General features: G+C 49.4%; 4 protein-coding genes and 4 long non-coding RNA genes across 13 annotated transcripts; 4 read left to right on the top strand and 4 right to left on the bottom strand.

Annotated features, from left to right (window-relative positions):
• Nucleotides 1-21,470: 21,470 nt before the first annotated feature.
• On the top strand, nucleotides 21,471-84,544 carry LOC132333170 (uncharacterized). Its single transcript, XR_009488080.1, has 4 exons — nucleotides 21,471-22,468; nucleotides 25,778-26,031; nucleotides 79,200-79,298; nucleotides 80,239-84,544. It is a non-coding gene; the product is annotated as an uncharacterized LOC132333170 (long non-coding RNA).
• LOC132333168 (uncharacterized) lies at nucleotides 72,615-102,964 on the bottom strand. Of its 3 annotated transcripts, XR_009488078.1 has the most exons (7): nucleotides 102,897-102,964; nucleotides 102,138-102,214; nucleotides 98,575-98,868; nucleotides 93,650-93,882; nucleotides 86,038-92,970; nucleotides 76,987-77,124; nucleotides 72,615-73,833 (listed from the first exon to the last, which is right to left on the bottom strand). It is a non-coding gene; the product is annotated as an uncharacterized LOC132333168 (long non-coding RNA). The 3 variants fall into 3 exon arrangements; XR_009488076.1 differs by lacking the exon at nucleotides 98,575-98,868; XR_009488077.1 differs by lacking the exon at nucleotides 98,575-98,868 and having other exon boundaries at nucleotides 86,038-87,049.
• LOC132333169 (uncharacterized) lies at nucleotides 96,550-98,579 on the top strand. The gene is made up of 3 exons (XR_009488079.1): nucleotides 96,550-97,067; nucleotides 97,246-97,480; nucleotides 98,244-98,579. It is a non-coding gene; the product is annotated as an uncharacterized LOC132333169 (long non-coding RNA).
• Nucleotides 102,965-103,087: 123 nt separating the features above from the next.
• On the top strand, nucleotides 103,088-278,214 carry NEO1 (neogenin 1). Of its 4 annotated transcripts, none has more exons than XM_059857980.1 (28): nucleotides 103,088-103,433; nucleotides 156,297-156,614; nucleotides 173,658-173,933; nucleotides 178,338-178,491; nucleotides 185,609-185,745; nucleotides 210,981-211,135; nucleotides 212,438-212,558; nucleotides 230,621-230,777; nucleotides 235,668-235,822; nucleotides 236,139-236,287; nucleotides 237,680-237,818; nucleotides 242,884-242,933; nucleotides 243,520-243,664; nucleotides 246,780-246,890; nucleotides 250,551-250,745; nucleotides 251,326-251,421; nucleotides 252,440-252,663; nucleotides 257,177-257,315; nucleotides 259,755-259,862; nucleotides 262,587-262,781; nucleotides 267,278-267,346; nucleotides 267,974-268,121; nucleotides 270,502-270,740; nucleotides 271,247-271,339; nucleotides 273,126-273,284; nucleotides 274,229-274,465; nucleotides 274,978-275,114; nucleotides 277,476-278,214. In XM_059857980.1, exons 1-28 carry the CDS (start codon nucleotides 103,319-103,321, stop codon nucleotides 277,557-277,559), a joined length of 4,305 nt encoding a protein of 1,434 aa, XP_059713963.1. In that variant the 5' UTR covers nucleotides 103,088-103,318; the 3' UTR covers nucleotides 277,560-278,214. The 4 variants fall into 4 exon arrangements, with proteins under 4 accessions (XP_059713963.1, XP_059713962.1, XP_059713961.1 ...); XM_059857979.1 differs by having other exon boundaries at nucleotides 230,618-230,777; XM_059857978.1 differs by having other exon boundaries at nucleotides 230,558-230,777; nucleotides 252,488-252,663.
• Nucleotides 278,215-289,617: 11,403 nt separating this feature from the next.
• On the bottom strand, nucleotides 289,618-391,650 carry HCN4 (hyperpolarization activated cyclic nucleotide gated potassium channel 4). Its single transcript, XM_059857965.1, has 8 exons — nucleotides 390,250-391,650; nucleotides 361,461-361,884; nucleotides 328,969-329,130; nucleotides 320,296-320,514; nucleotides 307,416-307,562; nucleotides 306,061-306,301; nucleotides 303,291-303,455; nucleotides 289,618-292,261 (listed from the first exon to the last, which is right to left on the bottom strand). The coding sequence occupies exons 1-8, from the start codon at nucleotides 390,951-390,953 to the stop codon at nucleotides 290,727-290,729; spliced, it is 3,597 nt and encodes a 1,198-aa protein (XP_059713948.1). The 5' UTR covers nucleotides 390,954-391,650; the 3' UTR covers nucleotides 289,618-290,726.
• A 10,799-nt stretch (nucleotides 391,651-402,449) lies between these two features.
• On the bottom strand, nucleotides 402,450-404,769 carry LOC132333158 (uncharacterized). The gene is made up of 2 exons (XR_009488073.1): nucleotides 404,399-404,769; nucleotides 402,450-402,920 (listed from the first exon to the last, which is right to left on the bottom strand). It is a non-coding gene; the product is annotated as an uncharacterized LOC132333158 (long non-coding RNA).
• Nucleotides 404,770-431,565: 26,796 nt separating this feature from the next.
• REC114 (REC114 meiotic recombination protein) lies at nucleotides 431,566-447,069 on the top strand. The gene is made up of 6 exons (XM_059857960.1): nucleotides 431,566-431,736; nucleotides 432,207-432,296; nucleotides 440,814-440,897; nucleotides 443,700-443,864; nucleotides 444,549-444,617; nucleotides 445,851-447,069. Exons 1-6 carry the CDS (start codon nucleotides 431,566-431,568, stop codon nucleotides 446,010-446,012), a joined length of 741 nt encoding a protein of 246 aa, XP_059713943.1. The 3' UTR covers nucleotides 446,013-447,069.
• Nucleotides 446,081-488,146, bottom strand: NPTN (neuroplastin). The gene is made up of 7 exons (XM_059858432.1): nucleotides 487,555-488,146; nucleotides 464,879-465,047; nucleotides 462,537-462,631; nucleotides 456,699-456,832; nucleotides 455,595-455,868; nucleotides 447,906-447,927; nucleotides 446,081-447,584 (listed from the first exon to the last, which is right to left on the bottom strand). Exons 1-7 carry the CDS (start codon nucleotides 488,144-488,146, stop codon nucleotides 447,524-447,526), a joined length of 1,347 nt encoding a protein of 448 aa, XP_059714415.1. The 3' UTR covers nucleotides 446,081-447,523.
• Between the last annotated feature and the right edge of the window lie 12,313 nt (nucleotides 488,147-500,459).

The raw sequence follows: 500,459 nt of genomic DNA, 5'->3' as shown, positions 1-500,459 counted from the left end.
GCCCTTTGCTGCCTGGTGCGTCCCTCACAAGAGATGCTCTAGTGAGCAAGAAGGAAGGTTTCCCTTTCTAATGAAAGGGAATTTTTCTGAGCTTCTTTAGAAATCGCAGGAACGTTCACTCAGAGACTTCTGACAAAATTTGCAAGCGTTTGACAACTGTGTGCCACAGCGCGTTGGCTGAGGCAGCCGATAATTTCCTTATTCAGTTCTGTGTTGCGATTGTCATCTCCTCAGACTCTGACAAAGCAAGCAGCAAAGGAGATAGATTAATGCAAAGCTTTTTTTGCTGATTTTTCTTTCTTTTTAGGATGGTATTTAGCCAACAGCCATGTCATGTCGTGTTGTGTCTGCCCTCATGGCTTGTTGGCTGCCCATCAGGTTCCCTTTCTTCCTGGCATTCCCACAGAGGACTTCCTTATTTATTTATGTATTCTTTTCCACTGAAATTATTCCTCAGAGCTTTGAGGGTGCAAAGATGGGCAGGCCAGGTGGATGGAGGAGGCTGGAATTGCTGGTGAAGGAGAGAGTGAGAACCTCCTCACCTGACAGCTGATGGTGACCATGGACATGACTGGGATTGTGAGCCTACAGGGAAATGTAATGATCTTAAAGAACAGAATTGTGAAGACAAACTAGAGGCCTTTCTGCCTTCCCTATTCTTCAACAGATCCTTCATGCAGTTCTTTATCCTCAAATACCTTCCTGCCATAGCAGCCCTTCACAGTGATCATCTTCTCCTCTCAGACCCTGTTCGGCCCACCGGAGTTGCTTGGTTAAGATGTAACCCCCCTTTTCTTTTGTTCAGGTGGTCTTTGGGTTTTGTCAGTAGCTTTTTCATTTGAACAGATTTAATCAATTCCCCTTCAGTGCTTTTCTGGCTGATGTGTGATCTGTATGTGTTTATGAAATCTCACTGGTTTCACACTCACTGGGGGAGAGGCCTCTGAGGCTCTCATGGTTACAAACAGCACTCCAGCCCAGGCAGACAGAGACAACAGAGTACATACCTGCCCCAAAACTCTGCTGCAATGAGGGCTTCACCTGTGGTATGAGGGCTATTTATAGCCTTGTCACAGAACATCATAATTAGATGTGCCCATGGGGCAGCCTCAACCTAGAGCGTTGTCACTGCTCAGGGACCCCATTATTAGTCCCATGTCAGGGTGTGGCTGTGAGCAGCAATCTGACACAGCAATAGTTTGGGGAATTAAGGCACCATTCACAATTGGGTGATTAGTTTGTCACCTGGTGCTGCTGCAGTTGTTGCCCTGCAGAGTAAAGTTTGGTTTTTTTTACTGCAGATGCAGTTTCCACATCAACACAGTGGACGCTGCTGAGGAGGAATCACCTCAGTTTGATTTCTGTAAACTGCTGGTGCTCAGCCTCCATGGACAGTTCTGGCAGTGCACTTGAATAAAGCTGCAAAGGTAATTGTATGATTCATTTTACAATCTGCCAACAAAAATAAGAGGTTTATAAAAAGACAAGTTCTCTCAGAGAACCTGTTCAGTTAAAGAGCTAAACACCCGTTTCTTGGTCAACATTTATTTTTTAAGCCAATGGAGATCTTTATTTGCCTCGAACAGCAAAATTAGAGGTGAAACTGTTGGCTGAGAACTGAAGTCCATGCTCCTTATTGCCTGCCTTGAGCCACCCCATGAATTCCAGTTAGAGGTAACAGAGAGGGACACAGAGCTGTTGGATTCATATGAGCTAACTCAGACTGAATAAAAAGTATTGATTAAATACCTGTTTAATTATGGAAATAGCAAGCTGATTACCTCTAGGTCACTGCTGTGTGTCATTTCAAAGAGTTGAAACTGATCTCCATGAATTTTCACTGGGATACTATTATTAAAAGCATGGGAAGAGAAGGGTAAGATTTAAAAGGTTTTTTAGAATGAAAAGAGTTAAAATTTAATGTCAACAGTTTTCCTTAATTTCTTTTCCCTGGTGTTATGAAGTCCTTGTACAAGAAATCTTTTTCTTGACAGCTTTTTGGTGTAAGCTGCTTGCATCTTAGGGGGGTGGTAGAAGGACAGTGGTTTTAATCAGTGTTCAGTTATTGGAAATGGAACTTGTTCCCTTTAGGAAAAAAAAGGAGAAAAGGTGGGGGGAAAAGAGAAAAGGTGGAAAATCCCCCTTTTTCTGCACGAAGCAGACAAAGAGTGTGATTCTTGCTTGTTTGAAAATTAGCTACGGACAGTTGCACCAGTTCTCAGGCCACTCAGAACTGACAGACCTGTCTGTGTGAGCTTTTGACCTCACTGAATTTGCTTTTCAGACCCTGGGCTTGGTTTGGAGAAATGAGAGTTTGCCAGACCCTCATTAGGCAGGAGGCAAGAGGGAGGGGAATGAGGGTGGGCACAGGGAGGAAACAGCAGGGAGGGGTGAAAGCCAAAGCTTCTAGTTCCCAAAGGAGATCTGGAAACCTGGTTTTCTTTCTCTGAACCCACAAACTAGAAGCAATTGTCTTTACTCCTTACTGAGTTGAGTTTCCATATTCAAATGAGCTCATTCCCTTTGAGCTGCTTTGGCCAGGTAAACTCTAGGCCAGTGCACAACGCAGGGAGAGGAGGAGCCTTCCCAAAGGATGAATTCCTTTATTGTTGTTAGGATGGGTCATGTGTGTCTGCAGTGCCTGGGATGGAATCTCTAGCTGCAGCCAATGAACCCTGAGCAGGACCCAGGGCACAATTTGGATGGCAGGTCCTTGCAGCTCTCTTAGCTCCTGTCCTGTCCAACACTCCCAGCGTGCTGTCCCTTATCCCTGCCTTCCCCAGCACCCTGGAGTCAGTCACTCAGGTTTTGTGTGTCCAGCTCACTCATCTGTGTGTCATCATACCTTGCTATCAGACTGCCTCTGCTCACAGGCCTCATTTAATCTGAGCTGGGCACTCTTTCCAGACACACAGCACTCCATGTACATGGAATCAGTGCCTGCCTGTGACATTCCATGGCAGCCAGCAGCAGAACACGTGGGGTGGGTGTTTGCTGCTGGTGTGGCTTCACTGAGGGAGGAGAAGAAAAGAATTGAAGGTAGGCTTTTAGGATAGATGCTAATAAAGGCCTGGAAAATTCACAAAGTTTCTGCTGAGCCATGCAGATGAGCAGAGGAGCTCTAATTAAAATACACACTCAGTGTTGTTCTCAGAAACTGGGCAACATTCCCCATCTGAGCTCTGCCAGCAGATCTCAGTCCTGGACTTCAGCACCCACTGCTGCTCTGCTTTGTGAGACACCCACTCAGCTTGGCCAGCACCGCTCCATCTCAATCAGAAACATCTCGTGCTGTTCCAATTCTGGGCTCTTTATGAGCAGAAAATGCCATATCTCTACTAAATTGTGCCAAATTGCTTAGTTTTGGCAGCATTCTCACTTGTCACCTAATGGGATACCTGGGGACTTCCATCCACACTATCAGTGACAGAGGAAGACACATGTGCATGCCCAGCCCCCTGCTAGGCCCATGATTATATAGTGATGTGTTAATAACAAACACTCTTTCATGTCTTGGCACTTGCAAGCCTCTCCTCAGTAGAGCAGTGCTTCAGAAGTAGAATGGCATGGGAAATAAGCAAGTCCCAGTTTTAAATAATTAGTATCAGCTTCTCTGGCAACTCTGTTCCCAGAATGAGAGTTGGGAAGAGTCTGAAGCTGCCAGATGCCACTTGTGTGGATGTTCTGCAGGATCTGAGCCACACTGGAGAAATTTGCTGTGCAAAAGTATTTCTGCACAGAGAGTCTCTTTCCCTCTCTCCCAGGTTATGAATCGGCCTTCCTTGGAGAGCTTGCCACCTCCCAGTTTTTGACAGCTCAGCAGTGAGAGGCAGAACTGTTTCCATTTTGCCTGAGACACCAGGCTAGAGCTGGCATCATCCATGTCCAGATTTATGCACTTCTTTCAGTTGGAGCCAAATTGCAGGATTTTGCAGTGCTGGTTGCTCACACCCTGTGGTGACCAGCCTGACTTCCAGAAAATCCACAGGAACTGCAGCAGGCGTGAGCCACCTCCTGTGCTGGTGAACACCCCAAGCAATCAGAGGTGGTGGCAGTGACTGCTGAGCTGCTTGTGTCTGGAGCAAATGGTTCAGATCAATGAAGATGGAACAACTAAAATTTGTGGGAAGAAGACAGGTTAGGAAGTCATCCTCAGGAAGTGAGAAACTTTGGTAGGAAGGTGTTTTGCCTGTATGTCCAGTCTTGCTCCTGTGTGACTCCAGCTACAACACTGTCAGGACCTGAGCTCTGCAGCGAAACCTGAGTTTATCTGTCAGGTGTGGCCCTGTAAACATGAGAGTGATTAGATGTGTTGGAGGTTGTAGGCACCCAGTTTGTGGTGATTGGGAGTGGGGCTGTGGCCCAGCCTCATCCCCAGTGGGTACAGCTGTGAGCAGCAGGTGAGCAGCACTGCCAGCAATGAGCCATGGAGTGCCCAGGGGCACTGACCAACCACCAAAGGGAGCAGAGGGCACACAGGTGCAGTGCATAAATACAAGGGGTGTAAAAGGTTGGCTAAAGAACAAGAAGGGCAGATGCTTGCAGCCTCCTGAAGTGACATGAAATACAAGGGGTGTAAAAGGTTGGGCTAAAGAACAAGAAGGGCAGATGCTTGCAGCCTCCTGAAGTGACAGGATGTTACTCTGTATGGGCAGATTCCTGAAGCCTTCTAGGGTGGTATGGTGTTACTCTGTATGGGTTGAAGCTTCCTGAAATTGTATGATGATGCTCTGTGTGTTGTGGCCATCTCAACTGTGACACATGCTGCCACAAGAGGTGTGTTGTTCAGAAGAAAGGATGGGTATATGTGAGCAGAGCAATGCTTGAAGTGTTTTCATGTATTCTTAACTTGGCAAGGTAGAAGATGCATGACAGATGCTCAGTCTTATCTCTGGGAAGGAACTCTGAAATCCAAACTCAAATTATTCTGCAGTACCCTACATCCATCCAATTTGCATGCCCATTGGTGAGCATTCTGTGGGTTGTAGCTCATTGTAAATACTTTGGATTCTGTATTATGGTTGTTATAATTTATATTTACATGATTTCAGCACTAACAGCAGTGCCTGTGCTGTTGGGAGTGAATATGCCTTGAAATGTTTGGTGCCTACTGAACCTGACCTAATTCCTGTGATACAAAAGGCATTGCTAAAACCTCATCATGTACCACAAACTGGTGTAGTACAACCCCACAAGCAAAATTACACACTAAAAGGGCAACCTTTATTTCTGTTACTGTTGTAGAAAACTCCCAAAAGCTGGATCCTTGAGAAGCCTTTGATTGGCAGCCTTTAAGGCTGTGGTTGAAGCCCTTGCTGTGGCAGAGGATTATGGAAGAAGGATTTAGGCAGGCCTGGAAATGTGAGAAAAGAGAAGGCAAGTGTTTGCAGTGCTGTCGGGACTTTCAGCTTGCAGAGCTGTGAGTGGGGGCTTCTGAGGGCACTTTGCAAGGGACAGGACTGCCTCAGGTTTCCATGAGCAGGGAGAGGGAAAAGAGAGGGCCACAGTTTTACCAGCAAATGTGCACTTGAGCTCTCAATGTGAGAGCTCTAAGTGAGTTTCTGTTCCTCACTTGGTGTGTGCCCTATGAATGTCTGGAATAGACAATCTTGGTGCCCCCTGTTGACGGAGTGACTAAATTATTCTTTGTCTGCTTAAAAGGCAAAAAGCCCAGAAGTTTCTCTCCCAGTTTGCTACAAAAGACACCTCATAGGACTTTTGGGACTTCACCTCACACCTGGGGCTGTCCAGTTGGACAGAGGCCAAGAGGTCTGGCCTAGGTAATTCACTAGAAAAGGAAGAGAACAAAGGAAATAATTGCTTTTGTGGGGTGTTTTAGCAGGAGCAAGACCCTTTTGCCCCTGGCTTGGTTTTTCTCTGTAAGAGCTTTGTTATTTTGCCTTTTATTAAACCTTTTTTCTGTTTCCAACGCTACCTCAGAAGCCATCCTGCTAATTTTATGCTGTTAGTGGTAGCTGAGCTATCTGAGCTGTGATGGGTTTCTCTGAGAACTCGTAAGACCTGGCTTGAAGAGAAACACATCATCTGGGCTGTGGGCCCAGGGGTGTGTGTCCACGGGGACTGGTTCTCTCCCACTGGCTCAGCTGCCATTTTGCCACTCCAGTCACCCACAGCTCTGTGGGAGAATCACTCAGGGTTGGGACAGCGTGAGGTGACATCAGCTGCTCATCCTTGGGGATCATGTCATTTCCCACAGAGCAGCACTGGGGCCACCTCTGCTCCACCCTCCTGATCCCTGTCTCTTCCTTAGCGTCTTCCAGGCTGTGCTACAGCTCCAGGAAGTGCAGAATGTGCAGTCAGGTGCACAGTCCTGCTCTCTCGGGGGTGGCTGATCTGGATAGGATGTGCCTTATGCAATAGTGTAAGCTGGGCATATTTTAACATGCCAGCTGAAGCCCTGAGTCAGACTTTGCAGTGAATGTGTGGATTGGTCTTCTGAGAGGCAGTTGTTTGAGAATGTCACTATTGAGACTGCCAAACCTACTTGTATATTTCATAGTTCATACTGTAAACTGCTCACACAACCCCCTGGGTTGTGTGTTAACAGACACAGCTCATAAATAGCAGTGCCTGGCAAAGCTGTCAGCTCTAGATCTGTCCACAGAGGTTTGGGCCATGAGATTTGCTGTGACAAAGGTATCCCTGGTATTTTCCTTCTGTGTGAATACAGGAAGCATAGGACATGGAGTGCTTGCTGTTAAATGAGACCAAAGGTAGTGATTGTGGCTGCACATGGAACCACATTGTTTAAGTAGGTAAAAGAGGTCTCTAACCTCTTCCATAAAGAGACAACAAAGAGAAATAGAAACATGGCTAAGAAAAGTGATGCACACCCAGAAAATCTTTTATAAAATAAAGAGGGGGTGGAGGAGCAAAGGGGTGCTAAAGCTGGTTGTGTGGGGAAGGGCTTGAAAAGGTTTCAAAGAAAGTATCTTATGGCTCTGAAATAAAGCTGTAAGACACTGGAAAACCACAGAAATTCAGAACACAATTAGTCCTTTATAAGTATTTGAAGTCTGTTTTTTCCTATGTGTGTGTATAGATATTGCTGAGGCTTTGTGAGCATGAAATTCCTTTTTCCTTTGTAGTTCTGTGGCACTTATAAGTCTTGTGAGGATGTCTTGCCTCTAGGCTGGGCATCACGCATGACAAGGCAAAGTACTAACCAAAAGAGATCAAAGGGAAACTCAGGTGGGTTCCCAGGGAAGTTGCTGGGTGATCAACCAGCTCAGGCTCCAGAGACTGCCTTTTGCAAGTCTGCATGTGATTTACTGTCTCCATTCTGTGAGCTCAGCCTGTGCATTGTTAGTGCTGCAGGACTGAGTGCTTCCCTGCAGCATCCTCAGGCTGTTTGGGGTGAGGGGGATGGTTGATCTCCCTGCCTCAGAGCACAGCACATCTCGAGTAGAAATGGCTTTTGGGCACTGATGGGGACAAGGGGCTAGAGAGAAGAGAGAAGGCACTGAAAGCCTCTCCATGGTGGACATACTGAGAAACACTCTTCCTCCTTCATCCTCACAAAAGTACAGAAGAAAACAAGCTGATGCTTCTCTGCTTCTGCTGCTCTCTGGATTTCAGAAATGACTGTTGTGACATTTCCCTTCTCAGAAGTGGCCAAGACAGAATGTTACTTTATTCCTCCCACTTTTCCTCTAGCTGAAACATCCTGCTGCAGAAGACCTCAGCAGCAAGTGACTACTCCATCTGCTGTCTGGAGGAGGTCATTCATCTTCAAAGGAAACAACAGACTTTTCAGTGACTTCCTCCTGAGGAATCAGCTGCTGACAGAACATTCTCCTCAGCCAAACTCAGGCTCACAGGGACAGTTTTGGCTGCTCGTTAACCTCAAAAACGATATAGTACAAAAATAACCAGGAAAGAACAATCTGTTGATCTGGACCAGCTTCAGTACAAGGAAGAGTTGTCTGAAAAGGAACCCTTCAACTCCAGAGGACTGTGAAGTCTTCTTATCTAGAGGGTGAGCAGGGAGGGATGGCTTTCCCTTTCCCAGGTATCTCACTGTTCCAGAGGTGGGAGAGTGGCCTGTGGGAGTCTGCACAGGCTGTGACTGTCTTGTGGCCTACTCTGAGAGGGGAGAGGTGTTACTGAGCTTGGTTTTCACTCCAAGTGGAGTGCTAAGGTGCCAAATACGGAGGTGTCTGAGGAAGCCTTTCCCAAACAAAGCTTCCTTACAGGAAAAGAACTGATAATCTTTGGAGTCTGCTACAGATTTAGCACTTAGCTGGCAGTTGAAGGTGAGAAAGACAGGTCTGGGCAGCTGCACAGAACACGGAGCTGGGAAAGGGCACAGCTATGCCCTGAGCACCTGATGAGTAGGCTTTGAGATTATCCAAGGAGCTGTGCTAGCAGATGAGGAGCAGGAGCCTGTGGACAGCTGGATTTTCAGCCTGCTCCTGTCTCTGTCAAGACACAGGTGCTGAGATGCTTCTCACTGCTGGGCTCTTAAGCTTTCAGCTGGGCACCTGTCCAGCCGTCCATCACTCCTTGGATCTGGTCCATGGGAAACCAAATGTGATCTGAGGGTTGCTGCTGCCGTGGAGATATGGAACAGACACCTGGCATTTAATACAAACTGAGGGAAAGTTGGGCTGAAAATAGAACTGGGCAGTGCCTTGAGTGCTTTGAGTCTGTGCTGGGGCTTCTGCCTGGGGTCATGGCCCTGTGGATCCGTTCAAGGCAGAACCAGCTGTTTGAGTATAACTGTAGAAAAAATGATGTGGGGCAGCTCAGAACTTCAGGTGAATTGGAAGCAGGGCAGGGATTTTCTTTTTTCCCCAGGATTTGATCACGCAAGGAACAATGGAGTGAGTGCTTCCACACTTTGTGGTACAACTGACAGATAGTGCAGGGGAGGTGAGACTGGCTTTGTTTTCAGCTGTGAAACCCAGGAAGGGATACATTTTTTGTGAATTAATTAATCTGGAGAAAAGGCAGTTTAACTATTTGACAAAAGATTCGTTTCCACCCACTTCCCAGCTGGCAGCTTAGCCATGGACTGTCAGATTTCCATCAGCCTCCAATGTTCTGACTGCAATAGTAATTTTTGCTTGGCAGGCCTGAGAGTAACAGTTGTGAGCCCTGTGCTGCTCATGGGTAGGAGGTAAGGGAGGTAGGACAAGGTTGTGCCCTGCTCCAGGCAGGGCTGCTTGGTGCTGCATGGCCCATTCAGCAGATGCCTGAGCAGGAGCTGAGCTTGAATTCCCCTAAGCAGGGATTTAGGTTTGTTTCCTAGGCTAGCAGGTCTCAGGGAGTCTTCTTCTGCCCTTATTGTGAAATAGGGGGAGTGACACCATGCTTCAACCCAAGGAAAGCATTTTTCATGTGGGTTATTCAGTGTCTCATTAGCACAGCAATCAGGGAGAAGTGGGAGTCAGTGCAGTGCCCAGTGACAATCTCAGGCACAAAAGCACCTCAAGGCAGAAGCTGAGGAAAATCATAATCACAAAGCCATCAGTCTGCTAACAAGAGCTGGGAGAGTAAAGCTCAGATGAAATCCTAGTTTGTAATAGCACATACCTGCTGAATTCCTGAGGTTTGGCCTCAGCCCAGGAAAGGTGTGTGCTGCCAGGTCAGATGCTATTGGGATGTAAAAACTCCAGCTTCCTTCCAAATACTTGCAAGCCTTGAGTTGACCCTACCAAAGAGAACTGTTAGGGAGACATTTAAATCCACACACCCACAGTAGGTCTTATCCATCAGTGATAGAGTTGACCATGTCACCTGTTGCCAGTAAATGGAGTGCCAGCAGAGCAGTGGCTTTCCTGGGCATGTCACTGCTATCAACAGAGCAAAGATGTCTCTAAATAGCACAGGAATGTTTAGCATATTGTGGTCTCATGTGAAAAGTTCAAGCTGTATTTCAAGGACAGAAGGTCTTTTAAGAAGGAAGAGATCAAATCCCCAAGGAGCAGTTGTAAAATGCCACTGTGAGTGCCCCACAAATGCCTTTGGCAAATTCTGCTGTGCTGCAGCTTGTGTCTGTGGGAGGAGAAAAGGACATCAGGGTACAGAGTTGGGACCCTCAGCAACCTTACACATCATAAATACCACAAGGTAATGGCAAAATGAGATCTTTGTTCCTTGTAAAAGAAAATGCAGAAAAAGAGGGCATCAGCCAGACTTTGGGTGGAGTTAGCAGCAATCTGAGAACAAACTGTGCAAGACACATTTACAGTTGTGAATACTTGCTACTCTGTCAAGATTGAGGGCTCCTGAGAAGTCTGAGTGCCTGCAGAGATTTAAACAAATAAGCTACTGCAGCCCTTCTAAAGACTGACCTGGGAGTTGCACAGTGGGAGACTCAACTGGGTGTTTCTGGGAAGGGGAAGAAGTTGGAAGGACAAAGCAAGGAGAAGAACCTGTGTATCTCAGACTAGACTGACCTAAGCCCAGTGAATCTAGGTCTGTTCATCCCTCAGCTGCCTAAAAGCAGAAGATGCTTTTTAAAATTCCTTTAGTCAGTTCTGGCATTTTGATTTTCATCTGCAGTGTCACCCTGGAGGCATAAACTACCAACTCCTAGTCCCTGAAAAGCTGAGGCTCTGCAAGTGTCCTCACATTACTGGGATTCACTTCTTTGCTGGAGTAACAGGTGGTGTGAGCTTGGGAGGAGCTGTGGGCAGTGCAGTGGGAGAGGTGGGTTTGGAGCCTGCCCAGGGCAGAGTGAGTGAGGAGGTGTTGAGCACTGGCAGGGCTTCAGCCCTCAGGAGAGCTCTGTCAGGACAGTGTCACTGTCACCCTCCTGAAGTTAATGCCATGGTGGTGCCAGTCCAGCAGCTGGGCTGAGCACAAATAGAGTGCAGAGTGAACAGCAGGGAGCCTTTGGGGCTGCCAGAGCTGGATGTGGCACCCTGGCACAATGTTTGATCCCAGGGTGAATGTTTATGTTCAGTGATGGAGTCAAGGGCATGGGGACCTTGCCCATGTCTGCTTTGGATTTGATCTGTTCCTTACCTAGAGCACCAAAAGGGGAATTTCCTCACTTTGGTGCCTGCACACCCTGAAGCTGGTGCTCTCAATGTTACCACAGCCAGCAGTGGTGGAAGACCCAAAACAAAGCAGAGAAGTGCTAAGAAAAACCAAATCCTCTATCACCAGCACACAAAAGACCACGTGGAACTACCACTAAGAGGTCCTGCCAGTGTGGACAGGTGGGACCCACAGAATCTGTTAAGCAGGTAAATTCTTGCTTGTATGTTTCCCTGAGACCAAAAATACACACACTCACTGCAGGTGTAGGACAAATGTGACTTGGGGGACAGGGATATGTGCAGGGATGTGCTCAGCAGCAGGAGGAGGAACACAGGCCTGCTGCCTGCCATGGAGCATAGTCCCAGCCCTGTTACAACCCCACTTAAACCACCCTCCTGTCTCTACAGGGCTGCTTGCACTCACCCCATCTGATCTCCCACACAGCACACACAGTTTTCCCAATGGCACCAAAAGAAGTAACATTTTCCCCAGCCTGGAGAAAATCCCTTTGGTGCCAAATCCACTGAGATCAGGGAAAAATCGAGGCTGGTGTTGCAAGGGATGTCTTGGCTGGGCAGATCTGTCAGGACATGTAACATGGTGTGAGAGACATGATGTTTATTTCTACTGTCTGAGATGGATGTGGCAGGAAGGAATATTGCAAAAATTCATTTCCCAGCAGCACGTGCTGGTGTATGAGCCAGGGAAGGGCCTGAGGGCACATCTGGCCAGATGCTGTGAGTGCCCACACTGGGGAGGGCAGGGCTGGGATGTGTCACAGTGCTGCTGCTTCTTGCTCAGAGGGAGTCCTGGGCTTCTCATTTGCTTTTGGACTGAATGAAATGTTCTGGTCAATTGAAATCCCATTTTATTTCATTTATCATTTATTCTGCTGACTTTATTCCAGGAGCTGCAGTGTGGTGCTGTGGGTATAGCTGGGTCTGGCTCTGACACTGGTGCCTCCTGGAGTCCCTTGCACTGAGGAAGGGCAGGAGTGTTTCCAGTTTTCATGGTAGCCAGGAGGCCTTTGCTTCCTGGGAGCAGTGGGGAAGGCTGACTTCTTCAGCAAATTGCTCTCCTGGCAGGGTGGAAGCACTCAGCCAGGCCTGGCATCTCAGCCTCTTCTCTGTGTCTAATGAAGGGGCTGAAGCCCTTTCTGGGTCTCCTGGGGATGGGACACCTCATTTTCACCCCTTGGAAAGTAAAATGGCAGCTGTGGATCAGCTTTATTTATTCTGTCTATGCAATATATCTGTATTCACGAAGCTCCTTTATTCAAATCCTTGGCTCCCAGCTCTAGGAGCAGTAACTTGCCCTTTAAAATGATAATAATCCCAAGCAAACTCCCTACAGAGACAAAATTTGTCATTGATTTGCCTTTGGCTTTGCAAATACCTCGTGTTTCTCCTCCTAATGTGCTGTGCTGATGAGTCTGGAGTGAGGTCCAGGGCAGGCTGGTCTGCAGTGTGGGCACGGAGATGCCCAGAGCACAGTGCCCGGGGCAGTGTAGGACAGGAGCAGCTGCTGAGAGAGGCTGTACAAAACCTCTGTCTGAGAACAGACTGGTGATGGTTTGGCTGCTTGAGCCCCGAGGTGCAGCCAGAGCTCACGTGCTGAGCACTGTGTCCAAGAGAGGGATAATGGCTTTATTCCACACTCTTCTGGCAGATGCCAAACTGACATGCCCTCAGCGAAGCCTCTGTGAACCTCCTCACTTTTATCTAAAGTGTCCAGCGTTGCTGGCAAGCTGCAGGTAGGCATAGACTTCGACCTCTCTCTGCTCACCAGAGTCCCTCAAGGCGCACAGAAGTCGCTGCAGGTTTGGGTGGTGGCGGGGCTGGCCCTGGGTGGGCGGTGCTGACCGCCCGTGTCGCGGGCAGGGCCGGGCAGCCCTGGATTGCCGGGGGTGCCCCGGTGCCGCGGGAGAGGGCGCTGCGGGCCCGCGCTGCGCAGCCCGGGCTGGGCACGGGGAGCCGCCGGGAACCTCCGAGCGCTGCGATCGCAGCTCTCGGCAGGGAAATGCTGCTGGAAACTTTACCCAACCCAGCCCAGAGAGGGGAGGGGCAGATCCTCACTATGCGCTTGTGAACTGTATTGTATTTAGTGCAAGGGTCTCTCTGCCTAGAAGGGTGTTTTAATGGATTAATGTACTTTCGAGTTCAGCTGCTGCTCACCAGAAAGGATGGTGAGGTTTGATTCATACCATCAGATATCTTACCCCCCTTCTTGTTCTGTTTTGGTTGTGCCTGCAAAATATCCAGTCTTGAAGGTTGTCGCTAGAAAGGGATGTTAGAAGTGGTCCAAATCTACATCAGAAAAGGTGTGTCGTGTCACAGGCATCCGTTCTCTTCCCATTTCCATGGAAACATGGACTTCGGTGGTGTCAGGCAGAGCAGCCAGGCAGGATGTAGGGGACTCTCTCCAGGAGGAGCTGCTGGCAGCAGCACACAGAAATGTCCCTTGGTCTCTTCAGGTTTGGAAAGACCAGGTAGTCCCGTCGTTTAGAGTAACAGCGCTTGATAGATCGCGTCAGAAAAAACAGCTGGGAGAAACATTTAACTCCCTACTTCCCCCTTCCCAGCCTACCCTTCCACATCCCAGTGCCCCGTCCCGTCCCGCAGAGAACACTGCACACCACAGGCTCCGGTTTTTAATTTCCTGGGGGGCACAAGGGGAGGAGAGCCCATTTTGTGGCGGCTGACAGGCTTTTTGTTCTGCGCCAGTCCTTTTATTAACCCCCCGCTAGATCATTCGCTGTCTGTGCTGAGCTGCCCCCGCTGTGTTGGTGATGAGAGTGTTTGTAGCAGCAGGGCTGCCGGGGGGGGATTACGGGGATCCCGCGGACCGGAGCGAGGGGCCGGGCACCGGGACACAGATTGCTGCCGCAGCCTCGCCTCCATCTGCCCTCTCCTAGCCCGAGACACTTCTCATGAGCCCCGCGGCGACAGCAGTTGTGTGTCTGATCCCCCCAGCCGTGACCATCCCGCACCTCCCGTGTCCCACCTGGGAAGGGGGTGGCGGCCGGCAGTCCGGGGGGGCGGGGCCTGTTGCACATGGAGAGGGATAGATGGGGTGGGGGCCACCGCAAGAGCATCATCTGCTGACCCACACCCTGCCATCCCACAGCCTCACCCACCCCCTTTGATTTATTGTGGATCTTAGGCAAAAGCAAGTGTTTCCACTCAATAATCTTGCCCGATTTCCCTTCTGTATTTAGGGCCTCAATTCCATAAAACATTTATCCCAGATGTGGGACTGCACAATTTATGGGAGGAATTGAGATCCTTCTGAGCAGTTGTTTCCTTTTCCTTTTGGATCAGACTGCTGTTGGTGGTTGATTATTCAAACAAATTAATTTGGGATGCACACACAAGTCCTAATTAGCTGCAATTATTCACTTATTTCCCCCCTGCTTCCCTCCTACATTGCCAGAAATTAAAAAAATATCACCCTAACACAGTGTGCCCTGCAATAATTATCCCCTGGGCCAGTCCTGAACCTCTCAATCTACGATCAATACCTTCATCTGTCAGCCACAATTAATTAAACACAATCCCACTTTCAGGGCTTTGATTCATATCGCCCCAGAACATCTTACTGGATATTATAATCCAGACTGATGCTAATGCTGTCCTGAAGTGGAAGGGAGGGGCTGACTGAGATATCAAGCCCCAATTTCATTAAAAGCCAAGCAATAGAAGGGCTCTTGTTTGGAGGTGAGTGATGAGTAGGTGGGACTGTGTTCTCCTCTAGAGCCCTGCTGCTTCCCAGGGAAATAACACTGCTGGAATGAGACTGGAGCAAGGCTGTTGCTCTGGGTGGGGGAAAGGAGGCTGAGTTAGGCCAGCATGATGGTTTTGCTGTCTGTGTGAGTGTGTACTGTTCTACAGAGGCTTCTTTTTTTGGACCAAATGAGTGTTTGCAATTTAGGAATTTGATACGTTTCTGAGCAGTAATTCAATATCCAAAGGCTGCTTAGAGCTTCCCGACAATGGTCTGTGGTGGTCCAAGCCAGAGCTCCAGAGATGCTATAACAAAGCTCTTATAACAGTAAAATTGTTTTACTTGAGATTCTTCTGGTGCTTTTAATAACCCTCTGTTCTACACATGGAGTGGTAAAAGCAAAGAGGGATGTAGGGCCAAGCCACATAAGAACAGGATCCAAGATTCATGGCTCCCTCCCCTCTCTGCTGTCTCCCTCAGATAGGCAAGGAGGTCAGACCTAAAAGGGGTGATTTGAATCTGTTCCAGGTCTTAAACCTGAGAGCCCATTCCCTTTTTGCTGATGCTGGTCGTGTGTCTCAGCCAGCATCCTCTCCCAGGATTGCAGCCTTCACATTCCTTTTCACTCTGATTCACAGTCAGGCACTCTCCTTCCTGGATGCCTGTTCCTTGCACCTTCACCCTCAGGATTTCAAAAGCCTCAGATCCAACATCCAGGAGTCTGAGGGCAGCTCCTGTTTTCCACAAAGGGCAGGCAGCTCAGCAAATCTTCAGACAATAAGAGAGAATGATTTCCAACTTCGAGCCACCTGGAATAAAGTGGAGTTGATGATGTCGCAGGGAGTCGTGGCCCCAGGACTGGGAACAGCAAATCTCACTATGTTTGAGCTCTCCAGTAGCCCTCAGTGTCCAGTTTCATCAGTGCAACTGTCTGGGGGTTTCCAGGACATCTTCCAAGTGATAGATGTGTTTTGTTCTCTGCCCTTGTAGGACAAATGACTTTGGAGCCATAATCAAAGGGGAATAGGCAGGCACTGTAGGTCAGCTCAGGATTTGTGCTGGCTCTGTTGGAGGAGAGCCCTGTGTTTGCACAGAACAAGCAGGAGCCTGTTTCCAGGGCTGAAAGTGTTACACTTGGCCATCCCAGCAAAATTTACACCTCAGTGGTACATAATGGAGGCAGGAAGGTATGGAAAACCTTCCCCTCTGCCCATGTCCAGGATCAGCAGGGACAACAGGGGCCCAGAACTGCGGCAGCCTTGCGTGAGGGAGCTGCTGGGGAAACCACAGCCTTCCCTTGAATTTGGGAGTTCATTCCAGTTCAGTGAGGCAAGGGCTACTTCCATGCCTGTTCTCCACACAGGGCTCTGCTGTTTGAGCCTGTTGCATCCAGAAATGATTAAAGCTGGAATGTTTCTCTAAGTTTGATAGGACATTCAATTAGGGAAGAGGAGTGAGAGCACACAGTGTGCTGGTCACCGAGTCTGCCTCTGACAGACCTCACTGAGAACTCACAATGGCTTTGCAGGGAGGAACAATCACCATGTGAAACTTGGAAAGTAAATAACTAGTTGGAATTTTGCTGCCTGTTTTTTCCCAAAGCCCTGTATCCACCTTCTGGTGATGATCAGAAAGCTGTTGCTTTATCTGCATTTTAAGCTTCAGCTTGTAAATAGCAAAATCTCTGTGATCAGAATGATTTTAGATACAATGAAGCCAAAAAAAAGCCAATTGCTCTGCTATCCACCTAAGAAAATGGAGTGATGGGTTTGTAATAGAGCAATAAACCACAGTGCCTTTGTGGGTGCAAACTGTTAGCCTGAGGTTCCCTGCAAGACAGAGGAACAAAGGCCACTTCTCTTTCATCAGCCACTTGAGCAGTACAGACCCCCCCACCACCCTCCCCGAGTGAAAGGCTTCGCTGGTGTCTTTATTGCCAGGAGAAAATGAAAATTATATGCAAAAGATAGACAAGAAAATTCGTATCTCTGTGTTTGAGTGCTGTGCTGGGTATGACATCACTGGGAGCCAATCAGCAAACTCCCTTTGTGTCTGGCTTTCTAATAAAAGCCACTTCATCAGAGTAATTTGCAGTAATAATTTATTCACCTTCTAGGAACGGCACCACCTGACTCCCTGAGCAGGCAGGGAGAATGAGTGAGCAAAGGTCCCGAGCCCCAGGTGTGGCTTTGCCCTGGGTGGGCACAGCTCCAGCTCTGCCTTGATAAGAGTTGCCTTCAAATTGCATATAATAGAAGTGATTACATGTGTTCATTAATTACCCCATGGCTGAGCACCCCTAAAGCTGCTCAGTGCTGCAGGTGCCCAGAGCAGGGGATGGTTCCCAGCAGGAAAAGCACCTTTGGGGTTGGAAGTGTTGCACTGGGGCCACAAAACAGGGCTCTGCAGTCCTGGGCAGGGTGGGAGGGTTCCCCTTGCTCTGCAGGGAGACAAGGGGCTGCTTTGCATGGACATAGGGAAGAAATTGGCCTTTTGAATTTGTGGTTTGCCTGCGTGAAGGGCAGGGAAGCCTGTGCTGGAGGCACAGAGAGAAACTGAGGCACCACAGCAGTATGTGCAGTTCAGATGCCTGGTGCTGTGCAGGGCAATGCCATGGATATGGCTTCTGGCACTTGTGTCACTCCTGTGCAGCTCACAGGAGCCTTCTTTGCAGGCTGGGGTAGCTCAGAGCACCTTGGTGGCATCCAGCCTTACAGGCAATGAATATTAGCTCTGTGAATGAGGATAGGCCCCACAAAAAAGAGCAGCAGGCTGTGGGATCTCTCCCTGAATCCCAAGAAAGCGTTGCTTTGAGCAGCACTCTGGTTGTGCAGGAGACGTGTGGGCTGCTTGTCCCACAGGTCTCTAGTAGGAGCTTCACTGTGCCAGTGTGTTGTGTGGGAGGCTCTTCCAGAGCTGTGTGTAATTGCTACATTGGATGTATGTTCTAGTGGTGTAAACTCCCCTAATCAGATTCTGCACACACAATGCTGGATTTGGAAACAGAGCACTGAACAGAGACCAGCCCATGAAGACAACCAAAACAAGAGATCACTTCCCCCCTGAATGATTCATTCTGTTACAGAGAGCAAAAGCAGCAGAGCAGATGTCCTGAGCTGGCTTGAGGAAGCCCAGGCAGACACACCAATACAACCATCAGCACACAGGTAATGGAGATCTCAACTGAAGATGCAGGCAGGCAAAAACTCAACAGTTGTTTGGTGGCAGAGTAAGGGGGTCTTCATTCTCATTGTGTGCAACAGCAGCCCTCCCCTCTGGCTGAGTTGTCAGCATTGTGTCTATGCAGCCTTTGGAAGATTTTGAAAGAAAAAAAAAAATGCAAGTAATTCAACCAGTGGAGTAGATTTGCTCTGTAAATCCTGCTGTGAGTGCATCCAAGCAGGCTTTGTGTCAGAGGTTTCTCTGATACAAAGAGTTCCCTTGCCCATGTGTGCATTGATCCTGGAGAGCAGGACAGCTCCTGGTGATGAATAATCCCCCTCTGAGCTCTTCCCTAGGGAAGTGTTCAGCCAGCAGTCCATACTCTGCTCATGGGGTCCATTAGGGTCACCTTGAAGGAGCTGCTTGAGGAGGAACAACCTTGTTAGAGCTCCTTGGGAGACTCCCAAGGATCAGATCCTGTGCCTGTATGGCTGTTGGTGTGCTGGGAAGTACCAGAAGCCACAAGCAGTGTAAAGGAGGATTAGGGGTGAAGATGTGCTCCCCTGGGATTCCCACACAAATCTGAGTATGCTCGACTTGGATGTGCTACTCTCCATGTGAAAGGAAGCCTGAGGGGTCCTAAATGTCTTCAGTAAGAGTGGGAGGTTCATGGCCCCCTTCTGAATCCTGACTTTTCAGGTTTGCCATTCCAGTCTCTCACTGGGGTTGACGTGTTTTCTTGGGTGCCTCCAGGACCACCTGCAGCAGCCAGGAGAGCCTGGCTGCAGCCCCCTATGGGTACCACAGGCTGGCATTGAGGGGTATCCCTGCCAATGATCCCTGGGAGAGCCTCCCACCAGCCCTGATTGTGCTGTGACACCCACTCATGCTCATTTGGGACTTTGAACACTGGAAGTGATGTTCCAGGTGCAAGGCAGACCCTGGCCCCTACTCCCATACTGTAAAGCAACACTGGGCAGCTTTGGGAAGTGTTTTCCTGTTTGGATTTCACCCATTTACTTGGTTAGGTTGAAGCACAGCAGAGATAACGGGGAGGGGGGAGGTGGTGCTGCCCCCAGCCTCTGTCTGTAGGACCCTTTTAAGCCTTGTTTATTGATTTACTTTGAAACTACATCCTTGGCTCAAATGAGTGCAATCAGAGGTGGCAGAACTCCAGAGCAGAAGAGTTTATAACATATTTTCTAGGAATTGCATGTCATATCTGAAGGGAAAATGGAAGGGTAACATAAACACACACAAAGCCTGAGGATAATGTCTATTACTGTGTGGAGACAGTGGTCTCAGAGCCTGGAGTGATCTGATGAAGTCTGGTAGTGGAAATTTGGGCTAAGCTGTGCTTTACAGACTGGATTCTTTTATAAATGAAGCTGTGTAAAAGAAATTCTGGATTGCTGGGTCAGGTAAACAGCAAAGCAGGCAGCCTGCAGAGACCAGGCCACTTTGTCCTGACTAACTGCATTTCATGGAGCCTGGCTTCTGGATAACCTCTGCCAGTCACCCTGGCACCAGCTCACTGAACTTTGCCTCTGGGAGTTGCACCAGACAGAGATGTTAAGGCTCCTCACCCCATCACAGCACCACAGCAGGTCTGTATAATATCTTGCTTCCATCAGGGATCGTGTACTTTAAAGCTGAAAGCAGTTTGCCTTTGTCCTGAACATGCAGACAGAAAGAAACATAATGCTTGGGCTGCTTAAGTGCCTCTCCCTCTCTTCTCCACTAACTTGGCCAGGCATTTCCAGGTTTTAAGACTGACTCATTATTAGCCTCAGATTAGGCAGCAGCAAAATTGCTTAAACCTGGCTTAAGTGCCAGATAGGCCCTTTAATGCAGCCCTTTTGTCCTTGGACCATTGTCCTTGTGGTCTGTTCCCATCCCCCCTTCCCCGAGCTCTGCCTGGGGCTTGCTGGACTTGCTAAGAGCTTCTCTGCAGCTAGAAATGGATCTGCTTTTTTTCAGGATCTCTTTGTTGTCTTGAGCTCTCAGGGTGGCTGCCTAACACCTGCAACATTCCCACATCCCTGTGTAAATTACCTGCATCCCTCACTGACAAATGAGAGGCAATTGCCAGCAACCAGGTAACCTGGCATTCCCTTCAGCTGCCTTCTGCTTCCCAGCCAGCTCCAGGTGAGTGGGTGAGCTCAGCCCTGGCCTGTGCCCAGCTGGCTCTGTGACCTGGGGTCAATTGAGCCTTTCAGGATCCCACTGTTCCTGCCCCTGCAATCACAGACACGAGCTCTGGCTCTTGCAGCACCTGGGAAGCAGCTGAATAATGCTGGATAGGCTTGGCTTCCCACACAGCTCCCTGCCAGCTGCAGCTGTGGGCTTGTCTTTTCCAATCTATGGCTACCACTAGCACACTGACATCGCAGTTTGCTTTTTCTTTGGGTCTGGTAGTGACAAGTCTACCTGTTGGTGGAGGGGGAGGTTTGTTATTCCTCTCTGCCCAACTCCCCCTGCCTTGATGGATCTGGGGCTGTGACTGCCCTGCTTGACAATCTTCAGGTACTGTCAGCTACTTCACCTGCTCCATCCTTGGCTATTTGCCCAGCCCTCCTCTCTTCCTGCTCTATGTTCCCTCTTGGGGTGACCTTATTTACAAATTTTGCATATTTAATGTCCTGCTGATGACTCACAGAGCGATCACTTTCCTTCTAAACTGTCCTGCACTGTCCAAATTAATTCACATTCTGCTTTCTGACAGCCCTTCCTGGACACTTACCTTCTTCCTTCAGCTCAGGAGTTTTAAATCTCCTCATACTTGCTCTTCCCTGCTCCTTTCTTGATGTCTCTTTCTCACCATCCACTCACCCCCTCCATTCTCTTTGACTTGACCTTTCTCTAAATACCCATATCTGGGCTCTGCTGAAAGCTGGATGGTTCTGCCCAAAGGTTATCTCTGAAATCCAACTCGTCCTCCCTGTGCACCCAGCTGAAATCCCTTTGGAATGCCCAGGTTTTCGAAGCAATCAGATTTCTGCCACACTTATCAGTGCTGTGCAGAGTCCCACACACCTTATCATTGGGATTTTCCTGGGAGCCTCTGGCAGTGCAGTGTTAAAGGGTTGTGTGAGTGTGTCTCACCCAGCCTGTCACCATCTCCCTCGCACTCCCTGCGAAGTGCCTGTGCCTCCTGCAGGCAGCCTGTCCTCCTGGCCCTGCTCCATCCAACCATCAGCTGGATTTTCCACTGCAGACATGCTGAGTTTTCCTGCCAGCCATGCCAGTTCCCATCTGCCACTGCATGCTTCTCCCAGGTTACTCCCTCTGCAGCAGAGGAGCAACCTGTAACCACTGACAAAGGCTTTTTTCCTTCTTCTGAATCCCTGCTAAAATCTACTGGGCTGCACTGCTGCTGCTGCCCAGTGTCTGCCTTCATGTTTGTGCTCCTTTGCCTGTGTATGGTCTATTTGAGTCCCCTAAGTGTGTCCTTGGGATGTGGCCACACTTCTGAGCGTGGGACTGTCCCTCTGTGCCATCAGCAAGATGAGGCCATCATACAGCCCACAATGAGGGAGGAAAGTGTAATCATGGAAGCCTAAATGATGAAGTCAGGTCATTTTGGTTTCTGAGAGCAGCAAACACCAGGCTGGTTTCAGGGTTTGCAAATCTCCCGATTCCCAGGCCCATTGTTTTGGTATTGCCTCTGTGAAGAACAGCAGCTCTGGCTCTCCTCCCACAGATTATCTGGGCATGCAAATGACCTCAGACACATACACTGTCATTTTCTCATGCTGTGATTTTCCTTACACCCCCCTGCGGGACATGACAATAAAATTACCCCTCTTGTTCCTTTCCCACAGACAATCTTGCAGCGTGTCAGTCAGCGTCACGTGAGCAGTCCCCCATCCATTGCTCCTGGGACCCGGGGGGTGATTTGGAAAGGATCTGCTGGGCTGTCACTCACCTCCATCTGCCTTCAGGAGAAGGATTCTGGGTTCCATGCTGTTTCCTCTTGTGCCTGTGTGGCTCTTTGATCACAATTGGCTTCTCAGGCCTTCAGAATCACAGCTGCCCTGTAAGGTTTGCCCGTAATCCTGCTGACATGTTGTTCCCTGGCAAGCTCTGGGCTTTACTTGCTCCCAATTTGGGATTAACTGCTATTTCTGATGATTCTGCTGTTGCCACAGATGTCCTGTTTCTTACCTGGATTTCAGAGCTGTTTGGGTCTAAAGTACTCCTGCCCTTCTCTGTCACTGTCAGCTGACCAGCCACATTTTTACTTCAAGATTTCATTATTGAATCCATTTCTCTCTCTCATTTTTGTCCTCACCGACCCTTGTGCACAACATACAACCAGACCTGCACCAGGAATTTGTGTGGAGAGCCTGCATGAGCCTGCAGCACTCACCAGCACTTGCCAGCATGGTTCCTGTCTGGAAAACAAAAGCATCAGAGCTCTGACATGACAGCAAGATCTATGTCAGATAAACCCATGTGCTTTCTCATCTTCCCCCCCGAAAGATTTCAGACAAGCACTGAAGTTTACACTCCTGGAGCTGAGTTTGAGCTGGTCAAGCCAGGATCAGAAATGTTTGCAGGCAGGAAGGTTTGTACTCAAATATTTCTCTTCTTCCCACTTATTGCAGTGTGTGCTTTCAGGAGCAGAGTTGGTTGCCAGCTGCAAGCAAATGGCCATGTGGTTCTTTCCAGGGCAGAGCTAGTGGTGATACCCCCTTGGCAGTGGGGTGTGGAGCTGCTCCAGGAATTTTCATCTCTAGGAGAACTGTTGTGCAAGTGATGGGGACAGTGAGTGGTTGTGGATGGCTGGTACTGAGCACATCGGTGTGTTTTGTGGATATGAGCTGTAAAAATCATAGAATCAGAGAATCCCAGCCTGGCTGGGCTGGAAGGGACCTTAAAGCTCATCCAGTGTCACTTCCTGCCACAGGCAGGGACACCTTCCACTGTCCCAGGGTGCTCCAGGCTCTGTCCAGCCTGGCCTTGGACACTGCCAAGGATCCAGAGGCAGCCACAGCTGCTCTGGGCAACCTGTGTCCTGGCCTCCCCGCATTCAGAAATTCCAGGGCCTCCCCACCTTTCAGAAATACCACAGCCAGAAATTCCTTCCCAATCTCCTATCCATCCCTGCCCTCTGGCAGTGGGAAGCCATTCCCTGTGTCCTGTCCCTCCATCCCTTGTCCCCAGTCCCTCTCCAGCTCTCCTGGAGCCCCTTCAGGCCCTGGCAGGGGCTCTGAGGTTTCCCTGGAGCCTTCTCTAGTCCAGGTGAGCACCCCCAGCTCTGCCAGCCTGGCTCCAGAGGGGCTCCAGCCCTCAGAGCATCTCTGTGGCCTCCTCTGGACTCTCTCCAGCACCTGCGACCCCAGGGCTGAGGGAGCTCTGCGGGTGGGGTCTCACCTGAGAGAGGGGCAGAGTCCCCTCCCTTGACTTGCTGATGTAAAGCTCCACTGTACAGAGGCCATGTCTAGATCAGGTAACTTTTTAGAGGCCTGAAAGGTCTGAGCATCCAAGGATACCCTCTGGAGACTGGGAAGGGGGCAGAGCCCATGAAGGAGGAAGACAGATTGTCCAGAGCATAGAGGAGGAGTGTCTGGAGTGGAAAAGGCTCCCTGGGCACAGGATGCACTCTTTGCACCACCTGCCCCAGAGAAGAGATTGAGCAGGTAAATTTTCCCACCTGGGTGTACAGAGCCCCTGTGAATGCTGGAGCTCAGAGTTCCACTCCCTTCCCACATCTCCTGTGTCTGGTAGAGAGGGAAAAGCACTGAGGGAGGAATACTCCAATACTGAAATCAGGGACTAAATCAGACTGCAGTAAGAAACAGCTTCAATTTTTCTGTAATATTTTTTATATTTGATAATATCAGGAGTAACCTCCTGGTCAGATGTTTCAGGAAATTTAATGACCATCTGTGAGAGGGGACCTTGGCTTCACCTTCCATCTTCCAGGCTTGCAGAAGCTGCCAGCTCATCACTGGCACGTGCAGCAGCACTGATGTTACCTGGGGTTAGCAGGGGAAAGTTTCCCTAGGTCCTTCTCCTGCCTGAATTCTGGGAAAACAGGGCTCATGAACCCCTGTTTGTACAGTCAGAAAATGCCCTTATTCCCTTCAATTATAATCCCAAACTGAAAAATTAATTGAGGCAGGTATTAAATTAGGCAGGTTTTGCTTGACTAAATATTTACCATTTGGGAGCCTAATCTATTCACTTAATAATCTAACCCTTTTTTATTTTTTATTATTGGTTTGCAAAAAAATAATAATGTCTATTCCATTAGGAGCTGCTGCTGGCTTAAGAGGATTTCACTCCCATTTTATGGTTTGGATCAAAGAAAATTTATTCTTGCAACAGATTTAATGATTCTTAGCTAACATTGTCTTCCCAGCTGCAGTTGGACTGTAATAAAAAACCCTTTAGCTTTTGTTAGACTTGCACATTCTTTGCTGCCAATAATGATTAATCTTTCCCCCTAGAAGACCACCTTATTACTTGGGTTTGACTTGGGAGCTGCCATTCCCTCTGGAGCTTGATCAGGGCTTTCTCCCAGCACAGCTGTGACCTGGAGCAGCACAGGTGTGACCTCAGTGCCTGCCTTGGCAGTCTGTCTTTGCCCCCTGATTGCTGCTCTGTGGCACTCCTCCACACAGCAGAGCTATCTTGGGGATGACAGGGAAATAATTGCAAGAATTCCTGAATACTTCCATGCATGGAAAGGCCCTTGGCATGCCAGCAGGGAGGGTTGTCTAGAAACAGGGGTGAGGGGATGCAAGGTGGGGGGCAGCTCCCACTACCCCCTGATCTTGGGTAAGCATGGGGAGCAGGGATCCTCACCCCAAACCAGGCCACTGCCTCCTCCCAGCTCTGCTTTTCCCCTTCCAGCTCCCAGGGGCACAGACCATATCCCAGCCATCCTCTAAATCAAGGGGGAGGGATGGGGATGCTCCTGGAAGGCACAGGAGGAGGCTGAGAGTGTAGGGCTGCTCTTGGTAGATGTCTGGGACAGCATTCCAGCAGATGATTTTGGAACATTGCCTGACATGTGAGTTTGGAGCTTCATGCTGAGAAAATGTGTGGGTTAATTCCTGGCCATTTTGTCTGTGTTTTGAAGGTTTGTAGTAATAAAACCCCTGGGAAGAAGAAGGGAAGAGATGATCCCTTTGTCATTAGCAGGACACAGGTGCTGACCAGCCTGTCACACCAGGCAGGAGGGAATTTATGATAGATTAATTTGCTGTGCTGTCCCTCTGCCTTTGCCTGTGGGATTTTTGGGCAAGGTGCTCACACTGGAGATGTTGCCTGAAGGAATCTCTTTGCCCTGGCTGTGCTGGTTGTATGAAGAGAAGTGACCCTCAGAATTAAAACAGAAGTGGGAAAGGCTGCTCACTCACCAAAAAGCCCTGACACCTATTGCAAACTGTGCCTACCCACCTCCACAGGGGGTTTCTGAAGGCTTAGGGAGCACTGGGCTATCCCTGCAGGTCACTGCAAGGACTGGAATCTGAAGGTGCTTTGTCACTGTGCCTGAGCCATGTGGTGTTGAGCAAAAATATCCACAAAATTCAGGGCAAACTCAGCAAGTCATTTTCAGCCAAGGAAACACATCCAGCACTCCTATGGGATTACAGCTCCAGTCCTTTCTGACTTAGTTTAAAACAAAATTGCTCAAGTTTTCATTTTGAGGAGCCATTTCATTCAGAAATGTAGCTGGCTGATGCTTTTAGAGCTGCACAAAAGCTTCTGAAACTAAAACCAAACAAATTTTCTTTGGGGTTGGCTGGGAAAAATGTTTTTGGATTTGAGTTTTTTTTCTTCAACAAAGGAACTTGATGGTGTTTTGCAATGGCTTGGCCTGACAAAGTTTGGGTATTTTTTTCCTCTGTTGTTTTTCTTTTAGCTCAGTCCTAGAGAGGTTCTGCTGATCCCACTGACATTCTGGCTGGCTGAGATGTTTGGTTCTTCTGGGAGACCCCTCCATCCTCTTCCTGGTCAGGAAAGGGACACAACTGGGCTCCTGGAAGAATGACTGGGTGGAGGGTGAAGCTGAGAGTGGAGTTGTTCTGTGTGTGAGAGTAAATCTGGATGAACATCCCTTTCCCCTTGCTGAGGGAGCACTGCGGTGTCCCTGCCTGCCCTTCACACCAAATGTGGGTGAGTTTCACCACTTCCTTTGTTTTAAAAATCATTGCACCTTTATTAATAGAATCACAGACTGGTTTTGGTTGGAAGGGACCTCAAAATTCACCTCATTCCACCCCCTGCCATGGGCAGGGACACCTTCCACTAGCCCAGGGTGCTCCAAGCCCCATCCAACCCAGCCTTGGACACTGCCAGGGATCCAGGGGCAGCCACAGCTGCTCTGGGCAGCCTGAGTTTGCCCACTTTCTTTTTTGTGTTTTTTTTAGTCATTGTGCCTGTATTCCTTTCCAACCATCAGGTCAGGGGTGGCCATATCATGTGTAGGGAGGATGTTTTCTCTGTCCTTGCTGCTCCAGCTGGCTGCCCCTTCCTGTACCCCTCTGGGACTATTTCTGGGCTCACAGCACTTCTCACCTTCCTTGAGTGGAGGCTGTGTTTTCTCACATCCTGCTCAAGTAACAAAACCAACCTTCCAGTGTGAAGGGGACTGATCCAGGGTGTTTGAGGTTTAACTCTTCCATGTCTCCCCTCAGAGCCTTTCTTGCCCCATGGCAGCCCCCAGGGCTTGGGCAGTCACACTGTGTCACCGGCCAGTGTTGTGCTGGTCAGCTGGGTCATGAGTGTTCCAGCACTGCCCTGGGCACAGGCACTTCAAAGAACTTTCCATGGACAGGAAACAGGGAGATTAGAGGCACTTTCTTTTATTTTATGCAAGCATTTTGCAATGTTCTAGCTGGTATTCCTGAGGTTCCATGTTTAACCATGAGCAGGAGGCACCACACACCACATTTCTGAGGAATGAGAGTCACAAGGCTCCGTCCTCACACAGCCCAAGAGCCAAGTGGCTCCAAGTGAGCTTCAGGACTGGCTGGGATGCTTCCTCTGGCCGCAGGGAACAGCTCACCCTGACCATCACAGGCACTGCTCAGAGCCTGAGGATGGCTGTTCTCTGTCACCTTGCACCCCCAGAGACAGAGCACCTTCCTCAGAGTGTGCTCTGGGAGGCAGTGCTGAGGTAGCCAGAGCTCCTGACAGGCTGGGGGAGTGGGTGGTGCTGGGGTTTTGCTGCCTCTTCTTTTCTCTCATGCCGTTGCACCATTTCCAGATGTGCATCAGTTCCACTCCTTCCCACAGCAGTGGAGCAAACAGGAGTGGAGTTCTTCCCCCTGGGAAGAGCACTCTCCAGCTGCTGTTCCTCCATGCTTTCTCCCCAGCAAAGTAAACAGTTTACAGAGGACTTTGTAAACAGCAGATTTGTTTAGGATATTGTCTGCCCTCCCCTCGTCTCTGTGCTCCCTTATTCAGCAGCACAGGGAGGGCTGACCTGCCATCTGTAGGGCTGGGTTGGAGGGGACAGCCAAGAGGAAGGAGTTGTGTGCACTCCTGCATTCCCTGTGAGCCTCGTGGATTGAGGGCACCGTGCACAAACACTGTGCCTGCAGGGAAATGCTTCTGCACCCAGCAGAGAGAGAAGCTGGCATGGGATGCCTTTGCAGGACATGGTTGCATGGGAGAGCAGAGTAAGCAGAAAGCCCCAGGGCACTGGGAGAGATCACACACCTTCAAAGGCAGGAGCTTCATCCGAGAAAAACACTGCCTGGTTGACTTCCTTGGAAAGCTGATTGTCCACCCAGGAAGGGGAGGCTGTTAAATGACCTCAGTGGGAGGAACATCTGAGGATGTCTGTGCTCCCTTCAGAGCTCTTCACACAGGGATCCAGCCTGTGCTCACCTTCCCTCTTAACCCTTGGAAAGGAGCAGAGGAGGGAGAGAACAATTTCTACCTGAGCTTCTGCACCTGACACAGCAGCTCTGTCCAACTTCCCTCCCAGAAAACTTCCCTAACAGAAAACCATGAAACCTCAGGTGCACACACAGCAGACAGGAGCAGTCTCAGGAGGGGGTGAGGGGAGCCTCAAGTAGAGGTTGACATGTCAAAAAGAGGATCAGGGGTTGGGGGAGTAGCAAACAAAGGTTCAGAAGCAGTCAGGGAATGTTCCTCAAGCCCCAGATGTTTAGTGCAGCTGTGGGTGAGTTCCTTCTGCTCATGAAACAACAGACCCTGTAGAGGAGGGAGCAAAGCCTAAATGTTTCAGCACACTTATTGTCTGCTGGGTTTTTTAAATTCTGTCTTGTAAATCTGAGCAGCTTCAATCTGTGACAGGCCCTCGAGCCACTGCCTCTGTACTCCACCATTCCCCATGGACAGGAGGGATAACTGGGCAGGCTGGGCACTCAGGAGCTGACAGCAGATTGTTTGGCTTTTTGTTTGCCCCTGTTCCCTGCCAACCACAAGTCTGAGGCTTGAATTTAAACATCCTGGATAGAAAGGACAAGATCTCCAAATGACAGCTCTGGTTTGTTGCCAGGGAAGTCTTGCATCCAGGAGACACAAACAGCTCCACAAAGCCAAACACGGGGAGAAGCAACCTGAGTCCATTCTCCACAGTCTGGGCTTCCCAAGTATGTTGCTGCTGAATGCAGTTCTGAGTGGTCTCCACCTCCTCTGTTTGTGTGACCATGTGAGGGCTGGTGACCTGCTCTGGCTGTGTCCATATGGGCTCATTATTAGCAAGAAAAGGCCAGCAAGTTTTCCTGCTTCCCTCAGAGGCATGGAGGTATGGCCCAGACCCAGCCTGGCCCAGGAGCAATTGTGAGGGCTTCATTCTGGATGGCTTCTCAGGATACTTTAAATACCACATAAAAACCCTGTTTGCCTTTGAGGGATGTGGATAGTTGAGTGTTGTCCAGCAGAATCCTGTTGATTTTCTGGTGAGCTCTAACTGTAAATATTTGAACAAAAAATTATCTCGTGTTAACCTTAGAGAAATTTAATCTCTCTGTACATAGTGAAATCTGGCTTGAGTCACATGTGGAAGTGAGAGTGGTAGTTCCATCCCCAGTGGAGTTCCTCCACATTGGCACAGAAACCAGCATGTTGCCCATCATGGAGGGCACCTTGTTCCTCAGGAAGGGCTGAAAGGACACTGGAATTGCTGTGGGCAGGATGAGGATGCATTGGTAGAGGTTGATAAGTTCCTGAACAGGAAAGCAGGAGAGCTCCACGTCGTGTGGGATGACTGAGGTGGCCAATGGAAGGCTCAGGGCTGTCAGGATTGTTGATAGTTCCCAAGTCTGTTTCCTTGCAGGGTCTGGATTTAGCCTGTAGCATGGGACCAGTTTTGCTATCAAGCTCAAAGCTCAAGCAGATTTTCAGCTCTGCTTTAGGTAAAATCCCCCTCTGCTCAGCTCAGCTCACTGATGAGCATTGTGCCCTCTTTGGGGGACAGTGGATGTGTCAGGAAGGGCTAAGTTCCCTTTCTTTTCGTGGACACTCACCTTTGTCAAGGTGTAGAGGAGACAGGAAGCTCCCTGGAAACCTCTGCCACCACCTCCTGTCTGCCTAATTTGTCCCTGGAACTCTGCTGCAGCCTAGGATAGCCCTACCAGAGTCACAGAGGGCAGAGCTCAGTCTGAGGGAAGGAAGAGGAGTACAAATTACCAAGGAGAGGCTTGTGTGGGTGGAGGGAGGCAGCAGCAGTACCAAAGCAGAAGTAGGAAAAGTGGGAAGAATTGTCATTCCATGGGGAACTGAGGGGTGTGAGGAGAGAGCTCCCACAGCCCTGCAGACCGTGCTGGACTCAGAGGGCACTGGCAATGTCTCAAGCATGGATGTTCCAGCTGAGGAGCAGCTGGCAGCTGCCCCTGCAGCCCTTGGGTGCCTTGAAATCCCATCTTCCTTGACAATCAGTTAGATCCCTTGGGTGGAAACATCTGGAAGCTCTCAGCATTCTCTCCAAACTCCCCCTGCTTAGAGCACCCAGGCAGGCAGGTCTGTTGGTTTTGTACCCATCCAAAGGGAGTGAGTGCAGGGCTGAGCTGTGGCTGGGATCCCATAGGGAAGGGAGATATCCTTACGTGGTCCAGCTCAGCTCCATTCCCTGTTTCAGGCCTCGGTTTGGGCGTAGCTTCTACATGTGAGAGTTGGGAGCTCATGTGCAGGCAGGAGCTCCAGCAGGCTCTGGCAATTCCCATTTAGGTTTGACCTTTTGCTGGATATTAAAGCCTTGCTGTGGCTCAGTAAGATGAACACTGCAGCAAACACAATTCCTCAAGATGAAATATCTCTCCAGAGGGTAATTCCAGCCTCATTTGAGGGTTGCTGGATTTTTTTTTTTTCCTTTCCAGCTGAATCATTTATTCCTGGTGTCAGGAAGGTGCAGAATGACTTTCCCCACTGGCTTTCAGAGCTTCATTGATTCTTCAACTCCCACTCCTGCAAATCTGCTGGAACAGCAGCCCTTTGCCTCTCCAATTCTCCTAGGAGGGGAATGGGGAAGGGAGGGTCTCAGAATTGAAGGAGCTCTTCAGGGCATGCATTCACAATCTGGGGGAGATGCCATCATATTTTAAGCTCTGTAATCCAGAGGCAGAGTATTTATCTGTAGGTTTTTTGTGCCTTAAAAGCCTTCTCAGCACTCTTCTGTCTGTGTGGGGAAGGGAGCAGAACACATTTCACTGTGGTTGTACAGGGCACTGTGGACCTTTGGCCCTTCCTGCTTTGTGGTTCACTGTTGCAGCTGAACTCTGCTCAGGATGGGTTTGAATCCCTTCAGCAAAGGAAGGCAGTGTGCTCCCAAATTGTGTGCAGCCACAAATCCAATCAGTGCCTGGCTGCCAGGCAGCAGTGACTGAAGCCAGGCCTCTGCCTGTCATCATCAATCCATTTGCAGCCCTGGCTCTGAGTTCACACCTTGTGCTCTCTGGGGCAGCTCTCTTCTCTGCACTCCTGGGAGACTGGGAAAGGCTTCTCTTCCACTTGGGGGTGGGGAGATGGGAGAGCAAGAGCAGAGGAGTGAGACCTGGAGCAAAGAGGGTCCAGAACCCAATGTGAGGGTGCCATCACATCACCCTGGGGTCGTGTGTGCGAGCAGGAGCGGCCGGAGCAGTGGCCACCAGGCACTGGGGTGTGCAGCTGAGGGAGCCAAGTGGGTGTAAAGGGCAGGGTCCTGCTTCACCCCTCTCCAGAAGAGGAGCAAATGGAGCAGGACTTGCTGCCACGTGGAGCCCAAGCTTTCCTTGGGGCTGAATAGATCCCTGTGTCCAGCAAAGTTTGTCAGCAGGTGCTGGCTGCCCGAGCCCAGAGCTTTGATTTAAGCAGTCTGAACCAAGACCATTAGCACTTACATGATTCCCCTGCCAAGCAGTTGTAAATGTTTCTATTTGTTCTGCACTTGGCCTGGTTCCTCCTGTTTATTATCCTAAATGTGCCCAGGACATGACCCTGCTCCCCTTCTCTGGCACTCCCTCCAATTCCATTTATTTTCCACTGCTTCCCATGAACCCCTGTGACATAAGTACCATTCAAAGGACAGAAGAATGGAGGGAGGTGGATGTTCATGGAGGTGCTGTGCCCTCCTTGGGATCAGGCACTGGCACCAGTGTCAGAAGGAAGTGCAGAAGGATGCTGCCAAGGAGCTGGGGGCTGGGAAACGATGGTGGAAGCTCAGAGCTGGCAGACATTTAAGTCACTCTTTATTGCAGTGCTGCACAGGAACAAAAAGGATCAATATTTATTAGTTGCAGAAAGCATAATTTTGCATGAAAGGCATTGATCAGCGTGTCAGCCCAGACAATGTCATTACATCTTTATGATTTGGTCAACATCCCTCTAGGAATTAGGACATTGTTCCCTAGACAGACAGAGCTGGGGGGTGAAGGAAGGGTTCAGCATGGTGCTGTGATCAGAGCAGGGCACAGTAGTAGGAGTGTTTGGTGTCACAGGATGGGCTCAGGGGCTCTGGTCCTCTGCCTCATTGTTCTGTGTGGTCAGTTTGTCACTGAGGTCTAAGGGCCACCAAGAGAAATTCCCTATTTCAGAGTCAAGTCCTAATACCTGAGTCTTCTTTCCCACTGAATTAAGCTGTGTGTGTGAAAGCTCCCCCATCAGTAACAGTGCACAATAATTTGCTTTATGGCATTGGCTTGGAGGAGGCAGGGGAGCTCTGTGGCAGCCTCCAGTGAGGTGGAGATGGGTTGGAGAGGATCAGGTGGAAATAGGAAGGTGAGGATGGTGGAAGTTGTTGCAGGTTCACAGCTGGACACAAAGCCAAAGGGAAGAGGCTTCTGGAGCTGCACTGTGGGAGATGACTGCTGCTCACATCTCTCCTTGTTGTGGGTCCAGCAGTTCAAATCCTGCCTTTTCCATCCCTGTGCTGGCCCCAGCAGAGACACAGGAGCAGAGAGATGGGCCTGGAAGCAACAGGCCCTGTGGTTTTGCAGAATGCCTGAGTCAGGACTCTGGGGTCAGAATTCCCAGCAGTGCTATGGATTCCCTCAGGGCAAGCCACAAGCCAGCCACACATAAGGCAATTGCAGAGCTTGGCTTCCACTTGGATACCAAAATAATCAGCTCCACAAAAACAGCCTGCTCCAGTCACTAGGAGCACAGTGTCTGCTCAGAAAAACCCTGAAAAAGTCCTCATGGGAGCAAGGAATTCTTCCAGCCCCAGCGCTGTGCTGGATGTGAGCCAGGAGAACATGCCCCTGGCATGGTAAAAAGATCCTGATGGGTTCACAGGCTGGTTGTGAGTCAGTCTAGGTGTTTGTAGATAAAAGGTGTCATCCAGTGAAGATGAGTGGCTCTGTCTGGCACTCTGAATGATAAATGAGGTGTTGTTCCATACAATCAGAAGGAACCTCTGTGTGAATCCTGAAATACAGTTTTTGAGACAGCTGTTCCTGCCTAACCTGACAGGCAGCCCTTTAGTCAGCAGGAGAGGCTGCTGAAGAGGTGGCATGCTCAGGTTTGAAGTGCCTGCAACCCACCTGCATTGCTGCAGGGATTTGTGGATCTGGCATCCCTGGCAGGAGAAGCATGAGGCTGAGGGACCCCTCGAGCATGGGAGCTCCAAACTGCAGCCCAGCAAGGTCCAGCATCACTGTGCTGCTCCTGAGAGTCTGGGGGGCTGCACTGGTGTAGGTGAGTCAGAGAGCCTGGGTGGGGGCTGGGGGGTGTGTTCCATCCAGGAGCATTGGGAAGGAATGAGTTTTCAGCCCCACTTTTGCTTGGCCAGTTGGAATGCCCAGAGCAGGCAGCTTTGCCTCATGAAGTCTCAGTGAGAGAACCATTAATTTTGTATTAGACCAACAGAACTTCCAGCCCTGTATCCTGTCTCCCCCAGAAGCTGAGCTGGATGCCTTAAAGGAAGACATAAAAATCCCATAAAGCCCATAACTGTGCAATACTACCCTGTGAGGGGAGATTCCCCCCTGACCCCAGCTGGCAGCAGCTCCTACCCCAGAGCAGGAGAGAGGCAGGAGCTGCTCTGATTGTCACTGGAGCTGGAGTCCCTGCAGATGCTGTTCTTGTGCACATGAATGTCCAATCCTGTGGTGAAACTCTTTAATTCTGGTTGTTATAGTGCTTTTTTGATATCCTGGTGAGGAGCTGATAGTCTTGGATCACCTGCTGCAAGCTGCTCTTAGGAGAGCAGAAGAGGAGCTTTGCCCCTTCCTGACACCAGCCCCTGTCCCTTCTTGAATTCTGGAATTAATTTAAAAGTATCCAAGGCCAAGCTGGATGGGGCTTCGAGCAAAGTGGCCCAGTGAAAGGTGTCCCTGCCCCTGGCGGGGGTGGAACTGGGTGAGCTCTGAGATCCCTTCCAGCCCAACCATTGTGGGATTGTGTGATTAACTCTCCCTGTGGCCTGAGCCCACTGTGGTGGAGAGGAGCAGCACTGCCCATTGCCGTGGGCTTTTGGCTCAGGTGCTGCTCTCCAAGCAGCCATGTACCAAAGGTAGGTTTCTGTGCCTATGGAGTACTCAGTGGATGTTGCTTAGAGAGGGGTTGTGGGGCTAATCAGAGACTGGTTGGTCTATGGCTGGGTGTAAGCTCAGTCTTTGGGTGATAGAAGCACTTTGTAGTCTGACAGGGCCCTCTCAATCCTCTTCCTTGGACATGCCAGCCAAGCCCCTTGCTGTGAGTGCCAGGTGCAGCTGCTGGGATGCTGAGCAGGTGCTGTGTGACAGAGGCTGGGGCTGCTGGAGACCAGGATGGTGTCTCACTGTGATGCTTGGGAGGAGAGCTTGACACGACTTCAATGAGAATGTTTTAATTAGATTTTTGCTAATTAAGTAAAAACTTTGATTTTCACCCATGGAAAAAGACCAGGCTCCCAAATAGCCACCTTTAGGATGAGATAGCCATCCCAGAGACCATCTGGTTTGGCATCCCCACCCCCCCATCCCTGGCCAGGGGAGAAGTTGGGTCGAGAACTACCCAGGAAGGAGCAGCAAAGGTGTGTTTGCCTGCTGGCAGAACGGGAGAGGGGAAGGGAGGCAGAGAGCAGGTCTGGGCATGCACAACGGGGGGAGGTGACACCGCCTGCGATAATTGGACCATTAAATCTCACAAAGGCACCGACACTTTCACAATGTGGCTCAGGGAAACAATCACTCTCCAGTGGCAATCGGAGCTATCTGCAACCATTTTTCTGCTGATCCAGTGCTTAATCCCATTGTTCAGACTCCAGGTTAAATTGTCCTCAACCCACAGTGCAGAGGCCAGCTATGTTTGCAGAGATGTGCAGGTGCAACTGAGGGGAAATTTTGGCTCAGAAATCCATTTGTAAATATCTCTCAAATGTCTGCTCCTGTTCCCTCTGCCTCCTCTCTGCCAGCCCTTCCACCTCCAGAAATCTGCACATTAGAGGGAGCCATCCCAGTCCACTGGTCAATCCCCCTTTATTCTGCCCTGCTTCTCCTGAGTGCAAAGAATGCCAGAACTGCCTGGTACAGTCACAAAATTGGCTTCAAATGCTTCTAGTTTGCAGAACTGATTTAACTCTCTTTATTTACTGTAGGTCTGGGGAGGAGGGGTTTAATCCTTTAGCTGCATTCTCAGACTTTTCAGCTGTGGGAGCCCAGAATGCCATTTCTGCAGTAACAAAAGTGGAATTTTGCATGCAGACCCAGGGCCCCAGGAGATGGGGACTGAAGAACACCCTGTTTCTGAAGGCTTTGTAGTAAAGTTGTGGCTCTGGCTGTTTTGGGGCTCTCAAGGCTGATCCTGGATAATATCTTTATAGGTTCTTAATTCACCAGCTCTAATCCATGGAGCACATCAATGCCCCTCCTCCCCCCAGCAGATTGATGTTTGGATGGTGAAGTGCAGGCAGGAGGTTTGACCAAGGCTGCTCAGATCCCTGAGCTGGGTTTGTGGTGCTGGCTGTTCCTGGCCAGGGACAAAGTCCTGCTCCCATGTTTGGTCACTGATCCCGTTCAGTTTTGGAGTGTTCAGGGGGTAACTGTGCTCATTGCTGGGGTGCTGGCACAAGTTTTTGGGCTGAGACGCTCGAGGTCTGGGACTAAAACCAAAAGCAAAGAGAATTTTGCCCATGTCTTGGGTTTTTCAGCAGAAAACCTTTTCTCAGTCCCATGTCTGGCCAGGCAGGGGATTGCACAACACTGCAGATGTTCCAGTTGTGCTGCTGCAGTGCTGGGTGTTGCTTCTGTCTTGGTTTACTCTGAGCTTTGGTAGAAAGATGATTTACAGGTGTTACTGGCACAGTCACACAGGTGACAGCAGGACAGGAGTGTGACCCTCTGCCTGCCAGGAAAGGGTTGGATTGGGACAGAGAGACCCCAGATTGTGGGACACAGTGCTGTGGGACATCAGGTTCAGGGTTGGGCAAGAGGTGTGGCTGGAGCTCCTTGGGGAATGTGAGCTGGAAAGTTCATGACTCCCAGTAATTCATTCCCTTCCTGGGGCTGTCTGAGCTCCGTTAAGACTCTCCAGAGATGCCTGAGATATATTTTTTTTTTCTTTTTTCCCTTTGATGCCTCCTTCCTTGTGGGAGACTCCTGCAGCTCAAGGTTGCCTTTCTCTGCCTGGGCTGGCCAGGGCTCCCTTGGTGAGCAGGTATTAATGGCAGGGGAGGGCAGGACCTGTGATAACTCAGCCTGGCAGCCCCAGCAGCACCAAGCTGATGGAATGGTCTTTGGAGACCCAGAGAGCTTCAGTCAGCACTTCTGCCTGAAAGGAGTTGTTTTCAAAGGGTGAAGGAAAGTCACCCCAGATCCAGGGAAAAATAGTCAAGCCAGGATGCAGAGTTCTTCCTTTGAGAGGGTGTGACTGCATTGCTACCAGCAGTGTGGTTTCATTTTAAAATTCATTTGAACAGAGAATTGAAGAAGAGAATGGATTTCTCCTCTAAGGATTTATACCCATCACTCTCAGCCAGCCCCTCCCACCCCTTCACTGAGCCCCAGGCAGAGTTTTGAGGGCTGGTTGTGGCTCAGTTTCCTGAAGCATGAGCAGGGAGCTGGGCTCTGGGTTCCCCAAATTCAGATGTGGGACTCTGAGGTCAAAGCACAGTGTGGAGCATGTTCTGTGGTGGCCCAGTGTGACTGCAGAAACCTCCTCTGTTCTTGCAGTGGTGCTGATGTCACTGTGCCATCCTATTCCCTGCAGATGGTTTTCATCACCCTCCCATTAGGCCAAGCCAGCCTGTTAGCACAGCACATGTCCCAGGACCCAGATTTGTGAACCAGATCTGCTGCAGCACCCAGTGGGCTGTTGCAAAATGCTTCTTTCCTCATGTCCTATCAGCCTGGAATTATTCCAGGACACCTCAGGGGTAGGAAGCACCTTTAGTTTGTGAGCAGGGTTGTCACTTATCCCTGTTGCTCATATTTTCATCTCCCCAACTCAGTGCTCAGGAGGGTCACCCCAGCATCTGTCCCCTACAGTTTGGGACACCTTGTCAGCGCTGTGCACGTGGAGGTGCCTCCTGATGCCCCACTGTCCACTCTGGGGTGTCACAGGGATCCCAGCTCCCTGTGTCACTGCCTTACGTCACCTGCAGCCCCAGTGGTGGTTCCCAGCTGGAAGGGGCTGGTGAGGGGCTGGCAGGATGGGAGCCAGGACTGGCAGCTGCCTGGGCAAGGGAACCCTTCAGGCATCACACTGGCCTCAGCCCCAGTCAAATATTTTCTGTCACTGATCCTTACGAGTTTGTGGCATCCCCAAATGAGGCACAGGGGATTACAGAGCAGCCAGCTTTCCTTTAAAGCTTGACCTTGGCATCAGGCTGGTAGCATGGCAAGGAAGAGAGATGAGTTAGCTGGCAGCCTGCCTGCGTGTACCAAGGGGTCTTGAAAGCCTCAAAGGATGCATTAGTTTGATGTCAGAGGCTTTGTTTGTGGCATTCCCTGGCACAATCTCCCTCCCTGTGTGTGTGTGTACGTGCATTTCCTGCCTGCATCCCTGATGCTCCCCCATCCTGTGTCCAGAGAGCTCAGCTAGGCAGCATGGACAGCTCCAGTGAGACAGATGGAGATGGAGCCAGGCCTCTGTGGGGACAGCTGCACCCCTGACAGTCCCCTCTGGTCATGCACCTGTTAGGAGTTATACTTAGCATGGGAAAACTTTCCAGAAAAGAGAAAGCAGGGCAGAAGTGGGGAAGCAGAAAGGCTGGGAATTTGGCCTCGTTCTCCTCGGCAAGTCCCAAAGCTCCAAAGCTGCCTCTCAGGGAGAGCATCCAAAAATGCCCATCAGGTGAGAGCAGGCAGTGCTCTGCTGGCACTGTCTGGGGACAGCCTGAGCAAGTGATGGCTTCATAACTCCTGGGTGGGATGCCAGTGAGCGCCACGTGTTTGTCCTGGCAGCCCCAGCGGTCCTGAGCACTCGGGAGCTGCCATGTGGGAGCTCTGGGGGATCCTGGAGCAGCCACACTCCAGGGGTCACTGTGCAGAGCCCTCTGTCCATCTCAGCTCACCCAGGGCTGCTGCAGCTCCTCTCCCTGCTCCTGTCTGCCTGTGCTCCAGCCTGGCTGCCACACTCAGCCATCCTTCCTAAGCCCTGGGCACTGCCAGCTGCTCATGGAGCTCAGGGTGCATGGATGGATGGATGGATGAGGAAACCTCCTGTTGGTGCTGGGCAGGGCTCTCTGTGAGGAGACAGGAGGCTCTGCAGCTCTTCCTCTGAAAATGAAGAGCCCTAAGTTAGGTGCTCACAGCCTCATGGCAAATAATTGTGCCTTGTCCCCCTTCTTGCAGCAGGGGCTCCCTGGGAGTGTGGCACAGGGGCAGGAGGTTTGGGTGGGTTTTGAGAGCATGTTTTCTTTGTGTTCTTTTCCTTTTGTAAGTGCTGAGCTGTGTTTTCAGCACCCAAGTGTCCCGTTGGCACGGGAGGTGCCCAGTGGCCATCTCTGCTGTGTCACGACTGCAGCCTCTCTGTTCCCCCTCATCTTCATCTCTGGAGAGAGACTTGGGCTTGCCTTTCCTGGAGCTCCAGCTGGTGAGGAGTGAAACCCTATCCATGCTTGGTGACTGCAGGAAGCTTTGGATGGATGAGAATCCAGCGTGGTCGGATGCCTCCGGAGCGGCGGGCGCTGCTGACAGGTGGCATCTCCTCCCTGGAAGGACAGTGTCCCTCTCCAGCTGCTCCCTGCTCTGTCTGATGCATGGCCTGTCCAACACCTACTCCCCACTTAGCATTCCAGGAGTTATGGCCACCTGAGCTGGTGCTTAGTGAGGGGATTTGCTGTGCTTAAATGAAAGATGCAACAGGCACTTTAAACTGCCCTGTAGCTAAATTGAGCTGAGTTTTCCAATCCCTGCAGCTCTCAGCTCTGCTCCTCTGCCCTCTTAGCAAGAGGCAAGGAAACTGTTAGGTTGCACTTTGGAGCCATCTTAACATCTACTAAATGTCTTCCCTGAGTGATGCTCTTGGTGAGTGCTTCCCCAGCCTCAGGAGCAAGGTCTGAGTGTGAAACCAGGAAAGGAAAAGGGAATACAGCATATCTTGTGGACACCAGCAATGTTTCCAGCTGACAGGATAAATCCCTAGTATTCCTAACTGCCTCATCAAGATCTTTGTGGCACTGGAACAATTTGCATTTGCACACCTGTGCAGAAATGTGAATAGGCACATCTTACAATTTCCAGGTGCTCGAGCCCTGCTGGTACCAGTGCCAGCTCTGGTGCCCCAGGATTGGTTTCTGTGCCATCAGAGGTGAGGAAATGCTCATCTCCTTCAAGTGGCCACTTACAGCTTTTTCCTTCTAAGATGGAGAAAATCTTTGTCACAGTTCCTAATGTTTCTAGGTGGTGTGAGGAAGTGATCATAGAGAGAATCATACCTGTTTCTGCTTGGGAGTGGGAGAAACAGGAGGTCATTCCTCATCTCAGGCCTGGGCTTGGATTAAATGGACCTGGTAATCTGGGATAACTGGATAACCTGTATAGTACTTGCCAGGTTCTTAACCCTTCTTCATATGCCAGGAAGGCTTTCTTGGAACTGGAGGCACTGGCCAACAAAAATTGCTCCTGTCAATGTGCTTTATTGGACTACATCAAAGTAGAATCGATAGAGAGTTAAAAAAACCCCTAACAAAATGGGCTTTCTAAGGCAGAGCAAGTCATAAACAGACAGGAGTGTGGTGCAGGTCAGGTTTCACCTGGCAGTCAGGGAAACAGGGGGATTCTGGCTCTGTCAGGGGTGATTCATGGCACTGGAATATTTCAGGGGAGGGGAAGCATCCAGGAGTTGTTAACACACTGCTGCAAGGAGAGGGGCTCTGAGTGGGTCGGGTTTGTGCCTCCAACTTTGCTGTCACAGATTTATACTGATATCATCTCTATCAGTGTAAGTTATCTGTTTCCATCTAACCTAGATGAAAGCTCGAATGTGGCTATTGCATTCTGAGGTTGCTGGAATTTGTTAATAATTTAGAATAATCAAGTCAAATTAATTCACTTTTAAAACTGAGCTGATTTGCATTGGCTGGTCTGGTTTTTTGTGACAGATCTCTCTTCGGGCATATGTTTGTGTAAGCTTTTTGTGTGTGCTCGTGAGTGTTTGTGTGCATACGTAATTTCCTTCTCCATCTCACAACCAACAGAGGCTGAGCTGGATTTAAATGTTGTGCAGGAAAAATGTGAAGAAGGTCCATCCCAAAGTGGAGCTGAATAGCTGAGGAATAAATCCACAGGGAAAAATGGGGTTTGTAATGGAAATGCTGCCTCATTTTAAATTATAGCCAGGCATCTGTGAGGCTGAAATTCCTGCTGCAGCATCCAGACGGTGCCTCAAGCTGGCTGAGCGTTCTCAGAAATGAAGAACCCCCCCCAGCCTACCTGCAGCCTGACCTTTGTGCTGACACTGGCGTGCAGCTTTTGTGCTGCACGGGGCGGGTGCGAGCGCGCGGTGACAGATTGCTGCTGACAGGGAGAGGCTCCTCCAGCTGCATATCTCTGCAGCCCCTGCCATATATCCAGGGGCTTGTTAGAGGAACAACAGCACCAGCCAATAACCAGTTGGTCTAAGCCCCTGGGACAGACCGTATGGCCCACACTCTGCTTCCTGAGCTGGGAGTGTGGAGTAAATTCAGCTGCCGTGGTGCTCGCAGCCCTCGTGTTACACAGCGAAGGAACACACCCGGCCGGGCGTCTGTCTGTACCTATAAATAACAGTGTTTGTGTGTGTGTGTGCATATTTATGTGTCTGTGTATTTATTGTGGGTGAGGCTGGTTGTAGAGCAGCCCAGAAAATGGAAATCCCTTTGTGCAAGTGTGCTTGCATGGAGGCAAGGAGAGCCAGGAGAGCAGGGGTGATGAATTGGCCCTGAACCGCGATGACAGTCCTTTCTTTTAAGTCAAAACAATTTCAGGGAAAGGGTCTCCAAAAAAAACGTCCAGTTTCAGGAGGTAGCACAAATGAATTTCTGGTTCCTGGCTGCCTGCCTGGAGGGCCTCTTGTCACTTCTACTTTCTTCCAACAAGGCAGAAGGCGGAATTGACAGCAGCCTTCCCGCCAGGCTGTTAGGGAAGCAGGGAGGCCAGATGCTTTGCCTCCCTGCTCCCTCCCCTTCTGCAGCCCGAGAGCCAGAGAGTTAAGTTGCTTAACTCTTCCATTCTCCCTCTCCAGTGCTCCTGGTCTGATCCAGCAGGGATCCTGAGGAACAAAATACCTGGGAGTGGGCACAAAGGGTCCTCACTCCCAAGGGTGGGAGTGTGTGTGTGTGAAAATAAAGTACCTTTATGCTTTGTATAGAACAGGAAAATTAGACTTTTATACAGAAAGATTCTGCAGAGAGGCACATGGTGGGAATGGGCTGATACAGGAGCCTCTCTCCCAGCAAACCCAGGGCAAAAAATATGATTTCTGAGCTTCCAACCCAAACCCACTTCTAAACTCTCCCTCAGCCCCTGCTATTTATATCACTGCAGGATACTGTGTAGGTATAGGATACTGTGTAGGTATAGGATACTGTATAGTATAGGATACTGTGTAGGTGGGAGCTAGAATATTCCTGTAATTTCTCCAGCAAGGACAGTATGCTCAGGCCTCTCTTTTCTTTGTGTAGAATTATCATCTTTAGATGTTAAGGGATGTGGAAGGCTTTGGTTGCTGTTGAATTAACATTTCTATGTGCATCATTTCACTAGATAATTTGCTGACTCTAAAATTTTTGTGTAATCAAATTGGCTGGCTGTTTTAACATTTGTCTGACACCATTTTTAAGTGGTAGTTAAATGAAGTGGACTCAAGGCTGTAGCAGGGTGAGGCTCTCCAGTATGTTTTTTTGAGACAGGACCTGCTCTGTGTCAGGGGCTGGGCATTTCCAGCACTCACAACCCAGAGAGCCCTTTTTAGTCTGCCCCCAGCTGCAAAACAGGGTGACAAAGTGCTAGTGGATGGCCAGGAACTGACACCCTCTGGCTCCCCACGTTCATCTCATTGCCAAAACCTTGGTCCAGTGGTTAAGGTGAGAATCCTTCTCCTCTTCTACTAAGGACAAGAGGAAAAGGCCTCAGGCTGTGCCAGGGGTGCTTCAGGCTGGACATAAGAGGAATTTCTTCATGGAAACGTTGCTTAGACATTGCAATGGGCTGCCCAGGGAGGTTTGGAGTCCCCATCCCTGGAGGTGTCCAAGGAATGCCTGGATGTGGCACTCAGTGCTCTGGGCTGGTGACAAGGTGGGGATCAGTCATAGGTGGGACTTGATTGTCTTGGAGGGCTTTTCCAACCTTGGTGATTCTGTGAAATAGCTCCAAATGCCACCAAACCAGGGCCTTGAAGGGAAAATTGTGCCAGGGGAGGTTTAGACCCGGTATTAGGAAAAATTTCTCCACAAGAAAGGGTGGTCAGGCATTGGAACAGGAAAGTGGTGGAACCACCATTCCTGGAAAAGTCCAAAAAAGATGAGTAAATGGCACCTGAGGACATGATTTATGGTGGTGCTGCTGGGTGGAGAGTTGGACTTGGTGATCTCAGAGGTCTTTCCCAGCCTCAGTGATGCTGTGCTTCTGTTTCTGAAGTTCACCTACACTGGCACTGCCAGGCTGTGGGCAAATGGCTCTGCAGCCTGTGGGCTCTGCTGGGGGCCATCCAGGTACCACCAAAAGCAGGGAAATTGCAGAATTTCCTTAAAAGCCGTACAGCCTTTCCCCTGTGGGCCTCTTTCTGTCTCTCCATGCCCAGGAGCTGGATCTCTGTGCTTGCACACTCCTCCCTCGTGCCAGCAGTGCCTGGGTCCCTGTGCCACCTTCCCCAGGCAGGGAGGATGGTGATGGAGCAGGCATTCCTCTGGGTTTGGCATGCTCAGCTCAGGCAGGAGGGAACACCAGCCTCGGGCAAACCATGAACATTTGTCACCTGCAGCAAGGCAAAAAGTGTTGCCCAGAACAGCCTTTGGAAATATTTTAATTACCTCTGGTTAATCTGGCAATCAATGAACTTGAGGTAAAGATCACAAGTGGAGACAAAGTCTAAGGGGAATTTTATGCTTGGAGTCAAATTTCAGCAATGTTTTTGAAGCGTTTCTAATTGGGATGGTTAAAGAGCCATCCCCAAACCTCCCTGAATCCAAACAGTTCTGATGTAAGTGGGAAGCAAATCAGTCATGCAGCTCTAGCCCAGCACTGAGAGCTGGAGCAACACAGGGCTTCTAAAAGAACCAGCCTAACCACTGAGGTCTTTCTGTTCAGTTTTACAGTCAGAAAACTTCTTTAATGGACTGTAAATCAGAAAAGGAAATTTATTTTTTTGTTTCTCCAGGCTTGAAAGACAAGCATGCATCTGCCTGACAGCTTTCAGAGTGTGCCATCCCTGCCAGCCAAAGCAGATTCTCTGTGCCTGCTTCCAAGCAGCATGAGCTGAAACAACTGGTGGCAGAGTGGGGTGTCTCTACAGTCCTAGCCATGAAGAGAGGTGATTATTCCTCCCTCCTAATTCCACTTCCCATACAGAAATTATCCTGTGCTGGAGGCGTGCACCTTCCTCTGCTCTGTCAACGTGTGTTGCTAGGAAGATTTATTTCAGTAATAAGGTCTTAGCAGTGAAACTTAACAAAAATGAGGGGGCAAGTTTATTAATTATATATTTTACAGTTAATTAAAGATAATATTTAACAGAAGTAATTGCAGGCATCTGCATTGATGGCACAATTAATTTCCAGTGATAAACGGGTTGTGTGTCCTTTTGTTGGGCTGATCAGAAACAAATCCTGCCTTGTGCTAAACCCCTCTTATCTCTTTGCATTTGCAGGGGATGAAACATCCTCCTGCTCGCAGCACAGGGAAGAGGCTGGAGCTGGGCTCCTTTCTCCACACCTGTAGAACTGTGGTGAAATGGGGATTCTTTGTGTTTCATTGGCTTCTCTAAGGAAAACAGCAACCATAAGATGAGACAGAGCCTTGGGGTGAGTGCAGGTCCCACCACAAGTTCTGCCAGCTCCCTCAGCTGGGCCTGGTGCCCTCCATCCCATCCTGCCTGGCAGCCCCAGCTCTGGGAGGCAGGAAAGCTTTGTTCCACAGGACTCAGGTCTTTCACCCCCCCCTCAAGCTGCTTCTAAGCAGTCTCTTCCATTTGTGCTGAAATGCTGTGTAGGAGCACTTGTCACTCATCTCAGCTTGCATTCAGCACGTTCCCAGAGCCTGGGCATGGATGTAGAGGAGCTGTCCCTGTGGGAACTTGCTGAGCTCTCAGAGCTCCTGCCCCTTTGGGATCTGACACAAAGGGTGCCCCCATGTGCCCTGAGGTCTGTGCAGTGGGAAAGTTTATTCTGCACTGTCACTGGCAATGTTTCTACTCTCCTAACACCTTTCAGACAGGTTGGGAGGTTCCACCTCCTGCATCCCCCATTATCTTCCCCCTACCTGAGGTACACACAGAGCCTGTGACACACAGTTGGGTGATTTTTATTCCCTCCACTTGAGGGAAGTAGCTTACAATGTTATATACTGGTCCTCTGTGATTGACTCATGCCACCTATTTCTGACACACAGCCAATAAGGTAAGAGAAGATTTAGAAAAGTTAACAATGTCCAGATCTGTTTAGGATAGGAAGGGAGCCCAAAAGTTGAATAAAATCCTGTAAAGAGCCAAGCCCAGCAGAGCTGCTCAACAGAGAGCCATCCTGTGACAGTGATGTTCCTTCCTGCTTTCTTTTTAATTTGTTGTAGAAACTGTTGGTGCAGTTGGTGGGTTTTCCCCAGGGGCAAAGGAGCTGCTCTAGGAGCTCTGCACACCTCCAGGTAAGGTCCTTCCCATGGAGGAGGTGATGGGAGCTGGTCAAGGAGGTACTTTTCCAAAGGCATGCCACAGGGATCAGGGCTTCCAGCTTTCTTATTGTCTTCATGAATGAGGTAAAAGATGGAGTAAGCAGCATGTGAATGACATGGAGGGTGAAAGGAAGAGAAAGCCATGCCAAGGGCCAGAGGGGCTCCCAGGTTCCAGCCTGGCCAAACTGAGCAGGGCTGGGCTGTGTCTGCCATGGGCTCAGGAGAGCTGGGGCTGAGCCTGGGCAGCCTGAGCAGCAGGCTGGATTTGTGAGGGCAGCTTTGAGCTGAGTGTTGGCTGCTGCTCCAAACCCCAGCTTTTCTGCAGGCCCATCTTGTAAATATTTAAATGCAGGAGTAGCGGGCCCAGCAAGTCCGTGTGGGGATTTGCAGGCAGGGAGGAGAGCAGAGTGTGTGAGCGGCATGTCTCAGTGTCTGCACCCGTGTGTGCAGTCTCCCAATGCCTTCCAGAGAGATTTTAATCCAGAGAGCTCTGACAGCCTTTCAGGCATCAATCACCCAGCACCACAACACCCCTGCAAGGTCAGGCGGTGTTATCAGCCTCCCCTCGGAGCTTTGTGCCTCAGCAAGGAGGGAGAGCAGCTCTGAGTGTGTGAGATTTCCTGCAATCAGAGCTTTCCAGATTCCTAGAGCCAGGGATGGCATCCAGGTCTCCTGGAGCCCTGCTCCCTGCTCTGACCACTGGAAACACTTCCTCCCCACAGAAACCTCACCGTGAAACCACCCAGCGCAGCAGGCCTTTGTAGTTTGGCAGGCAGAGCACAGGCTCTGCTCTACCCAATCCACAGGCACATTTTTGGGGTAGTATGTTTACTGAAATTTTGGCTTTGCTGGTCTGCAGAGAATAAAAGTTGATTGTTGAGCAGCCAGGGCTCGGCGTCGCCCTGCCTGTACGTGTAAATTCCCTGCACAGCCAGGCCAGGCCAGGGGGGATGTTTGTGGGGCTGCAGCCTGCTCATGTGAGGAGCCTCGTCTCTGCTCTGTGCTAAACATGTCTCTGGTTACCTGCGCTCACTGGAGCTTTTCTGCCTTCTCCAATCCTTTCCTTGGCTGCTCTGGCTGCAGGGCTTTGTGATAGCTGGCTGGATTTAAAGAGCGAGTTGTTTTCCAGGCAGTGGCTGTCTCTAAGGAGCCAGGTCATGATGGGGTTAGTGTGGAGGGAAGCAGGGCTGCCTGGGGAGCTTAAAATCTGCCAATCCCACTATTCCTTCTGCTCCTCAGCCTTCTCCAGTAACCCCTTCCTCCTGCACTGACAGGAAAGTTCATGGTGCTGTACAGACCATGCCACTTCCATCTCTCTCAGGATGTGGCAGGGGTGGTACAAGAGGGAGTTCACAGCCCAAGGCCACAAACAGGACAATATGACAGTAAAGAGAAGATGATGGAACACAAAGAGTGGGCCTTCCTTTGGTTACTTCTCCTGTGCAGATCCCTACAGTTGTCACAGTATGTGTCTCCTGTCTCTCACCTCTTCTATAAGGGACAATGACATCCTCCCCATAGGGTTTAGCAGTCTGTCTTTATTCTCATGGCTGGGAAGCAGCTGCACTCTTTTGGAGGATGGATTAGTCAGGGGTCTAAAACAAAAAGTCAGAGGTTTGTGCTGCTCTGGATCCCGGCCTGAGGCATCTGCTGGTCCTAATCTGAAGGGCTCCCCCACCCCAGCTTCACTCACAGTACCCCCAGGTTGAATGGGCCACTGTGCTGCTTTAGGAGACTTGATTTTCTTCATCTCCATGAAATCCTGTTGTGTGGTACCTGCCTGCCAGCACTGCTTTGGGCAGAGGTCAGTCAAATCACTCCCACTCCCTCACCAGTGGGAAATCCCCTTGGGATTTACAGCTGGATGAGGAAACCCACCTCCCTCACTCTCTGACCTGGGCTGGGCAGTGTTCAGGTGCATCTTAAAGACTCCACGTTCCAAGAGGCAGGAATCTGTCACAGCACAGCTCAGTGCCTCAGGGGGGAGGGGGGGGGTTGTTCCCTGAGGGTTTGGCTTCAGGAATAAATCTGTACCTCCACACTCTGCCCATAAAACTGATAACACTGAGATTGCTTTACACATCAGCAACAGAATGGAGACAGCAGAGGCAATCAGGACCCAAAATAATTATGTTTATCATCTATAATCATCACACAGAGTCTAACAGCACATTAGCACTTCCAGCAGGCAGTTTTCAGGAGCAGGGAATGCAGGCAGTGTTTTGGAGGATGCACTGATTATTTTAAAGTACATCAGCCACATCTGAACATGCCATGGGGAATTCTCTGAGCTGCCAGCACACTCTTTTATTGCATGTGTGGAGAACAGGAGCAGGGCCAGTCCTGAACCATTTCTGTAAAGTGTTATTGGGTGTAGTTTCCAGAGTCAGGCTGTGGAAACAACAACTCAACCTCCTTCAGACTGATCCCAGGGATTTGGAAGGTGTAATCTGGAAGAGCCTACAGCTGTTTGAATCCCTCTCCATGATAGGGATTATTCCAAGGGAAGTCTCTCATGTTTCCTCTTGTGATGCTGCCTCTGCTCCTCCCTATTTTCCTGACAGTCCTGGAATACACACAGACTTCAGGGCTGAGCTCCCTGGTGGAGAACTACCCTCTCCTGTGCTACTGCACAGTCTTGGGGGTGTGGGGCTACAAATATCCAAGCAAATCCAAGTGGTCTCAGTTCAAAACAGGTCCCTGCAAGCAGTAAAACCCAACATCCTTCAACCCACGTCCTGCAGCATGGTCCTCTCTCTCCTTGTGCTGCACTGTTAGGGAGGGCCCAGCTTTGCAGCAAGGGAGAAGAGGTCAGAGAAAGTCCTGGTCAGGAGGAATGCAGTCAGTCACTGCATTCAGCCTTTTGATGGAAGGGCTTAGTAACAGTCTGCTTGGAAGGAAAGGAAGGGCCCTGGAGCCAGACTTGTATGTAAAATTAGTTGGAATCCTATCAAAAGCCCACCACACCTCATCTCTTCAGCAGAACAGCTGAGATGCTGCACATTTATTTGCTGTGATGTTCCAGGTAATAAAGTGGCTTTATAACCCCTTGTTTTCCATGATGATCCCAGGTGAAGGTGTAAAATCCATCCTTACAGGATGCCAGCCCTGAGGTGTGTCTGGGTGTGAGGGAGGGGCAGTTCCCATGCTGTGTCTGTCAGTGGGAACTGGTGTTTCTTCTGCAGACAGCACCCCACTGCCAAGAACTGCCTTAGCAAGGCTCTTAGGAACTGCTTTCAAACCTGGAAGGGTTTTTGGAGCCAAACATTGGTCTAAGTGCATTTTTACTGAAATTCAAATGCAAACCAGCCAGACTTTCACTCCAACATTTCAGCTTTCCTGCAGATTCTTTTTCCAGGGGCACCCCCTGGCTTATCCACAAGACTGTGGGAATGCTGTCAAGACAGGAGCCATTCTCCTGTGTGTAAAAGGCACCCAGCTCAGGGACTGGGACAGAAGGTCCTCTGCTGTGGGTACCAATGCCAGGGAGCCAAGGAGGAGAGCTGAGCTCCAGGGAGTGCTCTGGGGCTGACTAAAGAGCCTTGCTGTTTCCTGTGCAACTGAGACTTGCCTGTGGTGTCAGGGATGTGTGGTTCCACAGGCAGTGGATAATGGGGTGAAAGGACACTCAGGGAGTCTCCAGAGCCAGCTGGAGCCAGTGAAATCCAGTTGGTCTGGCCATCATCCAGTCAGCTTTTGTGTGTCTTCAAGGGCAGGGATTGTTCTGCCTCTCTGGGTTGCTGTCCTGGATAACTGGGTTTTCCTGAGCACAGTGCTCAGTACTGAGTGTCAAATCTTTTCCAAAATCTTGGCCCTTTTCTATGCTAGCAGAGGTTCTGCTTTCAAAGCAGATTTATCACTGACTTAACACCCACCAGGCTTCCCCTGTGCTCCTAGAGCTCCTCCAGCCTCTTTGTGGGCTTTTCCAAGTGCAGAAGGGACGATGCCAGCTCCCATCCAGTGTGTATCCAGGGTGGTTTAGAAAGGCACTTTATAACTTGGAACATCACAGTAAATAAATGTGCAGCATCTCAGATGTTTTGCTGAGGAGATGAAATGTCACAGGGATTCCAGCTAATTCCACACACAAATCTGGCTCCAAAGAGCTCCTTGCCTGCAGACCACAGAGGACTTGGGGCCAGCCCAGACCATTGCATGCCCTGGTCCAGCTCAACCAGTCTAGGAGGAGAGTGGGACCAGTACAGTGAGGGGCCTGAATGTCCCTCCCATGGTCCTTTGGGAAGGAATGGATCAGAAGAGGAAGATACTGAACCAGTGAGGGATGCAGCTGGGGAAGCTCCTGTGGTAGATCCTCAGCACAAGAGCTGCAAAACCAAGCTCTGTGGTGTGGAATTGCACCAGGGAAAAGGAGGAGGCTTGTCCTGGAGAGCTCCTGCCAAGGTGTGAGACTGGTAGAGGTGAACAGAGGAGCAGTGAAGGGATCCTGACTGTGATCCTGGTGCTGTGCTGGCAAACTTGCTGTGGAGTCCCAGCAAAAGGAGGTTTGGAAGACAAATGAGGAGCTTTCTGGGTGTTTTTCCCTGCTAGAAGCATGAATAAAGAAAAGCACGACAGTGCTTCCTTGGAAATCTGGTGGGTGGCCTGGTGCTATGGGCTGATAGAAGGTGGGGGCTCATTCCTTCATAATGAATGAAAGATGACAGATGGGGAGAGGCAAGGAAAGGCCTTCAGCAGTGGTATAATTAACTTACTCCTGAGAACACTGGGATGAGCCTTTCTCCTAATATGATAGAGAAAAGAGAGGATGTTTGACCGAGAGTAAGGAGATAATGGGAATTGTAGAGGTGAATGTGGTTGTCCCTCTGTTCCTGAGACACTTGAAGCAAAGCCTCCGTGCCAGCTTCAGGAGCAGATGTAGAGGATGGATTCCCTGCTCTTGGGAAGGGGGGGTGGGCTGCACCTCCTGGGGTGCTTCTCTGAGCTTAATCCACAGCCCTGAGCCCTTGGCTTGGAGGAGGAGGTGAGGAGCCAAGCCCCCTTCACAGCAATAATGACTTCACACCCTGACTTTTTCCCCACGAGCCTTTTCTCTTGCACACTAACGAGTCTGAGCCTACTTCATTGTGCCTCGGTAATTGTGCTTTTAATTATGCTGTGTGTCTGCCACCATCTGTTGTGCTCTTTTCAGAATCTGTTTCAGTTCTGATATCCCCTTTTGAGATGAAGGGACCACGAGTGCCCGCAGTACCCAAGGTGTGGATGAATCATAGATTTTTCTGTTCTGTTCTTTGCTTTCCAAATGATTCATTCCACTTGATCTGTTTCTCGATGGTTGCCGAGCCTTGAGCTGACATTTTCATGGAACTGACAGCTTTTTGTGGAAAAATGAGGGCTGACTGAGAGGAGTGAAAAAGGTGTCTGTTGGAAAGAAAAATCCTGATCTTTTCAAGATGAGTTTATTTGGACAAGGGCTATCAGAGGCCTCTGAAAGGAGAAGTTACAATAGCTCCTAGTGTGGATGTCACCTGGGAGAGGCCAGTGTGAAGTTGCTTGTGTTGGGATAATGCTGTGACCTGGGGACAGACAGACAAGAGCATCATGGCACATGTCCCCCTGAAGCAGGGCTGCAAGGGACAGGGACATCAGGCCAGGAGAGGGAGCTGGAAAGGCTCCAGCTGCAATAAAGGAGATGAAGAGAAGCAAAACAAGGTTAATGAGCCAGAGAGGGAGGAAGGGAGGACAACTGCAAGTTTGGGCAGAGGATGGCTCCTTTCTCCTGGTGTGCAGGGCTGTTCTGGCCTGTCCCACTGCTGATACTGTGCTATGTCTGGCTCTCTTTCTTTCTCTGTTCTCTTTGCCCTCTAGAGCTCTGTCACTGGTTGGGCCCACAAACCAGCCCTGACACCCAACAGTGTGGCTTTGTCTCACTGCTGTGCATGTTCTGTGCATCTGCAGGATGCTGCAGCTGGCTCTGGTTTGGATCTCTGGGTGGGATGTGGCAGAGTGGGTATCATCCATGGTGCCAGACCCTCGGTATCCTTAGAAAAGTCTTATTCCATCCCAGGCCAGACAGCTTATACTTTGACCTCTGGCAGCTGCTCCTCATCTGGTCTTCTGAGCATCTCTTAAAAATATTTTAGGCTGCCCTAATGTGATTTCCTGATGCTCTTTCTGCCCTTGCTCTTTCCCCTGGGCCTGACACCTTGGTGGTTCAGTGTCACCCATGGTCATGGGAGAGGAAAAGAACCCCCTGAGCCTTGGTTTGCTGTGCCTGTTCCAGCTCCTGGACACTTTTCACCTCCAGCTTCCTTCTGTGGGAGAGGATTGTTGTGTCCTTCTGCTCTTGCTGGTTTCTTATTCAGGGAGGATGGAGAACATAAATAGCTCACAGATCAGCTCAGGGGCTCTCTCTGTGTCATTCCTGCATTCCACAGGCAGGTTCCTTTCCAGTCTCCTGTACATGCAAGGTGAGGAGCCAAGCATCAGTCACAGGACAGGGCTGTAAATGAGGTTCCTTCCAAAACCAGTTCCATTTAGCTCAAAGCCACGATGGGAAAACCACTGTGTTTCCATAAAATCCACTTTGCATAAATCGATGGAGCTGGGCTTGGGTGAGAGGTGCCGGGATCCCAACAGGCCACTAATTAATTACCTACCCACACTCTTTATTGGCAAGGCAGGGCCCTTCTGATGGTTAATTAGGGTGGGAGCCAAGGAGAGGCTCTGTCTCAGTGGTGATCCACATTCCCTCTGGCTTCCTTCCTCACAGCCATGTCCTGGCACTGAGAGGGGAAGCCAAGGCTGAACATATGGCTCACTGTGGAGCTCTGACCTTCCTGGAGCGTGGCTGGAATTCCCTTCAAGTGCCACTCCAAACCTACCTGATGCTGTGGAAATCCTCTGTGGCATTTCTGGGAAAACAAACCCTTGGCCCAAGTGCCAGCAGTTGTTACCCCCTCATGTTCTTCCTTCCTATGCACCATGGACAGCTTGGGATGGTGCAGCAGGAGACACCTGTGACCTCCTTGTGGGCTCTGTGCTCAGAGGTGACAAACAGCAGCACAGCTCCTCAGGTGCTCCCTGCATGGCTCTGGGAATCCCAGGGCAAGACCATGGGTTGGGATGTGGCTGCAGCTCTCTTCACAGAGAGCAGCAGGCACAACTCTCTCCTAGGATTTTTCCTGGAAAAGGCAGTGAGAAGCTCAGAGAAGAAGAGAAAACAATTCTTATTTCTGTTCACTGCTCCTGTTGTTTTGCACACGTGGAATGTGTTATGGAGATTGTTTACCCAAAGTGATTTGTTAATTGGACACCGGTGAAGGTTTGGATTCCTTGGCCAGCTGGGTCAAAGCTGTGTCCTGGCTGTCTCAGACAGTCATGGATTTTTCTTTACTATCTCTTTAGTGTAGTATTCTTTAGTCTAATGTCTCTTTAGTATGTAGTTCAGTATAGTATTAGTGTAATATAGTATAGCTTAATAAAGCAATTATTCAGCCTTCTGAATCATGGAGTCTGAGCACATTATTCCCTGCCTCAGGGGCTCCCTTCATCTGTGCTGGGATACCTGAGGCAAGCCCCACACATCTCTGTTGGGATCTCCCCTGTCCTCAAATACATTTAGGGTGAGTCATGGTAGTTCAGAAACTGTCCGGCTGTTCTGGAAGTGGAATCCATGGCTGGCTGGCCTGAGAGAAACCTTGGATAAGTGAAATGTAAATGCTCACAGTGCCTTGCCAAGATCTGAGTGGGAAAAACCTTCCTTGGAAGAGGATTTCCCGTCTCGTCCCAAGGAGTCCCAGCTGCTGAATGTGCTTTGTTGTCATGGCCTCGTGTCTGGGGATTTGCTTTCCGCAAGACCTTGAAACCCATTCCCCTCCCCAACTCCTCGAGAAGCTTGATGCAGCCTGTCTCCAGGACTGCAGCTGTTTGCTCCTTCTCTGGAATCAGAGAATATTTCTACTTTCTTTCCTCGTGCTCTGCAGTGACCTAATTATTTAACTTTGCATTGCAGCCTCTTCCTACAGCACTTGCCAAAGAGTTCATCAAAGCCTCCCGTCCCCAGCGCTGGGGGAGCTGGATTATTAATCTCTCTCTGCTAAAGGTTAGAGGAGATGTTTCCTCCTCTCATGGACAACTCTTCCAGACAAATCTTTGGCCTTTCCACTTGTAGGCAGCTGGGAGGGTGTTGGAGTGATGCTCATTGTTAACATAAGGTTCCTCCAGTCTGCACTGGAATATCACACACTTAATTCTTGGCATAACTTGATCTGTTTGGTCTTGGGGTGACTGGAAGAGTGTCTGATCTCCCTCCTTCCTTGATAAAAGGAGGTTAATAATTAGCCATATTCCAACTTGTTTTAGGGAGACTGGTGCCAAAAATCTCTCACCTCTGGCTGTGACTTCCCAAATCTGTGATGTTCAGGGACTGTGGCAGTGCATGGAGCAGGGGGTATGTGCGAGGTGCCTAAGCCCATGTCCTGCGCTGGGATTTCTCATGTGGGTGCCTGTGCTGTGTGCAGGAACAGCTGCTCAGGGCTGACTCTGCCCAGAGTGCTGCTCCACAGGAAGGCAGCATCTGGGAAGGAGTGTCCAGCCAGCCCCCAGCACTGCCTCCCTTCTCTGGGAGGACTCTGTGGGGGCTACATGCTGCAGAGCTGCCCATGGTATCAGGACCAGCAGTGGGTCTAAGGCCACTGAAGCCCCTTGCCCACTCAGTGGCCCCTCTCCAGGAGATCATTTGGAGTAATGTCAAGGGACAGGGAAGTACAAAGAGAGCAGGAGATACTGGGAGGGTGTTGGAAGTTGCTGTCAAAGTCAAGGGAGCTGACTGGTGCTGGATCCAGGATATGAGTAGGGCAGAAGCAAGCGAGGTGGTTCAGACTCACCCCATCCCTTCCTTATTTGAGCAGCTGTGCCACTGCCACTCTCTCCCCCAGCACCACCATCCCAGGACCTGTCCCCTGCCCTGCACTGTGCAGTGCTTGGGCTGGAGAGCAGCACCCAGCTGCCCCCATCCCACCCTGCACCTGTGGACTGCCCATATCCATCATCCTGTGGCTGCTGGTACCCAGCATGTGCCTCTGCTCCTGGGCAGCAGCTGCCAAACCCATTTGCTCAGCAGGTGTGTTCCTGCATTCACTGGGAGAATAGGCTTCTTGGAAGAGAGGAGGGAGAGAACAGAGGAAAAATGGGAGGGAGGGCGGGAGGAAATAAAAGGAAGTAGAAGAGAGAGGGAAAAAGCAGCAAATGACTGGAAGAATTAGAGATGGAGTGTGGAAAGGACTGTGTATCCCCTGTTGCTTTGAGCACTCAGCAGATCCTGTGGTGTGTCTGCTTTATTACTGACAGAGTTCTCCCTTCTGTCGGCTTGTTTCCTAATTGCTGGTCTTGTAAACTGCTTGATTTATGGCTCTGTTCATCAGTTCTGGCCCTCGGGTATAACATGCTTTTCCTTCCAGGCTGGGAAGTGAATAACGAATTAACAGCCTGCCTTAGGTTCAATGAGAAGCTGAGCATTCAGGGATCTTTATTGGGCTGCACGTGCCAAATAGAAGTGCTTAATTTTTACTTCTCATTCACAGAGGGTATTCAGAGAGTCCTTCCCCAGGGCAGCAGCAGCGTTGTGGCTGTGTGGTGCCTTTGAAGTGTCCCACAAGAGAAGCCACCAAGGAATGGTTTTGCTGTTGGTTTGCACAGAGAGCTCAATCTGCTTCCTCGCAGCTTGCTCTGAAGCTGGCATTGTGTGCCATGTATGTTTGTCTCACTCAAACTTCCCTTCAGAACAGCCCAGGGATGAAGATCAAGTCAAAGAACAAATGGCCCTGCTGAGCTGGAGCTGTGCCTTGTGCTCTGCCAGCAGCCAGCCCCTGGCTGTCACCCTGAGAAGGACTCTGTCCTAAACCCTGGAGTCCACTACAGTCAGTGTAGTTGAAGTCTTCACTGTGTGACTCAAATAGTTCTGCTCCCACAGCCCTCCATGGCAGTCCTGTGCCTTCCACACAGCTGTGATCCTCGTGGCTCCATGGTCACACCACCATGCACCGGGTTTATGGAGCAACCAGGCCTTGGAATGATAAGCCCAGGGTGGGAGGTTCCTTGGGTTCAGGGCCTGGCTGTTCTCCTTGCCCAGTTCCCAGGACTCTGGTCAGAAAGTCATGTCATGTGCCCCCAGCAGCTCTGCACCACCCAGACACGCTGTGGGGGATGCCTGAGAAGGACATGCCTCTAAACCAACACCTTTGTGGAGGAAGAAAACTCTTGTAAAGAACAGAGGAACTGCTGTAGCACTGCAGGGCTCTTCTGTGAGCACAGTGCTCCACAAGGGAGAGCAGGTCTCCAGCAGATAAAATTTAAGCTGACAGGTCCCCTCAGGACTTGGCAGCTCTGCCCTCCTGCCCTCAACAGCCTCTCAGGATGCTGCTGCTGCCTCTGAGCTGCTTCATGGCTGTGGCAGGTGAATCTGATGTGCCTGGAAGGGTGAGCTCAGGAAAATGGCTCTGTGGGACTCACCCCAGCATCATGAGGCTGCCAGTCAGGGACAGAGCCTGAAAAGTCCAGTGCAGCATTAATGTAAGGCTGCAGCACCTCAGGGGCTGTAAAAATTCTGTTAGAAGGAGAGTTTTAACACACCTGCTTGTCACACCTGCTCTCACTTGTCCATGGGAGCTCAGCTGGATGGAGTGCTCTCTTCCAAGAATCCTACAGCAGGGAGAGCTGCTGGTATTTGGTTTTGCTCTTAGAGTGCACAGAATAATAAATAAACTGCAAGGTATGGTGTTTCTTTCCTCATGGCATTAGCAGCACATGATTACATGGTCCTAGGCATCCTGTGTGCTCTGCTCTTGCTGTGCCTTCCACTGATGGGTCTGCAGGACACCTGTGGAGCTTCTGAGGAGCAGGGAACAGTGCCTTGGAGCACCATCAGCATCTGGTATCATCATCATCTTTGACTTCTCACAAGGCTCAAGAACCTGTCCAACCACTGGGGAAAGCTGATCCCATGTGTCCTTATGCCATATCCATCAGGATTTCTCTGTTTTTATTTAAAATCCATGATTTCTGCCTCTTTCCAACAATCCCAGCAGGTTGTGACAGCAGGATCTTAGAGTGCAGAGCAGGAGAGGACACAGCAATATTCTTTGTGGGACCTGAGCACCCACCTCCCATGGCTGTAGTCATGTGGCTCCTTGTGCCATGGAGTCCAGGATCCAGGAGAACGAGGACAGAAGATCAAAAGAGCTCTTGTTTGCATTTCACACATGCTATCACCAGGAATATTTACTGCTAATCACTAAACTAGTCTGAATACATACCCAAAGTCCAGGTGTTATCACATCCTGATAAAAAAAATTGAACTGTGTTTGGTTCAGCGTGTGAGTGTGCTCACACCCTGCACAATCTGTGCCACACTTCCTAAATTGCACAGTAGGTAGGATGGCTCAGGAACAGGAAAGGCAGGAGGCCCAAGGTTCTGCCTGATCAGCCTGCCGAAGCTCAAGGAGCAACAGTCCCAGATCCATGCTGAGGGTGGGCAGAGGAGGTGCCTGCACTCTTCCCCTTCTTCCGTGCACAGGCTGGAGTAGTTTCTAAGCTTGAGTCCAAGCCCCCTCCTCTCTGGGTGCTGCTGTGACAGCACAGCACAGGCAGCCTCTGCTCCAACCTGTTCCTCCTGCTCACACTGCACAAGAGGCTGGAAATGGAATCAGAGGGAGATACTTCTCTTTATATTCCATATTCACATGGTGAGATCCTCCGTCCTCACCTCTGACCTGTTCCTGCCTGGCTGCCAGTGTGGTTCTGAGCAGCACAGTGTTTAATCACCTTCTGGACCATTGAGCAGAGCCGTTCCCAAGCTCTCCCTCCCCTGCCCGTGAGCAGGAATTACCTCGGGCTGGCTGTGCAATGTGTCCATCAGCCAGCGTGGCTCCCGTTGCCTGGATGCAGGTTAAAAAAAAAGCCTGCTGGTAGGAAGGGGATATCTTACAGCTGAAGGTGTGATAGATGAGCATCTGTTCTGTCTCCAGAATGGGATTTTTTGAAGTTCGTGTATTTCAGCAAAAGGTTATGGCCCCTCTGCTGGCAGGGCTGCTCCTGCAGCTCGGGGAAGTGGCTCTGTTTGTGTGTCTGTTCTGGGCAGGGCAGAGTCACACAGGGCTGGGTGAGGGCCCTGCTGACAATGCTGCTCTTGTGCCCAGTCTGACAGTGTCAGGATCTGACCCGCAGCTGGAGCTGCCTCAGAAGTGCCTGCCCTGGCTCACCAAAGAGGCCCTGGGACACTCCCTCCCCAGCAGGCACTTGTGGCCATCCAGCCCTCTGGAGCTGCAGGAAAGGATGGAGTTGGGGGGTTTGGGGGGAGCCCTGGATTTGAAATTTAGCAGTAAGTTTGATTCTCAGGTCAGGAGCACAACCAGGACTGGGCCCTTGGCAGAAGAAGCTTCTGGACCGGCTGGGTGAGGAGGGTCTTCCTGGCTGAGTGCTCTAAGAAATGTTTGGTGTTGGAGCTGTGGGGCTCATCTCACCAGGCCTGTGTCCTCCTGCACAGAGGGCAGGCTGGACATTTTGAAGGCTCTCACCCACCAAAGATCTTGGCCAGCTTCATGGTGATTGAATTCAGCCTTGAGAGCTCTTTGGCTGAAGGAATAGGGATTGCCACTGTCTTCTTTATCAAGCTGTAGTCTCTGGAGACTTTAGGGGTCCAGAATCCCTGTGCTCCATGGCTCTGTTGTGGTGTCTGGCAGTACAAGGCTGCCCTGAAGAGCACAAAGTGAATCCCTCTAAAATGGCCTTGGCTGAGGGATGTGTGACATAGGTGTGAGTTGGGAGGGCTCCTGAGGAGCAAGCTGGGCTGTGGTCTTTTAAAACCTCAGGAAACGATGGATGTGAAATGTGGGACACCAGGAGTGTGCTGATAACTCCTCATGTGCATTCCCCACCCATCCATCCCTCCCACAGAGGGACAAGGAGGCAGAAGGAAAGTACTCATGCACGTATAGGGTATGGAAAAAGACAGCTCATGTTGGCTGAGCCAGATTAGGGAGCAGTGAGAGACCACCCCGGCTGGCAGATGGCACAAGGGTGGTCCTCAGGAGTGGGCAGTGACAAAGCTGGCACAGCTGCAGCTGAGCTCCGATATTCCTGCTCATGTACCCACAGTGTGCTCTTCCCTTGGCAGCACTTGGAGCCTCCTTCCCTTCTCCCTACCCACAGCATTGCTTACAAGCTAGAGGAAGAATCTGGTGGCAGGCCCCACAAACGTTTGGGTGCTTTCCAGATCTCTCCCACTCTCTCTAGCAGCTCTCAACTTGCTTGGAGTCAAGGACACAGATTAACTCTCAGTTTGCCTTTCTCTCCCCCACACCACCCATCAGCTCCAGCTCTGCACCCAGACAGGGATGGGCTTTATCAGGATACCTGCCGGGTGACAGGAGACTTCTGATTGATCCTTTCTGAGTTCCCTGGAGCCAAGCTGGGGATGCTGCACTGCTGAGTTTGCTCTGGGCATCACCCCTCCAGGTCCTTGGATAGTGTCACACAATCATAAAATCCTCCAGGTTGAAAAAGAGCTTTAAAAGAATCAATCCAACTTCTGAGCATAGAGAAGGGCTCATAAGAGAGAGCTGTTTAGACTGGTAAGGTGTGGCTGACCCTCAGCTCAGACAGGCTTCTCCTTTTATATCCAAGACTTGGTTCCTACGTCCAACCAACCCAGCTTTGGTTCTGTGCCCTGCATGGAAGCAAAGGCAAAAAGTTGTAGCCTGAGTTCCTGGGCTGGCCAGAGCTGTGCTGTCCCTGGGGCTGGCTGGGGCTGTGGGGCTGTGTCATCTCTCCTTCCTGACAAGGCTGGGCTGCAGTGGGACAGGGCAGGGGCTAGTCTGTGAGGATCCCCTCTCTGCTGACCTCCCAGCAGGGCAGAGCCCCTTTCCCATCCCATCACTGCTGCGGGGATGAAAAGCCCTGGCAAGGCAGGAGCAGGGAAAGGGAGGTGACTTTCCTCTCTGGTTGCTTTGTTTGTTGTTTAGGGATCGGGTGGAAGAAAGACTTTGCCGACTCCATTAAGGAAGCCATTGTTTAGTTGAGGACTTATTTGTTCTTTGGGAAGAAGATCGTGTTTGCCTTTGGGGGGACATTGTGCAATGTCAGTTCCTTTTAATTAGTTGTTGTTTCTTTACCTTGGCTTGGTTTAGCCAGAGAAGAAGATTCTGAAAGGAGAATTAAAAAGAAAAGCAAAGCCGGGGAGAGGAAACAGGAGTACAAAACAAAGCTCAGATGTGGGGCTGGGATTTGGGATCTGTGCTTCCAGCTCCGCCCTGCTGTGCACACACTTAGCAAGAAAAGCTTTTACCACAGAGGCTGAGGGTGTGCCTCCCTGCTTTCCCACTATTCCTGGCCTCTCCATCCACTTTAGGGATGAAGGAGGGGAGCCTGTGTATCTCAGTGCCGGGATTCAGGGCCATATGGAGATGGAGAATGTACAATACCCTGTTTCCCAGGAGAAGGGGCCTGGACCAGCAGCCGTTTGGCCCAGATGTCTGGGAGGGCTGCACCTCTCCCCCTTTTATGAGAGCACCTGGTCATCTTCCTTCAGTCCTTCTGTCTTTGAGGCTGAGTGGAAAGATCTGGGGGTCAGGGCAGGCTGCTGAGCAGAGGGATGTGTCATGGCAGCAGCTCTGAGGGGCTTTAGGTACCTGTTTGTCCGACTTTAGTGAGAATGAGACATTAAACGGCACAGAAGATCTTGCCCTCCCCTCCCTTCGTATCCCCCCTCGTTTCTATCCACTTTCCTCTCTCACGGCCTCATGGGGAGGGAGCAGGGGGAGGATTCCCCTCTCTCCTCCCTGCCGTGTTTTCAGGCTGCAGCTGCTCGAGGCCGGGGCAGAGCCGGGGCCCTCTAAGCCCTGGCTGTGCCTCGTCACCACGTCTCGCCCCTGGGCTGGAAGGCGGTGACAGCCGGGGAGCAGGGACAGGCAGCTGGCCCCGGCAAGCTGCAGGTCAGGGGAGGGTTTGCTTTTGTGCAGGCCATAAGGAAAGGAGCACTCGTGGCACAAAGAGAGTTAAAAACGTCTCCATGAAAGCCCTGGGGCTGGCCGGAGCTCGGCAGGCTCCGTTTCCAGGCTGGTGCTTTGCTGGCAGCCGGCTGCCCCCGGAGCAGAGCTGGGTGCCTTCTGTCTCCTCTGTTCTTCCCAGGGCACCTCCCCGCTGAGCGGGGCTGAGTGAGCTGGGGGTCACTCCCACTTCAAGCCCTGCTTTCTCCTTCCCTTTCCAGCTCTTTAAACAACAGAGGTGTTGAGGGGATTTATACCTCCGCCTGGTAACAAGGCAGATCAGCGAGACGCTGTCACGGTTTTCTGAGGGCTCCATAGATTTTTATTGCTTTTCAGTCCTTGGGTTCCCAACCTTCCTTTGGCTTGTAAATTGCCCACAAAATGCAGACGCAGCTCCTATTCTGTGAGTCCCTTTGATGATTTTATTTATATCTCTGGCTTTGTCTTGTCTTTTATTACAGGGAGACTGCAATTAATTATTATCCCATCAGCTTCTATTTAGGCTGACAGTACAATGCAGTGCACAGTGTCCAACCTTGCCCTGCCCCTGTGTGCACGAGCAGGACACTATTCTGGGCAGGAACAAAGGCCTGGCAGCTTCAGAAAGGGACGTGCTGCTAAAGGGCAGCTGAGAGGCTTCAATAGCACCAGCAGGGTACAGTTGTGACAGAGCTAAAGTGACCAGGCATCCCAATTCAGTTGTGATGCTCCTGATAAATCTGCTCATCCGCAGTGTATTTTAGGCTTTTGCTCTTTGGGCGAGTTTGAGCAGAGACAGGGCTCCTGTGTCTTTTTTCCCATGCCTCTGATTGACCAGATCTTTTCTTTTATTCATAAAATAGAAATTGCACCTGAAAGATCTGTAAACCAGTCCCTGCCTCAGTGGGGGGACAGGAGGTGCAGACACCAGCAGAGATGAGCAGCAGGTTGGAGCAATCAGAGTTCCAGGGAACATTTGCTCAGGGAGCAGACAGAGGGAACTGGGCATGTTTGGGCAAGAGAGCACCTGGTGATGATGCTCTGGCAAAGAGGGAGTGGATGGGTCTGTGCTGGGAGGGCAAGAATGGCCTTAACAACAAGGGATATTCAACACAGGTGCTGGGAAAGTGGTAAGAATAGTAACAGTGTGAGCAGATCTCCTGGGCTGGAGAGGGACAGTCCCCAGGGCTGGAGTTTCTTAGGGGCAGTTGGGATACATTTCTGGCTTGTTCTGTGTGTATGTGTCAGAAAGAATTGATGCCAGGCACAACCCTGAAATAATAATGACTGAAGACCTCCAGAACAAGCGTCTGTTAGACAAGGAAATGTCTGATGGTAATTTCAGGGCTCATTTCCTATCCAGTGTTTGGTTTTGTTCAGGAATATCAGTTTTCTCCACTGGCCATCCTGTCACTGGAAAACCAGTGAAGCTGTTTTTATTCTTCCCCTTTATCCTCACATCTTGTGGGAAGGTTTGTTTGCCCTGCTAGGATGGCACGGCGCTGATGCTGAGCAGTGCTGGTTATGAGATAAAGGTGTTTTGACAAGATCCAGGTGAGTGGAAGCTTCTGTTAAAGCAAATGTTTGTTCACTGCACTCCTGCTTTTTTCTCTGCTTGTTTGATGTGTTCATTTTCACCTGATCTTGGTAGCCTTGGCAGCGAGCTCTCGCTCTGACACCCCCAGACCAGCTCATGACAACAGACCAGAGTCTCTGGGCAGTGTCCTTCTGAAAATTCCCTGTGGCTCTTCACTGGGATGAGCCCACTTGGTCAGAGCATGGTGCTAATAATGCCAGGGTTGTGGGTTTGACCCCTGTGTGAACCATTCACTTGAGAGTGGGACTCAATGATCCTTGTGGATCCCTTCCAGCTCAGAATGCTCTGTGATTCTGAATTCTACACCAGCTCCTCTCCTGAGCAGAGTCCACTCCATGCTTCAGAGGAAGCTGGAATTGGGCTACCATGCCCTAAATTCTGAGGTGTTCCTCACTCCTGCCCTCCCCAGATAACATGTGCTCACTGGCCCACATGGCTGCCAGCCATTGCCTGCCAGAAGTTTTTCAGTCCAAGGGAATGTGGCTGTGGGGCTCTGTGGGGAAGGAAGGGCATGTCTGGACAGGGAGGCTGGGCAGACTGAGCTGGCTCTGCCCCTGCCACAGCCAGGGTGGGAGAGATGGGAATGGCAGGGCTGGGATGCTGAGCTGGCTGTAGGAAACAGGCTCGGGTTTAGGGTGATCTTGGGTCACCCCACTTAATTCACCTTACTGGGTGCAGTCCTGCTCAGCTGGGAGCTGGGGTGGCCTGGATCCCTCTCTTGGGGGAGAACTGAGCTCACCTGTGCATTCCTTCAGGTCTCCCCCGTGCTTGGAGGATGAAGGCAAAGGCAAGAGCAGCAGCTCTGTGGCTGATTCCCTGTCTCTCACTTGAATACCTCAATTGGAAGTGAGATCTTCCACCTCCATCCCAGCTGCATTTCTGTTGGATCTGTGATTGCTGTGATGAAATTGCATCTGAATTCTGCCAGCTTTGAAGCCTGAACTAGGAGGGGTGGTCTTTACATCAGACATGTAATTACCTGTCTACAAAATTATGAACGTGTACAAGAGAAAAAAGGGAAAAGCAAGATCTCTGTCAAGTGGCAGAAAGGCTGTCATTTTCCCTGTTATTTTTTGGATTGATTTCCTCCATTCACAGCAGTGCTTAATCCAGCTGGGAACCTGCTCCAGAGATCATTCTGCCTGATAAGCTCCCTTGTCAGTGCTGACCCTGAGATCTGTAAGGACACAGGACTTGATGTTAATAAAGCCTGGAAAAATTCTCCAATCTGCAGCATCTTAGAAGCAGGAAAAATCTGTTTTCCTGTGTAAGAGGAACATCTTTTTATGGTGGCTGAACACTGGCTGACAATCAGGATGGCAGTACTACTTGTTAAATGGAACTTACTGAAATACTTCATTTTGGGAGTAATTACTCAGTGCCTGGTTGCTCCAGAGATCCCTTGTAATTAAGGAGAAGGTTCCTGCAGCACTGCCATGATGTTGATGGTGCTATGGAGATGAGACTCAGATTTTGTGGTAGGGCACAGATTATGTGCTAATTCAGGGGTTACCTGGAGTGCCATGTGTGTCCTGAGCTTGGAGAGAGTATCTCCTCCTTTCCTAGAGAGATCCTTGCATTTGAGCAAGGTCCCAGGTTATCAAAGCCTCCCATAATTTTAAAGATGTGCTTAAAACCTTTTGAAGTCAACGTGCTTAAGGACCAGCCTCAGTTAAACTGAATTTTGCTGCTTGGTCAGGGATGAATCTTCACTGGTGCTTGTTCTTCCTCAAGGACAAAACTCATCCCTTGATCCAACACAGCAGGCTGGAAATGCCTCAGTGACTGTCACTCTTAGCTTTATTTCTCTTTAAACTCTTAAGAGCTTGAAAAGGTTTTTCTTTTCCTCGAGAAACTAAATGAGAGTTTATGTAGGAGGAAAAAAATATAATCTCTGGCTAAATTATTTTACTGTGCCAACCACTGAGTGGGGAGGCTTGACAGAGGATTATGTAGTGAAAAAGGCCCAGTTTTCCAATGCTTTAATGACTGGACCTTTGTTTACCTCCCAACTGACCATTTAAGAACTACTTGACTGACTTTGCCCTCAACATGAGGTTGAACATGGCTTCATTGTCTTGGAGAACAGGGTTGAAATTAAAATGTAATTTAATGGTTCAGGTGGTAACACAGGTTACCCAATAGCTGCATGTGGAGTGGGCCTTTGGGAGCATCCTTTGATATCAAAATGCTTCCCTAGACAAAATTTAATTTACCAGTGTTATGAGGTTAAGTTCCCAAGTCATGGAATCCCAGAATGGTTTGGATTAGAAAGGACCTTAGAGTTCATCCCATCCCACCCCTGCCATGGCAGGGACACCTTCCACCATCCCAGGGTGCTCCAAGCCCCATCCAACCTGGCCTTGGACACTTCCAGGGCTCTGGGCACCCTGTGCCAGGGTCTGCCCACCCTCCCAGGGGACAATTCCTTCCCAATATCCCATCCATCCCTGGCCCCTGGCAGTTTAAAACTGCTGCCCCTTGCCCTGCCACTACCTGCCCATATAAAAAGTCTCTCTCCCTCCTCTCCTGTCTTTAAATCCTGTGTGAGGAATCTCAACTGAGTGTTCAGCCAACAGCAAAATGAAAGCAAAGTCTCTGCTTTGACTGAAAGAGTTGGAAGCAGATTTAGGCATCTTTGCCCAGAGGACTCAGGGAGATACCTGAGCTGCTCTGTCCTCTGGAGAGTTCAGGTTTAACCAAGGCAGGCTCGAGGTGGGAGGGGAAGTCAGCTCTGGGAGGAAGATGCTGTGCCTAAAGGTGGCACAAGAGGACAGGAGCAGAGCTGGAATTGCACCCCAGGCCCTAGTGAGTGCCTGTGTGCTGTGCCAGCAGCAATCCCTGCAGCTGGGGCTGCTCCCTGGGGTCTGGCAGCTGCATTCAGCTGTGGGTAAACCCTTTAGGGAAGGGTTATAATTGCCCACCATGGTGGGGAAAGGAACTGTAAGAAACAGGTAGTGTGGCCATTTCTTGTTTTATGGGGAGGTGGGCTTTAGTAGTTTTATTAGAAGCCAATGGTGGGTCTGTGGTTGGAAGCTCCTGGGTGGATCTGCTCCTCTCTCTGGCCCAAGGTGCTTCATCAGGGTCTGTGGAAAATCAGATCAGATAAATCCCACTTTGAGTGTCTTGTGTCAGGCTTAATTCCTCATGCTGTGTCTCTCTGTGAAAGGTGTCAAGAATCCTTGTCTGTGGCTGCCCTCTCTGCAGTGGTAGTTCTTTCATGCCTCCACTTGTTCCTGTACCCTCTGGCTCACTTTTAGTCCAGCCCATTCCCAAAACAACCCCACAATGGCTGTGCTCCATCCCAACAGAAATAATAACAGCAGGCAGAGATTCCAGAGGAATGTCCTTCTAAAATGTTCATTTACACTTAGTCTGCAGCTCTTTTTTTTTTTTTTTTTAGGATGTATAAATTTACTGTAATATGAATGAGTCAGCATGGATATATTGCAGGTAAAACATGTCAGACTAATTTGATCACTTATGCTAATGAAATAACTATCAGGCTAGATAGTATAAATCTATCTGGTTGTCCATGAGGCTTTAAGAAAATTTTGCCTGATGGATTATGGTCCAAACTCCCTAAATGTAGGTTAAAATAATCTATTATGGAAAAGAGTAAAATAAAAAGGGAAGAAGGCTCAGAGCTCAGGCTGAGTGTCAGTGAGGAGGGGCTGAGCAGCAGATCCTCTGCTGGGGCTCTTTAATATTTTTATTAAAGATTTACAGGACATGGCAGCATGTAGGGTCATTAAATTTGCAGTTATACAGTGCTAAAGGGATCAGGCAAGACTTACTGGTCTTTCTTTGCAGAGAAATTACTTCCTGGCAATAAAATCTTGCTAAATTATGCAGGGAGACTGAAAACATGATCGTGACTGTACCAAGATGCTCCGTGGCAGTTGCAGAGCTGGAGGTACAAACTGGGGTTTTTAGGATGGAGATGGGGAGGTTTGTACTGGGAGAATGGGGGAAGAGAAATCACCTGCAGGACACAGAGAGAGTTTTCCTTAATTTTTAAATTTTTTGTCTCCTTAAGACACTCTCATCATAAATGTTTGCCCAATGGTGGTTGATAGAAGGTAACTGGGAGTGGCTTCCAGAGTGATGTGGTGCCTGTGCTGCTCCAGTGGCAAAGGGACATGCTCTACTCTTCCAGCCTCTCCAGGAAAACAAGCTCAGTCTTGGGAAGATGTTCTGTAAGTAGCAGCTGATTTGTTGCCATGAGATTCTGAGCAGGGGAAGAGTGAAAATAACAGGAAAGTGGTTTTTCCTCTATTTTGGTCTCTGATTTAAATCAGCTCCCGAGGCAGAATTCATTTCTGGGAGAAGAGTGATGCTTTTGAACTGAGATTTCTGCAAAGTGGGAGAACACCAGTGTTTCTGAGCCAGTGGAAGTGTCTAAAGGCAGCCAATCACACTTCCAGCATACCCAGGTGCCACACTCCTATTCCTTCACCAGTGAGACACTGAACTGCAAACCTTATCATTAGCAGAAGGGCAAAAATACTAACATCTAACCCAGAAAATAAATCTGTTCAATAAATCAAAGATAGAAGCAAAGATGAAATCTGAAATCCCCATGGATTTCATTCCTGGTGCCAGTTCAAAATCCACCACCACAGGAGAATGTAACGATCCTGGCATTTAGTGAAATTAGACTTGACACCGGCCAGGGCCCTGCTATTTTGGTTAGTTAGGATTTGCAATTGTTTGCCACCCATTAGAAATCCCAGTAACCTGTTCTAAGGGCAGGCAAATTAAGATTCCCTCTCTGTGCAGGATTACTCATCACACCACAGCTCCACATTAATTGGAAAATAACTGGTGGCTGAGCACATCTTACCCAGGCTGTCATCGGAGCCCGCGAACGCCAGGCTGAGTTCACACACAATTTGTTGTACACACAACAGCTCACAAAAACCTTGCAGGAAATTAAAGCTCCAATAGCTTATCAGATGCAAAGATAATTATTAATCCTTAATGATCCTGGTAATTTCTTTATGGGAATTCACCTCCACTTCCTTCAGGGCCTCCAGCATGAGAACACACGGTTCCCTTCCTGAACCTCAGCTCTGGATTTTCTTTTATTCAGGGCCTGAATTTTATTTAGATTTTCTTTAGCTTATTTAGATTTTCTTTAATTCAGAGCCTGACAGTGATTTGGAGAAATCTGAGGGTTTGATGGTCCAAGCCAAGCTCCCAGGGTATGGACCTCTGCAGGCTGCACTCACTCACAGACAAGAAGATAATCATGGAATCACAGACTGGTGAAGTGAAAGCCCATCCAGTCCCAACCACTGCTATGGGCAGGGACACTTTACACCACAGCAGGTTGCTCCAACCTGGCCTGGAGCACTTCCAGGGATGAGCTGCTCTTGACAATTGTGGATAAACTGTGAGCTCCAATCATACCATCTTCCCTCTCCTGCTAATGGGAATCTTGTTTACCTAAACCAGAACCAAATGGAAGGGGGGAGATTTGGATAATTGGGCTGTGTTGGCTGCCTGGGAAGCACCATGATGTCCTGCAGGGAGACAAGCAGGGGCAGAGAGGCTTCCTAGAGGTGCAACCTGCACTAGGAAGCAGGAAGGTACAATATAGACAGATCTGGGGAATGAAATGCCCAGTGCTGGTCCACTCTGTATTTCGGGAGGGATTGGGATAGGTTTGGTCTGGCCCCATGGCTCGGAGCATTCAATAGCAGTGTGGGCTCTGTGGGTCTCTGGGGCTCTTCCCATGGCTGAAGAGACTCCACTTCTGCAGGCTGGACCTGACTGTGGTAATTGGCAAGGTCAGGAGAATCTCCCCAAAGGGGCTGCCCTGCTCCAGACAAAGCAAACACCAGCACAGGCACGGGATGTGCAGGGAGCTGTCAGAGCAGCTCCTCCTTCCTGGAAAGAGCAGATGAAAGTTAATCTGGACATGCACAGCCTGGTTTATTGTTTTGCTAACACATTCACTCTGAAGTGCTGTTGTTGCAGGGAAGCAATAGCTCCCAGTCAGGAAGTTGCTTGTTTTGTGATTAGAATCGCTGTAGCTCCCAAGGGAAGGGATGGCACTGTCTGGGCAGACTTGGATCTGCCAAGAACACTTGCACCTGGTACTCCCCCAGGATCTGGTCTGTGGTGGAAAAGTTGCCACTGATGATGTGGGATTTAGGAGCCAAAACACATGGCAAGTGGGACACAGCACTGAATGGGAGCAGTGAGAAGTGGAGGTCACCCAGTGCCACAAGCTCACAGCTTGCTTTGGCGGGAAGCTGTACAGATAAGATCACTTTACTCCATGCATTCACTTTTTTGTCCAGGGAATACACTCCTTGTATCCCCCTCCCTGAGTCCATGTGTTCCCTGTGTATCCAAAGAGCAGCTTGTGACAGTTCAGCTTGCACAAAGCAAGGCAGAGACAGAAAAAGACCTTTGTGCATCGATGCCATGATGGATCGCTTTTTATTTTTGCTCCAATGCCAGATCTGGATTTGAAATAGAAAAGCAGGATCATGTTTTGTGGAGTAACTTTTGGAGGGGGCCCTGAAGGAGGAATGTAAGATGGGCTGGAGAGATCAGACAGGAGCCAGGAGAACAAAAGCTGCCACTGTTGGGGATGTGGGAGCTGGTGCTGGATGAAGCAGGACCTCCTGCTGTTCCCGGCTCGCTGCTGCCGTGGCCAGGCTGGCATCCTGTGCAGGGGGAATGCAGGGAAGAGCTAATCTATGGAAACAGAAGGACAGACTTAGCTTGAGAGGATGAGCATGCTGAGCTGGTTTCTGCTCTGTTACACCCTGAAACCTCGCTGATATCTGTGCAGCTCCCCAGCTGGAACTCAGAGCAGACGGGGGTTCTTTATGCATTTTCTCCAGAGCCAGACTGGTGAGGATTTTTTGAGGACTGGAGAAACTGATACTGAGATTTTCAGCTCGGCAGGAGGGAATCTCTGTTTGCTTAATTTGGGAAGAGACAGCCCTATAACTTACAGTATGTAAAGCTTAAGCAGAAGTATCCCCTTGTGTAGAGTTTGAGGCAGCCAGGAAAAGTGTTCCAGGCTGCCTGAGCCATTCCACAGGCTTCCTCCATTCCTTCAGCTACAAAGAGACACTTGCTCCAAACAGTCAGTGCAAGGACCAGACTCCAGTATAGTAATCCAGGGATTCCATAGTGTAACCAACTCCCTGTATAATTTCTCCCAGAGGTGAGTTAAAGAAAACACCTGACCTCATCATTTCACCTGGTGCCCTGGAAAGCTCTTCCAGTGCTGAACATCTTCCATGGCTGTTTCTGTTAGGTTTTACTTCAAGGTTAAATTTGCAATTGTCTTGGAAGAGGTATCATTGTTCCCAAGAGTCCTCCCTGCCAACTGCCATCCCATATCAGTGCCTGGAGCAGTGATCCTTGACAAGTCACATCCTTGACAAGCTGACACCTTGGGCTCCTTCAGGAGAACGCTGAGCACCTTCCATTTCCCAGCCCCAGAGTCACTGTTTGGCTTTGAGGAGTTCCTCCTGTATTTTCCCTTTCTCCATTAAGGAAGGAACAGAGCCTGTGTATGGCCTTCAGCAGGTTGCTGGAGCTGTGTGCCAGAAGGAATCCTTCCTGCTGGATCATCCATTGTCCCTTCTGAGCACTGAGGAATCACAGTACCCCTTTATGGCAGCTTTAGGGCTACAGCAAATCTCCAATGTCTTCCAAGTCCTTTTCCAAACTCTTCCTTTCTGAGGCAGCAGCCTGTGAGTGTAACCTGTGTTTCTGGTTTCAGATTTCTTACCTTGTGTTTGGCTGTTTAAATCACTTTTTACTGGCATGTGGCCAGCTCTCACTCAAGTCAGATCCCAGTGTATTGATAGCCCAGTCCTGCTTCTTGTTCCCCTCCCACCAATCTCCTTGGCATCTGCAAACTTTCCCATGACAAGGATTTATATGGAGTCATTCAGATCATTGATAAAAATATTAAATAAAATGGCAATGGGAGTTTCACTCTTCTTTTATCCCAGATATTTTTAGCCAGTGTTATATTGCTGTGTGTTTATTGAGTCGTGGCTATTGGAACATCCAGTAAATATGCCTTTGAAGAACAGCCAGTTTCCAGGAATGCTTTCCACCTTAAATGTGCATTTCCAATCCATTAGGCTGGCACTGAGGCCTGGGAAAACAGAAATGTTAAATGCACAGGTGTGTGTCTCACTGCTGGTGCACAGTGAGTAACCAGACCATGCCCTGTGGTGCTGAGGCAGCTCGCTGGCCTTTGCCTCAGGAATTGACTCCTTGGCCTTCTGAGGTCCAGCAGGAGGTTTTCCATGTGGATTGCAGCAGTTTCTGGGCTGAAGGTGCCGTTGTTTGGGAAGAACTCCTGTTCTGGCTTTATGAGTCAGAGCTAGGCCTGAGCTGCAGCTTACCACAGTCATGCAATTCTGCTTTGTGCCATGTGTCAGCCCAGCTGGACATTGTCCCTGTGGTGCTGGACATTGTCCCAGTGGTGGTGCCCACCCCCTAAAACAGTGTTAATGCACATTTTGAGTGTTTCTTTTCAGTTGCCAGCCTGGATCCCAGGGGGACCAGGGCTGCTCTGATTGCCATGGACTGAGGTGGATCTGCAGGTTTATCCAGAGCCAGGTGTGCACAGGTTAGTGCCAGCATTCCCTGAATGGCAGTGTGGCAGGATGATACCTTTGCCACAAAGGATACCTTTACCACCAGCCCTCAGGTCTGTGGGTTGTTAAAGACCTCTCATGGGGAGCTAATTTAGATCCCTGGTTATGAGGTTATAAACCCAGGGAGTTATTTATAATATCCCCTTCACCCTCCAAATCTGCAGCTGTCACCTGGCTTTGGGAGGTGTGGGCATGGTAGGATCTGGCTTCCCACTTCTAGAGGGCAGGGTTAGATAGGACATTAGGGAGTCTTCCTTATGAGGGTGGAGAGGCCCTGGCACTGGTTACTCAGTGAAGCTGTGACTGCCCCTGGATCCCCAGAAGTGTCCAGGGCCAGGTTGGATGGGGTTTGGAGCAACCTGGGAGAGTGGAAGGTGTCCCTGCCCACAGGGGGGTGGGATGAAGTGATCTTCAAGGACCCATCCAACCCAAACCAGTCTGGGATTCTGGGGTTTTCTGATTCTATCACCTGCCCCTTTTGCAGCACTTCCCAAGAGCAGAGGTGTCACTGTTGGAGGGAGAGACAGAGGCAGCTCTTCTGCTGGCAGCTGTGTAGCAAATCTCCCTGCAGAAATACATCTCAGAATCTCAGAACTCCTCAGAATTGGCCAAATATCCCCAGGCTGGTACAGCAGAGCACAAAGGAAGAGGTTGATATTCAGACCTTGGTCTTTAGCTGTGTAGGAGCTGAAAGAACAGGCAGGGCTGTGCCTCTGGGAGAGAGACCTGGGCAGCCTTTGGCACAGGAACTGGAGCTCTCCCATGCTCCCCTGGAGGCAGAGGAATTTTTATTGAAAGGAGGTGCCTTGGCCCATGCGGGGATGCCGGAGCTGCCTCGCTGTGCACAGCCCTGATCTCACTGTGGGGTCAGCTCAGCACAGACTGCTCTGGAGGAGGATCATGGCTGGGGAGCTTGGACAGGAATAGAGGAATTCTGACTCTACACAGTATCATCCAAGTGCTCCATCTCAGGCCTGTTGCTCATGGCACACAGGCAGGAGGGAACAAGAAGGGAGGGCAGCTGAAGGTAGTTCCTGTGACAGTCAGCTCAGTGTGGCCTAGGAAGGCTTTAGGCAGCATATCCCCCATCCCTGTCTGCTTTTCATTATTGTTTTTATAGCCAGAAATAAGAGCTTTATTGGTTTTATTCATCTCCTGTCAGATGCCCAATCAACATCTGGCAACACAGTAATTCCCAGGAAGTGCTGACCTAGTGAGAGCCAGTGGAGCAGGAGGTGTGCAGGAAGGTCTCCTTCCCCCTTTCCATCCCTGGCTGCCCTTTTCATTATCTTCCCAGCACAAGTGGGATGTATACCCCTCCTTGCTGGATTTCAGAGCACCAGTCTCCTGGGGGATCCTGGGGCTGGAAGGCACCTGACAAAACACCTGGGGCATGGAGATAGGGGCAGGAGGAGCTGAGCAGGAGACAGGGCATCCCAAAAACCCCTGCTGGGCTAGAGTCAGCCCATGCATAAGGAGGAGATTGGGCAAATGGATCAGAAAGGAGCTACTTCATTCCTTTGAGCAGTGCTGGGCCTGCGTAAGGGATGAACACAGCAAGGCAGAACAGCTCAGCTCCCTCTCCTCCCATTTGCCTTCATTTGGATTTGCACGGGACTCGGAACTCATGAGACATGAGAATGCGGGGATCCTTCCCAAGAGGTCCTTGACAGAGTTTCCTGCATGTTAGAAGATGTTAAGATCCAGTAGAAGACTGAATAGAGAGGAACCCATTTTTATTTACTTGGGTGCCTATTGGACTCATAACAAAACGGGGTGTTACAAGCCAGAGGCAAGTTCTGTTCCACTCGGAGATCAGCCAGAGTGTGGCTGCTCCAGCAGGTCCAGCAGGTTCCCTGTCAGATCCCTGGGCTCCCACACTGGATCTCCTGAGCCCCCTTTTCCCACACGGTCCCGCCCTGTCTTCTCCCTCAGGTGTGGGTGGCTCGGTTTGTGCTGCATTATGGGACTTGCCTTTCCACATCTTGGCTTTTCTTTGCCCCCTCTCCTACATTCCAGCTTCAGCCAGTTGGTCAGGGCAGTTCCTCCCTCTTCTCTGTCCCACATTTGGGTCCTTTTCGGCCACTTCCATGGCATGTTCCCTTCTGTTCCTGTGGCACTGTTCTTGTCCCTCTGATCGTGCTCCTGTCCTGGACCAGTGGCTGCCCAGCTCTTTGATGTGCTCTCCTGCCCCATGAAACCTCCATGGGCTCTGCAGTCCCTCTGGAAGCCCTTCCCAAACCTCCATCCTGAGACAGCGTCTAACCAAGGCCACTTTGTGACTTAGGCTGGTTTTGTCACCTTGCGCCTGCACTTTGGTGCCCTTGATGAGTGGAGTGGGCTCCCCTTTCCTCCTGCCCAGAAGTGGAGCCAGGGCAGGTGGTCTTTGGCTCCAGGAGGGAAAAGCTGTATCCCAAGATGGATATTCCCCCTGGAACAGCAAGCCTGCCGTGAACAAGGACTCAGACCCTTGTAGCCCAAAGCAATGCTGGATACCTGCAGCCCACTCCCATCCTGCCCCTTTCTGGAATATCCAGTGTCCCCAAGCCCTCAGAGCTGGGTGTCTGCTCCAAAACTGCAGCAGAAGACACAGATCACTCAGAGAAAGGTCCCAAACTGCCTCATCAGCTGCCCACTCATGTGAGCAAATGCCACCAGTGGGAGCCGAGGCATCGCGATCCAGCCCAGAATGCTCCTTTGAAGACATTTCAGCAGCTCAATTAAGTTCCCACTTGTGTGTTTTCTTTCCCCCCCTTTGCTTTCATGGTCATTTAAAACAAATAAAGTGAGCAGAACACGGCAGCGTGATAACCACCCTTTAATTTCCTTCCCACGGGTCTCCTGATTATTTGGTGATTCAGCGGCAGCGGGGGGAACGTTTACGGAAAGGAGGGTGGGAGCTTCCCACAGGGATGGCAGCTCGCAGCCCAGGGCCCCCGAGCTCCGGGGAGGAAATACGTGCCTGGGGCTCTCCTTTTCAGCGCCGTGGATGTGCTGAATGCAGTGCAGAGCCCGGGCCCTGGGCGAGCAGCGGCCCCGCTCTCAGTGCCCTCCTTGTTCTCGCATTGTGCTCTGGGGACGGCACCAGCGCTCGGGATGTATTTCACGCTTCTGTGCAAACACAGTATGAGATGAAGAATTCATACCCTCGCACAAGACCAGAGTGGATTTTCTCATAATAAGGAAAAGCAGCCAGATCGGAGCCTGCCAATTCCTGCCCCCTGCTCCCGCCTTCCCTAGGAAGTTCAAACAAGCCTGTGCTTTTAAACTGGTGCAGAGAAGTATATTACATTTTTAAAAAAACCAACACGAATCCTTTTGGATCTTTTTTACATTATTCCCCCCACCTCTGTCTCGGTGGGTGACTTTTCCAGCTCTCCCCCAGCTGGTCTGCTGGGTGTGAGTGGGGGTGGAGGAGAATTCCATGTGTTTTATGTGTGTGAACAACTAATAGTGGGACTGCGTCTCGCTGGAAGAGCATGTAAAACACACCCCAGGAGGGGGAAAAGAACAACTGCCCAGCCTGCTAAACACTCCAGAGCTTTTCCTGTCCTGCAGGAAAACATGATGTGGGGCTTTGCTTATTCATCAGCAGCAGTAAATAACGGGCCTCACCTTGAGCTCTCCTTCAGCCACTTCTGCTTCTCCCCAGCCTCCAGGCTGGCAAGGAAAGGAAATACTTGCTGTCCTCTGGTGACAAATTGGGGGTTTATAGCTATTCACATTTTAGCTTTTGTTTCCCCCCAGAAAAGGTCTGTTCTCATCCTTGTGGCTTTGCATTTCCCAGCATCCAAAGCACTTGCGCCAGTCTGACACTGGAGGTGAGTCCTGACCCCGGTGCCTGAGCTGTCAGTGCCACATCCCAGCCAGGCATTGTGCATGCAGGTGCTTCTCCTGGGCAGGATGCAGGGTGCACCTGAGTCATTCCATACATTTATAATCTGATCCCTTGGAACAGCTCCGTCAGCAGCTTCTCCTCCCTCGTGCACTTCATGGAGATGTTTCCATCCCTGGGTGCCCTGGGAGTCCCAACAAGCCATGAGTGGCCAGGACCTGCCGAAGCGTGTCGATCCAGACACTGGATCCCTGAAACCTGTGCTTTCCCCAGCACCTTCAAAGAGTGTCCTGAGTTCAAGTGATTCAGGGAGCACATTTCTGGACTGTCAGCGAGCTGCATCCATCACTCCGCTGAACATGCACCAGATTGTTAATGCTCCAGGCCAAATACCACGTCTTTTTTAATGCCTACCAAATGTAGTGCGTGCTGCTGGCTTTTTATATTTATAATAATTATTAAAGTAATGGCAGTAGCTGCATTCCTATAGGCTAGAAGTGACCAGGAACAGACAAAAAAAAATGATTCATTGTTCCAATTAGTGCTCGAGCTCACACCGGTGATTAATTAGCCGGGCGATAGCACTATGCAAAAGATCAGGGTGAGAATTAATGGGGAGACACGTGCTGACTTTTAAGATGGTTCCAGCACTCTTTAGTGGATCAGAAAGGAGCTGATCTATTAAACAGGCCCTTTCCTTGGGCCTGTTTAATTAGAGGCAGCGGCACGGGCTCGCTCCGCGCCGACACCCCCCGACGGCAGGCACTGAGGAATATTTATATGACAGGGTGCCATGGAAAACTTCAAAATTAAATTCCCATCTAGGTCTCTAAATATAATTCTGAAATGTCAGAGATGCTGGGAAGAACGCTGCTGCTGGATGAAGTTGCTCTCAGGGAGAGGCAATAGTGTGCCAGATTTATACAGGCCTGAATAGGCAGGTGACTTTTCAGTGTTTAAGGAGCCTGAGGTGCTCTGATGGATGTATTTCACCTGGTGAGAGGCACAGGATCCAACAGGAACACATGCTGGAGCCTTGTGTGCTTGGCTTGGATGGGGGAGACGGAGCAGGGGCAGCTCCCAGGAGCCTGCAGGTTCCCAGGGGGCACAAACCATTCTGGAGCACCAACCTTTGAAGGTGAGCCCTGTTGGCAAAGTTTCTCTTTCTGGTTTTATTAATCTCTCTTTCTGTAGCCTCATTATCTCTCCCTGCTGCACATTGGTGCCTCCCACCACCCCAATTCATTTTTCCCAGTTGCAGCAGCTATTGAGTGGTTTATAGAGATGGGGTTGAGCCAGTCCCCCCTGGCTGCTCCCAAATCGCTGATGAGGCCGATTCCTCTGTTCACACATCAATCTGGGAGCACCAGCAAAGTTCCATCTTGGCTGACTTAATTGTTAGGAGCTGCAACCCCAATGTCTTTGTAAATAAAATAGTTTAATCTCATGGGGCCTGCCTGGAGAGAGGGGAATAAATACATCAATATGTAAATGGATCCACAAGAGGAGGATGAACTGGGACTTTGAAAAACTGATAAAGCATCTTAGGAGACGTGTTGTCACTGCACTTTGTGCATATTCTGATGAAGCAGACAGTGAGGCTGGGTCTCAGCCTGGGTTGGGGAGGGAGGGAGGGAGGGAGAGAGAGAGGGAAATGAAGAGGGAGGGAGGGAAAAGTGTGGGCACCAGCACACCGTGACTGCAATTCTTGTATGGATTGATTTGACTCAAATATATTCTGAGGCTGGTTTAATTGCTCCTTTAGTCTCAGGCTTTGATTTTCCTGTTGTTTTCACATCTCTGCCACTGCGTCTTTCCTGCATTTCAAGCAGCCTGGCCGGGGCAGTGTCCAGCCTGAGCTGTGCTTCTGTGTGACTGGGAGTCAGCACCTGTCCTTGCCCAGCCCTTGCCCAGAGTCTCTGCAGCAAAGTGGGCACATGTTAATGATAGCAAAGGTCAGGCTTTTGCTGGATGGGTGTTTTAGCTGTGTAACAGCATCGGGGGTTATTTTGGAAAATGAATCCTGGAGCTTTTGGGACACCTTGTTCATGACGAACCTGCGCTGGTGTAACCCCCACAGGAGATGGGAGGGAACTGGGGGAGAGCAGCTGCAAGGAGCAGGGGTAGGAGAAGGTGCAGTGGCCGCTGTGCATCCCGCAGGATCCTGCCTGGATGTCCTTTCCCTTTCCCTTTCCCTTTCCCTTTCCCTTTCCCTTTCCCTTTCCCTTTCCCTTTCCCTTTCCCTTTCCCTTTCCCTTTCCCTTTCCCTTTCCCTTTCCCTTTCCCTTTCCCTTTCCCTTTCCCTTTCCCTTTCCCTTTCCCTTTCCCTTTCCCTTTCCCTTTCCCTCCCTGCGCTCCCCGGGTGCCCACCCCCGGCAGACGCCGTTCCGCTGCAGCCGCGGCACTCCCACGGCACAGGTGGCAATGCCGAGGTTCTCTTGGCCCCCGGCAGCTCCCCTGCCCTGTGTCAGCCAAGAGCAAACCTGTCACCCACGCCGACATCGGGCACTTCTCCAGGATTTTCCAGGCCGGGAGAGCAGCCGAGCGCTCCCTCCCGCCGCACTGCCTGCGGCGCTGCTCCCTCTCCGCGGGCGCAGCTCCAGCCCTTGTTTTGCAGAGCGCCACGTGGAATTTTATCACCTTCAACAATGAAATCTGTCACCTTCAAGCTGCCTTATTGTGATCTGGAGACTCGTGCCCGGCCGCTGGAACTGGGCTCTGTCACACAGCACTGCGTCCCTCCCCAGCACTTACGCCCACGACCGACTTGAGGGGACTTTAGGGACCACAATTGTGCTGTTTTGTCCCCGGATCAGGTCGTTAATTGATTTTTTTCCTTTCTTTCTCTCCCTCTGCCTCCTCCTGTCTCATGTACATCTCAATCTGCTTCACCCCCCCTCCAGCTCGGAGAATAAATCCCAGCAGAGCCGCAGTACAGCCGCTGCTCAGGAGGAGATCTGGGAGGTTAAAGAAGCATAAATACATATTTAAAGGATGGCACCCTCATGTTGCATCAGGTATAGAAACACAGGAGTTTGAGTCATTGCCTGCTGGACCATCTCTGTGACAAAGTGATTTAATAGTAAAGCCAGGGAGTGGTGCCTCCTCAGCAGACATGGCTCTTCAAAGGGGCTTTGTGGGAGTCTTTCTGGGGACACTTTAGTAATAAATTGACTTTTATTAATCTGCTTTAATTACCTGCTAAGATCAGAATGCTTGCTGCATTTCCCCGGTGTGTATTGTAGGTGCATTTTTGCTTTAGGGGGTGAGTAGTTTCCCCTGAAATGCAGTTATGCACATTTGTGTACACATTTGTATGGGCTAATTATAAACTCACCATCAGCACCACAATATCTGTACAGCAAAAGGGTTGTCACTGCTTGGAAATGCCTGCTTTGGAGCAGAAATCAGACCTTTTTGGTGAAATCATTTGGTCACATCTTTGGGGTTTAGATTTTCAATGAATAATCAATACCTGCAACAAAAGATTTAAACAAAAAAAAAGGTGTTCATTGAAGTTTCTCCACAGGAAAAAATCGATCCCATGTATTATTAAATACAAAGAGACTTATGTCTTGAGTTTCATCTTGCCACAGCTTATAATAAGAAGCTTGAAGCAGGGCTTTTTTTCATTAACCAAAATGTTGGGTTCCCCTGAGCATCTCTCTACTTCATTACAGGCATGTGTTGGAAGTTGTCTGTGCCCAGCAGCTCTGGCCTGGAGGGCTGAGCTCATCCCTGCCCATTTTCATAAGAATGGGAATATTTATTTCCAAAGTGGCTGCAGAAGGAGTGTCAGCACATAAGCAGTGACAGGGAAGCACATTTTCTGGATGGCAGGTTTAAACATCTGCCTCCTGAGCACCTGGCTAGGGAACTGGGGCCGTGGAGAGCTCACTGGTGACTAAAGGTGCAGTGGGTGATGCTGCAGCTCATCCCCTGGTCCCCCCCAGCCCGTGATCCCTGACCTCAGAGAAATCCCCCATCTCTGTGCAGTTACTGTGCACTTGCACACTTTAGGACATAACAGTGTCCTAGGGCTGGGAATACAAGGATTTCCAGCACCACGAGAAAACCCTAATTGCTCTGTCCCTTTATCTTTGGATTTTCCAGAGGTGGGACTCCAAGGCAGCCAGGCAAACTTGGAATAAAGAAATGCTTCAGTCTTATTTTCATTCCCCAGGGGCAAGTTCCAGTCTCCAAAATGAGATTAGCAGGGTGAGATGCAGCTGAGTTGCACCTCTGCCAACCTTCAGCAGCTTCTGCTGCAGCCCTGGCCCTGGCAGAGCTCTGGGGATGCCCCTCTGGGGGAGGTGTCAGGCAGCTCCTGCTGCCTCCAGCCTGTCCTAGGCCAGGGTGCCCCCCTGACTGCTCCAGCTGCAGAGTTTTTGTGACAAGCCAGTACAAACCATTCCTCCAGCATACAGAGATTTGTTTTGCAGGGCAAAAATAAGCAGCAGTGCAAATACCTCACTCTGTTTCATTTCCCCTTGTCTTTTTTCCCTCTTTGCTTCAGGAAAGCTGGAGGAGGCGAGGCAGGATTGACACTTTCTCCCGCCAAGGGCTTTTCCTAAGAAGCCTGCTGGGAACACTCCTGTGTGTTTCTCTTTAGGTGGGAGCTCTTTTGATTTTCTCACTGCCAAAGTTGCACCAAGGCGCCTGGAGAAGGATTTGCTGCTTGCTTATGAAATCCATTCTCCCTCGAGGATCTGCTCTTTCCAGCTTGATAAACTCTTAATTCTTGCTGTCTAACAACACCGAGGGACTGTGTTTTGTGCTTTGATGAGTGTTTGGTGATTGATGTTCATTTGTGCTTGCAGGAGAGCAGTAACCTCATTTCAGTTTTGCCAGAACATCGGGACAAGAGCTCTGTGTCCTTCCCTGTTCTTGGTCAGGTACAAATGAAAGAGAAAGTGAAGAGGCTGTAGCCTGTCCAGAGCTACCCTCTCACCCCCAGGCTCTGTCCTGGCACTGTTTGTGCCCCACTTTGCACAGGGGCACTGGGAAAGGACACACTTGGCTATTTTTGCTATCATTGTTTTATCTTTTTTTTTAGTCTTGGTTCTGTTCACTGTCTGGGATATTTGGAAGGAGCTGTTGTAACTTGGCATGGGAGGAGATTGCTTAAATATTACCTCACAGAGTCGATGTAAATTTGGAGTAGATAAGACTTGGACTCCAAATACCTTTTTTAACCCTTTACTGTCTTTTCCAAGTCCATGCCCTCTGCTCTTTCTGAGCTCTTTCCAGCAGTTTGGAGAGGAACATGACTCCTGTTTTATCACTTGTCTGTGATACCCAAACAGTTTCTACATGGCCAGCAGAGAGATCTTTCACTTGCTCCCACGTGGGCACACACAGAGGTACATCCTCTGGGGAAGGATTTATCAGCAGAAGAAATCCCAGAGGAAAGATGCCCATAATGATGAATGCACAGAAAATATACAATCCTACAACCAGATAGCCAGATAATATCATCCACCAAACTGTGACATTGTTCTCAGAGAGTAAATGTCATTTCCCTTTAAAAAATCCATTTTCTTTACTTAGGGGAAAGGACACTTGGAGCACCTGTACTGAAAGGGAGAAGCTGAAGAAGCCTGTGAGCATTCCCTGCCTCCTCTGATCTTATGCAGATTCTAAACACAGGTCTGGTTGTTTCTTATATATATTTATTTTTCCTCTCTGCTTTTTTGCTTTGAAGTATCTGCCTGTGTTCTCGATGAAGAACAGCTGAGAGATCAGCAAAATGGCTTAAGAATTCAGCAGGCTATGAGCTATTTGGATTGAAAACAGTGCTGGGGAGAGAGCTCTTCACACTGCCTTGCTAAACAATCTCCTCCTGTCACCATCCGCGGTTGCTATCCTTTGTTTGTCACCTTCCCTCTGACTCTCAAGAGCCTTCAAGGAAACGAAGGAGGCTCATTTTCTTTTTTCTTTGTTAAATTCCCCCAAGTCCTCGTTTAAAAACCCACAGCACAGCCCTTATGGCCCATCTGCTGTTGTTTCAGGTTTTCTCCATGGCTTTGTTCACTATTTCCCCATTAAGCAAACCCCGGATCCTTGGGAACCACAAGCAAGACCCGAGTGCCACCCTGAGCTACAGCTCCCCTTCTGCATCCTGCCAAGGAGGAGTTGCCCACAGGACACTCAGGCACAGATTCTGGAGTGTCTCTAAAGCCATTTTTGTTCAGAAATTCCTGTTGTTGTTGTTCCTGCTGACCTCTGTGGGCTGTATCTTTTCCAAACATTTCTGACGTTTCTCACAGGGTAATCGGTGAATGTCACAGACAAGAATTCTGCTGACTTCACTATGGCTTCTGTTCCCCATTGGATGGGCTCCTCTCTTTATGGGGGAATGCCTCCAGCCAAAAAGAGAGAAAAAACCCCCAGCCCCCGAGCTAAGTGAAAGCAGGCCCAAAGGGAAGCGCGTTCCTGCCGCAGTGCCTCTCTCTGGCTGGCTTCTGTTCCGTGCTTGGGGATGTGCCAGACTCCAGTGCCTCCGTGCTTTTGATCCCTGTTTATCCCCGGCAACATGATTGTCTATAATTATATATAATCTCCTCCTTGTTTACTCTTCTTCCTCCAGGTCTGAACGCAAGCTCGATGGCAACTCTCTGCTCCGTCTGCCGGGGCTCCCGCTCCAACCGCTCCTCTCCATCCTCCACCTTCTTTTTCCAAAGTAACAAAGCCACTGGATTTCCTCCCACCCCTTCCCTGCGCCTCCCCTCCCCCTCGCTGGCACCGGGGTTATTTATACAGAATGTGGAAACAATTTGCAGGAAAGTGAACAATGTAAGTGGGAGCGAGGGAAGGGAGGCGAGTTTGTAGTGCACGCTGAGAGCCCCAGCAGTGAAACGCTGCTTTTTGGGGAGCACAGGGAGCAGACTGTTTTCCTTTCTTCCTTCTCCCCTCTCTCACCATCTCCCTGAGCTCCTTCCGTCCTGCTGGAGTCGAGGCCAAACCAGAGCAACCAGATCTGAGTGCGTTTTGGAGGGCGTTCAGGTTGGATCCCGCCCTGCAGCGCAGCTCCGTGAGGCTGTGTCTGTACCTAATCCCCTCGGAGGTTCTGCTCTTGGATCATTCCTGCTCCTGGATTAGCATTAACGAAGAGCATGTGTGCTCCAGAGGTCCTGCTCCAGGCCCTGGAGCTGCAGCACTGCCTGGTGTTAGACACAGCTATTCCCAGGAACAGAGGACATTTCTGGGAGTGAATGAGGCAGGAACTTCTTGCAAAGTCTAATTTCAGTTTTTCTGTCCTCACCTGCTCAGCACTGCATTTCCAGGGCATCCCAGCACCTTGCTGGCTCCACTGGAAGTTTGTCTGTAAATCCAGCAGTTTCCCTGAGTGCTCTGGGCTGGAGAAGGTGAACCAGCACTCACTCAGCATCTCTGGACAGTTCTGGGCTCTTCAGACCTTGCTCTGCATAGTGAAGTCCTCAAAGAGAGATAATCCAAACCCACACATCCTTTGGGGAAGGGCCATAGGCATTGCAGACAGCAGGAAATGTTATCCTGGGTTCCAGGTCAGAGCAGAGCAGCCTCCAGCCCTGGGATGGGATCTGTGCATTGTGCTGAGCTGGTAGGGCAGGGCCAGGAGGCTGCCAAGTAGGACAGTGTGTTCCTCCCTAAACCAGGCAGATTCCTGGCTGAGAACTGGTGCAGCTGATCCACTGTGCTCCAGTGGCACTGAGGGACAGTCAGAAGGAACCTCTGGTGGGCTTTTCCTTCCTGAGAATCCATCCTTTCCACTTCCCAGTTCCTCCTGCTCCTTCTTGGTCACTGTCCACAGACAGAGTGTGAACTTCCCGTGGATGTTTGTTCTGTAACCTGACGTGTCTGCTCTCCCACGTGGAAGGGCAGGTGGGTCTGCACAGGCTGGGCCTCCCAAAGCTCAGGGCACAGCAGAGCCTGTTCCAAGTGCTGCTTCCTTTAGCCAGTTCTTGGCTGAGTTCACCACTCCAGGAGTTAAGCCCAGGAAGGGCTGGAGCAAAGACACTTTGGCCACTGATGTTTTCTGGTCAGGGCAGTTCAGCTCTTTGGGTTCTTCTGATTCTCACTGACTCTGAGAAGGGCCCAGGAAAACAATTTCTGTTTTCCCTTCCAATCCAGGCACCAGCATGGACTGGGAACAGACAGAACCCAGGCCCAGCAGTGGGGCCCAGCAGAGCTGGGGTGTCACTGGTTCCCACTGCAGCCACTCTGTGTCCTGGAGCACAGCATGAGCCACAGCCTGGCTGCCTCCCATCCCTGCTCCTGGCAGGAGCCTGGTGGTGTCTGAGCACCTGCCCAGGCTTGTTCCACACTGTGCTGCCCTGCTGGCAAAGGGAAGGATAGGAGAGAGCTTGAATCTATCAGTCTCTGGAGAGAGAACCCCTCATGCAGGCTCAGGCAGGAGGGCAGCAGCTCTGCTGCTCAGAGGGGTCTCTGGGCAGACACAGACATTTCCAGTCTCTCTCTGACTCCCAAGGGTCTCCCCTCATCTCCTGGAGAGATACAGCCTTGAGTTGCACTGCATGGAAAGCTCTCAACTCACTTTTGACAGGTTTGGCAAAGTGGAGGCTTGAAGCTCCTATAGAGCCTAAACTGCAGAAACCAGAGGGACCAGAGTAATTTCAGGGCAACAGCCATTGGAACACTTGTGCTTTTTCCCTTCTGGTTCTAAATGTTCAAATTCTCACAAAAATATGAGACAAACTCTCCTTAGAATGACTGTGCTGCTGAAAACATTTGGAATTTCTTCTTTCATCTGGTTCATCTGGTTCTTTCTTTTTTTTTTTTAATTATTTTGAGGGTTCTTTAGATGAGAACAGATTTGCATTCCTCTCTCCCTGCTGCTCACTTCCCACCTGAAATCTTCGGCTGCTCTTTGCAGTTCCCAACACAATGGTGAGCAAAATCCTGAACAGAGCATTCAAACTTGAGGTGAGGAAAAGCAACAGCAGCAGATGGGCTTGTAAACAGCAGAGACCTGGCTCAGGCACAGAGGTCCTGGTGGAGCAGGAAGGAGCAGGAGGGTTGGTAAACACAGAGCAATTTCCATTTTCTGGGCTGAAATGTGGGGATCTGGGGAGGGGAGGGCTGTGGAGGAACAGCAGCTCTCCCATTCTGGCACAGTCAGCTCTTCCCAGCAGAAGCTGTTCCTGTCAGAACTTGCAGCAAATGGGAGAAGATGGGAAAGCGGGGAACGTTTTCCAGCATCAGGGAATTTGTGGGTGATGAAAACAAGATTTCCAGCAGCCCTTTTGCACTAGGCTTGGTTTCTAAAGAGGTATCTTGCTGTTTTCCTGCCATTCTTCCCTTTCCTTGAATTCCTTCTGAAACTCAGTCACCAGAGTTGGGAGTAACTTCGCCAATACAAAATTCCCAAAAGTTACCTGCAAGTTTGCAGCTGGACAGAGGAAAAAGAAACCCAGAGGAGTCCCCATAGGTGGAAGAAAAAAGCAGAATAAGGAGGCTCAGATCCATAGTTTATTGAGCCCAGAGGGACTTCTACAAACCACATGGCATCAGGTGTCAAAGAAATGAGGAATGAAAACCAACGTGGAACAACAGAGCAGCCCAAAACTCCCACAGCCCAGTGAGGCTCCAGAAAGGTTGGAGAGTTAAACAGCCCCTTAATGTGAATGGGCTGGCCATGAGCAGCCTCTCTACCTTGTTCTGTCAGGAGAAAGTCCTGAGTCATGTCATGGGTGTTCTTTCCTTGGACAAGGAGACTCTGCACATCCTGTGGAGTCCCGGAGTCACAGAAACAGAGACTGACGAAAGATGGTTCTGGGCTGGGATTTCAGAGAGGTTTGTGCTTGAGCTAGGGTTGAAGGGCTGTTGTTTCTGTTTTTCTTGGGGATTGGGAGGGGAGAGTTTACTGAGTCCCTGAACCTTAATGTAACATGATTAGAATCTGGAACAGACTCCAAAACAGACATTTAGGGACTACTAAATGTACAAAGCAGCTTGGATATCTGTCACCAGAGTTTATCCAGTCCTGGAAAAAGCCTCTGAAATGGGCAGTGCTTTAACAAAGTACAGATGTCTGGGGACTCAAAATACAAGGGAAAATTATGAGGAGGAAGAGATAACACTTTCTCAATTTCTTAGAGAGGAAGAAAATGCCAGAAAGTTATTAATTTTATTCCCAGGACTGTGGTAGCTGGACAAGGATCCAAGGTTAAGGTGATCCCCATGACCTGACACTTGCAGAACAAGTGGGCTCCCTGCATCCTGGCACGAGGAGTTCTAGGGAGATCTGTAATCCCCAGTAATAACCTCAGAGGTTAATTGGTGTCTGGAAATGAGTTTATTAGGTAGGTGGGCTGGAGGGGGTTTAATTATGTGTTTAGATCAGCGTTGCTTCAAGCATTAATTTTGCCTGGGAAAGGAGGGTGTAATGTCAGGAGCAACACTTTCACACTGCTTAGATTGAGCCAGGGGGGACTGGAGAGAGCCCCTGGACTGTTGGGGAGGATGGGAACGAGCTCTGAGCAAAAGCATCTCTTTGTTGTTTTGGGCCAAAATTCCCTGGACTTCGTGTAAGGCCCAACTCCCTGAGAATGGCACTCAGCAGTTTTTGGACAGTCAGGCTGTCAGAAGGAATCCCTCTGAAATACACATCAGATTTCTTTTTTTGGGCCTTATTTCTCTTTTCTGCTTTGTGTCATATTCTCCTCGTAGCTTTCCAGAGCAGAGTTCCTCTTCCACTTGTTCCCTTTTGCCTCCTGCTGAGTCAATTCCTTTATTTTCCAACATTAGTTGTACTGTAGTCACTCCCAGAATCTGGGAAATCATCCTCAGAAGTCTCCCCATCTCCTGAGCTTACTGCCAACTCTCCCACTAAAGCTTTGAATTCTTTGTTATAAAGAAGAATAAAAGGCCACCAAAGTGCACCTCGACACCCATTCAGGTGCCGTTACCCTGTAATTCTTTAAAAACTCCATGTGCATTTACAGTCACTGGGAAGTGCTGGACTGGGAAGCCTCTGGACTAAATTGGTGTTAGCACATGAAAGAGAGCCAGTCCTGCATGGGGCAGCAGGCTCGGGGCAGCTTTGGTCACCGGCTCACTTGGTGGGCTCGGGGCAGTCGTTCCCTGCCTGTGCCCCTGCTGGCAGTGCCCAGCTCCAGCTGTGCCCGTTTGGATGAGGAGCTCCCAGGGACACAGCCTGTCCCCCACCCTGGAGCTGCAGCAGAGCCTGAGGTGAGCAGGGAGCACAAACAGGGATAGGAGGAATGCTCAGGCAGCAGGGCAAGGCTCCCAGACACGCTGCCCTGTGAGCACAGCTGGAACCCTGGGTGCTGCAAACTGTCTCTGTTCCCAGCCCTTGGCTTCTCTCTGCCAGCCAGCAAAGTGTTCATCACTTCCAAATACAGCAGTGAGGTGAACTGGAAGCCTCCCAGTTCCACTGGGAAACAGGGGAAATCACTAAACTCGCTCTGCAAACTCAAGCTGAGCCTGATCGGACCCTCCATCCTGCCTGGAGCTGTGCCACCTCCCAACAGGTGAAAATCTCCTCGTGTTTCTGAGCCATCCCCATCCCATCCCCATCCCATCCCATCCCATCCCATCCCATCCCATCCCATCCCATCCCATCCCATCCCATCCCATCCCATCCCATCCCATCCCATCCCATCCCATCCCATCCCATCCCATCCCATCCCATCCCATCCCATCCCATCCCACTCTGCCCATGCTCCAGCCTGCTCCAATTTGCCAGCAGAGAAATCCATTTTCTCCCCTCCTCCCTTGTTTGAAGAGCTGCAGACACATCCCTTGGCTTTCCCTCTTCTCTGCAGGCTTTTCCAGAGCCCTTTCCTCCCACTGTTTGTTCCTTCCCTGCACTCCATCCCATCTTTTGCCTCCCTCCCTGCTTTGATACAGCATCTCGCTGGTCCTGCCTCACACTCTGAGCAGGGGTATTAGATGGATTCCCCATAGAGTATAAATTGAATGGAGAGAAGTGGCTGGTTTCCCAGCAATAATTTATCTGATTAAAAAAATACTTCCCAAACTCCCCCTCCTCTGCTGGTCCTACGCCCCCTCCAAAAAGCACCATTGGCACAAGGGCTGGGGTTTGAACTGTGTGATTGAAATTGCTGGAAGAGGGATTTACATGGGCAAATAACTGGCAAAGGATGGTCCTCAGGGGATTTCCCCCAGAGTGTCAGCACTGAAATTTGGAACCTGGGTTGTTGTGTGGAGAAGGCAGAGAGTAAATAACTGTGAGTCAAGCACCTGGGTGATTTGTACCTTTGGCCCCACGTGCCCAGCGCCGGCTGCACGCGCGCGCGCTCTCACACGTGTGTGCCCAGCACACCCACGGCACGGAGGAGCCCAACTCCCCTGCACAGCAAGCTGCTCCTGCTGCTCCCTCTCTCCTCTTTTCTTCTCTTACCTCAGGGCTGCTTCCAAATAAAAGAAGGAATCTGCCTCACAAAGTCGCCTTGTTTGGTACTTGCACGGGCTTCATTCCTTCCAAACGGTTTTCTTCTCCAACGTTCCTGTTGTAATTATGGGATGGCAAAGTCACCCCAAGGCCCCTCTCGGCGGGGGCCCGGGCAGTGGGTTTGGCTGTTCCTGTGTGGGTGACAGGCAGGTATTTGCAGGTATTTACATCCCAGATTGCTCCCAGAGTGCCGGGATTTACAGCAGGGGCTCCCTGGTGCTGTCAAGGGCAGCACTGCTACTGACACCCGAGCGTCTGCAAACCTTTCCAGCGGCCTGGCGTGGCCCAGCTCCCCGGACTGCTGCACATTCCTCTGCTCACAGCTGCTTTCTGGCCACTGGGTGAAACGGGAACGAGCCCGGCTGGAGCTTTTCAGCCTCGGAGCACCCTCAAGCCAGTGGCCAGGGCTCAGGTTTCCTGCGTTTTGACAGGAGGGCTGCTCAGATGAAACCTCTCTTTGCTCCTTCTGGAGGATTTACAGTGCCACAAGTCCTCATTTTTTCCAGATGTTTTACCTAATAAATCAAGGAGTCTCATCAGAGGATTGGGATCCAAAAGCTGTTACCATGACTTCAAAGACACAGGCTGGAGTGGAAAGAAGTGGTGCAGACATTTTATACCACTCTGTATGCACTCATCATGAAAATACACTCTGCTCCCAGGATTCTTTTCCTCTGCATACCAGAACTCCAACCATGATTAAATAAAATGGTGCTGTGCTCCTTCTGCCAACCTTTGCTGAAAGGAATGAAGCTGCAGGAGCCTCGGGCTGTGGGGCTGGCAGGAACCAGGCAGGGGCTGGTCCTGAGAGGGGCTGAGCTCTGCCAGCCCCTGTCCAAAATCCAGGACCATTAACTCAGGGCTGAACTCACTCCATCTTTTCAGATCAATATTCAACTTCATATTTTCTCCCAGTGCTGGTTTAAGCAATTCCCACATAAAGGAATCAGATGTTCATCTTCTTCAGATGTTGGGAGAGAAAAAGATAAAAAGAGTTACATGGCTGTAAAATGTGATTGTGACTATTCAGACCAGTTTGTTCCTTGATCAAGAATGTAACTTTTTTTTTTTTTTTTTTTACTGTAGTGAAGGCTTTTTACAGTGTCTACATGGTGTCATTTTCTCTTGCTGTTCCATTTCTAAAGATAAATGTGTTTGGAGAAGCTGTTACGTCTTTCTATCACTCCATAGCACAGAGTGCTGCAAGAGAACAGAATGAAGAAAAGCAGCTGAAGAAAGGAAAGCTGATCCCGTGGTGGGTGAGCTGCAGGCCCACAGGGCTGGCTTTTGGTTCCCAACTTTCTCAGAGCACTGGCCTGGCGTCAGAGATGCCTGAGCTCCTCACCCTCTGCCTTGTCTTCCCTTGGATCCTGTTGGATTTGGAATCACAGAATGGTTTGGGAGGGGCCTTAAAGCCCATCCAGTTCCAACCCCTGCCATGGACAGGGACACCTGCCACTGTCCCAGGTTGCTCCACGCCCCATCCAACCTGGCCTTGGACACTTGCAAGGATGGGCAGCCCCAGCTTTGTCTCCCCTCCCTGCTCAGTGCTGCGGGGCTCAGGGCAGGGTGCCAGGCAGGGACAGGCTGCTGGGGGCAGGAGGCACAGGGTGGCCTGCTCATGGGGAGCCCCTCCAGCATGGACTGAGGTGCCCAGGTCGAGTGCTCAGTTTCAGGAGAGGTTTTGGGCTTCCTCCTTCACATGGCTGAAGCACAGCCACGGAGAGGGGAGGCTCTCACCACCTCCTGGGGGTACCTGCAGCAGGTGATGGGAGCAGAGACCTTGGCTTGTGCTGCCTCGGGATTCTGGGATGTAAATAAGTTGGCACTTAACAACAGTGGGAACTGTAGCACTTGGAGTTCTGGGAAAATCCTGTGCACCCCCAGTAGGCACTGTAGTTCTGTAAAACACACTTAGGACATGAATTCACTCCAGGAGACTGTATTTTGTCTGTTTTATGTGTCCCAGGCAGTGGGGAGCAAGAGGGTATTTGGTTCTGCAAGATGTTTTAGCAGATCTGAAAACCTCATCATGGAAGTTCAGGAGCAGGTGATGTCCCACTGCAGGTGGAAGGGACCATCAGATGTAGATCTCCCGTGTTCTAACGGTATGTTCAGACTGAAAAATAGCCTCATCTAAGTACTAATATGCAAATAACAGTCACCACAAATCCATTTGTTCCTGCCACAGACTTCAGAAAAATTGCTGCTTGTCTTCCCTCCCCCACGAAGCTGAATCCCAGCACCCCAGATTGTCGTGACTGCCTGGGATTGGTGACATCTCCAGTGAAATGTGTTGGAGCATCAAAACTGAGTGGGAGAAGCACAGCCTGGTTCTGGAAGCCAAAAATAGGTACTATCACTTCTGAGCTGAAGCCTCCCTTCTCCTTCCCCAACCAGCCCTGCCTCTCTGGCACGTGCAGCACATAATCATGGTGTTCCCATCAGACCAAAGGAAAACCACGTTCCTAAAGCAAGCAGGGCATTAAGTGGTGGCCATGCTTTGGAGGCAGAGAATGTTAGGACATGGATTCTAAATTAGGGAACATCAGTGGTGATGGTTTGCAGATTTTCTATGGGGAATGGGTGTAGAAAGGAGCATGGCTCATCTCCTGCAGTGCCATGGGGAAAAGCATTAGAGGTACACCAGAAAATGGGGAGCTTGAATTCCCTTCATTGCACAGTTGCTCAAAGCCTTGTAATTGAATGAGTGAGTGATGAATGTAGCACACTGGATTTCTCCCTGAATCCTTTCTCTCCTTTTTTCTGTGACTCTGAACCTCAGTCATGCTTTCACCTGTTTTTTTTAAGTCTGCCCACTGGAGTATTTGTCCGCTTCTGCCAAACCCCAAAAGCTCCATTTCACCAAAAAAAAGAGATCATTTGGGAAGGGTGAGGTTTGATTCACAAAGATAATGCTCTTTGAAGGTGTCTGCTCCTTTGGCAGTGACTGATTCAAGGGAGTTCCATTTCAGAATGTCTGTTCTGCTGCTCCCAAGGCCGCGTGGAGGAGGAGGGACTGTGTGAGGCCAAATAAATCAGGGGCTGGCACAGGGATGTCAAACACAACTGCACCACGGGGTGCTAATGGTGAGCAGGTGAGGAGTCAGAGCAAGTCAGAGCCAAAGAAGAAAAGCCACAAAGCTCCTGTGTCTGGTTCTCGATGCTTCCCAAAAGTGCAGTGTCTGCACACTCCTGCTCCGTCCTGGGAAAAGCGCAGGCTGCTCCTCTGATCCATATCACATTTTCAAAGTGGGCCAGTAATTGGATGAGTAGGTTTGGTGGGAACATCTTTGGTTCTCAATTCTCCCATCAGGAAAGATCTAAATGAAGCTATGTGAGCACACCTCCAGCTCAGGCTGTTTTCCCACGTCAGTCCACTGGATTTGTGCTCACCTGAGGCAGTGGTGACCAGGCCACTGGATACACAGCAAGGGGCCTATTGGATAAAACTTCCACTGGAGTGGAGGAAGAAAACTCACAATCTTTGTGCAAGCAAATAGGAGTTTCTTTCTTTCCAGGAGCAGTTAAATCCCAAAGCTCTGACTCCAGTGAGTTCCTGAGTGCTGGAGTAAGAAGTGATTTGGGATCTTGGTGTGCAGCTTTTGGAGAAGGGACCAGTGCTCATGCTTTCCCCCTTCCTCAATCTCATGAGCATTCCAGGTTTCCAGAGGTTCCAGCTGGCTCTTTCCATGCAGACTCAAGGCTGTGATGGACCCTGAGGTTTGTGGGCACAGAGCAAGGGGGATGTCACAGGGGAACAGTTTTCTCTCCCACAATGATGGTGGGACAGCCTCCCAAATGCCTGTTATTCCAGGAGAGAAGCTGAGCTCGAACCAAAATGAAGCTGTCAGAGATTTAAAACAGGCCATGGGACTGCCTTTGTACAGAAGGAATTGAGGCTGGTGGAAGGTTTCAGGGAATGGCTGCAGGTTGTGAGCCAGGATTGTGGATGACCACGAGTCCGTTGGACAGGCTGTGCCTGTGCATGTCCCTGCGAGCACATTCCACCGTGGTTTCTGCACCAGTTTTTGTTATTTCTCAATATTCCCACTAATATTTCATGTATTTATCTTGGCTGTGGGTAATTTCAGCAGTGAAAGTGCTGACTCTGATGTCCTTCTGGGACATTGGCTTGGGACAACCCAAAAGTTTTGTGTGGGCCTGCAAAAAATGTTCTGCCCACTGGTCTCCAATCCCAAGAACATTCCTGTTTTTTCTGCATATCCTTATGCACAGCACTGATAGAAAGATTACATTTGTGTAGAGGAATAACCCAACAATTACAAATATTATTTATTTTTCAAGACTTCTGGGTCACTAGAATGATGGGACAGGAAAGACTGAGGTGCAGCTGGATAACCCCAGATCCCTCCCAGTGGAGTCTGGGTCTTCCTTCCAAATCAGGCCAAGCAGAACCTGCTCCTCTTCCTCAGTCAAGGGAGTGTGTGAGGAAGTGGGAGCTGGGAGAAAGGGAATGTTGGCTGTTGTCCTCTGGAAGGTTTTAAAGATCTTTAGCTTCCACATAGAAAGGCTCCTTCTGGAGCCAGGAGAGCTCCTCACTTGAGGAGTGAAATCAAGGCCAGCTGCAGCCCTCGAGCCCAAGATTTACCTTTCCCAAGCATCTCACATCTCTCTGGACCCCAGGGTTAGATGGGATATTGGGAAGAAATTCCTCCCTGTGAGGGTGGGGAGGCCCTAGCACAGGGTGCCCAGAGCAGCTGTGGCTGCCCCTGCATCCCTGGAAGTGTCCAAGGCCGGGTTGGATGGGGCTTGGAGCACCCTGGGATAGTGGAAAGTGTCTCTGCCCATGGCAGGGGTGGAGTGAGATGAAATTTAATGTCCCTTCCAACCCAAACCATTGTGGGATTCTGTGAATCCTCTCAGTGCCCTCAGGCTGACCCTGTTATTATTTGATGTCCTCTTTCACCTTACTTTAGTTAAAAAATGAAGATTTTTTTGTGCTGTACCTTCTACCCTGGCTTTGAAAAGGGATCAGTAGTTTAGCAGTGACACTGGGAAACACCATGGAAGTATTGCTGCTCTCCACTGGAAAAACAAGGGACATCTAAGGCATCCAAGAAGAGTCTGAAGTGGAATGTACACAACATTTAGGCACCTTATTCCAAAATCACGATCCTGGAAAACCTGCTGTTGGCTTTCCCTGCTGCAGGGGCTGCCTGTGCAAGGCAGACTCCTAACCCTCAGTGTTTAACTTCTTCCTCTGCCATCTCCAAGCACTTGAAGGGATGTCTTCCCAAACAGACATTTCCTGCAGACAAGACTGGTATTTCTCCCTAAAACACTTGTATCTAAATGGCCTCAGTCTGGTGGTGGAGGGCAGGAGCTGCTTCTGCTGGGCTGGCCATGTGTCCCATGGCTGGAGCAGCCCAGTCCCCAAAGCAAGCTCATGTCTCTTTACATGAGCCAAATGACCCCAAGTCCCCTCTCCAGAAAGTATCCCACGTTCAAGGCCAGCCTTGGAACTCCTCCTAAAGCTCCTTTGAGAGCCCTTGCTCTGCACCTCTTGGGAACAAGGAGGATTCACATGACTTTTCAACATCTCCTGCCCAGGGACTTGTGTGTTAACTCTGAGTGGCATCATCACCTCACTGCAGTTTGGGGCACCAGAGTCCCAAACCACACTGCAAACAGGACAGGTGTCACAGATGGAGCTGAGCAATTGGGAGTTAAACAGCCTCAGTTATTTAGGGAATAGCAGCCAGAGCAGTGAAGACAGACAAGTATCACTTCAGGGTGCTCAAAGTGGGATGGGGAGAGCAAAACTACACCCAGCTAAGTCTGTAAGTCAAGACTAAACTATCTCTAATTGCACCCAGGTGAAACACTCGAGTAGACAGTCTGCAAGTGCTTTACAGAAAATGGAAAGCAAAAGCTTTTTGTACAAGGATTAATCTTGATGCCTCACTGGGGTCAGCTGGGAGTGCAAGGAGAGAATTCAGCACAGTCAGCACCGGGCTGTAAAGATCTATGTCCAGCTTTGCATTTAATTCTGTTTGTCTGGGCTATTAATTAGCTCCTTTCAGTTTCCCTGGGAAGATCTGTGTGTTAGGGCTCCTGAACACTCATAAAGATCTGTCATTGATTGCTTGGGCAGCTAAATTGGGTCGACACTTCACCACTCAGAGGTGTCTTAATTTTGCATCCTTTTCTGCTGGGCAGGAATACTGGGGATGACTTCAACCTTCTCAGAACCCACTTGTCCACATTGCTTTCCTAATTTCATGCCTAGGTATGGCATTTCCATTACAAAGGAGTTGTGTTGTTGAGCTCTGCTGGTCTGGGTCTTTCAATAGCTGATCAGAGCTTCTGGTCATGTGCTTGTGCTCTTTTCCCTCAGAACAAAACATCCTCTGCACAGATCCTGGACTATCAAAGCCCCTGAAACAGTTCAAGTGCCAAACACAACCCCAACAGCAGCCTGAGAAATGATGTCTCCCAGTGGGGCTGTTGAATATGCACAAACGTATGGTCTGTTTTCCAACGTGCCTGTCAGAGCCCTGCTGCTGCCTCCAGCAGAGAAAAATATTTGTCATAGGCCATTTCCCCCCAAACTTTACTGCTTGCAGGAAATAGAGAATGTTCTTTTCCAACATATTTATTTGTATTTGACTGTAATCACAAAGGGTTGTGTTTTCCCTCTTTCTCTGGTGACCCAGCAGGGTCCACTGCTGTCAGTTCTGTCACAATCTCTCACAGAGCTGTAAGCCTTTTCACCCTTTCCTCTGGTGTCAGCTGCACTCCAGGTAAAAATTCCATATAGGAGATGAGCTATAAGGTGGGTGTTTTCCTTTCAGATTTACTGAGCATCCTGTGCAGGTTTTCCTGTTTTTTAAAATCCCCATTCTCTTGTTCAGGTACCTGGGGAAGGTGTTCTGATGAGAACAAGGCTTTCCAACACAACTGTCAATGCTGCTAATTTTTCCCACCATCTCTTTTGCTGCCTGTGTTTCCCCATACATTGAACAAGGGAGCTCCTTGGTCAGAGGGAAAATCCCTGTTGTGGGAGCTGACTTAAAGCAGTGTCACTGCTCAGTCCCCAAAGTCTGCATCTAGCTTTGTTGGGGTTAATTAAGTTCATAGAAGTTTGTAAGTTGGTGTACAACTTGAATATCTCTATATTGATATCTTTATATCTTGAATATCTTTATGAATAATCTTTATTTATCTTTGACGTTTGGACCCTCCTGCTGCAGTGTCACCCCACCCACCCTGGGACCAGAAACTCCAATCAGGGATTTTGTCCACGTTCCAGGCTGTGTTGGCATTCTCACATTCTTGATCACAGAATCCCAGAAGTGTTTAAGTTAGAAGCAACCTTAAAGACCACCCTGTTCCACCTCCTGCCAGTGCAGGAACATCTTCCACTAGCTGTCCAACCTGGCCTTGGACACTTCCAGGGATGGGGCAGCCACAGCTGCTCTGAGCAGCCCCTGCCAGGGCCTCAGCACCAAACACAGCCAAGAATTTCTTCCCAATATCCCATCTAAACCTACTCTTCTTCTGGTGTCAGCTTTAGGTGAAGTGCAAGATACCTTACCTTAGTCACTTCTGATGGGACAGGCATCATTCACTTGTCTCAACTGAGAATTAGTGAAACCTTTCATGTGTCAGAGCCACCTGAAGCCAGGAACAAAACCACATTCTTCCTCTCCCTGGTGTGGAAACTGCTCACAGCAAGCTCACTGCTCTTGTGTCTGAGTTCCCACTGCTCCCTTCTGGAGGCACCACACCCCAAGGCACTGCTGCATTTGCCTGAAACTGATGCAGAACCTAAAAAAAAAAAAAAGAATAAGAGAATAAGAGAACAGGAGTGGTTTTGAGTTTTTTCTTCCTCATGTCTTTCACTGATACTTTTTACAGCTTTCTTTTTAAGCTGAGCATAATTCATGAACTCTGCTCTTTAGGAAAAAAACAAGACATGTTAACAGCAGTAGTAGCAATAAACATAAAAACAAATGTCAGTCACACTATTCCTTGTGGTCCCCTGTGCTTTGTTCTCCAAAGGCAGTGGTTCCCAGAATGTCCTGGCAGCCTCAGGAGAGGTGGATACCGCGATGACACCCCAGAAGGAGCAGCCGAATGCTGCTGATTGCTGGAGGTCAGCAGGAAAACACTGGACTCCCATCTGAAAACACAAACCCAACAGACCACGGACAGAGCAGCAGCATGGAAGAGGGGTGAGAGGCAGATTGCAGCCCTTTGGGACTGGGAAAACAGGAGATTTGTGAGAAAGCTTTTCTCCCTCTGTCAAATCTCTGTTATTTGTTACCTGCCTCAGAGGGCTCAGGGCTGAAAAATACCTTTGCTTTGCTTCGTGGAATCTAAATGGCCACATGATACAGACATAAAGCTCAATTTCTGCTCAGCCCTCACCAAAGGTTTTTGGTCACGGAAGGAGAATCTTTTTGAGAAATTGATTTTTGTTGAATACCTACACTTCGGTGCTTTCAGAAACAAAGGACACTTCTGATAACAACTTCTGATAGCCCGAACATCTTTTTTGACCAATTCCCCACTTTTAGCAATAAAAGTTTGTTCCAAGCATCTGAATTCTCTCCAGTTTTTGGCAGTGATGCTTTTTAGCTGAATTCCTCTGGGAATGTGAAGGCATCTTGCCTGTGCACAAAATGCCCATTGCCTGTATAGCATAAGAGCATTTTCCTCACTGATTCCCCTGCCAGCACGTGCCTTCCACTATGGGGGGAAGAGGAAATACATTTCAACTTTTGGTCCTTCCAAGAGCATCCCTTACAAAATGTGTATTAGTGCAGAGGGAAGCAGGAGGAGCAACAGCCTGGGCAACATTTACCCCGTGGTGGTTTCTGGTCACAAGGAACCTGGATCAGGACCTTCACCTCTTCTTGGGGCAGTGGTGTTCAAACCCCACCGATCCCTGCTGGAGTCAACTCCCCACCTTTGGTTTCCTGCTGCTCCCTCTGCCTCGTTCAGTGTCTCTGAAGGCCTTAGTGTCTCACTGGGACACAGAGTCACACTGTGACCTCTCAGACACATTTCATATTTCCCAGAATCAATAACTTCCGCTGCAGTTCCAGGAGCAGCGGGCAGTCGATGAGTCCCGTCAGGTTCCGTTAGGAGGAACAGCGGAGCAGCCTAAGGATGACATTTCTGAGGGAACTGCTACCCAGGCATATTTATTGTTTCAAGTCCTCTGACTTCAGGGCTCAGGCAGGGCCTGCAGCCTGTAGCACTCATGTAATTTGATTTTAAACCTGCCACTCAGGTGCTGAGGGAATAACAGCAGTGGTAGAAGCCCTGTGTGACAGCAGAGCCAGCATTCCTGATGTGCCAAGTGCCCAGACCTGTCAGGGGGATCTGAGGGCTCATGGCTCCATCACCCATGTTCCACATCTCAGCAGAGCCCCTGGTTTGCTCTCCTGGCTTTGATCACCAGTCCCCTGGGACGAGCATGGAAAGGTGGGAGAAAGGTGGTGTTTTTGCAGAAGTGTTGCCCTCAAGGGATGTTTAAACAACAATAAAAAAAGCGAAATGAATGTCTGTGAGAAGTGTCAGATTGGAGCTTGAGGAGTCAGACTCTTCACCTGTCTGAAGGCTGCCCACATTCTCCCTGCCAGAGCTCTCAGTACAGCACCATGCCTTGGCACAAAGTGTGTTATTTGCTTTTTAAACTGTCCTTGTGTCCCTATATTGCTCAGTCCTGCAGCTGAGAAAGAGTCAGACTGTGCTGATGGGGTAAGAGGTTGCATTGGTAACACTGGGAAGGAATGTTGGCTAATTCATCCTGGTTTTAGAGATGCTTAAGAATTGCAAGAAGTTAGAATGATTTAAAAATAAAATGTATGCAGAATGAGTCCATAACTCTGCTTTTAATCCAGGAACTGCTGGGAACAGAAGCTTGTTTCTCTCCTTAGCAAATCAGGGCTGCACCCTGCTATTGCTCTCTGGGAAGAGATCTCTCTGCTCTCCTCTGACAGCTGCATCACCAAGGCCTTGTCCAGACTTTTGCAGCATTCCCAGGTGGTCCAGCACAACCTTTCCTGGCAGGAAGGTGATTTGGGAAGCACCATGATCACAGTGTGCAGGTCCTGTGGCAAAAGAATCTGCCAAGGCTCCAGGCATCCTTCTGTAGCACGCTATGAGCTTGGGGAATGGAAGCCCTTTGTAAACCAGGTCTTGTTCTGAAAAGTTTAATTTTACAACCGTTCAAGTTTGTCCCTTTGTCAGATAACATGGTAAAAATTAAGAAGTCCAATATTTTCTCCCTGAAAATTCCATTATATTTATAGGAAATTCCTTCATAGCATTTGAAAGAGTGATGAGGTTTGTCTGAGCATTCCATTTGGAGCAAGCAAAGCCAAACCTATGACTTTGAAGGGCTGAAAGTGCATAAACAAGATTATTACAGTAAACAGGACTCTGTCCCTGTCCCAACCTACTGTCCAATGTCTTTATTCCTTCCTGTTTCTGTGGTTCATTGTCCCTGTCTTCACTACATCATAGCAATGACTGGTTTTGAATTGTTGAATGAGTGGACTGAGGTAATTTTTGCTCACATTTTCTCTTCCATCACAAGGTTCTATCAGCACTCTGTGCCTCCAGTTCCTGCCATTTAAAGCAGAGGGACACTTCAGCCACTATGTCCAAGTAATGACTCCTGTAATCATTGTTTCTGTATATTCAGTTTTAAACACCCAAAATCCCAGTCTGAGATACAGACCAAAAGGAAGGACACTTGTGGGAGCTGTAAGGTGTTGACACAACACCTAGTCAAGTCTACTTGGTCTCAAGTTTTATGTGCACTTGTTCATCTAACTGGCTGATGTGTTTGTATCTCTCAAAGATAATGAGGCCTTTTTTTCCATTTCCAGGAAACACATGTGATTCCAGCTGGAGGACCCAGCACCTCAGCTGACCCTTTCAGGCCATACATAGAAAGGGCCAGGCTGTGCTGCTGTTGGTTCCTGCCATGGGCAGAGGTGAGGTTTGTGAGGTGTGCTGGGATCCCCAGGAGTGATGGGCTGTGTTTTCCAGGCATCCTCTGCTGTTGGTCTAAGGTTATTTCCTTGATTTCCCAAGCCCAGAGGCGAATGACCATTTCTGTGTGCTAAGCATCAATTCTTCCCCTTTTGTTCTTATCCTATCTCCTCTCCACAGTTTTCTTCTCGCTTTGAATCCTCTCAGACTGCTGCAGTCTCACTTCCCCTGGCACAGGAGAAAACGTGATGGTGTTTACAGAGCAGAAGCACTGGGACTCAAGAGATGTGAAAGGTGGCCCTGCTGGCTCTACCTCCAACAGCTCTCCATGGTTCTGACTTCCTGTCAGGATAACCTGGACTAAAACCCCTCTGCCTTTTCCTGTGTGATCCTACAGTATCTAACACAACCTCAGGTAAGACCTTTAGGCACTCCCATTATATGAATGAGAACAAGATTGTTGGTGTCAGTAATTAACATTCTTGTGGGATTGTTGGAAAAGCTTTGGGATAAACACCACCTGGAATCCCTGCCTGGCTTATGTGGTTTTTAAGATGCAGAGGAGACTGATCCTGTTTGCACGAGAGGGCAGGGACCATCTGTCTCCTCTCTTACTGGATGCGCAGAGTCTTCCAGTCCAAAGATGAGTTGTTGTAGCTCAGGGAGAAGTGGGACACTGGAAAAGTGAGGGCATGGACAGTGGGGAAGCAGAATGGAGTGGTCAGTGTGTCCCCAGTAATGATCTCATCTGAGAACAAGGACTAATGGCAACCACCAAAACAGGAAATACAGTCACTGTGAGCACCTGTGGCACGGTGTCATGCCATGACAGGCTTCCAGAGATGAAATCTCCCGCTATTGACACGGATGACAAAAGTTTCATTGACTGCAGTAACATCAGCCTTTCCCCTTGGGCGTTACCTGCATTTCTCTCCTTCTGGATGCCCACAGACCCATATCCCACATCATTATGCACTTCTGATAACAAATGCATTACCCTTTTCTTTTAAATGGCAGACTGGATTCCAGTAAACCCTGCCTTTTGGATTCTAGGTTCCCTCCATCTGCCTCTGAAAACCCTAAATAAACAAACATTGGATTAGACCTCAGCAGCTCCCTTGCTCAGCAAGGGAAGCCTTTAAAAGCATTTTTCACCAACTGCCCTGTTTGTGTTTCAGACTCTGTCAACCTGGCACTCAAGGAGCTCCACCTTCCTCTCAGCCTTCCCAGGGAACTCACCTCAGTGATTGGAAGGTCTGCCTTCATTTATGACCCTCCCTGATCCCAGTGAGGAGCTGGAACTGCTGTTGACCTCAGGAATGACAGAAGTATATGCTGGGCTTGGAGGGTTTCTGGCATATGACCTGCTAACCCAGAATTTGCTTGGCAAAGTCCAGAGGATGACTTTTAACCTCAGAGCAGTTTTCAAAACCACATCTGTGGCTAATAATGTAAAAAAGAAATGAAAAAATAAATCTAGCTCCTACTGAAGGATGTAAGACAGCATACCTTGCTGGGCACTGGTGCTGGAATCAGGATGGAGATTGGGAACAATCGGACAGGCCATGTGCCAGATGTTGTCCACGAACGGAGCCAATGCCTCACACAAGGGAGGCAGCACAGCAGGTTAAACTGAAGATATCTCATAGCTCTAAGTCTTAAACTTAACAAGCCACGTCTTTATTTGTGCTGCAGCCCCTTCTTATCCCAAATTGCCTTTACCAGCTGCCAGAGAATGCCTGGTAATGGCAAATTCTCGGGATAACAATAAATTGGTGTAACGATTGAGTGTCACCTCACATCCTGCAAAGCAATAGAGAAATCACGATGAGAAAAATAGGCACGAGCAGAGTGGCACTGAACAGTGCAATCCTAATTCCATCACCCTTCTTGTGGGCCACAGATAACCCAGAGCAATTTGCAGACGCTCTGAAGTGGCTCCAAGTCTCAGCAGGAGCCGGGAAAGCTCAGTGCAGCCTCGGGACTGAGGAGTCGCAAAGATCAGGGGAGCTGTTGTTCCATAACCTTGCCTCTGCACCAAAACCAGGGGGCTGGTTTGGAATGGGAAGCACTCCAAGCAAAACACAAAATTTTAATCACTGAAATGAAGGTCCTCCTCTGGCTCCCTCTCTGGAGAATAGTCTGTCTCTGATGATCGTGCACAGACTCCCAAAGAAGGTAAATTTTGGATTTAAATCTCTACGTCAGCGTGTCAACGACAGCGTTAAATCTTGGCTGTAAGGCTGAGATATCTCCAAGAGGAGAAAAACACTTTTTTCCACTTAAGTGGCTGAGGTAGAGGAGGTAAATATATTGTCTCCCACTATTAAAGGGCGAGGAAATCATTTATACACATGTATTACACCTTTGCACCTAACAGTGGAGTTATTTTTTAAATTCAAGAGTCTAAAAGTTTAGAAATACCAACATTAAGGTGGCCTATGCAACTGTAATTTGTCCCTTCCATGCATTTGCATTATGATACAGTATTTAATTCTAATTAGATCACACGCTGTTCTTTCAACAGGTTCCTGGCCTCACTCATTGTACAGAATAGACTGTGCTCACTAAGTAGTAATTTTATTTTCTCCTCGCTGTTCACTGTGTGGCCCGTGCTTTATTTACAGCAGACTATTCAAATATTGTTCTGAAGACAGATTTATTCATTTCCTCCCGAGCTTTTCCATGGGACTCATCACTATGGTATCCAAGTGCTTCACAAACTCTAATTCATTTTCTCAACACTGTAGCGAGAACTGGTGTTGCCCTTATTTTACAGACGAGGAACTCGGGCGTACAGACAGAATAGTAAAAAATATCTTTTCATTTCAGAGATCCAATTAGAAATACTCAATGGCCTGATTTTGTCAGAAAATAGAACATGGCCAGGCATCTAATTGAGTCAGAAGTTGTATAAATTCTCAGTTATTGCAGATTTATCTGCAATAGTTCTTCATTTCTGCAAGTCAGGCTTCAAAATGTCAGCCCAGGCACCTGGGCAGTGCTGCCTGCACAATTAGTGCAGCGCTGGGCAGGTCTGTTTTGGGACTGTGTTTTGCATCCCACAAATTCCAGAGGCTAAAAATCCTTTCTGGGAGCAGTAGTCACTTGCCCCACCCACAGTGCTGTGCTTGCTTGCCCAGCAGTTCCTCACAAGGTGCATAAAACACCCACATCTGATTTTTGCAGTAAATGAGGTGGAAGTTGTTGAGGTGCTTGCCTGGGTTCCCTGACCTTGGTTCAGTGTCTGAGCCTGGCATATCCTTCTGCACGGGTTGCCATTATCCTGGTGTTTGATAACTGGGGAGTGTGTTACTGTGCAGCCTGAGTTCTGTTGCTTTATTGAATATGTACTTCTTTCCCAAGTAGAGATTAACCCCAGTAATGTAATCCTGAGCTGCCATCAATGCAGCCATCAGCAATGTGGAAATTTCCCTCTGTGAGGGATGCCATGGTTGGCACAAGCTCCAGCTCTCCAAGGGGGTGAGGTACATTCTCAGTGTATTTCAGGTACTGCTGACTGCTTTCCAGATGGTCTTCATTCCCATTCCAAAATCCTCATCCTCCTGGTCTGCCTCCCTCCTCCCATTTCTGTCATTCACATCATTACATCACTGTCCCCAGTGAATTCCCTCTTCCCACAGGCCCTGTTGCATCCCACACCCAGCCTCGGGGTCCTCCTCCCTTGTCCCACTCCAGCTCTTCCATCTGATCCCCTTTGCACAGCAAGCTCTCCCTCCAACCTTGACCAGAGCACAGGGACATCTCCCAGTCCTGCCAGGCTGCATGTCCTCCTCCCAGCAACTTCTCCCATTTCCAGTCAGGTTTAAAGCCTTCTCCCAGCAGCCTGGCTCCCAGACTCTTTCTTATGGGCTTTGCTTTATCCCTCCCTCCAGGCAGACCTGTTTTTCCTTCTGGCTCCTCATTCCCTTTCACCACCCTGGAGAACCTGTCTCTCTCCACAGCCTCTGTGCCTGCCAAATTACCTGTCCCAAACCCAGTTCCTGTCCTCACTGTGTGTTTTTCAAGGAGCTTCCTGCTCTGTGTTTCCCAAGAAGACTGGAAGGACAGGTCTGCCCTTCCTACCTGCAGACATGGCATGGTCCAGAGCAGCCAGAAACTGGAGCTGCAGGTCCAGCTCGGATCCCACAGCCCTGGGCTGTCATGAGGATGGAGCTGCTGGGGAGTGGAAGCATCAGGAAGCCCCTGCCAAGAACCAGCAGGACTTTCAGGAAGGTTTTCATAGGGGGGTTTGAGGGAACACCTCTGACAAAGTGACCACTCTCATTTTCAGACTAGAAAATCCCTGATAGAAGGAACAGAAGGAGAAATGTTTATAATTTAACCCAAGGTATGAACTTCAGATGCCTAAATTTCAGCACAGTGGTTAGTCTGGCCCTATTAAACGCGACTGAGGGCAGGATTTTATGATGGGAATTGCTAACCAGCTTTAATAGGAGTTACACTACCAGTCCTGCCTTTTAATCACCGCTTCCATTTTCAGGATAAATTGCAGCTGGTTGCTGGTAATCCTTGTGGCATATCAGATAGCAGCGTAGCTCGGCAAGGGTAAGCTGGAGAAACCCAAACATCCTTCTGAGGAGGTAATTATTCCATTGTGAAAATGCCCCGGGATATTTTTAGTGGCCAAACCCCCTGTTTCCTGACAGAAACATAAAATAATGAAGCAAGCTTCACGAGGAGAGACACCTCAGACACCTGTATTAGCTGGTGCTTTGCAGTCACGTCAGCGTTTAATTCGCTGTGTGCATCCCTGTACAGCAGAATCCACACCTGTGTGTGGGGCACTGCTCACTCTGCCAGCCTCTGCCTCACACAAAACCCTCTCCATAAACAAATCTGCAAATCCCGCTGGATCAAGAAGAATTTCACGGGAATATAGAGCTGCCTGCAACAAGAGGGACACCCTTGCCACACACACCGAGGTTATCAAGGGAAACTTTCCTTAACAGGAGTCTCACAACCAGCATGAAAGCCTGGATTTTTGGAACAAATGATTTAAAATTCGTTTTAAAATGTTTTGCAACGTGTTTTGCAGGGGATGTACCCACGTTTCACATCCTGTGGTGCTCCAGGGGTCTGGTTCTCTCCTGGTTACCTCCAGCCCTGGTCCCATGTAATTTCTGTCCTGAAAGAGACGATTCAATTAGTCAAAAATAAAATCAGCAAGGACACAGTGTGCATTGTAAAAATATAACTTAGTGGGAAACAAGCTGAGATGGAAAAAATACCAGGGTACACTCCATATGATTAATGAAGGGGGAATGCACATTTATAGCTTTTATTGTGTCCTTTCTAAGGAGCCTGGATCTGCCAGTGGGGCTGGAGCGGGCTGGTAACGATGCGGCATTCCAGTGATTCGGATTTGAATGGCAAATGCTGTATAAAACTAATTACCCCCAGGAGGATGAAAATACATCGCATTCGCCTTTTCGGAGCATGTCTGGCCTTTTCTTCACGTTATTTATCTTTGAGAAGCATGTTTACTGGGAGAGGCGGCATCCCGAAGAGAGCAGCAGAGTCGCTCCCCAAAAAAACAAGTTTCCGCAAGTTATTTTTGGACATTTAGCTCGATTTCGGGTTTCTGGGCGGCTCTGGATTGCTGGTAACCAGCACCATGGTAGAGCAGGGCTCCCTCTTCCCACACCCTCCGGCTCGCCACATAGCGGGGATACCCGGATTGGTGCCGAACCGGCTGTTTTCCATGTTTTTACGTGTGGAAAACGCGCAGGTCCCGCACTCATGCTGGGCTGGTCCAGGAGACGGAAAAACAGGGATTTATTGCCTTAAACCCCACGAACTTTACGTACCGAACGCCTGAGGGGAGGGAGGGGCAGAGCGTCGCCCCTCAGGAGAGGGCAGTGGCCCCGCCCCCCCCGCGCGCACGCGCAGGCGCGGTGGCGCGCGCGGGGGGGGGGGGGCGGTGGCGCGCACACCTGGCGCGGGGGTCGGGGGCGGGAGGGGAGGAGCGCGCGCATGCGCGAGGCGGGGGCGGGCGGGAGGCGGCGCGCGCCCCGCGGGGTCCGTGTGAGGGAGGGACGGAGCGAGCGAGCGGCGGAGCCCGGCCCGCGATGGAGTGAGGGAGGGAGCGCGGCCGCTCCGCCTGCCCGCCGCTCTCACTCCGCCGCCTCCGCGCAGCCCGCCCGGTAGGGAAGGAAGGCAGGAGGAGCCCCCCCCGGGGGAGGGGCAGGCGCTGGGTGCAGCCCGGCTGCCGGGCGCGGGGAGTGGAGCGATGGCGGCGCGGAGAGCCCGGCGGCTCCTCGGCTCCCTGTGCATCGCCCTTCTCTTCGCGCAGCCTGCACCGACCGGCGCCGCGGCGCGGAGCGGTTCCCGGAGCCTCCTGACGGGTAAGAGCGCGGCGAGACCCCCGAGGCGGCGGGCGCGGAGCTGTGCAGGGGCGCGGAGGGGTCCCGAGGGTGGCGGGGCCCGGGGCGGCCTCGGCAGGGCCAGCGGTGCCGAGGGGCTGAGCCCGCTCCGCTCCCCCCGTGCGGGCACTAGTAGGGGCTACTGCGAGCCTCGGGGAGCGGCGGCGGTGCCTCCCCGCGAATAAGGGACACCTGGAGCCCCGTCTGCGGGGGATTGAATGCTTCACCCACCTGTGTTCCCGGCTCGCTGGTACCAGGCAGGGGAGCCAGGAACACCTGAGGGGAATCGGGCTTGCAGCTCACCAGTGAGGGGAGAAGGGCACACCTGAGGGGAATTGGGCTTGCAGCTCACCGGCGAGGGGAGAACGGCACACCTGAGGGGAATCGGGCTTGCCGCTCACCGGTGAGGGGAGAAGGGCACACCTGAGGGGAATCCGGCTTGCAGCTCACCGGTGAGGGGAGAACGGCACACCTGAGGGGAATTGGGCTTGCAGCTCACCGGTGAGGGGAGAACGGCACACCTGAGGGGGATCGGGCTTGCCGCTCACCAGGGAGGGGAGAAGGGCACACCTGAGGGGGATCGGGCTTGCCGCTTACCCCTGAGGGGAGTCGGGCACGGACGGGCTCTGCCCCGGCTTGGGAGGGCTGCTGGAAGCGGCACGGACTCGGTACCGGCAACCTGTGGAGAGAGAGAGGAACTTGCCTGGGAACTGCCGCAGTAGCCCAGAAATGAGCGGTCTGGCAGCGTTTCAGCCGCGGTAGTTCTCACACCTTTTACCATTGTTGTCTTTAATGGTCCATGATTGAATCCTGGTTCTTTATAGGCTACGGAAAACGTAATCTCACCCAGGTGAGGCGGGAGAAGGCTCTCTCAAAAACCCTTGCATGAGACCATTAATACCACAGAAGCCTCCTCAGCTTTGCAGCGATGTTATCTGCTCGTTATGCCAAATGCTGGCTTTAAAAAGTAACTTATTTATTTCCTTCTTGCCAGCAATAAGCTAGTTGGATGCTTGAAAGAAAATCTGGTCTTGAATGCTGAGTGCTGGGATTAAAAAAAAAATACCCCCTGTAGGTTGATTGAATCCTGGTATTTTGAGAGAGCTCTGTGTGAGTGGAATATGGAAAAAACTGCTGGTCAAATGAATGTTTTTTAGAACTTGTTAGCAATTTGGGAAAGTAAGAATGGTTAAATTCTGACATTAAATTGTGTAATTGTTCTGTTTCAAATCACATTAGGCAGGATCTTCCACGGTGGTTCTTATCTTGGACACCACTGATGGAACCATGTGAGCTGACTCCTGTTGACAGGGAATATTTTTATTTATCCTCTTACACAGTACAAACTTTGCAGATTCCAGGTCTGAAGTAGATTTTTTTTGTTTTGAAAAATATTACAGTTTGACTCAATCTGCAGAACATGTGTAACAGATAAGTTACTTTGTTATGTGTAAAATGTTGCCACGTGGTGCTTCTTTTCTGATATTCCTGCTCTCCTGACAGCTCAGTGGTCTCATGGTTGTGTTTGTAGCTCTTTAATAGTATAAAATAATCTTTTATGGCTTGAGGAAATCAAATTAGTAGGTGAAGTTCTGTCTGTTGGAGTCAAATATTTGAATTAAGTCTGCAGAGGGTGGTGATGTGCTGAAATGATGTGGAATAAAACCTTCATTGGAGCTGTTTATTGGAGCAGGAATTTAGGAGTATCATTGTGGAAATCTTGAAAGTTCTGGTGAACTCCTCCTCTCCTCTACTGTGGAAGGTGCCTTTATGCTGTGTCCATGGATGTGTCCTGTGGGATCCCTGGGGAGCACCAGGTGCTGGGCTTTCCCTGTCTGAGGGTGTTTGTACCAGTTACTTAGAGGAAAGGGGAAAGGCTCTCCTAGTTCTTTGTCTCAATAAAGAGGCTGTGTAGTGGATGAAGTTCGTTTTAATTCACACTATTTCCCATCTAATTGCTAGTAGTTTTTCTTAAGTACAGGATGTTCCACATACTTTTATATGGGCAGGTGCTCATAGGAGAGGGACTTGGGTGCAGATGTTCCATGGCATGAAAGTCCTGTTGGAGTTTAGATGTGAGGGGGGGGTAGTGCTGTCTTCTGTTCCATGCTCTGGGTGCGGCTTGATCTCTTCAGGATGCTGGGAAGAGCCTCCTTAGGCTGATGCTGAGGGCTGGAGAGGCAGAAGAGCACCAAGTTTGTAGGTCCAGGTAGAGCTTTGGCTGTGGGACTCACAGCTCTCCTTGTCAAGGCTGAAGTGCTGCTTGCTATGTCCAGATCAGGGGGTTTTAATGCAAAAACAACCCCATGCTGGCATTTTGGTGTGGGTAAAAGTGCCGTAAATGAGCAGAAGTTGCAGATTTGGAAGCCCATATTCTTTGTATGGAGTCATGTGTGTTGGAGGGACATTTGATCTTATTTATAAATAGCTCATCGTGGCTCTCTGAAGAAGAAAAGAGTGCAGCTGAATTATTTTAGGAGAAAACTGTATAACTTCATTTATTTGTGTATCTGCAAACATTAGTGTGTTTTCCATTGTAGCTGGTGGCTCTGCAGATAAGGTGAGATGAGCTGCTGGTTTTAGAATTGGGACAACATTTCACTTAGCTGAGAGAATAAAACAAAACAGGAAGAAGCATCAAATTAAGCTAAATCCTGCCTCCTATAACTGTAACAGAGTTGAGATAAGCATAAAATCTTGGATCTATACAGAACGCATTATTAGAAATAAAAATGTAGCTGGTGTCACCTAATTTTTAATAGGGAAGCTGTGATACCCTGTATATACCATTAAGATTGCAAATGAGATTATTCAGAAGCAGGAAAATTCTGTCTCTCCCTGGAATTCTTGAAGTCCTTGGAATCGATATGTGTTTTGTTTTTGGAGGGCAAACTGCTGCTTTGGGAAGTCCCAGTGGGTCAGAATTAGCAGTTGGTGGGCCTGGAGCTGCAGGAGGAACCCAGAACTGAAGAGGTCTGTGAGCAGCAAGCTGGGAAGTGCATCCAGGTGCTGCTGCCAGGGATGCTCCTTCTGGGAGTAATGGAGGGTATGGAAGGCTAAGGATGGCAGCACAGATCAGCTGGGTCCCTAGAAACAGCAGGTTGTCATTTGTTTCTGTTTTGTGTGTGCTGCTTGATTATTTCTAATTATATCCCAAGTTAAAAATAGAGCAGAAATATTCAGGTCTCAGTTACGTCCCAAGTCAGTTAAGCACTGCTCTCCCTGCTTGATATTCCTGTTCCATATGGACAGGTTGCATATGGCTTTTGCACTGCATGTTTATTAGTCATCTAAGAAAATTACTTGACTGGCTTATGAAGCTTTCCTAATAAACTAACACTTCAGTCTCGAAGTTGTCAGGTGTGTACACACCTGTGCCTAATGTTCATCACGGCGAAAAGCAGCAAACAAAAAGTGTCATTAAAAAAAAAAAGCTTGGCTTAGTTACCTTGTGCTAACTTATCAGTGTAAGTAAGGAAGTTACATCTGGTAGATATTTCCTTATACAAATAAGAGTATTTGGTTGTTCCTGATGATAAAATGCCCTTGTGATTTACACGAGGTTAACCTTCAGCCAGAGATTGTCACAGAAGTCTGGAGACTCTGTAGGCACCTAACTGGAGTTTGTTACATGGCCAAGAGGAGGAGAGTGATAATAAATGAGTGAGGAAATGAAGTGAGAGTTTAGGAAAACTGCACAAGGAGCAGTGCAATATTCTGCTTAAGTTTTGCTTTCAAGCTATAAAAACATTTAACTTGGGAAAAATCAGCCTGAGCATCATGGGGCGTTTGCAAGTGAATTTTATTATCATCACCAGTTTCATGGAGATAATTTGGTGTGTAAAATGTGTGCCAATGTTTGCAGCCAACTTTTCTAAGCATGCAGTGGTTTTATAGATGCAGGGTGTTCAAATGCCCTTTGCTTTGCCTGTGAGAAGGTATAAGTGGAGTTGTTGCTGTAACGAGGAATCAGTGCTGATGTTGGGATGTCACTTGGTGGAAGGGAAGCTCCACTTCTGTTTATCCGGTTTGTAGGGGTCTCAGTGGCTGCAGGGCCCAGCTTGCAGCTTCCATGCTGGATCCAGTGGGGTTTTTTACCTTCCTCCAAGGGTTGTGGATTAAGTGTTCAGCCCCTGAGAGCTCCACAGTCTCGGTGCAGCCTTTGGGAATGGCCATGGAGGCACGGGCCTGCCTTTGCTTCTTTGGTGTGCTGGGCTGAGAGGGGAGAGCTGCCTCAAACCCTGGGGTGCTGTTTGGATTGTCCTGCCAGAGTACACCTCTGGTCTCCAATATTGAAACATAATGCCTGAGGCTATTGATTTTTTAAAAAGGCAGAATAGTTCTTAATAGAGCAAATGCCTCAGTGCAGTGGAAACAGTCATATTTTACTGATTGGGTGCTATTGATTTCGTCCTGCAGTGAAATTGCCAAGATGAAAGTGGTAATCCTGATTAATTCCATATAAATAGATATGCCTGATTTGTACATGTACAGTTGCAGGATTTGGTAGGAAAACTGAAAATCTGCTTTATATGGTCTATTAGGTGCTTTAATTTTCAGAGTTTTTACCATTTAGTGTTCATGCAGAGGAGCATCTTAATTTTACAGAATAAGCAGACTATCAATTTATGATAAATTCTTTTTGCATCAGTTAAAATATATTTTTTTCCTCATTAAAGCTGCCCTTACGAAAGGCAGTGAAGGAATTGGAATATTCTGCTGCTAAACTTTCTTGGGATTTTGGGTAATTCCTTGGAGTATGTAACAACCACAAGCTATTTGATTTGTGCAAAAAGAGAAGAGGTTTAATTTTAATGAAAAGTAATAAATTACTCTAAAGGAATTTTTTCTTTTTACATCAACACTAAAGTTATCACTCTACTTGTTGCTTCTGAATGTTTTGGGATTGAGTGTATTAGCAGGAAAGAAATTACAGTTAAATCCATAGAGGTGCTGTTCAGACAGGACTGCCCACCTTGGGAACTCACTGGGGTCCAAATACATAAACTTGGGTATTTTTTTATGGCATCACTGGTTCTCATTGCCAGTCTTTGAACTTTCCTGGTTCACCTTTGGGTTTGCTGTTGTGATATGACCGAGTATGGCATTTTTGGGAAGGAATGTGATGGTCATTCAGTCATGTAACAATGTTGTATTTTCCTATTCCTCTGACATTCTAGTTTTCATAGTTTTCCAGTGAGAAAATGTTTTAAGTTGATTTAGAAACAGTGAATTGTACAACGGAGAGAGCTTTTTTCCCCCTCCAAGTGTGTTGTTCTGCATATGTTAGCTGTGAATTTTCTTCACTGTGGAGCTGTTTGTGCAGCTGGCTTGGCGCTGGTTACCACGGAAGAAGTTCAGATGTTCTGCTTAGTCTGAATTTCTTCATTTGTACATTTTAATCTATTGATTTTCTTTTCCTTTGTCTGTTACAGTGGTTTTGACTCATATGATGGACTGTTGTTGATGGTGTGGATTTTGATGATTCAGTTCTTTTGGGTCTTAGCAAGGCATGGCAACTTGGTGATAATTTTTGGTATCCTCTAGTCATACAGTTTTGTTTGGAGATCTTTTAAAAGTGGAAAGGCTGTTTTGTGATGAAATTACCCACTAATTTATTCTCTCTGCTCAAAGAAATTGTGCACTACTTTCTGTTGTAGTTAGATTTTAATTGTTATGCATATGGGTGTGAATCTTACTGTGTCTTTATTATGTTTTGTTTTGTTATTATCTTAAAACCCCATGGTTTTGTGCTTCTGCCTGCTGATCCCTTAAAATTTCACTTTGTGTCTCCTAGTAGGCACCTATGTACTTGATATCCTTTGTGGTTTCAGTGCTTCATCAGTATAGCTCTGTTGGACTTTGCCATCTGTTTGTTTTTTAACTTTCCTTTTGGCTTAGAAATTTGTGTAACTTACAAGAGGGCTTAATTCTAGCTCATATATATGGAGTCCAAATATATTTTACCTTTGTTTTTTTTCTGATGCCTGTCTTGGATGTCTTGAAGCTGTCAGGTTTTGTGACACTGGGTCAGAGCATGTGCCAGTAGCCAGCACAGTTGTCAGCCGTTATTATTACGATACTGTGATGAATTTATCTTGTTTGATGTGTTTTTAACTCGTGACATGTGTCCAGTGTTGCTGCTGACCTCGGGGTGAGCAGCACAGAGCACGCTGTGTGCTGGGCATTCAGCAGGCTGAGGGCTGTACCAGGATAGCCTTAGCTGCTGTTTCTTGCCTGTTGACATATTGAAGTTAGACTTAGATATGGTTTTGAAGAGACATTGTGCTTATCTACAGCTTCCATTTATTTCAAGTTCTGCATGGAGTTTCCAGCCATTTAATGAGTGCTTTTCTGGGCAAGTTTTGCTTTATTTGTTGTGTACTTTACGATGGAATTTTGAGCCATGGTAAATCTCAGTTTGTCTTCATGTTTATGTGACACTATGAATAGATAGGGTATCTTTCTATATTTTAGATTGTGTATTTATAACACAGCACTGCTCCCTACATTGTCTGGGAAGTGAAAGCTCCAGCTCTGATTGTGTTGGTTCCATTTCTTCCTTTCATCTTCCTTTTGGCAGAGCCACCTTTGTGTTACTGCCATCACTAACAGACTTGAGCACTTGGAGGCAGCTTCCAGGTTTTTTTCATTCCCTAGTTCTCAGTGTAATTGTCCCACAGCTTGCTTCCACTTGGACTGAGATGGAGTCAAGCCCTGTATAAGCTTCATCTTTCTTGGCTTTCCTCTGTAGTTAATGAGCCCGAACATCTCCTCTTAACACGGCTCTGTGGTTTGTGCATTGAAACCTTATAATGTAACCGTAGTGAGGAAGGCAGAGCCACAAATAGAGGTGTTTGGATAGTCCTTCTAAAAGTAGAACAGCCTGCCAAAAGTCATTTAAGTCATTAGACCCGTCATGACTTCTAAAATTGAGAAGTGGAGTCTAACTTGTCTTCAGAATTTTAAGAGAGGTCACATTGCTTTAAAAAAACGAACAGAAGAATCACAGAATCATTTAGGTTGGAAAAGCCCTCCAAGATGGAGTCCAGTCATTTCCCCAGTAATGCCCAGTCCACCACTAAACCGTGTCCCCAGTGCCGCACCCACATGTCTTTTAAATAACTGAATAATTACTTGAAATTGTGGCTGTTGTAGTGTTGTGCATAGCAGAGAGGAAAGCTGAGTGTTAACAAGATGAAATATTTCCAAAAGTGATTTATAAAGCCAAATGTTCCTGTTTGAAAACAGGCAAGGAAGGAAGTATAAAAAACTGGAAATAAAGGAAAACTGCATCCAGAACCATTTTTTGCTGTGGTAGGACACCTCAGCAGTTTGTGGTACGCTCCAGTGCTGTTGGGATTGGAATTTTTAGGGGTGGGCTGTCAGTGCTCACCTTGCAGAAAATCCAGGTATTTTGTTATCGATTTGTGAGTCTTCTATTAGCAATGTGCTTAGCCAGATAGGAAACCCAGGCAAGATGAAGTCGTAGCCAAGTGTTAATCCTATCTTGGTGTTTAGTTTCAGTGTTTCAGGCTGGCAGTGCCACTGCAGTGAGGGGTACTGTGCCCTTCCCTTGGCTTTCCTGAGTGTTTGTGGAGGATGTAGAGAATTGGATCAGGTCCCTGCTCTTCTGCCTGCATCAGTACTCGTGCTGGCAGAAGGGAGAGGGTGACATGGGCACAGGGAACGCTGCCACTGCTTCTCTGGTAGGGTGGGGATTGGCGTAGAATTGGAGTATGAAAAGCACTGTGTGAGCAAAATAACACTGTGTGTCTTATGTCACCATTTTCATCTTAATCTGATGTATTACAGCATATAGATTCCAGATCTATAGACTGAAACTCTCTCAGAAGGTGTGCATTATTTATTTGCAAATTCATTGAAAAACAAATGTTTCATGAAAGTTTGTTTTCAGATTGGTAACGAATTCTCAGTTCAGCTTTAATTACTGCTTTGGTTTTGTAACTTTTTTTCCCACGCTGAAATTTCATTTGTTTGTCTGGTTCTGAAGTGGGAATAAAGCTACAGGTTTCATCTTAAAATACTTAGCCCTGAGGAAAAAAAAATGCAAAACTGTGCTCAACAGGTTGTGGTTTCAGAAAAGGATGGAGGCCTGACAGCTCTGAATACACTCACTTGCAGAAGTCCAGAGGGAACCTCAATTAATGATGCTTGTCTTGTGTAGTGTATAATTTTGAAGAGCTGTACTGCAGCTTTTTGGGGTCTGGACTTTCACAGTCACCCCTGTATCAATAATGAAATCCTGTGAGGACAGCGCTTCATGGGAACCTGGTTGGAAGCGTAAGAAAAGTGTTACAGGGTGTGCCAGTATGGTTGTGAAGGGAAATGGGAAGCACTCTTCACAGCCAAACCTGCCCCCAAGAGTGGGGAGAATGGCAGCCAATTGAATGGCTCAGGGTGACATTGCTCAGTTTTTCTCAGGGAAAAATGACCACTGAAGTGAAGTGCTGGGGCTGTGCATGTCCTGGGAGGCTGGCAGGGAGCTGAGGGGATGTACCTCAGGAGGTGGAAAACTGATCCCTGCCTGCACTGGGCTCTCTTGTGCTGTGTTCTTGGTGGTTCTGCTGAGGAGATAAGGGACAAAATGTTTTGATTTGTCTTGGTTACCCCTTTTTACTGAAGGAGATGTTGGTAATGCAGAGGTAGAAATCGTGGGGCTGATAGACCAATGTCTGCCAGCCCCTGTAAGGGTGCAGTGCACTATGCCTTGTTTATGGTGAAGGGACAGACAGTCCCAGGGACTCCAGTTGAAATCACAGCACTCTGTTCTTACCCATTTGCAACAGCAAATTTAATACATTTTTTGGGACACTATTTTCATTAGCATTAAGAGCTATTAGAGACTGCACCACAGATTTTGGGTGGGACAGCCCTCCATCATCATTTTCCCAAGTTGCTTCCTTTTCTGGAATCTGACAAGGCTTGTCTTCTGTTTGAAGTGTAAAATAGCTTATTTATCCAAATCGTCCCATGTTCTTGTTTGCTCATACCTACTTCAGGTCTTCAGAGCCTTAATTTTAGGTTTTATAGTTCTTCTGTTGCTATGGATTCTTTTTACTTATCTCCTTATTTGAAGTTCTGGTAGGTTTTGAAAAATACCTGGATAGTATGAGATAAGAGATGGTTGAGATACCTGCAGTGATTTGGTAACCAGCTTGTGTTGTGGTTTTATGTAACTTTTTGGAGATGTGGATGAAAGAAAACCCACACAAACCATAAGTGCAGAAAATGGAGTGTCCTGTTGGCACAACTGGAAAACCTTGGCAGTTCCACTGAGTGTAAGTTTGTGTTCTTCCCCTTTCCATGTGTTGTCTGTGAGTGCAGCTCTCTAGGATTTCTCATAGGTGATGTAAATATTGTAGGTCTGCTCTAAACTGAGGGGCCAGAATCTGCAAGGCAACACCACAGCATGTGAATAGAGGTTTTTGTATTTCACATCTGAGACTTTTGGAGGGGAAGATTGACTTCTGAATGTGGAAAGAGGAGAACCAGGCATCAGATGCACCCAGAGCAGGATCCAATACATTCCACATTCTAGGTAGTGTTAGTTAAAGGCTTTTCCTGGTTCAGCTCAGTTGGAATCTCTTGTGCTCATGGCAACAGCATGAATAGCCCCAAATCTGAGGTGTTGGTTTTCTAAAGTAATGTTTTCCAGTTGTTTTCTTTGCTGTTGTTGCCAGCTTTTCATTTCACTGAGGAAATCAGTCGAAATGGAAAAAGCCAGCATTCACAGGAGCTGGAAATGGATCTGTGCTAGATCTGATCTCTGTGTGCAATCTGGTTTGTGCTGTTTGTTGTTCTCTCTGGAGCTTCCTGTGGAGGCACCACTGCTCAGGGCTCTGTAGCAGAGCTCGAGCCTGTGCTTGGGGGTTTCATCTCTGCTTTCACATTCATCCTGGGCAGACTTTATGACTTCAGCATTTTCAAGTGTGTCCTTTACTGATTCACTAAAATAAGGACCTGTAAGAAGTAGGTTTTTGCCTTAGCTTTTGTCTCATGTGTTCTTAGGCATTTTCTCCAAGTTTAACCCATTCAAGACATTCTTGTTTCTTCAGAAGGATTTGAAAGGTTATCAAGTGCTTGTTCTGTTATTATGGAGTATATTGATTGCTTAAATCTAATTTAGCTCCTGTCATGTGAGCAACTTCATAATTCTTAACTTGTGTGCTGAAGGCCTCTTGGTTATTGTGTGTGAGCACGATGAGTGGAGGTGATGGTGTTCATTTAAAAGATAAAATAACTGGCCTTTGTAGGTTGTGCCTCACTGGTGCTACTGAGAGCCCTGTAGAACCATTAGCAAGTGCAAAGCTGGGTTCACTGCCCCTCTTGACTGATTCCCTTGGGATGCAGAGCTGGATTGAAGGAGTGAACTGAAAGTCAAATCACCACACATTCAGTGACCTACCCATGTTACTGGCATCTGATTTCTTGTAACTTGTGCAGTCTTTCAGTGTAGTAAGTGGATAGTAGGTTGAGTTGATGCTTTATATCAGTAACCCAAAGACTGAAAATTTGAGTGGCTCTTGTCATACAACAAAACCTGGAAGTGGTTTTAAGTTACACAGTTTTAAGTACCTTTCAGGTACTGGGGGGTGGGGCCTTGTAGCCAGTGAACTGTCCTGGATGTTACTGCTGGTTTTCTTAAACCTTTCTCATAAGTGGTTTCAGAAACAGGACTTGGTCTTCTTTCAGGGCTTTCCAGGGCTGCTGTGTGGGTAAGGAGCCATTACCCATCCTCTGCAAAGGAGCAGGAATATTTCTGTTTTCAGGAAGCTGTCACAGCTTTTTAGGCAGAGCTTTGGAATTCTGCTAACATGAACCCTGTTTGCTTTATTGCCTAGAAAATTCCTCTTCAGGTAGTTTTCCTAGAGATTGATAGGCAGGTGTTAGATGCTGACCAAACTGGGTATCACTGTAAAAGCAGAGCCACATTTAATTCATTCTTCAGCCTTTAATGATAATAACAGTTACATTTGTGCAGACTTACAGCAGATGGAATCAGAAACATCCATGCTCCTGCTGTAATTGCTTCTATACCCTTCCAAGGCTGTAACACGGCCTTCACTGGTGGCTGTGCAGATGTAATTTCATTTTGAGGTGCCATTTCCTAAATGCTTTCAGAATAAAAAAATGTAATACTTGTTTCCAAGCCTTCTGATCTGCATGTGAAGGGAAAGATGGATTGAGGAATGGAACTGGAATGGTCTCTGCAGGTGAGTTGCTGCTCACTGTGAATGAGGTGGGGTAATTAAAGAGTGAGTTTGAATAAAGCAGTAGGCAAAATCCAACTTTCAAACCCCCCAAACCTTTTAGTTGATGGAACTGTAATTGCCCTGCATTTTTGTATACAAATGAGCACACACATGACTCAAAACCTGATTAAGATAGTATAAATATTTGACAAAAATAGCTCATAAATGCTATCTTTGAGCAGGCTTTTGATGCAGGAAAGGAGCAGCTGGACAAATTTGCATTTACAAATCATTTACCTTAGGAGAAAGCTCAAGTTCAGTGCCTTATCACAAAGGCATTGCACGTTAATTATTTATCATGTGCTTTGATGCTGGGTTCTTGCTTTAATAAACCGTTCTGGGGGAGGTGGCTGCTGCTCCTTTTAGCTCAGCTCCTCCCTCCCCTCCCCTCTGGGTAAACCCTGCAGTGCCTTTCCTCAGAGTTTGCCTTCCAAGTTGCTGCTAAGTTGGATTTCACAATTTTATTTAAAATTAGAAACATTTCTGTGATATGTATTTAATTGCTGTGGCTCTGTCATCCCTGTGTCTAACTTTGTAATCTCTATAAAGATAGAACTGGACCTGATTTAACTCCTCTCTTTTACATGTGTTTTTGCACTTTCAAACTTTTCTTTACAGAAAACGATCAATACAAATGTTTATCGTGGAAGTGTGATTAGAACTGTCTGTGCCATCGGGACTTGGCTTAAAAGTAGAAATTTGGTGGTCTCAACACAGAAAATGTAAATTGCTCTGGTCAATAGGACAGTCGCTTCAAGCTTGTAAATTCTTGAGGAGCTGTGCTGATAACTTGGAGATTGTTTTGAGCACGACTGTAACACTGTGCGAGATCTTTCTGAAGTTGCTTCATGATTTTTTGAGTACAAAAATAAAGATTTTTCTTAGACTGTACTTCTGGAATGTGGACATCTTGTGTCATCCACAAGCAAAACTTAAATAGCAATTAGGAAACTGTAATTCTTGTAGTTAAAATCCGTGTTGGAGTTTTAATCAGAAATTCTCTGTATAGATCTGTTTTCTGGTGGCTCTTGTTTTCAAGCCTGGAAAAACCCTGTATTTCCCTTTGCATCCCCCAGCTCACAGTGTCTTTGGGAAGGTGTAGGAGATGGATAATGTACACACAGTCATGGGATTGTTTACACTGGAAAAGTCGTTTGGCTTGTTGAGTCCAGCTATTCCCCTAGCACTGCCAAGGCCACCACCAAGCCATGTCCCCAAGTGCCGCATCCACACAGCTTCCAAATCCCTCCGAGGATGGGGACTCCACCTCTGCCTGTGCAGGGCCAGACAGCCCTGAAGTGATTTTCCCTGATAGCCAACCTCAACCTTCCCTGGGGCAGCTGGAGGCTGTTCCCTGGTGGCTCTGGGGACACCCTCTCTGCCCTCCTGTCAGGGACTTGTAGAGGACAATAAGGTGTCCCCGAGCCTCCTTTTCTCAGGTTTTGTGTCTGTTTTGTGTCTGAGTGTGTTGGAGCTGTCGGGCTCCTGGGAACTGCAGTGGGGAGGGTACAGTACTCTCCCTCCACCCCAGAATTGTTAAGAATCACGTGTACGCTCTTTCTAGCTGTCAGCAATTAGCTTTTCAAGTAAACATTGAAAGGATTTTTAAAGATGTGAAAAGGAGTATAATTAAGGAGACTGTTACTACCTTAATGTGGCCTGGAAGCCACTCTGGGATTGAATAATTTTATTTAAATATATTTGCTTGGCAAAGGGGGTGAATGCTGTAGTGAGGGCCTCCTTATTCAGGACCGTTTTCTTTGTTAGCCTGGTGCTTGGAGCCTTTCTCAAGTGTTCTTCATTGTAGAAAAAATGTTTTTCCTTTCTTATTTTTTTTTTTTTAAGCGCTTTAACCCTTGAGCACTCTGTATGAAGTTGAATAGGAGAAGAATAGAGTAGCTGGCTGTGCCTGTGCCCAGGCTGGAAATAGGAAGAGATGTTTTGCTTTCTAATTTCGCTTGTTCTCGTGGTTTTTATCCCTTAGTGTAAGTGCCAGAGCAGGAGTCTGCCCTCCTTAATGAACACTTCCAAAAGCTGGCTGCATCCCGCAAGAATGTGAAAGTACCAGCGAATTTTGAGAGGTCTTAATTTGTCAGAGGCTCAAGCCGGCCCGTTAGCGCTGTAATTGAGGGTCATTCCCGGTGCTGTGACCCCCCCAGAGCCGTCGGTGCCTTTCGTGTGCTGGGGATGGTCGCGAGCCGCTCTCTTCCCGAGGGCTGCTCTAATCCCCTTGGGGACATTTTCATTGCCTGACAGAGCAGAGGAATGTCTGAGGCCGCCGCAGGGGGCTGGGGAGAGCTCGTGGCCATCGGCGGGGCGGGCTGCAGCCGTGCCGGGAGCGGCTCCCCTGCCCTGGGAAGCGGCCGCAGCCCGGCACATGGTCCTGGCCGGGAGGAGGAGGAGGAGGAACCTACGGCCGCATCGCGCACTTGCGGCGCGGGTAGGGCTGAGGGTGGATTTCTGCAGCTTGCTTTGCCTTTCTGTAACGATGGGCACAAAGGACCACGGTTACAGCCTTCACCTGCAGCGACTCTTGCCCTGCCCTGCCCTCCCGTGCCAGCTCTGGCTGCTGGGAGTACCAAACCCACAAGTTTCAGTCTGGGAAATTCTGGAAAGACTGATTACTCAAACTACTTCTTCCAGCGTGGCTGGCAGAGACAAAGCTTTTCCCAATGCATTGTGGCAGCTTTTCTGCGTGGTTATTGTTCTTAATGCACGCTTGCACTGGAATTGTTTGCAAGGGAAAAGCTGTTTTGGAGATCTATACAGAGAAATAAATCCTGATTCTTACACGTTGGGGGAGAAAATGTATACTGTGAGAGCTCAGTGGGTTTTGTTACCCCAAAGTCAACTGCAGAAAAGCCTTGAAGATGTAGATATGTTCAAATTCTGTTTTAGTCAACACAATTGATTTCACATGACTTGTATCAAAAAAGTAATTTTTTATATTTCTGGGGCTAAACATTTACAATATTATTCTGAAACATTGCAGAATGCTGTGTTGTGCACAAGTTACAAGGAAATGTAGCTGCTTGCACTTGATGTTGTTTATCCAGCCTTACTCCATGTTGTAGCTCTTTGATATGTAGCCTTGGCTTGAAGAGTGTTCTGAGTTTTGCTGTTAGGTGTTAATGATGCCAATATTAAGTAATTTTTTTCTGAGTACTCAATCAATATACAGAATTATTTTTTTATGTGCCAGAAATTGATTCTAACACTACTTTTCTCTCTCTAGCTTTCCTGGGTTCTCGGGACATTATTATGAGAAACAGGTACAAAAATGTCTTTTACACAGGTATTTGTTTTGTGGCATGGTACAGATCTGACAAAGGAATTAAACTTATTAAATGTATAGTCATTGCAAGGATTTTTCATGTGGGCTAGGCAATCTAGTTTTTAATATATTAAAGCAGGAGGTTTGTGGGAATATAGCACAGTGAACTGCCTGGTGTCTTGAAAGCTCCACAGAAAACTCTGTAATTATCTTCACTAACTTAGAAGAAAATAACCTGTGAATTTGACTCCACAGCTTCTGACAGACACAGATGTCACAAAAATATCTTAAGTTTTTGTTTTGGTACATTTGCTGGACTCCTCTTACCCATCCAGAAATGTCCAAGGCATCGAAACTTTGGGGTCCTTCTTTAAATGGTATTAGGTAGAGATAGAGGGCACTGTGCATACACATTTGTGCTGCTAAATTTAGAATAAACCCTAACATTAGCTCAGAGACTCAGATCAAACCAGTTTAAAAACCAGACTTGTCTGTTGCTGTGGGGTAGCCCAGATGAGCTCACCTGGTGGGGTGCAGCCTGTCTCCAGTGCTGTTCTTGGGGTTGCTATGCTGTTTGTTTTGCAGAAAACTGGAAATTAAAATAAGATGTCAGTCTTTTCATAACCGTTCTCATATGGAAGGAAATCAACTTGGCTTGTTACTCTGACAAGTGGATTTTATTGTAATGTGTTGGTGCACTGTGTTTTTGTGCACATTATACCATTCTTATGCATATAGTCTGGTCACATAATAGTTTATTCATCACTAAAATTGTTCTGGAAAGTGCAGAGCTACCAGCAATTGTCACTTCCCTGAGTCTTTTTGAATGGCTTGAAATCACTCTGAACTCTTGAACTGTCTTTTCTTGTTCCTTGGAATATTAACCTTACCACTTGAGAAATGAGCCCAGTTTGGGTGCACAGAATACACAATACTTCATCCTTTCAGTCCCCCAGTTTTACTTTGCATGGAAATCAAAATACAAAATTCCAAAAGCCAAGTGTTCCCACGTGACTGCAGGGTGTAAGGTGACCTTCTTGGCTCTGGTCCCAGTCCAGGAATGTATCGTTTCTTTGAGTTAGACTTTGAAACAGGTATTACTTTACAATTTAATTGGCTGCATACATCTTGAAAAGGATATAAACCAGTGGGTTTTTCCACTATGGAGACATAAAGGCTTATTTCACAGGAGAGGAGGCATAAACAAGCTGGTACAAGGAGCCCTGTATGAACTGAGCTGTACTGTATACTTCAGGGGGAAAAAAATAGTCGGAATTTTTTTTTTGCCTTGTGGATTTTGGCAGTGTAAAACAAAACAGTCAGTGTTCTCTTATAAAGCTGAAGAATTCTTTTATATCTTGAAAACATATTTAAAGACCCCCCCCCACAACGTCTTTGTGGATTGCTGCAGATGTTGTTCAGCCTTAATTTTGCTGGAGGTTCTTCCTCATTGTGGTCACTGCCGTGTTTGGTGTGTGCTGGTGACGATTTCAGAGCTGGGGCAGCAACCAGCTGCTTTGAAACCAAAGGCCACTGCCAATTAGAGACAAGAAGAAAGAGAAATTCAGAACATTTTGAGTGGTAAAACCTTTGTTTTGGAGGTTTTTTCCCTTTTTTCTTTTTTTAATAACTGAAAGTGATCTAATTAGTGTCTGTAGCTGGATCTGAAAGGCTTTTGCTGACCTATATTCAGACCCCTTTCATCAGCTCCTGTGTGGGGAAGATCTCAGTAGCAGTTATTTAGCAGTAAGGAGCCAGACGTTGCAGGGAGGGTGGATAAGCCTCTTAGTTCTTTGAATCTTGTTTTGCTAGTTGTTTGTTCATTCCTGACTTCAATATTTGTGGCTTATCTGCAATTTTAATCTGACTTTACTGTTTTGACCCTTCTTTCTTTGTAATCTGTGGCTTTTAATGTCTAAGAGGTCCTAAATATTTGATCAAAATAAGACCTAATTCCCCTTCTGAAGGAATAAATCACTTTAAAAGTGACAGAAAGAGAAACCATATGCAGGGAAAATGTAGTTGGAGGGGAAAGATGGACCGTGCAAGCAGACCCAATCAATTACTGAGGCTTGGCACTAATGTTCCCTCTGCTCCCCACTCAGCCACTTGCAGGCTTCTGGTGCAACTTTGGGAGTTTCCATTAATCTGTTTAACACTGAGAGCTCTGGGCACAGAGCTTGGGCCTGGCTATTTCTGTACATCTCATTTTGTCCCACCTGCCCCCATCCTGGGTGCTCCATTTGTGCTCCAGGTGCACTCAGTGTGCTGTTCCTGTGGCAGCTGTAACAGGGTTTGCTCTGGGATTATTTGGAGCAGAGGACAGGGATCTGTCTCAGTTCCTCCGTGGTTCAGAATTCCAAGAAGGACGTTGAGATAACGTGTGCCCTTCCTAATGCTGGTTTAGCAGAGTCTTCCTGCTCTCCATGTTTCACCAAAGAGAATTTGTTAAAGCTGATGATGAAACCACCACATCTGAGTTATTCAGACATGGGACTAGAGGATAATCTTTTTCCTCTGAACTCCTCAGGGTTGCAGCACTTGACATCTTCAGAGCTCCTTAACAAAGATGATAAGCAGCCTTCATCCTGGGGCTGAATTAATCAAACTGATAAATGCCCAAAGGAGATGCAGGTTTGGGTAACATCCATGGCAAAATAGCTCCTAGTTATTTGCTGGAAGAAAGACTTTTAGTCATGAGGTTTTTCACTTGTGGGTTTGGTTGCCAAGAAAAAGTTGGAAAAAAATTCCTAGAAATTATCACTGTTCTCCCATTTTACAAAATGTCATTTTCAAGCAATTCCTGACCTATTAGCTCCTGGAAATTTTGTTTAATCTTATCTGAATATTTACTGGCCAAGTAGTTAAAATATTATTTAAACACAGGCTATCATTTATAGCTGATTTTTTTTTTAAATAAAAGCTAAATATTTAAAGTCGAGCTTGCTTTAAAGTCAACATTTGTATTAATGCATAACTAAATATTCTGGCAGCACAAGCCTGACATTTAAAAGAAATTCATATGAGTAGGAAGGGGGAAATCACTGGATAAGCACTGGCAGTTGAGTTTAAGTAGTAGCTGGATCCTGACAGCCATCAGGCTTTATGCTGCTGCGAGGAAAGTTCAGTGGATACTTCACTCAAGCCTGAAATATTCATCAGGAGCAGGAAAATCGGGGCATGTGTGTCTTCTGCTCCAGTCTGGGAGGGAAGAGGAGCGTGTGGGAAGTGGAGATCACAGCAGCTCGCGATCAAAGCTCTGCTGCTCCCAACCAGAGAGGCTTTTGTTCAACACATCTCACATCTGCACAACATGGCAAAACTGGGAGTCAGGAGCCTTTAATGTGTGCTGTCTAAAAAGACTCAAACAACACCCAAACAACTTCTCCCTGTGTGTACAGCATTCCAGTTAATTCCCCAGAAAAGCAGCTTGACACTGGTATTAAGTAATTTTATGTCATAAATATTTCTTTTGAATGTAATAACATGAAAAGTAGTACAGATGGGTTTTAAGCAGTCTGATGTATATGAAATATCTTTCTCGCTCCAAAGATGAAGATTTGGTGCTGTGATTATGGGTTATCATCATGAAAATGATCAGCCTGGCCTCGAGGGGAGGAGCTTTGTAATAACAGAGTGATGATTTTTAGAACAATCAGAGGATGAGATGACCCAGTAAAACTGTTTTCTTGTTTTTTCGGAGTAACAGGATTAACAGATCGATCCAAATAGATCAATTCTTTAGTCTGACTAAGCATTGAAAGGCCACCACCTGTGAAATCCTTGCTTTGAAGTCCTGGTGATCTAATTGTTTTACTTTCAGGTGTAGCACTTCTGTGGAAAAGAAGTCTGCTGGAATTTTGGTACCTAACTGATACATTACGCAGTCAGATCAATTGCAGGTAAAATTGTGTCAAAACAAAACAAAAGGGGTGTGTCACATGTGCAGACACATGGCTGTTCTGGACTTGAAGAGGAGGGAAAACCAGGGGTTTGGAGCATGGAGCATCAGGTTAAATATGTTGTGAAGGATATCCTTCTCCCCAAAATGACTATGATGATTTACTCAGTGTTACCTTTCCCCTTTCAGACTCGTTCCCCAGCCTGTTTTTCCATTTGTGATCGAGTGCCCTGCTGCTTTCAGACAAACCAAAAAAAAGCCCAAGACACTGGGCATTACCTGACCAGTTCATTCCTTTTCTCCTCTTTGGAGCGAGAGGTTTGGCCAAAAGACAAAACCCATTGTTAGGGAGCCAGGAATGGGTCTGTGTGTGCTGTGGGAATGTGCTTTTAGTATTTTTAGACAACTTGCCTCTCAACAAGAATTGTTGGTGTTGGAGCTGCAAAGACTGAATCAGCTTCCTGAGGGGAAGCAATTGTAAAATATCCAGGAAGTTGTTGGGAAATGCGAACTTCTGCTCCTGCCTGCTTGCTCTGGAGTGCTCAGCTCTCAATAGCAGCAGCCACACAGCTCAGGAAAATGGAGCTGTTTTCAGTGGTAGAAAACTTTCTTGTAGCCTGGGTGTCAGAAATGTGGCATCAGGCACTGTTAAGCTCATTGTCATTATTTTTCTTGTTGGTCCAATTTTTGGTTTTGAACACCAGCTTGTCAACTTCACTGTACTTCTGTCTGGGAAAAACAGGCAAACCAGAAAAATCAGCCAGGGGTAGTATGGGGAGAGGCAGATGTGAGAAGGGGAAGAAGTGCACGTTCTGTGTGTGACATCTGATTTGACAGAGTCCCCCTGGTTTTCCTTACCTGAGCTTCTGCTCATCTGCAAACAACCTTACACTGGGGACCTGTATTGTGCTTTCTCCACTAACACTTTTTATAAGTGGCAGAGTGACAGAAAGTGGGTTTTGTTGGTTTTTCCCCCTCTCCCTGCCCTGTCCCACCTCCCAGCCAGCCCTGGCTGGGCTGCAGCCAGGTGGGAGTCCCTGTGCTGCTGCATTGCTGTCCCTCTGAGCTTTATCCTCACTACATCACATGGATTTTAAAAGAGAAGAGATTCCTTTCATGTGATTAAACACTCCTTTTTTTTTTTTTTTTTTTTTTTTGACTGATGTCTGTTAGGATAAAGAATATCTTAAGTGATGAAATGTGTTCTTTGGCTGCTGTAATGGGCACGAGTTCTTTTTTTGTGTTATTAAAGTAAAGCAGATCTTGCAGTATGTAAGTACATGGTCCCAGGATTGGGTAGCAACTGCTGCTAAAGTGTACAGTCAGTCTGTCCTCTTGCCTTATGATTATGTAGACAAGGAATAACATTTTTTTATTTGAGTGTGAACATTTTCAAATCTGAGCAAGTTTGAGTTCAGTGATTGAGTGATTTTTCCTAAGTCTTGAGAACAGAAAATATTGTCTCTTGAATTTGAGAAAGTTTGTGAAGTGAACTGAAAGGCTTGAGAAGTTCTCAGGTTGAAAGAAAAACATTGCCATGAACTTTAAGATATATTTTGTGGCAGTGCTTTCACCATTTGACTGGTGAGAGTTAACTTGTGTGAGCTGTCTGAGGTGGTTTCAGACCTGCTGTCCCTCAGGAAGTGAGGTGCTTGACCCCATCAGCACTGCCCACCTTGTCCTGGGCACTGCTGCTGGGGAGCTGTGGGAGTGTGGGCACAGTTTCAGAGTGCAGCTTTCAGTGTTCCTCTTCTTTGGCCTCTGTAAGGAAGGAGGGAAGGAATTAATAATTCTCCAAGCCATGGAATGAATCCTTTTTGAACATTTATAATTAACATTGAAATATTCTCTGGATATTTTCATGGTCTGAGAAGTGACTTTGTGGCTGTTTTCATCTTGAAAGCATCAAATCCTTCCTTGATTTGATTCAGTTTTTATTCATTTATGGGAATTCTTTGAAATGATCTTTGTCAAATATGCTCAAGATTTGCAAATAGACTTGGAGTTTCTGCAAGTGGGGACTCTGTGTGCTCAAATATAACATTAATGTACATAATTAATGTACTTATGTACAAAATGAGCCTTTTTTACTTAAAAGCAGCAGCAATATTGATACAAATATGGCTATTTGGTGGACAGAAGGATTTTGGACTTGCTGTTTCCATCTCTGACATGCAGACCATTTTCACTGTTTAGCTAAATTCCAGTTTGAGCACGGATTTTTGGGGTTCTTTTTTTAGCCTTGGCCTGTTGGTGGGTTTGGACGTTTTTAACAGCTTGTAGAATGAGTTAGCAAATCTCAGTGTTCTTCTGTGCAGTCTCACAGTAGCTGTCCTTGCCTTCTGGAACTGGACTAATTGGGGTCTGATTAAACTGATTTACTTCTGAAGAGAACAGAAGTCTAAGTACATCACTAATGAACTCCAAAAGGTCATTTAATTTGGTTCTTTTCCTTCCTTCTGTGCATTTTCCTGTATAAACTGGAATCTGCAGGACTTGCAGTGGAGTATTTTTGGGCAGCAGCAAATTCAGTGATACAGCTTTCAGGCATAGTGCAGTGGTGGTTAAGCTTGAATGTGCAGGGTTGATCTTGTCCTCCCTGCCTCTCTCACAGGTTAGGAAGTGATTTGATAAAATAAAAGAACTTTGACAGTATTTTATTCTAGAATTAATAATGTAAGAAGTGGTGCTATAGTTTGATCCAATATTTATATATTTCTGCTATCTAAGAGTTAGAACAGTCTCATGAGGACAGGCTAAAATACACATTTGTAGTAATCTCTTAAAGCTGAAAGATTTGTGCAGTCCTCAAGAAAAGTTTTGTAAAGAATTCAGTAGTGAGAGTTGTGTGTATTCCTGGTTCTGGTTCTTTGCTTTTACGGGAGCTACTTTTCTTCTGCTGCTTCAGAATTTTGCCATTGTTCCTGCAATATAATCCTTATATTATTGGGGTGTTACAGACCAGGTGAAACTGTTGGCTGAGAACTCTTGTACTCACCCAAGCCCACCAGACCAGCTGGATCTTTAAATCATGTCACCCATCAGTGTCTCTTGCTGAGCCTTCTCCTTGAGGGCACTCAGTGCTTTTAGTGTTGTATTGCTGGGTGTTGGCGCCACTGTTGGCTGGGAGTGAGGAAGTTCTGCTGTGTCTAATGTATGGGTTCATCTTTGCAGGCATCTGATTTTGGCTTCTGTGGGAGTCCTCACCCAGTCCCCAGGCTGGTCCCCCGGGAGATAAGGACTCAGAATTGTAACACGCTGAGTATTTTCCACTCTGGTTTTTGGGACTTGGCTCATAACGTTATTGCAAAGTATTGCTTCTACATTCTCTGCAGGGCTGGAGCCTCTTGTGTTAGCAAGTGCAGGTCAGAAACCTGCTGGAAGGAGGAGGAGGGTGCTGGGGCAGCAGAAGTCTGCTCTGCTGTTGGGACTTGAGCTCTCCTAGGCCTCCCTGAGAGCCACAAGTACATGGAGAGTGTTCTTTCCATGCTTCAGCACACAGTTTCCTTTGGATTCCACAGGATCTGGAGCTGCTGTCTCTTGGTGATGCACTGAGCCTTGTAGAATCCACTCTGACACACGAATCTGTGGATTTGGGATGGAAAGGCAAATCCCATGTGCTGAAGAACCCATCAGGAGGCTGAGAGAGCCTGGTGAGTGCTGGCCAGGATGTCACTCAGGCCCTGGGGAAGCTGCTGAGTCCCAGCAGAGACTCCCTGGGGTGTGCCCCATGAAAATGCTGTATTTCCCTGGGCTGTCAGGCTGTCTGGCTCTGGTGTCCTTGGGTGACTTGGAGCCTGGCTGTGTTACAGCCAGCACTGCCAGCGCTGGTCCAGCTGAGGAAATGGGCAGCAAACTTTGTCAGGACTATTTTTGGTAATTCTGAAGTAGAGAATGCCTGAGCATAAATAGACTTCCCCGTGCTCTAATGAAAGCACTGGGCTTTAATTTGACTTAGTGTGTTTTCTGGTTATGCTAAATTACTTTTATGTGGCCCTTGTGGTTATGTATTGAATTTTTTTGTTTGTAACAAACTGGCTCCTCTGGCTTAAAGCCTGCATGGACCAATGGTGGAGCAGAATTTGCTGGTAAAGCCTCAGTAGGTGTAAGCACAAGAAGGAAGACTTTGATTTGTTCCACTGCAAGTCTTGTGAATGTTGACTAAACCTAGTTTGGGGCAGGGGTAAGGCTTTTGAATGAAAAAGCGAATTTCAGCCTAAAGGGAAATTTTAAATGCAGGCTCTAGTTGTGTTTAAACAGTCTCCAATGGTATGTGGGTAAGACTCCCTGCTGTGCAGGATTTATTTTAAATTACTACTGGGCTGAAGTTTGCCATGTGTTGGGTTCCCAGCAGTGCCAGTGTTGGGACTGCTGATTATGAAAGTTTTCCGTGAGGATGAGGTGAGCTTTATTCAATTTCCAAATTTTTTTCCCAAAATACATTCAAATTTCCACCTGTCTCTGTGGGAGAGTTTAGCCTGCTGTTTTCCTCCAAGCTTTGTGCCCCTTTGGAAGCCCCTCTTCATGTTTGTAGTGGTTTGTGTTAGAAAGTTTTGGGGATTCTCCTTAGGACCTTGTTCTTTTTTGTCTCCATGGTGCAAGAGATGTCCTCCTCAAAGAGCAGCACTTCAGGGACAGTGTCAGGTGAGCAGGGAAATACGGTTTTGTAAAACCTCAAGCAACTGCTGTAGCTCCTCTGAGCTGCACCAAAGGCAGATGGATTCATTTACTTCAGACTTGTTTATTTATGACATAATTTGCTGAAGAAATGTCCTGAAGTGATGTACGTTTTTGAACAATCTGTCCTGGCATTCTCCATGAAATAGTGGTGGCTTGCCTTAGGATAAGTATGAACTGTGCCTCTCCTTATGTACTATTCTTAATCACAGAGAGCATAAATTATTTGCCTTTGACCATCTTGACCAATTCCCTGCCCTCCTGGTGTCTGAGCTCCCTTCACCCAAGGTCAATTGAGAAGAATTGCTCCAGTCTTTATTCTTGCCAGGTGTGTGATGCACAGAGAGGGCTGAGCTTGCACCTTGCTCTGGAAGCTGCTGCGAGGGGGAAGCAAACCTTAGAGTGGAGCTGGACTTGTGGTTGAATGAAAGGGTGGAAAACACATCTGGAAGGACAGCCAGAGCTGTGGGGTCTGTCACTTCACGGCTCTAGGAGCACAGTAGAAATGTGTTTATTTCAGCAGGAGCTCTGTGATTAAGTTAGGACTTTTCTGCCTGGCTCTAAGTACCAGATCTCTGTCTTTATCTACATGTGTCTCACTCTCCACGAGAAGCCTGCTATTATCTAGGAAAATAGAAACAGTCTGAGCACCTGCTTTGAAGACTGAAAAAATAACATTTATGTCTTGCTTTGTAGCAGTTGCATGGTTCATGCAGCATCTCACATTCCTGCAAACATCTTCCCCAAGATCAATAGATGGACAGTGATGTCCAGCAGTTGGATTTGGTCATGCACAAATTGAGGGCTTTATCAGCTGAAGAACTTCCTGTCCAAATGGGGTGTCAGATGTGAAAACTCACCAAAAGTACTGCAGGTTCAGTGCTTTTCTTGTGTCTCAGTGAAATTTGTATTGTTCCAGTTCTACTAATAACCACTGACCTCAGAAGAAATCGGGTCACGTCCTTCAGCAGCAGTGGCCTCGTTAAGATGCACGCTGAACAAAACAGCTGAAATCCAGGATTATCCAGGAGAGGGGCTTCATTTAAGAAAAATGGCCTCACAAAGGAATTAATTTAGGCTCCAGCTGATTGCATGTTTGCATTTTATTTCATTGTTTGATACAGAGTTGTTAAAACAGTTTTTTAATGATCTGCCAATTTGCAAATTAATTGTTTCACCTTGAAGCCTTTTGCAGATTTAATAACTTCAGTAGCTGTGCAGTGACAGCAATGTGAATGTACAGAGAGGGGATGGGGTGAGCATCCAGATGCTGTCCATAGCTGTCTCCAAGGAGTGGCAGTTCCATCTGATGGATATTCTGTAACTGGGCACTGCCTCGGTGGTGGGGATGGATAATCCCTGCGTGGAGGGGCTGTCACTGCTTCATCCCTCCTTTCCGAGGACAGGGATCACAATGCCCCAGCCCATGGAATTGCAGGGCTGCTGCCTTTGTTCATTGCTTCCATTAGGATTCTGAAATCCCCCAGGCTAGAAAACTTGTGATTAAGACCTTAGATAAGCTAGAGGCCAGTTAAAAAAGGTATTTGCTACTATTTCAATTTATTGAGTTGTTACGATAAAAATGCTTATTTTATAAGGCATTTCTTTAAAGGAAAGGAGGAAAAACCCAATCCTGACATTCAGAACTCTTACATTAAGGTCATAAATAATCTTGTCCTTTTTAAAGTCCTGTGTGTGCACATTCAGCAGGGGTAAAAGCTGGTGCCACAGCAGAAGGGGTTTTGGTTAATCTAGTTTTTTCCTGTGCTTTTGCTCTACAGAGCTGTATTAATTATTGACAAGACTGGCCTAATCCAAAGTCACTGCAGGCTGAAGCATTAATTTACCCTGTAGCCTGCTGTGAGTAGGGAAAAAATGAGAATTGAGTCTTTCTGTATGTGAGTGCCATGTTCTTGAAGGCAGTAGCATGGCTTGATGTAGTGTTGGGTGTGAGTCTGGGGTAGGCTCAGCCTGGGCTGGGGTGCTGTGTCCATGGCCCAGCTCAGTGTCTGTGGCAGAGAACAACGTTCATGTTCACTGCAGAGCCAGCCAGGGCAGTCACTGCTGCTGTGCTTAAGGGGTGGTGAATTCAGAGAATCTCCTGCAAAAATGGGGTTAAACATTGCTTGTTGGTAATTGTTGTAGCACAAAAGCTTTGAGCCATCAGCAAAGTTAAGGTAAATAGGACGTTTTGAGTCTTGGCATTCCAGAGAAATGGTTAATTATGTTTGGAAGGTTGCATTGCCTTGGTTTTTTTTCTCTTCAGCTGTACTATGTTCCCGAGTCCCAGTGGCTTTAAAACACTTAATTTGCATCACTGAATCAGTTATCCTCTTGCTGACTTTTTAATTTGCTTCCTCCCCCATCTTGTAGATTTGCTGCTAATCTGCCCTTCATTTTGAATAACCACTCACCCCCAGTGCAGGATGCACAAGAAACTGGTCAGTCAGTTCAGTTACCTTTGTGAGAGCTGCTGCAGAGCTGTCACCTGTGGGTTTAGATTAACAGCAAGATATTTCTGTTTATATATGAATTTCAGGGAGTTCCCTTGTTTCATATAAAGTATTTCTTAACATCTAATCCACATCTGGGAAAAAAAGGCTTTTTGTAGAGGCTGTCAAGAGAGGATACTGTATATTCTTTATTAGATCTTATAGAGGGATTTGGGCAAATTAGGGGAAACTGATTTGGTCTCAGTGATACTTCCATTATTTAAGTTCTTTGTAGGATTAGATTTCTACTGTGGAACTGGTGGGTGCCTGAGGGAAGTGAGCTGTTTGCAGGTGCCTGAGTAGGCTCTCAGATCCTTAGAGGGCAAATAACTGACCTGGTGTGGGAGCTGTGGTGCTGAGGAGATGCTGCTGGTTGGACAGGGAGTGCTGTGGGGAGAAACTGCTCTGGGCTGAAGAGGTGATGGGAAAAAAGAGATAAGTTTGTGCCAGGAAGTGTGAAGAGGAGGTGAATGGGTGTGGGAGCTGCTGCTGCCTCCCAGTGCGGTGTGGGTCTGTGCTGCTCCAGGAGCTGAGGTGCCATTCTGGGCCATGGGCTCTCCATTCTCAGTCTTCATCCCTGCTGACCTTTCCCCCCCTTGCAGCACCTGTTATGCATGAAAGATCCAGTTCCTGCTCAGCAGAGGTGGGAATGGTGGCTCCTCTCCCAGCCCCATGAATTTGAGCACTGTGTAAGTCTGGTGTTTGGAAGCTCCCTGCACCACCCAGCCCCTGGAGGGGCATTGCTGCCTCACAGAATGTGTCCTGTGGTCTCTTTGCCTGTCTTTAACTTCTTGGTGTCCTGGGGGACTTCATAAAGATCACTTCCTCCAGCAAAGCTGCTGACATGGAGCAAAAGCCATCAATAAATTATTCATATGCTGTTCATTTTCTGTGTTTAGGAATTCATGCAGCTTCACTTCAAAATTCCCTTCCGTGGCTGAAGTTGAGTGAAATTGTTGCATACTAAGTTAGTATGTTTTCATTTTGGGTGAATTATTCTGCATTTGGAACTGAGGCTTTGAAACAAAGTTGCATAAAACCTCCCACTGTAATGTTAACCACTGTCAGTGGGTCCTGTTTGAAAGGATTTATGGGGCTTACTTCAAGGAAGGCTGGTTTTTGGACAGTCACTCATGTACAGAGAGTTTGTGTACTGTTTATAAGATAATTTGTGATACTTTAATACTTTATGAAGCAGAAACTTCAAACTAGGTGATTCTGAAGTCCTCAGGGGTTGGTTTTATTAAAGAACAAAACTCACAAGCCACACACCTCAACTTCTCCAAATCCCCCAGGCCTGTGGTGTTGATTGCTTCTACCACATTTGTCATGTTATTTTTCAGGAAGGTGTTTTCTTTGTAATTTGAAGGAAGTGTGAAATGATGTTATTTATCTCATTTTAGCAATTATCCAAGAGGCAAAGACACAGATATGCACAAAATGTGTATCTCTGTATAATTCTGTAATACTCTCACTCTTCACTTGTCTTTGGTTCTTTTTTTAAGTCTTGGATCGTGCTTCTGGACTTGTGGGAAATAATCACTTTTCTTTAGACCACAGATTTAAATGCTCATGAAAATGTCCAATTTTCTTCCACAGGCACTTTATTTCAGGCACTGAAATGCTGGGAAGAACATACTGTGGAGGTAGATGGGGAATTTATGTATTTGAAATGGCATAAATTTCAAAAGATAAAAAGATGTTTGAAAGCATCTTCCCATTTGCAAGGGCAGCAAACGAGCAGTTCTGTTGGCCTTGCTTATGGGAAGGAGTGACAAGCATTAGTGTTTCCTGCCTGCTTACTAAAGGAGCACTCTGCAGCAGCTCAGTCATCTTTTATTTTTCAGTGTTAGCACAACTTGTTATTGTAGTTTGCACTGAATTATACAAAAGAAAAGAGAGAGTCAATGTTTAATTTCTGTTATGGCCCTAAAAGGGTTTCTGTGAATTGACAGTATTTGTCCTGTTACTTTGTCTGGAGGTGCTTTGCCTTGGGCACAGCATGTAATTCACTGTAGCTTTTAAACCAGTTTCCTTCTCTTGACGGGTTGGAGAAGAGCCTGAGGTAGACCCTGCAGTGGGATGAGTCACTTGGTGAAACCAAGAGCTCTGTTAAGGAGGAGTTCCAGAGAACCACAGCCCACAGTGGGGATGGAGCTCCTGGAACTTCTGTGGGAGGCCCAGAGCAGGTGGGCAGAGGGGCTGGGGGTGGTGGGGAAAGGCAGCCAAAATCTGGGCAGTGATTTACCCCCAGCCATTTGTGTGTGTCAGCTGGAGGTCCTGCAGGAGTGCAAGGGTCATGGGGTAGAGGCAGTTGTCAGGCTCTGTGCTCTCACTGCCACAGGAATGACAGAAGAAAGCTGCTGTTGGATGGCTGGAACTGCACTGCAGCTCTGGCCCAGTGTGCTGTTAGGTGTGTTTGCTTAGTCAGAGTGGGGACAACTCTGGGAAATGCAGCTGCTTGAACAACAATGAGGCTTCCAGCTGGTTCTCATGCATTCCCTGCACCCTTTTGTGGTACTGCTCCTGACTCTCCATTCTGGAGTGAAGTATTTAGCAAGTCATGGAGCTGTTGTGCCCCAGTCTGCAGGCTCTCTGCTTTCTCTTTTCTTAGTGCACTGCTGCCCTGGATCACTCAGAAAACAGGAGTGGCACTCCCTCCTTTCCCTGACTAGGACTGGAAACTGTTGATATGCTCCCAGCTTTAGTCTGTTTGCATTCAGTACCTGTTAACCAGCAGTTACAGGTTTTGTGTGATTGCTTCTATAAAACTTCAAGCCAGTGTGCCTTTTTAGGATGCAGAGTGTCTGTGATGGCAAATACATCCCTGAGAATCTTTCCAGACTCACTGATGGGGAGTTTTCCACACTTGTTGGTTATCCAGTCAAGTGGTCAGTTATGTGTGTAAAAACCAGGACTTGTCTAATTTAAAATTTATGGAGGAAGAATTGAAATACATTCTAATGTTTTATGGCATAATTCTGTGCACATAGCTACTGCTTTGGAGTTGCATTCAAATTCCTCAACCTAAAAATTAGGTTTGCTGGAGGGGCTTTCTGCATCACTGACTTTTTATAGGCATTTGTTGTGTTGACTTCTCAGTTTTTAAGTTTGGCCTATTGAAGGAGTTGAATCTGAATATAGATTTCTAATAATTTTTACCTGTATCGGATCAGAACTCTTATTTCATGTTAGATTTTTGTGTGACTGTAGAGGAGGTTATGGCACACACATTTCCCTGTGTACTGGCAGCACTGGACTATGTGGCACTTGGGGACATTTTTTAGTGCTGGGTTAGGTAGGCTCAGTCTTAACTGTCTTGTACAACCTAAATGATTCTATGATTTTATGATTGCTCAGGATTTGAGGTTTTTTGAGCATTAGCAGATGGATGCCTGTGTTCTCCAAGTTAATGTAAGAGGAGAGGTGTGAAAGGTTGGCCATGATGTTCATTAAATATTTTGAAACCTGTGTTTTCCTTAATCACAAAGCTGTTATTTCCTTTTTCAGGGTGTTCAGAATCTCTCACTGCCAAGTGCACCAGAGAGCTCCCATCTCTGAGGAATGAGGAGTTGGTATCCAGGGGCTCTAAGGTTACAGCTGAAGCTGGTGGGAGGGCTGGCACCAGCCAGGGGCCATCTCTGGCACCAGCAGGTCCCACATGGCCCTTGGCTGATGTGCCTGTCACGTTTTTCCTGGGAGGGGGCAGGTATGTCCCAGCAGTGGGCCTTAGGAAGGTCTGGAATGGAGCTGTTCAGGCCTGGAGCAGTGCTTAGTGCCCAGTGTCTTAGAGAGCAGGAGATGCATCTCCAGTGGTTGCTAATAATAGGGTGGTTTTGAAATGGAGCTTCTGCCTCTAGACCAGAATGAAAAGAATCTTATGTTGAGCTCAGTGCACAGACACTTTACAGAGCTTGGGGTGATGGCAGGGCAGAGCCCCTTGTAAATCTGGGGAGCTCAGTGTGTGCCTTCCTACGGAGGAGAAAATGTGAGTCAGTTCTGAATTCTGGAAGAATTGCCCACTGTGTGACCTCACTGAAGGACTGCCACTTCCACGGTGGAGTGGTCTCTTTGTCAGGAAAACCAGTGTTCTTATTCTGGGGTTCAGGACAGATCTGCAGCTGAGGCCTGGCTGCGTTAAACATGGTGCAAGTCCATGGTGCAGACACATCCCATCCCTGCCAAAGAGTTAAATAAGGAAAGAACAGGCCTTGGGAATGGCATTTGAGTTGTACAGGCGACTTTAGCAGAGACTAAGCCCCCAAATCTTTCCTTTTTCTGTTTAGAAAAATGCTGTTGTTTTTGTGTAAACATCTGGCTGGTTTGTGTTGGCTGGTGCAGCCTCATAGATACAGCGTCTGCTGCTTTTATTTAAATTTCCCCTGAAGATGCAAATTAAAATGAAAACCCCACAAGATTCCAGCCGTTCCTGCTTCACATTGCTGTGGAATTCTGCTCTTGAAAAGCTCTCTTAGGCTTTGGTGGGTTCTTTTCCTGCAGGGACAAAAGAACACACAAGTCTGAAATGCAGCAGAGGAAGTTGGAGTGACTGTAGGAGCAGACCTGTGGGGCTGAGAGTGTTCCATTGCAAGCACTTCCATGCTGGGGTGGGAAGGAATGAACTCCACTTAGGGACAAACTGGAAGGACTCAAAGGGGAGTTTGGGGTTACTTTGGGCCACCCTAATGCTAGCACATCTTTGAGGGACATGTTTAGCTGAGTTAAGAGAGGAGAGTTGCTCCTGGGAAAGGCAAACCTGGCCTTGGAAAGCTGGAAATATGGAACCTGCAGCATCGTCTTTCTATTTGACACTGGATTAACTTGTTAACAGCAGCATTACACAGCCACTTTATTTTACAAAATTCTCAAGCTTCAAGAATATCTGTTTCCTGGATGTGGAAGATTAATGCTGTTTGTACTGGTGATGCCCATCTTTGCAGACGGCTTGTTTAAGAGCACTTGTTGGATTGATTTTAATTTTTGTTAAAATTGGTTAAATAATAGCTACAGCTTTTTCAGTGAGACTCTTTTCAAGGCAAACTGGCATCCTGGGAAAACAAGCAGTTCACAGAAGCTTCAGTTTGCACTCAGGAGTTGAGAAATAACTTTCCTTTGAGTGTGTCGTGGTGCTGTTAATCCACATCTGGCAGTTCCCTTCTGTGTACAGTTAAAATCCCATCACTGTTCTGTGGAAGATGGAAGCAAAGTATCCAAAACACCATTATTGAAACTCCTGCCATGGAAAGCTTGCTGCTGCTATCTCCTAATCTGGTATATTCTTTCATTTTTTGAAATTGCACAGCTTAACCCCATTTTTAAAAATACTATTTGAATTATATAAACCTGCTGAATTTGCTAGATATCATTATAAATGTAATTTCAAATGGAAAAGCTTTATCTTTCTTTCAAGAGTGTCTTCTTATTTTAGTTAATAACTGTATTATTCTGTCTCTTTCCCAGTTTTTTTTATTTTTAAATAAAAAAAACCAACAAACAAAATTGTTTGGTTTGGAATGAACCTGATGAAAGAGGGGGACAGATAAATCCACCAGATAAAGCAGGTGAAGGGGAAAGTCTGCTAAAGCAAACACAGACATCATAGGTTGGTATCTGCAGGAAGGTGACTGTCAACAAGGAGTGCAAGTGCTGCCTCTTTGCAGCCTCTTCTCTAGTTCTGCTCACACCTCAGTGAAAGGAGATTGTTGTCCAGCCTTGGAAAGGGAAGATTGATTGTGTTAAAGTGCTCAAAGCAGTGGCCTTTTGTAGTAGTAATTGGGATTTATCTGAGTTTCTATCCAGTCTTACTGGCCGTGGAACATCCTGAGCAACTCAACCAAGAAGAGTAGGGGAGGGGGAGAATTGTTTCTAAGCTGGACTGGTTTTGTGTTTACTTTGATTTCATACACCAGACTTTGCCCTTAGCACCTCTGCTGTCCAAATCCATTCTCTTTCACGTTGTGGACCTGATTTTGTTTCCTTTGTGGAGTTGCAGTACTGCTCTGGACTGTGTCAGTTTTCATCTGGAGCACTCTAAGTTGTTAGAACACGTGGTCTGGGGCTTCCTTCAAAATTTCACAAAATTCTGAGTAAGTCTGGTTTTAATTTTGACTACTGCTTTCAGGTTGAGAGAGGCAGGAATTCAGTCAAGTATTTAATTTCTTTGTCCTGTTTTGATGCTGTCATGTCTCTGCTTGGTCTCTCTGTCTTGTCTTTCTCAAAAGTAGGATTATTTCTGGGAGACCTGCCTGCAGGAGATGATGAGAGCCACTGCCTGAAGATAGTTGGGTTTGTCAGCTGGAGTGTCTTGGGAAATGCCTATCTATAACCCCCATTCATTATGTTTTTCAGCTTATAAACCTCCCAGAAATAATAAAACACCATCAGTCTGGTGAAGGCTCAATGGACAGAGATTGCAGGTGGCCCTGTGTCTGTAGCAGGGAGTTGCTGTGTTTTTAAGCCCCGCAGCTGGGGTGGGGGAGGCACTTTCCAGAACCCTTTCCCCCCAGAAGAGCTGTTTTCAGAATGAGTAGCATTCCTCACACAGGGCACAGCCCATTGTGTTGGTTGTTGTGCTGTACTCGTGGCTTGTGAAGTGCTCCTAGGAGGAGAGGAGAGGAGAAGAGAGCTTCCTGATGATTGCCCCGCGAGGCCCTGAATGGCTCAGGCCTGAAAAGAATTCCCTCTTTCCCAGGGTTTCTCTCTGTAGGAGGCCAGGCTGCTCTGACCTCCCAGCCAGCACACAGGGGAGGGCTGCAGCAGGCAGTGCCACTGGTGCTTCTCTGCAGGAATGTCATGGAGCAGGAGCAGGCCCTCCCTGACCACAATCCTGCTGCAGACACAATACCGGGAACTTGGGATTTTTCCCCACAAGAGAATTGCTTGAGTTGATTTCCTTTTCCTCCTTGCAGTCTCTAGAGCTGCATTTGTCACTCAGCTGGGAGCTTTGGGCCTCTTTGGGGAAAACCCCGAGTTTTTCTCCTAATGTTGCTGTGAGACACCTTGAAATTGCTTTGCATTGCATAAAATGAGGAGCATAACAAGTCTGTAGAATTGTGCTTTATTTTTGATTTGCTCTCCTGATCCCAGTGGAGGATCCCAAACCTCAGGTGATGTTGGAGATCTGTGTTACAGGGACAATCTCCCCCCAGCCCTTTGTTTCCTGTGGGAAAGGGATGCTGTGAGGAGCTGCAGGCAGGGCAGAGTGTGCAGTAACAGGAGAGCACATCAGCCTCTCACAGGGATCTTCTGGAAATCACCTTCCAGACACAGCCATGTCTGTGGGGCTGGGGCTGCTCCAGCTTGGGCAGGAGGTGGAGGCTGGGGGATTGGATTTCCCTTGAAAGCTGCCAGGATTTCACTGAGTGGAGTTGTGGAGACTGAAAAGATGAAGGGATTCATTTTTCTTGCATTTTGTTGCTTTTTCTACTAAAGAGTTTTTTTGGGCAGCCTCCCCAAAGACCGATTAGTGTTAATAAAGTGGCCCTTGCTTTTTATCCCAGTTTGGAGAATTTCACTTTTTTGCTCTTAATGTTCTGTAAGAGAAACTCCCTGTCTGTGCTCAGTCAGGGGATACATGTTACCACCTTCCCTGCCTGCCATTATGAAATCATTAAATGTTCATTTTTTATAGGTGACTGGCCAAAAAGGAGTCCTAGAATTCTCTGTGCTAGGCAGTTGTAATAGTGTGGAATCATCTCAGTTTAATTGAACTAGAAACATTTTTTTCTTATTCTGATATAGAGCTTCTGAAGCTTTACCTTGCTTCTCCTGCATAATTTATTGTTCAGTCATATGTAACCTTCTGAACAGTAAGGGTTTTTTGTAAGAGAATGGATTTGCTCCCATTTGATTTCCAAGGAGCTGCTTACACACAGAGGTTGTACTGTAACAGTGTGCAATAAACCAATTCAGCACCAGTGTGAACTCGTTATGCATCTGCTTTACGTGGGTTTATCCTAAAGCTTTATTCAAGTGTGTTTTATTATGGTTACTTTTTGTGCTGATAACTCTTGTGGTTTTTAATGGACTCGCAGCATTGCAAGCTGATCTGTAGCTGTCTGGTGGGGTAAACTGTACATGATTTCTAACAGGGTTTTCAAAAACTTAATTTTTATGAATTTTGGTAAATAACACGTGTGTGTGTGTGGGCTTTGTTTTATCATCTTCCTGGACTAGAGCTTCAGTTATTATGCCTTTCTTCTTCCAGTTGTAATGAATGAGTCACTTCTGTTTATAAGGATTTGGTTGTTTACTCTGACAAACCCTTGATAGGAGACACTCGACAAGATCTCAGTAAATCAATTTGTTCAGGATCTATAAGCATCTCATTAGCATTTATTTGCAATGTTCATTGTAAGCTCAGCTGCAGCTGTTGAACGCCCTGAATCTCCCAAAGATTTCCAGGATTGTAAGCATATGTTTTGAGATTGTGCTTTAAGTGGAGGAATTTTGTGGGCTTTTCCCCCCTCTTTTCATTGCTTCTGCTAACAAAGATCTTTTTGAATGGAACTGCAGGCTCTGTGCCTATAATCTTTCCCATTTCTGACTGCTGAAAGCTTCCTTGGAAAAAAACATTATTGCTGGAGTGGCTTGACTGAGAGACCATTCTTCTGCCAGTCTTGCTTTTCTCTTCCCCATTGGTGGCAGGACAAGGCTCCCATTTTCGCTATGCTTTCTGCAATAATGGCTCAAAGGAACAGGAGCCTTTTACCTTGCCCGAGTGCCGCGTGGAGCCGAGTGATGTCATTGTTTGGGCCGTGCAGCCGGGACTGCCGGGGCACCAGGGGGACAGCTCTGCTTCAGCCGGCCCGTGTGCTGGCAGCACAAAAGGAGGCCAGGGCTACCTGCAGCTCCTCGCCATTGATTTCCTATACAAATCTCATAATGGGCTCTTGGAAAGGAGTGGGGCAGAAAACCAGGCAGATCCCAGCAGCTCAAAGGGAACTAACAGCCCGAGTTCTCTCTTGCAAGGTTTTTACAAGGGGAAGTTATTCTCTGGTTTGTTTTCATTTTGCAAACGAGGCTGCAGGGAATGAGAAAATCAAGTGTAAAAACAGCTTTTTGAGAGAGGGAGAGTGGGTAATTAAAATAGTATTGAAATAGTGCCCAGCCCAGCTTGGAGCCAGCGCTGTGTCCAGGGCACTCAGAGATCACACTGGTGTCTGTTAAAGCTCCCCTGTAACTTCTTGGCAGTGCCAGTCCTGGGAAGGAGTGTGTGTGCAAAATGGTTCTTTTTTTCCTCTTTTGCCATAGCAAATGGCAATGCCTTACTGGCAAAGCACATGTGGGGATTTTGCACTTATCCATAATATTTAAATTCCCCTGACTCGCTGCCATCCATACCGCCCCTTAAGTGAGATAACCTGAGTTTATTTTCATTTCCAAGCTGGGGAACTGGGGCAGGCTGCCTGCTGCTCAGGGAGCAGCCTTCAAAAGTCACCTTTGTTTCTGCAAGTGGGGCTCATATTCTTTCACTGTAATCAGTACCCAATCTGCTACATTGGGACATTCTCCTACAAGTAGCCTGCACTCCAGCAAGCTGTTTAAATATTATTTTCTAAGTTCCTTTCCTTGTATGGCATCGGAAATACCACGGCTCATTCCAGCTGCCTGCTTGTAGATTCCTGGTGCTCCATGTATCTTGCTAGGCTTGACCTCACGTCATCAATAGTTCAGTGAGAATTGATAGTGTGTTTTCAGCTTGGCTCAATAATAGATCAATGATTTGGGGAGACTCAAAATACCACCTGTACAAAGTACTTCTCATGGCAAAACTAGTATTTGTGGCTGTACCATTTATGCTGAAAAAATGATCTAATAAGAAACATGAGATGGAATTGCAGGGCAGGATGCTGAATGCTGGATCTGAATGTGCAGCTTTGGAGTGAAGAGGAAAACATTTATGATTGATTGTGTCAGGTAGTCAATGTTCTGAAGTACAACTCCAAGGTTGTACTTCAGAACATTGAATTAAGGTAGCTGTGAAGACAAAGGGCAGGTGTCCATTTCTTGAACTAATGAAATCCAAAAGGCCTGCCCTGAACCTCCAGCAATGGCCACGTGGGAGCCGTTCCCGCCCTGAGTGGTGTTCCCGTTCACCTTCAGCACCAGAGGAGTTCTCCAAAGCCTTTCCCAAACCTGGAGTGCTTCTCCCTGTTGCTCTTGTTCCCTGCCTCCAGTCCTTTCCCTTTGGGTCTCTGAGCAGGCAGTGGCCACATCCCCCTGCCAGCTAGGAGCCTGCCTGTGTTCCTGCCTGACCTCTCATCCCCAGGCAGTCCTGCTTGGCATTAGCCAAGAGCCTTTTCCATCCTTTTTCCATCCTGGAGGCTGCAGTCATGACCTAACAATGTCTTCCAGACATGGGGAGTAGTAGCACACCTTCCTTGCAGAGATGAACCCTATTGCCTCCTCTGCTGGGCTGTTCTATTCCAGAAGGGTCTTTGTGTATTAAATTACCACTTGTTAAAGTCTCATAGTTAGCTGGGAAATGGCAGAGAGTAGATTTGTCCCACCATCACCCACAAATAGCAGAAGGGTGGCCAATCCTGCAGTGGCACTCGGGGGTGGAGGTAAGCCTAGGAATTGTTCTCTCCTGACACTGGGATCACAGAAAGGTAATGACAAACATGTGGCTAAAAATGCAGCTTGAATTTAATTTAAATTTAAGCTTTAAAATAGTGTAGTCTGGTAGGATACTCTAATTGTAGCTTGAAATAATCTTTTTTTAAGCCCCTATGTCTTTCTTTAGTAGCTCCACCTGTCCTCTTTTCAAGGTTACTGGTGTAAGATGGGAGGAGGAGCTGGCTAATAGGGGAAATTTGGAGTGAATTAAAGAGAGGGGTTTTTGTGTGGTGACTGAAAGTGAGGGTCTGAGGCAGTTCTTAACAGTCCTTGGAGATCTGCAGTTTTAACCTTGAGTTGTATAGTGGGGGAAGAGCTCCCATTTCCCATCTGATCACTTAATGAAGACAAGAATTAGATTTTTGGCATAGCATTTAGAGAATGATCTATGAGTTGCATGCAAAATTAATGGCATTTAATTTAATCAATGAGATATCAAAGACACCTTTGTCTAATAGTAAGTTTTGACCATGAATTTTTTCCCCTATGAACTAAAAGCAAGTTCTGCAAACCTAATGAGCTGCCCTTGCAATGTTCTCAACTTGCTGCTTGGATGTGAGTGTGACATCTGCTGGGCTCTGGTTTGCTGGGGTGGTTTGCAGTCAGCAGCAGCCCTTCAGACAGGTGGGTTTGGTGCAGAAAGAACTTGGGGCAGCTCGTTGTGCCTTGTGCTTGTGGGAGCTTGCTTTACTCACTTACGTGTTCCAGACAGAGCCCTCGTTACAGTGTCCTTCTGTAGTCTGTGGCTTTTCTGTTGGGTGGTCCTGCAGTGTAGCCCCAGATTTTCAGTATCTCTAGATAATTATTGTTCTCAGAGCTCTGATTAAATATCCTCTGGTAAAAATAGCTCACCTAGATTACCAGTTTGGAGAGGTGGCACTGGTATCCGGAGTTCCCTTTGTATCTGTTAACAGCTAAGTGGGGAGATGACCCCCAGGGACTCCAAACATGCCAGAAGTGGGGCTTTGTGCTGAGAAGCCCTTGGCCAGCTCAGCTCCCACCTCCCTGAACAAGCTCATGAGGAGCACTCGGACTGGGGGAGCATCCAGAATTAATCTGGATGCCGAAGTGGATCCAATATCATTTTTGGTTGAGTCTCAAATGATCTTGTCTATGCTGTATCAAAGCCCGTGGGTTTATCAGTTGCCCATGGGTTTATTCCTAGGTCTAGCTTAATTTTTGCTTTATAAATCAGCAGGTACATCCATTTGCACGGCTGTGCTGATGTACATGCTTTTATGTATAAGTATATAAGTCAGTATATACCTCAGTGTAAGATGTTTAAATGCTTGGGTTTGGACTGTCTGCATTGTGTGCAGCTGGGGAGATGCAGGTGACCCAGCTCTGGGTGCCCAGATTTGGTATTGTTATATAATATCTCATTTCATAAAATTCCTGACACACTTCAGCCCGTGCCTCGCTGAGCTCTGGCCCATCTGTCTGCCCTGATTGTGGTTCCTTCATTTTTGTTGTTGGCACAGACTCCTGTGACAAATATTTAAGAGTCCCCTCATCCTCAGCTGAAGCAGGGATGAAGCCCTGGGTGCATTGCTGTGGCTGGGGAGGAGGTGCTGCTAGAACTGAAACTGCTAAGCAGAAAAGTGGAGTAATTTTACCCTCCCTCTCTTACTTTGTGTTTACAGAGATAAAAACAACTCCTCTATATGCAAGTCATGTATTTGAAAAGTTTGGGAGACAAAGTAATTACACTTTAATATTGGCTGTAAGAAATCTGTGCTGCAGAAAAACCCTAATCAAATAAAGGCAAAGCATCTTACTTTGCTTAATATTCTGTGATTTATATTCTCTCTGATATGCAAGCAAGGTAATAGTGCAGCAAGGCAAGGAGGACCTGAGTCGTTCCTGGTATGAGACAAAGCCAGAAAATCCAAGAAAAGCAATGTTTTACACCAACCTGGCAGGTTTTGAATTTAAAAAAAAAGTGAACACGATCATGTTTTGTTTGTATTTGCAGAATGTGCTGCTCAAGTGCATCACATCACAGATGCTGCTGCTTGTGACCAGTTCCTGACCTCTGTTTTCCCCCCTCCTCCCATAATCCCATCTGTAGCATGGATGTTCCTGTTTTGGAGCTGATACAATGATTTTACATGCTCTTGTCTGGGACTTTTTCATGGTTGATGGTGACACGAGTGCTTGCTTCTCCTGGCAAGCTGCATTTCACCCTTCTCACAGCTGAAAGGAGCTGGTTCAATAGCTCTGTTTTCTGCTGTAGTTCCTAAAGCAAACAAAGAACCCCACCATATTATATGACAATTTTTCTCGTGGAATTGTTTTGTTTAGAAAGTGTAAATTACTCTGCTAGAAAATAGAGCTTCCCCTTTGTGATAGTCATCATGTGCTGTGAATTACTTGAAATAAAGCTTTTTTTATCCTCTTAAACATAGCTTGGAAGTGCTAATGGCAGACAGAGGGACCACAATCTAATTATCTGATTATGCCGTGATTTAGGTACCTTTAGGTTGGGAGAGTTTCTCAGGAGAAGGCTGTGCAGGCTATTTACATAAACCCTCGGAAGGGACAGGGAAAACGAGACCAAAGGAATTTTTAGCTCTAATGGTGTCTGCTGGTGGTCGGTGCTGGCTCTGGAGGCTCTGCCCTGCAGCTCCCAGCGTTTGTGGCTTTCTCTGAAAGGTGCTGCTTGGGGACTGGGACAAATTACAGCAGGAGTTCTGACTGAACCTGGGAAAAGCTGTGCTGTTCCATCTTCTGGAGCTGTGTAAAGGCTTTGTGTTTGAATGCACTCCTATCAATGTGCAGTATTTAAAATAGAAAACTTGTCCTGGCATGCACTGACCTTGAAGCAAATGGGAAGGATGTGCCAAAACCATTACACTGATGCTGCCAGGGACCTCGAGGGGAGGAGAAAGGCTGCCCTGGCAGTGTGGGCAAGGTTGGATTTAAAGGGAATGAACCAAAGACAGCAGTGTAAGGGTGTTGAGGTCATTGTTCTGTGCTGGTGGTGATGACTGCTGACCTGGGATGGAGCAGTCACATCAGAAGTTGCAGCGTCTCTCCCCAGATGTGCAGCTGAGGAGTGGGATCTGCCTGAGGTTTGGAGCTGGGCCAGAGTCCAGCTGAAGGGAGGAGATGTTTGGGGACCCTGAGGGACACTGCAGCCGTGAACAGTTCCAAGTCAGGCTTCAGCCACGGCTCCATGTGTCTCTTGGTCCCTGGACTGGTGTGCTGGGCTCTGGGAGCCAGAACAGCCCAGTTATGTGGTTGGTGGTACAAACCAACCCCTCATTGCAGTGACAGCCCCACACCAGGCACTTTGTGTAGCTTTTACTGCTGGATTCCTCAGAACAGATCTTTCCTAATGTTGCCATTATTGTGGCTTTGGGACTTTTAATTTGTAGATGCTTAATTAAAGCTCCCAGTTGTGATATGTCAGGAAGGAAATAATGAACAGCCAGTTTGGGATGTATCTCTCACCATGCTTTGCTGCTTTGGATGCTCACACACTTCTTGTTTGCTCTCTGCTATTGTTGAGAGATTGTTCCTTGGGGAAGTTTGAAGCTCAGCAGATCCCTGAGCAACCTGATCTAAATAGACCTGCTTGGGGCAGCTGGCTGGACTAAATGAGCTCCAGAAGACTCTTCCATGCAAAGAATTGCATTCAAATGATGTTTTGTGAAATATCATCCAAAATACTTGGTTTGGACAGTGAGTTGCCTGGTACTTTGCATCTGCTGTCCAAGCAGATTGAAGAGCTTTTCATTGCAATAAAGGTAAATGTTTCTCTGGTGAAAGCACTGGGATTTGACTGCAGTCTATGAGTTGGAACCACTGATGAGTGGTAGATGCTTTGTGTGCTGTCTTTCCCTAAAAGCCCCCGTTCAGTAGCTCACACTTAGGCTCTGCCTACCCAGGTGAGCCTTTGCATCCTCCAGGCAGGGAGGGCTGAGCCAAGGCTGGGACCAGCACGGTGTGCCCAGGCCTCGGGTGCCATCTGCCACACGTCTGGGACTCGGGCACTTGGCACTGCTGCCAGCAGGTACTGCTCTGTTTCTGTGGACTTGTTACTTCCTTCTGGAGTTCTGTTGCCATAATTAACCAAATTATTATTTCATCGGGTCTGTCTGTTTGTTTATCAGCTTAGGAGTGAAGTGGTGTGAATGGAGTGCTGTTCTCTGATGTGATGCACAGAATGCAGGTCTGGGGCCTGTTTTGGTGGTATTATTTCAACTGAAAAATTCTGCTTCGTGTTAAGCAGAGCAAAACCTTGCAGAGGAACCTTTCAAATAGCCACCCAGGTAGCTGTCAGTGCGTGCCAGTCCATAGCACAGCCAGGATTAGCCAGAGCAAAGGCTTGAGGGAAGCAGCAGATCCAGAACTCTGCATCCAGTAATACCCATATCTATATGATAATTCAGTTAATACATGCAGTAATTGTGTTTCCACTCTTACATAAGTTCTTTTGAAATGTACTTTCCCACTTTGAAATAATCTGTGTTATATAAATGAACAGAGAAATCTGTTTTTCCCCTCACATGTATAAAACATTTGCCAAGCTAATGCTTGCAAATGTTTTTGCTAATATGTTTGCAAAGCTACAGTTGAGCTTTTTCCTTCATTCTGACAAATGCTGAGCCAGTCAAAGCTCCAGTGGTGCCTGGGAATCGGGGAGGTGAAAGCAGTAAACAGGGGAGATGAAAGGTGCTGCTTGTCTTCACACACTGCCACAGGAAGTGTTTTCATTAATGTGCTTTGAGGAGAGACAAGAATCTGTGTAAAGCTTTTAAAGCTGCTCTTTTACTTCATTTTACTGTACTTTCAGCTGAGATCAAATGGGGCAGGGATGGCTGTTCCACACGCTCCAGTTCCAGCCCAGGGTTGTGGTTGTGTTACCCACACAGCTCAGACAGCTCCAGTGCTTTGGGCTGGTGTGGGAATGGCAGGGATACCCTGGGGCTTCCCCTTGCCCTGCCAGACCAGGGGAGAGAACTGTCCACCAACCTACTCCCCGGGGGAAAAGGAGACACTGAGAACCAGGAGTTAAATTGAGGCATTTGGCTCTTTTTCTTGAAGCTTTTCTTGGATTGTGAGACTTAGGAGCACTCAGAACTTAATAGGAATCTGTTACAGAAAAATCTCAGCTGGGTAAAATAACACGGCTGCAAAGTTACAGTAAAGGATTAGTGCAATTAGTTTTTTTTACAGATCTGTTTAGAATACAAATACACTGTTAATAGGCTGCAGTTGCCATCCCAAAGTGTAGCTGCTTGATTTCTTATACAGCAAATAATAAACAAAAATCCAATAATTTGCTCTCTCCACGTACATTCACTGTACTTGAAATAATTAAGTTGTGGTAAATAAGACTTGGGGATATTTTGGGTTTTATTCCGGATCATTTTTGTGCATTTCACGATGAAGGGGCAGAAGATTTGCAGATACTCCCTTGGGGAGGGAGTGCTGGGCCAGGCAAAGCCCATGGCTTTGGTGAGCAGGAGCAGGCAAAGGGTGTAAAAGGCATTAAATGTTTCAGGATCCATACGCAGAGTTCACAAAAAAGCCAAACAAGCCACAGTTTGTTGTGGAGGTGGCACAAATGGAGAGCTTTATCCACCTCTCAGAGTAAAGAATGAGTAACTTGAAGGAGCTGTTGACTCCACAATGCATGTTCAAGGTCCTGCTTAAAGTGCTTTCCTGGTGGGCACAGGTCTGGGATGTTGTTTCTTGGCTTTTTTTTCCTAACTTGCACAGTTAAAATGGTGCTCATTTGAATATTGGAGTTGATCTGGATATCAGATTTAAATATTATATACATTTTTACCAGTTCTAGATTTGCCAAGTCTTCCTGAAATCTGGTGCAGTAACATTCTGGTTTGGTAAGCCTTGTTACATACTATTTCTTTTACATGCCTCATCCATTGATGATACTGGTAAGATGTTTGGTTGATGCTTTTGGTGGGTGTTGTAATTTTTAAAGGGTCGCAATGCTGGGCTGTGATCACTGACCAGAGTGGATGTCTCTGAGGGCTTTGTCTTTGCACTCTACAGCTTTTAGTCTGGGCTTTGCAAACACAGACACAAACCCTTATGCTCAGTGGAAGCCCAAGAGCACTGGGGATACCTCTGGTTCTCTTATTTCCTCAGCTTCCCCAGGGCATTACCTTGGTGCTGGTGTGACTAAAATCTGCCCCAGTTTTCCATGTCATTGAGGGCACTTGCTGCATCCCTCATTTCCTGTGACTGGTGATGTGCCTGTCGTCCCACTCTAACCCTTTCTGCTAAAAATGCTCAGTCTGGGGCTCTCTAGTTGGCCAGCTCACTTTTACAGGAGTGTTAGGAGTTAAATTTGTGAGGGGCTGGTTTTATTGTGCCTGGTTTATCCCAGGGTTAAACCACAACAGCACCTAATGAACTCTGCAGATAACATTGAATTTTATGGGATAGAAAACTGGTGTCAATATGTTCTTAAAAGAAGATTCTTGGTAACATTGTAGCATGTTTGTAGTAGTGTGGATGTGCGTCCTTTCCACTTTTCTCCTGTTCCTGGTTTCTCACTGCTGCCCTGAAAGATCAATAAAACCCTCACCAACACATTGCCAAGGTTATTATAGTTTTATATATTGTGGATCAGGGGTGTGATTGGGCAGTGCTTGGTAGGAAACCAGAGAAGGGAAGGGCTCTACAATTAGTTGTGCTGAGTGTACAGAATTTACTGATGATCCTGATCTCTCTGCACTAGTCCCCTAAATTAGGCACCCTCAAATCAAATGCTGAAGTCATATTTGTTTTCCCTGTCCCCTTCTTTCTTCCTTCTCTGCCCAAAGGCAGCTCTGAGGTGCTGGCAGAGGTTCCTGGCTGTGCTTTCCCTCCAGGAGCTGTTGAGCCAAGGAACAAGCCCTGGTGTCCCTGGGCTGTGAGAGGGAGGGGCTGGGGCTGACTCTGGGGGGCTTTGCTGCTGTTGGTGCTGCCCTGGGTGCTCCCCAGCATCTGCTCTGGGCTGCTGTCACAGGATGCTGAGTTCAAGGGATTCCTTTTGCTCTGATCCAATTCGCTGTTCTGTTTCCAGGCCCTCTCAGATATTCCTTGCTTGATCTGACATTAAAGGTATTTGTTAAGAATTTTTTCCTCTTTCATGAAGTGTGACAAAGAAAAGACACTCTCTTTAGAAAGACACTGGAAATGATGTTCAGCAACTTTCCATTTGATGCTTCCTTGCATCTTTTTTTTTCATTTTATGCTTCCTATAGAAACCAATTTTTTTTTTCTTTTCCTGCCAATATTTCTTCCTGTGTGGCTTTTCTGGCCATTGCATTTCAAGCCCTGACTTGGGAACAGCATTCCCCCTGCCCTTCACACTTGTGAGCATCCCTTGGCAGCTCCATGGTCTGCCTGGAGCCCCGCACTGAAGAGGTGGCTGGGGGAGGGAGAGCATTCCCTGAGTGCAAAGCCTGCCTCACTTAAAGAGCATCTTAAACTGAATTAGTTCTGCTGGGTGCCCCATAACCTCCTTGGCATCTGAGAAGTGGTAAAACTGCTTTCCCCTTGATGCACAGCTCTTGGATGCTGCAGCGTGTTTACACTTGGGAAATATTTAAGTAATTGGTTTCAGCAAATAACTCTCTTGTGACGTGTGGGGATTTTTTTTTTCTGTATTTATATTCTAAACCATTTTTGAAATACCAGTCTGGCAAAGAAACCACCCTGTCTGAAGCAAGGAATGTGCTCCCTGATTATGTGGGCTTGGTTTGCAGAGCAGCAGAGCATCTCCACAGGGAGCTCAACGCCTTGGGAGGGTTTGGGGAGCCAGTTCTGGGGGTCTGAGCAGGGTGGTTTGACTGGAGCCCAGACAGGGGGAGCAGGGCAGGATGAGGAAGCTCCTTGCATTGTGTGCAGTGTGTATTTTGAGCCTTACAAGTGGGTTTTCCGTTTGTCCTTAACCCTCAGAAAGCCACTCTTTCACATCTCTCTCTGAAGAGGTAAATTAGGTGCCTGAGTGCTCAGAAGACTGGAACTCTGGGAGAGGAAATCCATTACTCCAGGAAAAAATGGAAATTCCTCTTCACCTGCTGTAACAACTGGAGCATTGTCAGGAGCCAACATCTGGGAGCTATTTCTGGGGAAAAGTCAAAGTACCATTGTTCACCGGGAGGAACAAAAATGCATTTTCTTCCTTTTGTAGGTGTCTTTACAGTGCCCTCTAGGAAACTTGTGGAGAAATGCTGGAGGGGTGTTTCTCAGCCCAGGTGGAGAAAATAATGAAAACAGGCCCTGGAAGAATTAAAAATTAAATAAATAATGGAGCTCTGGTCCCCTGGGACTGAGGTGCTTTTTGAAGGAAGCACTGCTGATATTAAAAACTGCTAGTTACTTGAAATGGAAGAAATGGCTTTAGTATTCCACAAAAAAGGGAAAAGTGGATAAAATCCTTTAAGCTCTCCTTCTGAAATGGTTACGAGAAGGAATTTTGCAGTTAGGACCTTCAGAGAGGTTTCCTCACTGGCTTAATTCAAATACAGGGTGTTAGATGGTCCGACTTGTGTTTTCCTTTGATTTATAAAAGCAGAATTACCTGAAAGAATGTTTCTTGCACAAGGTGAGAGGTTTGTGGGGCTCAGCTGCTGCATGAGAATTCTCTAAAACCCAAGGATATTTTTAAACAACCTGAAAGAAATCCACATTTTTGGGCTTAGTGCTTATAGAGGGTTTTTTTTTCCTGGCACACCAGGAGGAACAAAAGGTGCACCAGAAGTTGTTTTTGAAGCACAGCTGGTAGGCAGCTTTTTATTTTCCTTTTTTTGGGAGTGGATTTCAGGCAAATGAATAAATCCTTGTGAGTAGGAAACAGTTTAAGAGTGGGACTATGGACTGGACATGAGGAGCACCTCCTTGGTGGGGATTTTTTTGGGACAAGTTGCACAAGGGTTCCAGTGGCTCCTGTTTAGGTGAGGAGGACTTGGTGCCATCTTTTCTCCTGCAGTTTTCCAAGGTGAACAGAACTGCAGCCCCACAGTAAAGGGACAGAGAGGTTGTGACCTGGTGTGACAGTGCTTGGGAGCAGCTGCTGAAGGGAGCCATGGCACAGCACCCAGACAATTAACTGTAATTAATAAAATCGCGTGTTCCAAATCCAGGTAAAAATGTCTGACTCTCTCAAGGGGTTTGAAAGGCTGTGGAACTGAACACCAGATAAATGCATCTCCACAGACATCTGATCTTGGAGATTACAATCTGTGTTTGGATTTGGCTGCTGATCATTATCGTGTTTTTCTTGCCATTATTTAATAATATATGAGGTGATGGTATCGCTTACAGAGGGAGTGCTTGGAGTGGATGCAGGGATGCTTCCTTGCAGTGATTTACTGCAGACACACCACACTCTTTGGAGGCTTCTTCATTCTATTCCTGCACACTTGTTTAAGGGGCTAATTTTTTAAAATACAATTTTGTGCTTGAGGTCCATCAAGAAGGTCAGTTAAGCCAACAATAATAATTTGTTATTTAACAAATGAAAGGTGTAACTGGAAATCCAAATGAAGCTCTAAAGGCATTGTTGCAAAATATGGCTTACTTTGCTTGACTGGCTCTTTGTTTATTGGCTGTGCTGTCTGGATACTCCTGAGTTACTGAGGCCAAGTCCTGAACCATGTCACCTCTTTCTCTGTCACAGTAATGCCATCATTATGGTGACTGTCTTGATTTTTGTGCTCTTGTTGGTACATGATGTCAAAAACCTTCTCAGCTCAGTAGCATCATAAAATCTGGGGTGGTTTGTGTTGGAGAGGACCTGAAGGATTATCCATTTCCACCCCCAGCCACGGGCACTAACACCCTCCACTGTCCCGGGGTGCTCTAGGCCCTGTCCAGCCCAGCCTTGGACCCTGCAGGGACGGGGCAGCCACAGCTGCTCTGGGCACCCTGAGCCAGGGCCTCCCCACCCTCACGGGGAGAATTTCTTCCACATGACCTCCTCCATCCTGAAAGGATCTCTCTCCCTTGGGGGTTTCAGAACAGCCCCTTCCCTTTTGGGCGGGGGAGATTTGAGGCACCCCAGCAATCCTCAAGCACCATTCCTAGCCCACAACTCCCAACCATGCTGGGGTGAAGAGGCGTTACTCTTTGTGATGGATATCTTTGTTACAATGTGTTAAATCATCAGAGGGGGAAATCTGCTTGAGCTGAAGGAGAAAGGAATCTACAGACTCTGGGAAAGTCTGGATTTATACAAGGCATTACTTATCTTATAATGTTCTGTCACTTGCTCTGCCAGGTTCCACTGTCAGCCTCTGCTGGAATTATGGAAGTACCAGCAGGATTTATACTGTACTCTGCAGTCTGGGGTAGCTCTTACACTCCCTCCTTTTTCTCCTGATGCTTAAGTGCTATTTAATTTTTTGTCTGGTATAATTTGTGGATTGTGGAGTCTTTGTGAAGCAGGACCTGAAGTGGTGTTGGGAGAACACAGTTTAGAAATGTGACCTTGGTTTTTGAGTGTGGTGAACTTGCCAAGCACTGTGTGTTTGATTGGGCTTTGGAAGTGCTTTATGAAAGTAAAATCAAAAGATATTTGGCTGGTGTATATTGCTGTCGTAGTTTAATTGGATCAGGTGCTGTATAATCTCTATTGCCTAGAAGAGAAAAATGTAATATTAAGCAGAAAATACATCTTTGTCTAAGCATTGGCACATTGTAGTATCATAGATAAATTTTGCTTATTGGGGAATGCAGAATGCTTCTGATGCTGTCAAGGACAATAAATTACCAAGCTGGAAATATATACATTTATTTAGAGATTACTACATGCAGCAATTTGCCCTCATAGATAACGTGCTCCTCAGCCATGAATATGTGAACAAAACCACAGAACAAGTTTCCTCTGAGCTCCTGCTGGCAGCCTGCAGGGAATGGTGTGGGGAATGTCTTCACTTAAACATGTCTGGCTGATGCTGGAGGCAGCTTTTTGTAATGATGTGGGTTAGGAAGGGCATAACACTGTCTTTAGGATTATAGAGGCCATTGGGAACGTTAATTAAATTCTGAGGGGCAGCCTTTTAAAAGTGCAGTCCTGCAGCTAGAGAGCTTGGAGCTTTTATCATTGACTCACAGTGAGAAGGGGCTGTCTAAGAGTTCCTGCCAGTCTGATTAGGACTTGTCAGATGCTTCTGTTTTACATGTCAAGCTCGAAGGGTGTGATATCCATGCTCCTGAACTGTCTTGGGGTCAGAAGGACAGGTATTGCCCCCAGTGCCACATCATTCCTCAGCTCCCAACAGTGAGTGATCACCAAAGCCTGGTGTGACTCCTTCCAATCCAAAGCCTGGTGTGACTCCTTCCAATCCAAAGCCTGGTGTACTGCTCATCAGCTAATTGTGATGGCAGCTTTTAGCTGCCCTAATTTATCATCTTGTTTGGAAAAAGGAGTTCTGAAACAATACCTGTGCTTCACGTTTCCTTTCTGGATGATTGTTGCATTTGGTCCTTGTGAGATGTGCTGTGGTTTCTTTGCCAAGTGAAGGGGAATGTGGTGTTGGAGCCCTGTGCTTGGGCTGCAGCTGCTGCTCATCCTCAGGAGAGCATCACAACTGAGCAGCTCTGGTGGCAGCACAGAATCCCAGTCAGATCTGTGCACTGCTGGGAAAATCTCAGGGCACGTTGCTGTGCACCAGTTTGAGGTGATTTATGTGGAGTCAGTAGGACTGAGATCAGAGTGGTTTTGTCTGGAGTTATTTTCCTAAGTGCTGTAATTTCTGATGAGCTCGTGGCAGGCGGTTGTTAAAGGACGCATTTGGGTGATTTAAGGTGGGTGTTGGAGTGCTTGTGTCTTCCAGAAATTAACTGGATAATGAAGGGAAGCTTCTTGTGCAGCTGCTTGGCATTTACTGTTCTATGTATTGCTCACATGAAGCCTTATAAAGATGCACCTCTGCACAGAAAATGGTGCAGGACAGGCTGGAAGCACTTCATGGTTAAATACTGTCAGATCGCTTTGGGGTGATGCGTTTTGTCTTGGCTGAAACAGTGTCAGAACCGATGGTTAATTGTGAGAATTTGGGCAGAGAGGAGCTACAAGGAGGACTAGAACATCCCAGAGTATTTTTAATAGTTGGGGGTAGGAATGTTTGAAGGGCATCAGTTCCTGGACAGATTGGGTGAGGTGAACAAGGTGGTATTTCCCAAACTTGGAATCACAGAATCCTGGAATGGTGTGGGTTGGAAGGGACCTTAAAGCTCATCCATTCCCACCTTCTGCCATGAGCAGGGACACCTTCCACTGTCCCAGAGTGCTCTAAGCCCCAGTGTCCAACCTGGCCTTGGGCACTGTCAGGGATCCAAGAGCAGCCATAGCTGCTCTGGGCACCCTGTTCCAGGGCCTGCTCACCCTCACAGGGAAGAATTCCTTCCCAGTATTTAACCTAAACCTGCCCTTTTCCACTTTTTAGCCATTCCCTGTGTCCTGTCCCTCCATCCCTTGTCCCCAGTCTCTCTCCAGCTCTTCTGGAGCCCCTTCAGGCCCTGGTAGGGGCTTTGAGCTCTCCCTGAGCCTTCTCTTGTCCAGGTGAGCACCCCCAGCTCTCCCAGCCTGGCTCCAGCCCTTGAAGCATCTCCGTGGCCTCCTCTGGACTCTCTCCAGTAGCTTCACATCCTGGTGTTGATGTTGGAGGCTGTTTTGGGGGGATTTTGGGCTTTTTTGTTCTAGGTAAACTTGTATTTGCTGTCTTTCACTCCCAGAGTGGTTGCTGGTGTAAACTGTGTTACCTTTTCAGACCATTTAGGGAAGAGCAAGGACAAGGTTAGAGTTCAAATTTGGCAAACTGTTCCATGGAAGGTGGAAATATTTGGAGGACCCAAGAGTAAGTTAATACAGTTAGGCAGAATAATCAGCTAGTCTAACACTAAATTGAAAATAGCAAACAGTTACAGCAGCTTCCCTGAACAGGATTTGGGGATTATGGTAGTGATGTAGTCAGGAGTGCCACGCTGCTGAGCTAAACCTGGCTGCCTGTGTGCTGGGACGGGCACGGGAGCGCCAAACCCGGCTGGAACGGGCACGGGAGGAGTGCCAAACCCGGCTGGGATGGGCACGGGAGGGCCAAACCCGGCTGGGACGGGCACGGGAGGAGCGCTGAACCCGGCTGGGACGGGCACGGGAGGAGCGCCAAACCCGGCTGGGACGGGCACGGGAGGAGCGCCAAACCCGGCTGGGACGGGCACGGGAGGAGCGCTGAACCCGGCTGGGACGGGCACGGGAGGAGCGCCAAACCCGGCTGGGACGGGCACGGGAGGAGTGCCAAACCCGGCTGGGACGGGCACGGGAGGGCCAAACCCGGCTGGGACGGGCACGGGAGCGCCAAACCTGGCTGGGACGGGCACGGGAGGAGTGCCAAACCCGGCTGGGACGGGCACGGGAGCGCCCAACCCGGCTGGGACGGGCACGGGAGTGCCAAACCCGGCTGGGACGGGCACGGGAGCGCCAAACCCGGCTGGGACGGGCACGGGAGCGCCCAACCCGGCTGGGACGGGCACGGGAGCGCCAAACCCGGCTGGGACGGGCACGGGAGCGCCAAACCCGGCTGGGACGGGCACGGGAGCGCCAAACCCGGCTGGGACGGGCACGGGAGCGCCAAACCTGGCTGCCTGTGTGCTGGGACGGGCACGGGAGCGCCAAACCCGGCTGGGACGGGCACGGGAGCGCCAAACCCGGCTGGGACGGGCACGGGAGCGCTAAACCCGGCTGGGACGGGCACGGGAGGGCCAAACCCGGCTGGGACGGGCGCGGGAGGAGTGCCAAACCCGGCTGGGACGGGCACGGGAGGAGCGCTGAACCCGGCTGGGACGGGCACGGGAGCGCCAAACCCGGCTGGGACGGGCACGGGAGCGCTAAACCTGGCTGCCTGTGTGCTGGCAGGGCTGGGTCAGGGAGCTGTGGAGCTTCCAGGACACAGAAATGACTCAGTGTCTGTGGCTCATTGAGATCTTGTCTGTGCCAGGTCATTCCGTTGTGTTTTGGCACATCTGGCTCCCTGCCACTCATCTCCAGAGCAGATCTGGGGAGAAATAAACTCCAGCCTGGTGGGAATGGATGAGATTTATCTGTTTGTGTTCCTAGCAGGGAGACAGACTTACCTTAGCATAAGCTCCTTGGCCAGTGTTAGCACAAAGGGAGGCAGTGGTGTGTACCCAGCTGTGTAAGTGTGTGCGAAGGGGAAGGACTCCCTGCACCAAATGTACACCCATCCTACCCAGAATAAGATGCTGTCATTGAGCTGAGTAATCCCTAGGCTGATGGAGTGGGAAAAATGGCTCGTTGGTAGAAATAGAAGTTTATTAAGGTCAAGGGTGTACAAACCTTTCTTGTGCTGAATTGAGGTTTGAAGGCAGCATGAGCTTAGCTGGCTGCAGTGTGGTTCTCCAGAGTGCCCCAAACCCCAGCTGCAGAGACCATTTTTTAACTTCATTCCAGTTGGAATGGTGTTATTCACCAACCCTTCACATTTTGTCCCCACTGCACCCAGTGCAGGAGCACAGTGATATCCTGGGACAAAGCAGCTTGTGCTCTATCTTCCCAGGGCTCATGGCAGGAGTTTGGTACCTCTGAAGCCTGGCTGAGAATCTGCTTCCCGTTCTTCCTCAAGGTTTATAATCCCCGTGGAGCTGCTCTTAGGTCTTGCTGTGACCTCTCTTGGCATCCTCTGCTCTATTTCCTTGGACACCTGGTTGCTTCCAGGGCAAGAACGATCTCCACTCTTATCGATGGATTAGATCTGCTCCCATCTGCACTGGAGACTGGCAGGGCAAACAAAAAGCTGCCATTCCCCTTTTAAAGGTTTTCTGTCTTTTATTTGAAAAGCCAGAGTGAAGCAAAACTCAGACCTATGTGTTTTGTTTTCTTAGGGATCTGGATTTATTCTGGGAAAACTTGGAGAAGCCTGGAATTGAGGTGGGGGGGAAATGCTTCCCTTGGAAAGCCCAGGGACTGTGCAGCTCAGTCTTTAATTTTGATAAGAACTTTAGGTTTCTGCTGCACTGGGAGAGATTATAGGGATAAAAAGGTCAAAGATTTTCCTGCTGTTCATGGCTGTTGCTTCTGCTCTGCCTTTTGCTGCTTCAGAGCTGACACTCAGGATTTCAGAGGCACAGAGAATTGAGAACATCCACACACATATGCTCTTGTACAAACCAGAGTAACATAAGCAGCTTCTAGATATTTTTTTAAGTTTTGTTGATTTTTTTTTTTTGTTTTGTATATTTGGTTTGGGTGGTTTTTTTTTTTTTGGTTTGGTTTGGTTTTTTGTTTTTTTTTTTTTTGGATATCCCTATCCCAAGAAAGACAACCCCAAGGATTTGGATCCCAACCTAACAGGATCACTGGAGAAATGTCAGTCTTTCTAGAATGTTTCCTCATTTCCTCTTTGAATTCCTGAAGGTAGGAGAGCATTTGAATGCTATCAGCTGCCAAAGCCTCATTTATCTGTTGTTTCTTTCACACCACTCCTGCCTTATCTCCAAGTTGCTGTGAATTGTGAGTAGCAGAGACAATGGGCTCTGTGCAGGCAGGCTGGAGTCCCTCTAGGGGGAAGCTGGAGGCTCTTTGGAGACCAGGGACTCTCTGTGTAGTTTGGTGATAGTGGAAATCGCATCAATTTGTTAATTAAGGTCATTTTAGAAGGTAAATCCGATTTTAAAAACCCCACAAACAACCAAGCAATGGGAGAAGCTGCAATGCTTCCAGGACAGCCTTTGTTTGCAAGTAAAGGTCGCCTTCAGAGTTTATGCTTTTTCTTCAAACCCCAGAATTATTCTGTGGCTTAATTAAACAAATGTCTTTATGAAATGCATATTTGTCTTTCAGGTGGTCTTAAAATATCTCACCATTTTTTTATTGACCATGAGATGAAGTGGTCAATGGTGAGAGGTGAAATGGTTTTGAGATGAGTGCAGGAGTTTGGTTTTTTTAATATGAGTGTTATTTCTAAGGTGGGCTTTAAAACCTGAGATGCCCTTTTCCCTGAACCCAGTGTTGTGCTGATTGGAAAACTGTTCTTCTCTGGAAGAATTTGTCTTCTGTTTTCTACAGATGATTAAATTAAGACAAGTCAAAGTGATATTGACACACAATCGTTCTGCTTGACCAAATACACCAGAAAGACAGTAATTAAAATTCACTTCTTAGTGCAAACTAGATGTTAATTACAGAACTCTTTGGGGAATACTTAAAATGAAAAAGTAATCATGTTTATCGTGGGCTAGAACAGAAGTAAGAAACCGCTGTATGACACTTGCAAGATGTGTTAAGCCCGGAATGGGAGACTTTCTCCTGAGGGTTGAATTGTTCTGGATGGTTCCCAATCTTGGTTCCACAAAGCAAAGGACAGCACTGCTGGGCGGGCACCCACACCACTGAGGCCAAGAACAGAGCAGGGAAATACATTTTAGGGGTGGAAATGTCTGGGAATCTGAGGGTCCACGATGAGAATAATCAAAGCAGCAAACACCATCATGCAGACCAAGCTGGTTGAATATGTTCAGGGGGAGGATGCGAGCGGTGCTCGTCCCAGTGCCTTCAGGCAGGGTGTGTTCCACGTTCAAAACGGTGCAAAACTAACCCACAAATTCTGTGATGCCTTACAGAATCACTTGTGAGAACCTTCACTCCTTTCTACTTCCTGGTGGAGCCCCTGGACATGCTGGCGGTGCGAGGGGGGTCGGTGATCATGAACTGCTCGGCGCAGTGCGAGACCCCCCCCCGGATCGAGTGGAGGAAGGACGGCTCCTTCCTCAACTTGGTGTCTGACGACCGCCGCCAGCTGCTGCCCGATGGATCCTTACTGATCAACAGCGTGGTGCATTCCAAGCACAATAAACCTGATGAAGGATATTATCAGTGTGTGGCAACTGTGGACAGCCTGGGGACCATCGTGAGCAGGACAGCCAAGCTCACTGTGGCAGGTAAGGCTCTGCTTTGGGAGTGTGGCTGCGAACGTGGTGATGGAAGGTGGGATAGGTGAGGGATGGATGGGTGACTCTCACAATTAAAAGGCAAATACCATCTATATGTGTTAAGAGAAGCTTTATAGATTTATGGTTAAGTTTCACCTTCCCTTGTGTTGTTATCAGGGGTGGCCTGGGTTTGGGACATTTGGGAGGGTCAGCTCCTTACTGTGGCAGCACCTGACCTCCAATCAACATATCAGGAAGTGATCTCCACCACTGGGCAGCAAAGAAGGATTCAATGGACAGACCTTTGGGAGAGCCTAAAGGGTTAAGCAAAACTTGCGCTGTGTGGATGAGCACAGGGTGGGAAAAATCCTCTGCTCCTGGTGCTGTAGTATTTTCTCTATTCAGTCTTCTGTAGTATTTTTGATAAGGTTTTAATAAACCTGTTCAATTTTTGCAAGTGAGCATCATTTCTCACAGAAGGGAATGCTCTGCCCTTGGAAAAACGGGAAGGTGCTTCCCAAGGAGCACGAGCTGGTTCCATCAGCTCAGGGAAACTGGGACTGTGGCTCTCATTTTACTGGCTGGGAGTTGGCATGTGTTCTGTTCCTGTAAGCAGCTTAATGTGGGGTATTTCTCAGGAAATGCTGGAGATCAGGAAAGCTGCAATGAATGGATTAAGAGGAGTGTCAGGTGTCTGAAATCACAATGGAGATTTACCACAGCTTAGAAGGAGGAAGAAAATAGGATTTTGCTTTCTTTATGTATAAATAACCTTAAAATAACTTTCTGTGCTTGTATGTGGTGAGTTACCTGCTCTGTCTGAAACATTTGGGAAGCTCCTAACAGCAGTGTCTACAACCCCTACAGGACTGGGAGATGGGTAGGGAATGGAGTCCTGGGGAGTTGTATTTTTCTGTTTCTTGAGTGTCAGGTGTGAACAAGGAAGCCTGAAAAGTAACAATGAATCAAATGCACACAGTTTTCTGTTAAAAAGCCCAAGTCATAACCTCAGCTTTGGTGTTTTGAGTACCCTTTAGACTTGATAGGTGATAGCTTTCTTTTGGGGGGTTAGGAAGCCGTGAGGGAGTGAAGTTTGCAGGTAAAAATAAAGATTATGTCTGGGAAAAGTGATTTGTTCTGTCACTTGCTTATTTCTCAGGGCTCGGTATTGTCAGCTTGTTTCTTGTAAACAGTAAAGCAGGAAGAGACTTGTAATTACTGAGTAAGGGTGAGACTTCAAAAACCAACCACACATAAAAACCAAGGTAAACTAAGGCATTGTAACTAGAAAAAAAAGCCTGTGAAGCGATTTTCCTTTGTTTCTCTAATGATGTTTGCCAGCCTTTTTCAAACAGTTTTTTTTCCTTTGCTTAATAAATGTCTCGGGGTAATGAATTCTTCCTGAGTGGAGCTCCTGCATCTCCCAGAGCTGCTGCTTCCATCGTTTGTATTCGGATGTTGTTCCCATTAACTTGGCTTGTAGCATTGTTGTGAAACATCAGCAGTGTCAGAAATAGAAAAATTGGGGTTTTAAACCTTAAAAGAGTGACTTTGAGAATCTCTTAATGAGGAATAGATTTCCGAGCTTCTTGGCAATGAGGACAATAAAGGCAGTTCTCCCACACTTCTCTCCAGCAATTACCACCTCCTTGCCTCGCTGCTGTCGGGATTAATTCTGCTGCTTTCCACATGAGAGCCTTCAGCCTCCTGCCTCTGCTATCAGACAGCTCTATATGATCATTAGGTGAGGTTAATGAGGTTAAAAATGAAGGTAAGCCCAAATGTCTGCTGGATTTCCACTTCCATTTTCTCCTATCTAGGTAGAAGGTATGATTTCAATTGATAGTGTCTAAAATGATGGAATCTTTAAGAGCCTTTTAGTACTTGAAAAAGAACCCAAGTATTTGGGGGAAAAAAAAGAAAGAAACCCAAGAGCCTACTTTAAAAAAAACCCACAACAAGCAACAATGCAGTTCTGGTGAGGTTTTTTTTCCAAAAAAACGTAGGAAGAAAACAGAACAAACACAGTCTAGCCCAAGACAATAAGGACCTTCCCCACACAACCAGCTGCCCCTTTGACACACATTGGCCTGACAGCTGTGTATTAAGATTATTGATTAATTCCATGCAGTAAAAATGGTGCTTTTATTGGCCACAGCTAGAGGAAATGCTGGTGACACATGTTGTGCATTGCCTTTTGCCATCCTGTGCTTTGGAAACCTGCCCCAGAGCATCCTCTGGCTGCACTGCTGCAGAGGCTGTGGCAGACGTGGGTGTGTGAAAACCTATTTACCACCCCAGCCAAGTGCCAAGAGCTGGGCAAGACCATGCTGAGTTTAATCCTCTTGTAGGGGAAAAGGCACTTTGGTTGCTGAAGGCTTTGGAATAAGAGGTGGAATATTTAAATCCTGGTTTAGCCTGTTGCTTTTCTTGTCCTCATTTGAATCCCTTAGTTTTAACAGTGGTTTTTAATATTCCTTCCCACTCTTTGCTTTAATTGGCAGTTTTCAGGCTGTGGTGAGCGTGGGCATTGTTGGCAGAGTAAGGGCTCCCCTTGGCCTCAAAATTCCAGTGGGAGGGAGAAAATTCCCCTCTTAATTGAGCAGTGCTTCCTCTGCTGTGGGTGAGTGTGGTGCTGCCATGCACCTGATCTCTAAAAGGGAACATTAGGAAGTGTCAGTTGCATGTTTTAACAGCTTCTTACTCATTAAATAACTCTTTAAAATGACAAGTTCTGGTGTGTCACAGAGGCCAGGGAATGAAATGCAGTAATAATGTGTTGTGTTCCAACATGTGGACACAGGGCTGCATTTTCAGTCTTGGAGCTGCACAGCTGGTGGATGATGCTGAGCAATCCACCAAAATTTGAATCAGTTTCTCAAGTTATTTAAAGGACTTTCTATAGATTCTAGTTTGAGGGATCTAAATTTTGGGGGTTTTGGAATCTTAAGCTGTTTAGTTGCCATAGGGTGACAGGGGTTTGAGTAGTGAGCCACTGCATGAAAAACTCAACCCAAACCAGGCTCTGAGTGCCTGGGCCTGGAGTGCTGGCTCAGGGCTTGCAGGAATTGTGTTAGAGCCAGCCTGGCTGGGCTTTCATCCATCTGTGTGTCTGACCCTGCTGTGAGTGTGCTGTGCCAGGGGAGTGGGTCATGGCAGCTTCACTTGGCAGCGTGCCCTTAAAGGACCTCCTCTGTGGGTGATGATCCATGAGAGGACTTTGCCCTTTTGGAGGAGTGAGGATCAAGAGGTCCTGTGGCAAGTGAGCCTTGTAAAGAAACTGATCTTTGCTGCCTTTAGATTTCAAAAAGTCAGAGGACATGATAAAATATTCCATTGTGAAGAACACTTGAATTAGGCTGTAACTTGAAATTGTGTGCTGCTACACCCTGGTAGGAAAGTGTTTGCTGTTCTGCCAGGCTTGTAGTAGTAAATCCTTGATTTTTAGGTACAAACCTAAGTTTTTAGGTTGCAAACAACCATAAATGTTAGTTTTCTTTAATGAGCAGCAGTTTGGGGATATGAGTGTCTCTTTCCCATTCAGTGTGAGCTCCACAGTTGGGTTCATTCAAGCAAATGAAGGTTGAGTTTGTCATCACCAGTTTCTAAGGGCAGTGAAGGGAGAAGGTGGGCATAGAGTCCATGTAATGTGTAGGATTTTCCCATTGTTATGATGGATTTGAAATATGGGAAGTCAAAGGAACTGCCTAATTTATGTAAAGCCACAACACTTGAATCAGTGCCTTGGTACACTATGTTTTTTAATTGGCTTTTGAAATGCAAATCTGTCTTTGATACTTAAGTGCTAGTTAGATCTTAAGAAGGGTAGGGGTTTTAAAAAAGCTGCTGTAAAACATGGATTAAAAATAGATTTACAAAGTTTTGGAGATCTGTGTCAGTAATTCATCTTGGAAAAATAAATATGTATGTGTTTTAATAAAAAGTATAATGATAGGAGCTGAAAATATTCCCAAGATGATCTTCCCCCAGTCACTGGTTACTGTGGCTTGGTTAAAGCTTTTATTAAGAACACAGATACATGAGGATCTAACAGTTGGGAAGTGTGACAGGGGCACTGAGTTTGATCACACAGATTTATTTGCTCTGTAAATCCATTTCAAGACTGCTCACTAAATTATTTGTTTCACCTCTTGTCATCTTATTTCCCCTAGTGAATCCAGCTGTTTTTCTTCCTCTTATCCCTGCATTTGATAATTCTTGGCTTTGAGGTTTGTGTCATTTGCTTGGCTGTGATGAGGCAGCTGTGGCACTGCCTTGGTACAAACTTCAGGTGTGTCTGAGTTACATTAATTCAGAAGCACTTGCTGATAGCTTCTGACTTGTTTTCTCTCACCTCAGCTAAATAATCTCCTTGAATTATTATTTCTCATTTAAATACTCACAGAAATTTTATCTTCAAGCCTTCATTTTGTAATTACTTTTAGAAAAGGTACAGACTAATCACTTCTGTTAAGAAATGCTCCTGCCACGTATAACATCAAACTCTAAAATGCTTCAGAAACCAGAAGGATTTGATATGTGCTTAGTAAAAGTGTTCCATCTCCTCTGGAGCCATTGAGCACATTGCAGGGGCAGCCCAGGAGGAGGATGTTCCTGAGAAGTGACTCTGGAGATGCCACAGTGAAGCTTCAGGTGTTGTTTTGTGTTGAGACCTGGGAGACTTCTGCTTTTCCACTTCACACTGGGGATGCTGGAGTGGGCCAAGGCCCACCATGTCCATACCTGGAAGAAGGACTTGGAGCAATTCCAGCCATACCCAAGCTCTCTGTTCCTGAGCATGGTGAGCTCTGCTCTGCTGACCTGGGTAAATCCCCTCCTCCTGCTGGTCCATCCTGCCCATCCATGGCTCCTCTGGGCTCCTGTGCTGGGGCACAGGGCTTGGGGCAGCTCACTGACAAAATGGGCACTCTCAGAAGCGCACCCAAAGCCCCTGTGGCTGCTCTCTGTGTGGGGTCAGGTGTCCCCAGGTCGCTGTGACCGTGCCAGGTGTCACAGGGGCCCTGCAGGGAGGAGGGCTCTGCCCTGGGTCGGGTTTTGCTGCTGAGAGTTCCTCCAGACATCAGATAGAGGGAGTGGACTTTGCTTGGGAAATTGCTCCAGTTTTTAGCTGATCACATTGCCTCTTCAATATTTATTTGCATCTTGTGTGTGTCCAGCTTGGGGCTTCCAAACTGATGACTGGGAGAGCTGCAGGAGGCCTGGATGGGCTGTGCTGGTTCCTGAGGCTTTGAGGAATTAATTGAGTTCTGAGCCAGGTGATTTCAGGGTCTAATCCTGCTTCTGGTGCAGCTCATGACACCAGCTCCAGATCCCCACTCCTTGCCTTTTCTCCATGGGCTAATAAAGAATTTCTCTAGCATAAATTTCAAGTATTACTTGTTATAATGCACCAAGGTGCTGCAGATGAGGAGAGCAGGTAGAGAGAAGGAATTGTGTATCCATTACAGGCTCTGGATGGTAGGCAGTGAAGTTGTGGCCAGGAAATCATTAACCAGGCCATTCCCTGAGCACAGCCTGGGGGAGGGATGTGGGCTTGCAGTTCCAGGTAGAGCTCTGCAAAGCTCAGCCTCAGAGGTGTGCTGTGTTTCCTTCTGGGCTGTTAGAGTGCTTAGCTGTTGAATATCACTCACTTATTTCTGTACAAATAATGGTGAATAGATTAGGGCTTTTTTCAAACATTAATTTGAGCTGAAATTTTATCTTTGCTTTTTTTACCATAACTACAAGGAGCTGCATGGAAGTAGCCAGATTATTTGGTTCTGTTTGCTCATGTCCTCTGAGAAGTTTGCCAAGCTCTAAAGATTACAGCTGAGCAGTGTTTTATTTCTCACTAGACTCTATGTGCCATCCCAAAGTGAGAGAGAAGCTCAGAACAAACTGTCCCACCTCTGCAGAGATGGGGTTAATTTAGGAATAACAGCACGTTTTTATCCAGGATTGTACATTTCCTTTAACAGCAAGGAGAAAAAAGTAATCTTGAACTCATCTTTGTGAATAGAGTACATTCTGTATCTTGGAATTGGAAAAAAACTCAGAGCAGAGATACTTCAGAGGAGGGTACTTAAGAGCACTTTGCCAGTAAGTGACATGGGTGATAAATTTTCCTTGCAGAAATATGTTTTTCTATGAAGAAAAGCATCTGTGTTTTTCATAAATTGGCTTAGATCAAAATGCATTTCTTCATGACAGGTAGATGGCAAAGGTGGTTTTAACACAACTGCAGTTTGTACAGGTTCTGTCAGCTGTTACTGAAAGCATGAGAGTTTAGACACTTAAGACAATAAATACTCTGTTATTTGTCATTCTCAATTCTTGCAGTTCACATTTGTCCAGTTAAAGTAGCAAAGAAAATTGATGTGAGCCTTTGAGCTGGTCTGCAGTTCTTGGACTGAAGGCAAAGGTCCAGGTTCAAAACGATTACAAATTTTTAGTCTCAGATGGGGATTTAATACCAGAGCCTCTTGCCATGTCCAGGGCAGAGAAGGGCAGGACTTGCCTGCAGCTGGATTGTCACTGGAATCCTGGGGAAAGCCCACAGCAGGGCATGTGACCTGCTTGTTCTGAAACTCTTCATTGACATCTAATGACCAAGCCAGAGCCCAGGTGAAGAGACTCTTAATTGCCTGCTTTAAACTAGTTCCTATTGAAAACCACAGGTTTTCTTATAGCTTTTGTATTTCAAGTTTATTTCACCTTATATCAAACCAAACCCAGCAGCTCATTGTGACTAATACTGTCCCTGTGCTGAATTCTGTGGGTCAGTGAGCCAGTTAAAGCTTATTTGTGCTTGCTGGAGGGTGACAAATGCTCTGCTGAAGCTGGAGCAGAGGGGGCACAGGGACATGTGTGGCATTTGTGCCTGAGCTTCCTGCTTTGGTAATGATGTAATAGCACTGCTCAGAAAAAAGCTCGTGTTTTCTAGGCTGAAATTCAAGTGCTGTGCAATGCAAGTCTGGTAGCTGGCAAAGGAAATATCCTTTGTGCATTTAGTTCACGGGCAAAGTTATGTTCATGTACTTCAGAATAGTATAAACTTACTGTAAATCATAAGAAATGGGAGCTCTTTGCAGCATATGTTCCATCTTGACCTTTGCTGTTGTGGTGTGAAGCTCTGCTTTCTCCTTGTTTCCCCCCTGCCCTCTTCCTAATGGCAGTCTGTCCAGTTCCACATTCCAGCTGAGCATCGTGTGATTGGCAGAAGTTCAAAAGATGCTTTTCAGACCTGGAGTCATTGGCCTGTCCAGGTGTCATTGTCCCCTGAGACCCTCCCCCTCCCACCTGGTTGGTGGCTCACCTATCCTCTCCCTCCCACCTCCCGGTGAGCTTACAAGGCGTTGAGGCCATGTGGTGGGGGTCTGTCGGAGCTGTACTGAGATTCAGAGCTGTGTCACCTTGGAATAAACTCTGGATTTAACCCTCCAGCAGAACCCGCTCTTTTTCTCTTCACCATCACCTGAACTTTTTCCACTCGAGGTAAACCGAGTTCCTACTTCGTGTGGGTCTGTTCCGAGTGCCTGCCTGCAGCTGCCTGCGAGCTAAAGGTGTCTCTGAGGAGAAGTATCCATCCCCAGCAGCCATCTCTAGCACAGTGCAGTCAATACTTTGCCTTTGAAAATATGGCAGGTGATAGAGTTAATCTGTGGAGAAACAGGAATTTGGTGGAAGGGAGCTGGGACCAAATCCCTGAAATCCCATGAGCTGACACTCAGCTGGGGGGTCTGGATGGTGAGACAAGGACAAAGTGACACCATACTAACGGTGCATCAATACCCCTGAACTAGAAACTTGGCTGAACTTTGTTTACATTGGATTCTCATTTGTTAATGTTTTGACTCAGATCAGATTTTTCCGTCTTTCTGCTCTGTGTGTCAGCACCAGCAATCCCTGTGTAATTCTGTTTGACAAGTCAGCGCGGAGCTTGCTCGGAATCCCGAGCTGTCAGCAGAGTGATGGTTACATCTGCAGCCTGTGCTCCTCACTCCCTGCCTGCTCCTGTGTGCAATCAGCAAGAGATTGCAGCTTTCTTAGCCTACAGTGTGTGCTGACACTGCTCAGGCTTCTGCTAGGCTCAGTATTGCTTTTTGAAAATGACAAGAAACTGTGCTATTGCCCCAAGTGAAGGGTGACACAAAAGCAGCAAGGGTGAGAATTATCCAGGCACAAGGCTATCTCTGATTAATGTTTTATATTTCTGTAGCAAAAATTCAAGACAAAGCTCAACGACCCTGAAAAGGAAACAAAATGGAGGAAAAATATTTTGAATAAGTTAAAATTAGGTTATGACATTTGCTAGGGTTGATTTCAGTGAGGCTAGTTCTCAGTAACATTGTTAAAAGCATAGGGCATGTTTCACCCTTCACATAAATACACTGGGAGTAAGGATGGTAAAAATTGTTAAAACTCTCCAAGCCTCATTTATTTGCATATACAAACCCTCCTTTTGGGGGAACATGGAGAAACATCTCTGGGTAATTTGTATGTTTCTGTAAAGATGTTCCTTTTCCTTCTCTAACAGCTTCTGAAGTCGGCCTGGCTTGAATGCACTGTCAGTCTGCTCTTGAAAACAGAGTAAAAATTAGGCAAAGGAAGGCTCTGTTGTGGAGAGACCTCCAAAACCCCGTTCCTGGCACTCTGAGGTTCATGGCCAGCAGCTGCTGCAGGGGTCAGTGGTGTGCTGATGCCACCTGAGCTGTGCTCGTGTTGAATAATTTGCAGTTATACGGCTTTTAGTGTTTGCTTTTATCCTGCCACACACCCTTGTTGTCTCCAGACACCTCTTTGAGCTGCATGTTTGTGTCTGTAAAAGTTCTTTGTGCTTTGTGTTCGTCTGCTGTTCTGTCAGCCTCCCAGCACCCTGGGTTTGGGGCTTGCTTTGCCATTCACACATCCCAAGGAGTTTGCAGTGAATTTGTTGGTTATTTCCTGTCTCTAAATGCCTGCTGTCAGGTACCAGCTGTCTTTGTCACTGTCTATAGAGTTGCCTGCAAAAGTTTTTCAGATCTTTCCTTTCTTCCAGTTTTGTGATAAATTTATCCTGACAGTCCTCTCTGTGCATTAATCTTCTTTGAATAGCTTGTTCACATGAGCTTCCGTAATTGATAGCCTCGCCTGGAACTAAAATTATTTAACCTGTCAAGCTCTTTTCTTCCACCACAACCCTCGGATCTTATTCTTCTTTTGTTATGGCTCTTGATTTTGTTTTAGAAAGAGTAATTGTGAGCCTGTAGGGTTCTTATTTTTAGGCAGCCTATTGATGAAGACCTGAAGTTCCTTAAATGATGAGGCAATCTGTGTGCCTTATCTTTAGGGCTTCTCTTGAAATCCCACAGGGCTTTCATTGGTCTTGCTATTAGAATGATCTTCAGCAGCAGCAAATAAATGACTCCATGGTTTGCATGGCCTCAGTTCATTTTTTCTGGCATTAGAATGTCTTCTAGCTGTTTCTTGGTGTCCGTGGAAGTCCAAATTCATTGGCTGCTGCAGCTTTTCCTGCTGCTGCTGGAGCTTTTGTGTTGTTTGGACCTTGGACTGCCAGTCCTGTCTCCAATTTTCATGATAATATTTCTCCTCCTCCATCAGATCTGTTTTTTTGGTCTGTGCCATTCCTTGCAGCACTTTGTGAGCCTGACCATGTGCTATGGACAGACAGCCCCACCTCACTCCCACTGCTTTTCTTGTAGTTGTGGGTGTCAGTAGTGACCTCTGTATTTTTGAAGATCTTCTTTCAGTCATTTTGTTGCTCCCATTTCATTCCTGAAATAATTTATTGATCTCCTCTTGATATCACCTAGCTAGAATTTGGAATTGCTTGTTTTGCCAGGTAGAACATCATATTATGCTGATGTGTTTTCCTTGTCCAAACATCCTCAAAAACTTTTGGATGTGTAGTAGATAAAGGGGAGAAATTGTTCCCTTTGAGGCTGGTGAGGCCCTGGCACAGGTTGCCCTGAGAAGCTGTGGCTGCCCCTCGTTCCCTGGAAGTGTCCAAGGCCAGGTTGGACAGTATTTTCTGCAATATTTTGCTATTTCTCACAATGGTTTTTTGTGGACCTTCCCCATGTCATCAGATAACTGAGCTTGAAAGGGGCCCTGGGACATCTGGAGTTCAGTTGTTTGTTCAGAACAGCTCTGAGGTGCCACCAGGTCACTCGGTGTGTCATTGTAGTGACAGTACCTGTGTCTGTGTGTTCCTGATGTGTCCAGTGACATTTTCCTCTCATTCTGGCCAAGGGACACTGTTTTTAATCAGTCCATACCGTGCTGTCATGGCTGTGTTTAATCAGGTCAGAATTCTGGCTATGCTCTGACATTTCTGATTTGTGTTCTGTTTTTTATTTACTTCCCACCTCTGGTTATCCAGCAAGGACATTGGGTGGATTCTCCTCTCTCCATGTCACAGTCCTTGTAAAAATCCCTATCCCTTCCCCAAGGAGCTGTCTCCTGCCCGGATTTTTGCTTGTTTCTCCCCTGTCTGGTTTGCCTCAAGCAAGGGGGGAGGATGATGTGCTGCTTGGTGTTTGTAGCAAGGACTGGAAGCATCTGGCCTTGCCCTAATTCAGGTGCTGCTGGACTTGTGTTCTGCAGGAGTGTTTGTCATTGCAAAGCCTGCTCCATGTGCCACTGAGATCCATGAAATATGTCTCATTAGCAGCAGTGTATTTTAAGCCATTTCACACCTCTGCCACTCCAACAAATGATGCTGAATAATGTTGGAGAGAAGGAGCTGTGATAATTTAATGTAGTGTCCACAGATGGCTGGACTTGTTAATTTTTTAGCAGGGTTGGGGTGAGGAGCTGATGCACTAACAAAATAGGCAGCATCTGTGTGATGGCTGTGCTGCTGAAGGGTAGCAGATGTTGGAGCTGTCCTAACAATAGGGGATCATGTTCCCATTCTCCAGGACCTCCTCGTGGTGCTGAAATCTCCACACTTCCCAAGAGGCTGTTTGTGGAAAGGAGTCACAGTTATGGATTTGTCATGAGTTCAAATTCGATCAGAGAGACAGGAATGGGGGAAAATTCAAGTGGCTGAAAATTGTGAGCAGTTTGTGGGATCATTCACAGACTAGTTGGATGAATTTCAGATGGAGAGTGGAAGCTGTAGGGTGGAATGTTTGGAGCTGGTGCTGCTGGAGTTAGTTTAGAGTTGGGTAAGTTAGGAGAAACTTGAATAAAAGTTAACTCTGGGCAACAAAGGCTTTTCACAGATGGTATCCAGGAGGGAACAGGATGGAAAACCTGCCAGCTGCTCCTGTGCTTTGCTTTTTCCATATTGCAGTCGAAAGGGGGGAAAAAATGGAAAACATTTGCTGAGCACATCGAGATGTCACAAGAAGGTCTCAGACCAGCCTTGGGAATATGCTAATTGCACAAACACGTGATGTGTGTGTTTAGAGCAGTCTAATGCTTGTAGGAAGTGTTATCTTAAATTCCAGTCAGAGCAGTGGCAACAGAGGGGACACGTGAAGAAAACTCCCAGAGGCTTGTGACCACTCCTCCAGCCCTGCCACAGGCAGGAAAAGGGGATTCCTCCACACCTTTCTCTTCCCTAGAGATGAGGAGGTGGTTCTCATTTCTCCCTTCCCTTTTGCAGGGTTGATTTGGTGAGATGTGTCCCAAAGGGCTGGTGGGACTCTGGGGGGTTAAACTGTGTGTGGCAGTGGCATCCACGTTAGCCAGAGCAGCGTTTGCAGCATTGCTGGCAGGCTGCAGAGCCTGGAGAGTGTGACTCTGGAGTTATTGCACTCAGGTGAGCCACTTATTTAGTAATGGTTGATAATGAAGCTTTTTTCCTTTCAGTCTCCTTGGAAATGATTGGCACTGGCTGCACTTGCAGGGAGGCTGCTGAACTGGTTTGGCATCTGGCTCAGGGCAGTGAATTCCCTGATTCTGCAGACTCTAGGAGATGAAATACTGGCTCCATTGAGGGCAGGAGACTACAGCCAGAATTTTAACCATCTGTGTTTTCTAGGAGCATGGGAATTATTGCTCTTCTAGGCACATCTTTTTCAGAAATGGAGACAATGAGCCACAAATCTCAGTAAGGCTGAGACTGGGAATGCTGATTGAATGCACCACATTTGCATTAATAGATTGTTCATTCACATTCCTGCCATTGCTCTGGGCTTGGGTGAGGGGAGGAAGAAACAAAAGGGAAGGAGAAAAGAGGCATAAAGTTGACTTCCCCACCTTCTCTGCCAGTTGCATTGTCCTGGCAGAAATGAGGGGTTTGGGATGCATCTAATCCCTGTTATATGCACGTGAGTGCACTGTTGTTTATGTGTTCTCCTGCCTGTGTTTAGAGAACATTCCAAATGGAAAATCATCCTTCCTAAATTGAGTTTATTAACCTGCATTCTTGCTAGGTCAGTAGTATTTTCCTCTGGTGTCCTGAAATCGATACCTAATGTATGTGCACTGCCACAGAATGATTAATGTGTGTACAAACATGAAAAAACTGTCTTCAATATCAGAAGCCCAAAGTGTCATTGATCATGACATTCATTTACCAAAAGATGGGCTGGTGTCTTCAACTGATTGCCCTGCACCACATGGCTGAGGAGTGGGGGCTGCTTCCTCAATTAGGAGTGTCTTCCATCCCTGGCAGTGCCCAAGGCCAGGCTGGACGGGGCTTGGAGCACCCTGGGACAGTGGAAGGTGTCCCTGCACAGTGCAGGGGGTGCCACTGGATGGGCTTTAAGGTCCCTTCCAACCCAAACCATCCTGGGACTCTACTCATCATTAGACCTTCCTGCTCAGCCTTCTTGGTTGAAGTGTTTGGGAAATACCAAGCACTGAGAAAAAAGTATCAACTTTTTTAAAAGTGAACTTTAAAAATTGATTATAAAGTGTTTGTAGTTTAACTAAACTGAATTGGCTTACATGGTAATGCCTCTAAAAATGACTGTAGAAAGTTCAGGAAATGCTGGCTTACAAGTTGATAATTGATGTTGTGAAGAGAGCAGCTCTGTAATGGAAAGATTCTGGCCTGGGAGATGAAAGGGTATTTTCTAGTGGCTCACTGCTGCAGGAGGTGTACCAGCACTCTGGGACCTGCTCCTGGATTTATAAACAGATCTCCAAATTAATAGTAATTAAGGCCTGGATTTGGAGTGCTTGTTGTAATGCATCATGATTGTTTTGTGGTTGGTTGTTAGCTAAAGCAAAGGGTCCTCCTCCACAATGGAGGCTTTTAAGCAGTGCAAATTGCCAATAATTGTAGAATAAGAGAAAATGACTCTTTAGGACAAAATTATAGGCTAGGTTAAAATGTATATTTTAAAACCACACAGGACTATGATGAAATACTGGTTTTAGTGGCTTTAAGATGACTTGGAAAATGAACTGTAATTTCATTTCCAATGAGTAATGAAACCATCTTGAATAAAGCTTATTTAACCTCAGTGGAGCACCTGTGCACAACAGAAGGCACAAGGTCTGTCTTGTCCAGGAAATGAACAGCACTTGTTAGGGATTAAAATTAAAGGATATTTGGGCTGTATGTGAGAAATTGCAGGGCTCCAGTCCTCCAGGAACTTTCCTGCTTGTGCTTGAAGTAGCCAGTATGGGGTTGTACCAGTGGGAGCTGCTGGGAGCAAAGAGATGGTGAAGGTGAGGTGAAAACAGAAGTCACAGGATCACCTGGCTAAAGGAGGAGACCCAGGATTCCCTCCCAGGATGGGGAAAGAACTGGCTTAATATGCAGGACTCTTAATAAATGAGAATATTGAGAGAGATAAGAATCAGAGGCAATTATGAACATATAATGGGTTCTGTCAAGAAGGAGATTTTCAGAAAGGACAGATGCTTCAGAGACTGGAGTTCAGAGGCTCAGGGTTAACAGCCTCATCAGCTGTAAGAACAATTTATTTACCCACTGAATTAGTGAGTGTGGCAAAGGAGGAGACCTTGTTACCCTTGCTGTGGCCTCCATGGCCTCACAGGAAGAATTAAATAATGCTCCAGACTGACTAATGATGGAACTTCTGAGCCCAGTGTGCAGATCAGGCAGGTGCAGAGATGCCTTGGAATTTTGCTGGGACAGAGGGATGGGTGATTCAGGAGAGGAAAAGATTACTTGGGCTCTAGGATTGATTGTGCAGAGCCACTGAGATGGTTCCATCTTTTGGGAAGATCTTTTCAATAGACAGAGAAGCAGTTTTGTAATATTTCTGTGGATGTTTGTGATCTGAAATCACTCCAGGCACTGGGGTTTGTCTTTTGCCAGGAGTGCTTGGTGCGAGAGCAAGCTTGGGGGTCAGTTGGAGCAAGGGAGGTTCTGCCTGGGTTTAAAGAGGCAGCTCTGCTCCATGAGGTAGAGCAGGTTGCCCAAGGGTCGTGCAGTCTCCACCCCTTGGGGATTTTTGAGGTCTGACTGGACAAATCTCTAAATTACCAGCTCTGATTCTGCTCTGGCTGGGTCTCTGGGTCTCTTCCTTCCAAAGTTATCCCACCATTCTGCATCTCTGAAGGTGGATGGTGTTAGGGGAATGAGGGAGAGAAACTAAAGATTGTTGCTTCATTAAGCAGAAGGAAAGTTGAAAGAAAGAAGTTGGATTTTTTGTTCCTGTGAATACCTTGGAGGGACCAATGGATAAATATCAAAGATGCAAAATAATGCCAAAACAAGGTCAAGATCAAAGGACTACAAGTTGGTTGGAACTACACTGGGAGGGGAAACTAGAAACAAAGTTTCTTGGAGGAATGAAGTTGTAGAAGGAGTCCCCAGGTGGGACTCAGAGAGGGAAGAAAATATGTAACAGTTAGAGATGAGCTGTACAGGGTTATGGAAGGAGCTTGACAAGACAGAAGTGATTTATGTGTTAGGATATATAAATCCTAATCCTAAATGTTAGGATACATGAATCCTCCTCTGTTAGGATTCAGTCTGCCTGTCCTGCAGGATTAGTCCTTCTACTGGGGCATGCCCAGTGCATTTGTGATAGGTATTAAGTGAGGCTTGTGAAAATAGGGGGTTGAACTGTGGCAGATTTGATCATTTCCTGTGCAGAATGCTTAGGATGGGGTGACTGTGGCTGCCTGCCCATCCAGCTGTGCCCTCGCTCTGCTCCTCAGCAGGATGGAGAGGAAATAAGATTTAAGTTACTGAGTCAAGATGGGATCACTCCCGGGTACTGAAATGGCAGAGCAACCTTGACTTGTGGAAAATTAATTTAATTTCTTGACAACTAAAGTAATTTGAGTGGTAAGAAAAAACCAAACCAAACTACTCTCTCTGCCTGCTCCCCATTTCCACATTCAGCTCCCTGCCTTCATTCCCAATTCTTCAGCCTCATGATCTACCCTGGTCTCCCCAGGGTGACACCCAAAGCTGCCCTTCCTCCTCTCCCTCCTCCTCCTCCGACCTGCCCACTCCAGGACAGTACCTCACACGTTCCCTCACTGCTGTCCTGTGGTATTTCCTGTCTTGGATGTGCTTCATGGATGTGCCCCCAGCTTCACTGGCTGCCTCAGCTGGGGCTCCAGCTGGGTCCCCAGCCTCTTCCCACAAGTCCCCAAAAGTTTGGCCTCCCCAGCCCAACTGTGAAGCCATTAGGTGGGCTCTGGGTACATTTTTATGGAAAAGGTGCCATGGGTTGTGCAGCACTGCTGGGGCAGCTCTGTGGTGTGCCCTGGAGAAACTCCACTCTCAGCCACACTGGGAATGTTCCTATGCAAATATTTCTCTCAGTGTTTACCTTGTGGCACTGTACAGAGGCTTTTGTAGTTGGAGGTGGCAAGTGAAGGTGTTGTGTAGGCTGCACTGTAGAAGCTGTGGCTGTCCCATCCCTGGAGGTGTCCCAGGCTGGACAGGGCTTGGAGCACCCTGGCAAGGTGTCCCTGCCCATGGCAGGGGTGGGACTGAATGAGCTTTAAAGTCCCTTCCAAGCCAAACCATTCCAGGATTCTGTGATTGTTGGGTCTGCTTGCCTTTACACCATCCATGTTCAGCATTGTCCTGTCAGCTGTTCAGGCTTTTAAAGAGTTGGAGAGCATCTTAAGGTCACCCTGACTTTTTTGAAGATTTTCAAAAAATTCAGGGTGTTTACATACTTGTAACCAGCTTTCTCACACATCTTCTGTAAATACTTATTGTTTTACATTCTTTTATGGAGGGGGAGAAATTGGATGGACTGTTAGTTTGTCCAGTGTCATTGGAGAGTTGGCACTGTCACCCTCCAATTGACTGTCACTTTAGAAAATCTATAAATGTTGGAGTCAGAAAATAAACTTTCCTTTCTACCTTGAGAACAGCAGCGTGTCCACATCGTGTTATTTCGTGTCTTATAGTGATGTGAAAAATGGGTATTTTATGATTGGCTTTTTGCAAACATTAAAATGAATATTGTATGTGTTGTGTTAGAAAGTAATGCTGTGTTAATTCTCTTAAGTAGTGTGTTAAATATAGTTTTAGGTTATAACAAAATGTTAAAATAGAAACTATGCTATGTAAGATACTTTTTTTTTCTAAAGAAAAGACTTGCACTGAGATAGCAGTCACAGGACACCTCAGTTTTTCAGAGAAAGAGAATTTATTGCTCCATTATCAGGAGAAACAAACTTCTTCCCATCTTGCTCGGGCAGGATGACACTGTTAGGATTAAGAAGCAGAAGCTGACACTGCCCAGACAGAATCCTGTGTTTGAATGGCATTGATGCAGCATGGATGAGGTGTATGAATATGCAACAGGCTGTTGTTTTTAAGGGTTAATCCTCTGTTAACGCGTGTCCTTTTTCGGGCTTATTTTGCTCAGAATGAGGTACCCGGACGTCCGTAACTCTCTGTTCTTATTGTCTCATATTGTCCTAATCCTAATTGTCCAAATTATTTTTACTCTAATTGTATTGCTATTTTTATAACCATTTTATTACTATTAACCTTTTAAAATTTTAAAAACAAGTGATTGGCGTTTTTCACAATGACATCTTAACTTTTCCCGAACTACATCCTTGAGTCTTGACTTGACCTTCCAGTCTTCGATGTCGTGCTCAGAACATCTCCAATCTGTTATCCTTTTGCTTTTCTGGCAGGTCTGCCCAGGTTCACGAGCCAGCCGGAGCCCACCTCCGTGCACCGCGGGGGCAGCGCCGTGCTGGCCTGCGAGGTGTCGGCCGAGCTGGCGCCGCTGCTGCGCTGGGAGCGCGACCGGCAGGCGCTGGCCCCGGAGCCGCGCCTGCTGCAGCTGCCGGGGGGAGCCCTGCTGCTCAGCAACGCCTCGGACACCGACGCGGGGCTCTACCGCTGCGCCCTGGACAGCCCCGGCGCCCCCAAGTACAGCGAGGAGGCCGAGCTCAAAGTCCTGCCAGGTACTTGTGGGATTCGCGTTCTCTGAACCTCAGAGGAGTGTCCAGGACGAGGGAAGAGATGAGAATCTCACTCCGTGTTTCAGAAGGCTGATTTATTAGTTTATGATATGTGTTATTGTTGCAGCCTGAATTGCTGCTTGTAAAGTCCAAGGTAAAGAAGCACAAAGGGCCTTTGGGTAATATCCACAGGTGTTTGATTCAGCCGTGCGGTGAGATGTTCCTGTCCCTGACCCACACATCTCCCCAGGGTCCTGCTCTCTCCCCAGGGGCCTCCCGGCTGACCTTGGTCTCTGGGCAGTACAAAGACAAGGGCCAATCAGGGAATTGGGAGGGAGTGGCTCAGGAACACCTGTGTTCAGCCATAGGAACAGGGAAAGGAGCCAGTGGGGTGTAACTGAGGAGATGTTCCCCCCCAGGGCTTCCACATATTACAGTAAAAGAATGTGATACTAAAACTACACCAAAGAAAAAGAGAGGATACATCAGAAGGCTTAACAGGAACGGTAATGAACACTCATGACTGACTCCTCAGAGTCTGACACAGCTGAGTGTGATTGGTCATTAAGTTAAAACAATTCACATGGAGCCAATCAAACATGCACCTGTTGGTGAACAACCTCCAGACCACATTCCAAAGCAGCAAACACAGGGGAAGAGAATCAGAGAATTATTATTTACATTTTTCTCTGAGGCTTCTCAGCTTCCCAGGAGAAGAAATCTGGTGAAGGGATTTTACAGAAAGTATCACGGTGACAGAGAAGCAGAGAAAAGAATGGTCAAAACATTCTCTGAACCTGAGAGAAGCAGAGAAAAGAACAATCAAAACAATTCTTATCTCATTGGCTGCTCCTCTGTTGTGCCAAACTAGAATGCAATATGGAGATGGTTTACCCAGAGTGATGGTGCTTTGTTTCCTTGGCCTGTCAGGGACAAGCAGGCTGTCAGCAGACAATCACAACATTTTGGGCAGTTGAGTTGGGTGCTTGTGCTGTTTATTCAGTTTAGATGTAATGTAATATAGTATAATATATGTATAGTATAATGTGAATATATATATTTTATATATTATTTATTATTTTATACATAATATATATTATACATATATATATATATACTATATAATATACATAGTGTAATGTAATATAGTATAGTGATTGTATAGTATAAATAATACAGTATACTGAAGTAATTAATTAGCCTTCTGATATCCATGGAGTCAGGTGCATCACTTTCTCCCCATCGTCAGGGTTGCCCTGCCATTACTGTAGGTACCTAGTGCTGATCTCTGCACTGAGCTGCTCCAGGCCCTGAGCTCTTCAGGCTGGACACTGGAGATGCTCACAGGCTGCTTTCCTGTTTTAATGGTTTGGCTTCTAAGGCATTTTGGGGAAAAATTTTAAAAGCTGCCAGTAATAGACTTCCATTGGGATGTGTAACAAAGGGGGAACCCACTGTTTCTTTGAGTATAAGTGTTTGGGACTTCTGCATTTTTCTCCTGTTGAGTCCCATGTTTCAAACCCTGTGGAAGGTTCACAAGGAAATTAGTGCTTAGTCCATTGCTCTTGGGATGCCTAAGCTGAGGTGTTTTTAATTGTCCCAATATTCTAGAAATTCTGACTGTCTAAGCAATGGGACCTTTTGGGAAGTCTCCAACCCTCAGAGGGCGTGTCATTTTATTTTGGAAGGTTCAGCTTTGCCTGTTGTGCTAAATGTTGAGATATTTTTGTTAGAACAGAAGTCCAGTGCTGGTGTGAACTGTTGGCACATTCAGTGTGTTCTGTTCCCAGTGACACCACCAGCTGTTCTGATACAAAGGTTTGAAAAGTGACCAGAAATAGGACAGGAATGTGGGTTGTGCTTTCCCAAACTAGGGAAACACAGGAGGTGTTTCATATGGGGTTCCTTCATTGCTCCCAGAGCTGTCTCTTCTGGATTGGTCTCCATGCTGGAATTCTCATTCAGTTGTTACTCTTGGAGAGCTGCTGGAGGAGTTGCTGAGTTTCCACCTTGGCAATCTCTCAGGGTTAGGCTGGACAAGGTTGTGGTTGGCCTGACCTGCTGTGGGCAGCAGGAGGGGGCACCTCCAGAGGTCCCTTTCAAGGAATAGTTCTGTTTCTGGTGACTGTGGCCCTTCTCTACTTAGAATACTAAATTATTCTGTAAAATACCCAGTTTTTACAGTTACAGCTCTCTTTTGAAATTGTGGTGTTGAAAATGAGTCATGCTACAAGTAGGACTGTTGCATTCAGTTCTTGGCCTTTCCAGAGCCTTGTCCCTTCTCCTACCAAGGATACAGGGCTTGAAGAAAAGCACTTTTGGAAAAGGTGCTTGATTGAATTCCTGTACTTTGGATTGCCTTCATGTTTCTGCAGCCCTTCAAATGCTGAGGATTTTGCTGCTTTGTTTTGGAAACTGAAAATTTCTTGAAAACTTCCGTATTACACTGATCTTTTGAATTCTTTTTGGCTCCAGCTGTAGTTTCCTTGCTTTTGTAATGCTTTGCTGAAAGGGATGAAATAGAGCTGTGTTAGGGAATTTAAATGATGCTGTTTCTTTGCCTCACCATGAATCCAAAAGTATTGATGGTGAAGTTTGGTAAAATCCCTCCCAGCAGGCTTGTGTTTTTGGGTTTTTTTTGGGTTTTTTTTTTTTTTGGTTTTTTTTTTGCTTTTTTTTCTTTTTTTTAGAAAGTTGGATAAAGCTGTTGAAGGGAAAGCTCCCTTAGTCTTGAGCAGCCCTGTAATTGATTGTTTGGCCTGAGAAGTATTTGAAAGAAGGATTTGAATTAATCTGTTCTTTATTCACTTTATTCCTCTTTTAAATGGTTATCTGATGTGGAGCTGACAGTGAACCCACCACTGCTTCCCAGGCTTTGAAACACACCCAGCACACTCCTGCATCCCAGGGATTGCTGTCCTCAGACAGTGTTCTGCTGCTTAAACATTCTGCTTTGGCTGGTACCAGGCTGCCCCTGAGCAGAAAGATGCATTTCTGAGCTCTGCCACTTCACAGTGGGTGCTTTCAAACATAGGACTGCAAGGGGAAAATGTCACTTAACTCTGGGATCCAGTTGCCATTTACCTGGGAGCTGAACTCCCTTCTGGGAGCTTGCAGCAGTCAGAGTCCTGGCTCCTGTCTGTGTGAGGATGGCTGCCTGGGGCTGTTGTAGCCCTGCTTTGCAGCCTGGCTGCTCCATGTCCCTGTCACTTCCTTATTCCCCATGCACAGCAGGGCAGGCACAGCAGTTGCTGCCAGGAGTGTGGGCAGAGCTGCAGGGGTGGGGCTGGCTGATCCAGGACTGCTCAGAGCTTGGCTGCCTCTGCCTGTGCCAGCTCCCACGTGGGATTTCCACCTGTTCTGCTTCCCCCAAGTGTCCTGGCTCCTCCTCGTGTTGTGCCTTGGAGCTCGTGTGTGCCCTGAGCTCAGTGCTGTGAACACTCAGTTTTATTTTTAGTGTTTTGAGCTGAACACCAAAACAACAACTTCCTGAAATCCCTGTGAGTACCACCTCGGGCCCAAGTGCGAGAGCAGCCAGACATGTGTGTGATGAGACACAGAAGATGCTTCATTCAGGGGGCAGGAGTAGAGTAGCTACAGAATGCTCTGTCCCCATTTTAGATGGCCTGAAATAGTTTGAGGCTTTGTCCAGGTGCTGCCATAGCACCTTCAAACAGCCCTCAGAGTGCTGGCAATGCAGGGTGAGCAGGGCTTACCCAGCCCTGAGTGCAGCTGCTCTGCAGAGCTCACTTAGTCTGGGTACAGAGCAGGTACAGACAGAGGGAACACCCTGTAGCAGGGACTGAATGAACATGTCAGTGCCTCCTGCTTCTTCTTAAGGGTGGGAAGAAAAAGGAACAAACCCCTCTCAGCTTAATCCAACGTAGAACCACTTCAGAGGATTCTCTGCTTTCATAAGGATAGAGGGCTGTGGTGGGGCATTTTTGTTTTGTGTTATTCAGCATGCATGTTCCTTGGTTGTTGTATTTTACTCAGGGTCAGTCACTGCTGCAATAATTTCATTTTCCAGCATGTAAAAGCACTTCCTCAAGAAGCTCCCTGATGAAGCCCAGGGCTTGCTGGACAAACTCAAACCTGCTCCTTTCTTTCCTGAATCTCTGCTACCTGGTGGAAGTTCCAATTTCAGAGCTGTACTTTTGAGCTGGAATAGTTTCCCAGGGAGCTGGAAGAGTGAGAATCCCAAAAGTGGAGAATCACTTTGCATGTCTGGAGGAAATGGTAACCAGGCTGGGAGAGGCTCTGGCAGAGGCTGTGGGTGAGGCAGGCATGGCAGGAAAGAAATCAGATCTTTCATTTCTGAAAGATCTGGATTTTGGTTCAGAGGGTTTTTGGTGGTTTTTACCATGATTTTGCACCTGGTGCCAGCTGTGTCCTGTCCTGTTGCAGATGCAGAGGAGCCACAGAAGCTGGTGCTGCTGAAGCCTCCCTTGTCCCTCAGCCGCCTGCCCGGGCAGAGCGCCCTGTTCCCCTGCGTGGCTGCCGGCTTCCCTCCTCCCCTCGTCAGGTGGACACGGAACGGGGAGGAGCTTCCCACCGACGGGTGAGTAAAGCTGGGACAGCCCCCTCTGTGTCTGATGGCAGCGTTTGGGTTGGTGCACACCTTCCTTTGGGCTTGAATCCTGCAGAGCAGAGCCTGATCCCCAGTGCTGGAGGGCTTCAAAGCTCAGTCTTGGGATAAGGGAGACTTTGGAACAGTCTCAGGGTATTTTTTTGCAGCCACTTGAAGCCAAGAAATCTTGTCTGAAGCAGGGAGGTTGTTAAGAATAGATTACTTTTAGACTGGCACTGGAGTAGAAGCAGCTAATTGAGGAAACCACAGGAAAAGGAGGATGACTTGGGGTATTCTGAGTGTGAGGCCCTGCACTCATTCTTTCTGCAGTGGAAATGTCCACTCTGTGTCAGAATGGGCCACAGGAATGGAAGAATAAGTGTTTAAAGCAAAATGACACATTTTCTCATTAAAATAGAATAATAAAACCATAGGCATGATGGCAAAAAGTCAGTGAGCTTTTAGAGATGTATTGAGTGAGAACTTACACGTTGCCATTGCTGGCACAGTCAGAATAATGTGATAGAAAATCTATATAAAAACAGCAGAATAAATCTTATCAAGGCCTTTTTTGTCCATGTAATGAACATGCTTCCCAGAACCAGGATTTCAAGCAGTTATTTGAATGTTTTCCATGTCCCTCAAAGTCAGCAGTGAGATTAATGGGGAGCCAAGTTCATCATGGAACAAGGAGAGGTAAATTGTGGCACAGAAAGCAGCCAGAACAATGCTTGAGTCTCTGCAGCACTAGGGATATAATACATCTCTCTTTTGGCAACTCTTAAATTAAAAGAATCCAGGGGCTGGTAATTTGAACTGTCTTTGATGGGAGGCTGCTGTGGGAAATGACAAACGGCCCCTGGGAGATGGTGCTGTGTCAGTGGGAAGGCACATGATTTAAATTCAGGGGGTTTTATAAATATAAGAACTCACTCCCCTGCAGAAGCTGGTGCAGACTCATTAGAGCAGCACAATCAAATGGGGTGAAATGGCAGAGTAAATGTGCCTGGCAAGAGCTGGATTTGTTGTTCTGGTAGGTAAAGTGATGTCATGTCACATCTTTGGGAAGTTTTGATGCCCTGTCCTTCTCTAGGTTGTGGCACATTCAGGGCACAGGAAGGTTAAAGCTCTCCTTTTATTTTCTTGATTTTTGAGACATAAAGCCCAGATTTTCCCACCACTGAATACAGTGCTGTTAATTCCCTTTGGAATTTGCTTCCCTCATTCTCTGAGGTTGCCATGATAACTTCTTAGGGCTTCCCAGGTATTTTCTTTTTGTCATAACTCAGAGTGAGAAATTGTTCTGGAGGGCTGGAGCATAACATTAGTAAATATACTTGATCTTGAAATGTACACCATTTGAACCAAGTCTAACCTGATTTTTCAGAATATTTAGCATTAGCTTTTAGTGGTTTGCCTTTTGTTACAAGAATGGGTTCCAGTTGACTTTTTTCTTCTTGCAACATTTAGCTCTTTTCTTAAAGTGAAACGTGTTCTCATTGTAGGCTTGAGTTTTAAGGTAGGTAAAGGTAGAAATTTGATCTTTTTCCCTTTTGTGGGGTAAACTTTTTTCATTGTTTCTTCAAGTGATCAAACTGAGCCAAAGCTCCCAAGTCTGCTGCTTGTGACTGTGGCTGAACAGGGCAGAGATTCAAAGAGCTGAGAACAGAGACCTCTTAAACTCCATTTACCCTCCAGCTATTGTGTTATTGGTGTGAATAGAAAAACTGGAAAATCTCCAGAAATTAAGATTCTTTGTTGGAGAAAAGCCTGCAGTTACTGTTGCTAAATAGCTACCTTAGCTTGTTATGCACAGTCTGTTAATGTAATTACAAATTAAATCACATTTAATTTGTATTAAAATCCTCTTTTGATATAAAAGTACGACTTTCTTAGCGTGGATTTTCTTTATCCCAAGAAAAAACTGATTCTTTTCATCTGGGCGGGTTTTAATGTCCCTTCTGCCTGGGAAAAGCTCTGAAATCCCAGGTTTGTTCTGCACACCCCCACCCCAGACATGAACATACATATATGTAGGTATGGCCATATATAATGGGACATTTCTCTCTGTGTCTGGCCTTAGGAAACAAAACACAGACAGCGTGGGGAGGTTATCCCTAATTTTGACCCCTTGTTAAAGGGTTTTACACAAAACCTTATTTTTACTTTTGTCATAACTGTGGTAATTAATTAATACAAAATAGAACGTTTGCCTCTCAAGTTGTATTCCTAAGGAGAGTATGGATAGGAGCCTGTATGTATAGGAAAAGAGATGAGTTTTAAGGATAGGGAGTGGTGGGGTTTTGGTATTAAATATTTGTTATAAGATCTGGAGAAAAGGGAAAGCGATTAAATTTGATGGATTATTTGTTGAAGACTGCAATAAGATTTATGTTAATGGATAAATATGAGTAAACTTGAGTGATGGCAGCCTTGGCAGTTGTTCAGACAGCCTGTAATGCAATATATTGTGAAATTAGTTGCTGTGATAAAATATTTTCCAAATTAATTAGTGTGAGAGAAGGAAGCTTTGGGTGTTGGGTGAGAAATGGAAGTTAACTCAGTGCTCCAAGTTTCCATTGGATCAAGGCTCTTAGAACTGCAAGGAGTCCTTCTGAACTCACTGACTTGAAGATTTTAAAAGCAATCTGATGGAGAGACTGCTGACTTCTTGGTTCTCCATAAAGAATGCCACTAAAGACTGGGAAGCTTTCCCTTGAATGGGTTCACTGCTCCAGCTTGTAGTCTTCCTATTTTATAGTTTTCCCAAAACTCCACTGTCTGTAAAGAAAGGGAAAGACTGAACCCTGCTCTAGGAGCTCCAAAATCCAGAGGGAGGCCCCAGCCTCGTGTGTGATCCATGGTGGCAGGTGGCACATGGACAGATGTCACCCATGGGCTCAGCACTGGGAACATTCTCCTGCTTTTCCAGCTGGATTGGCTCCATGGACTCCAAGACAGTGCTGTCTCTGCCAGGAATGTGGAGAATGCTGAGGGAAATGGAAGGAAGCAGGGAAGGCTCTGAAGTGAGAAGTTATTGGAATAAATCTTAGGCCCTTTATGGAAAACTTCCTGAAGTAAAATCTCCCACATAGCCTGGTACAAAAGGTTAGAATGGACGTGTTCTGTACAGGCTGAGTGGCTCTTCAGGTTTGAGCCAGCTTGGAGCCTTTCTTACCTAGAATATTTTTTATTTCAGTCTCCATTCTGGCTGAGGATCCTGCTGTGTGAGGGGTCTGTTCTTCAGCAATTGCAGGAGTCACTTTGTGCTTTTGACAATTCCTAACTTGGAAAGGGAAGTTCCAGGTGACTTCCCAGGTGGATTTGTCCCCTGAGCTTGGGACACAGGCCCAGAGAAATGTCTGGAAGATGATCTGCTCTGAAAACTGATTAGTATGTACTCCACCAGCATATATTGTATCTTCATTTATACTGGGACATGTCTGTGGGAGAAGGAATAAGAGCAGGTGCCACAGGTTCTGAAAAACCTGCAGTAGATGACATGAAAACTTTCATCCGAAATGAAACCATTGAAAGGACTTGGGCAGTAACATTTTAATGTCTGTAAAGTCCAGCAAGCTCTGCAGCAGCTTTCTGCTGTTCAGTTTAGCAGAACTTCATGTAATTGAAAAATTCCTGCAGAAACAGGGTTGTACATGTGATACTTCCCTGCAGTGAGGGGATGACAGCTGAGGGCACTTGTGCCATGTTCATTTCTGCTCTGTGAATCTGTGATTGTAGGATCACAGCCACACCCCTAATGCAGGGTTTTCCTTAGTGCTTCCCACAAATGTGAGAGATTCCCATTACTGCACATTTCTGTCTGCAGGGTTCGGAGTGATTGGTACCAAGTGAATTACACTTGCCCAGCTCAGGAAAGGTTAAGCATAGCAGAGTAATTATGGAGATTTTTCTGGTAGTAGATCCCACAAAATAATCTAATTTACTGTCTAATTTTATCTGCTGTACTTACTGAGACAGCAAATAGATTATAGGATGTTTGGGGAATACTAATTTAAAAGAGGGAAGAAAAGCCCAAACCTCAGGGTATAACTGACAGTTTGACTACAGTAAATTAATAAAGGCTCACTATATTTTGTGATAATGAAACACAAAGAGCTGTGAGTGAGGCACCCAGAGTAGCTCAGTAATTGTATGTTATGGGGTGCAAGTGAGGGCTGTATGGAATGCATATAAAAGGCTGGAATTTGATTTTCCTCTTCCCTGACATCTGAGTGATCAATCTTTGTTGTTTTTAATGACACTTCAAATTATGTTATCACTTTTATATTAAGCTGATTCTTTGTCTCCAGTGTCTGAAATCCGATTGCCTCGCTCTTCTGTGAGAATGCTTCATTGTCCTTACAAAATTAAGATGTTTTGCTTTATTATAAAAGCAGCTTTGCTTTAAGTCCAGAGTTTTTCCACAGCTGTTTGATACAGAGGGAATCACCAAGGAGTCTGGCAGATTAATTGTTTTCTTCCATTAAACTTCCACTGAATCACCTATGGGGGAATTGAACTCAACTCTGGGCTTTGTGCAGGAAAATAATCAAAGGGAATAAAAACATGGCACATGTTGAGATGGCTGAACAGGAGAATTCACACAAATATTCTGATGCTGCAAGTAGTTTGTGAGATCCCCTAGGACAAGCTAAAGTGACAAGGAGGAAGAGTTTTTAATAGTTGTAGTAACATCTTAACTGCTGTCAATAACTTTTCCAGAGGCTGGCAGTGGGAAAGGAGCATCCTGAGGCACGTGTTGCTTTCAGAGGGTGACAATGGATCTCCTGGAAAAGGCATTAATGTCCTCAAAATGCCACAGACATTCTGATGGCCTTTGATCATTCCTTCAGGATGTGACAGTGGCAGTTCTTGGGGCACAGCTCCTTCCCTGCTCCATGTCCTGCTGTCCCTGGCAGATCCAGCTCCCTGCTTTCATCCCAGCCTTCAGCGCATTCCCCACTGCAAGAACAAAAAGCCAAAGCAGCTCTTTTACATAATAAAAGAAGGTTGAAAATTTCATGGATGGATGTGTCAAGGTCCAGGCTTGTCTTACTCTGGTGTTTTTCTTTAGGCCTGCTTTAGAGCCTGTCTGATGTGCCATTCCCACACAAGCCTGGGACATTTTTCCCAGCATTTGGGAAGCTCATAATATGATTCTGCAAACTCATATCTTCACTCAAATTCCCTGCACTTCTTCCAAGACAGCCTTGCTGTAGTGCTGGTGTTTCTCATGGGAACAGTGTGGCTTTCCTTACAGAGCACCTGGACAGGGACATCTCTTCGGTTGCTTTTAACACTTAATGCCACTTATGGTTTTGTTTGCTCTGCTTTTAAATGTAATAACCAGAAATTTCATCAGCAGCTACAGTAGGATTAGAAATCAATATTTATCTGATAAATAATAGTGAGATGAGACAAAACTCTGTGTCCCAACAATTTATCAGTCCAGGAAGGTCAGGATTGGTCCTACTGATGTAATTCTAGGAAAATTTCAAATGGAGAAAGGACTGAGGTAGATTTTTGTCCATTGGCCATTCCAAATAGAGACCATAAAAGGCAATTGTTGCAGTGTTCATCTATTGGCAGAATTCAGTCCCTTTCTGCCCTTGAGAGTGCCAGGCAGGAAGCCACCAGGTTCCCTTCCCTCTTCCCCAGAGTTTTCCTTTTCCAGCTGCAAATAGGAATGGCTCTGGGTCAGCATCCAGGCCCAACTTGTTGTTCTTGCTTGGGGTTCTTGGCATTTTATTGGAAAGTTTATTTGGTATTTCATGTGAGAACTTGGAAAAATCATGTACAAATTTATATCAGGTGGGGGGCAGTGGTGGCTGCAGGGGAGGAGGATGTGGCTGCAGGCTGAGGGTGCTGCAGTGAGCCTGAAGTGCCACCTTTCTCTGCCCCATCTAGCAGCAAAAGCAGATGGATTGTAAGGGCTGGGTTAGAAACCCTTCCCTGCCCTTTGCAAGCCAGAGGGGGCGGTTCTGTACAGACCTTTTGTCACCTGATGAGTCTGTATTTTGAATTTCTTATAACCTGTATCTTATTCTGAAGTATTTCACCTCTCAGGGATGGCTTTTCACAGAAGTTCAGTTCCTGTACACTGTATAATGGGCACTGCTGTCCTTGTGTTCTCTCCTGTTGTACTTCCCTCAGCTTTCCAAGCAGTCAGTCATTCCAGCTGGATCTGCAAAATGCCTTTTTCTTAATGATGTGATTACAATACCTCATTTTTCTTCAGTTCTGCCTGCTTTTGACTAAATACCTTGGATCACATTTAATTAAGAACAAGTGAAGGTGCAAGTGCAAGAAGATGAGCTGCTCTCATGGAATTGATAGGGTTGAGCTTAATTTTCAGTGTGGGATGTGATAGTGTAATTATAACTCCTCTGTGTCCCACACTGGGGTGGTGTCCATGGAATGACCATGTCCCTGTGCCTGCAGCTCTAAGGCCATGTCCACGGAATGTCCCTGGAATCACCCTGTCCCTGTGTGTGCAGATGTGAGGCCATGTCCATGGAACGACCCATGGAATGTCCCTGGAGTGACCTTGTCCCTGTGTGCTCAGGGCTGAGCCTGTGTCCCTGGAATGACCCATGGAATATCCCTGTCCCTGTGTGTGCAGGTCTGAGGCCATGTCCTTGGAGTGACCCATGGAATGTCCCATGGAATGACCCTGTCCCTGTGTGTGCAGCTCTGAGGCTGTGACCCTGCAATGTCCCTGCAGTGACACATGGAATGTCCCTGGAATGACCCTGTGTGTCCCTGTGTTGCAGGTGTGAGGCTGTGTCCCTGCAGTGTCCCTGTGTGTCCCTGTGTTGCAGGTGTGAGGCTGTGTCCCTGCAGTGTCCCTGTGTGTCCCTGTGTTGCAGGTGTGAGGCTGTGTCCCTGCAGTGTCCCTGCAGTGACCCTGTGTGTCCCTGTGTTGCAGGTGTGAGGCTGTGTCCCTGCAGTGACCCTGTGTGTCCCTGTGTTGCAGGTGTGAGGCTGTGTCCCTGCAATGTCCCTGCAGTGTCCCTGCAGTGACCCTGTGTGTCCCTGTGTTGCAGGTGTGAGGCTGTGTCCCTGCAGTGTCCCTGCAGTGACCCTGTGTGTCCCTGTGTTGCAGGTCTGGCCGGTTCCAGCTGCTGCCAGGGGGGGTGCTGGAGATCCGGGCCGTGGCCGAGGCCGATGCCGGGACCTTCACCTGCATCGCTGAGAGTGGCAACGACACCCTGGAGGCCCAGGCAGAGCTGGCAGTGCAAGGTGGGTCATAGGTTTTCATCTGCACAGAGAACACTTCTCCAGATGACTAAATACCTAAATACCCAAGTTTATCCAAGTTTATTCTGTGGTCAGTTCTGTGTCCTGTTAAAAACTGAGCTCCCTCCAGTCCTGTTACAAATGTTGTTACTCTGATTTATTTCCAAACTGCTTATGATTTCCTTAATAGCCAAATGAGCAATGTGCTTCTGTAATGCAACCTGAGGGTGCTTAAAAGCTGCTCTGTCTGTTAAATGTGTTTAATGTCATGTAGCTGAAGGAGGGCTGAGGCCCCAGAGTGGCTGATCCCATCTGAAAGTCAACCTGTGGTCCTGCAACCTGGCTGTCTTTGGGAAGGACATCTCTAATGCTTTTTTCATAATTCTTAAATACATTGTTGTTTTCATTGAGCTTGAGAGAAGATAAAAGCAGAGATACTTGGTAATATGCTGGTTTATTGTGTGTGTACCTGTTTTGCTTATTCTTGCAAGCTGTTTTTACTAGAAAAAGTACTGTAATATTGATAATGTAGTTTTAAAAAGCCTCTTGCTATATATAAAGTAAATAAAGCAGACTGGGTAAGCAAAGAAAATAGACTTGATGAGGAGTGGGAAAAAATTCAGGTGAAAGCTTATCTTCCTTGCCCTTCTTACATTCCATGAGGAAATCTCTTTTTCATTGATTGGACCCTAGTAGGGGTTGCCAGTTTTCTCTGGAGCTTCATGGCATGTGCAGGGTCCTTGTCAGAGTTTACCTGACTTGGTTTACTGTGGACTGTGGTGCTACAAAGTTGATCTATAAAGTAATTCTGAGGGGAGAAATTTATTCACTGAACATCCATAAATGAATAGTTTTCTATAAATGAAGGGTTTTCTGTAAACAAAATGATGGATTTTCTGACCAAAAGGAAGTGCTCAGACTGTATCTGGTCACAGATTAAAAAACCTCACATTTTTCTTACCTTGTATCTTGGCCAAAAGAATAAAGATTTGGTGCTCTGGCTTGGGAAATACCTCCAAGCTTGAGGCTTCAGAACACATTACTATGGCTTCAAACACCTCATGTGTGCTGTGTTTAATTCACTTCCAGCCTCTCTATTTTACAGAATTGGCTTTGTGTTTTATGGGCAGTGACAGCAATTAATAACATAATTGATATGGTGCAATTAAGCAGGTTGTGGATAAAGCTGAGGAGCCCTAGTGCAGGACATCCAGCTGGGTCACCTGGGATGGAAGTGAACTGAGACAACTCTTTTGCTCCTTATCTGAACCATTGTCAAGGATTTCTTCATTTGGTTGTGAAGGTTTAGAATGTTCTGCCAGACCTTCCATGCTGATGTTTTGTTACACACCTGGCACTGGAAAGAAAATCTTTTATGCTTGAGAATTGAAATATATTAAAGATTCTACAGAGTGCATTTCACATAGTGACATTCCTGATTTTACTTCTTAGTTCTAATCTTAATTCTACTTTCCTTGAGAGGTCACTGTAGGGAATAATTTTATTTCTGCATTAGTGCACTTTGCTGCAGGGTTGAATAGCTTGAATAACTGTTAACCTGATCCCTGGATCACTTCCTTCTAGACCAAAGAAATTGTCATCTCTCCCCACCTAATAACAGCATGATTTTGCTTAATTTAAGTTCTTTCTGCTATTCCTGGAAATGAGTCTGGCAGCATTTCAGACAAGGAATTCATTTTTGGGTACTGTATTTTTCTGCAGCTCTCTTGAAGCCCTTGTTTTTTCTTAAGAGGTTTCACTCTGTCCTGGGGGTTGTGCTCAGGCAGCCAATCCTTTTCCTTCTAATGACATTTCCTCCTGGCAGTTTAGACATGGAATTCTGTGCCAAGGGGGTGATGCCATTGCTTGGCAGTGTTAGGGCAGTGGAACTGGAGAGGTGTTCCTGTGGCTGCCTCTTGTCTGAGGTTTCCTGGCAGTGCCAAGTAGGGGCTGACTGAAATGTGCAGGCAGAAACTGTAGGGGGATAGAATATAAGAAAATAAAGAGAGTGTAGAAAGCAATCTTACCCCTAAGGAGTTGCAGCTGGGCCAGTTAGCAAAGATTAGCAACAGGCCTGAGTCTAACAGGCCCCAGCTGTTCCCAGTGAGAAGAAGAGTGCTATAAAAGAGTGGGGTGGGTGGGTGAGAAGGGCACTGGAGTCAGTTGGCTCTTTGTGAGGAGGAGAGAGAGTCAGAGCTCTGAGGAGCTGCCCATGAGAACACCAAGAAGGTGTGGAACTCTTGTGATAAGGAGACAGCAGTATGGAACCCCTGCCATGAGGTGACAACAAGAAACAACCTGCTTTGTCCATTTGTAAGTTTGACTTGTGCATTCTCAGAGGAATGCTCTTAAAGGTCCCTTTGCTCCATGGCCAGCTTTTCTGTGTCCTCTGACAAGGATACAAAACCTGCAAGCAAATGAGTGTCTCTGGCATGGTGCTGGCCACTGGAATTCTCCTTCCAGGGCAGTGGGGATGAAATTCCTGACCATCCCTGGGGGGAGGGTGCCCTCAGGTGTGTCACTCTGGGGCTGTGCTCAACTGGCAGGAAAGTACCTGAGTTTTACCCTGGGTTTGTGTAAGGTACAAGGGAGTGCTTGGGGAAAGCTTATTCCAGCCTATATGGGACTGTCCAGCCACCAGTCTTGGGAGTTCCTGGGGTGTTTCCTGTCACTTCTGGCACCATTCTCAGCTGGGAGAAGTGGTACCTTCAGTGCAGTTACTCAGAACCTACTGGTGACACTCAAGGATATATCCAGTTTCACATACCTGAGAATAATTGAAACCCTGTGTCATACATATGAGGTGCCCTAATGCTGGGTTTGAAAATGATTGGGTTTTGTTTCCCTCCATGCATCCCAGAAGGACTAAATCAGGAAAATGGCCTTTAACTTGACTAGAAAGGTACTAAAGAGTCCATTCTACACAAATTTCTGTCTTCAGTCTCTTTATGTGCATTGTGTATCTGGGAGATAGTCAAGCAATTCCCTTACTTTTGGAAGGGAATTTTGGCTGCCCTGTTCCTGGAAGTGTTCCAGGCCTGGCTGGCAGGGCCTGGCACAGCCTGGGCTAGTGGAAGGTGTCCCTGCCATGGCAGGGGGTGGATGTGGTGACCTGTCAGGTGCCTCCCAACCCAAACCATTCAGTGATTCTATGTAACTGCAAACTGGGGATGTCGTGGACCCGCTGGTCACACACTGAACCCTTGCCTGGTGCATCTGAGAGGTGATGTCAGTGAGAGAGAGCAGGGAACATCCCAGGGAAAGCTGTGGCTGAGACAATCCCAGCCCCTAAAGCTGGACATGGCAGAATCCTGCCCACACTTGGGGTAGGGCCAAACACTGCATGGACAAAACGTGGGCACCTTTGTAGCCAGAGTGCCACAGAATGGGCAAAAGGGACTTCCTCAGTTTTCCTGGGGTGCCAAAGCAGGGGTCACTGTGGGGAATGGATTTGTAGAGAATTCTCACAGCCTGACAGAAGGCTCACATATCTGTGTGCAAACCTTGAGATAAGAAATGCTGACTGAGAAATGCCATGGAACAGGACAGACATTGCTGGGAGAGAAATGGAACCAGAAACAACTTTCAAAGGATGGCCTTGCAACTAAGACCAGATACTGTGGAGAAACAGAACTATGAAAGGTGAATTTTAGGTGATTGGCTTGAAGGCATTTCCAGCATGGTGTGACAAAAGCTGACAGGCCAAGAAATGCTTATAATGTAATTAGGAAATAGCTGGCCTCTGATTGTGATGGTGTGATTATAACATCTGGATTGTCTCACCCTTCTCATGAGACTGAAAATGGAATAAAAGTTTTTCAAACACCTCTCAGCTGCCCCATCTCTGGGTCAGAAAAGGGCTGAATCCACCAGGTCACCACAGTCCAGGCCAAGCAAGGGCAGAAAACTTCCCATGGTGGAGGCAAGAATTTGGAGCCTGAAAAGTCACCTCTCTCTTGGCTGTAGTGGCAGTGCTCTCCCTTTGCTGTGGGTTCTGCTGCCAGGTTATTTACAGCACCTGAAATGAATTGAGAGCGCTGGAAAAATTTGTTTTGCTCTCCCCAGGCATGAAAGAATCTGTAGCATTTCCCTCAGATAAGGTTGGGAAGTGATGACAGCAGAGCTGGGGAAACAGGTAGTTGCTGTATTTCATCTGCTCACCCTGGAAGAGCCAGAGTGGCAGCTGAATACTGGGAAGGTCACAAGTTCAGCCTTCATCTGGGCAATATTTCAAATTTATGGCTGTGCCCAGCACCCTGGGGGTTTGTGCAGGGGCTGGGACTGAGTGGGGTCATCACAGGGCCTTCCTGTGGCCTGCCTTGGTGCTGAGGGGGGGACCAGCAGCCTGGGGGGACTTTCTCTCCCTGTTGAAATATTTACTGCAGTTAATAATGAACCAGAAAAATCAAAAACCAAAAAAAAAATTCCATTTTCATTCTCCTGTGAATTGACATGGCAGGTCTGAACCTCTAAAATAAATAAGTCCCTGTGTCTGTGGGAGAAGAGTGAGAGTTGCTCTTTGCTGTTGTTTATTACTGCCTTTCAGTGAGTTTTTGAAATAGCAGAAAATCAGCTTCTGAGTTGTCTAGGGCAGCATTCAGTGTCTGATAGTGTAATCTTAAGTATTATACATGAAATGTCTCACTGTGGTAATGTAACTAAATTTAAAAATAAAACAAGAGAAGCTTCTTTTGGGGTATCTGGAATGATAAATCAGAGATTGTGTGTGGCAACTGGCTGCTCACAGCCTCGTTTGTGCTGCCAGAGCAAATTGTATGGAAAAAAACCAAATGCAGAAATGTTTTGATGGAATTGTCCACTTTGTGCTTTAGAAGGAAGTGCTGGAAATATTTTCAGTGGAGCTGACAAGGCTTACAGCCAATGGCAAAGCCTCATTCCAGCAGAAAATAGGGTATTTTTGAGTGTTGGTCCTGCAGTGTCAGGGAACAGTGATTTCTGGGTTCTGGGGGGATTGGCAGGGTTGCCTCATCTTGATTTCCCTGCTGACTTTGCTCTTGCTGGGGTCTCTAGTACTTGGATTACTCATGGCATGTAATTTTTTTAAATTTTTAATTGAAGATTTTGGCTTAAAAACTAGTTGTGATTATGCATCTATTAACATATGACTTGTTATTAAAATAAAATGAGAATGTGCCAGGATGTGTGAGGCAAGTCAAGACTTTCTTTCAAACAGAACCAGGACAGTTGCAGAAGGAAGAGCCTGAATGTGAAGAACTCTGGGCTTGTTTTCCAGGGTTCTCTGGGGCAGCTGCTTTGATAAAAGCTGATGCCATCCTGCCCCAGAAATTGTAGCTGTTTGCAAAGCACATTAAGTCCTGCAGCAGCAGGGTAGTATGTCTGGGTAACTGTTATTTTTGCATTAAGCTTTCATTATTATTGAAAACAATTCCAGGGAAGAAATTTGAACCATCACTGAAAATTGCTCAGACCTCTCTCATACCTCCTAGATGATCTTCATCGATTTCCCTCTCTAATTAAGCTCACTCTGTGTTTGATAATGGGCTGCTCCTCAATCAGAGATTCAGGAGATGCTGCATGAACCTGAACTTGTCAAAGGCTCACGTGGGGGACAAAACAGTGTCCTTTTTGGGAGTCTCAGAATGTGCTGCTTGGGGAGGCTCTTGGAAGGAAAACGAACACCTTGGCTTCATGGGAGTTTTCTTGCCCTGAGAATGTAATGAGTAATTAGAGACCTTTTTTCTGTGGTGATGCAAAGAAGGGCAGAGAGTCCATGAGTCTGGTGTGGATGGTGGAGGAGCTGAACTCCCTGGAATTTGGGTCTCTACCAGTGCACTTCACTGTTTGTCTGAAAAGGCTGTCTGAGAGTCCTCACTGTTTCTCCTTGGTGTAGTTTAATGTGAATGGAGTTCATAGTGCACTTGTGATTGAACTAACTGGGAATTTCTGCCTCTCAGGTTTGTGTTCAGGCAAGGCTTGCTGGTGGAAAAGTTATAAACAGGTATTCAGGGACATGGGAGAGGAAGGACAGGGGAGTGTTATTTTAAGGCTACATCACCTGTTCAGATTGCACCTGGACACCAGCAAAGCCCATCTTCAGGAAAGGTGTAATTTTTAATGCTAAAGGTAAATTTCCCCAAGATGTACTTTGCATCCTGCAAAGGTCCCACTGCTGTGTTCAACACTGTGACCTGATTCCTGTTCCACAGGGCTTGGGCTCAGCTGAGCCTCTGCTTTTCCTGCTTAGTGTCTAAATCTTGTTCTGTAGCTGGGCTGTTGTAATTTTGCAGGTTTTTTGGTCTGTCTTGATGTCTTTCTAAGACCAGGAGGATCATTTGTCCAGCCCTTGACACGTGGAAGAGAGCTTGCCTTGGTTCTCAATGGGGGCACCAACATTTGTTTTCTTTAGCTGCATTTCCAAAGGTCACCAATGAGCTTTGCTGGAATGTCAAGGAGCATTCTGTGCTGGCAGTGCAGATGTTTAACATTGGGTGGTGGTGTCAGAGAGCAGTGGAATGTGTAGTAGGAGCAGCTCAGGGGAGCCCTGCCAGGCCATGATCTGTGTCTTGCTGCCACATTGCAGGTGGGGGGCACTTGGCAGCTCAGGGCTGGGAATGATTTCCAACCTTTGCTGGGCTCAGGCTGGGCAGGGGCAGCTGCTGGGTGTGCCTTGGGCAGTGGGATGGATCCCTGTGGCCAGGAGGAGGCTGGGATGATCCCAGGGTCATCCCAGGGGTGATGTGCAGCCCCTCTGTATGGACAATCCCCAGCACTGTGGAATGTGCAGCCCCCAGATAATCCTGCTGCAAGGGAGGCTCTTCCTCTTCCAAAGTCTCTTTTCCAAACTCTGACAACATTTAATCATGAGGTTCTTGTACATTAAACATCTGGAATTCCCTGTAATTGTAAAGGCAAATTCCCTGTGTTTGTAAAGGCAGATGCAAAATTTGTACCCGTGCAGTGTGAGAGGAAGCAGCCCCAGATTCCAGCTTCAGTAATTCTGGAAAGCTGAGAGATTCATGAGAAGATTTTTGTGCAGTTATGGCACAGTTTACAAGGAGTGCTCCAAGTCTGATTATATGAGAAAGGTTGACTTTGTGTTACAGAGGTGCTGGAGAGCTTTCAGATGGGTTTTTGTGGTGCTGAAAACAGTTACAAAACAGCTCCCAAATGGGCTGGAGTCAATGAGGACAGGGATGAGATCCTTTGGGATGGGTGTCCATAGTGGAATGGTGTGTGGATTTGGGAGGTGAGATCCAGAACTGCACATGCCAGGGAGATGAGATACATGTGGAATTTAAAAAAAAAAACCTCTTTGTGAAATATATATATTTATAAAAAACCCATTAAGAAAGACAAGCCCAAATGATCAGTAACCCACAGAATTCACACAAATGGTTTTCCTTGTAAATGTTCTTGAGGAATCCTTGGGGATAATGAAAATGTTACTAAATTAAGCAGCAGTGTCTTAAATATCTACAGTGTCGAAACTGATATTGAACTGAGGGAATTGGAAAGGCTGCTTTCTCTTTCAGGCAGAGTTTCTAATAAATGAGGATCATATTAACAGGGGTTTGAGCCAGCTGCTGCTTTAGGGACAGAAATCCTTTTCCCCCAAAATGGCTTTTAAAACAGAAAGCTGAGGCTTTGCCTTTGGCCTGTAGACAGGCAGCTACAGAGAATGTGGGGGTTTGCCCAGGGTTTATATTTAGGGATGGGGTGGGGTTTTTTTTTGGTCTCCAAATTAAAAATGTGCTTTTTAGTTTGGAACAGGCTTTGCCCAGCCCAAGATTTACTCTGTTTGCAGTGTGTTTTTCATAGAATGCTGTAGGAAAGGTAAGCCCAGCTGGTTCATGGTCCCAGGTGCTCTTGGATGCTTTTAAGCATTCAAGGACACAGTAGATGTATGTACTAGAGAACTAGAGATAAGCTATAGGGTTTTCAATACTGCTTTTACTCCCCATCAAAAGGAGATGGCAGAATTTCAATTGCAAACTAAAAGCTGAAGGATTCAGTAGTAATTTTTAAGTTGCACATGCCAGAGACTTCCAAGAAATGTGAATGTGTGAACTAAGCAGCTCATTAAAATGCCTTTTGCCTCCAAGTGAGACTCTTTTTATAGGAGTTGTGCCCTAAATGGTGAGTACTTTTCTATGTGCATCAGGGTCATCCTTCCATTTTAACTGGGTGAACCAAGCTCCAAGTTTAATTTTTGAATTTATGGGATTTAATTTTTTTTTTCTATTTCAGCAGAAACTTTTGCACTGTTTTCACACCACCAAATTTTGTGATGAAAACTGAGGGTGATGTTAAAGTGGAAATGCTGAGGAACACCACACATCAATCAGTCTTGATAGGGAGTCCATACTATAAAGTGAACATATACTTTCTTTCAAGTTAAATTTTTATGATGGTTAAGCTGACTCTCATCCAGCAGATAATTGATTTCTCTAATGGGAGCCAGATTACTGCCATTACTGGATGTCTCATTATCCAAGCTCTAGTCCTTGGCAGGGAAGTTTCTCCCAAAGTTGCAGAGATGAAACAATCCAGTAATTTGTGGGCAGGAGGAGGGCTCTTATCTGTGGTGGCTGATTCCCTCCATAGTCTTGCAGTTAATTAGTTTGTCTTGTGAGGAGAATAATTTAAAGGAAAACCATGGTGGAGTTTGGGTTCCTGGAGTAAATAGGGTTTGGTTATGATGCCAGTGGAAGTTAAACACTTGCAGTGTTCTGGAAGACATGGCAAGCCTTGGGGGCAGGTGTGAGCTGCCTCATAAAGGTGTTTTGTGCTCCTCAGGGTGCTGTCTCCAGAGGGGTGCTGGAGGCAGGCCTGGAGGGAAATGGGAACAGGATCTAAGATACTCACAGAAGGAAGCCAGGCTCAAAGCAGGCTGGTTAATAGTTAATGAAGGGCAGAACATTATTTTTATATTGAAATTTTTTCTAACCAGTCCCAAATTCTGGCAGCTCTGCTGGTCTTGTTTGTTTTCAAAGGTTGCATCTGTGATCTCTTATTTTCACATCCTTAGGAGCTTACATGTAGTCTCAGTATAACTGTGCAGGTGAGGATAGAAATTGCTGTACTGTGGTACATAAAGCACCCTGTGTTCTGCAAGTGCCACTCCCCAGGCTGGGTGTGTCTCACATCAGATGCTTTCAGCTTCAGTAAAGCACTTGGTTCTGTGAACACAATTTGAAGAAAAGGGAGTTTGTGCTCATCCTGTTACAGCACTTGAAAGGCCCCGTGGAGCCCCCCATTAGTGCCAGGTTAATGCCCAGAATGTTGGATTGCTTGGGGTTTCTCTTTCTATTCCCTGCATTCACAGTCATGCAAATTGCAAAACCTTCCCAGAAAGGTTTTGGTTTTGCTGCTTGTGTGTCAGGAGCTGGATCAGCCAGCCCAAGGAGCTGGTCCTTGGGCAGGACAATGCATTTTCTTCATAGCAATGTGGCAGAGTGGAATGGGACTTGAAGGAGGTGCAACAGTTTTGGCAGCCTTTGGAAATAATTCTGCTTTGTGCTCTGTAACTCAGTGAGCTCTGTAGTGTTTTGGAGCTCCAAGCTCAAGTTACCATTTGTTTATCCCGATGGAATAATGTTCATGAAGGACCCTGGGAAGCACAGGGCAGTCAGTGCCACCTCAGTGCCCAGCAGGGTCATGGAGCAGCTCCTGCTGGAAACTGCAGGAGGGCACAAAGGGAAATGAGGTGAGTGAGGGCAGAGCAACAGAACCATCTGCCTGGGCTTGTGCAGAGCATCTCACCCTGCCCTGGTGATCCCAGCCTCTGGAGAGTCATGGATTTGGTGGGTGTGCCACTGGGTGAGTGAGGAGCTGTGGCCCTGTGAGGTGGGCAGGCCCTGGCACAGGGTGCCCAGGGGAGCTGTGGCTGCCCCTGCATCCCTGGCAGTGCCCAAGGCCAGGCTGGGCAGGGCTCTGAGGGGGTGCAGCTGGTCCCTTCCCCACCACCCCATGGCTCTGTGACAGGGATGGAGCTGCTGCTGGCCAGGGAGCTCAGAGAGGCTTTGTGCACAGGGAGGAACCAAAGAAGCTGAAGTAGAACTTCAGACATGTCACTTTTCTGTACTGAAAGTCTCTTTTGAGGTGAGTTTATAGCAGCTCACAGCTCAGAGCTGAGTCAGGGCTGCAGAACAAACATTTCACTAAATTCTCATGATTTACTAGAAGCTGTGTGCCACGCTTTGGAGAATCTTTAAAATATAATTTTGCCTTTCCTTTTCCCTTTGGGCAAATAATTTTTTTTCAGCTTTCCCAGTACATGTATAATTAATAACTTTGTTTACTGACAATGTCAGCAGTAACATAGCTCTGATTTATAGTGTTTATCTTCTGCCTGTTTCCTGTAGCACATCCTAATGGGATGCTACATAGAGAAGAGAATGTATTTTAGGAAGGTGCTTCCAGAGGGAAGATAGTAGAAAAATAAGAGTTCATTACCACCATCCTGGTGTGTTCTCTTGGCTTCAGAAGAAACCATAAGACTCAAATCATTGTGCTTTAAATAATTAGCTGGGAATTTGCATGGAGTGGGAAAGAAAGGAGCCTCTGGAGGCTCTGTGGGGCTGGGGAGAAGGCTCAGTTCCACCAGCTCAGATTTCTGGGCTGGAGCAGCTTTGGCTCTGTCCTTGGCACTGACTGTGTTTTGCTCCCAGTCACACACTCAGTCTGCACAGTGCATGCTTCTTGCTCTGCTAATTTGCTTAAATGATCATTAGTGTGATGAACCATTAGAGGAGTGATTGCAGAGCTGCTGATCTCCCTGCTGCTGCTGCTCAGATTGCAGCTGGGCTGCTCCAGGCAGGCACAGCACAAGTGAGGGTTTCCACAATGAACCTGGGAACTCATGGAAAATTCCCCTGGGTGTAAGCAAATGCTGGAGCACAAGGAAGAAGCTTTCATGGAGCCTCCAAAGGGTTTCCATGGGCTGCTGGTGCTGTTAGCAGAGCTCTGCATCCTCACATCAACCACAGTAATGTGCAGTCAGGACTCGGAGTACTCAGGGAAAGGATTGTGGGTTCAAATGTTCAGCTGGTTCTGTTGGCAAACTGGAACTTGGCTTCTTTAGTTTCACATGGGATTGTAATTGTTGATTGTTGTTTTCCAAGGAAAACAGAAGTTCTTTGAAGTGCAGGGAAATGTTAGGGATTAAAGGGGATATTTGAATTCTGGATGTGGCACTTGGGGCTGTGGTTAGTGATGGATCTGGCACTGCTGGGGTAATGGTGGGATTCAATCTTGGGGGTTGTTTCCAACCTAAAGGATTCTTTGGTTTGCCTGGAACAGCTCAGATGGGTTAAATGTCATTTGGAAGAGCATCTGTCCCTTGTAGGGATCCATTGTTGTACCACCCTGCCAAAAATACTGTTCTAAAATAGTCTTTTAGAATTATTGACCAGTGTTTTTATAGGGAGGCTCCTTTGCCTCTGTTCAGGTGGTCACTGTTTAATTTACTAATTTGAAATCTGAGTGCTGGAGACTTAGAACTTCCTAATCTATTAACTGTTACTAATTTCTAGTTAAAAATGTGTCAATGCTCTGTCTGTTTCTCTTTGAGAGAAAAATCCTTCTCTAGAATATCACCAGCTTTAAGTATTAAAAACTTCCTTGGATTTGAGGTGTGCACCTGATCCATAATACCTGTCTCAATTTCTTTACCTTAAGGAACCCAAATTACTGGGTTTTATTTAAGAAAAAAGAGCATTACTGGGGTCTGTGCATTCCTGAATTCCTGTTCTGAATTCCTGCTGCTCCCACTGGCCTCATGTGCTGGGCCAGGTTTCAACATAAGAGATTGTAAAGGCAAATTTGTACCTGTGCAGTGTGGGAAGAACCAGCCCCAGCTTCCACCCTCAGTCATTCTGGAAAGCTGAAAGATTGATCAGAAGATTTTTGTGCAGTTATGGCACACTTTACAAAGATTGCTCCAAGCTCATTTTGTATCTTTCTGTACCTCAGTGGTTGGAATCCATTTGTGTTGGGAAGGATGAAAGTTTGACAAGAAAGTCTCACAGATGTGTATGTTTAGCAGAAAGATTTTTGAATGTAGAATCTGAAGAAGGAGTAGAGATGGAAGCAAGTTTTGATAGAGAAGAAAAGAATGGCTGAGCCAGTTTTACTGGATAACCAAGGAGCAAAGGGTGTGTTAGTTAGAAGGGGGTTTATGACTTGGAGCAAAGGATAAACCCAGCTCAAACAAGAAAATGTTTTTACACATTTGAAGATAAAAAAATGTAGAAGGGAAAGGAGAATCTCTCTTGGTAGAGCCCCCCAAGAGCTCCTGTTGGATGGTGGCAGCTCTGCTCCCAGCAGGGAATGCTGCAGGCTCCCATGTTCTGCCAGTGGCCGGAGGCAGATGGCTGAGGGGATTTAAGTCAAGGGTGGGAAGAGTTAGTATTTCCCGTGGTAATGTCCTGTTCTCCAGGCAGATTGGGTGTTCCTCTGTGGTTTCTCCGTTATTTATCAATCCCCCAGAGATTTCTTTTCTATTATTCCATTTTCCCCTCTCACTCCATGTAAACATCTTGTATCTCCCTCATCCCATGGCTCTGAGAAGAACAGCACCTTTTTTCTTTATTTTGTGCCAATCTGTTAAATTGATTTGGTTTTTCTTTTCCCAGCTTTCTTGGGAAAGGCTGAGCCAGTCCACCCTCATTCCCCCACTGTGCCAGGCATGTTTATCTGGGCCTTTATTGAGCCCTTGGAGTTGTTTCTTTCCAGGCTGCAGAGTCTTGTTTGCTGGTTCCTTACATGTAAGCTGTTATTGAAGTGGGTTGTAATTAAGGTTATTTTTGGGATTTGTAAATTAGAAGGGACTTTGATGTGAAGATGGGCCTGCATTCACTGAGCTGGAAAGGAATCAGAATTGATGTGGAAAGGCAGCCTGTGGAATTTGTGTCATTACAAAAACATGGAAAAGCAGTAACTCTCTGTATTTTCTTTTGAACATGATCAGAAAAAAAAGCTATTTTTTGTAGTGCCAGGATGTCCCTGGATCTGGCAGCAGCTGTGGGTGAACGTGAGAGGGGCTTAGTTGATCCCATAAATTATTTTTACTGTTCCCAGCCCGAGTTTGTCTTTTCCCCAAATGATCTGAGGCAATCTGTATTCAGTGAACAAACAGCTTAATATTTGAAATCATCTTAAGATGTGTGTCCTTCCTGGCCTTTGGAGCTCCTCAGTCTGCAGCACACAAATGAACCCCCTCACTGTGAGGGCTGCACTGAGAAATATTCAAGGATATGGGATGTCAAGGCTTGCTGTCTTTAATTTGTCACGTCCTCTTTCCCCTTCTAATGGGATGGAGTTAGGAAATTCTTAAATGTGTGTTCTCCTGCTGTTTCTTCCCAGGATCCCACTGCCTTGTGCACTGCACAAACTTCACAATGCTACTTTATTGAGAAAATATTCAATATTTGCTATTTTTCCTTATTCAGGGGATAGTCCCATGATTTATTTATACTGCTCGGTTCAAATCCATATTTATTCCTGTTTTGGTATTCAGCTCCATGGCACCTGAATCATTCATAACCACTAATGAATGTATTTTTGCTCTCTGCTGAAATGAAGTGGCATTGAATCCATTTAAAAAATTGACTGGGACACAGAAAAATTAAGAGGAAATGTATCCAGCTGTTTTAGTGCCCAGTGTGAGACACTTCAGCATTGATTTTTCAGAATATGCATCCCATAATCTGTCCCTTCAGAGCTGTGACTGCCCTGGAGAAGGAGCTGAGGGGCCACAGTCACCTCTCCAATGTGGGATTTGCTCCATAAATGTCCACCCAGCCCCAGCAGAGGGGCAGGGCGGGGGAAGGCACCTGGGGTTCCAGGGCACTGTCACATCCAGGGCCAGTCCTTCCCTCTCCTTGGTGCCTTTGCAGTCCCTCTCTGCTTTCCTTCAACAAAGTCAGCAGTTTTATCATTATTATTTTTTAATCTTCACATATCAAAAGTATTTGAACAGTTGTAAACTTAGGATCTGAATTTTTGAAAGACTCAAGGAAGAAAACAGAAGTGGGAAATGTGCCATATTCCAAACTCCAGTTATAAAGCACTTCTTACCGAGGTGTTTGGGTGTCATTCTGGGTGGAGGGAGCACTCGGCCCTAGATCCACCATATATATCCAGAATAAACATCCCCAAATCCTGAAGTAACACTGGATTGTTCACAGTGGCTGCAGCAGTGCTGCAGATCCTCCCACCAAATAGTCCCAGGGAGATGGAGGATTCCTGCTGGGGATTTGTTTGGAGGGAGCAGGAGGGATCTAAAGAGACACCAGGGGCAGCGTGGTGGCAACTGGGATTGAGGGTTTTACCTGGAAATACCTGGAAATGGGAAACAAGGCCCCAAAGGCTCTGGGCCTTGTCGTGCTCAGGGCTGTCTGAGGCCTCTTCTTCAGCTCAGCTTTGTGTGGAAAATGAGAGCTCTGGAATTCAATAAAAATTTCATTGCCTTTGGCAGTGCTGTAAGAAGTTTAAATTTTGATGAGCGTTCTTGTTATTCAGATGTTTCCATGGTACTTGGAGTAGATTCAGGGTCAAACAGGCGAGATTTCTCCTAGAAGGGCTGGGGAAGGAGAGCTTAGTAAAACAGAGAAATAATGAATGTAACAGTTTTACATTATTGATGCCTAGATTAAGGTTTTTACTTCTAAAAATCACCCAAGAAGTTGCGTGGAAGGCTCGCTTCGAATGATAATCAGTAATGCCCTCGGATAAGCATGGAGTGAGCTCTGCTCTAGTCTATTGCACTTGATAAGCTTTTCCATGTCATCTGGTGAACTCATTTCCATCTAGAAATCTCTTTTGTCATCTGTTCTTTGTCTGAGTTCCTCCTTCACTGGGGAGTTCACCCCGAGAGCAGCAGGTTGATCCCAGCCCATTTTGGGAGATGTCCTCCCACAGAGGCTGGGCTCAGTCTGAACAGGAAGGAAATAAATCTTCAGTGTCTTTGGACATGGAGGGGTTTTACTGGGAGCACTGGAGGGGAGGTGACAAGTGCAAAAGGTATTGAGGCCAAACAGGAGTCTGTAAATTTGTACCTTTTCAGTCCACAGGTGGTTTGAGTTTTCACTTGTGTGTTGCCCTGTCGTGGGCAAAATATCACAGTTTGGGTTAGTGCAGGACAGACACTGCTGGGGCCAAATACTCTTGAGGCAGACTCACAGAGCAGTTGGGATGGGAAGGGATCTCTGCAGACCATGCAGTTCATTTAGGGTCACCCAGGTGGCTTTGGGATGTTCCCCAAACATGGGAGACTCCACACCCCCCTGGGCAGCTGTTCCAGGGTTCTGCCACCCTCATGGGAAGCAGCTCTTCCTCTCAGTGAGGTGGAACTTGTGATTTCAGTTGTATGCCCATTGTTTTCCTGTCCTGTTGCTGAACACCACTGAGAAGTGTTATGGCAGCAGCTTTTCACTGATCTTGGCCAGAGGTCAGTGGTTCATCCCTGCAGGGAATAGCTGAGGGAGCTGTGGCACATCTTCCCCCGGGCTCAGAGCGGGTGGGGATTCCATCCTACAGCCCTGATCCACGGGGGTGCTGTGGGGCAGAGCAGCACCCACCTGGTGTCCATTGTCCTGAGGCACACAGGGATTCCTTCTGCTGTTCCTGCCCCTCAGTGGGGGCCCAGGTGTGCCTGTCTCCCAGGAACAGCCCTGCCATGGCCATACAGGCACGGGGGGTGGTTTGTGTGTCTTTGTACTGATGCCTCAGGTTTAGCTTCTCTATTTTCACCTTCTGTGCTGCTTTAGTGGGTGGGTCTGGGCTTTGTGTTAGGGGATGGTGAGCTCTCTGCACAGAGCAGGGAGACACAACAATTCCTGCTCCAGCTGGGGACCAAGGACAAAGGATCCAGATCTCAGCCCCAGGAGCACAAACAATGGGGACCAAAGAGAGAAAACAAGAAGGGTGGGACTGCCTGGGCTGGAGCTGGAATTGGACAATGAACTCCAACATACAAATGGCCCAAAACTTATAAAAGTGAGAGACCCCGTGACCTGTGGTCCATTTTGGTTCATCTTGGGTGTAGCCCTTACTGGGCTCTTGTGGTGCCCAAGGTGGCTCTGTTGAAGCCTTCTAATAAATCCCTGCTTTATCCTTTAGCTCTGTTGAGTCTGGGTTCTAGGTCAGCCTTCCCAAGGCATCAGAATGGGCACAGAGGTTCTCCAGCCCCAGCTTCCCTCACTGCTCTGTTCTGATGGAGCTCAGCACCATCGTGGCACTGAGGGTCCCTCCCTGTCCAAACACCAAAGCTGCCAGCCCCACAGCAGAGGTAATGGCTTTGGGGTCATGGAAACCATGGATAATCCAGGCTCAAACCAGAATTTATCAGGCTGTGAGGGCTGTAAGCTGATGGCCATTCCTGGGTGGTGACATCCATCACCACCATCAGCATTGACTTTTGTAGAGGGGGATCTGTGTGATAGAAGTTAATTAAGAATAAAGTAATTTGAGGAAGATTGCTAAAAACACAAAGCAAAAGCAGGGCCAAAGAGGTGTTTGGGCACATGGTGTTTGTGTTCACAGTGAGCATCCAACACCAGTGGAAAGTTACCCTGGAAAGAGGAAAAAACCCAGCTCCAAACCTCCCCAGAGAGCTCCTGAGGACAAGGGAAAGGAATTATTATTCTCCTGTTTATTTGCAAGTAAATTAATACAAAACTTTCAGTCATTTGCTAATAACATACAAATCTTGTGATAGTTTTTTCCAAGCCTGTCAGAGCTGGGACATCTGCCAGGGACAGCACAGGGTCAGCACATGATGGAGTGTGAGGAGAAAGGGGTGAGAAGATGGCCTGAAGCAGAAAAGTGAATTCCTGCTGTCTGTGTTCTCTGCAAAATTGGAGACTTTTGTCTTAAATTGTATTTTATCTTTTCAAATAGAAGGAGCTGGAGAGAGGCTGTACCTGAACTTGCAGTGTGAGTAAAATCTATTTCAGAGCAAACCCCTGAAGTGAACAGTGAGGAATCATTGGGACCAGATGGTCTTCACTCCACATTTCTTGAGGAGCTGAAGTGTGAAATCCTGAGTTCCCAAGAGTGCTGTGTAACCTAGCCCCTAAATCAGCAGACTGAAAAAAATCAGACTAAGGAGATTTGGTCAGTGTGGCATGAGGGTTTTAGAAGCCTTTTGGGGAAGATCTGGGAAAATGTGGGTGAGTTAATCTGATGTCTGGACCTGTTAAAATGACAAAAAATTAAAATACAGTGTTGGTAGATGATTGAATCCATCCATGTGTATTTTGTGTGGAAAAAGCCACACTCTGCTGTGGAGAACCTTTTGCAGGATGTTGTTGCCCTTCCTTCCCCAGAGCCCTTCTGCCAGTGTCACTCACTGAGAGCCTCAAACACTGGTGCTGTGAGTCAGAGTGAATTCCCTCCTGCAGGAAAAAGGGAATGAATTCATTGTTTAATAGGAAATTAGAGGGGAATGAGCTGGTGTTTTTATCTGTGGAGCTGAGTCTGCCCTGCTGAATGTGGAAAAGGGGATTTGGGGTGTTCCGAGTTCATTGGGGTCGTGAAAGCAAATGGTGCTGGTGAAGAACTTTGGGAACACCTTGTGATGTAAGGAACATCCAGGTGGTGGAATGACACTGGAGTTCAGTGGATTGCACAGGGAAATGCAGCTCTGCCAGTTTCTGTAACATAGCCAGGATCTCTGACCTGGGGCTTGGCACGGCCCTGAAATGCTGAAATTGGAAGATGCAGCTCTTTGGAAAATGCAAGATCTTCAAAACCAAATGAAATAGTAGGAATTGTTAGGAAAGGAGTAGGCACCTGAGCAGAAAAACCATTGTGGGATTGTCTAAATCTGTGCTGGCCTGGATGTCAGAAAGTAAAAATCCCAGACAGAAAAACCCTGCTCACTACAGGGTGCTCCAGAGCTTGCTGCATGTGTGTGCACCCAGAGAGCTTCCCAGGCAATTCCAGCTGTGCATCCATGTCCAGAGCCCTGCCTGCAATCCAGGTGCTAGGCTGGAGCCCCCAGCTTTCCACAGGAGCCTTGCTGGAGATGGGGCTGCTGCACACGAGAGCCTCTTCATGGCTGTGTTCAGGGACTGTTGGGTTTTAGTGCAGCTCTAGGAGGGAATCCCATTTCCATCCCAGCCTGTGAGAGTGAGCAGTTCATTGTCTGGAGTCTTATCCCAGGCCAGGCCAAGGATGGAGATGTTAGTCCTGTGTCATTCCTCCTGCACATCAATGGTACACACATATAGATATAGATATATACACACACTCATTTCCTTTCTGCAGCACTGAGCATTTCTTTGTTAAGCTCCTGTTTGAGGTGTCCAGTTCTATGGCTGCAGAACCCTGCCTTTGCTCAAATAACTGATTCCAGCTCTTCCATTTTTCTTTTGGAGCTAATTTTCTGAGTCATTGATTGTTTTCATTGCTCTCCTGTAAACCAGAGTTCATGTTTTCCTTCAGATGTGGGGGGGTTGGGTGGAGGGAGTGCTGCCATCTTCCACAAGGGCAGTTCTTCCATCCCACTGTGACACTGGGACTCATGTCCAGTTTGTGAGAAAATCCTTGTTTCTCAGGCCTTCTGCTGTGAACTTTAGTGCTATTACTTCCTACTCCATAAATCTGCAATATATTATTTCTGCCTAAAATACCCCACATATGTTGAATTACAGCTTGAGTTTTTCCCTCTCTAATTGATCAATAGAATTATACTTTATATTTGTTCTGTACTATTCATGCTTACCTGATTTCTTGGTTGTTGTCCTAGCACTGAGTATTGGATTTTAGTTTCTGCATCTGGAGTGTTTATTTAGGGGCTGGTCTCTGAAGCATGGATCATATTTAGCAGTTTCTGAATGAAAGCTTTTCACTGTAAATGTAAAATAGCAGTTTTAATTCAGCCCTGCCCTTCTGGCACCACTGGAACCAGCTCTCTCTCCATGGAGCTGGGGTTTGGCATTTGCCAAGGGAGCTGTAAAGCTCTGAACAGTCCACAGGAGCAAACCATGGCCATCAAATGCTCATTTGGGCTGTTCCAGCTACTGAGCAGAGGTTAATGAGGTCACTGGAGCAGGCAAACCAGCCCCCCCTCTGCTTTGGCTGTGCAAGAAGAGGGAAAGATTCCCACCAGTCAGGATGCCACAGGCACCACTTCTCCCTAGGGACACTGGCTTTCATGTTCAAATATATATATATAAAAAAAACCCCATTTAGTACATTAGAGAATGTCACTGCCACCAAAACTGTTCATAAACTGCAACTCTGGCTTTGCTGCAAAAAATTTGCTGTAGTAGTTTACATTTTTATAACCTTTCTGTGTCTTGGTATGCTGATTTTTGTACATTAATTTGACACTTTTCTGTATTTCTCTAGAGGAACCCTTTTTGTCAGCTTGTGTTTGCTTTGCAAATTTTGTAGCTGCATATTAAGTGTGTTTTAAGCACATCACAGCCGTGGTGAGGGATTGGGAAGAATTTGTCTTGCCTGCAACATAGTTTTGGGGTTTACATATCCTTTTTTCCCAAGTATTATCCATATACTTCTGCTGTTTTTTAAGGAAGAGTGTTTTGACTTCCCACTTTCATTTAAAGTGTAAATTCCTTTTTTTTTTTTTTTTTTTTTTTTTTTCCAGGATAGAAAATCAACTAATTTGTATACAGCTAACTCGTGGAATAAAAAGATAATAATCAACAAAATCTGCTTTCAAACATCAATTCAAACATTTTTTCTGTGTTTTGGGGGAGGGACAGGATGGGATGGATTAACTGGGTGATAGTCATGTTGCTGTTTGATCCTTCTTAGGAACTAAATTGCAGTTGTGAAAATTGCATTTAACTTTATAATGATTCTAATAGGATTTGGAGCATATCCTAATGGAATAGGTTGTTATCCCTGGAGGAGGAAATAAAATCCCTGTGGACCATTTCAGGCTGATATGAAATGGGCTTTATGGTAAAATGTCCATTTTAAATACTGCTGGTAATCCAGATTTGGAACTGAAATACAAGCTGGGGACTGTGCTGCCAGCATCCCTGAGAAATGGGTTATAAATGGAAGTGGCCAGGAGTGCTGGAGGCCAGAGGATTTGAGATACACTGGGAGAATGTGGCCACTCTGCTGAGCTTGTGTCTGTGCTCCCCTTCTTTGGGCTGTGGGGAAGCTTCTGGAATGAGCAGGTGATTTGTAAGGGGTGCCTGGAGATGCTCTCCATGTCTGCTTGGTCATGGCCAAAGTGTGGGAGGGAGGGCTGGGGTTGCACTGGCTGACCTTGGAAAACACACTCCTGATTTCTAGGGGTTGAGGGCACCTGCAGGTGCCTGAGAAGCAGGAATGGTGCTTCAGTGTTGTCCTGGACATTTCCAGTTTGGAAATTCAGCCTTAGGCTGCTCCTGCAGTTCCAACACTGCCTCAGGAATAGTCCTGGAAGTGTTCTTGTCCCTGGCAGTGCCCAAAGCCAGGCTGGGTGGGGCTTGGAGCACCATGGTCCAGTGGAAAGTGTCCCTGCCCCGGCAGGGGTGGCACTGGGTGGCCTTTGAGGTCCCTTCCAACCCAAACCAGTCAGGGATTCTGTGACTTGGCAGTGCTTGGAGCCCCTGGCTGGTCCCGTTCTTTATTTCTTTATTTTGGGTGTGTTGGATGCTGTGCTTGGACCAGTGTGGCATTCCCATTCTCTGGACATGATCCCTTTGCCCAGGGTTTTCCTCCTGGGAAGCTGAGGAGCCTCAGAGAAAAGGAGAACAATTTTTATCTCATGTGCTTCTCCTGTGCTGTCTGTGCTCCTGCAGAATGTGTTTGGAGATTGTTCACCCACAGGTGATGGTTCCACTGCATTCTGCTGGGAGTTGTGTTCACTCTTTGAGGGCCAGGCTGTGTCAGGACTCTGGAGAGAGTCAGGAGTTTTCACTGTTATCTTTCTAGCATTCTCCAAGTATCCTTTCTGTATTCTTCAGTATAGTATAGTATTCTTTAATATAATATATTATAATAAAGTTATAAATTAGCCTTCTGACAGCATGGAGTCAGGTGCATCATTCCTTCCTTTGTCAGGGCATCCCAGCAAATACAATAGACCAACAGCTGGTTTATTCATGGTTTTTAGAAAGGTAATAGGTCTTTTAAAATGATCTTTCCAGCCTGTGTGTCCAAAGGAGACCATTGCTGTGTTCCTCCTGTACAGCAGAGCTACAGACCATTGGAGTTCATTTCCATTTCCTTCTGATCTCCTGTCCTTGTGGAGTGGGATCCATGTCCAGCATCCATTCCTGCTTCCTCATCACCTTGGGTGCAATCCCTGCTGCATGTGTGGAGTTCCTCAGCTCTTCCCATCCTTTTAGAATTATTGCCTTAAAAAAGCATCTTATTTTTCAAATATTTCACCTGGATTGGGAGGTAGCTTAGAAGTTTGAATCAACTGCTGCTGTAGGTTGGTTTGGGTTATTTTTTTTAAATCTTTTGATCATTGTTGTGATCATAATATTTTCTTCAATCTCCAGAAGGGTGGCAGGGCTCCCTGGGGGGTGTGAAATTCTGTTCAAGCATTTTGCTTTTTCAGGAGTTGTTCTGTGCTGACACGAAGAGGGGGCTGAACTGCCAAGTTGTCTTTGAAGTTTAATTGTGTGTTTGGCAACAGAGCACACCATCTTCCCTTACAAATCTGGTTTGCTGTGGTAATTGGCTCCTTTGCTCACTGGTTATCAATTGAACTTCTCTAGCACAAACATCTGTACTTGCATTGTGTTAATGCTAAACACTGACATGGTTAAACCAGAGGAGTGTGTTTGAAAAGCATTTATTAATTCATTAACTGGGAAGTAATTGATAAAGTGAGCACTTCTCATGTTGTTATCCCTTTGTGAGCAGCTTGGCATTTGCTCCCTGAGCCAGAAAAGCAAAGTCACTTTGGAAAAATAGGGTGTTTCAAATTCTTCATCTCCTAAATCAAAAGTAATTGAGAGTAGGTAGGAGGGTATCTACTTCAGCTTCCCCTTTTGTGTAAGAAAATCCTGCCTCTTACGATGCAGAATTAATGCCTCTTTCTGGATGATGTCCCAAACTGCAGCAATATCCGTTGCCAAAGATATATTTGAGTTCTTTCCAAATGTCTTCATTACAAGTTAAACTTTAATGGTGATCACAGAGTCAGAACTGTCCTGTGGTACAGTTTGGGCATTCAGTTCTTCCCTGGCAGGGTGGGCAGGCCCTGGCACAGGGTGCCCACAGCAGCTGGGGCTGCCCCTGGATCCCTGGCAGTGCCCAAGGCCAGGCTGGACAGGGCCTGGAGCAGCCTGGGACAGGGAAAGGTGTCCCTGCCCATGGCAGGGGTGGGGTGAAATGATCTTCCAGGAACTGTCCAGCCCAAAGCAGGCTGGGATTCCATGCTGAGCTTTTCACAGAAGTTTTTGTGCTTTTGGCAGTCGCTGGTACTGGCATGTGTCTCTTTGTCTTCCTCTGACAAGATTAATATGTGGCTAAGGAATTCAAAGTCACCTGTAATGAATGTTTGGGAAATGGAAGCATTGTACATTCATGGAAAAACAACTTTTCCAATTCTTGTATTCCCTTTTTTTAACTCTGGAAGCAGCGCAGGAATCGATCGTGCGTGCGAGTAGAGCTGGAGCCAGAGATGGAAGGGAAATGAGAACATCAGAATTGATCAGCAGGCTGAACAAAATGAGGCATTAGTTCAAAAGAGCTAACCATAAGCAGGCAATGATTGGCCCAGGCTGGCATGGGATGATGCATGTGGGAAGGGCAGAGGCAGAGTGATGGCCTAGGTGAGGGATTTGCTGCACTGCTGCCATGGTATTTATGCCATTTTTCAAGGCACTGCTGAAATTCCATGGAAATGATGGAAACTCCTCAGGCTCTGGAGATGGATTCAGGCTGGAGCACTTCCAGGGGGTTGGGAGGAATTGTCACAGCAGAGCAGAGCAAACACAACTGGTTGAGCCACCCAAAATAAGGCTGGGTAGGGGAAGGGAGGGAGCAGTAGCACAGCTTGTAATAAATAACAGTGCTGAGGATAAATAGCATGGAGGAATAAAAATAATTTTCATAGAGAATAAATTACAGCAATTTGGTGGCAAATAAATTCAGAAGAGAGTTTTCAAATATCAGAGTTGTGTGTGGTGGTAGCAGCCATCAGAGAGTAAGCACAGAAATATCTGAAACTTTTTAAGGTGGAATTTATGGTGTGTTTGGTAAATTTCTGGAAGTTGGTATGAAAGGGATGTCTGAATGCACAGACAGCTGGGCTTGGCCCCATCCAGCTTTTTGCTCCTGTGTGAGAGTTTGAGCAGTGAATATACAGCTTTGTGTAGCTTTGCACCCTTACCTGAGAGGTAAACCACCTCCTTACTCCAAAGTATTTCCATTTATTAATGTCCTCTTTGTTCATTTATAATCCAAACCTTGAGGGAGTTGGGGGAGCTGCTCACCTCCAGCTGTTTTAATTTAAAAGTATTAAATCTACTACAAGCCTTTGGGATCATTTCAGAGGAAGGAGTAAAACACGACCTAGGATTCCTTATCCACAGCACCAAATGAACCCCATTGAGAGGCCAAGCGTGTAAATTGTTTGTCTAAACCCCATGGCCCTTCCATATTGACTTTCTTTGCTAAATATTAAAGGGCAAAAGGCTGCTTTGGGCTTTCCTGGAACTCCAACAATCCGAGCTGCCAACACAAGTGAGAGAATTTTCCTGTGCTGGGAGCACAGTAAACACAAATAAATGGGTGGGTGTTCTCTAAAGAGGAGACTCAAGGAGTGAGTGCCTGCAGGGCTTGGTGCTGCTGAGCCAGAGGAGTGCAGAGGCCCTGGATGCAGCTGGAGGCTCCTGTGGGAGAAACTGTGCCTCTGCACCAGTCACTTGGGGCTGGTGTCCTCAAAAAATCTCTATCTCAGAGATTGTGTGATTTTAAATATATTTGATGGAATTAATCTCACTCTGGGGACTTGAGGGCATACAGAAGGCAGCCAAGACCCAGAGTAACACCTTTGGTGCATGTTGTAAGTGAAGAACTTCTGTTCTTCAGAGGATTTATGTTCAGCTTCTGCTCTGCTGTGTTATAAATACACAGCTCCCCTCCTGTGCATCCATGAAATGTTATCACTGTGGTACATGGCTGCTCATGGACATCCTGTTTCCTTGGCTTCCACAGGCCAGAGAAGAAACTCCTGGGCTCAGTACAGCACTCTCTGTTTGATAACCTCAATTCCTTCACAGGAACAAGAGGCTGTGGTGCCCTAGGAAAGTTTCATCTCAGTTTTGTGTCCATTAATTTTTAAAAGTACTTTTTGATATAATTGTACTTTTTGTTTTCCTATTGACTTGAACCCTCTAAGGTTTAACTTGCAGTTTATACACCTCAGTTCCATCTCTTCTTTCATGTCATCTCAAGAGGTCATTCCCAATTGGCTGGATCCTGTTGGAACCCTGGATGCTGAAAATTTTAAACTTTCTGTGCTAAAAGGCACAGACCCTCAGGAGAGCACTGCATTTGACCTGAGGCTGTGGAGAAGACTTTAAAAATTGATTGCTAGCACTGAGATGCCAGTGTGCAGTTGGTTAGAAGTGTGTAATAACACAGGGTGGAAAACTCAGAGTTTGGGGTTTTAGAATACAGAAATAAATATGAAGAAAAATAGAAGTTTTAAGGCAGAGGGAAGTTATTCTTCTTTACCTTCTTCTCCTTTCTTCACGGGTTTGGGTGATGTTTTGTAATTGGACAGAAAAGTCTGCATTGCAGGCTTCAAGAGATCAGTTATTGGGTGAAAAGGGAAAATAATCTAGGTGTCCTTTCTTAATTGGATAGTTGAGTCTTAAAAGACCTTGTAATAAGAGCTAGTTAGACACTTTGTGCCTTGCTAATGAAAGGCTGCTGAACTCATGGTTGTGAGGCCATTTCACTGATAAGAAATAATAAACACCTGAGTCCAAACATGAACTACCATCTCAAATACCTTCAACCCCAACCTCAAGAAGCCAGAGGATCCCAGGATGGTCTGGGTGGGGGGGGACCTTGGAGATCCTGTCATTCCCAGCCCTGTGCTGTGGGCACTGACACCTTCCACAGAAGTGGTTCTAGAAGAACTCCCAGCTTGTGTGGGTGTGTGGCAAAGTTGAGCTGCACCTTCCTGCTGCCTTTGCTGCCGCTCGTGCCCAAGTGCCCCGTCCATCTCTTGGTGTCAAGCTGGCTGTGTGTGGGACTGTCAGGTCTCTTTCTCTCTCTAACATCATCTCCTTGCCTTTGTTCCTTCCACCCTGAAGTTCCCCCCACGTTCCTGAGGCGCCCTGCCAACATCTATGCCCACGAGTCCATGGACATCGTGTTTGAGTGCGAGGTGACCGGGAGGCCAACGCCGACCGTCAAGTGGGTCAAGAACGGGGACGTGGTGATCCCCAGCGACTACTTCAAGATCGTGGTGAGTGCTCTGCCCATCTTGCATGCTTTTGGCCTGGCAGTTCTCCACAGTCATGGGAATGGGGTTCTTCTCTAGAGCCTGCTTTTGTCCTGTTCCTGTTGGGTGTCACCAGCTGGGGTCTCTGTACAAATCACCAACAGGACAGGACTGCTAGGAACGTGCCTTGAGCTGTTTGATTTTCCAGCATCGCTCTCATGACATGATTATGGCAATGGGAAGATGCCAGCAGCTCCCATCCCAGGCAGCAGACCAAGAAGTTAATGCTACAACTCACTTTAGAAGTTTTTTGACCAATCACACAAAGCAAAAGCACATTGGCAGTAGTTCTGTCCAACCACTGTAAGCACGTGTACCTTCTGTTAAAACAATGCTTGCATATTTCAAATTCAAAACCTGCTTGTGAGCATTAAACACAATGCACAGAGCTCCAATAATCTTAAAACTTCCTCATATCTCACTAGATAAACTTTTCTGCAGCTGAGGGAGTTATTCCAGACAAGCGTTAATACACAGACCATTGTTCTATCTGTCCTTTTCTACTCCTTACATAATTTTTCTGCTGACCAATCTCATGGCTATCACTTAGCTCCAATCACAGTCCTGCTGTCTCTGAGGCCTGCCTTTTGCAGCTTTCTCAAAACCCTCTGGTTTTATGGATTCCCACAGTTTGGGACCTGAAAGAGAAATGGTTTCTTGAATCCCTTTAATGTACATTGCTTATGTTGTAAGAGTTGATGTCTTTATAGCTTGGGTTTTCCAGGAGACTTGGGCACACAGGGTGGCAAAATGCACTGCCAGAGTACAAGCTGACCACAACTGCTGGCTGTGTGTGCTGCAGTCTGTGCCCCATAAAAATTCCAATTCCAAGCAGGAGCTGAAATAGAAATGTAACTGAGCTGTGGATGGTGAGTTTAGCACAGGGGTGCTTCTCCAGGGAGATTGCAGATGCAGTCAAAGGCATTATTTGGACAGTTGAGAAATGAATGGCTGTGTAATGGGGTGTGCCTGGCTTGTAGGGCTGTCAGGGTCCAAAATATCACCAGAACAGCTGGGGAAGAATTAGGATTTCCCAGTGCTGTGTGATGCTAGAAAATGATAGCCATTAATGAGAATTTCAGCTGCTTTTTGAACCACTAGGATGTGAGGATTCAGAGCAAGGCAGGTGAGATCTGGGAGCTCCAAACACACTTTTCCCAGTTGTTGTCAGAAGTTTCTCCTGCCACAGTAACCTGCCCTGCTGACACCATTGTTTTAGCAATTGCAGCCCATTTCTAAGTGTTGTTTTCTCCCTTTGCTCCTCAGAAAGAACATAACCTGCAAGTTTTGGGGCTGGTGAAGTCTGATGAAGGATTCTATCAGTGCATTGCAGAAAACGATGTTGGAAATGCTCAGGCTGGAGCCCAGCTGATAATACTTGACCTTGGTAAGATAAACTGTGACAGCAGAGAGCCAAAAGTGGGGAGGGACCATTCCAAGGGACCTTTCCACATGGTGGGCTCTGTGAATGGCTCAGCTAGAGCAGGGTTGATTTTTTTAAAATCCTGTTAGTGATCCAGGGCTGCTTTCTGTACACTTAGTGAGGAGAATTGAAGGAATTCTGCAGGGTCCATCCTGTATTTTGAATAATATTTGGTGCAGTAATCAAACATGGTCAGAAATGTTGCCTGCTGAGGTTTACAAGCAAAAGCAGAATAGCCCAAATGAAAACAGTCACTAAAATCACAAACCTGGAAAGGATGAACTTATGGAGCACGCCCCAGATCACCCCAAATGTTTTATATCAAAGTGATTCCAGTGTCAGAAGCTTTTTTTCTGCTATTAGTGTAAAAAATAGTGAACTTTGTCATTCCTGCAAACTGCAGCTGCACATCTGGTGGTTTATAGCTGCAGTTTAAGGTAAATATTTGTCCCTGTGCTCCAATCAGTGGAACTCCTGCCAATGCTCCCTATAAAGTGTACTGCATTGCATGGCTGGGGTGGCAAGGCAGAACAATTGGTGTTAGGATTAAAGATCCCAAAAGAGAGGTACTGCAAATATCATCCCCAAGGCATCAGGTTGTTTTGCTCTTTCAGGTCACAGAGTTCTGAAAAATAATTTCTGAGAGCCCAGGGAAGAAAACCCCAGAGGATGAGGGGTAACAAGTCAGAGAAGAAAATACTAAAACTATGCTGAGGAGGGCTTTGTGTTGTCTTTTTGGAAGGGGGTTGTTTTAAATGCTAATTTCTTTCTTTTTTGGATGGAGAGGATTTAGGAAAAACAGTCTTAGCCATGGCTGGAGGTTTGATGGAACTTCACACCTTGAACAGGTGTGACCCTGCTGTCCCTGGCTTTGGTGTCCAGTGTGCAGAGAGTAAACTTGGAATGAGCCATAGAGAGAGATTTCCTGTTTATTTTCCAGTTGTTTTGTACAGTAGCTGTGCTCTTGCTACTCCCTCTGAATTCCTCTTTGGATCTGGGTGTGTTTCCCTGCTGGCTGAAGAGCCCCAGGTACTCCCCACAAGGGTTTGGGGAATGCAGGGTGCCCTCTCCTGGGGTCAGGAGCTTTAATGCCACAGATCCCTGGGATTCCAGCCTTGGAGCAGTGTCAGGATCTGCATCCAGCACTGCCCTGCTGTCATCAGATTGCCAGAAAAATTATTAAAAGGAATTTAATTTCTGCTCTGTGCATTAATCACCTGAGTGGTTTGCAGCCCCTTCCAGCAGAAGCATTATTCCATATTCTCCACATTTCAAACACTGAATAATGAATGGCCTTGGCTTTGGGAGCCCTGCCCGAGCCTGTGCTTGCACCCAGCTCCCAGCAGTGGTTTCTGAATGACTCTCACTGCTGTTGTTGGAGTTCCTGTGGTCTCACTCCTCTTCCTTTCCCTCCCCTGCTGTTTGTCCAGTGGTTTCTCCTTCCTGCTCTGCTCCAGCACCTCATCCTGCTGTCCTCAAGGACTTTGCTCATGATGTCCTTTCTCTTTTGCATGCTGCCAGAGGATTTGGGCTGCAGTGGTGAAGTCTCACTGGGGATGTAGAGACACACCTGGGCCGTGTCCCTGCAACTCTGGGGCCATTGAGATGCTGTTCTCCAGCAGTGGGACACCCCATGGAGCACATCTGAGTGGGACTGGGCTGTGCAGGGGGCTGTGATGGGCAGTGCCATGAGGAATGAGTGTGACATGTGAAATCTGGCAATTCACAGGGGGAAGAAATACAGATATTGGGTTTAAAATACCTTCTCTCAATCCATGAGCAGTGGAGAAGGAAACTGTTCTGAGAAAGAGGGAGAAGGTATCACATGCAGTAGTGGCAGCTGGCTTGGTATGAGAATTCAAAGCCCTAATTTGAGCAAAAACTATTCTGAACATTTCAATCATTAATTCAGAAAACTTTTTTTTTAATTGTTTCATAGCTGCTGATGAGAAATGCCAACTTTACCAATTTGAAAAGTAACTTCAGTGAACAAAATGTTGATTAAGTGTTCATCAAAGTTCTCCCCAGTTAGCAGTGCTTCCCTTCCTGTGCTGTTGTGTTTTCTCCTTCCTGCTGGAATTGGCAAACATCTGGCTATTACAAACCATTTCTCATTAGCCCTTTTGCTTATCAAATCGATCTTGAATGAACTGAATGCAAATGAGAATGTGGAAGCCCTGGGGAGTTTCTCAGGGAGGCCACGTGAGTTCTCTCATCCAAGCAAAGTCCCACATCTGTGCTTTGTGCTCCTGGAAGGCAGTGGAAGTTTGAAATGCAGGGAGGGGAAAGCCTTCATCTGCTCCAAAGGGAGATGTCTGTGTTTGGGCAGATTGCTGACTTGGAGAGAGCAGGAGTTTGGTGATTGCCCTTCTGCACAGCCTGGGCACAGCCCCACAGAAACCTGTATAAAGTCTGGCTGTGACTCTCATCTCCTGCAATGAGCTTGATGTAATCATCCATCAGACATAACCTTTTAGGCTGGGCTGTTTTGTGTTTGGGGTGAGTTCTGGGGAGCTTTTAGCACACAGGAAAAATGTTAAAGCACAGAATTGAAAGGTTTCTTGAGTGACTTTTCCTCTGAACTTTGGTAATTCTGTTAATACAGTTAGAAAAGTTTGCACCTGGAAAGGGACTGGCCATACAGAATCCACAACCCTTGCCTTTTCAGGAATATAGGAAATAATCAGGGTGTTAAAAGCAGAGACTTTGAGGACAAGTGGAAGGATAGAAAAGAGAGGAATATTGGGTCAATAGTCTGAGTTAAATCCTCTTTATCCCTGTACTGAACATCAGGTGTAGAATTCTGCAAGGGACTTGAAAAGCCTCTCATGTGCTTTCCAGCCACCGTGGGATGTGAAGCTGTGTCCCTGTTTCAGATACTGGCCCTGGGCACTCAGACCCTTTCAGAATGTCACTGGAGTAGCTCTGCTGCCTGCTCTGCCTTTCAGGAAGAATTTGGGAATTCTCCCTAAAAGAAGGAAGTTCCTAAATGACCTCATTGGGCTTTTCAGTCTCAATGCTTCTCTCTTTGCTCCTTGATGAAGAGATGAGTGGTTTGGTGTCCTGCAGATGCCCCCATGGAGGACTTCTGCCTGTCCCAGAATCTCCATTGTGCCTTGGGAATGCCTTTGTCAGCAACCTCAAATCTCTCCTCCCCCTTTTGTACACAAGCCCAGCTAGCTTTGCTTCCAATCCTCATTGCTCAGCCCCTGGATGTCCCACGTATGGAGCAGAGACACTGAATTACAGCAGAGCCATTCCTTGTCATCACTTCTACAGCATTTTTGTGTGGGGGGGTGAGACCCTTGGGGTAACAGAGGCTTTTGGGGTTTCTTGGTGCTGTAACCCAGCCTTGTCCAGGGAATCTGGCCCTGCTCGTGCTGCCATGTGGGGACTGGGAAAAGAACAGGTGGCAACAAGTAGGAGGAGGGAGGCAGATGGTTCCCTGTCACCCTGTGTGAAAGGCATTGACGAGTACTCAGGCACCAGGGAAAAACAGGAGTGATGCCTGAACACTGTGGAAAGCAGGGTTTGGAGTGTAAACAAATATGCTGTGCTATGGGAGAACAATTTCAAACCATCCTTTCAGATGCACTGTGTCACCTTCACAACCAAAGGGGGGTGCTTTGGGGGGCTCCTGTACTTTTACACTACAAAATTGGGGTTTTCACTGGATTGTGACTTGTACAGGAGTGAAGGAGTTGGATACCCTGCTGTAGGAGCCATGTCAGGATTGTTTGTTATGGAACTGTTTCTTTAAAATCAGGTTTTTTCATTAAAAAAGGTCTCTGTCCAAGCAAGGGTATCCTGCATGTGTTTAATTATTCCCAGCATGGGAAGCAAGGAGGAGGAATTAGAAATCTGTGGGTAGATGTAGAGCTGTGAGGCTTTGGGATCATGGAGACATCTGGGGATGGCTCCATGGGATGGGTGCAGGTTCTTCAGGGAGGAGGGACGGGGAGCTGGGTCACCCTCAGAGGCTGATTCCAGCATTTCCTCACTTTGGAGACGGTGCTGAGGCAGCCAGGAGCACTGGCACAGGGGTCAGTGGGTGGAAGGACAGCAGTTTGTGTCTGCTGGAGCCTGGGTCCTGCAGGGCAGGGAGGAGATGGAGCTTTTCAGCCCAGCCCTGGTGCTCCTGAGGGCTTTGAGCCATGTGGGGGTGCTCTGTGTGTGACACTTGCAGTTCCCAGAGCAGGCTGGAATTCGTTGCCTGTGTCTGGCTGGTGAGTGGAGCTGAGAATTCCAGCCTTCAGCTTCCTGACAGGAGGCTTTGGCTTGTCTGGGAGATTTTTGGAAGGTTTCCATAGGAGGCTGTGTTAACAGGAGGCACACCATTTGATCCTGAAGGACCAGGGCACAGCAGTGGGCTGCTCACAGGGCAGGGCTTGGGAGTGTGTGTCCAGGAGAGAAGGAGGGATAAAGAAGGAGCTGCCAGCTGGGCTTCAACACAAAGTAAAAGCCCAGGGAATCTGGAATCAAAGGCAGAAAATTGCCTGAAGTGCAGGGATGTAGGAAAGACAAAGCTCAGCTGGAGCTGGAACCTTTTCAGGGAAGGTTATGGAGCAAATCCCCCTGGTGGCCATGGTGTGGGTGCATGAGAGAACAACATCTGCCAAAGGCCAGCTGTGCCCAGCTGTTCCCATGGCCTTCTGGGGGGAAATGGTTGGGCCTGTGCCTGAGAGGAGAGGAGCAGATTTGGTTTGCTTTGCCTTTAGCCAGGCCTTTGGTGCTGTCTCTGAGGGTATCCCTGAAGCTAAACTGGGGCAATCCAGAGTGGAGAACCATGGAAACTGGGAGATGGGATGTTCTGGATGTGCTGAGGTTGATTCATCCTGGAGCCCCTGTTACTGCTCAGGCAGGGATGGGGACACAGGGCACGTGGTGGGGACAGGGAGAAGCTGCAAGCAGAGGAATTTATGCAGCTTCACAGGGAGGGAGCTGCACTCCAGCAGCTGCCCAGGGAGCTCTGGCAATCTCTGCTCTCAGGGCACACCTGGACAAGGCCCTGAGCAGCCTGGTTAAAGGTGGTCCTGCTCAGGTTGGGGTTCAGGGGAGCCCCCAGCCCTGCTCTGTGGTCCTGACCCAGAGGCTGGGGTGGGGATGGACCCTCTTGGTCTTGGTGCTCTGCATGCAATGGCCAGACCTGACAATTCCATGGGATGTGCTTCCTGCTGATCTCCTTGGGAGAGGCACCAGTGCTGGTGTTGATGGCAGCCTGACATCACAAACCTTGTTTGAGTCCAGTCTGACACCACTGCCTGATCCCAGTGCCTCTGCTGAGCCCAATTCCATGGATCCTAACTTGGAGGAAGTTTAAAGACATCATTTTTTGCCCTGAATCAGTGCTTTACCAAAGGAATTGAGTTCTGTCCATAAACAATTCCATTTAATGTTGGTAGCTCTCTGCCAGGTTTGGCCAGGAGATTGTGCAGGCTTGGAGCACTGAAAGGAGCTGGGTGGGCTGGGGGCTTCTCTGGGCCCCACAAAGGTGGAGAACATCAGGAATCTGATCCAAGTTTCCCAAAGCCAGCACATTTCAGTTAAGATTGGTGGTGAAAATCTGTCATTTCTGCACTGCACATGGCACTGGACTGTGTGAAGTCATTTCAGGCTGACTTGGAGATTCCCATTCCTCACACAGAGGCCATTTCAGCTCCCCTGACCTGACTGAAAAGATTCTCAGCTGTAGCTGGATTTTAAAGGCAATGTTAAAAGCCTTATTTCAGTCAGGAGAGATGAAATGCTCTGTGTTTTCCATAACTCTAAGCTTCATTATGCTGTTTTAGGAGGCAAATAGAAGTTCTTGTTGACAAGTTTTGGCTCCTACTGAAAGAAATGCAAAAGTTGGCACTAACAGGCCAACTGTGCTCTGCTTTGAAACACTCAATTCCACATTTGGGTATTTGCCATGTGTAAAAAATCCCATAAATAGGCCTTGCCTGGTTCAAGCCCTGAGGCAGAGTCCTCTCCTGTCACCTCAGGACCTATTTTGGATGATTTCATAGATATCAGATGTACCTTGTCAGGCTCTCTCTCTCACAGAGGTGATGTTTTAGAGTATTTTTTAGTTACATATTGTGAATGAAAGCATTCTCAGTCCATAGAGTTCTTGGAGACTGCAGAAGTACTTGAAAAATCTGCAGGGTGTTGTGAATGAAATGCCAGCACAAGATAAAAATATATTGTTCTTATTCAAGGAGCAGTAAGGAGGAGTCTGGGTGTTCCTCTGCAGGGTCTCCTGATTCCTCTCTCACACAGAAACATTCTCATGTTCTTTCTGCCTTGTCCAATTTTGCATGTCTCCATGAAGGACAATGGGAAGAGGTCCCTGTGGTTTCCAGGAGTGGCTTTCAGGAGTCTCAGCATCCACCAGGAAGAAATAGATAAAAATTGAGCAGGGAGGCTGCAAAGCCTTGCAGACCAAAATTCACAATTTCTGCCAAGAGGAAAAAGTACTGAAAGGAATGAAGTGTGGGTTTGGGGGAGTGGGAGATGGTGAGGGACCTGGGGTGGAACTGGATGTTCAAGCAGCACAAAGAGCCCTTGGTTCTGGGAGAGCAGCTCTGGGCTGAGGGCACCTGGCTCTGCTGCACTGGGGACATGGGGACATGAGGAAGAACCTCTGGTCTGGTGCAGCAGGAAGATCTGAAAGTCAGAGAATGAAAAATGCAGTGGGATGAGCACCCCCAGAGCCAGGAGTAGCAGGGGAGTTTCCTCCCTGCTTCTGTCTGATCTCCATATATCCCTGAGGCTTTCCCTTCACAGGATTCAAGTTTGTCCCCAGAAAGCTTTAAAAGCAGCAAATGTCAAATCCCAAGCTGCACATGGGGAACGTTTAAGAACTGGCAGTGCTGGGGCTCCACAGAGCTGGAGCATTCCTGAAGTCCCTGCCTTCATCCTGGCCCTCCAGCAAGCACCCAGCATCAGATGGATGGTGCAGGAACAGCTTGGAAGGCTCATTTGGAGAGCTGTGCTTCAGGAACATAAACAGCATCTGAAATCACAAACTGACTTCAAACACTCCCAGCCAAAGCCAAACTCAGAGAATGTTTTGTACTGGTTGTGTACACTCCCGTGCTAATTTTCTGTAAACACAGCAGTGTGTGCTCCTCTTTAGTGCTGAAAGAGTGGGGGTTTGGGGTTTAATTTTGATTTTAATTTACATTACTTAGCTATTATTCCTCAGGGAAAGGCAGCATTTGTGTTTCTCATGGCTGCATATCTGTTCAAAATGGCCTGGGAGCTGTTTGAATTCAGTCAGTTCCATTTCTCAACTCAATTCCCGTTTAATAAATGATCTTTATTTATTCCCTTTTTATGGGCCCTGCTAATATATAGTCTTATTGAGAAGCAGAACTGATTAAACCACCCTAGATCCCAAACTTCTTGAACGTTTAGCTTGATGAAACGGGAGCTAAGCAGTTCTCAGTAGCCTATTCATGTTTAAAGCTGGCACAGGCTTGGAATAAATTGCTCTAATTTAGATTAAATTAGGAATAGATTAATGTTTGCCAGCGTGCTGTGAATTGCAGGGAGGCAGAACAGCATTTATATTGTGCTTATTAGTTTTCATTTCTTGTTTTATGGCTGTATTTACAGTTGGCTTGGCAGAGAAGTGGGAACCTCCTGATGGAATTCATGCGGGATTGGGTGCCCTGACTTCAGTCTGAGCCCACAAATAAAAGGTTGTGGGGATGCTGCTGCTGCTTGGGAACACTGGCACCTTGAGTTTGGTTTTCACCAGGGGATTTGATGGCTAGAAGGAACTTGAGGAAATTCCATGTCATGTTGGAAAAGGAGTGATAGGTCAGGAATGTTCAGTGGAGGCAGAGCAAGGGCCTGGAGGAGCAAAAACCTTCAGTGTTTTATGAGAAATACCCAACACACACAAGAATAGCAGCTTGCTGTTCTCCACCTGCATTATTCCATATTTACTGTCCCACTGCAGAAGTGCAGTGAGGTGGGATGTGTATGGAAGGCTCTGAGTCCATTTTATCACTACTGGCTAATTCTGAATTCCTGAGAGAGTTTCTCAGTCCCATAAAAATCTCTTGGCCACCAGAAAGGCTGAGTATTAACACCAAACACACCTCCCTCAACAGCACTGAAATCCACCCATTGCAGTCATATTTATCCTCCTATTTTACACATTCCTGGCAGCTTGGCTGGGTGGTGTCATGTCAGGAGTGCTTTTTCCTGGGAACAAAGCAGTGCTGGTGGCTCCTCTGCCTGCCTCTGGCTCCTGCTAGAGGGGAAAGCACAAACAGCCAGGAGTGGATCATGAGGGCTGTTGTTTTTAGTGGCTTTGCTTTTTCCATCCCTGGATGAGTGGAAGGGCAGGGTTAGCTGTAGCTTGATATCCATCATGACTACCAAAGGCATTTCCTCTGCATTTATTCCTCATATCCGGGGCTCTGAAGATTGACAGAAACACCCTTAATTTGTAATTGATCCCAGCTCGTGTTGGGAAGGGGAAGATCAGATTTTGTCAGTCTCACACCAGCAGGGAGAACAAGCACATGGGCTTGGTCTTAATTGGTTGCTTGTATTTCAGAGTTGCTAAATTATACAGGAATAGCAGAGACAGCAGAATGCCATTTGGAGAGGAGGGACAGGATTGGTTGTCACTTGGGCTGAGTGGGTAACAGGACTCATGCTGATGAAGATCTGGAGCTGGGAGAAGCCCCTGGTCCTTCTTGACAGGAGAACCTGCGTGGGCTCATGGGGTTTATTCCCTAAGGAAATGCCATAAATCCAACCAAGAAATGTCATTTTTCATAATGTGTGTTCAGTACTGAAGCCAGCTGTAAGATGTCACTGTTCTCAGTGGGATAGAACAGCCTGGAGTGGGGGATTCTTGTTTTCCTGGTTGTTTCCTCTCTCTTCTCCCCAAAAAGAAACTCATAATTGTGGATCCAGAGTCTTTAAAGTTCAGGTGGATTCTGTTTGATTTTCCTGGTCACACATCAGCACTGGAGGTCTTGAAGGAAAAGAAAGAGGGAGAAAAGTCATGCCTGGATCCAGGTCACAGCTGATTGGGGATGGACATTCCACCTTGGCCCTTCTTCAGCACCATTTTACATTTATAAACTGCTTTCAAAACTTTCTTCTTGGGCATTTTTAACAGTGGTCAGTGACCACAGCAGATCCACATTTAAATATTGCATCTCTTGCTGTAAATCCCATCATGTACTTGTGGAGAATAACCTTTCAATCCTTGTGTGCTGGGAAGTGCACCCCAAATTCCCAAGCCTCTGTGCTGGGAAAAGCAGTTGGATTCTAAAAATACTCACAGGGTTCCCTTTTTCTGTTAGAATTAGAAATATGAGGAAGCAAGTGAACAATACAGCTTTAAAAATAGAAAGAAAAAAAGTCTTAATTAAGAGTTTTTAAGATTCCCAAATACCTTGATACTCCTCTAGTTCTATAAAAATGGGTGGGTTTGAGGTGGGCAACAAGGAGCTGTGACCTTTAGCAAAGAAATCCAGTGAAAATTAATAAAATATCCAGTACCACACCTAACAGTGCTGCTCTGTAGGTGGTTATGGACTAAAAGGGGAAAGGGGGGTTTGAGGGGATCTTCTCTCTCTTAAAAAATATTAATTGTTAGGTGTAAACCTAAATGGAAGGAAAATAGAATGTGATAGATATGTGTAAGAAACAAGTAGTTAAATAAGCTAATAATTAGTTTCAATAAGTTTTTTTAAAGAGCTTGGAGAAATAAGGACAATTTTGACAGCAAGCTGCTCGTTCAGCCTCATCTGCTGCAGCTCCAGTTTGGCAGAGCTGGTGCTGCCAAAGTCTCTCCAAGTGGCAGCAGCTCCCAAACAGAAGGAGAAGGTGTCCCAGCTGCAAAGAGGTTTTTGGAGAGGAGCAGCCATGTGTTCCTGTAAATGCACAGCGAGCCCTGTGGCAGGGAGGAGTGATGCCTCTGCCTCCCTGTTCTCAGAAGGCTCATTTATTACTTTCTGATACTGTATTGTATTAAAGAGTGCTATACTAACTAAAGAACACAGACAGGATATTTAGAGAATGCTAAAAAGGTAACAGTGAAAACTCCTGACTCTCTCCAGAGTCCTGACACAGCCTGGCCCTCAAAGAGTGAACACAACTCCCAGCAGAATGCAGTGGAACCATCACCTGTGGGTGAACAATCTCCAAACACATTCTGCAGGAGCACAGACAGCACAGCAGAAGCAAATGAGATAAGAATTGTTTTCCTTTTCTCTGAGGCCTTTCAGCTTCCCAGGAGGAAAACCCTGGGCAAAGGGATCATGTCCAGAGAATGGGAATGCCACAGTGCAGGGTAACACTGAGCTACAGCCCTTGTGCCCCTGCAGTGTCCCACACAGGGACAGGGCTGTCTTGTCCAGAGGCACTTGGAGGAGCATGGCAGGTGCAGATGGAAGTCAGGCTTATCAGTGGTCTGGGAGCAGCAGCAGGGTTTGTGTTTGCTGGGTTCCTTTCTTTCCCTTCAGGCTCTTACTGGGGTGTTCCCTGGAGAATACATCCTGCAGTAGTCGTGGCATGGTCATGGAATCCCAGGGTGGTTTGGGCTGGAGGGGCCTTAAAGCCCATCCCATGGCAGGGACACCTTCCACCATCCCAGGGTGCTCCAAGCCCCTTCCAGCCTGGCCTTGGCACTGCCAGGGGTGTCCTGCTCCTGCTCTGCCAACACAGCAGCAATTCCTGCACTGCCTGCCTGCAGGATTAGGGGGGATTTTGGGGATTATTAGGGATTATTGCCCCATTCCCAGAGCTCCCAGCACTGTGTGACCCCTTTCCCTTGGGAGTGCCAGCTGAGCATCCCCATGGGAAGGGAAGGGCTGTGCCCAAGGGCACCAGAGGAGTGTTTGGTAGGACCCAGGGGAATTTTAGAGGCATCTTGAGCTCTTCAGCTGTGCCAGTGGCTGTGCAGAGCTGAGTCCTTTTGCACAGGACATGGGGCTTTGTTTGTCACTGGGCTTGAACAGAGCTCAGTCATTTGAGAATCAAGTCACAGCTCTGCTGCCATTATTAAAGTCAGATTGCAGAACACTCTTGCAGGCTCTGCTGCTCTCAAGAGATTTTTTTAATTCTTCAGAGGAGTTCAACTGATGAATATTCACAGTAAGAGGAAACCCTGGCCAGGGTTTTTTGGGGACACTTCCAGGCAGTTTTTCTGCCTCAGGTTCTAGATGTGGGTTTTGATTTTTGATTCTTTTTCTTAAGGAATAGTTGTTTAAAAACATTTAATTCTTTAAATAATTGAATCTTCACTGCTGAATTTTGAAGGTCATACCCATCATTTTACAACGTGTTATGGTTTGAATTTCTTTCCAATGACAAAATGTGTTGCAATGCAGTTCTAAACTCCTTGGGGACAGGTGAGGTGTGTTTGGCTTATTTCCCTTTTTTTAAATAACCTGAGTCTCATGACTGAAATCCCTGCAGGGCTTTTTTCCCTTTCCATCCTCCCCTGGAGCTCTGGGCTGTGCTTGGAGCCAGGGGGTTCCTGCTGCCTGTCCTGGAATGCGTCAGCAGGGCTGGCACGCCTCTTGAAGGGCTGTTTTATGAGACAGGAAAAAATCAAATTGTTTCCTCTACACCAAAGCATTTCATGCTGGAAGGGGAAGGGGAGGAGGGCTCGTTAACAGGAGGGGTTTTATGACTTCCTTTAAAATACAGGCTCCCAGTCAGAATGTGTTTCTCACTATTTTTATGTATCCCAGTTTACTGAGCACCCAGCAGTGCCCGTTCACAATGTGAAACAGAACCAGATAAATGCCTAAAAATCAGAATCAGTGAGTGGCACTTAGACACTTGCTTGTTCTGGATTTTTTGGGGAATTTTTTGCACTCAGTTTTGTGCATTGAGTGAAGAGTAAATAACAGCTCTCACTCCCAGTGGTGATGTAAATTAATCTAAGGCAATTAAAATTTGAAAATAAGGCATTTTGCCTGCTCCAAGCTAAATGTGTCAGCACAGAGGAATAAATAAGGAAGCATCTCCATTTCATTTATGAGGAAAATGAGGGGTTTTGGTAGGGGAGGGTCTGTTCCTCAGGATGGGGGTTGAATTTGGGGTTTTAAGTGTGTGAGGGACAAAATTTATTCCAAGTGTTGAGGGGGGTTCTTGCCCTCAGCCCTCTCCCTTGAGTGAGGTGAGGCAGGGAAATGCTTGTGTGGGCTCAGCTCCTGGGCCCTTTGCTCTGTGCCTCCTGCAGGTGCCATTCCCAAAGGATGCCCTGCTCAGTGGCTCTGTGTCCAGCTGGGCTTCCCTCAAGGTGTTGGCTCCAGCACTGTCCTGTTTGTCTTTCTGACACATTTCCAAAATCACACATTGCAAATTCCACACATCTCCAATTTCCAAGATTGGAGTCCACAAAGTTCTGCAGTTTAAATTAGCTCATGGAGAATAATTAAGTCTACAAACTCCTAAATTGGAGGGCATTTTCTGTTACCAGACATGGGTCTGTGACTTACACCAGCGGGTGATGGTGGCTGTCTTTGGAAATGCAGGGGATCCAGGACATTTTTCATCATTCTAGAAAGCAGAAATGACTTTCCACCCTCTTCTTTCCATATCTGTTCATTCCCTGTTCCAGCTTTGCACAAAAGCAACAGTTTGTGGAGGGAGTCCCAGAGATTTCTTTAAATGAGTTTTCCCAAGGGAAGAAGTTAGTTCCATAATTACAGCTGATCTGGTGAGACCAACTTCAGCACTTTGAGAGAAATTACCTGGGCCAGGTGACGTGGCTTTGTGTGAGTGTGGGATCACTCAGGGAACAGCTGGCCATAACCAGGTGGTCCCTTCTGTTGGAAATGTATGTTTTAAGCATTTGAACAAGGACAACAATTGGATACAAACAAAAACATGGACAAAAAATAGAGAAAGCAAAATTTTGAAGGGTAGTGTGTCGTGTGAACTTACTGATTTTGTTATTTCATGTTTATTATTGCACTGCAGCCAAGTGCTGCTGTTGTTTTTAAATAGGATGACATAATGAAATCAGTGGGATTTGACTGTGATTCTTTGCAGTGTCACAGCTGTTGAATCCTGATCTGAGCTGAATCCTTCCATCCTTCCATGAACCAAAGTTCAGATTTAGGAGAACAGTGCAGTAGGTAAAAGAAAAAGTCTGGAAGTCTTTTTTACCTTTCTGGAACCAGTTAAATAGATTTATGGGAGAAATATTATTTCTTGAGTACACAGTTTTATATGAATACCTCAGGTCAATATTAAACATTTGGTGCCTCTTAAGAACTTTTTTCTTAGGGAATACACTTAAAATATTAGAGGTGTTGAGATCTGAATGTCTTAGGTAATTTTTTTTCCAAAAGGTTTGTTGGCAAAATAGTTACTTGCTATTTTTAGTTATAATAGATCTTTGTTGCTAAAATCATGTTTCAAATCTCTAAAATCCACCCTGAAGTCCTTCCAAGGGAGGACTTGCTCTTCTCCTCCTCTCTGTATGAGCTGGTGCCCCTGTTCCTTGTTGTCCCCATGAATGATTCCATTGGGAAGGTCCTTTTTGTGCTGGATCCATCCCTCCCTTGGAGGGTTCATTGGTTCCTTCACCTTCCCAGCCCATTCCTGCTCCTCACCCCTGACTGCCCTCAGGGACTCCTGGATCTCCATGTGCCTGGGCTGGCCCTGGGCTGGGGGCTGCTCTTGGCTCCCTGGTGGGTGTTTAGGGTGAGAGCTGCTCCAGAGCTCCACTGGGCTCCAGGAACACCTGGATCACCCCCTGGTGCCTCTCCTGCTTCTGGAATCCCAGCATTGCCCTCAGGCAGGTGCTGCAAGGAGGACTTGCAGACACTTGGAGATGGCCAGAACAGCCTAAACATGACCCTTAACCAGCTCTGCAGGTGTTTGTGGCTGTGAATCCCTGCATTTCCACAGCCTTAGAGGCAGGTGTGTGGAGTTTGGAGGTTCCCCAGGATGAGGAATCTGACTCCAAGTTCTCAGAAGGCTGATTTATTATTTTATGATCTTATATTCAATTAAAAATGCTATGCTAATGAAATAGAGAAAAGGATGCATCAGAAGGCAAGAAAAGAATGGTAATAAAAACTTGTGACAGACTCAGAGTCTGACACAGCTGGCTGTGATTGTCATGAAATCAACACAATTCACATGGAACCAATCAAAGATGCACCTGTTGGATCAACAGCCTCCAGACCACATTCCAAATCAATCAGATAATTATTGTTTTCATTCTTTTCTGAGGCTTCTCAGCTTCTCAGGAGAAAAATCCTGGGCAAAGATTTGGAATTTTCAGAAAATATCATGGTAACACAGGTGGTGGCACTGCCAGGTGGACACCCAGGGGATTGGAGTGTCCCCAGTGGTTCAGATGAGGCTGGAGCAGATGACATTCCTGTCCCCCCTTGTGCTGAGCTGATGGGATCACTGGAATGTTATTGCCAGACAGGAGGAAGCCTGGATATGCCAGTAGGGGGAAGGCAGGAAAAGGGAAATGTGAACACAGCATGGAAAGTATTTCCAGTGATTTCATAACAGCCAGAGGGTGCAGTGAGTGGTTTTCAGGTGTGGCTGAGTTGTTTAGCAAAGATCTGCTGGGTGGTGGCCCTGGAGCAGCTCTCTGGGCATGCTGCCTCTCTTTGATACCCATGGTTTTCCTGCAGGATGAAGAGGTGTGGTCACACCCACCCCATGGACACCTTCACCTCTTGCCTGTCACAGCCCAGTGCTGGGGCAGTTCAGACCTTGTTACTGATTGATTCCAGTCCAAATCCTTGGGGCTGTTTGCACACCCTGCAAAATATTTTGGTAAAACAGTTGTAGAGTTTGATGTCTGGGAAGGGCAGCTTGATAGAAGGGTTTGAGGGTCAGCAGCTGGAATGTCCTTTAGCCCTGCATCCCTGGGATTCCTCTGGGGCTGCCTTGGCTGGCTCTGTCGGTGTCACCTGAGCAGCACAAACAGATTCCTGTGCCTTGGAATGCTGCAGGGTGGGGGAAAACCATTTCCACAGGGAAATAATGTCTAGGATAAACTTAAAAAATTCTGCTTCTGATGTGGCTGGGAATTGCTGCAGTGGCCAGGATGCAGGGGTGGAACTCTGCTGCTGGAGGTGTGTAGGAGCTCCAGCATTCCCCTGGTTCCAGTTCCTCCACAGCAGGAGATAAATTGTGGTGCAAAGCACAAGTCACTTGCTGAATGTGCTTTTAAAAAATGAGATCCATGAAAACTGTGTAGGAATAACTGCAGAGACCAGCCCAGAGCTGGAGTTACTGTTTAAGAAGTGATGGAGATGTTGGAAAGAAGAGACTTGAGTTGCTTCTTCCATAGTGCTGAAAGCTGGAAGGGACAGAGCCATTTCCTGATTGGTGTTGGAGCTAATTGGGGTGTAATTGCTCATTAAGACAGCTCTGAGTGCTCAGCTCTGCTCACCCAGCTGGGGATGAAGCCTCTGTAACAGCCCTTGAGGCATTTGTAGAAACACAGGGGAAAAGGAAGGAAATCCCTTCGTCTTTGGGGTGCCTCCCCCAGGTCCTGGCAGCCCCAGGAGTGTTGAAGTGCAGTGTTTGGGGAGCTCTGGGCCTGGCCCTGCTCCCCTCACCTGGAGGCTTTCAGGTCCTTGCTGCTCTCTCTGGGTCTCAGCTGATTTTTCAGGGTTTTGTTGTCTGTGAGTGCTCTCCTGTCATGCTGTGGGAGGAACATTCCTGCTCTGAGCCTTGCACAGGGCTGGAACTGGGTGTCTGTTCTCTGGGAAATCCTGGCAGCTCTCCCAGACCCCTCAGCTCTGTGTGCACATCACTGCACAAAAGATGGATCCATTTCATGGTATGGGAAGAAAAACACAAAAATGTGTGGGGATGGGGTTTAGATGGAGCAGATGAATTTAAAAAAGATTCAATTTCAACTCAACTGAAGGAATTTTAATGGTAGGTAAGGGGTGGAGTTTACATCAAAGCCATGTAATTTGAAGCAGATCACCTGACAGGTAAGAGAAGCCCATGTAGGAGTGTTTGGAATTTGAAATCAGTCAGGCCAGTGGAAAAAGTGCTGAAAGCCACGGGTACCAGGCAGTTCCATCCCTTGTTCCTCAGTGGGAGCACTGAAGAAGGTGCAGTGAGGAGGTCTCCAGTCCAAGGGAGCTGATGGCAAGAGCTGGGATTTAAACACAGGGAAAGCCTGGTGTGATACTGGATCAGCCCTGGACTGTCATTCAGGAGCAGGGAGATGCTTTGGGAAGATCCCCTGGCCCCATCCAGGGCTCTCTGAGTGATCTGCAGCAGCAAGGGATCCCTGGGGCCTGGCTGAGGCCAGAGGAGCTGACAGTGGTGCATTCCTGCAAGAAATCCAATGATGGGACACAAAAAAGGGGGGTTAGATAGAAATAGATTTTGCAATGAATGTGAAATTAATGGTGTCGTGTATTGATCAGGAGGGGCTGCTGGAGAGCACTTAATTGGGATCTTTAGCTATTAGAGTGTGGAAGGGATAATTAAGGAGGTACCCTGGAGTATGTGTCTGTGGGATGTGTATTTGGAATACCAAAATGGTCCTGGCTCTGGGAGCTGTCTCCAGTTCTGCCCACGGGCTGGTGTCACATTGTACAAACCTGATAAAACCCATGGCTGCTTCTTAGGTCTGTGTCAGGAAACAGACCAGGACAAAATCAGAGTTCTGCCAGCTGAGGACCTCCCAAGCTTGGATAGGCAAGGGGCTTTGACAATTTAAAATCAGGTGGTTGCTGATGGAAGACTCCCCAGTGTTTATCCCTGAAGGTTTGGTCATTCAGACAACATTTTCTCCTTTAGTCAGGTTTTTTGGGAGGTTTTCTCATTGTGCAGCAGAACACAAATCCACACGTTCTTTGGAGATGCTGCAGCTCAGCAAGCTCTTCTAGTCCTGAATTTCTTTCTGGGGAAAAGCAGAGCAATTTTAGTTAGTTTCCATAATTAATGAAAAAATAAATGTATTTGGCAGCATGGATTCGCATGTGGAAAATGTCATCAGGTGGCTTAAGCTTGGTAAATAGTTCAGAATGCAGAAAAATTCCATGTATGCTGAGCTTTGGGGGTTTGTTACTAATTGTGCTGCTTGGAATCCTCAGTGGTAATTGGGGTCCAGCTGCTCCGAATCTCACTGTTCCATTTACTGGCTGGATTGCTTTAATAGGATTTGGAGTGAGAGTGGCTCTTCCTATGGTTCAGCTTGTGCTGTTAAATCACCAACCTTTTAATGCAATAATCCCTGGGTTTATCCTGCCTTGGAGTAGCAACATAGGAAGACATGGCTGAGGCTGAAAGTTTGGAGAGTGTGGATATAATCCAGAGCAACAGTTGTTGATGCTTGTTAGAGTCACTGTAAAATGATGAAATGGGGGTTGTGGGGCAGAGGAAGATGGCAGAAAAACAGTGGGAAAAGGGCTGCAATTCCAGTGCCACAGGCAGTAGCAGAACCCAACCACGTCAGGACTGCAGGGTTTGGCTGGATGAGTTTGCACTGAAAGGAATTCTGTGTTTTCATCTGTCATTTTGTTATGATTGAGAATCATTTAAATGAGTTGTGCATGTGAATGAGCTACAGTAGGAAGTGGGGTCTGGGTGTGCATTTGAGTAATTACCAGAGGTTGGGGTTTGCTGTCACACATGTGCTCCCAAAGCAATGACACTGTGGTTTGCTGCTGGTATCCTCTCCTGAGGTCTGTTGTACGCCCCAGTTCCACCCTTCCCTCCCCTGCCACTTCCATTACAGTGGAGATTTGGTCTGCTTGCCTGACAGTGCCGTGTCCTGTACTCCCCATTAGTGGTCAGTAGTTACCTCTGCCTGCATGTCAGCCTTCAGTTTAATGGCCTTTTTTGTGTGTTCATTTTCTTCTGTTTCCCATCGTGGTTTTGTTTATTTCTTTTACGTTTTTTTTTTCTTCTGTTCTCTTTTTTTTTTTTTTTTTTTAAACCGTGGTGATGTTTGCCCTTCATATTCCCCAATGTTTGCACATGCCAAGATGTTGCCATCCCAACATTACCTCCCACTTCACTGACCAGTGCCACTAATGACCATCTAGCAGCAGCCCCAGCGGGACCCCTGCCCTCGGCCCCGCGGGACGTCGTGGCCACCCTGGTGTCCACCCGCTTCATCCGCCTCACCTGGCGCCCGCCGGCCTCGGACCCGCACGGAGACAACCTCACCTACTCAATCTTCTACACCAAGGAGGGCATCAGCAGGTCAGTACCTGGGGAGGGCTCTCCTGGGCTTTGCTGGCACAGCCTCGGGTGGAGGGCTTGTGTTCCTCTGCCTCCCTCCTGACTCTGCTGGAGGGAGGAGATGCACAGGCAGTGCAGGAGCTGCACACTCCTGGAGGAGCTGCACACCCCTGGAGGAGCTGCACACCCCTGGAGGAGCTGCACACTCCTGGAGGAGCTGCACGCTCCTGGAGGAGCTGCACACTCCTGGAGGAGCTGCACACCCCTGGAGGAGCTGCACAGGCAGTGGAGGAGCTGCACACTCCTGGAGGAGCTGCACACTCCTGGAGGAGCTGCACACCCCTGGAGGAGCTGCACAGGCAGTGCAGGAGCTGCACACTCCTGGAGGAGCTGCACACTCCTGGAGGAGCTGCACACCTCTGGAGGAGCTGCACACCCCTGGAGGAGCTGCACACTCCTGGAGGAGCTGCACAGGCAGTGGAGGATTTGCACAGGCAGTGCAGGAGTTTTCACACCCCTGGAGGAGTTGCACAGGCAGTGCAGGAGTTGCACACCCCTGGAGGGGTTGCACACCCCTGGAGGAGTTTTCACACTCCTGGAGGAATTGCGCAGGCAGTGGAGGAGTTGCACACCCCTGGAGGGGTTGCACACCCCTGGAGGGGTTGCACACCCCTGGAGGAGTTTTCACACTCTTGGAGGAATTGCGCAGGCAGTGCAGGAGTTGCACACCCCTGGAGGAGTTGCACACCCCTGGAGGGGTTGCACAGGCAGTGCTTGAGCATGGTTGGATTGGCTGCAAACCTTCCAAGAGCTGCCACCTGCCTTCAGCAGCCTGTTGGGGACAGAGCAGCAGGAGTGTCCCAGCTCCTCAGGGAGCACAGGAACATCCCCTGGAGGCCATGCTGAGAGCAAGAGGCACATCAGCCTTGTGAATCCCCCCTGACTCAGGGCCAGCTGTGCTGGGTGTTGGTTAAACCCCGTGGTCAGTGCTAAGTGCCTGTTCCCTCCTCAGAACTGCTGTGAACACAAATCTGGGGAAAGCCTCACAATCACCACTTGTGATGGATTATCCCAGTGGATGATATCAATCTACCCCTTCTCCTTCCTGATGGGATCTACTGCTCAGAATTACACTTTCAAATTGTGATAAGTTTGAGGAAGCTGACGTGAACATTCATTTGGAGCAATGCTTAATTAATTGCAGATTAGCTTATCAGATTTATTACTCAAGGGAAAATTATCTGTTGACTTTATTGATGAGAGTGCGAGACACAAAGTCATTTGAAACAGAAAACACTCCAGAGGGGAATTCCTGCTCTTCCTCAATCCTGTGGATAGACATCTTGTCCAGGCTCATGGCAATTAACTGAGGCAATTTGTAACATTTCATTTGCCTCACAAATGTTGTTTTTCTGTTACTCCCTCAATCTGGTGATATCCAAGGTGCTCCAGGCTGGATGTGGCTTGGAGCACCCTGGGACAGTGGGAAGTGTTCAGGAACACCCAAATCCTCTGAGGGTCCAAAGTTCCAGCTGCCTTGGCCTCTGCTGGCTCAGGTTCCTTCAGTGTTCAGGGAGGGGAGACCCAGGATCATGGCAGTGCCCCCTCACCTCTGCCCCTTGGACTTGGGGGGGATTCTGCCCCTCTGCCCCCTCTCTCAGGTGAGACCCCACCTGCAGAGCTGCCTCAGCCCTGGGGTCCCAGCACAGGGAGGATGTGGAGCTGCTGGAGAGAGCCCAGAGGAGGCCACGGAGATGCTCTGAGGGTGGAGCCCCTCTGCTCTGGAGCCAGGCTGGCAGAGCTGGGGCTGCTCACCTGGACAGGAGAAGGCTCCAGGGAAACCTCAGAGCCCCTGCCAGGGCCTGAAGGGGCTCCAGGAGAGCTGGAGAGGGACTGGGGACAAGGGATGGAGGGACAGGACACAGGGAATGGCTCCCACTGCCAGAGGGCAGGGATGGATGGGATATTGAAGAAGGAATTGTTCCCTATGAGGGTGGGCAGGCCCTGGCAGCTGTGGTTGCCCCTGGATCCCTGGCAGTGTCCAAGGCCAGGCTGGATGGGCTTGGAGCAGCCTGGGACAGTGGAAGGTGTCCCTGCCATGGCAGGGGGTGGCTCTGGATCACTTTTCAATTCTGTTCCAACCCAAGCTGTTCTGTGATTCCAAGAGGAGCATTGCAAAGGCAGGAGGCAGCAATGGAGGGGACATTTCTGCTTCAGGGGCTGCCCAGGGTCACCAGCTGTGACTTGTCCCACCCTGGCCTGGTGACATCATGAGGCTCCCCTGGAGGCTGTGAGCTGAGAGTGAGGGGGTGGCCCCTGTCACACCCCCTGGGGACCTGGGGGAATCTGATCAGAGGGAAGTTCCTGTCTCACACAGCTGCAGGGTTGTTTCACCCTCAGGTATTTGTTTACTCCACACTCAAGGCAGCTCCCCTGGAAAGGGAGTGAGAATTCCCAAGTGCTGCAGGGAGCTTTAATTCTGGGCAGCTCTAGACAAGCACTCAGGCAGAAGAACCCCAGACTTCAAGATTTGGACCAAAAAAAAAAGAAATAATGGCACATTAAAAGAATAAAAACGGCACATTGCTGGTCTGAGGTAGTAAATTCCACATGTGGGATGTTGAAACACTGCTGAATTCACAGTTAACTGTGGTGTGCTCCAGACACAGCAAATGGAGCTTAATTGTGTGTAATCACACTCAGAATGCCTCTGGAGCTCCCTGCCAGGCCCCACAGCTGGCACACACAATACCCACTCCCTAACAGCTCCCCAAAGATGCTTTTTTAGATCCAAGTGCAGCTTTAACCTCCAGCCAAACTCCTGGGGTTGCACTGAAGGCTCTTCCTGTGACCCTGGAGCTCCCAAAGCTCCTGAGCTGGGGGTTACAGTGGAGCCATGGAGCAGGTGGAAGGATCTGCAGGCTACTGCAGTTATTTCTGGGCCCATCTGCTTGGTGCCTGTTATCCCAACCTGAGCACGTTGGAAAAGGTGCTCCAGGCTCCCCAGGAGCAGCCATGAAGGAAAGATTCACTCAGCACTTAATTAAATTAATCTCTCCCTAGTTTTGCCAAGCTGTTGTGAAGCCACATCCCTGATTGTTACTGAAAATTTGCAATACTGTGACATGCCTGTTTATTGCTGGTAGATGCTGTCTTTCCAGTAATTTTTTTTTTCTAATTTTAAATATTAACCTTGGTTTGCTGATTACCATTTTTTCTTAGATCAAATCAGGGAGTGCACTGGCACTTGAGACAGAAAATGCTACATTTTGCATGTTAATGGGAGCTGGATGTTACCTCACAGCTGTGAATCCATTGGCACTTAGGCTGGGCTCTCAGATCCCATCCTTGTAGCTACAGCACGTCTGAAGGAAGCTCCACTTGGAAACCTGTTTGCAAGAAAATGTTGTGCTCAAACTGGAAAAATTAGCAATGAAAATTAATAAAAAGCTGCAATAAATGAAGCTGTTTATGCAGTGCCATTTTAGCTGAGCTCATGAAGGGGAACATTCTAGAAAATGGATGTAAATAGGTATTTAGTTACAGAGAGTGCATTGTTCCCCTCTATAGATACAGTTTAATAGTGCAGAAACCAACAGGGATTTCAGAATGTTTTCAGCCAGGTTCTGCTAAATCAACCACACCAGTGGATGGAAAAAAAAAAAATTAAAAATGGGGGATTTGTGATCCTGTTTCCCTGATAAGAACTGAAGCAGAGTGGCTGGAAAGGAGGAAGAGGAGCCTGGGATGGTTCTGCTGGAGTTGCTGTGTCAGAAATGCTTTAACAAGTGTCACTGGGGCTGAGGCTGGCCTGTCCCTGCCCATCCCTGTCCCTGGAAGCCTGGCAGCCCAGAGGGGCTGCATGGTGCTCAGAGCAGGCACAGAGCCCTGCATTTGCTCAGGGGGAAGTTCCTGCTTGCTCCTTTTGGAGTTCTTGGCATTCCCAGGGAGCTCCTTCCTGGGCAAGGATGGACAGACGGCGTTACCCAGACACAGCCCCGAGCAGCTCAGCTGCAGGGCAGTGCCTTGGAATAAAGGCTGCCCTTGGTTTAATGATTGATCTCCTAATCTTGCCCTCAGTCCCTGATAAGAGCAGCTGGAGTTTCCTGGATGGTGTTTGGCCGAGGCCTCGTTCCCCAGGGGGTTCTGGTGCCAGGGTTGGCTGGAGGTCACTGAGCAGCAGCAGTGCCCCTTCCAGGTGCCCCACACATGCCCTGTGTGCTGCCAGCTGTGTCAGGGCTTCCAGCTCACACCATGCTGGCCTGGCAGAGATACCCCCTCCCATGCCAGGAGTGTTCCTTCTGTGGGGTCTGCCACCCTGGGGCTGCCTCCAGGAGTTGCTGGAGGTCAGAATTTTCACTTCACCTCCACTCTGTGTGGAAGCAGTGTCAGTGCCATGGCCGTGCCCTGGGTGTTCTGAGCAAATCCAAACATCAGCAAGGAGCCGAGGCAAGGCTGGAGGCAGAAGAACATGTTAAAACAGCTCCTTTGAAAAATCCCCTAAAAGCAGCCCCACAATATTAACAGGAATGCCCTAAATCTTGCCAGACTGTGCCTGCTGCTAAAATAGTTTCTGTGCTGGCTCCCGAGCTGTAGGATAAACTGTCACTGTGAATTATCACTTGCTGTCACGGGAATAACAAAGAAAGCACTCCGAGTTTGTGGGTGTCAAGTGTAATTTATTCTGTTCCTTCAGTGCATTCGGCTTTGTGCAAAGGGAAGTTGCAGAATTGGGAGCAGTTTGTCAGCAGCACTCGTGGCACACGCTGGTGGTGCTGTGCAGGGAGCACAGTGTAAATCCCACGCCATTTTCACACCGGCTACGTTCAGATGGGACATGCCACAGGAGCAGCTATTCCTCACTTACTAATCAGTGCTGGTGTCTGTGCCCAACCCTTTTGTTTCCCAAAGGGAACGTGTGGAAAACACGAGTCGTCCTGGAGAGACGCAGGTGATGATCCAGAGCCTGATGCCAGAGACAGTTTATGTGTTCCGGGTTGTGGCCCAGAACCGGCACGGCCCCGGCGAGAGCTCGGCACCGCTCAAGGTGGCAACGCAGCCCGAGGGTGAGCCAGGATGTTCCTGGAGCTTTCCTCACTTGGCATTGATACTGATTTGATTTTTTATTCTTTCCATTCACAACCTTTCCCAGAATCTGATGCTTTTTAAAAGTTGTACTTGCAGATCGCAGTTTCCAAAGATTTTCCATGTTGAGGGGATTGTGGGATTTATTGTCAGCATTAAGAGCTGATGGGACATTTGGAGATTTGGTCCCACTTTCCACCTTGCAGTGGATCCACGTGGAATGTCACAATGGGAAAAATCCCCCCTTTTCCTGAGCACCCCAGGCTCAGGACTAACAGAGTCCCCCTTGTGTTGCAGTCCAGCTGCCCGGCCCCGCTCCCAACATCCGCGCCTTCTCCGGCTCCCCCACCAGCGTCACTGTCACCTGGGAGACGCCACTCTCGGGCAACGGGGACATCCAGAACTACAAACTCTACTACATGGAGAAGGGACAGCACACAGAGCAGGTACAGGGCCTGCTGCACCCCTCAAACTGCCCTGAAGGGCTGCACGCGCCTTGCGGAGGGTCTGCCTTTCTGAATGCTTTAGCCTCAGATGTGGGAATACTTCAAATCAGAATTGCAAGATGAAATGTGTGTCTGGGCTGGGAATGAAACCCATTTTATTGGTGATGTCCTGTTCTGAGTTGTTACCATCAAGTAGCTTTTGGGAATTCCATCATATCACGAGAGGAGAGGGCAGAGACCAGCCATGTCATCACTGAGCTGTTCTGGTGCAGATGATATCAGAGATGTTTGCACAGAGTTATGGGCTGGGTTTTAGCAGTTCAGGCTAAATACTGATTTTGGCATGATCCCTAATCCAAACTTTCTTGAATTCTTGCACCCAGTGATTGATATTTTGATATTGCAGAACATCCAATTAATTTAATTTTCTTAGTATTCCACTGCAGCATTTGGTGTGTTCTGTAGAAGAATGGGCTGCCACCTGAGAATAATGAGGATTAATCCCAGCCACTTTCCCACCTGATTGCATATCAGTATCCTTCCAGCTTTAAAAAGCAAAGGGAAGAATATTTTTCTTAGCTTTTAAATATTTTTTACATCAGTTTTTAAAGAGGGCTGCTGCTCTCTGTAAGTCTGCATCCCCCTATATCTATTATATATATCTATATCTCTCTCTATATATAGATATATCACTATATATATATATAGATAGATAGATCACTGTTATAGTGATATATATTATGATGGTTTTGAGCATTTCCAGGTCCCTTTTCATGTCCAGGACCAGTGTCCATGTTAGGATTTAAGTAGGACAGGGAGAATTTTCTCCTGGAAACCCAGAGCTGGCATCCTCCCAAGTCCTGGCTGTGCCTGAAGGTGACACAGAGGTGTCGCTCCTGCCGTGGGTTGTGCAGGAACTTTATGATGCGTTGTGAAGGCTGACCCAAAACAGAGATTAGATGGAGCTTAAGAATAAAGTAGGGATTTATTAAGAGGCCTCAATAGATCCATCTTGGGCAGCACAACCCAAAATGGCCATAGAAAAATGGACAGCTGCTCACAGGGTCTGTCACTTTTATAAGTTTTGGGCCATTTGCATATTGGAGTTAATTGTCCAATTCCAGCTCCAGCCCATGCAGTCCCATCCTTGTTTTCTCTCTTTGGTCCTTGTTGTTTGTGCTCTTGGGGCTGAGATCTGGATCCTTTGTCCTTGGTGCCCAGCTGGAGCAGGAATTGTTGTGTCTCCCTGCTCTGTGCAGAGAGCTCACCATCCCCTAACACAAAGCCCAGACCCACCCACTAAAGCAGCACAGAACCTGAAAAATATCAAACCCAAAACCTGAGGCGTGAGCAGACTGACCTGAGCTTGCCTGGGGGTGTTGTTGGGGACAGGACGTGGACGTGGCAGGGCTGTCCCACACGGTGCAGGGGCTGAAGAAGTTCACCGAGTACAGCTTCCGCGTGGTCGCCTACAACAAGCACGGCCCCGGCGTCTCCACCCACGACGTCGTGGTGCGCACCCTGTCCGACGGTAAAGCTGCTCCTCTTCTTGCCATTCTGGGGGTTTCCAGCAGTTATCTTAGCAGTGATGGCTTTGCCCAACATCTGGGAGAAATGATGAGGGGGACTCTCAGAATCTCTGCTGCTCACAGTGACTCTGAGATACGTACAAGCCTCTTTCTCCCAGCCCGGCCGTTGAAGGGGTCAGGATTTTTCTGTTCTTGTTCTCAAGGTTGTTTATTGTTTCTTATCTATAATGTTCATTCTCTGGCCTGCTGAGATCTGTCTGGCAGGTTGGGTTGAGGCACACTGACCACCTCAGAGGCTGTGTTGTCTTTTTATACTAAAAACTACGTGTACACTATTTACCATAACTTCCCAATACCTATCACCTATGTTAGACAGTGAGCTTCTGCCTTAAACCAATCCGAAAGTGCCAGCATCACAGCAGAAGGTGAAGGCCAAGGAGAAGGGAAAAGACTGGACACATCCAGATTCCCCATCTTGCCTCATGAACCCCCATTCTAAAAACTTCAAAAATCTATTTTTCACCCTGCAATAAATTCACTGTCATTCTACTTAAACTCTTTTGACTCTTTGACTTGTGATTCTTCATATAAAGGTTGGTAATTGTTTTTCCCTGGGTCAAGATAGAGGCCAAGCAGAAGAAGGGAAAAGACTGGACACACCCAGATTCCCCATTTTACCCCCTGAACCCCATTCTAAAAACCCCAAAAATCTATTTTTCACCCTGTGACAAATTCACTATCATTCTACTCAAACTCTTTTGACTCTTTGACTTGTAATTCTTCATTTAAAGGTTGGTAATTGTTTTTCCATGGGTCGAGATCAAAGGCACAGGGCTCTTGGGCTCTGTGCCAAGGTCTCTGAGCCCCCTGTCATGGTCTCAAGTCCTCCAGGGCAGTCAGGGGAATTTCCTGGGTTCTGACAGGGGACTCCATCTTATCAGAAGGCTAATTAATTATTTTATTATAAGAATCCCTTCACCAGGATTTCTTCTCCTGAGAAGCTGAGAAGCCTCAGAGAAGAATGAAAACAATAATTATCTGATTGCTTCTCCCTGTTTTCCTGCTTTGGAATGTGGTCTGGAGATTGTTTATCCAACAGGTGCATGTTTGATTGGTTCCATGTGAATTGTTTTTACTTAATGACCAATCCCAGCCAGCTGGGTCAGGCTCTGAGGAGTCAGTCACTAGCTTTCACTATCATTCTTTGTGACTTTCTGTCTGTATCCTTTCTTATTCTTTAGTATAGTTTTAGTTTGGCATTCTTTAATATAATATCATATCATAAAATAATGAATCAGCCCTCTGAGAACATGGAGTCAGATTTCTCAATTCCTCCTTCATCCTGGGGACCCAGCAAATACCACATTATACTGTATTACCCTATACTATATTACAATTTTATTACATTACATCTGAACTGAATCTGCCAAGCACTCAACTCCAGTCCACTCAACTGCCCAGCATCTGGTGACTGTCAGCTGACAGTCCTGACACACACACCTGCATTCAATTGGCCAGTGAATCAAAACACTCACACCAGAATCCAGTCATCAGTTCCCTTCAGGTAAACAATCTTCCACAGGGCATTCCACTTGTGAACAACACAGGAGCAGTAAATGAGATAAGAATTGTTTTTTCTTTCTCTGAGGTTCAGAGAATGTGAATCCCAGAAATATTCTTGGCAAGTTGTGCTTTGCTTTTCTCTCTGAAGAGGAATGTGGCTGCATTATCTGGCAATTTCCAACAAGTGAATCTTTAACCAGACTTCTATGGGGTTTGGTCCTTGTTGCATGTGGCTGTTCATGGTCACAATCCCCCCAGAGGCCTTCCAGAACTGGGTGAAGGAAAATTGCTGCACCTGCAGAAGGGTCTGGGATTGTGATTCCAGAACAATGGTGTCCTTCATTCCAGCACCAGCCATTTGGTTCATGGGCTATTGGGCCTACATTGAGTGTGGACAGAAAAAAAAAATACACCGAAGGCACCAACTGCAAATTATTTTCTAGGTTCTCTCAGATATGAGCAGACTTTTGTTTTTGGAGTGGTTTGATTTTAATTGTGTTCCTGTCCTTGCAGTGCAGCACAGATATTGTTAAATCCACTGCACAGAGTGGTGAGAGCAGGATGTGAGCTCAGTATTTTTTACAAGGCAGATAAAGAGGTGATGTGAGCAGAGATTGATGATTCTGAGTGCTCAGAGGTAGTGATAACTTGTATTTGTTAGAGAAAAGTTTATATAGAAGAGCTCTCAGAGGGAAGGGGAGCAGTGCCTGGAATCCTCTCCCCAGGAGTGACCAGGAGCAGAGAGGAGTATTGTCCCAAACACTCTCTGGGTCCAGGTTTGTTTCTGGGGCACTTCCTGACTTGGCAGTGGTTTCTGGGTATTTGCTAATTCATTTCCTCTTCCATGAGACCCTGTCAGCATCTTCTTGAACCCACACCAGCTTTTATCCACGACATCACATGGGCAAAGGTTCCACAGATAAATTTCTTCTGAAAAATCTCCCCTTTCTGTCTGTTCTGCCCCTGCTCTGTGTTGGGGTCACTTGTGGGCTGTGCTCCTGAAGGAGGGAATACTCAGTGTCCACTGATTATTCCTCTGCCCCACTCCTCAATCTGTGGACTTTTGCCATGGTCTCCCTGGTTCATCCATTTTCCAGATCCCAAAGACATAGGAATTGCTGCTCATTTCTCCTGAAACTGATTCAACCTTTAGTGCCCTTTCTTGAACTTTTCTACAGGTTCCTTTTCTCCTTTGTTTTAAAAACTCAGGTGGAGAGGACTACAATGGTACCAAAGGTGTAAGTGAGGCATTTCTTGCATTTGAGGAGCTTTTTTGGCTCTTCCAAGCACCAAGAAGAATCACCCTGAGGTCTTTGTGCAGTTCTTCACCACAGGATCACCCCCTTGCATCTCCCCAGCTCATCTCCCCCCTTCTTGCTCTGGCCTTTCTTTCAAGGAGCACTTCCCTCCCATCCCCTCATTGCTTTCCTCCCTTGAAAGACAGAAATCCCTGTTCTGCTCCTATTCTAGCTCCTGCTTTCTCAGTTTCATGCTGTTTTGTTACTTTGGTTGAGTTGGTGGAAGTTTCTGACCCAGCAGGTGGAGTTTGAGTGGTTCCATTTTAATGCTGGCACCACTTTGGCACCTCTGGTATCAGGATAAACTGGGAGAGGTTGCAGAAGTCTTGCAGCTGTTTCATTCCCCAGTTCCTTGAGAATTCCTGGATGGAATTCTCCATGGCTCTGGCAAGAGGCTGCTGTTCTCTGTGTCTCTGACCCTTCCATAATCCCTTCCACTGCCACTTCAGCTGGAGAGACCGTGGGAATCCTTTGGAAGGGTTCAAGGAAACCTCTCCTTCCCCTCACTACCAATGCAAAGAGAGCCTTGGCTGGCCTTACCTTTGTCTTCTTCTGCCCTACCTGACCATTTGCTCACTGATTTCTCTAAAGGGCTGCCAGCTCCCTGGTTGGTTGAAGACGAATTTATGATTAGTTACAATGTCATTTTGAAGTTTTCCTGGAGTTCTTTCTTCTCCAACTTCAGTTTTCACATTTAACCTATAGGTCTTTACTTTCTAAAGCTCTCTGAAGGATGTCATGTTGTTTCTTACAGTCTCATAACCCTGGCAGATCTTTCCAAAATGCTTCACATTTTCCTCCCATATTTTCCTGTTGTGGTGTCCAGGAGCGATCTCCATGTTCCTGCAGGGATTTCTCCCTAAGCTTCCTTTAGCCCTGATTTAACAAAGCAGCTGCATTTTTCTGTAGGTTTTTGCTCCTAATCTGTTACAGAGCCTTGTTGCAGGGCTAACTCTGCAGGGATTACCATTTGAACCCAGGTTTATGTGCTGCTCCTGAGGATTGCTTCTCCTCTCCTGGAATTTCTGATCAGGGATTACAGCTGGGAGTGGTCTCTGAGCCTCAGAGCCTGACTGAGGCCCTTCCCTCCCAGTCCCTGAGCCATCAGCATGTCCTGGTGCTCCTGCCAGGCTGCTCTCCACGTGCTGTCCCCCTCCAGGAGATGCCTTTGCAGAGCACTGAGCTTCCCCTGAACCCCTGGCAGTGTCCCAGGCCACGTTGGACAGGGCTTGGAGCAGCCTGGGGTAGCAGAAGGTGTCCCTGGAGGAGCAAGGAAGGCTTGGTTTTGTATCCTGTGCTCTCCACTGTGCTGCTCTCAGGCCCCCAGCTCTCCATGCTCAGGTGTGGAGTTTCAGGCTCAGCGGGGCTGGCAAGGGAAGGCAAATCCTGCTCCTCTCCATTTCTGCACGGGCTGGTGGGTGAGGGAGGTTTCACCCCATCCTTTACAAACTCTTCTTGCACTTCATGCCCTCGGGGGGGGTTCCCTGGGATGTTACTGTGCCTGGGCTGAGCTATTTGGAAAATGAATTCTGCAGGCTGGAGCAGTCTTCATCCATCTTTATCCTTGTGCCTCACTGGAACCTCCCCTTCCTGCCAGGGAAGCCTCAGCTCTGCCAGCTGAGGGAACCAGCACTTGCTGTGGAGCCACAAGGAATTCCCTGCTCCCTGGGATTTTCTTGCACTCCTTTTTGTCTGGATTTCACTGCCATGGGGAGTGAGTAAAGAACAAGCAAAGAGTGGGAGTTCAAAGGCAGCCCCAGTGTCTGAGATGCCCCTCACCTCCTCACTGTCACAGGGCCCTGGGGACTCAGAGGTTTCCTGTTACAGAAAATCAGGATAACAAAATCCAGGCCAGAAATTAAAATGTGGGTTGCCATAATCAAGCAGTGTGTTCAGGAAAGATTTACCTTGGAAAAGAGCTGGATGGGATACTTCCTCTGAGAGTTTGAGAAGTGCTTTTAAATATAAACCACATTTTATTTAGATAGGTGTGAAAATAAAGACGTGAATAAAGAGTTTTTTCTTCAGGATGAAAATACAGAACCCTCCTTAGCCATTCACTGTGTCAGGAGGATTGGTAGTTCCTTTTTCTGCTGCTTAAACCAGAATGCTTTGTACTGCTATAGCAAATCAGAGCAAAGAGTAGTTGGGTGTGGAAATGCAATATTTGAAAGTTTTGGGGTTGTAATTCCTTTAATGTTTCCAGTCCCCAGTGCTCCACCCCAGAATCTAACGCTGGAGGTCCGGAATTCCAAGGTAAGCTTGGAGCTTTTCCTGCTGGCTATGGGGAAATAAAAGGCTGGGGGTGGGGGTTGTCTTAGATTGGCCACATTTTGGAGCTGCTTTGGGTCTTTTTTCCTCCCATGCAGCTTTTGAGCTCTTTATGAAGAATGTTCTGATATTTCTGAATATCTTTATGGAGAATATCTGAATGGAGAATATATTTTTGAATATCTTTATGGAGAATATCTGAATGGAGAATATATTTTTGAATATCTTTATGGAGAATATCTGAATGGAGAATATATTTTTGAATATCTTTATGGAGAATATCTGAATGTGGGGCCTGGAGAAACTGCAGTCCAGCTGTGGGCTGGCTGTGGTGGGATGCAGTGCCAGTGCTAATGATGGGAAGGATTTGATGAGGCTGGAAGGATCAGAGCTGGAATCCCTGCTCACTGTTTGCAGTGTGGGCACACACAAAAGCCCTTCTGGAGTGCCTTGAGCCCTTGAGAAAATTAAATATTTGGCCATTGTACCTTTGGACTTGCACGTGGAGATTATTGTTTGAAGCCTTCCTAAAGACTTTTCTCCCACCACCTTCCTGTGCTGCCTTTCCCAGAGCATCCTGCTGCAGTGGCAGCCCCCTCCTGCCGGCACCCAGAGCGGACAAATCACTGGCTACAAAATCCGCTACCGCAGGGTGGCCCGCAAGAGCGACGTCAGCGAGAGCCTGGCGGGCACCCAGCTCTCCCAGCTCATCGAAGGTGAGCAGCACCCGCCCCCTGGGCTGCCTGCCTGGGCCTGGGGGCTCGGGGACAGGATTCCAGGGGGTTTCAGAGGGGTCCTGTCCTCCCTGGTTGTGTGTGGGGGCTCAGGGACAGGATTCCAGGGGGTTTCAGAGGGGTCCTGTCCTCCCTGGTTGTGTTTGGGGGCTCGGGGACAGGATCCCATTGGGTTTCAGAGGGGTCCTGTCCTCCCTGGCTGTGCCTGGGGGCTCAGGGACAGGATCCCATTGGGTTTCAGAGGGGTCCTGTCCTCCCTGGCTGTGCCTGGGGGCTCGGGGACAGGATTCCAGGGGGTTTCAGAGGGGTCCTGTCCTCCCTGGCTGTGTTTGGGGGCTCAGGGACAGGATCCCATTGGGTTTCAGAGGGGTCCTGTCCTCCCTGGTTGTGTTTGGGGGCTCAGGGACAGGATCCCATTGGGTTTCAGAGGGGTCCTGTCCTCCCTGGCTGTGTTTGGGGGCTCAGGGACAGGATTCCAGGGGGTTTCAGAGGGGTCCTGTCCTCCCTGGCTGTGTTTGGGGCTCAGGGACAGGATCCCATTGGGTTTCAGAGGGGTCCTGTCCTCCCTGGCTGTGTTTGGGGGCTCGGGGACAGGATCCCATTGGGTTTCAGAGGGGTCCTGTCCTCCCTGTCCTCCCAGGTTGTGTTTGGGGCTCAGGGACAGGATCCCATTGGGTTTCAGAGGGGTCCTGTCCTCTCTGGCTGTGTTTGGGGCTCAGGGACAGGATCCCATTGGGTTTCAGAGGGGTCCTGTCCTCCCTGGTTGTGTTTGGGGCTCAGGGACAGGATCCCATTGGGTTTCAGAGGGGTCCTGTCCTCCCTGGCTGTGTTTGGGGGCTCGGGGACAGGATCCCATTGGGTTTCAGAGGGGTCCTGTCCTCCCTGGTTGTGTTTGGGGGCTCAGGGACAGGATCCCATTGGGTTTCAGAGGGGTCCTGTCCTCCCTGGTTGTGTGTGGGGGCTCAGGGACAGGATCCCATTGGGTTCCTACAGTGCCCTTTCCTCCCTGGTAGTGTTTAGGGGCTCACAGACAGGATCCCCTTGGGTGCCTGTGGGCCCCTGTCCTCCCTGGCTGTGTTTAGGGGCTCAGGGTCAGGATCCTGTTGGGTTCCTGTGGGGATCCTGTCATCCCTGGGGTCCCTGGCTGTGCTTAGGGGGCTCAGGGACAGGATCCCCTTGGGTTCCTGTGTGGTTCTGTGCTTTCCAGGGGTGCCTGTCTGTGTTTGGGGCTCAGGGACAGGATTCTATGGGGTTTCTGTGGGCCCCTGTCCTCCCTGGCTGTGTTTAAGGAGCTCAGGGACAGGATCCTATTGGGTTCCTACAAGGTCCTGTCCTCCCTGGTTGTGTTTATGGGGCTCAGGGACAGGGTTCCATTGGATTCCTACAGGAGCCTCCCCTCCCTGGGGTCCCTGGCTCTGCTTAGTGGGCTCAGGGTCAGGATCCTGTTGGGTTCCTGTGGGGTCCTGTGCTCCCTGGGGTCCCTGGCTGTGCTTAGGGGACTCAGGGACAGCATTCCATGGGGTTCCTGCCTTGGAAGACGAACAGAAGCAGCTCCCAAAGGAGCTTTGGGGTCCTGTGGGCTGCAGGTGGTGCCTGGGGCCTGGTGACCTGATTGCTAGCCCTGATTTGGCCATGGATTTGCTAAGTGGACTGGATGATTCCTTATAAAATGTTTCTAAAAGGCCTGGAGAAGGTGACTGTGTGCCCAGATGCTGGAGATGGTGAGGAGAAGGAGGAAAGAGGAGCAGGGGCTGGGCAGGGTTGGCACAGGCACCTGGGCCCAGCTCTGAGCCCTGGGAATGGCTGACCTTGGGAATCCATGGAATGTTCTAGAGGGAATGCCTTTCATCCTTTTGTACACTTCCAAATCCAGCCTAGTCCATCACTTAGTGTCAGTCAGCTGTTGCTTCCAGAGCCACAGCTGTGTTCAGCAGAACAAGCAGTGCATGAGAGCAGGAGCAACACCACATTGTGTTCCTCTTTAAAATCTCTGAAAATGGACACTTGGTCAGAAGAGAAGAAGCTGGGAGATTCTGGAAGAGTTTCTACCAAGATACTCTGATTTTTTCTCAGCAACTCCAGCTGTGACTTAGCAAGTCTCAGTTTTCTGAGAATTGATATATTCCTGTAATTGCAGTGTATTTCTGCTAGCAGCCAAACCTGCTGGAGAAGTTCAGTATATCAAATTTTGTGTGCTCTGATTTTTTAGTACAAACTCTTACATGCATTAATCAGATGCGTGAGTTTGCTCATCTGCTGCCTCTGTGCCACTCCCAGGTTTGGTGATGGTGGCAATGTTCCTGTTCTTAATTAAACTAATTACCAGCCCTAAGCTAAAGCCAGGCTGCCAACAGGCCCTCCCAGTCCCTTCCAGTGCAGATGCTGTGGGGACAGTGGGAGTGGAAGGCTGGGTTATCCAGGGCTCCTGGGATTTAATTGGGATCTCTGGGAATTGCCAAGGTGGTGGAGCTCTGGGAATTGCTGGGCTCTGGGATCTCTGGGATCTGTGGGAATTGCTGGGCTGATGGAGCTCTGTGGGAATTCCTGTCCTCGTGGAGCTGTGGGAATTGCCAGGCTGAAGGAGCTGTGGGAATCCCTGTCCTGATGGAGCTGTGGGATCTGTGGGAGTTCCTCTCCTGGTGGAGCTGTGGGAATCCCTGTCCTGATGGAGCTGTGGGATCTGTGGGAGTTCCTCTCCTGGTGGATCTGTGGGATCTGTGGGAGTTGCTCTCCTGATGGAGCTGTGGGATCTGTGGGAGTTGCTCTCCTGATGGAGCTGTGGGATCTGTGGGAGTTGCTGTCCTGATGGAGCTGTAGGATCTGTGGGAGTTTATCTCCTGATGGAGCTGTAGGATCTGTGGGAGTTGCTCTCCTGATGGAGCTGTGGGATCTGTGGGAGTTGCTCTCCTGATGGAGCTGTGGGAATCCCTGTCCTGGTGGAGCTGTGGGATCTGTGGGAGTTGCTCTCCTGATGGAGCTGTGGGAATTGCTGTCCTGATGGAGCTGTGGGATCTGTGGGAGTTGCTGTCCTGATGGAGCTGTGGGATCTGTGGGAGTTGCTCTCCTGATGGAGCTGTGGGAATTGCCCATCCTGCAGGTTTGGAGCGAGGCACTGAGTACAGCTTCCGCGTGGCCGCCATGACCATCAACGGCACCGGCCCCGCCACCGACTGGGTGTCAGCAGAGACCTTCGAGAGCGACCTGGATGGTGAGAGAGAGCAACATGGGGAACCCATTGCCTTCATTTCACTGAGAAATGGGGAACCCATTGCCTTCATTTCACTGAAAAATGGGGAACCCATTCATTTCGTTCACTGAGAAATGGGGGAACCCATTCCCTTCATTTCACTGAGAAATGGGGAACCCATTCATTTCGTTCACTGAAAAATGGGGAACCCATTCCCTTCATTTCACTGAGAAATGGGGAACCCATTCATTTCGTTCACTGAAAAATGGGGAACCCATTCCCTTCATTTCACTGAGAAATGGGGAACCCATTCATTTCGTTCACTGAAAAATGGGGAACCCATTCATTTCGTTCACTGAGAAATGGGGGAACCCATTCCCTTCATTCACTGAGAAATGGGGAACCCATTCCCTTCATTTCACTGAGAAATGGGGGAACCCATTCCCTTCATTCACTGAGAAATGGGGGAACCCATTCCCTTCATTTCTCTGACATCTGGCTGCCTCTTTGAACAGCAAACCTCTGAGTTTTCCCTTCTGTTCTAGGTGTACAGTGGGGTTTATTTAGGGTTGACATCAATTTCTGTTTTAACAGAAAATTCTTGCCAGGTCAATAAGGTGGCTTGAAATGGAGCTGCTTCTACACTTCCTAGTGCTGTATGTTGGCACCAAGTGCTTTCTGCTAAGGAATATTCATTTATAGTGACAGTGAGATGTAACAGTAGGAAAGAAATAATTGAAAACATTCTCAGCCCTTTGCAGTCTTACCCCCATGTTGGTGCTGTGCTTTCTTTGACCCACAGTAACTTTTTTTTGCGCTGAAAAGGGAGATTAATTATATTGTCTATATTTTCTGTACCACATCTCCCATCAGAAATTCTGTTGTAGGTATTAAATACAAATTATATTAGGATTGTGGATATTAGCATAATTACATTGAAAATTCTGATGATGGCAGGATTCCTGAGCTTGTTGGAGCATTAAATGGGATATTCCAAAGCTCTTTGCATGTGCTCTAAAGGGTTCTCCTCAGCTGAGGGTCTGCTCCACCAAGCCCATGGATTTGTGTGCTATGTCAGAGCAGGCTCAGCCATCCTGGCAGCTGGGAGGTGCACTAATGGAAATGGGCCCAGACTTGCTCTCTGCTGCTGGAGGATCCTTCAGCAGCCAGCTTGGGAGGCCTGGAAAACCCTTCTCCCATCTCTGTCTGTGCAGAGCTGATGCTCAGCTTAGTCCTGGTCCTCCTGCTGCTCCTTCTCTGCTGTGAGCAGAGCAGTTCAGGGATGTGGGGACTGGGAATTCCTTGATCCAAGTGTCTGTTGGCCCTCAGTGGATGTGACACACCCTTGGAGCTGCCAGGTCCCCACAGTGGGGCAGAGCTCTGTACATGAGCACCTCACAGGGCAATGGAAGTGTCCCTGAACTGGAGTTAACAGCACTTTGCCAGAGGACAGCACCAGGATTAAATTTATATTTCATCAGGGCAGAAGGAGGAAGAAGAAAAATAACCTTTTCCTTCTCTGTTGGCTTTGTCATTTAATTTTTTTCACCTCTGAATGTTGCAGGAAATCTGACTTTCTTCACATTCTTTCCATTGAATAAAGTAATAAAAATTGACATTTAAGACAACATAACATGATATTCATATAACTCTGCATACACCTGTGAGATCTGTGTGTGCACACTGTGTTTCTTTCTTTAGAAAGCTCATGTGAATAATTTTAACACCATGCAAATGCATTTACAGCTCATCTTGCATTTCTTAGGTTCAACAGACACATGAGGCATCATTTCTTTTTATTCCACAGCTGCTTTTTGAGTTTAAATAGAAAAGAATTCCCAGGAGAGTCCCATGGATGTAAAGGGGAGCAGGAGTGTTACAACTCCAGTCTGGAGTCGGAGCAGGTTCCCCCTGAGTGCAGAGCAGGAGGTGTTGAGCAGTAGCACAGAGTTTGTCCCCAGTGCAGTGGCAATGTCACCTCTGGTGCTGCATTTGAGCTTTGCTGTGTTTGATGGTTGGGAGCTGGAGCTGCTGGGCTGTGTCAGCAGCAGCCCCAGAGCTCCCCGGGCTGGGGGCCAGGCCTGTGCTGTGATCCAGCTAATCCTGTTGTGGTGCTTTATTCAGTGTTTGTAGAGAAATGCAGCGTGTTTCATTAAAAGGAAATCCCTGCAGGAAGCACAAGTCCTTGATTCCCTTTGGAGTGGGGAGCTCCGTTTGCTGGTGCAGGGAATTATCCCTAATCCACTGGCCCCCGACCAAAGGATTGATTTAATTTCTGAGAGTGAACCCAAAGTTAGGGACACTCCAGGGATGGGTGGAGATTGCTTTTAGGTTCCACTCAACACTGGGGAAAAACCTCTTAGGAGAAATACTAGGGGCTTACAGTGGCAGTGTTCTGGAGTGAGGGATCCACGTTCTGTGTCTCTGTGGGATGGGGTGAGACTTGTGTTGCTTTTGGGGGAAGAGTCTGAACATTTGATGTGGACTCTGTATTTTCTGTGCAGCTCCTGCTTGTGTTGTATGAATTATGGGAATCCAAGGATCTAGGCAGGGACAACTGTAGGACAAGGGAGGAGAACCCTTTGCAGTGCAGCTCTTACAGCTGTGGAATATCCTATTTAATGCCACAATCAGCTCAGGAACTTTTCGTTCATCACCAGAAAAATGGCAAAAAATTCTTTTCCATGTAATTACTGTAATACCCCCAAGTAAGGAATATGATGGAATTGAAAGGAGATGAATTTGTGGAGGGGAAGGATGGGATAAAACTGGGTGATGACATGGGCAACATGGATCTGCCCAAACAGATCTGATACGAAAACCATCCCAACCCCCTAAGCTTCAGCACAGCTGTGCTGCCTTCTAAAGGGTGAATCTCTTGGAATGTAGTGTTAACATTCTGCTCTTGGAGCTCTTTGCTGGCTGCTGCACCCCAAAGTTTCATTGTGCTCATTCCAACACACACAAGTGCTTTGTTGGCCCTTCCTGCCTCCTGCTCTCCGTGTCAGTGCCTTTCTTTGAGGGAAGGCCTTGCACTGCCTCCATCTCAGGGCTTCTGCTGGTCAGAGTGACCCTGAGATGTGTTAGAAAATCTCTTTTTCCCAGCCTGGTGGTTGAATAAGGAGGTAGAACTCTTCAGTTCTCGTTCTCAAGGTTGTTTTTTGTCTCTTATCTATAAAATTCTTTCTCTGGCCTGCCGAGGTCTGTTCAGCAGGTCAGACAGAGGCACACTGCCCACCTCATAGGCTGTGTTATCTTTTTATACTAAAAACTATGTGTGCAATATTTACCATAACTTCCCAATACCCCTCACCTATGTTAGATAGTGAACTTCTACTCTAAACCAATTCAAAAGTGCCAGCATCACAGCAGAAGATGGAGGCCAAGAAGAAGAAGCAGAAAGGCTGGACAGGCCCAGATTCCTCCATCTTGCCCACTGAACCCCCACTCTAAAACCCCAAAAATCTATTTTTCACCTTGTGACAAACTAACTATTATTCTACTTAACTTTCATGGCTTGCAGATCCTCATATAGGGTTGGTAGTTTTTTCCATGGGTCATAATCAAAATCACAGGTGTCTGGGCTCTGTGCCAGGGTCTCTGAGCCCCCTGGCAGGAGTTCTGGCAATCCAGGAGAGCCAGAGGGATGTCCTGAACTGTGCCACCTCCCTGTCCCTGCAGAGAGCCGCGTGCCCGAGGTGCCCAGCTCGCTGCACGTGCGCCCGCTGGTCACCAGCATCGTGGTGAGCTGGACCCCGCCCGAGAACCAGGACGTGGTGGTCAGGGGCTATGCCATCGGCTACGGCATCGGCAGCCCCCACGCCCAGACCATCAAGGTGGACTACAAACAGAGATACTACACCATTGAGAACCTGGGTGAGTGAGTGCACCTGTGCCCCAGCCCAGCCTCCGGAGCTCAGCGCTCCTGAAACAGCCCCCACGGGAGCAGCAGCCTGAGCTCGCCGTGCTCCGTGCGGAGCTGCGGGAGAAAAAGGCACTGAAATGTCACCAGCATTCACTGGTGGCTCCTTTAAAAGGAAAATAAAGATTCACCCCTCCACAGAGCTCTCTGTGGGAGGTAAAACAGGCTGAGAGTGAGAGAAACAGCAATATTGGGAATTCCATCAAATCAGAGTTTGAGTCATTTTGGTTTTGTTCTTCTAAATTGTTTTTCTCGCCCCTGATTTGGCTGTGCTTAAAGGTGGTAAAGGCTGTGCTGTAACTATAGACTTGAGCTGTGCTGTCCCTGCCCAGGCAGAGGGTGGAATGAGATGGACTTTAAGGTCCCTTCCAACCCAAACCAGTCTGGGATTCTGTGGCCATGAGCAGAAGGTCTGTGTGGCGACTTCCTCAGCTCAAATCACATATTCCAGTTCAAAATTAAAATTGAAACAAAGAAGGTATGGAGAAGCAGAGAGCAGGATTCATTGGCTGTGCTGATTTCTTTCTCCTTCAGATCCCAGCTCCCACTACGTGATAACCCTGAAAGCCTTCAACAACGTGGGGGAGGGGATCCCCCTGTACGAGAGCGCTGTGACCCGGCCCCACTCGGGTGAGTGCTGCCCCCAGCTGGGACGGGCTGGGGCTGATCTGATGGCAGGGTCCTGCTGCCAGTTCATCCCCTGCTCTCTGTCCCAGTCCCTGCTTGGCCTTGCACGTTCTGATAAACCACCTAAATTGGGCTCATTTGTAAGTTCCAAACTCAGCTGACAACTACTAATGGATGTTCTTACTCCAGGTGTTCCCCTCACTGAGCCCAGCCCATGTGGGTGCAGTACTACAGGCCCTGGGCTGGGAGTTTATGGTCTTTTGCACTGAGATTTTTGAACATGATGCCTGTGTTTGCTTTGTGTCCCTCTGTTGTCACTCACACTGAACAAAATCTGGGCAGTTTTTATTTTGGCCTTGCAATCCATAAAGGGTTTAAAAGCAGAGAAGTGTGCAGGTGAGCTGTTGCCATGCCATGGCTCTCTCAGCCTGCTGGCTTCACCCAGGAATTTGGTGAAGGTGCAACACTTGGGGTTAGTCCTGATGAGCTGGAATGCTTGGGGATTCTCCAGAGGATGCTGGAATTGCAGTTTCACAGTTACTGCAAGTTGGTTTCTCACTGGAACCTTCCTTTGAATGTGCCTTTTGGGGGGTCCCTGTATGTTTGGGAAGTGGCATCTGCCCATCCCAAGCTCCAGTTCTGTCTGTGCCTTTCCAGCTCTGTGTCCTCCTCTTTGTTTTCTGGGAGAGGACTCAGTGGACACTCCATGCAAATGAAGTGACAGTGACTGAGTGTTTGGGTTCCCAGGCCATGGCTGAGTGCCCTGGGCACTAATTAGGGCTATGCCAGCAGGGATTTATTGTCTTACTGTCTGGAGGAGGGAGGACAATGCAAGAGTGTTGTTATTGCCCAGTCTAATGTCACCTATTAACTCTGGCTTTTCTCTCTTTCTCTCCATTCCTCACCTTCCATCTCATTGCACTTCCCTGCATCCCTTCTTTTTTGTTTTGGTTGACATTAAAATGCCACCTCCTCCCTTGTTTAATTCTAAACCACGGCCTTTCCCCCACGGATTGCGCAGACACTTCCGAGGTTGATTTGTTTGTTATTAATGCTCCATACACTCCAGTGCCAGATCCGTCTCCCATGATGCCCCCGGTGGGAGTTCAGGCTTCCATCCTGAGCCATGACACCATCAGGATCACTTGGGCAGACAACTCCCTGCCCAAGAACCAGAAGATCACGGACGCGCGCTTCTACACCGTCCGCTGGAAAACCAACATCCCTGCCAACACCAAGTACAAGGTACTGACCCTGGGGAGCTGCCCAGGCCAGGGCACAGCTCTGGGAGCACTGCTGGGCTCCCCCAGCCCCACTGCCAGGCCAGGGCACAGCTCTGGGAGCACTGCTGGGCTCCCCCAGCCCCACTGCCAGGGCACAGCTCTGGGAGCACTGCTGGGCTCCTCCAGCCCCACTGCCAGGGCAAGGCACAGCTCTGGGAGCACTGCTGGGCTCCCCCAGCCCCACTGCCAGGGCAAGGCACAGCTCTGGGAGCACTGCTGGGCTCCCCCACCCCCACTGCCAGGGCAAGGCACAGCTCTGGGAGCACTGCTGGGCTCCCCCAGCCCCACTGCCAGGGCAAGGCACAGCTCTGGGAGCACTGCTGGGCTCCTCCAGCCCCACTGCCAGGCCAGGGCACAGCTCTGGGAGCACTGCTGGGCTCCCCCAGCCCCACTGCCAGGCCAGGGCACAGCTCTGGGAGCACTGCTGGGCTCCTCCAGCCCCACTGCCAGGCCAGGGCACAGCTCTGGGAGCACTGCTGGGCTCCTCCAGCCCCACTGCCAGGCCAGGGCACAGCTCTGGGAGCACTGCTGGGCTCCTCCAGCCCCACTGCCAGGCCAGGGCACAGCTCTGGGAGCACTGCTGGGCTCCTCCAGCCCCACTGCCAGGCCAGGGCACAGCTCTGGGAGCACTGCTGGGCTCCCCCAGCCCCACTGCCAGGGCAAGGCACAGCTCTGGGAGCACTGCTGGGCTCCCCCAGCCCCACTGCCAGGGCAAGGCACAGCTCTGGGAGCACTGCTGGGCTCCCCCAGCCCCACTGCCAGGCCAGGGCACAGCTCTGGGAGCACTGCTGGGCTCCCCCAGCCCCACTGCCAGGGCAAGGCACAGCTCTGGGAGCACTGCTGGGCTCCCCCAGCCCCACTGCCAGAGCAAGGCACAGCTCTGGGAACTCTGCTGGGTTCCTTGGAGGGGGCAGATTCCTCCAGCTCCGCTCCCAGCTGAAGGCCCAGCTCTGGGAATGCTGCTGGGATGAGCCCAGGGGCCTTGGAGAGGGCCAGGATTGCTCTGGGTCTGGTGGGAGCAGTTCCTTGGTGTCTCCTGTGGGAAGGAGCTGGAGCTCTGGGGTGTTGTGGCAGAGCTGCTCCAGGGAGGCAACAGGAAGTTCCAGAGTTTTTCTGCTCTGTGGACAGTGACAGTCTGAAGCTTTCCCCCTGATCCCTGGGAGGGGCAGGTGTGGGCTCCCCTCTGGAGAGTGACTGAAGTTGCAAGGGCTGTGTGACTGGGGCCCCTCACTGAGCCATTCAGGGAAAACAAATTGACCCCCATGGTTTGGAGTTCCCTTTTAGAGCCTTTGCAGTTCCTACAAAGCTAATGGGGAACTTCTCCTTTGGGAGCTGACTGGCTTCAAAATACACAGCAAAAACTTTATTATATCCTTGCCTTCCTCCATTTTCATGTGTTTTGATTTGGAGACTGGATTTGAGCTTTGTTTTGGTGGTTGGTTGGGTTTTTTTATTAATTTTCAGAGTTACCTGGAGGGCTCAGAGCTGCTGACTGCAAATTTCACATTTGTAACGAGACTCAGAGGAACTGGTTGTTAAAATACCCTGCTCCCTTTATGCTCCTGCAGAGCCAGCTTGTAATAATCCAGATCTTTTCTGTATTGAAATGAAAAGATGTAAATATGTGTGTATTCCTCCTCTAAAGGCAAGCTACTTCTGAGCCACATTCCTGAGTCATGTGCAGAGGATGTCTCAGGAGTGGTTTAAAGAAAGCTGCAGTTTCATTAGACAATTACTTAAAAGAATGAAATAAAATAGAAGATGGAATAAAACAGTAAATTTACTATTCCTGCTGTTCCGGTGCTGGTGGTCAGTGGGCAACACGTTTTACTGTGACCAAACCCACACAGAATGATGGGTTATAATTTAAAATTACTCAGAGAGGTAGAAAGGATTTGCCTGAAGGAGAGAAGTTTGAGGAATTTTCTCCAGTCACGTGTAACCTGTGGTGTCTGGAGAACCCACATCCTGCTTTCCTCCCCTTGTTTCTGTTGGAAATGCTCTCCTGCCCTGCTGGATGGTTTTTGGGAGGTCAGAGCCCCTGCAGGGAGTGCTGGGTCTCAGTCAGGCTGAGAACCTCACTGCAGTGAGGGCAGTGCTGGTCCTGGCCCCTCTGCAGCTCCTCCAGAGCCTTTGGTGTCCCCATTCTTGGGGACAGAACTCCAGAGCTGCACCTGCTCAGCCCAGTGGGGTTTCATTCTCCCTCACCCCTAAACTGGGTGTTGGGACTGTTCACTGAGCTGTTCTGTTCCTGCTGTGTCCCAGACTGCTGAGGGAGGAGCTGTGTGCTCCCTACACCTGTGCTTCCACCCTGAGGAGCTTTGTTTGTGCAGGAAACTGAGGAGAACAGGGATTGCAGTCCTCAGGGCAGCATGGTGCCAGTCTGAGCCTGGAAACCCAGAAGAGATGGGAGCAGCCCCTGTGCTTGAGCTGTCTCAACCCTGGTTGCTGAGAATTTTAGACTTCCTATGCTGCCAGACACTGACCCCCCAAAGAACACTACATTTAACCTGCAGCCATAAAAAACCTTCCAAAATTGAATAACAGAGCTAGAATGATGAGTGAATGGTTTAAATAGAAGTGTAGTCACACAGCAGAAAACTGTTGAAAGTTTTAGAATATAGTCATAGATATAAAGCAAGATGAAAATTTGAGAAGCTAATCCTACTTCTTTACCTTCTTCTTCATGAATTTGAGCAGTATGGTGTCATTAGATAAAAAAGTCCACATTACCTGACACAAGTAGTTAGTTATTAAGTTAAAAGTAAAAATAATTTAAGTATCATTTCTTAATTAGACAGTTTATCCTTAAAAGACCTTATAAAGAGAAAAATAAAGCTTCTTTTTTTTACTTTATTAGTGAAGCACTGTAAAACTCACAACTCACAAAACTGTAACAATGGAGCAGTTCTCCAGCGCCCCTTTGCTGGTATGTGGGGTTGTCCTGCAGCTGCCTGGGATCCATCAGGAATCAATGACAATATTAAACATTGGATCTTTCAGGACTGCATAAAAAAGAAACAAATTGTTCAGGGTAATATTTCTGGAGTTTATTTCTAGCAGGTGAGCAGGGTTTGGTTAGTGTGGGATAGGCTGGGATCTTTAAATAATGAAGTGCTGGGAAATTGTGGGGTCTGACACTCCAGGGGGGCTCAGGTGTGACATTTACACTCAGTGGAATGCACAGGGAAACTAAAAGATCCCAAGATTCAAAGCCAGAGATGGAAACCAGAACTTTCAGATGTAAAAGGAGCCCAGCTGCCACATCAAATAATACAAATATTGGAGTGCTTAAATACTGCTGGGAATTGCAGCATCCTGGAGAGGAAGAGCTTGGGGTAAGGCAGCTGTGAATGGCAGATGGGAGGGAAAGATTCCTGCCTTGGACTTGTCACTCCATCCCTCCCAGTGAGGTCTGCGTTCCCCAGGGAGCTGTGCCCCTTCCAGCTGTGCCCCTTCCAGCTGTGCCCCAGTCCCACCCAATCCAAACTGCACTGAGCCTCACCAAGGAGAGCCTTCAAGCCAATGGAGGGTTTAATTTTAATGCATTTTATGAGTCTTTGTTGTCTGGCCACAGACAGCAAAGCCCTGGGCACAAATCCCTGCCATCCCTTGGATCAGCATTTCCAAAACTTCCATCCCTTGGAAGCAAAAAGAAATTAAGAGATTGGAGGTCTCAGACTTTCTTTGTCACTGCTGGAGCCTTCAGGAAAGGAGCCTTAGCCTGGGCAATAAATCAGCTGCTCTCAGAGGTTTCTGGAGGCAGTGGCTGTTGCAGGTGTTGTATGGCCCTGTCAGATCCTGCAACAACTCCTCAATTCTGTGTTTACCCCACAGGTCAAGGTGGGGAATATACTTATCTGTAAATACAGCTTTCCCTCTTTTCCATGGGCCTCCTGCACCTTCTGTTGGTGCTGAAGCCATTGATAACAAATACCAGATCTTCAGAAATGCTGATTACAAATTCCACTGTGACCCACGTGTAGTTTCCTTGTGTGATCCTAAATCACCATTTTTTCTGAAAAGAACCTACATCTTAGTAAAGATTCTCTTCCAGTCTGACAAGTGTGTCTTTAGTTGGTTGTTTATTACATTTAAGATTGTTCTGGAAGTTCCAGCAGGGATCTGGGAGGCAGCTCCAGGTTCCAAGCCAGGACTGTTCCTTGCTGTGCTTTTTGTTTGCCCCAGCCAGAAGAGTTAATGAAATGCTGTAAACGAAGCCCCAGGTAAACAGGGCTTGAACCACTGCAGAACAAGTGGGCCCTGGCCCTTGAATTGTCTTTTTTCATTTCTAATTGACTGCTGCTAAGTGCTCCTGCTGATTGCAGCATTTCTAGTGGAGGATAAACGTTGATATTTGGTTAATGAATTTGCACGCCAGAGAAGAAGCAGCCCTAGTGAATGTCTGTGGTTATGGAAATGCTGGGAGCAGTGGGCTGGGCTTTGGGAAGTGCTGACCCTGCTTTCCCTTGTAGACTGCAAATGCCACCACCCTGAGCTACCTGGTGACAGGACTGAAGCCAAACACCCTCTACGAGTTCTCGGTGATGGTGACCAAGGGCAGGAGATCCAGCACCTGGAGCATGACAGCACATGGGACAACCTTTGAACTAGGTACTCCTGGGATATTCCCAAAGAAACCTCCACCTGAAATGGTTCTGCTGATTAACACTTGCTGGGGGGGTCTGAATAGTTCAGTCAGAAATTCTGATTAAAAAAACAACATACTTGAAAATTGCAAGGGATGATTGCAGGAGAATTTACATCAAATTACAGAGGAGTCATGAATAATGTACCACACTTCATGGGCAGGAGAGAAGAAAGTCTCACAAAAAGCACCTTAACAGCAAATACAAAGAAAACACTTCAGCAAATCATAATTAAAATTTGCTGTAAATGTGATGATAACTGTTACAGAGTGAGAAGGTGCATGAGGCAAATGAAGACAAAAAAAATCACAGTGGGCATTAAGGGATCCAGATGAGCTCTAAATCCCTGTTCAGTGTAGAACAGAGGAGGGTCTGAGGCTGCCAGGAACAGCTCAGGCCCAGGGAGGGACTGGGAGGGCCAGGCCCTCTCCCTGACCTGCCCCTCATTAGCTCTTCTTACCCTGCAGTGTTAAATGAACTTTGGGCAATTAAATTTACTGCTTATTATGGGTAGGGCTCTCTTCAGATGGACTGTGGAGGACAAGAAGCCCAGAGTCCAAATGAGCCCAGAGTTCTCCTTCTAAATTAAAAGACAGCCAAAAAAATCAATCATGCAAAGGATTAGTGAGATTTTCCAGATAGTCTATAATAGAAATTCTTTCATTTCTGCTTAAGAAAAAGCAAACCCAGGATAAAATCTGAACTCTCTGAAGGCCCAGTGAGCTTTTGAAAACATTGCCATGGTTCTGGGGGGGCATTCCATGGTGTGGGGCCAGCTCTGGGATGGGGCTCCTTTCCCATCCCACATGAAACCCTCCATTTGGTGTTTCTGCTGACACACATTTAATCCTCAGCCATAACTCTGCTCTGAGTGCAGGGACTGTAAAAGCTGCACAAATCAAGGTTTTTAAATGAGAATTTGACACAAAGCCCCTGAGCAAGGGCACAATGCAGGAGGGCTCAGTGCATTTCGAGAGGGAGGCTCAGGTTGAAGTGCTTGTAAGGAATATTTGCAAATATGACCCAAAAGCTGGAGAACTAAGGAGAAAATTTATTAAAAAAAAGGCTAAATATATTTTCTCAGAACAGATCTTGTGATTTATAATACTGGCCAAATTCCTGAGTGAGTGGCTCATTAGTTTGGGGTACTCCTGAGAAGTTATGAAGGACTTGCTCCTAAAAGGAGAACAGGGAATTCTGGGCTCTGTGTTGTCTCTGTATTCCTGATCTCCTGTGGGCTACTCCTGATTTTCTTTTTTTGTTTCCTCTGAATCCTTTTTTTACATATTTGGGGCAATAGTTACAATAACTCCTGGGCTTTGGCTGTCCCTGCTTTCCAGCTCTTCATCACAGGGATAATTGGTGGCCATCCCAGAGGATTTATGGGTGGATTTCTAATAGGTCACCCACATAAACCTCTGGAAATGCAGAAAGTTCAGTGGTGCTGTGGCTGTATTAAACACCCAAGGTGGATTTACTCTGGGTTGCCCTCTCAGGAGCCTCCTGGATTTCAGGATGTGGCACTGCAGGGATGGTCAGTGCCCTCTGGAGCTCACAGCAAGGATTTCAGCTTTCTGCTGGAGCCATTTGTGCTGTTCTCTGAATTTTTGGCAGGAGAGGCTGATGGGAGAAGGAAAACTCTCCCCTCCTTTCTTTCCCTCAGTGCTGCTCGCTGGCAGCCCAAGGGAAAAGGAGAACAATTGGTCAGTGGTGTTCAGCAAATCCTTCTGCATTTGAAGCTCTCTGAGGTGCAGATGCCTTCCAAATGACAAATCACTCCTCAGGAGCTCAACCTGCCCAGATGTTGTTCCCAGAGCAGCTGGGGCTGCCCCTGCATCCCTGGCAGTGCCCCAGGCCAGGCTGGGCAGGTTGGAGAGCCCTGGGACAGTGGAAGGTTTCCCTGCCATGGCAGGGGTGGCACTGAATGGGCTTTAGGATCCATTCTTAAACCATTCCAGGCTGGTGTAATTCTGAGTTGCTGCTGGATTTACTTTGCTGATTAGGATTTAAGTGAGAAATGGGCACTTCTGGGTCTGAGTCCAGCCCAAACCTGGAAACAGGGAGGTGTTTCAGATGCCTGCCTCTATAGAATGTGTCTTTCACAAGTTTGGGGCATTTTTGTGATGACTGAAGAAGTTCAGGTGAGAAGTCAGTTGTGCAGATGTTTGAGGATGCTCAGTCATGGGTCACATCTGGTGCCAGAAGTGCTCTGCAAAGGGAGAACTCCATATGGGAGGGAGGCACTGCCACTGGCTGGCACTGGCCAGTGAGGGGGGATTTATAACAGTGAAGAGAAGAACCCAGATACAATTGCACTCCACATCAGAGGGAGATGCAGGCCCTGAGCTGGACGTTGCCCTGGTGTGACAGGGCAGCCCTTGCTGACACTGTGGATCTGTTGCAGTGCCAACCTCACCCCCGAAGGACGTGACTGTGGTGAGCAAGGAGGGCAAGCCCCGCACCATCATCGTCAACTGGCAGCCGCCCTCCGAGGCCAACGGCAAAATCACAGGTGGGCACCAGGGCCCTGGGGCTGCCAGAGCTCTGCCAGCCTCAGGAGTCACATCCTTTGGTCACTGCTGTCCCCCACCCAGCCATACTCACATCTCAACTAATGCAGTGGGAGATGGAGGTGGAAGTTTCAGTATCTCCATAACCTTTGTGCTGTTCTAACAGCAGCCTCCAGCAGTGACCCCAGTGCCTCTGGCCCATCAGAGGTTTATTTAGGAGAGGCCATCTCAGTGCTCTTTGTCATCCTTGTGGCATTTTTGTGACACAGAACAGACTTCAGAGCAGTTTTCTGTTCCCCTGACAGAACCATTAGGAGTAAACTGTTATTTGCCTTTAACTCATCACTGCCACACAGGATAAATCACTTTCCAGAGAGTAATAATTGCTGATTCCCTTCTATAATTTCTGTTCTGATTCCCATTTGGAAGGGCTTTCTGAAATAATCACTTCAATTTGAATTTGTTTAAAGCTGAAATCAGATTTGAATGGCACTGTGTGGTTTTGGGTGTGAGCTCAGGGTTAACCATGGTGCAGAATCCAACCTGGGACACCTGACTGGGCAGGACTGGAGCCCAGGCTCTGCCCAGGAGACTAAAACTGATTAAATCTCTGAGAAGGCAGCAAAATGTTTCCTCTCCATGGGGAAGGATTGGCTGGAGACACAGGAGCCTTTGGTGGGGGATTTGGCTGCCAGTGAGGGGCAAAAATGTCTCACACTGGGGCACACCTAAGGGAGGGGAGAGAACTACAGAGAGCAGCATTTACCTGCACAGGGTAAAAATGACCCCATTGTGCAGCTCCCAAATCCCCTGGCAGTGAAGGAAACCTTTGGAACAGAACTGTTCAGTATTTATCAGCTTTTGCACCAGCAGCAGTTAACAGCTTAAAAATGAACTAAAATGGTGATTCAGGGCAAAGACTGAATGCAGCAGGTGCCAGCTCCCCTTTCCCAAATCCCACCTCCAGCTCCCCCTTCCCACCTCCAGCTCCCCTTTCCCATCTCCACCTCCCCTTTTCCATCTCCACCTCCCCTTTCCCATCTCCAGCTCCCCTTTCCCATCTCCACCTCCCCTTTTCCATCTCCAGTTCCCCTTTCCCATCTCCACCTCCCCTTTTCCATCTCCAGCTCCCCTTTCCCATCTCCACCTCCCCTTTCCCATCTCCACCTCCCCTTTTCCAGTGCCCACACAGTTTTTGGGATATGGGACCCGAGTGCCCTCTGCTGGGAACAGCCCCATCAGCTCAGGCACTAATTAATTACTCATTAACTCACTCTCTGCTGTCAAGTGATGCCAGAATTGTGAGTGGTGATGTCATTCCATAGCCCCCTCTCCATGGAATGCTGAGCTGGGCCTCTCTGGGTCCCATGTGCTGGGGCATCGTTAGAGCTGCTGACTAATTAGGGCACTCTGAAATTAATTCAGTACTTGTGCCTCTAGACTGTTATACTGCTTTTAGCATCACTTCATATATATATTTTTCCATATCTATATATATGTATTGATATCTATAATAGATATATTTTATATTATATACATATTCACTACAAATTCATTTCCCATATATTACAAATGTATAGATATATATGTATAACAGATATATATAACAGATATATAGTAATATAAAAATTGTATTCCCATGTGTTACATAGAAAATAAATACTTGAAGCTAAATATAGATATAAATAATGATACAAATATATTAATAATATATGAAAATATATCAGGTATATTGTGTTTTATACAATATATATTAAATACAGATTCAAGTATTTATTTCTGTGTGTCTATAAATATATAGAGGTTCAAGTATTTATTTTATGCTGATCTGTGTTTCTTGTATAAAATAGTTATAAAGTTTTTACTGCATAATGATTGGTGATTTCACTGTATTTTAATAACAGAACATGAACCCTTCCCATACCTTTTTTTCTGGGACGTGCAGGGCAGCCTCAGCTCTCTCCAGATTCTTGTTGCCTTTGTTATTGCACTGGAAAATAATGAAATAATTATAAAAACAAATTGTTTCACTGTGCATGAGAATGTTTTGTTGTTTTAATGTAATTTATATAATATTTATTTGTGGTGGTGTGAAGTTTTTAGGGCGAGGTGAGAGATGAGAATTTGATGTTAAGTTTTTTAGAAGGTTGATTTATTATATTATGATGTTATATTAAAACTATACTAAAGAAAGAGAAAGGACACAGAAGGTTAGACAAGAATGATAATGAAAACTTGTGACAGACTCAGAGTCTGACACAGCTGAAGGTGACTGGTTATTAATTAAGAACAATTCACATGTTTGCACAAACAATTTCTAGGCTTTATTCCAGAGGAGTAAAACTCGGAGAAGCTGAGGCTTCTCACCTTCCCAGGAGAAAAAATCCTGGTGAAGGGATTTCTCAAAAAATATCACGGTAGCATTAATTCTCTGAGGATGTTTTGATAACGGCAGCTTTACTTTGTTGGTCTATAAATAGGTAAAGAGGTGGAAATAGCAATTTGTCCACGTTCAGGGAATGGTGGTCAGAAATATTCTAAATGGCTTTTTTCTCTTACCATCTCCTTTGAGCAGTTCAGAGGGAGGATGGGAGGGCTGGCTGATATTTGAAGATGGTTTTAGTGTTTGCCAGAGTCAGAGCACGCTTGTGAAGCCGCTGGTGGCTTCCGTGGCCCACAGCCCATTTCCTGTCCCTGACGGGTGGCACTGTCCCCTCCCTGCCCAGGCTACATCATCTACTACAGCACGGACGTCAACGCCGAGATCCACGACTGGGTCATCGAGCCCGTGGTGGGCAACAGGCTGACACACCAGATCCAGGAGCTCACCCTGGACACCCCCTACTTCTTCAAGATCCAGGCCCGCAACTCCAAGGGCATGGGGCCCATGTCCGAGGCCGTGCAGTTCCGCACCCCCAAAGGTACCCGAGCCCCCCAGGGAGGGGCAGGGCTGTGCTCCTGGGATGGCTCTGCAGGGACCTTTGGGCTTGCATGGAGCGAGTTCTCATCTCAGGGTCTGGGTTCGTGCCTCACGTTGGGCGCCAGTTAAAAATGCGGGTGTTGCAGTGGTAGGTGCTGCTGCCTGTCCCTTGTCCCCAGCGAGCCTCTCCTGTGGAAAGGCAGGCTGAGTTAGCATTCACAAAGCTCCACTCGGCACTCACTGCAGCTGGCTCGGCCATAGAGGCAGGAAAGGCTCTTGGCAAGGGTTTATTCCAGCAGAATAAACACTGTCACCAAAGGACAAACCCGGGGAAAGAGAAAAACCACCTGGAGCAGGCAGCTTATAAAGGGGAAGGGGTGGGGGGCAGGGAGGCCAGGAGAAACCAGAGGAAGTTGTGACACCAGGTCCATGGGGGAGGCTGTTTTTCCCTTTGGGAGGGATGACTCTGTGGTCAGTAGTTAATGTTTCCAGGGCTGAGAGCTTGGGGATTGACCAAGGTGGGAGAGTTCATGGGATGCTGCATCCCTGTGGCTGGAGCTCAGCTCTGGGGGTCACTGGCTGTTCCCAGAGCCTGGGGCCTTGGGGCTGTTCTGGTGTTACAGAGCCGGGGTGGCTGCAGTGACAGTCCAGGTCCTGTGTGTCACATCTGCTCTGGGAGTGGGATGGTGCACTGGGAACTCCTGGGATGCAGCAGCCCCTAATTCAGGAGTTGGTGGTGATGGGCAAAGATAGGAAAGAGTAAAATGGGACAGAGCTTGGGAAAAATAGAATTATGAGTTTGTCATAGAATCCTGTCACAGAATTGGGTTGGGAGGGACCTTACAGCCCATCCATGGGCAGGGACACCACCACCAGCCCAGGTTGCTCCAAGCCCTGTGCAGGCTGGCCTTGGACACTTCTCCACATGAGTTTCAAGAGCTGTACCCTGTGCTGTGGGAAACTTGGAATTCTGTCTGTCTCCTTCAATCCTTGTGATGTGTCTCTTGTTTTTTCCTCCCTGTGCTTGCCCCACTAAGCTGAGTCCTCAGATAAAATGCCCAATGACCAAGGTAAATGAACAGCCACATTTCTCCTCTCTCCATCCCTCACTGTTCTGTTTGCTGTCCATGTGCTGTGACATTTTCTGAGTGGAGCAGGATCCTGCTGCTCTGACTGGGAATGGTTCCTGCTGTGCTGACAGGGGGAGCTGGAAGTCCTGGCTGTGGGTGGCAGGGATGTGAAGGGATCTCTGCAGAGATGTCCCAGAAGGGCCGTGGGGGTTGTGCCAGCTCTGAATCCTGCTGGGGGAATGGCTTTGGGGCCAGTGCTGCCCCATCCAGCCCTGCCCACGTACGAGGGGGTGGAAAATCAAAGGGATTCTGGTTAGCACAAGTGCTGCTTGTGAGGATTCATTCCATAATAAAGGCAGGGAAGCCCTGGAAAGCTCTGTGCAGGAGAGATTCTGCCTGTCAGCTCATTTGGAGCCCAGACTCTCCTGAGGAGCCCAGCACTGGCTCCTAAAAGCCTTAAGGTTTTAAAATGTTTGCTTGAAAAATGGGAGCTTTGAGCTTCCCACATCGAATTAGAAGGTGGATGTCCCAGGGCACTTCTTGCTTTCTTCCAAATAACCTACAAGCCCCATAAAAAAGGGGAATTAATCTGAAGGGATGAGTTAAAAAGGCCATTGGCAAACAGCTTAGAGATGCAATTAAAGAGATCCTACAGGGGCTCTGAGGGAGCTGCTCCTCACTTGGCTCCTCAGCTTGGTACTTGGAGTAATTTATTAAATGTGCTTTTACTCTGCACCAGGTGATGCTGGTAGCAGGGGCAGTCAGGGAGTGAATGGATCCCCATCCCTGTGTCCTGGAGCTGGGGCTGGGGTTTGGGCTGCCTGGGGAGCAGATGCTGCAATGTCCTTGTCCTGCCCAGCAGCAGGGAACTGGGGAAGGGTACAGGGTTTCAGGTGAAAGTTGCTGTTTTCTGCTTCTCCCTGTTCCATCCCCATTTCAGCCAGTGTTACATCCTAAAGTAACACGTTCTCCTAGCCATGATCAATTTTTATCACATCCTATTATTTATAAATCATCAAAGCCCAGAGTTTTGTTTGGGAAGTCCTGTAAGGACACTGGGAGAGCTGAAATCATGGCAGTAGCTGGAATGTGGAAAGGGGAAGGCAGAGGAAGTGCAGGAGAGGAGCTGAGGAGCAGCACTGAACTGCCAGGCTGGGACCTGCAGGAAGAGCCAGCAAGTTCCTCAGGCTGGGAGCCAAACCAAAAAGGATTGATGCCCTGCCCTGAATGGTTCTGTCCTTTTCTCTTTGTCTGCTCTAATGCTTCCCCCTGAACTCAGCACAGGATTCTGTTTCCCCACACCCTTCTGGAGCACAGAGCTTGGTCAGAACTCAGGGCCTGTTGCTCTCACACTTCAGGTGCCTCATCCTAAAGCAAAGATTAGGGTCTCTGATGGAGTAAACCCAGGCTGAAGTCACCCACAGTTAGAGTGTTCTGTCTGGATATTTTGTAACAGGAGGTTCACAGGCTGAATGAAAAACAATTCCAGCAAATACTGCCTTAAACTGTTCCTTAAAAGAGGTCACTGCCTAAGAGATGGGGCTCCCTGGAATGCATTTAAAGGTTTAAACTGTTCATCTGTGGGTTCAGGAGTTGGATCCTCAGAAGCACCTTGGCTGGGTACCTAAATTTCATCCTAAATTCATCAGGGAGGAGGACAAGGGTTCCATGAGGATCACTGTGCCTTTTCTCTCTCTCTCAGCCCTGATTTGATGTCCCTTGCTGACCTCAGGGCAGTTGGTCCCTTCTCTTTCATGGTGTTATTCAGGACACTGAGCTGCACTTGGCCAAGCACAGGTCCTTGCAGAACTCACTGGAAGCATTCCTCCTGGATAGTTCTCATTCTTCTCAGTTAATTTGTTGTTAATCTTGTTAATAGGCTCCACATGGGGTTTTTTATGGTGCTGCTTTAACAAAGCATTGCACAGCACTGTCAGAAGCCTCAATGCAGTATATTTTATATATTCCTCATCATATATCTGCATAGTTACTGGTACCAGCCACCTTTATGGGCTGGCATTCAGCTTTGTGAAGATACCTGTTTTCCACAAACCAGGAAGATGGATGTGCAGTGTGTGCCATCTCCTCTCCATCCCCTTTTCCATCTCCTCACCTGCTTTAGGGCTCCAGCTGCTCCTCTGGAAGTGCTCAGGGTGTCTGATTGCCCTCCCTAAATATTGCTGGTTTTTCCTGTCCCCCTCTCCCACAGCTTCTCTGCCTGGAGCAGCTCCTCAGGCCCAGGGATTCTGGGTCCTTCTGGGTTCCACCTTTGCAGGGCAGGGTCAGTGGCCAGTCAGACACATCTGTTCCACCAAGCTGTGTAGGATGCTGTCCCAGTCTGTCTCTGCTGCTGCAGGGTTATTGGTGCCCACAGAGGGAACCCTGGTGCCGTGTCCTCTCCATCCTGGCAGGTCCCTGGGTCCTTCCCATGTCCCATTGTCTGTCCTGCAGTGCTTCCTCTCCCTTGCTGCACACACAGAATGTTCTCCTGGTTCCCCTCCCCAGCTTTAGCCCCTGCCCTCTGCTTTTGCCATTTCTCTTTATTTCAGGGACCAGTTCACAGGCTCTCACTTGAGCTTCAGTTTCCATTTGTTACACATCCTTCAACACTTCATACTTCTTGATTAAAGGGGGTTTTAAACAGAAAAGAATCCTTCTCCTCACTGTTCTCCTCCACACTGCCTCACTTTTTGGAGGTTTGTTTTTTTTTTTTTGTAGAACAGTGTGAAATTGTGTAAAATACTCTGGATTCCTGTAACCAGAGGAATATTGCCCATTGCTGAATGTTTCCCCTACTCCAGTGTTTTTGTCATTAATTTTGCATTAGTGCATTTTGATGAAAGCAGAGTGGAAGGACCCGGTTTGGATGTAACTAATTTATTGTTCCCTTGGGTTTCATCAGAACCACTTTGGTGGTGCTTTGTTGTCACCTGTGGTGTGCAGGGGAGAACAGGGAGGAGCTGAAAGCAAGTTTGTATGGCTAGGCAGGGCCTAAATATTACATTTACTGTACTTGGGATCCTCCACTCATTTCCAGTGTCCCCCAGCTGCTGGAGCTGGGTGTTAGGAGAAGGCACCTGGATAATTCCTGTTTCAGGGTGATGACCTCTCAGTACCAGTGTGGCAAAACCATTTGCCTCCACATGTACCTGTGCCTTGCTGTAAATGGGCTTTATTGTTGTTTTGAAAGTGAAATTAGGAGAGGCTTAATTAGGAAATAATAACTGGGAAACCATTGAAGAGCTCCTTTGGAGAAGTGGCTCCTTCCTTGGAGAAGCAGGTGCTGTGCAAAGCTGAATTTTGTTGTAGGGACAGAAAAGGAGGGAAAAAGCTGTTCCTGGGGGGCTTGGGGAGGTTCTAATGAAGGACTCAGAGATTCTGAGTTGTGTCTGTGTGTGTAAAATTCTTCTGTGTCCAACCTTTGCAGCCTCAGGATCTGCTGGGAAGGGGAGCCGCCCCATGGACCTGGGCCCAGACTACAAACCCCCGCTGGGAGGTGAGTGTGGGGCTGAGCTTCTCCATGGCCACGCTTTGCTTCCACTCTGGGTCAGCCAGGGAATGTTCCAGCAGCAGTTCCAGAGCTGTTCCTGCTGCTGCTGAGCTCCCTTGGCATTTCCATCCCAGAGCTGCTCGCAGTGTGGTGTGACATGGCTGCCAGAGTGGGACATCAGTTCTGTAGGGACAGGTGGGGAGGGAAAGGCCTCCTGTGCTCCTTCTCTGCTCAGTGCTGTCAGGGAATGCTCCCTGGTGTTGGATAAAGGGTTTCCTTTGGAGCCAAGTGAGCCCTGGAGGCTCCTGATCCAATTCCAGTGGCTCCAAGGGGTGCCTGTGGTGCTGCAGGTTTAGCAGGATCCCAGACTGACTCTGCTTAGAGTGGGGAGGTTTTTGTGATAATTGAGTAGACTGCATTAAACTGTGATAGACTCAGTAGGAAAAGGATCTATAAATCAACTTCCAGATGAGCAGTTGTACAGAAGCAGTTGGCAAATGCCAGAGGAACAAACATTTCTCAGGAGATCCATCCCCTCCTGCTGATCTGCAGGATTCCAGGCGCCTTTGGTGGGCACTGCTTGCTTTTCCTGTGTAATAAACGAGCCTTTTCTCCCCTTCCCGACCCTCCCAGGCAGTAACAGTCCCCATGGCAGCCCCACATCCCCCCTGGACAGCAACATGCTGCTGGTGATCATCGTGTCCGTGGGCGTCATCACCATCGTCGTCGTCGTCATTGTCGCCGTCTTCTGCACGCGCCGCACCACGTCCCACCAGAAAAAGTAACGGGGCTGGGGCTGGGCCTGCCTGCCTTCCTGAGTCCTCTTGAATTTCTGCAGTTAGGCTTTGTTCCCTCCAAGTCCTGCAGCCTGCAGGTGCTGCTGCTGGGCTGCTTTTCCTGTCTGTGTCCCAGAGGTCCAAACCATCGGTGCATGCATAAATCAGGGCAGTGCTTCCAGTGTGCCTGCACTTCCCCCAGCCCGAGGAGAAACTGGCCTTCGTGGTGTTGGTGAGGTCCCCAGGATGAGGTGAAAGATGAGAATCTCTCCAAAGATTCTCACCGTGTTCTCGGAAAGCTGAGTCATTATTTTATGATGTTATATTAAATTATGCTATACTAAAACTATTCTAAAGCAAGAGAAAGGATACAGACAGAAGATTTAACATGAATGACAATGAAAACTCATGACTGACTCCTCAGAGTCTGACACAGCTGAGTGTGATTGGTCATTAAGTTAAAACAATTCACATGGAGCCAATCAAACATGCACCTGTTGGTGAACAACCTCCAGACCACATTCCAAAGCAGCAAACACAGGAGAAGAGAATCAGAGAATTATTATTTACATTTTTCTCTGAGGCTTCTCAGCTTCCCAGGAGAAGAAATCCTGGCGAAGGGATTTTTCAGAGAATATCACAGTGGCAGTCCTTCACAAGTTTCCAAAGTGGAGCCAATCCATGTGTTGGGAGCTGGGAGAGCTCAGGCAGCTCCTCACTCTTGCATGGGTGGGCTCAGTGCATGGACATTACCCAGGTTTCAGCAGGATCACTGGGGGGGAATCTGAGTGTGCTGCTGGATTCCTTAGGCAAGTGCTCCAAAATCCCAGTGCTTGTATCTGGATGCTTCCCTCAGAGCAGCTGCATCAGTGCTGCAGCAGTGGTGCTCCTGCAGGGTCTCTCTGTGTTCTCTGAAAGAGCAGAGCTGTGTTTGCAGTTTGAAAAGAATATGTTTTATGCATAACAGGTTTTAAGGAAGTGCTGAAAAGCCAGGCTTGGATAATCTGCAGTTGCTCTGCTGCAGCAGGACCACCCTGCAGAACTGCAGGGGAGGGAGCAGGGCTGGAGGAGCTGGCCCTGGCACACCTGGCAGCTGGGGCTGTGCTTGGGAGAGGGCAGCAGGGATGGGCCAGTGCCAGATGTGTTTTATTTTCAGGGCAGAAATCACAACCCTGTGAAATCTCAATTTCTGAGTGCCCTCAGCCAGGGAATAACCTGATCCCTGTCACTCATCAGCTCCAGTGGGAGCAGGATTTGGCAGTGACCCCTGCCAGAGGGGTCCCTTTGGGAGCAGACATTTACCAGAGCCATTCCCAGGAATTCTGCTCCCAAAGGGACCCCTCCTCCAGCTTTGCCATGGCCCAAAATGAGTCAGTGTGGCAGGAGTGCTGAAACCTACATTTTGCTCTCACAAAATGCTGCCATCCCAAATCTCTGCCTCACTGGGGTTTGCTGCTGCTGCTCAGCAGGGTGGGAACCTCCCCAGTGGGATGTGGCCAGCCTGAGCAGGGCTGGAAGGAACATTCCTGTCATTATCCTGAGTTCCCATCCTCTTGGGAGAACAGCACCTCCTTCTCCAGCTGCTGCTGGGGCTTGGTGAGCCTGGGATATGGGCACAGCACTGGGGTATTCTCTCAATGAGCAGAATTTCTGCAAACTTAATTCTCAGTAACAAAGGCTGGGCTGCAGAGCCAGGGCTGCATTCCATGGCCCTGGAGTTCAGGATGTGCTTTGAGGTGTCACTGGGGCTTGTGAGCAAAATTCCAAGCTCCCTGCCCTGTGGGAAACTTGTGCCCAGCTGGATGCAAGACCTGAGGGAAATCCCAGGGGAAGGCTCTCCCTGGTGAGCCCACATCTTCAGTGCTGTGTCCAGCCCTGGCCCCTCAGTTTGGGAAGGATGTGGAGATGCTTGAGCACGTCCAGAGGAGGCAGCGAGGCTGGAGAGGGGCTGGGAACACAAACCCTGTGAGGAACGTTTGGGGCTGTTTAGCCTGGAGAGGAGGAGGCTCAGAGGTGCCCTCCTTGCTCTCTACAGCTCCCTGAAGGGAGGTTGCAGACAGGTGGGGTTGGTCTCTTCCACTGGCCAGCACTGACAGAACCAGAGGACACAGCCTCCAGCTTCATCAGGGAAGGGACAGGTTGGATATCAGGAAGAAATTTTTCACCAAAAGAATAATAAAGCACTGGAATGCTTTTCCCAGGGAGGTGGCAGACTCACCATCTCTGGATGTGTTTAAAAAAAGCCTGGCCATGGCACTTGGTGCTCTGGTCTAGTTGAGGAGTTAGGGCACAGGTTGGAGGTCTCTTCCAGCCTGGTTGTTCTGTGATTCTGTGAGAGTTGCCTTTTCCAGGAGTGAAGAACATCTCCTGTGCTCTCCCTCGCAGGAAACGAGCCGCCTGCAAATCCGTGAATGGCTCCCACAAGTACAAGGGGAACTCCAAAGATGTCAAACCTCCAGACCTCTGGATCCATCACGAGAGGCTGGAGCTCAAACCCATTGATAAATCCCCAGATCCCAACCCCATCATGACAGACACCCCGATCCCTCGCAACTCCCAGGACATCACCCCGGTGGACAACTCCATGGACAGCAACATCCATCAGAGGAGGAATTCCTACAGAGGTGGGAGCCCATGGGGGGTGAGACACATTTCCTGTGGCTGGTGACATCACTTCATTGAGAGATGATGAAGTTCCTCTTCTCTGTTCTTATTTTCCAAGTAGTAGATGGGGTTTGTTCCTGGTTTCTGAGACTCTGGAAGGGTTGGAACATGTGTTTTAGTGAGGAAATGGAGCATCCAGGAGTTAGATCTTTACTTCCTCTTGGTAAATTCTGATTAGTAATGGGAAGATCATCTCACTTGATATTAAACCACTGGAGTTGTTTCTGACCTTTCAGCCCAGAGCTGAATCACTGCCAGAAGTTTGCACTGGGGCCTGGAGAGTTTCTCCAGTTCCCAAAATCCTCACCCTCGCTGTCTTCTTCCCGCCTTGCAGCAAAGGGGGAAGGGGCTGGTTTTGTCACTGGGGGCTCCAAGAGCTGTCTGGGAGCAGGACTGGAGGGGGATGTGGGAATGGTGCCCTAGTTCAGGAGCTGGAGCAGAGCATAACGTGGCTGTTTCCCCTCAGGACACGAGTCGGAGGACAGCATGTCCACGCTGGCAGGAAGGAGGGGCATGAGGCCCAAGATGATGATGCCTTTTGATTCTCAGCCACCTCAGCGTAAGTGAACCCCCCATTCCTGCTGGAGCCACTCCCTGCTCCCAGGAAATCCCTTCCTGGGCAGCAGGAACAGCTCAGGGCAGGCTCATGAGCCCTCCTGGTGTGGGCAGACTGTGAGGCCACGTTAGAAGGGACTGGGAGTACTGGGAGTACTGGGGTGAGGGCAGGAGCTTGGCCAGGTCTGTCTGTCCCAGTCTGGGGCTCTCCAGGGACAGCCTGTGGGCCTGGCTGCTTCTTGTAGTCATTCCCTTGGAACCCTGCCAGCATCCAGCTGCTCCACAGGAGCTGGAATCTTTGTCAGGTTCCCCACTGTTGGTTTTCCCCTCCCAGCCCAAGCAGTCACCATCCCTTTTATCTCTGCAGCTGCTGCTCTCAGAGCCCTCTCTGAGTTTACTTCGAGCTCCTCTTTGCCCTGGGATCCTTCTCTGATACCAAAATCACCATTATTATGAAATATTTTTGGAATTAAACAATGTATGTCAAGTTTTCAAATGACTCCAAGATGGAAAGGGACTTGGCTGAACCTCTGTACATCCAGGCTGAAATCCTGTGAGAGAGCACCAGTGAGAAGCTCAGGAGTTACTGTGCAGGGGCAAAACTGGGAGGTAAAATCACACCAAGCTCACCCAGGCTGAGCTTTGGACTTCCCTGAGCTCTGTGATCATGTTCCACCTGGGGCCAGGTGGCTGCTGCCACAACCCCTCCATTTTATGGAATTATTTCAGAGTAGTTCATTACATTTCCACTTTCTTTTTAATTAAAAACTGAGCTGAGCGCTTGGTGTTCTTGATGTCTACCTTGTTTTTCAAGTGATTGCTCAGTTTGTGAATTTTCTTGTTCTATGACCTTTTTCCAAGAGAAGTAGGGGTTTCTTGGTTTTACACTAAGCAGAGTGATCTCCTTGCTGTCTCCCAGCTCTGTGTGTGTGAGGAGGGAGCAGAGCAGAGGATGCAGTTTGACACTAAATTCCTTGGAGCTGGTCTGTGTCACACATGGCTGTGTGACAGGAGTCCCATGCCAGGCTCTGCCCCAGCTCCTGCCTTGCCTGGGGGCACAGAGCAGGCCCAGGCCCTGCTGGAGCTCAGCCTTGAGACTTGGACTCTCCATCCTGTTTGTGAGAGCTCCAGGGGCCTCCTGCCACAGGCTCTGCTTTGTGGGAGTGGAACATCCACTGTGGGCTCTGCAGGTGCCCTCCTGGCACGTGAGGCCCTTTCTCAGTGAGCCCCACCAGGACCATTCCATGTCCAGCCCTAGGCCTGCACAACCTTCCCTGGCTTTCTTCCACCCACTGCAGCATTCAGATGGAGTCATTAATTACCTCCTAAGTACTGAATTATGGTAATCCACTGTGTGCCATTCCAGTCTAATTTGCAGTCATGGTGTGTACCTAGTGACTTCCTTCTTTGCCTCCTGGAGTACAGAAGTTCTGGAAGAATGTTGGGAAGCAAAGGGCTGTTTATTGTTTCACACACCTCATTTCATAGTGTACCCACCATATAATAGTGGATAGTAAATCAGTGTGGATAACAAATCTGTATTCTCCTTATTCTTCTGAACTTTTCCTTGGAATCAAGCAGTGCATTAAGAGCTGGTGGCACAGTTTTTGGAGCTGTAATTGGGTGATTTTTTTGTCCTAAGCATGTTTGAGGTGTGATAACCCAGGAATTGATTCCGGGCTGTCAGTCAGCCGAGGGTCTGGCTCCCTGCTGGAGGAGGGAGCAGGGAGGGGTCCCCAGCCTGTCCTGTGTGTGTGTTAAGTGTTTCTCTGTCTTGTGTTCATCCACAGCTGTGATTAGTGCTCATCCCATCCATTCCCTCGACCCCCCTCACCACCATTTCCACTCCGGCAGCCTCGCCTCTCCAACCCGCAGCTTCCTGCAGCACCAGCTCAGCCCGTGGCCCCTGGGCTCTGCCATGTCCCATTCGGACAGGGCCGACTCCACAGGTGAGACACCAAGCCTCAGGGAGCTGCTGCTCTGGGCAACAGCCAGGGAAACACCTGGAAACCCCAGCCTGGAGCTGGGTCAGTCTCCTCCGGGGGTTCCGTGAGGATGGGCTGGGTAGGTCAGATACTGATCCCTGACATCCGTGGTGGTGTCCTTGGAAAAGGGGATTCATGTTTTATACACAGCTCCAAACAGGGATTGATTCCTCCTGCTAAAGCCTCTGGCTCTGGAGTCTGAAACATCAGATTAACTCTGAGCTGCTTCATGGGGTAGCTTTTCCCCCAATTAACAAATTTCAAACCAGCAGGGATGGCAAATCCAGGCCTGGCTACCGAGAATGGGGCTACACAGAGAGTGGGGGTGATTTCCATGCAGCACTTTCTGACTTGATCAGAATCATCTGCAGTATTTTTAGAGAGCACCGAAGTCTCCAGTGCTCTGAAAAATCCCAGAGCAATGGTGTTGCTAAATGTGCACGTGGGTAACACATTGGGATGAAGCAAACTCTGAGCTTCTCTACTTTAGGGTCACCATTTGAAGGTATCACAGCCAAAAGTGTTGTTTCCTAATGAAAACAGTTCCTGAGGCTGCAAGGTCCATTCCAGCCCAAACCATTCCATGAGTCTCAGTAAATGGATTTCAGGTGTGGCTCCTCTGTGACCACCCCAGTGCTGTGAAGAGTTCCTGGTTAAAAATGCCAATACTTTGGTACTCTGGGGTAAAAGGAGGCTGCAGATTGGTGTTCTGTGCTGTTCGTCTGAGGACTGGAACACGGAGCTCTTTCAGTGCCAAAGCGGGAGAGGTGGAATTGCTCAGCTCTCAGCTCCTTTAGCTCCCACTCAGCCCATGGAGCGGGCCAGGGGGTCCCTGCAGCCCGTGGCAGGAGGAGCTGTGTCCCCGCTGCAGCGGCAGTGACCCCTGCCGTGGGTGTGTGTCCTTGCAGAGTCGGTCCGGAACACGCCCAGCACGGACACGATGCCGGCGGGCTCGGCCGTGCCCAGCGCGGAGCTGCCGGAGCCCGAGGGGCCGTTCCTGCCCGCCGAGGAGGAGCCGCAGGGCCCCCCCACGGCCCACGTGCGCCCCTCGCACCCCCTCAAGAGCTTCGCCGTGCCCGCCGTGCCCAACGCCGGCGGCCCCTTCGACCCTGCCCTGCCCAGCACCCCCCTGCTGACCCAGCAAGGTGAGGCCACGAAATGGGGAACACAGGGAACAAAGGGTTGGGCATCAGAGGAAATATGGCAGAGGCTGGGGTGAGTTTTGTTGGTGTCACTTTCTGTACATAGATAATTCAAATCCAACACTCCATAATTGAACCATTCCTGTTCTCCTGATAGAATCCTGTTCCTTCAGGGAATCATCCCAAACTGCTTTGGGTTCAAAGGGAGTTTTAAAGCCCATCCTGTGCCACCCCCTGCCATGGGCAGGGACACCTTCCACTGTCCCAGGGTACTCCAAGCTCTGTCCAGGCTGACGTTGGGCACTGCCAGAGATCCAGGGGCAGCCACAGCTGCTCTGGGCACCCTGTGCCAGGGCCTGCCCACCCTGCCATCCAGGATCTCCTTCCCAACATCCCACCTAACCCTGGCAGTGGAAGCCATTCCCGCCTGTCCTTACTGTGCTCCTTGCAGGAGCTCCCTGGGCAGGCTCAGAGGCAGTGCCCGAGCCTGACCTGTGCCCCCTTTCCCTTGGCAGCCCCCGGGCACCCCCTGCACGCGGTGAAGACGGCGTCCATCGGCACCCTGGGCAGGACCCGGCCGCCCATGCCTGTGGTGGTGCCCAGCGCCCCCGAGGTGCAGGAGACCACGCGGATGCTGGAGGACTCGGAGAGCGTAGGTACCCCCTGCCAGGCTGGCAGGGCTCGCCCTGGGGCTCTGTGGGCACCTGCACGGGCACAGGGGCTGGGCACTGCCACGGCTCCTCTGCCTGGGAATCCGCACGGAAAAGGGGGGGAGACGGGGAGGGTCCTGCTGAGTCCTGCAGCTGCAGCTTCCCCAGCTCTGCAGGGATTCCCCAGTGCCACCCCTGAGCTCTGCAGGGCATCTCCAGTGCCATCCCTGAGCTCTGCAGGGCATCTCCAGTGCCATTGTCATTTCCCAGCTCTGCAGGGCATCCCCAGTGCCATCCCTGAGCTCTGCAGGGCATCCCCAGTGCCATTCCCTGAGCACTCCCAGTGCCATCCCCAGCTCTGCAGGGCATCCCCAGTGCCATTCCCTGAGAACTCCCAGTGCCATCCCCAGCTCTGCAGGGCATCCCCAGTGCCATTCCCTGAGCATTCCCAGTGCCATCCCCAGCTCTGCAGAGCATCCCCAGTGCCATTCCCTGAGCATCCCCAGTGCCATTGCAATGGAACATTTGACATTAATGTCAGTGTGTTCCAAGCCAGCATCCCAAATATATTTGTAAATTATCACAGGAAAGTTTCCTGACTTTTGGGAAGGGTGCAGCCTTGTTGGGCAGCTTTGGAAGCAGCTTTTAAGGAATGTTTTGGGTGTGAGGCACTGGAAGAGCTGTTTTCCTTTCAAATTGCAAGCCAGGGAGCTGCTCCTGTGGCCATTGTGTCACCTCTTAATACAGAAATATTCACTGCTGCAGGAAATGCTCATTTGGAATTTATATTTCTTTTTTTTTCCTCGCTGTCCTTTTGTCACATGTTTTTTACTCTCCTGATTTTATTTCTCTATGAGCTGGTGAGGAAACTTGATCTTGGTGCCCTTTTGTGCTTTTGTCACTCCTGCTTTATTAATTTTGTTTGGTCAGTACCAAACCCATACTCCTCAACTAATTTGTAATATTTAAATAGAGCCATTAATACTTTTTTTTCCATTAATGTATTAGTGCAAGGTAGAGTCAGCACAAAAAACAGATTAAATTAAATTACTGTTCAGCTATGAGTCTTAAAATGTAAATTACAAGTTGAACTGTGAGGTTCAGGGTTGGGAAGTGATTTGAATTATTTCTGGGTTTTTAGGAAAATGTGTAGAAGGAGCTGAAGGAAGGAGTTTACTCCCAGCTGCTGCTCTTTATCCCAGTCAGGAGTTGGCAGGTGATGTGTTGGGCAGAGCACTGGGATGGCTTTGCTGTACAAGGCAGAGATTGGGTAAAGTGGAAGTTCTTGGCTGTTGGAATGAAGGAGGAGGTTTGTGTGTGAGAACAGGTCAGGGCTGGAAACTGCTCAGAACTGGGAAGGACTTGGTCAGGAGGGGTTTGGAGATGAGCCAGGCCATGGTCTGTCCACAGTGGTGACAGAAATGAGACAGCTGATCCTAAAAATGTGTGGGTGTAGCAGCTGTCCTGATCCCAAAACAGCCTTGGTGAAGTATTCCTTTGACCTTTTTTCCTGGAACTTGACTCATCCATTTATCTGTTAAAATGAGATGATAATTTAGCCCAAATTGACCAAATGCAGTGACAGGGATGGTCTTGTGGTCATTTGCAAGCTGATGTCTGATGGGACTGTCAAGATACTTAACATGGAGCTTTAAGTCATTGCTCCTTTGTAATCCATGGATTGATCCAGGAATTTAATAGTTCTGGTCCTAAGACCTGGATTTGACAATCAGAGGGTTTTGGTCTGTGTTGTCATCAGTGCAACTAGTGTTCTCTTTTCAGGAAAATGGAAGTTTAATTTACAGCAAAAGCAGGTTTCTTTACATGACTTTGTGCTGCCTTTCCCTAGTACCACTTGTGCAATTTCTGCTGGCTCTGCCAAGTGCAGGAGCAGCAAGCAGCTCAGGACCCTCAGTGTGTGGGGGTGAACTGAGGACACCTTCACAGTCAAGCAGTTCTTCACAATTTGTCTATTTTCTGTCTGTTTACCCGGCCATTAATTTCTTTCCAAAATGCACCATATAAAAGGTGTGCAGGACCTTTCCCTAAGCTGGGAAGATCCTTCTCAACTTCCTGTTGGGTTCAAAGGCAGGGACTGAGACAGGAAAACAGGGCTTGGCCAGTGGAGCTCTGAACCACAAGTGCCCAAGGGCTGCACTTGGAAAGAGAGCTCAGCTCCCCTCCCGTGGCAGGAGCTGAGCTTTTCCAGCCCTGCCCAGAATCGCTGAGCTGGGAAAAGAGCTCCCAGACCACCGAGTCCAGCCTGTGCCCAAACCCCCCTTGAGGTGGATAAATCCCCTCGGGGTGAGGGCTGCCCCGGGAGAGCCCCAGCCCTGTGTGAGTGCCCCTCTCCCTCCCTGCAGAGCTACGAGCCGGACGAGCTGACCAAAGAGATGGCACACCTGGAAGGACTCATGAAGGACCTGAACGCCATCACCACGGCGTGAGCGCCCCAGCCTCGGACTCAGCCTTGCCACACGAGCACTGGACAGAGGAAACCCTAAAGGAAACTACAAAAAAAAGAGAAAAAAAAAAAAAGAAATTAATGAACCAGAAAGAGGGACAGCACATGAGAGCAATGGAGGGAGGAGGAGAGGAACCAGCCCCAGGTGACGCCAGTGTCACCCCTTGTCCTGCAGGGAGCCACGTGGGGTTCCAGCAGCCCCCCCAGCAGGATGGGCCACGCCAGGCTGGGATCCAGCAGGACAAGTGGACTCGCCATTAGTTTTTTTCTGGTCAGGTTTTGTCTCAGTGGTGTGATTGCCCTGCCTTTTCAGTGTTGGACATTGGCATTTATGTACAATTTTATTTGTTGTTTTTATTTTATCTTTTTTTATAAAAAGGAAAAAAAATATTGTAATAAAAAAAAAAAGGGAGAAACTGTTGTTTTCCACAGCCTAGGCTGAGGTTTGACTGCTTGTTCTATTGTGTATGAAAATTCATTGCCAGTGTGGGTTGTTCAGTTTTGTTTTTTATTCTGCGTATAATTACGTCCCCTTCTGGCAGTTAATCCATGGCCTTTTGGGATGCTGCACTGCTCTTTGTAAGCTTTTTTTATTATTTTTATATTATAATTATTAAAAGCCTGACTTTCTCCTCTCATCACTGTGAGATTCCCAGTCTGTTTGAGTTGAGGTGTAATTGGAGCCTTGTTTGTCGCTTTTTGTGCAGTTTCATATTTTCAGTGGGGGGAGAAGTAGCTGGGGAAGGGGAGGGGATCCTGGGGGGGGGGAGGGTTCATTCCTGTTGTTTTCCTGTCTTTTTCCAGTGACTGGGAAGACTGAAGAACAAGGAGACATCTTCAGCTGTGCTGTGTGTCTGGTCACTGGGCACAGGAAGAGGCTCCTTAGGAACATTCAGAGAATTCCTCCTGGGAATTGGGCTTCTCCTGCCCAGGTGACCCTACAGGAAGCTTCTTTTGGCAGCTGTTTTGTTGTTGTTGGTTTAAAGATGGATCAGGAGCCTTGGAAGTGCAGAGTGAGGCCTCAGCGAGGTTGCAGGGCTGGGGTTGAGCACCCTGGGCTCAGAGAACTTGAGGATTTTCTCATTCCCAACAGCCCAGATCCTGCCTGGAGAGCACTGAGGGGCCACAGGGTCCTGCAGGTCCTGTCCCAGGCCATCCCCACAGGAATCCTGCTCTGAAAGATTCCTCACACACAAACCAAGGCAAAAATGTATTTTTTTACACTTTGGAAACCATGTAAAAATCAACCCAGTGTTGGTGACCCAGGTGCTGATCCCAGAGCCGTCTGGAAAGGGAGGAGAGGGATCAGGGAGGGAAGAGGGATTTTCCTTTTCTCCTCGTGTGCTTGCCTGGCTCTGTCCTTCTCTGCATTAAAAAAAGGGCTGGAGTTCAGTAAAATGAGAAATAAAAAGAGAGAGAGAAACCCCAACCAGCTGCCAATGAGCTCCTGTGCAATTTCACTTCTGGGATAAAAGGAATCCCAAACTTCCTGATGGTTCAGGGGCTGGGATTTGGGAAGCTCAGGCCCCTCTGTGCCTCTGCCAGGAGATTTCCACTCAAGTGGCAAAAAGAACTTGGCTTCCTTTGCTTCCCTTTATCCCCTGAAGTGGAGCTGAAGCTCCCAGTGCTGTCCCTGGGATTGAGGGTGGGGCCATTTCCTGCATTTATTTATTATTGAGGGAGGGGAGGGAATTCAATCAATGGTAGCACCATGGGCCACCTGGATAATTAATGTTTGGACTTTTAATCAGTACAATTCAGGGCAAAATAAGCTACAGGACATGTATTTAAAGAATAAAATCCACGCCCTGGCCTGGAAAAGGAGGCTGTGGATCTGTTCCTTTGTCTATTTTTTACCTATACCCAAAGAAATGCCATCCTACACACACAGTATTCCCAGCTGGGGGCCTTTGTGAATATTCCTTATGTAGAACACCATGAATGTTAATATTGTCCTTGAATTTGGGGAGGGGGAGTATTTTTAATGATAAAACAACTGTTCAAAGTTGGTTTTTTAAGGTTAAACTGAAAAAAAAAAAAAAAAAGAAAAAACATTTATTCAATTCAGTGTACAATCTGTATTGCACTTTTTCACATTTTAATGCTACGTTTTCTTACATATCCTGTGATTTTAACTTTGGAACATTGTGTATCCTTGTAGTGTCATAGTCCAGCTGTGCAGTGACAGCTTCCCTCAGACATGTGGGGAGAAGGAACAAACCAAACCTGTACATTGTTTTATGATTCTCATGTAGAAGAATTTCAAGGACTGCTGTAGATGTCAACCTTTCTGTACAATTTTTTTGCTTTTCTGTAGTATTTGCTGTATCCTCTATGGCTTTTTTTAATAACTTCATGTTTATTATTTTGTATTGGGCATCCAATACACTTTTTTTAATCCAATCAACTCCTGTCCTGCTTGGAGAGTTTGTTTAATTCTTTGTAGTGGGTTCAGTGACCAGGTTTGGGGTTTTACTTGCCCTTTTTTCCTTTGCTCTGGGTTGTGTTCTCTGAAGAAAGAACAGAACTGTTCTCCCTCCCTCAGACTTTGTGCAGACACTGACCTTGGAGCATTTCCCTCTTTCAGAGTTCCACAGTAAAAATATCACCTTTTAATTAGCAAGCAGAGAAGGAAGGGGCTCAAATCAGTGCAAGTGCAAATAATAGCCTTAATAAACTGGGAAAACAATGGGACAATAACACCACAACCATGGGATATTGCACTTTCTGCTTCTGGATTGTGCAGTGCAGGAATTGCTCTCCCCGTGTCCACCCCCGTGCTGATGTGCATAAGCCCCGGGGCCAGCGGCCGCTGCCGGGGTCACAGCCCTGTCCCTGCCCTGTCCCTGCCCTGTCCCTGCCCTGTCCCTCCTTCCTCCCCCCTCCCAGCGGGCAGGGAGCCTGCAATTCCCCCGGAGGGATGGCCAGCGGCAGCTCAGCCGTGCCAGAGCTGCTGGGGCAGGGGAGAACCGGGGGAGCATTTCCTGTGTCCCGGAGAGAGCAGCTAAACCCTGCTGGACTCACCGACCTCCAGCTCCGAGCAGGGGCAGGAGCTGAGCGTTCCCAGCCCTGCCCAGGCTGGGATTGAGATCCCTGAGCTGGGAAAAGCTCCCAGACCACGGAGTCCACCCTGTGCCCAATCCCCTCCTTGTCCCAGCCCAGAGCACTGAGTGCCACCTCCAGGCATTCCTTGGACATCTCCAGGGATGGGGACTCCAAACCTCCCTGGGCAGTTCCAATCCCTGGCACCCCTTTCCAGGGAGAAATTCCTCCTGGTGTCCAACCCTTCCTTGGGAACGAACAATTCCTTCCCATATCCCATCCATCCCTGCCCTCTGGCAGTGGGAAGCCATTCCCTGTTTGCTGTCCCTCCATCCCTTGTCCCCAGTCCCTCTCCAGCTCTCCTGGAGCCCCTTCAGGCCCTGGCAGGGGCTCTGAGCTCTCCCTGAGCCTTCTCCTGTCCAGGTGAGCACCCCCAGCTCTGCCAGCCTGTTTCTGGGAGACCAGGGGAGGTTTCCAGCAGGTTACACATCTGCACCATGAGCCTCCCCTGACCCAGCCTGAGGCCGTTCCCCCTCCTTCTGTCCCTGTTCCCGGCTGTCCCCTCCTGTCAGGGACTCGTGCAGAGCCACAAGGTCCCCCCTGAGCCTCCTTTTCTCCAGCTGAGCCCCCCCCAGCCCCGCGCTCCAGGTTCCCTGGGGACCCCTGGCTGTGTCGCTGTGCCCGGGGCGGTGCCAGGGCGGTGCCAGGCAGCCCTGCGGGCACAGGGTGCCACCGCAGCCCGGGGACAGCAGATGGCAGCGGTGTCTCGCTGCTGAGCAGCCGCAGCGCTCGCACGGCCCGAGCCGAGCTCCGGCAGGGACCCTCAGGGCTGCTGCTGCTTCCCAGGGGAAAATCACGCTGTAAATCCCAGATTTTTTCCCAAGGGAGCTTTGGCTTCCGACCCTCAACAAGGGTTGTCTCAAAGAGCTGCAATAATTTGGGCAACGCTTGCAGGTTTTTGCCCAGTGAGAGCAGCCACCCATCTCCTCCTGAGTGGGTTTGACCCAAACCCTCTGGAGCTCAGTAAAAGCATTTCTGCAGCAGCTCAGGGCGATTCAACTCAACAGCTTTTACCAAAACCACTGAGGCAGTGCAGCTTTTCTTAGGATCCCAGAATGGTGTGGATGGAAGGGACCTTAAAGCCCAACTCCAATCCCACCTCTGCCATGGCAGGGACACCTTCCACTGTCCCAGGGTGCTCCAAGCCCTGTCCAACCTGGCCTGGGGCACTGCCAGGGATCCAGGGGCAGCCACAGCTGTGCCAGGGCCTCCCCACCCTCCCAGGGAAGAATTTCTCCCCACTACCCATGCCTGCCCTCTGGCAGTGGAAGCCATTCCCTGTGTCCTGTCCCTCCATCCCTTGTCCCCAGTCCCTCTGCAGCTCTCCTGGAGCCCCTTCAGGGCTCTGAGCTCTCCCTGAGCCTCTTCCTGTCCAGGTGAGCAGCCCCAGCTCTCCCAGCCTGTTTCTGGGAGACCAGGGGAGGTTTCCAGCAGGTTACACATCTGCACCATGTCACTCTTGAAAGCCAAGCCTGGAGCTGCACTGTGGCTCTCCAGAACCTTCCAGACACAATAAAATCCCTGCCCCCAGAGCAGCTGTGCCAGCTCTGCAGGACGGTGGCACCCTGGAAGTGCAGGGGACAGGCAGGACTGACAGGGCCCAGCAAGTCTGGAAAGGGAAAAGCCAGCTCTGGCAGCCACAGGAACATGAGGATAAAGGTGGAAGAGTGGAGCACACCCCCAGCCTGCCTGGGGAAGGGACAGGGAAAGACAGAATGCCACAGGGACAAACAAATCCAGTGAGGACCCCACAGCTGCCCCAGCAGCCAGGAGCAGCAGCACCCCCAAAAGGTGGGGCTCAGGTGGAGAGTCACCCCCAAAGCCCCACTCCTCCCTGGGCAGGCACAGGAGAAGCTGCTGGTCCTTCCTACTCTTTGCTGTACAGAACTGGACTGGGAGAAACTGGAACCTGCTTGTGCCCCACACTCCCCAGGTGTTTCCAATCACCTCCACCCCAGGTGTCTCCCATCCCCTCCATCCCAGGTGTTTCCAATCACCTCCATCCCAGGTGTCTCCCATCCCCTCCATCCCAGGTGTTTCCAATCACCTCCATACCAGGTGTCTCCCATCCCCTCCATCCCAGGTGTTTCCAATCCCCTCCATCCCAGGTGTCTCCCATCCCCTCCATCCCAGGTGTCTCCCATCTCCTCCATCCCAGGTGTTTCCCATCCCCTCCATCCCAGGTGTCTCCCATCCCCTCCATCCCAGGTGTCTCCCATCCCCTCCATCCCAGGTGTCTCCCATCCCCTCCATCCCAGGTGTCTCCCATCCCCTCCATCCCAGGTGTTTCCCATCTCCACCCCAGCCAGGGCCCTCCTCAGCTCCAGGACATTTCCCTGAGTCCCAGCCCAGCTGCTCCAGGCTGGGGCTGTCTCTGCCCACCCAGCTGGGCCTGGAGAGGGGGCAGGGAGCAGTGGGGTGTTTATGGGATGGGAGTGGAGTGGAGACAGCCCTTCCCAGCCAAGGCTGCTCTGTAAGAATCACTGGGATCTAATAAAACCCATCAAGCAAAGAACAGCATCACAATAAATTAGAAATGGATGCCGAGTCCCCACAGTGCTGTCACTCAGGGCTCCCAGAGAATATTCCAGAGTGCCCGAGGCTGGTGCCTGCCTGGTTTTGTACCACTTGAACCACACCCTGTGACTTACGGGACCACGTTGCTGGAGACAGGGAAGAAAAAAAGGTGTGGGTTGTGCCACGGGTGTCTCCAGTTGTCCGTGGAACTGTGGGGTGGAGCTTTCATGGCAGCGCTGATTAAAGCCACACCTTTAGCATCCTTGTAGGGCTGAGTGTGACTGTCCTCAGTGCCACAGACTCCCCAGGAGCACCGGGACATGAGACACGAGCTGTCCTGGCGCTCCAATCTCGGTCACCAGAGGGGTGTGAGGCAGCAGGGGGAGGTGAACAATCCCTCGGGACTCGTTCCTGCCTGGCACTGCAGCGGTGGGCAGATGAGTTCGGGCAGCAATGTGCCCTCAGCCCCGTGCCCCTCCTTCCCTCCTGTGCTCCCGAGAATCCACCAAGGCTGCCCGGGGGAAGCAGGAGTGCTGGCAGAGGAGCAGCATCCTTCCTCCCCACAGGGAGAAGCCACCCCAGCCCCAGGCCCTGGGCTCGCTCCGGCAGCGCTGGGATGTGCAGTTCTCCTGCCCACGGAGCTCCCAGCTCCAGGGGCTGTTCCCGGGAGGCAGCGGCAGCTGGGGCCGCCAGCCACGGCAGCTCCCGGTCCCGGGGGCTTCCAGCCACGGCAGCTCCCGGTCCCGGGAACCTCCAGCCACGGCAGCTCCCGGTCCCGGGGGTTTCCAGCCACGGCAGCTCCCGGTCCCGGGGGCTTCCAGCCACGGCAGCTCCCGGTCCCGGGAACCTCCAGCCACGGCAGCTCCCGGTCCCGGGGGTTTCCAGCCACGGCAGCTCCCGGTCCCGGGGGCTTCCAGCCACGGCAGCTCCCGGTCCCGGGAACCTCCAGCCACGGCAGCTCCCGGTCCCGGGGGTTTCCAGCCACGGCAGCTCCGGCCCTGGGGTTGGGTGGCCTTGCGGAGGGGCTGAAGGGATGGGCAGGGTCCTGGCCGGAGCTGCCCGGGGGACAGGAGCCCGGGACAGGCTGGAGGGGACAGCCAGCACGTGGCTCCTGTGCTGGCACCGCGTGAGCGCCGCTGCCCGCCCGACAGCGCGGCCGTGTGAAAACAGCGGGAGGGAGAAGGACGGAAAATGACCCTGAAGAGCTCTGTAATTTCCAGCCCAGCCAGGAGCGGCTCCCGGGGAGGGAAGGCGTTCACACACACGTGGCACCAGGACAGGCTGTTAACCCCTTCCTGCCCGCCGGTCCCGCAGCGCCCGTGCCAGCCGGGCAGTGCCCGCAGAGGGCCTGGCATCTGCCGGGCTGCAGCTCCCGTGAAGCTGCCGTGGCTCCCCACGGAGACAAAGGAGCATCTCCGTCTCCTGAGGGGCTCCAGGCGAGCTCTGTTCGATCAGAGCCTGGCGGAGGGAGCGGCGGTGGTTGGGGTCGGTGGGGGCTGCAGCCTGCGCTGCGCTGCTGCTGCAAGGGGCAGCGATCGCCTCTCCTGCCTCTGCAAATGACAGAACCGAGTCACGGCTTTGTTCCCTTAATCTGCCTTAATGGCACCGCCTTCAGCTCCATCAAAATCAGAGCCTAAAGCCAGAGCGGGGATTAGGCAAAGGGCGCTGGAATTAGCGCGGCAGAATGGCTGGAGGCTCTGCAAGTGATGTGACTGAACCCATGAACATAAATCCAGCCTCTCCTCATCGAGGGGAGAGAGCAGCCGGGGAGGGGATGGCTTTGGGGCTTTGGAGAGCCCCTGTCCATCCAGGAGCAGTGCCCAGGCACCCCTGGGTGCGGGGACAGGGCTGGGGACAGCGGGCACTGCTCCCCCGAGGTGGCTGTGAGGCTGCAGGGAGGACAGGGTGTCCTTGCAGCCATCACCTGCACGGGGGGCACACCTGGAGCTCCAGCACGGAAGGTCTGTGCTGAAAAGCAGGGGGTGCTCAGCTCTCACCTGGGCACCTTGGGCTGCCCCAGCTTCTCCCCTGGGATCCCCCTGGGAAAAGCACATCCAGCCAGGGCTGCCCCTCTGCCAGGAGCTCATAGCGTTGCTCACATGCCTGAGCAGCCTCATTTCATTCCTGCAGGTTTCTGAGTGTAGATTTAGGCTGAAAACCAGAGTAGAGGGGCCAGAGGCACACACCAAACCTGGGAGCACAGTGGGAGCATTTCTCCGTGTGGGACAAGGCACAAACGAGAGCAGGGAAGTGCAGGATGATGAAAAGCTGCTGCAGGATCACCTGCAACCCCAACTGCAGCTCGGCCTGCCCTGCTTCTCCTCCCCCTGCAGAGGGGAGTTATGGAGTCCAGCAGAGGGAAAGATCCCCCCATTCCTCACACAGCTCACCCCAGCCTGGCCTGCAAGGGGCAGAGGGCACGGGAGGGAGTATCTGGCATCCAGCAAAGAGCACTGCTGGTGTGTGTGTGCCAGTTCTGGGGCTCAGCCCTGCAGCTCCAGCCCCCCTGGGGCGGGCACAGGGCTCCTGGCATCGTGCCATGGGCTGGCCTCTGCCCTGCCCTCTCCTGGGAGTCCCTGGTGCCCATGTCTGAGCCCTCTGGGCTTGGAGACGTGGCTGCAGTGCTGGGCAGGGGGATCAGTGCCAAAGGAAGGGTCCTGCCTCACCAGGTGCCAGCTCTGTGGGAAGCAGAGCTCCTGGCCAGCCTTGATTCCAAGTGTGAGCCCAGCACTCCCTGCCAGGCTGCTGAGAAGCCATCCCTGGCTCCTGCTGTCCTCCCTCAGCTCAGGAGGGCCCCACCCTGACCCCAGGGCTGTTCCCCTCTGTGTCCGTGTGCCAGGTGGGCACAGGGCTGCTGCCAGGGCAGGGCAGGGATGTGCCCCCAGTGCCTCTCCAGTCCCACACTGCTCTGGGGCCCTCAGTCCCTGCAGAGCAGCCCTGGTGGGTGCCCAACTCCAGCTCTGGCAGCAGGGCATTCCCAAGGAGCTGGAAGTGTCCCCTGCCACCTCTGAGGGCTGTGAGCAGTGACATGTCCCCTCTGCCCACGGGGTGGAGCCTCGGAGGAGCTGCCCCATTTGCTTTTTGCTCTCTGTGCTTTGGCCATGGCTGAGAGCATTGCTTTGTGCCCACCTCCCCCTTCCCAAAGGGATCCTGTCCCACAGAAGAGCAGGGGGCAGTGTGGCTCATGGCTCTCAGCTCCTGTCACTGTCACAGCAGTGCCTTGGGGGACAGGGATGGGCTCAGCCCTGAGCCTGGGGGTGAAAGCTGTCTGGTGTTCCTTATTTCAGGTAAAATGCACTCTGCTGTAGTGATGGCTTTAAAGGGGTCATTCCCAACTTACTCAGGGCTCTCCTAGCAGGGAGGAAAAAGATGCAACTCCCTTTTCCTTCTGGGCATCCCCAGGAGCACCTTGCAGGGTACCTGAGCTTGCTGGTCCCGTGCTGGGAGATCCCTGGAACTGCAGAGGAGATGAAACAGGACTCAGTCAGGGCATGCCCACCCTCAGCCCCAGCCTGGGACTTCCTGGGGACACCCCAGAGGCGTGGCAGGGTGTCCCTGATGGTGGCTGTGACCTGGGGGGGGACAGCCTGAGGGTCCTGCCAGGCACAGAGCTCAGGGAGGCTGCAGACAGGAGGAAAATCCTCTTCCCAAAAGAGAGCTGAGCCCCAGCCTGCCTCTCCCTGAGGCCCTGGCAGCACTTTCCTTCTGCCCAGGGCTGGCTGGTGCAAGGACCAGCCAATCCTAGTGCCCTGGGAAAGCACTGCTGGGTTCTGTGGGCTCCCATACCCCAAAATCTCCCCCAGGGTCCAAGAGCCATGAGTGTGGGAGCTGCTGCCTCTCCCAAAGCCAGAGACTGCTGGCTGGGCAGCCAGGCCAGGCTGAAATTCCCATGAATTCCTGCCCAGTCTGGAGCTGGGCAAAGGGAGAGACCACCGGAGCTGCTGCAGCTGCCTTTGCCCCACCCTGAGGAGGGCTCCTGAGGCTCTGTGGGGCAGGCAGTGGTGATGAGGGGCAGACCCACCCCGCTGAGGGCAGTGACCTGCCTCTGGGGATGTTTTCCTCACAGCTGGATCACCCCAGTGCTCTGTGAAGTCCTTGCAGTGAGGCAAGGAGGCAGCACCCTGTGCTGAACCAGCCAGGCCTTCCAGGTGTGCTTTCAGAGCTCAAAATTTGGATTCTGTTCCAGTGCAACCTTCCAAATTTACAAATCTTCTGGGAAATCTTCATTTTAAAAGAAATACTGGCTTGGGCAGGGCTACCAACCTGTTCCCTCTGTTACAGGAATGGCATGGAAAACAGCCTGGCCTAAAAACCCATTCCAAAAGGTAACCCCAACATTTCAGTGCCTGAAGTCCCCGTGGGAACTCAGGACAAGGTGACCCACCAGGAGTCACCCACAGACCTGAGAGGGCCTTGCAGGAGCAATGGAAGCTCAGAGCTCAGGCCAGTTTTACCTTCCTAAAACTCCTGGCCTTGGCATCCTCCCTGTGTAGTTCCTGTGCTGCTGCCAGGGGCTGTGTCCTGTGCAGGGCTCCTCCTCCAGGGATCCCACAGGCAGCCACAGCTTCCATGTCTGCATGATAGTGAAGGATTTTCTTGCACACATCTGCAAAACAACTGCCAGATTTCTCCCTTGGCTTGGTGAAAATTCAGGTGTAGGTGGAATTGGCTGAATACAGAGAATGTGTGAGGTGGTGAACACCCTGCCAAAGCTCCAAAGGCAGCAGGAAAACAGAGACAGGACAAGGCAAAGGGCTGAAATGGGGTTTTCCTCCTTTAAAGGTCATCTCGTGTTGCCTGGAGCTCACCACGTGAAGCACACAGCAAGTCACAGGGGTGGGTTTTTCACATTTTTATTTACTAAGGTTTTTATTGTGTGTTTTATATTGCAAACCCCACCCCTAGAACTCTTCCCCCCCCTTCCCCCCAAAAGAAACCAAATAATAATAATAATAATAATAATAATAATAATAATAATAATAATAATAATAAATATAGTTCCACCTACTGAGACAAGCCTAGTGTTGACTGGGGTCCAGTCAGAATAACTCAGAGTTGGCTACTGCAGTGCTGAGAGCTGGAAACCCAAAGAAGATCCCCGAGGGAAGCAAAGCCAAGGAGGATGTCCTGCACTGAGGAGGGGGCACGGCCGGGCAGTGCCAGCCCTGGCTGTCCCCTGAGGGTCCCCAGGGTGCCCAGAACTCAGGGCCAGTGCAGCAGCCACAGGATAGGAGCCCAAGAGGGCTGGAGACCCTTCCCCCCTGCCTGCCCAGCCCACCCCAAACCCTCCAGGTGCTCGGCCAGGGGCCCTCTGGCACACAGGGGAAAGGTTTGCTAAAAACCCAAAAAACTGCAAAGGATATTGTGAGTCTTCCTTCTACCTCTGAAAACATGAGAGGGTCTGTGAGTCTGCTTCAACTCCTGTTTCAAGATGAACCTGTACATATTTGGAAAAGCAGGATCTAGAGGTTATAATTGTCACCTGCCAATCAGCCCTGCAGGAGGGTCAGAACTGACACGTATTTTAGTTTAAAACTAGGATATACATATATATATATATAAATATGTGTGTGTGTGTGTGCTGACACGTGTGCATAAATAGACTACAGATGTGTGTGACTACCCTACAGATAGAAAAGCAGGTGTGTAGATATAGATACATCTATAAAATCTATACAAACACACACACACACACACACACACTCACCCTCCCACCACACTCACACAGACAGAGCTGCATGGAGCCAGTAGAAAAAGCATTTCCAGAGTTCCCCTGACCCTTTAAGGAAGACCAAAGCTGATCACATCTGAATTCAGAGCCACCAAAGCAGGGTGAAGCAGGAGTGCCCGGGAATGCAACATTCAAGGTGCAGGCACGTGGCAGAGAGCTCTGCAGACGAGTCGGTATAAAAACAACCATCAGCCAGGGCTGGGGGCAGGGCACAGGGGCACAGGGAGCTCCAGGGGTCGGGGCTGGGGGGGGGGGGGAAGTTTTTGGCACTGCTGCATGGAGTCTCTGTCCCCCTGAGGGCTGGGGACAGAGGGAGGCTGGATGTGTCTCTAAGGAGTGTTAGAAAAGTTGAGCACCTGACTCGGACAGTGAGGTGGCCACAGACACCCCTTGGCCTAAGAAAACCCCAAACAGAGAGAGAGGAAGGACCAGGTGACACAAAAGGAGATGTCTGCCCTGAAGGTAAAGGCTGTGGCTTCTCAGTGCTGCTGGCCCCGCTCTGTCCCCGCCCCGCTGGGAGTGTCCCCGGGCGGGGAGCCCAAAGCCCAGCCCCAGGTGCCCCAGGTGTGCCTGGGGACACTGCAGGGTGTCAGGGGAAGCCCACCAGGTGCAGGCTGTTATTGCTGGTGAAATCAAACAAAGGATTTCGGTTCCCCCAGCAGGGGACAAGCACAGACCATGGCTGGCCAAATTTCTGGGCTGATCTGGTTTTAATGGTAAAAACAGAATTGTAAATCTTGGAACTGTCCTGGTGCCTCCCACTGCCCTGGGCTAAGGAGGAGGAGGAGGGCTGGGGACTGCACCCCACTGCTCAGTCCTTTCTAGTTCTCCTCAGAGCAGTCACCCAGGGACACTGAGACACTGAAGTGACAGAGGGGACGTTAAAGCATTGTCTCTTCCTTCATCCCCCCTGTGTTTGCACACACCACGGAGAGGCTGAAGCTTGGGGTGCTGGCAGAGCCAGGGTTTCTCCCCCTGCCCACATGCCAAAGCACAGAGGGATCATCCCTGCCCTCCCTGTGCCTTACAGGGATTGCTCCTTGTTCCCACTGGAGCATCAGTGGAGTAAGAAAGGGACAATCTGCAGCGAGGCCCGTCCATCCCCTGGTCACCTTCATCTTCCTCAGCTGGAGCCCAGCCCAAACGTCAGCCCCTGGGAAATCCCTCAAGGGGTCTGCAAGAGTGAACTCACCCCCTCCCAGCTCCTCTGTGACCTGCTGAGGACAGGAAGGGAGGGACACCTGGCAGGGAAGGAGGGACACTTGTGGTGCTGGGCCACCCACGTCCCCTGCCCCAGGGTCACAGCTGGGGCAAAGCTGAGGCCAACCAGGGCTGCTCTACAAACACCAGCTCCAGGCCTGACCCCACAGCCCCTTCTGTGGCCCACATCAACCTGGGATCTTTGTCTCAACAGGAAAACCTTTTTGGTGGCTTCTATGGCTGCTCATTCACGTGTTCCAGCTCAGGCACACACCCCGGCTGTGCGTTACCTCGTTGGATTAAATTTGCTCCTATCCTTTTTTTCCTGTGTATTAAAATATTCTATAAAATCAAGTGACCAAAAATCTATAGCTCTAAGAATACCTGGTTATCGTCTTTTTTTTTTTCCCGTTGTTTTTCATGTGTTTTTTTTTCTTTGTTTCTAAGCACAGTTAAACCTAAACAAAAGAAATGGAGGGAAAAAAAAGAAAACAAAGCAGGAGTGGCTCGGGGTGGGGGGAAAGGAAAGGAAAAACTCGCTCGGTGAACTCATCAGGAACTGAAGGGCAGAGCTGGCAGGAGCAGCTCCTGCAGGAGTCCTCACAAATTGGAGGGCAGTTTGGACCTGACGGGCTCCAGATCCCCCGTGAGCACTATGGACTCTTTGCGCCCGCCCGCGCTCAGGGCAGCGGCGCCGGCGGCGAAGGCCAGCGGGTGTGGCAGAGAACCTGAGGACATCTGGCGTGGCAGCGTCACCCGCCCGGGGACAGAGCTGCAAGGCTTCCCCAGGAGTCCGCTCCCGCCGCCGCCGCCGGGGAAAGGGGAGAAGCTGGAAACAGATTCTCTAGAGGAATGAGGAGAGCTGTGGCGGGCCAGCGTCTGAGCCAGCTCTTGGGGCAGAGAGGGCTGGGACGCAGAGATCAGCTTGATGTCCTGGTTGAGGCGAGCCGGCAGCGCCTGGGCCGGGGGGCTGGCGGGCTGCGGCAGCAGCAGCGAGCCGTGCGAGCCCGAGGGCCCCGCGGGACCGCTCTGGAAAGTTCTGGCGGCCACCGGGCTCTGGCTGGGAGGACTAAGGCCAGAAGGGGTGTAAGAGGGAGAGGCGATGCCGGGCTGCTGGAGCGGGGCTGCGGGGGCGAAGGGAGGCCGCTCCTGGTGGAGCTGGGCTATCGTTCCAGTCAGAGATCCTAAAGCACTTGGATGTGTTTGGCACGGGCCTGCGGACGGCCCACCCGAGGCCTGCGCCAGCTGGCTTAGGCTGGAGGATGGAGAGTTGGAAGAAGGAGAGGCTTGGAAATGGTTCAATCCCCCCAGGGTCCCACTGCCCGAGAGCTGCTGCTGTGACTGTCCCCCCTGTGGTGGTCTCGTGGTGGGCTGGAACTGGTTCAGGAGACTGGGGGGGGAGTTTGATGAGAGCTGGGTGAGCGATGTCGACGGGGAGCTGGCTGTGGCTTGCTGGAAGTGCCCAAATCCGCTGCTGGAGAGGGCTGGCTGCTGCTGCTGCTGCTGCTGCTGCGGGGGCTGAGCTGTGCCTAAGGGTGACCCAGAGGGTGCACTCTGGAACTGGCTCAGCCCCACCGAGGAGGCGCTGCCGAGCCCCGGCTGGCCGGAGCCCCCCGGCGGGGAGCCCACGTGGAACTGGCCCAGGCCGGCAGCGGCCGAGAAGCCGGCGAGCTGCTGGATGTGGAAGGAGGAGGACGAGGGTGTCTCCGCGCCTGGCGTGTGCAGCTGGGACGGGGTGCTGGACGGGGAGCCCACGGCGGAGGGGCCGGCGGACGGCACGAGCGACTGGAATCTCTTCAGCTGCCTGGGGGTCTGGTTGGGCTGCTGGCCCAGCGAGCCCAGCACGGACACGGGCGGGCGGAAGATGGCCGTGGGCAGGCGCGGGTGGTGGGTCAGGGCGATGGCCACCGAGGTGGTGGCGGCGGCGGCCTGCAGCGGGGCCTGGATCAGCGGCGTCCAGATGACCGGCGTGGGCGTGGAGGCGGCGGCGGCGGCGGCCTGCACGTTGTGGGCACAGTGAGCCATCTCCCGGTCGTGCTGCACGATCTGCTGGATGATCTCGTTCTCCTGGTAGTTGAACACCCCCGAGTTGAGGTCGTGCTGCACTTTGTGGAGCAGGATGGAGTTCTTCTTGCCTGTGGAGGAAGGGAGGAGAGAAAGGGTCATTGCGGGTGGCAGAGGACAGATAGAGCTTCCTGCCCCACTTCCCTGGAATGCCTCCCCTTGGTGCCCCAGCAGTGAGACGGCAAACACCACATCTCCTGCTCCTGTGGAACCAACAGCCTCGGCTCCCACAGAGCTGGGAGCTGGAGCACAGAGCTGCATGTCCAACAGGACACACATCCTTGGGCAGCAACAGCGCTGCTGGGAAGTGTGGCAGACTGGCAGCAAAAAGCTGATGGATTTGCAAGATTCCCATTTTGTACATGAGCTTCCATTAGAAAAAGAGAATAAAACCTCAAAAATATAAACCCAGTGAAATCGTCTCCTTCGCCAGTCTCCTTCAGCTTCACCTCTTCCTCACCTGTCTCAGGTGCCTTGGTCACTCTGGAGTCAAAGATAGGGGTTCACTTGAAAGGAGATTTCTCTTGATGATCTTGGAGTCTTTTCCAATCTGAATGATTCTGTGACTTCATGAGCTGGAAAAGCTCAGCTGGGCCAGGTAGGACCCTTGGGCACCCTGCAGCTCCTGTGCCCTTGGAGCTCCAGCTTTAGGGAATGCTCCAGCTGGATTCCCAGCCTGCAGCCAGAGTTTAACTCAGCTCTTTGCCCTTGCAATGGGCTGGAAAACGCAGTGCAGTGATTTGTCCAGTCTGGGAGTGCAGTTGGCCCTGGAGGGATCACGGCTGGGCTGAGGGACAGAGGCAACCAGGGCAGGGCCTGGCACCAGAGGGATTTCCTTTTGATCCCCCCCAGCCAGCTCTCAGATCTTTATGATCTGAGGCACATCGAGATGACATCCAGATGGTTGTTTGGTTTTTTTACTGCATGATGTAGCTTTTAAGTGCAGCAGATAAAAGAGTAAGAGTTTAAGGACATGCCTCTTACTCCAGCCAAATGGAAAATCAAACATCTGGCAGGAGAGAGCTGGAATGGCACTGAAGAGGGAAGGTGGCACCCTGGTCTCCTAAAGAGCCACTCTGCAACAGCAGAGTCTTGGATATAACTCACTGAGCTCCAAATCCAGCACCAGAAAAAGGTGAAACAACTCCTGCAGAAATGAAGAAAGAATTGTACAAGAGGAGGGAGATCCCAGTCACTCCCACCGTGATGCTGGGAAGGCAAAATGTGTTCAGTTCTTGCTGCAAAGCATGGAGTGTACAGAAACCACCCCCATGAACAACACCAGGGAGGAAGCACAGCACATTCAGAACAGAGGTGGTTTCACAGCAGCTGAGGAGGGAGCTCAGGGACAAAGGAAGCTGTTCCCAAACCTTCCCCTCCCTTGCAGGAGGAACCAGCAAAAAGGATTTGAGCCAAGCCCATAAAAAAGGAAGGAGCAATCTGTAATTGCAGATGCTGCCAGAACACGCTGAAGGTTTTCCCTTCCCTTTTTCACATCAAGCCTTTGTCACCCCACAAAGGTCAGGGGGTGGCTCTGAGGGCTCCTGCAGTGGGCAGAGCTGCACTGAAATGCTGCCAGGGTTCTGATCCTGGATGTGCACCCAGGACCTGGCTGCTGTGGGGAGTAGGATGGGATGCTCAATGCTCTGCTGTTTTACCTACTGCCAATCACTCCCTGCAAAAAAAAAAAAAAAAAAAAAGGCAGAACAGCTTTTGTTTCCCACTCAGAGCAAGATCCTAGCCTGGGAAGGACGTGATACTGGAGGCAAGCAGAGTTTGGAGCTGCTGAAGTCATTCCAGGGGCTGGAGGGGTGTGTGTAGGAATTCTCTGATGGCTGATGGCTGGACTGGAACAGCCCTGGATACCCCAGAGAGACAGACCCCAGTGCCTCCCACAGCCAGGCACAGCAGAGGCAGCACCAGGGCCACCTTTAAATGGGGTTTGGCACAGGAGGTCACTGAGCACACACACACACAGAGTCATTTCCACCCAGATCTGCTAAAATCACAGCAAATGGGCTCCACAGAGCTGCTTAAACACACTCAGAGACACAGACTGTGTGTGGAGAGAGCAGAACCTGCCTGACTGCAGCTGCAGGTGAGGGAGGAGGTGGCCAGACTGCAGCACTCCAGAGCCACAGAGGCACTGGGACTGCAGCTTTGCAATCCTGCCCTTCCCAGAGCTGAAGGGACAAATCCCAGCATGGGCCATGTGCAGCCCCTGCAGCACTCAAGGTCAGGCTGTGCCTGGGACACACACTGAGCTCAGAGCAGCTGGGGACAAAGCTGCTGTCCTGAGATAAAACCAGCCTGAGGGGAAGGGCCAGAGCAGGGACATGAGGAACAGCTTCCCAAAGTGCCATGCTGGCCTCACCACACCTCATCCCACTCTCCCAGTGCCCTAACCCCATCCCACTCCTGTCCCAGTGCCCTGGCTGTGGCTCTGGGGCTGGTCCCAGAGCAGGGTGGCCCTGAAGCCCTGCTCTGTGGCTTCCCTTCCTCTCAGGCCATCTCAGCTGGCTGGAAAGCCCCACTGATTTCTGGCACCTGCAGGCAGGGTGAAGAGTGAAGGCAAGGACTGTGAACCTGGGCTGCTGGGTGGGAGAAACTGCTCCAGGTAGGGGGGGGCATGAGATGGGATCCATCTCTGAGGGTCTCCTGCTCAGTGCCCTAGAGGTCTGTGTTGGCATGTGGACTCATCACTAGGGAGAGAATGATGCTGTGCCTCCAAGCTGCCTTTGCAGAACACTTCTGGGGGGCATTTCTGTGACTCCCAGGGGAAACCACCCTGGATGTCTGCCAGCAGCACTCCAGGGGCTCCACAGCCCAGTGAACACAGACCAGGCTGATGCTTTCCAAACGTGCCTGATATTTACTGGAAGTGGTTTGATCAAAGCTCCTTAGGTTTGTCAAGTTGATGAAGTAATACCAGTAAAAACCTTGGAATGATTATTTCTGTTGTTTTTTAAACCAGAACACTCCATTTTCCCTTTGAAATCACATTACACTTCACTGTTTTCCTGAGCCCAGCTTGCCTCTATTAGCTGTTTCATTAGATCACATTTTTCTCTTCTGATTTGCCAAGAAAATATCAAATTTCTCCTCCAGAACGCTGCAGAAGATTATGGAAAACGTTCTTCCAGCCATGAAAGGGGAGAGGAATTTTTCAAAACCATTTTTTAAAACTGTAACTGGTTGGCAAACTGAACAATTAATTGACTTCCCCATTCTAATGAATTGCCTCATTTACACAGTGTTTCCACATGTCAATATAAACCCTGGGGGTTGCTTCTGGAGAAAATCCTGTTTCCCACCAGCCCCAGAGCAGAGTCCTGCTGGGACAAACATTCCTGAGGTCCTGCACGAGACAGAAACCAGCAGTGGGACAGAAAAGAGGAGTGGGACTGACTTTGCTTGGGCCAAGGTTGGTGCTGACATTATTCCTCCTCCTCTTCATGGTTTGGAGGGATTGGGGTCAGTGGGTTCCACACCATCATGGTGCTGTTCGCTGGCCAGGTGGGGCTGGGGGCTTCAGAAGGGTCTGGGGGCTTTGGGGGGTTCAGGGGGGCTTGGGGGATTTGGGAGGTTTGGGGTGGTTGGACCCCACACCATCATGGTGCTGTTCGCAGGTTGGGCTGGGGACTCTGGGGGGGCTGAGGGGATTTGGGGAGGTCTCAGGGTGGTCTCAGGGGTCTCAGGGGGGGGGTCCCTGACCCCTGTGTGCCCCCCAGGCCACCCCCAGCAGCCCCATCGTGGTCAAGGTGGTCTTAGGGGTCTCTGGGGGTCTCTGGTGGTCCCTGACCCTGCTGTCCCCCCCAGGCCATCCCCAGCAGCCCCATTTGGGTCAAGGTGGTCTCAGGGGTCTCTCTGCTTTGAGGGGGGGTCTCTGGGTGGTCTCAGGGGTCTCTAAGGGGGGGGGGGGTCCCTGACCCCTGTGTCCCCCCCAGGCCACACCCAGCGGCCCCATCCAGGTCAAGGGAGTCTCAGGATGGTCTTGGGAGTCTCTCTGCTTTGCTGGGGGGTCTCAGGGTGGTCTCTGGGTGGTCTGGGGGTCTCAGGGTGGTCTCAGGGTGGTCTGGGGTGGTCTCAGGTCTCAGGGATTGAGGAACCAGTTCCAATCCCTTTTCCTGGCCTGGGTTCCTTGTCCCAGCCCCTGGGCAGGAGGGCAGGGCAGTTGGCAGGGAGGGGGATGCAGCTGCTGAGTTTGGCTCTGGGGACCCTCCTGAGATGAGGTTCTGTCCCAGCCCTGCTCAGTGACCCCCAGGGAGTGACTCCTGTGCTCCTGCTCAGCCACGGGGAAGCTTCATCAGGAGAAGCCAAAGGTTCTCCTGCAATCCAATCAAGGAGGCTGAGTTTGTCCTTCTGGGATGTTCATCCCACAGAAATCAAAGTGCTGGGCACAGTGAGGTGCTGAGTTAACAATCCACCCCAAATCACTGCTAAAGGCTGCACACCAACTCACTGAGACACCCCAGCCCCAGCTCCAGCTCCCCTCCCTCCCCTCTGGGCTCTGAGGACTCCCTCTTTGCCTCACTGCAGCAATGGGCTAAATACAGGGAGAAAAGGAAGATATTCAGAGCCTTGGAGATGTTCAGAGCAAAGCTCCTGGTGCTCTGAAGTCGAGTGGGGTATGTAAAATTATGGAAACCAAGCAAACAGATGTTGTTCCCCTAATTAAGAACTGCAAAGTCAGATTTTCCTCAACTGTAGATAGCACACAAAAGAACAGGGAGAAAGGCTCCTGTGGTTTCATAAAAGGAGCCAGCACTCCACAATAATTCTTCTATCAAACAATCAAAATTAGCTTTCTGTTGTTAAAATTCTGCCCAGACACAGGGGAAATTAGCTGTGACTTTCTGTTCCTTTCTCCTTTCAGTTCTCTCTGAGCCCACTGGCTGCACTTTAAGAATTCAGGTCATTCAATTGCTTTCTGAATTTGCATGTATTTGAAATAATCTCATTTTATTAGGCTGCCTTCTGCCCTGGCTTGCTGTCAGAGTGGCTGCTCCCACCACAGGGGTGCTTCTCTCAGGTCTTCACTGATTATTCCTGGCACCAAGGGCTGGGTTGGAGCCTGGCTGCACATCCCAGCTCTGCCCTGGAGCTGGGCCTTCCCTGCCAGGGGTTCTCCTGAGCTGTCTCCTGCAGGAATTCAGCCCCAGAGGGGGTACCCAGCCCGCTCTCAGGGCTGGGTTTGCCCTGGCCCAGGAGTTTCCTGGTTGGGAGGAGCTGCTCCAGCTCCTGCCATGGTTTCAGAGTCTGTGTGCACAGGGAATTCAAACTGGTTCTTAACCCCCAGACTATGGGTTCTTTCCCTGTTGGAAAGAAGCAGGTGAAGACCCACTGAGCTGCATTTCCTCTCTGGGAAGGTTTCTGCTCAGAATTCAGGAGCCCTTGGAGGAGAGCTCAGCAAAGCCAGCTGGATCAGCCCTAAGAGCATCCCCAAAACACTGCTCTGGAAACTGGGAGTGACTTCCCTGAGAGCCTGGCTGTGCAAATCCATGGATTTACAGAGCTCTGACACCTGCCAGGGCAGCTCTCTCTGCATCCTGCCCTTCCCTTTCTCCCTGGCTGGATCCTCTCCACTCTGGGGGTACCTGTGAAATGGACAATTCCCTCCCTTCCCTCCCTGGACAGCTCAGGCCTGTCTCTGATTGCTTCCCCTCTTCCATAAACTCAATTATCCCCCAAAAACCACGGTGTCCCTGTGCAGAGCCAGAGCACAGCCACACTGCTGCAGGTCCAGCACACCCTGAATGATGTTACCTGGTGAGTCTCAGCACAGCTGCACTCCAGATAAACAAAGCTCTTCCCTCCCACTCTTCACACAGAGCTTGGCAGGATGAAATAAAAATGGAATATCTGGAGCTGGGTAGGCTGTGAGTGTCCAGGGAGGGGTGAAGAGCTGTGGCATTCCCGAGGCTGGGACATCCTCAGGGCTCTCACTCATGACTGCAGACTGCAGCCAAGAGGTGCCTTCCTGAGTGGCACCAGTGCCAAGGTGCCTGCACGCCCTCCCCAGAGCCCTGCTGGAGCTGGCAGCTGGCACAGGACAGGCTCTGGGACCCTCTGGACATGCTGGCACTGTCAGCTGCTGCTCTCGAGTGTGGGCAGGCTGCAGACAGCTCCTGGAGTGCCTTCAAGGCAAGGAGAGGCCCCAGGAGGAGAGGTGTCACTGGTGAGCAGCTCCTTCTTCATGTGATTAAAAAGAGGGCTAAAAATTATTTATAAAGGGGCTGGAATGGTAAAATGTTCCCTGAGCAGGTGTTTTATCTCGGTGCAGACAGCAAAGAGCTTTGTGGGCAACAAAGAGCAAGGCCAAGGTCAGGGATGGGGCTCCTGAGATCTCCTCAGCACCCTGCTCCCTCTCCTGGAGTGCTGGGGCTGTGCTTTCCCCTGAGTCCCAGGAGAATGGCACTCCATATCCAGGTGAGCATGGCTGCCAGCTCCCCTGCACTGAGCTGAAGGGATTTACATTCCCCCATGGCTGGTGAGTTACTGACCCCTTTTCTTAGGCTAAACACCCCCAGGCTGGGCCTTGGCTTCCAAAAAAAAAAGGAAATTGAGATATTCAGTTCCTGCTGAAGCCCAAGTTCCACCTGTGCTAGGGAGCACTCCCAGGTGTGATTCACCTGAGCCACCTCAGGAGAGACACAGCACACCCTGAGTGCTTTTCCTCTGGGCTGAGCACACCCAGATCCCCACGGTGGTGTTCAGGGGAGACAGAGAAACGCACGAGGGGCACCTGAACTTTGTTTCCTCATGGACAGTTACATTGGTAGTTATTCAGGTGATGGGAGAGGACACCACACAGGAGCAGCTCTCAGGGCTTGGATAAGAATCCCCACCTGTGCCAAGGGCTGGGAATTTGAAAGGAAGCTTTGTGCCAAAGCACACACCCTGTACCACTGCACACCTGGGCCACAGGCACTTCTCTCCCTGCACCATTGGGTCCAGATCAGAGCTGTCTGTCTGTCTCCAGCTGGATTTATCTCCTCATGGCCAGATCATCCTGCTCCTCTCACCTGTGGGGGTTACTCACCTGCCCACTGAACAAACCTGGGACTTTATTTGGTTAAAGTGAAAGCTGGTGTTGAACTGGAGTTATTTGCATTCTGTTGGAATCCAAAATGCAGAAAACTCTCAGAACTTTGGGCCTGTAAGCCCAAGCTTAGAATTAAACACAGAATTTGATCTGAGACCTTGGAAAAGCCTTCCAGACTTTGGTGACAGAAGTGAGAATGTGGATTTATAGTTTAAAGCAGAGACATGTTAAGTTAGGTAAAGTTTAGAGTTTTAGAGTACAGCACTGTAGGTTTGTGTGTCATAACATGATTGGCTAAGAAAGCTCACACTGTAGCATGAGTCCATAAGATGAAATATTTAAGGATTGGGTCAAAAACATAAATATCCTTGTTGGCAGTATTTTATTGGTTAATAAATCCTTAAAAGGCCTTGTAACTAGAGGCCTTGTGACCTTCTGATATGTGAGCCAAACTCACCCTTTCTGCCTCCGTAGAAGATAAGAACAATAAATCACATCATCTAAAGCAACTCAGAGGTCCTGTCTCTAACTCATGCAAAATTCCTTCACAAATCCTCAGAAGTGCCAAAGGGAGCAGCCCCAAAACATCCCAGCTCCCCCTTTGTGAGCATCACTGTCCCTGCAGAAGGGATGGGGAGCTGGGCTGGCAGCAAAGGCAGCGCAAGGACAAGCAGGGAGTCTGAGGCAGAGCTTGGCACTGCTCCCAGCTGCTCTCCTCCCTGGCTCACCTGGCCCAGGCCAGCCCTGCCTGGAGGCAGCACAGCCCAGGGGATTAGTCAGGACTAGACAGGGCTGCAAACCCAACAGCATCTCAGCTGCACAACTGTGGTCACGAGCTGGCAGGCCAAGAGTTTGGGAACAGCAATTTCTGTGGTTTGTTTAGAGACAAAGCTTTTAACATTTCTACCACTGCAGTATGTTGAACAGACACTCTCTTACTGCAATAATATCATAAATTATATTTAGAGGCTGGAATTGTGTTCTCTTGGCTTTTCTTTGGTTTTTTTGGCATCTGCAATGCCTGGAGGAAACCTAAGGCATCTTTAATACTGACTTCACTGGGATCCTTGTATCAAAACACACACGAGTGGCATTCAAAGTATATGCATTTCAAATGTGGGAAAAACTTCCTGGGGAAAAAGAAAACAAGAACTTCCTCTGGCTCCCAGGAGGCTTTCAGCTCTCCCCAGTGCCCTTGCTGTGGGTGGGAGGAGCTGGTGGCAGGCATTTCTGGGTGTACCACAACACATGGAGCAGTGGCAGAGCATCTTTGACAGCATTCACCACCCCTGCTGGGCTTACTCTCAATGAGCACTTAAGTGGTGGTGTTTTACAAGTGCAAATACTTGTGGAAATCTCATTTTAAGCTCCAGTGGTCACTGAAAGCCAGTTTCAAAGGCAGGCAGGAACAGAAGGGTGTGATTTACGTAAAGGAGCACGGCAAACTGGGGCACTTCACCAACACTGCCAGACAGAAATTACTCACTGCAGAGAGCACAGCATCCCTGCAACCACAGACACTACACAGAGCCTCACAGCCTGCCCAGGAACAGGGGCACACAGCCTTAGAGCCTGGCTAGGAACAAGGAAGAGGGCTGAATTCAACAGGCAGAATATGATCATTAATCAGTGATTTCTGACCAATTTCTTTTCTGATTTCTGGGTTTCAGACCAATTTCTTTGAGTGCTCACCTTCCAGCCCTGAGCCTGTGGAGTGTCACATGTGTGACATTCTGCAGGTAAAGGAGCTCTCAGAGCCTGAAGTTACTCAGACCTAAACAGGGCCACAAATCTTTGTAGCATCCCAGCCTCTGTCAAGTCATGGAGATGAATCCCTTCCTGCTGTAAGAGCAGAGGTTCAAGGCTCCACCTCAGCTCTTTGCCCAGAGCTCTGTGTGCCTGCCAGCTCCATGCACAGCGCATGTTCCTGCAGGAAGCCATGGCAGCACAGGCTGGAGGGCTCTGGCCCCTCTCCTCTGCCCACCCACTGCTTCCAAACTGCTCAGCCCTGCTGTGGGAGTGTCTCATCCCACCTCAATCAACCAATCCTGCTCCTGGGTGGGCTGAGATTTTCCTCCCTGCTCCCTTGGTGCACAGGGGAAATATTGGATGGATCTTACCCTGCTACCAAAACAGAGACAGGACCCTCTGAACCTTCCTGTACTCACTGTGGCCTGGGCTTCCCAAGACACTGTCCCCCTGGGTTTCCCAAGGACATTGTCACCTGGCAGAAAGGAGCCAGTGAATGCACCACTGATGTGGAAAGAGGCTTCCATCTGCTTCCTCCTTGTGCACAGATCCTGAACTGGGTGGTACAGGACCAAAACTGGTTCTGCTTCTGTTCATCCCTGCTTTTCAAGAACTCGACTTCAGTCCTCCCGAATGATTCCTGCACTTCCAGAGAGCCTCAGCAGAATGCAGTAACCTTGAATTCCCTCCAAAGTCACAGGCTGGTACAGATTACTGCACTGCTCCTTCTGGATGGTGCACATTCCAGAGGAAGGGAAGAAATGCCTTATTTACAAAGTCAGGGAATGCCATGGGATCTGCCAGCTCCAGTAGGGTGCCCAGAGCTCCCCTGGACTCTGTGGGGCAGCTGAGGAGAGCTGGGCACCACCAAGGGCTATGGAGGAGCCATTTCACCACAGTTCAGATGTAGAGTTAAGGGAGCAGGCAGCTCTCGAGGGTGAGTGCCAGGGAAACCAGGGCACAGCAGGACTTCCAGTGGCACAGGGACCAGCGGAAGGAAGGGGGGGCAGTGGCAGAGCCCTGCAGCAAGGGGCCTGTTGTTCCACTTGCTCTGTGTCACCTTCTGACCTTATGCTGAAATTTGCAGCTGTCTGTGGAAGGGGAGCTCTCTCAGGGGAAGAAGCACGTGAGGTTCTTTGTGCTGGGTCAGAATTTTCCATGGATTTCAGTTACGTGTGCAGGGGCACAGAGCACAGGACAGGAAGCACGGGATGTTCTGCCCACCTGATCCCAGAGAGCAGCAGGCTGGAAAGCTGAGCAGCACTGAGCACCCAGACCTGCAGAGCTTAAGATAAAGCCAAGCTGGCCCATCCCTGCATTGATTTTTACATTTTCTCTGTGGTTTGTACAGCCTCACTGAAACAACCCCAGTGCTGGGCCTAGTGCCACTTCGACCAGGGCCTGATTAGCCTGGGCTTTGCCAAAGCTTGTCCTCAGCTCAGAGCCTTTTCCTCAGGGGTCCCACTCGGTGATCTGCAGCAGGTAATGAGATGCAGAGAATCCAGTGTCCCTGGCAGGAGAAGCCCCAGAGGCACTGCAGCCCTTGCTGGGATGCCAGCTTAGCCCCTATCCCCCTCCCCTGATGACCCTCCTGGCCCTCTGCATTGTGCTCAGAGCTCCACTGAGCTTTCCATGCAGAAAGCAGTGGGAATGCAGGCACTGTGAGGGGATGGATAAGGAGCTGCAGGAGTTAGACTGGGACTCCAAAATGCTCCTCAGCTCTGCAGCCTTCCTGCATGACCTGCGTGAGTCACTTATCTCTGTTAAACACCTCTGGTTGTGACCAAGGAATGTTATCCTGGTCTTTAGTTGGGAAAGAGACACCTGGAAAGGATGTCTGCAGCACAGGTTGTGTCTCCCACAGGACAGGGACCATCCTGTGATGGGTCACTGTGAGCTGTGACCATCACAGAATCCCAGAATAGCCTGGGTCAGAATGGACCTTAAAGGTGATCTAGCCCAGGCCCCCTGCCATGGGCAGGGACACCTTCCACTGTCCCAGGGTGCTCCAAGCCCTGTCCAACCCGGCCTTGGGCACTTCAGGGATCCAGGGGCAGCCACAGCTGCTCTGGGCACCCTGTACCAGGGGCTCACCACCCTCCCAGGGAAGGATTTCTCCCTAATATCCACCCTATCTTACCCCCAGTAGGTTTAGATTGGAGTCCTTCAGGGAGCTGAACCTGGACAAGGAGAGCCAGGCTGGGATCCCCTTCCCTTCCCACCTGCAGCCCAGAACTGAGCCCCAAGCCTGGAGAAGGGCTGCCAAGGCAGCAGGTAAGGAAGGAGACTCTCCCCCCTGTACTCACCAATCCTGTCCAGCCTGTCCAGAGCCACGGTCTCGAAGGCTCTCCTCATCATGGGGTACTCCTCCAGAACCTCGTTGAAGTTGTCCACAGACAGCGAGTACAGGCGGCAGTAGGTGTCGGCGCGCACGCTGGCCGTGCGCCGGCCGCGCGTCAGCAGGCAGATCTCTGCAGGCAGAGAGAGGCTGAGACAGGGCATGGGCACCCCCACAGCACCCTGCACCCCTCCCTGCAGTGCCCTCCCAGGCTGCCCTCCCACAGGAAATAGCCACAGTTCCCATTCTGTGTGTACACTGACAAGGAGCTGCCACACGCAGCTGCCCTCGGGGGTTTGCTGGCTCAGTCAGGCACACCAGGTTTGTTTGGGGGATTATCAAAGGCAGCACTGTGTGTTCACACTGGAGGAGTTGTGTTTCTCCAGCTCCTTGTGGGCACTGGGAGCAGAAGGTCAAGCTGTGCTCTCATTGAAGCCAACTGTCTCTAGATTTGTAGAGAGGCTCTGTGCTGATCTGTGCCTTTGGTGCCTGGCTGTAATTTTGATCCCTGTACCTGGAACATTTGTCTTTCCAGAGTTTTCAAATATTTTCACGTCTATGCCATCAGCACTGCCACATCAGTGGCACCTCCCAGCTCGGGGTGTATTTACACTGCTGTCACACACTCCTCACTGCTCAGCTGGTTACTGAACACCAAGCCCTGCATTCAACCACAGCTCCTTGAAAACCCAACAGAGAGCTCCCAAATCCTGCTTTCCCACTGCTTGCACAGAGCCTGGGCAGCAGAGACAGGCACTTCAGGACAGATGGTGTGGGCTGCAGAGTGACAGCACTGTGCTCCCTGCGTGTGTTGAGTGCCAATCCTCCCTCCTGCACCATTCCTTGGATTCATGCTGAGCCTCCCCAGAGCCCTGCTACAGTAGCACCACAAGGCTCTGAGTGTGCTCCCAGGCTGCTTTCCCAGGGAAATAATGCTTAGGAGACAGTGCCACGAGTGTGAGGAGCTGTGACGGAATGTCACAGGCAAGTTCAATCCCATCTGGCACTCAGGCTATCCTGACTCCAACCCTCCAGCTTCAAATGCCAGGCTGCAAAACCCTTGTACCCAAGTGAGGTTGATCCACATGAACCAGGAGGAACAGGAGTGTGGGAAATGCATAATGGGAATTTTTTTGGAGAAAAGGCCTGGCAGGTTTTGCACTGTCTCCCCTCAGCAGATCATCAGGGGTGGTGCACTGAGAGCTTGTCCTGCAACCTGCCTGTCCGGGGCTGAGCTCTGCATGGGCTCTGACAGGAGAGGGGACTTTGTGTTTCTCATAAGAGCAAAGCCCCAAATCCTTCCCAGCCTCCTGCTGGTTCCACTGCTCCAGAGCTCTCTGCTCATACATTTTGCTCCCAGGACACTTTGCTGGGCCACACACAGGGCAGATGAGGGACAGTTTGTCCCTCCATGTTTGTCCAGTCCCTCATGCAGTAGATGCTGGACAGCAGGAGTAGGAATGTGCCTGCAGAACTGAGAACAGGCTGTTTTTACCTTTAGGTTCTCAGCTTCACCCACCTGTCAGAAAGAAATGAACCTGCAAGAACCAAGTTTCCCTGCTGTGTTTTGCTGACCTAGGTTGTGCAGTGCCCACCAGTCACCTCTCCCTGTGTGGGAAATGGATCTGTAGAGAATTCTCACAGCCTGACAGAAGGCTCACATATCTGTGTGCAAACCTTGAGATAAGAAATGCTGACTGAGAAATGCCATGGAACAGGACAGACATTGCTGGGAGAGAAATGGAACCAGAAACAACTTTCAAAGGATGGCCTTGCAACTAAGACTGGAGAAATGGAACTATGAAAGATGAATTTTACATTATTGGCTTTAAAGTATTTCCAGCATGGTGTGACAAAAGCTGATAGGCCAAGAAATGCTTATAATGTAATTAGGAAATAGTTGGCTTCTAATTGTGAGGGTGTGATTATAACATCTGGATTGTCTCACCCTTCTCATGAGACTGAAAATGGAATAAAAGTTTTTCAAACACCTCTCAGCTGCCCCATCTCTGGGTCAGAAAAGGGCTGAATCCAACACCCCTACACCATCCTGTGGGAATCCATAAAACCAGAGGGTTTTGAGAAAGCTGCAAAAGGCAGGCCTCAGAGACAGCAGGACTGTGATTGGAGCTAAGTGATAGCCATGAGATTGGTCAGCAGAAAAATTATGTAAGGAGTAGAAAAGGACAGATAGAACAATGGTCTGTGTATTAACGCTTGTCTGGAATAACTCCCTAAGCTGCAGAAAAGTTTATCTAGTGAGATATGAGGAAGTTTTAAGATTATTTGAACTCTGTGCATTGTGTTTTAATGCTCACAAGCAGGTTTTGAATTTGAAATATGCAAGCATTGTTTTAACAGAAGGTACACGTGCTTACAGTGGTTGGACAGAACTACTGTCAATATGCTTTTGCTTTGTGTGATTGGTCAAAAAACTTTTAAAGTGAGTTGTAGCATTGAGTTCTTGGTCTGCTGCCTGGGATGTGAGCTGCTGGCATCTTCCCATTGCCATAATCATGTCATGAGAGTGATGCTGGAAAATCAAACAGCTCAAGGCACGTTCCTAGCAGTCCTGTCCTGTTTGTGATTTGTACAGAGACCCCAGCCAGTGATACATCCCCTGTCAGGGAAGCTGCCCAGAGATGGAGAAGGAAGTGCTGGGGTCAGTCCCATGTGGATCCAGGAATGGCTGAGCACAGCAGCCCTGTGGCTGTGCAGGCTCAGTGAGCAGCACACACCTCCAAAGTAGGAGCCATCGGCCAGCTTGGTCTCCTTGTTGCCCTTGGTGAGGACGCTGACCACGCCGTGCTGGATGAAGTACATCTTCTTGCCGATGGTGCCCTCCCGGATGATGTAGTCCCCGGGCTGGAACACCTCGAACTTCAGCTTGGTCAGCATGGATGTCACAAAGTTGGGGTCTGCGTTGGCAAACAAGGGCATGGAGGCCACCAGCTTGCGGCAGTTGAAGTTGATGATTTCCTGAGAGGTGTGGTGTGAAGGAGAGAGAGGAAGAGGAGAGGATGCACATTTGTTAGTCAACACCTAATGACCTGTGAAGATCCCCCCCCAGCCTGTGCATTTAAAGTGGGATAAAGTGGCTGTGCCCTGGTGTGGCTGGATGGGCTCTGGATGCTCAGAGCGGTGCTGGAGCCAGCACCACGCGCACCTCTGCCTCCCCCGAGCAGGGACAACACTCAAACCTCCCAAACACACACAGCATTCCTGTTTCTGCAGGAAACCTTGGGCTCTGAGGGAGCACAGCAGCAGTGAAATGCTGTCTGGCAAAGCCCAGGGCTCCTCTCTGGGCAGGTGCCATAACTCACCTTGGCAGCCCCTGGTTCTCTGCTGCCCTTGCTTGTCAATGAGCTGTAAAACAGCACAAATGTGCCCAGGAGGAGAATGATCTAGGGCAGATGGGGACAGTGTCAGGAGAGGAGGGAGAGGTGCTCACCAGGCACTGGGCAGAGGCTGGATCACCAACCCTGGCTGCAGAAAGCCCAGCTCAGCTGCTCAGCTGTCACCACAGCCAGGCTGTGCCTCCCCAGGGGCTCCGTGTCACTCGCAGGGGTGACAGCTCAGGAGCTGCTCTGTGCCCTGACAGCTCCCACTCAGGATCTGGTGCTGAGCCCATCACACAGCATAGCACTCCATGGGAACAGGGATAACTGGAGCAGGAAGAGAGAGAGCAGGGGAAGCATCTGTGTCCCCCCATGGGGGTTTTCAGAGGGGTGCCCTTTGAGACTTCAGCAAAACTAGTTTTAAATCCTGGCTGGCACTTGCTCAGCTCTTCTCTCTCCCATAGAGAGGCATTGCTGGGGGACAAAGACAGAAGACAGGCCTCTTCTGGAGCTGGTGAGTGACACACTGGTGACATCCCAGGGACAACCTGCATTGCCAGGCTTCAGCTGGGAAGGAAAGGAGGCTTCTCTGAAGGCTCCTCCTTCCCGTGACTCCCTCGGTGGGTGCGCCATGGATGACGCCAGCACTCCATGCCAAGTTTTAGCCAAATACAAAAGGTGGGAGCTTCCTGAGCCCCTGGCCCAGGAGCTCCAGAGCTCTCAGAGTGTGCCCTGCCCATTGACTGCCCTCTTACCTCACGCAGGGGCTCGCTCAGCTCCCCCAGGATGCTCTCCTCATCAAACATCTTGCCCTGGTAGCGGTGCTCGTAGTAGTCGTGGATGCGCTGCCGCATGTCAGCAGGCAGCTTGTGGAAGGACATGTACTGCTCCACCTGTTTGTACTGAGCAGGGACACACAAGAGCCACCAGTTACCAGGACATGTCACAGATTCATGGGCAGCCTGTGCTGGCCCTGCTCCCTTCCCCTGCAGCACTGGAAGGACATGTACTGCTCCTCCTGTTTGTACTGAGCAGGGACACACAAGGGCCACCAGGACATGTCACAAACTCATGAGCAGCCTGTGCTGGCTTCCCCTGCAGCACTGGAAGGACATGTACTGCTCCTCCTGTTTGTACTGAGCAGGGACACACAAGGGCCACCAGGACATGTCACAAACTCATGGGCAGCCCATGCTGGCCCTGCTCCCTTGCCCTGCAGCAGCAGGAGGGCCTGTGCCATCCATGGGGAGTGTGCAGACTGCCCTGCTGTGCTCCCCAAATGGCTGCCCTGTGGTTTAACCTTAAGCTCATCGTCAGCTGGGTGTCCTGTGCTCACTGCCTGGGTGCTGAGCAGCCTGTGCTCCCCTCCACACAACCCTGTGGCAGCAGCTCTCTGGCCACAGAGAGAAACACAACTTCCCCAAGCACTGTCCTGAAAAAGGCTGTGAGAAGATCAGAGAAAAGAATGATAAGCAATGCTTATCTTCACTTGCTGCACCTGTTGTTGTGAACATGTGGAATGGGTTATGGAGATTTGTTTACCAGAGGGTGATTTCTTAATTAGCCAATGCTGATGGTGTTTGGACAACAGGACCAATTAGGTCAACATGTATCAGTCTATAAAAGAACAATGAGTCTCTTAATAAAGATTATTATTAATCAGCCTTCTGTAATACATGGAGTCAATGCTAATTATTACCTGGCTGGGGGCTAATTACCCTGACAGCCCCAGCTGGGAGCAGGGCTGAGGAAGGAGCGCCACAGGACTGTGCAGGGTGGGAGCAGGAGAGTCCAAGAGCCCCCAGGTGTTGGAATGCAAGCCCCTCAGGGCACAGGCCCAGGGATTGAAATGAAACCCCAGAGAAACTGAGATATACAAAGCCACAAAGTGGAACAGAAATACAGATTTTAGCTTTTAGTAGAAACTTACACTAAGTGCCTTAACCTGTGTTAGTGTTCCCATAAACAACAAAAACTGACAGAAATACAGACACAGTTCTGAGTAATACTCTAGCAATGTTGTGTAAAATCTTAGTCCACTAGAATTAGGGCATGATTAGATTAAAAACAAAAACTAAAACCTTGTATTAAACTCATTAGTTTATAATCATACTTAACCTATACTATATATGCTAGAGACCCTTCCAGCTCACTTACTCCAGACTTGCCTACTCAAGATCCCACTCAGTTGCTGTTTCACTACTGCTACGTATCCCCTTGGAACTCTCACCTTCAGAAGATCTTAGAAGAATATAGAATAAAAACTTGAGTGTGGCACAGCAGCAGCCTGTTCCTTTTACTCTCACCTAGGGTGAATCACAAACCCACAGCCCAGGAAGGTTTTTCCACGGCACATGGCAGGACAGTGGCCAGCTGGGCTCCAGAGCTGTCACAGAGGTTGTCACAGCCCCGGGGGCTGTAGCAGGGCAAGCACAGAACCTGCCCTGGCTGTGGGCTCACAGCAGAGGGGCACACCCAGATCAACACCCCAGCTATTGGGCTGGAGCTGCAGTCCCACTTCTCCCCTCGGTGCCTCTGCTTTCTCATCCTTTCTTCCCCTTTTCTTCACTCCTGTGCCCCAAGGACTCACCCTAGTCCTTCCACATTTTCACCTGATGGTTCACATTTCCATGGGATCACTTCCAGTGGAATACAGGGCACACAGAGCAGCTTTAGGGATGGACGGTGCTTTCTGTGAGTAAAGGACACTTCCCCAAGGGCCAGGGCTGTACCAGGGTCCTGCTGCCCTGCAGGTGCTGCAGGACAAGGTGTGTGCAGGGAATGGTCACACTCCTCTCAGTACAGGACACAATGCTGAGTGCACTGCACTGATTGCTGACAAAAGGACTGTGCTGCTCCTTCCCAGCCCTATTTCCCTTCTTCTCCCTCATATGTGTCCCTGAATGTCCCTTTAGTGCAGGAGAGCCTGATTAGTGATGTTGTGCTCGTTACAGCCCCGGGTCCTGCTCCAGGGACAGCCAGTGCTGGCACTGCCACCATGCATGAGAGGGCATCACTCCAAGGAGCCAAGGTGGCAGAGGGGACACTTGGGGCTCCCTGGCATTCCCAAAGCACAGGAACTGCCTGGAAAGGCTCCTGATCCCTCCAGCCTGACCAAAGGCAAGGGAGCCCCCACCTCCCACTGGCCCTTTGTCACCTGTGTGGCTCAGGCTCTGCAGGGATGGCTGTGGCAGGACAGGATGTGCTGGGTGCCCAGAGGAAGTGAGGCAGGGAAAGGAAGTGGAAAGCAGCAGCAGAGAGGAAGACAGCAGCTCTCTTGTGGGCAACTCACCCAGAGAGAGTTTAGGAGGTTTTGGTGTTGAAGCAGAAGGTTTCAGGGTTTTTGATGTCTCCTGCCACTGGAGAGGCACTGCAGCCTGAGACACCCATGGGACCTGGCAAACCAGGCACAGGATGTGTGGGACTCTCACCAGGGAAAGGGGAATCATGAGGCACGAGCTTCTGCTGACTCAGGTTTATTAAATTCATCTAAAATCCACCAAGAGCTCTGCTTGCTTTAATGCTGCGTTTTTGTTGAATAAATGATTTGCCAAAAATATCCCCTTAGGCTCTCAGCTTTAGTGCAGTGATTGAGCTGGAGCAGTGACCAGGATCACCAGGTGCCTCTCCTCACCTGCTGCAGCCACCTGCCCCTGTCCCTGTCCCTGTCCTCTGCTCCACTGGCACTTGCTGTCCTTCTTAACTGCCCTTTGCTCCTTGGGAAAAACATCCCCACGCTCCAGAAATGCCCCAGCATGGCTGGGTGGGATGAGTGGGACTCTGCTTATTCACCACTGAACATGGATTTATGGCTTTGCAACAAAGAGCAATAAATTACTGCTCTGCAGTGTCCCCAGGGCTTGTCAGAGTCCCCTGTCACCGCTGTCCCCAGATAAGGCTCCCAGGGAAAACAGGACAAATTTACTCCCCCACCAATAAAGGCCCTGCTTCCCATTGCCAATGGAAATCAGGGTTATAAAAGCAAGCTGGGAAATAAGGAACCATCATTCTCTGCCATGATTAAGGAGAGGGAAATCTTGTCTCTCCTGCCTCTGCTGGTGCTCCCTCCTCTCAGCCATGAGGGTTTTGGGGCCCTCAGCTCTCCCTTGTGCAGAGATGGGGTCAGAACTGAAAGCACCAACCCCTTCTTTCCATGGCTGAGAAACTGAAGATTCACTGGGGTTTTCCCCCTTCCCTTGGAACTGCTGAAGGCCCCACTCTTGTGGGGTCAGGCAGATGATGCCACGCTCAGCTGGCCCTCTCTGAAGCCACTTGGTGTCCCTTTGCTGCCTTCCAGCCCCTTCCCCTCCTCACTCCTCCTCCTCTCTGCTCAGCTCCCACTTGTCTGCCTGTCCCCAGCCTGACCTGTGCTCAGAGCTTAGTGGCCTCTCTGAGCTCAACTAAAAACACTCATTTAGGAATTATTTAAATCTCTCTGAAGACAATCGAGCCCATTTAAATCCCAGCTCATTTTCTTAAGTCTGTTTTTCCTCAAATAGCCCTTGAAGGAGGTATTAATATATCAAAAGGAAACCATTCAGCTGAGGATTTTTGCTCCTCTAGCTGGCCACTTTCCCTCCTCTCCCACCACTTCCCTCCCCTTCTAGCAAAGCTCTGACACTCACAGCCCAAAGAGAACTGAGTATTTTAACTCCTTCCATGCCCTCAATATCCATCAGGAACCCTCCTCTCTCTGGCAGGGGTAAATCACTGAACAGGCTCAAGCTTGCCCCAGTTCTGAAGGTGAGAACCACCAGGCACAGGGGGGATTATTGGGGTGTCCTGTGCAGGGCTCCACAATGCCTGAGGGTCCCTCCCAAACCTGCACATTCCATGGTTCTGGCACTGCTTGGATCCTTCCAGGATTAGCCTGAGATCACTGTGGCACTGGGTTTAATCCCAGTCACAAATATCTCCACTTCTGGAGCCCACAGAAGTCACCAGAGAGGCACCTGTGGGAGGAGCAGGAGGCTCCAGAGAAGCATTTCAGCTCAGGGAAGGGTGGTGGTGCCAAGGCTGGGGTAGGAGCCACCCTGAGCAGTGCTGGGGCTCTCCAAGGGGGAAGATCAGCCCATGGGATTCACCACATGGAGCCTGCTGACAGGACACAGCACAATCTTTGGTTTCTTTTCCCTGGTTAGAAGTCAGAGTGCAGCTCCCCAGCATTCAGGAATCATCAAACCCAAGGAAATGCTGACTTCTGGGGTTTTTTCTCTCTTAAGCCATTCATACTCCCACCCTCAGGATCTATTCTATCCCATCTTGCTCCACATGGTCATTCTCATGGAGTCACAGGTGGGGATTAAGGAACAACAGAAGTTCTGTGACATAAACCTGGCAGCTACCTCCCTTCTGCAAGAGCTTTATGTGATGTCCTGGATGTGAGCCTTTCCAAAGGCTGGATTAATTGATTCCTGTACCATGGCCCTGGCTCACTGTGCTCATTTTGTCAGATTTCCACCAGAAAATGATGTTTAAGTGTCACTTCCTGGGAAACCTGGACACTTTTTCCCTTAGTGCACGGTACCATGGAGTATTATCTTACTCAGGGTCAGGCTCCTGATCTCTTGCTGTGGTACAGACAATTCCTGGAGCTTTTTTCCCCACTTTCTGTCCAGATTCCTTGCACTGGGGATGGCTGTGAGTTGCCTCCCCTCACTCCCATTAGTTCCTGTTCAAGCAGGGATTTTGGACAATCCCATTCCTGTTCAGGCAGGGATTTTGGACAGTCCCATTCCTGGGCTGGGAGGTGGCACTGGGCTGAGCAGGATCAATAATGAGCCTGATGAAGCTCCTGTTTGCCTCTGACCATCTCTGCTGCTCAGGGCTCTGAGGAAAGCAGAGGCAGGAGCTGTGGGACAAATCCCTCTGCATGAACTGTGGGTGCTGAGCCCTAAGGTCTAATCCTGTGCATGCCAAGGGAATGCAGCATGGACAAACCTCACATCAGGGCTATGGAACAGCCTGGCTTCCCTGGGAATGGCCCTGAAGGGAGTGCCTGGCTGGGCTGGAGAGGCCACACCTGCCAGAAGGCACTAGGCCAGTGCAGGGCACTCCTGGCCATGGTCAGTTCATCTTTAGAAGTATCACAGGACATTGTGGAGATGTCAGCTCACTGGAGCCACACATCTGGAATGGGACAGGGCAAAGGGAGCAGGGGCTGTGTGTAGTGAGGGACTAGGACTGCTGGGAGCAGCAGGACAGGTGGCTCTGGGGGAGGCTCTGTGCTGCAGCATCAGCTATTTATTTATTTATTTATTTATTTATTTATTTATTTATTTATTTATTTATTTATATGCAGCTCCAGTGCCAGCATGAACTCCCAGACTGATACTGAGGTTTGAAACCCCTCCCTGGGATGGAAGAGCTACCAAGGCAGGGATGTTCCCTTGACATGACAACACAGGCAGGTGCCACATGGTGGTCACAGGAGAGAAGGACCTGTCTGCCTTCCAGGCCCAGGGTGCAGATGTCACAATCTGAGCTGTTTCTGCCATGTTTTACAGCCTCAGAATGAGCCTGCTCTCAGGGATGGGTAAACCAAGTTTAAGCCCACCAGTGACATATTCTCCTGCAAGAGCAGGAACTGCTCATCCCTGGTCTGGTTAAGGCAGTTTGCACCACAAGACATTCTGCAAAGAAGCCATGAGGTTTTCATTTAACAAACATTTCTGTTTTATAACCAACCCAGGATTCTTTCAGGGAAAGGATTAAATAAACCTAAACCAACTGACACAATTTCTGAGTTTCTGGCTGAGGTGAACACCCCATTGCCTGTTTCTTGTATTCTTTTGGCTCTGCCAAGCAGCCAGAACCCCCTGATTGCAGAGAAGCAAAGCTGCCCTGGGCAGTGCTGGGAGCCCAGGGCACAGCAGGGGCCCTGACACAATCACTGGAGCCATCATTTATCAGCCCTGTTATCAGCCCAGGCTGCTCTGATTGACAGTAGTGTGGGACACAACAGTGCTCAGGCCATCTCTGCACACAGGGAACAAAAACCCAGTGCTGGCATGACAGGATAAAGCCAGGCTCTCCAAACTTTTTCCAATTAGGAAATTTGATTACATTTTGCATTTGATTAAGTGCTGCAAACACCTTTCATTTCTGGAGTGCTGCACTCCCTGCCCTCTCCTTCACACACATTACCCAAGGAGTGAGTGAGCTCTGCAGCTCCCTGACCTCCACCGTGGGTGCTGGCTCAGGTGACTTCTCCAGAATGCCTGTGAGCTCAGGGAATGTGGGGACAACCCCTGAGAACTTCCTGGTGACCAGTCCTCTCAGGAATGTCACTTCCAACCCTGCCCAGAGTAGTGAAGTTCCCCCTGGCAGCTCAGTGGCAGAGAACTGTGGCAGTGTGTGCCTGCTGCAGGCTCCCAGAACAGCTGTCAGAGCCACCACAGTGTGTCTGTGCCCCTGAGCCCCAGCAACCACCACAAAGGGTTAATTAGCTCTGTGGGCATGGTGCCAGGCTGGTGGGATTATCCAGGAAGGATCTGTGCCCCCAGTGCCCTGCACAGGCTCATGGGGAGCAGGAGCAGGATTCCAGCTCCTGCCCACTGGCAAAGCAGATCTGGATTCCCAAGCCAGGGGCTGGATCTGCATCTGGGCACTCAGCAACACCTGAAAGGTTCTCCTCAAGCCAATCTGTCTAAATATTCTGAGGTTAATGAGACTCGTGAGCTCTGCAGCACCCTGGAGCTGTGAGTTCCACAGTTTCCTCATGGACCATAAAAAGCCCAAATCCCTCTTTAAACTTGTTACTAATAAAACCATGATTTTACTATTAAAATAAAACTATTATTTTGCTATTATTAGATTGGTGTCCAAGAAGGAGCATGGACTGCCTGAGCCCCAGGACAGGTCCCCAGCTCTCAGAGCACTGGGCAGGCCAAGGGCACTGTCTGGATTTCCTCCCCAACAAATCCTGGTCCAGCATCCCCAACAGGGATAGAACATTCCAGTTGTTTTATTTCATCCTTTCCCATGACTAAACCTTCCCCAGTTTCTCTCTGCTGAGTTCAGGGTGCTGACAGAAGGGCTGAAATGTTCCAGCTGCACAATGAAGTGCTTGGGTAGGCAGAGCAGGGATCAGCTGGGGGCTGTGCAGAGGTGTGAGGAGCTGAGGGGTGATGGCAGTGCTCTGCAGGGCTTCTGAAGTGATTCTCTCTCCAGTGTCCCCCTGCAATCCTGCTGCAGCACGTGCTGCTTCAGAGACACTGCTGGCTGATTCTTCTGATCTCAATATGGTAAAGACCTTGGCCACGTTTGAAAGTTCTGCTTTAAAAAAGAAAAGGAACCCTTGAGCATTAGGATTTCCATAGCAGCATTATTAGGGTGCCACTGTGAAGGTCTCCTGGGCTTGGGGAGCCCAGGCAAAGAGGCTGTGAAGAGCCTAATGACAAGGGAAAGTGCAATCCCAACCCAGAGTCAAGAGGTATTTTAAAAACAGGAGGCACTGCATGGACTGCTCATGGAGGAGGAAGAGTGGGGAAGGAGTGGGGAGAGCAGATCCTGAGGGGAGATGAGGCTCTGGAAGGAGAGATTAGGGCTTTAGTGGGCTCTGCAGTGCTGACAGCAGCAAGCCCTGCCTCTCAGTGATGCCTCAGGTTTAGCTTTGATATTTTTCAGGTTCTGTGCTGCTTTAGTGAGTGGGTCTGGGCTTTGTGTTAGGGGATGGTGAGCTCTCTGCACAGAGCAGGGAGACACAACAATTCCTGCTCCAGCTCCGGACCAAGGACAAAGGATCCAGATCTCAGCCCCAAGAGCACAAACAACGGGGACCAAAGAGAGAAAACAAGAAGGATGGGACTGCATGGGCTGGAGCTGGAATTGGACAATTAACTCCAATATACAAATGGCCCAAAACTTATAAAAAGTGACAGACCCTGTGAGCAGCTGTCCATTCTTCTGTGGCCATTTTGGGTTGTGCTGCCCAAGGTGGATCCGTTGAGGAGATCCTTTTAATAAATCCCTACTTCATTCTTGAGCTCAGTCTAGTCTCTGTTCTAGGTGAGCCTTCACAAGGGATCAGCAGCAGTCCCTGCTCTGGGTGTTCATGGGGAGCTGAGCCTCCCTGCACCCGCTGGGATGGGAGAGTGACCCTGACTGAGATAGATGAGGGATGGATGGGTGACTCTCACAATTAAAAGGCAAATACCATCTATATGTGTTAAGAGAAGTTGTACAGATTTATAGTTAAGTTTCACCCCCGCCTTGTGCTGTTATCAGGGGTGGCCTGGGTTTGGGACAGTTGGGAGGGTCAGCTCCTGACTGTGGCAGCACCTGACCTCCAACTGAGGTTTAAGGAAGTGATCTCCACCACTGGGCAGATGGACAGAACTTTGGGGGAACTAAAGGGTTAAAAAAGCAAACCTTCCATTGTGTGGATGAGCACATGGTGGGAAAAATCCTCTGCTCCTGGTGCTGTAATATTTTCTCTATTCAGTCTTCTGTTGTATTTTTGATGAGGTTTTAATAAACCTTTTCAACTGTTTTGGAAGTGAGCATCATTTCTCACAATGGGGGCTGAGCACCCCTGCCCTGCTCCAAGGAACTGCAGAGAGCAGCACCATCACCCTCCCCACCCTCAAGGTTACAGAGCACTGGGGAGGAGGAGAGGCTGTGCATGGTGACTTGACAGAAATGCTAATCCAGCTGAGCTGCAGGATTAGGGAAAGAAATGAATAGGAGAACCTGCAAAAAGCATGAAAACAACAGGCATATCTGGCTGGTTTATTCCTCTCCTGGGCAGGGAACAGTCTTCCTCTGATGTGAGCTGGAGGGGAATTCTGCAGCCAGTGATGAATAAAGGCTGGAGCTGATCCATGAACAGCTGCAGAGGGTCTTGTACCCCTGCTCCTCTCCTTGACCCCCTCCACCAGCACCTGCACCAGCTCTGGCACTCATGGGCTCAAAAATAAGCTCTTTCAACCCACTGATGTGACAGGAAACAAACATGGGAGAAGAGGTGAGCTCAGTGAGAGGCTCTGGGAAGCCAGGAAGGTGTGCCCAGCTGAGCACAGTGCCAGGGAGCCCTGGGTGAGAACAGGCTCAGTTCTTGGTCAGAGCTGTCACATCCATTCAGGTACAACACCATGCTGCACAGCAGCACTTGGGGCCATTGTTCTGCCAGTATCCCTCAGGAAGGAGCTGTGGTGGTGTCTCAAGTGCAGGAAACATGCCAGGATACTGTGGAGCTGAACTCCAGGTGAGGTTAAGAGAGAAGATCAGCTCCTGCTCCTGCTGCTGACTCTGTGACCATGGGGAACTCTGATGGGACAGACAGGTCCCACCTCAGTTTGCCTCTGGGGCTGGAGATCAAAGAGTCCCTTCAGAAAGCCCCATCCAAAGAGCTGCTCCCATCTGGAGGGACAGGGCTGGCCCTGCACCATGGCTGTGCCCCCTCCATGTGCTGGGAAGGCTCTGTGCCACAGGGGACTGTGCCCTGGTACCCAGGCACCTCCCAGGCTTGGAGGGGAGCATTCCCTCTGAATTCCCCATGGTTCCTGCCCACCCATGGATCCACCCAGCTGCCCTGCCTTGCACACCCAGCACAGCATGAAGTGAGAGGCTCCAGGGACTGACAGGACAGGGATTCAATATCACAGTGTTCAGAGAATCCAAGGCAGAGTGAGACAAGCCTGCTCCTGAAGCCAACAGACAGCACAGCCTGGCTTTCATTCATCTTCTCCAAAGCCCTGCTTGTCCAAGGGAAGAACCAGTGGGTTGGCAGAGGTCTGGACAATCTGAAACCTTCCCAAAAACCCGCTCCTGAGCCTTGTTCCTGAGGGTCCCACACAGCAGAGCCTCCCAGGGCAGTTCCAGCTATAACCTCCTCTCCTGTTTGTGTTTGTGCTCTTCCTCTCCCTCTCCACCGTGTCCCTTTCCTTGGCCACTCCCAGCACAGCTCCCCAGGCCCCTGCAGGCTGAGCTGTGCTGAGGGACAGGCAGAGCCCACAGGGTGCTCAGCAGAGCTCTCTCAATTGCTGCTGGCTTCTACCAATCAACCTCCAAACTTGTTGAGATTCTCTCTCTAATCTGCTTCAGCAGACACTTTGTCCCAGGAGGACTGAACTAAATTGAGTTGCAGGGCTGCAAATCACGCAGCAGCCTCATTTTAATCATGGCTATTCAAGTGCTAAGGAATGCACAAAGTAAATACATATTTGTTTTTAGGCCATCACTTGTTCCATTTGCAAGAGGAAAATGAACATACTCAATCCCCAAGGCTTTGATCCTCGCAGGATAACTTGGGAGATGAACCTGCCACAGGAAATTCTCTCTGGGTTCCATCCTCTCCCCTCTGCCAGAGCTCTTCTCCTGGGTCTGTTAACCCTCTCACTCACATCCCCATGGTCTAAGGAGGCTTTCACACTTCCCACTGCCCCTGCCACCCCCTCTGCAGTCCCTGCTGCCTTCCTGGGCACTGATTTCCCTGAGCACTGCCTGGGATCCGAGTGCCAGGGTCAAGCTGTGCCCTTGTGTGAGCACGGGCTGGAGGCAGAGCCCGGAGTGCCCAGAGCTGCAGGTGCAGTGCTGGCTGTGCCAGGCTGCCCAGGTGGTTGGCTTTGCAGATCAGCCCTTGACTTCTGTGCTACTTCAAACACATTTGAATACTCTGCATCCTGAGATTTGATCAGCCTGCACTCCCAGTGCTGCAGTGTCCTTCTCTTTGGCATTCCCTGCTCTCCATGGGGATCAGCCTGGCTCAGCTGTGACACAGAGCTAAAACTCTGGATGCTCTGGATGCATGCCAGGCCTCCCCACTCTTCTCCTGGGCATTCCCCCTCGTTCAGCTCTAGCTGTGGTTTGGGACCTTGCCTATACTCCAAGCATGAGTCAACCTCTGGTCTCATTTGCTCTCCCTCTCTGCCCTGCTCTCTTCCCATTGGAATTCCTGTGTCTCAAACCTGTTCCAAGGTCATCCCACCTCCTCCCTGAACTTAAAATTCACCTGATCAAGGCCTGCTGGTCACAGTTTCCCCATGTGAATCACAGCTCCCCTCTCACCTAAACTGCACCTGGCAGGGTCAGAATAGGAACAATTCCTCTTCTTAATCTCCTGATCAAATGTACCCACAAGACCCTGGCCATAAAACCTCCCCAGCCCCACCAACTGAGGGCAGCTGCATTTTTGGATGCCCTGCCCAGCTCACAGATTCAGTGACTGTGGCAGTGGCAACCTGATCAGATGTGACATTTCTGGCTGTGCCCTCCATTCTGCAGTCCAACAATGGTGCCATTAATTCCCCAGCTACCTGGGGAACCTGCTCCGAGCTCCCGAGCCTTGATCTGGGCTTTGGGGGCTGTTCTGCAGCTTCACTCAGGAGCACTGGAGTGAATAATCTGGATACTTTTAAAGAGAGCACTTGCTAAACAAAAGCTGCACATTCTGGAACATTCACTTGGGGTTTGAAACAAGATGTGGGAAAGGAAGAAGTGACTTAAAATTTTAGGTACTGCTAACATTGATAACATTGGTGTAAAAGACAGGCAGAGACAACAACAACCATCTCCCTGCCCTGCTGTTAACTGATCCTGCTGCTGTTTGTCCCTGAGGGGTGTTGGAGTGCACGGATGGGGATGAGGGGGAACGGAACAGAGCCCTGGCCTCTCACACTGACAGCGCTGGCTCCTTCTGGATAGCACAGAGACCGCCCTGGGCTCCCTCTGGACAGCAGAGAGACCACCTCATCCTCCCTCTGGACAGCAGAGAGACCACCCTGGGCTCCCTCTGGATAGCACAGATACCACCCCGTGGACAGGCACAGAGACCACCCTGGGCTCCTTCTGAACAGCACAGAGACCACCCTAGGCTCCTTCTGGAAATCACAGAGACCAACCTAGGCTCCCACTGGATAGCACAGAGACCACCCTGGGCTCCCACTGGATATCACAGAGACCACCCTGGGCTCCCACTGGATATCACAGAGACCACCCTGGGCTCCCTCTGGATATCACAGAGACCACCCTGGGCTCCCTCTGGATATCACAGAGACCACCCTAGGCTCCCACTGGATATCACAGAGACCACCCTAGGCTCCCACTGGATATCACAGAGACCACCCTAGGCTCCCACTGGATATCACAGAGACCACCCTAGGCTCCCACTGGATATCACAGAGACCACCCTAGGTTCCCACTGGATATCACAGAGACCACCCTGGGCTCCCACTGGATATCACAGAGACCACCCTAGGTTCCCACTGGATATCACAGAGACCACCCTAGGCTCCTTCTGGAAATCACAGAGACCACCCTGGGCTCCCTCTGGATATCACAGAGACCACCCTGGGCTCCCACTGGATATCACAGAGACTACCCTGGGCTCCCTCTGGATATCACAGAGACCACCCTAGGCTCCCTCTGGATATCACAGAGACCACCCTAGGCTCCCACTGGATAGCACAGAGACCACCCTGGGCTCCCTCTGGATATCACAGAGACTACCCTAGGCTCCCTCTGGATATCACAGAGACCACCCTAGGCTCCCACTGGATAGCACAGAGACCACCCTGGGCTCCCTCTAGACAGCACAGAGACCACCCTGGGCTCCCCCCAGACAGCACAGAGACCACGCTGGGCTCCCCCCAGACAGCACAGAGACCAGCCCAGCCCCAGCAGGGCTGTCCTTACCTTCTCCTGGTACTGGCGGCGCGAGGAGTCCAGGGACTGGATGAGGGCGGTGGCGTGGCCGATGAACATGGCGTAGCAGGTGGCCCCCACGATCATGCTGAGCATGGTGAGCCACACGTCCGACATCCCCACGGGTGCCTGCTGCCCGTAGCCGATGCACAGCATGTGGCTCATGGCCTTGAACAGGGCGTAGGAGTACTGCTTCCCCCAGGAGTCGTTCTGCAGGGACAGGGCACAGCTTCAGCACGGGCACAGGGCTATGAGGCAGGAAAGCACCCCTGGCATTGCACCCAAAAATCCCTGTCGGAGGCACCTTGATGTGTTACACAAGAAATTTCATTCTTTGGTGGCTTGGAAGGCTGGGGAGTCTTTGAAAGCAAGGAGGACTATGGAGTCTCAACCCCCAAATCTCTCAGACCCCCACAACTCCCACATCCCTCACTGAGACCCTACACCTCAATGCCCCCAAAGCCCCATAACTCCCCTATCTCTGAGACCCTACACCTCAAACCCCTCAGAGCCCCCATAACTCCCACATCCTTCACAAAGCCCCTACACCTCAGAGTCCCCATAACTCCCATATCCCTCACAGAGCCCCTACACCTCAATGCCCCCACAGCCCTCGGAACTCCTGTATCCCTCACTAATACCCTATACCCCAATGACCTCAACTGCACCCAAAAATCCCCGCTGGAGGCACCTCAACACAAGAAATTTTGTTCTTTGTTACACAAGACATTTAATTTCAGAGCCCTCACAGCCCCAGAAGCCCAGCTCAGTCCATTTGGAAAAATAAGGCCAGATCCCAGATCTGAGATCAGCACTTTGGCCCTGGTCTTTAGAGACTCCATGTGCTTTTTCCAGTGTGCCCCGCTGGTAACCCGGGATAAACCCAGATGATGCACTGGGAGATCTTCACAATGACCCACAAGTGGGAGAGGGAACTGAAGCAAATAATTTCCTCCCCTGGGAAATGGACTTGAACTGAGAACTAACAGAAAGCCTGAGCAAGGCTGCCAGCAGCAGGATCTGAGACTGAGGAAAATCACTGCCCAGCAATTTAGGAAATGGCCAGGGTCTCTGGTCATTACCTGGAGAGATGAGAAGGGCAGAAAATGAAGTTGGTAATGTCTGGACAGCAAGTTCTTCTCAGTGCAAAACTGAGCTTTTTCAGAGAACTGAGGAACTACAAATGGTTTCATTTGAGAGCAGCAACATCCTGCCAGGACAGAGTGCTGAGACACCTTGTGCTCTCCACTGCAGCTCACACAGGCAGCACCTCAGCATGGCACAGAGAGAAAAACCAGCACGAGTTTCCTGGTGATTCTGCTTAGCCTGAGCTCATGGAACAGCTCAAGGTGCATTTGCCATCCTGTGGATATTATCTGCCAGCAAGTTCTTGCTGTGAAACCTTGACAAATAACTGCTCTGGCATCACACATGGCTCCTACAAGGATGTGAAAATGCCTCTGCTGGGTGGCAGCACTGGGCATTCCTCAGCTGCTCCCTGTTCCTGGAAGGGGCCGAGGTTATGGATGGAGCTCTGCAGACACAGGTGCTGTGGTAGCTTGGAAGGTCACTGCACAGAGGTCACTGCACTGCTGCTGGCTTGTCAATAAACAAGGAGTCCTCCTGTGACCCCCATCCAGAGCACCAGCAGCCAGCAGTGCTGGGAGCTCTGGAGCTCACTGGGCACCTCCTGGAGGTGTCTCATCACAGCCATGGGGGACCTTAAAGGGAGCAAACAGTGACAGAGCTGGCTGGGAGCTGGGCACAGGGCTGGAACCTCTGCCCAGGGCTGATGCTTGCTTAGGAGATAAGCACATGGACAAAGGCAGCTGATAGCATTACCTGGCCAGATTCAGCTTCATTATGCAAGCCAGGACTGATTCCCACTGCAGCAAGAAGGGCAAAGCCACACAAGTGACAGCAGAGCTGACACGGGAGCAGTGGCACAGACACAGCCCAGCAGGGACTGCCCCTGCTGCTGGTGCCAGCCTGGCTGGGCTCACCTCCCAACAGAGCAGGACCCTGGAAAAAACCACCCTGCAGCCAAGAGAGAGGGGCCAGAGACAAAGTGGCCATTGGTGACTGCTGCTGGCTGTGCCCTAGGCTCATGTGTGAGGAGCCCAAAGGAGCTGCACACAGAACAGGACAGGGCCCAGGGAGTTTGTGCCCAGGCCAGGGCACAGGAAGGGTCTGGCCACGGGAGCTGCCAGAGGTGTGAGGCCAAAGGAGTGACCCCTCCTGCTCCTCTGCCTCCAGGCTGTGCTGGGGCTCTGAGCCTGGAGAGGGGTGCCCTCAAAGAAGGGCTGGGTGCCCCCAGGTTTTGTGGCATTTTTGGTTTCCACCCCCAGGTTGGTGGTATTTTGCAGACCCACTTCTGCTCAGTGTGGGCACCAGGCCTCTGACACAGCTGCCACAGGCGTCCTGCCCTTCCAGGACCCCCTTCCCTCAGCCCTGCACTCCTGGCACTCTGAGGCCACGGCCCTGCACTCAGGGCATGGCAGCTGCTGGGACATGCCTGGCTTTAGCCCATCCATTGTCCCTCACCCAGAGACAGCAGCAGGCAGCTGTCACATTTGGCCACTCTGCTTCAAATGCTGCATCCCTGCACAGGTGGGAGCACATTGCCAGTGCTGTGGAGTCTCACAGTCCATGGTGCTGGGGCACAGGGAGCAGTGTTCCATCCCTTGCTGAATGAATTCCTTCCCCATTGCTCTCTGGCTGGAATGCTGCTACCCTCTGAGTTCAGTGTGGCAGTAGTTTAACAGGGCAGCACAGCTCCTCCACAGACCTGAGAGCAGGGACAAAGGAAGCTGAGGGAATTCCAAAGGGAATCTGGGCAGCCAGAGCAGTAATAGCTGAGCTGGAAAACTGGCTGCCAGGCTCTTTAGTGGCTGTGAACATCTGGGTACCAGGCAGGCTGGAGGTTTAAAAGCCATTCTTCCAGCAACTTGCTGCTCAGGAGTGCTGTTTACAAGGAAGCTTGCCAGTGTTTTGTAGGAATTAGTCATCCAAAACTCTGACATCCAGCACGCCGAGCCCCTGCAGCCAGCACAAAACTCCCTGGGAATTGCACAGCTCCGAGCCCCAGCCCAATTCCCAGCAGCAGCAGGGCTCCTGTGAGCACAGGCTGAGGGTGCCAGACTGAGGGATGGCTGAGGGATGACAGACTGGGGGGTGGGAGCTGCAGGAAAACACAGAGCTTTCCAAACAAACCCTGAGCACCCAGCTCTGCTGGGAGAGCACAGCAAGGACTGCTCAGAGAGAGGCACTCCAGTGGAGGGGAAGCCTTTCAGAGCAATTACCTTTAGGGTACCAAGTGTGAAGAGCACTGGATGCTCTGTGATGATTCTTCACTTACAGGTCCTGGTACCTCTCTAGCTTTCAGGGTTTTGTTTTCCCCAGGATGAGCAGACAGGTCAAGCCCACAGTACTTTAGGCCAGACTAGAAGAGGTTGCAGAGGCAGTGTGGCCACGGGTTTGTCAGCACCAGGTGCCTCAGCTCGTTCCTGTAAGAGCCATACCCTGTCTAACACCCACCTACACCAGCCCCCATTGCAGCAGGGCTGCACCACTCCACAGATACTGGAGTGGCTAAAATGGCCCATTAGGGCAGGGAAATGAGGCCTTAAACTGCAGGGGGAAAATGACTCCTCGTTAAGCAAATCCCAAAGCACAAAAAGCAGAGCTACAGCTCTGTGCCTGTTCACAGTCAAGAGGGGGTTATCTCAGAGGCACCAAGAGACTCTGCAAAAGGCAGTGAAATGACTTTGAAGCAGTTGCTCAGACTGGTTTGTTTTTAACATCCACACCGGCAAGGGCTTCTCTGGCATTAGAGTCTGGCCTGCTCAGATCCACCTTTGAATACTTGGAGGCACTTCCCTGGAACACTTCAAAGGCACTGCTGGGTTCTGTAGTACCTTACAGAAGCACCTGAAGGCAAACTGTGGTGTCTGACAGAGTATTTTGGTTCTGATGTATGAGTGTGCCTGCTTGAATCCTCCCAGGAGAGGAGGAGTGAGATGAGTAAAGACACGGAGAAGTACTGGAAGTTCTTGGGATAGGGGTGTAGTCCTATCACTGAGGTGATAAATCTTCTTTCCCTGCAGCATGGAAATGAGGGATGGTTTTATAAGTGCCAAGTGGTGGGAAACCCCATGGTAGAGGAAGAGCAGCACCAGCTTTGTCACAGACAAAGTCTCCAAAGAACAATGTCATGCCTGACTTACACCATTAACACCTGGAGAACTCAGGAGCTGTCTCTGACCATCCCTGCCCACCCCTGGAACTGCTGGGCTGGGAAAACACCCCTGAAGATCCAATTTAAAGGGTGGGAGCAGTGTGGGACACATGGAGATGACAGGTCAAACCTCACCTTGCACAGAACCTGCCTGTCCCAGGCTTGTTTCAAGGGAAGCTCACATGGCCTTCACCTGACAGCAGGGATCTTCTCTGAGTGCCCCTGGCCCAGTGGTCCCAGGCAGCCTTTCCTGGGAGCCCTCCCAAGCACCCTGTGCTCCTGGAGATCCAGACCTGGGCACCCACACCTCACCTGGGCATGGTACCTGTACCCAGGGCTGTGCACAGAGTGCTTCTGCCTCCTTTCCAGCCCTGCTGCTGTGCCCATCTCATGCTGCTCCCAGCTGGCCTCCCTGGACAGTCCTGGAGGTGCCTTCACCCTGCCTTCCCTGCAAAGGTCAATATTCCCAGTTATGGGCTGGTCTGCCCTGCCCACCCTGGTCTGGACTGGTTCTGGCCCCAGCTGGGGAGGGCACTCCCTGTGCCTGTCACCCTGGGCTCCAGGTTCCCTCCCCATGGGAGCAGCCCTGCTCCTGACAGACTTTCTAGAACATGGAATCTCCTGCAGGTTCCTGTGCCTGCTGAGGGAAGGCAGGAGGGCTGGGCTGACCCAGAGGCTCGGGATGAGCTGGGAATCACAGCAGATCTCTCCCACACTCTGCAGCCATTCCTCTTCCCCCTTTCCATCAGCAGCCCCCAGCAAGGTGCTGTGAGCAGAGAGGGACAGAGCTCTCCAGGAATGAGTTCTGGTGGAGGGGAGGCTGATCAGAGTTTGCTGCCCTGGCCTCAGGGATCTCTGCCCTCCCTGCAGGGTGGGTGGGTTCAGCACAGCACCCAGGGGAAGAGGCCACGTGTTCCCAGAGCTTTCAGGGCTCAGATCTCTGGGAGAGGAGCTGCCAGGCCAGCTCTGGGGGAGCAGCACACACTCTGCAGCTGACTCACCAGTGTTTCCACTTTTTAATAAAGTGCACTGCAGGAAAGCTAATGCTGAAGCCCCTGGGATTGGGACTCAGCAATTAATACTGCAAACATCCTGCCCTGCTGCTTCAGGAGCCAGCCAGACACCCACTGCCTCCACGGCTGCTGAAATGGAACACGAGGCATGTGGAAAACACCCAGAGGAACCAGACTCGGGGATTTATCGAGGCCCTGAGATGATTTTGGCAACACCAGACCCTTCACAAATCCCCTGGATGAGGATCAAACCTTTAGGAAGCAGATGGGAGGTGATGAATCTTCTTTCCCTGCAGCATGGAAATGAGGGCTGGTTTTATGGAGTGCCAAGTGGTGGGAAACCCCAGAGCAGAGGAAGAGCAACACCAGCACACTCACAGAGCATCTGGACCTCACTTCCAGCTCCCCTTGGCTGCAGCAGCTTCAGAAGATTCCCCCTTTCCCAGATTTCTGGCTCCTGTGTGCAATCAGGGCAGCCATGCACCAGGATATTTATTTATCTCCTCGGAGCTCCCACCAGGCTGGTACAGAATGTCCCAATATCCCTGGCACAGAGGCCACCCTGTGTCCTCCCAGCTGTGTCCATCACACAGAGCCACGCTGGAACCTTCCATCCACATCCTGCCACCAAAGCCTGAGAAGAGCCCAGAGCTCCAGTTTCTTGTTTCCTGACTCTGTGGCCTCTCTCAGCACTCCCCTCCAGATCAGATGTAAATTGTTTCACTGATATTGCCATCCACATCCACTGCTGGGCCCAGTGACATGACTGGAAATCTTCTCAGGAGATTAAAGGACATTATTGGGAGAAAACACCTATTTTTTCCCAAAGAACTACTGCACTTTCGGTTCAATATTCTAACCCCAGGCTCTTTTGGGGCTGGCATATTGCTGCACAGCTTCTGGAGTGGAAGCCCCCTGAACTCTAGGTGGGCCATCCCTCCAGTTCTTCATCCCACTTTCCTAAGGCTCCATTTTCAGAGATAATGAATTTTTTTTTCACTTCTTTTAAGTGGAAAAAAAAAAAAAAAAAAAAAAAAAGGTGATTTAGCTGCAGGGAAGAAGCAGAAAACAATCTCCCAAGGCAAGTTTAATTCCCAGCTTCAGAGGCTCTCAAGGCTGGGAAGACAAGGCTGCAGCACGAGGAAAGCTCTGCTCTGGATAGGAGCTCCCTCCCCCGCCCTCCTGGAGCCTGCTGAGCCTTCCTGCCTCTGTAATGCATCCTCCCCCCTCTCCCCAGCCTTGCTGCTGGGATTTGCCTCTTTTCTTCCTCTGTCCCATGTCCTGCCACTTTTGCAGACCCTTCCCCTTGAATCCAGCTGGCAGCTTCCAGCCCAGCCTGCACCTCTGCCTGAGGGATGGCCGGGGAGAGCCAGGAGCTGCTGCCATCAGCAGCCAAACCTTGGCATGAGGGAATTGCGCTCCAAATCTGCTGCTCTGAAGCCATCCTGCCATGGCCAAGTCACCCCCAGGATGGGGAGGAGGCCACCTGCACCCCTGAGCTCCCTGGCTGAGTGTCCTCCTGGCCCTGAGAAGCACAGTGGGGGCCCAATCTCTGACTGCTCCTGCCATGTAAATAAAGAAAAGGCAGCATGGGGAAGCCCAGGCAGCTGCTGCACAGTTGTTGTTCTGCTGGAGATAAGCAGAGGGTTCCAGGCTCCAGAACTGGCAGTCTGGCAGCAGCAGGAAGAGAACCATTATTGCAGAGAGGAGAAATGAAGAAATAAACAGCAAACAGATGACTTTTCCATGGATGCTCACTCCTCCAGGCACGGGCAGCCCGTGCCCACAGCCCTGCACGTGGGAGGCACGGCAGGCTGGCACATCTTTGATACATTTTACATTTGTTCTGTTCTGCCCCAGTGCTTGATTATTTCCTTTATTCAAGAAGAAATTGGCTGGGGGAATCTGAAGGTTAAGAACTGCAGTAACAGGCAATTTTTTAAGCTTTGTCAGTTTTTGCTGCTTAATCAACTGGACATTGTCCCTTTGAATAAAAGCTCCTGAATTCTCAGCAAGATGGTTGAAAGGTACCACGAATTCACCCTGCCTTTGCCATATGGTGTCAAACTCCCTCCCAGCAACAGCAGGGCACAGCCTGGGATGGCTCTGGGCAGCCTGGCTCCTCATCCCATGACCCTGGCTCACCCCAGGGTGGGTGGGTGCTCACACTGACCCTTCCAGGGGGTATGGGGCAAAGGGACCAGCAATGGGAATCATGGATCAGCCCCAGCCCTGTCTCTGCCACTCCAGAATCTCAGTTTCCAGCGGGAAGATGTTTCCATGCCTGCTCCTTGCTGCTCAGTGCCAGGAGAGGGAGCCTGGCTCCTGCCTTCCACGGCTCTGCCGGGGCCGGTCCTGCTCCGAGCCCCAGGACTGTCCCTGCAGGACCTGCCCCCAAACCCCAGCACTGTGTCCCTGCAGGACCTGCCTCCCTGCCCCGGGACTGCATCCCTGCAGGACCTGCCCCCAAACCCCAGCACTGTGTCCCTGCAGGACCTGCCTCCCTGCCCTGGGACTGCATCCCTGCAGGACCTGCCCCCAGACCCTGGGATTGTGTCTTTGTAGGACCTGCCTCCCTGCCCCGGCACTGCATCCCTGCAGGACCTGCCCCCAAACCCCAGCACTGTGTCCCTGCAGGACCTACCTCCCTGTCCCAGGACTGTGTCCCTGCAGGACCTGCCCCCAAACCCTGGCACTGCATCCCTGCAGGACCTGCCTCCCTGCCCACAGCACCGGACGGCCCCGGGGGATGAAAGGAGGAACGGGAAGCTGGGGGATGGCCGTGGGTGCTGCAGAAGTGTCAGCCAGGGGCTGGGTTTAGGGCTGAGAGGGGGGATGGGGAGCACGACATGTGGGATGCTCCAGAGGGGAGACCCTGCCCACCATCTCTGAGCTGATTATTTGTATTTAATTCTTTATACATGTGTATATATATATATATATATATATATATGTGTGTGTGTGTGTGTGTGTATACATATACACATATATCTGCATATATATACATATATACATATGTATATATGTATATGTGTGTATATATGTATAGATATGTATAGCTATATGTATATATAAATATACACAGAATATATAAATAACATATATAAAATATATAATTCTATTACATATTATAGGTTATATACTATATACTAGATATTATCTATTATATACTAGATATTATATATTATAGGTTATATACTATGTACTATATATTATATTTTTTATATATTTTGTTATTTTATATATTTATATTGAATTATTTATTACGAGCTGATCAAGGGGATGAAATATACAACACCTGGCATCGGCCTCACCCTTTGGGAAGAGGAAGAGAATAGAAAGAGGGGGAAAGGTAAAACAGGGAAGAAAGGAGGAAACACAAGCAGGTCCAAGTGCTCTCTGGCCAGCACTCACCACCATGCGGTTGAGGGACACCCAGCAGTCGTCGGGGAAGTCCTGCAGCATGGGCACCAGGAACTGCAGGCAGCCGTCCCAGTGGCACAGCAGCAGCATCATCCCGATGAGATTGACGATCCTCACCACGGCGCTGGCCAGGTCGTAGGTCATGTGGAAGATCTGCGGGCACACGGGGACAGGTGAGACAGCAGCTCCCCCAGCCAGCCCCCAGCGTCATTACACACGGCGTCAGGCTCAGAACCCTGCCGAAGGGACAGACAAGCTGCACCAGCTCAGCTCAGACACAGTGTGCAAGCAGAACCAGCTGGAAAACAGCTGAAAAACCAAAATACAAACCCATTATCAGTCACCCCTCCTTACAGGAATGTGCCCCCTGTTGACGGAGTGACAAAACTATCCTTTGTCCCCTTAAAAAGGAAATAAGCCCAGAAGTTTCTGTCCTCGATTAGGTGAAAAAGGCATCTCATAGGCCTGGGGGACTTCACCTTAAACTTAAGGATAACCAATAGGACAGGAGCCAAAAAGTCAGGCTTAGGCAATTTACTAGAAAAAGAAGAGAACAAAGAAACAAATGACTTTTGTGAGGTGTTTTACCAGGAGCAAGAACCTCCTGCACCTAGATTGGTTTTTCTCTGCAAAGAGTTTATTATTTTGCCTTTTATTAAACATTTTTGTTTCCAACACTGCAACAGAAGCCATCCTGCTCATTTTAAGCCTCCAAAGGTAGCTGAGCTATCCTGGATGATAAATAGACCTCTAAGAGCTTATGAGAGCTGGCTTGTGGAGGTTCCTATTACACCCTCCTGCCCTGCAACTTTCCCTTCTAATTTACCATTAAAAGCTCCATAACTCCTTCTATAAAACAAGCTGGTTGCAAATATTTCTGGACCTTCAGCCACTCCTCAGGAATGAACTCCATAATTTCGTCTTTTAGCTGCAATGCCCTTCTTTGCTTTCTGTTCTTGCTGGATACGTGTCCCACAGTGACCCATGGTGGCAGCTGCCTTTGTACTGGGTGTCAGCTGCAGTCTCTGCATGAATCAAATGCAACAAGGAACGGCCTCCAACTCGGCAGAGGCTTCTGGAAGAGGATCTGATTCATCTCTTTTCTTGTGTTCTGCTGTTACACTCCTGCCCAGGTGAGCAAGGAAAAGAGAACCATGGCAGACAGGGCTGGTTTTCCTCATCTGTCAGTTCTCCACATGGAAAACAAAGCTGCAAACACAACTGCCTTACAAGTCAGACGTGACACAGCCCCTGATCCAGGGGGGTTCAGGTGGCATCACCCTCCAAGGCACATGAGTGAGTGTCAGGGTGGTTTGTGACACAGGGGACAGGCTGTGTGATGTGTGCCCAAGTCCATACACCTCCTGGCTGCTCCAACAGGGACAATTCTGCTCCTCCCCTCACCATGGCACTGTGTGCCTGCCACCTTTGCCCACACCACAGATTGGCCTCTCATCCCACCGGAAGGCAGCTCAACAGCTAAAACTGCAGGAAACCTTTGTCACATTTTGGAAAATCACATTTTTCCAGCTGGAATTGCTGCTGTTGGAGCTGGCTGTCCAGCTGGAATGTCTGTCTCCATGCCCACCTCAGGGTCACACGCCCAGAGCAATGCCCACGTGCCCAACCCTTGCCAGGAGGGAGCACAAGGATGCTGGAATCCAGAAGGATGAGTGGTTTGGATAACTGCTGCTAACTCCATGATTTCCCTGCATCCAGGCTGGAGCCCACACTGCCAGTGTGAGAAAGGCCATTTGAGTGATCTTTCAGGGCTGAAAAGAAGAGTATCTCCAAAATCCAGCATGAAAGGCTGTTCTAGGAAATCCAGCTCTCGCTGCTGACTCAATAGGTCAGTATGAAAGCTGAGCACATAATTTATACAGAATAATTCCTCCTGGTTTCCTCTGTTTTCCTCCCCCTGCAGAAATGATCATTCTCATTTAGATAACCCAGAGCAAATCCATCCTGTTGGAATGAGAGCCCCGGGCTGTGCTTTTAATGAAGCTGGAGCAGCAGTTTGCAGAAGGATCTTTTGTGCCACCAGGGTTTTTCTGTGCTAATGACTTTTCCTCTCACACCTCCGGGTGTTTTTCAAAGAGCTCCAGCCCTGCTGTAACCCAGGGAGCTCCAGCCAGGGGCAGGGAGAAGCCCTGTCAGTGCCTTCCTTCCTTTGACAGATGAAAAGCAGACAGCCAAGAGCCTGAGGGCATGGATGGCTCAGGGACCAGGTGATGGATATGGAGCTTCTGAGAGGAGGGTTGGGATCCATCCTAGTCAGTCTTCATTTGGTGCATGCAGAGAGAGGAGAGGGTGGATTCAGCTACTCTGCACCTTGGGATCTGGACTGGAACACCTGAGCCACTGGATGGGAACAGATCCCTGAGGGTGACACATCTGGGCTGTGGCACCTGAGAAGGAGCTCAGGGATTCCCAGGAGTCATTATGATTATGAACTGCAAATGTCTGAGCTGCAAGTGAGACAACTCCAGTTCCAAATGTCTCAGGAGATCCCAGCTCCTGCCCACTCCTTGGAATACATTTGCATTCCCATGCAAGAGAAAAGCAGGAGCACTCCTGGTGCAGGAATAACTGTGAAGAGCTGGGAACAAACTCCTGCCACTGAGAAGCTCCACTGCAAAGAGGTGCTGGTGTCACCGGGAATTCTGACCCAGGTGCTGCAGTGCCCTCCAGCACTTCCTTGGCTCACCAGAGAGAGGAGGGCCAGGAACATTCCAGAAGAGCTGCTCCATGCACGAGCACAGGAATGTGAGTGGTAACTGCAACTCCTCTGGTTTCCATCAGGAACACTCAGGACTTTGTGTTCTGGTGTAACACAACCCAGGCTGGGTCCCAGAGCATCACAGCTCCTTCCATCCCAGCACTGCCTGTGCTTCCTGGCTTTCTGCTATTGCACTGGGAAAAAGGAAGCCAGGAGAAGAGCAGAGCATGGGTTCCTATTTAAAGGATATTCTTGGATAGAGAATATCCCTGGTTTTTGACAGACCAAAACAAGCTCTGGCTTCAGCACCCCCGCTACAAAATCAGCACTGTCCTTCCAGCCAAAGTTCACCTTGTGATTCTTGTGGAAAGGACAGCTTGGGAAAGTGGGAGGACCAAAACTTCCCTCCAAAGTCACTTCTGGTTATGTAAGAGCTCCATCTCAGAAACTCCACTTGTACAGAACGAGCTACCGGGATCCTATCGGGAGGAATCTGAAACCCTGTCAGCCCCAGGTAACTGCACAGCCCTCCTCCATCCTGGGCTGCAGCAGCATTCCTCCAGGCTCAGCACTTGAGCTGGAAGGAATCAAGGACACCTGGGAGAAGTGGGGCCTGGCTCTGCCAGTGGCTCCAATCAAGGCTGTGTGATTAATTAGTCATGCTGGTCTGTGCTGGCACAAGGCTCAGGTGCTGTCCAAACCATGGCCACCACAATCCCTCTGCTCCAGCTGGGGCCACCACAATCCCTCTGCTCCAGCTGGGGCCACCACAATCCCTCTGCTCCAGCTGGGGCCACCACAATCCCTCTGCTCCAGGCTGGCTGGGGCCTTGGGGCTGCCCTGTCTATGGGCATATGCTGGGGCAGTGCTGGGCAGGGCAGCAGCTGCTCCAGGCACACCCTGCCAGGACCAGCCCTTGGCACAGCCCCTGTCCCTGGCTCTGCTGACACATCCAGGCTGGGGTCTGACTGCACATCTGGGCTAGGGTCTGACTGCACATCCCTGCTGCCTCTTCACACTCTGGAGGTGCTGTGCCTGCAGCCAAGGGGCTTTCCCAGGCCTTTGGGGGCTCGGATGCAGAGGCACCCTGAAGATCCTGGCTGAGGCAGGGCGAGCCAGCAGATCTGAGCACTGGCTCTGGCAGGACTCACTGCCATCCATGGGGCTCCTGAACAGATTCTGCTCCACAGGAAAACACTGAAACTGCTTGTTGCCCTTCATTACTGCACTGCCAACGTGGCAGGAATTCTGTAGCTCCACATCCTGCCTGGTCCCAAGCCAGTGCTGGTGTCTGTGCCCACACCATGGTTAATATACAACTGTGATAAATCCCCTGGGGATAATCAAGGAGCTGTGACACTGCTCCAGCTTAAAAGCAGCAAAGAATTTACTCTTCATTTATGGCTTAAAAAAACCACAGACCTGAGAAGGAAATACAAATCTCAAAAGAGAATCAAAACAGTCTCATATGCTGTTGTGAGTGCTCCAGGGTCAGAGTTAAGGCTGTTCTGCTGTGAGGAAAAACGTGTTTACTCACATTTAAGAAGAGTATTTGTGGGCTGTGGGGAAGAAAGTTTGACATGTCTTTCAGTCTGCCTTTCTCTCCTCAGCTTTTGGAGATAACAGAGGTAAAGATCCATTTTCCTCACAGAGGCATTACTGCCTTTTCAAACCTCAGTGTTAATCTCCCAGTAGACTGGGGATAGGTGGGTGCTGCAAAGAGCTTTTCTGAGCCTAAAATCCACTTTAGCCAGATTACTGAGGGTGGCTGTGCTGAGGTCCTGCAGTAGCAGCTGCTGTGGCTCTGGATCACCCAAAACCACCCATCCTGTTTAGTCCCAAGCCTGGACAACAAGCTCATTCCAGCCAGTGTGCAAACTCAAGGCAGCTCGCTGATAAAAGTGTGGTTTGGGTGATTTGGGGATCAGTGCCAGCTCTTGGGGCAAATGTCACCTTCTGCACACCCAGCCTGAGCCCTGGCTGACACAACTCATGGAAGAGGGGAAGGCTTTGGGGGCCCTGATGAGCAGACCCATCCTGGGAAGCTGCAGCGAGGGAGGGACAAAGAACACAGAACTGGTAGGGTGGGCTCAGGAGGACAAAGAGCCTGGGCACACACGAGGCACTGAGGCAGGGAGCACAGGAAGGGCACACAGAGCCAGGGGACACTGAGCCAGCCCTGAGTGTGGCCAGGGCACACTGAGCCAGCCCTGAGCACACCTGGGGCACACAGAGCCAGCCCTGAGCACACCTGGGGCACACAGAGCCAGCCCTGGGCACACCTGGGGCACACATAGCCAGCCCTGGGCACACCCAGGGCACACAGAGCCAGCCCTGGGCACACCTGGGGCACACAGAGCCAGCCCTGGGCACACCTGGGGCACACAGAGCAGCCCTGGGCACACCCAGGGCACACAGAGCCAGCCCTGGGCACACCTGGGGCACACAAAGCAGCCCTGGGCACACCTGGGGCACACAGAGCAGCCCTGGGCACACCTGGGGCACACAGAGCAGCCCTGAGCACACCTGGGGCACACAAAGCAGCCCTGGGCACACCTGGGGCACACAGAGCCAGCCCTGGGCACACCTGGGGCACACAAAGCAGCCCTGGGCACACAGAGCAGCCCTGGGCACACCTGGGGCACACAGAGCCAGCCCTGGGCACACCTGGGGCACACAGAGCAGCCCTGGGCACACCTGGGGCACACAAAGCAGCCCTGGGCACACCTGGGGCACACAAAGCAGCCCTGGGCACACAAAGCAGCCCTGGGCACACCCAGGGCACACAGAGCCAGCCCTGGGCACACCTGGGGCACACAGAGCAGCCCTGGGCACACCTGGGGCACACAAAGCAGCCCTGGGCACACAAAGCAGCCCTGGGCACACCCAGGGCACACAGAGCCAGCCCTGGGCACACCTGGGGCACACAGAGCAGCCCTGGGCACACCCAGGGCACACAGAGCCAGCCCTGGGCACACCTGGGGCACACAGAGCAGCCCTGGGCACACCTGGGCCACACAAAGCAGCCCTGGGCACACCTGGGGCACACAGAGCCAGCCCTGGGCACACCTGGGGCACACAGAGCAGCCCTGGGCACACCTGGGGCACACAGAGCAGCCCTGAGCACACCTGGGGCACACAAAGCAGCCCTGGGCACACCTGGGGCACACAGAGCCAGCCCTGGGCACACCTGGGGCACACAGAGCAGCCCTGGGCACACAAAGCAGCCCTGGGCACACCCAGGGCACACAGAGCCAGCCCTGGGCACACCTGGGGCACACAGAGCAGCCCTGGGCACACCTGGGCCACACAAAGCAGCCCTGGGCACACCTGGGGCACACAGAGCCAGCCCTGGGCACACCTGGGGCACACAAAGCAGCCCTGGGCACACAGAGCCAGCCCTGGGCACACCTGGGGCACACAGAGCCAGCCCTGGGCACACCCAGGGCACACAGAGCCAGCCCTGGGCACACCTGGGGCACACAGAGCAGCCCTGGGCACACCTGGGCCACACAAAGCAGCCCTGGGCACACCTGGGGCACACAGAGCCAGCCCTGGGCACACCTGGGGCACACAGAGCAGCCCTGGGCACACCTGGGCCACACAAAGCAGCCCTGGGCACACAAAGCAGCCCTGGGCACACCCAGGGCACACAGAGCCAGCCCTGGGCACACCTGGGGCACACAGAGCAGCCCTGGGCACACCTGGGGCACACAAAGCAGCCCTGGGCACACAAAGCAGCCCTGGGCACACCCAGGGCACACAGAGCCAGCCCTGGGCACACCTGGGGCACACAGAGCAGCCCTGGGCACACCTGGGCCACACAAAGCAGCCCTGGGCACACAAAGCAGCCCTGGGCACACCCAGGGCACACAGAGCCAGCCCTGGGCACACCTGGGGCACACAGAGCAGCCCTGGGCACACCTGGGGCACACAAAGCAGCCCTGGGCACACAAAGCAGCCCTGGGCACACCCAGGGCACACAGAGCCAGCCCTGGGCACACCTGGGGCACACAGAGCAGCCCTGAGCCACTCTTGAGCACACACAGCAATCAGGGAAAGGGCAGCTCCCCCAGGAATTCCACGTGTGGAATGAACCCACCCTGCTGACACACACGGTGTTTCAGCAAGGCAAAGCAACATCTCAGCTGCTCCTTCCCCTCTCCTGATGCTGCTGTGGGAAATGCATCATCCCCTCCTCCTTGCTCCTTCCTCACTCTCCCCAACTTCCTATTTATTCTCCCAGTGATGTCATTCTTAAACTGTGTCAAAATATAATCCAATTTGACTCCAGGAGGTTTCCTGCCCTGAGCAACTCCTCAGGTTTTGGTCTTTAGGAAGAATGGATGCATTTTTACACTTTTTTTTTTCTTTGGAAGAGCAGACAAAATGCTGTTCTAGCCACTAAATTATACAAAAATAGAAACTCCAAATTCCCAACGCAATTGTTGCTGCCAACAGGCTGAGCTGGGGAAGAAGAGGAATCCCCTAAAGGAGCACAGCTGGGTTTACTGACACCTTGGGAAGCAGGATCCCTTCAGAAGGAGCAGCACGGGGTCAGACATGTTACAGACACACATTATAATATTGGCTTTTGGCAAATATTAACGGATTTTAGATGTGGGGTGTTCCAGTAACTCTGTCATGAAGATCTGGATTTTATTTCTGCTGTCATTCAGCTCAGGGCCATAGCTGAGATCAGTGTGCTGTGTTACAGTGCCTGCTGGCATGGGAGAACACCCAGGGAACACAGGATGAGCACACCTGCACAGATCTGCAGCCAGCAGCACTCACCCTCTGCTGGAGGGGACAAAAAGGGACTAAAGCCACAGCCCAGGAATCCTCCTGCTCTAAAAAAGCAGATCCAAAGAAGAGATGTGCTAAACAATTCTTGCAACTTGTAAACCAGTTTGGGGAAAACTTTACAGTGCACAAGGGGCTGTGAGCATGCAAAGGGCTGATGGAATTAAAGGGTATTTAAGGGGTGTCCTTGAAGATAACAGGGAGCTCTTGGCTGATGCCATAATAACCTTTGCTCCACGGTCCTTGTCTCCTACTGTCCTTTATTAAACTTTTTCCATGTTCACAGGAGAGTGAACGTGTTCCTCACAGACAGCTCTGGGCTGTGGCCATCACAGCGTGCCTGGGACAAGGAGGGAGCTGGGATGCAGCTTGTTTGGGCCACGTTTGGCAGCAGGAGGCAGCAGATGGGCTGAGCACGGCTGGGCTGTGGAGCACAGCTACATCTGCAGGCTGTGTGCACACCCTCTTTCTGCTGTGCCAGCAGCCAGCCAGAGCCAGAAGATCAAGTTTTAGATGAAGGCAAGAGTTTGGGGTTGAGTCTCTTTTTCTGCTGGCTTTGCAGCGAGTGACACAAGCAATGTCAGCAGAGTTGCTGATGCTGCCGGAGCCCGGCCGTGACTCACCGGGGGCAGGCCCGGGCCGGCCCCGCCTGCAGCGGCCGCGGGAGGGGAGCGCTCCCGGGCCCAGGTGTTAGCAGAGATAGCCAAGCACATTTTACACTCCAAATCCAAGAATCCTCTGTGCTGCCGCGGCAGTTTTACCTCTGCAGGTCTCGGGGGCTGTGCTGACACTCATCTCTGCGTTCCCCATCTCCCTGAGCTCTGCTATCCCGGAGGGGCCAGCAGGGCACGGAGCAGGGAAAAGCCTCCTGCACTGGAAGCTGAAGGCAAAGTTTTCAGCCAAAGCTCGGGCTGGCAGCTCTGCTCTGCTGCTCCTGGGCTGTGGGATGGCCCAAGGAGATGCCTCAGTGAGCAGGGCAGCCCAACCAGTGCTCCTGCCCCAGCCTGGGGCTGGAAAGCTCCTGTAAGGAACCACCAAGCCTCCACCTCCTCCTCCTCAGATGATTTAACTCTTCCCAGGCAACCTGCTCCTGGCCACTGGAAGTTCTTCCCCAGGCAGGGTTCAGGGAACAGAGATAGAGAACACCAGGAAGCAAAAGGAAATAAGGAAAAATGGCATTTTCTTGCCTCCTCCCTCCGAGAGTTGTGTCTACTGGAAAATATTTACAGCAGAGAAAGGTGAAATAGCAGGACTAATTAGCACTGAGCAGGCTGGCATAGCTGGCAGATGTTTATGGATATATATAAACCCCAAAGATCCTGCCACCACCGTGTGTTTTGCCTCTTGCACTCTCAGAGTTGAGGTTGTCATGACAGCAGCCCCCCTTCCTCTCCCCATGCCACCATTCCCAGCCTAGACTTTAATCTTCATCATTTTAAGAACTTTTGTCACCACGGCAACGTGACACAGACTTTTAAAAATATTTTCTAGCACAACTCAAATGACTGTCTTTCCTGCACATTTCCCTTTCAACCTCCAGGAAAAAAACATTTGGGGTTGGGTTGAGTGTGAGACTGCCCTGGGTGTGAGACAGCAGCAGGCAGCTCTGGGGAGCAAGGACGGTGGCACTGTCACCTCCAGGAACAGCAACACAAGGACTGATGCCAGGGCTTTTTCCAGCAGCTCTGTGACTTTGGAGGAAGCTCTGCTTTGCTTTTCCATGGGGTTTATGTTCCCACACACCCCCAGCTCAGGTTTTCCACAGGATCTCTGGGTGCCTTTGGAAAAGGGAAGGAAAACAAGCCCCCAGAGCTGTAAATAGGTTGGGTGTCTGGCTCTCAAGGGGAATTAGATCTCTTACCTGCTGAGGCTGGCTCTCATCTCTCAGGGCTCTTATCTGCATCTTTGGGAATTGTAGTCCTTCTGAGAGGCTTGCAATGAATCACTGCTGGAAATAGGTCATGGGCTTTTTTGGAGGTTTAAGAATGACCACAGTCACCAGACAAAAGGTCTGCCTTGCTCAGGAGCTATACATAGATGTGCCCAGGGAAAGGAATACTGGGATGCTGAGGGGAAAGGAGGTTTAAATCCCTGAGAAAGGGACAAGCCACACAAAACTGGGAAACCAGGAAACTGGGGCCTGCAGGCCTGGAAATGGCTCCAGAAGGGCACTGAGAGGTGCAGGGTGGTGCCAGAGCCTGTGCTGGCTCAGAGCAGGACTCTCCCTGGAACAGCAGCATGGGGGTGATGGATGCCTGAGCCAGGAGCTGCAGGTGAGGCTGCAGCCTCTGCCAGGAGGGCTCATTTGTGGTCTGAGCAAACCTGCCTGGGCTAAGTGGGAAACCAGCCTGGAATGCCCTGAGCTGCCAGGCCCACAGTCTGCAGGCAGCTGGCATGAGCAGCACAGAGCAAACACTGCTGCCAGCACTGCCCAGGCTGTGCCAGCCCACTGCCAGCCTTGCCCCCTGCTCAGCCTGTGCCAGCCCACTGCCAGCCTTGCCCCTGCCCAGGCTGTGCCAGCCCGCTGCCAGCCTTGCCCCCTGCCCAGGCTGTGCCAGCCTTGCCCCCTGCTCAGCCTGTGCTAGCCCACTGCCAGCCTTGCCCCCTGCTCAGCCTGTGCCAGCCTACTACCAGCCTTGCCCCCTGCCCAGCCTGTGCCAGCCTTGCCCCCTGCCCAGGCTGTGCCAGCCCACTGCCAGCCTTGCCCCCTGCTCAGCCTGTGCTAGCCCACTGCCAGCCTTGCCCCCTGCCCAGGCTGTGCCAGCCCACTACCAGCCTTGCCCCCTGCTCAGCCTGTGCCAGCCTTGCCCCTGCTCAGCCTGTGCCAGCACCCAGGGCAGTGCCAGCCTTGCCCCTGGACCTGTTTCCAGGAAGCTGTGCTAAGGAAGGGATCCCAACCCTTTTCCTTCCATGCCATGGCTCTTTGGAAGCTGACTTCCACAGAGACAGCTTCAGCACAGCCTGAAGGTCCCTGGTCAGGAGGTAGAAGTTAAACACCAGTAAATGAAATCACTTCTTGTTTCAGAGCCGTTGTCCTGGAGCTCATCTGGTGCTCCCTGTGCAGCATCTGAGAGCGGATTCAAGGAACGTCTGCTGTGCCACAGGTGCCTCCCTGGCCCCATCCCAGAGCCTGACCTGGCAGCCAGGGACTGTTTGTATCCATAAACACAGCACCAGGACATGGCAGAAACACAATCACACCAAGAGAACAGACTCTCCAATGAGAAACAGAATTGTCTTCTCAAAATTCTGACTGCTCACAGAACAGCTCTCATTCCCCATTTCCGAAAGAAATCACCAGCAACCTTTGTTTTCTTATTCCTTTCAGTCCCACCTGAACTTTTTTGTTTAAAATTCAGAACAGATTTTTTTAAAATCCAAGCTTGATCCCTAGGGATCCATATGATTAACAACTGAGATTGAATATGAACTCACTAGGTCCTGCCCTGGAACTGCAAACTTGCTGAAGAACCACAGAACTCCTGCAGTTTGCTCTTGATCAATTAACATTATTTCTTTGATGCCACCTGCATTTCAATCAAGACAGCACAGCACACACTTGTTATCTCTCTGCTAACCCAGTTTGGGGGGCTGTAGGAACAGAGGGGAAGAAGAGAGCCAAAAATGCACTCCCCAAAAGGAACACATGCCTGTTTGGCTGTGAAAGGCTCTCTCTGCTGGGCATGGCAGGGGCGGCGTGGGCAGGTGAGGCCCTGGCACAGCCCTTGGGTTGTATTTGAATATTTACTGTCCCAGAGCAGGACCTGGGGCTGCTCCAGCCTGGCACAGCCCTTGGGTTGTATTTGAATATTTACTGTCCCAGAGCAGGACCTGGGGCTGCTCCAGCCTGGCACAGCCTGCCAGGATGCTCTGTGCTCCGCAGGGACGCTGAGCGCTCCCACCAAACTCAATCCTGAGCTTTAATTCCATTACAGCCACAGCAACCAGGCACAACTTCCAGCCTGGGCTCCTGGGGGCTGCCAGGGGCTATAATGTCCAGGGAGGAAGCTCCTGGCAGGTCTGGAGCTGGGAATGTTTCCTCTGGCACGGGGCAGTGTGGGCACAGCTGAGGGTATCATTATCCCCACTAGTAACAAAGGGATGGGATCATTTTTGGGCTAAGAACGATTTATTGCTCAGATAAACATCAGTCTCAGAAGCTGTGAGGTTTTAAAGGAGCAAGCAGCCAGCCACAGCTCAAAGTAGTCACAAGAAAAGTCCCAGCATCCTGGCCTGGATGAGGAATGGAGTGGCCAGCAGGAGCAGGGAGGTCACCCTTCCCCTGTGCTCAGCACTGCTGAGGGCACACCTGGAGTGCTGTGTCCAGCCCTGGTTCCTCCGTTTGGGAAGGACCTTGAGGGGCTGGAGAGCATCCAGAGGGGGCAACGAGGCTGGAGAGGGGCTGGGAACACAAACCCTGAGAGGAACCCCTGAGGGAGCTGGGGGTGCTCAGCCTGGAGAAAAGGAGACTCAGGGGTGACCTTATCACTCTCTAAACTCCCTGAAAGGTGGCTGTGCTCAGGTGGGGTTGGGCTCTTTCTCAGGCAGCACTGAGAAAACCAGAGGACACAGCATCAAGCTGCACCAAGGGAAATTCAGGTTGGATATAATGGAAACAGGTTTTCATGGAAAGAGTGATAAAGTTCTGGAATGTTCTGCCCAGGGAGGTGGTGCAGTCCCATCCCTGGGTGTGTTTACCACAGCCTGGATGTGGCACTGGGTGCCAGGGTTTAGGTGATGGGGCTGGGCTGGACCTGATGATCTTTAAGATCTCTTCCAACCTGGCCATTCTGTGAATTCTGTGACAGTTTCTTTGTTGCAAGGCAATTCAGAACTTTGTAACCCAATGAATAGATGCCACAAGGTGTATTTTGCTTTTATAACCAATCATCTTTACTTACATCTGCTGCACTGTGGGTGTTTTTACCCAACAAGCTTCTGTCTCACATGCACACAAATGTTTCTGTTATAACTTCTAAACTCTCAGTTTATTCCATACAACCCCACCCCTGCATTAGAAACCCTTCCCCATTTATCAATGCATTTCTCACTTATTTAAAGCATTTTCTTACTTACAACTATAGAAACATAAGTTTATGATTTTCCTGCTTTATGTCTGTGAATTGTATTTTTACATCAACCCAAGCTTCTCCCAAGGCTGTAATCAAACCCTTCAGTGTCTGTGGAAGTTTCTGGTTTTCTGATTCCCACACAGGGGAGCAGAGGATGCTCAGCCCCATGGCCTGGCTGGCACAGGGCTGAGCCCTGCCCTGCAAAGGGATCCACTCTGGGCACTCTTTGCTTCTCCTGCATTTCAGAGAGGGCAGAAGAAGGGACTGGGGCACCTCCCACCCCAGGGACAGAACCCTTGGCTGCAGCCCTGGAGGGATTGAGAAGAGCTGTGCCAGGCTGTGGGCACAGGGAGCAAAACTCCAATGGCTTTGTTTGTCAGTGCTGGGTTTTTCCTGAGACCAGAGTGAGATTGGATCATCTCTGGGGGACCTCAGCAGTGACAATGGCCCTGCCCAGACTGACAAAGGTATTTTAATGCAGTGTCACAGATGGCCCAGGACGAGTGACAGGGACACAAACGTCCTCCCACTCTGCTGGGACAACAACAGCAATGTCACCTTTTCCTGCTGCACCTGAGAGGGGACAAATCCCACGGGAACAGCACTGGGGAGGTGAATCCTGAGGAGCTGCAGCTCCCATAACCTTGGGATGCACACCCAAGGCTGCTCCAATCCCAGCAGGGGAGAAAAGGGGGAATTGCTGGGTGAATTCTAGATTTCCTTGAAGAATCTAGGGATGGAAAACTGGTTTTAACTCAGAAGCAGCACAGATGATATTTGTGAAAGTATGAGGGATTAATTCCTGCTGTGGTTGTATACAGATTTCATAGATTCTTGAAAAATGTACTCAGGCAGAACAAAGACATTGAAAAGCAGTATTTAAACTCTACCTAAAATATTCTAACTCCTGCATTAATACATGCTGGGCAGGAAGAGAGTCCCCAGAGGCTGCCATTTTAATTAGAAATCCAACAGGAAATGCTGCCTGATGACAGCTATCAGGGCAGGAATCCCAGGAGCCACAGCCAGGGAGGAGGAGGAGCTCTGCACAGCTCTCTGAGGGGTGTAGGACACCAGGATCCCAGCAACCTCAGAAACAGCAAAAACAGCTGGGCAGGGGCTTGGAGGTGCAGGAAAATTCAGGGCTTATAAACCATCCCTGTGTCTGTGGGAGGAGCTCCCAGGAACCCCCAAAGTGGAGCCCTTGGAAGGGGTTCCCTGTGGGAGGAGGAGCTCCCAGAATCCCCCAAAGTGGAGCCCTTGGAAGGGGTTCCCTGTGGGAGGAGGAGCTCCCAGAATCCCCCAAAGTGGAGCCCTTGGAAGGGGTTCCCTGTGGGAGGAGGAGCTCCCAGGAACCCCCAAAGTGGAGCCCTTGGAAGGGGTTCCCTGTGGGAGGAGGAGCTCCCAGGAACCCCCAAAGTGGAGCCCTTGGAAGGGGTTCCCTGTGGGAGGAGGAGCTCCCAGGAACCCCCAAAGTGGAGCCCTTGGAAGGGGTTCCCTGTGGGAGGAGGAGCTCCCAGGAACCCCCAAAGTGGAGCCCTTGGAAGGGGTTCCCTGTGGGAGGAGGAGCTCCCAGGAACCCCCAGAGTGCCCTTGGAAGGGGCTCCCTGTGGGAGGAGTTCCCAGAATCCCCCAAAGTGGAGCCCTTGGAAGGGGTTCCCATGGCTCAGTAGCTGCTGTCTCAAGGAGCATTTCCTGGACTGCTTTTGGAATTTGCTGCCTTTTCAGTTTCATTGGCTGCCCCTATCTTTGCTGAATATGGCAGGAAAAATTAATACAGAACTCATCTTTTTCTAGCTGACTTATTACTTTGCAGGGTTTTCTTTTTCTTTTTATCTCTTCTCTTTAAAGGAAAGAATGCCAAGCTTTTCCTTTCTTCCAGGTTGTTGTCATCAGTCTCTGCTGTAGAAGTAGCCCAAGTAACTAAAATTGGAATATTTTTAGACTCAGGTAACCTACAATGGCCATTTATATTATTTTTAGTGCCTGTCTCCACCCTGTGCTCCCTCAATCCCTGTTCTCTTTTCATCCCCTCCAGCAGAGGAGCAGAAGGGAAGAAGTTCTAGAGAAGCAGCTTCTATAGAGAAGCTCCACTACAAAACACAAATGGAGCTGCTTTGTGTACTCACTTGTGTTTACTCTGCCTGATTCTTGTTCACTTAAAGGAAACTCAGCCCTGGGGGAATTCAAAACCTGCTCACTGCACCTGTCCTGCCTTGCTCTCCATGGTCTGGATCATTCTCCAAGCCAAACTGATTTAATGGCACCTCATTGCTGTGAACCCCCAGGCCAGCAGCAGGGAAATTTGCCCTCATCAGAAAAAGCAAAACTGATGGTAGCAGTACTGAGAAATGACATGGGGGGATGATGTGCCCAAGGATGGCAGCACTGATCATTCCTTACAGCCCCCAGCAGCTGCCAGGGCCCAGCCTCCCCCCTCAGCACCTCTGGGGCTCACTCACAGACATTCTGGGGTGGGTCCAGCTCTGGGCCTTGCAGAGGGGGCTCCAGGGGCTCCAGGCTGTGCCCACGGGGCTGCACCTGCCCTGGAATGCAGGGGAGGGCTGCACCGAGCCCTGGGGATGTGGAGAACTCCCTGCTCCACCCTGGCACTGCCTGCAGCACTGGCTGAAACCAGCAGTGCATTTAGGGGAGCCTAGGGAATCACTGCTGGCTGCAGCACTGGCTCACAGCAGCAGGAGCAGTGCATCTGGGAGGGCTCAGGGTCCCAGCAGCAGCAGCAGCAGTGTATTTGGGAGGGCTCAGGGTCCCAGGGCACTGGCTCAAGGCAGCAGCAGTGGATCTGGGAGGGCTCAGGGTCCCAGGGCACTGGCTCAAGGCAGCAGCAGTGGAACTGGGAGGGCTCAGGGTTTCAGGGAATCACTCCTGCCTGCATCACTGGCTCACAGCAGCAGCAGCAGTGCATCTGGGAGGGCTCAGGGTCCCAGCAGCAGCAGCAGCAGTGCATCTGGGAGGGCTCAGGGTCCCAGGGAATCACTGCTGGTCACCCCAGTGCTGAGCTCTCCAGAGCTGTGCTGAGGACAGCACCCAGCCCATTCCCTGGGGAAGTGCAGGTGTCCTGCCCGTGGCAGGGGGTGGAACTGGAGGATCTTTAAGGGCCTGTCCAACCCAAGGGTTCTGTGATTCTGTCATTCCATGAAGGCTGTGGCTGCTCTACGTCCAGGATTGTACTGACACAGTGCAGGTCCTACACAAGCTGGGATTTCAGGAGAGCTTCAGACCTACAGCAAGAATTGAGGAAAGCTGACATTGCCTTTTCTCCCCCCAAAAAAATCCTACTGGAGTGGTCCAACTGCAGCAGGACTGGATCTGTGCCCTTGAGAGCAAGCCCTGCTGCAAGAGGGATGGAGAAGGCACCAGTGCAGTGCTCCAGTGCTTTGCATTTCCATACTGGGTGCCTTTTCCAAGAGCCCTTCCAACCCAAGGTGAGTTACAATTCAGTGTCAGATGGTTATAAATGAAGCTGGATCCCTGACCCCAGAAAACTTTGGCAGGGCAACAAATGGGAGCAGCTGCACCCTATGGGATCAGGCAAGGGAAGCAGCAGGGCACCTCCTAGGCAACATTAAGGGAAAGCTTTGGCACTCAGTGATTTCCTGTTGCAAATAACACCACAAGCTCTTTCTTTGCACTTAAGGTGCTCTCCCCTCCACAAATGGAACCAGGATTAAGCTGCACATGAGGAGTTCTGCCAAAGCAACGTGGGGTGAGCAAGTTGGGCTCTTCCAAAAGCCAGAACTTCGGGATTTCTCAGCAGCCTGTGAGGGCTCTGAACATCAAAAAAAAAAAAAACCAAGGTGCAACTGAGCATGGGATGAGGCAAATGCAAGGCACTAAACTTGACCTCTTCAGATTTCCAAGCCTGGATGGGAGACCCCAGGTGTGAGTCTGCCCTGACAGTTTAGGGCTCAGAACCCTCAGATCCAGGTCTGTGTCCCATAGCCTGGAAACCTCACAGAATGTAGGAGTTTGTGTCCTTCCACTAAACCTGGATTCACAGCACCAACACATTCCAGAGTTTAGTGTCCATGGTGGTGAGACCTGGGAATTCAGTGAAGTTTCTCTTCATGACCACCCAGATCTGGAGACTTCCTGCAGGGAATTTGCTCAGAAGCACATGGATGCCAAGGGCAGCAAACAAAATAATCTGAGGGATGAAATTGCACAGCCCCAGTGGGAAGACCAAAAATGGAGTCAGGAACAGATGTCTGATATCCCAGTTCTTAGTCTGGATCTTCCTAAACCACCAGGAACCTGAGGCTCTGGAAGGACTGGAGTGTTCAGATGTTTAATGAGTGATTGGTGTTTGAAGCTGAGCTTTGTAGCTCCCTAACACAGAGACAAGAGATGATCTGAACATCAGGATTTCATTATGGACTCCAGCTGTGCTCCAGATATTGTGGAGGATATCGTGGACTTTGACAAGACAAAGAATTTGGTGATTGTCTCTTCTTCAGATCTGCTGGATGATGAAAGGGAGGTGAGGAGGGAAGTGCTGAGGAACATGAGGGATGAGGTGAAGGGGCTGGAGCAGAATGTATTAGGATACAATCAGAGAAAACCCTAACCTGAACCTCAAGGGGAAAGAAAACTGACTGGAAGGGTCTTTGCCCCATCCCTGGCAGTGCCCAAGGCCAGGCTGGACAGGGCTTGGAGCAGTCTGGAAAATGGAGGATGTCCCTGCCCATGGCAGGAGGTGGAATGAGATGAGCTTTAAGGTCCCAAACCAGCCTGGAATTCCATGATTCCATGACCAGCAGCATCACCTTGCTAAAGGAAAAGCAGGAGCCCACACATTTAGGGCATTGGGAATCAAAGATGATGGGGATCACAGGAGACTTCTATGGGCAGCTGTGCCTGCACCTGGATCTGCCCAAGCCAGCACGTCCTGGCTGTGACTCAGTGCAGCCAAGGTGACCTGGCAAAGTCCCCAAGGGAAGGCCAGCAGGGCTGTGCTGAGGGGTCAGCCCCACACCCCTCCATGGGCATGATGTCCTGCTCTCAGCAGGATCTCTCCTGGCCATCCCAGCGAGCGGTGGCCATGTCCCTGCTGTGGGAGCTGAACCCAGCACAGCTGGCTCCCAGTGCAGCCAGCTGGACCCAAGGGAGGGCACAGCTTTGCTGTCTCCCTCCCAGGAGGCTCCAAGGACTGGGACACTGCTGTCCTAGCAGGGTCACCTCACAGGCAGCCACCTGGGCTGCCACATTCCCAGGGTTCCACCCGGAATCAGGCACCACCAGCCCTCATGGGGCTGTCCCAGGCTCCTCCCCACTCTTCCTGGCCCCATGTCCTGTCACTTCTGTGCTGCCAGTGCTGGCATCTGGAGCTGGCAGCTGCCTCCCATCCATCAGCACATGCCCTGCTCCGTGCCAACTGTCAATTAAGCTGGCACAGGGGTGCAGCCTTCCCACCTTCCTGGCTCCACAGAGCACAGAAGCAGCAGCCTCGGGCAAGGGGCTGGCTGTTGGCTGGGAGGCACAGGGAGCTCTGCACCAGCTGCAGACCAGAGCTGATGGCAGCAGGGAGAAGCCCCTCTGTGGGGTGCTGATGTCCAGCTCTCCTGCTGAGGAAATGCCTTGGCTGGGGTAAAATACTCCCCAACCTTTGGAGCTTGGGCTTTCCCCTTCAATCACTGTGGGAACAGCTTCTCCCCACTTCCCAAACAGCAGAGGGAGTTCTGGGGTGGTACCCAACAGCTCACATCTCCCCAGGGAAGGAGGGAGCATGAGGGAGCACAGGCAGGCAAATTTTGTTCTCCAAATGACCAGAAGAATTGCTGGCTAATCCAAACAGGCACCGCTCCACTGATTGTAGCTCCGGCTCCTCTCCCCTCCCAGTGCCCTATTAGCTGATCAGGGTCAACTGCTGGGCTCTGCAGCTCTTCCCCTGTGCCTGCAGAGCCTGCAGAGCTGGGAAGGGAAGGCTGGAGCAGCAGCACATCCTGGGGAACCGTTCCTCAGCTCCTGCAGTGCTGCCACCTGGGGAGCTCCTGGAGCCCGGGCTGTGCTGGCACCACGAGCAGGAGGCTGGGCAGGGGGTGTGACCTGCTCAGGTGTGCAAGGTCCCTGCTCTGTGGTGTCACTGGCACCCAAAGGGACAGAGATCAGCCTGGCTTTCCGCAGTGCTGGGGAAGCTCCAAGAGCAGCAGGGATCCCTGGGCCTGGCTGTGCAGCTGCACAGGGGCTGGGAGCAGGGTCCAGCCAGCCCCCACTTCCAGCAGCAGATGGGAGCTGCTGCCAGCAGCTGCAGGTCCCCAGCCAGCACTCTGTGCAGCATGGCCAGGCTGAAGGCTGCAGATAAGGGGGGAGTGCTCTGAGATAAGGCTCCTTCCAAAGGCTCCTGGAAGAGTTTGCTGTGTGCTGTGGCTCAGGGAGGGGAGGAGGGAGAGGCTAAAGGCCAAAGGAACATGTTCCAGCCTGGCTCCACACCTCACTGCTTGCATTCCCAGCTCTCCCAGCCAGCCAGGATGGAACTGAAGGGTTTTTTCTATCTTCCCAAAGTAGGCTGTGCTCTTCCTTCCCTGCCAGCTGCTCAAATGACCTTGAAGATGAAAAGGAGAGGGGCAAAAAATCTGTGTATGAGGAGCAGCATGCCCGTGTGCTTGCACCTCATGTTCAGCAGTGTTACTGCCATGGGAAGATCCTCAAATTCCCTGCAGTGCAGCTGCACTCTTCCCACCACACCATGGGGTGAACTGCTGCATGGACAGCCCAAAAATGTGATAAATATAGCAATATTTATTAAAATATCTGACAACAGCTCCTGAAGATCAAACAATCCCATGCCAGGACAGACAGGGGGATGCCACAGGCCCTGCCCAGCTCTCCCTCCTCCTGCCTCCTTTCATAGGAGCCCCTCCATCCTGCTGCCCTCCCCTCCTGCTTCTCTTTCCTATTCCAGAGCTAGACTGGGGCTGCCTTATGCTCAACACAAATTATCAATGTGTCTTTCAAGTCTGAAGGGAAGAGAGCTTAAATGGAAATTCTTATCTGTCCTTCCCACCAGCCTGAGGTGATTTATCAGCTGAAGAGGCTCCTGGTGGGATGTCTGTGACTGGTGGCAGAGAACAGACCTGGCAGGGAGCTCAGAGTGCAGGGGGACAAGGCTCAGCCCCATTCCTGTGAAACACTGAAGAAGGAATGACCATCCTGGATCATGGATTTTTCACTTGAATCATGAGTTTTTCTCCTCTCTCCAAAGGACAGCTCTTCCTGTGCATTCAAGAGTAGATGGGAAGGAGAGGAAGGTGCTGGCTCCACTTTGCACCTCCCATGGATGCTCCAGCAGAGGGCAGAGACAGGGGGAGATGCAGGGAGAGGCTCATGACACCCAGAGCTCAGCAGTGCCTTAATTCACTCCAAACCACCAGAGGAACATCCCCTCCAGCTGGGCACTGGGCCTGACAGAAGCCTCTGGACTTTGGCTACCCCAAGTTTGTGTAATTAACTGCACAATTCCAGCCTAATTCTCTGCAGCCTCAGCAAGAGGCACACAGTTGGGATAAAGTGTGATTAGTGGCTGTTTGGGTGATGCACACTGGAGAGGAGGAGGCTAATCAGCCCTATTCCAGGGACAGCCTCTCCAAACTGGGCTGCACTGAGCAAATCAAGAGGAATTAACACCCGGCACTTTGCTGGGTGAAAAAAAATATATAAATGAAGAAAAAACAAACACAGCTGCTGCGTCTTAACTGCTCTCCACCCTCTCCAGGGACCTGAGGAAAAGCAGGCCTGTCAGCTCCTTTAAAGGGACATTATCCTCACAGTTTCTCTCCTGTGTTTACAAGGAAGCAGTGCTGCTGCTTGTTGGAGTGCTTGTCAGTGCCAGCACAGAGAGAGTCTCCTCCAAAGTTCCCTCTGCAGCTCCTCCATGCTGGAGCAGAGCTCAGGTGATCCCAGGAGAGGGATCCAGCCCTGCTCCCAGGCTCTGCTCTCTTCAGCCATCTCCAGCTCCTGACTCACCCCTTACCTCAAGACCTGCCCTCAGACCAGCCTCCTTCTGCTCCAAGTCCATTTACACACACACAGACCCTGACTGCTTCTTGATGACCCATCCTGGTTGCATCCAAAGCTCAGAAACACCCTGCCCAAATTTCTAACTCTCTCCAAAGCCCCAGGAGCTGGACACCCAGAGAAACCATGATCCCACCCTCCCTCTGCTCGTGTCCCCTCATGACCCCAAGCCCACTGGATACATCCAGACTGATGGGACTGAGACAAAGATGGGAATGTCCCACCCAGGGATGGGCTCTGTTCCTACTGAGGAGTGAACAGTGTGCCCAGCCTGGGGACAGGACCTGCCCAAGGACACCCTGCAGAGAGGTGTGTTGGTGTCACAGAGTGCCTGGTGGCTCCTTGGGGGGTGAATGAGCTGCAGCTGGTACCTGTGAGGTGCCTTCATTGCATGGCAGGGGACACTGTGGCACTTCAAGCCTGTGGCTCAGCCCATGCCCAGAAGGGAGCCAGGAGAATTCTGGTGTTGCTGTTCTCAGATCACATCTCTCACTTTCCAGCTGTCACCAAAGGCAGAATGCTCCCCCTGACGAGGCCTTCCCTCATTCCTGGCTTCTCCCTCATAAATACTGGATGAGCAAATGGCAGAGACACCATCAGCAGCAGCTCAGCAGGGACAGGACTCTGCACATGTCACTGACACTCCCTGAGTGTGTTGCTACCATGCCAGCAGTGCCAGGGCTTGGACAGGGGGCATGCCCATGAAAAGCAGGGCAGTCACCTGCTCTCTCCAGTTCTATGGCACAGTCTTGTTGTGGAGCTTCTGCACAAGCACCACCCAGCTCTGGGAGCTGGACCTTCTGGCTTGGGAAGGGGACACTGGTACATTCCTCTGGCTGCCCTGGGTGACTCAAGACCCTGGCAAGGGGCTCAGAGACCTTGGCATGGAGACAAAGACACCTGTGCCTTTGATTTTAGTCCATGTAAACAATTACCAACTTTGTGTGAGGATTTACAGACCACAAGAGTTTGAGTAGAATGATAGTGAATTTGTCACAGGGTGAAAAAGTAGAATTTTGGGGTTTTTAGAATGGGGGTTCAAGAGGCAAGATGGAGGAATCTGGGCGTGTCCTGTCCTTCTCCTTCTTGCCCTCCGTCTTCTGCTGGGATGGTGACACTTTTGGATTGTTTTAGAGACAGACTGTCTAACACAGGTGATAGGTATTGAAAATTATTGTAAAGAAAGTACAGGTAGTTCCTAGTAAAAAAAGTTAACACCACTCCAGGAGCTGTCACTGTGCCACAACCCGACCTGCTGGACAGATCTCAGCAGATTCTCTTTCTCAGAGAAAGAATGTAACAGATAAAAGAAAATAAACAATCTTGAAAAGCAGAACCAACCAATCTCAACTTCTTTGGTCACGGGGCTGGGGAAAAAGACTTTCTAACACCTTGGGGGTCATCTCAGCCACAAAAACCCGAGACCAAAATATTCCTGCCCAGGTGGGAGCAGAGAGGGTGAGAGGCACTGGCATAACAGAGAGCAGGGCCATGCACAGAAGAACTGGGGAGAAGATCAGCACCATCAGAATCCTTCCCAGGTTAAGTGATGCTTGGATTAAATTAATGAAAATTTGTTTGTATTGAAGTTCTAAATGCATTTCCAAGTCCTTTTCCAAGAAGGAAAACGATTCCATGCATTGCAAAGAGATTTCAGAAATGTTTTCCATTCTAATGTGACTCTGGGAATGTGGAAATTGCCTCAGTCTTTCCTCTAGTCCTTGGAGTATTCCTGCTTAAGCAAAAGTGGGAGAGGGAGGAGTTACAGCAGAAAATGAAGCTTAAAAATATGCCTCCTTATGAGAGAAGCAAGAATAAAATGTCATCTCTTAGCCCTGAAAAAGTTACCACATTGATTTCTGCTTCATAAAAATGAGGTTAAGTTGAATGCATTAAGCTGGCAAACTGGATAATTGCATGTCCTGAAACTGTCTTCCAAACAGCTCTTTTCACAGCAGGGCTCAGAAAATAACTTCATCAATGAGGCTGCTGCCCATTAAACCCTCACACACCTCTCTGGGCCTGCCTCTTGTCCTTCCTAAGAAAGATTTCTCCTTCCTTCACCTCAGACTGCTGTTTTCTTCCATTGCCACATTTCTGGCAAGGAGAAAAGTGGGTCAAAACCAAAGCTGAGCTCAGGGCTGGGGGTTTCCAGCTCTGCACCCCACACACACACAGAGCCTAGAAGTGTGGCTGGAGTGGAAGGAGAGCTGCTCAGAGGCAAAGCTTGGCCTCTGAGAGGTTTGGTGCCCTGTGGAAGAGCAGCCCTTCCCTTGCAGTGGGAGGGCAGGAGGAGCCCTTCTGTGGGGCTGGCACTGCCCTGAGCTGTGGCTGTTGAGACACTTGTAACAAAGAGAAGAACACCATGTCTTTAAGAAGGCTTCTCTCTTTTTTGTTTTTTTTTTTTTATATCCTCTCACAAAGTTTATACCTGTTCACTGGCCACAATAAATCCACATCATGTTCATTGGGGCAGGGTGGTCTCCACCACTGTTTTCCTCCAAATCTAACTGCTGGCCCCTGGTTTATCTCTTCTTCTCCTCCATTTCCACACCAGTGGTCTTGGTAGAACTCCTTGCAGGGGTAAAAGCAACTCTTATCAGCTTCTCTTCAACTCACTCTGACCCACAGACCAGCTGTGAGCCCCTTCCACACTGAGCCCCTGCCCTGTGCTCCCAGCACAGGAGAATGTGGGGAGAGGAAGGAACTGACTTCAATCTCTCCTGGCAGAAAGCAGCTCCCCACTCTCATGCTGCTCAAAATCCCCTTCTCCTCCACCAGCCAGCTTGATTTTCAGCCATGGTGCTACATGGGCCGAGCTCCTGCCTCATTGACACAACTCCCAGATCTGGCACGTTCCTCTCCAGCCCTGCCTTGCTGAACACAGCCAGGGAGGCAGGGAAATGCTGCTCTCTCTGGCTGTCTCATTAAAGTTTCCCACTTGCTATGAATGCAATCAATAATGCCTTCCTGGAAGAGGCTTTGAAGAGGAGCCATTAATTTGCACCCACTTGCCAGGGGTAATGTGCCTTAGACAAACTGGCCTCCAAGTCTGGGCTGAGCCTGGCAGAGCACGACTCTGAGGGACAAAAGCAGACCTGGCATTGGATCAGGAGCCCAAGTGGTGACAGGAATCTCTCTGTGGAAGGTTCAGAAGCTGCCTCAGCTGTCCCCAGCAGCAGCACAGTCTGCATGGGTATCACAGATGACGTGAGGCTATGAGGGCTGGGGGCACAGACACACCCTGGGGGGCACAGTTCCTACTCCAGGGAGGGTGCAGTCCTTCCAGAGGCCTTCACAGTGCTCCTTCTGTGGAGCACAGCCCTTCTGAGGGGGAAATCTGTGCTCCCACACATCTCAGGGAATGGGCACTGCCCTTGCTGCTTCCTGAGCTCACAGCATTGGGAAGTGATTCAGAAGTTTCCTTTAACTAGAACACAGGGCTGTCAGCCCCCTGTCCCTGTTACAAACATAGCTTACAAAAGCTGCTGCCCTCTGCTCAGCCCTGCAGGGCTGTGACCAGCTCTGGCCTCCTCAGGACAAGAGGGACACAGAGCTCCAGAGGCTGCAGGGATGAGGAAGGGCCTGGAGCACCTCCCTGCTGACGAGAGGCTCAGGGGGCTGTTCAGCCTGGAGAGGAGCCCCAGCTGAGAGGGGCTCTCAGTCCTGGGTGTCCCTGGGTGTCCCTGGGTGTCCCTGGGGGTCCCTGGGTATCCCTGGGTGTCCCTGGGTGTCCTTGGGGGTTCCTGGGTATCCCTGGGTGTCCTTGGTGTCCCTAGATGTCCCTGTGTATCCCTGGGTGCAGGGAGGGGCACTGCTCCAGGCCCAGCAATGGCCCCAGACCATGGGCAGGGACTGAGCCCAGGAGCTGCCCCTGCCCAGGAGGCTGAACTGCTGCCCTGGGCAGTGCCCAGCCCTGAGCAGAGCCCAGAGAGGCTGTGGGGTTTCCTCCCTGGGGATATTCCAGAGCCCCCCAGACACAATCCTGTGCCTGGGTGGTGCTTTCCAGGCTGACCCACCATGTGACTCAGGGACAGGTGACAGCTCCTCAGCTGTGCCCTGTGTGCCAGCCCCAGGGCAGGCTGGGCCCAGGCTCCTGCAGGGCTGCAGCTGGAACAAACCCCATCAGTAAATCTCCATCAAACCCTGGGAAGTGCCAGTGGCAGGAGGAGCCCTGGTGCCAGGCTGCAGCACATCCCTCTGTTATTGTAACACAGCAGTGCTAATGAAGCCTCCAAACACAATGGCCCGAGGCAAATGCCAGGCAGCTGGCACGATGTGGGCACAGAGCTGAGGCAGCTGGTGCTGGCAGGGCACAGGAGACATGAGCTCTCTGAGAGACACAAACCTACAGAGGCCAGAGCCCCAGCTCTGCCAGGGATTAGGGACCATCAGGAGAGCAGCCTGTGGCTTCAGGAACCTGCACAGCCCCACCCAGCAGGACAGGCCAGACTGAGGGACCCTGGGACACCTGACAGAGCCTGGCCACAGCAGCACCCTGTCACTGCCCTGCTCACCCCTGTCACTGGGGATTGCCCTGCAGGAGGCAGGCTTTAACCCCACTGCTGCTGCCCAGGGCAGTGCCCAGCTGGATCTGCCACACGGGCACCTCTGTGCTGAGAACACACCGGGACAAACCATCCCTGAGACAGCAAATGGCTTCCACTGCCACAGCCTGGCTCTGAGCTCCTGCCCTACAGATGGCTCTGTGCCCTGATCCCACAGCAGGTATCCTACAGACAGACAGACAGACAGACAGACAGACAGACAGACACTGTGTGCCCTAATCCCAAACCCCAGAGCAGGTATCCTACAGACAGACAGACAGACACTGTGTGCCCTAATCCCAAACCCCAGAGCAGGTATCCTACAGACAGACAGACAGACAGACAGACAGACAGACAGACACTGTGTGCCCTAATCCCAAACCCCAGAGCAGGTATCCTACAGACAGACAGACAGACAGACAGACAGACAGACAGACAGACACTGTGTGCCCTAATCCCAAACCCCAGAGCAGGTATCCTACAGACAGACAGACAGACAGACAGACAGACAGACACTGTGTGCCCTAATCCCAAACCCCAGAGCAGGTATCCTACAGACAGACAGACAGACAGACAGACAGACAGACACTGTGTGCCCTAATCCCAAACCCCAGAGCAGGTATCCTACAGACAGACAGACAGACAGACAGACAGACACTGTGTGCCCTAATCCCAAACCCCAGAGCAGGTATCCTACAGACAGACAGACAGACAGACAGACAGACAGACAGACAGACACTGTGTGCCCTAATCCCAAACCCCAGAGCAGGTATCCTACAGACAGACAGACAGACAGACAGACAGACAGACAGACACTGTGTGCCCTAATCCCAAACCCCAGAGCAGGTATCCTACAGACAGACAGACAGACAGACAGACAGACAGACAGACAGACAGACAGACAGACACTGTGTGCCCTAATCCCAAACCCCAGAGCAGGTATCCTACAGACAGACAGACAGACAGACAGACAGACAGACAGACACTGTGTGCCCTAATCCCAAACCCCAGAGCAGGTATCCTACAGACAGACAGACAGACAGACAGACAGACAGACAGACAGACACTGTGTGCCCTAATCCCAAACCCCAGAGCAGGTATCCTACAGACAGACAGACAGACAGACAGACAGACACTGTGTGCCCTAATCCCAAACCCCAGAGCAGGTATCCTACAGACAGACAGACAGACAGACAGACAGACACTGTGTGCCCTAATCCCAAACCCCAGAGCAGGTATCCTACAGACAGACAGACAGACAGACAGACAGACAGACACTGTGTGCCCTAATCCCAAACCCCAGAGCAGGCATCCCCTGCTCACACCCTGCTGTTGACACAGGACACATTAAGCACTGCCAGGAGGTGACTGTAGAAAAAAGAAAAGCTTTTTCCTTTTCATGGCAAGCTCCATGGCTGCACAGCTATTCAAATATTTGCCTGGCTCCTTATAATTCATTAGAAGCCATTTTTGATGATATTCTCTTTGAAACTGTATTCCCAGTGCCCAGGTGGGGAGCTGAATTTCCATGAGAGCAGCAGAACTTCCTGCCAAGGAACAACTCCTCCAAAAAAACTTTTCTGGGTGTCTTTCTCCTGGCACAGGGCAGGGGATGGACACTGGGGATGCCCATGGGCAGCAGAGGGAAAGTTCAGTGTACAGGAATAAAGGACACCCATGTCCTTGTGCTGTCTGCTCTCCCTCCACAAGGATGCTGTGCTGGCCAAGTGACACCAGTTCCATGTGAGAGGCTGTGGTACAATAATGAAAACCCTCTGACTGATATTCCAACAAGAGGGTTTTGCCATTCGTTTCAGGGCAGCCAGGATTTTCTCTGAGAGGAAAAGATGTCTCAAATTTGGGGTCACTTTGTGCAGTGAGAATGAAAATTCCTGTATCTTGCATTATGGTTTTAATAAGCCCCTGCAAGCAAATGAGAGAGCAGTGCTTAATAAGGCTTCAGAAATGAGGTAATGCAAATGAGGGAAGAAGCCCAGCCCCCAGTCCCCCTCCTGGCCACACTCCTGGTGTTTGTTGAGTCTGATTTTACCCAAGCCTGGCCAGAGGTTTTGACGAGTTGCTCTCCTGGGCCTGCCTTGCTGTTTAATGGGACAGAATTGCAAATCCTGTTGAGAAAGGATCTGCTCAGCCCCTTGGAGCTGCCTGTGCCACAGGACCCTGCTGTGCTGGGAACAGTCACTCTGCCCAGCTCCTCCCCTCTCCACTTACAGATTTGGCCAAAGATCCCATCCCACTCCCCTGTGTGGGAATCAGAAAATCAGAAACTTCCACAGACACTGAAGGGTTTGATTTGCAGCCTTGGGAGAAGCTTGGGTTGATGTAAAAATACAATTCACAGACATAAAGCAGGAAAATCATAAACTTATGTTTCTATAGTTGTAAGTAAGAAAATGCTTTAAATAAGTGAGAAACTGCACTGATAAATGGTGAAGGGTTTCTAATGGTTGTATGGAATAAACTGACGTGGGAAATGGATTTGCAGAGAATTCTCACAGCCTGACAGAAGGCTCACATATCTGTGTGCAAACCTTGAGATAAGAAATGCTGACTGAGAAATGCCATGGAACAGGACAGACATTGCTGGGAGAGAAATGGAACCAGAAACAACTTCCAAAGGATGGCCTTGCAACTAAGACCAGATACTGTGGAGAAACAGAACTATGAAAGGTGAATTTTAGGTGATTGGCTTGAAGGCATTTCCAGCATGGTGTGACAAAAGCTGATAGGCCAAGAAATGCTTATAATGTAATTAGGAAATAGCTGGCCTCTGATTGTGATGGTGTGATTATAACATCTGGATTGTCTCACCCTTCTCATGACACTGAAAATGGAATAAAAGTTTTTCAAACACCTCTCAGCTGCCCCATCTCTGGGTCAGAAAAGGGCTGAATCCAACAAATTAGTGCCCCACGTGGGGATCAAAGTGACCTTTAGAGTTTAGAAGTTGTAAGAGAAGCATTTGTGTTCATATGAGACAGAAACCTACTGGGTAAAAACACCCACAGTGCAGCAGAAGGGAGTAAAGGTGATTGGTTAGAAAAGCAAAATACACCTTGTGGCATCTATTCATTGGGTTAGAAAGTTCTGTATTGCCTTGCAACAAAGAACTTGTGACTCCTTTGAGCTGTGGCTGGCTGTTTCCTCCTTTAAAATCTCACAGCCTCTGAGACTGATGTTTATCTGAGCAATAAATAGTTCTTAGCCCCAAAATAGTCCCATCCCTTCATTATTAGGGGTGACAATGATACCCCAGGCCTCCAGCCACATTATTGTAATTGCATTTAGGAAAGGCTACAGATGGGTCAGAACAAACAAAGGGAATTAGCAAATCAAGGAGAATCACTTGGGAGCCATATTCTCCTGGCCTCTGGAAGCTCTTTCCTGGTCCTGCCACACAGGCCCTCCAGCTTTGGGTCCATTTTCTAAACAGCTGAAGCTTCTGTAAAGTGACACCATCTTTCAGAGGGTCTGATCTGTGCCCAGTTGTTACTGGGAAGTGTCACTGGGACCTGAGAGGATGCATTCCCTCCCTCCTAAAGCTTCTCTGTAATATAGAAACTCGAGGGAAGAAAAGGACAGCACTCAGGCAAGTTTGCAAGGTTTCAATAACATAATAGCCTGAAAATCATCAAATTGTCCTTTGCTTCAGGTTTCAGCTGCAGAAACCAAAAGATGTATTTTTCTTCCTGAAAAAAATCTGAAAAATCCTCTCTTATGATAGTATTATCATTGTGATATATATCAAACCCAGACAGTTCCTTTCCTTCCCATCACAGTCCCTCCCACAGAGTCTGCAATCAAAACATTTTGGTTATCTTGGCCTACGTGCTATTTGGAAACAGATTTATAGGAGCAGGACTGTGCTGTTGTTCCAATGAAGGTTCATAAGTCCAAATAGTTTGATGTTAAATACAGATTACTGCAGCCCAGCACCAGCACAGGGCAGATGCTGTGCATACAACAGGGAAACTCAGAACATCGAGGGGGTTTTGACTCCCAGTCTGACCTGGATGGCTCATCCTGATTGAATCCATGGATTCCATGGTGTTTCTGCTGTTTTGCTGTCTGTAGGATGCTCATGTTTGGATCTCCTTTCCCTGGACACTCTCAGCTCAGCAGTGGGGAGACCCAGCTCCCTAACCCTGGGACAGTGGGACAGTGGGACAGCTGACCCTGGGACCATGTGCTGCAGGTCCAGGAACCACTGACCAAGCTGGGTACCCCAAAGAAAGGCTGAGATAACAACAGTTTCTCTGGGGAAGACAAGGCCTGGCTGGAGCAGCCCTGTTTGCTCTCACCTGGGGAACTCCAGGGAACACCACTGGGGCTGGTGATACAGATGTGAGGCAAGCCAGAGCCCAGGCAGTGTGAGTGCAGCTGCCTACACTGCAATCAAGCTCCCAAATGCAGGGGAGACACGACAGACACTTCAAAAAGACTCTATTTATACTGTGCCCTTCTGGTAAATTCATTCGTGGGACCACTCATGCAAAATGCATCATGCAAATGAAACTGCTACATTTGGAATTAAGCTTATTTTCATACTCCAGCGAACATGAGTGCCTTAGATTGTTTTTCTTGCCTTTTGCCTTCCCTTTTCTCTTCAGGTTGTTTGCCCAGCTGTATCCCCAGAGCAGCTCTCTGGGATCTGGGGAGGATGGCAGAGGCTGCTGGGACTTGCAGCCCCAGCTCTGGCGCCCACAGACTCCTGAGCAGCGCTGATGTGGAACTGGTGAGTGCCTGGCTGCTTTACAGCACTGCAGCCCTGGAGAAGGCTGCTCCTGCTCACTGCAGCCTCGGAGATAAATTCATGCAGAGCATGGACAGTTGCAGGGGAATGAAGGGAGAGGCTGCTGGCAGCTTGGGAAGTGCCTCCTGATCCCTGCCCTCACTCCAGCAACACAAGGAGCTGAGTGAGGAGGGCACTGTGTGTGCTGGGCCCCTGCCTCCACGGGAAGGGACTGGCCCAGCTTTGTGCAGTGAGGGGGTGCTCTGCCCTCACACAATGCCGTGGTGATCCCTCTCTGGCCATGCCCCTCTGCCCTGCCCATGCTCCCCTAGGGCACACACTCCTCTGCAGAGGCCCAGCACACCCTGCTCACATCTCCTCAGAGCTGATCTGCTCAGAAGCAAAGAGCTAAAGAGACACTGCCAGCTGATGAGGCATGGAGTAGGAGGGGGGGACCACAGAGACCAGACCTGCAGCACCACCCCTCTCCCAAGTCCTCCTCCTTCTTTAGCTGTGCACAGCAACCTCCTGCACACCCATGGTAAGACTGGTCCAGCACTGCTCTGTCCTGGCACTCCCAGATCAGCAGTGATGGGTGCAGGGAGGAAAGATGAATGTGGCCTTTCAGACAGGGATCATCTGTAGGCACTTCAGAGGAAGAGAGCTGCCAGTGTGGCTGCAGGAGCACAACTCCCACGCAAGGATGAAGCAGCACTCCCCCTCCCTGTCTCCCCTCTGTTCTGTGGCAGGCACTGCACCAATGACAGGGGATCACCCCTCCCCGGTGTGGCAGCTGGAGAAGGTCCCGGTGTCAAAGTCTCTCCAGGAACTGCAGCCTGGGCTGAGCCCAGTTTGACACAGCCCGCGGTGTTTGCTGTTAGGGCTCTGCAGCGCACACAGAGTCTGCATTGCAGTCCCAAACTGCAACCAGCAGCAGTGCTGCCCTGCCCTGGCAGCTCTGCCCCACCCTGGGGAGCCTGTGCCCCAGAGGGCACTGAGCTGTGCTGTGCCAGGGCCCAGGACAGCAGCTTGGGAACAGCATCCCTGGAATGGCACCGGAGACAGAAGCTGGGAATGGCTGCTCAGTCAAGCTACAAGAAGTGAGAGAGGGAAAAACACTGATCTGCTTCTGTCTTGTCATTTTCAAAACAAATTCAGTACAAAACAGCAAATATAATTCAGTCCTCTCCAAGCACCTCCTGGAAGGGAAGTCAAGGAGCAGAGGGAAGCAAGCAGGGAGCTGGGCACTGCTGTGGGTGCCTGTCAATCTGTGGAGAGCCTGAGCCACCACCTCGCCTCTGTTGAGCCGCTCGGATTAGAGGAGAGGGAAGCAAAGCAACCACAGGACAGGCCAGCACACCTGGAGAGATGTCAGTGCCTGCTCAGCCCCTGACTCACTGAGTCACCCCAGAAGGACAGCTGTGCTTTGTTCTTCTCTGTGTGCACTCCTGCCTGCACCAAGGAGTGAATGAATATAAATTATAGATCTGAGGGCTGGGGCTGCCTCTCCCCAGCACCTGCCCAGTGTTATCCCAGAGCTCAACGAGGCTTTGCTCTAAGTGAAGCCCTCACAAATGGTAACACCACAAGGATGAAGCCTGAGATTTGTGAAGCATGCCCCAGTGCTCTCTCTCCCTGTGAGTGTGGGCTGCTTGGAGGAGGGAAAGGCTCAGCTCTATCATGAATTACTGTTGTGACAGCTCGCTGCAATCGAGCCATGACTTGCATGGCTGCTTCTCCTTCACATTCCCAGGAGCATGCCCTGCATTAGATCATGCTCTCCAGCAGGCTCTGCTCCAAAGCACAACACAAAGTATGGGGACGAAGATGAAATTGCCCTGACCAGCTTTCCTTGTCCTGAAAATATGCTCCTGACATGTGGAGAGAGATGCAGGGAGCTTTCTCTCTGCTTTGGAGAGCACGGAGACAGTAGAAAAACAACTGATTTTCAAGCTACTTGCAAGGTTGTGGCTTCACCCACATTATTCCTGACAACTCATCCTGCATCCTGGAATTCCCCATGGGAGCAACACAGGGTCCTGGGCTTGTGGGGATCTTGCTTTTCACCAGACCTTTGTCTGCTCCTCCTTCCTTTTTCCCTTAGCATAGTGTCAGAGAATATATAGAAAGCAAGAGGGTTCCAACACATGCCCATGCTTATCTTTTCACTCAAGAGATAAGCACAGAGAAGCAGCAGATGGCAAACAGATGCCACAGATTCTGCAAATCAGCTGTCTCCAGCCCTTTCCTCAGAGCTGTTCCTGGACCTTTGGGGGCTCTGAGAGGGCAAGCCCTTGCTGTCTGGATGATTGCTCTGCTCACCAGCTACACAATTCCTGCAAGGGGCCCACCTGTGCCCACCCTCCTGCCAGCCCACGCAGCATCTCCACAGATCACACAGATGCCAATCCCAGAGCCCACAACCTGCAGAATTCCCTCAGGAACCTGCTCCAACAAAGCATCAGGCCGTGACACAAGGGGCAGGAAGGAGAAGGGGCATTACAGGAAAGCAGCTGTGGGAGAGCAGAGCTGGCAGGCAGAGCCTGGGGCTGTCTCACCTCCTCCCACTGGTGGATGTAGCGGATGAGGCGGGAGAGGCGCAGCAGGCGCAGCAGGCTCAGGATCTTGGTGAAGCGCACGATGCGCAGGGCCCGCGCCGTCTTGTACACCTCGGAGTCGATGCGCGTCTCCACGATCAGGAAGATGTAGTCCACGGGGATGGAGGAGATAAAATCCACCACAAACCAGCTCTTCAGGTACTTCATCTTGATCCTCTGCGGGTCCAGGATGATCTCGGTGTTGTCCTCCACCACGATGCCTGTCCGGAAGTTGAGGACAAGGTCGATGAGGAAGAACGTGTCCGAGACCACGTTGAAGACAATCCACGGGGTGGTGTTTTCATCCTTGAAGAAAGTGATGCCCACAGGGATGATGATCAGGTTCCCTACCATCAGCAGCAGCATGGTCAGATCCCAGTAAAACCTGGACAGCAAGACAGAGACATGTGAGATCAGGCACAGAGCAGGAGCTGGGGGAGCCCGGGTCAGCTGCACTGATGAACTCATCCATCTCTGCTGTCAGTCATCCCCTGGGCTCTGCTGCTGCGCCCGAGCACACACACTGCACAAGCTGCTAATTGACTAATTAATATCAGAGGAACACTCCTGCTCTGCCTTCGAGGGCTCACAAAGGAGCTAAGCCAGGGCTGGGCATGCCTGCTTGAGCACCTTCCTGGGACCTGGGAGCTGCCTGGGGAGAGACTGAAAAACCTGTGGGTAAGGAAAGAAGGAGGGCTGGGGAGGCCTCAGAGCTTGTGTGTCAATAAAGCCATGTGGGGTTAAACCACCAGGCTGTGCTCCTGCTGGCTGATCCTGCTTTAGAAGCAGCCAGCACTGACAGCTCTGGGATCAGGATGGAGCTGGAGCCTGTGCTCTCATCTCCAGCCTTCAGTTCAGATTCCTGCCGAGCTGGACTCCAGGAGTTTAGCCCACGCTCTACAGGCTCCTGTGTTGTACAGAACAATCAATAAAGCCTGGAGTCACATGCCTGGAGATACCCATTCTATTCCTTAGGACAGTAACACCAGCATTTAACTCCTGTTCCATGAAGCACAGTCTCCAGGAAGCTTATCTTCACTCCAGTGGTAGCACAGTGTTATCCAGTGGCCCTTCCTGTATCACTCAGTTTTGTTGTGAAGGCACACACAGTCTGAGCAGAACCCCTAATTTATATGATTGGGATTTTTTAAAGACTTCCCGCAGATGCACAATGAGACAATGTGGTCCAAACTCCCCTAGAGTGAGGACTAAACCCCTTCCCAGTTTCAGAGCTTGCTGAGGAGCCTCACTGCCCAGCACAGTGGTGCTCCAGTGCTCTCCTCATGTGTCACATGTAGATGCTGATGCACTTCCAGCAGCCCCACACTGAGCACTATGGATCAGCTACTGTAATATCATTAGTTATTAATACAATATTAGTTACAGCTACCCTAGTATCATTAGTTATCAATACAATAACCACCCCTTTGTCACAGGAGATGAGCAATCACCTCAACAGCAGTGAGAGCATCAGTGTGACCCTGCACTGACACTGATTTAGCAGAGGGAAGTGCTGGGCTGCTGAAGGGTGTGCACATGCTGCTCCTCTGTCTAACCCTCTACAGCCAAAATCCCTGAAATGTTTCAGGAGAGCTGGACTTGCTTTAAAGGCCTTCAAGCTCTACCTTGTTTAGGGGCTGTTTGGCTGGAACCTGGACCAGGCTGAGCTGCTGCAGAACAGGATTTTCAGAGCAAGGCAACTGCATGGTTTGTTAAACTCTCAGCAGGGAAACCAAAAGGGCAGAATATACCTTAAAAGCCTTCTCTGTCTAGAGTCTCTCACCCTGGTAAGAACACTTTAAAGCACCTAAAAGCATCTTTAAGATTCCAGCCTTTGCCCATGTCCAGGCAGGGTCAGCAGCCAGCAGCACCCCAGCAATTCTCACAATCATTCAGCAGAGGCTGATGGGAACTGATTTTAGAATAAGCAAAGTTATTCACTAACGAGCTTTCTAAAAATGACCTCAGCTCTCTCCTCCTGGCCCTCAGTCTGCAGGTACAGGGCTGCTGGCAGCACTCAGCAGTGGGATTTGTCCATCTGCCTCCAAGAGCAAGGCTGTGGCACCCAGCAATATGCATTAATATAAATCCGTGCTGTGAGCTTCCTTAATAAGGACCCAAGATGATGCTGCAGCTTTCCCAGGCAATTAATCTGGATAATCACACAATAGCAGGAAGTCTGGAAGCAGTGTGTGCATTATTACTGAAAATAAATAACCTCCCAGCCATCCTTCACTTCCCTTAGGGAATACACAAGGAGATAGGCCCAAAGAAAATGAGTTTTCCCAAGTTTCAAATTAATGGCATGAGCCTGGCACGGCCAGGTTTGCAGTGCTGGGAAGGTAAATGCCTTTCTTCTGAGATCTTTGCATTTTTGTGCCTCTTTTTTAGGCTGGGTGGTGATTTCTACACTTGGGGGCCTGGCCAGCAGTGGCAGGATGGCTCCCACACACACAAGGCCAGTGAAATGCTTTCCCCTGACTGCAGCAACCCCTGCTAGCCCAGCCTCTCCCTGCCCAGTGTGCTCAGCTGTCCTGCATCCTCCCTTGCAGCAGTTCCTGAGCTCCTGCAGCTCCTCCCTCCCAGCCTGCTGCTCCTGAGCTGCCCTGCAGCAGCAGGGTGTGCAGGGTGGGCAGGGCAGTCAGTGCTGAGCCCCACTGGCACGTGTCCCTTAGAGCACAGCTCTCCTCAGGGCTGCTCTGTTGACTCCACATTATTGCCATGGCCCCTCAGCTCTGACCTTTAAAGCCACCACTTAAAACCAGGGAAGGGAAACTTCTGTACCCAGTGATGCCTCTAATAAAGGTGTCAGGCAGGAGACAACCTTGGGGCTCTATGAAGGAGGCAGAAAAAGCTGGAACACACCAAGAATTCAGCCAGCACACCAACTCCAGCACCTGCCTTTCCAACGTGAACTGCCTGGGAGTTAAAATTCCCATTAAGATTTGCAGAGCTCCTGCACATTTCCATTTCACCCACATAAGATCTGCTCAGGGTGCCATCAGTGCATTTAGAATTAATTAGACTCTCTGGGCCCACAACACCTCAGAGGTCTGATACCATCCAAGTGTCATTTTGCATTTGCTCCCAGGAACATCTTTCCCCTCCCTGTAAATTACTGGCCACAATGACTAAGGGTGCATGTGATGTATGTAAGGGCAAGCACCAGCTATTAATAACCCATGTTTTCTGGATTTCTGTTGTTCCTTTCACCCAGGGATTCCACGGAGCTGACAGTGATGAAATTGGCTCCACTGCACCCAGGAGAGGCAGAGTTATTATCCCTGTCTTGCACACAGAGGAGCCACATGGCAAAGTGAGGAGCGTGGGGTCTGTCCATGGAAGGCTGAGGCTAAGCAAGGGGTAGGACCTGAATCTGATTTTGAGCCTAAGCAGATCTGAAACCATTGGTATGGTTTGCAAAAGAGCCTAACAGAGACGCATCTCTGGGATGTCTGATGCCCTGTCTTCTCACTTCTCCTCCTGTTTCCAAAAGCCTGCATAAAAAATTAATAAATATGAATGTATTGTTTTATTACAGTTGACTCAGTGCAACTGAACAGCTCAGAGCACAGGGAACAGGCAGCACTATATAAACCAGATGTCTTGTTCAAACACCCTTGGTTTTTATACTCCATCCTACTCTCTGCACTCTCCTTGGATCTGAAAATCACATTTTAACATGCACCACTACCTCAGATCTCTTAATTCCTGATGTATTATTTAAACAGAATGTATCTGAGAATTATTGTGGCACAGACACTTCAGGAATGTGTTCTCCTTAAGCACTGCTGTGCCACTCAGCTGATGTGACAGCCTATGCACTCTGTAGGTATTGGTTTGTGGGTTTGGAATGCTGGACCATCTTTCTGCTCTGCCTAGAGCACACTAGCAGGCTGGGAATATTGCTTTTGGAAGAAATTTTTTACAATTAAATGAAATTTCCTTTTTCATTCCATGGTGCAGCGTGGGCAATTCTAGAGCATGAGCTCAGGAAGTGAGGAACTGGAGGAAGAGAAAGAAGTGAATCCCAGAGGTGAGAGGCTCGGCAGCATCACTGGATCATAACAGCACTGAAACCCTGTGCATTTGTGGCTTCTGAACTGTTCTGGCTCCATAGTGCTTACACAGTCCAGAGAAAATGGGCTTGAGTGGCCTCACCTCTAAATTAACAAAGCTTTTTGGGGTTTTCAGCTCCTGCTGAAGGGCAGCCAGCTCTGGGCAGAAGCACAAATGAGAACACACCAGCCTGGCAGTGCCAGGGGACAGGAGATTCTCCCCAGCAGTGGAACTGAGCTCCCAGCCCGTGGCCAGCCCTGCTGACCTCCCAAGAACAGCTCCTTATTGAGCACAGCTTGTTCAAAGCAAGCCCAAAGCCAAGCCCAGCTCTGTCCCAAGGCTCGGTGCTGACTCCAGAAAGAGAGTGCCACCTACTGAGTCCCACCCGGAATCTCCATCCCCGGCCTGCTGGGAAGCAAGTGCTCCTAAATCCCTTCTGAGCTGCTGGAAACCTTCTCTGCGGGTGGCAGCTGCCTTTCCTGGCTCTGGAATGCACGCTGCATCAGGTGGCCTGGCAGGAAACAGGTCGTGCTGCAGTTCCCAGGAGTGCTCTGGGGCTGGAAACAGAAATCACCTTCTAGAAAGAGCATTAGGGTGTGGTCATTAATTGTTGTGCTGTTGTTGGTTTTAGGAAGAGGTGAGAGATGAGAATTGATTCTAAGTTCTCAGAAGGTTGATTTATTGTATCATGTGAAAAGAAAATGATATACCAAAACTATACTAAAGAAAGAGAAAGGATACATTAGAAGGCTAGACAAGAATTATAATAAAAACCCTGGGACTGACCAGAGTCCTGACACAGCTGGACTAGGATTGGTCATTAATTAAAAACAATTCACATGCTGGGTGAACAGTTCTCCAAATCACATTCCAGAGGAGCAAAACGTGGAGAAGCTGAAGCTTCCCAGCTTCCCAGGAGAAGAAATCCTGGTGAAGGGATTTTTCAGAAAGTATGTCGGTGACATTGGGGAGCTCAGGGTGCCTGGAGCCACAGTGGGAGCAAAGTTGACTCCAGGAACAGCCATTCACAGAGACAGCTGAACAGAGAGAGCAAGAGAAAAAGCACAAGGAAATCCCTCCCTGCCTCTGGAAGCATCACTTCTCCCAGATAGGAGCAGGCTGCTTCTGCTGGAGAGTTACAGACTTAGCTCTGCCCTAGAGATAAAGGGAGGAACAGGGTGATTCACTGCTTCTGAACACACTAAAGGACATTTAACCAGCTCTGAGTCCAGCAATTCCCTGGTGGGAGGAATCAATTTATTTATAGAGAGTTTACTCAAAGACCTGTGCACTTGGAAACTTCTTTGCCATGAATACTCACCAGAAAAAGAGTAAAACGGGTTACAAAAATATTCTGAGTGCTGTGTAATAGGAAAGGACCCAGCTAAAGGAAAAAACAAACAGTTTTAATTCCTTCTGACCAATCTATGCAAATACTCTGCCATCCTGACTAAAGCCCCTGGGAGCACTGCTAATTAACCATGCATTCTGACAGCACAGGAGAGCCTGCTGGGGCCCAGCCTCCTCCAGATTCCCCTGGATGCCTCCTTCTCCTGGATGTCTGCATCTCCTGGATGCCTGCTTCTCCTCAATCTCTGCATCTCCTGGATGCCTCCTTCTCCTGGATGTCTGCATCTCCTGGATGTCTGCATCTCCTGGATCTCTCCATCTCCTGGATGTCTGCATCTCCTGGATGCCTGCTTCTCCTCAATCTCTGCTTTTCCTCAATCTCTGCATCTCCTGGATCTCTGCATCTCCTGGATGCCTGCATCTCCTGGATGCCTGCTTTTCCTGGATGTCTGCATCTCCTGGATCTCTGCATCTCCTGGACCTCTGCATCTCCTGGATCTCTGCATCTCCTGGACCTCTGATTCTCCTGGATGTCTGCATCTCCTGGATGCCTGCTTCTCCTGCAGCCCTGCTGGCTCCCAGCTGCTCCTGGACTCGGGAGCACCAAACCCAGGGCACTGCCAGGCATGGAAAAGCTGGCTGGGAAAGGGCTGCACCCACAGCACCTCCCCAGGGATGCTCCAGCACCTCTCAGGTGCCAGCAGGAGCTGGCAGGGAATGTCCCTTCCCTGGGTCCTGGCGGGGCTCAGCTGGCTGCAGGCTCAGTGGGATGGGACAGGAGTGCCCTGCCAGAGCACAAGGCCGTGACAGTGATGGGTGGGAGTGCTGACACCAGCACGTGGCTGATGGGGAGGGATCCCAGCACAAAGCAGGTGTGGGCCTGGCAGCACTTTGCATCTGGATTCCTTAAAGCTCCTGTGCTGTCCCTGACAGAATTGCCATGAATTCAGCTGGCAGTTTCACCCCAGGCAAGACATTCTCCAAGGTCTGCACTTAGCCTTTGACTTACATTATCTTCAATCTACATAATTGCTCACCTAATCTCCTCCCAGCAGTGCCCAATTCCAAACCATGTTTCAACTTTAGAACATATGCTCATATTATTACCTTAAAATATAATTACATGGATTTGGTAAGTGGAAAATTAAGGAAGCTATTGCTTATGTAATACTTGGAGATGGCATTTGCAGTCCAAGCAAGGAAGTATTTTCATTGCTTCTCTATCATTAATTTTTAAATCTAACACTACATTATTAAACAATAATCAACACCCTACATTTTTCAAAGTAATGTCCAAACATTAATTAAATCCCAGCAGATATAATTAGGAAGGTATTATCATCCTATATTACAGACAGACTATGAGATACCAAAGATTAAAGAAACTCATTCAGAGGTAGAAGCACCACCCAGCAAATGTGGTTCTCTAGACTCAGGAGAGGTTTCCAGCCATGTTATAATCTATAATTTGATCAGTAGCAGCAAAGGGGAAATTTCTTCCCTTTCTTACTGTAAAAATATAAATATATACAATATACACATTACTTAGAGATATTTTTATTCCAGCAGTAATAGCTGACAATTTGCAAACACCACATTTGAGGGCACTGATGGATTTAAGCAATTAGAAGTGGGTACATTGTGAGTGCTGCCCTTTCTTTAACTCACAGAGCACAGGGCACTCTGTCAGTCCGAGCTGCTGCCTCTGCTCTGCACCCACTGCTGCCAGGCTGCCTGCAGGGACAGACACCTGGTGACATCTGGGGGACCTGGGTGCAGAGCTGGCTCTGTGTGAGCCTCGGCAAACCCTGGAAGGCCAAGTGCTGGTGCTGGGCCAGCCCTGGGATCAATGGAGGCTGGGGATGAAGGGATTGAGAGCCATCCTGGGACAAAGGGACCTGGGGGTGCTGGGGGTGACAGCTGGACACGACCCAGCCCTGAATACCCCCCTGCCCTGGGCTGATCCCCAGCAGCAGGGGAGAATTCTGCCCCTCTGCCCCCTCTCTCAGGTGAGACCCCACCTGCAGAGCTGCCTCAGTCCTGGGGTCCCAGCACAGGGAGGACCTGGAGCTGCTGGAGAGAGCCCAGAGGAGGCCACGGAGATGCTCTGAGGGTGGAGCCTCTCTGCTCTGGAGCCAGGCTGGCAGAGCTGGGGGTGCTCACCTGGACTAGAGAAGGCTCCAGGGAAACCTCAGAGCCCCTGCCAGGGCCTGAAGGGGCTCCAGGAGAGCTGGAGAGGGACTGGGGACAAGGGATGGAGGGACAGGACACAGGGAATGGCTTCCCACTGCCAGAGGGCAAGGATGGATGGGATATGGGAAGGAATTCCTGGCTGTGGAGGTGGGCAGGCCCTGGCACAGGGTGCCCAGAGCAGCTCTGGCTGCCCCTGGATCCCTGGCAGTGCCCAAGGCCAGGCTGGACAGGGCCTGGAGCACCCTGAGACAGTGGAAGGTGTCCCTGCCCGTGGCAGGGGTGGCACTGGATGACCTTTAAGGTCCCTTCCAACCCAAGCTGTTCTATGGATCCATGTGAAAGTGAATTTTGCTGGAGAATTCTGAAGAACTGAGGACCTGGAAAGCAGAGCTGATGTCAAAGGCAATCCACCAAGCAGTGGGTTTGCCAGAATGAAGGAACAGCTCAGTGCTCAGGGCCTTTTTTATTAAGTATTATCTCAGGAGAGATGGCAACACCTTCCCCTCATGTGGGCTCTGCAGGGAGGGAGAACATCCACACGTGGGACACTCAGCAGTGCCCAGGGAGCTGCCAGAGGAGCCCCCAGAAGCTGCTGCTGACTGTCCTTCACAGAAACTCCAATCACTGAGACACAAACACTTCCCTGGCCTCCATTTCAGTTTGAAAGAGGCTTTATGAATCAGCCAAGACAGACAGTCCTGACCTTCAGCGACTTTGCTGGAACATCTTCCTTGTGTTTGCTGCTTTCCTGCCTCAGAAAACCCCTCACTGTGCATTATCTTTGTGCTCAAGTGCACCAGTCACCAACCACACCCACGTGAAGTGGTGTTCAAGCATGTGAAAAGCCAGTGGAAGGGATGCTGCCACCCCTGTTTAGAAGTGTGTTCACTTCCAGCCAAGTGGGAAGTGAGGATGGGACTGAAGTGCCATGGCCAGGACAGCAGCATCCCAGCTGTGAGATGGATCCTCTGAGGGTGGGTGAACTCACATCCTAAGCTCAGTTTCAAGGATTGAGCAAACCATGTTTGCAGAAAGGCTCCTGGAGGCTGGAGTGCTGCTGCCTGTCTTGCATCTGTCCTGGGATAATGAGGATCCATCCAATCTGTGAGGTCCTAACCCTGCAAGGGGGTCCACAGGACCTGGATAGGCATTTCCCAGGATTTATGTTCAGTTTGATGAAGACCTGCTCCCAGTCCTGGCTCTGCAGAGAAAGTGGACCAGCCAGAGCCAAGGTGCTCCTGCACTATCATTCCCAGTCACTCTGAACCATACCCCTTCCACAAGGCTCAGCAAAGTCCCCGTGGACTTGGCCCCACGGAGCCACTGCCCACTGTCCTCAGCTCCTGCTGCCTTCCTGCCTGCAGCTACCAGCTAACAAATTAAAGCCTATCTTAAATCTATACTTAGAACCCAGTCTTCCCAGAAAAGTAAAAATACACAAGATTTCATTTCTCTCCCAGAACCACAGATAGCCACAAGAGACTCGGTTTGTTCCGGCTCTAAATTTGGAGCACGGAGGCCAAGAGAGCACACATCCCATTTCTGACTAAAGCAGAATTATTAATATTTTCTCACTTGCTTGGACACAGCTATTAATATCTCATGGAGAATTCCCCTGCAACAAGCTGCAGAAGCAGTGAAATTTTTATGGTCCTACTCCTAGGAAAGCCTATCCCTCCTCTGTGTGAAGGCCCAAAGGAGCAGCATTTACACACTGAACCCAGACAATTTATTGTTCTCACAGCACCACGGAGGTGAGCACGGATATAACTGTCCTGCAGTGGGAATTCACTGCAGCAGGGGCTGGAGACACCATCTGAGGATGGAATGGTACAGATTCACTGGGAGGTTTACAGGATTCCTTGGGAAGGGAAGCAGGGCAGTGCAGCCACCATCAGCCCCATATCCAGAGGACTCTCAGAGCATTTTGGGTCACACAATTGCACAAAGCAGGTTGCACTCCATGGCTGGCCCACCAGACCCCACCAGAAGGAAGGAACCTCCCACCCCACACCCTCCATGGGTAGAGAATCCAGCACCATTCTGCCAAAGCTGCAGGGCTAGCACAAAGCAGAGTTAACCTCTCTTCATGCCCCACCCCACTGCACTCACAAACATTTGTGGATTCCCCTTCCCTGCCCACCTGCAGCTGAATCCCAGGGGTCTCCAAGGTGTTGGATGTGTATTGATTGCAGAGTTCCTAGAACACATTATGCATCAGCTGCCACCTCAGGGCCTGACAATTCTGCCTTGTTTGATCTCCTGAAATCTCCTGCTTGTATGAATATGGAAAAGTTCCTCTTTGTTTGCTGCCCATTGATCCACACATTGACCCTTCTCCTGTGTGCATTTCTCTCTGATGATTTAATAAGGAAAAGGACCAATAAAGTGAGGAAGGGAAGGAAGCCCCTTCAGGGGGACCTATTGCCATGGAAACATGCCATATGTTGCTGTTGTAGAGAAGGGATGGATCAATAAGGGCTGCAGCCTCCAGGCCACCAGGAACATGTTGTGGAATGTGAAGGATTAAAGCCTAAAGACATGCCTAAGTTGTGACATGATGAAGTTCAGGCCCTGGCCCATGTCCACCATCCATGAGTCAAACCCCAGGCAGGGAGGATGTGCACCAGGGAGCTCTGAGCTGTCTCAAAGAGCAGCAGGCTTGGGGAAGGGCTTGGTTTGCACACAGGGACAGGAAGGGAAATGACTGTCTATAGATGCTGCAGGTATCTATCATATCATCACAGAATCAGAGAGGTTTGGCTGAAGGGTCCTTAGAGCCCACCCAGTGCCAACCCTGCCATGGGCACGGACACTTTCCACCGTCCCAGGGTCCTCCAACCTGGCCCTGGACACTGCCAGGGATGCAGGGGCAGCCACAGCTGCTCTGGGCACCCTGTGCCAGGGCCTGCCCACCCTCACAGGGAGGAATTCCTTCCCAATATCCCATCTAACCCTGCCTTGTCCCACCATCCCTTGTCCAAAGTCCCTCTCCGTCCCTCTTGTCAGCTCCTTCAGGCACTGCAAGGCCACAGAGAGGTCACTGGGAACAGTCCCAACTCTCCCAGCACAGCTGCTCCATCCCTCTGATGATCCAGGAGCCTCCTCTGGCCTGGCTCCAGCAGCTCCAGGTCCCTCCTGTGCTGGCCCCAGGGCTGGGGCAGCTCTGCAGGTGGGCTCTCACCTGAGAGGGGCAGAGGGGCAGAATCCCCCCCTGCCCTGCTGCCCAGGCTGAGCTCAGCCCAGGGCAGGGGGCTCTGGGGATGTCTCAGCTCAGAGCTGCTCCAAGAGTGGCACAGGACACACGTCACCGACACCAGGGACCTTCCACACTCATCTCCTTGGGAAGTCACAGGGATGACAGGCTGGCTTCTAAACTGTTTTGTGTTGACATGTCTTTCTTGACATAATTTGGGTTTATGTGAGCTGAGGATGTCACTCTCACCACTAGGAAGCCAAATTTACTAAAATTAAACACCAAAACAAGGCAGAGAAATGACATGAGTCACACAACTAGGTAAGAATCACAGTTTGGGGAGTGGGGGGTGTGGAGGGGACACTGCAGTGCTTTCTGCCTTCCACTGACATATTTATGCCCTCATACTCTGCAGTTGTCCCCAAGGAAGTGACAAACCCTGCTAAGTCATCTGCCAGCTGAGAACAAGACCTCCCACCACTCGAGATGCTAAAAATGCTCCTCGGGGGCATTGCTGTGCTCCAGCTCCAGAGGGTTGGGACTCACAGGGCCCCCACAGGAAACTGGGGTCCCTTAATGGCTTCCCACTGCCAGAGGGCAGGCATGGATGGGATATTGGGAAGGAATTGTTCCCTGGGAGGGTGGGCAGGCCCTGGCAGAGGGTGCCCAGAAGCAGCTGTGGCTGCCCCTGGATCCCTGGCAGTGCCCAAGGCCAGGTTGGACAGGGCTGGGAGCAGCCTTGGACAACGAAAGGTGGCCTCGCCCATGGCAGGGCTGGGATGGGATGAGCTTTAAGACTCTTTCCAAGCCAAACCATTCTGAGATTCTGTGATCATTCCCACATCCAAGCTCTCCTCAAGACTGCAGAGCCCAGGTTTAGGTTACCATGCTGCTCTGAAGCATGCAGCACCAAGACAACCACCCCCACAGGGAACTCACCCAGGTGCCACATTGTGTGTGCCCAGCTGAGCCTTAGGTCAGTCACATCAGCCACCCCACAAGGAAAGCCCAGAAAGCACCAGGAGAGCTCCCAGTGCCTGAGGATGGATCAAACCTGAAGCTGCTGTTCAGCTGCATGATTTACTCCAGCTCTGCTCCCAGGCACACGTGCTCTCTCAGCCTCTCTCCAGCTTGCACAGCTCCCAGGATTTATGTCTGAGACAGGCAACAGCATCTGCCAGACCTCAGCACCATGCACACATTCCTGCTGGGTGAGCTCTGGGCAAGCCAGATGGGGCAGGGACAAAACTCAGACCTCTGTCCTGGCTAATGGCAGCACAGGAATGCTCAAAGCTGCCAGAAAAGGTGACAGAAAGCAGTTTGGGGTTTCCAGTGGTCTGCTGCAATGATCATATTCAAAGCTGCCTCCCTGTAAAGGCTCCAAACTTCCTAAAGCACACGTTCAGTGAGGACAGGAAAGCCAGAGTGACAGAAGGTGCTGGCTGCATGTGGCTGTCACCCCTGGCAAGGACAGCTCCCCTCAGCCTTGAGGGTTACACAGCACAGCTGAAGAACTCCTGCAGGAGTGGGATCACTCCTGGGCAAATCCCAGTGTGGTGTTGGGGTTAAACACACTCTGGCCAACGCGGATGGCCAGGTTCTAATGTGGATTTTGTGCACCCAGTGAATATGGCTGAAGTCCTGGAGGCAGTGCCAAAGGAGCAATGTTTGAGGAGCACGGATTGGGATGGATGGAGCACATACTCTGTTGTGTTTCAGATCTTCAGCTCCTCGTGATCCACATCACTTTCTGGGAATCCTCACTGATTTACATCCTTTAGCCCTGGTGGGAAATGTCCCTGCTGGCAGCACTGCTCCAGACAAGGTTCACACCCAGCGGTGCCACAGCCTCCTGCCATGGGGAAGGAGTGGGGGGGAAGGAGTAAGGCACCTGAAAAGGTAACAAGGCAGGTACTGCCTGTGTGTACTTCAGCTTCCAAAGCACAAAATGCTTCCCCTGCCCAGCTCTCCTGCTGCTCACATCAGACTCTTGTTTGTAATGAGTTATTCAGGCTGCAATGGAGCACAATGAATCCTCAAAAAGACTAATGCTGCTGGGATCTTGGGGCTACTCAGGTAGCCCAGACCCCAGACAAGAGATGAATCACCCTCTAAAAATGCAGCAGTTAAGAAAAAAAAAAAAAAAAGTCCAATTGCTTCTGATTATTTTCAGTCTCAGAAGAAACATACTGTACTGAGGCTGTGCTTACCTAAGGCATCCACGTGAATCCACTATCCCTCCCCTGGAATGGCTGCTGAATTAATTACTGCCTTACTGAAGCACTGAGTAGCTCCCCAGAGACTGGCTCCCTTTTGACCTCAAAGCTTTTTAGGGCAGGTGCCTGAGTCTCCCCAACAGCATCTGCCAGCTGGGAAATTGAGGCACAGAGGGGTGGATACTGCAGAGGGCCTCACTCCCTCAACAGAAGGGAGAGGAGAGAGCAGGAATTCTGCCATCCAGTCCAGAGTGTGAAGGGCACCGAGCTCTGAGCTTCACATCCCCCAAAGCCCCTCCCAGGTCCTGAGGAACTGGTAGTGTCCCTCCAAATGCTCCTGGGCTGGGCTGACTGGAATGAGGAAACACAGCAGGAACTGAGGGAGAAGGAGCAGGGCTTGGTGCACAGCCTGGGACAGCAGAATGAAAACCTCAGGCAGTGGATGTGTGAAATACATCCTCCCCAGAAAGAACAGCCACACACCTGCCCACAGAGGATGCTCTCAATCACAGTTAGACACAATATAAAGAATTCAGTGGCCACATTCTGGACATTTAAGGCCTTTCCCCTCCTGTGAGACTGGCAGGAGGAAATTGGGCTTTTCCTGCCTGTGTGGCACGGAATGTGCTACACACACTCCTGGGAAGGAGCATGGGAGCAGTGCTGGGGATCCAGGCACTTCCACCCAGCACCTCCCTGCCCTCTGCCAACACCTGGGATGCTGCTGCATCTCTCCTGCTCTTTCCAGGACACACTGCAAACTTTCTGACTTGTGGTGTGGTGGGGGTTCCCAGGGGGTTCTCCTCTATTAAATTGGCAGGGTCTGTGACCCACAGAGTCCTCTCCAGCCACTTGCTCCCATCAGGAAACCTTCCAGAGCAAGCTGGAGCTGCAGCCTCTTCTCTCACCAGGATAAGGAGGACTCTGTAAACTTGCTGTGACCCTGCTGTGCAGTGCTGCTCCTCCAACACACAGAGTGCCAGGGACAGGCAGACAAACAGTGATGGGCACCATGAAAAATGCTCAGATAAATCTTTTCCACTATGGGCTGGACTTGCCCTGCTCTACTGGAACAAAGCCATTGAGCCCTGGGGGAGCAAGTGCCAACCCTAAATCATTTCTTTGATTAATTGTTCTTGGGAAGGAAGAATTCATTAAGCATTCCGCTCAGCAATTAGAAATAAATATATTTTTAGAATGAACAACCTGCCAGAAACAAGTTGTTTCAGAAATATATTCAGCTTGATGCATTTTCCATCAATACAGAAAGAGGAGGCTCCAGCCTGCCAGAGGGACAGGCTGGGAAAGGGACACTGCAGGGACAGGCAGGACAGCTTCTGGTGATGCCTGCACCACTCAGGTTCAGTCTGCATGAGGAAATGAAGGAGTTTTTTCTCTATACTCCTATTGCAGCCATAGGGTGGGAACAGATCTCCCTGCTATTTCACAGGAATATGACAAAGCTATTCCTACACACAGCTGGGGCAGAGCAGATATGAGAGCCATGAAAACCAATAAATAACAACACTGCCCTTGTATTTCCACTTTGGCATCAGGCTCAGACAAGCTACAAGGGCAATGTGAAATAACAATCTCTGTAAGGAGTTTGGGACACAAAACTGCCACAGCCCTTAGATGTGAGACATGCTGACACAGTAAATGGTTACCACAGGGACAGCAGGACAGGAGCTGCTCCAAGGCAGTGACAGCCAAACCCTTCCCTGGCCACTGAAGGTACCACTAAAAGTGGTGTAAGGGTTTATTTTCAATTTTAGATCCATACTTCAAGGCAGGAACTCAGCACAGGCTCTGTTCATGCCTGAGCCCAGAGAACCACATGGAAACATGAGATAGGCACTTTGCCCTCCCCACCAGCCTAGAAAAATCTACTTCTGGTCCTGAGTGCAGAAAAGGAAACCCTAAAAGAACCTAAACATGCCCTGGGATCTGAGAGTCACAGGCACAAAAGACTATTCCAGGCTTTTAAGTTTTGTGCCTTAAAAGAAAAGACAAGTCTTATCCTTTGGTTGTGGTGCCTAGAGGCAAGTCTGTTCCCTGCCCTGCTTTGGGAATGGAGGATGGCAGCAGTGTCTCAATGAATTCCAGCTTTCCCAAGAAGAACACACTCTCAAAGGGCCCTCTTCCCTAAAACACGAAACATCCTTGTAGTTTTTCCTTCTGCACACACAGGACCCAATTTCCAGGCCACTGCAGCAGGCTCAGCCTTTGATTTCAGCAGGGTTGTGCTGGGACATCACATCGATTGCCTGGGAACTTGTGCACTTCCATCATGATTTACATGAGTTCTGTGCTTTTCTTCCTTTTACTTAATCCAGTCCTGTTTAGGCTCAGAGTAAGGCAAGAGCCAGGGTTTTGCTCTTCTTCTTTCATGCCAGCAGAAATGTCTGTGCTGTGCTTCAGCCCAGCTGCGAGCCCTGGCACTGGGAGGCCACAGGGAGGCTGAGGAAGAGGAGCAGGAAGATGGGTCAGTGGTCAGGGTTCCTGGGAAAGCTCTCAAGTCACTGCAGTGGGGAACAGCAGAGGGTCTTAGACTGGAGGCCAGGGAAAGCAGGGAGCAGATAAATTCTGCTCTCAAGTGCATCCAACCCCATATTAGCTCATTAGATATTCAGACAGTAAACTAGGGATCTCCTTCAGGAAAGGCATTCTTGAATCAGAAATAGCTGTTTTGTGGGCAAAGAAGAGAAAATTCAGGGCTCTGAACCACTTCCACTGTAGCAAGAGAGCCCCAGGCTGGCTGAATGCTGCCTTGAAGAGTCAAGCACCAAGCTGGGAGTGGAATGTGGGACCAGTGACAGCAGCGCAGCACCAGCAGGTCCCACACAGTGCCTGGATGGAATTTGGGGTTCCTGTAGGGGGACACGGCCTCTGGTGCCTCCAAGGGGGGAATCTCATCCCCAGGGCCATTGGCACCAGGAATTTGGCTAATAATAAACCTGATTTCACAGGAATGGTGATCAACCCTCCTGCATCCACAAAAATGTGTGCAGGGATGATCTCACCCAGCCCTGCAGCCAGGCTGAGCTGAGGGAAATGCAGCAGAACCACTGCAGCTCCAGGGCAGAGGCTGAGCAAAGCTGGAGGATCTGAACTGCACTGCCCGTACTCACAGAGTCACCTGCCTGCCTGCAAAGGTCACAAGATGCTCTGCCAAAGCCTTGGGCTTTTATCATCTGGGTAGTTTATATTACAACAAAACTCCTTCACTGGAATATCCACCCCTCCTCTCCCTGAGCCAGCCAGGGCCACACTTTGCCTGGGAAAAGCAAGTTTTGCAAGAGCTTGTGAAGAATTCTCTGCCCTCCTCTGCGCTCAGCTGTAGGAAAGCCATGCTCCTTTCTGAACCACACCACCAGAGGAATAACCAACCCTATTCCTTTTCCCTAACTGGGCTGCAGATCTTAGGGTCCCAGTTTGGGGCAGGCACAATTTTCCACTGACCTGTCCTAACTTCAAAAAGGTGGTGCCCTTTCCCCAGAAAAATCCTGGCATGGGGGTGTGGAGAGACAGCAAGGCTGGAAGCTTTGGGCCAGGCTGAGGAAATGGGAGGGCCCAACCCCTGGCAGCTTGTTGAACTCTGACAGCCTGACTCTGCACCTCTTATCTGGGAGAGTGGGCAGAAATGCTGCTGGCCTGCCAGTCCTGAGAGCGAGCGTGGGATGATTACACTGGAAGTGCTTGGGAACAGCTCAGCCCTGTGAGAGCAACACCCCAGAACAGCTGCCAAGCCCCACAGGGGTTTCATCCCTGACTTCATCCAGCAGTGTCCCCACAGCCACACTCATGGATGGCATTGTCTCCCATCCCAATGGACACAGCAGCACCTCCGGCACTCCTCTTCACCTGTAAAGAGGCTTGTGCTGATGGGGGGGCTGAGCTTTGGAGAAATGACACTGCTTTTTGTTCTGCTTTTGCATCCCAGCTATGGGAAACACAGGCTGGAAACGCTCCTGAGGGGGTTTAAGGTGGGAAGAAGAGCAAAAGAGAGGCGGTGGTGGTCTGAAGTGCGAATGCCCATGCTGTGGTAGCAGGCAGAGGGATCTCTGTGCAGGTGTCTGAGGGACTCAGCTCTGCCTTACACTGCTCCCAGCCCCAGCATTCCCAAGGCACTTTATTATCAGCTGCACCCCCGATGTTACGCATTCATTTCCACAGCAGAACTCATTCACACACACACAACACACCCACCCACATGCAGCAATGGCTAGACAGACACAAAGCATGCAGCAGCCAATTATTTGGGGTGGGAACAGCTTGCATGAGCTCATGATGAAGCTTAGCCTTAATTCTGCTGAGCTGGAGAGGCTGGAGCTGTGCTCTGCTCTCCTGACTGACTGCGGAGCGCAGAGCAGGGCAGATGATGTCAAGGCAAATCTTTTTTTGTCTGCAGTGCAGATTTGGCTCTGTGAATTTACTTGCAAATGAGGCTTCCAGATCCCCTGTTGGAAAGCAGGAGTCCTAGGCCATAGCCACAGCTGCCCCTGTTAGCCCAAACTGCTGCTCGTGCTGCAGAAGGGGCTGCCTTGGTTTGGAAGGCTTGGGCCCAAGTTCCCAGCAGGATGTGCAGGCAAGGAGAAGCCAGTGGGACTGGCAGAGGGATGAGCAGCAGTGCCTGTGCTGCAGCCACAGCAGAGGAGCCCATCACAATGGCAGTGAAGGAGGGGAGACCCCAATAGTGCAACTTTCCCTGTGGGTTCACAAACTGAGCCCCAAAAGCTGCCCAGAAGCACTCAGGGACACAGCTGGAGTTTGACTGAAGCACATTTGTGAGCCAGGTTTTTGTCACATTCCCAGCTGTGGGACAGGCCTGGATGTCCCAGCCACAGCACACACAAGGAACTGCCCTGACCCAGGCTGGCATGAGCACACTAAAAGCCAAGGGTCACAACACATCACCTCAATGTGGGAAATGGATTTATAGAAAATTCTCAAAGCCTGACAGAAGGCTCACATAGTGTGCATCTATATGCAAACTTTGAAATAAGAAATGCTGACTTAGAAATGCCATAGACTAGGACAGACATTGTTGAGAAAGAAATGGAACTAGGGTTCTGTTCTGGTTCAATCCACCAGCCACCCAGCCTAAGGCATGTTTGCTAGAGCTTCCACACCACAGCAGGAACAGACACCTCACAGCTCCTGTGCCAGACCAGGAATTTGGGAGTGTTTACTGAAGTCAAGAGCCACATATTCCCAAAGCAAAGGGAAGCACATCCTGCAGTACACATGACTGGTGAGGAAAAGATGGAACATTTTCTTCTTAGAGCATCTCCAAACCCCATGCAGGGGCTGCACAATTCTCATTTATGGACATAAAAGGTAAAATCCATCTTGCCTGCCTCTCCATGCAGGCTTTTTTCCCATCTTTTTCCAGCCTGGTTCTAAACCTGCCAGACAATAGAGCACCATACATGGAACTGGAGAGTACTGGTAATCTCTTCCCTTATCAAGACACAGAAAGGGATGATTCACAAATCCCCTATTGGTACACAGCTCCACTGCTTTTTGGGGTCCTGATAAAAGATGGACAATAGGCGAGACCAAATCTACAGCACTACACAGAAAAGGAGAATCCCAAAGAAATCCTCATGAAACTGCCTGGTAGAGACCAAGGCCACCCTTGCTGGTGTCTCCTCTGGCATCTGCTGTTACATTAAAATATTACAGGGTCCCCCAGCACCTTCCATGGCCCCTGGCAGCACCATCAGCCCTTTTCTTAAAGCTGGAGAAATCAAGGCATGGAGAATTCAGCTCAGGATGGCTCACAGGTCCAACCTGTATGCCTGACATCCCTTCCAGCATGTCCTTCTGTCTGCCAGGCACTGCTTGTCATTCCAGGAGCATGCACAGCTAAATGAGCAGGATACGAGTGCTTTGTATGGGCATCAAGGAGAACAGACCATCATCTGCAGTCTAGACTGGTCCCTCCTCCTGCCCTCCCCACCATTCACAGGAAAATAGGGATGGAAAAATATATTCCTCTTGTTATTAATAGAAGTGTAACTTGTGCATGCATTAGTACTCTGAAGTGAAGGGGGAAAGGTGAACTATTAAGAATTTGTGCTTAATGAAAGTGGGTTTGCTATTGCTGAAAAAGCTGCATGGAGCCAGGCATCATTATCTTTTCTCTTATCTCCTGGGCTGCTGGGAGAGCTGGCCCAGGACATGGCAGGAGTGAGGCTGGCCCTGCCCAGCTGTGCCCAATGCAGAGCCAGGGTGTTCCTGAGCTTGCCCTGACACCACTGGGAAGGCCAGGATTTGTGGAGTCCCCCAGTCTCTGGAATGCAGCTGTTATCTCCTCCCAAGGGCTGATAACTGCCAGACTTTGCTTTTCCACAACCAGCACATCCAAACGGATCTCCCCGGGTTTTCCAGGGTTTTCCATGCCCTCCCTGTGCTCAGGTGAGGTGAGGATCACACTGTAAAAGTGCCCAGGTACTGACCAGGAGCAGAAGTGACTCCCAGCATAGTTCCTGTGCTCCCAGCTCACAGTAAGATGAGGGAGGAGTGCCTGTGCTGCAGCCACAGCAGCAGAGGAGCCCATCACAATGGGAATAAAGGGGGGGAGACCCCAAAAGTGCAACTTTCCCTGTGGTTTCCAGCACAGCTCTTCATTGCCTGGCACTCACAAACACCCCAAAAAACCAGGAGTTAGAGCTCCTGCACTGAGTCAGCTGGCAACCTGCAGCTCCTCTCCTGCCTCAGAGCTCTGGAACAATGGATGCACACACACACAGACAACCTCTCCATCCAAAGAGGCCGCGAGTTAAATCCTTAATTAGCACATTTGGACGAGTCACCACAAATGAGATTAGCACTCTGCATCGCTGGGGAAGCTGCTGTGCCCCTGGAATGTGGAAGTGGTGGGCCCTCAAGCTGACCTTGGAATTCCCCCTTGGCTGCTCATCTGCTTTGCTCTCACGGCACTGTCTTCCCCTGCTGCCTGCAGCATCTCCTCGGGAGATAAGAGCCTGCTTTTCCTCCAGCCTGGTGCTAACACCAGGCACGCAGTGACCACACTGATACTGCACACAATGAATAATTCCAATTGGCAAAGGGACTTCCCAGCTAGCAAAGCATTCAGCATGGAAAAGGGGCAGGGCAAGGTCTCTCTAAGAGCACCTTGCCAGCCCAGGACACATCTGCTCCCTCTGCTGTGTTTCTGGAGTCCTGAGTGCTGTGTCCGCTGACAAATCCAGGCTTGGTGCTGTCAGCACTGCAGAGCTGCACGGAGCCAAGCTGCCTCCTGCTCTGCCCTGAGCCTCAGCAAACCCCAGCCTGCTTGAGGGGGCCTGAGCACTCCTCACTGCTCGTCCAGGACAGCAGCTTGGACTTTGAACTGGCAGAGATGCTTGGGTAAGAGCCCTTGTCCTGCCCTGCAGGCTCAGGAGTGACAGATTTACAGCCAAGGAGGGCTCAGCTCCGTGGGGATGAGCTCTGCAGTGCTGCTGGGGGGAGAGGTCATCCAAACCTCCCTTCAGAAAGGAACTTAAATCAACCCTGCTCACCATAATGACTCTGACTCTTGAGGAAATCTCCTGAATCTCCAGACATTCAAAAGGCAATGATGTCACAAGCTGGGGGCTGCCTGGCTTGAAAGATGGTTGTGGACACTGCACCTGCATGCACAGCCACAGGAAAGCACGTGGGACACACACCTGTGAAGGAGGAGGACAGCACCTGTATCCTTCCACATGGAAATAAGCCCATGCTTAGTTACACACCCAGCAAGGGATGCAAGAGATCTGTGAGAGCTGGTGATGTTCTTAATTCTTCCTCCTGGCCTGGAGCTCTGGGAGTGCTCTTATCCCTCCTCACAGCCTGGCCTGTGCTCAGGCACAGAGCTCGTGGCACAAACACTTTGGGGGCAAATCTCAAGTAGCCACTTCTCTGCAGCCTGACCTTTCCCTCACACTCAGCAGTGGAAATGGGCTTTTTGATGTTCTCAAAAGGAGCTGGCACCTTGCTTTTTGAGTGACATTCATCTGTAGGTAAATTGATTTAATAGCTTGTTAGAGTGCCAATTAGAACCAACAATAACTCAATTGACCTATAACTGCCTTGGCACCAACACAGCTTTCAAAAATAAGAGAAAGGAGGAAATCTCTGCTCTGGCAGAGATGAGAACTCAGATAGTTGGTTTTGAGAGCAAACTGAGGGATTCATGGGCTTGCTAATGAGATGCTCATAACACATCAGAAACAAAGACAAATTTCAATGGTTTCAAGCTAAAATGACACTATGTTATCTCCAGACAAAGATCACTCTTTTATCTGTATAATAAATGGATTTCAGTGCAGCAGCAGTGACTCTAGAGTAGAAAAAACCTCAGTGCCACAGAAAGCACTAGCACAGTTACCTAACCAGAATAACACTGGATTGAAACCCCAAGTTTGCCTCCTTAAAATAGTGCTGCAAAGTCCTACACTGACTCTGTGGGTTTTACCCTCAGAAACCACATTTTTCCTTCAAATAAAATCTGTTTCATTCTCCTGCAGTGGAGATTGTGCTTCCAGACAAATTCATCATCTTAAATGCTTAGGTCTGAGGATTGAGATCTTTCAAGTTTAAAAACTAGAAAATGGGTAGCTTTTGTCTAAACATTGGCACTGTCCAAGGATAAGGAGAAGGATAATGTGGAAGGGTTTTAAATTACTGGGAAAAATGATCCATTCTTAAGTCAGGAAGGGGATGGAGAAAACTGAGATTGTTGGAAGAGTCGGAAGGACAAGAGAAACTAAGAATATGTAGGAGGAGAAGGAATTGATTTGCAGAGACCCACCCAGAGAAAAAGCTGAAGGAAAAGGATGGAGCCTGGAAGTGGACTGAGCAAATGCCAACCCAACACACTGGAACATGGCAAGGGGTGAGGGGGACAGGTATTACTGCAAACAAGGTGAAAATCAGTGATCAGATGAGAAAGAAGCTGGATATTGGCATCCAGGACTGGTTGGACAAGGCACCTGCCATGAGGAGCACAGAAAATGGAGATGGCACTGGTGGGATGAGAAAGACAAACTTCAAGTTTGATGAGCAAGACAACAGGTTGGAGAGAGTGGGGCTGAGGGTGAGAAGGAGAAAACAAGCAGGAGTCTGTACCAGGCAGAGTGTGTTTTCTTTGGAGCCTGGAGTAGCCCTGGAATGTGGTGCAGCCTCTTTCCTTTGCTGTAGCTCCCTGCTACAGGCACTGCTTCATTCAGAGCAGAGGGCAGTGCAGCACAGCCTTGAACAGCTCCACACCTGCTAATGAACCCAGAGATATGCCAAAGGGAGAGACTGAGTTGTTTTGAAAACCCTAACAACTGTACAAAACACTGCATTAAAAATCAGACTGCAAAGGCAAAAGCTCGGGGTAGGAACAGCAGACAGGAGATTGGCTGTGCTGTTACACTCAGGACATGGATCAAAGCAGGGCTTCCCAGAGAATTCCTGCCTCCTCCAAGGTGGCAGGGTGGCCTTGGGGCAGGCGTGTGCAGGAGAGGATTTTCTGTAGGAGCCCATTTCTTGCCCAGCCTGGTTTGTAGTGGAAGAGAAGAGGAACTGCAGGTGGGGTGTGACGGCCAGGGCAGGTGAGCAGAGCCCCAGAGCCTCCCACTCTGCCAGAAAGCTCCTGCAGAAGTGTCAGGCAAGGAGCCCAATCCCAAAGTGTAGCTGCAATAACACTCTGAGATGAGGATGGGAGAGAACACGATGTCATTGTTTACAGCAGTGATTATTTTTTGCTATAACAACAGACAAAGCAACAAGTAGCAGAGGCTTGGAAGGAGGGTGGGAGGGACGGGCCCATTTCCCAGTCTGGCTGCTCACAGAGCCAGCCTAAGAAATGGTCCAAAGCAGAATGTGCCCAGTCCTCTGAAGGCACCCATGGCTCCTCACACACTCCTCATTAGCCCTTCTGAGTGCCAGGGATGGCCCATTCCCTGCAGAGCCCCCAGGGCACAGCTCTGACCCAGGGGATGTTGTGTGGGGCCTCCTGCTCTGCACAACTGGGCCTCAGTTCCACCACACCTGGGTCAGGGATGGTTTTACCCCAATCCCCACCAGGCTGTGCCACCACACTATAACCTGGAGATGATATTTCCAATTTCCTTGCTGTCAGGAAGTGAATTGAACATTTGTTGTTAGCATAGTCAATATTTTGTAATGCCATGAGAAAATTAATCTTTTTTTTCACATCAGGATCTGAATAAGATATAATAAATAAGATATGTTATCTTACAAGAAGAGATGGAGAAAACATTAAATTGTTTTTCCCAAAGGAGCCATCCCTGAGTATACTGAGGGGGGAGCTTCTCTGGGAGAGATAATGTCTTCATCTGTCGGCAGAGACTGGTATGATGGGCCTGGCTTAAGTTTATGCAAAAATCTTAAACATTCTTTGTTAAATCTCAATGCTTGCTTTACTATTTATTTAAGTTATTTTATCTCATTTTCTCTACGTGAAAAAACCATAATATTAGTCCTAAAATATTTTACCATGGTGGCCCCACTGAGGTGTTGCCTTTACTGAGGCCTTTCCATTTTCCAGCTCAGGCATGTGAACGTGTTTTCTACAAAAAGCTGGACTCCTACATGGACTGTCTGGTGGGGGATTATTTATCCTCTGCCTCCTGACAAGTGAGCTGGGGCACAAAGCCTGCCTTGCCTATGGGCATGGGAAGTATGGATGCAGGAGTTTCACTCCCTTAGCTCATGGTCACATGTGGAAGAGGTTTTACAGTGATTTCTGTGAGCCATTGAGAAGTTTGGTAAGAGGATCCATGTTTAATCCTGAAGAGTTTCCTACCAAGGTCACTGACATGGAAACCAAGAAAGAAAGAAGGATAAATAAGAGAAACCTGCAACTGCCTGTTCCAACAAGCACTTTGTCTCTTGTAACCAATGAGTAAAGTGTAAACTTAGGAGTTTTGTAAGAATGTATAAAAAGCATGCATGCTTTAATAAAATAAGGTTTGAAGCCTTCTGAAAATGGAGTGTGTTGCTTTTTATTGTGATTGTCCAAGTACGACAGTCACAGAGCCATGGTTCTTCTGCAGCCTGACTGCAAGTCCACTGAAGACAACAGAGAACAATCCATGTGTTCAGCAGAATTTGGATTATCCTCTGTATGATTCCTGTTGGGATCCCCTTGTTCTGCTATAGCAAAGTGCCCTGGGAATTGGCTGGGAAGTTCTCTGCAGCAAAGGCAGAGGGATCTGTCTCCAATCTCCATGAGCAGTGTCTCCCTGCCACCCCAGGGGCACACCACCACCACAAAGAGCAGGAGAAGGGAGCCAAGCCCAGCAGCTGCCCCCTCCAAACCCAGGCTGTTGGCCCTCCTGTTGGAGTCCAATGGCAGGCACAGGTCCTGCCACCAAAGCCACTGCTCCCTGCCCTTTCCCTGAGCCAGAACTCCCAAGTGCTGCACATCCTGCTCCGTGCTGGGCACTTGGAGCAAAGGGCAAGTCGTGGACTCAGTGTTTGGGTGTGGGCAGGAGTGGAGGGAGGGCAGCACAAGGAGCAGCACTTTGGGCAGGAGATGGACAAAAGGGCATTATTGCCTGAGAGCAGGGAGCAACCCCCACCCAAGGGGGCTGTCAAAGTCAGTCAGCACTGCTGGACTCTCCACCAGTTGTTTACCCTTCTAAAGCAGGGGAAAAGCTTCCCAGTGAGAACAGTGTGCACAGCCAGAGCAGTGCTCGGAGAGGCACTGGAAATCAGGTCTGCTCAGGAGAGTGGGAAAGGCAAATACATCCCTCCCATTCCTGCTCCATCCCACAGTGCTACTGGGTTCAGTTCTTAGGACTATAATTAGTAAATCCCACTGATTCCCCCCGAGAAGGGAGGCTGAGGGGCACTGCAGCACCAAGGGAAGCAGTGATTTTGTTCTTTCCCCTTATACCTCCCACCTGAGCACCTGGTTTTTGCTGCCACAGAAACCTCCCCAGGGTCCCAGCAGCCAGGGAGTGCTGGCAGAGGAAGCAAACCAAAGAAAGGATCTGTTTGCACACAAGTATTACAAGTCATGGAGAGCAGTGAAAAGAAGAATTCTAAAATCCGTAGTTGGGTCTGCTGTTGAGCAGAATGTTTGCCATTGTTTTCAGAGAGACAGCAGCCTCTCTTCACTGTGAGGAAGTTAATAGATTACTGGGCAGTGAATAATGTGCAGTTCTATTTACATCCACTGCTGGGACTATTTTGGGCCCTCAGATAGTGTATCTGTTCTCAGGTCTTTCTAAAAGCAGCACGCTACACTTTTTTTTGCAAGCAATTCTGGGCAGCAGCTCCAAACATATGCTTCAGTCAGCTATGAACTAGACAGATCATTGTTTGTTTGGAATTTTTTTATTAAACCAATTGTACTGGATCAATGCTTCCTCTAAGCAATAAAATACAATTCTGTCTACCCAGTGGAAGAGCTTTCAAAGTCACAGATAAATCTTGATCTAGGAAATACAGGGTGGCTCTGCACTGATGTGCAATCAACCACGGATGCAAATGAACTCCAGCTGCCAGCACACACATCTGCACCTCAGAACCGGAGCCAGGATTCTTAATTTTCATTAGAAATTGCTAAGACACCTTTTAAGTGCTTCTAGAACCAGCCCACTGCATTAGTCAGGAGTACTCAGGGGCACCGAGCTTGATTTTTATAAAGGTCATTTGATGTCTTTTCCCCTCACAATGGACTAAAAGCAGAGATCAACAGAGCCTGAATCTATATTAATTTGTTTTACTCTTGGAGGGTCATAGATTTGCCACTGGAGTTAGCCCTGTTAGATGCTAAAATGGTAATTTAATGAGACAATGATGAAAGCCTCTGTTCTATTCCAAATCAGGAACTCCTCGGAAGCAGAGCGCGAAGGAGCAGCGACTCCGTGGAGTCGGGGAATTGCACCAATGTCATTGCACAGCAGTGCCTCGGCCTGGAGTGTTCCATGCAAACTTCCCAGCTCCAGCTGCCCGGAGCCGGCAGTCACGAGGGCTGGAGCCTCACCAGAACCCGCCTGGAGACGCACCTCGCTCACAGAGGGAAGGCAGCTTCCTCCAAAGGCAGAGAAACCAGCTCGGGGTCTGAACCTTTCCTCACCCGAAACTTGACCAGCAAATGCTGCTGCACAGCCTTGGTGCCAGCCAAGGGCAGGATAATGGAGCCTCCAGGATCCCCCAGGCTCCGGGATCCGCAGCTGGCTGGAACACGGAGCAGTCAGGAATTGCACTGCGTAATTCCCCAAGCACACAACACCCTCCTTTGGGGCACAGATACAGCTCTTGCAAATATTTTTATAAGATCTGCTCTTTGGTGCAATCTGCTGCATTTCAGAGGTCAAAAAATGTTAGCCATATTCATGGGAGCTGTTTCCAAGAGATATGCTTTAGCTGATGGCAAGAGGGAACACGAAGCCCAAACAGAAGGTGGGAAGGCTCCCACTCTCCCCCCTCAAGGCAGCCATTGTCCACAGGTCACTTTCCATGGAAGCCCCTGCTCTAAGCAGCATTCCTATCCAAACAGATCTGCTGCAGGTGACCTAGAAACAGGGGTGAACAAAGCCTCCCTGGAAAATCCCCCCTGAGCAGGCAGTGGTGCATCCAGCTCCTCCTGGCCTCGGCACATGGCTCCAGACACTCACCCCACTGCCCCGGCCCGGGGGGACAGCAGGGACACAGCCCGTGCTGCTGGGCTGGGCTGGGCTGCTACACCAGCTCACAAGGAAACCAGCCCACCTGGAATGTGCCCACAGGCATGGACAGCAGCTCCCTGTGCCTTCCCTGCACAGATTCCCAGCCCCATCAGGGCAGGGGCTGTTATTAACACCAGGAGTCACCCATGTACCCACAGAACTCTGCACGCACAAACAGCTCCGTGCCATCGTGTGGCTCAGGGAGCCAGAGCTTGCCAGCAGACTCCAATCCTCTGGGCTAGGCTAGGAGTGGCCCCATAGCCAAGTGCTTGAGGAAGGAAAAGTTACCTCATCATCTTACAGAATAAGCACTGGTTCTGTAGGAACCTTAAAATCCCAAACTCTTGGGACCATCTCACCTTGGGCAAGGTGGTTACCTCATCTCCTGCTGCTGAAGTTTGCCAGGCTGGTTCTGTGCTGAAAACAGGCACAGACATGGAAGGGATTAAACCCACTAGAGACACAGAAGGATATGGAAGCTGAACACTCCTTTTGCCTAGCTCCAGATCCAGCGCAGAGACTAAACCCAAATTTGCTGCGGGTGCGACACGCAGAGCACGCCTTGCTAGAATAACCCAAGAAAACACAGCAGTTAAACTCCAGACTCTGGTTTTGCTCTTTTTGAAAGCTGCTCATTCTCACATTTCAGTGTTTGGGAGCTATTACTTGGTCAGTCTCACTGGGAGGCAATTTTCTCCTGGTTCCAGTGTAGGACTGGGTAAGGCTGTGCTTGCAAGGACTCTGCATCATGCTGTAGCTGCTGGAAACCCTCCTAAGCTCAGTCAGCTGTGTGCTTGGGACACTTGAATGCACTGAATTTAAATGACAGTGCAGTCTTCCAACTCACAGAGCCTTCTAATAACATTTGTTAATCCAAGCAAATATCAAGGAATCTGGTCAGTGCCAGTGCTGAATCTGCTAAGCATGTGGGCTGCTTGCTAAATCCCTAATAGGTGGTGTCAAGAGGTTTCTGTCATTCCTGCCTTTGGGAGGCCAAATCCACCCTGAAACTCCTTCCTGCAATTATCTCACTAGGTGTATTTGTGGGAATCATGCATGGTTCCTTGCAGAGCGCACACATTCAATAAAACCACATAGTGTGACAAAGGTATGTCTGAATAATAGTCTTCACCTGTGTGCTTTTAAATGTGAGATGTAAGCCCATTGTAATTAAAGTTGAAGCAATAAACCTTAGCCATTGATTGCACTCAGTAATTAATTATTGATTGCAGTGCTTTACATGCATATTGCAGAGGACAGTTCACCTGTGCAGCAGACAGTACTTTGCTCAGAAATACCCAAACACAGTCCCTCTATGCAAGACTATGCAGGACTTTACCAGAACTGGCTCTAGGGTTTCCAAGTTTATTTCCTTATTAACCTCCATGGCAATGTTGGTGTGGAGTGAGAGCAAGCATTACTTTGGCCAAGTTAGTGTTAACTACTCCCAATCCAAACTAATTTTGCAAATGAGGATGCACAGATGCAGGAGAGGCTCTTTCCCTGTTAAGAACCTTGTTAAGGAACCTGCCATCCCCTGCACATCCCAAGTCCTGAAAAGCCACCTACACAGTAAGACACCTACACAGCAGCAACAGTAGCAATATCCCTGCCTAACTCTCGGGAAGGAGCAGGGAGAGGACTTGGAGGTGTGAAAATGGGAAGCATCAATCAGGCAGAGCATCCAGGGAGATGCTGGACTAGTTAAGATCAGAAATCTAAAGTTGTGCATCAGGTGGGAACAGTTTTTCCCATTTACAATGAACTTAAAGGGAGCCTTTCCGTTATAAAAAGCCAAAGACAATTGGTTTTAAAACAATTTAAAATTACTCGTAGTGTGGGGACACTAAAATTAACGTGAAATGTAAAGGAAACCTGCAGCTTGTTTGAATGGAGCAGATCTTGGCTGCGTCCTACAGCTCCTCTGGCTAGGAAATGACCCAGGAAAGTTCTCCTGGGGTGGGTGCCCTGTGCAGGAGGTGCCATGGGAAGGGCTGGCCAGCTGTTCTGGAGTGGGCCAGGAAAAGGAGGGGGTTGGAAAGGGGGGGATGTACCTGAAGTCGCTGTAGGGATGGATGATCCAGAACCCGGCAGACTTAACTCTTTCCTGCTCTCTCTCCACGGCCTTCTGGCTGCCAAACATCCTCAAGGAGAATTTGTTGACCCCCGGCTGGAGCATGGCCCCGAACTGCCTCTGCATGAAACCGGCCTGGCCGAGCCTCTGCTCCTCATCTGGGGTGATCTGGTCGCACCCTCCGCCTCCCTCCACTTTGATGGAGGTCGAGGAGCAGGCCCGGGGGGGCGGCTGCTGGGGCTCCGGGGGGGAGGAGGGCGGTGGGGGCCCAGGCAGCCCCTGCTCCAGCTCGCCGCTGCCGGGGGGGCTCTTGTCCTCCCCGGGAGAGGCCGGCTCCCCCTCGCCGCCGATGAGCCGCTTCTCCTCGGCCGCGTCGTGGAGGTGCCTGCTGGTGAGCGAGGACAGGCTCCCTTTGAAGCGGCGGCAGTCCCCGTTGGTGCTGCTCTTGGCGCCCTTGCCGCCGGCCTCCGTCTCCAGCAGGCCGGGGTCTCCCCCTCGGCCGGGGTCCCCCCCGAGGGCCCGGGTGCTCCCAGCGGAGGGCGAAGGCAGTGGCTTGAGCCTGATGCTTTTCCTGCGGGTGTCCTTGTCGCTGTCATCCTCCTCGTCCATGATCGACGCCTTGGGTCCGATCTGCTGGGGCAGGCTATAGAGCCTCTTGCGCATGGAGGGGGGCAGCTTGTCCATGGCCGCTGCTGCTGCTGCTGCTGCTCGGGGACAGGGAGAGACCCCCCCGCTCTGCCCAGCGAGGGGAACCGGCACTGCCCCCAGGCCCCTGCCCCTGGCTCACGGGGCACGGGCGACCAGGGACTGGCGTGTCATCTCCTTACCAGGCTGTGGCATCCACAGGCTCTGCATCAAAACACAGGCTCTGCATCCAGAAGGGAAAGGAATGAGGGAAAAAAAAAAAAAAAAAGAAAAAAAAAGAAAAAAAAAGAGGGAAGGCAAAAAGCTTCCCCTTCTCCGTTGTCCCGATTTGGCTACTTGCTGCTTGTCTCCCCTTGGTGAGTATTACTGCAATCCCTGTCTGCTCAGATGCTGAGCACTGGGCAAGTAGTCTAGAGGAGAGCCACACACTTCTGGCTGGAAGGCGAGGGAGGGCGGCAGCGGCGGCGGCAGCCGCCTTGCCATGTTGGCTTCGAGATGCAAATGTGCCGTGGCTCCCGGCGGGCAGACATCATCCGGAAAGCGAAGCTCAAGCCTCAAACTCCTCAACCTGCCGGCCAATAACACAATGAACTGCAACCTGCAGCGGCCACTGCTTGCTTACATCACTGTCATCACTTATTCCTCATGCAGCCCCTGCTCCTGGGAATATTCATGAAGCGATCCCATTCTATTGGGTTGCCATAGGAGCGACTACAGCGCACAGGCTCTGCCTACCTGAGACAGCACCCGGGCTTCTTAAAGGGGCAACGCCCGGCAACCGCGGGGCTCCGCCGTCGCCGCCGCGGGCACCGCGCCCCGGGCGCTGCGGGCACCGGGCAGCGCCGAGCCCCGGGCCCGCCCCGCCTCAGCGGCCACGGCCGCCGGGCTGCCGCCAGCTTATCAACAGCAACATCGTAAACATGACAAAGTAAATAAATAGGAGCGAGAATATTCCTTTTTCTCTCGGATGCAGGCGCTCCCTGCTCCGCCCGGAGGTGTGGCTGCTGGAGGGCAGGTTTGCTAGTGAATGCACGGGGGGTTTGGTGGGAAGGGGCGAACCCAAATCTAAAGGAAAACCAGCGGTTCACCTTGAAAATCTCACTTGCACGCAAAGCAGGGGCTCGGGAGTGCCTGTGTTCCCTAGCAGATCGCCTGCTGGGAACACGCTGCCTTTGCCCCCATCCGCAACATCCCGGAGGTTTGGAAGGACCCTTTTTCCCTGGCTGTCGGTACTATCGCTGTCCTGCGGGCTTGGATGTGAAGTCATCCAAACCCGAATCAAAAAGCAGCTGCATCTGGGCGAGCTCCGCCGCTGGCCTGCGGGAGGCTGCGCTGGAAGTGCGGGCTGCGTGGGCTCTCCCGCGGCGGGGGAACCCCACTTCCCAGGGGGCTCCTGAGTCAGCACTGCCCGCCGAGGCTGCTCGAGGACACAGCTCCGGCTGCGAACGCTGCTCCCCCTCACTGCTGCCCACAGGGCACCTCCTTTAACTGAGGCAAAAGCAGCGGGGGAAAACGGCTGCAATTAGGCATCTCCCTACCTTTTGATACTGGAGAGGGTTTTTCGGGAGAGAAAAAGGGAGAGAGGTGGCAATCAGCTCTGCCTGTGCTTCTCTGGGAATGGCTGCTTATTTTATTTTAAAAGCTCCTAGACTGATAAAGTGGTTCAAATAGTTCCTAGTGCTGAGCTTGTGAAACCACTGGAGTAAAATTAACAATCTGTTTGGCCACATGAGAGATTTTGGTGTACATTTTTGCAGAAATTCAGCATCTGAGGCTTTCTAGAATGTTTGTTGTTTCAGACATTGCAAATCCTACCTGCTAGGAGAAGGAAACCACGTGAACTGCGCAGGCAGGGAGGCTGAGCACAGCAAGGAATGCCCACGGCAGGCAGGGAGGAAATCCCCACCTCACCTCTGTGCTTCTGCTTTGGGAGCAAACATTCCCCTTCTCCCTTGCAGGAGCCACTGGCCAGAGGTGACTGTGCCATGCAGAGCAGCAGGATGTGCCCGCAGCTCCACGGCAAGGAAATGCTGCCCAGCAGTGACTCCAGCAAGCACACACACAGCACATGCTTCCTCATCTTTGTTTGCCTCTCCCGAATCCTCTCTCCCATGTGTTCTACCTGCTCCTCTTCTACTCCACCTCCTGGCACAGCCAGACTGCCTGTGACTCATTCCAAATACTCCACAGTGCAAATATCATTTAATATTATTATTTTCATCACAATTTCTAATAGAAGGAGCTTTTATGGGGAAATAAATTTTATTTTTCCAATGCTCCTGTAGATTAGATAATGTGAACTAAGCCAGGGAGAGCACTAAAGGTCTTTTCCCTGTTTTTCTTCCCTCCTGCAGGCACTAGGGATGCTGAGGTGTAAGCACTTCTGTGCCTCAGCTGCAATCAACTGCCTTCCAAAAGGATGTGTTTTGATTAATGAGGTGCACCAACATCTGAAACTGATGCAGCTTCTTCAGCGTAGTCCCTCGTGTTCCCAGGGAATGACAGAGCAGGAAAGGACGTGCCCAAGAAACCAAGCTGCTTCTCCTCTCTCAGCTAGAGGTGCTCTGCCTGACACTTGAAAATGCCACTGTCCCCTGGCTTGGCTGGCATTGCTGTGCCTGATTTGGGGACAGGGTCAGGCTGTGCCTCATTTGGTGACGGGGTCAGGCTGTGCCTGATTTGGGGATGGGGTCAGGTTCTCTCCCAGCCCTGAGGCAGAGGGAGAACACCACAGAGCAGCCAGCAGCAGAACTCTGCTCCATCCCTTGTGCAGGAGGACAGAAATGAGAGGGAGCAGAGGCTGAGCCAGGCTGTGGGCACACACTCACCATTCCAGAGGGATGGAGGCATCCCTGTGCCCAGGACCCTGGCACTGCCCAGCCCCCACTGGCCAGTCTGGACATTACAGGGGGAATTCCTCACCTACAGACCACAGCTACCTTTTCATCTCTCTGTTATAAAGACAAATCTGCGGAAGCTCTGTGGGCTCCTGGAACCATCCAAAGTGCTAAATCCAGAAGATGCCTGCTTGTAAACCTCTCTTCAAGTGTGGGTTCCTGAACACTTCTAAAAACTTGGCTCCAGCAGTGCCAGGTAGCCAAACTCAGAGGAATTTCTCAACTCTTTAAAATGTAGTGACAATTTTGTGTTGAGAGAACTTCAAAGTAATGGTATTTTACTTGAGAGCCTTCCAAGAACTAAGCGTAGAGGATGGGAATTATCCTGTCTAATGGTATGAAACCACTATCAGAGATGGAATTTATTGCCAGCATTGTGACAGTGCTTTCCAGGGCAGGAAATGCACCTTTAGAAGCAGATTTTTAGAATATTTCACTGTCTTGAGTATCACTGACTGCACAGTACATTCAAAGGGAGGATGGAGAAGTCACCTGTCAGGAAAAGGCAGAGCTGGTCTTGAGGGAAATTATCTCCTTTTTAACAATAATTGTCAATACTGTTCCAGGGGACTTGGCATAGGAACAAAGGGAATGGATTTAGTGGGGAGAATGCAAGTGAAGCAGCCAATGATTCATTTATTTCTTAAGGAATTTTGCCAGCTCATATATATATATATATATATATATATTATATTTATATATATTTACATATATACAGTATTTTGATAAAAATCCAGTGCTACACTGCAAATGTGAAAAATCCCATTGCAAATGGGCTCAGGACTACAGAGGAACAGACTGAGAGCTATAAGAACTGATACCCTGTGGCTCAGGGTACCAAAACAGCAGTGCAAGCTGGTCTTTTAGGCCCACCTTGGCTTGGGTGAGAGTTCCCATCATCACCCTTGAGCCTCTGGATTCTCAGGTAACAAAGGAGTCACTAAACATGTGGCAGGGCTTGGAAGAATGGGAGCAAGTCCTTTCAGAGCTACCTATTGTTCCTAGCAGGCAGCAGGTAACTCATAATTGGCATTTGAAACTCATGAAATATTCAACACTACAAAGCAGGGAAATTCTGCCTTGGAGTTTTGGTGGGAGAGGCTGCACTTGCTGCTCTGCAGCTCCCTCATAGCTCAGAGCTAATGAAGAAATAATCGTGATAAATACACAAATCCTGGCTCACCCTTGGCACTATTCATTACCCAGGTGTGCTGTCACACTGCACTCATTGAAATTCAGCCTGGGCTTTGCTCCTGCTCTGTGTTCCTTAGAGGAGCTGCAGAGTGGGGACTGCAACACACAGCCCAGGCTGATTTATGGCCCAGAGGGCACCAGGCTGGATAAAGGAACCATGTCCTTTGGTTAAGGATAAAGGATAGCTGGATATCCTTTAGATGTGGTTAGATATCCTTCAGCTATCCTTAAGGGTAGCCTGGATACAGGCAGCACTGTCAAGGAGCAATGGGAAGGCAGATCCATGCCTGGATGCTGGGACCTGGGCAGGGGGACAGACAGGGAAAGCCCCAGAGCTGCTGTCAGATGGAAGGAAGGGTTGCAGTGGGTTTTGAGGCAGAACTGTTCCAAGTCCATCAGTGGGAGCACAGAGACACTGAGCAGATCCCCAGCGATGGCAGACAGTGGAGCTGATACACAGCAGGATGGAAAAGCTGCTCCCAGGAAGTGCTTGGAAAGCAATATTAACTCCAGCTCCCAGGGGGAAATAAATCCACAGCAGCCTGCTCTCTTCACCCTTGTAACCAAGATCAAACTGTGAGTACTTGTCACGGGTGTGAGGGGGTTGCTGGGAATGTGCTGACAACGAGCAAACAGCTTTGCAACCCAACTGCAAAAAGGACATTATCCAAAAATTCAGCCACGTTGGTGGCTATGAAAAGAATTCCCAGACTCTGCAGCAAATAACCCCCTGAAATTTGCAGGATTTTCTGCAGAAGATGGTAATCCTCACTGGAGCAAGCAGCTGAAAATCCCAGCTAGGAACAGAGTGATTAGCATGAGCATCTTGCCACTTGACCTTTAATACTCCCCTTGGAGAATAGGAACCTTCCAAAATAGGAAGAAATAGGAAAACAGAGATAGGTAACCATGGATGGAGCTGCAAGGAAATGACAGAGCTCACAGGAGCTGCTGAGATGAGAGCAGCTGCATGATTTAGTCACAATTAGCTTACAAAGTTCCTGTCTAAACTCCATCAATGAATTCTCCAATATTCAGAGTGCTTATATTGAGCACATATCTTGGACTTCAACAAAATTTGCCTTCCAGATATATATTCCATCAAATTTCCATTTCAAAACCAAGCACTAGCTTGTTTTTCTCCCCTGATCTGGAGTTATTCAGGAGAGGTTTGCTCCAACTGGATCAGCTCAGTGCTTATCAGAGTCTTTCTCAAAATAGTGCCTTTCAGCAGGGTTGAATGAGCTGCAGCCTCCCAGACAAGAACTGGGTCCCCCTCTGGAGCCTGTCCTGCTGATGGATCTCCTGTTACAGGCACTGTGATATTCTGGATGGGCAGGCAGTGCTGGATTGGATGGCAAATGTGCCACTGCTCCCACACAGTCATGGCAGCTGCAGCTTTGGCAAGTCCAGACTCAGCTCTTGGTGAGCTGCATTTGGTCTGGGCTCACTTTAAACCTCTCTTTTTCTCAGAAGAGGTTAATCAAACTCAACAGCACATTTCCAACCCAAAGTTTTACAGGCTGTCAGGCATTTGTACAGCTGTATTAGGAATTCATAATCCTCAGGGATGAACCTTAGCATTGCCTCCCTCCCTCCACTGGCTGAAAACAGGCAGAAGATTGAAAAATTTGAAATAAGATGCTCTGGAAGCAAAATGGCCATAAAATAAATTCCTTGTGCGTGGAGTCTCCCATGCCCAATGTGCAGGATTCAACACCAACCTTCTCTCCATAATTCACAGCACATGGATCCTCCAGTGTCTGCTCAGTTATTGATGCTGGTGCCATGAGCAGCAGCTCAGAGCAGAAGATTCTAAGAGATCCCTTCCAACTTAAATTACCCTCTAATTCTATAATGCTGTGACTCAGAAGGAATTCTCTCTTTACTCCAGCCACCTACTTCCAGGACTATGTAGGAAGATACTCACTTTGAGATAAAATCCTCCTGTCAAATTCATTTTAAATGATCAAACAGGTTCAAATATTAGTAGGAGGGAACTGACACAATGATGGATACAGGGCATGACTCTGCAAGGTTCACTTCTTCAGGCAGGCAGCAAGAAGTCAGCATTTGGGAGACCAACCTCAAAGTATTTCCATTCTGACTCAATATCCCTGGACTTGTGAAAACAACCAAACTGCAAAGCCAAGCTTGGTCAGCACATCTGAAGTAGAAGAGCTTCAAGCAGATGCCTGTTGATCTTTGCCCCTCCCAGACACCCCTGCCTGGTGCCCACAGAGGGATTTTCAGGAGTTATCTCTCCCAGGTACCCCTGTCCTGGTGCCATAGAGGGATTTTCAGGAGTTATCTCTCCCAGGTACCCCTGCCTGGTGCCCACAGAGGGATTTTCAGGAGTTATCTCTCCCAGGTACCCCTGTCCTGGTGCCCACAGAGGGATTTTCAGGAGTTATCTCTCCCAGGTACCCCTGCCTGGTGCCATAGAGGGATTTTCAGGAGTTATCTCTCCCAGGTACCCCTGCCTGGTGCCATAGAGGGATTTTCAGGAGTTATCTCTCCCAGGTACCCCTGCCTGGTGCCCACAGAGGGATTTTCAGGAGTTATCTCTCCCAGGTACCCCTGCCTGGTGCCATAGAGGGATTTTCAGGAGTTATCTCTCCCAGGTACCCCTGCCTGGTGCCCACGGAGGGATTTTCAGGAGTTATCTCTCCCAGATACCCCTGCCCTGGTGCCCACAGAGGGATTTTCAGGAGTTATCTCTCCCAGGTACCCCTGCCTGGTGCCCACAGAGGGATTTTCAGGAGTTATCTCTCCCAGGTACCCCTGCCTGGTGCCACAGAGGGATTTTCAGGAGTTATCTCTCCCAGATACCCCTGTCCTGGTGCCACAGAGGGATTTTCAGGAGTTATCTCTCCCAGGTAACCCTGCCTGGTGCCCACGGAGGGATTTTCAGGAGTTATCTCTCCCAGACACCCCTGCCTGGTGCCCACAGAGGGATTTTCAGGAGTTATCTCTCCCAGGTACCCCTGCCCTGGTGCCATAGAGGGATTTTCAGGAGTTATCTCTCCCAGGTACCCCTGCCCTGGTGCTACAGAGGGATTTTCAGGAGTTATCTCTCCCAGGTACCCCTGCCCTGGTGCCCACAGAGGGATTTTCAGGAGTTATCTCTCCCAGGTAACCCTGCCTGGTGCCCACAGAGGGATTTTCAGGAGTTATCTCTCCCAGGTACCCCTGCCCTGGTGCCACAGAGTGATTTTCAGGAGTTATCCTTCCCACTCTGTAACTTCAGCAGAGTAGAGCTTCACTGCCATGAAAACACAGCCAAGGGACACAGAGTATTTTTTTCTGCCTGCATTTTGTTCTCACTGGCACAAGCACATCCTCTACAAACAAGCAAACAGGTTAGGGCAGCCTGAGTCCTCCAGTCATCCCCATGTTCCTGCAGGGAAAGGAGGATTTGTGCCACCACCATGTGTGTGGCTCAGCAGCAGTGTCAGCAGTGCCCAGTGCCTCAGGAGCCAGGAGATAAGGACAGGAAAGGCAAAAGGCTTCACTTGATAAGGCTGCAAATAATACTGAGATTAAAATAAAGCTCTGTCTGGGCTTTGCTGTAGAACCCACCCTTGGCACTGCCTGTAGCCCACTCAGCATCAGAAAGGTCTCATGGTTATCCTAAATCCAAGGTTATTCCCTGCAGTTTGCTCCTGCCAGTGTCTTCACATGCACATTTGTGCTTGTGCTGATCAAGCTTTGCCTTCAATTCTGGATCAAAAATCTCCCATCTGTGTGTCATTTGTTGCTGTTGTTTAGATTTAGGTGTTACAGAAAATCCTGCTGATGTAAAAAGCCAGCAGAGAAGAGAATATGGCAGCAGAGGAAACAAGCTCATGGGCTCCAAATGTCAGCTGAGCTGCTTCATTTTTGCTTGTTTAGGTTCAGAGAAAGCTTTGGTGAGAGGAGTTGAGCAGGGAAAAGACACAGAACGGGGATCGAAAGCAGAGAAGGGCAGAGCTCCATGAGAACATGGGAAGAGGGCAGGGGGAGAATTGTCTGCACTGCATGATGAAGTTGTGCTGCAATGCCACCATTAAGGACAAGCTGAACTTCCATTAGAAGCTGCTTTGTGGTCATTCTTCATCTCAGCTATCTATCTAAGTTGACATTCTGAACACCTTATCTTTACCAAAAGGGAATTTCCTTCTTTTGAAAGATAAAGCAAAACCTGTTGGCTTTGTAAACAAGAAGGTTGTATGTGAAGGGAAAAAAAAAAAGAGAAAATATCTTTTTCCCTCTTTTTTGTATGTTAGTTGGGGAGGCAATGGATTACTCAAGTGGTTAATAATAAAATTAGATTAGAACTCCTTAATAAAGGAAAGTGCTGCTGCTGTTTACTTGACAAAGGTGAAACACCCAGCAAAGCCAGGAGGGGGGAGGCAGAAGGTTCATTCCCTGTTTCCTTACCTGTGCCTGCCCTTCCTGGATGCCCTTCACCTTGTGCTAATTAATCCTGCAGCCATCTCCCTGGTTCTCAGGCCAAGGACAAACTAAGATTTGCTCCTCCAGTGCCATCCTGCTTAAACGGTGCCAAATTCTGGGATGCTCCTGGAGCTGAGCAGGGTGCCCAGCCCTGCCCCCCTGCTGCTTCCAGAGCCCACCCAGGGACTCCCCACGGATTGATTTTCACAGCCTGTGCTTTCATTTGTTTTCAACACTCTGCTGACCTTTGTGTGAGGGTTTAAACAAAGCTCTGCAGACCCTTGAGGCTGCTGCCTTGATAGTATCAGTTCATCACTGCAATAAATTTGCCTGGATGGATGGCAGCCTTGTGTGTGTTTTTGTGCAGGGGAGGGATCCCTCACCTGGCTCCTCTGTGGATACTGAAGCTTTTTTTGGTGGAATCAATGAGAAACTGCAGCTGTTACTGCTCAGTGCTGCTGAGGAAAGGGCAGGACAACACAAGCAGCTCTAGATGCTCCTTCCTGGGCTGTTTTCAGACAAGGCTGTGTCCCATGTGAATTGCAGAGACATTCCTGTAGCAGGACAGAAGCCAGGCCTTTCTGATTTCCCCCCAAACCATTAGCTGACAGAATCAAACTCCCTTCTGTGCTCTCCCTACTGCCTGATGGTGTCTTAAATCTTCTGTTCAATGGAGCAGCTTCACCAAGATGCTTCCTGTGGGACACCAGGCAAACAGGGAAGAGGCATTTGCTTCACCAGCTGCAATTTAGGAAAATGAAATGCTTCTGGTTTTGGGGTGCTTTAGTAAAAAAGCTTGAATCTTTCTGGCAGAGCTCTGGATGATGTGACAGCACGTGCAGCCCCACACGTGGCTGATCTGTGGTGGGAGCACGGGGAGCAGCAATTTGTGATTACCTGATTTTGGCAGCACTTCCCTCATGGCTCAGCTGCTCCCTGCTTGGCACACAGGCTGGCATGGTCCCCAAAGAGCCACCAGTGCACAGAGAGGTCCAGTGTCCCACTCTGGCTGCCCCCCAGGACCCACAAACTGCACTTCCACCCTTCTCTGGGGCTGGGTAAAACCTTGCCCAAGGTGGCACAGCCCATGTGCCCACAGTTTCTCAGGTTATCTGTGCTCCCACAGTGTCTGGCACAAAACATTGATTTCTGATGGCTCTGGTCACATCCAGAGATCCAGAAAGCAGCTGAGTAAAGCCCACGCAGACACTGCCACCATCTCCTCCTGCTCCCACAGAGAGAGGTCAGGCTGAAGAGCACTGTGGAGTGGGGACATCCCAGGGCACACTCCAGCCCAGAGGAAGCACTTCAGGTTAAACAACAACAAAGCCACTGCTGTCCCCCTTCAGAGAAACTTCATGTCACAGCAGACACTTGACAAGCTGTGATCAAAGTCTGTTCCAGGAATAATTGTGTATGTTACTAGCCACTTCTGGGCTTGTTAATTCTTTGTTTTTCACCTTTCTGCAAAACCTTTCACAAATCTTCATTTCAGTGAAGCAACAAAACTTCCACTTCCTTGGATTTGCAGGCTTCACTTAACAGGATTTCTTTGGAAATGTGTGATGATGGAAACACCTCCTTCATGAATAAGGAGGGGAAAGCTCACAGTTGTGCTGCTGCTTCTATAAATTCAGACTTCTCAGGAGGGGAAAGGGTTCAGAGCAGGTGCTTGCCCTTTCAGTACAAGGGAATGCTTAACTTTTCCTGGCAGGGAAAAGACTGGAGTGGGATGGGCAGAGAAAGATCCTGCCCCTCCCCTTGGCTGGAAGGGTTTCCAGGTGCAGAAGACCCTCACAAAGGTGATTAAACTCCACCCAGGATTTGTGGGAGCAGGTGTTGGCACCAAATTCAAGCTGAAGATTCTGTTCAGCGGAAAAGAACTGCAAGACAGACTTTAATAGAAAAGATCCTGGCAGTGTAATCTTTTCTGGTTAAGCAAAAGGAAGTGTAAGTAATTATTTGATAATCATCTGTAAGTACCCACATGGAGAGGTGGAGACCTGAACATGGAGGACTCCTCACACCAGCAGATGGAGTTGCAAAAGAGATGTTGCCTGCGAGCTCTACGCCTCCAGGCCAGAATTCAGTTAATAATTTTTCATGTTGAAGGCAACTAACCTCTAGATTGACACGATGAAGTTCTCCTAGATTCTCTGTCACAGGAAATTTTAAGCAGAAGATTAGATTTTTTTTCATGAAAGGTCTGCCTTAGCTCAATCCCAGATGCTAGATTTGAATCTGCAATCAATTTGGGTTCATCCCAGCTCATGTTGCAAAGGAAGCCAGAGGAAATGTTAATAATGTTCTTTTCTATATTAAATCCTGGAAAACAGAAAGGCAAATGAACAGGAATAGTGACTAGAATGCTCACACCCTCTTCTGAGTCACTTGTGAATATGCTCCACTGCTTCCATGCAGCACAAATCCCTAAGGAGCTCCTCTGGCACTACTGTGGGGCTCCATCCCTTTCTTTGTCTCCCCATGTAAGGACCTTCCCTTGCCCTCTCTGGCTGAGCAGTTTCCTCAACAAATGGATTTGCCAAAGCCTTTTGAAACTTCCAATGGATAGTATATATCAGATCTTGCTATTCCATTTATTGATGACTCTTCAAACATGTCCAAGAGGTTTGCAAACTCTCAGGACTCCTTTTGACCCTTCCCAAGTGGAACCAAGCAGGTCCTTTTTATCCAAGCTCCTGTCCTGTAGAGGTTTGTGTGCTCAGAATTCAGCATTCTGGGCTTGATTGCAGTGATCTATTTGACCACTCTGAGTCTGCTTCAAAGGAAGACTCCCAATGAATTCTTGGGGATTGTGTCTTTGCTTTTTTGCAAGAATCTTGCTGGGAGCATGGCAGTGTGATGGGATGGTGAATCCAAACTGAAACCCACAAACAGTAAATTCTGTTGGTGCAAAATGTTTGTTTTCCTGGAGAAATTGAAAGCAAAATAATGAGATTTCCCAGCCTGGGTAATTATATTGCATGAATTTCCAAGTGCAGTGAAGTCAGCTTCAGCCTTCATGTTTTATTAATGCCTCGTAGCTCAGTAAAATGAGTAATAAACTGGCACTTCGGAGAACTGATGGAGCCATTCCCAAGGCTGGATGACAAGTAACCATTCATTTACTGAGCTCTCTCCAACAGTTTTGCAGGATACACACAAAGAACATCAAGGAGCCACAGAAATAACTACTCTGCACCACAGGTGCTGCTTAGAGTGGATGCACAAATTCACTTCAGCACCTTGTGAGGTTTCTGTGTAGGGAAAATGAGGCAGAATGGTTATCTTGGCCAGATTACCACAATGAAATCAATGTTGGACTCAGGATTAAAAACCTGCAACAGTCTTGCTGTCACTTTCAAATCATTCCTCAGCATTCTGTATGAAAAATCTCAATTAACTGGAGGGGTGCTTTCCTCTTAAATCCACTCTTTTATTCTAATTCCTCTTTATAAAGGGACCAAGGAGAGAGGATCTGAAATAGGAGAAAACAGACAGAAATGCTCTTAGATCTGTGTTTTCCTCCAGTGAGAACAGGAAATTCTCAGATATTATCACTCCCATGTGTACTCCTGGGACAATTTTCCTCTCTACTAAAAATTAAACCAGGGAAACCATATGCCCTGCTGAAATTTTCTGAGCAAGGCTCATTCGTAGTGTGTCAAGCTGCCAGCCTTTGTGACTGTTCACTGAAGCAAGTTTTATTGCTACAGGAGGTGAAATAAGGAAGATGCTCACTAGAGAGAATCTAGAAGATTTCACCAAGGCCACTTAGCAAAGCAGTGGTAGGAAATAAAATGCAGGATTTCCTAATTCCTTGTGCCATAATCAGCCCACTGGAACAAGCCATTCCTCTCCACTTGTGCTTGTTCAATGCTGCCTCTTAAAACCAGAATCCAGCTGTTGCCACTGAGCTGAAAGCAGCTTTTGTTAAGCATTTCCCTAAATGCATTCCAAGGCAGGTTTGTTTGCACTAAACTTGATGAGCCAGCTGCCACTGGAAGAGTCACTTCAATCCCCAGCTGACAGCCATGTCCTGAGGAGGTGTCCCTGGGCAGCAGGGAAAGCCCAGGCTGCAGTTTCATCACCTGACAGCCTCAGTTTTTTCTGGGGTGGGTAAGGAAAGGGAGAACAGTGCAGCACACCAGAGCTGGCACTGCATTATTCAGAGGAGCTCCTGCACCTTCCACTCCTGTGCTGCCCATGCCATGCACTGGCCAGCAGGTCATCAGGAACTGGGAGTCTTCTTAAGGCAAAGAGAGCAAGAGGGATTAAAAAAGAGAGAGACAAGGTTTGTAGTCAGAAAAGGAGAAGGCCCTGCTGTTCCAAGGTTGTTCTGCATTTCAGATCAGGCAGAGTCAGCCAAAGGCTCTGAGCCTCCAGCAGAGCTCTGTGCCCCATCCACCCATGTACCCCATGAGCCAGAGGTAAGGAAATGGGGATCCTCTGCAGAGCTGAACCTCACTGCAGTCCATGGGAATCCTTATGTTGGGAGACAGTCCTTATCCTCCTGCCCTTGGCAGAGGTCAGTCTGCAAATGCTGGAGATGAGAGTGTGCTTCCCAGAAGGAGTGGCAGCACATGCATGCCATGGATTTATGCTTGCAATTCAGTAAGTCTGCCTGCTTGAATCCAACCCTAATTGTAGTGTGTCTCACTGATGATTTAGAGCATTTGATTTACTGATCTGATTTTACTCTTCCTGCAATTTCACCTCTTTGAGCAGGTCTTGCCAGCAGGTTTTCATTACCAAATAGGTGGGTTTTTAAAATAGCACAATTGCAAGTCATAATCATAAATATCAATCTTCATAACTCATCTAAGCACTCCATGTTCTTGTAATGTCGTGTGTCAGGATTCTGCTGCAGAGATAAAGCCCCATCCATGCAGCTGCCAGCCTCTCATTCCTTTATTGATTCTGCCCTAGTTGCTGTAGTTGAGTTTTTACACTTACCTTGCTCTTCAGTGTATAAATGCCCATCAGAGACAGGAAAAGAGCCAGCCCAGGGAGATCCACGGCTCAGCTCCTCTCAGCAGAAGAGGGTGCTGTGCAATTCTGATTAAAATGGATACTTCAGCAACTGAGGCAGCTAAGCTGAGGATTGCCTGTCCAGGTATCAAACCATGTTACTCACATGTCAGCAGATGACTAGGAAAAAGTTTATATCCCTTGTTTTCCACTGGATGGGATGAATGAGAGAATAATCTGCAATTTTCCAGCACTGACTCATCTGTTCTGAGTTGCCTGTGTTAAAGCAAGCCTTAAAGGCAACTTTTTATTTAGTTTATAATCCAGGACACTGTTCTGAAATGTTTGCATATTTAAAATCCAGATCCACCTCTCATTTAGTTTGGACTGAACCCTATTTATAGATGTGTTTGCAGGTGTGAGTTTCAGGACTGTGTCCTCAGCTGCCAGGTCGCCAAGGAGCCTCTCTGCTATTGCCACTTTTTCTGCATGGAGCAGTGAGTTAAAGGCAGAGCTGAGTAAGGACTTTACTCTTCTTTAAAAGTTTCAAGAGTGCAGCACAACGACTGCTCTGACACTCTTAAGAAGCACTATGCACACACAGATATATACTGCACTGAACTATTCCAGTTTGGAACTGGGAACCATTCCTGGGGCTCTGCAGCAGCAACGAGGCGTGAATGTGAGAGCTGGCCGGGAAGCAGCAGAACATTTTTGGCCTTTTTGTGCTTCCACCACTAGAGAGCAGGAGAAGGTTCTCCAGGGTGAACATGGAGCATGAGAGAACAGCCTGCATCCAGAGTTACAGGTGGAGGTTCTGACAGCAGTACACCACCCTGTGCTCCACTGGGACAAGCTAATTCTTTATGTTTTCTAGCCTAGAGCCACCCAAGGAGCAGAATATTCACCATTAGGGGCTGCACTCTGCCAAAATGTACCTAGAATGAAGGACACTGCATTCATGTGCCTTGTGGTCTGTGATAATTATCCTGTAGGTGTTTTTGCAGCCTTGGGAGAGACATCTCTCTGATCCATGAAAATTGGTTCTGTGTTTTCAGCTTTTCAGTTTTTCCTGATGTTTTAGAAAATACAAGGTGAAACTACAGCTGAAACTTTACCAGCTGGCAGATGCTGAATGTGGTCTTCACTCTCCAGTTCTGCTCTTCCTTCCCTTTTCTTTGCACTCAGGAAATTTTCACAAACATTTCTATTTCCTAATCCAGAACATGTAAGAGTTTTTTGTTTTGCTCCCTGAGTTGCCTGACAGCTTAGAAGACTCCCTCAGTTGTTAAAGCCCTGCTGAGAGCCAGAGGCAGTAAAGCAGCAGAGTGTAGGAGGTGGCTGGGGAAATGCAGCTCCCCCTTGGAGCAGCAGCAACCTCTGGCTCAGGTTCATTGTGACACACAGAATAGCAAGGTGAGGTGGAGATGCCAGGAAGGGACTCCTTGCCAGGAAAGCTGTTGGGATGTTTAGAGAAAGAAGGGATTGGAGCCCTGCAGAACACTGTGTCCTGGGCTCTGCCTGGGCACTATCAGATGGTGCCTTCAGAGGAGGCTCAGGGCTCTGGTTTCAGCTGTGACTGCTGCTAAGAAGCACAGAGCATCTGCCTTCATCTCATCACAGGAGAAAGGACAAGCAATGAAGACACAATGAAGGAAGATCCCAAATGGATGCAGAGTGCATTTCCCAATCCACATCCTGTGCAGGGTCTGTGGGAGCTTGTTCTGCCTGCCAGTCACATGGTCCTGCAAATCCTCCTGGAAGGGGAGGCTGCCAGGCTGGCTCTTACAAGGAAGTGTTGCCTGGACCTCGAGGTCATGATTGGATGTTTGCATCCAGCAGCCCTGTCAAAGCCATGCCACTGGCACAGAAGTGACATTGATCCATTCAGGCAGAATTCCTGGCATTTTACACTCCAAGGAGCTTGGTCTGCTCTGTATTTTAGGGCACATGCACAGGAAGGACAGCGGGACAAAGGCAGGCAGGTACCAAGGGGTGTTTCTCAGCTACTCTAAAGTTCCATTCAAATTTCCTTCTGCTTTGTTCCTCCACAAAAGTAGCTTTTTCCACTGAAGTCATTTTCCCCACAGGGTGGATCAGCATCTCCTGCTGAAACCCAAGCCAGCACTTTTCTCGAGGGTGATAACCAGCTAAGGTTCCACTTTCCATATTGCCTGACCCAATTAAGACACAGGCTCAGCCTGCAGAGCTGCAGAAAGCCAAGGTGGCAGGCAGGGGAGCACAGCCTCCCTTCCTGCTGGTGGGGAAGAAGGTGCACTTGCTTGCACACTTCAGCTGCAAACTTCCTTAAGTGGACTGCTGCAACCAAGGAACAAATCATCTACATTATGGTAATGTGGTTCAGACAAAAATCCTATTAGAAGTCCTCACTAAGCAGCCATAGTTTCTCAGGTTTAGAATGGACAGGTAAAAACCTCTGACCTCAGCTTGGTTTACAAATTTGTTTTAGATTCTTTTTCAGGTTAACTAAAGGAAACGCTTGGTAGGAATTAAAGATAGAAAATAACAAAGGAAATGAAGATTGACATGGCTTTGAGAAAGGGAGATGTGGAGTAGCAATCTGTCTCTAAACTTCATTAGTTGCCCATGTTTTAAAGTTAAAAGTCTGTTCACAGTTAGGACAAAAGGTTATGTCATCTGTCTCCAACTTCCTTAGGGGGAAACTCTTCCAGAACATACCTGGCTTAATGGTTAGAAAGTTCTTCTCCAACTTGTAAGCCTAAATTTACTTGTGGTGCACACTCATGGCCATGTACTCCTGTCCCAGTGTGTGTTAGCTCACACACAGAACCATGGAATGGTTTGGGTTGGGAGGGACCTTAAAGCCACCTCCTGTCATGGGCAGGGACCTTCCACTATCCCAGGGTGCTCCAAGCCTTGTCCAACCTGGCCTTGGGCACTTCCAGGGATCCAGGGGCAGCCAGAGCTGCTCTGGGCACCCTGTGCCAGGGCCCCAGACTGACCACACCCCACACCCCATACCACAAGCTCAGTGTCTTGGCAAACCTGCTGGGGGTTTGCACAGGTTGCCACTGTCCCTGTCACTGATTAAGATATTCAACAGCACCAGTCCCAGCCTGACCCCTGAGGACCCCACTGGTCCCTTGGACACTGAGCCACTGACCACAGCTCCTTGGGTGTGACCATCCAGCCAATTCCTTACCCAGCCTGTGGCCCACCCATGAAATCCATGTCTCTCCAGTTCAGCCACTGGGATTATCCAGGACAGTGTCTGATGCTTTGCACAAGCCCAGGTAGATGATTCAGTTGTCCTTCCCTCACCCCTCAACACCATAATCCTGTCACAGAAGATCACCACATTTGTCAGGCAGGATTTGCCCCTAGTGAAACCATGCTGGCTGTCACCAATCACCTCCTTACTTTGCATCTGCTGTAGTGCAGATCTACTCCATCTTGCTGGGTCCTGAGATGAGACTGCCTGGCCTGTAGCTCCCCTTATTTCCCTGTTTAAAAATACATGTATTACATTACTGAAATTCCCTTGCTGCCAGCCTTGTCTTTAGCAGATTGAGTGGGATTTAGTCCTGCTGCAATTCTAATAACTTAGTGAGGGGTTACCACTCTGCTCTGCTTTTGTTTGTTCTGTTGTGATGGGCTTCATTAGAGTGATTGAGAGATTGTAAACCCAGCTAAACCCAGCCCCTGCTGCTTAGGCACTGCATTAAAAAAGTCTCCAAGCTGCTGTTTGAATGGGCTGATGTTCTAGATGAAGGGTCAGGGAGCAAAGAGAGGCCAAGGGTGGGAAGGTGCTTTAGTCATGCTCAGTCAGTCAGTGCTGGAGGCAGGTGCAGGGCAGGGTGTCCTGAGCACCAAGCCAGGTCAGTGTACCCACGCTGAGTCTCTGCTGTGACACTCTGAGACATCAACTCACGTTCCACTTCCACAGCTTCCCCTGTCACAGCCTCTGTAAGAGATCACACCTAAACCAGCTCCAGTGTGAACATATCAGGTCACACAGTGCAGCCTGGACCCTGTGTGGCTGCTTTTGAGAATAACCCTGCTGTGCCAGCTCGGGTGTGCCTGCACACACAGCAGGGTGGAAGTGCTGCTGCTCAGGTTGCCAGGGCAGCTCAGAGCATGCACTTGAGACAGGGGCTGTTCCCCAGGCCTCTGGGCCTGGGGTGTGAGGGCAAAGGTTGGTGCAGAAAATAGCAACCAGAGCTCCTGTCTTGTGCTCTCAGCTCTGGCTGTGACTCACTACCTGAATTCTGTTTAAACTGCTGTGCCCCAGGGGACTCCTACCAGCACCTCTCTCCATCCTGACAAATAAGCCCACTGTCCTTCTTGAGTGGTCTCAATTTAAGGCCAATAGCTTCCCCACATCCTATGTACCATATGTGACCCTGGGCAACACGTGGGGCTATGGGGAGGCTGTCTGTCTCTGCCCCCACACACGCTCAGGATGGCTCTTGCACGCTGGGCTTCAAAGGATGAGACTGGACCTAGGTTTTTTCGGTCTTCAGAATTGTTTATTATCTCTTATCTATAAAGTCCTTTCTCTGCCCGAAGGATCTGACCAGCACAGAGCCAAAGGCACTCTGCCCACCCCCAAGGCGGCCGCATCTTTTATAACAAAAACTACATATATCATATTTACCTTTTGTCCCCAATACCTCTCATCTTCGTCACTAACTACACCCTCATCCCAGACCAATCCCCAAATGCCAACACCACTGCAGAAGATGGAAGACAGGAAGAAGAAAGAAGAGCCTGGTGGCACGCCCTGATTCCTCCATCTTGTCTCTGCAACCCCCCTGTACCAAAACCCCAAAATTTGTGATTCACCCTATAATGATATCTTCCCTTCACCATTCACACCCGAGTGATTCTCGCAGGTTCCATTTCCTCATACATCGGTGGCACATCCCTGGATGGATCAAAATCAAGCCACCAAGTGCTTTTGGCAACATTCCAAGACTCCCGAGCCCCCCAAGGGTTCTCTTGGTAGCTCTGGACATCAGGAGTGATGTGCTGAGCTCCCACATGGGGCCTTAGGAGAAACTGGCAGTAAGTATTCACTAAAATACATCAGCAAAAAGGAAGAGAAAGCAAAGGAATTCTGAGGGCGAATGTGCAGTGGCACTGCATTAAGGAAGAGGGAAACAGTAAAATTTCTTCTTTGCCACTGTGGTGAAATTGCATCTATAACATGGGCTCCTTACTGACAGAGTTTGTAGGCAGAAAAAATGATACAAGTGATGAGGGAGCTGAAAAGACTGACTTGTGAAGAAAGATTAACACAATTAAATATGTACAGCTTGGCTCAGGAACCAATGGGGATCCTAAAAACGACCCTGAAGTGGTTTGAATAGCTGAAGTGTTTGAATACAGGAGGGGCACTCCAGTTTGTTACAGAGTGCTGTCATGAGAAGGGAAAGAGAGGGGAGTAAAGGCAGCAAGGCTAAAGCCCAGGAGTCTCCTGCCAGTGATGTACTGATACTCCATGGACCATGCAACTGAGCAGAGAGACATGTCCAAGGCTTGTGGAAATAAAATGCTGAGCACAAATGCTGAAACAGCTCTGATATTCAGAACTGGAGCACTGGAAGGGAAAATGCTCTAAAGCCAGTGTAGAAGTCAAGCTCCTGGAAAAATGTTTTGAGTCCTGAGTTATGAAGAGGCACCAAGGGAAAGGAGACAGCAGCCCCTGTGAACCTGGGCAGTGTCACCTACCGGAGGTGCTGGCATCAGCAGAGGCCTGTGCACACAAGGAGGGACAGTAGCCCTGAGGGGCAGAGCTCGTGGGGACACTGAGGACAAGGATCTCCTCAGAGGACACTTGAATGAGTCCCACTGTGCTGAGTTCAATGAGCCTGGCTCTGAATGCAGCTGAGGAGCAGAGTCAAAACAGAGGGAGGCAACTTCTCTACAAGTGCAGCTTTAAGCCTCACCCCTCAGTCTTCTTTTGCACACATATTTTCAGCCTCAGAGCAAACTGAAACTGGTCCAACACTTGCTAATTGACTGGTATCCCACAGAGCTCTCACAAAACCAGGGACTAATCAGAGACCCAAGCAGGGGAGTGTGTGTGTGAAGCGCAGCTACACCTGTTCAGTTCCTGCAGGCAGCCTTCATAACTCTGCTAGAAAGCACAATGTTGCCATAATGCAGGAGAGAATTTCACCTTGTATCTGTAAAATAGGAAGCATTACAAACCCCGACTTCCTCACAATATTATGAACTCAATAATCTATTTGCAAAACAACCCAGGGCTCTGGATGAAAGAGCAAAGGGCTGATGCTTGTCCAGGTTCCCTGGACATTAGCAGCTCTGCAGACAATCAGCATTATGTCATGGACAAAGGGTAAAAAACCTCCCCTTTCTGCAAATTATCCCACTGCCATTAACTGATACCTCCCAAACCAAGAACAATCAGCCCAGTTATTCCCAAATCCAGCTAGTTATTCTTAGGTAGTGAAGGTCTATATCCAGTCATGCTGGCCAACCTGTAAACACCCCAAAGGAACAACAGCCCAAGGGTCAGGGACAACTTTTTCCCCAGAATCTCCTTTCCAGCAGATCTCATTTGCAAGCTGCTGGAAGATCAACTCGGAATATCTTTGGAAATTACAAAGTATTGAGTGCACACCTTGGAGAAAAACCAACACAGATAAGATCGGGATATCACTTTCAGCTAAAACGTTGGGATTGTGCTTGAAAGAAATCAAATGCTTTCAAATGACCGAGCTTATCTCTCTGCCTTGTGTTTTTCCTGTGCCTTGAAGGCGTCGCTGCTCAAAGCTTCTCCCTTTCTCCGGACAATGGGGGCTGCAAAGGAGCCTTTTCAGTGTGTCAGGTCAATAGTCCAAAGACTGAGAAGGATTTGTGCTATAGATAGTAACAGCATCAAAGAGGCCATTACATCTTCAGCACCAGTAATCCCCATTTAAAAAACTCCATTATCTGACCGGTTCTTCATTTGCTTGTCACGTAATCCTTGTTATTGTGGGAACTCAGGAACGAGTGCTGGGAGCTTAACAGAGACAATGATGGAATTGCCTGTCCCTGGATTTAGTCAGGATGGTTATGGGCAAGACAGAAAGAAATCAGCGACTAATGGAGAGCTCAAAGATGATAACTGAGCCAGGAGTACAGTCTGGGAAGGTGCTGCTGCAATTCTGAAATACTTACCAGACTTTCTTGGGGACTGACCTTTTTTCTGATTTCCATGAATCATTCAAGATCAAATCCCTGATTCTATTTTTTAGAAAACCATTCAGTGTAAGTCATAAATAGTGAACAGGTCTGTTCTCTGAATTGCTGAATTGAGATTGCTGAATTTCTACAGAAATCAATGCCTGCTCCTGGGATGATGGAAAATGGGTTCTTTTATTAGCCAGAACAGCAATTATTTGTTAATATTTATATCCTCTTCTAGAAAATTAGATGTCTTGGGAGAACAAAAAGATGCAGCACCTCTCTTCTCCTGGGCTGCCAGCGGTAGTCTAGTTCAAACCGGTACAAAACTCAATGTCCTGACCTCCACAGGAGTGTTTGGCTTCTTCTGGAGGACATGGGCTGTAACTCAGGCAGCTGCCTTCTCTGGGATCACTGAACTGAAGGCAGAAGTGGGACTCAGTTCCCATCAAAACCAAAAAGGAAGCCCAATAGGTTTGTAAACCCATCGTGGCTTAGCTGGGGAAGAATCCCTTGCTTTCAAAGACACTTCTCAGTAATCAGAAATGAGTCACAAAGAAGAGGCAGAGAATCAGAGTGATCATCCCTCTGATCTGGAAGAGTCCATCAGGTGTAAAAAGACCATGCTGCCAAGTGCATTTATATCCCGAATGCAACCTCTCCTCACCAGAGCCCTCAGCAGCCCAGGAAAAACCAGGTTTCTGCAGGATTAGGGAGAGATTATCACAAAGCCATCTTCCTAAGAACCTGCTCAAATAGGGAGCACAAAGAAGAACAGTAATGGCACTAAACATTGCCAGATCATCTTTAACTCTCAGGAATCTGATGCAAAGTCTGTTTTAAAACAGCTTTTGTAGAGACAATCCCTCAGGCAGCCCCAAGGCCCAGGACCCATGACTAAACAATACCAAATGAGAAATTGTGGCTGCTCCCTTAACAAGCAACCTCTGTAGTGCTTCTCCTGTATGGGACTGAAAGGGCTCAGCACTCAGCTGGAGCATCCCATGGAAATTTTGGGGAACAGCCTAATATTTAACCTTGAACTGCAGCAAAGTATCCTGTGGAGCAGAAGCCAAGCTGCCATGTCTAAAAAGGATAGCTCAGGAGCTGTCCATGGAAGAGCCTGTAAAATATGAAGATGCTAAAAGTGGTCAGGAAATAAGGCAGCTATTGGGCTGCCTCGAAAATAAATAGTTAGGAATTGAGGAAGAAAAGATATCCCCATGTCAAGCTGCTGTATGTGTGAAGGAGGGTAGGAAAAATGTTTCCTTTAGAAAAGGCTCCCAGTATTTGGTCAGTAAATCAGATGTGCTGAGGATGGATGCAAATTCTCCAGTGCTGCTTAATGAATGGCAGCTGGCACACATCAAGGGCTGAAGAGATATGATAGCTGGAATCTCCTGCCTGGAGCTGAGGGAGGGGGCAGCACCATCCTTCACTGCCTCCACTGTCACCGCAGCAAAGGTGTGACATCTCTTTCTGGCTGCAGTGTTTGGGCACCAAGCAGCCTCAACAAGAGTGATTTATTACTGTGTGCTCTTCATTTATTCAGTGCTGTGAATTTGCAGGAAACAGCAGTTAAAGAAATAGGAATATAAACCTGGATTTCAAATTGCCTTGGTGTGACACTTTAGCAAACAAGAGAAGTCTTTCCTGGAAATTGCTTGTGATGCTCAGGCAGTGACTGGCTTTAGGAGATTCATGTCACTGGAATGAAGGGAACAGCAGCCCAGCACTGCCAGTGCCAGGAGGCTGCAGGAGGAGACAGGGAAGAGAGCACTCACCTTTGAATGACAGATCTCTCTTCAAGCTGTGGAGTTGGGATCCTTAGTGCTGCAGCCAGTCCTGCCCTGAGCTCTGCTGTTTCCATGATTGCTCCTGACTTTCCTGGACCTGTGATGGTCACCAGCCCTGTCCTGCTTTCCCAGCTGAGGTGCTGTGGGGCTGTGGCCCACTGGGGAGGATGCTGCCCCTGCCTGGGTCCTGCCCTTCCCTGTGGAACAGCCCTGCTCTTCCTGCTCCTTCAGCAATTTCATCTCTTCCTGAGGGCAAGGGGTGTGTGCCTGAGAGGGGTGGGATGGAAGAAACAATTCATCGCTGATCACCTTCTCCTCTGTAGCTCTCTCCTTTTGCATACATTCATTATGGAATTCAGTATGGAACTGTCAGTAACAAAATGAAATTATGGTCTCAGGACTAACTGGGGTGGGGGATATCATAAGGTGTGTTTCATGAATTTGGGACAGGGTTCAAAAAAGCCACTGGAGAATGGCAATGGCAAGCAGAGCCTCAAGAACAAAGCCAGTTCACGCTGCTCCACCTGCAGAGAGCCAGAACCAATGCCTGCACCTGATGACTGCACTGAGAGCACTAAATGACTTCAGGTCTGCTCCCAGAATTAAACTGCCTTGCCTATTGAGAACTGAATGAGCCATGGAAAGCAAACTTTCCCCCTTTTTAGAGCAGTGTATGCAAGGATAGGACAAGGTTTTCTGCTTGACTCATTTGATAAATATGCAAAATTCTGTAATTCTTCAGGGCTGGTAAATATTTATCATTATGAAAACCATACATGTTCAGTGGGAGCATAATTTGAAAAGAAGGCACAAGCTTTTAGGCAGGTGAGTAATCTGAAGGATGCATGCCTCAGTTTCCCAGATTAAGCTTTTCACAACATAAGCACAAACTACTTCCAATGGGATGTGCCCCTGTCTAAAGATATTAAAGCATGAGTGCATGCACTGAAGTATGCTTCAATTCCATAGATGGATTTGCCTTCATGTCCTATTCAATTTAAAGTAATGAAATTATAAAATCTCAGTACAACAGAATGAAGAAAATGCTGCTCATGCTGCAGAGCTCACAGCAAATTGTACTCATGTCTCACTCAAGCATGTGAATTGCAATGATGCTCATTTCCCAGCAGTCTGCCTCCTAGGGAACTTAAAAGACTTCTTGCCCTTCTTCCAGAAGAGGATTTTAATATCCCAAACTTGCAAATAGGGTTATATGCAATTCCGTGACTCCCCCAAGGTTACACCATGTCGGTTTCCAATCCAAGCACTAGACAGTTCCTGAGCAAAGTATATTTCAAGTGTAGCTCCCACACCAGGGAAGACGTCCAGGAACAAACGTGCCTTAAAGCCAGAGCTGATCTGTGAGGATGATTTGTCACACACTCAGGGTCCCTTTGCTTGCCTTGCTCTTAAATTCATCCAGAGAAAACGAAGGTCAGGATTCGTGCACTGAACTCTGGGCGCTTTCAGCTTCTAGAACTGTTGGACAATAGAGCCTGGATCAAACTTCAGCTCTTCAAACAGCCTCTCACCCCAGTGAAAACACGGAGCCCCCTAGAGCAGGATTGCCTGGAGCTCTGGAGCAGGGATTACACCGATGGACTGCGGTCCCCGGGGCACTGAGCTCATCAGAGCAGTTAGAAATAAACGACATTCCCGACATTCCCGGCAGTTCATTAACTCAGAGCATCTCTGCTCCTCAGCACTCCTGGGCCTCCCCGCTGCCACTGGCAGCACTTTACAGCAGAGGGACCCGCAGCTGGGCGGGATCCTGGTGTCCCATCCCGCAGGAACTGGGCCAGGGGCTGACTCGGAAGGAGCCTTTCAGCTCACTCACCCAACAACCATTAAACAGCAGCTGGCCAAAGGCTTGTGCCTGCATTGTTACAGGGGTTTGAGAGATACATGGATGGCTGAGACCAGTGAATAAGTGGGACAGTGGGAATGCTTCAAAAATAGCATCTCCTCCCACTAATAGATCCTCTGCTCTGTACCTGAAGGGGAAACAGCCTGTTTGCTCAGCCTTTCTTCTTCCTGTTGTTGTTACTACTACACAGAGCTCTGAAAATAGATCAGTAAACAGCTCTAGGGGAAAAGGTATAATTGATGATGTCTTGGACAGAGGCACCCTGTTGATCATCAGACTGGGATAAAAAGGCATTTTCTACACCATGTATGTTCACCTTTCCCCCCCACCAAAGAGATACTTTTGAGGTTCTTTTGAGTTTGTCGGAGGTATATATTAGCCATAATGTGAGATAGTACCACCCAGCCTTGACAATATTCTGTATGCCCCCCTGGCCTGAGTCTGATATACATTTCCTTTTGTGCTCCTTTACTAGCAAATTCTAACTTGGTCTTTTAGCTCAAGCTGAACTCAGCATTGGTGGTCCAATGTTTTATCTTGTCAAAACCAAGATGGAGCTATGGAAGCAGAACTCTCAAAAGAGTCTAAAGTGTGATGTTCAATAAACAGCAAACACATAAAAGACACAAAACCTTTTAAATAATGTCTGCCAAAAAATTCACTCAATGTTTTTCCACATCTACAAAGTTATCTTTCACCACCACTGCCCAAACTAACATCATCAATCTGTGATGTTTACCTTGTACTCTCAATTTGGAAGATGCTGCATTCAAGGACCAAGTGCTTTACAAATAAAGAGAAAGAAAAAATTGGGATGTAACTATGTTGTTGGAGGAACTGTATTTAAACTGCCACAGCTGACAAGCTCAGCCAGAGAAGCAAACTTAAAATACATCAGATTTCTCCAAGTGTGCTGTTGCTTACATGGGAGAAATGATCCAGGCGTTCTCCCCAGATGGCCCCAGGCAACTGGAATTCCTTATGCCACCACAGCATGTGGATCTACGAATTCTTCAAAATCTGATTTAATGGAAGATATTTTGGAGTATCTGCACTGATGACACTGGGATGGATTCCTGGCTGATTGCTCAGTGAGCCTGAGAGCAGAGCTAAGCCCACGAAGCCAAAGCTGAGCACGCTTTGGAAAAGAAGCTTCACACAAATGGCCCTCACCACTGCTGAAAAAAGGATCCCATCCAATTCCAGATTCCACAATGACATTAATACAGCAAAAGCACTGATTAATTAAGCTGTAAAGCTTCCACCTCCAGACCGTAGAGGCAGAAGAAATTACATAACCAATTAATATACAAAAGCAGAAATAAATAGAACAGGCAGCTGCCCGGAATCCCATTAAATTCTAAAATAAGCACAGCACTGAAAATAACATTTAGTTTTATGAACTTTTTACTTGGAAGAAAACTTACTTGATCAGTTAAAATCTATGCAAGTAAAAGGATGATTCTAGGATTTTACACTATCAACAACAAAAATAATAACATAATTGAGTTGATTTATGCATTTACAGAGTTTAATTAGCGGCTACTGAATAATTAGTGACCTGGAGGTTATAGCCAGCACTTACGTATTTGAAATATTAACAAGTACTTGAAATTCAAAACCCTCCCAGCCTAATTCTTGACTACTGGAGGACAGAAAACTTTCTGAACTAGTTTCTTTCCAATGGCTCTATGCACTAAGTTTTTTAATGTGCATTAACAGTTAATAATTCTTAATTGTTAATTCTTTATCTTAGTATCATTCTTCTACTAACCATGAGACTTCTACTAGCATCCAGTATCCTAATGGATATTCTCCTAAGGTGCCTGATGCTCCCAGAAAGCCGCAGCAGGGACTCAGGGTGCTGATCAGTATGTGCTGACCTACCACATACCTGAAACTTCTTATGGAAAGAAAATGTATCAGGAAGGATCTCTTGATCCTTCAGAGAATCCTCTTTATGTCCTAGTTAGAAAGTGTCCAATCTCTGCATGAGATGGCACAAATAATCAATTTGTTTTTTTTATTTGAGATTTGTGCGCTGTCAAGCACCTTTTGTATTATGATCACGACAAGCTGCTTGCAAGGGAATGATATGGAGATTCCAAGGGAATAAAGCAGGCAGTCAGAAGGGTCATGCCGTGACACAATCCTGCTGTAGGACCCTGTGCTGCTGTCTCTGCCTCTCTCATGGCACCAGGACAGCGTCCCATGGCATCCCTGGCTGTCCCTGACACCCTGCTCCCTCCACCCCAATGGCCCTGCCAGAACAAAAAGAGAGAAGCCTTTGTGAGTCATGGGCAGAGCTTTCCAACAGTTGCTACAGGAGCATTTCAGAACTTCACAGACAGGTTACAATTCCTCTGCCTGGTTTTTAATTGCTGCAAATCTTTCCACTGCCTGCAGTGAGCTGCATGCAGCAACAGCAAGGTGAGTGCTGCCGAGGGGAGCTGTGTCAGTGCAGCACTGATGCACACTTAAATCTTAGGGAATTCAGTGGGAATGCTACATCCATTACCTTGCACCAAAACACCTTTCAGAGTGCTCGGAGCACCAGGAGCACCATGAGTAATACCTGTCAAGGTTCTTCCTTCCTCTCAGTAGGGGGAAAGCACGTGCAGGTCAACTGGAGCCAGCTCCACCTCCCAGATTTGGTGTCAAATGTCAGGATGTTGTGCACCCGGCTCTGAGGCAGGAGGAGCCCAGACCTGTCAAGGTCCTTGGCTCCTTTCCAGAGGGTAACAGTGATGAATGCATTGCTCATCGGTGATTTGTTTGACCAGACCCGGGTGCCTGCAGTCAGATCTAAGTCATTGACTCATCTCTCTCCACAGTCAGTGCAGGCACAGCTCCACTACTACCGAGAGCACAGAGACTGAGGAGACTCAGGGAGGTTGCAGAGTTAATATTTCCCTTCAATAAATAAGTCTTCCGATTGTTTTTACTATGAAATGCACAAGTTTGCAGATGCTTCTCCGAAGCTTTTAATTACGAGCACCCTGAGCTGGTTTTGTGCAGCCTTGGGCTGGGTGTTCAGAACACAATGGGAGTGTGTTTGACATCTCTGTAATGGTTTTTTCCTGGGAATGGATGTGCCATTCACAAGGAAATCCTATTCAATAACCTTCTTGTGTCAGCACAGTCAGAATTAATCACGTCCTCCATTACACACGGGAGAAGTTGCCATATCCCACAGGAATATGCTGCAGCCTGGGTAGAAATCCTCTCCCTGAGTTACTGATTGTTTTGACAAGTAGGGTCAAAGTGTGTCCCTCAATTACCCCGGGTTGTGAGCAGCTGCAGTGCTGGTGAGCTGAGGTGTGTGTAGATATTTATATATCAGCAGGTCTGTATTCAGCAGCACTGAAGTGCCTCACAGTCCTTGTTTCCTGGATCTGACTGCACATCTGGAGCACACACAGCAGTTCCACAAAAAGCCTGAGACCAAACACACCAGCATTCTGCTGACTTCCTCAGCTTGCTACTGCTGTAGAGAAGTATTACAGAAAAAAACTCCTCCAGTCAGTTCCAATTGCTGGATAATACACTGGTCTGACAGCCCTCCCAACAGAAAGCAAAGTGGAAATCATTTTAAACTCAATGAATGCGTGTTTTCAGAGGCAGGGTACGGACTACTGAGATTCTGACAGTGTTTCAAAGCAAGGAAAGGATGTTGCAAATTGACTGAGTGGAATCAAAGTACCCCCTTGCCTACAGTTTAATAAAAAACAGCACTTAAACTGCAAACATTTGTACAAGTAATACATGAGCTCAACACCTGCAGGTGTTCCTGCTTTCGGGGGAATGCACATGATACTGTTTAGCAAAGCTTCACCACTTCTTGTAGAACTCGAATATGGGGCAGAAATTACACTTCCCTATTCTCAAAACACAGAAAAGAACAAACAGGAATTCAGATTTCCAAGCAAATTTGTCATGGTAAAGTTGTCAAAGCTGATCTGGGAAAAAGGAACCAAAATTCCCTGGATCCAGCATTTAACACTGGTAAGAAAGCAAACAGAAATGTCCATCTGCAGAGAAACACACAGACAAAGTAATTCAGATTAACTTCCTGAGGATCCACAGATAGGAAAACTTTGCCAATTCCTTGTGGTGATGAAACAAAGATTGGCAAAGTGATAAATAAGGATTTATCTGCCGGCACAATAGAGTGTGATTTAATACAGCAACATTCAAAGTCAAACATACAGAAAGAAAACACAGAAATATCTGAAGATTAGGGGATTGTTCCCTGACAGTAGCCTTGGAAAGAACTGCCTGTGGGGCTTCTGTGACCATGGACTATAAGCAACTGGGGAGTGAGGAATAAGTGTGAAGATCTGGGGGAATGATGTCTTAATTAAGAAAAAAGAAAAACCTCTGTAAAATGTTAGGCAAAACCTCATTCCTTCCATGTACAGCTCAGGCTTCAGCAGTGTACTCCAGGCCATAGGCACTTGGGTGTGCTCACACTGCAGCTGGTGACTGCCAGGCTGGACTCTGCCCACTCAGGTCAAAGGTATCCTTCATTGTTCTCCCCTCTCTGAGCTCAACACTGACCTGTTCAGGCTGCTGAAAGCCAGGCCTGTCCTAGTTAAACCTGTGTGCTTGCTTTCCTTGCTTTCCCACTTGGAAAAAGCAAAGTGGCTCTTGCCAACCCCTGTTCCCAGGGCTGCTAACAATCAGTGCCTTGCTCCGGACATATCCTGCCTGGTGTGCCACGCTTCTGGCTAACAATGTGTCAGTTCAAGCTACAACTGCTCCCAGGAAAGGGCCTAAAAACAGAGACCTTCTAGGTGGCTCAGCACACGGGCCACAGGCTAACTTTTTGTGCTATACATGGCACAAAAAGTTAGCCTGTGCTTTTCGAGTAAAAATACCCCAGTACATCATGGCAGGAGTCAGTGCTAGCCTCACACAAAAGGGCCTTGCTCAGGTGCCTGGCTGCAAGCAAACACTGGAGCACTTCTCCTTCCTGCCACCTCCTCCAGGAAGGTTTGGCATCTGTGTACTGATGAGAGGGGTGGCTCTGTCATGGCCTGCACCTCCCCTCAGCTCACTGCTCTGAGGCTGTTATGTTTTCTAGTACCTTGGCTAGGCAATAGCAATGTCCACCACACACAGCCCCAGCTACTCCTCACAACACGGACAGTGATTCCACCACCTTTCTCCAGCAGCCAGCAGGAAGAATCAATTCTACCAACCCTAACTCAAAGCAGCTTTGAGACACTGCAGTTTTTCCCTTGAATTCCTGTTAGACTCATATCTTTTTGCTTCAAGCCCAGCAGCTGCCACCTGCATGAAACCCTGCAGGAGCAGCTGTCCCTGGCCACAGCAATGCCTGACAGAGAAACTGCTCCATCTACCCTACTCTGCAGGCCATCAGCCAGGGGTTCCCTGGATTCATGACTTCATTCAAGAACTTTGCTGCATGCTCCAAACAGAGTCCTGAATCCCCAGGAAACTTCATCCTGAACTGTTCTTCCTTAGTGCAGCCCTTTTTTCCTGGTGTATGAATAAAAGCACTGACCAACAACAGCATCTTACTACAGAGAGAAGATTCCAACTAAACTGCTCCTCTGAGAGTACCCACGAAATATCTCAATACAATTGTAAAAATAAATTGTGCCCTGTCCCTGTGCAAAAGGAAGAAAAATGAATATTGAGCAGCCACAGATCCAAGCAGACATAGCTCCTGTCTGTCTCCCAGCCAAATTTATAATTACTTTTGCTATTTTATCAACTTTCAAGCAATGCACTTCAATGGAGGAAGGTAACAAGAACAATTCTGAAGTTAACATGGGTGTAATGGAGTTTGTAAACTCTCATATAAGAAAGCCATCAGCTGGAACCTGAGCACCCTGGCTTGCTCCCTTTAATCAGCAATGACTTGCCAGTGTCTTCTGGATCTTCACTGCTTTAGGGAGTGGTTTGAAGTGCTTAGACAGAGCGGCATTTTGTCTTCTATTTAACCCCTTTTTGGACATCTCTTTCTGGAATGTTCGTCTCACCCTTGCCATAATATATCCATACATTTCAATAATAGTAAGTATCATGACCACTATGGCACATGACCCAGATTAAAGCTGTAACATCTGCTGAGGTCTTCAGCTCTTGGTGTCACATCATTTACAGATATTCTCACCTTTCTTGTAAATAAAAGTTGTATTTCTAGCCCTCAGACTCACAAACTGGAGTTAGGAAAATGTTATGCACACATCATGAGTGTCTAAGCTTGTGCCATCCAAAGAGGGGATGAAGTGGCTCACGAACTAATGCTGATATGAAAATTGTCCATCAGTGCATGTAAAATGCAAGGTGGTCTTAGGGGAGCAACAGAGCTGCCTCCTGGTGCCCATTCCAGAGGAACTTGGGGAAGGCTGAAGCTTTACATCATCTCACTGCCCCTTCACAACTCACAGTTGTGCTCCTGGAAGGGAATAACACAAGGCTCTGCTCAGGGATTACCAGCTGCAGAGGTCATGGCAATAGGATGAGCCCTTAAACACTCACCTGTCAATTCTCCATTATTATTTTTTTCAGAGACCTTGGTCAGAAGAAAATATTATTCATTTCCCTATCTATAAGCATATGATAGAACACTTAGATACAGTGACATGCAAACATTCCTTTGTATGTGTTTCAATGAGAGAAAGCTCACATCATCTGCGGCACACTTTTTCCCCAAGCATTGTCTCTGACCCTCTGATTCTGAAGGTCATTTTCACAAACTTACAACCATTTCAAGACAAAATTCTGAGTTCAAAACGTGTGACAAAGTGACCCTGCTGGTTGTTCCCTGGCATATTTCAGGTAGCTGAGGATTCAGCCAGTTTTATCTGCTTTTATTCTGCCAACAGGGAGCAATCTGGAAATCCTTCTTCACGGAAGTAATAACTAAGTTCAGAACGGAGTGTTTGAAAATTGAGTGGCACTTCACGGTATACATTAAATACTGACGAGTGGTGCTTGAGCTTAAGCGGTTTGGCAAATCTAGAAAAGGTCACTGAGCAATTAAGTAACCCTCAGAAGTTGTTTCAGGACATGTGTTCTTGCTTCTGGAAGGCTCATTATGAAAGCAGGTAGGAGACAGAGGATAAAGGTGTGCACGCTGCTGGAATGGATAATGTGTGTGCTGTGTGCAAAATTCACTTCTCCAGCTGCTGGGTATGATATGCTGAGAGTTGCTTTTAGTTCTAGTTGTCTGGATATTTTAAAAGAATGAATAAAGGGATTTTATTCATTCCTTTAAAAAGCTTGAATAAAATAGCTTCCCTCCCTCCCCCCAAACTGTAGTATTAATAAAGATGGTGCCTGAGTTTTGCGCCTGATTTGATTTCCTGCATATTATACATGGCTAATACAACATACATTTCTGTATGGTTTCTATCACTCAAAGAAGCAACTAGAAAAATGGGATTTTGAGTAAGTAAATGTTAATGAAGTTGATGAACAGACATAGAGGTGCAGACTAAAGATTTTTTTAGAGTCCAGCCTCCCACATCAGCCAGTGGGCACATTCCTGATGCTCCTCACAGGGACTCCTGAGTCCTGTTTCCTCTGAGCAAGAGGGAGACCACCACACCACGAGGGTGTGCCAGGCTGCATTCTTCCAGCCCTGGTTTTACCTCCCCATTTCTTATTTATATTCACCCCAAAGCTGCACTAAGACTTTCCTGTCAGCCAAGCTTGCTCTCTGTAGCGCCAGGAAGCGCCTGGGAAACCTCTCTCAGAATCCACCACCTCCCTGGATACCCTGAAGAGGGGGCAGGGGCCACTCTTGGGAGCCTTTTGCAGGAAAATCCTATGAAAACACTTCCCTGCTAAACTCTCAAACCTTCAAGCAACCTTTGGCTCCAGGACTCTCTGGTTCCAAGGGTTATCATCTCCACCTGTAATGGCCCATCACTGCTTTCTTCCCTGGCATTGCTCCAATTACTTTGGAGAGCCACATAAACATTTGGCATCCACAACACCCAATGGCAAAGAGACCAGCAGATGAATTGTTTGTTTCTGTACAGTCAGGTGTGTACTCTGTATTTTTACGCATTTTTCTTAAAAATAATAAAACCTTTTAAAACACAGAATACATTTTTGTTTCACAAGAAATTCTCAGATTAATGCAGCCTACTTTACTTTATAAAACTTGAAGAAACCTTGCATAACTTACTGGAGGGGAACAGGTACAGATGGCTTTGAATGGAATGGAAAGCCCAGACAGATTTAAAAGCCCATTGTTTCTTAATAAGAACAGTGCTGAACTTCACTTGCAAACACGAGTCTGCTGTGCACTGTCCAATAATACTTTTAAAACTTTCCAAGTGCCTCTGGAACTATCTTGAGTCCTGAGGCACTGTGGTATAATGGCTTTTGCTCCACGAGTGAGATGTCTACAAAGAAGACAGCACTCACCCTGATAAAAGCAGGGTCACCTCACTCAGCACCTTCCTCGTGGCACTGAAGTGTCCTTGAGACACTTTGGACTTTGATGGCAGAAGCACAAATCCTGGAGACAACTTCTAGGCTGGTTCCCAGACAAACAGGCAATTCCAGCATTCCAGCAAACTGCTTTCTGCTTTGAAGGGAATTTAATGCAGCAGCCTGGGTGACACCTTACTTCTACAAGGAGCATGAAATCCCTGCTGAAGGATATGCAGGGATCACACCAAAGTCATCTCTTGGGGAAACAAATAAATGCCAGCATGGTAGGAAGTTTAGGTGATCTGCAGATTCTCTGCAGCAGTGGCTGTCAATCCCAGAGACACACCACACAGCACAGGAGGCAGACTCTGAGGCACTGGGAATGGCAGCACAATAAATATAAAACCATTCCCTTTCAGTCCTTTACCCTCAAGTCAAAATATTCTCCATCAGCCGCTTAAAGCACTAATAATTATTTGACATCAGCACTGCTAGGATTAAGACATTTTTACATCTACCTTTATAATTAATGCAGTGAAGCCATTAAAATGCTTTTTTGGGAAAGGGGCTGTGTTTTGAAAACACTGTTTTGCAGCATGTGAGGAGAAAAAGCAGTGTGAGAATGATCTCCAACCTCCCACTGTAACCCCAAGCCTCATTTCTGTTCAGGTAGCAGAAATGCCTCTCAGAACTTACATTTTTCTTGATTAATGTGAGAGCTTATGTCAAATGGCATCTGAGTTTTCCACTGACATCAGGCTGTTGTTAAACGTTAGCAAACACTGTATCTCTGAAAAGCTGAGATAGGAAAAGAAAATCTCTTCCAACACAAATGACATTCCAGCTATCACACTTGATATTTTGCTGAGAATAACAACTAAGATTGGATTTATTTGCATCCCTGTCTATCCAGGTTTTGTAACAACCACAAATAAGACTGAGTTAGGCTCTCACTCTTCCTTCTATCAAACAGTATCAGAAGAAATCAGCTGAAACTGGCAAAATTAGGCTGTGAAGTTGCTGGATGATCAGAATCATGCCCAGATCCTGCACAGAATGACAAGAGACATCTCTCCATTTTCATGCAGAAAACAAATTACACTGAACTGAGCAGTTGCCTTCTGTCTCAAAATTAACAAAAACATGGAGCACAGAGAAGCTATTCCATGTTTATGAAATGGTGGTATTATCTTGGCTCTATAAAAGGACAGGAAAACAAAGCCAGCTCACGTCCAAGAGGTACAAATGCAGGCTCAGAGATGAAAATGGGTTACAAAACTGTATCCTGAAGACATGTTCAAAGTTTAATCATGCTTGCCCATTTGGTAAATGTCCTCTGTGAAGTCAGGGACAATGGAGGAGAGCAGGAGGAATGAGATATCTCCACTTGTTACAACTACACAGATTCATTTCTTATGATATACAGGAAGAGAGCACCCCAAAACAGGGAGACGCCTGGGCCTGGTGCTGACTGAGAGAGGATAAAGTCATGGCCCATCCCCTTTCCTTGGGTGTCTGTGAGTCAAACATTGCAGGGCTGCTTAGTGCAGTCACCAGTGAGACTCCATCAGTGTGGGCTGAAGGCAACCTGACAGGAAAAAATGATCAATCTCTCTCATTTTAATTAACAAAACCAGACCAGTGTACATTACAGCACAGCATCTTTTCTACACTGCACCATATGCAATCCAATAGCAAGGCAGGAGCCTCTGAGTGACAGAGAAAAATCAGGCCTTTACTTGTTTTAGGCTAGGAAAGCAAACAAGGAAAATCCATGCTTTGAATCAATACTGCTCTCCTCCAAATCCCCACTGTGTCATCTGTGGTGAGACAGGAACATTTCCAGGATCTCACACTCCAGGATTTGGGGAAGCTATTCAGAGGTGAGATCCCAGTCCCTGGCTCAGAGGCTCCTGGCACACAACAGAACTTCCACACAAGTCACTGCTGCAGGAGATTAAGCCCCCATTTGGTGTGTGGTAAATACGAGTAACTACATTAACCTTAAGCTGAAGGAGAACATTTTGTTACATAAGCACATCCCTGCTCCTGTAATGCTATTCATATTAATACAAAACACAGGGGAGATTAAGCAAGTAAATTAAATTTATTAGCATTCTCCTGCTGGCTTCCTAACCAGTGTGGGGTTCAGGGGACTAAAGGCTCCTTCTCATGTGGCACAGATTCCAAGTCAGGTGTCAGAGGGACAGCTGAACGTGGCAAGGCAGGTTTCAGTATCACACTTAGTGGAAGGCACAGCAACTGCTCAGGTGCATGTCAAAATCTCATGCCACTAACATTAGACATTATTTTCTCTATTTTAAAAGGCTGTATATTAGGAACAGGAGCTGAAACATAATATTCTATTTAATTTTATTCTATTCAGGCACAAAGAGGCACAGATGTATTACACTAGCTAGAGATATTTAGAGTCCTCTCTTCACCTGCTCCACTAAATCCTTGGTTGAACACATGATAATCCAGTAGTCTAGAAAGAGAATTCAGAATTAGGGTGGTGAGGAGGGAATATCCTTCTTTGAGAATGCACAGAAGTTCAAGACATTTTCTTCTTCTTTATGCACACATAACTCTCTCTGACATCAACTTTGGGACTGAGGCTTAAAGAAAGAATCAAAGACGTATTTTCCTCTACAAGCTCACTGCAAGAACTGCTAAAATCAGTAAAATGCAACCTGTAGGGGAAAAATTTTGATTTTTCTTTACGAAAGAAACAAATCAGAATTCCTTTAACTGCTGTGTTTATATAGCAGTATGTAAAGGTTTACTTTAGGAAACGTTCAGAGTTAATCAGTGCAAGAGTTAAAAGCAGAGGTAATTCCAGCTCCTTTTCACATCCAAGACTGTCAGGAATTCAGTTTTCAACAATCCCTCTAAGTTCAGACTCTCCCCCTGCTAGGATCACTCTTCATCCAGTGGTTAAATGAAAAACAGAGCTGATTGTGATGGGAAGTCCTGGCAATGGCCTGGACTATTTCTCCTGTAATCCTCATCAAATAAGGGGCACACAACAAATTGCTTATCTCCAATCTGCAATTCTCCCCTCCACCCAGCTGTAAATCTGAATTAATTAATAAACGCCCTAATGTTTTCAAGGTCATGGAAAATGAAAAGCACTCAGGAAAATGGATGCACTGACAGTGAAGGGTGTTTGTGAGTGGGGTTTTTATGTAAATGGAAAATCTGTGAGGCAGCAGCTCCTTCATCTGTGCCCCAAGCGCTAAAGTTAGACAATTTACAAGAAAATAAAGGAAATGCAAATAAATTATGTTTTGAACAAATGTGACCCTCCCTGGAAAAAGTGCAAGGCTTTATGCAGCAGAGTCTCAAATCACACAAGGAGGTCAAAGACCCCATGAAGTCAGGGCGTCACGCTGGCTTTGGGGTGTCCCTGCTGACTGAGGGACAGAGGACAACTCTGCTTTCTGTCCCCAGCACCTGCTCACCAGAGGCCTGGCACAGGGCTGATCCCTGCCTGCCACACAGGCCTCAGCAGATAAAGCCTTTGTGGCACCTCTGGCCACCGAGCTGTTCCCAGCTGCTGGCTCTGCTTGAAACACCCCAGCACTGCCCATGGCTGTGATAACCACGATCCACAGACCCACACAGCTCCTCTGCCTGTGTGCCCATAACAGGCACTGCTCTGGGAGCTGCCACAGCTGCCCTCTGAAGCTCCAACACCTTCACAAATTCCGTCATTTGGGGAGTAAGATCAAAGGAGCACAGAATGGTTTGGGTTAGAAGGGATCTTAAAGATCATCCAGTGAAGGTGTCACTGAGGAATGTGATATTTGACAAGTTAGGAATGCAGCCCCTCAGATAAACAGAAACAAGATGTGGACTTATGGGATCGATCTTTGGAGACGCACTACAACTGAGTAACTTCTGAAAATAGAAAGGATAATGGAAGACACTCAGCTGGGAGCTCATGGTGCTTGAAGGGTGGATTCTCAAGCCAATCTTAATCTTGATATGGCCACAGGAAAGAGTCTGTGAAGTGTAATGCAAATTACTTGGGGTCCTCAGCACATCACAGACTGACACTGCTGGAGCCAGCCCAGAGGAGGGCACAGAGACATTCTCAGGGCAGGAGCCCCTCTGCTCTGGAGCCAGGCTGGGAGAGATGGGGGTGCTCACCTGGACAAGAGAAGGCTCCAGGGGAACCTCAGAGCCCCTGCCAGGGCCTGAAGGAGGCTTAAAAAATAGAGAAGGACTTTTTGTACAGGCAGGTAGTGCCAGGACAGGAGGCAATGGCTTTCAACTGCCAGAGGCAGGGTTGGATGGGATAGCAGGAATTAATTTTTTTCCAGAGCAGCTGTGCCTGCCCCCGGATACCTGGAAGTGCTCAAGGCCAGGTTGGACATAGGGACTTGGAGCAGCCTGGGACAGTGGAAGGTGTCCCTGCCCATGGCACTGAATGGCACTGGATGGGCTATAAGGACCCTTCCAACCCAAACCATTCTGGGATTCTGTGGGACTCTGGTGCCAAACACAATTCATCAGACTTTACTTCTACCTTGCACTGATATTTGCAGTACACAACATCAGAAACACATTGATTTGGCCTCAGATTGTAACTTGAAAGCATAAAGCTTATTGCAAAGGGGTAGATTTTATAAAGGAAAAAAGTGGAACAGCATAAAAGTGATGAGTAAAATTGAGTGCCTGCAGCTCCCACAGGTGAGTGTGTGACCACCTGACAGTCCCCAGGTCAGCAGAGGCCATGGTACCAGAACAGAAACCTCGGAGTTCATCTGCCCCCAGGCTGAATCAGGCTGACAGGACTGGAGGAGGAGGTGTTTTGGGGACAGCAGGGCACAGAAGTGCTGTGCAGAAATCAGAGATGCTGAGATTTCATCAGCACTGAGAGACCTGGGCAGGGAGGCTGCTGCCCACAGACCACATTCCAAGCAAAGCAGGAACAACTCTGTGAAACATTAATTAATGCAATGAACCTGGGGAAATACCACAGCTCCTAACAAAGCAACTAAAGCACAAGACAGCACCAATTATTACAGCAATCAAGGCAATAAATCCAATATTCTGAACAGAATGTTTTCACTAGCCTTTGATTTATGCCACTGTGAGGAATCCCATTCATGCCTTGAACACAGCTGGGCAGAAGCAGATGGGGAGTGGTCAGTACCACAGGGAATTTCCAGAATTGCTAAAAAGCACCTTTTGTTGCTCAATTTGATCCATTTCATGGATCTGGCACCCTCGATGGTGTTGATACATTATTTGTCCAATCTGTGTGAGCTCCTCCAGTCCATCCCCAGCACTTGTGGCAAATCTGTCCTCACACCTGACAATAAAGTCACGGTGATGTGATTTTATTGCTGCTGTTATCACCACCATTATTATTAAAAACCAATAATGTAGATTGTTCAGCAAAACACCCAGCACCAGAATCGACTGCTGTACTCTAACAATTATCAGCACATTATCAAATCCATATGGTGTAAGGAGGGATCTCTGTCCCTGCACCCAGGGCTCTGCTTTTGGCAGTTTCTCTCATTTATTAACAGGAGAAATAGATTAACAGATACTTCTGCAGTGAGAAAATGAACTTGTGCCACTGCAGCCTGTGAAGTCTGAGGCAAACCTGAAGCACACAGCAGTGACAAACCCTTGGCATCTAGATGGGATTTGCCATCTCATCTCTTATAAAACACCTTTTAACCTGTCAGTCTCCTGACAGCTTTTACTTGTCTCTTTCTTCTACATTTTATTCCATAATTTTTAAAAACTGGCAGCTTCTGTAGCCTTTAAAAAAAAAAAAATCAAACCACATTTTAACCATTTTCCTCTATGTCTGCTCTCTGAATCCAGAGCGACTCATGCAGCTCCCCAAGGAAATTAGAATCTGTGTATTGGTCTCAACACAATGCTCATTTGACTTTTTATAAATATGTGTATTTATATCTAAAATCACACATTCATGTCCAAAAAGGAGAAGCAAACTAGCAGAGGCTAATAAAGCAAAAACCTTTGAGGAGACCGAAGTACCTGATACTCTTGGTTTACATCTGCCTCTCTCAAACTCACACTTTGACATTTCTGCTTTAGTAAAGCATTAAGTTTTTGTTTTGTTTATGCCAAAAATCACTCTTGGAAAATAGACACTGGAAACTGTTTTCCACAGAAAATAAATGCTGCAAACAGTTTCCTGCTGCAATAGGGGGAAACATTTTACCTACATGTTCTCATCATATTTTTCTCTGACAAAAATGTTCAGCTTCTATAGATTCCAAGAAAGTCCCAAGTCTACTGGCAAATTCTGAACGTTTGACAAGAACAATTTGAGAAAGCCTCGTGGGGAAGCAGTGATTAGAGAAGGCAACTGGCAGCTGGGAAGCCCACACTGTATTCCCTGTTTCATTACTGATGTCTCTGGATGACCTTGTCAAGTCATTTAATGCTTTTCTGCCTGCCTTTCCCTATCTGCAAAATGCTTAGATAAACACCTCCCTTTTGGAAACTCTGTAAAATTGTTTATTTTGGAAATAGTTTCTTGGATGCTAAACTGGCTCTCGGGTGCTGCATCAGATGAAAAACACAAAGGCCACAGGACATGTCAATCTAATATTTTCTAATTAAACCATCTAGATTAAACCATGCAGATTAAACCATCACAGTTTAATAGGTTAACCTCACCCCTGAAGGTTTTACTTCAGATGAGACAGTATTTAATTTTATTTATATCAGCCAACACAACATCATCAATGCAAAGCATACAGGTCAAAAAAGCAGAAAAAAATGCCATAAACTTATTTTTTCTGCTTAATTTGATTATTTACCCAAGTTTCATCTTGGTCAGGTGTATTGTATTGCAGTGGGCAATGCACAGAATAGGAATTAAAGGAACTGGGATGGCACCCTCAGGGCAGGGGATGGCTTAACTCATGGTGATGGGCATCCACCAGCCCATTGGGGGCAGTCCAGAATGGTACCGGGCTCCTCTGGGCCCCCTCAAGGACCTCGACCAGCTCATACACATTTTTAATGTTAATGCATCAAGGTATGTACTATAAATGGAATATAAAAGTGCAGTCATGTCACCATCGCTCCTTCTCCAAGGGAAGTGTAGCATTACATCATTGTAGAAGCATCTAATAGCTGAAATGGGGAGGAGAGGGCAATTTTGATTTATTAATCCAGCTGTTTGCTCACGCTGGCTAAAACCATCTCACACATTGAAAACACCTTTTTTCGACAGACCTCAATTCAGGTACCACAAAAACCCCTGTGGCAACTTTAGGAAGCGAACGCCACTAAGAAATGGAAAGGGAATTGAGAGTGTAGGACAGCGTCTTTACAGGGACTTGTCACATTCTACCTGAGGAAGGATGCACGCTGACAGATTGGCCAGGTTCCACGGGCATGTCACATGAGCGGCAACAGACAGCGAGAGCCTCACATCCTCGTCCTCCTCCTTGCTGCGCAGCGCCGACCGCGCTCCCTCACGCCACAAAATGGCGGCCACGGCCTCGGCGCCCCTCTCTCCCCTCAGCGCCGACGGGCGGACCCGCCACATCGGCACGGCCGGGGGCTGCTTGGGAGCAGGGAGAGGCTGTAGCCACGCTGCCCTCGGAGGGAGAGAGGAAGAAGAAGAAAAGGAAGGAGACGAAAGAGAGGAGGGAGCTAGGAGCTGTGCGCGGTAACGCTGAGGGGAAAGAAGCAACCGCCCCACACAAGACGCGTCGCCACAGAAGATGCGGCGCGAGCCCCGCGCGCCTCGCTCTGATTGGCGAACCATTCCCGCCGCTCGCCCTTTCCGTCTTCCTATTGGCTGCTGCTTCCCGCCTGGCTCCCGCGCGCTGCCCGCCGCCCCTCAGCCCCTCAGAGCCCTTCAGCCCCCTCAGCGCGAAATGGCGGCTGGTGGTGGCGGTCGTGGCTCCCAGCCTGGACTGGCTTCGGCGCCGAGCAGCGCCGGCGACACCTCCCTCCTCGGTAGCGCCACAGTGTGGCCCTTGAAACGCTACGGTCGCTTCCTCCCCCCGAAGGACAGTGACGATGAGGGGCAGAACACCTCTTGGAAGGTGCCGGCGGCGAGGGGAGAGTGGTGGGACGGTGTGGGGTGTCTCACTCTGCTGTGAGGCAAACTCAGATAAATGAGGTCTTTCAGGTGTCTTTTTGCGAGTCCAGAGCTAAAGCAGGAATCGGGAGAGATTTTTACTTCATGAATTATTAATGGCAACACATCAGAGTGTTAGTGGCCCCCTTTTTTTTATTCCTTCATTCAGCAGTAACCTGTGGTATTAAAATCTAGAGATGAAGGTGGAAGAATGCAGAGGGTTGTCCGAAGAAGCTAAATCTGGAGGGATAATTAGTGAAAAAAATCATTTAATGTGCCTCCTGTCTGTGGGAGTGAAGGGCAAGTTGCATTAGTGAGATATGGATTACACACCTGGCTTCTAACATTGACCTTTAAGACGTTTTATTTGGCACTAGAAATGGGAATTGTAGCTTCTGTGCTTGCAGGGCCAGATTTTCCTTTGTCTTTTTAAAGGTGTTTGAATCAAATGAAGAATCAGGCCCTCTTGTCCTCACCATTGTGGAGTCTGGCCATTTCTTTATTTCCCAAGGGCGAACAGTGCTGGTGAGTTTGTCATTTATAAAGAACATTTTTCCTTCATGTTACCATCAGTATTAACTTGGTTTCTTTTCTCAGCTTCGTCTTCTCTCCCACTGAGTGGGAACTGTCAATTTAGTTTTGCTCATGGTAATTCTCATGTGCTGCTTTCCCTTCACATTTCTCAGAATAATACTAAATGCAGTATTTCATGCTGAGGATCCACATTTCTGCTGCTGTTCTAAAAAACTAGATTAAGAGGTAATGCTAAGTGTTGCTGATGTTGAAAGATATTTGGGGTTTTGTTTCATGATTCTTCTAAGAAAACAGGAAAATTTCTAAACACTGTTAAGAAATAGGTAAAACTATAATTTGCTAGATGGTCTAGCTGACTGCTTGCCAATGACCTGCTAGCATTTTGGTTTGATGATCTGGTTTATCAAAGGGTTTGTATTTTCTATGCTGGATGATGAGATTTAACATACCACAAAAGATCCTTGGAGACAAAATCCAAACTTGTGTCAGCTGGTTTTCCTGTAGCCTGCACTTGCTTAAGCAAAACCAGCTACTGAACTGAAGATTTCCCAGTGACACCACAAAGAAAATTCTGACTAGAAGGAGTGGGTTTGACACAGAAGACCTTGCTGGAAGGTGGAATTAAGTGTGTTCAGTGCACATCACCAGTACTCAGTGGTGATAACGAGTAGGAGCTGGCTGATAAATGTGTTAGGAAGGTATTACAAACCACTGGAAGATGCTGCAGAATAAAGATAGCCAAGCTTTTTAACAGAGTGTGTAAGAGACTCTGTTGCAGCTTTAAATATGTATAAACTTATAAATTAGTTTTTACTGTGCCTCTTAAAGGGTCGTAAACTCATAGAAATTTAAGTATGGGGCAGAACCATGGATACCTTTGAATTTTTTGGCCTGTATGTTAGGAACACTGAATAGTTAGTGCATGAGCTAACAGAGAGCTGCTGCTGTGGATAGCCCTCAGCTCATTTAGTAAGGACAAGGTGAAAAGGGACTGTGGAAAGTATTTTAGCAGTTGTGTTGAATAAGAAAAAAGCAAAGAGGTTTTGAAAATGTGGATGGAAATGAGACTTGCTGCCATCTCTTCCCACATTGTGCTTGGAATGGCTCAGTGCAGGATGGCCCTGTTCCTGTTAGTGACCAGCAACTGACATTTCTCTGGAAGTAAACACATAAAAGCAACTTCTGATAACTACCCAGGTGCAGAAAAGGCACAACTCAGAGCTTCAGCCCTTCAAAGACTTGGCTGGCAAAGGCTGAATCTGGCAAGTAACAGGGCAGATAAAAGTGTGCTGTGGGGAAGGATGAGGGATCAGAAAACTGCTAAAAACTTGGCTGGGAAAAGCACTTTTCTTGCAGCTCTTGTGTTTAGTGGCCACTGAAGCTTTCAGGCAGCTGCTTTGCTTGAAATGCCAGATGAGGAATTTCTGGGATGTATCAGGACTGTTGCAGCTTCTGTGAGACACTGAGATACTGTGGGAGCTATCACATAGTGCAGGAGAGGTGGAACAGACATGCTTGGTAGATGTGACCAAAATACAGTACTGAAAGTTCAAAAGAAAAAGAAAAAAACTTGTTTTGGTTTATTTCAGACATTAATTTTGGCAATGCTTCTGTGCCAGCCTTAAAGTTGACAGATGAGCATTTAGAATTTGTTAAAAAGTTACATAAAGTAACCTTACAGCCTGTGGATTGCTTTGGGTGCAGCTCTTCGAGCTGGAGGATTTGGGCTGGTGGCACAGGTGTGTTCTGTGCCTGCAGGACTGAACTGGTGAGACTGGTATGTACTGGGACTGTGTGTTTCTGAGACTGGAGCAGCTGCAGTCCTCCCACTTGTCCTCTGGAACCTACCTGAGGGGCTGAAACCCCCATCAAATCCCCCCTGTGCTACTTTTCATAGAATGCCAGCAGAGTTTGGGCTGGGGGGGACCTTACACTCATCCAGTGCCAGGGCAGGGACACTGGCACTGTGCCAGGGTGCTCAGAGCTCCAGCCAGCCTGTTCTTGAGCACTTCCAGGGATGGGGCATTTTCCAAACTCCTTCCTGAGATGCCACAGAACAACAAACCACCTTGCAGTGCTGCTCGGGCTGTATTTTTCTGCAGAAACCATCAGAAATGGTTAATCCCAGTGGCTCTATCTCCCTCCAGGGCAGCTGTCAGTGCTGTCACAAACCTGTCACAATATTTAAGCAGGCTTTGCACAACTAAGTACAGCCCGTGCCTGGAGCCTGTCACACTCCAGATCCACTCACTGGGGGTCCATTATCCTGTTCTGTCAGAGGGGATCGTGCACAACTCCTGCTCCACGGGGAATGCAGCAGCTTTGATGGAATGCTGCAGCTGCTGGCACCATTTCACTTGTGCTCTCGTTTCCTCTTGCAGCCTGGGCTGTGTCCCTTGGATTGCCAGGGTGTCCTCCCACACCTGTGGGCTGCCTTAAATTGAAATTCCCTCTGGTGTGCTCACAGAACTGCATCCTTTAAGCTGTTGGTGCCTTGTCTTTTGATCTCTCTCCTAATCCCTACTTTGCAGCCCTTTTGATGTGCTCCAGGCTCCTGGTTTGAGGGAACTGGATAACAATTATTGGAGCTTTGTACCTCTGCACAGGGAAGAGATCTGGGTCACAGGGACACATTTCCCTCTCAACGTGCACAACTTCAATTTTTGTAACATTTTCATTGATGAGTAATAAAAGGATTTTTTTTACTGTTTCTCACCTATGAACAACATTTGCACAAAACTGAGAGTTTGGAAGAAAAGTTTCTGTTTTGCTGATGGCTGGATCAATATCCATCGTAGGAACAATATTCAAATGTTTCTGATTGCTATCAAAATATTCTGTCTGTGATGGGTGTACTTATATATTCTCTTAGTCCTTTTGGTTTTATTGAAGTAGGAGAGTTGAAAAACCTTTCCTTAGGGCCCACTGGCTCTTTTATGATCCGTTTCTAAGAACAATATTTATAAAACAGCAATAAAATATTCACATATCCTAACAACTGTTGTTTTTAATAAATACAGAAAGATCTGTTTTCCTTTTGAAATACCATCTATTCCTTCTGTAATGGAATGAAGAGGAGGTAAATGGAACTTCAGAGCATGGAACATAAAAATCTCTGATGCATAATGCAAATTAAAGAGTGTTTTGATTTGTTTTATTTCATTTTATTCTTTTTTAAACAAAATTCTTCGTTTGGAATTAAACTGCATAATGTATTTTTAGGAGCTGTTTTTGCTGCAGTGTTGTCTAACAGACTGCATATTTGATGGTAGAAAACCTCATTCTTGTATACTGTAGTCAATGGAATTTTACAGGAATGTCTCAGCAGCATCTCTGGTAGTTTCTGGCCATGCTCAGGATACATCATGTTCCATTTACCACAACTCTTATTTCATTTCCCCTCTCTATCAACACATCATGGAAATTATATTTTGGTGGTTTATTCAGTGCAATTATTTCTGGTGCTAGAACTCATAATATCCTACAAATGAAACAAATTGAAATTGTGAAGAGGACTTACTTAATAGGATAAAATTAATCCAAAGTAATTGATTTGTGACCTGATCTTTTGGAGTGTAGACTGAACATCCTTAGTGCCCTCCTGGTCCCCTCATGACTTCCAATAAGCTTCCAGTGCTTAGGGTACAGTAGATTCTAGCTCATTAATAGGCAAGCATTCAGCAGGCATCCTCATGTTCCTGGTGCTCTCTTTGCAGGGCCTCGAGCTCGGGCACCACATTTTGCAGATGAGATTCACAGCAGTGCCCTGGGCAGAGCTGGTCCCTGTGCAGTAAATGAGGACTCCTGACAGGGAGCTGGGCAGTGAGCAGCTTGCTGTTCTGCTTTGTGGGAGAGCCCTGCAAAGCCACAGAAGGTTGTTCTTTTATTAAAGTTTTGTTGGGTTATTTAGTGCCACAATTGCAGTTCAAAAAGCTCAATTTCACATTGTTTATTTCAACATGTGCTGTTGATGTGATTGTTTTGGACGAGCTGAGAGTGTCCTTCTGCACCAGCTTTCCCATTTCTGTTCCATGTCAAGGGCTCCTCCTCTTCCCTTTTCTCTTGCCCCAGTTCTCCTAAACCTAAGCTCTTAGAATTTTTATTTTGAGACTAGTGATGTCTGTAAATGAAGCATATTCACCCTAGAGTTTGATGTGTGCTCTCAGCCTGGGGCAGTACATTTTTTATGTTGCTATTATATTGCAAAGGTTCCACATTGCTGGAGTTTTGTACCTCCTTGCTGTTTCTCACAGGCAGCTCCTCTAAGCACTGACTCCTCCTGCTTCTCACAGCAGCCAGCTGACTCCAGTTCCCCCTCAACCAACCAAGCCACTCTTTTCTTTTTCACAAGATTGTAACACTCTTCTTATTGGCTACAGCTGCAGCCTGTTAAAGTCAGGTCTGTTCCTAATCTCTAATAATTGGCTCAGCTGCAGCTCCTTAAGGGATGAGATGGCTTTCTATTCTACCTTTCATTTCTTATATTGGATCCCCCTACAATTTTATACATGAGAATGAAGAAATACATTACTGGGATGCCCTGGAGAGCTTCAGCCAGCTCATCCCTGAGCATCCAGTTCCCCTCTTTGTGTCCCTGGGGAAAAAATCCCCCAAACAGCTCAGGTTGTCACTGAAGTGCTGAGGTGTGTGCTGAGGTAAGGGCCTGTCTTGGCTGTCCCCATGCAAAGCCCTGCTCCTGCAGGCACAGTCTGCACGTTGGCCAAAGTCATTCTCTGCCTTGTCTCCTCGGGGTGGCTCTGGGTGTCCTGTGTTCCCTCCCTCTGTGTGCACTGCTACTGCCAGGTTGGATGTGACATACATATATTTGATTAGGGTTTAAGAAGAAAAAAGGGGTTTTGGTCTGTTTTATAGCTTATATACCTATAATAAAGCGTGATCTTGAGTAGTTTATTATATTAATTGGTGCAAAGCAATTAGCATTAATATAACTAACAATTTTTTATTAAAATTTAATAAAATATGTATTTAAATTTATTATATATGTAATTTAACTTATCAAAATTTTCATCTCTTTTTGAAAATCTATTTTTATGCTAACAGTTCTGGTTTTTTCTTTGCTATAAATACTCTTAAAAATCATTAATTATTATTTCTTCTATTAACTTAGCTTTGCTTACAAACTAGCTATTAAACCCCTCCATAGTGCACATAGAGCACTCTGCCCAATGACTTCAGCCCTGTGTGTTCTCTGCCACAGTCAGGCTCAAGAGCAAAATGGGAGGGTCTAGGAGATTGAGGCTCAAAAAAGGATCATGCAAAGCTTCCCATCCTTTTATTCCTAACTCCTGTCTCTGTGCCTTGATTGGTAGGGTTGGGAATGTTTGCAGGGACAACTTTGTGCTTCCCTCACTCTACAGATTGTCTTGTTTGGGGATTTTTTGAGGTTTATTTTTGCTTCACATTGACTCTTTAAATCTTGACTCAATTTTCAAGACAGCTCATGCTGAAGAAATCAAGCCTGATATATTTGGCCTTACTTAAATAATGGAAATAGATATAAAAATGGTAATGAAGACTGGAGTGAAATTATGTTAGAAGTTCAATTTTCACCACTTTTTTCTACAGTCATTAATGAAGAATTTGTACTTTATAAATAGAAAACTGCTTATTCTAGGAAAAAATTATTAAAAATACACAACCATTTGATACCTTATTAAAACAAAATACTATAACATAAATAAAAACTAATGAACATCTAAATGTAAACAAAAATACCATTTTGTCTTTTTTAATACTAGTTGTGATTTAAGGACAGACTAGATCAGAGAAAAGCTTCTCCTCCTAAGCTATTGTTTACAGAGAGTTTTGTTTGGAAACATCTGGCTCGTGCATGAGTGAGTCCAAAGAAGTGATGCAAGCCAGCCTAGCTGAAGTGCTGCACAAATAACATTTCTTAGATACAGAGTTATTTTCTGTTCAGATGGGCTTGCAGTCTAACAAAACTTAGATAATCTTTTCCTGTGTTGTTTAGCACCACAGGGTTTCTAAATGCTACAATAAAAAATATTCATAAATCACCCCCAATACCTTCCAGCACAGCTCACAGCCCTCATTGCACAGCAGGTTTCTGAATGCTGAAATGTGAAGTCAGAACAAAAGTATTTCCCAGTCAGTGCTGGACTCCATGGCTGTGAGGCTGGATCAGTATTTCTGGCTCCTGCCTCGTGGCAGCTGTGGTCACATCTTGCTGCTTCCAAAACATCTGGGAAACATCTTCCTTTGTTTTCCCCTTCAGCTTAATTCCACTCAGTCCTCCCTGTGAGAAACTTACATTTTGGTCACAGATTTAGGAAAGAGTTTTCCTTTACCCACTTTTGTTAGGAGTTCAGTCGTGAAGAACAGCAGGAGTATGTGCCTGACTGAACGCTGATGACCAAACTTCATTAAGTGCTGCCGTTTCTTTCTTCACGTGGTGACCATTTGGGCTCTCGTGTCCCTGCCCCGTTCCAGGCTGCGATTTGAGGATATTCTGATTAATCTTACACTGCCCTCTGGCTTTGCCCCTGCCTGGCTGGCTCAAGGGAGCAGGAGCGGCCGCTCCGTTCCCTGCTCTGGCAGCCTGGTGGCAGCACCGATCCAGAAGGAACGCCGCTTGTTTCTGTGCCATCGCCCACATGCAGAGCGTGTCCAGGGCCAGTCCATCACCTGTGGGAAGGCACAGTGGGCTGCAATCCCAAATTACTGCCTTGCACAGCCCAGGCCCTGCCCCACGCAGAGATCCTCCTGCCTTCGAGCAGGCAAGGGACACGTTCCTTGTGTTCTTCCCTTTTGCTGCTCTGATTCGTTCACCCGACTTCACGTGCACTGCCCCAGGCCAGGTTGGAGCAGCCTGGGACAGTGGAAGGTCCCTGTCTTCCCTGTCAGCCCATAGCAGGGGGTGGCACTGGATGAGCTTTAAGGTGCCTCTCAACCCAAAGCAGGCTGTGATTCTGGGAATACAGGGACAATGATTTTAAAATAAAGTGGTTAAATTTAAGTTTCATTAAATTGAATTTGGGGGTCGGAGTTGGGTAAGCAGGAGTACATAAATAAAAATTCCCTATGCTGGTTTTTCCCCACTTGTTTTACCTCAGAAACAGGACATAGAAAAGAACGTGGGAAACATCAATAAAAAAGTTGGTAGGGAAATTAAGCAGTGACTGCCTTCTATAATTTCTTTGAAAACAGTTATTATTTTAAGGAGACAACATTTGTTCAACCTTCATCACCAGTGAAAGGAAAAACACTGTAAAACCAGACTGAATATGGGAATAGCTATATTTAAATAAACAGTTGGTGTGTCTCCAAAACAGAAACGACTTGAAATGAACAGAACAAGCACAAGTGGCCACCAGTTAAAGTGGCCTAGGGAGGGAATGGTTTGGAATTGCTTCTCTGACAGCATTTGGGGCTTGGTTCAGCCTCCCCATTGCTCACCAGGTGATCTCTCCCTGTTGTTCTGACCTTTAGGCCTTTCCTGCTTAGCACATCCTGCCTTAGGGCCCTCTGAGTCTGTGCAGTGCTGGAGTCTGTCACAGCAGGTCTGCCATCCAGTCTGCCTTTGCTTCAACTCTTCACAGTTTTTGAGAGATTCCTGGGGAAGTGCAGTTAGAAATCTGCCTGCAGTTGCAGCATGAGGCTGTAGAGCCCGTGCCAGCACAGTCAAGCAGCAGTCACTGAGGTGATTGCTGTTCCAAAATAGAATGGCAGATGGTTTTGCTGTCTGGACCCACCCAGCATGGATGGTGACTGTGGCAAACACCACTGGCCCTTCAGGATGGATGTGGCTTGTGGGGTTTGACCCTTAGGACCCCTTGAAAGCAGCCTGGGCTCAAGCCCTTGGTCATTGAAAGTATTGTGAGTTTGGATAAAACGGGTGCCTGATTTCCTCCTGCCCTAACACTGATTGATTGTTTGGGGTGTTCCCCTGGACTTTGTAAGTAATTGCTCAGAGTGCCTTGGGAGACACAGTCCGTTGCCTTGCAGTTGTTTTTCACTTTCCTGAGGTGTTTTTACAGGAGGCTGAGCAGCCTGTCGAGTTTGAAGGGACTGACAGTGATGCAAGTGGAGTACAAAAACATCTTTATCCGATGAACGAAGCGGCTGCTCGGTTCCCCGAGTGCCGCCCGGAGCCGAGGCCTCCCCGAGGCTGGGATAAAGCGGGGCTGTGCCATTCCCCAGCTTCGCCTGCCCTCTGCTGCCCTCCCGGGCAACTTCAGCGCTCAGAGCTCCACTCGCAGCTGCTTTATTCTGGTTTTCAGAGGCTTCCACAGCATGCACAAATGTAAATGTACGGAGGGATGGAAATCACAACACACTTCGACAGTGTTGTTACTGGATTTACTCCCTGGAGTGGTAAAACTTCCACAGTGCTGCTGTTTGACAGCTCCAAAAACTGTGTAGCTGCAGTGACTGATCTTCATTAGGGCTTTAATTATGTCACACAACTTAAACGTGTGCTCCTGGGTGCTGCTGTTTGCGGGACCCCTGGTTTGTGCTTTATTTCAGGAAGGCTTTTCACTGATTGATTCCCACAAGTGGCTGAAGATAGTGAGGAGAGCAGAGTGCCTGCTGCTCCGGGCACAGGCCAAGGTGAGCTGAGCTGCTTGCAACATTCCTAACATGTAACACAGAGATGGAGAAAACTCTCCCTTTTGGCTACATGAAACTAGAAGGTGTAAATTATCTTTGTAAAATAGAATATTTTTTTTTTTACTCTAGATACTAAACGAGAATGGATTAAATACTGATATCTTTTGTAACTGCTAATATTCAGTTTTTAGACTGCTCTCTGAGAATTAGCTGCTAAAACAGCCAGACTGGTTTTATTTCCCAGTCTATCTGCCATGGCTAACAAAAAGATGAAGCAAATCTCTTCCAAGATTCCTCTGAGTCAGACTGCACTTCAGCAAACAAACTCTCTAACCAAGCAATAACTGAGCCATTCTGTGGCTCCTGGCATAGCAGCAGGCTGGTGGTTAAGGTATTTGGTACTCAAGGAAACAAAATGGACATGGCTTTCTGGTCACCCACTCAGCTCTACTGATGAAAAGTGGTTGGTTTGTCTTTAAGTAATCAAACAGCACTTTCTTCTCACCAGTTTATGTAAAAATCTCATGTTTTTTTTTTTTTTTTTTTGTTCTTAGATGAACTCTGATACTCTGTAACTATCTTAGTATTTTAAATTCATGGGTTATGCCTGAAACCAAAACACCTCTGCATTCTGCTTTCTACCAGCTTGTTGGAAAACCTGAAGGCAGCTGGGGCAGGAATTAGTTCTGATGGACCTGCAGGCTGTTCCTTCCCAGTTACCAGAGCCTGTCCCCCAGTGCAGCATCAAGGGATTCTGCTGCTCCTCACCAGCAAGACAAAACCAACATCACCCTCACTGCCAGGCTCCAGCAAAGCCCTGAGGGGCACTTCAGGAAAGGAGGAATTGTAACAGTCTGAAATGAATGTGGTGCATCTCAGTGTTTACTTACCATAAATTCACACAGCTTCAGCTGCAGTGGTTTTACCACACAGCTCCTCTACTTTATATCCCAACAGTGGATGCAGCTTCTGTGCTCATCCTTGTGATAAATTTCTGGTTTATCTTGTACTCCTTGTGTTTTGTAAGTCACTAATACTGCATTTACAGTGGAACTTAATCATCACTTCAAATATGGCTTCAGTAGGGTTCTGTGGGCTCTTAGCCAGCAGAATGAGTTCAAAACTATGAACAGGAACAAGATGAATCTCCTTAATAATTTTGCAAGAAATAATTTCCCTTCATATTGTTTTCCTTGAGCTCAGCCCCCCAGCCCAGCATGGAAGAGGTACAAATGTAATGATTCCATGACATCAGGGTTCTTCAGACTTCAGCTTTTGTGTGGTTCAGGTGTGACTGCTCAGTCCTCAGTTTATGCTATAAACCTTGACATGTCACAGCTCTCTTTCCACAAAGGAACAGTGTTTAATTTTCAAAGTCCACTGTTGTTTATGAACTGCAAACTAAAGAATTTAACAGTCCTTGTGAGAAACCCAAGGGAGTCCAAACAGCTCGGCCTCAAATTGATTTGGGGATCTAAACAAGCAAGTGCTCTTTGAAAGTGTCCTAAGGAAACTCCAGCCAAGATCCTTTTGTGTCACTGAAATCAGAGCTCACCTGTCTGGCATTGCACAGCTCAGTGCCAGGCTCTGAGAGGCTGCCCCAGTTCCTTAATTAATGAGGGCAAATCCTGCTGGGCACTGGCAGTGAGTGCTACACTTCACATTAGTTTGACAATTTTCCCTTTAAAAAGCACTGAGCCAGGCTTTTGTGCTTACCCTGCCCTAAAAATCTTTTTATGGGCTTCAAACATCTTCAAGCAGCAGACATGTAAACTCGGGGGCTGTCAGCAAGAGCTGGCTCATCTCTGAGACAGGAGCCTTAAAGTGAGAGGTGTCCTCGTGTTCCAGCAGTGTGGGGTTAAAATGGGCATTGAAAATGGGGTTGACCCTGGAACCTCAAGAAGATGAAGACCTAAATAAGCCAGGCTGGGCCAAGGAGAATTTGCTGCTTTTATAGTACTTTCAAGTTTTTTACAATTGAAATTTCAAGATCAAACAGAAAGTTCCATTGATTCACTCTCTAAACAGTGAATATGCAACTCTCTTACGTCAGCTCAAGGTGCTTAGGCCAAGCTTATCACACACCAGAGATTCCATTCCCATTTCAGGGCACTTCTTAAAAATACCAATTATGGTACAGCCCAACAAGCTACTCTGGGGGGTCAGAGCTATCTGGGAGTTTTCAATAATTTTTAGTATCATGTCACTCTTAGAAGTAATGCATTGAATTTCCTGCACTCCTATTCAACATGCTGGTTTCTGTTCAAGGAACATTTAGGTGAGAGCCAAATTGAATGTGTTGGTTTAGCTCCACACAGGAGCAGGCAGACCAGGTAGGGCTGACTTTGCATCAGGAACATAAATCCTAACTGGAACATGCATTCCCAGAATTTCTAGTTCAGATCCAGAGTTAACTTCTGCTTACTGTTGTGTCTTTCTTGTCACAAATAACTGTGCACAGCTGGCACACCCTTACAGGATACCACCTGCAGCAGCAATAAAACCGAATTTTCCTGCTACGTGTAAAAGCTGAGTCCTGGCAAGGCTTGTCCACTTGGCTAAACCTTGCATTAGTGACAGGTGGCCCTGCATCACTTACCATTTTCTTGCATATTTTTACCTGATTTTCAAATCAGCAATCACAGTCTTCTGGTTAAGCTGCTGGGGAAAACTGAAAATACAGCAGGAAAACCTGTTTGTTTTTAAATTGGCACAGTTATCCACAATCTTTTGCCTTCTCCCTAACTCCAACAAAGATGGATTTAATGCAAGCTGCTTTGCTTTCCCTGTGCTTGTGAGCAGAGCGAGTGCCGCATGTTCCGCGTGCAGTTCGGAGGCAGCTGCGGGGAGGAGATGCAGGAGCACTGCTGCAGCTGTGTCCACAAACTCAGCCAGTTCCTCCCGGTGCAGGGGGCTGAGGAGCAGGGCCCCAGCCAGGACAGCCAGGCCATGGACACCGAGCACGCAGTAAGTGACCACACACACCCTAAACCACTCACCTGTGCCTGGCAGAGCTGCACATGAGGAGTTTCTCACAGCTGTGAGACTGGCTGCATTAAATGGGAACTGGGAAATTAGTTGTACAGGGCAAAAAATGATCAGAGCACAAAGTAACCCTGGCTCCTGGCTCCTTTCTGTGTGCTCCTGCTTTGCAGTGGTAGTAGCTGCTACAACTGCCTATTTACAATTTAACCTAACCTGGCACATCTAAAAGCCATCTCAGGAGGAACAGAATGTTTCCCCTCTCCAAGATAAAGTCCTGAGATAACTGGAAAAGGCAGAGACAGACAGCATTTTCCAGGGTGATTATTCCAAAATCTCTGCTCTCTTGGGTATTTGGACCATGGAAAAGAATCAGTGTGCTCTTGTGACCATCCATCCACAGCATTCTTTGAAGTTACTCCTAGGGAGCTGTTTGTGACTTCAGTTTAGCCATGAGCTAGCAGGCCTGTAGTTAAACTGTCATGTCTTTCATTTTTAAAGACTGGAGCAGATGTGCATGCAGGTTCCATAAAAAGATGGCTTTTTACTGCAGAAGGTAGCTGAGTACATTCCCTTCCCGTCAGTGCTAAAAATGGAACTGCTTCCCCCCCTGCACATACCCACTCTCTGCTTGGTAACAAGCCCTTATTTGCATTTGGTATTTTCTAGCCAGATGAGCCTCTCCCAGACTCCTGCACAAGCCTTGGAGAGAGAAGATCTGTAGCACAGCTTGCACAGGTAAAAAACAAACATCTCCTGTTTAGAGTCTGTAACTGAGCCTGAGAATGAGCTGTCTCAGATTCCATCTGGGAAATGCCTTTCCTGAGCATTGGGATGCCATCATCTACACCAGCAAAACACTGGATCTGTGAAATGATCCAGAGCCAGGGAATTAGCAGCAAAACAAGGTGTTTGGTGGTGTAATCACCCCGTTTGAATAGGAACAAATGACACACTGAGAGCAAAGAAATACCCAGAGGCAACATCCAAATGAATGGCTCTGGCACTGGTTTGACTCTGCAGAAATGACTCGTGTAGATCAGAGCTGAAGCCTGAAAATATCGATCAAGGAATCACAGAATATCCCATCTAACCCTGCTGTCTGGCAGTGGGAACCCATTCTCCTTTGTCCCCAGTTCCTCTCCAGCTCTCTGGGAGCCCCTTTAGGCACTCTCAGGGTCTCTGAGGTTCCCCTGGACCTTTCTCAACCCTGACCCTCAGCAAAGCATCCCCACATTCCATGGACAGCTTCACTGACCAGTTCTGGGTAAATACCTGAAGTCAACTATTGCTCATTTACTGGAATTCAGGCCAGTGCAGAAGCAGATGAGTAGAAAACTCTGCTGTTTTCTGGTTTTGTGCAGTTCCTTCTCCGTGTTTTCCTTGCCGTTCTTTCATAGTCACTGGCTGAGCACTGAATCCCAGACTGGGTTGGACTGGAAGGGACCTCAAAGGTCACCACATTCTAACCCCAGTGCTGTGATGCCCAGAGTTCTCCCACCACTATGGGGAAAAGCTGGGAGAGGGGATTAAACAGGGATGAAAAGGAAGTTTTAACATAAAAGCTCTATACTTTACTTCTTAAAAACATTTGGCTAAATGAAAAGCTTGGAAGTGCACGCTTGGTTATCCCTACACATCCATGGGGCAGCACGTACAGCTCATAAAGAGTGTACACTGATTACAGAATGGATACCCAGCAGGAAGCCACAGCACCCAGGAATTTGGCATTTCCAGGGTCCATTTCCAACTGAAATAATCACAGGGGCATTTGACAGTGTGTAAAAGCGACACTGGAATCACACCTGGGCATCAGAGAAAAGCTCCCACACAGAAATCCCAGCTGACTGGTAGCACTCCAAGAGCATCAAGCTCAGGCAGCTCCATGTTCCTGCAGCATCCAGGAGGGCTGGGCTGTGGCCGTGTCCTTGTGTCCCAGGCCAGGGCCCCCTTCCCACCTTCCATTGGCAGTGGGTGCTGCAGCAGCGGCCGGAGGTGCCCCCGGCGCTGCGGCAGCCGGCCTGGAGCGCCCGGGAGCTGGGAACCTTCATCCGCCTCTGCCTCATGGACCAGCACTTTCCAGCCTTCGTGGAGGACGTGGAGAAGGAGCTGCACAGACTGGCCAAGGAATGAGGCACACCCAGCACCCCGGGGGTGTACACAGCTCTGCTGATTAAAGGTTGAAAAACAAGGCCTACAGCGGCTTTTGTCGGTGTTTTATTTTTAAAAACAGGTGAATCCACTTTTTATACATCATTGCACTTCAACAAATACACAGAACACGAGTTCATGCAGCTACAGTTACGCACATCATGAGAACCCTGGTAGGTCTATTTCTACAATCTTTAAATCATGAGAAATTACAGTGTCAAACTAAAGAGGAATAACTAGTTGCATAGAATATCACCATGCTGTAACATTTCATCATTTAAACAAAACAAAACAAAAAAAAAAAAGAAAAAAATTATAAAAGTTTGCCTGAATTGAATGTACAAGAATATGTTGAACACGTCAGTGCAAAAGGATTTGAGAATTTACATGAGTTAACAAAAAAAAAAAAAAAATCACTTAAAAAGCAATCATATATATATATTTATAAACTGAAGGTTTGTTTTCGTTTCCAACTGCATCCCACCACCACCAGCAGCCCCTGGCACCACCCAGCCCCGACGCCCAACAGGACACCCCGCGCTCCATGGTTAAAGCCCTTAAGGAAATTCCAATGTCCCTGCTGCGAGCACCGGCCCGGCATCACTCCCTCCTTCCAGCCATACAGTAAGGAATGAATATCAGCAGCTTCAAAATGAACCACAACGACTTCTGGTTTCCCCTCCCCCAAATATAAATATATACTGTATATATCTTTAAGTTTTGCTGTACTTTACAAAAGAAGTCTCACTAGATGGCAGCGGTGCGGTTTGAGCGGTGCTGAATTTAACAGCTACAGGAAGTAAAAAACAGCGCATGCGTGAACCCGCCTGGCTACTGCTCGTGTAAAGAGAGGAAAGGAGGAAAAAAAAAGCAACATTCACAGCACATCAAGCCCAAAAGAGTTTACACCTTCTACACGGAAGCATTATTAAAATTCATCTGGCTAGGTCATCCTTGCAGGAGAGACTAAATAAGGCATGCGTTAGACAGTCATATTGTTGCTCACTTGGAAAGGAAAGAAAAAAAAAAAAAAAAGAAATCAGACAGAACTGGAGTTCTAGAACCAAGAGTTCCAACCCTTAAATTTAGCAGGTCATATTGCCATCAGTCTCTCAGAAACTTAAAGCTCTAAAAAAGAAACGAGAAAGAGGTGCTAGTCAATGGTGAACAGTGCGAGCCGCCGCAGCCTGCAATCCCCGCGCTCCCACCGGGGCACGGCTCCCGACAGCCCCAGCTCCTCCGTTTAGGGGGGAATCAATCAGGAGGGCTGGGCAGCTTTGCCCAGATTTTAGCAAGCAGGTCCTTAAACCCCCCGCCTGTCTGAGGAAATCAATGTTTGGTCCCCCCCGCGCTCCCTGGGGCGCAGTGGGAATGTTTAATGTTTAATGTTTAATGCAGGGAATGCTCTGCTGCTCCCCCCAGCACTCCGGGCAGGAGGGCTGGGCCTGCCCGCTCCCGGCCGGGCACAGGCAATACTTACATGATGAGCATTTTTAATTTGTGTTTCTCTGACGTAAGTTTTTGTCTTTGTGATTGTTTGTAGAATTGGTTTTCCTGCAGAAAGGGATGGGAGAGAAATGCATCAAAAATCAGTCACAGGTACAGGAGAAATGGATGTTATTTGTACTTCATTAGGCAGCGTTTCGGTCTTCTCCCTTCAACTGGCTGAAGACAACACAGTTTTAGCCTTTGTATTTTAGACCAATATTTGTTTCCTAGCAAGATGTTGCTTTTCTTTCCTCGGGTGCTAAGAAACGCACCAGACGGTCCAACACCATCTGTAATGTCACATGCAATATCAGTCCTGTGATTTATCACCTCCCACAACCCCCCAGATTATCCCAAAGAGTATTTTTTTCCCAAAAACACACTTACATTGGCCCAGCTGGTTCATCATCTGCAGCAAGCATCCCAAGGCACCCAGGGAGAGACAAGGGAAGGAAAGAAAAAGAGAGTCAGTGTTTGCAGGGGACCACAACAGGAACAGCAAAGTGATCTATCTACAGCATCAAAGGCCATTCCAGTCGGGAGTGCAAGGATCATGGAGTTACTGCTCTGGATTCGGGTTTAATGGCAGGTATGTTGCTTCAATGGGTTTAGTTAACACTTGGAATGCTGGTCATGAAGGACTGCAACTGGAGCGGACAGATTGGTGCAACATGGTCAAGACTCATCTTGTCCCCAAGTTCCAGTGGTTCAATCTCATAAAAATAGATGAGGAGACAAACCAACGGTTCAGTTGTAAAATCCTGCTGGATGTTTGCTTGCATTGACTTTTTTAAAATATGTATTTTAATTTTTAAGCCGTTTTTCCACTGCTGATGGGTAACTCCTGGTATATACCCCAGAGGGTACATACCCCACACTCATTTTCCCCCACGGATGAAACAACCTCTACATTCCCCGTTTTTCTCAATGCTTAATTAGAAGGGACCAGGTTAAGAGGCTGAAGGGGAACACTCGATTCCAGCCCCAACCATGGTCCTTGGGCAGCAGCATCCGGTGTCACCAGGAGGAGTCAGGGTGCTGGGACACCTCTGGACACACTTCAGCTGCAGAGGACTGACAGCATCGTCCTGCCCATGGCCCTTGGCATAACTCATTTAGGAACTGGCTGGGGGTGGGGAATCTGCCAATGAGGAATGTTTCATATGAACTCTCATGACCAATTGGGCTTTGTTTTGGAATTCTCAAACACTATTTTCACCCACGCTGTAGTACAGAAGACAAAACTGCATTTACACAACAGTACAAGAGTCAATCCAGGAGCCTAATGCTCCCACAGATGGATTTTGGGGGGACCAATTCAGGCCCTGCTGGTTTTGGCACTTGACAGTTGCCACTCCCACCTCGTGCCGGGGGGATTTTTCAGGGAAGTCTTTGAGAAACTCTCAGCAGGATTCCACAAGGGTGCTTAGTGCACATGAAGCAGTTATGGAAATTACAGTCTTACAGTGTAGGCATCCGCATGAGCACACGCCAGGAGTAATGTCGGGGAGAGGGGACATTACTCCACCTGGGCCCTCGAGGCAACGGAGAGGCAAAGCCACCGCTAGCACAGACAGTGACCAGAACAAAAAATACTTCAAAAATAAAGAACTAACCACAAACCAAGAGCTTTACAGCCAAAGTAACAGACTAGCGACACACCGGTGTCCACAGAATTCCAGTACCAGCAACAGTAACTGTCGGACACGGTACAGAGAACTGGGACTAGGAAGGACAGCCAGACATCAATGTGCTGTTGTATATACAGTGAGATAGATATACAGAGACACATCAGGTACTCAAACACAAAGCACAGCAGAAGAATCTATGGCTTCCTTCCACAAACACCTCTGGGAATCACGGATCTGAGAGCAGCCGAGCTCCGCGCTCCGGGCGGGACAGTGAGCCCTGGCCCCCGAGGCCAGCGCTGCCTCTGAGACCCAACTCGGCCCCAACAAGCACCATCCACTGCTTTGGGAGTTTGTTTGGCTGGACTTCAGCAACAGCAAACTACACCGTGGACACTCACTACAAAATAACCATTTTCCCTCCTCTGCTCAAAGATTTAAATGCCTGTTTCAGATCAGCAAGTTTGTGTTGTCAAAAAAAAAAAAAAATTAAAAAAAAAATTAAAAAAAAAGCAGCTTCAAATTGATAAAGGCTGCCATCGGTGATTCCTCACCAATATCCCACAAAAAAGCCTACTGGGAATACTCTGTTTGGTGGATCCCCACCACTGCTCCCTGTCCCATCTCTAACCTAAACCAGAGCTAAAAAGAGCACGGGAAATTCCCAGTCAGCCGCTAAGTGCTGGCAAAGCATCCCCAGTACAGAACAGACACAGACCGAATCCTCAGCGAAACCAGGGGCAACAGAACAACAGAAAAACCAGTACAAAATCAGACCAAAGAAAAGGTTCAAAACAGCAAACTGAAATCCAAATTAGTTGTGAACGTGAATGAAGAAGTTTTCAAGAGTGTTAACGTTATGACTTGTGCGTTGTATAGACTGAAGCGGAGGTTAAACAAACTCCAAAGCATGCAGAGCTCTCACTTACCACCATTTTTTAAGGGTATGATGCAATTGAAGGGGGGAAAAAAAAAAAGAAGTCATAGTAACCGACAAGATCAATATCACCCAAAGCTTTAATGCCACAGCCCTGCTCTAGGACAGTCAGCAGCACCTACGGCACAGAAAGGTCCCCAGTGCTCCCCACCGCTGCTGGGAGCAGCCACTGACCACGCTGAGCCCCTCCTGCAGCACCTGCCCTGGCACTGGGCACCTGCAGGCTGCAAACCCCCCTGCTCCCAGAGCACAGCAGTAACCCCACAGCCAGGCCTTTCCTCAGGCCATGGAATGACCTGCTTCACGGGGCCCCAAAACCACACATTCTGAGCCAAAATGGCAGAAATGCTGCTTGGCTTTAACACAGGTAATCCCTGCAGGCAAAAATACCTGGGAATTAAAATTGAAGATGATGACAAGTAGATCTCCCTTAGCTCCTCCACTTGGATGGGAATGTGTTTTGTGCCCCCCCTCCCATTTTCAGCCTTAATTTCCAAGGCATTTTACATGTCACTCAGTTTCTTTCACCGCCTTTGAAAAGCTACAGGGTTTATTTTTAGTATCAAATTAATCCTGGGTAGCATCTCGTGACTGGTGGAAGTTAAAAATGAAACACTAGTGGGTTCTCCCAACACTAAGGTTCCAATTTTTGCTTCTGAAGGGATTTTACATCTCAGCTCATGCTTTAAAACCTGGAGAGAATCAACCCCAGACTGGTTTGGGTTTAAAGGGACCTTAAAGCCCATCCAGTGCCACCCCGTGCCATGACAGGGACACCTCCCACTGTCCCAGGATGCTGCAAGCCCTGCCCAGCCTGGCCTGGGGCACTGCCAGGGATGCAGGGGCAGGTCAATGCTCTGAAGGAGCAGCCAGAGCCTGTGACAGCTCAGGGTCTGTGTCCATTCCCACTGGGAACAGCTGATGGCTGTGGCCTCACTGTGCACCTGCCTCACAACCTGCTCACCCTGACAAATTCAAAGTATGGGAGAGAAAGATGTGCATAAAAGGGAAAAAAAACCCACCAAAATCACTGGTTACAAAAGGTAAATGGTTGCAGTTAAAACAGTTTGTTTCTTTCAATTACTTACAGTAATAGCAGGAGCAGGGAAAGTCAAGAAAAAAGCATAAGAGGGTTAGAAAGAATGTGGGGATTTAGATGGAGCTTCTGCAGAGCCAGGAGAACAAACACATGTATGGGAAGTCTTTGGATTAGGCTGAGGAATGAGAGGGGAAGAAGGAAAAGGGACATGTTATAACCCAGTCACCTCAGGGCTATGGATTTACCAGTACAAACCACTCCCATTCCTGTGGGGAATGGAGCCAAGGGGTTTTTCCTTTCTACTTACTCCAGAAAACACCCTCTAAGCCAGGGGCTGTGCTGATTTCAGACTATTTGATGCAACAACAGCAGAAAGCCCACTCCTTTAGGAACCTCTGCTAGGCTACACTCAGGTGCTGGCTGAGCTATGGAAACCAAGCAGCTCGAGCTGTACTACAGAGAACAAAGCCATTCCCGTCTCCCCCTGCCCGGGGCAGCACCCTGGCATTCCCTGCTGGCACCTCCTCCCCTGGGCATGCAGCCACGTGCCAGGGCATGCCACGCTCATGCAGCTCTCGCCCCCAAAGCCATGGAAGCTGCCCGTGGCCAGCCCCCTGTGGCCCTGCCAGCCCCCTGTGGCCCTGCCAGCCCCCGGCTGCTCTCTGGGAACGGGGAGCGAGCTGGGTGCTGCCTTGCCAGGTGTAAGGCAGGTCAGAACTCACGTTCTGAGAGGATGCAGGGATTCAAGCACCGTCTGCCCTCCCTTCCTCCTTCCAGCACAGGATTTGGATGTGCTGGGAGAACATTCACAGGCTCCGCAGCAAACCCTGCTCCAGGCACCCCCTGATGCCACTGCTTTGGTGGGAACAGGGATTTCACGGGTGCTATGTTCTTTTCCTGCTCTCCAGCAGCAGGAAAAAGAATCACCTCCCAAATCAGAGTTCTGAGAAGGAGGAAACATCAGCAAAGGAGCTCCTGAGCAGCCCTGGCCCGAGGCACACCAAGCAGCTCACGGACACACAAAGCCAGGTCCATGCAAAACCAAGGCCTGCAGTCAGGAAATGCCAAAGTTAAAGGAGTGTCCCTGCTCTTCCAGCACGGCAGCGCTTCCAACAGAGGGAACATCTTCACACTGAACTGCTCCCAGTGTACCCAGGAGTCCATCACCCTCCCCAGCCTCCCGTGGGCACGCTGAGCCATTTGAAGCCTGTAGAACATGGAGATGTGAGGGAAAGGGAAATGTTCAACTGTTTCTTTGGGCTGGCCAGGTGGAATTTCCAGGTGCTGAAGAAAAAGTTCCAGAGGCCTAAGGATGCTCTCACGCAGAGAACGCTTCTGTCCCATCAGTCACATCCCCCAGGACTAACTGGACACTTGTGCCCAGCACCAGACTGGTCTCACCTGAGGAGCTGACCCAGCACACCCCAAACCCTGTCATTTGGGTAGGTTTAACTGAGCCAGCCCTAAAGCATCACCTGGGCACAGCACGAGGTGAGAGCTCATTGTGGGCACCTGCAGCTCCCAGCAGGACCCAAAATCAGCAGTTCATCCTGCACTGCCCCAGTCAGGAGCCAAGGGGTGCTCCAGCAGTTCATTAACAGCCCCTTCTGCTCCAAAAGCCTTTGATTTTCTTGAGCAGAGGAAGTGGCCACGTTTAGCAGCACTGGTTTACTCCAAATTTTAAACGCAATCCTTAGAAGTGGTGGTCTGAGTAAGCCACGTTTCCAGCTGTCTGTGCACTCCTCTCAGCAGGCCAGATGGTGGCCAGGACACCAGAGGATTCCTGAGGGGTGGTGGCAGACACCTTGAGGTGGATGTGTGGCACCTGCAGAGGGGACACACCACAGGTCCAACACCTGCACCCAATCCTCGGGATCTTTACAGGGATCTGCAGCCAGAGCCATCCCCCAGCAGGATGTGCAGATCCACAGGGACCACCACCCTCACACCTGCTGTGGGACCTGCACACCTGGGGACTCCAGAAGGGCATTCCAGAGTTATCCCACCCTGGGAAGACGGGGTGATGGTGGTGATGATGAAGCAATGTCAGTGTCTAAGTCTGGAGAGGTCCAAGGAGAACATTCCCATCCCAGCAGGAAGGGCAGCACCAGCTCCGTGCTTGTTGCAGCACCACCTCACACGTGGAGCTCTGCCACGAGCACATCCCTAAAGGTGAGCACATCCCACTGACACCAGGGCTGGAAAAGCCAGCAGAGATCCTGGCTGGTGCCAGCTGCTGGATCAGGAGTGCTGTGTGTTTGGCTCAGCCACATCTCCCTGACGTTCCCTCCCCAGCTCCCTGCGGCAGCGGAGGCGGAGGTGTGATTTTGGAAGGGGGAGCTGAAATCCCAAACGCCAAGCACGCCGCTGCATTCCAGCATTAACTTTGGCATTTCATAACCATGTCTTGAAAATAATAAAATTCAGGATAACCCTGAGTCAAACATCCACACGTGGCAATCAGGAGGCTCCTGATGATTTCCCACGTGGGCATTTGTCCGTGCCCTGCTCCCGGGGCGTACCCCGCCGCGGTAGCACAGAAAGCTTCGGTGCCAGTATGGAAGATGCACAGCTACCCAAGGAATGTGGGACTCGGGGTGGCATGGTGCCAGTTCTGTCCATCAGCCACGCAAACCTCATCCCCAGCTACGGACTGTCACGTTCAGCATGGCTTTCTCCTCCAGGAAAGGGGACAGGGAGAACATGTGACCCCCAGGGAGGTGCGTCATGTCACTCCCCAGGGCTCTGCCTTCACAACAGCAGCCCCAGTGAGCACTGGAGTAACCTCAGCTCCTTGGCTCATCATCCTGGACAGCTCCAGGGGGATGATGAGCCTGGATCCCTCGGGTACCTGGGGAATGGCCAGACCAGCCAGGAGAACTCCTGCCTTGGAAAGAGGCAGTGAACTCTTCACCTCCAGTGTGAGCTCCCCTGCACCACCACGGGGGCTGTGCTGCGATCTGCTCACACCACAGCCAAGTCCCGTTGGATTCAGTCCACTTGGGGCTCTTTGCAGGGAATATTTGTGTATCAGATTCCCAGGACCTTGTTTTGGTCCTTGTGAAACTTCATCCAATGAAAATTCTGAACAGGGGGAGCTGCAATCACTGACATGGAGGAGGAGGAAAATGAAAATTGTCTGTTCCAAGTTCTCCGGGCTGGTGGAGGTCCCTGAGGCCACGCTGAGGGCAGGACAAGCCCTGGAGCCACTGGAAGCTTTTAGTGATGCACAGAACATGCACAACGGCTCGACTGGGGGCTCCACCCTGAGAGCAGCCCCCGCACATGCTCTGTAAGCAGTTAGTAAGTGCTACTCAAGGCTGACAACCAAAGCTGGTTTCCTCTAGGGATGCACTACTTCAGCCAGGTCTGATCCAAGCCTCGGCCCTGCTCCTGTAATTCCATTTGCTGTATTCCACCAGCTCCTCTCCTCACTGTGGACCCCGTGTGAGGCCCGTGAGGGTGGCTGTGCCCACCCCACACACACATCACTGTCTCACATCTCTATTTTCATGCCCCTGCAGCCCCACAGCCACACCCAGCTGCCCTGGGTAACAGCTCTCACTGGGAAGGGCTTGGCCAGCCCAGGACGGTGCTGAGGATCACTCCAGCATGCTGCCCACCACCTGCCCCATGCTTGGATCCACCGTGTTCCTGCAGCACCACGACATTCCTGCTGCTTCCCCCGAGGAGTCCTCGCAGAGGTTTTCTTGCTACACACTGGAGTAAGCTGCTAGCAGCACATTAAAGGCTGTTTCTCAGCATGTATTCAGCCTCACACTGCCCCTTGCCCCAGCTGTGCACAGGGGAAGGTGTGCAGGAGAAGCTCATAGATAAAAGTTACTACTAGTTGTATGTACCAAACACAGATGAATTAATTAATTATTGCTACCATCAAACCTGGTAATAAGCTCTATTTTTATAAAATCTAATCAGTGGCTACAATAGATACAGGTTCCAGAGCATTCCTTAACTACAGATTCAGCTACACAGCAGAGTAAGAGCCCTCCCCCATCTCTGAACCCTGCACACATTTTAGTTTTGAAGCACCTTTGCAGCCCCAACCCCTTGAAGTGCAACGATTCCTTGGTTTGAGTGCAATGTCCCCTCAGAGCCCTGCCCAGTGTCCAGCCGTGGGGAGGAGGGAATGCCACTGGGGGTGAGGGTGCTGCCAGCTCTGCCCCCGTGCTGCCCCACGCTCCTTGGGGCACACAGAGAGATGGGAGCGCTCCACCCCTGACGCGACAAAGCTGTCAAGACATCCACAACCCCCTGAGCCCTGGGCCTTGCACCCTCTGGGCTTCATGTCCGGAGAGGGAGGAGAGGAGAAAGGCAGGAGCGTGGAGCGGGACAGGCGGGGCTGCTGGTCCTTCCTGCGGGGCGGCTCATCCGGCAGCAGCAGCAGCAGCAGCACGGCCGGGCCGGGCCGGGCCGGGCCGGGCGGGCTCAGCGGCGGCGCGGGGCGCACTTACCGTCGGGAACTTCGTCCGGCCGCTTCCGCTTCTCGTAGATGACGATGATGACCACCAGGATGACGATCTCTGCCAGGATGCCCAGGAAGGGCCACAGCGGGGCCAGGTGGCTGCGCACGCGCAGGATGGTGGTGACCGACACGGAGCCCACCTGGTTGGTGGCGTTGCACTGGTACTCGCCGGGGTCCTCGTTGATCTGCAGGTTTGTGATGCTCAGCTCGGTGTAGTTCTCTTTGTTGGAAATGAAGAACCTGCCCGAGGAGTTGTTGATGTCCTGGCGAGGGGACAGGGGTGGGAAACAGAAACAGCTTTAAGGCCTTTGTGACACGGGAACAGGAGATTTGAGGGGGGAGCCCAGGCCTGGTGTTTGTCCCCCGAAACACCACAAAGGGAACCCTGCACTCAGGGGTCCGATCACTGCCAGCACTCAGCCACTCCTAAAAACCTCCAGCTCACACTCAGCAGGGAACACTCATCCCATCCTGGCTCCATCCATCCAATCCATGCAGCAACAGAAAACAGCTGGGCTGGAAGGGTTGGAAATTCCCAGCTCCTCTCTGCTATTCCCACTGCTGGTCACATTTTCCTGCTCACTACATCACTGGCTACACGGAACAAACAGATCACCCAAGCTCTAACAGGGATCACTGCCACCTCCTCATATTAAGTCTTGTGAGCTCCACCAGTAAAACTTGGAGGAATTCATAACCCAATGAGGTTTTACATCACATTTCATAAGTCAGTCTTGCAGTTAGTAGCAAATTCCAGAAAATGGCTTTCAGGGTAAGTTCTTAACTTTGCTCACAGTAATGCAATGAGCAGGTTTTTTCACATACCAATAATATAACTATCCATTTTTTATTTATATATTTAATAGATTCATATTTTTATATATTTATATAGATATTGATATATAACATCAATTTTATATTCACCCACCCATCCTCACTGCTGCCAAAAACACCCACCTTCACTCACACTTTGGAGGGACTGCACTTTGAGAAGTCACAGAGCTCCTTCAACAGCCCATCCCCAACCCCAGGGTGCTGCTCTCCTCTCTCAGGGGGTCTGGGCAGGCTGAGCCATCCTGAGCCCCCTCCTCACCTCAAACACCCCATTGACCTTCTTGCGCCACACCCACTCGGGGTGGGGGAAGCCCACGGACTTGCAGTACATCAGGGCCTCCTGGCCCTCGTTTTTGTTCTCACTCCTCTTGTGCCCAGTGATGTCAGGAGTGGCTACGAGACAAAAAAGGAGCTTTTAAGTACAAACAGGCTTCTTTCACTCACCTGGATACAAATTCCTCCAGCTCCCTGGAAGCTGGGCCTTCCCACCCAGAGGGGATGTTATGGATGGATGAACTGTGCTCTGTGTGTGTCCCCCAGCACAGCCCTAACCCCTGTGCTCTGTGTGTGTCCCCCAGCCCTCACCCCTGTGCTCTGTGTGTGTCCCCCAGCCCTCACCCCCGTGCTCTGTGTGTGTCCCTAACCCCCGTGCTCTGTGTGTGTCCCCCAGCACAGCCCTAACCCCTGTGCCCTGTGTGTGTCCCCCAGCCCTCACCCCTGTGCTCTGTGTGTGTCCCCCAGCCCTCATCCCTGCACTCTGTGTGTGTCCCTCACCCCTGTGCTCTGTGTGTGTCCCTCACCCCTGTGCTCTGTGTGTGTCCCCCAGCCCTCACCCCTGTGCTCTGTGTGTGTCCCCCAGCCCTCACCCCTGTGTCCTGTGTGTGTCCCTAACCCCTGTGCTCTGTGTGTGTCCCCCAGCCCTCACCCCTGTGCTCTGTGTGTGTCCCTAACCCCTGTGTCCTGTGTGTGTCCCTCACCCCCGTGCTCTGTGTGTGTCCCTCGGAGCAGCCCTGAGCCCCCCCGAGCTTAGGCTGGCTCAGGGCAGTGCCTGGGCTGACCCCTGGCCCAGCAGATGGCCCCAGGCTGCAGGGCCCACCTTTAAAGCTGCAACTCCTAATTACAGCCCACGTGGCTGGATGTGTGATGGCAGCTCTGAGCTGTTAATCCAGCCCAGGCCAGCCTGGCTGCTCCAGGAAACTGGAATTTCCTACGGGAGACTCCCCTGCTCCACCAGCAGATTCCCTGCAGGTGCACACAGAGCCAGCAATTCCAGCTGCAGGCTGAGATCATGAGAGGAATTTGCTCAAAGGGAACAAAAGCTCTCGTGCCAGCAGACAGCAGCTGAGCCTGCTCCTCCCAAAACTGCAGCAGCAATCTTTGGGAAAATGTCTGGCAAGCTGTCCTGCTTCCTACTGGGCTACGTCAAAGGGGTTTCGATGGAGGAGCATCCCGTGCCTCAGATCCTTTTTGGACAGGAACAGCATTAGCCAAATGAGACAGTGAACCACAGCAAATCCATGGCTGTAGGGAGGTCTGGGCTTCAGCTCCTGCTGGTGTGTGTTCACCTGGGCAGGCACACAGGAGAGGCCCCAGGCATCCTCCAAGTGCCCATGGGAATTCCAACAACATTTCCCACACAGCATTTCCAACAAGCCTTTCCTGGGCCTTGCAGGAGTCCTGACCAGAGGATGAAGCTCAGCCAGATGCCAACTCCTTAATTCCAAGATGATGTCAAAACCACTACACCACGATAGGTAAGAACAGGCCAAGAACAAACCCAAGGGGTTTACTTAGGAAAACTGCCACTCAAAATGCATCTTTGCACATCAGACATAAAAACACCCTGAGAGACACAAAACCTGCCCTGCACGAAGGCACCAGACCCAAACAACCCCCTGGTCTTGTACAGCAAAGAGCTGCCAGAAGCTGAAGGAAGCTGGGAGGAGCATTCCCCACCTGCCAGGTGATCCCTGTGCCTGCCAGGGGCAGGAGCACCTGGAGCAAGAGGAGTTCCTGAGCTGAATTCAGGTCCTCAGGCAGGAATTCAATCATGCCTGGGGCTGGCAGTACAGTTCTGCTGCAGGACCCGGGCACTGCAGAGCAGCTGCCATGTCCTTCCCACCCTGTCCCCAGCCTCGGAGAGGAAAATGACATTTATCCCAAACAGTGAGGGCTCCAGGGGGGACTGTCACTGAAAGGTGCCACCACTTCCCTGCTGGGTCTGGGACCTTCTTAAAGCAAGAGCTGGGCGAGCCCCCTGTGGCTTTGGCTTCCTGGAGGAGGCCAAGGAGGGATCTCCCCCAGCCTAGGGACACGAGAGCCCAGCGGTGACAAGGACACGATCCCAGAGCTGGCACTGCTGGAATGCCACCAGAGGCTGCAAACTGGCAACACTCCCATGAGGAAGAGCAGCAGTGGCACTCAGCAGCTCCAGGCTGTTGGCTTCCAGTGACACCCTGAGCAGGGCTGAGCCTGGAAAAGGGGACAGGGACAGCACTCCCAGCTGGCCCAGTTTGTGTCAGGCTGCTGGCAGGGAGGGAAGGGACAGGAAAGGAGAGGGAACACTTTCTGGGACACCTCCACTCCTGCTCCAGGGTGACACAATGACATTGCAGGAAGGAGAGGCCAGCTCCCAGGGTGATCCCAGCTCCCAGGGCAATCCCAGCAGAGCAGCAGTGCCCGGAATACCTCTGCTCCTCCTGGCTCTGCTGGGCCAGGGCTATTCCTGGAGCTCAGGGGCTCTGTACACTGCTGGGCTTCCAGGGCTCAGAGCCACCACCCAGACACCAGCAAAGCATTTTCAGTCCCAAACAGTGCAGGAAACTGTGCTGCTGGCCCACATCCCTGCAGCCCCAGCTTGAGCAGGAATTCCCTGGGAAGCTTTTCAAGCCAGGATTGATCCCTGCACCATCCTGCTCCGTGCCTGCCAAAGCCCAGCACTGAATCCTTTGGTTTTCAGTTTTCCTGCTCTGTCTTTAGCTTTCTATTAAGTGTTACTGGGATCTTTTCACAGGCTGGTGGAGGCAAAACAATCCTGTTCTAGCTGGAGACTCAAGGACTGGAGACTCTTCAAGCTTCAGGCCCAAAGCTTAAACAATGTGAGAAGAAGAGGGTGGGCAAGCAAGCAAGGAGGATGAAGCTTCCTCATTTGAAGCTGTTAATTGGACAGTTAACTCCTATATGCAAATGGACTAAAATTTATAAAAATGTGAGATCTCCTGACCAAGCCCTCCTTTGCTCTCACCTTGGAGCCATCTGGGCACTGCCAGGGTGTGGCCTCTGAGGGCACTTCAATAAATCTCCACTTTATTCCCCTTAACTCCACCCAGCCTCTGCTCCAGCTCCTCAGGGAATCAGGGTTTTGTTGGGAAGGATTTGGATTTCAGCTCTCAGGCAGCAGAGCCCCCTCTCTGCTCTGTCACTGCTCAGGAGAATCACTGGCATCAGCAGAATGCCCCTGGCCAAGGTGTGGATTCCTGCATGTGAAGCAGGAAAAATCCTCAAGGTGGGCTGGAAACACCTCACAAAGAGCAAAAGGAATCAGGGTAATTTAAATTAACTGCTACCAAAAAAGGGAAAATTAACAGACATTCAGGCCTGCTTGACACGAGAGGAATTCTAAGCAGCATCCTTTTGAGAGTTTTAAACCAAGACACAGGAGAAGAGGGGTTTGTGGCAGGGTGACCACGGGGCTCCAGGGCTCCCAGCTCCCAACAGGCACAGAACTCAGTGTGCAGCAGCTTTCTGAAGGGTTTGGGGTCACACAGCCAGGAAAATTCATCTCCTCATACACAGGAGGCATTCAGCCCTTCCAAGCTCTTTGCCACTGGAAAGGAGAGAGAGATTTAAATGTGTGACACCTCCAAGCCATGGCCCAGTTACCTTCAAGTTTCCCATTAAGAGATAAAATTAAAGCAAGGGCAAAGCACCTAAAAATATTCCTGCACTGCACACTGGGATGTCTGAGGGGTGACCTGAACAGGGCTCTGGAAAGTTTCTTTTTCTGGTTATGATTCCAGCCCCTGCCTGTCTCCCTCTGGAGAGCTTGAAGGCACCAGGAGAAGGGGGAATGTGAGAGGATTTTCATGGGCTCAGAGTGTCCAATTTAATTTATTCCTGGTAGAGAGGAGCCAGGCTGCAGCAGAGGTTTGCTGAGACAGTCAGGAATTGAGGCCCAGGCTCTTCCCCAGGAATAACTGGGGAGGAGGGAACAGGAAGGTACAAAGGGAGCAGGAGGAATCCCTTGATGAGGCAAGGGCAGAAAGGCCTGGCAGGAAGGGGAATTCAAAAGGTCCTTCCAGCAGCTGTTTCCTCTCCCCTTCTGCCAAGATCCTGTGAGAGCAGGGGCACTGCAGACTTCTCCAGGGCTGCACTTCACTGTTTGCGTTTCTTTTCATCCTCAGGCCTCCAGAGCTCCACAGCAGCACTACAGGGATTCCCCAGGTGGAAATGCAGCAGTCAAAAATCCCCTTCCAGGGGGCAGGAGGGGTGCCCTGGCCAGGCCTGGCAGCTCCAGCACCACCCCCCACCCAAATCACCCCCAGCCTGCTCCAGTGCCAAGGAAAAGGGGACACAAGATCCCTGCTCCAAGGGCCCCTTTCCCTAAATCCAGCATTTCCCCAAACCCAGCATCTGCTCAGCCTCAGGTTTGCAGCTGGGAGCTGCCCCCAGAGCTCTGGGGAGCCGAGCAGGAGCAAAGCCCCCCCGGAATGAATTCCCAGGAAAGGCACCAGATGCTGCCATTAACCCCTGCATTCCCAACTGCTCTCACACCTCTGCCCTAAGGATTTTTTTGAGAAAAAATCCTGGAATGGTTTTGGCAAAGGGACCTAAAGCCCATCCAGTGCCACCCCTGCCATGTGCAGGGACACTGCCCACCATGCCAGGCTGTTCCAGGGCCTTGCAGGGACAGGGAGGGACAGGAGGCACAGCACACCAGGGCAGGTGGCCCTGCATGCCCTGGCTGCCTCTGCCACGGGCTCTGGGGAAGCTGTTCACGAGCTGTCAGAAAATCCCTATTTTTGGAGCACTTTGGCACTCAGCACCCTCCCTCCCCTGTGCATCAGCAGTGAGAGCTGCACCCTAATTACAATCAGCATAATTACAATTCAATCTGAGTGTAATTGCTCCAGCACCGACAGGACCCATGCAGGTAAATATGGACCACAGGTGTGCATGGGCACCCAGCTGGTGTCACTGTCCCTCACATCTGCTCCAAGTGCAACCCCCATTTACAGCCCCCAGCTTCCCAGGAGGAGCATTTAGGTGTAAATCACCTGTGGGAAGTGAGTAGGATCACTTCTCCTCACCCTTCAATCACAGAAATTGACTCTTCCTCCCCCAGAGTGAGCTCCCAGCTCCCTGCCAAGCTCTGCTGGTGGCCCTGCCTGGCACAGCAGCAGCCAAGCCCTGTGGCAAACAGCCCAAAGGGCCTTGCAGGGACCATCAGAGCTGGCAGAGCTCTTGCTCCACTCCCAGAGTTGCATTTCCCCTCTCCAGGAGTGGCTTGTCACCTAAAGCAGCCCAGAGGAGCCAGCAGGAGCTTTACATCTTCATTAACATCAGGAGATTCAGCAATCAGAGCAAAAGGGCAGAATGGAAGAAAAAATCCCCAAGAAAAGGAAGAGAAGGAAAATGGAACCCTTCCAGCTGTGCACCCTGAACACCCAGCCAGGCTCCTCAGAGGCACAGGGTGGTGGAACTCCCTTTCCCACAGACTGACAGGGCCTGCCAAATTCCACACCAACTCCCAACCTCAGCCCTGCTCAGCCCTGTGGGAATTCCCTGACAGCAGCACTGCTCTGTGGCTCCCCTACAGCCACACCCGTGGCAAACCTTGCCCATTTTGCAGCTTTTATTCCCAATTTCAGGCTCCAGGAGGTGCCCATGACCCAGAGGTGTTTCAGTGCCCCCACACCCACGGCTGCTCCCATCTCTGAGCTCTTTCCCTGGATGTGTGCCAGCCTCTCCCTGGAAATCAGAGCTTTTCCCTATGACAATAAATTATTATTTCTGACTATGAACCAGGCACGGTGAGGAGGCCTTTCCTGGGCTGGCAGGGGAGGGGACAAGGGCACAGTGAGGGCTGCAGCAGTACCTCTGACCTCGATGGTGGCGTTGGCCACGGGCGAGCCGGAGAACACGAACACACACAGGTACTCCCCTGACTCCTCTGCTCGGGCCTTCAGGATCCTGCAGGAACAGCAATCAGCACCTCAATTAACACTCCTTAATTGCACCCCCTAATTGATTGTGCAGCCAGGGCACACCCACCCTCCCCAGCACACACTGAGGCAGTTTTCTCCCCCAAAAGACTCCTTTTTTATTCATTTATTTGTATTAATTTTTCCATTTAAAATTATTCCTTTTTATTAATTCTTTTACTTATCAATAATTCTTTTATTTATTATCCTTCCCTTATTAATTCATTCTTTTATAATCAAGCAAAAAAGCCCTCTCAGAAGAACACAAACCCTGCAATAAAATCATTTAATGACACGTGGAAACTGCTGAGACACATGGAAAAAGCTGCTCACTTCAGGCTGAGTGCTGACAGCATTTACACACCCAATCTCCAGTTATAAAGTGAATTAACTTCAGATAAGGAACTCTGCAATGGCAGAGCAGTTCAGCAGCACATCTGAGCCCTGCTGGAGTGAAGCCCCTGCAGGCCATGCCCAGAGTGTGGAGAGGAAGGACAAGGTGGAGCTGTCTGACTGTCCCGGGGCTCTGGTTGCCATCAATCATTCAGGATCTGCAAACTGACACAGCTGGAGGGCTCACAGGAGCTCCCTGCAGCAGGAGCAGCCACCCCGAGCTGGTGAAGGGTTAGGAGAGGCTCCCTTCCTGCTGGAAGAGGCAGGATTTGGAACTGAAACAGTTTAATCTCTAAATTCTGGAGCTTTCTGGATGATGAAAGTACCCAGCTCTGAACTCCAAGCACCAAAAACATCTGACAGCAAAACAAAGTGACTGAAAAAACAAGAACCTGGGAGTTCAAGGGAAAGAAACAGAATACAAAAGGTGAACCAATGTAAAACCTAAATAAATGGGGGAGGGAACACCCCCTGTTAACCACAGCTCTGCTGCTGCTGCTTTTCACTTAAAAAAACTTGGAATTCCTGGATTTAAAATGTAACCAAAGCAGAGTTAAGGGGCAGATCCAAAGCGAAACCAAACAGCATCAGCAAAGCATCCCAGGAGTGCTCAGGAATTCAGGATCAGGGATTTCTCCAGCTGTCCCTGGGATTGCTGGGAGTCCCCCCATTCCCTGGGGACAAGGGGACTGTGGTGCTCTCCCATTTCATTCCTTCCTTCCCCAGCAGTTAGAACTGAAGCGAAGCCTAAATCTTCCTTTACAGATGCATTTGGAAGGAAAAACCCAGCCTGGTTTGGAACAGCCTGGCCCTTGCTGGGCAATACTGAGCAGTTCCCAGGAAGCCTGAGCACCACTCCCAGCCAGTGACTCCCAAACAGAGCCCCCAAAGCTCAGGCCCAGGGCTGAACCCTGCACTGAGGAGGGACAGGCAGGAACTATGGAAGGAAATGAGACCCAGTTTTTAATTGCAAAATTAAGCAGGTAATTCAAAATGAGCTAAAGGGGAAAATGAAAGGACAAATCATTAATCAGGATCCAAGCCAACTTCCAAAGTGCTGTGGGTGAGAGGCTGCTTTGCCAAGGCCATGGAAACCTGAACAGCCCCTAATCTGTGTCAGTGAAGCAGGGGGAAAAGGGCCCCTCTAGAGACAGAAAACAGCTGGGATCAAGTTGTCAGGAGGGGTTAAAATATCCTTAAAGAGCTCTTCAGCTTGTCTTAACATGGAACTGGAAGTTGGATTTGCTGCCCATCAAGGGGGAAAATGGATGGAGAGAAAAAAAAGGGCAAGAAAATCAGAGGGAACAGACTCTGAGGACATCACTGAGGGAGCTGCATGGGATCCCACCAGCTCCAGCCAAGGGCTGGGATCATCCCACAGCAGTGCTGAGACCAAACAACCCCGGCAACACCTCAGGAACACCTCAGCAACACCTGAGGAACACCACCCCTGCCCTCTCCAGGGCACAACCACCATCCCTGCCCATTCCCATTTCTCATTCCAGCTGGGAGTTTGGGCTCTGGGAGGATGTGCAGCAACAGACCCACCCATGAACCCTGGAGGCGAGCTCTGAACTGACAGGGTTTGACTGAGCCACTGCTGTGGGAACACCAGGAGTGCCCTGCTCCCCTGGCTGAGCCCAGACCACCCACACCTCAGGAACACCATCCCTGCCCATTCCCATTTCTCATTCCAGCTGGGAGTTTGGGCTCTGGGAGGATGTACAGCAACAGACCCATCTGTGAACCCTGCAGAAGAGCTCGGAGCTGCCAGAGTCGGACTGAGCCACCCCTGTGGGAGGCCCAGCAGTGCCCCTGTCCCCTGGCCGAGCGCAGCACCCACCTGTACTCGGTGGTGTTGGAGGCTTTCCTGGTGCCCGGGATCTCCTCTCCGTTCTTCACCCAGTAGCTGGCGGCCAGGGGGCTGGGGCTGCTGGTCAGGTTGCACTGCAGCGTGACGGCCATGCCGGCCCCGTGCAGCACCACGTCCTCGCTGGCATTGATCCGCGGCTCTGCAAGGCAGGGACAGCGCTCAGAGCCACCCCCTGGGCACAGTGCCAGCTACTCTACGTGGCACGGGGGGCGGCAGGGGAGGGCACCACACGGGGGATGGCACTGCGGGACACACGGAGGAAGCACAACCACACCAAAGAGCTCGGAGCCGGCGCGGCGGCGCTGCTGGGGAGAGACACAAGGGGTTAATGGTTTATTGGGAATCCCCACACTGCAGGAAACACCAGCGGCTCCTGACACCTCTGTGCTTCCCACACTAACTCCTGGGGCTGCACATGAGGCCTCAGGTACTCCTCCAGAAGCTTCTTGCTGGCTGGCACTTGGTTCTTATCACTCTTGCACCTTATCGCTCCCTGGAAGGTGCCTGTGCTCAGGTGGGGTCGGTCTCTCTCTCCAGGCAGCACTGACAGAACCAGAGCTCACAGTCTCCACCTGCACCAAAGAAAATTTAGGTTGGATTTCAGGAAACAGTTTCTTACAGAGAGGGTGATAGTTCTGGAATGGCTGCCCGGGGAGGTGGCAGAGTCACCATCCCTGGATGTGTTTAACAAAGCCTGGATGTTGAGGCTGGGTTGGACTTGATGATCTCGAAGGTCTCTTCCAACCTGGTGATTCTGTCAATTCTGTGAATTCTTCTCCTTGAGGTTTTTTTATATTAACAGCACTCATATTTAGGCTGCTCAGCAATACTCTGGATCTGCCCCTTCCCAAAGGCTGCCATGGCCCCAGGTGCACCCAGGAGATTCCACAGGGCACAACCCCCCTGGTGTGTGGAACTGGGGAAGGCAGGAGGCTGAGGGAGAACAGCTGAGAGCAGCACCCAGAACCTGACAGTAAAATACACAGCAGGCTACAATCAGACTGCAACTGCTTTGTGTCTACGGTAACCTCGAGCACAAACATTTATAAAGAACAAACACAGCCCCAGTGCATGAGCAGAGCCCAGGATTCTGCACTTTGCTGGCTGCTTCGGGGCTGTTCCACTCCACAGCCTCACCTGGCAACACCCAATTCCCATTCTTTAGGGCCAAACCTTTCAGAAGTGCTAAAATCAATGAGGGCACTGTGCTGCTGCCTAATTCTCAGTCACAGAAGCGCTTCCCAAACTTGGCCAAAAGACCTTTCTGCTGCAGGGTCTGTGCCTCACCTCGGGTCTGAAGCGTTCTGTGAAGAACCACCTCACACAGGATGGCAGGGTTTAAAAATGTCACAATTCTTACTGTTAGTCTTCAAAAAAACAAATGTATTTTAGTGTCAGCTTGGCTTGCAGGCCAGCCCAGAGGCTCAGTGTGTGGAAATGCTGCTGTGTGCTCTGCCTGGGATGAATTCCTGACAGATTTCAGAGGTGCAGCTCCAGCTGCTCCTTCCTCCCTCCCCTCTGGCTGCAGCAGACATCTCCCTGATTTCTGCAAGTCATCCAAGGAGTTTGGATTCTGGAAACTCTGCCATGCCGTGTGGCAACAGTTTGGGATATAAATTTATGATCCATGGAGCCTCTGGAATGCAGGTTATGAAACACAAGGAGAGAACAGAAAATCCCAACTGTGTGTCAGAACCATCCCAGCTTTTCACACAGGGAAGGAACATCCTGAGATTGCTGCCCAGGGAGGAAAAATACCCATCCTCATAACCTGCAGCATTCCAGTCCTGGATATCCTTCTTGGAAATCCAGCTCTTTAAATCATTCCTTAACTGCAGAAACACTGCAGTTGCTGTTTGTGTGATTAAATTTTCACTCTGTTTCTGCCTCATTTCTCCCACACTGGGTATTTTATGCTTTCAAGGATTGTTTGGGCCTAAAATTGTTGTGTTATTCTCGTATCATGCACCATTCCTGGCCTGCCCCATGTGCTTTTCCACCCCCAAAAAGCTCATCTACATTCCCACAAAAACACTGACAGAGCTCTGGGAATATTTCTGGAGTGTGTCTGAAATAGTAACTCAGTGACTGACCTGCAGCCTTTTCAGTTTTAGTTCAGCAGAACTGAAGGCAGCTCTAAGTCTCATTTCCAGCTCCACCTGCATTTATGTTCCTTTGATTTGGTTATTAAAAAAGCAAAATGATGGATCAGTCTCCTCATTTAATTGCAGGAGACAAACTGCAACTGGAATTCTGGGACAGCAGCAGCCAAAGGAGGATGCTCACCTAGAAAATCACTTTTTACACACCACTTCAAGTGCCCATTTTATGTAAGCTCAGCTTTTACAGTTAAAATCCAAGCAAAGCAACTAAAAAAAAAAAATCCAGCAAGTGAAATTCTGGTTGCAAATCCGGAAGGAGGTGGAAGGCAGATGGTGGTTCCTGGGTGCCAGATTTTCAGAAGCAAGCTGATCTCTGCAGAGGCCAGGACAGAGCCTGTGCTCTGTGGGGCTTTGGTGTCACTGCAGGGCAGCAGCCACCACCAGCAGCTGGAAACTCCAACTCCACTGAGCCACACAATTCCCATTTCCAGGACAAACTGAATGGAGCAGCTGAGGCCATCAGGGAAGGGGCTCCACTTCCAGGGACACCTTGGGAACCTCATCCCCATTTTCCTCCTCCTCCAGCAGGCTCAGGCAGGCAGGGATGTCCACGGGCTCCTCCTCGCAGCAGGAGCAGCTCAGCTGTCCCAGCACTCAGGGGTTTGTTCCTTCCTTCCCTGCACAGCAGAGCCCCAGAGCAGCGTGATCCCACACAAGGCACTCAGGAGGCAGCTCCCACTCAGCAGCAGTAGCAGCTGGACCAAACTGGGAGGGGAGGAGAGGAGAGGAGAGCCTGAAGTGCAGTCCCTGCAGCAGCTGGGTGCCAGGGGCCTGAGGGAGGGAAGGCCCTGTCCACAGGGACACAGCTGTGCTCCCAAAGGCTGGCTCTGCACACCAGCAGGGTTGTGTCCCCCAGAGTTCCTCTCGAGTGTGGCATTCCCATTCTCTGGACATGATCCCTTTGCCCAGGGTTTTCCTCCTGGGAAGCTGAAAGGCCTCAGAGAAAAGGAAAACAATTCTTATCTCATTTGCTTCTGCTGTGCTGTCTGTGCTCCTGCAGAATGTGTTTGGAGATTGTTCACCCACAGGTGATGGTTCCACTGCATTCTGCTGGGAGTTGTGTTCACTCTTTGAGGGCCAGGCTGTGTCAGGACTCTGGAGAGAGTCAGGAGTTTTCACTGGTATCTTTCTAGCATTCTGTGAGTATCCCTTCTGTATTCTCTAGTTAATATAGTATTCTTTAATATAATATAGTATCAGAAAGTAATAAATGAGCCTTCTGACAAGATGGGGTCCTCCTCATCATCCCTCCTTTGTCAGTGCACCTGTATTTACAATACTGGAGCCCCAGGAGTGTCCCAGGGCACGGGGCTCTCTCCAGCCCCCAGCACTCCCTAGCAGACACGTTTCCAGGATCATTCCCAGGATGGCAGAGCTGCTGCTGGAGGCCATGCAAGCATTCCAGTCCTTTGGGAGCCCAAAGGACACGGGAGGGGTGAGGGATGGGCGAGGCTGAGCAGCTCCAGCTCAGGGACCCGGTGTCACTGCAGTCACTGCACAGCACCGGGGTCATCGGCCATTTCTCCTCGTGCACCAAGGCTGTTTCCATTTCCAGAGGGAAGGTCTCTGATCCAGCAGTGCCCACGGCAGCACCAGGCTTTGGGGACAATTATTCAAGGCACCCAAATAAGTAATCAAGACACAAACAGAGTTTTGTACCCAGTAGGGCATTAAAGGGTTATTTGCGCACAGAGCACAGAATCAAGACCAAACTTTTGCTCTGCTCTTCTGTCAGCTGAGGGCACTGAGAAACCACCCAAAACAAGTTCTCCTGTACCTGCACACTGCAGATTTAATTCCCTCTACCTGACACTCAGCAGCCATTTCCTTAGGCAAATGCAAGTTCTACATCTGGCCCAAAATCCTCCTCTACGGAATCTGACCGTATGAACTCCAAACCCACCTGGGGTGAAAAGCAGATCAAAGGCAGGAAAGCCTTGCCACAAGCAAGAACAAAAAAGCAATTCTGGGCCAAGCACAGCCTCTGCTCCCAGAGCTCTGCTGCTGCCAGGAGCTGCGCCCTGGATGGAGCCACAGAGCTCAAGTTTGGGCTCACACTGGGCAGGATGCTCCCCCCTGCTCCCATAGGCTGCATCAGGGATGGCTGCACCTCCTCAGTGCTGCTGCATCAGAGAGCTCCTTAGGAACATGCTGCTGGTCAGGAAGGAAAAGAAACACCACGACTTCATGGAAAAATTCAAACACGAAAGGTCACGTGGAACTGAAAGGGAAGGATTTGTCCAGAAGCAGATATGTAACCAAAACCAGGCGAGGAAGCATTCCCAGAAATTCCAAGCGAACAGAAGAAATCAAAATAAAACAGTTAGAGTTGGGAAAAGAACATGGAAATCAAAGAGAAAGGCACTGGTGGAGAAGGCAGGGAGGCTGGAAACCTCCTACCAAACTAAAGGGAGGAGGGAACAAACACAAATCCAACAGCGGGCCGGTTTCACACAGAAGCTCTACCACACATCCCGAGGTTTTCCCAAGGGCTCTGTCCTAAGGAGAAGAGACACGGGTGGTACACAGGGTCAGCACTACAGGCCAGGAGGAGGAGGAGGAGGAGCAGCCCGCGCGCAGGTCGGGAGGACAGGACAGGGCGGCAGAGGGTGGGGACACGGGGGCGGGGTCACCAGACTGCCTCTAGACACTACAGGGCCACTACTGGGGGCCGGACTCACTCTGCAGGACGCTTATAGTAGCCTGGGCTCGAATCCACGTAATGGAGGGATTTTGCCTCAAGTCATTCCTCCTGGGATCGTTGCTGGCCCTGCACTCGTAAGTCCCAGAGTCTTCCAAGGTAAGGCGGGTTACTCTCAGCACACTCACCCCATTGGCCCCGTAGGCAGTGTTAATGGTGACACGGCGCTTCCGAGCGCCATCCCACAGCTGTTTGAAAGCCTCTGCCCGGTTGACTTCCGCATACCACCACTGGATCTCTGGAGTGGGGTTCCCAACCACATCACAGTACAGTTCAAAGGCGTCCCCCGTGAGCTTAGTTTCTGACATGGGCGACTTGACAAACCCGGCTGCAGGGAGGGGCAGCAGAAACGCGGTGACAGAGCGGCAGAAAACAACAGAGCTCACACACAACACAGCAGCGGGGCAGAAAACACAGTTAGAGACATGGCATCGGCAGTGACACGGCTGGGGGACACCCAGGGCAGCTTGGGGACACCCACGGCATCGGCAGTGACACGGCTGGGGGACACCCAGGGCAGCTTGGGGACACCCACGGCATCGGCAGTGACACGGCTGGGGGACACCCAGGGCAGCTTGGGGACACCCACGGCATCGGCAGTGACACGGCTGGGGGACACCCAGGGCAGCTTGGGGACACCCACGGCATCGGCAGTGACACGGCTGGGGGACACCCAGGGCAGCTTGGGGACACCCACGGCATCGGCAGTGACACGGCTGGGGGACACCCAGGGCAGCTTGGGGACACCCACGGCATCGGCAGTGACACGGCTGGGGGACACCCAGGGCAGCTTGGGGACACCCATGGCATCGGCAGTGACATGGCTGGGGGACACCCAGGGCAGCTTGGGGACACCCATGGCATCGGCAGTGACACGGCTGGAGGACACCCAGGGCAGCTTGGGGACACCCATGGCATCGGCAGTGACACGGCTGGGGGACACCCAGGGCAGCTTGGGGACACCCATGGCATCGGCAGTGACACGGCTGGGGGACACCCAGGGCAGCTTGGGGACACCCATGGCATCGGCAGTGACACGGCTGGGGGACACCCAGGGCAGCTTGGGGACACCCACGGCATCGGCAGTGACACGGCTGGGGGACACCCAGGGCAGCTTGGTGACACCCACGGCATCGGCAGTGACACGGCTGGGGGACACCCAGGGCAGCTTGGGGACACCCACGGCATCGGCAGTGACACGGCTGGGGGACACCCAGGGCAGCTTGGGGACACCCATGGCATCGGCAGTGACACGGCTGGGGGACACCCAGGGCAGCTTGGGGACACCCACGGCGTCGGCAGTGACACGGCTGGGGGACACCCAGGGCAGCTTGGGGACACCCACGGCATCGGCAGTGACACGGCTGGGGGACACCCAGGGCAGCTTGGGGACACCCACGGCGTCGGCAGTGACACGGCTGGGGGACACCCAGGGCAGCTTGGGGACACCCACGGCATTGGCAGTGACACGGCTTGGGGACACCCACAGCACCGGGAGTGACACAACTGGGGGACACCCAGGGCATTGGCAGTGACACACCCACGGCATCGGCAGTGACACGGCTGGGGAACACCCATGGTGGCTTGGGGACACCCATGGCATTGGCAGTGACATGGCCTGGAGACCCATGACATCAACAGTGACATGGCTTGGGGACACCCACGGCACCGGCAGTGACATGGCTTGGGGACACCCATGGTACTGGCAGTGACACAGCTTGGGGACATCCACAGCACTGGCAGTGACACAGCTTGGGGACACCCATGGCACTGGGCAGTGACACGGCTTGGGGACACCCATGGCACTGGGCAGTGACACGGCTTGGGGACACCCACGGCACTGGCAGTGACACACCCATGGTGCTGGCAGTAGCCAAGGCTGCAGGGCAGGAATTCCTGCTATCCCTGCTCCTCCCTCCCCTGGCAGCTGCCCCTGGCACCCTCCCTGAGGTATTTCCAGGCCTTTTCCAGCCCTGGGCAGCTCGGGATGTGCCAGGGTTAAGTGTCCCTGCTCAGGGATCTGCTCCCTGAGGAGGTTTCTTTACCTGACCCACCCACAGGGGCACCAGGGGTAAAATCCCAAACCCGTGCCAGCTGTGAGCTCTGCTCTGACCTCTCTCCCGTCTATTTAGGACTTCCAGAGCAGGGAATTCCCCAAGATCCAAGTGACCTATTTTCCTGACCAGCCCAGCTCTGGGAAAAAGGGAATTTCAGTGGAATGAACACTCACAGGCCAAAAGGTTGTTCTGTTAGGAACCCACAAAGGGCCCTCAGCAGTCCCCCCGTGTGGAGAGGGCTGACATCCTTGCTCAAGTCACAATTATGGGATATTCTGGATATCCTAAATCCTGCCATACTGACCCGCCTCAGAGCCCTGCTGGGAGCACACACACACATTAAACTGCCCTTCAATCCTACTGCCAAAGATATTTAGGAGAATAGCAGTGCCTTAACACCAGGCCTTTCCCCCAGGCCCCTCCTAAAACTGCAGGATTAGGACACAGCTGGCCAGACAGATTATGCAGCAAAACCCATCCTGGTGCTGTGCTGGGGCAGGGGACATCAGCAGCGTGGGGAGGGACAGTGTCACACCAGGAAAACTCGGAGCCTGTCATCCCTGTCCTCAGATTGTGCCATCCCTGGCCTCACATTCCTGGCTTGTTTTAGGATGAGGCAAATCAATGAGGTTTGGAAATGGAAATGGGGACTTGGAGCACTCATTAAACAGCACTTAATGAGTGCCCAGTGACCACAGCCCCAAGCCCCCAATGGCCACAGCCCCCAGTGACCAACAGCCCCCTAATGACCAACAACCACAGGCCCCTAATGGCCACAGTCTTTAATGACCAAAAGCCACAGACCCCAATAAGGAACAGCCACAACCCCCAATGACCAGCACTGATCCCAATGACCAGCACTCCCTGGGATGCCAAACAGCCTCCATACATAAATTAACAAATATTTAAATTACCAGGGCCAGTTCTGGGTTAATATTTTGCATTTCCAGCCACTCACAAACAGCAGCACTGAGCGAGGTGATGCCACCAGAGGGCCACTGCCCATGGTGACAGCCAGGAGCTGCACAGGGAGCTAGGGTCTGCCAGCACCGAGCAGGAATGCTTAAAAAAAACCCAAAAAGGGGGAAAAAAGGTGAATTATTCCCAAGGCTGCAGCACAGGGCAGTGGGAAGGGAAGTGCTGCTGCCTTTGGGCCCTGCCAGTGGATTCCAGGGCTGTCCCAGCACGGCACGGGTGACACTGGGCAGGTCTTGGTGACGCAGGAGCTGCCAGAGCCCGGCCTTGCCTTTCTTGGGCCTGTCCCACAGCTCAGCTCCTGCTCCAGAGACAGCAGCACAACAAAATCCCAAACCCAACAGTGCCAGATTTGGGATTGTGCTCTGCTTAACCCCAGAGATTTGGGACTGTGCTCGGCTTAACCCCAGAGATGTGGGACTGTGCCCTGCTTAACCCCAGAGATTTGGGACTGTGCCCTGCTTAACCCCAGAGATTTGGGATTGTGCTTGGCTTAACCCCAGAGATTTGGGACTGTGCTCTGCTTAACCCCAGAGATGTGGGACTGTGCTCTGCTTAACCCCAGAGATGTGGGACTGTGCCCTGCTTAACCCCAGAGATTTGGGACTGTGCCCTGCTTAACCCCAGAGATTTGGGATTGTGCTTGGCTTAACCCCAGAGATTTGGGACTGTGCTCTGCTTAACCCCAGAGATGTGGGACTGTGCTCTGCTTAACCCCAGAGATTTGGGACTGTGCCCTGCTTAACCCCAGAGATTTGGGATTGTGCTTGGCTTAACCCCAGAGATTTGGGACTGTGCTCTGCTTAACCCCAGAGATGTGGGACTGTGCTCTGCTTAACCCCAGAGATGTGGGACTGTGCTTAGTTTAAACCTAAAGATTTGGCACTCTGCTCAGTTTAAACCCAAATATTTGGGACTAACCTAAAACCCTTCGGGCAGTGGTTTATTTATTCAGGATTTGATCTCATCCCCCATTGGTGTGGATGGAGATGAGGAGAGATTAATGCCCTAAAACCAGGGGAACATTTCAGTGTGCACACAGAGTTCCAGGGGCTCCTCACATTTCCAACCTCTGCCTTAAAATTTGTTGTGAGGAGAGAAAATTAAATCCCCAACTGAGAAAAAATAGGATTTTCAGAGCTCAGGAATTCTTGTAAAATCTGGCAGGGTAAAAACACACAAGGCAGTCATCCCTGAACGGCAGAAATTATTGTTTAATAATTCAAATATCCTTTTAGAACTCAAATTTTATCAAGGTGGAAAAGAATTAAGGAGAATGGCCCTGGAGGAGCTGAGCAGGGAGAATTTTCATCTCCCCAAGTTAAGTCTGGTGTAAAAAGGAGGTTTAAAAAATAAAAGTGCTTTGCCTTAAAAGCCAAGTTGAGGAAAGATGTTAAGCCAGGCTCAAAGACAGCAAAAACCAGGTTTAACACACACAAAGAATGGACAAATTAGGACCACAATAAAGGAAAAATAAAAGGATTTCCAAGGAAGTTTTCAATCCCAACCAACACAACTGCGACCAAGGAATCCCCAAAAAGCAGGATAATGCTCCCACCCCATCCTGAGGCTGCTGCTCAAGGTGGATTCAACCAATTCAATCCCACTTAAATCACAGCACAAAGCACAGTTCCAAGCTCAGCACTGAGAGTCTACAAGGCTAAAATGCAAAAACAAAGCTGATTTTCAGTCTGGGGCCACAATAAATAAAGAGTCACTGCTGTTGGACTGAATGATTTCAAGCCTGGCTGTCTTTACAGCAAAAACCTGCCTGGAAAACCTCCCAGCACATCAAAAATTTGTGTTTCACTGCTCTCAGGCCTTTAAGAGAGTTCTGGAGGTTTTATTTCCCTCAATTAGGCAGCCTGGGTTTTTTTTAATTCTTCAAATAAAAGAGCAAAAGTGAAGGTGGAAAAGGCAAGAACTGCTCAGCTCTGCTGTGCCCTCACCTGAGCTGATTTTTGCTTTATTCCCACATGGACAATCTGATGGGAATATCCCAGAAAATCCAGGCAGGAGCTGCCCCCCTCAGCTGGGCTGTGTTAATGAGGTGCCCTGGCTAATTAACACATTCTCTTTCTCTTAATTAAGTGCCAAAGAGTTCTGTGGGTGGGGAAATCTCACTTTGGCAGAGTGTGGCTGGAAAAACCATCCTGATTAACGATTTGTTCCTTGCCAGGGCTCACATCCACTGAAAATCTTGGAAATGAGTTAAACACACAAAAAGTGGGAGCTGGAAGAGGTGAAACACTCTGATGTTCAAGGACAGGCACGGGGATCAGTTCCATAAATCAAGAATTGGGAATGGAAAGGATTCCTCAACAGGGATCAGTTCCATAAATCAGGAATTTAGGCTGGAAAGGATTCCTGAACAGGGACAAGACATAGGGATCAGTTCCTGGGGATAAATCAGCAATTTGGGATGGAAAGGATTCCTGAACAGGGATCAGTTCCTGGGGATAAATCAGCAATTTAGGCTGGAAAGGATTCCTGAACAGGGATCAGTTCCTGGGGATAAATCAGGAATTTAGGCTGGAAAAGATTCCTGAGTGGGAAAAGGACACAGGGATCAGTTCCATAAATCAGGAATTTGGGATGGGAAGGATTCCTGGATGGAGACTGGACCCAGGCCTGGGGATAAGCTCCGAGAAGGCACTGCAGCATCCTGCCTGTCCACACCCATTTTCCATGGGATGGATGCTTTCCCATTCTCACCAGGAAGCACAAAATGAGAAAATTGGCATGAATTCCATTAATTTTTGCCAGCTCCAGAGCAGCTTTAAGCCAGGCTTGAAGCGCCCAGGTGAGCCCAGAGCCATCCCTGGATTTAATTCCTGCCTTCTCATCCTGCAGCTTCCCAGAGCTGGGAGAGAGGAGAAGCCAGCACAGAGAGCATCATCTAAAATGCAGGAGCTGTGCCAGGGCACGGGGCTGGTTCCACAGGCAGGGAAACCTGAGGATTCATCCCACAGGACTGGCACTAAACATTCCCTGCATCCAGCCCAGCATTTCCCACCTCCCTGCACAGGAGATTTGTGGGCAAATTCCAAAAAGCTCACCCTGAGGGGAATGGTTTGGATGGGGCCATCCTGGGAATGTGCCCGAGAGGGAATTCCTGGCACAGATGGGCACAGGGATCAGTTCCTGGGGATAAATCAGGAATTTGGGCAGGAAAGGATTCCTGAATGGAGGCAGGACACAGGGATCAATTCAATAAATAAGGAATTCAGGCTGGAAAGGATTCCTGAACAGGGACAGGACACAGGGATCAGTTCAATAAATCAGGAATTCAGGCTGGAAAGGATTCCTGAATGGAAACAGGACAAAGAGACTGATTCAATAAATCAGGAATTTAGGCTGGAAATGATTGTGGAAGGTCCTCTGGCCCAACAAACCCCTCAGATCAGCCTGAGACCCTCCCACAACACCCTGACATATGCTTTTATCCAAGTTTCCCGAATAAAAAAAGGGATGCTTCCCTTCAGACTTTGGAAGCACAACTGGTATTTTATGGCCACTTTTATGGTGCAAAACCTGACCTGAGCAGCCCCAATTCCCTGAGGAAACACATCCAGGCACAGCCCATGAGAACACCCCTGGGAGGAGAAGCCCCACAGCCAAGCTTCCCCCAGCTCCAGGGAATTCCCTTCCCCCAAATCCGCTCCTGGCTGGGCTCAGGACACAATTCCAGGGATTGCAGGTATCAATCCATCTGAGGGGTGCAGCTGAGAACTGAGACAAGGCTGGGATAGCCCATGGCAATAACAACCAGGACAGGGTTTATAACCTGTGGCTCCATAACTGCAGCCACCTTCTGGAGAGCAGGAATGGAGATTTTCCCTGGTTTTACAGAGCCCTGGCAGTTCCCTGGTTCCACAAAGCAGCCCAGCCCACGAGGGAGCTCAGCAGAGCCTTGGGACAGCTGGGATGTCACTTGTGTCCCCCCAAGGGAGCTCTGGGTCCCTCCACAGCTCGGCTCCACCAGTGCAAGCTCCAGCTCCAATTTCCAGCTCCTTCCCTCCCCAGCTCTGCTGCTGAAACCCATCTGCTCCCAAGCCTTCAGTGTGAACTACAGAATTCCAGGGCTCTGCACCTTGGGAATTTAAAGGGATGCAGTTTATGGAAGTGTTTCTGGTTTTCTGGGCCATGCTGGGTGCAAAAGAATTTTTATCTCTCTGCAGACTCGATATCCAATGTTCACTTTAGCAGGAAGCATAGAAAATCTCTGATTTACCTAAAACACTTGGATCAGTACACTGGAATAAATAATAGATGATAAAGATGGAGCAGAGCCAGCTCTGACCAACCTGTGAACCCAGATCCAGAGCAAGTCCAGTGCCTCAAAAAGCACATTTTTTTCCCCTATATTTCAATGGAAATATTAAGGAATATCAGTCAGAAGTGCTGGAGTGCTCACAGGAGACACCAATTGTGTTTCCTGCCTGCCACTTCCCTCATGTGCCATAAAAAAGCCAAGAACTTCCCCAGGCCATCCCACAGTTTACAAACCCCCTCTGAAACCATGGCTGGCAAAGGCATTCCAGGGAATTGCCACCTTGCAGCATCCCCTGGGATGCCATGGAGAATGCAGCTTGGGAGCTGGCCTGAATCCCTCCCAAGGAGATTTCCTTTCACGGGCAATCTGTCCCTCCTCTCCCAGAGGTTTTCCCAAGGGTTAAACCCCTCCTGCTCAGCGAGAGCAGGAATTGTTCTCTGCTCTCCCCAGCCCTGCTCCTCCCTGGCAGGGAGGAATCCCCCCAGCTCTGCTCTCATCCCTTCTTGAAGGAATACAGGGATTTTAGTGCTGCACCTGAGGAGTGGACAAGAATCCCTCCAAAGCAGGAAGGCTCCTGGGAAGTGCCAGAAAATCCATGTGAACAACTAAAACCCATTCCCTGGAAAGCAGTGGGAAGGGATTCAGCTGCAGCACAGGAAGCAGAGTCGGAGCAGGCAGCAATTTCAATTTCTCTGCAGCAGCTGAAGCTGAAGAGCTCAAAAAATTTTAAAACAGCATTAAATTTCTGTCTCAAAGCCACTGAAAACACCTCAAAGGCTGATAATAAAAATGATTTTGTGTCAGATTAGCACTGTAAAATCCTCAGCCTGGTTCTCTAATGGCGTGGTGCAAGGGTTTTAAATAACCAAAGGTTTTCAGAGCTCCCCATTCTCCCCTGACCTTTCCTGATCCAACAAATGTGTCTGACAGGAGACTGATCCCATTTCTCTCCAACAAAGCTGTTTTTCCCCCCTTTTATTCACTCTGCAGGCGCAGGAGCTGCTCCACATCCTCATGAGGGAGGGAAAGGACATTTTCATGCAGCGACCTTTCACAAGAAATGCCCTTTGCTGAATTGGGGATTATGTAACAGAGGCTGAGGAGAAGCTGCTCAGCCACAAAAATAATTCCTCAGCGAGCACAGGGAATGGCAGCAGCACAGGGGATAACACTCCCAGCACGTTCTGCAGCCTAAACCAGAGGTTCAGCTGCCTGGTGTGTGAAATCCTGGCCCTGCTGCTGGACATGGGGCTAGAGATGCTTTAGTTATCCCAAGCTGAGTGGGAAAGAATTGCTGCCCCTTGCTCAGCTCATCCAGGAGAATGCTGGAATTCCAGGCACAGGGAAGAAGAAAGCAGAGGAGATGGATTAAAAAGCAGCAGAGATGGCACACTTTGTGCAGCAGATTTCCTCTGCTTTGCACATTGAGCTCCTGGTTAAAAATTGTATTTTTCCCCAAGCAATTTTTTGAGCTCTTCAGCTTCAGCTGCTGCAGAGAAATTGAAATTGCTGCCTGCTCCGACTCTGCTTCCTGTGCTGCAGCTGAATCCCTTCCCACTGCTTTCCAGGGAATGGGTTTTAGTTGTTAACATGGATTTTCTGGCACTTCCCAGGAGCCTTCCTGCTTTGGAGGGATTCTTGTCCACTCCTCAGGTGCAGCACTAAAATCCCTGTATTCCTTCAAGAAGGGATGAGAGCAGAGCTGGGGGGATTCCTCCCTGCCAGGGAGGAGCAGGGCTGGGGAGAGCAGAGAACAATTCCTGCTCTCGCTGAGCAGGAGGGGTTTAACCCTTGGGAAAACCTCTGGGAGAGGAGGGACAGATTGCCCGTGAAAGGAAATCTCCTTGGGAGGGATTCAGGCCAGCTCCCAAGCTGCATTCTCCATGGCATCCCAGGGGATGCTGCAAGGTGGCAATTCCCTGGAATGCCTTTGCCAGCCATGGTTTCAGAGGGGGTTTGTAAACTGTGGGATGGCCTGGGGAAGTTCTTGGCTTTTTTATGGCACATGAGGGAAGTGGCAGGCAGGAAACACAATTTCCCATGTCTCCCCCAAAGGCCTGGGAGCTGGGATGAGGATGGGTTCCAGCAGAGCCCAGCTCCTCCCTCTCCCTGAGGTTTGATCTCCACAGCCCTACTGACACTGCTGAGATTATAGGGCCAGGGCAGCTCCTCCAGCACCCCATCCCTGAGCTGGAATTCCACTCCAGCACGGATTAGTGCACCCTAATCCCCAGCAGGAATCACCTCCCTGGGCTGGGCACTCACACCTCACAGAACTGCTCTGCTGAAGGGCAAAAAAATACCCCCAAAATGCCAGTTTGTGGTTATTTTGCTGAGCTTGAAGGGGAGCCCCACAGCTCTTCCTAGAGCAGCTCCCAGAGATTTCCCAACAAAAACAAAATCCAATTAAAAGCCACTGAGGGAAGCTTCCTTTGCTCCATGTAAATTAAAAAAATGAGTATCACCACCATGGTACCAACAGTCATTGTGTTTAATCACACTGCAGGGATTTTGTGGTGTCTGAGAGGAACAGAAACGGTGACCTAAACAAAATCTCATTTCAGCCACGTCCCCTAACCTGGGTAAAAAGGTTCTACTGGTGCTTTATATCCCAGAATTCTGCTTCATATCCCAGAATTCTGCTCCGCACCCAAGAATTCTGCTTTATATCCCAGAATTCTGCTCCATACTCAAGAATTCTGCTTTATATCCCAGAATTCTGCTCTGCACCCAAGAATTCTGCTTTACATCCCAAGAATTCTGCTCCATACCCAAGAAATCTGCTTTATATCCCAGAATTCTGCTTTATATCCCAGAATCCTGCTCCATACCCAAGAATTCTGCTCCATACTCAAGAATTCTGCTTTATATCCCAGAATTCTGCTCCATACCCAAGAATTCTGCTTTATATCCCAGAATTCTGCTCCATACCCAAGAATTCTGCTTTATATCCCAGAATTCTGCTCCATACCCAAGAATTCTGCTTTATATCCCAGAATTCTGCTTTATATCCCAGAATCCTGCTCCATACCCAAGAATTCTGCTTTATATCCCAGAATTCTGCTTTATATCCCAGAATTCTGCTCCATACCCAAGAATTCTGCTTTATTCCCAGTGCCAAAAGCTGTCCCCTCACAGGGTCCCTTGTGCTCTCCAACCAGAGACCAAGTTCAGCAGTGCAGCAATTTCACACCAGCTTTAAAAGATTTTATTTTTTTTCCTCAAAATACCTGAATAAAGCCCAGCAAAAGCACTGGAGGATTTATCCCACAGATAAACTGATCCAAGTGTGACAGGAATGGCAGAGCACAGAGGGATTTTCTGCCAGCCCCCAAGAATTTGCTGCTGAGCTTTTTCCACTTTTCCACTGCCATCCAAGCAAATCCAGGATGCCACAAAGCACCCAAAAATCCTGATTTAGCAGCTCCCCATCTCTGAGATGTTACCCTTGGCAAAAGGACCACAACAGGGTCATGATTGGGAAATTTTTAGGAATTCTAAACCCATTCTGTCAGGCTCCAAAGCAGGAGAGCACCAGGGCAGTGCCCTCCTGTGGTTTTGGCTCCATTCTCCCACCAATTCCCTTCCTGCAAACCAAACCTCACTTTTCTTCCCTTTTTTAGCCTTTTTTTTTTTCCTTTACTCCATATGGTTCAAGATTGGGGTCACCAAATCACTACTAAAAATAGGAGCTTTGGGAGCCTGAGACCCCAGAGGCAGCTCAGAGCCTAGGGTGAGAACAGCTTTAATTTGTTGCATTTTTTATCTGACAGGGTTTTCAGCACTTTGCTGCAGGTTCTGAACTGCTCAGCAAAGTGCTGGAAACCCTGTCAGATAAAAAAATGCAGCAAATTAAGGCTGAAGGAAACCATCACTATCCCAGCCCCTTATCAGGTTCAGCACCCTCAAAACTGGGGAGAAATGGGAAATATCCTGGTTCTGTTTTGCTTTTGGAAGCAAAAAGTCAATTGTAGTGGGAAAAAAAAAATCTAATCACAAATATTTTAATAAAAGAAATTAAAATTTGAATTACTCTCGTGCCAGCCCTGAAGTGTGCCTGGGACACACTGGGATTTTACCTTTGTAAAGGGATTTTTTACCTTTATTGGGCCTTAAATAAACCCCACCTGTTTCTGATCACACCTCAGAAAAGAGCAGACTTGGATTTCTTTGTTTCCCAGCAGGAAAATGCAGCAGAGCAGGCAGGGCCCAGCTTCCCAATTCCCATAAAAGCAAGGAAGAGCCATCCAAAGTGCAGGTTCTGAGTTCCAACCCTGAGATGGTTGGGTGCTCTGGGATTTGGGAAATACTTCCCAAAGATTTCTTTCCCAATCCCCTGCAGTGCTCAGCTCCCAGTTTCTGTGGCAGTAGGAGAGGAGGAGCTGCAGAGCTCCCCTGGCCAAATCAAACCCAAATGAGCTCTCCAATCATGAACTTGCAGTTTATTCCCTGGAATCCTGAAGTGGTTCCAGACCCTGAAGTGGAAACCCAGCTGGTCTGTCAGTGCAAACTGCCCATCTCCAGCTAAAACTGAAAAACATTCCTGTCCTGCTCGATCCAGCAGGCTGGAGGGATCAATATTTACAGCTATTGCTTTTCTCCATGAAATTTATTCCTTGGATGCCCCAAGAGGGGAGCCAGGCTGGGAGAGCTCACCTGGAGAGGAGAAGGATCCAGGGAGAGCTCAGAGCCCCTGCCAGGGCATGAAGGGGCTCCAGGAGAGCTGGAGAGGGACTGGGGACAAGGGATGGAGGGACAGGACACAGGGAATGGCTAAAAAGTGAAAAAGGGCAGGTTTAGGTTAAATACTGGGGGAAAAGCTCTCCCTTGTGAGGCTGTGGGATGGAACTCCCAGAGAAGCTGTGGCTGCCCCTGGATCCTGGGATTTCCTGATGGCTCTTCCCTGTTTTTATGGGAATTGGGAAGCTGGGCCCTGCCTGCTCTGCTGGGAAGCAAAGAGATCCAAGGCTGTTCTTGTCTGAGGTGTGATCCAACCCCTCAGAAAGGGGTGAGGTTTACTTAGGAAGTGTCCCAGGCCAGGAGCAGCCTGGCCTAGGAGGAAGGTGTCCCTGCCCATGGATGAGTTTTAAGGTCCCTCCCGACCCAAACCATCCTGGGAAATGTGAATCAGCTGCTTGCAAGCATGAAATTCCCTGGAAAGGCTGCTCTGGGTGAACCCTGAAGTGATCCACTGAAGGGGCACACACAGGGCTTTGCTGCTGCTTGAACCACAGACTGATGCCTCAGGTTTAGCTTCTCTATTTTCACACTCTGTGCTGCTCTAGTGGGTGGGTCTGGGCTTCATATTATGGGATGGTGAGCTCTCTGCACAGAGCAGGGACACACAACAATTCCTGCTCCAGCTGGAGACCAAGGACAAAGGAACCAAATCTCAGGCTCAAGAGCACAAACAGCATCCCTGATCCTGCCCTGATCCCATGGGGAGCTGCAATCCCTGATCCTGCCCTGGAGCACGGACCCCTCAGAGAGCTGCAATCTTTGACTGAAGAGAGAAGAACAAGGATGGGACTGCATGGGCTGGGCTGTAACTGGACAATTAACTCCAATATGCAAATGGACCAGAAGTTATAAAAGTGAGAGCCCCTGTGAGCTGCTGTCCATTTTTGTGACCATTTTGGTTCACCTTGGGTGCAGCCCTGGCTGGGCTCTTGTGCTGCCCAAGGTGGATCCATGGAGATGATTTTAATAAATCCCTGCTTTATTCTTGAGCTCAGTCTAGTACCTGTTCTAGCTCAGCCTTCCCAAGGCACCATTTTTGGGCAGACCAGACAAAAACCAAGGTGCAAACCTTTATTTTAGGCATTTTCTAATCCTCTGACCATCCAGCAGCTCCCTAACATGCCATCACCTGCACAGCTTTCACCAGGCCAACGGCCAGAGCAGCTGAGCCGTGATTCAGAGCTGCTTTTAAACCCCTCCAGCACCATTTCAGTCACTCCAAGCAGCTCCAAACGACAGCAATTCAAACCCCATTTGCAGCCTGAACCCGAGGCAGGCTCTGCTGAAGCACCACAAAGCTTTTCCCAACAAACCACGGGGGAATTAAAAAAAAAAAAAAAAAATCACCCCCGGAGTGCTCAGCCAAGCTGGTGCACGCTCAGGTTTAAAAATGCTCCGAGCATCTGTTTTTTGCAAACTCCTGCTGTCCGCCCTCACGGAATTCTTGCAGGCTGCTGGGAGCTCTCTGCACTGCCAAGAGCCTTCCCTGGGCACTTCCACCCATCCCCTCGGCACTTCCAACATCTTCTCTGTCACTTTTCCCAAGCTCCTGCCATTCCATGTGCTTTTCCAGCTGAAGTTCTGGGGTTGAGTGCATTTTTTTCCAGGCTCTGATATTCCCTTACCTCTTGTTTTCCCATTCTATCGACACAAATGCTGTAACTAGTTCTTTTTTAAAATAAATAAGAGTTATTTCAGGTTTCCAAACCAGTGGAAGAGCCCCAAGACCCCTGTGAAGTATCCCCAAAATGTAATGAGCTACACCAGTCACTGCCTGTGGATTTTAAAACATGGAATGCAAACCTATAAGAATTAGAGAAAAAATAAACACTTTTTTTTTCTAGTTTATCTAAACCAGAACAAGACATTTTGATCAATTTTTCCTCTAGAAAGATGTCTCTCAGTGCAAATCTCCAGCAACAAAAGCAGCACCAGGCATCAAACAAACGTTTAACCTGGAGTGAGAATAAATTGCCATGAAAATAAAACCACAGATAATTATCATTATTTGAATGATTGGATATTGGATTTGATGGAGCTTTGCCATGTTTTAACAGCCAGGCTCCCTCCTCCAGCTTTACAGAGGTCAGGGTTTGTATTTTGGAATTTACTGGGGAAAAGCCACTATTTATTCCCAAATATTCCTGTTTTGAGGAGCTGGAACACACAAAGCCCATCCTCAAACATTCAGAGGATCAGGCTGTGGAATCCCACACCAGCCAGCCTAGTTCCAGCCTCCAGAAAGAAGAATTCTGCTGTGAAACTTTGGAAAAAATGGCAAAAAGGGGTCAGGATAAGGCAGATCCAAGCTGTGAGGCTCCCTGTGCTTTGCTGCCCCTCCTGCTTTAATCAAACCCCAACTTTAGAGGAACTGGAATTGTCCTGATTAGAGAAAAACACCCCAAAAATAAAATCTCGCTACTGGAGCCACATGTGTGAATTTCAGGAGCTGCAGTAACGGCCAAAATGAAAATAAAATAATGGAACGAAATCCATGATGGGCCCGAGGGTCCCTGAGGATGACAAAGCCACCTTGGGCTGGGGACATAAAGCAGCAGAAGTAGGGGAGATCCTGCCTGGAGGAGGAGGAGGAGGAGGAGGAGAGAGAGAAGCACTGGTGGGGAGGAGAAGAAGAGAACTTTGAACGTTCTCCTCGCTGCTCAGCCCACACTCAGGCTCCAAAAATGCTCACATGCATCTGGGCACCAGGAAAAGGCACAGCAGAGCTCAGGTGGTGAGGAATGAATGAGGTTCAGTGGTCACAAACAAGGAGAAAAGCTCAGTTTTTCACCAGCTCCTTCAAGAAGAAATTCATTTTCAGAATTCAGATTAGCTTAGCTAATTTTCCTGATTTTATGGTCACTTTTATGCTGGTTTCTGCCAACAGAAAATCCATATTCTGGTTTTAGCCAGCTGGTTCCTTCTCCATCCCTGCAGAGGATGAACTAAACAAGCACCACCTGAATTAATTGGATTTTCCCTCACATCCAGCTCAGAACAACCCAAGCAATTTTAGGGTGAAGAATTCTCTGCACTTTAGGGCAGAACTCGCCAGTTTGCTCCCACTCCAACTCCTGTCTTGGTGAGCTAAAAAACCACTGCAGGTTTCCCAGACTGGAGCAGCCCAAGCAGCAATTTTAGACAATAAATCACCTTTCACTCCCAGCCACTCTGGGGTGGAATTATCACTGCACTGAAGCCTTTGGTTTTTCCAGCTGCTTGTTTGGAAATAAAGATACTTCAAAGGTGAAACAATTGTGGAAAAATCACCTTTTCCTTCCCTCCATGCTTGGAAGCATTAAAATGATTCTCCAATATCTGAGAGAATCTGAGAAAGTGCAGGTCAAACACAGATCTTCCTGACTGGCTTTTTCCAGCTCTTCCTCCTCATCCTTCCCCATCTCTCCCCCAATTCCACCAGAACTTTGCTCTGGATGTAAGCCATGAGCAGAAACTGATCATTTTCCCAGCAAAATATTCGGGAAAAGTTCAATTCCTGCCACACTTTAAGATCTTAAGGTGTTGATGCAAAAGCTTTCAAAATAAAGCCACCCAAAAAAAGAAAACCTTTTAGAACAAACCCCTCCTCCCAGTTTTAGCAAGATTAAATCCATAGGTCAGCCTGACTCCAGATATTCTGGGCTGATTAAAATCTAGGAATTCAGCAGTGATCTCCTGTCAGAGGTGGAGAACAAAGCTTTTTTCCCACCAACACTCGGCATTCCAGTGGGGATTTTCTGCTCCAGGTGAGTTCCAACAGGTACCTGGCCATTCCTTCAGCACCCTGACTTGGACTATTCACCTTTCATCACTCTGATGGCTCCACATCAATAAAAGATAACAAATTCCTGCCCTCTGGGATCCTCCCCTGCCCCTTCACAGCACACACCCATAGGTGAGAAGCTGTTTCCAAAGGAATATCCACAGCTGAGGAAATGGCTGGACCTGTTCTCCACCCACAGAGGAATTGTCCTGTTTCAGGAAGCTCCCCATGGGCCATTAATTGCTGCAAAAAGCCCAGTTCCTCTGCAGCAGGGCCTTTTCACATTAAAACTGGAGCAGCAATAAACCTTAAGTCACAAAGATCTCAATCTTTCGCTTGGCTTGGGCTGCTCCACCCCTTCCCAAGCAGATTTTCACTCACCTGTGTGAGCTCCCACAGCACTACAGAAACTCCCGCACCACTTCATTAAAAATAACAATTAATCAGCTTCCAGGACACACCAGGGGGCTGCAGTCTCCCTCACGCCATGGTGGGGACAAAGCTCTCCCCAGAATTCTCTTTATCGCTGACCTCCAAACGCCAAATGTTTGCACGGTCCCGCAGCCTCTCGGGATTGTCACCCCAGCTGCTGGCACCTGACACCTTCCCTGCACGAACACACGACCCATTTCCATTTAACTCCTGCCCTCCCAAGACTGGAATTTCTCTGGGAACTCAGCAGTGACACAGGGAGCACTGAACCACATTTAATCCACAACTCAGCCCCATCCAGCACCGTTCCCAGATCCCTAAATCCCACACAGCTCCAGCAGGGTGTTCCCAGACTGCCTCACTGCAGAGTTTTCATTCACGGCCGATGCAAAACTCTGGTTAGCAGAGACACGAGGCTCACTGCTGCTTTCATGCAGCAAAATTTGCACGTGCTCAGGGAATAACTCTCACCTGGGATCTTTAGGACGGCATTTTTCCCATCTAAACACCACTGTAAAAACACCTTGAGAGCCCTACTGCTGGCCTGGTGGGAAGTATCCCTGCCCCTGGCAGGGGGTGGAATGGGATGGGCTCTAAGGTCCCTTCCAACCCAAAGCAGGCTGTGAGATTCCATGCTCCTGTGACTCCAGGATTCCCCTGGAGCAAAGAGCCAAGGCGAAATTCACCTCGAGAGTCAGAAAACTCTAAGACTGAATATTATCTGCAGAGCAGAAAGGAAGGAGAGAGACAGGAGGCTGAAAAGATGAACCTAGGGTGGAACTGGTGCATGAGAGAGGCAGCCCTTCCTCGTGGGCACGTTTTCCCAGCGGATCCTCCCGCAGGCCGAGCTCCCTGCCCTTGCCGGCTCTCCAGGCCCGGGCAGCGCTGACCATGATGCCGCACAGGAGCGCACAGCGCTGCTCGGCCTGGCAGGAGCACACCGGCATTCTCCTCGGCGCTGCGGGATTTCCTTGAAGCAGGAGGCTCGGCTGGAGCAGCCTCTTGGCCCCGCTCCTCTCTGCCACTAATTGTCATGCACTTGGCTGCGAACTCGCCGGGGAGGAGGCAGCCGCGCTGGATTTAGCTCACGCTAGCCTACAAGGAACGGAGAAGGCTTGGGGTGTGGTGGGTTGGTTATTGCCTTCTTTTTTTTTTTTTTTTCCCTTAATTCCTTCTTTTACTCTCCTATCAGAAGGACCTCTCCAGTTGCTAAGGAACTACGGGCTTTATTGCATTATAAATGATTTAAGGCGGCCCGGCAGATGCAGGTTCAGTAGGCGGGAGGAGATGAGGAGATGTTCCATTTTACCGGCGGCACCAGGCGCCTCAGGAGGAGCCGGAGGGGGGGGGGGGGGGGGGGCGAGCTTGTCCCCCCCCCCTTTTCTCCTCCTTCCCCATTCACTTGAGGGGCCCCAAATCACCAGGGATTCCCCCCAGACCCGGGCTCGCCCCCCACCCGCGGGGTTGCCCACAGCGCACCCGCCGCCATAGCAACGCGCCCCCCCCCCCCGCTCCCCCCGCCGCCGCCGCCCTCCCTCACCGTTCTGCGCCGCGGCGGGTCCCGGCAGCAGCGCGGCCGTCGCCAGCAGGAGCGAGAAGGCGGCGGGGAGCGGCCCGGAGCGCGGCATCTTCCTGAGGCAGGGGCAGGAGGAAGAGGAGGAGGAGGAAGGCGAGGAGGTTGAGGCGGCGGCGGCGGGAGCGGCGGCGGCTCCGTCCGTCCTTCTCCGCCGACCTCCTACCGCAGCGCAGCGCCCGCTCTCGCGAGATCCGCCGGGGGCGGGGGGCGACGCCGCCGGGGAGGGGACGAGACGGGACGGGCGAGGCGGGGAGGCGGCGACAGCGCCCATTTTGCCCGCCCCTCGCCGCCATGTTGGCCCTGTTCGGCCCCGTCCGTTCAGCGCCGGCCTGTCCCCTGCCGGGGCTTCTCCTCCTTGCCGAACTCTCGAGCTAGCGGCGGGGAGCTGCCCCCTGCCCTTTGTGCCCTGCCCTCGGAGTGCCATGACGGAGGCCGTATGAAGCCCTTTCTGCCGTTCCTCGGGCGCAATGGCGGAGCCCGCCTGAGGGAACCGTCCCTTCAGGGTTTCCACGGCGTAGCCGCCCGCCTGAGGAAAACGTCCCTTCAGATTTACCATTTTGGAACTCACCTGAAGCACTTCACGCCAGGAGCATTGAGAGTGGGATGGCGTAGCGCCTTCTCAGGGATCTGTCCCCTCAGAGACACCATGGCAGAGCCCGCCTGAGGGATCTGTCCCCTCAGGGGCACTGAGGGTGCGGAGAGTGCAATCCCTCTTCAGGGATCTGTCACCTCATGGACACCATGGCGGAGCTGATGGAATCTGTCCCCTCAGGGGCACTGAGGGTGCCATGGTGGAGCCCTTCCTCAGCAATATGTCCCCTTAGGCACACTATGGTGGAGCTCTGAAGGATCTCTTCCCATAGGGGCACTGAGGGTGTGATGGCAGAGATCCTTCTGAGGGCAGCCTGGTGGAGCCCCTACTCTGGGACACCATGGCAGAGCCCTCCTGAGGAATACTTCCCCTCAGAAACACCATGGCAGAACCTGCCTGAGGAATCCATCCCCTCAGAGACACCATGGCAGAACCTGCTTGAGGATTCCATCCCCTCAGGGGCACTGAGGGCATGGTGGCATGGCAGGGTGCAGCCTGAGGCATCCATCCATGTGGGCACCATGTTGAAGCCTGGCTGAGGCATCCTCCCCTCAGGGCCACTGAGGGCAAGATGGCAGAGCCCTCCTGAGGGATCAATCCCTGCCGGCACCATGGCAGAGCCCACCTGAGGAGTCTGTCCCCTCAGAGACACCATGGCATAGATGACCTGAGGGATCCATCCCCTCAGGGGCATGGATGGCACCATGGCAGAGCCTGCCTGAGGCAGCCTCCCCTCAAGGCCGCCAGGGTAGAGCCTGCCTGATGGATCCATTCCCTCAGGGCCGCCATGGCGGAGCCCACCTGTAGCAGCCTCCCCTCAGGGCCACCATGGCGGAGCCTGCCTGGGGGATCCATCCCCTCAGGGCCACCATGGCAGAGCCCGCCTGAGTGATCCATCCCTTCAGGGTCACCATGGTGGAGCCCGCCTGAGGCAGCCTCCCCTAAGGGCCGCCATGGCGGAGCCCACCTGAGGCAGCCTCCCCTCAGGGCCACCATGGCGGAGCCCGCCTGAGGGATCCATCCCCTCAGAGCCACCATGGCGGAGCCCACCTGAGGCAGCCTCCCCTCAGGGCCGCCATGGCGGAGCCCACCTGAGGGATCCATCCCCTCAGGGCCGCCATGGCGGAGCCCACCTGAGGCAGCCTCCCCTCAGGGCTGCCATGACAGAGCCCGCCTGAGGGATCCATCCCCTCAGAGCCACCATGGCGGAGCCCACCTGAGGCAGCCTCCCCTCAGGGCCGCCATGGCGGAGCCCACCTGAGGCAGCCTCCCCTCAGGGCTGCCATGGCAGAGCCTGCCTGAGGGATCCATCCCCTCAAGGCCACCATGGCGGAGCCCACCTGAGGCAGCCTCCCCTCAGGGCCGCCATGGCGGAGCCCCTCTGCCTGGGATGTGAGAAGCACCACACCTCTCCTCACTTCTGTTCTTCTCAGGCTTAAAACACAGGTGAGTACAAGGCAAGAGCTGGTACTTGGCTCTGTTCATATGCACTTTCGGAGTTTCTGTGCCGTTCTGCAGGGGCTACTGTGTCAGAAGAACCCAATTCCACCCCAAATTGTTCAGCTTAAGTCCAGGCACCCACAAAACACTGGTATAATTTTAAACACCATTCCAGCCATCACTTCTATGCTTCCACACAAAAGATTTTTCAAGGGCCATGTCATTTTTGCACAACTAGGAAACCGAGGCCGCGTGGAGCAAAGGTGTTTGCTCCACGTTAGCAGTGGAATTGTGGGCAAAGAGCACAAAAACTCTCTCATGGATGACTGGACAAGCCAGGCACACTGGAAATTGGCTGTTGGTGAGCTTTGGGTGGCTTTTCTCTATTTTCCTGTCATAAATCACAGATGCCAGGTCAGATTTGCTGGTTGCTTTTGCTTTGTTCTGTGCCTGTGAGCCCAGCTGATGGTGGGGAGATAGGAGGCTGGTAGGAGATCATGGGACAGACCAGCAGAGAATGAGACTGGGGGAAAAACAGCAGAGAATCCTCCCGATCAGATTTTCAGCTTTTTGCAGAGCCCTGCATCACCAGCGTGCCTGTAGTGGGGTGGGCTGGGCAATAATGGGTGGTGACATCCCAAACTGCCCTGGATTCTTGACTTTGTTTCCCTCCTCCTTCTCCAGTGTCAGCTGATCATCAGCAAACAGACTCCACCACCTCCTTTTACTGCTGCTGTGACTCACTGAAAGCAAGAATCAGGCACACCTTTTCCATGAAACCCTGCTGAAATCCCTGCCTGGGCGCTTCAAGCCTTGGGGGAGGATGGCAGGGGCGAGGTCACACGTGAGGAGCAGCACTTTTTTGGCCATGAGCTGGTGCTCCACATCATCCTGGCTGCCCCTGGCTCCCCAGGGATGCCAGTTTGGATGTGCCTCAGAGATTCCACTGCGCTGGAGAATTTCCACTGTGCATTTCCATGACTCACTGTTGTTGCCAGCTGATTCATCTGTGTGACACTACTCTGCTTTTTCTCACTGTGGTGTGGAAACATCCTCTTTTTTTCCCCCCTGTGTGGAACAATCCCGACAGCAGCCCTTGCAAACCAGGCAGAAAGGGGAACAGAGACCCAGAAATCCACTTTTACCCAGCGCTGCCCCTCACACTGCTCTTGGCACTCTGTTTTCCCAGGATTTTGCTGTAACTCTGCTCCTTGCAGACACCCACTCTCCACTAGGCCTTACCTCCAGTGCCTGTTTTCCAAGTTTGGAAGGAGTGAGCGCTGGGAGCAGGCTCTGGATCTGCTCAGCAATCCTTGCTCCGTAACCATGGCAGCTCGGGGTGACTCACTCTGCCACAGGCCCCAGCCCAACTTAGCAGAAGGAATTTTCCCCCCCCCTCTGTCACCAGCTTGGAGTTTCTCTCCACAGTTGCATAACTCAGCTGTCACTTGTGTTCCTCTGGTTCTGCCCTGCTGTCACCTGGAGCATCCCTGGAAGGTCTCCACTGGGGGTTGTTCCCCAGGCAGGGAAGGAAGGCTCTGCACAGGGCTGAGCCATGGATTTGTGATCACACAGCACAAGAAACCAGAGCAGAAAGTTCCCATGGCCAGGAGATGTCCTCATGGGTCTGATCCCAAGTCTCTTGGAGCAGAGTTCCTAGAAATCCCTAAAATTTATAACAAAGCACTCAGGTATGCAGCCATACCAACTGTGGCCAAAAAACCCCTCTTGTTGTTCCATGGGTGAGGGAATCCTCTTCCAACTGGAGTTCTGCAGGAAAAGGGGATTTGCCAGCCCTAGATCCACCAGCGTGGCTCAGTAGTGAGGAAAACCCTGGGATTCCAGCAGATGGAGCCTGACTGAGCAGGGTGATGTGTTTGCCTGGTGTGGGCATGGTGATTCCTGGCCTCAGAAATGCCAGAGAAAACTCAGGTTTCTGCAAAGTTTCCCAATCCCTGTGTTTTCCCTTCAAGTAAAACCCATATTTTCACCTGGGGGCTGGGGGGCTTCAATTTTTGATTATTCTCCGCTTATTCCTTCAGAACGAGGAAGACAGAAAATCTTGGAAGCCAGACAAACAAAGAGGAAGCAAAAAAACCCCATAATCAGCAGGAAATTCAGGAGAGTTTTCAGTTCTGAGAGAGCAGCAAAGAGGCATCATCCTTATTTTCTGGGGGAATTTGGAGCTCGTCTTCTTGCACCTGTGAGTGTTTGAGAGATCCCTGTGATTCCGATGTGTTTGGTGATGTGCTTTGGCACTTGAAAGCTTTCACAGGATGGCTTGGGGTGGAAAGTGTTTCAAGGATCATCCCACTCCACCCCCTGCCACGGTTAGGGACCTCCAAGGACCACGGTTAGGCTGCTCCAAGCCCATTAAGCCTGGCCTGGGACACTCCTAGAGATCCAGGGGCAGCCACAGCTGCTCTGGGAATTCCATCCCAGATCCTCATTCCATCCCCACCGTCACAGGGAAGAATTTCTTTGCTTTGCCTCACATGGACTCACCTTCTTTTGAATGTATTCTGGGCCAGGGCGGAGCACTAAACAGAGTCCACCACAAAACTCCTCTTTTGCAGCTGCTCTCAGGGCTGAGAAACCCTGGATAACATCAGATAATGCTCCCACAGGGCCGCTTGCCAGGAAAACAGCGATCCCAAGAGGTAACTGCGACCTGATTCAGGGCTATTCATCTCCCCAGAGGCACAATGGCAGCTGGAGAACGACATTAACCCCGACAGATAACATCGGGGTGAGGCTCCGCAGAGGCCTCATTCACACCCTGCTGCACAGGGGAGCCCTTCAGTTCTCATCCCAAACAGCCAGGAAAAAAATTAAACTGAAAAAAACCCCCGTGCTCTGAGAAATGAGGGAAGGGAGAGCTTGTAAAATCACACAGTGACGGGTTCTGAGGGAAAAGAGTCAAAGGCAAAGCTGCTAAAAAAAGACCAAACAAAAACAAAAAACAAAATGAGAGGAATGGCACAAACAAACAAATTAACGAACTCAGGTTAGTCATTAAAAAAATCTTTTTTCTTTTTATTTTTTTTTTTTTTTTTTTTTTTTTTTTTTTTTTTTTTTTTTTTTTTGCCTCAGCAGGAAGCTGAATTGCCACTTCCCAGTCCCGTAGGTTATTCCTATTCCCAGCCAGCTCCCGTGCTCCTATCTCCTGTGGGCAGCTGTCAGGCCGGAGCCACCCCGTGCTTTCCTCCCAGCAGAAATGGCTTTCCGTGCAAAACAAACAACGGGTAATTTGGGGCAGCCTGGTTTGGAATGCACACACGGGGAGGAATCTCAGCAGGGCTGAGATCAGCTGTTAGGACAGAGAGCTGGAGTTCTCCTGACCTTATTTTCTGCAGGGAAGGAACAAGAGGGACACAAATCAAACTGCTTTCCCTCCTCTCCGACCCAGCCCAAAATGATTTGTCTCCATTGCAAATTCTTCACCCAGCTCAGCCACACTGTAATGTTTTTCTCCATCCAATTTTTTAGGGAATGGGGTCCAATAACTCAGCTGTTCCCTGACCTCATTATTACCCTGAGGGAAGGGATAGCTTTTGTTGGGAGCAGCTCCTCTCAGCCACAGGCAGCTTTGCTACACCCCAGCTTACTCCTGAGTGCCAGTGAGGGTCTCCAGGAAGTCACAGGGGGAGAAAACTTGGAACATCTGGAGGAATTTTCAGGATGTGGCTGATCCGGCAGGAGCAGACGGCAGGTGGCACCCCTGGATTAGCACAGGGCTGGCTCCAGCCAGGCTGGGCACTGCCTGCAGCTGGGCTCTCCAAAAATAGCAGGGATTTGGGCTCTTGTGGTGGCTTCAGGGACAGCCCCGTGTCCTGGGGGGTTCCCCACGGGACACTCGGGCTGCTCCCGTGGAGTTTTAGCGGCCTGGGGTGTGGCTTTGGGCATGGGGTGCCCTTGTGGGGCAGCGGGAAGGGAAGGGAAGGGAAGGGAAGGGAAGGGAAGGGAAGGGAAGGGAAGGGAAGGGAAGGGAAGGGAAGGGAAGGGAAGGGAAGGGAAGGGAAGGGAAGGGAAGGGAAGGGAAGGGAAGGGAAGGGAAGGGAAGGGAAGGGAAGGGAAGGGAAGGGAAGGGAAGGGAAGGGAAGGGAAGGGAAGGGAAGGGAAGGGAAGGGAAGGGAAGGGAAGGGACGGTGCCGTGGCTGGTAGGGAAGGAGAGCAGCCAGGAGTCCCCACATGCTGCACAAGACAGCTCCCTAGGAGCTGTGCTGTAATGGCCATCACAGGGCATCATTCCCTCCTGGCTCCTGTCCCATACGGTGTATGTCCCCAAGGGTCACTCTGGGGTGCCCAGGGCTGCTTTGGGGACTGGGGCAGCTCCGTGTCCCAGCCATTGATGTGTGAGCTGTGCCGTCACTGCCATCACTGAGCACCAGGATGTCCTCCTGGCTCCTGTCCCACACAGCGTGTGTCCCCAGGGGGTCACTGTGGGGTGCCCAGGGCAGCTCCGTGTCCCAGCCATCGATGGGATCTGTGCAGCAGTGGCAGCTGAGCGGCCCCAGCCGCCGCAGGGCGAGAAGCAGCCAGGCAGAAAGGCCGATAATCCATCAGCCTAAAGAGCAGTGATTAACATGAAATGAAGACAATGAGCTGCGATCAGTGTGGCAGTGAAGGAGGGGACAGCCAGGAGGTCACTGCCGAGCTGGCAGCAGCAGCACCGTGCTGCTTCTCACATCCCTTGTGGGGGGTGTTTATTTCCCCCAGCCCTGCAGCTCATCCCTCAGCAGCTAAACCCAAATGAGCGCTATCAGCTGGCCTTGGAAATGATAAATATCATTTTCCTAGCCCCGCATTAGCCAGGGGTGGTGCTGACCCTAATGGCTCGCTCTGATCGGCGTTCTCTGCTGCCCTGGGGCACATTCACTTCGGCCAGTGATGCAATTAAAGTGATTTAATGAAACCTGAGGCTCCCTCCTCCCTCGGGAGGGTGACACCCAACATAAACCCCAGCGATGAGAAAGAGCAGGACCCAGACAGGGGGGCACTGATGGATTTTAATGGCCTGGAGCAGCTTTACCTGGGACCCCCACCTACCACCCACCCTCTTCTGTTGCTCCATGTAGGCTCAACCCCAGGGAGCTGTTCTTAGTTTGAGCTGGAATGTGCTGAATCCGGCCTAATTTGGGCTTCCAGCCCAGGAAAAGGCCATTTTCATCATGTTGGGGTCTGCAAGGACACAGGTGGGGTGCAAACTGTCCCAGGACTGAGGTGTGATGCACAACCCAGGTCCCATAGCTTTCTCCCACTAGCTGGGGGTTACCAAAACCCCAAAGTCACCTAGGCCAGCCCAAAATCATTGTTAGAACCCCCAAAAGGGGAGTCAGGGTTAGGGCTAGGTGCCACATTTTGGGGTGTCCTGTGCAGGGCCAGCAGTTGGGATTGCTGATCCTTCCAACTCGGGCTATTCCACAGTTCTGTGCCCCACTGAGGGCTGGAAATGGGTGAAATTGGGAGAATTGGGGATTTTAGTGTGCACTGGGGACGATGTTTGGCCTTCAGGCTCCTGAGAAACAAGCTGAGGAAATTGCAGTGCAGAGGATTGGTAAGAGCTGGATGCACTCAGTAAAAGAAAAGCAATTTAGGAAGAGAAGGGTTTTTTTATCAACAGGAGAAAATGAACAAGAGTGAGTGACCAGAGTGGGCTGAATATCCCAACTATTTCACCTCCTAAAGCTCCAAGGAGTGACAGGAGGGGAGCTTTAATTGATGGCAAACATTACAGCTGGTGCTGAATTCTCCAGCCTGGGCAGGAGAGACTTTTATAGCAGGGAACACAGGAGCATTGTGAAAGATGACTGTGATTCTTTGGGCATTTCTAGGTTAGATTGCAGCAAAATTGCAGTTAAAAAAAAAAAAGCAATTTTGCTTTAATCAACTCTCTAACAAAGCCCCGACATAGTGAAGAGCAGAAGCATCAGAAGATAGGAAATTGTCAGCCTTGCTGGAGCTGAAAGATAAGATTGTACTCCCTCCAGCTACAATAAAAGAAGATAAATTATCCCCGGGGGCAATTCAGAGAGAAAATAATGTACAATTAAAGTTGTTTGAATTACACTTTTAGGGAAGCACAAGTGCAGGAACGAAACAGCCTCAGTGGAAAGGCTGAAACCTTCCCATGTGCTTTTAGAAAGCAGAACTAAGGGGAAAAAGTAATAAATTTGGGGGAAAAATGATTGTCTTGGTTTGAAAAGGCAGGTGTCTGCTGAGGAAGGGAGCAGCCTCCCTTGAAATGGAAAATGTAACCCCCCTCCCTCTGAATTATTGTAATCTGGAAATTAAGGGGCTCTCAGGGAAAGATGTGGGAGTAGGAATAACAGTTATTAGGGAAAAATATTTTTTTTTTAAATTGCAATATAAATAATATAAAACAACCCACTGAGAGAGTGAGAACAGGAGCTGACCCCCCGTGTGTCAGGGAGGTGGCCCAGTCCCATCCCAGGGGGGCTCAGGGTGGTGGCACAGTCCCATCCCAGGGGGGCTCAGGGTGGTGGCACAGTCCCATCCCAGGGGGGCTCAGGGTGGTGGCACAGTCCCATCCCAGGGGGGCTCAGGGTGGTGGCACAGTCCCATCCCAGGGGGGCTCAGCCCTCCTGCAGTGCCAGCTGTGGTTCTGCTGGAGCAGGGATCCTGCACAAGGGGGGAGTTTTCCTCTGCAGCTCCAGGGCTGCTGGAGATGGGCCTGCTCTCCTCTGGGAATGCAGGGCAGGAGAAAGCTGCTCCTCTGGGAATGCAGTGGGCAAAGGCTGCTGGGCTGTTCCCAGGGCAGATTGGATCCAGGTAGGAATGCTTGGCTCCTCCCCTGGGCGGAGCATCTCCCCATGGGATGGTGGGATTTGATCAGCCACGCAGGGACACTCCCTAGCCCATGAACAGAAGATAATTAATAATTAATGATTCATTAGCAGCAGAGATCTCCTGGAGGGAGGATTGGCTGTGGGAGAGATAAAGAAAATTGCCCAAAGAGCAGAAGAGAACTGCCCACCTCTAACAGATGTCAAGAGAATACACACCCCAGCTAAATCTTTCAACACAAGCCTGAAAAATTGGATAAGGAAATGCTCAAAAAGAGCAAAGGATTGTCTGTGAAAGGGACCCTGCAGGGAGAGGCTGTTCCTGGGGGGGACAAAAAGCAGCTCTGGGCTGGCCAGGAGTGAGAGGCAGGGCTGGGAAAGGCTGGGGAGTGGCAGCAGGGCTGGAAATGTCATCCCTGGAGCAGCTTTGCCTCTCCAAAGCTGGGGTGGGTGTGGAGCTGGGGCTGTGCAGGAGAGGAGCAGCTTCACCCTCTGTCCCCATCCCGGGGATCCAGCCCCTGCTGCTGCTCCCTGATGTGAAAAACAAAGTGCATGTTTTAGAATTTTGAAAAGTTTATTAGGGGATAAAAGGGATAAAATGCAGCACTGGGGTGGTTGACTATTTTCCGAAAGCGCATGGGTAATTTAAACCATGGTCTCTATATATTGTTAAATTACAGGGAGTATATGCATATTCATAAGGATTTTTACATATCCAGACATTTCTTTGAATTTAGATGTTTTGATTGGTTTTAACCTTTGAGTTGTCTTCATGCCAGTATAAACCAATATATTTTATTTCTTCTTGTGGTTCCATCCTGATGTATTTTCACTCCCTGATAACGAGGACAAATAAATTCTTCCTTTTTTTTGGTGCTCTGGTTTCTGTTTCATTTATCTTGTCTTTCAGATAAGATAGTCCTCGAATCTGGGAAATCACCTAATTATTTTACACTATTTTCTGAGTTAGTTACATGAAAAAGCATTTTAACATTTTACAGTCTTTATTATGCTACGGTCTAAAATATATACTATACTACTATTTATAAAAGCTATTCAGTGTATACATAAACTGACAGATTGTACTCTATCAAAGGCAGTAATTACTATAAAAACTGTACCATAACAGGATTCTTGTGATCAATAATAACTTGCAAAAGCTGATAGATAAATGCAAAAGCTAATACTGATATTTGTTATTTATAATCCAGAGATCATGGGAATGACTTCCAAACTTTGGGCAAACCCTGCTGGTGCTGGGTGCAGAGGTTATTCCAGGCTTTGCTGACACCTGCCCTTCTCAGGGCTCTGTTTGAGCAAACAAGCAGAGTGTAAAGGTTAGAAAAGGCTCTGTGTCTCCATGGACAGCTGCCCTGCTTGGAAAATGCAAGATGTGGCTGGGGTGTGTATTCTCTTGACATCTGTCAGAGGTGGGCAGTTCTCTTCTGCTCTTTGGGCAATTTTCTTTATCTCTCCCACAGCCAATCCTCCCTCCAGGAGATCTCTGCTGCTAATGAATCATTAATTATTAATTATCTTCTGTTCATGGGCTAGGGAGTGTCCCTGCGTGGCTGATCAAATCCCACCATCCCATGGGGAGATGCTCCGCCCAGGGGAGGAGCCAAGCATTCCTACCTGGATCCAATCTGCCCTGGGAACAGCCCAGCAGCCTTTGCCCACTGCATTCCCAGAGGAGCAGCTTTCTCCTGCCCTGCATTCCCAGAGGAGAGCAGGCCCATCTCCAGCAGCCCTGGAGCTGCAGAGGAAAACTCCCCCCTTGTGCAGGATCCCTGCTCCAGCAGAACCACAGCTGGCACTGCAGGAGGGCTGAGCCCCCCTGGGATGGGACTGTGCCACCACCCTGAGCCCCCCTGGGATGGGACTGTGCCACCACCCTGAGCCCCCCTGGGATGGGGCTGTGCCACCACCCTGAGCCCCCCTGGGATGGGACTGTGCCACCACCCTGAGCCCCCCTGGGATGGGACTGTGCCACCACCCTGAGCCACCCTGGGATGGAGCTGTGCCACCACCCTGACACACAGGGGGTCAGCTCCTGTTCTCACTCTCTCAGTGGGTTGTTTTATATTATTTATATTGCAATTTTTTATTTTATTTTATTTTTCCCTAATAACTGTTATTCCTACTCCCACATCTTTCCCTGAGAGCCCCTTAATTTCCAGATTACAATAATTCAGAGGGAGGGGGGTTACATTTTCCATTTCAAGGGAGGCTGCTCCCTTCCTCAGCAGACACCTGCCTTTTCAAACCGTGACAAAGGGTTAACTGGGCTCTGTGTTTCCATGGAGAGCTGCCCTGAGTGTCCCTGTGTTCCTGAGGGGACAGTGGCCCATCCCCAGGTGGGTCCCTGCTCTGGAGAAGCCAGCTGATGATGAGTGGCTGTGAAAAACATGTTCACTCTCCTGTGAACATTTAAAATGTTACAGGCTGATGGAATTAAAATATATTTAAGAGGTATCCCTGAAGATAACAGGGTGCTCTTGGCTGATGCCATAATAATCTTTGCTCTGTGGTCCTTGTCTCCTTCTGTCCTTTATTAAACTTTTTACATGTTCACAGGAGAGTGAACGTGCTTTTCCCATTCTTCCTTCCATGCTGGCAGCTGCCTCAGAGGAAGGGGAATGAGGAGGAGGATGCTGCTGAGGTGGAGAAGCCACTTTGGGAAGGGCTTTTCTTGGAAAAAAGCTCCATGCTGTGTGCCACGGGGCGGGCTCCAAAAATAAGCGAGCCTGGCAATGCTGTGTGCTCACAGTCAGCTGCTCCACGAGCAGCAGCACGGGGTTATTCCATCCCAGGCTCCCTTCCCGTGGGATCAGCCCTTTCCCACCGCTGGGGTGACCGGGACAGCCACGGGGGGGGCTGGGCTGGAGCAGCACTGCCTGCCTGGCTCCGGCTGACCTCCCTGCTGGGAACCCTCAGCTTCCAGCACCTTTCCCACTCCAGGGTTTGGTGGGAAATTGGGCTGGACAGGGAGAGGGGCGGTGTCCCACTGCAGGGACACTCACAGGAGCCTGGGCTTTGGGCATGTGGCTGTTTGTCCGTGTGTCCGTGTGTCCGTGCGCAGCAGGATGTGCCTCTGGGGCAGTGGGGTGCACGTGGGACAGGGCAGTGTGTCCGTGTGTCTGTGTGTCTGTATGTCCATGGCAGCCTGGCAGCAGGATGTGCCCCTGGGACTGTGGGGTGCAGGGCAGGACAGGGCAGTGTGTCCATGTGTCTGTGTCCATGTGTCTGTGTGTCCATGTGTCCATGTGCAGCCTGGCAGCAGGATGTGCCTCTGGGGCAGTGGGGGGCAGTGTGTCTTTGTGTCCATGTGTCCATGTGTCCATGTGTCCATGTGTCTGTGTGTCCATGCATCCATGTGTCTGTGTGTCTGTATGTCCATGGCAGCCTGGCAGCAGGATGTGCCTCTGGGGCAGCGGGGCAGTGTGTCTGTGTGTCCCTGTGTCCGTGTGTCTGTGTGCAGCAGGATGTGCCTCTGGAGCACTGAGATGCAGGGCAGGACAGGGCAGTGTGTCCGTGTGTCTGTGTCCATGTGTCCGTGCACAGCAGGATGTACCTCTGGATCAGTGGGGTGCAGTGTGGACAGGGCCATGTGTCCCTGTGTGTCCCTGTGTCCATGTGTCCGTGCACAGCAGGATGTACCTCTGGAGCAGTGGGGTGCAGTGTGGACAGGGCCCTGTGTCCCTGTGTGTCCCTGTGTCCATGTGTCCGTGCACAGCAGGATGTACCTCTGGAGCAGTGGGGTGCAGTGTGGACAGGGCCGTGTGTCCCTGTGTGTCCCTGTGTCTGTGTGTCCGTGCACAGCAGGATGTACCTCTGGAGCAGTGGGGTGCAGTGTGGACAGGGCCGTGTGTCCCTGTGTGTCCCTGTGTCTGTGTGTCCGTGCACAGCAGGATGTACCTCTGGAGCAGTGGGGTGCAGTGTGGACAGGGCCGTGTGTCCCTGTGTGTCCCTGTGTCTGTGTGTCCGTGCACAGCAGGATGTACCTCTGGAGCAGTGGGGTGCAGTGTGGA

The sequence above is a fragment of the Haemorhous mexicanus genome, chromosome 13, assembly GCF_027477595.1.
Source record: "Haemorhous mexicanus isolate bHaeMex1 chromosome 13, bHaeMex1.pri, whole genome shotgun sequence".
NCBI lineage: Eukaryota > Metazoa > Chordata > Aves > Passeriformes > Fringillidae > Haemorhous > Haemorhous mexicanus.
The sequence above is the reverse complement of the archived record's forward strand: the minus strand, read 5'-3'. Positions and strand labels throughout refer to the sequence as shown.

Excerpts from the sequence above, each read along its gene's own strand:
- NEO1 (XM_059857977.1), top strand. The coding sequence starts at position 103,319 with ATGGCGGCGCGGAGAGCCCGGCGGCTCCTCGGCTCCCTGTGCATCGCC. Across the intron at positions 235,823-236,138 it reads GGTGGCAACGCAGCCCGAGG|TCCAGCTGCCCGGCCCCGCT; the intron begins GTGAGCCAGGAT and ends CTTGTGTTGCAG. Across the intron at positions 242,934-243,519 it reads TGGAGGTCCGGAATTCCAAG|AGCATCCTGCTGCAGTGGCA; the intron begins GTAAGCTTGGAG and ends TGCCTTTCCCAG.
- HCN4 (XM_059857965.1), bottom strand. The coding sequence starts at position 390,953 with ATGGACAAGCTGCCCCCCTCCATGCGCAAGAGGCTCTATAGCCTGCCC. Across the intron at positions 361,885-390,249 it reads CATCCCTACAGCGACTTCAG|GTTTTACTGGGATCTGACCA; the intron begins GTACATCCCCCC and ends CTTGCTGTCCAG. Across the intron at positions 292,262-303,290 it reads GGACAGGCTGGACAGGATTG|GCAAGAAGAACTCCATCCTG; the intron begins GTGAGTACAGGG and ends CTTCCTCCACAG.
- REC114 (XM_059857960.1), top strand. The coding sequence starts at position 431,566 with ATGGCGGCTGGTGGTGGCGGTCGTGGCTCCCAGCCTGGACTGGCTTCG. Across the intron at positions 431,737-432,206 it reads GGCAGAACACCTCTTGGAAG|GTGTTTGAATCAAATGAAGA; the intron begins GTGCCGGCGGCG and ends GTCTTTTTAAAG. Across the intron at positions 444,618-445,850 it reads CTGTAGCACAGCTTGCACAG|TGGGTGCTGCAGCAGCGGCC; the intron begins GTAAAAAACAAA and ends TTCCATTGGCAG.
- NPTN (XM_059858432.1), bottom strand. The coding sequence starts at position 488,146 with ATGGTAAATCTGAAGGGACGTTTTCCTCAGGCGGGCGGCTACGCCGTG. Across the intron at positions 456,833-462,536 it reads CGCCACCATCGAGGTCAGAG|CCACTCCTGACATCACTGGG; the intron begins GTACTGCTGCAG and ends TTTGTCTCGTAG. Across the intron at positions 447,928-455,594 it reads GCCGGACGAAGTTCCCGACG|ATGATGAACCAGCTGGGCCA; the intron begins GTAAGTGCGCCC and ends TGCTTGCTGCAG.